Raw genomic sequence first — 576,716 nt, 5'->3', positions numbered from 1 at the left:
GCTTAGTGAAATAAGCTAGAGAAAGACAAATACTGTATGTTATCACTTACATGTGGAATCTAAAAAGACAAACGAACAAACAAATGACAAGGATTTATTGTACAACGTGGGGAATATAATTATTTTATAAGAACTATAAATGGAGTATAACCTTTAAAAATTGTGAATCACTATATTGTACCTGTAACTTATATATTATTGTATAGCAACTGTACTTTAATAAAAGAAAAATATAAAAATAAAAATGGAGCTTAAAAAATTTTTTTTAATAAAACGAATGAGTATAGCAAAACAGAAACAGACTCACAGGTATAGAAAACAGACTGATGGTTACTAGTGGGGAGGGGGCAGTGAGAGGCAGGATGGGGGTAGGGGATTGAGAGATACAAACCATGTTGTATAAAATGGATAGGTTATAGGGATGTATTTTACAGCACAGGGAATATAGCTAATATTTCATAATAATTTTAAATAGAGTATAATCTACAAAAATATTTAAGCACTATTATACAACTGAAACTATAATATTGTAAATCAACTATACTTCAATTAAAATAATTTAAATAAAAATAATAATTTGAAAAAACCTTTAATAATAAAATGTTACTTTTTGGAGACAATGCCCCCCAAAAAAGAAAAAAGAAAATTATATTTATGAAAGCATATTACGGTTACTGCTGGACTGAAGTATACAAAGAAGTCATCATATGTGTTTGCATAGAAGTCTTAGAATGGGAGGCTGTCATGGCCATAAAGATTATGTCATACTAAAGTTTATTATTTATTCTAAACCAAATAGTTAGTCACTGACAAAGTCAGAACTAGAAATCAGGTCTTTTGTTTCCTAATCCAATGCCCTCCTCTATGACGCTGTTAGATGCTACCAACAAAAAAGCTCCTATCAGTGTCTCTGGGAGTATTAAGCTTCCTGCCTGATTCTATGGTATGTTCTACCCTTGCTCCTATGATGTGAAATTCAAGTGTATAAGGTATCAAGTAAAAGAATGCATTGACTAATTGTTTCCAATCAACACAGAAAGATGTTAAAGACGAAATAAATTGAAATTGCAGTAATGAATCATATTTTAGAACTATATATTTCAATGTAATAGTTAAAGCTAAAAATTATTAAGTACCAGAAAATGTACTAGACTATTTAAGTGCTTTGCATCAATGCACTCCTTACTGCTCATGACAAACTATAAAGTAGATACTCTTATGACCCCATTTTACAGATATGAAAAGTGGAACAAAGGTGATATGATTAACTTGTCCAAGGTCACATAGTCATTAAGTAGTAGAGCTAGGGTTTGAAAGCAAGCAAGTCTGCACCAGAGTACACACTCAACCCCTCATAAATCTTTAATACGTGATCACCCAATTTCTCATTCTTTGACATTAATGTGGTAAATTACAGTGAAAAATTTTTTAAACACTGAAGCTTCCTTTCACTTTGATGATTAATTCAACTTAGTCAAAATGTACTCTTTTTTCATACATTGCTAGATTTGAATTCTTTGTGTTTTTCAATATCATAAGTCAAGTTAGCCAATATTTTTTTACCTGTTTTTTGTTTTCAAAATTAAACTTAATGGCTTGGCTTTTTTCTTTGTTCTGTAAGAAGTTTTATGAACAAGGATTTTCTGTTCCTTGAGAGTTAAATAGAACTTGCTTGTCAATAAATAAATAAATAAATAAATCTTTAATATGTAGTCCATAATAGTGAATCAATGTATCAAATCAATGTTGCAGTTGGGGGCATCACCATGTGAAATAATCTCTAAATGTTTCTTCCTCTCTGGAGTACAATTACACTATCTAGCACCTGTGAATGCCTAGGACTGCTCTTGGACTTCTCAATTTTCCTTACACAACCCCAGGCCCTTAATATGGAGAACTTTTCACCATAGAATCATCGACTAGAAAATTTTGGCTGACATTGATTATGTACCATCTTGACATAACAACTAATCAGCCGTTAAGAGTCAGGATACTTCTGATTTTGTTTCCTTTTTATTATTAATGAGGTCGTCAGCAGCTTCCCTGGGATATTCTTTAACATGCCCATAAAGACGTCCATACCTTTAAATTTTTCTACTTCATTTCTCACCAGGATAATTTGCCCTTATAAAATCAAACAGCCGGTAATTAGAAGCTGCCATACCTGATACACTGAGATATCCTACAGGCATTCTGAAGTTGCATGACTCTGGTGCATAGTTTGTGGAGTATTTTAAGAAAGTCTCCTGCATATTTTTATAAACCTCTCCTCAGTTCTTTGGCGTACCATGATTCTTAACCCAAGAGTCATGTTTCATGTACACTACTCAATGCTGAGTTTTAAACACAGAGTAAAATAATCTGATATTTTGTTAACTAAGAGAACCTGAAGCATAATGTGGTATATTTACTTTTAAAGAATCCGGGTGTCAAAAGCTTGTCTTTCAGCTGGGTTAATTAGTATTGCTAAACCAACGTAAAAGACAAATGCAGGGGCATGATTTATTTAATGACCCATACATATGCTATTCTAATGCCAAAATAGCAATAATTTGACTAAGATCTTCTTTTTGGCCTCTGTTCTAAACATTCTTAGTTGAAAAGAATCTTCCGATGCTCTTTAACAAGGATTGAGCAGAAAGAAGCCAGTTTTTACCTGCTAGCCTCAAAGGAATTCTTTCTAATTGCATTTTGAAGTTAACTACTAATGAAACGTGAAAATGTATGCAGAGCCCTGGAAACAGAAGAAAAATAAAAACTGGGAGGATTTGCCTAAAGGAATACAGAAAATATGAAAAGTAAGTGTGCTGCAGAGAATTATATGAATAAAACATTACATAGTACAATATGAAACAAGTTTATGACAAAACTGAGTAATATCCAGTGGAGTTTGGACCACCACAAAGAAGGAAACGTATTTTTTACAAAGGATTCTTTTTCTTACACTTTCATTGTTCCTTCATTTGTAAAACGACAAAAATAAATCATCACAAGCAGTGCATATTGACTGAAGAAAACCTGCGGAGCTGTTGAGCTTGTGTGAGATCTAGGATAATAGACAATTGCTAGCGAAGAGCCATGAGAAGGTTACAGGGATAGAGAGCAAATAAGAGGTGTGAAAATGGCTCAAAGACAACATGACTATTTGCAGCAACTCTCAAAAGTCAAGTATGGAAATATTAGATGATCTTTGAGGGATTTTTCAGAACATTTCTCCAAAGTCTTTAAGTTTAAAAAAATTATTCAATAAGGAAGTTGTCAGAATCTACATTTGGTCTAATGAGCTCTTTTATGACATCTACTCTAAACTGCTATTGTACATTTTAAAACTCCCTCTTCTATTATCTCATTTATCATGCTTTCTGTTAAGTATGTTTTATAATTGAACCCTGATAAATTACCATTCTTTTCAAATTTTTGGAAAAAATTTTAAGTAGTTACATACTAATGACAAAAATCACAGCTAGTTTAAAATAATTCTTACACACATTTGTTTTTCATCAATATTTATGAAAAAATAAGGTAGTGTACATCATCATAAGCAAAGACTGGCTTTTGAGAATCAATTTAAAAAAATTTTATGGGCTTCCCTGGTGGCACAGTAGTTGAGAGTCCGCCTACCAATGCAGGGGACACGGATTCGTGCCCCGGTCCGGGAAGATCCCACATGCAGCGGAGCGGGTGGGCCCGTGAGCCATGACTGCTGAGCCTGCGCGTCCGGAGCCTGTGCTCCACAACGGGAGAGGCCACAACAGTGAGAGGCCCGTGTATCACCAAAAAAAAAAAAAAAAATTTATAACACCCTCCCCAAATAAAAGTACATATTTTATTGATTCAGTATAGAAAAATGGTCTTTTCTACCTATATGATACTGTATAACTCATTTAACCCAATTTCTTATCTGTAAACTAGAAGTGACCATATTTATTTTACTTGCTCATGAGAACCAAGTGTGGGAGCTCGTGTAAAGTGCTCCACATACATTAAGATTCATTAGGATTTTGTGTCCTTGTCTTATTCTGAGTAAGGCACTATCATGTTCTTCCTAAATACTCTTTATTGACCATGGAAGAGCGTTAAATTCGAGATTATAAAACAGGGAAAATTTTAATAAATTCTAAATGAGTGATCTCAGTGCTATAAAGATGTAGTCAGACTGAATACAGTATAAAAGAATGTGTTTCAAATTTAGAAATTAATGATTCTAATTTACGTGACTTTGTGGCTTTAAAAAAGGCATAGAATCTGAGATTTCACAATGCTACACACTGGCCATTAATACTAACTTTGAACTATGGTCAATATTAATGACCAGATAATGGTTTAGTAGTTTTCTCAGAGGAAGTATTTTTTAATGTTAAAATCTAATTTAAATTGATTAATCATCTGCTCCAATGAGTTTCCTCTCAAAAACAGCTGTTTATGAGGAGGCTTCAGACCACTATGGCAGCATAGGAGACCCTAGCCTCCTCTTCACAAAAAACTTCAGCAACACAGTGGAACGAAAAAACCTGAGAAGAACCACACAAAAAGAAAGAAGACAGCTTCATTTCTGGCTGCATCATCCCATCTTCCAAACTGCTCAGAGCCAAGAGGGATCTCCCCAGCTAGAAAGAGTTCTTCTCCCTGGAAAAGGGAGAGCACGCCAGGTGAGTAACCAGCTTCCCCGGCCTTTCAGGGCAGGAAGGTCCCACTTGGATATTACCCCATCCAGAGCAGCAAAGGTAAGACATACAGGGATGTCAGAAACAAGGAAGAAAAGCACGGACTACCTGTAACACTCAACAGCAGAAGCAATCATGGTTAACAGTGAACTGCTTGGATGGATAAACCCAGAAGTTTTCACCACTGAAGAAGCAACCAAAGGCCAGCACAGTTCCCAGGGACCTCCTGCAGATCTCACCAGCTTTCTCCCCATAGGTATTCATGTTTGCTGACACCAGCCGCTGGAGCCCTTCTCTGTTCCCCTCGCCCGCTTAGAAGCCCAAGGTGCACTGCATGGGGTTAATTGCAGACTAGACACTGAAGAAGAAATGATTAGTAAACTTTAAGGCATAGCAACAGAAATTATTCAAGATGAAAGGGAGAGAGGAAAAGACTGAAAAAACACAAAAAAAGCAGTGATCTGTTGGACAACTTCAGGTGACCTAATGTACATGTAATTCAAGTCCCCAAAAGAAGGGGGAGGGGGCTTCTCTGGTGGCACAGTGGTTAAGAATCTGCCTTCCAATGCAAGGGACACGGGTTCGAGCCCTGGCCCAGGAAGATCCCACATGCCGTGGAGCAACTAAGCCCATGTGCCACAACTACTGAGCCTACTCTCTAGAGCCCGCGAGCCACAACTACTGAGCCCACGTGCCACAACTACTGAAGCCTGCACATCTAGAGCACATGCTCCACAACAAGAGAAGCCACCCCAGTGCGAAGCCCACGCACAGCCATGAAGAGTAGCCCCCACCTGCCGCAACTAGAGAAAACCCGCACACAGCAGTGAAGACCCAACACGGCCAAAAATAAATAAATAAATAAATTTATTTTTAAAAAAAAAAAGAAGGGGGAGGGTGGGAATAGGACAAAAATAATGGCCAAATAGTTTTGAAATTAAGCATAATCCACAGTCTTAAGAAGCCCAACAAATCTCAAATACCAAATGTGAACAAAATTATACCAAGGCATATCAAAATCAAATTGCTTAAAAATAGATATAAAAATAAATCTTAAAAGCAGTCAGAGGGAAAAAAAAGACACATTATTTCCAGAGGAACAAACAACCAAATACTTCCTGTCAGAACAGGGCAAGGCAGAAACAGGAGAGCAATGTCTTTAACGTACTGAAATTTTTAAAATGTCAACCAAAATTCTATATTTGGTAAAAATAATTTCCAAAAAATATAAAATAAAAACATTTCCAGATGTACAAAAGCTTAATAGATTTGCACTATAAAATTACATATTAAAAATAAATACATATAATTTATACAATAAATAATATATTATTTTATAATTTAATTTTCAAATATATTAATAAAGTCCTTCAGGCATCAGGAAAATGATAAATAGATGGAGGTCTGAATGCTGAAGAAATGGTAAAAATGTGAGTAAATGTAAGACTTTTAAATTTATCTTTATTGCCTTTTAAAAAATAAAGTTTTAAAGAAAAATAATAATGTATTTAGCAGTTTATAGCCATATGCAGAAGTAACATACACAGTATTATAAAAATGACAAAAAAAATTGGTGATCTTCTAGTCTCCTACATAACCTGATTTACCTTCTGAATTTTTGTTATGCTCTTCTCTGTCATATTTGTCCCATTCTTTAGTTCAAAAATATACGTATGTATACATATTTATACAAAATTAGTTTTACTGAATACATATATTTTACTTTATTGAAAGTCTAGGGGTGAGTGGGTTTTGAGATGTATAACCTAACATTTTTTCTGCTTTTTCTTTTACAGTTTTATTGAGGTATACTTGACACACAAAAGCTGCACATATATAAAATGTACAGTTTTATGAGTCTTGACATGTGTATATTCTCACAAAAGCAACCCCACAATCAAGATAAGTAGCACATTCACAGAATGAATCAAGTTTATGCAGGAGTCCAGAAGGCATCCACTGCAATTGATCTAGAAATGTGCAAAAAACAGAAGGGAGAATTAAAAGCCCTTAAATTCTCCCAGATATTAAGGGGACTGTGGCCCCCAATTGACCAACAGATTATTTGCAATAGATTTCTATTGTTTCCTATGTTTTTCCTTTCAATAAGAAGGAGGATTTTCCTCCAGTTTTCAAGTATTGTTAAGGGTCTGAGAGTTTACCCTGCTTAAAAGCTAACAAGTTAGGCTTGCTACAGTTTCATGAGTGCTGGTGGAAGACACAAGCCTCCTAGGTCAGTGACAAACACTTGATTACTCAAGGCACTGCAAACAGTGTGAGCATCAGCATATTTTATAGCAGTTCCTAGAGTCTCACTTTCCAGATGGCGACAGGAAGGCTGAATAACAACTGCACACACATTGTGGGTTGCAGTACAGGAAAGAAACCTGAGCTTAGGGAACTCAGATCTTTTATTATGAGCAATAAGCAAGCCTGCTTTCTGGGCCAGAGGGAAACGCTATCTCTGTCTTTCAAGGCTGTTCCTTTGCAAACATCCTTGTAAAGATAGTTGAGAACAATGGTCAGTCAGTGCTTCTGCTCACAACATCTTCAGAAACATGAGACAACTATATTGTCTCCCAACAATAACCACCCCTCACTTCTGGAGCATCTTGACATCTGGTGAAATTTTTCATGAGTAAGCCATTCCATCACCAACTCTGACTAATCTGGCCCACAGGAGCTGGAACCAAATCCATTTAATTTGTTCCATACAACATCTCATTAGAGTTGCAATTTCAGGAAGAGAGAAACTGGTGATAATGAACTCAACCAGGCCCCTTGGGTCCTGAACAGAAACAACAAATACCATAAATTTTTAGGGTCTATCGTAGGAAATGTATGAGTCGGCTGGGCTGCCAAAACGAAGTACAGACATGACTGAGATATCTCAGGTTCAGTTCCAGATCACCACAATAAAGCAAATATGGCAAGAAAGTGAGTCACACAAATTTTCTGGTTTCCCAGTGCATCTAAAAGTTAGGTTTGTGGCATTCTGAGATATTCTGCTGTGATTCAAAGTTAGCAGGGAGAGATTTTCTGCAATGATTCACCTATTCATCATTTTTGCTGTTTTCTATTGCATGGGCTGTCTTTTTCATATCAGATTATAAGAGCCTTTAAAAATATGAGGGATCCGACCTTCAAGATGGAGGAAGAGTAAAGACGTGGAGATCACCTTGCTCCCCACAAATATATCAGACATACATCTACACGTGGAACAACCCCTTCAGAACACCTACTGAACGCGCGCAGAAGACCTCAGACCTCCCAAAAGGCAAGAAACTCCCCACGGACATGGGTAGGGCAAAAGAAAAAAGAATAAACAGAGACAAAACATTAGGGACGGGACCTGCACCAGTGGGAGGGAGCCGTGAAGGAGGAAAGCTTTCCACACACTAGAAGCCCCTTCACGGGCGGAGACTGTGGGTGGCGGAGAGGGGAAGCTTCGGAGCCGGGGAGGAGAGCGCAGCCACAGGGTGCGGAGGGCAAAGCGGAGAGATTCCCGCACGGAGGATCGGTGCCGACCAGCACTCACCAGCCCGAGAGGCTTGTCTGCTCACCCGCCGGGGCGGGCGTGGGCTGGGAGCTGAGGCTCAGGCTTCGGAGGTCAGATCCGAGGGAGACGACTGGGGTTGGCTGTGTGAACACAGCCTGAAGGGGGCTAGTGCACCACAGCTAGCTGGGAGGGAGTCCGGGAAAAGGTCTGGAGCTGCCAAAGAGGCAAGAGACTTTTTCTTACCTCTGTTTCCTGGTGCGTGAGGAGAGGGGATTAAGAGCGCTGCTTAAAGGAGCTCCAGAGACAGGCGTGAGCCGCGGCTATCAGCGCGGACCCCAGAGACGGGCATGAGATGCTAAGGCCGCTGCTGCCGCCACCAAGAAGCCTGTGTGCGAGCACAGGTCACTATACACACCTCCACTCCCGGGAGCCTGTGCAGCCCGCCACTGCCAGGGTCTCGTGATCCAGGGACAACTTCCCCGGGAGAACGCACAGCGCGCCTCACGCTGGAGCAACGTCACGACGGCCTCTGCCGCCGCAGGTTCGCCCCGCATCCGTGCCCCTCCCTCCCCCCGGCCTGAGTGAGCCAGAGCCCCCGAATCAGCTGCTCCTTTAACCCCGTCCTGTCTGAGCGAGGAACAGACGCCCTCAGGTGACCTACACGCAGAGGCGGGTCCAAATCCAAAGCTGAACCCCGGGAGCCGTGTGAACAAAGAAGAGAAAGGGAAATCTCTCCCAGCACCCTCAGGAGCAGCGGATTAAATCTCCACAGTCAACTTGATGTACCTTGTATCTGTGGAATAACTGAATAGACAGAGAAACATCCCAATTTGAGGTGGTGGATTTTGGGAGCAATAATATATGTATTTTTTTCCGTTTTCTCTTTTTGTGTGTATGTGTATGGTTCTTTCTGTGATTCTGTCTGTATAGCCTGGCTTTTACCATTTGTCATAGGGTTCTGTCTGTCCTTTTTTTTTTTTTCTGTATAGTTTTTAGCGCTTGTTATCATTGGTGGATTTGTTCTTTGGTTTCCTTGCTCCCTTCTTTCTCTTTTTAAATTACTTTTTAAATTTTTATTTTTAATAATTATTTTTTATTTTAATAACTTTATTTTTCTTTCTTTCTTTTTTTCTCCCTTTTCTTTTGAACTATGTGCCTGACACGGTCTTGGTGCTCTGGATGGGTGTCAGGCCTGTGCCTCTGAGGTGGGAGAGCTGAGTTCAGGACATTGGTCCATGAGGGACTTCCCAGCTCCAAGTAATATCAAATGGCGAAAGCTCTCCCAGAGATCTCCATCTCAATGCTAAGACCCAGCTCCACTCAACAACCAGCAAGCTACAGTGCTGGACAACCTGTGCCAAACAACTAGGAAGTTAGGAACACAACCCCACCCATTAGCAGAGAGGCTGCCTAATAAGTTCAGACACCTCAAAACACACCACCAGACACAGTCCTGCCCACCAGAAAGACAAGATCCAGCCTCACCCACCAGAACACAGGCACCAGTCCCCTCCACCAGGAAGCCTACACAACCCACTAAACCAAACTTAGCCACTGGAGGCAGACACCAAAACCAATGGGAACTAGGAACCTGCAGCCTGTGAAAAGGAGACCCCCAAAACAGTAAGTGAAGCAAAATAAGAAGACAGAGAAACACACAGCAGATGAAGGAACAAGGTAGAAACCCACCAGACCAAAGAAATGAAGAGTAAATAGGCAGTCTACCTGAAAAAGAATTCAGAATAATGATAGTAAAGATGATCCAAAATCTTGGAAATAAAATGGAGAAAATACAAGAAACATTTAACAAGGACATAGAAAAACTAAAGAGCAAACAAACAATGATGAACAACACAAGGAATGAAATTAAAAATTCTCTAGAAGGAATCAATAGCAGAATAATTGAGGCAGAAGAACAGATAAGTGACCTGAAAGATGAAAGAGTGGAAATAACTACCACAGAGCAGAATCAAGAAAAAAGAATGAAAAGAATTGAGGACGGTCTCAGAGACCTCTGGAACAAAATTAAATGCACCAACATTCGAATTATAGGGGTCCCAGAAGAAGAAGAGAAAAAGAAAGGGACTGAGAAAATATTTGAAGAGATTATAGTGGAACACTTCCCTAATATGGGAAACGAAATAGTCAGTCATGTCCAGGAAGCACAGAGAGTCTCATACAGGATAAATCCAAGGAGAAACACACCTAGACACATATTAATCAAACTACCAAAAATTAAATACAAAGAAAAAATATTAAAAGCAGCAAGGGAAAAACAACAAATCACATAGAAGGGAATCCCCATAAGGTTAACAGCTGATCTTTCAGCAGAAACTCTGCAAGCCAGAAGGGAGTAGCAGGACATATTTAGAGTGATGAAAGGGAAAAACCTACAACCAAGATTACTCTACCCAGCAAGGATATCATTCAGATTCGATGGAGACATTAAAACGTTTACAGAAAAGCAAAAGCAAAGAGAATTCAGCACCACCAAAACAGCTTTGCAACAAATGCTAAAGAAACTTATCTAGGCAGGAAACACAACAGAAGTAAAAGTCCTACAGTAACAATCCCAAAACAATTAAGAAAATGGTAATAGGAACATACATATCGATATTACCTTAAATGTAAATGGATTAAATGCTCCAACCAAAAGACATAGACTGGCAGAATGGATACAAAAACAAGACCCATATATATGTTGTCTACAAGAGACCCACTTCACACCTAGGGACACATAGAGACTAAAAGTGAGGGGATGGAAAAAGATACTCCATGCAAATGGAAATCAAAAGAAAGCTGGAGTAGCAAAGCTCATACCAGACAAAATAGACTTTAAAATAAAGACTATTACAAGAGACAAAGAAGGACACTACATAATGATCTAGGAATCAATCCAAGAAGAAGATATAACAATTGTAAATATTTATGCACCCTACATAGGAGCACCTCAATACATAAGGCAAATGCTAACAGCCATAAAAGGGGAAATCGACAGTAACACAACATAGTAGGGAAATTTAACACCCCACTTTCAGCAATGGACAGATCATCCAAAATGAAAATAAATGAGGAAACACAAGCTTTAAATGATACATTAAAGAAGATGGACTTAATTGATATCGATAGGACATTCCATGCAAAAACAACAGAATACACATTGTTCTCAAGTGCTTATGGAACATTCTCCAGGATAGATCATATCTTGTATCACATATCAAGCCTTGGTAAATTAAAGAAAACTGAAATCATAACAGGTATCTCTTCTGACCACAATGCTAAGAGACCAGATATCAATTACAGGAAAAAATCTGAAAAAATACAAACACATGGAGGCTAAGAAATACATTACTAAATAATCAAGAGATCACTGAAGAAATCAAAGTGGAAATCAAAACTAAAACAACGTAGAGACAAATGACAATGAAAACACAATGATCCAAAACCTATGGGATGCAGCAAAAGTAGTTCTAAGAGGGAAGTTTATAGCAATACAATCCTACCTCAGGAAATAAGAAACACCTCAAATAAACAGCCTAACCTTACACCTAAAGCAATTAGAGAAAGAAGAACAAAAAGACCCCAAAGTTAACAGAAGGAAAGAAATGATAAAGATCAGATGAGAAATAAATGAGAAAGAAATGAAGGAAACAATAGCAATGATCAATAAAACTAAAAGCTGTTTTTTTCAGAAGACAAACAAATTGATAAACCATTAGCCAGACTCATTAAGAATAAAAGGAAGAAGACTCAAATCAATAGAATTAGAAATGAAAAAGGAGAAGTAACAACTGACACTGCAGAAATACAAAGGATCATGAGAGATTACTACAAGCAACTGTAGGCCAATTAAAGGGACACCCTTGAAGAAATGGACAATTTCTTAGAAAAGCACAAATATCCAAGACTGAACCAAGAAGAAATAGAAAATATAAACAGCCCAATCACAAGCACTGAAATTGAGACTGTGATTAAAAATCTTCCAACAAAGAAAAGCCCAGGACCAGATGGCTTCACAGACGAACTCTAACAAACATTCAGAGAAGAGGTAACACCTATCCTTCTCAAACTCTTCCAAAATATAGCAGACGAAGGAACACTCCCCAACTCATTCTACAAGGCCACCATCACCCTCATACCAAAACCAGACAAAGATGTCACAAAGAAAGAAAACTACAGGCCAATATCACCGATGAACATAGATGCAAAAATCCTCAACAAAATAGTAGCAAACAAAATCCAACAGCACTTTAAAAGGATCATACACCATGATCAAGTGGGGTTTATCCCAGGAATGCAAGGATTCTTCAATATGTACAAATCAATCAATGTGATACACCATATTAACAAATTAAAGTAGAAAAACCATATGATCGTCTCAATAGACGCAGAAAAAGCTTTTGACAAAATTCAACACCCACTTATGATAAAAACCCTCCAGAAAGTAGGCATAGAGGGAACTTACCTCAACATAATAAAGGCCATATATGACATTCACACAGCCAACATCATTCTCAACAGTGAAAAACTGAAATCATTTCTTCTAAGATCAGGAACAAGACAAGGCTGTCCATTCTCACCACTATTATTCAACATAGTTTTGGAAGTTTCAGCCACAGTAATCAGAGAAGAAAAAGAAAAAAAAAGGAATCAAAATCAGAAAAGAAGAAGTAAAGCTGTCACTGTTTGCCAATGACATGATTCTATACATACAGAATCCTAAAGATGCTAGAGAAAACTACTAGAGCTAATCACTGAATTTGGTAAAGTAGCAGGATACAAAATTAATGCACAGAAATCTCTTGCATTCCTATACACTAATGATGAAAAATCTGAAAGAGAAATTAAGGAAACACTCCATTTACCACTGAAACAAAAAGAATAAAATACCTAGGAATAAACCTACCTAAGAAGACAAAACACCTGTATTCAGAAAACTATAAGAAACTGATGAAAGAAATTAAAGATGATACAAACAGTTGGAGAGATATACCATGTTCTTGGATGGGAAGAATCAACATTGTGAAAATGACTCTACTACCCAAAGCAATCTATAGATTCCATGCAATGCCTATCAAACTACAAATTGCAGTTTTCACAGGACCAGAACAAAAAATTTCACAATTTATGTGGAAACAAAAAGACCCCATATAGCCAAAGCAATTTTGAGAAAGAAAAACGGAGCTGGAGGAACCAGGCTCCCTGTCTTCAGACTATACTACAAAGCTACAGTAATCAAGACAGTATGGTACTGGCACAAAAACAGAAATATAGGTCAATGGAACAGGATTGAAATCCCAGAGGTGTACCCAGGCACATATGGTCACCTTATTTTTGATAAAGGAGGCAAGAATATACAATGAAGAAAAGACAGCCTCTTCAATAAGTGGTGTTGGGAAAACTGGACAGCTACATGTAAAAGAATGAAACTAGAACACTCCCTAACACCATACACAAAAATAAACTCATAATGGATTAAAGATCTAAATGTAAGCCAGACACTATAAAACCCTTAGAGGAAAACATAGGCAGAACACTCTATGTCATAAATCACAGCAAGATCCTTTTTACCCACCTCCTAGAGAAATGGAAATAAAAACAAAAATAAACGAATGGGACCTAATGAAACTGAAAAGCTTTTGCACAGCAAAGGAAACCATAAACAAGATGAAAAGACAACCCTCAGAATGGGAGAAAATATTTGCAAATGAAGCAACTGACAAAGGATTAATCTCCAAAATTTATAAGTAGCTCATGCAGCTCAATATCAAAAAAAAAACAAACAACCCAATCCAAAAATGGGCAGAAGACCTAAATAGACATTTCTCCAAAGAAGGTATACAGATTGCCAACAAACACATGAAAGGATGCTCAACATCACTAATCATTAGAGAAATGCAAATCAAAACTACAGTGAGATATCATCAGTGAGAATGGCCATCATTAAAAAATCTACAAACAATAAATGCTGGAGAGGTTGTGGAGGAAAGGGAACCCTCTTGCACTGTCTGTGGGAATGTAAATTGATACAGCCACTATGGAGATTCCTCAAAAAACTAAAAACAGACCTACCATATGACCCAGCAATCCCACTATTGGGCATATACCCTGAGAAAACCATAATTCAAAAAGAGTCATGTACCACAATGTTTATTGCATCTTTATTTACAATAGCCAGGACGTGGAAACAACCTAGGTGTCCATTGACAGAAGAATGGATAAAGAAGATGTGCACATATATACAAGGGAATACTACTCAGCCATAAAAAGAAACGAAATTGAATTATTTGTAGTGAGGTGGATGGACCTAGAGTCTGTCATACAGAGTGAAATAAGTCAGAAAGAGAAAAACAAATACTGTATGCTAACACATATATATGGACTCTAAGAAAGAAAGGAAAAAAAAGGTCATGAAGAACCTAGCAGTAAGAAGGGAATAAAGATACAGACCTACTAGAAAATGGACTTGAGGATATGGGGAGGGGGAAGGGTAAGCTGTGACAAAGTGAGAGAGTGGCATGGACATATATACACTACCAAACGTAAAATAGATAGCTAGTGGGAAGCAGCCACATAGCACAGGGAGATCAGCTCAGTGGTTTGTGACCACCTAGAGGGGTGGGATAGGGAGGGTAGGAGGGAGGGAGATGCAAGAGGGAAGAGATATGGGAACATATGTATATGTATAACTGATTCACTTTGTTATAAAGGAGAAACTAACACACCATTGTAAAGCAATTATACTCCAATAAAGATGTTTAAAAAAAAAAAAGTTCTGAAGAACCTAGGAGCAGGACAGGAATAAAGATGCAGTTGTAGAGAATGGACTTGAGGACACGGGGAGGGGGAAGGGTTAGCTGCAACAAAGTGAGAGTGTGGCATGGACATATATACACTACCAAATGTAAAATAGATAGCTAGTGGGAAGCAGCCACATAGCACAGCGAGATCAGCTCGATGCTTTGTGATTACCTAAAGGGGTGGGATAGGGAGGGTGGGAGGGAGACGCAAGAGGGAGGGGATATGAGGATATAGGTATATGTATAGCTGATTCACTCTGTTATAAAGCAGAAACTAACTCACCATTGTATAGCAATTATACTCCAATAACATGTTAAAAAAAATTGGTTCACATTTTTGTGGAGAATAGCAAGTCTTAAATTTGCAAGGCAGGTTGGCAGGGTAGAGACCCATGGAAGAGATGATGTTACAGTCTTGAATCCAACAGCATTCAGAGACCAATTTTTTTCTTCCCTGGGGGAGCTCAGTCTTTTCTCTTAAGGCCTTCAACTGCTTGGATGAGGCCCATCCATATTATAGAGGGTAATCTGCTGTACTCAAAGTCTACTAATATAAATGTTAATCACATCTGAAAAAATACCTTCACAAGAACATCTGGACTGGTAGTTGATCCAAAACTGGGTATGCTGGCCTAGATAGGTTGACATATAAAGTTAACCATCACAGGCAAAGAACCTCCTGGCTACCCATGAAGAATCTTTGAACTGCAGAACTGAGACTGTCCCCCATATTGATAAAGAATTCTTCCCACCTAGAGGGGAGTTAAGAACAACCAAGACATGATTTGGTCTGCAGTCAACTTCCCCAATTCCTCCTCATTAACAGTCAATAAAGTAGAGGATCTTTTATTGCCCAGTTGACCATTCAACTTGGCCAAGACATTTGCTACTGATACCTATGGATTTCTCTCAAGTCTCATTGATTGGCCCACATGGCCTTCATCCTTCCTCCAGAAAGCCATGTCTCTATCAGCATCCCATCTTCATCACCAAAACTATCAAAATGTCTGAAGGTCATTAGATTCAATCTTACTTGAAAGCTAACTATTTAGCTTGCCACAGTTTGAGAGATAGTTTTATTACTCATAGCACAGTATCTTAGTTTGCTCAGGCTGCTATAACAAAAATACTATAGACTGCGATGCTTATAAACAACAGAAACTTATTTCTTACACTTATGGAAGCTGGAAAGTTCAAGATCAAGGCAGATTCAGTGCCTGGTGAAGATTCACTTCCTATTTCATAGGTGGCCATCTTCTCTCTGTGTCCTCACATGGAAGAAGCAGCAAGGGAGCTCTTTTGCTTTCTCTACGAAAGGGTCTTTTTTATAAGGGCACTAATCTCATTCATGAGGAAGGAGTCACCTCTCAAAGGCCCCACCTCCAAATAGCCATTCACATTGGGGATTAAGTTCAACATATGAATTTTAGAGGGACACAAACATACGGTCTATAGCATGCAACAAGTAGCCTGCATATTTGTGTAGCTTCCTTAAGCCCCCAGTTCCCATAGGGTGATGAAAGTAGGACCAGGTGACACCTGCATATGCAGTGGTTTGCATTATAGGAAAGAAACCTTGAGTTCAGGAAACCTGAACCTTTTATAATGAGCAGTAAACATACCTGCCTTTTACTCAAGAGGGAATAAGGAAGAAGAAGATACATCTATCTTCTAAGACTCACAAGGCATGCAGAATGTAAGAGATCCATAGAGAGTTGGGGTGACACCAACAAGCAACCTGTACTTTATTTCTTCCTAAAGGTAGACTGTCTTTTATATTACTTTTTCTTTGTAAAATAAATGTATTCATAAGTCTTCTTGGGAAAGAGCACCCGTCGAGGGCCAAAATGATAAATTCTCTTCCAGTGTGTCTAGCGTGTGCTAAGGATACGCGCGTATTGTAGTGGGCCAAACTGAAAACTGATTTTCTTCAAATTGGATAATATGAAGCAAGAACAAATGGAGCTCAAGCACAGGAGAAAAAAGGAATGCGTGAGACAGATTAGCACGCAAACAATAGGCATTCCAACATTGTGAGGGAGTGAAGATCTGGACCCAAATGTGGCAGAAATTACAGAATTTAAGTCATCACATATAGGGTGGGAAAAGAAATCTAGCAAACATATGAGGAAAAATAACATATACTTATCATTAGTCATATGAAAGAAAGACGGATTGGTTTTCTTTTAATAAATGAAGCTTGTTTTCTAAAGCTATGTGACACTTGATCTCTGGATTCGGTTGTAATAAGATAGTCTATAAAATATTTCAGCAGCTCAATTCTTGTTCCGTATTACTATTTTAAAATCGAATACACCTGCTGGAACAAATAAAAATGAGATACCAAAATATTCTTTCTTGTTCCACTAATGTTTCTTTTTTAAACACATACACATATACACTCACACTTCAATATACAGGTTCTTGGTACAATTTACAAACTGAGAAATAATATAAATTAAAATTAATTTCTACTTTATTAATATAAAATAGTATTAAAATATTAATAAACATTAATGATGCACTGGAAGAGGATGTATCATTTTTTCTTTGATCCTTCCTTCCATCTTAAAAAGCAGACAAAGTAAATACTGTTTTTCTGGGATGATGAAACAGATGCAGAGCTGCTAACCAGGTCTAATTTACCTGACAGTTAATCCCATGTTCCAATCACTACATTATGATTCTGGAAAATCAGTTTATAATATCACAAGTTTCTGGGTATAAGTTACTAAACATTAATATATACATCAAATGATTACATCACTGATCATATACGGATACAGGATTATTACATTAGCTACATGACAGCTGTGTCAAATGTACAAGTACTGTTAAAAATCTGTTTTACATTAGTGCTGTATGGACCATGAAAATACAAACACAAATATATCTTAAGGAGTGAATACTTCATAGCAATTTCACCAGCTCACATATGAAACATTTTTTTGTAGTTAAACATTTACTTTTATATTAGATGAACTAGTAAACATCTTTGCCATGAATTATGAAGTACACTTTTCTCAAGAATTTCAAAATGAATATTTTCTATATATTTTTGAGATTTTATAAAACACACAAACACTAAATCTAAGTCTGTAATCGGATTCTTTTAATTTCATGCTTAAACCATGTATTTTCCATTGTTATTTCACTACCCACATTTCTCAAGACTGTTTTGTGTCAACTCTGCTTGTCTGAATAAAAATCTAAAGAAACAGTGACAAATGTGAAGCTGAATTTAGCTTTATTTTTTTATTTCAGTTCACTGTTCCCTTAGAGAAACCATTATGTCTCCTAAATTCATTGCTTATACTGATGCCACCATAATATTTTTAAAGCATAATTTTGGATGTGTTACTGTCCTGCTCTTAAACTTTGAATGGTCCATATTCATACAACCACACACATAAATATATGCATACATATATGTATCCCATACCTATGCCGCGTAATGAGTCTTTGATGGCCAGGAACTACCCATTAATTCTCATTTATAAAGGGAACTACTTGTTTTCTCCAAAATCTGCCTCACACTCCCGTCCTCTTTGCACATATTTTCTTTTCTTGGGTTACATCCTATCACCTCCTTTGAACACCAGATATTTTTCGCCTCCACCAGAACTCTTTTAAAGGCTGAACATGACCTCTATGTTTCTCATTCTACTAGTCATTTCTCAATCCAAACCTTATACGACTCATCAGAAGTACTGACCCAGCTGATCTCTCCTTCCTCCTTGAAACACCTTCTTTTGTCTTCTGAGACAGCTCACTCTACTTGTTCTCTTACCATCACATTGACTGCTTTCTCCCAGTCTCCTTTGCTGGTTTCTCCCCATCTAAGGGCTGAAGTGTCCTAGGGCTCAGCCTGAACCTGTTCTCTATTTGCCCTCACTTCTTAGTGATCTCTCCAAGCCTCATGGTTTTACACACCACACACACACTGACAACTTCTACATTCATATTCCAAGCCTGGATTTATTCCTTAAATGCCAGAATTTTACATGCAACTGTCTACTTCACCCCTCTATTTGGTTATTTATCACCTTTTACTTAAATATCAAATATTTTCTCAAACTTGACATGTCCTAAATTGAAGTCTTTATCATCCCATTAAAAACTGTTCCCCCAAAGTTTTTCTCGACTTAGTAAATAAAAATTCCACCATTCCAATTTCTCAGGCCATAATCCTTAAGGTCATTCTAGACTCCTCTCTTTGTCTCACACTCTACATCTATTTCATTGGCATATATTATCCATATCTTCCTCTGTTAACACCTGGTTTCGAGACACTATTCTTTCTGTCTGTCTGTCTCTCTCACCTAGAGTAGTAAATATCCTTCTAATTGATCTCCCTGTTCATTTCTCTCCTTCAATAACTCCTTTTCCCATTCATAGCAAAAGTTATAGTTTTCAAAATTGTCTCTCAGGCCTTTGACATTTGACCCCCTACCTCTGTGATTGTATGCACTACCACCCCACTGGCTTCATCCTGAGCTATTTCTAAGGAATTAAGCTGAACCTTAAACAGCGGGATGAAATTTCAATAATCAGATACACAGCCATGGGTGGAGAGGGGCTGCTATTTTAAATAGGCATTCTCACTAATAGGAGGACATTTGAGCAGAGACCCAAGAGAGGTGTGGGAGTAAGCAACATGGCCCCCTGGGAGAAGATTGTTTCTACCAAGTGAACAGTGAGTGCAAAGGCCCTGGGGCAGCAATGTGCTTGGCAGGTTTGAGAAACAGAAAGAGGCTGAAGACTGAAAGGTCAACCAAGAGAAGGTGACTGTACTTAACAGCCCAGGTGAAAAGTTTTGAAGACTATCTGCTTTGGTGACAGTAGGAGTTGAAAAGGGGAAACAGGTAAGAAAAACATCATTGCACTAACAAATGTTTATTGAGTAACTCCTCCAAGTAAACACTTTCCTAGACACAAGAAATATCATTAGACCAAAATGGTGCTTGCTTCACAAGACAAAAGTCTACCTTGTAGAGAAGACAGATATTAAACAACAGGATTTGGCAATTGTTTTGAGGTTGTGGAGTAACAAAGAGAGAGGCTTTCAAAAAGAGACTTGAACCTGTGTAATGGTTGTAAAAAATTAATAAACAGAAATCTCAGTCAAATCGGGCTGGGAGAACTTGCATGCCCTATAAGGATAGCAGAGCCCAACAGGAAGAAAAAAGACGCCTCTTCTTTCCTGGCAAGGACTCAGCCAATGAAAAGCCATAGACTCGTTGTTTACTATAGCCCTCTCAAGTCCCTTTTCCCCTCTATAAACATGTTCTCCTTCCCTTCCTGTGTGGGAACTTGCATGTGGCTCAACATGGCTGCAGACCCCAAACTGCAATTCTCTGCTGATCCTGAATAAACCCATTTTTGCTGGAGAAATATCTGGCAGTCCATTTTTTTTAGGTTAACATGGTTCATCAACACAGTTATATATGAAATGAAATTTACATGAGATTCTTATGAAAGTTCTTAGCAACTTCTTTAGCGCTCTTCAACTATAATCCCTCTGAGAGGGTTCCTAATCAGACATGTAAAACAGGCAATACCTTCATTTAAAAGAGGGAGCAGAGCACAGCAGGATCACAGATAGTTGGGCCTGGGTTAGTACCCTATCTCCGCTACTTAATCTCTGTAAGCTTCCATTTCCTCTTCTGAAAGAAGGGGATAATGATTGAACATTCACTATAGGGTTGTTGTGAGGCTTTTGATAAAGAACTTCACATGGCACTGTTATAGAAAGCATTTAGTATTTGTAGAGTAGCTAATATGTGAAGAGAGACTTAAACATCTTAACGACTCCTAAGAAAACACCTACTTCTGAGAAGGGAGCTCTCATAATATAACTTCTTGTCAAAAAACTATGTAATAACTAGTGAATCAGTGTTTGCCTAAGGATTTGTTTCATTGTTAATGTAACAGAATAAAAACTAAATAGTAGTTGATCCTCCAAGGTACTTGTCAACAAAACCCTTACTGCAGTATTTTTCTTTCATCTCACATAAAAATGGAGAGGAGACGTTTTGTTATACGTTCTGGAATTTCTTTGGACAATTTAAGTGGGATAAAGTTCAGTGCTGAGAAACAGATTTGTGACAACCAGCCTTACCCATCACTGTGACTGGACTGCAGCCTCCACGCTCAAAAGCATCAACAGCACTACAGCATGTTCGATTTTATAGTATTACGTGCAGTAATAGCCTTTAAGCTATTTTTTTATATTATGAGTCAGAAGAGCACTGTCATCATATTCAGAAATATTTACCAAGGTAAACACATCAACATCGTGAGCACTGAAAGCTGTATCATTCAGAAAGATAATTATCATCTTCTGAAGCAAAATATTGAAATCAGGCAGCTGAGTTACACAAAAATACAAAGGGCAGGTGACAATATAAGTCCTGGCCAGACAGCAATCACAAATCTACTTAAGTTAAATGAAGACATTTTGATTAAGGAATCTAAAGATTCTAAATTTTAGGTCAGGATAGTGGACTTCTTCCCTCTTGAGAGAATAGTATATGGCAGAAAACTAATTAATTTTCAAATGTCTTCTATTTTCTTCACCCCAATAGTGAAGAAAACAGCAGATAAGCATTGGAGTTATCAACAGATATGATAATGGTAACTCATTTCTGAAATTCAGAAAGCAGATATAAACATGGGGAAGAAGCCATAGTCCAGAGAAATATGTTCAGAGTTCCTGCTACAATTGCTGATTTGTCAGATTCTTGATTGTTGATTTTTTTTGTGGGTTATCTGTTTCTCTCTTTTAGGATTCTCTGTTTAGGTTTAGAATGCTGAAACTTCATCAGGATATCTTTGTGTGTAGGTCTTATCATTAATCCTGCCTGATACCAGGCAAGCCCCTTTAACCTAAAAATTTTTTGTCTCTCTTCACATCTGGGATATTTTTGTCTATATTTATTTGAAAATTCTCTCTCTTTCATTTTGTTTTAGTCTCCTTATTTTGAAGCCTCTCTGGATTGGGACACTCTGAATAATTAATGTATTATTCTTTATATTCAACATTTTCTAATACACACAGATTTATTTTTAATAAATAAATCTGTGTTTTTATAATTTTTATATTATAAATTTTATAATACACTGTTTAAATAAATCAGAAATAAGTTTTTGTACTATATAAGTTAAAATATAGATAGCAGGAGACAGGATCTAACTATCAACTTTAAATTATCAGTAGGCACAAATCTAGAAAATAGAGCTTGCAACTCAGAAATCAAGGAGACTTTTAGAGTTCCCGTAAATATTATTACAGTGTAAGATTCTTGAAGGTAAGTGATCAGCATAATTTGGGGGGGGGTTGCTTTAGTTTTGATTTGTGGTTTATTTTGGTGTGATACCTTGCTAACTCATGTGGTTCATAAAGAATTACTTTAGGAAAGACAAAAAAAATATTACTTCAGCAAAGACAGATGATATGCTTTAGGTCAAAGGATTGTTACCCTATGTGACATCAGCATTTACATTGTATCCCTTGCCTTAATATAGAGCTTTGCTTGAAGCCTTTTAACTGAAAATCTCCACTAACACCACTCCTTGACATCAGTTTTATTCTGAGTGAGACAACACTTCCTGAAATTTGACAGAGCCCTTCCCCAAACCCATTATTGACAAAGGAGAGAAAGGAATAGAGAAAGTAGAAAGTAAACAAGGAAGATGAAAGGAATGCCTGATATATTGTTAATATATCTTAAAGGTGCCAAGGTAGTCTGAAAATGATTTGTTAAAAGCCCAAAGCTGGCAGAAGACCAAGGAAGGAAGGCTCCTTCAACTTTTGGTTAACAAACCTTTCCTTGTTTTCTCAGCCAGCTAACACCAATCCTCTTAACTTTTTCAAATCTGGACATGCCTTGAGGCGTGAACATTACCTTCTGAAAAGAAAAGGCTGCCACCTCTGCCCATTGCCTTCCAGAATCCATCTGTTCAAGTGTGGTGGGGAGCAATGGCTAATCCAGACAAATGAGAACATAATCATTGTACTGTGCAAAACAGCAAGATGATCTACAGAAAGCTCTGGGCAGGGCTGCAAGGATGCAGTTGCATTGACTTTAAAGAAGACAGTTACTATATTTTCCAACAAGTGCTACAGAAGATGCTGAAATTGAGTGAGCATTTCTGCAGTACATCATGAATGTAATGGGTCATATTAATTTAGCAAAGAATAGGTAATGTTTGGCTAAATGAAAGACAAAATGTTATGCAATTTAATTACATGAAAACATCTATGTCATATTTAACCTGTTAGAAATCACCTGTAAAAATTATTCCAACAAAAATTGTCTCTATTTTTTGTAGTAATGTAGTTTTGTTTTGTCATGTTTCTTTTGTGGCATTACCATCCAGGCCAATTTGACCAATTTTGGTCAAAGGGAATTTTTTTCACAATGTACTACCAAATATTATACACAATTTTAAAAATATTTTTCTTTTTTTTTTTTTTTTTTTGTGGTACGCGGGCCTCTCACTGCTGTGGCCTCTCCTGTCGCGGAGCACAGGCTCCAGACGCGCAGGCTCAGCGGCCATGGCTCACGGGCCCAGCCGCTCCGCGGCACGTGGGATCCTCCCGGACCGGGGCACGAACCCACGTCCCCCGCATCGGCAGGCGGACTCTCAACCACTGCGCCACCAGGGAAGCCCTATTTTTCTTAAAAGCAATATATAGTAGATGTTTGGAGGGGCACTGAGTTTATCATTCGTTTAATAAGAAACTCCTTGAAATTTAGCTTTAAGCAATAAAATATGTGCTGTGCTCATAATGTACAATATATTTTAAGTGTTAGAGTGTTTCTATCATTAAATAGTAAGTCATTCTATTGACTATATGATACCATGGGTATTTTAATACTTAAAATAGTAGTTACTGTTTTCTCCAAAAGCAATTTCCATAGAAACAGTACGCTTTACTTATTAGACAAAGACCAGAACTGATTCTATTACACTGCAAAGTCCTTTTCACCTCTGGTTTCAATGAATTCACATATATGTTAAAACACACTTCAAACATTTAATACAGGGTTTCCCTGGTGGCGCAGTGGTTGAGAATCTGCCTGCCAATGTAGGGGCCATGGTTTCGAGCCCTGGTCTGAGAAGATCCCACATGCCGCGGAGCAACTAGCCGTGAGCCACAACTACTGAGCCTGCACGTCTGGAGCCTGTGCCCCGCAACAGGAGAGGCCGCGATAGTGAGAGGCCCGGGCACCGCGATGAAGAGTGGCCCCCGCTCGCCGCAACTAGAGAAAGCCCTCGCACAGAAACGAAGACCCAACACAGCCAAAAATAAATAAATAAATGTTTTTTTAAAAAATGAGAGGGTTGGACTAGAATTCTCAGGGTCCTACTAGCTCTAACATCCCATACTTTAAAAAAAAAACCAAACATTTAATACATTTTTGTTTTGAGATCATAAGCAAACCTTTATATTTTCTTGTGACAATATGTTTATAACATTTAAAATATACTTAGTATATATTATAAACATTTTAAAAAATATTTACACAAATACAATTAGAGGAAGCAGGTTAGAGAGAGATAGACATAGACAATAATGATATACTTTCCAAGTCTATTAGTTACTTTCTAAGAATATGACATGTTTAGAAATATAACAATGTAAAAACACAGTAGTTTCGTTCTAAATATTTGAAGAGTTGAGTTTTTAAGTAATCAAGATATTTTTAAATGACATGCAATCTAACATTATAATATTTCAGTGTACCACTTCGTAATCAATGGCATTCAATTCATCAGTGTTTAATTGGTAAAGGTAGAAATGACTGATGAATATTTGTAACCTGGGGGAGGGGAAGTAGAGGAAGACATATGAAGGTGGCATATGCTGTGATTTTTTTTTACTCTGACTGCTCCCCCCTCCCCTTTTAAAAAATGCTCTAATACATCAAGTGGTTACTTGGTCACTTGGAAAGAACTAAGGGAGAGTGAAATCAAACTGTCAAAATCTATAATATATAGTGTTCATAAATATTCAGATATATTTATCTTCATTCACTCATCAGCCTCTAGTCCAAGAAAAGCTCAGATTATCAGTTTTTCACAGCTGGAACTACCCTTCCTTTTTGGCCTACTGTAGCTGAATGAATAAGCATCCTGCGTTGGAAACAGAGCAGTAAAATAAACAGAAATAGTGATGTAATTTGTTTTCTGTCCTCAACACCAATACTTATTAGGGAATCATTCAGTAGCCAAAAGAAACCTTTTTAAAAAATCTTAATTCAGTCTTGGTATGAGGTTGAGTAAGAAAAGTAGGTATATTCGATCAAAAGAATACAAAGCCAAGATCTTAAGTGTGACAATGTATAGTTTGTCAGTTCCCCTAAGGTAAGGACAAATGACAAAGTACTTAAACTTAGAGAATAGGTTTAGGCAGTCATCAGAATCAAAGTCTTCATTGTAAGAGTTGTTGAATAACAAATCAAGGAACAGAGGAAAATATGGAAATGTTACTATCCTAATGAAATCAGCCAAAGGCACAAATGCAAATTAAGTGAAGTCTACCTGTGCACCATACATGACTTCCTGTCTTTGACCTTCCCTTACTATCCGCAACCCACTTGTGTTTCTCCGTGGCTGCCCCATCAGATGACACCGAGCAACGTACAGCTAAACCACACTGATAGAATCCATGTCCCCTGATCATGTGTTGCTCTTCTCCAATCAAATTTAAGACCTTGTGTGCTATTCCCTAAGGTTACTCTTCAATTAGAGTGGACTAATCAGAAAAAATCAAAATTAATTTCTGATTCTGATCTTAGCTTCTGCCTCTCCTTTCTTTCCCCCCTGTAACTGGCTGCATAATCCCCCTCAGTATCTGTCCCTCACTGCATCAGCTCTTCTCTACCCATAATTCTACCAGAGTAGTTGGCTCTTAGGACAAACCAGAGCAGTCTTCCAGTCCTAAGTGTCAGCCTGTTGGGGACATCCCGCTTACAGAATTGTTGGATTTGGGGAGTTGGCTGCACACTGTCCACTTCAGATTGCCCCTCTGAGAGCTGGTGGTTCTAATTGTTAATGTTTCCACCTTCTTTGGGGGATTTAGACATCCGTGCTTCTCAACCATTTCCCCAAGCTCTTCTACTTCTGATAAAGATTTTTCACCAAAGCTGAAGTTTCTCTACTACTAATAGTAGTGGTGACCTACCACTTTCCAGGAATGGACCTAGGCTCCCTACATGGCTCACGCTCAACTTCTTTAGCTCTCAACCACCACATCTGCAAAATATTGTCATAATATTGGGCTGATGTATTGTAGACTTTATAATTCTCAAATTTTCTAAAATTATGATAGAAAATACTAATTCTGTGCTCAAGATTTTTAAAGCTTGATGATGAGTATGGGATTTCATTATACTATTCTCTTACTTTTTATACAATTAAAATTTTCCATAATAAAAATTCTTTAAAAATGCTCCATTATCTAAGGAATAATACACCAGCTGATCTTCACTGAAACACATAAATTAATGGTAATTTGGAAGTTATATTCATCATCTTTATCTTTCAAATGGAATAGATATGCAAAAACTGCTACGATGGTAATTGAATTTTTCCATCTGTTCCACATTTTGTAAAAGCAAAATCTGCATGTAATAAAATCAAACAAGAATATTCTTCTTCACTTAAAGACAGCCCTAAATTTTGTCTTTATTAGTTGTAGCTTCCCCTGGGGGATAAGCAGCATTTAATTCCTGTGGGAGCCCATCCTGATATAACTAAACTCTGTGTTTTATTTATGCTTCTACCAGACTCTGCCCAAATTCCTTTCTTTAAGGGGTGCACTTACTGGACAAGGAGTTCTGTGTTCCAACAGACATTTTCACCCTGGGTTTGGTTGAGTAGAGAGTTTGAGTCACTGAGAGCTAGAATATCTACTTTCTAAACCACACCATTTCTGCTAGGGTATGCAGTGTTCACCAAAAAGTTTGAGCAAGTAAATTGAATGAAAAACAATAATTTCCCACAGTACTAAGGTTCCACAAACAATGCAATGTTCTCTTTTGAAAGATAAGCAGTATGAACAGTAACAATTATCCCACTTAAATATTATTCATTCAAATAAGCAAAGCTGGAATGCTTAAAATATAAAGAAACAGCAAAACTCAACCAGATGTTTTATCATGTTTTCATTCTTTTTTTTTTTTTGTAGTCCAAAGTCCTTTAACCAATGTAAGAGAAAATACATGTTCTAAGTTTTAAATTATTCCCTTTAAATTTTCATATAATTGTTAAACTCAAACTCTAGCCTATATAAATTCAGAAAGGAATGAGGATTCTTGTCAGTCTTAGGAGTATCTTTCTTCTGGAATGTCAATTCCCCTGCATTATTTAGAATTCAATGTGAGGCAAACAACATTTGATTGGTGAGGGGCTTTCTTTGAAGTGGAAAATTAAAGAGGTATTGCTTTGTTGTGTCTTAAAATACTTGGAATCTCAATTTACTACTTACAGCTTATTTATGATTTAGAAATAATTGTACATTAGATTCCACATATATGATTTTGGTATTTCACAATCTATGAGCTCAAAACCCCACCCAGAAACACAAGATTGAACAAAACAGAACAAAACTTCTCCATTCCACAGCCACTTGGTTGGCACCAGCTCCCTCCAACATGTAATGTAAAATGCACATTTTTGGACATTAAAAAAAAAGAATTAGTCAAAAGAACTCTATTGTAGAAGCAAGTAAATGGCTTTAAGAACAGTTATTGCTGCTATGGAGAAGGTAAATATTTGATTACATGATACAGAAAATAATAACAAGCAAATATAGTTATTTTAAGAAATAGCTAGGAGAGGCATAAGGTACTTGCAAGTGTCATCCCCAAATACTTTCATCCAACCAAAGGAGAGAACAGAAATAATCCCTAGTCAATCCCTGAGAGAAAAGACACAGATATGAGCAGATTTTTAATGGAGAAGAGCTTCGGTGGAATGATGTTTATCCAGCCAATAAGATCCTGGAAATCAAAGCATTTTTATTTTTTTAAATTTTATTTACTTATTTTGCATCTTCAGATCTAGATGCTTGAAAATGTAGCCGTTCTGTAGGAAGTGGTTCAAATGACCAGCTTTAAACAAAGAAGGATGGAAGGGGTGATCCCAAGTACAGGAATTCAGAACTGGGCACAGAAGTTAACTGAGCTTCCTGTGACATGCAAGAACAGAGTCAGTAAGATGTAGACCAAGATTCATGCTTGAAAGAAATGTGTAAGATGCTGTAAACTTCATAATTTTACAGCTTTTTTCATTTCCCTCTCACAACTAGCAGCGATGTACTTAAATTGTGATAGGTCTGTATTTTGGCTATTTTCAGTAATCAGTATTACCACCCATCATACTCTCATCCTTATTTATTCTGCTTGTTCTCCCAGAGGCTGATCTCTGTGGCACACATTGATAGCTGCAGCCCCCTCTGGCTTCTGGTTGGTTTGGCCAATAGGAGACATCAGCACATTTGGGAGGGTAGAGAAGGATGAGTTCAGGGCATTTGTGTTTTTTCCTAGGTCCCTCCTTGCTGGAGGCCGGGAGTTGGCTCCATCACCTCTGAATGTCACAGCTTCTGTCCAGTGGCCCTCTCCATACATATATACTCTCTGCTTTCAGTAAACTTCCCCTCCCCTCACCCTTTCTTCCCCACCCTCCTCAAAATACAGCAATCTAAAAGTGATACCACTGCCTGGGTAAACTGAAAACATTAAGGCCATAACAAAAGATGTCTTAAATGCAGGAGAATTGATTCATACCATATGTCCATTTCAACAGCCTGTTTGGCTAGTGCAAAGCTTGACAAGTCTTGGAAAATGACTGAGCCTTATCACAAACTTAATCTGCAGTTCCGTATAAGGAAAAATCTCTATAGTCCCCAGTACTAGTATACAACTATTGGCTTAACACATTTTTCAAAAATCTAAAAAGATAATCAGAAGTAGTTAGCTTCTCTGAGACAAAGTGTATCTTTACCATCTTGCCTAAGGCCCTCTCTCATCACAGAGTCCCTATTGTCTTTATACGCCATAGAATGTTATTCAACCACAAGAAGGAATCAAGTACTGACATGCTACAATATGGATGAACCTTGAAAACAATGTGTTAAGTGAAAGAAGCCAGACACAAAGGTCACCTATTATATGACTCCATGTATATGAAATATACAGAATAGGTAAATCCATAGAGGCAGAAAGCAAATTGATGGTTCCAGGGTCTAGAGATAGGGGGCCTGAGGACTGACCTATTAATGGGTATGGGATTTTCTTTGGGAGTGATGAAAATGTTTTGGAGTTAGATAGAGATTGTGACTACACAATATAGTGAATGTACTAAATGTGGCTAATTTGTATATCCTAAAATTATTAATTTTATGTTATGTTAATTTTACCTCAGTTCTTAAAAATGCAGAAAGCTATAATGATTAGGGTAGTTTTGTATTACTGGAGCAGAAATAAACAGCCCTCTAAAACTGAATAGAAAGCCAAGAAAATTCACATTTACATATGAAAAATATTCCATTTCTATGATTCTGTAACACATTTGTAAATTAAATTAAAATTCTGAATTAAAGTTACAATGACTGTTGTCATGTTATATGTAACTAACAGAAGAAATCAAGTAAATAATGTCTAAAATTACTCCATTGATTTGAAACAGATAACTCACATCCCCAAGGTTTTGACAAAGTACTAGTGATATAGGCATGAGGATACAGTCCAATATACCTTTCAAATGAGAATTACATATTTTTATAAGTTTCTCAAATTTATTGAGGGTCAGAAGGTGAATTTGATGAGCCAGATCAGCATGCATTCCCCTGGAATGACATGGCAAGGGAATGGCCTGCACAAATGAAATGATTACAAGCATCTCTTTGATCTTTAATGGTAAGTTTAGTTTTCTAAAGTTGTTTTTAATTTGATTCACTTTTTGCTTTCAAAATTGTTATGATTATTTTCAGGATCTTTAAGTCTGAGCTAAAATGTGCTTTCAACTGCTCTACTGTGGTGTGACTCGGATCCTAGCTTGCAAGCTGGAGGAAAACAACTTAAAAACTAAACAACTTAAAAACAACTTTAGAAAACTAAACTTACCATTAAAGATCAAAGAGATGCTTGTAATCATTTCATTTGTGCAGGCCATTCCCTTGCCATGTCATTCCAGGGCAATGCATGCTGATCTCATCATTGACCTCTATTTATCAGAATGCTTCCCCTGGGAACCCTGCACCTTATAGACTGGTAGGACTTCAGTGCCAAGGAAAGTTTATGATACAGGGGAATGGACTCCTCCCTCAGAGACCAGGACCTGAGTTGGAGTACCAGGCCCATAATTATAACTTGTGGGACCTAAGGAGAGATTATCTATCCTGTATGAGTTTCCATTCCGACCACAAGAATTAATAAAACTAAATTCACGGGCTTCCCTGGTGGCGCAGTGGTTGAGAATCTGCCTGCTGATGCAGGGGACACGGGTTCGAGCCCTGGTCTGGGAAGATCCCACATGCCGCGGAGCAACTAGGCCCGTGAGCCACAACTACTGAGCCTGCGTGTCTGGAGCCTGTGCTCCGCAACAAGAGAGACCGCAACAGTGAGAGACCCGCGCACAGCAATGAAGAGTGATGAAGAGTGGCCCCTGCTCGCCGCAACTAGAGAAAGCCCTCGCACAGAAACGAAGACCCAACACAGCCAAAAATAAATAAATAAATAAATAATTTTTTTAAAAAACTAAATTCACAAGACTGTCAAAGGGATTAAATTAGATGATACACATGAAAAAATAAAATTTATATATATGTCATAATGTGTATATATGTACAGAGAGAATAGAGAGAGAGAACATCAAATATACATAAAATATATATTTACATATATGTATATATAAATATATATATAATATATATATTTTGTAAAAGAGGCATGTATACAGTACTATACATGCCTCTTTTACAGAATTATTACATTGTATTTGGGACCATTTTATGTCCCTCATGAATCTCATGATATCTGGTAAATGGAAGGTATTCATCAAGGTTTGAATGAATGAATGAATGAATAAATGAATGATTAACAAGTAACATCAAAAACTATGTGAATTTTACCTTTAAATATTCAGCATTACCTTTATTCTCTACATAGTCCTTCAGTTGCCTACCATTATATTTTCAAATAGAGATGTTTTAGCCATCAGGAAATAGTTGTATTTACTTTTAAATAGAAACAACCACATAATTTTAAAAATATATGTAAGGATGCTCTTTACATAGCACCAAATAATATCAATACTCAAAATAAATGTACAAAATATGTGCAACATTTCCACATAGGAAATTATAAATCTTATATGTAAATTTTAAAAGAGTTACAAAAATGAAAAAGAAATGTTGTGATTATATATTGGAGGAGTCAATGTTATAAAGAAGTTAACTTCCCCAAATTGATTAATAAAGTCAATGCAATCCCAGTCAGAAGCTCAACAGGTTCTTTGTTTTTGTTTTTTTGTGGAGCTAGACAAACTGATTCTAAAATTTATAAGAAAACACAAAGGGCTAACAACAGCCAAAGGTCAAACAGCCCAAGTAAAAAATGGGCCAAAGACCTTAACAGTCACCTCATCAAGGAAGATATACAGATGGCAAATAAGCATATGAAAAGATGCTCCACATCACATGTCATTAGGAAAATGCAAATTAAAACAGTGATAAGATATCACTATACATCAATTAAAATGGCCAAAATCCAGCACACAGACAACACCAAATGCTGGTGAGGATGCAGAACAACAGGAACTCTCTCCGTGCATTGCTGGTGGGATTGCAAAATGGTACAGCCATTTTGGAAGACAATTTGATGGTTTCTTACAAAACTAAACATACTCTTGTACAATCCAGTGATCATTCTCCTTGGTATTTACTGAAAGGAGTGAAAAACACCAAAACTTGCACATGGATGTTTATAGCAGCTTTATTCACAATTGACAAAACTTGAAAGCAACCAAGATTGTCCTTCAGTAGGTGAGTGAATAAACTGTGGTATATTCAGATAATAGAATACTGTTCAGTGTTAAAAAGTAATAAACTGTCAAGCCATGAAAAACCATGGAAGAATGTTAACTGCATATTACTAAGTGAAAGGAGCCAATCTGAGAAAGCTACGTACTGTATGATTTCAACGATATTACATTCTTGAAAAGCAAAACTGTGGAGACAATAAAAAGATCAGTTGTTGCCAAGGGTGGAAAAGGAAAGAAGAGGTGAATAAGCAGAACACGGAGAATTTTTAAGGCAGTGAAAATACTTTGTATGACATTATAATGATAAATATATGTCATTATGCATTTGCCCAAATCCATGGAATGTACAACACCAAAAGTGAACCCTAAGGTAAATGATGGACTTTGGATGATTATGAGTCACTGTAAGTTCATTCTTAGTAAAAAATTTACCTCTCTGGTGAGTGATGTTGATAATGGGAGAGGCTATGCATGTGTGGAGGCAGGGAATATATGAAAAAATCTTAGTATTTTCCTCTCAATTTTACTGTAAACCTAAAACTGCTCTAAAAAAATAGTCTTTTAAAAAAAGAAAAAAGAATAGCAAAAGCACTCTTGAAGGAAAATAAGGTGGAATTTGTTTTACTGAAATCAAGACATTATAAAGCTGCAATAATTAAGGCAGTGTTTTGTTGGCATAAGGATAGAAAAACAGACCAGTGTAATGGAACAGAGAGTCCGTAAGTATACTCACTTGATTTATGGCAAAGTAGCCCTAAAACACAGTGAATAAAGGATGGGCTTTACCATAAATGGTGTTGGTTTAATTATATACCCACAAGGAAGAAAATGAATGTTACCCATATCTCACACACAAAGACAATTCCAGATATAGAGTAGACCTAGATATGAAAAGGAGAGCAATACAGTTTGATAAGATAATACAAAATCATGTATTCACAACCTTGAGTTAGGTAGCTCATTTCTTACAAAAGAAGCAAAAAGTTCTAACAATAAGGGGGAGGTATGATCATTTAAACCACTTTAATATGTAGCAATTGTGTTCATCAAAAGATGGCATTAAGAAAGTTAAAAAAAAAAGTCAAAAAAATGAGCAAAATATTGCTACACATATGACTGAGAAGGGGCTTATATGCAGGATAAATAAAACATACATACAAAAATCAATAAGGAAAAAACACACAACCCAAAAGAAAAATGGGCAAGAGACATATCCAAATGACCAATAAATCTATGAAAAAGTGTGGAACAGAACTAGTCACCCGGAAAATTATAGCACAATAAAATACTACTGCATACCCACTAGAATGGCTAAAATCAAAGGGACTTTCTGTATCAAGAGATGCAAGAACATGAAACAATGGAATTCTCATATTCTGTTGGTTAATGTTAAATCAATACAAATAATTTGGAAATCTATTAAGCAGTATCTTCTAAAACGGAACATATACATACCCTATAAGATAGCAATTCCATTACCAGGACGTTCCCCAAAGAAATGCTTGCACATGTATCTCAAGACGCATGTAGAAGAATTTTCAGCATTATTCATAAGAGCCAAAAACTGGCAACAACCCAAATTGCCATCAATAATGAAATGGATAGATAAATTGTGATAACCTTGTCCAGTGTAACAAAAAACAGCAATGACAAAGAATGAAATACTGCTACTCATAACAACATGAATGAATCTTTGAGACATAATGTTGCAAGAAAGATGCCAGGCATAAAAAAAAATACATATTTTACTACTCTATTGGTGTGAATTGTAAATCAAACCAAACTATAGTGGAGGAGGGAAATGAAAGAAATTGGGAGTGCATTAAAAATAGGTCTTTTGTGGTGCTAGTAATTTTTAATTTCTTGATCTGAAAGGTGGCTAATCATTGATCTCTATATTCATATTTTGTGCACTTTTCGATGAATGGATATCTTAAATTAAAAACTCAAAACCATGGTAAGACAATATTTTTTTGAAGAAAAGATAGACGACCATAAAACAGCATAGGGACAGCTATGAGTTAAGTTCAGGCATGCATAAAAGGCAGGATTACTAAACATCTAGATAAAATCCTATTGGAGGAGGAATATATTCCTGTTTAGCAGAGGGAAAAAAAAAAAGTCTGACTAATCTACTTAAATTTCCAAAGCCACTGAAAATTTTCCACATCAAAGACTGGAAAAAAAATTTCAACCAGCATGACTAGGGGTTGGGAGAACATTTATCATGGATAAGAAACTGGCTCAGAAAAAGGAGGAAAAATAAAGGGGAAGAACAAATTGTACTCTCCAGATGAGTAATAAAAGAACCTGTGCAATTTGGCATTTTTATAATTAATCTTAATGGGGTAAACAGATTCTTTATTTTTACTTTCACTAAACTGTGTTTATCATAGTCTGCCTTCATCTTCCTTCATCTTTTCCTCAGAAATATTTTCATATTGCTCTTTTTGTTTGTTTCCTTATTTTTTAATTTGTTTCATAATATTTCCTGTGGGGGCATTGTACAGGTTTATTGTGCGCAGATACTTTGCTTGGCACTGACGTCTCAGTGATACACAAGCCAGAAGATGCCCTCACTGATTTTGTATTCTACTAGAGGACACAGATAATAATCGAGCAAGTAAATAAATAACAAGATAACTGCAGATTATAAAAACTGCTAGGAAGAAAATGAAAATGTTATGGGATACTATGACAATGGTAAGGGGCGGATGAAATGTAATTTAATCTGGAGTCGGAGCTACCTCAGAAACAGTATTTAGCAAAGGCCTATCTAAGGAGCGGAAATTTCAGCTAAAACCTTAGGGATGAAATGTATTCATGTATTTAATTCAGTAAATGCTTACTGAACACCTACTGTGTGACAGGCACCATTCTAGGTGCTGGGAAATCAATAAGGAATGAGGAAGACAAAGATGCAATTTTTATGGCATTGCAATTGAATCCTACAGAAAGATCTTCATACTGATGCAACAAGGATTACAAATAAGTCTGGATGGGAAAAACCTTGATGCGCTCATTAAATTTTTTAAAGACTGGAGTGTCAATAACATAGTGAACTATTAGAAGAGTGGCTTGCAATGGATTTGAAGAGTAGGCAGGGACCAGAGCATGTGTGATTCTGTAGGTCCTGGAAAGAAGTCTGCTTTATATTCTTAGTATAATTAGCAGTCATTGATGGGTGTTAAGCACAGGAATGGCATGATTAGATTTAATTAAAAATCGTGCTTGCTTCTGTGTAGGGAATGATTTGAAGGCAACAATAATAGACATTTTTTAAAAGTTAGTAAGCTATATTTAAGGCAAAAAAAAGTATAGTGATCTGAACTGAGATAGGTAAGTGGAGATGAAGAGAAGTAGACAGATTTGGAGAATAATTTGGGGATACAATCAACAGAATTTACTGATATATTGGTATAGCAAGAAAAAGAAAGAAATAACAAATTACTCTTTTGCTTCTAGCAGAGACAACTAGATGGATTTTGATGTTATTTGCTAAGGTGTCAAAGAAAGAGAGGAGTTTAAGGAGGAGATTTAGAATGGAAAATCATGAGTTTCTGCTTCCTAATAGGATAAGCTTGAGAGGTATGTGAAGCATCCAATTGTGATATCAGATAAGCAGTTTGAAATACAAGTCAAGAGCTCAGGGATAAATATAAACATTTGAAAGCCATCAGAATAAATACTGAATTCATATCTATCTCAAATGATGAGAGCACTTAGAAAAAGTATGTTGAAGACACAAAGAAAATCTAGGACACAGAATTAGGAAACCTGGGCCATTTAAAGGTCTAATAGAGGAGGAGTAGCTAGCAGAGGAAACAAACAAGGTACCATTAAGTTAAAGAAAATCAATAGGTCGTGAAGCAGAAGCCAAAGGAGAAAAGTGAAGTGGGGGAGGGAAGGAATTCTCCATCTATGGGAAATTGAACAAGATGTAGACAGTGGAAGGTTATTGTTGATCCAGCTAAGATTTCAATGGAATGCTGGGCACAGAATGGTGGGCCTGGATATCCTGTAACCGTGGGTTTTGGTGAAAATGAAAGGTGAAGAAATAAAACAGCACAATGATCCATTGACAGTAACAGTGAAGGAGAAGTTACAGGTGGTTTGGAGACGGAAGTTTTATCTTGAAAGTGGAAACCTGATCCCATTAGAAGAAAATGGCAGAGTCAATGAATAGTATTGAGTGGAAGTTTGATATTTTAAATCACAGAGCCATGTGATCTTTCTCTAGCAAATATTCTCAACTGAAGTTCAGTCACATAAGCAAATGGCAGCATTTTGCAAGGTAAATGAAATGGAAGAACAGAGGCACAAGGAATTGAAGAAAATTGCAACAAAGTAATTAGAATAAAGACAGAAAGTAGGCTGAGTAAGAGAAAAAAATGAACCTTGGAGTGGACCACTAAAAAGATGTGAGTAGGGATTACAGTCTTGATGTACTTGAAAAATTTTGGCAGTAGAGATACTTGAATAAATGTTCCAGAAAAGTAGATAGTGGTTATGGGTAAATGGGTTATTGAAAACCAAGATTTCAGAAGTAGTATATTTTCTGAAAAAAAAAAAAGTATGAAAGTGGCTGGATAAGAGAAAAAAGAAATTTGAAGATGAGAAGACCAAAGCACCAAAAAGCCATCATTTTGGATGATTTATTTATGTGGTTCTGAAGTCACAAAGAAATACACAGAATTTAGGAATCTATATTCTTAAATAAAAGGGCTTTAATAGGTAGGTAAATAGACAACAGTGACAAAAAAATATGGAAGAGGGATATAATTTGGTGGTATGAACCTCGAGAGTAGTAGCAGGCATTTGCAGGTGGGAGAAGAATGAAGAGCTAGCAGGGGAAATAAAAATCAAAGAAAACACCAACCCAACCTCTTTGTCAATGAAAAATTAATCAACAGTCAATCTGAGAAAGAAATGGAAAATTTTATTCAAGCCAACCTGAGGATTATAACCTGGGAGACAATCTCTCAGAGAGCTCTGAGAACTGTTTTGATGAGGTAAGGAGGGAGGCTAGTTATGTATGTGATTTTGGCAAAAGGGGTATGTGCAGTCGAGCACACGTCTCAGTAGATGGTTGCTGCTAGTCATGAAGTACAGACATCTTAGTTAATGGTTTTAGTGCTTTTCTAAGGTATGGGAAGATGCAAGAAACTGGGTTCATAAAATTTTCTCCTAAAAATTTCTAACTATCTGAGGGCCAGTTCTGCAAGTTTTCCCAGAGCATAAAGTGCCTCATTCTGACCTCACCCTGAATTCCTTTCAGGGTGTATCACACGTCAGTGACTATAGTGGCTAATGGCTTGATTCTTGTAGAACTGGATGGTTGGCAACAGTCTTCATTTTACAATCCCTTCCCTTTTCGGTCTTAATTTCAACAAATGTTTGGGAGGCATTTTGTGACTGACTGATCTTATAGCACTATATATTTGGTCAATCATTTCAAGTCACCTAATCATCATTAATTTTATCTGAAGGTCCAACACACATTTAGTAATGCAAGAAACAATAATCTTGTAAAATGGGCAGAATACAAGTAATACAGCTAGTAACATTAATAAGGTCATAAGTATTTAAGCTAAGAACTTCCACTAGGTGCAGCACAGTATCTCCCCAGGTCTTCTGACCAGTCTGCTCTGCACCAATCACTATCTTTAAAGGAAATGATATATTAGCACTATCCATAAAGTTCACCAAAGACATCTGCACGTACAAGGTGAGTAGTGGGTCATGGTGACCCCTTACAGGATTTAGAAAGGAATGTTATATTCTAAGGAGTTATATGGCTGGCGGCAGAAGGAAAAAATTGATCTTTATGGTTGAGCAGGTACTTCTGCCACTGGGAGGTCTAGTTAACACATAATGCAGTTGCACAATGCACACTGGAGGGGAGAGAGGAGGCCCAAAGGGCAAAGAAAAATTTTATGTTTAAGTTTTTCTTGTTTTGCCTTAAAATTTGAATTTTTATTTCATTATCTTATACCTCATTTAGTCAGTGTAAGAAAGAACAAGCAGCTTTTACTTGAGAGGGCCACATTAAAGCTAACAGTTATAAAGGGACAAGCAATTGTTGTTAAGGTGAAAATCTAAGAGAATGTTCCTAGAAGAGTTGGAACATATAGGGTAGTTTTCTGATCAAGAACAAGGGCTCTAAAGGGAAATAGGATGGGAGTAGGAGGATTAGATTAAGGGTGGGACAGAACAGTACAAGGATGAGAGTTTCTGTGAAGATGAGTACTCTTGAAATAAAATTTTTAGTTACGATGGTGCTAAACAGGGATATGACATATGATAGCATTGATCCATTTCTTGGAAGAAGAGCAACCGGAACTATTAATCTGGTACAAAAATACTACCCTTGATGGTATGGAAGCTTATTAGATAGGTGTCCCACAAGGCAATAGCTCCCCAAGGCTAGGGACAGTGTGATACCAGCACAGGCTGGTAGCAGCATCCCAGGATTTTGAACCATATAATGTTGCATCAGCTTCCAAGCATTTTTTCACAACTTTTCTCAGGTCCCACTTCCTTCAGTGAAATATTTCTCACCCCCTCCAGACCATAGTGTTTGAACTCTTATGGCACTTACTATCTGTACCATTCTTCTGATTGTTTAACCACATATCAGCTAAGTCTAAGAATTGTTTCATACACATGCAATTGACTGTTTCAAGTATTTAGTAAGTTCATAGAATGCAGATACCACAATTTGCCCTCAGGGTGAACATCTCTCAAATTGCAAATTCAAGTCTACACATGCAACTCTATTAGTCAGCAACCACACTCAGTCTTTGCCCATTTCTCTTAACGGAGAAATTTTAATCTGATCAATTCCAGATATATTCATACATTTATGGGTTTTCTAAAAACACATAAATGGTATCTATAAGGTATGTTCACCAATCTGGAAATACTGGGTTAAAGGATTATGCTCTAAAACTTGAAAGCATAATTTAAAACAACTTAAGCATTACCTCATACAGCTAATAATGGAACACTTCTTCTCAGAAGGATATTCAGGCCAGTAATTCATTCAACAGGTATTCAATATCTGATATTGATTCCAAAACCTATAATGGATATAAGTAAGAGAAAATAAGTTGATAAGACACAATTGCTTGGATCAGAAAGCTTTCAATACATTAATGTACATACAGAGTGTTCCCTATAAATATGTTTCCTGTATATATTTATAAAAATGATGGAGCTACAAAATGATATTCATATACACAATCCAAAAGGAAAGGAAAGAGGAAATTTAAAGCTACTCCTAAGCTTTTCAGGATGGTGTCAAGAAAGAAAAAACACACCCTCAGGAGCTTCAAGATGGCGGAAGAATAAGGCGTGGAGATCACCTTCCTCCCCACAGACACATCAGAAATACATTTTCATGTGGAACAACTCCTACAGAACACCTACTGAACGCTGGCAGAAGAACTCAGACCTCCCAAAAGGCAAGAAACTCCCACGTACCTGGGTAGGGCGAAAGAAACATGAAAAAACGGAAAGAAAAGAATAAGGATGGGACCAGCACAGAGGGAGGGAGCTGGGAAGGAGGAAAGGTTTCCACACACTAGAAGCCCCTTCACGGGCGGAAACTGCAGGTGGCGGACGGGGGGAGCTTCGAAGTCACGGAGGAAAGCACAGCCACAGGAGTGCAGAGGGCAAAGCGGAGAGATTCCCGCACAGAGGATCAGTGCAGACCGGCACTCACCAGCCCAAGAGGCTTGTCTGCTCACCCGCCGGGAAGGGCGCGGCTGGGAGCTGAGGCTCAGGCTTCGGAGGTCAGATCCCAGGGAGAAGACTGGGGTTGGCGGCGTGAACACAGCCTGAAGGGGGCTAGTGCGCCACAGCTAGCCGGGAGGGAGTCCGGGAAAAGGGCTGGAGCTGACGAAGAAGCAAGAAACTTTTTCTTACCTCTTTGCTTCCTGGTGCTCGAGGAGAGGGGATTAGGAGCGCCGCTTAAAGGAGCTCCACAGACGGGCGCGAGCCGCGGCTATCAGCGCGAGACGGGCATGAGACGCTAAGGCCGCTGCCGCCGCCACCAAGAAGCCTGTGTGCGGGCACAGGTCACTCTCCACACCTCCCGTCCCGGGAGCCTGTGCAGCCCGCCACTGCCAGGGTCCCGTGATCCAGGGACAATTTCCCCGGGAGAACGCACAGCGCGCCTCAGGCTAGTGCTACGTCCTGCAAGCCTCTGCCGCCGCAGGCTCGCCCCGCATCCGTGCCCCTCCCTCCCCCCGGCTTGAGTGAGCCAGAGCCCCCGAAGCAGCTGCTCCTTTAACCCCATTCTGTCTGAGCGAAGAACAGACGCCCTCAGATGACCTACACGTAGAAGCGGGTCCACATCCAAAGCTGAACCCCGGGAGCTGTGCAAACAAAGAAGAGAAAGGAAAATCTCTCCCAGTAGCCTCAGGAGCAGCAGATTAAATCTCCACACTCAACTTGATGTACACTGCATCTGTGGAATGCCTGAATAGACAACGAATCATCCCAAATTGAGGCCATGGACGTTGGGAGCAATGATATATATATATTTTTTCCCTTTTTTTCTTTTTGTGAGTGTGTATGTGTATGCTTCTCTGTGTCATTTTCTCTGTCCGTTTTTTGTGTTTGTTTTTTTTTAGTATAGTTTTAGCACTTGTTATCATTGGTGGATATCTTTTTTGGTTTGGTTGCTCTCTTCTTTCTTCTTTCTTTCATTCTTTTTTTATATTACTTTCTTAATTTTTTTGATTTTTAATAATTATTTTTTATTTTAATAATGTTATTTTATTTTATTTTTTCTCTCTTTATTTCTTCTTTTCCTCCCTTTTATTCTGAGCCATGTGGATGACAAGCTCTTGTGCTCCGGCTGGGCGTCAGGCCTGTGCCTCTAAGGTGGGAGATCTGAGTTCAAGACACTGGTCCACCAGAGACCTCTCAGCTACACGTAATATCAAATGGCAAAAATCTCCCAGAGATCTCCATCTCAACACCAAGACCCAGCTCCACTCAACAATAAGCAAGCTACAGTGCTGGACACCCTATGCCAAACAACTAGCAAGCCAGGAACACAACCCCACCCATTAGTGGAGAGGCTGCCTAAAATCAGAATAACATCACAGACACCCCAAAACACAACACCACACACAGACATGCCCACCAGAAAGACAAGATCCAGCCTTATCCACCAGAACACAGGCACTAGTCCCCTCCACCAGGAAGCCTACACAACTCACTGAACCAACCTTAGCCACTGGTGCAAAGACAACAAAAACAATGGGAACTAAAAACCTGCAGCCTGCGAAAGGAGACCACAAACACAGAAAGTAAAGCAAAATGAGAAGACAGAGAAACACACAGCAGATGAAGGAGCAAGGCAGAAACCCACCAGACCAAACAAATGAAGAGGAAATAGGCAGTCTACCTGAAAAAGAATTCAGAATAATAATAGAAAAGATGATCCCAAATCTTGGAAATAGAATGGAGAAAATACAAGAAACGTTTAACAAGGACCTAGAAGAACTAAAGAGCAAACAAACAATGATGAACAACAGAATAAATGAAATTAAAAATTCTCTAGAAGGAATCAATAGCAGAATAACAGAGGCAGAAGAATGGATAAGTGACCTGGAAGATAAAATAGTGGAAATAACTACCACAGAGCAGAAAAAGAAAAAAGAATGAAAAGAATTGAGGACAGTTTCAGAGACCTCTGGGACAACATTAAACATACCAACATTCGAATTATAGGGGTCCCAGAAGAAGAAGAGAAAAAGAAAGGGGCTGAGAAACTATTTGAAGACACTATAGTTGAAAATTTCCCAAATATGGGAAAGGAAATAGTCAATCAAGTCCAGGAAATGTAGAGAGTCCCATACAGGATAAACCCAAGGAGAAACACTCCAAGACACATATTAATCAAACTACCAAAAATTAAATACAAAGAAAAAAAATTAAAAGCAACAAGGGAAAAACAACAAATCAAATACAAGGGGATCCCCATAAGGATAGCAGGTGATCTTTTAGCAGAAACCCTGCAAGCCAGATAGGAGTGGCAGGATATATTTTAAGTGATGCAAGGGAAAAACCTACAACCAAGATTACTCTACCCAGCAAGGATCTCATTCAGATTCGAAGGAGACATTAAAACATTTACAGATAAGCAAAAGCTAAGAGAATTCAGCACCACCAAACCAGCTTTACAACAAATGCTAAAGAAACTTCTCTAGGCAGGAAACACAAGAGAAGGAAACGACCTACAATAACAAACCCAAAACAATTAAGAAAAAGGTAACAGGAACATACATATTGATAATTACCTTAAATGTAAATGGATTAAATGCTCCAACCAAAAGACATAGACTGGCTGAATGGATACAAAAACAAGACCCATATATATGGTGTCTACAAGAGACAAACTTGAGACCTAGGGACACATGCAGACTGAAAGTTAGGGGATGGAACAAGATATTCCATGCAAATGGAAATCAAAACAAAGCTGGAGTAGCAATTCTCGTATCAGACAAAATAGATTTTAAAACAAAGACTATTACAAGAGACAAAGAAGGACACTACATAATGATCAAGGGATCAACCCAAGAAGAAGATGTAACAATTGAAAATATTTATGCATCCAACATAGGAGCACCTCAATATATAAGGCAAAGGCTAACAGCCATAAAAGTGGAAATACACAGTAACACAATCATAGTAGGGGACTTTAACACCCCACTTTCATCAATGGACAGATCATCCAAAATGAAAATAAATAAGGAAACACAAGCTTTAAATGATACATTAAACAAGATGGACTTAATTGATATTTATAGGACATTCCATCCAAAAACAACAGAATACACTTTCTTCTCAAGTGCTCATGGAACATTCTCCAGGAGAGATCATATCTTGGGTCACAAATCAAGCCTTGGTAAATTTAAGAAAATTTAAATCGTATCAAGTACCTTTTCTGACCACAACGCTATGAGAGTAGATACCAATTACATGAAAAAAGCTTTATAAAATACAAACACATGGAGGCTAAACAATACACTACTTAATAACCAAGAGATCACTGAAGAACTCAAAGAGGAAATCAGAAAATACCTAGAAAAAAATGACAATGAAAAAATGATGACACAGAACCTATGGGTTGCAGCAAAAGCATTTCTAAGAGGGAAGTTTATAGCAATACAATCCTACCTCAAGAAACAAATATATCTGAAATAAACAACCTAACCTTACACCTAAAGCATTTAGAGAAAAAAAACAACAACAAAAACCCCAATGTTAACAGTAGGAAAGAAATCATAATGATCATATCAGAATAAATGAAAAAGAAATGAAGGAAACAATAGCAAAGATGAATAAAACTAAAAGCTGGTTCTTTGAGAAGATAAACAAAATTGATAAACCATTAGCCAGACTCATCCAAAAAAAAGGGAGAAAACTCAAATTAGTAGAATTAGAAATGAAAAAGGAAAGTAACAACTGACACTGCAGAAATACAGAGGATCATGAGAGATTACTACAAGCAACTGTAGGCCAATAAAATGGACAACCTGGAAGAAATGGACAAATTCTTAGAAATGTACAACCTACCAAGACTGAACCAGGAAGAAATAGAAAATATAAACAGACCAATTACAAGCACTGAAATTGAAACTGTGATTAAAAATCTTCCAACAAACAAAAGCCCAGGACCAGATGGCTTCACAGATGAACTCTATCAAACATTTAGAGAAGAGTTAACACCTATCCTTCTCAAACTCTTCCAAAATATAGCAGAGGGAGGAACACTCCCAACTCATTCTACAAGGCCATCATCACCCTGATACCAAAACCAGACAAAGATGTCACAAAGAAAACTACAGGCCAATATCACTGATGAACTTAGATGCAAAAATCCTCAATAAAATACTACCAAACAGAATCCAACAGCACATTAAAAGAATCACACACCATGATCAAGTGGGGTTTATCCCAAGAATACAAGGATTCTTCAATATACACAAATCAATCAATGTGATACACCATATTAGCTAATTGAAGAATAAAAACCGTATCATCATCTCAATACATGCAGAAAAAGCTTTCGACAAAATTCAACACCCATTTGTTTGTGATAAAAACCCTCCAGAAACTAGGCATAGAGGGAACTTATCTCAACATACTAAAGGCCATATAGGACAAACCCACAGCCAACATCATCCTCAGTGGTAAAAACTGAAACCATTTCCTCTAAGATCAGGAACAAGACAAGGTTGTCCACTCTCTCCAGTATTATTCAACATAGTTTTGGAAGTTTTAGCCACAGCAATCAGAGAAGAAAAAGAAATAAAAGGAATCCAAATCAGAAAAGAAGAAGTAAAGCTGTCACTGTTTGCAGATGACATGATGCTATACATAGAGAATCCTAAAGATGCTGCCAGAAAGCTACTAGAACTAATCAATGAATTTGGTAAAGTAGCAGGATACACAATTAATGCACAGAAATCTCTTGCATTCCTCTACACTAATGATGAAAAATCTGAAGGTGAAATTAAGGAAGCACTCCCATTTACCATTGCAACAAAAAGAATAAAATACCTGGGAATATACCTACCTAAGGAGACAAAAGACCTGTATGCAGAAAATTATATGAAAGTGATGAAAGAAATTAAAGATGATACAAATAGATGTAGAGATATACCATGTTCTTGGATTGGAAGAATCAACATTGTGAAAATGACTATACTACCCAAAGCAATCTACAGATTCAATGCAATCCCTATCAAACTACCACTGGCATTTTTCACAGAACTAGAACAAAAAATTTCGCAGTTTGAATGGAAACACAAAAGACCACAAATGCCAAATCAATCTTGAGAAAGAAAAATGGAGCTGGAGAAATCAGCCTCCCGGACTTCAGAGTATACTACAAAGTAATTACGACAGTATGGTACTGGCGCAAAAACAGAAATATAGATCAATGGAACAATATTGAAAGCCCAGAGATAAACCCATACACATGTGGTCACCTTATTTTTGATAAAGGAGGCAAGAATATACATTGGAGAAAAGGCAGACTCTTCAATAACTGAGTCTGGGAAAACCGGACAGCTACCTGTAAAAGAATGAATTTAGAACACTCCCTAACACCATACACAAAAATAAACTCAAAGTGGATTAAAGACCTAAAGTTAAGGCCAGACACTATCAACCTCTTAGAGGAAAACATAGGCAGAACACTCTATGACATAAATCACAGCGAGATCCTTTTTGACCCACCTCCTAGAGAAATGGAAATAAAAACAAAAATAAATAAATGGAACCTAATGAAACTTCAAAGCTTTTGCACAGGAAAAGAAACCATAAACAAGATGAAAATACAACCCTCAGAGTGGGAGAAAATATTTGCAAATGAAGTAACTGACAAAGGATTAATCTCCAAAATTTACAAGCAGCTCATACAGCTCAACATCAAAAAGGAAAAAAAAAAAGAAAAACCCAATCAGAAAACCTAAACAGACATTTCTCCAAAGAAGATATACAGACTGCCAACAAACACATGAAAGAATGCTCAACATCATTAATCATTAGAGAAATGCAAATCAAAACTACAATGAGATATCATCTCACACCAGTCAGAATGGCCATCATTAAAAAATCTATAAACAATAAATGCTGGAGAGGGTGTGGAGAAAAGGGAACCCTCTTGCACTGTTTGTGGGAATGTAAATTGATACAGCCACTATGGAGAACAATATGGAGGTTCCTTAAAAAACTAAAAATAGAGCTACCATACAACCCAGCAATCCCACTACTGGGCATATACCCTGAGAAAACCATAATTCAAAAAGAGTTATGTACCACAATGTTCATTGCAGCTCTATTTACAATAGCCAGGACAAGGAAACAACCAAGTTTCCGTTGACAGATGAATGGATAAAGAAGATGTGGCACATATATACAATGGAATATTACTCAGCCATAAAAAGAAATGAAATTGAGTTATTTGCAGTGAGGATGAGGTGGATGGACCTCAAGTCTGTCATACAGAGTGAAGTAAGTCAGAAAGAAAAAAACAAATACCGTATGCTAACACATATATATGGAATCTAAAAAAAAAAAAAAAAAAGGTCATGAAGAACCTAGGGTGGGAATAAAGACGCAGACCTACTAGGGAATGGATTTGAGGACATAGGGAGGGAGAAGGTTAAGCTGGGACAAAGTGGAGAGTGGCATGTGCATATATACACTACCAAAAGTAAAACAGATAGCTGGTGGGAAGCAGCTGCATAGCACAGGGAGTCAGCTTGGTGCTTTGTGACCACCTAGAGGGGTGGGATAGGAGGGAGGGAGGGAGGAATATGCAAGAGGGAAGAGACAGAAGGATATATGTATATGTATAGCTGATTGACTTTGTTATAAAGTAGAAACTAACACACCATTGTAAAGCAATTATATTCCAATAAAGATGTTAAAAAAAAAAACACAAAACCATCCCATATGGCCACCACAGCCACTGTCATTAGCTAATGGCCAGACTCATAATGAACAAATCAAGAATGAGTTATCTAGTATTCTTATGTTCCATACGCAGATATTCTCAGTAACAGTGAAGGTAATCAGTTTTCACATGGAATGTAAGTACAAGTCACAGTGTGGAAGTAACTAGTATTGACAGGTTATCAAAGCTTACTCTCAATAAACTACTACCTTCATGATATTACAAATGAGCTACTTTTTGAGAAAAGAATTTGCCAATCAAAACTTCTGTAAAAGTGGTAGGCCTCGTATATGATCCTTCAAAAAATGATAAACTAAAAATTTAGGGTTTTTTCTAAATTATGGTAGTTATATTTTAAATTATTACTGTTCATTTATTCATCCAACAAAAACGAGTACAATTCTACTATGCATTAAGCACCTAGAAAATCTTAAAATATTTGTTTATACTGATTTATTTTTCCAAGTAAGTTATTACAAGGCAAAAACAAAAATATTTAAATGTTTCACCTGCTCTTTAACACGCAAAAATTATTCTCTTACCCGAGTATAAAAGCAATAGTATCTGATTTCAAAATACCAAATATGCAGGGTTAGAGAAAAAATAAAAGTAAGGGCTTGTAAAAGCTTATTTTTAAAATACACAGTAGGGCTTCCCTGGTGGTGCAGTGGTTGAGAGTCCGCCTGCTGATGCAGGGGACACAGGTTTGTGCCCCGGTCCGGGAAGATCCCACATGCCGCGGAGCGGCTGGGCCCGTGAACCATGGCTGCTGAGCCTGCACGTCCGGAGCCTGTGCTCCGCAACAGGAGAGGCCACAACAGTGAGAGGCCCGCATACCACCAAAAAAAAAAAAAAAAAAAAAAAATATATATATATATATATATATATATATACATACACACACACACACAGCAAAGAAAACACAAAATTAGCACAGTTTTAGTAGTACTACGATAGTCTATGAAAGACATCTATTCCTTGGTTTAAAGGATGTCATTTCGAGATTAAACATGTGTTTTAACAAACATGAAAAACTAACTGACCATGGGAAGAAAAACTAGAAGAGTCAATGAAGAAACTAACAGTAACCAAAACAAGCAGGTTACGAAGTATGCCTTATTCAATTAAATTGCAGAAAAACTAGTGTACACATACTGCAAATTTAAGATGTCTCAAGGCATTAGTAATGTGTATAACTAAACCTTAAATATTTGATTTTTATTAGAAACACTAGCATTACCAGAGTTTGTAGTCAATATGCCTTTGAATGAGTCTTCTTAATTTTGCTTTCTCTCTCAGGTAAATGAGCCAAGATATTAGTCAATTAACTGCCTTAAAAATAATTTACAAATGGTAATCAGACTTGGTCTTTAAAGGAAAAGATCGACACTGAAATTAACATGTGGGTTGGTATCTATAACTTGAGATATGTTTAATCTCATAGAAAAAATTATCATTTTAATTAATTTTCTAAGGTTTAGTCATCACCTCATCTGTACATACGTCCTAAGTTAAAATGGATTTGATAGACGATAATAGACAGATGGATACGTAAACATACAGTATAGGTGATTTTTAACATGTAATAGATAATACACATATATATGCATATATAATATATACACACGTACAGAAATCTTAACCAACAGAAATTTTAATGGCATTCTTAAAGCATCATAATACTTTTGCCCATTTATTTAGTGGTTCCCCCAATTTTGGACTTAGAATAAATTTGCATTTTTAATTGGGGTTCAGACTTCTGCTTGCTATGAAAGAAAGAATAAACATACCATATTCACCAGAATAAAGACGTCTGTATTAAAATTTGAGAAAGTAAAACTGGACATACTTAGAAAACAGTGGTAGATCCTCCAAGTTGAACCAATATGAAAGATGCCTTGCAAGAATACAGTAAACAAATACATCGTATGGAATGGATTTTCCTTTCCATTCACTCCACGCTCAAAATTTGAAAGAAAGAAAATTTGAAAGGAAAGGAAAATCTGAGTCATTATTGTGTATTTAAATTTCCATAGGAAGAATGGTGAATAAAACTTTAATAAAATACATAGATTTTATTTGATAATTAGGTAGATTCCATCCAGAACTAAGTAACACACCAAAGATAAACTGTGAAGGACCCTGTCAGTTACTGTCAGAGATGGTTTCTCTCTGTTCTTGCAATACTAAGACACAATTAATTGCCTGAACTACAGCTGGTCTACCAGGATGTTAAAGGCAAAGGTGGAGGAGTGCTCTCTTCACATCCTCACTCATCCTCTAATTTGATTCAGCAACTGTCCCAAGAAACAGTACTAATTGTAAAAACTATGGTAAGTTTTCAGTCCCTGTTATTATGTTAGTTTTCTAGGGCTGCAGTAACAAAATACCACAGACTGTGTGGCTTAAACAACAGAAATGTATTTTCTCACATTTCAGGAAGCTAGATGTTGAAGATTAAGGTGTCATCAGGCTTGGTTTCTTCTGAGGCCTCTCTCCTTTGCTTGCAGAAGGTCGCCTTCTCTCACTATCCTCACATGGTCTTTCCTCTGTGCTGGATCATTGCATAGTGTCTCTCTGTTGTGTCCAAGTTTATTCTTCTTATAAGGACACCAGTCAGATTGAATTAGGGCCCACCCTAATGACTTCATTTTAACTTAATCACCCCTTTAAAGGCCCTATTTCCAAATAGATTCACATTCTAAGATACTAGAAATTAGGGCTTTAAAATATGAATTTTGAGGAAGACACAATTCAACCATAACAGTCGTTATTAGTGTTATTATCACAATTATTATACTAGTCTGTTTTAGAACATCATTTTACTTAATCTTCATAGCTATACTGAAAGGTAGGTATTTCATCTCCATTTAACAAAGGGTTTTGAGACCTTGATTAAGATGCCTTAAACAAAAAGTGGAGAAACTAGAATGCCTTCTCTGAAATTAAGTTTCTTCTGGAAAGTAAGTACCAAGAAAAGTTCTAATGTGAACCTGTTTTCCCTATCCTCACTCTTTCCAGCCTATTGCTAGAAAATTCCAATTTGCAGCTAAAGATAATGCTCCCTTTAACCAGCCAGAGCACCCACACACAAATAAACAAACATAAATTGTTGGTCTAGCAAAATTCTTTAATTCCTTTTTTTTTTTTTTGGCTGCGTCGGGTCTTGGCTGCGGCACACCGGATCTTCACTGAGGCGGCAGGATCTTTTCATTGCGGCGAACAGGCTCTTCGTTGTGGTGCACAGGCTTCTCTCTAGTTGTGGCGTGCAGGCTCCAGGGCGCGTGGGCTCTGTAGTTGTGGCACGTGGGCTAAGTTGCCCCATGGCATGTGGGATCTTATTTCCTAACCAGAGATGGAACCTGTGTCCCCTGCATTGTAAGGCAGATTCTTTACCACTGGACCACCAGGAAAGTCCATAGCAAAATTCTTTAATTCTTAGTTCCAAATTCTTTACCCTCTGCTCAGAAGAATTCAAAGTTTCGATCCTGGGTAGTTGATGAGCACTTGTTTTGTCTTCACAGGGCTTCTTACATCAGGATTTGGGCTTTAATGTTTGGGAAAGAAAAACCACCATCTTGAAAATGACCAAAAGAGTATCACCAAGTACATGAGACCAAAACACTCATACTTTTTAAAAGTGGAGTGTGGTTTCCATGGTAACAGCTTTGGGGAAGGAGGGCAGCAGCTACCGATTTTTTCAACAGCGCTTTTTTTAAAAAAAAAAAAAAAACGTGAACCAGATATTCAAATACATTGAAAGCTATCCAATTAGGTTCAGCAAATATACTTTAGGACCCTACTCTGTGGTCCTCTATATTTGGCAATGTTTTTATTTTACTTAGACTAAGCTCTTGTCACGGGTTCCAGCACATTCTCAAATCCATAAGGATCTCTCTCCAGGACTCTGTACCAGTTATTCTATCAGACCACACAGATGTCTTTTTCCTTGCTTCTCTTTGCACTCTTTATATCATTCCCTTTGCTTTTCTCTAAGGAGTAAATACTTTCTTGCACATGCTCAGGCAAAAATCTAATGAGTTGTTTTGTTCCTATTTAGAAGCATTTAGATGTAACCAAAACTTGTTAAGGAAACATACGGAAAGCTATGACTAAGATGGTGTATGTCATCCTCTATAATTTTCATTTGTTTTTGTTTCTTTCTTAGGAATATAGACATGAAAGAATCTGTAATGATGTAGGCTGGCTAGATATGCTGGCTTTTTTCACATTATGTTCTTACAAATTCAAAAACTGTTAGATGATTTCATTGTTCTCTATCTCCCAAATGTCATATAGTAGAATAACATTTTAAATTTAATCCCCCTTACTTGTATATGAGATAATATCTGTGGTATATTTTTCCAAATGAGTGACATTTTAACAGTAATATCATTTTATTTTAAAATAAGATATCAAAAATTAGAGAAAAACAAACTTAACTTCAAAATGAAAGTCAATTCCACTATTTAATAACAATTTAGGACATTTATTCCCATTTTACCCATCCCATTCTTCCACCATTATATCGACTGTATCTTTATATTTGACTATACGAAGACAGCAATGTTGTAGGTTTAGGTGACTTTCTGAATCTGCTCTGCACCATGAAATTAGTGATCCCTGTGGCCTTTTTTACAATAAACTTCCTGTGAACTAGTTTGTTTTCGTACCTCCACCCAAGTTAAAACTCTAAGGCATCTCAGGCTTAGATGTGACAAAATGCCTTTCAACACCACTTGATTTTAAACAACCAGTTGAAAAGGAAAAGTAGATGAGATTAGATGTGGCAAAAATATTACACATATTGGATTTTACTATGTTTATAAGATGAATTTTCTTCATACTAGAAAATTCTTAGCAAAGGGATCAGTTAATTTGTAACAGAATTTTATTAGCAAGTCTGTGAAATGGTAGATGTTTTTCCCTCCTTATATATTAGTTCAGCGCTGGCATTAAACTCAATAATATGCAAAGACGTAAACTTTGAGAAGGTTATTTTTAATACAAAGACCCATATGCTGACCTGTTAAAATATTTTTCTGTTGTTTAGAACATAGGAAGGCACAGTAAATCCTTCAATCTTGCACAATCTATTGGTGACACATTTTCATGATTTCTGCAAGCTGGCACCAACATAGGAACTATACTCACAATGTTAAAGCAAAAGGAAAAAAAAAATAAAGGAGGTGGTTAAATTTGAAGGAATAATTAATCTATAAACTCTTACTAAGTAAAAGTTGCTAGACTGATCCTGAGGATAAAACGAGGCCTAAAAAGAAAGCTATGCCTTAAGTAGTTTACAAGATACTTCAGGAAAGAAGCCACATAAATGTAAATATATCAAGCCCCTAAACTAATCACTAAATCCTATTATTTTGAGAAATGGGATATTTAATGGATCAACAAACATTCTCTCTACTCCTTTGTAATGAGTCTTAAGACGTACATTTTCGGGCTTCCCTGGTGGCGCAGTGGTTGAGCATCCGCCTGCAGATGCAGGGGACACGAGTTCGTGCCCCGGTCCGGGAAGATCCCACGTGCCGCAGAGCGGCTGGGCCCGTGAGCCATGGCCGCTGCGCCTGCGCGTCCGGAGCCTGTGCTCCACAACGGGAGGGGCCGCGGCTGTGAGAGGCCCGCGTACCGCAAAAAAAAAAAAAAAAAAAAGATGTACATTCTCTAAGAGGTTATCCTACATATGTAAAATACTCCTTACTCCTAGACCAATTGTTTTTCCATAAATCTTTAAAAGCACTGCATCTTGTGCTTGTCAGATTTTCAAGACTCTAAAATTTTTATGGGCTCAAAAATATGAAAAGAAAATTATAAATTGAAATTATTATTAACTGATAATAACGTATGTACAAAATTGTACATTATATCAACTATTCAACTGCATTGAAACTCAACTTATTTAATTATGTATAAATATTTAATGTGGAATGGTAACATCTTAATATATTTGTTATAAGAGAAAGTCAGATCTCTAAAATTTCCTAGATTCTATGAAGGCTTTTAAATGGTCATGCCTCAATCAAAGTATCCAAATGATATTGTTAAACATTTTGAGTAAACAACATTCAAACAAGAAATTAATCTAGTTCTGCTGGTACTTACACAATTAAATAGTAAGATTAAAACCATGTGGATAATTTTATGAACCTCAAAGGAATAAAATGTCATTACCAAAATCAAATAGGAAAAAATAATATAAAAATTGGCTTTTTAAAATCTAATATTATCCTATGATCTGGACTAGATAGTAAAATTTCAGTAAGTGCAACACCCAAATAAATATAGCAGTAATATTCTAATTGTTCTATTTTCAATCATTGCATCCACTTCCAATCTACTAGTAACTCTGTTGATTGACCACGTTCTCCTCTGAAATGATGCTGTTACTTTTACCTCTAAGTCTCAGTTTATATCTTCCTCACAAGGGAAGTCTTTGCCTTTCTCAGATCCAAAGCCACCCATTTTTTTCAACCTTTACGTTGAGAGAAAATCTTCTACACTAATTAATAAAAATATGGTGTCATATTATTTTCATGAAAGACACATCTATTTCCTCATGTTCTGTTCAAATGTGAGAAGAATATCAACTGCCTTGGTCTTTTGATCAGTTTTGTAATATACACAGAAAAGCAAATGGAGAGAACTGTACCATCACCTCAGACACTATGGTCCAGCACTGCCTGTGCTCACCAATGATCCATAATTATGTGCTCCCCATTCCCTGATCCCATATCCCCTAAATCTAGGAAGACTGTACCAACAATAACCTAGTGCTGGACTATATGTCACATTCTCACACGTGGAAGGTTCTGATCTCTGCTGTCCAGGCTCTTTGCATTGGTTCTTGATTTAGGTTTCAGGGACTTTCTCCTTGAGTTCTGGGTTGCTTCTCTCTCCAGGATGATCCTTCAACAATGTTTGACAACTTGGTTCTCACTTTCTCCGTGGTTCCGACCTACACTATTCACACGTCCCACATCAGCATCTCCGTCATCACTATGAATTGCTCATCCACTTCCTCATGTACCATGTTTCTGTTTATTACATTATTTCTTAACCCTTAGCTTCTGAACTCTTCTCTAGTCCCACTTAACAAATCTTGTTCTCCTGGTTAAAGTTCTTCACCTTGCATTATAACATTTATTATTGATTTTTAAAATAGTAGTTACCCTCTGAGAGACAATTTTTTAGCAGGTGTTTCTCATACGGTTTACTTTCATATTGCAGCACTTTACAGAACAGGTATCATTTCCCTCTATTTAATCACAAGAAAAGTGAGACTTGGCAAAATTAGACCCCGGTTTCTCTGACTTCATGTCTACTCTCTGAACACTACAAGGATAACTCCCATATTAGAGAGATTTTTTTAAATATTGAATATTTAAAATAATAGAATTCTCAGGACATATCCTAGAACTTCTGATTTTAGCAATGCTGGGGGTCACACCAGGAGATTCCAACAATGAACCAGGCTTGGGAGCCAATCTATTGCACATGTTGCCACTAGCCTACTATAATCTCTATTGTGGGGCACTCCACCCTTGAAATGAAACTGAAATCATTTTTAAAATCTGCAGCGTGTTCTTACAGATTCATGCGGCATAATTTTGCTTGGAGGAGTTCCATGTACCAGACTGCTTATATGAAGAATATGTTACACATTCTGGATGATGTGCTATCCTCATTCTCTCTCCTTCTCTTTTTACCCAGACCTCAAATCTGAATGGCAGTTGGTTAGCACCAGTAGTCTTGGAATGAGAATTTTTCTCTGTTCACTTGGAAGACCTACATAAGCACAAAGATCATTACCATGAAGTCATAACCATATGGACATCTCCAAATTTCCATTATGTGCTGGGAAAAAATAATAATAAGATGCAAGCATGCTCTTCTACAGTCACTAACACAAAAATAAGTATATGCAATTGTATTGCACAAGTAAATAGATCAAACTTTAACTAGTTATTCTACGATAAATCTTTCTACTAAAAAATAACCATGAATATTTTTCATAACTTGAGAATATACTTTTTGTACCACTATATTCCAACTGAAAACAAGATGCAAACAAAATCATTAATTCTTTCCTCTGAGACCTAGGTGCTTAGCAGCTTGAAGTCAAGTATTAATTTGTTTTAGTGAAGACTGAGATACGAAGGACAGCTGCAATTATTTTTGCTACTTGTATTCTACAACAAATGGATTGTTAAAACATTCAAAAGTTTTAGAGGAGTAGTGAGTGAATCTTCAGACTGATGGATTTAAAGAATGAGAACAAAACATTTAAATAGCTATTTTCCAAAAGACGGTAGTGACCATAATTTTTTCCTCATTTATACAAGGGATAGAAATGAGGTATGGAGATATCCAGTAATCCTCTGAATCAATTAAGGATTTACTGGAAGATACAGGGAGAAGACCCAGGATGTATGACTGGAGACTGTGCACTGAACACAGAAGTGCCCTGTGATGCTGAACTAATGTGCCTACCATGCTTTCCCATTGTTACAGATCCTCTTTGTCAACACTATCAATCGTGTTTTTCCTACAAGCCAATAAAATTATTTAAAAACTTATGTTTAAAAACCAAGGTAAAAAAGACCAAAGGAGGTATTTTGCTTCTGTCTGGTTATTTTATCTGTTACAGCTCAAAGTAAATGGATCTGGGCCTTGGTTTGTCAAGTCTTCACACAAAGGCCTGAGTTGCACATAGTTGATTTTGGAATAAGTCCAAAGAAGGAAGAGAGGTCTGCTTCTGAGATGGCAGCCCAAGAAGGCACTATTCCAGGAAAGAACTTTAAAAGCCAGGAAATGAATCAGAATGATTGCAAATGGAGGGAGTCCACAACACATCACTAAATCAGGAGGACCAGGCAGACGGAAAACCAGAAAAATACACCCACTTTGGAAAATGCCCATTACAAATCTGATTTAGGCCAGATAAGCTGATTTATTGGTTTATTCATCCACCCCATTGTTCTTTTTATCTATAACACATGCTAGACAGGTTAATTTCCATAAAGTAAGACATATCTACTCTCTTTATGTTGTTATGTTCCTTTAACAGAGAAACCATTTTTTCCTAAATTCTGACCTATTGTCTGATATTGTGCCTCTTGTGAACTCCAAAAACTAGGCTAAGAGGAAGATCTCAAGATTTAACAAAAATGGCATATTTTTTCAAGGATGGAAATTTAAAATATAAGCTGGTATTCCATTTCTGACAATTATTCATTCACATATTCAATGAATGTATTTTAAATCTACACAAAGCAGGATGGTGCTAAGTGCTAAAACTCTGAGCATTTTAGCAAATGACTGCAGACCTGAGATTTAGTAACGTGAATTTAAAAGGAATAAGAAATTCTCTAGTTCTCCACTCATAATCATGTTGCTCAGAGCAAGCTATCACATATAAATCTCAGAAATAAAAGAAAGACCAGTTAATCTGTTTATGCCTTGTAGAGCTAAGCAAAGTGAGAATGCTTGTAATTTGTTTTGTTTTGATAAACCCCATGGGCTTTATAACTTTTCAAAATATTGCCCTCTTTGCATAACAACTTGGTAGATGGTTTTATAAATCCTCCATTTATAATTTGAAATTGGAATAAGGCATTTCAGGATTCTCATCAATTATTTTATAGATCATAAAATTAGTATTTAGTGACTGTAAATCGTAGTTAGAATAATCAAATCCTCATCTTACGTAAACGGTACTATCTTCTTACACCATAAAACCTTTCCAGTTATAAAAGGTACATTTATTGTTTTATCTGTTGTGGTTTCTCTACTGCAGGCTACAGGCTTTAACACTTTTATTGGTGCTGGGGGAGTAAGGACAGAGGATGCCCAACTCTGCTTCATAGAACCTTAGGAAACGGGGTCTATAAGCAGAAAAACATTCCATTGAGATACGTATGAAACCCAAACCAAATTAAGCCATGGCATTGGGAAGTTTATTATTGTTTCTTTTTACTTAATAAATGTAGTCATTGATAAAGTAACATTTCTAAGATAGGCCTTTGAAAACCAAAAATGTGTTTACTTTTCCTCTAACAAAAAGGTGGGGAGACCTGGAAAGTGAGTTACTTTCTGTGTGTATGTATATGTTTGGGGTGTATTTAATTTCCTACTTCTCTAGTTTTCCTTTATAGTTTAATTTTGCTGCTCATTTTAATACTGTTATATAAAGTGGTTAGAATAGGCATATATATATACGGAATGAACAATTATCCTTATTTTATGAATTAAGAAACTAAAGTCCCCAAAATGCAAATAACTTGCATCATTGCCTTAAGTTTCAACAATGCCACTGATATTCGCTGTTCAAATATCACAGGTAAACTATTTCTTGAAGGGTTTTCATGTAATATAAAATAAATAGCAAAGGAAAATTCTATCCCCAATTATTGATTTTTTTTAAGTTAAAAATACAATTCCTCATTTAATATATTCTGCTACCTTGGGGTTGAACAACCAGACACGATGTGCCTATGTGTTCAGGATCAAATCCAAGTTCGGCACTTTCATTAGAAATTAACAGATTTTAATATGTCATTTGAAAATTTTTCACTTACTATATATAAATAGCAAAGATTTTTGTATGAAGTAGAAAAGATACAGATATCTTACTTTTTCTTTCCTCTTTTCTCTCTAGACACTAATTTTTCCTTTTTCCAAACATAAGTACTTTAAAAATTATATTTATTACTTTACTGTTGTATAGAATCCAAAAAGTATTGAATTGGTACCTGTGAATACTTGTGCAAAAGCAATTTCTTGTTAGAATGATCATCCTTAATAACAATTACACAATCAGATATGGTCTAGGCAAGTCTTTCATTTGTCAGTTTTAAAATAACAGTCCTACTCAGGATGTTAGTAAGAATGCATACCTCTACCCAGGTGTGAGATGTAGAGCATAATCATTTCCTCAGAGAGGGCTTAAAGCCCATCCTTTCCAGGGGTTTAGTTTTTTGGCAATCTTTTCTATTTGCTTCCTCCACAGGAGGCAGCAGAATTCCAAGCCCCTCAGTCATAACTTTCAATGTAGATCTTCTCATTGTTTGGGAAAAAATATTGTGCAAAAAAAATATTTTAAAGCTTTTGCCAAAAGTTTTAAAATGTTTATTCAAGGCCCAGTGTGAATCACAGGGAATCATTTTGTGGCCAAAGTCTGACTCTAATAACCTAACTAGGTTAGTAGGTCATCAAAATTCTTTCCCCAGGGCTTCCCTGGTGGCACAGTGGTTGAGAGTCCGCCTGCCAATGCAGGGGATATGGGTTCGTGCCCCAGTCCAGGAAGATCCTACATGCCGCAGAGTGTCTGGGCCCGTGAGCCATGGCCGCTGAGCCTGCGCGTCCGGAGCCTGTGCTCCACAACCGGAGAGGCCACAACAGTGAGAGGCCCATGTACTAAAAAAAAAATTCTTTTTCCTTACTTTAAGCTAATCTTTCCAGAGGGTGAGGGTAGAGGAGAATACCATAACCGAATATCAATAGGATCAGTGTTTGTACAGTTTTTAAGGACTAACTAGAGAAAAGTGAATAGTCTGGGATATTACATTTTAGAGCTTAAAAAGAAGCCATTGGGCTTCCCTGGTGGCGCAGTGGTTGAGAATCCGCCTGCCGATGCAGGGGTCACGGGTTCGTGCCCTGGTCCGGGAAGATCCCACATGCCGCGGAGCAACTAAGCCCGTGAGCCATGGCCGCTAGGCCTGCGCGTCCGGAGCCTGTGCTCCGCAACGGGAGAGGCCACAACAGTGAGAGGCCCGCATACCACAAAAAAAAAAAAAAAAAAAAAAAAAAGAAGCCATTGCTTTGCGTATCTCTCTCAGGTATGCTAGCAATGGTAGTGTGACAGATGCTTTTTCTCCGCTCCCGTGTCCTTCTAACTTACTCTCTACACTGGGCCCACTTGTAACATACACATATAGTCCCTGCTTTTATTTTATCATGATAATACTAACATAACTAATTTTTACCTGTTGTCCCATGTCCCTCTGTATTTTTTAGCATTGTCTTGTTTGTGCTTAGTTTTTCTATTTATGCAATTCTATTATGAACAATTGACCTTGGTTTTTCATTTCAGTGATTATTCACCTCCCATTTTAAAATTCACTATGAAGTTAAAATTCCTATGCTTCTTCCACTTTCAATTAAAAGGTAGAATTATTATTATTATTATTATTATTATTATTATTTTTGCAGTACGTGGGCCTCTCACTGTTGTGGCCTCTCCCATTGCAGAGCACAGGCTCCGGACGCGCAGGCTCAGCGGCCATGGCTCACGGGCCCAGACGCTCTGCGGCATGTGGGATCTTCCCGGACCGGGGCACGAACCCGTGTCCCTTGCATCGGCAGGTGGACTCTCAACCACTGCTCCAGCAGGGAAGCCCAAGATAGAATTATTTATTTAACAAGAGAGGAAAAGGCAGCAAAATGTGGTAGAAATCACATCGGACCTGAGTTAAGGAACCTGAGTTCAAGACGCAAATCATTCATTCAGACATTGTTCATAAAAGTGTTTCTAGATCTCAAATTCTGTGCCCAATAGGGAAATAATATGGTGCACAGAACATTCATTTTCTCTGTCCTCCTAACACAATCTGGTGAGGAAAATAAGAAGTAATCAAATAATCACACAAATTAAAAATATAATTACAAATGTGACATTAGAATATAGGGGAAACTTGACTGCATCAGAAAGGTTAAAGAATGCTTCCTAGAGGAAGTGATATCTGACCCAAGATATTAATAGGTTGGACACAGGGAGCAGAGAACACTGGTCCAGATGCAGAAAGTCTTAAAGGAAGGCCCTGAAGCAGCAGAGTAGTTTAAAAAAGAACTTTAGGTCCCTAGGTAAGGGGAAGAGAGAATCATCAGATGTGACAGAAGAGGCCAGATCCTGCAGGACATACGAGGGCTTTTTAGCAATTCTGGTCTTGAAGTTAACAGCAATGTAAAGAAATGGAATTGATGGCATCAGATTTGCATTTAAAAGAATTATTGTGCTAATCTGTGGAGAATGGATTACAAAGATGCAAGAGTAGAATCGGGGAAGAGACCATTACAGGAATCCAGAATGTAGTTTATGGTCATTTAGACCAGATTCGTGTTTAGTAGGAAAAGAGAAAAGAAAATGGATTCAAATATACTTTATTTGAGGAGTGAAATGAATAGAACTTTCTGATGAATTGGATATAGTGGATGAGAGTGTCCACAGGGACCTACAGCTTTGGGGCTTGCATATACCGTTGACTGAAATGGACCATGTTTGCAGGGAAGGTCATGAGTCTGGATTTACATTACTGTGTTTGATATATCTTTGAACCTGAGGCTTGTAGGGGCTCACTTTTTGTATCTGTAAAGTGAGAGAATGAGTAAATCATCTCTAAGATTCTCTTCCAGCTATATACTTTGATTTTATTGTCTCCTTTAAATCTTATCTATAGGAGAAACTGAAAACTTGAATGTCCTTGTCCCAGTAAGTTCCCTAATTATAATAAGAAAATTTTAGAATTGGGAAAAAAATATAACTTTATCCTAATCTTGACTACTAGTATTTTCAAAGTGTATTTCAGAGGAAATGATCTTTGGGGTTCAAGCTGTCAACTATAGTTTATCATTCTTGGCCCTAAACTGAATACAGCATCCAATTCCCTATGCCAGTTCTGAAACATTTTTACGTTTCTCTTTTCCATCAGGGGAGGATGGGGCAGTGGTAACAAAGAACTGATAAAAACAGAATGCCATTAAAAATGTAGAAAGGCAGTAAATACACAAAAAATAAAAGGTCATAAAAGTTAAGTTTTAAGGTCAAGTCTACAAATGCATTAAATAGTGCATACATTTCAGCAAGTATAAATTATAATTAGCTCAAAGCATCATTACATTTGCAGTGGTAACGCAGGATCCTTCCTGAAAATGGTAGTAATTCCAACTATCTTCCTGTGCTTGTTAGAAGTAGGAATTCAGTTACTGTGGAAGGCAGCCTCTAAGATGGCCTCCAATGATCCCCGCCTCCTGGCATTCACACCCTTGAATGAAAGCTGGTCTTTCTGGATTGTACTTCATCCCTAACCCCATACCTAACTAAAAGCCAAGAATACATCAGAAAACTATTACTCACTTATACCATACGCATAGCAGATCTTTCACTTTTTACTGTCTCCGTTTGAAAGATTCAACTGTCAGTAGGAAGAAGCAATGCAAACTTCAATTATGACCTCAAACTTCTAATTTCCTACACAAGAATAATTGTACACCCTAAATATACCTCCATGTCTTTTCATGAGATGATCACTCATGCCCACATCAGTTATGTATCTCTACCTGAACTTTGAAAAATCTTAGGAGAGTAGAAGTAACACGCTAACATGGAAAGCACACTTTGAAGCTCCTGTGATATGCCAATTGTTTCATATAATCCTCACAATAACTTTATAAAGGACATTAGCCCATTCACATGGAACCTAGAATATTTAGACAACCTAAGTACATTATTCAAGGTCTTATCTAGCAACTGATAGAGCAGAGCCTCAATACATCTGATTCTGATTCTGTCCTTTTTTCATGGCCCTATTCCCACTTCTTGAAGACATGCTTGAAGAGGCAGAAACCAACTGCCCAAAGAGACTATATTCAATGACAAAAGCTATCATAAATCCTTGTCTCCTCACAGAACAGTAGCAGATTTCTTTGCATCTTTCAGAGTCGGGATGTTTCCTATTGTTTTGGAATTCTCCGAAAAAAAAAAGAGAGAGAGAGAGACCCTTCAAAGAATATATCCAGTGGTACAGAATGGCTTTTCTTGGTATCTCTGTCCATTTCTTCTCTCTCTCTTATTCTCTCTCTCTCATATTCTCTCTCTCTTTCTTCCTCTCCCTCTCCACGGGGGGATGAAGGAGTAGGGTTGGCAGGGTTATTTTTCAATTTGGGCTCCATATTCCTAAAGAGGAAATAATCTCTGCTCAGCCTGTTAAACTGCACTTTAATTCTTCAACCCATCCTTTCTGAAAAGGTAACAGTCCTCTCAGGTGAGTGAGTCTCAAGCAAGGAAATTGGTCTGTGAGCCAATGTACCTTTGCTTTTTTGCTGCCATATTGCCAATTATAAAAGTAGACTTGGCTACATAGTCAAACCTTCATTACTCTTTATTCTAGTGTTTGCTGTAACATACTTCTTAAATATTTGTTGAGTGAGGATAGAAGAGCAAATTAATGAATACAAGAGTTATCTCAGTGTGCCTAAGAAAGACAAAAGCATTTTTTCAGCCAGACATTAAATGGACTTTAGCAGTCCCCAAAACTTCCCAATCTCTCACTTCCAAAGGGACAAAGGGGATGGGGGGGGGGGGAACTGATGGAGGGGTGGAGTTAACTGAGGCACTTTTCAAAACTAACAAACAATATCAAAGATCCCAGGACCTTCATACCCACGGAAGATAATTAGACACAATGTATTTTGTTGGACAAAAAGTGGCTTCGGTTTTTAAGTAAAATTAAAAGACACATTTTTCATTTTTACCAAGAATTTTATTGAACAACATATTCACCCTTTTGTTCCACTACCTCTGCCATTTTTCAGGCAACTTCATAATTCCATCTTCCTAAAACTTTTTATCTTTTTGAGCAAAGAACTCTTCCAGGTGCCTTGCACAATCTTCCAGGGAATTGAATTTTTTCCCATTAAGAGAATGGAAATCCGAAGGTGCAATGTCTGATGAATGTGGCAAATGAGTCAGAACTTCCCAGCCAAGCTGTAACAGTTTTTGCCTGGTCATCAAAGAAACATGCAGTCTTGCGTTATCCTGATGGAAGATTATGCGTTTTCTATTGACTAATTCTGGATGCTTTTCGTCGAATGCTGCTTTCAGTTGGTCTAACTGGGAACAATACTTGGAATTAATCATTTGGTTTTCAGGAAGGAGCTCATAATAGAGGACTCCCTTCCAATCCCACCGTGTACACAATGCCATCGTCTTTGGATGAAAACTGGCCTTTGGTGTGGCTGGTGGTGGTTCATTTCACTTGCCCCACGATCTCTTCCATTTCACGTTACTGTACAGTATCCACTTTTCATCATCTGTCACAATTTGTCTTAAAAACAGAACGTTTCCATTTACATTTAAGTAGAGAATCGCATGCGAAAATACAGTCAAGAAGGTTTTTTCGCTTAATTTATGTGGCACCCAAACATCAAAGCGATTCACATAAACAAGTGCAAATTATTTTCAAACCTTGATTTGGATATTTTGAGTATGTCGGCTATCTCCCGCATGGTATAACTTTAATTGTTCTCAGTTAATGTCTCCATGAGAGACAGCTATATGAGCTGTTTGTATATTTTGGAGATTAATCCTTTGTCTGTTGTTTTATTTGCAAATATTTTCTCCCATTCTGAGGGTTGTTCATGCATGATTTAATTGGATTAGGGTCTGAGTGGGTGGCAGGCAAGTACCTTTGTTAAAACGTGCTCTAATCCTCTGCTCTATAAAGCTTCAGGATATGGTTAACAGTGGAACTAGATTCAACTAGTTGTTTGTTATTTCTGAATCAATGTATTAGGTCAACAACATGGATCTTTAAAAGGAATCACAACACAAAATATACCTTGTCATAACAGATTCCTCTAGTTATTTCCAGAAAATAATATTGACTTAAGAAATTCAACTAATAGACATAACATCAAAACGTTAAAATTAGAATAGTATGGGAAAATACCTTTTTATTGAAAGTGACTTAAATAAAATATATTTTAAATCTATAATGAGACAATACTCCCATTTTTATCTTTCCATTTATATGTAATATATATTTGTATATTGATTTTCTCTAAAAATTCAATTATTCTTCCATTATTCCTCTACAGTCTTTTCCCATTTAATCTCAAATTATTTGAAACACCACTATTTGCTTACCACTCCTTATATAGTCTAAAGTCTATTCAGAAAGTTTCTAACATTGTAAAGTATTTACTTCCTTCCCTTGAATTTTGACTTTTTCTACTTCACAAGATATGAAGTAGAAATTCTCTTGTTACAAATGTCATTAAAGTTTATAGCAGTGAGGGAAAGAATGCTTAACCAAATCAGAATTATTTTCCACCTATCAATTTATAAATTTTAAAAGCTCCCATAATAGCTGTACACCCATAATTATTGGTTATTTTATGTTCAATTCAGATAGGTTAATTGGATAGTTCCACAAAAATGATACTATATGATTAAATGTATATTTACATGTAAGTTTTTCTACTAAAACTATTAACATATCATCACAAAGGAAATGCAGGTTCCTTAAATTCATTCATACGAAAAGAAATTTATGAATGTTGCAAAACTAGTTTCCGTGTGGTATTAAACTGAAAGAAACAGAATACTTTCATTTTGTTTCCAAAAATTTTTAAGGCAGATATTTTTTATAAGCCAGAGTCAGACGCTAGTTTATAACCAGACTTTATGGCTCAGAATTTTCAATATGCTAATAGAAACATCTGCAGATAATCTATATTTTTATTTATAATGCCAAGTAAACACAAAGGGCCACAAGGGGAAACATGACCTATAAAATCTTATTTTTATGAGCCAAATCTTTGATATCAACAGGAAATTATATAAGTTACAATATAGTTTAAAGCAATGAAATGTCTTTCCTATGGTATTATTTTAATATGAAAATCTGACAAACAACATTTAAAATATGGAATGTAATTTTAAAAGACATTTTAAAAAAAACTCTTATCAGCAATATTCGTTTCCTCCACTGTGGGCAGGGAATAATGTAAAACATCTGCATATGTTTTAGTGTTGCCAAAATACGTTATTATTGCTACAGTTGACCCAGCAAATTAAAATCAAAAGCTTCCTAAGAGACTGGAAGGGGGTGGGGGGCTAAGCATTATATTCCATCTTAATATAAAAGCATATGTGCTGCCCAGTCCACTTATTTTTCTTTTTTTTTAAACGTCTTTACTGGAGTATAATTATAAAGGTGTGTTAGTTTCTGCTTTATAACAAAGTGAATCAGCTATACATATACATATATCTCCTTATCTCCACCCTCTTGCGTCTCCCTCCCACCCTCCCTATCCCACGCCTCTAGGTGGTTACAAAGCACCGAGCTGCTCTCCTTGTGCTATGTGGCTGCTTCCCACTAGCTATCTATTTTACATTTGGTAGTGTATATATGTCCATGCCACTCTCTCACTTCGTCCCTGATTACCCTTCCCCCTCCCTTTGTTCTCAAGTCCATTCTCTACGTCTGTGTCTTTATTCCTGCCCTGCCCCTAGGTTCTTCAGAATCATTTTTTATGTTTTAGATACCATATATATGTGGTACCATACAGTATTTGTTTTCTCTTTCTGACTTACTTCACTCTGTATGACAGACTCTAGGTCCATCCACCTCACTACAAATAACTCAGTTTCGTTTCTTTTTATGACTGAGTAATATTCCATTTTACATATGTGCCACATCTTCTTTATCCATTCATCTGTCAGTGGACACTTAGGTTGCTAACATGTCCTGGCTTTTGTAAATAGTGCTGCAGTGAACACTGTTGTACATGACTCTTTTTGAATTATCATTTTCTCAGGGTATATGCCCAGCAGTAGGATTGCTGGGTCGTATGGTAGTTCTACTTTTACATTTTTGAGGAACCTCCATACTGTTCTCCATAGTGGCTGCACCAGTTCACACTCCCACCAATGGTACAAGAGGGTTCCCTTTTCTCCAAACCCTCTCCAGCTTTTATTGTTTGTAGATTTTTTGACGATGGCCATTCTGACTGGGATGAGGTGATACCTCATTGTAGTTTTGATTTGCATTTCTCTAATGATTAATGATGTTGAGCATTCTTTCATGTGTTTGTTGGCAATCGGTACCTCTTCTTTGGAGAAATGTCTATTTAGGTCTTCTACCCATTTATGGATTGGGTTGTTTGTTTTTTTGATATTGAGCTGCATTAGCTGTTTATAAATTTTAGAGATTAATCCTTTGTCAGTTGCTTCATTTTCAAATATTTTCTCCCATTCTGAGGGTTGTCTTTTCGTCTTGTTTATGGTTTCTTTTGCTGTGCAAAAGCTTTTAAGTTTCATTAGGTCCCATTTATATATTTTTGTTTTTATTTACATTTCTCTATGAGATGGGTCAAAAAGGATCTTGCTATGATTTATGTCAGAGTGTTCTGCCTATGTTTTCTTATAAGAGTTTTATAGTGTCTTGCCTTACATTTAGGTCGTTAATCCATTTTGAGTTTATTTTTGTGTATGGTGTTAGGGAGTGTTCTAATTTCATTCTTTTACATGTAGCTGTCCACTTTTCCCAGCACCACTTATTAAAGAGGTTGTCTTTTTTCGATTGTATATTCTTGCCTACTTTATCAAAGATAAGGTGACCATATGTGCGTGGGTTTATCTCTGGGCTTTCTATCTCTTCCATTGATCTATATTTCTGTTTTTGTGCCAGTACCAAACTATGTTCATTACTGTAGCTCTGTAGTATAGTTGGAAGTCAGGGAGCCTGATTCCTCCAGCTCCGTTTTTCTTTCTCAAGATTGCTTTAGCTTTTCGGGGTCTTTTGTGTTTCCATACATATTGTGAAAATTTTTTTTCTATTTCTGTGAAAAATGCCAGTGGTAGTTTGATATGGATTTCATTGAATCTGTAGATTGCTTTGGGTAATATAGTCATTATCACAATGTTGATTTTTCCTATCCAACAACATGGTACATCTCTCCATCTGTTGGTATCACCTTTAATTTCTTTCCTCAGTGTCTTATAGTTTTCTGCATACAGGTCTTTTGTCTCTTTAGGTAGGTTTATTTGAAGGTATTTTATTCTTTTTGCTGCAGTGGTAAATGGGAGTATTTCCTTAATTTCTCTTTCAGATTTTTCATCATTACTTTATAAGAATGCAAGAGGTTTCTGTGCATTAATTTTGTATCCTGCTACTTTACCAAATTCATTGATTAGCTCTAGTAGTTTTCTGGCAGCATCTTTAGGATTCTCTATGTATAGCATCATGTCATCTGCAAACAGTGACAGCTTTACTTCTTCTTTTCTGATTTGGATTCCTTTGATTTCTTTTTCTTCTCTGATTGCTGTGGCTAAAACTTCCAAAACTATGTTGAATAATACTGGAGAGAGTGGACAACCTTGTCTTGTTCCTGATCTTAGAGGAAATGGTTTCAGTTTTTCACCACTGAGAATGATGTTGGCTGTGGGACTCTCATATATTGCCTTTATTATGTTGCAGTAACTTCCCTCTATGCCTATTTTCTGGAATGTTATTATCATAAAACGGTGTTGAATTTTGTTGAAAGCTTTTTTTGCATCTATTGAGATAATCATATGGTTTTTCTCCTTCAATCTGTTAATATGGTGTATCACATTGATTGATTTGCATATATTGAAGAATCCTTGCATTCCTGGGATAAACCCCACTTGATCACGTCGTATGATCCTTTTAATGTCTGCTAGATTCCCTTTGCTCGTATTCTGTTGAGGATTTTTGCATCTATGTTCATCAGTGATATTGGCCTGTAGTTGTCTTTCTTTGTGACATCTTTGTCTGGTTTTGGTATCAGGGTGATGGTGGCCTCAAGGGATAAGTTTGGGAGTGTTCCTCCCTCTGCTATATTTTGGAAGAGTTTGAGAAGGATAGGCGTTACCTCTTCTCTCAATGTTTGATAGAGTTCATCTGTGAAGCCATCTGTTCCTGGGTTTTTGTTTGTTGGAAGGTTTTTAATCACAGTCTCAATTTCAGTGCTTGTGATTGGGCTGTTTATATTTTCTATTTCTTCCTGGTTCAGTCTCAGAGGCTTGTGTTTTTCTAAGAAACTGTCCATTTCTTCCAGGTTGTCCATTTTATTGGCCTATAGTTGCTTGTAGTAATCTCTCATGATCCTCTGTGTTTCTGCAGTGTCAGTTGTTACTTCCCTTTTTCATTTCTAATTCTACTGATTTGAGTCTTCTCCCCCCCCCTTTTTTTTGATGAGTCTGGCTAATGGTTTATCAATTTTGTTTATCTTCTCAAAGAACCAGCTTTCAGTTTTATTTATCTTTGCTATAGTTTCCTTCACTTCTTTATCATTTATTCTGATATGATCCTTATGATTTCTTTCCTTCTGCTAACTTTGGGGTTCTTTTGTTCTTTTTTCTCTAAATGCTTTAGGTGTAAGGTTAGGTTGTTTATTTCAGATATTTCTTGTTTCTTGAGGTAGGATTGTATTGCTATAAACTTCCCTTTAGAACTGCTTTTGCTGCAACCCATAGGTTCTGGGTCATCGTTCTTTCATTGTCATTTTTTTCTAGGTATTTTTTGATTTCCACTTTGATTTCTTCAGTGATCTCTTGGTTATTAAGTAGTGTATTGTTTAGCCTCCATGTGTTTGTATTTTATTCAGATTTTTTCCCTGTAATTGATATCTACTCTCATAGCATTGTGGTCAGAAAAGATACTTGATATGATTTCAATTTTCTTAAATTTACCAAGGCTTGATTTGTGACCCAAGATATGATCTATCCTGGAGAATGTTCCATGAGCACTTGAGAAAAAAGTATATTCTGTTGTTTTAGGATGGAATGTCCTATAAATATGAATTAAGTCCATCTTGTTTAATGTGTCATTTAAAGCTGTGTTTCCTTATTTATTTTCATCTTGGATGATCTGTCCGTTGGTGAAAGTGGGGTGTTAAAATACCCTACTATGATTGTGTTACTGTGTATTTCCACTTTTATGGCTGTTAGCCTTTGCCTTATGTACTGAGGTGCTCCTATGTTGGATGCATAAATATTTTCAATTGTTATATCTTCTTCTTGGATTGATCCCTTGATCATCATGTAGTGTCCTTCTTTATCTCTTGTAATAGTCTTTGTTTTAAAGTCTATTTTGTGTGATATGAGAATTGCTACTACAGCTTTGTTTTGATTTCCATTTGCATGAAATAACTTTTCCATCCCCTAACTTTCAGTCTGTATGTGTTCCTAGGTCTGAAGTGGGTCTCTTTTAGACAGCATATATATGGGGGGTTTTTTGTATCAATTCAGCCAGTCTTTGTCTTTTGGTTGGAGCATTTAATCCACTTACATTTAAGGTAGTTATTGATATGTATGTTCCTGCTACCATTTTCTTAATTGTTTGCGGTTTGTTACTGTAGGTCTTTTACTTCTCTTGTGTTTCCTGCCTAGAGAAGTTCCTTCAGCATTTGTTGTAAAGCCAGTTTGGTGGTGCTGAATTCTCTTAGCTTTTGCTTGTCTCTAAATGTTTTAATTTCTCCATCGAATCTGAATGAGATCCTTGCTGGGTAGAGTAAGCTTGGTTGTAGGTTTTCCCCTTTCATCACTTTAAATGTCCTGCCACTTCCTTCTGGCTTGCAGAGATTCTGCTGAAAGATCAGCTGCTAACCTAATGGGGATTCCCTTGTGTGTTATTTGTTGTTTTCCCCTTGCTGCTCTTAATATTTTTTCTCTGTATTTAATTTTTGGTAGTTTAATTAATATGTGTCTTGGCATGTTTCTCCTTGGATTTATCTTGTATGGGAGTCTCTGCACTTCCTGGACTTGATTAACTGTACTTTTTCAACTATAATAATCTCTCTAAATATTTTCTCAGACCCTTTCTTTTTCTTTTCCTCTTCTGGGACCCCTATAATTTGAAAGTTGGTGTGTTTAATGTTGTTCCAGAAGTCCTTGAGACTGTCCTCAATTCTTTTCATTCCTTTTTCTTTATTCTGCTCTGCAGTATTTATTTCCACTATTTAATCTTCCAGGTCACTTATCTGTTCTTCTTTCTCAGTTATTCAGGTATTGATTCCTTCTAGAGATATTTTAATTTCATTTATTTTGTTGTTCATCATTGTTTGTCTGCTCTTTAGTTCCTCTAGGTCTTTGTTAAAAGTTTCTTGTATTTTCTCCATTTTATTTCCAAGATTTTGGATCATCTTTACTATCATTATTCTGAATTCTTTTTCAGGTAGACTGCCTATTTCCACTTCATTTGTTTGGTCTGGTGGGTTTTTCCTTGCTACTTCTTCTGCTGTGTGTTTCTCTGTCTTCTCATTTTGCTTCACTTACTGTTTTGGGGGTCTCCTTTTCGCAGGCTGCAGGTTCATAGTTCTCGTTGTTTTTGGTGTCTTCCCCCAGTGGCTAAGGTTAGTTCTGAGGGTTGTGTAGGCTTCCTGGTGGAGGGGACTGGTGCCTGTGTTCTGGTGGATGAGGTGGATCTTGTCTTTCTTGTGGGCAGGACTGCTTCCGTTGTGTTTTGGTGTGTTTTTGAACTTATTATTATTTTAGGCCGTCTCTCTGCTAATGGGTGTGGTTGTGTTCCTGTCTTGTTAGTTGTTTGGCATAGAGTGTCCAGCACTGTAGTTTCCTGGTTGTTGAGTGGAGCTCGGTATTAGCATTAAGATAGAGACCTCTGGGAGAGCTTTTGCCGTTTAATATTACATGGAGCTGGGAGGTCTCTGGTGGGTCAAAGTTCTGAACTTGGGTCTCCCACCTCAGAGGCACAAACCTGACACCAGACGGAGCACCAAGACCCTCTCAGCCTCACGGCTCTGAAAAAAGGGGGGGGGGGGAAAGAAAGAAAGAAAAAAATAAAATAAAATAGAATAAAGTTATTAAAATAAAAAAAAATTGAAAAATAAAAAAAAAGAAAAGTAATTAAAAAAAGAAAGAAGAGAGCATCCAAACCAAAAAACAAATTCACCAATGATAACAAGTGGAAAAAATTGTGCTAAAAACTATTTCTTCTAAAACAAAAAATGGACAGAGAGGAACCAAGATGGCAGAGTAGAAGGACGTGCTCTCACTCCCTCTTACAAGAACACCAGAATCACAACTAGCTGCTAGACAATCATTGACAGGAAGACCCTGGAACTCACTAAAAAAATACCCCACATCCAAAGGCAAAGGAGAAACCACAATGAGATGGTAGGAGGGTCGCAATCACAGTAAAATCAAATCCCATAACTGGTGGGTGGGTGACTCACAGACTGGAGAACACTTATACCACAGAAGTCCACCCACTGGAGTGAAGGTTCTGAGCCCCACGTCAGGCTTCACAACCTGGGAGTCTGGCAACGGGAGGAGAAATTCCTAGAGAATCAGACTTTGAAGCCTAGTGGGAATTGATTGCAGGACTTTGACAGGACTAGGGGAAACAGAGACTCCACTCTTGGAGGGTACACACAAAGTAGTGTGTGCAGCAGGACTCAGGGGAAGGAGCAGTGACCACAGGGGAGAGTGAACCAGACCTATCTGCTAGTGTTGGAGGGTCTCCTGCAGAGGCAGTGGGTGGCTGTGGATCACCGTGGGGACAAGGACACTGGCAGCCGACGTTCTGGGAAGTACTACTTTGTGTGAGCCCTCCCAGAGTCTCCCATTAGGCCCAGCAAAGAGCCCAGGTTGGCTCCACAGTTGGGTTGCCTCAGGCCAAACAACCAACAGGGAGGGAACCCAGCCCCACCCATCAGCAGTCAAGTGGATTAAAGTTTTACTGAGCTCTGCTCACCAGAGCAACAGTCAGCTCTACCCACCACCAGTCCTGCCCATCAAGCCTCTTAGATAGCCTCATCCACCAGATGGCAGACAGCAGAAGCAAGAAGAACTACAGTCCTGCAGGCTGTGGAACAAAAACCACATTCACAGAAAGAGAGACAAGATAAAAAGGCAGAGGGCTTTGTACCAGATGAACAAACAAGATAAAACCCCAGTAAAAAACAACTAAATGAAGTGGAGATAGGCAACTTTCCAGAAAAAGAATTCAGAATAATGATAGTGAAGATGATCCAGGAACTCGGAAAAAGAATGGAGGCAAAGATCAAGAAGAAGCAAGAAATGTTTAACAAAGACCTAGAAGAATTAAATAGCAAACAAACAGAGATGAACAATACAATAACTGAAATGAATACTACACTAGAAGGAATCAATAGCAGAATAACTGAGGCAGAAGAAGGGAAAATTGACCTGGAAGACAGAATGGTGGAATTCACTGCTGCAGAACAGAATAAAGAAAAAAGAATGAAAAAAAATGAAGACAGCCTAAGAGACCTCTGGGACAACATTAAACGCAACAACATTCGCATTATAGGTGTCGCAGAAGGAGAAGAGAGGGAGAAAGGACTAGAGAAAATATTTGAAGAGATTATAGTCAAAAACTTCCCTAACATGGGAAAGGAAATAGCCACCCAAGTCCAGGAAGCACAGAGAGTCCCATACGGGATAAACCCAAGGAGAAACACGCCAAGACACATAGTAATCAAACTGGCAAAAATTAAAGACAAAGAAAAATTATTGAAAGCAGCAAGCGAAAAATGACAAATAACATACAAGGGAACTCCCATAAGGTTAACAGCTGATTTCTCAGCAGAAACTCTACAAGCCAGAAGGGAGTGGCATGGTATAGTTAAAGTGATGAAAGGGAAGAACCTACAACCAACATTACTGTAACCAGCAAGGATCTCATTCAGATTTGATGGAGAAATCAAAAGCTTTACAGACAAGCAAAAGATAAGAGAATTCAGCACCACCAAACCAGCTCTACAACAAATGCTAAAGGAACTTCTCTAAGTGGGAAACATGAGAGAAGAAAAGGACCTACAAAACCAACCCCCCAAAATTAAAAAAATGGTCATAGGAACAAACATATCGATAATTACCTTAAATGTGAATGGATTAAATTCTCTAACCAAAAGACACAGGCTCACTGAATGGATACAAAAACAAGACCCATCTATATGCTGTCTACAAGAGACCCACTTCAAACCTAGGGACACATACAGACTGAAAGTGAAGGGATGGAAAAAGATACTCCATGCAAATGGAAATCGAAAGAAAGCTGGAGTAGCAATACTCATAACGGATAAAATAAACTTTAAAATAAAGAATGATACAAGAGACAAGGAAGGACATTACATAATGATCAAGGGATCAATCCAAGAAGATATAACAATTATAAATATATATGTGCCCAACATAGGAGCACCTCAATACATAAGGCAACTGCTAACAGCTATAGAACAGGAAATCGACAGTAACATAATAGTGGGGGACTTTAACACTTTGCTTACACCAATGGACAGATCATCCAAAATGAAAATTAATAAAGAAACAGAAGCTTTAAATGACACAATAGACCAGATAGATTTAATTGATATTTATAGGACATTCCATCCAAAAACAGCAGAGTACACTTTCTTCTCAAATGCACACAGAAGATTCTCCAGGATAGATCACATCCTGGGTCACAAATCAAGCCTCAGTAAATTTAAGAAAACTGAAATCACATCAAGCATCTTTTCTGACCGCAACGCTCTAAGATTAGAAATGAATTACATGGAAAAAAAACGTAAAAAACAGAAAGACATGGAGGCTAAACAATACTTTACTAAATAACCAAGAAATAACTGAAGAAATCAAAGAGGAAATCAAAAAATACCTAGAGACAAATGGCAATGAAAAGACAACGGTCCAAAACCTATGGGATGCAGCAATAGCAGTTCTAAGAGGGAAGTTTATAGCTATACAAACCTACCTCAAGAAACAAGAAAAATCTCAAATAAACAATCTAAGCTTACACCTAAAGGAAGCAGAGAAAGAAGAACAAACAAAACCCAAAGTTAGCAGAAGGAAAGAAATCATCAAGATCAGAGCAGAAATAAATGAAATAGAAACAAAGAAAACAATAGCAAAGATCAATAAAACTAAAAGCTGGCTCCTTGAGAAGACAAACAAAATTGATAAACCATTAGCCAGACTCATCAAGAAAAAGAGGAAGAGGACTCAAATCAATAAAATTAGAAATGAAAAAGGAGAAGTTACAACAGACCCCGCAGAAATACAAAGCATCCTAAGAGACAAGCAACTCTATGCCAATAAAATGGACAACCTGGAAGAAATGGACAAATTCTTAGAAAGGTATAACATTCCAAGACTGAAACAGGAAGAAACTGAAAATATGAACAGACCAATCACAAGTAATGAAATTGAAACTGTGATTTAAAATCTTCCAACAAACAAAAGTCCAGGACCAGATGGCTTCACAGGTGAATTCTATCAAACATTTAGAGAAGAGCTAACACCTATCCTTCTCAAAGTCTTCCAAAAAATTGCAGAGGAAGGAACACTCCCAAACTCATTCTATGAGGCCACCGTCACCCTGATACCAAAACCAGACAAAGATACTACAAAAAAAGAAAATTACAGACCAATATCACTGATGAATATAGATGCAAAAATCCTCAGCAAAATACTAGCAAACCGAATCCAACAGCACATTGAAAGGATCATACACCATGATGAAGTGGGATTTATCCCAGAGATGCAAGGATTCTTCAATATGCATAAATCAATCAATGTGATACACCATATTAACAAATTCAAGAATAAAAACCATATGAACATTGCAATAGATGCAGAAAAAGCTTTTGACAAAATTCAACACCCATTTATGATAAAAACTCTCCAGAAAGTGGGCATAGAGGGAACCTACCTCAACTTATTAAAGGCAATATATGAAAAACCCACAGCAAACATCATTCTCAATGGTGAAAAACTGAAAGCATTTCCTCTAAGATCAGGAAAAGACAAGGATGTCCACTCTCTCCACTATTATTCAACATAGTTTTGGAAGTCCTAGCCAAGGCAATCAGAGAAGAAAAAGAAATAAAAGGAATACAAATTGGAAAAGAAGAAGTAAAACTGTCCTGGTTTGCAGATGACATGATACTATACATAGAGAATCCTAAAGATGCCACCAGGAAACTACTAGAGCTAATCAATGAATTTGGCATTTCTCCAAGAAGATATACAGATTGCCAACAAACACATGGAAGAATGCTCAACATCATTAATCATTAGAGAAATGCAAATCAAAACTACAATGAGATATCATCTCACACTGGTCAGAATGGCCATCATCAAAAAATCTAGAAACAATAAATGCTGGAGAGGGTGTGGAGAAAAGGGAACCCTCTTGTACTGCTGGTGGGAAAGTAAATTGATACAGCCACTGTGGAGAACAGTATGGAGGTTATTTAAAATACTACAAATAGAACTACCATACGACTCAGCAATCCCACTACTGGGCATATACCCTGAGAAAAACCATAATTCAAAAAGAGTCATGTACCAAAATGTTCATTGCAGCTCTATTTACAACAGCCAGGACATGGAAGAAACCTAAGTGTCCCCCAACAGATGAATGGATAAAGAAGATGTGGCACATATATACAATGGAATATTACTCAGCCATAAAAAGAAATAAAACTGAGTTATTTGTAGTGAGGTGGATAGACCTAGAGTCTGTCATACAGAGTGAAGTAAGTCAGAATGAGAAAAACAAATACCATATGCTAACACAAATATATGGAATCTAAGGAAAAAAATGTCATGAAGAGACTAGGGGTCGGATTGGAATTAAACACAGACCTACTAGAGCATGGACTTGAGGATAAGGGGAGGGGGAAGAGTAAGCTGTGACGAAGTGAGAGAGTGGCATGGACATATATACACTACCAAACATAGGGTGGATAGCTAGTGGGAAGCAGCCGCATAGCACAGGGAGATCAGCTAGGTGATCTGTGACCAGCTAGAGGGGTGGGATAGGGAGGGTGGGAGGGAGGGAGACACAAGAGGGAAGAGATATGGGAACATATGTATATGTATAACTGATTCACTTTGTTGTAAAGCAGAAACTAACACACCATTGTGAAGCAATTATACTCCAATGAAGATGTCAAAAAAAAAAAAGTTGCAGTATACAAAATTAATGCACAGAAATCTCTTGCATTCCTATACACTAATGATGAAAAATCTGAAAGAGAAATTATGGAAACACTCCCATTTACCTTTGCAACAAAAAGAATAAAATACCTAGGAACAAACCTTACTCGGGAGACAAAAGACCTGTATGCAGAAAAGTATAAGACACTGAAGAAAGAAATTAAAGATGATACCAACAGATGGAGAGATATACCATGTTCTTGGATTGGAAAAAACAACATTGTGAAAATGACTATACTATCCAAAGCAATCTACAGATTCAATGCAATCCCTATCAAATTACCAATGGCATTTTTTACAGAACTAGAACAAATCATCTTAAAATTTGTATGGAGACACAAAAGATCCCGAATAGCCAAAGCAGTCCTGAAGGAAAAAAACGAAGCTGGAGGAATCAGCCTCCCTGACTTCAGACTATACTACAAAGCTACAGTAATCAAGACAATATTGTACGGCACAAAAACAGAAACATAGATCAATGGAACAAGATAGAAAGCCTAGAGATAAACCCATGCACCTATGGTCAACTAATCTATGACAAAAGAGGCAAAGATATACAATGGAGAAAAGACAGTCTCTTCAATAAGTGGTGCTGGGAAAACTGGACAGCTACATGTAAAAGAATGAAATTAGAACACTCCCTAACCCCATACACAAAAATAAGCTCAAAATGGATTCAAGACTTAAATGTAAGACCGGACACAATAAAACTCTTAGAGGAAAAACTAGGCAGAACACTCTATGACATAAATCACAGCAAGATCCTTTTCGACCCATCTCTTAGAGAAATGGAAATAAAAACAAAAATAAACAAATGGGACACAATCAAACTTCAAAGCTTTTGCACAGCAAAGGAAACCATTAACAAGATGAAAAGACAACCCTCAGAATGGGAGAAAATATTTGCAAACGAATCAACAGACAAAGGATTAATCTCCAAAATATATAAACAGCTCAGGCAGCTCAAATTAAAGAAACAAACAACCCAATCCAAAAATGGGCAGAAGACCTAAATGGACATTTCTCCAACGAAGACATACAGATGGCCAAGAAGCACATGAAAAGCTTCCCAACATCAGTAATTATTAGAGAAAGGCAAATCAAAACTACAGTGAGGTATCACCTCACACCAGTTAGAATGGGCATCATCAGAAAGTCTACAAACAACAAATGATGGAGAGGGTGTGGAGAAAAGAGAACCCTCTTGCACTGTTGGTGGGAATGTAAATTGATACAGCCACTATGGAGAACAGTATGGAGGTTCCTTAAAATACTAAAATTAGAATTACCATACGATCCAGCAATCCCACTGCTGGACATATACCCAGAGAAAACCATAATTCAAAAAGACACATGCACCCCAATGTTCATTGCAGCACTATTTACAATAGCCAGGTCATGCAAGCAACCTAAATGCCCATCAACAGACGAATGGATAAAGAAGATGTGGTACATATATACAATGGAATATTACTCAGCCATAAAAAGGAACGAAATTGAGTCATTTGTTGAGACGTGGATGGATCTAAAGACTATCACAGAGTGAAGTAAGTCAGAAAGAAAAAAACAAATATCGTATATTAACGCATGTATGTGGAACCTAGAAAAATGGCACAGATAAACCGGTTTGCAGGGCAGAAGTTGAGACACAGATGTAGAGAAGAAATGCATGGACACCAAGGGGAGAAAACCGCAGTCGGGTGGGGATGGTGGTGTGCTGAATTGGGCGATTGGGACTGACATGTATACACTGATGTGTATAAAATTGATGACTAACAAGAACCTGCAGTAGAAAAAAACAAACAAAAAAAACCAATACTAAACTTTCTTTGGGTTATATGTATGGAAATATGTTAATATAAATGTTTCAGACATTACATGAAATTTCTAAAAATCTTATATGTTCTGGTATAATGTTATAAGTCATAATTCTAGTTATTATTTTAAAATGTATATCTCAGAAATAACTAAATTTCCTTGTCAATTGCATTATTATGAACTTTCATCAAATCTTTAACCGTGGTCATTTTTAAGTCTTTTGTCATTTACAGACAGTTCTGGGTGTACTCTGATGTTTTTGCAAAAATGTTCCTATAAAAGGGTTTCATCTTCAAGAAATTCATGGAAAAGACTCTGACAAGGAAAGGTTTCTGGTAACTGACTATACTGCTGAACTGAATGAATAAGCATTTTTAGAACTCTAATGGAAAACTGATGAATTCATAAAAGTGCTAACAAAAGATAAAGATTAAAAAAATTAATTACATGGAACTGAGTGAACTGATGAGGATGATTATAATTTTTGTCACTTTCTGTTTGAATTAAAAAAAAAATCCCACAAGGACTCAGAGGCAAAAAACATACAAATCAATTTGCACTGTAAAGTAAAGGAGCTGTTACAGTGGAGGATTACTGGACTGAATGTCAATATTATGACATAGAAAAAATATATATATATGTATGTGTGTCATCTTGGGCATGTTACTTAAAAAAAAAAAAAAGGTTACCAAGCACTTTCAAATACAAGGTGCCATACAAAGTTAATAGTGATGATCACCATTACAACAATACATTTCAATTGCATAGCACTTCTCATCTAAGGAGTTCAGAGAATTATGGAGATATTAACACCTTAATTCTGGCAACATCCTGAACAGGTAACAAATGTTCAATATTTACCTAGAATAATGGAATGATCCAAATTCATATAAGACATGATAAAACCACAGCAGTAACCTTACATTTTAAATTTCTTCCCATGTATGTCTTAAAACAGAGAGAACAACCTTTATAAAATATTGGCATGAAAAGCATCCAGTTTAGTCATTTTTCCTTAACTTTTTCTTTCAACTATATTATGCAAAATTTCAAACATACAGAAAAAAAATGAATAGAATAATACACACCTCTCTGCATATCACCTACTAATTAACATTCTCTCTCACATATATCTTTGCTGATCCATTAAAAAGTCGTTGCAGAAATCTAAACCTTGCATCCCCCCAATATTTCAGCACACATATCTCCAGAATAAGAGTATTTAACATAACCACACTTTCATTATCATACATACAGAAATTATGCCTTATTTTGCCTACTTAGTGCTTCATGATCTTGCTATATTGACCAAAACTGATTAAATTAGCAATAATAATGTAGTAAAGACAACCATCTACAGGCTAGGTGCAAGAAGTCCAGTAACATATAAGGAGACCTGGGATCAAGTATTCTACCTATTAGAAAAAAATTCAGTAGAATACAATCTTGAAAAATGTAGAATATAAGTACACAAAAAGAGGACAGATGATGCAGAAGTAGATTAGAAAAAACCCAGAGTTGGGCTTCCCTGGTGGCGCAGTGGTTGAGAATCCGCCTGACAATGCAGGGGACACGGGTTCGTGCCCCGGTCCGGGAAGATCCCACATGCCGTGCAGCGGCTGGGCCCGTGAGCCATGGCCACTGAGCCTGCGCTCTGCAATGGGAGAGGCCACAACAGTGAGAGGCCCGCATACTGCAAAAAAAAAAAAAAAAAAAAGAAAAAAAAAAACCAGAGTTGAAGAAAATGAAGCATATAGAGTAGCAGATTTAGAAAAATCAGAGGTAAGAGGAACTGGGTCACAAAGTCACTACAGTAGTAAGCACTAGGTGTCCACTAGACAAATGGGTTGGGTCACCAGAGCCATGGCTGAGTTAGTGAAATTACTGCTGATCCACTACAATTGCTGTTGAATCCAAAATAGCAGTGGCTATTGCTTTGAATCTTCATGAGAACTGCTTGGCTCTTGACATGCTTTCTTTGTTTCCTTCCATACATTTTGTCTTTATCTACTAATAAACCACATCACTGGAGAAAACCTGAGTATGCCTATTTTTCCTTGCGAACTGAAAGTTTCAAATTAAAACAAACTCCTCAATATTCTCTGGTTTCACACACTTTCAGCTGCTGTGTCTTATGCTGCCTGACCCAGAAGTGAAAACCTGATAGCAGTTTCCCTAATTCTGGCCTTCAAATAGAGGAGATATGACACTGTCATTTATTTATTAAATATTTATTAAGGAATTAATTATAGTCCAGGAGCTTTGCTCTGGGGAGGATATCATCCATGTTTAACAGAGGAAAAAATCAAATTGTTATAACTAATAATATAATCTCTAATGTGCTATAATAGATGATGAATTTAAGGCTGTGACATCAATAATAGGGTAGATAACACTTCTATAGTGAGTTGGGAGAAGGTTAATAGAAGCCATAACATTTATGCTAGAGTTAACATAAATATGTAGTAAATAAGGAGTAAAAAGAGACTTTTGGGTGGAGGAATATTATAGTTATGGGGTTATAAAAGAGCCATATTATTTTAGAGAATGATGGAAAACTGGCTAGCAAAGAAGTGATGACACTAAGAAAAACAGAGGTTTCAAGTTACTTTAATTTGACTGGATGATAGAGCTATGATACAAAAGAGACCTAATATTTTAGGTCATTTGTACAAAAACTGCTTTGACTGTGAAGTGTTTCAAACTACTTTTTATTGAATAGCTGGCAATGTATTTAGACAAAGTGTGTCCATTTTTTTTCTGTAATTAAAGTCAAATGAATTAGTTCACATTAGTGGGGAAAAAAATGGACAGACAGAACCCCAGGACAAACGGTAAAAGCAAACCTATACAGACAGAATCACACAAAGAAGCATACATATACACATTCACAAAAAGAGAAAAAGTAAATATATATATATATATATATATATATATAAAAGGAAGAGAGCCACCAAATCAGTAAACAAATCTACCAGTGATGATAAACTCTAAATACTAAACTAAGATAAACATAAAACCAGAAACAAATTAGATGCAGAAAGCAAACCCCAAGTCTACAGTTGCTCTCAAAGTCCACTGCCTCAATTTTGGGGTGATTCGTCGTCTATTCAGGTATTCCACAGATACAAGGTACATCAAGTTGACTGTGGAGATTTAATCCGCTGCTCCTGAGGGTGCTGGGAGAGATTTCCCTTTCTCTTCTTTGTTAGCACAGCTCCCGGGGTTCAGCTTTGAATTTGGACCCGCCTCTGCGTGTAGGTCGCCTGAGGGCGTCTGTTCTTCGCTCAGACAGGACGGGGTTAAAGGAGCAGCTGATTCGGGGGCTCTGGCTCACTCAGGCCACGGGGAGGGAGGGGCACGGATGTGGAACGAGCCTGCAGCGCCGTGCGTTCTCTCGGGGAAGTTGTCCCTGGATCCTGGGACCCTGGCAGTGGCGGGCTGCACAGGCTCCCGGGAGGGGAGGTGTGGAGAGTGACCTGTGCTCGCACACAGGCTTCTTGGTGGCGGCAGCAGCAGCCTTAGCGTTTCATGCCCGTCTCTGGGGTCCTCGGTGGTAGCCGCGGCTCGCAACCGTCTCTGGAGCTCGTTTAGGCTGTGCTCTCAATCCCCTCTCCTCACGCACCCTGAAACAATGGTCTCTTGCCTCTTCAGCAGCTCCAGCCCTTTTCCCGGACTCCCTCCCGGCTAGCTGTGGTGCACTAGCCCCCTTTAGGCTGTGTTCACGCCGCCAACCCCAGTCGTCTCCCTCGGATCCGACCTCCGAAGGCCGAGCCTCAGCTCCCAGCCCCCGCCCGCCCCGGCGGGTGAGCAGACAAGCCTCTCGGGCTGGTGAGTGCAGGTCGGCACCGATCCTCCGTGCGGGAATCTCTCCGCTTTGCCCTCTGCACCCCTGTGGTTGCACTCTCCCCCGTGGCTCCGAAGCTTCCCCCCTCCGCCACCCGCAGTCTCTGCCCGCGAAGGGGCTTCTAGTGTGTGGAAACCTTTCCTCCTTCACAGCTCCCTCCCTCTGTGCAGGTCCCTTCCCTATTCTTTTGTCTCTGTTTATTCTTTTTTCTTTTGCCCTACCCAGGTACGTGGGGGGTTTCTTGCCTTTTGGGAGGTCTGAGGTCTTCTGCCAGCGTTCAGGAGGTGTTCTGTAGGAGTTGTTCCACATGTAGATGTATATCTGATGTATTTGTGGGGAGGAAGGTGATCTCCACATCTTACTCCTCCACCATCTTGAAGGTCTCTCCTCCACTTATTTTCTTAAAATCAAATTCCTTCCGAATAACTGAGTGTAAGAACTGACTTCATTAATAATATTTTACAGAGGACTATTTTTTTTAACTCTAAGCTAAAATCTTCTAGCATTTAATTTATAAACAAGAAGGAAGACACTTTAATAAATAATAATAAAGGGCATGATGTCATGAAAAAGGAAAGCACGAAAGCAGAAGCAATAGAAACCTTGTCCTTTCATTGCCTCTTTAGTCAAGGATTTCCTATGTGACCTTGAGAAGGCAACTAACAACTCAAAGCCTCCCTTTACATGTCTGTGAAGCAAACGTAAAGGAATATTTACCAGCTGTTTCCAGGGTCCATGAGTCTGGGTGGGATCTTCCCGTGTTATAATACATAAATACAGTAGGAGAGGCTGAGACACAGTCTCGCGATAAACATGCCTTGTCCACGCCTCGACCACAGTCAGAGAGGAATTCACAAAATTCAGAGCTTCCCTCTGAGGGGTGAAGAGTTCACACTTCACATCGGTCCCCCCAACTTTTAAAGACCTGAACCTGAGAGGGGGAGCCCCTAAAACGTCTTTGAAAACCAGCGGAGTCACATCCAGGGATCCGAGGAGCTGTGGCGAACCAGAAACCGTTCTTAAAGGCTCACGCACAGACCCACTCGCCCCAGGTCCCAGCGCAGAAGCAGCAGTTTGAAAAGTGCTGAGACTATAGATGAAGGAGATTCTGTTACTACACTTAAAGCTTCTGCAAGAGGGGCAGGGCCTGTCATGTTACTCTCCAGGGACAGAGGTGCTGGCAGGTGACCTTTTCGTGTTCCCCCTCCACCTTACGTGCGCCACCTGGCGCCATTTTTCCTGTCGGTGGGCGCCATCTTCACTCTCCCTCTACCGCCCTCCACAGCACCAGTAGCTCCCGAAGGGGAGCTTTTACACACGTCTGGTGCCCTGGTTTTTGCGGCTGAAGTTTAGGGGACACCGCTTCATCACCTGGCTCTGGAGTCCAGGGGGCCTTGCGTCCCTGGGACCCACAAGACAGTAATGATCAGTGAGATAGTTCTCAGCCGACTACCATCCTCAGGGTGCTGCATGGCGGACCGCGGACTCAAGCAAACTTCCAGTTTTTCTGAGAAGGAGGCCTGTTTTCTTATACTGGAGCTTTGGCCTGAGGGGCAGGCTTCTGACTGGCACTCTTCTAGAGGCTCTGAAGGTGCTCTCGGGGAACGGAAGCCGGCCGCCGCCATAGCTGTGCTGCCCCCCCCATCCCCCACCGCCCCCCCATCCCCCACCGCCCCCCCCATCCCCCACCGCCCCCCCCATCCCCCACCGCCCCCCCCCATCCCCCACCGCCCCCCCCCCCCCCAGCTCACCTGCCTTTTCCGGGAGGGAGTTCATACCGCTGTCTGGTACCCTGATTTTTGCAGCTGCTGCCAGGGGACACCTCTACATCACTTGCCTCCGGTGACCAGCTGGGTTTATGCTGGTGGGTCCCACGGGACTATAACCAAGGGAGAAAGAGTCCTTAAACTGCTACCACTCTCAGGGCACAGCAAGAGGCAACAGAGCCGGGAGCTCAGTTTTGCAGCGAAAGGGCCCTATTGGCTTTCCATCAGAGCTGCAGCCTGAAGGGCAGGCTCCTAATTCAACACATATCTAAGGGCTGACGGTCAACCTCCCCTGAGACTCAAGAGGGTGGGCGCTGTCTTCACACTCTTCCTCTGCCCCAGAGCGTCAGGATCTTCTGGAGGAAACTCTTACAAGTGTCTGGTGCCCCAGTTTTTGCAGCTGCTGCCCAGGGGATGCCCCTTCATCGCCCGGCTCTGGGGGCCAGTGGGACTTGCGTTCCTGGGTCCCAGGGGACTGTAACAATTGGAGAAACAGTTCTGGCCAGGCTACCACCGCCAGGACACTGCACAGACCACAGACTGAAACTCCTCCCCAGTCTTTCTGTGAAAGAGGCGTATTTACTCACCCTGGAGCTTCAGCCTGAGGGGCAGGCTTTAGGTTTGCCACACATCTAGAGGCCAGGAAGATGTTCTCAGTTTGCGCTGTTCCTCTACTTCACTCCAGCTGGCTGGTATCTCCCAGATAGGAGCTTACACAATCGTGGAACACAAATTTTTGCAACTGTCACCCAAGGGGCACCTCCAGATCCCCTGCTCTGGAGGTCAGCAGGATTAACCATTGTGGTCCCACATTACTATACATATTTTCATATTTTAAAAGCTGCTGCCTGAGAATCTGGCTTCCAGTCAGTCTGAAATTATGTGCTAAGCTTCTTGCCTTTGGGAAACTGACAGGTCTGGGTACACCCTCAACAACTGGGAGCTATTTAAAATAAAATAGTCTGCTTGGACAATCACAAAGGTTCCAGAGACAACCAAGAGCTGGGGCAAGGTTGAACAGTAAGTTTCATCTTCTACACAAGGCTACTCCTTCAAAACTGGGAGAGGTAGCTGTTTCATCTAATACATAGAAAGAGAGAGTTGAGCAAAATGAGGAAAGAGAGGAATGTGTTCCGAATGAAAGAACAGATAAAAACCTCAGCAAAACCTTATGAAATGAGATAAGTAATTTACCTGATAAAGAGTTCAACATAATGGTCATAAAGATGCTCCCTGAACTTGGTAGAAAAATGGATGAACTGTGGAAACTTCAACAAAGGGACAGAAAATATAAGAAAGTACCAAACAAGTTACAGAGCTGAAGCGTACAATAACTGAACCGAAAAATACACTACCAGGGTTCAACAGCAGACTAAATGAAGCAGAAGAAAGAATGGCAACTGGCACCTCAGGTGAGACTATGCAGAAAAAGTTGGGTGCGCTGGGAGACAGGTCCTCTTCCAGTCACTGCAGAACCAGGAGGTGAAAGGGCAGAAATGGGAAAGGGGGAGAAAAAGAGAAAGGAGGGACACAAAACTAGCACATTTTGAGCACCTACTATAAAATGCAAAGGGCGACAGTACCTCAGAGGATGTTATGAGCGTTAAAAAACTTGACTCATTGGAAAAACCTTAGTGAAATTCCTGAAATATAAAAGTACTAAACAAAATTGTTAGTTTTAGAGAGGTGGCTTGGGAGTGAGACCAAATCAAATCTCTGTTCCAATATATTAGCTATGTAACTAGTTACTTAACTTACCTCTGTCTTAGTTTCCTTAATTGTAAAATGGAGGTAAAGACACTACCCATTCATAAGGCTGATGCAAGGATTAAATATGTTAATACACGCACAGCATGAAGAAAATGCCTAGGACTAGGAAGCCATTCAGTAAGTATTAGAGTTATAGTGAAAATATCACATCCTGCCAGGTACTGTGCACAATGCTTTCGCAAAATCATCTCATTCTTGATGCCCAATTAATGTTCTCTGGGACAAAAAAAAAAAAAAAAAAAAAAAAAAGACGATATAGTAATTTGTATTCTCTTAAAGAAAGATATCACTAGGATATCTTTATGTTTCTTAATCCCCCAAAATCTGACATCAAGTATTTTTTAAAAGTGGATAGCACTGGACAGTATGCTATTATTAATCTTGAAATATCCTAAGGGAAAAATATCCATTGAATTTACTTCTCTTCCACAAATATTTACTGATATGTGCCTGAAATATGTTGAAACTCCGTATGCATAATATTGAAGGAATTTCTTTCAAAAAAGGCCTTTTTATTATTGACAAAAGTTAAGGTCAGAATAGACTTTCTACCATGTCCATTATGTTCATAACTTTTATTACCAGGTGACTTTTTCCCTCTAGTTTGCACCTCTTTTCTAAGAAGCCATTCAATTTATTTCCTCCTCACTTTGGTCCCTGGAATAATCAGTCATTGTTGGTCTTTCCATTCTCACTTCAGCATGCTGCTGTTTTAGGAAGAGCATCCATCGAATATGGCCCTTTATTGTCTTGTATCATGGCCTGGGTACAGACAGAGCCAGATTAACTATAGGCTTGTTTGGCAGTGAGACTTGCTATATAGCAAACAACACCCAAACTGAGTAGCTTAAAGTAACAGTCACTTTATTTGCTCATGATTCTCTGAGTAAGCTGGGCAGTTCTTCGCTGTTGTCAGAAGGTAACTCAGCTGGGGATGATGATTTTGGATGGCGTCGTTCATAACTAGTTAGGTCTACTGGGCTTCATCTCTGGAACAAGAGACAACTTGTCTCTGCTTCATTCAGTTTCCCATCCTCCAATAGGCTAGTTCTGGTTTCTATCACAGAGATCTCAAGGTTCTGAAAAACAGAAAGAGGAAAGGCAAGTCCCCAGGTACAAACACTTTTTAAGCCTCTGTTTACCTTAAGTGTACTTGGGTCCCATGGGACAAATGAAGTCACATAGTCAAGCTCAGATTCAAGGAGGGGAATATTGATTCCTCCTCTTGATAGGAGAAGCTTTGAAAAGGGCAGCATACAGAGAAGGGAAGAATTTATGACCAGTCTGCACAGGAGGGTGAACCTAAAAAAAAGTCACAACATCACAAATATTAGAGGAAAATGAAATTTTTGATATTTGAAATTCAAGAAGGCATTAAAATGGTTATAATGGAAAAATCAGTACTAAGTTGGATTTCCTTATACTTATAATGACATAGGATCTTGATGTTTTAAATTATATGTGGAACAAAAATGGACACCAACTCCTTTTTTTTTTTTTTGTGGTACGCGGGCCTCTCACTGTTGTGGCCTCTCCCGTTGCGGACGCGCAGGCTCAGTGGCCATGGCTCACGGGCCCAGCCACTCCGCGGCATGTGGGATCTTCCCGGACCGGGACACGAACCCATGTCCCCTGCATCGGCAGGCGGACTCTCAACCACTGCGCCACCAGGGAAGCCCACCAACTCCTTTTTATTACTTAGTGTCTTAGTCCATTTGGGCTGCCATAACGAAATACCACAGACTAGGTAGCTTAAAAGTAACAAATTTATTTCTCACAGTTCTGAAGGCTAAGAGTCCAAGATCAAAGTGCCAGCATAGTTGTATTCTGGTGAAGTCTCTCTTCTTGGTTCCTATCCAGTGCCTCCTTGCTATGTCTTACATGGTGGAAGCAGCTAGGGATCTCTCTGGAGCCTCTTTTATAAGGTACTACTCCCCGTGAAATTTCCACCCTCATGACAAGCACCTCCCAAAAGCCCCACCTACCACTACCATCACCTTTGAGAGGTTAGGATTTCAACAAATGCATTTTGGGGCGATTCATTCAGATCATAGCATTTAGAAACCCTAGGGGTCTTCTTCCAGTCGTCCTCTTCTCTGTTAGCATCCATAGTTGATACAGTTTTAGAAGAAGCAGTTTCAGAGGTAAACCTAAAACTTAACAGCTCATCCTAGTTTTATGGTGTCGGTAATATTAACATGGATTCAGGATGCATTCTCAGTATTCTAGGTTCAGAAACTCCAGCTCTATTGTATTATTTCATCCAAGCTTGAGCAGATTAGCAATTTATGTGTGAGTAATTTACACTAACCAAAACTATAAGAAAATGATCAAAAAAAATCAGAATGCTAGTTTATTATTTTGAATTTATTATTATATTTTCAGTAGCCAGACAGGCTGCATTTGCTAGTGAAGGTAACTGCTTTCTCTTTTCCTTATAATGTGAATAGTAATAAAAAGTCAAGCAGTGAGAAATGAATCAAAGTATATAGATATGACGATTCTTAAGAGATATTTTATGCAGGTGTAGATAGAAGCTGAGAGTATCCAGGCTCCAGTATGAAGGGGAAAACCTACATCTGTCACCTTTTCTCTGTTAAATTTGGCTGTATCCTTCTGGCATGAGATTACCACATGTAGGTGACAATTACATCACAGCCTACTTTACATTGATTACATTTTAGCCTTCAAAAGCTGTGGGAGAGAACCTTCAAAATCCTTAAAAGGATAACTAAACAGCAAGAAAAACTCCCCTGAGACTGAATAGCATGAAATCAAGCAATACTCAGCAGCACGGAAGCCAAAGTAAAGAAAATTAATAGAGCTGTTTACCTAAAGTTGGGATATGATTTCTCCCATATAGATTAGGACCCCTGTTTTAGACTCTCATAGAACTATATATATCACCTTCAAAGCACTCATCACAATTGTAGCTAATCAGCCATTATCAATTCTACCACTAAACTGCAATCTCCAAGAAAGCATGGACCGTGCCTGTCTTATGCCCTATTGTATGTATCTCCAATGACTGACAGTTACAGTGGACCCTTGATAGGGGATAGTTTAACAAATGGCAAAGCAGGGGGAAGGAAAAAACAAAGACGTAAAACAAGCATATTTTTGAAATTGATTTGAATTGATTGAGAGGATGTGAGCTGAGTGAAGGAATAAATAGTAGAGGGGCCTGCCTACACATGTTAAGAAAGGAAATGATCTTCCACTGAAAGAATTATAACAAAAATATATTTGGTAGGAATGAAAGTAGAAGTAGGGCATGAGCAAAGATTTCCCACTTTGAGGGATTAGGAGGCCCAAAGTGAAACTGAGCCTAAGGGTGGTTAAAGTGGAAGTAAGAAAGAGATTGGGCAGTTAAAGAGGCTGATAAATCAAAAAACCAGAAAGAGTACTGTAGACCTGGGCAAAAGGGGCACCTGCCCCAGTTCCCATCCTGTAAAGGGCCTACTCTCCAGCCCTCCTTCAGTTCTGTTCCTTCCCAGAGGGCAGGAAGCCTACACAGAGTCCACATACCCCCTTTTAGATCACATTTGGAATATTTGGGACCCCAAAATTCCATGCAAAGATCCCTTTTGCAGGTCTATTCTCCTGAGGGTGGACCACACACCTATAGTATGCTCCCTGGATCAAGGAGAAAACACAACCGTTTATGGGGATATGGACAGTTTGGTCCTGTGGTCTGGAGTGTCTGCACACTAAGTATCTAAAGGCCTTCTGGTGCAGGAGCAGGGACAGGAAAAGAAAGGCATGAACATGAACTTAGGACCACTCAAACCACCAACTAATGACAGGGAACTCTGACAAGTCCAGGAATTCTAATCTTGATAGGCTTCCAGATCATTTTGAAGGTAAATATACATTCCAGCTCTCAAATGATATCTTTGTTTCCCATGTATATTCCTTTGCTCTTCCTGTAATAAGAGAATGCAGGATTTCTAGGGCAGAAACAAGTTAAACATGAGCTAAATTGACAAAGTCAGAGATTTCAAACCAAAGCCAACCAGAGGAATTCATTGTGGATAGGAGGGTAGAACCTATTTTGTTTAACAATTTATTAGCTTGACATAACTATTAAATATTTAGGTATATGGCACATAGGCCTCCATTTTCAATCTTGACACCAGCTCTGTAATGTTAGGGGTGGGCCTAGCCAGGATGTTTACCTTATACTAGAAAACTATGATTCTGTAATGATATTTCACTATGGGTTGATCTTGGCTGGTTGTGGACTTCTTAGCATCCATAACTCTTATTTTTATGTGGAAAATTAACCAGACTATTTCCACAACCACTGGCTTAGGTTTAGAGTTCCACCCACTCTTTTCAGATGGGCACAGAGTCATTCATTTGTTCAGGAGACCCCAGAGGCAAAGCGTTTTCTGACGTCGAAAAATTAAGAAAACTGGGGAGAGATGGAAGACCAATATGGTACTTGACGGTTTCAAAACACTTTTATGTTTATCATCTCAATTTGGTTCTTAGAATCACACTGTAAATGTAGCTGGGGAAGATATTATTTTCTTTCTTCACAGCTGAAAACTGAAACTCAAAGAGATTGCACCATGGTGGACAGCAGAACTAAACTTGAATCTAGTCTTCAAATGTACTTTATTTTTCAAGTAAGGAAAGAAGTATCATATTTACAAAATTTGAGGGTATTTTTTAATAAAACAAGATATGTGAACCTACAGTGAATACCTATATGTAATTTCACTGTGAGAAGATGATATAGTATTCTTTGAAAATACATAAATTCTTCTCTGGCTTCTGTTTTGAAACCTCTCTGACTTTATCAATTTAGCTGGTATCCAACAGGCTTAAGGCCTAGAAAGCCTGTACTTTTATTAAGGAGAGAGAAAAAGAATAAAAAAATGAAACAAAGGGTATAATTTTAGGGCTAGAATTCTTCTCACTCTTTATTTTTACCTGATGTCACTGAAGCTCAGAAAAGTTAAGTGAATTGCCCTAAATCACAAAGAGACGGAAGGAAGAATATGACCATGAAACCACATCTGATTCAAAACTCTGAGGCTTTCCTTCTCTCTGTGCCGTGTTAAACTGTTTTCACTCCCTTGCATTATATATAAATAGTGCTTCCATGACCGTTTTCATCAATATACCTTTTTTATTCTACTGAATTATTTCCTTAGGATAGTGTCAAAGAATGCTGTTACTGAGCTAATATGTTGAGATATCTGTATCGTTTGTGATACGATATTGTGATACATATTGTCATGCTTAAAGGATATATCAGACCAATGCTCTCAGAGGAGTACCAATTTCATGCCACTCTTACTAATATTATATATCATATACTGTTCTTTTTACTAACTTAATAGGTATAAAAATGTATGATAATTTGCTTTACTTTATATTCCTTTCATTACAAATAAGATAAATGTTTTTACTTTATTTTGATCCATTTCTATTTGCATTAATTGTTTGCCCAACTTCTTTACATACTTATTATTGGTGGTCAGGATATTTTTCTTACAAATTCGAATGAACTCTTTATATGGAAAACATAGGATCTCTTTTCTTGCTATAGTACTAGAAGTATTTTACCAGCTTATTTTCCTTTTAGGGTTTAGCTTTGTAAATTAATTTTCACACAGTTAAAATTTTATATCTTGAAAATTTGAACAAGCACAACCAGCAGATTCTAACAACTTTGTTTTTATTTCTCAGTGTTCCTTTAAATTCTGTGGGCCTAATGTCTCTTGCCCTCAGACTTCTAGACTCACTCAAAAATAAAAAATAATCTGTGGTCATGGTACATCACAGAACCTGATCTCAATTCAGAATTAGGATCCCCAATCATATGTGATTAGGAAAGCTCTGAGCTTCATTTAAAGCAAATCTTCTGTCTGTTCCCCAGATCAGTACTACTTCAGCCTGGAAACCTAGAGTATTTTTCCAGTTCCCTGTTTCCTGCCTAGTATTTCCACTTCTCCTTCTCTAGCTTGTTAACTTCAACTTCTGCTCCTCTAGGATCAGTGTGCAGGGAGGGAGAACAGGTAGGTGAGTCAAGTAAGTTCTTGAATCATGCCTGTGATGCAACTGGGCCTAGCAGGTGCTCAGGGTGACTTTTCTTCATATGGGCCCCCCACAGTGTCTTATCTGCAATTCCCTTGACATGGGAACAGGTGTCTCTAGGCATATTCTAAAGAGTCAGCCCCTCAGGATGGACAGCTACCCCCTGATTCTCTTTATGGAAGTCTGCCTGAGCCTGCAGGAGACCTTCCTGAAGACAGGACCTGAGACAATTCCAGGCCTGCTTCCTTTCACAAGTGGCCCACATCTGGTTTCCAGGGAACACTTGAGCATCCTTTGCCCCGCCAAATTCTGGGAGAGCTGGCCAGCCCCTGTAAACCCCTCTCTTCCTTTGGTTCATTGACAACCAGTCCTGATGTGTCTCAAGCAACAACCAGGTACCAGACCACAGGACCTCAGAGTCAGTATCTCCCACCTTGGACCCATGTAGGCAGGTTTAGAGGCAGGTTTAGGTGTTCTCAGGGCACACCAACAACTTTATAAAAATATGTCTTCACAAATCCTTTCTAATCTCCACACACTCTGACCCTTTATTGCCTTGGCATGGGTAAGAAGTTTAAGAGTTGTCAAACTTGTTTAATAATCTCCTTTGAAAACTGGTATCTTGTTCTGGCATACCTCTTTGGAAAATCACAGCTTGAATCTTGGCACCTCTATTAAAACTTCGGATGTAATAGTCTGTTAAAAGTATTTCATAATCAATCATTTACCATTGAAATTTCCGTATCATTTAAAAACTGAAAATAAAATAGTTTCCCCATATACCTGACATATAGTCAATTAAACTTTCTGTTGGAGTGTCCTTCATTTAAATTTTTTTAAGCTCTCCAACTTCAACTAGATATGTTTTTCTCTTGGTGTGTGCTAATTATTCATTTTTTTAGTATAGTTACATAATTATCAAATTATTATGTTCATCACTCTGTCTTTAACCTTTCTCTCATTTTGAAAAGTTTATATTCATATATGTTTTTCTATAACATCAAATCCATTTTTGGCCTCTCCTTTCTTTAATTAATCAGTGTTTAATTATTGTTGTACAATAATATGTTCTACTACCTGGTAAGGCTGGGGCCTTCCTATAACTCTTCTTTTTGAGATTACCTTACGTTGAGTTCTGAATTATCATCAGATAGAGGTTTTGACTCAATGACATTAAACTCATTAAACTTCGGAATAATTTATAATGTAGGAATAATTATCACAGTAATAGCAAATTAAAACAAACATTAATAATGCTTACAATGGACCAAGCATTGTTCTATGTGCTTTTCAAATATTAACTCATTTAATTCTCAAAACAACTTTGGTCTATTTAATTATTGGCCCTATTTCTTCAACTCTTCCTGTATCCACAGCTTTGTCATGGCCTAATCCTGGGAAGGGTGTATTTTCTACCCCTTGACTCTGGGCTTGGTCATAAGATTTGCATTGGCCAATGGCACATGAGGAGATAAGCTGAGTGTTGGTATGTGCTTGCTTGGCTGGGCTTGCTGTCTGTGCTTCAGCCATCGCCATGAGAGGAACCTGCATCTATCCCACTGAACATAGGAGGAGATGGGAAACAGAGCTGGTCCAGCAGATGCACAGACCTGTAAGACTAAATTATTGTTGTTTTTAGCCATTGAGTTTTGGAGTGGTTAGTTAAGCAGCACTGTTTGGCAACAGCTAAGTAATATGCCACACTATCCAATAGGTACTATTACTATCCTCATTTTACAAATGAGAAAAATGAGGCAAAGAGAAGATAAGTAACTTATTAGCTAGCAAATGGGCAGAATGTCTCTAGATGCATGCTTTTAACTATCTTTACAATATTTGGTCCTTCGTTTTGAGGAAAGTTTATTCAAAACCATTTATTCAAATTTTTTCATCTTCCAATATAAATATATACTTTTCTTTGTAAGGACTACACATGTCTCATCTAGTTTATTCTAACATTTATATTATTTGATGATTATCAGGGTTTTTCTTTATAGATTTTGGACTAAAACCTTGTTTTATTTTTCAACCTACTTTGTTATCAATACTTCAAAACTTTAGAGCTTTATCATTGTCAATGTTGGTAAACACAGATGAGAAATAAGCTTTAGTAAGCTATTCGCAGAGAACTTATCCCAACGAACTAACACCTACTGTGTTATTTATCTCACTGTCCTCTTTACTCTTGACTCTATTGACCTCTCCCACTTCCTGGTGCGCTGGTTCTCTGGTTCTTGGCTATTTGATATACTATTCTCTTTGATGTCCTTCTCTTGCTTCCCACTTTGTTATAAAATAATAACACTTACCTGTATAAGTAAAGGTATGGTTGTGAAGAGCATTGAGACAGTACATGAAAAACCGCTTCATATAGTGCTGGCACCATGCCATTATTAAGTAATGTTCAATAAATGTTGCCCCCTTTGCCTTTATATTTCTCTTGCTACTTCTTAGTCTCCTTGTGGGCCCCATTTCATCTTCCCTATCCTTAAATAGTTCTGTCCTGGGCCCTTTCTCACTCCCATTTTCCACCTTTCCCTGGGAAATTTTACCCACTCTAGGTGTGGATGAAATTTTCTGTTCTGCCCTATTCCCTGAGGTCCAGACCCAAATATCCACCTAACTACTGCACTCCTTCATTGAGATGCCTCACAGACCTCAAATTCAACAACACTAAAGTAATTATTTGCGTCTACTCCCCAAACCTGCTAGTTCTTTCATGACTCCTACCATTATAAATGGTACCACCATTCATTCAATTTCTCCAAGCCAGAAACTAGGTATAATCATTCATTCCTCCCTCATTCTTTTTCTCCAGTCACTAACTTCTATTGATTTTACTACTGAATATCTTATAAATTTCATACAATTTTTTTTCTTTGATTCAATTGATTCTTATATTCTTAAATTCTTATTATTGTTATAGATTCATAAAGTCCATAATCAGGAATATGCTACTTCCTGGATATCTGATCAAGTACATACTCTTACTGGTTAGCCTTGACTTTGGATTTCACATCTGTCTAGCCCCATGGAGAGCAGACACTAGACCACTTCAATATCAGGAAGTCAGCACCCTACACCTTTGGTCCATGCCACAGGGATAGTAACAGGAATTTTACCCAAAGACATCTATGGAGGAGCTGGATTCCAAACTTAGCTCTTCCTGCTGGTCTTCCCTTTGAGTGTTTCTGAATCCAACAATGCCTGCACAGACTGCTGTCCCACGTAATCACCCCCTTAGACTTTAATGCCTCTCCCTTCTTTTCTAGATCCTGGTGGTTTAGCCATATCCCAACTGTACTTCTTCGTGCCATCTTACAGGAACTAGATGCTCAGTCCTCAAATGTGCTGACTCTAGATTTATCCACCTATTTTTCAGCTGTGTTTCCCATATTATATTTGGTAGATGGCACCAACCTTATCCATTAAGCAATCCCATTAAAACTTCTTGATGCTTTAGGTTCTAAATCAGTGGTGCTCAAAACTCAATACACATGAGAATCACCTGGAAAGTTTTTCCTAATATAGATATTTTCAGCCTTTGGATATTTTGATTTAGGTTTTGAGTGGAGCTGGGAATTTCCTTTTTAAAAAAATCACTAAAGGATTCTATTGAGCAGCCAGGCTTAGGAATTGATACTCTAAACAGAAAATTGCTATGTAAATGATATAGAATTTTATTTACAATTTAATCAATAAAAACAGATTTTAAAATTATAGAAATTACCATGCTTTCCTATAATAAACATTTTGTTTAAAAGTCTGCTTTCACATAAAGATGTTTATAGAATGGAAGAAAGATCTCTTCTTTGAGAGTTCAGATTTTCTGAGTTTCTGATGTCAAAAACCTTGCTACTTTTGGGTAGCTACAGTTTTACACAGTTGAAACTTTGGTGCCTCATGTTTTCTTTATAAATTATTATAGCTTATTTCAACAGAGACTTTCCAAAAAAAAGGAAGTGATCTCAATTACTAAACCAGGCATTTAACCATCCTACTTGGTCTTATTCAGCAAGCTGTTGTTTCTTGTGACAATGGCTCAAAGTAGCCTTAGATCCATAGCCTAAAAAAGAGTTAATGATGATTAATAAGGAGCTTATTATATGGAATTCATGTGAAGATGACTACATCAGGACAAACGTGTTTTAGACAATTTGTGTATGAACTTAAACTTAGTAATAGCCTTCATTTTTAAGAACGTAATATACTTATAAACCCAAACAAGCAGCAATTAGGATTTTAAATCTTTTAATAGTCTGTAGATCCCTAGATTGACCATTTTCACATTTTTTTAAAGTTGCATTTAAAAATTAGCTGTATCTTTTAAGCATCTGAGTACATGTTTAGTTGAAAATAAATAACCTACAGAAGAAAAGGAAACAGTGTAGCAGGCATGCTATCCTACTAGGCAAAAAAACACAAAAAACAAAACTTGTTTAGATGTATGCAGTTTGTAAGCTAGGGCAATTCTGTCCATGCATACTATGCTACAGGAAATGTCATCTTTATGGTGAGGCTTAACATAAATGTTTCAAAGAGAGTCTGTGCAACTACACATTTTACTGCTTATCTGTGATTTTTCTTAGCTTCTCTATTTACTGATAGGCTCCTCATATCCACTCCTTCATTCCACCCTCCACTCCTAGCTATCTGCTACCCTTGGTCTGTCCCCTGAGGAGCCCCAGGCCACACTGTGGTGACTTACTCTGATCTCCCCTCTCTAGTAATGACCGTCCTGCCAATTTACCCTACTCATTTTTTTCCTTTAACATTATCCAATCAAAGGAGGTCCTATCTTGTGTCCCTTATTCCTTTGTCCCTTGTGTTCCTCTTAGTTGATTACTTACTTCTTTCTAAACTTTCAGTGAATGCCCATCTCCCATCAGATGGCATAGCCATGGCACAGTTCTTTATCCTAAAAAATATATTGCTGTAGAAATTTTACACATTGTGGCGGTTGTGTGAGTCTAGTCTTTACTCCCTCAAATCTCTCCCTAAAAATGTTCTGTGATTTCTTATATTTTTCATCACATCTTGCTCTAAAAGAAAAAACTTCAACAGACTTAGTACTCTCAGGGTAAAACTACAACTCTTCAAACTTTTATGGACTGAAGCAATTCATTTGTAGTTTCTATCCTACAAATCCCAGAAATAACCTAAATAAGATTTAGTAGAATATTTTATCATATTATGTCCTGTTTAAAGGACCTCATCACTCCTAATGCCCTCAGAGTCAAGCTCCATCCCTTCATAGCTTTTCAAAGTCCTTCAATATCTGGTGTCACTTGAACATTCTAAAATTATTTCCCAAACTCTCCCAGTCCAACTGTGTCTTGGCCAGTTGGTATTCTCTTTTCTTTTATCTGAAATGTCCTTCCTTTAACTTCTTCTCCTCCTTTCCAAATTTCCATCATACTTTAAGGCATAGCTTCAATCCCATCTCCTGATTAAGCTTTACCTGAATAATTGGTTCACACTAATTTCACCTCTAAGCAATTCTGCTTTTCTCATCTTTTTAACTGAATCAAACAGTACCTTTAATTTTTATATAATCATTCCGTAGCTAGAGTAGTGTATTTGCAATGTGACCACATCCAAGCCAAAATCAACCTAACATGTGATTCCACAAGGGAACCTGATGCCTGAACACCAAAATGCCAGCTCAGGAAAGAACCATAAGTTATTGAGGGTCTTTAACTTGGGATTTCATGAGGATGTTAAAACTATTGCTTAGAGTGCATGAAACCAATCCTATAATTAGAAATGCAAAGTTTATGTATTTAAAATATCAGTATAGGTACAATAAAGCATAGGCCATTCAACAGCCTCTGATTTCATTCTCAAGTCTTATGTATATGGAAATAATCCTTACCTGTTTCCTACCGTGGGTGGGGCACTCAGCTGATGGATTTTCCCCTTTGAGTCACATCTCATTTGGTCTACCATGGCATGACCATTCTTGTTTCTTGGCTCTTATTACTAACTGTAAGTAGTTCTTAGTCTCCTTTAGTGTTACTCCAGAAATGGCTTTTTTAGGGCTGAGTTCTGCCTTTCCATCCTGCGTGTGGATAGTCTGCATGCCTGGTGTGGGGATTAGAATTCTCTGACTCTGGCAGCTGTGTTCTTTCTGGGCTGTATGGCTGGAAAACATCTTAAAGCCACTTGTGGGAAGAACAGCTTTTGAAAAATACGGGTTTTAAAGTCAGACAGATTTCTAAGTCTAAATTTCCTGCAAAAGAGGATAATAAACAATATAACATCTCCCTCAGTGTTAAGGTTACTTCCTTGTACCACCTTACCCACTAACAACACTAAGACAGCTTACTTTGTTTTAAAATGTCTTGGAATTTTGTTCCTTCTCTTTTGAATACTTATCTGAATACTTATACAGAATACCACAGAATAGTAGGTATTAGAGTTTAGGAATGATTAGTTTATCCATATATTTCTTCCCTACCACAGTGTAAGTTCCACTAGAGCAGAGGCTATACCTGACCTAGTTCACGACTATATTTCCAGCCTCCAGCACTGGCCCAGCTCCTCAAATATTTGTTGAATGGGTGGATATCTTATAAGGTTGGTGGAGAAGGAAAGGAGGTAAAGTGTATAAAACACTGTATAAATACTTACAGATATGTGTGTGTGTGTGTGTGTTTATCAGTACATAGAGTGTTATGGTTAGCACATGGTAAGTATTTGGTAAATGTTAACGTTTATTTTTTTACTCTTGCTTGAAATCTGAACTGAAAATGGCCCTCTTTCTTGTATAGCAACCTGGACACTTCTTGTATTATGTCATTGACCCTCCCCAACTAAAAGTAGCTGGATTGATCTGAATGTTTATTTGCATCTTTTCTAGTCAAGCACCTAGCTAGACCCACAGAGCTGGGAGCATTACCTCACAGTGCATTCAATCTCCCAATACTCAGTTCACTCATTACACATTTGGTGATTTAACTCACAGAATTGCCAAGATCACATTTCCAAGCAGGTCTTCTAAAACTGCCCATCTCTACACAGACTAACCAGAATGGCCTCAGGGAAGAGAACAGACTAGTAGAAGGCTACACATGTTAGCAAAAATAACTGCATAGTGCATACTGCAAGTTTCAAAGGTGTTAAATTTCCATTTGACTAATGTTTTGCTTAGAAACTTAACAGGAACTTTAGCAACAGGACAGAATATAACATTGTAAATCAACTATACTTCAATAAAATAAATAAGTAGATAAATAAAAATAAGTAAATGGCTAAATGAAACTTAGATTTATACCTAGGCAATTGGGAGAATCTGACATTTTATGTGCCAGCACATAGTAGGTGCTCAATAAATAACTACTGAATGAATTTGGGGAGGGGAGAAAGCATGTCTCAGTGGCTCTTAGCATTAATTGCCTCCCCCTACAGATACTATAAATCCCATTCCTGTCTTTGAGCAGGGATTTAAAAACAGGACTCTAGTAAAAGCAGGCATATCTTCACAATCAGGACAAGCTTTTGCTTTACTCCACATAGTTATAAAAAAGGGGGGGGTGGGACAAAGTTCCCCGAATTTCTAGATGGGAAATGGTGGTTTCTGTACTGCAGGAGTGCAGACCGGCCTCGTGGTTCCTGAGGGTGAAATGTGTAACTCCTCTTCCTCCCCATGTTCTTTGCTGGAGACCCGCTATGTGTAAGTTTGTGGAAATGTAAGGAGAAGGCGATTTCAGTATCTTGGTGTAGAGAGATGCTAATGAGGAAGTCAGGCTGTAAAGGCCAGCAATAGGGAAAGGGAATTCAACTTAACTTGTAGTCGGGACTGTTAAAAAAAAAAAAAAAAAAAAAAAAGGAGGCGGGAATAAAAGAAGTAGGAAAAATTGGGGGGAGGAGAGACTAGAAAAGGAAAACCAGAAGAGGAAGGAAGGAGTGTTATCTACGCAATTTGTTGTTTCTCCTGCTCTTCCTCTCTCACTCCCTCCAGAAGCTAGAAAAAGTTTGCATGCGCAGCATTCGGAATGGGAGAGCGGGCTCTTGATCTGCAGACCCGCGAGGAGAAGCGCCCACTTCACCCTTCCCCGTTCCCGCCGCCGTTTCCCCCCTCTCCGGAGGATGGAGGGCAGTCCTCGAGAGCCAGGGAAGCGGTAGCCCAGGCGGATCCCCCTGGATCCAGCAGGGCTCGAACAGCGGGCAGCTCTCTCTCCGGCAAAACCTCTCCTCCCTCCTGCCTCCTCCTCCCGAAAAGGAAAAAGATCGAACTTCTAAACCGGCTTTACCCCTCCCCCTCTTCCTGGGGGAGCTAAAGCAGAGAGTACAGTTCTGTGATTCACTGGAGAGAAAAGAGGGTGGAGGCAGCCAAGAACTCCGAGTGCCAAAGCTAAGTAAGTTCTCTGACAAAACGCACGCAGCTTGCGGCGCCTCCGCCGGGCCACTGACCCCGCGGAGACCAAGTGGACTTGGCGTGGAACGTGCACGGGGTCAGGGACCCACTTCGTTCCCCGCGCGCTCCAGCAGCGGAGAGAAGGAACCGCTGCCCGAAGTTCCTGCGAAGAGGTGGTCAGCGGTGGAGGGAGATCAGTAAAGCGAGCTGTTTTTGTCATTTCGCCGCCTGGTGAGTGTCGGGGAGATTGGCAAACGCCTCGGAGGAGACCGAGAGAAATAGCTCTGGAAAAGTGGAGAGAGTGATCCGGCGGCCGCTTCACTGCATGCTGCTTATGTGCATGGGTAAGAGCTCTTTTTCGGCGGTTCCACTTCCCAGTGCTTTCCAGGTGACCGGACTGCGGTCGACCCCGCAACCAACGGTGCGCGCGCCCCCGGGAGAACCTCACTCCAACACCTCGAGGGCGGAAAGTTCTGGCCACGAAAAGTTCCTGCCCAAGGTGATTATCAATTCCTTACTTGATTTTTTTTTTTTTTTCTCTTGAGAACTTTTGGGTGGAGGCATTAACTTTTTGTGTGGAAGCTACTTTGGGGAGCGAGGAGGAGGAGGAGAAAGTGCGATTTGATGGAGAAAAGCGACTCCTTGTTCTCCCACACGTCCCATCCCCTAAGCCACCACGTGTAGAAGATTAAAGTTGTTGGACGTGTTGACAGCTGAGAGGAGCACGGACTTCTTTCCAGGTGGAGACCCTCCACCTCCACCGCCTGTTGGTTCTACCCCTCCTGCGTGCATGTGTGCGCCAGCGGCGGCGCGCGGTGCGTTGTTCTGCCTTGGAGTTTCAGCTGGGACCGGAGTGAATGGCCCCCAGGGGCTGCGCGGGACCTCCGCCTCCGCCACTTCCTCCGCAGGCCTGGGTCTGGCCCGGAAAGATGCTAGCCATGGGGGCGCTGGCAGGCTTCTGGGTCCTCAGCCTCCTCACCTACGGTTACCTGTCCTGGGGCCAGGGCTTGGAGGAGGAAGAGGAAGGGGCTTTGCGAACTCAAAGTGGAGAGAGACCGGAGCCCAGCATAACTACCATCTCCCAGCCCCATCTCATTTTCATCCTAGCAGATGATCAGGGATTTAGAGATGTGGGTTACCACGGATCGGAGATAAAGACTCCCACCCTGGACAAGCTTGCTGCCGAAGGAGTTAAACTGGAGAACTACTATGTCCAGCCTATTTGCACACCGTCCAGGAGTCAGTTTATTACTGGAAAGTAAGTGTTACTGCTTCATATATTTATTCCTTGGAGATATATTAAGCACTTAATTATGATCCAGCTCCTAACTTACTGGAGTTGCAGAAGATATGGGGAACTAAATGTATGAATGAGTGAATGAATGAATGGATCAAATGCATTTAGTTGTGGTGGGAATTAAAATGGATGTCCTATTGATGATCTTGAAAGTCTCATCACTAGTTTAGTCTCATTTTCCTTACTCTCAGAGCCTGCTGTGAAGGGCCTTCAGAGTTTTAAAATGAGATCAGAACTTGTAAACTCCCCCCTACCAACCAGAGGTCTCCAGAATTGTTCTCCTTTTCTAAATCGATTTTGGCTTTTGAGCATGTTCAGATTTTGTTGCAGGTGTCACAATAGAATTCACAGTCACCATCATGGATAAGAAAAACAGACCAAATTTTTTCTGGACTCTTGGTTTATTCTTTATATATATATATATACATTTATTTTTATTTATTTTTGGCTGCGTTGGGTCTTTGTTGCTGTGCACGGGCTTTCTCTAGTTGCAGCGAGCAGGGGCTACTCTTGGTTGCAGTGCGCGGGCTTCTCATTGGGGTGGCTTCTCTTGTTGCAGAGCACTGGCTCTAGGCACGCGGGCTTCATTACTTGTGGAACGCACGGGCTCTAGAGCGCAGGCTCAGTAGTTGTGGCGCATGGGCTTAGTTGCTCTGCAGCATGTGGATCTTCCCGGGCCAGGGCTCAAACCCGTGTCCCCTGCATTGGCAGGTGGATTCTTAACCACTGTGCCACCAGGGAAGTCCCTCTTGGTTTGTTCTTAAATCTGAGACTGAATAATCAAAGCCACAGGTAATCACAGAGAGAAGAGGGGCCAAAGAAACGTATGGAAGGCAGTGTAAAATCTGACCAGTGTACATGTGACTCTATTTGGGTCTTTGATAAGTAATTTTCTGTTACAGGATCACTAAGGAAGGCAATGTGTAATTACCAGGGTAGTTCTCAAAATGGGGGAAGATAACAGTTCTAAATGCTCAGCATGAGTTAAACTTCATCTGAGGTTTTCTGCTGCTATTCACACATCTGGGAATTTTCTGATTAACTCTAAGAAAAAGCAGATTATTAGGATGCTTAAGTAAGTGTTTTTAGTATTATCGTTGCTTTGCTAAACTTAAGCTAAATATTCTACTTAGGGTGTTCACTCATTTTCATATTTTTACTCTATCCTGTCAGAATGTAGGTTACTATAACTGATTTGCATGTCCAAATTCAGCCTGTGGAACTGAGATAAACTAGGAGATGCAGAGGTCCAGCTGCCACTGGACAGAGGTAGAAGAAAAGCCTTAGTCGTTTCAGTGTGTGAGTCTTGTGATTTCAGTTCCAGGAGACCCTTGCTTCACTGAAGTTGTTCTTGGAATTGGATCCTATAAGAGTAGCCAGTATCCGTTGGAAAAATAAAGACTATTTTGTAGGAATCTCTGTCTTGCAGAGACTTTTGCTTAATACACGATTTCTACTGCTTAGCAAACTGTCACAAGTTAGCATCACTGCCAGAAAAGAAAAAAAAAAAAAACAGTCCTTTCCTCTCTTCAGTGGGAGAGTAAAGAAGACTCACTGTACTTCAGAGTCATTTTAAAGGTTAATTGTGGCATCAGAAAGTCAAGGGCATTTGGTATTTATAAAGGAGAAGATTGTTGGCTGGAAAATAACAAGTCCGTTTGATGGCCTGTGGGTCAAGTTATTCATGTCTAATCCAAACACTCTTATATTTGGTTTATGAAATAAATGAGTCATAAAGGCTTCCTGAACATCTTAAACTAAATTTATAGAATTTAGATTTATTCAGATAGCCAAGAGTAATTGAAAAACATATAACTAAATTGTATGAATTTATCTTTCACAATAGAACATTTGTTTAAGACTTTTCACTAAAGTTCTTCTTTAGTTCCTAAACATTATCTTGCACTGATAAAATATCTAGGTTTTATCCTTTAATCTTTATGTTAATACATGAAGCAGACATGAGGGTGGAAATAAATCCTCAGTTTTCTTTGCTGTCAAAGGTTGACTCTCCTGTCTTTTCAATGCAAACATCTCATGAGAAGATTTATTCTCCTTATTAAAATTTTCTGTTCAGTGTAATAAGTTGTGTAACTGTTTTATAGACAAAAATTTCAAATAACTACTGTGATTTGACTTAAATTTCTGTTTGAATTAAACAATTGAAGACATTTGCACTTTTAGTTCTCCTTTTAGACAAATTGCTGGAACCTTCCTTAAATGAACACAGATGTAAGAAAGAAAGTGGTTATGGAAGCCTAGTTCTGGGTCTAATATTAATAATGCAAGCCCAGAGAATGTGGTCATTTGTCCTTTCCATGAGTACATATCTACGATTTCTGGATCCTCTAAAGTTAAAAAAAGGAATAAAAATGTAAATGGACTGAATTATATTAAGGGAAAGAATAGGTTATGTGGAATATGATAGAATTCAAATGTCTTCACATTTATAAAGAAAGAGTTTTAAGTGATTGAAGCTGGAGCTACTTTTGATACTATTAACAAAACAATCCTCCCTTTATATTTTGCTGGAGTCAAAATGTAACAATCTATTCCCTTATACTGCACAAATCTATAATAAATTCCAGATTCTTTGATAATTTATGTCATATCAGTCTGGCAATATTGAACATAAGCCAGCCTGTCAATAAGCATTCATTGTGTGCAGATCCCTATATTGGAACTGTGAGGAACAAATAAGTAAGCCCTAATCTCTGGACAGTGATTCTCAAATTTGTGCAGAAAGAGTTAGCCAAATGGTAGTAGCTAAAGTGCAGATTTCCAGGCCCAACCTATGACTCAGCTTCAGTGGTCTGGGGGTGAGCTCAGAAATTAATAGTAATTTAACGTGTCAGGTTATTCTAATAATGGTACTAATATAAATAGAGTGTTAGTATTAAATGCTAGCATCTACTGAGAGTTACTGTGTTCCAAGATAATGCATTTTTTTTCAAGATAATGCATTTTTATCTCAATCTTTACAACAATTCTATGAGGTAGTAACTATTGTTATCCCCATTTTAAATAGTTGTGGCAGTAAATTCCAAGAGAGGTAGTGATGCAGAAGTTCTGTACACTAGACTTTGAGAAACAACACTGTAGGTGTTCAAAGTTAGACTGGTAATATAAAGGTTGATTGAGAAAGCAGCTGCCTACATTTGGTTTATTTCAAAGTAATTTTTTCACCTTTTTTAAAAAATAGTTTTTCAAATAAAGACATGTAGACATGACATCATTTCTTCTTAAAAGAGAATATAGTGAAGGCCTCAGAAAGAGAATTGTGAGTTTTGCAAAATTTAGATGTGTTTTATGCAGACTTTAGAGTTGGAAAGATTGGCAGTCTGAGCTGAATTCATATCTTGGGCAATAATTTTGTGGTTTTACTATTTTGTTATTCATTGTTCCTGCTTGAAATACCATGATGATCATTTTTAACAAATGCAAAGGTAACTCAAATAGTGTGTATTTGTAATAGGATATTTGATAAATTAATTTCTTTTTACAAACAACCCCTGCCCCTTGCCAGGGGTAATCACACGCCCAATTTCTAACACCTTAGATTAATTTTGCCTGTTTTCAAACTTCATATAAATGGAATTGTAGAGAAGGTATTTTTTCATGTCTGGCTTCTTTCTCTTAACACTATGTTTGTAAAATTTACCCATGTTGTTGCCTGTAGATATAATGCATTTATTCCAATTACTGAATAGTGTTCTTTTATATAAATATAATGTAATTTATTCATCCATTCTGTTGAATGACATGGGTTGTTTCCAGTGTTGGACCATTATTAATAGTGCTGCCGTAAACATATTTGCAAGTGTTTTTTGGTGAATGCAGGTGTATGTTTCTCTTGGGTATCTATCAGAAAGTGGGATTACTGGATTATCGGGATGTGTATGTTCAGTTTTTGTAGATACTGTCCAGCAGTTACCCAAAGTGATTCCACCCCTATACACTCTCATTAGCAATGTATGGTAAGTTCTATTTGCTTCACATCATTGCTGACATTTGACATTGTCTTTTTCATTTTAGTCATTGTGGTTGTTATGCACTGGTATACCATTATGGTTTGATTTGTGTTTCCCTGGTTACTAAAGAAATTGAGCATCTTTTCATATTTTTGTGGACTATTTGGATATCTCCTTGTATCTATTCAATTTTTTTGCCTATTTTTTCATCAGAGGCTGGCTTTTCCTTATTGATTTGTGGCAGTTATTTTTATATTCTATTCCTTTGTCAGATATTTGTATTGCAAATGACTTCTCCCATTCTGCAGCTTGCTTCGTCGCTCTCTTAATAAAGTTTTTTGATGAACAGAGGCTTTTAATTTTATTGTAGGCTTATTTATAATCTTTTTATTTATGTCCTATTTGAGATATCTTTGACTAAATCATGATCATGACAGTGGTCTTTTTTTAAGTTTTATAGCTTTATTTTTCTATTTACATCTACAGTTCATCTGGAATTAATTTCTAATATGATATAAGAGGATTCAAGCATATTTTTTCCATATGTAAATCCATTGGATCCACACTATTTATTAAAAATGTCATACATTCTCTACCTCACTACAGTGTCATCTTTTTCATAAATCAGATAAATGTACATGTTTGAGTCTGTTTCTGGACTCTATTCTGCATCATTAGTCTCTTTGTCTATTCTTGTGCCAATCCTACATTCTCTTAACTACTATAGCTCTATAATAAATATTGATATCTGGAATGTAAGTCCTTTTACTTGTTCTTCTTCCAAAATGCTTTAGCTATTCTTTACCAGTTCACTCACTTTAATATGAAAGAAGGGAGGGTATGGATGTACAGATTCAAAGAAATTGAAAGATTTGGTTTTGGAGAATATGAGGTAGTTCTCTTCTGAATTATTCTACTTTCTAAGTGAAATAACAAATGAGGTCATTAGATGAGAATGAGAATCTTAAGGTTTAAAGACAGAGATAGAAAATATTCTAGGAAAGGGAGAAAGTGAATTAAGTAGGGCAGTGCTATAAAAATATTGGGCAGCAATGAGAGCCCATCTGAGATTTGTGGTCATAAATTTAAACAGGGACCAGTCATCACTTGTTTTTCTGAAACTATAAGGGGTTTAAGTTCTCTAAAAAAGTGCCAGGGTCAATGGATTGACTGTCTGACTAGGGTTGAAGTGAGGATACCACAGTATACTTGGAAAGTGGAAAAGATAGATAATGGTAGTTGGAGAAATGCATGCTTGGAATCAAAATTTCAGAAGTAGTGCAGTTTTTAGAAATGACAGGGGAATGGTTCTAAAGTGAGATGGAGGAAAGCATCTTTGGAAGTGAGGAAGGCAAGGTATTAGAAGGGCAGGAAGTTGGATGGATCACTTGGGTGGATATTTAGACCATTAAGAATAATGGGAGAAATTGTATTAAAGAGCACAGTGAGCCAGTTGCTGGAATTATCTATGACTGAGCGGTGGGAGGGCAGGGCCTGGAATTAGATAAAGGACTCTAACAGGAAAGATAGTGAGTCTCTACTCTGTTGCCTGACTTTTCAAAAAAGTTGCACCTTTAAAAAGAAACAGGAGCCAAACTGTGTAGAAGTGCCATTGAGGAACTAAGAGGATACCCAGTCCCTGCTTCAGACTCTTTGATAATTGGGGTATGGGTAGAAGACCAGCCCTAAGTTGAGAGGATAGCCAGCAATCAGCTAGAGCAAGAAGGTGGAAGAAATGTCCAGGAAAGAAATGAGATCATAGAGGATTTTGCTAATTACAGACTTTCAGTAACAGAAGCCTCCTTGGAAGGAGTTAGGGAGTTAGAAGGGGAGAAGGATTTAATTAGAGCAGAGAATGTACAGAGATATATAGAGATTAGAATCTGAATGAAAGCAGATACATTGGAAAGGTTGGAGTTAGGATGAAGATTCAAATAAAAAGGACTGAAAAGTATGGTGGGATTTTTTCCAGATGATCTCTTGGGAAATGTTAAGTGTCAAGTTTTAATTATATCTTCTTTCTAGAGATTTATTGAGCTGGGCCTTCTGCCTGTCCATAGCCAACCGCTGCAGCCACACTGTGTACTACAGTCAGGCACACAGTCAAGAGGTCTGGGGGTTTGGTCCAGGAAGACAAGATCTATGTAGGTCTCCTCTATGGACCACAGTGGGCTGTAGAAGCAAAGGAATGTGTCTCCCAGTAGTTTATAAAGTATTCTTTTTAGATATGAAATTATCAATTAACAATTACCCTAGTGTTGAAAACCCTGAAAAAGTAATTGAATTCTTTCAGTCACTTTCACAGGAGAAAGATTCAAGGAAGCAAAGGGGAGTAGGGTTTGCTCATTCCAATTCATAGGCATGTGGTACATTCAGAAGTAGCCACCCCCCACCCCACTTAGATCATAAACATCAAGGGTCATGCATGCTTCCTCTTCCATCCACTTCTGTTATCCAAGACCTAGTTTTAAGTAGTGTTCTACCACCTAAGAGTACACAATAAAGATCAGTTACTAAGAGTTCACTTATTACATTCATAAATATTTAGTTAATACATAAATATTTAGAAAACTGTTTATGGTTAGAAGTTTGGAAGAAACAGGAGTTTTTCCCAAGCCTCACTTTGGCTTTAGAAAATGAATGTAAGAGCAAACGAGGAGGGTGGCTTTAAAACCTCACATATCCATTTCAAAGAGAGCAGCTCAATAGACAACACCATTCACAAATAGCTACCTTTTCCTATTTGAACATATGGATTTTTCTGACAGTAGAATCATGGTCAAGTAAGCTATTGGCACACCCTTATGATCAAAGTCCCTACTTTTAAATGAGTCTTTTTAAAAAGACACCCTTTGAAGTGAATCCCTATTCAGGTAATTCTTGTGAGTTTCCTGAATAGCTGTCCTGAAAGGTGGAATTATATCCAGGTGCCAAGGGTTCGGATCATTTTGTTTCATCCATATGGCCTCTTCCAGAGATCAAAGAAGGGAGGACCAAAAAGGCTGAGAGCCCCTGCTTCTAATAGGAGCTCAGCATGAAAACGTCTTTTATTTCAAAGTTTAGTTTCATTCGGACTTTTTCCTATAGCAATATTATGGAATTAGTTTTTATGTAATCTTTTTCCGTACTTTACTTTGATATAATTAGAGTGTGTTGCAATGTTCTTTTCTCATTCCAGATATTAAATACTCCCAGGAGTGTAACTTCATTGAGACGTTCATTTCCCTGTGTGCTGTATTGCAAAAAACACTTTTTGTGTCTTCTCCTTTACTCCCTCTGTCTTCTAATTCATCCAACACGTTGGCTTTACTCAAACATGGCTATCGCTACATCACCACCCTCGGCAAACTAGGGAATTCCTAGTTCCCACTGACTACCACAGAATGGGGAAAGAACGTGATTTTTACTGAGGGCCTTCTTGTGCCAGTTGCTTTTCAAACATCCTGATATTTGAGCTTCACATCCACTCTGAAGGTAAAATATTTTTATTATTTCAAAAAATATGTATCAAATATTTAACAAATGTCTTCATTTTATGGATGATATATGAATGTTTTAGAGAAATTATACAAGTTGTGGGTGGTCATACAGCTTCTAAGCAGCAGAACCTATATTGGAACCTAAACTCGTGTGGTTTCAACAAAACCCTTGTTGTTTTCATCACCCCATTCCATCTGCCGTGAAATATGTAAGCACCTTAGTCCTGTCTTCAAAAAAATTTTAGCCTTATCTTTCTCTGTCTTCAAACTCTCTACTCCAGAGAAAAGAATGATTCACTGTTTCTCGAGCACGTCTTATACTTGACTTTCTCCCTCCTTCTGCACATACCATTTCCACTGCTTGGAATTCACACCCTATCTCACTTGGCCCAAGTGCCAGCGACTCATTAAGTCATTAAGACTCAGCTAAAATACCACCTTCCCTATACAGGTTTCCATGATTCCTTAGCCAGAAATACTTACTCCAATGATGACCTTACATAATTATTTCTATTACTGTCATATTAGGCATGATTTTCCACCTCGTTCACACACTGGCCCCCTGAGTAGCAAGGCTGATTTATTACCTCCATAAATCGCGCAGCAACCAATCTAGTGCTTTGTACTAATAGGCACAAAGAATACATGTAAGGAACGAATGAATGAATGAAAAGATGAATAAACAATCTTTTAAATATTTCCGTCTGGCAGGCAATGTGACAGAGCAGAAATGACATAAAATATGTAATGAGGAAATCTGAATTACAGTACTGATTCAGCAAATTTCTATGACCCTTGCATGACTAATTTAATCTTTCGGAGACTCCATGTTTTCATCTGTAGGATAGGAATAATGATAATCTCAAAGGTTATAGCATTTGAGATAACATATATGAAAATAGTTTGAAAACTTTTAAGTATTACATAGTTTTTGACTAAACATTCTTCTACATTTAGAGCTACAGCTCCATAATGTTTAATCACATACTAACTTTAAAAGAACTGACTACTTGTTCTTTTTAAAAGCTGTGGGTATACTCATATCTCTTTTCCAGTTTCAATCTGTAAGTACAAAAAGTTAAATTCCATGTTTCAAGTTTAATATATTTTATCCACCAGGATTTCTCATGTATTTTTGTTCTGAAATGTCCAGGAAGGTGATTAGGGGTATATTTTTTTAAGTTTCTACACTTGGAGATTGTGTGTGTTGTTGCTGGTTGTCACACTTGGCATGCTGCTGTCGTCATGCTTGGCCGAATCTGCTGGAAGCCTGCTAAGACTGTGACAAGCAAAAGTAGATGTATGTTTAAACAGTGACATTAAGAGTACCACACTAAATGAGAAGAATTAAAAATTGGGTAATGGAAAGGCCAGTGATTAATTACTTCACATTCCTTCAATCAACAATCATTTTAAAACATTTTCTTGAATATCATTACTACATCTTATTCAGCTTTGAATGCAAGCTCACCCCAGGGTCTACCACTCAGTAGGCGTGCAATAGAGTTTTAAAATAAGACATTGTTCTAGGCTTCATGGTGATTGAAATTTCATGTGCTTTATGATCACTATTACATTAACTTCCTAAATGATTATGTTGCCTGCAGCATTTGAATCCACACTCCACCCTAAGACCTGAGTGAAATCTCTGAGACACAGTCAAAATCATGCCACTCCCTGCTTAAAAATCTTTTAGAAACTGCCATTACCTGTAGACTAAAGCCCAGTTCCTAAGCATTCCATGTAAGGACCTTCAAAATCTGGCCTCTGACAAGATTCGGGTACAATCTCCCAACACTTTTCCATTTATACCCTCTTTGGATTATCACTGCCAGGGTACTTATACTTTCCCACAAGGGTTATGCCCCTTAACCCCCCTGTTCCCTTCTAAGCAGAATTCCCTTTGCTAGAATGTTCTTCATTCTCCTCTGGGAAAACACCATTGCATCCTTCCAGACCCTCTATGTCCCTCATCTCCCCTCCAGTACTTCTCTGATCATTTTACACCTTTATGCACATTTTCTTGGGTATAATAAGATGTGGCAGCCAGAAAGGCGATAGAATTCTTACAATTCAAAGGCATGTTGCACATGATTTTTCCCAACAAAGAACATTGTTGATCATTTTAGAGCAATAAATGGGACTCTTCTCTCCACTGACCAGACAGAATCAGTATCATGTATCCATCATATGACCCACACCAGTCTACTAACCACCCATACCTGGCAGGAGAAAAGCCAGAAAATAATTGCTAGGTCATTGTACCCTTGCTGAGGAGATACACTGATACGCTTCCTCAGTACTTGGTCATTCTCCAGCTTGCTAGAGAGGGTAAGGGAACCAGATCTGGATGAGAAGAAGGCTGGGGAAACTAACAGGACCCTGTGAGAGTACTGGATTATTCCATGCACAGTGTCCATACAAGCTGGATAAGCATGGTTTGGCAACGTTCAGCGTCTGAGAAGGTCCAACCAATAGGTGGACACAGTAGCAGGAACCTGAGTGGCAACCAATACTCGATTAAATTAAATTCATGACCACAAATCTGAAATAGGCATGTAAAAATGCCCCAGTGATCCTCTAACCTTCCTCTAGTATATGTCCAATTCTTCAGAACTACTATTTCAAGATTTCTCATCTCCTCAGTTTGCCAATATCCCCTCGTCAGCTTATTACTTTTCTTCACAATTCCACTGAGAGGAAAGAAGCAATAGTGAATTATCTCTTTCCTATCACCAGTATAAAATTTCCTGACCTACTGACATCGACAGCCATGTCTCTGCCTTCCTTCCTCCAATAGGGCACTGAAGTGCTCGAACCTGTCAAAGACACGTGCCTCCAGAGCTCCTTCTCCCCTCCTCACGCGCCTGAGTCTTACAGTTTTACCGTTTCTCTCCTACATTATTAATTTTTATGTCTCTACAAAATCATTTCCATCAGCATGTAAATGAATTTAAGTTCCTTCTGTCTACAAACAAAAGCAAAGCAAAAAAGTTAATTGACCCAATTTCTCTGCTCTCCTATCTAGCAAAAATTCATGAGTTATCTATACTTACGAGCTCTGCTCTAATTAATTTATACTGTATTAGTCTATACTATAATTATCAATCTATACTATAATTTTGATAGTATAATATTATACTATATTAATTGTATTATGTATGCCATAATGTATACTAAACATATTATACTATATTATAATATATTAAATATATACTATATTATACTATAAATGTATACTATAAATGATCATTAATTTAAAGATTTTTAATAAATCTGTAATTTATTACAAATTTATAAAAAGATTGTGCTATATTCTTGAATCTGAAGAGCTCAAGAATTTTAAAATTGTTTTATTAGACTTAAAAATTATCTTTGAGATTGAACATCATGAGGTTAGGCAGTGTTTTATCCTTTGAACACATCAGATTCTTGATAAGGCCATAATAAATGTATAATAAATGTATGTAAACTAAGTAATTCATACTCATCAAATTAAAGTTTAATTTAGTTTAGATTTTTTAACACACTTAAAAATATAAGCTCAAATACTTGAAATCAGTTTTTTCTTTGATCCATGTTTGGTTGTCTTTGTAATGCTATAAAATTAATTTAGTTGTACATTTTCTAGCTAAAGGATTTAGTTGAAGATAAAATATTGGGAGTGGAGATGTACCATTTATGTGACACTTAAGGAATATATTTTGTATATGTATATTATTCTCTAACATATATTCTCTAATCTATTTATCTATATATGTATTATGTATATATCTCTCAATATATTCTCGAAGCCTCATAACTTGGGGATAATTATTAATATCCACATTTTACATAAGAAGAAATCAAGCTCACAGAAGTAAAGTGTCTTGGCCAAAATCCCATAGTAAGGAATGAGACTAGAATTCCAACCCCCAAAACTATGATTTTCCACTACATCACTCAGATGGTTGACAGGATGGGTTTGGTATGGCTGCATAGCTTATCTTTAGAGTAGAAATAAATGAATATCTTATTTAAGTAAAACAACAAAAAGCTAAATATAGTTATTCTAAGAACCAGAAACTCATTTCAAACTGGCTTTCCCATTCAATTTGGGAAAACTGGAATCTGTTCTTGCTCTTCATTTGTTTCATATATAAATTAAGGATAATGTTATTAGTTTACCTTTTAGAATTTGTAAGAATACTTAAATTATTAATAAAATTATCAACCACCTGGAGAATTTGTTAAAGCATTTATTCCTCTGGGCTCTTCCCCAGAAATTTGTTTCAGAAGGTCTAGGGTGAGGCCTGAGACGCCAGATCACTAACAAGCTGCTTGGTGATAGTGAAGTTGCTCATCAGAAACCACACTGATTAACACTGCAATACAGTTTTAGCCTTCAATGTTCCAAGACTATTTATAATCATCTTTATCTCTCTTTTTTTCACCATTTGTTTAACACCTACTCTATGCATATGACTATTTAATTAAGTACTGTCCAAGCTACAAATGCAGTTGTGTTTTTCCTCCTATGTTCTACATTTGAAAGCTTGTTTCAGGTCTCAAAGGTCTAACTTTTGAAGAGACACCTTCTCTATTAATGCGTTTCTGCTCTCCCATAGAATGAACGATAAAAAGATTCCTATTTTGGGCAACGCAGTTGGCTCAGGAGCAAAAAGCAACTGAATTTCTAAGGACTAAATCCTAAAATTAAAGGTGCTAGGAGATATAGACATTTTGGCACACTACTCTTTTCTTTTAGAACCTTTCTACTACAATGACAACTTGAAGAAAGTGGACGTTTATTTCGGGGTCTTGTTTAAATCAAACTATGGATTTGATCTAATTTGCATCAGTCTCCAGATGAATACATGTATATCCTAATTTTCTATAGTGTTGTACGTAGTCTGAATTAGCTGAGGAATTCATTGTAATCATTTGCCTTTAAAAGAAAATTTGTATCAGTAGTCTTAGAATTGCTAGAATAATTTAATGATTTGGTTCCAACAATAGAACTTTTCAGGTCTGTTTTCTGATATGGCTCTGAATGATCTCAGATGTCAAAATAACAAAACAGGGCTTCCCTGGTGGCGCAGTAGTTGAGAGTCCGCCTGCCGACGCAGGGCACACGGGTTCGTGCCCCAGTCCGGGAAGATCCCACATGCTGCGGAGCAGCTGGGCCCGTGAGCCATGGCCGCTGAGCCTGCGCGTCCGGAGCCTGTGCTCCGCAACGGGAGAGGCCACAACAGTGAGAGGCCCACATACCACAAAAACAAACAAACAAAATAACAAAACAAAAAACATAAGTAATTTAGAGTTTTGTTGAGGCAAATGTTTATATCGTCACTTAATCCTCACCACAAATCTGTGAGGTAGGTGAATGTTACTATTTCTCATTCTTGTAAAGGAGATTCCCAAAGTTAAATGCATATCCTTAGATGATCTATAGGGAAGAAAACTATTCATTGACTAATTTGTCAAATTCAGTGTAAGCCTTCATGAAGCTTCCCATTACCATTTAATGGTTCATGAGGTAATGACCCTTGATTTAATTGGGCTTTTTGTTTTTGTTTCCTTAAAATTCATTCATTATTCATTCATTCATTCAATACTGAGCACCTACTCTACCAGAAACTGTTCTAGGCACTGGGAAACATCAGTTGACACAACCTCCAAAAATCCCTGTTCTCGTGAGATTTATTCTAGTGCAAGGAGACACAAATAAAATATATAGTGTGCTACAGGGCAATATGCTCTGAGAAGGAAAACATAGCAGGAAACAGGATGGGAATTAAAAGGTTAAGGGTTAAGGGTGAAGAGAGCAATATCATGGAGGTCAGGGAAGGCTTCACTAAGAAAGGAGGTGAAGGAGGGAGTCTCGTATGTTGCTGCTCCAGGCAGACAGTAACCACACAGTCCCTGTGACAGGGGCACCCCTACTGTGCTCAAGTATCATCAAGAGGCCAGTCCAGCTAGGCTGGATCAGAGAGGGGGTAGGGGAGAGTAGAAGGAGGTGAGGTCAAGGCGGTTAAGGGATCCAGATCCTGTAGTGCAATGAAGGCCAAGGCAGGGAATCTTGACTTCCACTCTGAGTGAAATGGCAGCCATTGGAAGCCTTGGAGCAGAGGGGTGACATGACCCAACTTTGGTGTTAACAGAATTGCTTTGGCAGATGTATTAAGGATAGATCCTGGAGGTAAGGTTTGCAGCTGGAAGACCTAGTAAAGAGACCATCGCACTAACCTGTGTGAGAAGTGATGGGGTGTGGAGAGGAGTGACGGAGAGGGGTCAATTCTAAGTACATTCCGCAGGTAGAGCAGACAGAATTTTTGGATGGACTACAAATGGGTTGGATGGTTGGAAAGAAAAAGAGGAATCAAGTACAACTTCAAGGTCATTCATTCTGCTATTAGCAAAAAAAAAAAACAAAAACAAACCAAAAAAATAAAATAAAAGTGCTCCCTCAAACAGGCAAAGTTACTACTGATCACAAATTATAGGAACTTCTTTGACAATTACATTGTACACTTCAAAGCCAGCCCATCAATGAAAAATAGCCTTTGCTTCTCCATTCTCCTTTGCCTGACTCCCTGAGGTTTGAAGGATTGCAGCAATATTTTTTTTCATTTTATATATATAATATATATGTATTTCATTTCACAGTATAGTTTGGGGAAAGAGTAGTAGATGGGGGTCCGAAGATCTGCATTTGAGCATTTGATTCTGGCTCAGGCACTTACTAATATTTCAACACAAAGACAAAGTAGCACAGGTAAATGTGGAGGAAGAGGCTTTTTAGGGCAAGGATGGCTGTCCATGGGGCCCAAGGCTGTCCCAGGATGGCATTGACTGGGTGAATTCACCATTCCCATCACTTTACCGGATTGGATTTACAGGTACAAACTCTGCATATCCAGAGTTTCTTAGATGGTTGATGAAAAAAGAAACCAACAGGAAGAGCCAAAGTATGAACTCAACATTTCTCTCTATTTCGTTCATGCTGAAAATGCTGCTCCTTCAGACAGGTCAAATACCAAGGGTCTGCAAACAAACATGCACACGCCTGCACATATCTCCCTTTCTCTTGGATTAATGTCACTGCCAAAGAGTCTGGACAGTGCTTTGTGGTTGGCCCTGCACCTGTAATTTTAGAGTTATTATATTTTTTTTTTTTTTTTTTTTTTTTTTTTTGCATTATGCAGGCCTCTCACTGTTGTGGCCTCTCCCTCTGCGGAGCAACAGGCGCTGGACGCGCAGGCTCAGCGGCCACGGCTTACAGGCCTAGCCTAGCCGCTCTGTGGCATGTGGGATCTTCCCGGACTGGGGCACGAACCCACGTCCCCTGCATCGTCAGGCGGACTCTCAACCACTGTGCCACCAGGGAAGCCCCAAGAGTTATTATATTAAGGCTTTATTTCTTATATTACATTGTTTTTAATTTAAGGTACACCCATTTTGTTTCTCAGTTTAAAATGACTAAAAATAGAATATCTGCTTTTATTTTTAGAAAAACAGGCATTTTTAAAAAAAACGTCCCCCGTTCGTGATCTCTTCTTTTTGTTCTTCAAGTTAGTAAAGCACTTCCTAAATAGCTTATGAACCGCCCTGAATAAGTTGCATTACTGCTGTTGTTTTCTGGACCAAAGAGTCAGTCAATAGCTGTGCAGACCCTGAGGAAAGGTTTATTGAGAGGAATGTTTCCATTCATTCACCTTAGTTAACCCTCCTGTTGAGATCAAAAGGTCCAACCTTGTCTGATGTAACAGCAAACCCACATTTTCCTTTTCTTGGATTTTAAGGACAAGCACTGCAAAAAATCTCTTACTGATGCAAAAGAAATTTTTCAGTGATTTATTTCTTAAAGAATGCTGAATCTAAAAGAATCTTTTGCAATTTCAGATCCCTCCTGTAAGTCTCTTAGTTTTAAATCTTTGTGTGAAACTGTAGTCAAGCCACATTCTCTTGTCACATAAGTGTTATTTCACTTCCCAAGTGCTGAAGGCCTTCCCCTGGTCTCCGAAACAGGATTTTAGTATCATATCCCTGGCTGTCTACACAGGAACTACACTGCTCTCTCTTTCTCCATTACTTATTTTTGACCTCAAGCAGCTGGCCAGTTCACACATGTTTGTCTGCCATAGGTAAATTTGTTTATTTCCTTGTTGGACTTAAAACTTGTTCTGTGATTTACAAACTCTATTTTTTTTTAAACTGTAGAACTTTTTATTCAAGTGAATCTCTTTGATGGAATAGCCCAGTATACAAAACATATAAAGCAGAGCTGCAGGCAGGGGTTCCCACCCTCAACCACTTCCTTCTAAGGTAGATTCAGGGCCCCTCTGCCCAGTCTCCAGGGCTCCTGGGTCATTGTTTGAGATACTCAGGCCTATTGAATCTACTCTGGGAGTAATTTTCCAACATGTCAAGAAAGATGAATTACTGACTGAATGCTACAAATGTGTACCTTTTCAATAATCTCTCTCAAGAATATAGAATACAGGCATCAGTGTATAAAATGTAAAAATAATGACACAGAAGGAGCAGCAACAAAAAGACACCAATCTCTTATTAAACACATTTCTTAAAGAAAATAATTATAATAATGTAACGCTTTGATTACAGCATTTTTTTTTACAAATTATGATGTTCGTTTTGATGCTTTTAAAGAATCTATAATAGCTTTTAAAGATGAGGCAATTCAGTAATAATCTTGAGGTATTGTAATACTACAGTGGGGGGGCATGCAAGACTTTAACACCCAAAGGAGGGGACATGGAGGTACATGGAAAATAATAATGAAACCACAATGCCTATACAGCAGAAAAGGCTTTTCAGGTGTCAGACTTTCAAGGTTTTCTCTTGTCATCAAATACCATTTCAGTATCCCAGTAGAGAGAAAAGAGTAGGAGGAAATTGCTATTCAATAACTAAGTTGTAGTTAACATGTTGTAGAACACTTATTGGGAACTAACATTTAGAATTTGTTCTCCTTTGTAGACTTTATAAAATGCCTACTATACTTCAAATGACTCATTATTATTTCTCAAATTCTACAGCAGGAGAATCAGTTATTCAGATGAGAAATGAGAAGTTGATAAGTCATAATAGTAAGAGAGGAAAAGAGAACAAAAATTTAAGAGACAGTGATAGAATGGACGTTACTTAATACCTGAATGAACATAGCTTGAAGTAGAGGAGAAACTAGATGGTTTTCAGAAAAGTTCTATTCGGGTGATTGGTAGATCATAGTAACATTAACCAAAATAGGCATTAATCAAAATTCAAAGTGGAGAATATTCTGACTTTAAGCCACGCTATTTGGCTTCATATTTGTACTCCATTTTTCAGAAACAAAATACTATTTGGTGCTATGCAACCATGTACAACATTCTGATGAAACAGTTAATCCTATGTTGATTGTAGTTGCCAAATGGTCTAAAAAAGTCAAGCTAAATAAATAGAAAGTGAAACATTAGTAAGTGTCTGTAAAATTTGTGTTTAAATGCTATTCGTGATCGTTGTACCTATATAAAATAGATAGCAAACTGAGTCTCCTCTAATAAATGTTGAAATTCATAAAAGATAAAACATGAAACATAAAAATTGTGAATCACTATATTGTACATCTGTAACATATATAATATTGTACATCAGCTATACTTCAATTTTTTAAAAAGATATGAAACAAATGAAGTGCTGTTTCTCTCTTACCCTAGCCTTTCATAAAAGCTAAATATTCTGTCTCCCTTGAGACTGTGAAATTGTTCACAGGTTCACATATGTCCCTGATGTTCTAACAGCTAAGTGTCTTGGGGAACTTTATTACTCTGACTCATGTTTGGCCAGAATGATTCAATATTAGGGAATTAATTCACTAGGTCAGGACTGGTCTGTGCATTTGAAACATTAAACAGAAGATTTTTTTTAAAGGAAATGTCATGCATATTTAGAGGTAAAGCTGTTAATGGGACGGAACACTGCACTGAGGGTAAACAGAAATCATTTCTCCATCACCCCAACCCCACAGTATGCTATTGGTTTATGAGGTATATGTTCTGGGTGAGCCATTCAAAAATATGTCTACAGCAATTTGAGGCAGATTACTTAATTTAACAACATTTGCCTGCAAAGAAACATTCTTTTCAGACAGTTCTAGTTATTATTACAATTTTTATAGTGCTTTAAAGTCACTATTTTAAGAAGAAAGTCATCATTTTTCCCCCTCCCAAAACTCAAATAGTTTTAATTCTGGAGAAGTTATTAAAAGGGTAAGTGGAGTATAAAAATTAAAAAGAGTGTGTGTAACCTGTGTGAGGGCTTTGGCCTTGAAAGAAAAGCAAGAGAGAAATAGTGTGGTAATTTTAAAAGTAGCAGGTTCAAAGAGAGGGTATTTTCAAGATACAGACAAACACTTGAAGAGGTGGGTGAAGGCATAGCAGAAAATAGAGGGGAATTTAGCAGAAAGTAAGTGATTAAACAAAAGAGAGAGGTAAAATCGTGCCACAGTGGCCCTCTTCTTAGCCTATTTGAAATCTTATTTATCCTTAAAGATCCAGATCAGTGTTTTCCAAATATGCTATGCCTTAAGCCCTGTTATATATACATTCATATATATATATAAATAAAACACTCATATATATATATATATATATATATAAATCAGCTAAAGACAAAATATTCAGGTTAATATATTGAGAGAAAAAATAGCAAATCTGTGATGCAGAGACCTGACATTTATCAAAACTAATGGTTTACAGACCTTCTTTAATTATCATAGGTGTCTGGTTTGGGGAATGTAGTACAAATAGAAAAATAATTAATGGATTCCTTAACCTCTCTACACATGTGGAAACATGAGACTGCATTCTGTCTTTAATCATAACCTTGATAACACTGTTCTTGGCTACTGGTTAAGCATATAATTTTTTATTTAGCACTAATTTTGCTTCTGTATCTCTCCCCAGTTAGACTGGATTTTCATAGTGCAGTGCTTTATGTACAGGAACACTAAGTAAGGTGGCTGATTTTTCATCTCCTTTTTTACTGGGCTGCCTCATTCAGTTCAAGTTGCATCAGTAGAACTGCTGTTCAACTTTCTTTTCCGTGGTAGTTTGGAAGGAGAGAGTAAGATGAAATAGAGGTTCCAGGCATTGGCAACAGCTGGAAGGCATCCCTAATTAGATTCCAGGCAGACCTGGGCCATGTTTATAATTTTCCGTATGCTGGCTTACAGTTTCTTTTAAAAAGGTTCCCAAAACAACATGAAAATTTAAAAAGATTTGCTGCACTTGTATATGTCACACAATACAAAGCTGTTTTCTTGAACACCTTAGCATGGAACATAGAATGGTAATCACTGACTCTTAACTTAGGGGATGTTGTCCAGAGAGGATGTCTTAGAATGTCTGTGTGCTTGACCGATTTGTTATTTATGCATAAAAGTTTTACAACTGCCATTACATCATCAGATTAAAAGATGTATTTAAGCCACGTAGATGAAATTCTGTCTGACTTTTAAGGGTTTTCCTCACATAGGCAATTTGGAGTCTTTCTTGCAAGTTAATGTTACTTTTTTTTTTTTTAAAGAAACGTAAAAGAAGCAAACCATTGTGTTCAATATACAAACAAATCAGTGGGCATGAACTATGAGAACATATGTTGTGCATTTGTGCGTATGGTTTTGTGCTCAACAATAGAGAGAGAACTTGGAGTTGTTAGGTTTTGTTTTTCAATGTTGTATACTGGAAAGATGGATTTAAAATTTTCCTACTCGATGGAATTAAAAATCACATTTGTTGCAGAAGAACTTTAAAGACCCATTGCCATTCTCAAATAAATGGTTAGTTGACTTAATTTTACATTTTATTTTCCAATAAAATGTATTGCTTATTAGCTTTGCAGTCATACAGGATTTATTTTTATATTCACTTTTCTCAGGAGAGGTTTCTGAAATTAATTTTTTTAAAGAAGATGTTTAAAGATGGTAATACAAATACATAAATAAAATGGGAATAAGATATGTAAATTTAAAAATACCTTAGGCAGAGCTGAATATAAAAGAACTGTCATCATCCCAAAGCATCAGACCTCATATTGAAGCCTTAATGCTATTAACTTACTATGTAATGAGTCCTCCTCAAGGCCTGCCTCCATAAACCTAGCCTTGCCTAAAAACATTTCATAATTATGAGCAGCCCACAGTTATTTAAAACACTAATTATTCTAAAGTAAAATGTATTCTCTGTGTATGCCAAAATACATAATTATGTAAGTTCGTCTTACCTGTACAGTTGCAACAGCTTGTGAAATGGTCCATGGCCACCATTCTCTTCGTTCTGCCATTTTTTTTCCATTAAGCCACTGAAATTACCTTACTAAATTGCATATTGGATGGTACACTTGACAATGGGGCGCCTACGTCTTGGCACAAAAGACCCCTCAGAAACCAGCCTCTTGCTATCCTCCCAGACTCCTTTCTCATCACTCCTCCAAGACTCCTTTCTCATCACTCCTCCAAGTACCCAAGTACCTACTTACATCTGATCATGTCACAATTTCATGAGCTTATCTCTTTCTCATACTTTTATGCCTTTTCATGCTGTTCCTTTTGTAATGCCTTTTACCCCTTTCTCATCCTGTGATTTATCCTTCAAAACTCAAGTCAAATTTTACTTCCTTTGCTTATTCCTGCAGATGGGTTTCTCCTTTTTTATTCACACATTTTATTGACACTTACCAGTACTACAGTTCTTCAAAGGCACAGGCCTTGTCTTAAAATTTTAAATTTGCCTTGTATCTGACATTACATGGCATATAGTAAACAGTCACTAAATATTTATCAAGTGAATATGGGTCTACTGATTTCTATTTGTAATATATCTTAATATTTTTGCTTTTCATAGCTTAGATCCTCTTCTATTTTTTCTTAACTCTTTATGTTCTAAGGGAACAACATATTAACAACACCCTGTAAAAATAGGAGGTTCCTTTATTATTATGAATAATTTGGATCCTAATTTTTTTTATTCTAAGTGTTTGTTTTTATAGAGTAGGCTTTATCTCACTTTCTTGCAAAATCACTATCCTCCCCAATATTATTCTCATGTTTTTAGACAAAGAAATTTTAAAAGATATTTTAATTTTTTTTCAGCTTGGGCATATAGCTCAATGAATAATCAACTTCTCCAATGTTGACTTGAAAAATTATTATATTTCAATTCAAGTCTGTTTTGTTAACTTGTCTCATCTACTCATTCTGTCTTGTTTAAGAGATGGGGTTCAGTGAATACTTGGTTATAATTTAAATTATATCTTGTTCCAGATAATTAGAGAGAAGCCTAAGTCAAGTCAGTTGGAAATATAAAGACAAAGAATAGAGAAAGGGAAGAAGAAATTATAATCAGAGTATAATCCAAAGAGCTACCATTTGGATATAACTGGCAAAGAAACATAAATATATATTGTGCATTTTCCAGATATTTTATATCCACTTGGATTTTATCACTAATATCAGTATATCCTGTGGATAAACAGTTATATCTCTAAATTTCAAATCAAAACTTTTAAAGTTATAAAATTCTTTTATCCTTACTGAATAATTTAATTTTACTTATTATAAGTGAAAATATTTTTTATTTTTTACATTTCTTAATATATTAATTTTCTGATTAAATCAAGATACAATAGGGAGAGGCTGAATTATGTAATTTGTCTTCTCATAAGTAAGATGATGTGTTATTATCCCAGAACAAATTGGGAATGAGTTTTGTTTCTTTCTGTAGCAGCTTTGGACATAGTCAGTTTGCTTAAGTTGGAGTTACATGATGGCTAAACAATTTCCAAAAGGTAATTTTCATTAAAAAAAAAAAAAATCCAGAGAAGAAAATCCAAAGCCTTCTCTGATTTAAAAAATGATGGTTATTTTCAACCACATAAGCAGGAACGTTCCCCTTCCTAACCAATTTTAAATTCCAGTTAAGCTTCTTCTGTCCTTCCTCATATTCAGTGGGATTAGAATACTTACCATAAGCTATCATTTTCATAACTTATAAATACCTTAATTTATTCCTTAGCCTTATTTCCTTGAGCTTTTGTTTTGTGGAGTGTTTTTCTGTTTCATCATGATTGGGTTACACATGTAATAAGAACTCGACGTGAAGTAAATGTTAGCAAAGCACTTAGTTTTCATAAACTATATAATGGTTTATATAGATATATTTATACTCTAATTTATATATAATAAATGTATGTGATTCGAAAAGAACATTTTGTGACAATAGCTAATTTCCTTACAAAATAAACAAAACTTATAAAATAAAATAATATAGACTGGGCTTCCCTGGTGGCGCAGTGGTTGGGAGTCTGCCTGCTGATGCAGGGGACGCGGGTTCGTGTCCAGGTCTGGGAAGATCCCACATGCCGCTGAGTGGCTGGACCCGTGAGCCATGGCCGCTGAGCCTGTGCGTCCGGAGCCTGTGCTCCGCAATGGGAGAGGCCACAACAGTGAGAGGCCCGCGAACAGCAAAATAATAATAATAATAATAATAATAATAAATAATAATAATATAGACTAGATAAAATAGAATAGAATAATCCAACCAACTTGCATTCTTCCTAATATAAGTTAATTTACATGAATTTTTTTAACATAAAATAATACATCAATGAAGATAAACAGGTTGCATGTATATCTACTAGGCAGTATCATTTAAGTTTCTGATATTAGGACTTTTTAACCTATAAAAATGGCACTTTATACCTAATAGCTATATTAATAAAAAGATGATACAATGTTAAGAAGTCATAAATACTATTAAAAAAATAAAGCAACTTAAGGAAAAAGAGAGTGAGAGGAATTGCCCTATTTCTATAGGGCACTCAGGGTGGGTGTCTGTGAAGAGGAAACATTTGCAACTTGAATGAAATGAGGAATAAGGTAAGCCCACAGTTGGTCCAGGCTGAGGGAGCAACAGGGACAAAGGGCCTGGGATTGGAGCCGGCTTGGTGTTGCTGAGAAATGGTCAGGACGCTGGTGTGGAGTGAATGAGCAGAACATGGTAGGAAATGAGAACAGAGGCAAAATCAAGGGCCAGACCATGTATGGTCCTTAACCCAAGAATGATGAGATGCCACAGAAAAGATTTTGAGCAGATGTGCCATGATCTAATTTATATTTCAAAATGGTTTTTCTTGCTTTCAGTACCTCAGTCGGACTGTATGAGGCAGAGCACTCCAAATTCACAAAATAAGGTTAGTGTGTCTCCCAGGATAGCGTGGAGTTTGCTTTCTCTTCTCAAAGCCACTTGAACACTGGGCTAAGTCAAGAGAAGCTGGTCCACAGAAGTAAACGTCCATCCACAAACAAGCCTCTACTACAAGATATGCGCTCTCCCACCTGCACAAACGTAGTCTGACTCCCCATGTTTCCAAGGCAAGCTTCCCCACTCCTACCCCAAACCCTACCCAAGTGTTCAGAAGCAGGGAACTCCACCACACCTCATAAATAAATCAATAGGCCTCCATAGCTTATTTATCTAATGCTGGCCATCTGGCGAGTGTAGGGCCTTGTCCCTCATCCCAGGCCACTGGTGGAAGAGTTTGGTGGAGTTAGGGCAGCATCATAAATAGGCAGCTCACAGGTCATTTCCAGTCCCTTCACTGAAGCACCTGTACAGTACTATCAGAGGATCAGTGAGGATCAAAGAGTCCATTTATTTTGGCCTCTGGACAAGATCAAAATCTCTAAGAAAGAGACTTGTTCATGGTATTCTTTGTTTCTATTAAAATTACAAAATTGTCATTTGCAATGTTTTTTTAAAAAGCACTCTTGTTTTAGCTACTCAGAACTTCATAAACTATTCCCTATTCAGCTAAATATTTTCATGTTCTGCCCCAAGCAGAGTGAACATACTTGCTTTAAAATTTGAACAATTGCCTTTAACTTTTTTTTGAATATTTCAGCTATAGAGATATTTCAGGCCTTTTTATTAGAAGTGTGAGCTCAAACATGCTTAATGTGAAAACACATTAACTTAGAGATTATATTGTCTAATTAAAGACATGGTTATCTATTTTTCCCTCATCTCAATGAGTGTTTGGCCTTTATCTTTAGTTCAGAAACCTGTATAATTGTAACAGCACTTTAATCAAAGGTAATCAAAATTAATGTGCTTTGAAACTTTATGTTCTTAACACATTTTGGTTAAATCAGTGCTCTTTATCCTGAGGCATTACATTATTCATGAGTTGTTGGCACATTTAGGCAAGTACTTGTCAGTAACCATGAGGATCCCTGGGTGAGGTTTTAGGTTTGCTAAGGCTACAGTCTACACAAACTGCAAGTTTCAATACACAGAAAAAAAAATTCTGACCAAATAAAATAAAGTGGAACCGAGTAAGCGTGTTTAAGTAGATTTCAATAACATTTCTAAACTTTTGGCTAAAAAAGACTCAAGTTACCATACTACAAATGACTTAGAAACATTATCTTCATAAAATATTAAACCATAGCCCCTATTGCTGGAAGATACTAAAACGCAACATTTTCTTTAAAAATCACATTAAGGGTTTCCTTGGTGGCGCAGTGGTTGAGAACCCGCCTGCCGATGCAGGGGACACGGGTTCGTGCCCTGGTCCGAGAAGATCCCACATGCCACGGAGCAGCTGGGCCCGTGAGCCATGGCCGCTGAGCCTGTGCTCCGCAACGGGAGAGGCCACAACAGTGAGAGGCCCGTGTACCACACACACACAAAAAAAATCACATTAAAAAGTATAATAGGAACTTTATTGTTCCTACAATGTAGAATTTGTTAAAGGATTTTGAAGAAAGGCAGCACGACATTGTAGAAATAACACAAGATTTGGAATCAGAAAGCCTCATTTTGGACTTTGAAAGTTGTTGTTTAAAACACTGTCTTTCGCTATGTGATCCTAACTAATTCATTTTACCTCCCTAAGATTCAGTTCCCTTAACCATAAATGAGGATTATAACATTTATGAAGTTTAAATAAAGCAATATGTAGACAGGAAAGCACTCTGCACATGTCATTATTATTTTCATGGTATTTACTGAGCTCTAGTCATATGAGTTTGGTGCTTGGAAAAACCAAACAGATTGCATCCTAGTAGTTTCTCTTATAATAAAAACTCTGGCACAGCCCCTGCAGGATGGCATGGAACCTGGGATTCTGAGTATTTCTGTTGATTCTTTTTTCCAAATTTTCTGTTTAATTACGTAATCGCTTAGATTACCATGAGTCCACGTAGATTTAGGACCTAAAAGATGTTGGTTAATCGGTTGAGTTAACATGTAACTAATAACCAGTGTGTCCACTTATTTTAATAGATTTTAATGAGAATTTGGGGGAGGGGAGGGGGAGGTAAGTGTAATACATCTGTCATAACTGCTCAAGGACTTTCTCAAACTAGACATAAGTGCCACTGGATCTGACAAAACTCTGAGAAGTGGCTTTAGTGTGTTCCTAATAATATGTGTCTCCGTTTTTCAGTTCCTGTTATACCCTTCCATTATCCCCTGCCTATGTTAAAAGTACCTTGATCTCCCTTTCCTCAGATTTCTCCGATAATTAATTGCATCCATCTGGCATAGACTCAGAAACAGATGCTGTGTGCTCACATATGCTAAAGAAAACAGTCAAGAAACTGAGAGGGGGGATAAAAAGGAACATAGCTCTGTTTGTAGGGGAAAAGAAGGAGACCAGAAATAACACAAGACAGATAAGTGCACAGAGAATAATAAAGAGGAAGCATTACTGCATTAGAACAAATTGGAAATTATTTTTAAGAGCTTCCGGACATCTGGCTCCTGGGGTGTAGGTGTTGAATGTCCATGGACCTTTCAGAAACAGCACAAATTTAAAAGGCATGGCTCTATTTTCAGTAAGTGGGCCATTGGTGGATTGCTGGCCACTATGAACTGGCTTCATTTCTCTTGCTACTATGAGATAAATTCCTACCTATTGGTAATACCTGTACATCAAAAAATGCCCGTAACTGTGGAAATCTTTGTCCTTGGGACAGTTAGTGCAGTGAGAGATAAAAGAGATAGATGTGGGCTTTTAAAGTACAAGCTATGTTGAACTTTAAATGAATGAAGATATTTTAGTTTTTTGAAACATAGAGCTTCCTAAGTATTTTGTTTGAGGCAGAATTTGAAATAATCATTTTATTTATTTTCTTTTATAAGTACTTGAAATCTATATCCTCATTAAGGATGAAAACAAGCAAATAATATGAATTATGGGTTTATTTACATAAACTTGAAATTTTGTTCTATTTCATACTCCTTGCAGATTATACTTTTTAAGATCAGAGAAAGCTACTGTGGAAACCTTATATATTAATTTCAAGGAAAAATCTGTATTGATTGCAAGGAATATTTTTTATTTGCTGGGAAGGAGGGAGGCAAAGAGAAGGGAGACTACTGTTAATAGACTTCCATATATTCAGATATGTAATGGATAATATGTTCAGCTATCTAATGAGATGTCAGTGACTCAAGGAAACCAGAGGACATCCTTTCAGAAAGTCTAAAATAGATTTTGGTTTTAATATATTATTTTAATTACTTCTTTGCTGAGAAAGCCATTAGAAACCCAGAAAAGTGAAGTTATGAAGAACCATACTCATTTAGTTAGTCCTAAAGCTTGTTCTAGAATGCTTTCAATATATTTAAAAACATTGCCTTTTTGAATCTCATATTTCTTGAAACAAGTTTACTTTATTTAAACATGTCCTGCATCTTTGACATCAGTGACCTTATCATCACTTCTGCTACTTTTTGAATCTTATTTTCTCCCTAGAGCACTTAATCTTCACGTCCGTCTAAGTTGTTTAACATTCAGCAGTTTTAAAATCATTTCTTATGCTATCACTGATCATTTTTCTTTTACAGATACTAAAATTGAAAATACTTTTTTACCTCTTTAAATATTTCCTCAGTTAATTAGTATGCATTTTCACTAGGTCAATCTGGTGCTAAATTTATGTGGACAATATTTGGGGCCAAAAGGTGCAGGTCCTATCTGAAATTCAAACTATTACTGAGAATATTGCATTAAGTTTGTATTAAATCCATAGAAGTAAAAAAAAATGGTATATTATGTTTACAGAGTATACATATGCCTCAAGACTTTAAAGAAAATAGAATGTATTTTGTTTACAGTCTCCTTGAAAAGCAGAATGAACTTCAAACTGTAAAAGATTGATGAAATATGATTATGATTACTAGCAAATAGAAGCCCAAGATAAATGAGAAGATGTGTCCACTCTCCACAAGTTCTAAGAGAGAAGGGCAGGTCTTTGAAGTAGATTGTCATAAGTTTTTGCCATGCTCTCTTCCCAGAGTTCTAATTATTGAATTAGGATACTCTGCAATCTTTCAGCATAGAGAACACATGCTTTGGAGCTCAACAGACCTCCATCCAGATTCCAGTTCTTCCACTTAAATTTCTTAAACCCCACTTTCCTTTTTGTGAAATGAAGATGCTATTACTTTCGAAAGGCTGTTCCAAGAGTAAGAGATATTTTTGGTTCATTGCTAGATATATAGGTAGACACTCAATAAATTGTAGCTGCTTTGCTGAGTCTATGCTTTTTTTTTTTTTTTTTTTTTTTTTTGGAGGTACGGCGGGCCTCTCACTGTTGTGGCCTCTCCCGCTGCGGAGCACAGACTCCGGACGCGCAGGCCCAGCGGCCATGGCCCACGGGCTCACGGGCCCAGCCGCTCCACGGCATGTGGGATCCTCCCGGACCGGGGCACGAACCCGCATCCCCTGCATCGGCAGGCAGACTCAACCACTGCGCCACCAGGGAAGCCCGAGCCTATGCTATTTTGATCTTAGCTTTGAATACAGACTTCAACCATGACACCAAGATTCCTGTTGTCAAGGATATTTTCTAACATTGATATCAAACTTCTAAAAATGTGTGTCATTGCTACGTTCTCCATCTGAGTGCTGACTGGCAGATCCATCTTGATCATGTCCCAGTTTTTAATGTGAACCATGTATCTAAACTGGAATTTTGGATAAGCCTAAAAGATATGCCTCTCCTACCGAGTGCTGGTCTTCTCCAGCCTACAGGTGTCTTGGCCCTACCAGCTGTCAATCAGTCCGGTACCTATTTCTCAGCCCTCTATTGCCCTCTAGTGACTGCTTTCAGCACTACCTCATTCAGGGGTTTAAGAGATTTTAAGAACAGTTAGCTGAATGGAAAATCCACAGAGGATTAAATTACCTGCCATATTTTGAACATTAATACGTGTGTGAAAAAATTGAAAAGCAGCTATTGAAGACTCCTGAAAAGTAAATGTATCAGAATATTGAAGATGTGTAGTATCCCAATGTCAAAAATAGAAAAGTCTTAGGAACAAGACTGATTAATTGATTATGGTGCCCTGATTAAAAATTCTACTCAACTAGGCAATTGATTATTATTAAGTTAGTAATCAGTGATCATTAGAATCTACCTCAGATTCATGGAGGAGAAATCATGCCCCCCAAATATCACTTAATTTTCTTTTGGCATGCCAATATCAGGGGAAGTTATAGGTATACAATAGCTCAGTTTCAACAAAGTTTATAGAAAAGTCAATCCTTTTAAATGAAAAAAAAAAGACTTAATGTTAAGTAAAAAGTTGAATGAGGCATTCAAAGTGAACTGAGTGATAAATCAAAGTTAATCTGAAGGCAGGTCTCCAGTAACATTTTATAAGACTTTGCTCTGAGTTAGTGCTGTCCCCTCGAAGTCCTAAACACATGGTTCAAGTGAAGACATATTTACCAAAATTAACAGAGGAGGAATAGCTAACATACTGGATGACAAAATCAAGTATCTTCTGGGTCATTAAATGGCAGGAAGAATGAGAAAAATATCAGGAAATGGGAAATTCTCTGTGTAGATTCACCAATTAAACTGTTCTGCAAAATGCAGGAAACCTGGCTTAAGAAAATTATACGTGAAAAAAAAAAATAACAGCGTTTTAGCTGCCTGTGAACTCATCATATGCCACCCATGTGAACTTCCAAATAAACTGATGTGAATCCTCACAAAGTGTAGACTGCACATCAAGGAAGGTAATAGTCCCGCTTGAACTTTGCCCTGTTCAGACTACATCTGGAGTATTATGTTCAATTCACAGTGCCAGATTTTCAGAAGGACACCAACAAACTGGATTGCGGGCCAAGGGGGAGCTCTGACAACCGCAGAGCATGAGGATTGGCGGAAATAGCTGAGACAACTCAGAAACATGGTAACTGTCTTCATATATTTGAAGAACTATAATGTAGAAGAGAGTCTGAATTTATTAAGATTCCAGACAAGTAGAACCTAGATCAATCCAAACAAGAACCTTCTATTAGCAAACTCTTCAGAAATAAAATGAGCTGTCTGGCGAGAAACTGAAATTCCCACAACCTGGAAGCATTCTACAACAAGCAGTGAGACTAAGAAACAAGTATGGCTCTTTACAGCTTTACTGTTTGGGCTTTTAATGCCTTTCTCATATATCTTTAACTTCTGTGATTCTGGTTCCTTTCCCTTTTTTACATTTGTTTCTTCAAACATGGAAACCTTCATTTATTTTCTTTTATTCCTCGATTCCTCCCCCCAGACTTGTGCAGAGTTGGACAAGAGAGTGCCATAAACAGAATTACATAGTATCCTGGCCAAACCAGTATGCCAGTGCTTCAATTGTGTGCAGATTTCTTTCAGAATAGGATGCCATCCCAGAACAGACTCCAGAGAAAGTAATTCTTATTCCTATGCCTAGTTATGGATAATCAGAAAAGCATAGCGCCTTAATATGCAAGCCTTTAAAATCAGTGACGATAAAAATAACGAGAACACAGTCACTTTCGCATAAGCCTAAGGAGGTGGTGAGCAGCATTTTGATATTCATATTACAGAACCAAATAGAATTTATATAACTCCAGAATTTGAAGGCCTTTTGAAACAAAACCAACCTTTCTCTCTCTCTCTTTCTCTTTCTTTTATTCCCTCCTTCCCTTCCTACCTTTTTTTCCCCTCTTTCTTTCAAGATATATCCACAGCTGTTGCATAACGTTTCTCAGAATGATTCAGTGTCCCGTTCCTATGTTTCTCTTGAGCTGTTTCCTTATTACCAAACCAAACCGACTGCCAGGTCCAGGGCTCATCTGGCTGGTGCTTCCTACATCTGCTGTACTAGGAATAGCTTTCCCTTCACCAGCTGGCAGCAAAGCAACCATGAGGGCGCAAGAGGAGGCAGGTTTAGGGGGGGAGCATAAAAAGAATGGAGAGGATGTAGAATAGAAATGTCCTTTCCTCTCTGTGATGGATTTCCTTCAGGACAGCTCTGGACAGCTGAAATCCCTTCAAAGGGAGGGAAATGGAGAAGCTGTGCTTTCAGAAGCAGGTTTCTCCTTTCAGACAGCCCCATATTATTATTCCTGTGTAATCACTTTTCAGTACATTTTATTAGAACTTCTTTTTATTTCCTGAGAAACCATGTAGTTTGCATCTGTGTAGCATGCATTTCTGTGGACCCCTAGTGTCTTGGCATTTACAATGTCTGATTCCCAGACATTCCCAGGTCAAAAGTAGGAAAAAATCTAGGAAAGAAAATCTCTCGATACTTTTTTTTCCTCCAAAGAGCCTTTACATATCAAGTGGAGGAGATGCTTTGAGCCATAATAACAATGATCTTCATCTGCTTGCAGGCTTGTTGGGAGGCATAAGGAACTAATATGATATGTATAGAGTAGGGTAACTCTATACATTTCAAAAGTGCTTTATTAGTGATGAGAACATCTGCTTCATCTCTTTATGCCTTCATTTCTTCATATTTAAAATGACACTAACATACCTAACCCATGGGGTCATTATGAGAAATACATAGGAAGACGGTGGCAAAGCCCTTAGCACAGGGACAGGCCTGGAGTCAAACCTCACTAATACTCGGCTGTTAGCATCATTCCTGTCTATTTTTAAGTTGGACATTGAAGGGGCCATCAGTGAGTATCTGTGGAATGACAGTGGGTCGTTGAATACCAGTCCTGGTTCACTGTGTGCAGATCATGAACTTTGTTGAGAAATAGCAGATTCTAGCATGTGCTTCCTCATCTCTTGTCCATATGCCTTTTTTCCCCTCCTCTGATGAAAGTCAAGCATAAAGGAAAGAGATGGTCTCTGGTATTCACTGTATCTTCACTTCTAGCCAGAAAAAAAAATGGTGTCATAGATGAGATCACACATTTCTTAAAGGTGGACTTTAAGAAACTTGTTGAACATCTGGTGCAATGAAGAAACACAGAAAATTATAAGAGCAAAGCCAAATGAAGAGATACAGAAAATTCTAAGAACAAAGACAAATATTATCCCAAAAGCCTGGAAGAGGATGTGGAACAGCACAGGGCTGCACTCTTCCCTTTGTGCTCCTGCAGTAATATAATTGTTATGTTTCCTGGAATATATATATCAGTGAAGCACAATAAAATTCAAGGCTATAAGGATAACACTAATGTTATGCTTGGAAAAAATCCTAGAATACAGCACGCTTGCAACTATTATTAGGGCATAGAAAGTTTTAAGTGGTTGGTTTTAAAATAAGTAAAGCTGCCTGGACATTACAAAATATGACATTTTGTATAGCTTTAGGGTTTCAGGGAATGTTCAAATCTACAATATTAATTGTAAAGAAGATTCCGAAGTAAAGAGTAATAATTTTTAATTTTTTCCTGGTTCAAATTTCTTGGTGATTATAAACCATTTGGGTTTGCTGATCTATAGTTATGAATGAATATAAATCTCAACAAGTAATTTCCTATTCAGGCTCTTATAGATAAGATAGTATTTTAGAATGAAGTCATAAATAACTCACAAGCATATTACTTCTGTAGGGGAGGAAACATTCTCTTCTACCATTTTTGGGTTTTTTCCATAACAGTTATAACTACTTGAAATCTCTTATTTGTTAATTGGTGATGTTGACTAGGCCAGATATTTTCTACACCTATATATATTAGCTGTACCAAAGAGTTAGCTATTCTAGGCTATGATGGAACATATATCTTGGGTGCTATTTAAATAAACATGTAGTAAATATTTTTTTCATAGTTTTATGACTTTTCCAATTTAAGAAAAAACTCTGAAGTTCTAGCAGCACTGCCCATTGTGTATATACCAACTTAAAGATCTAAAAAGATCACTCACAAAAATAAAAATACTGTAAAAAGATCACTCATATCCACTCCTTGCCAAATCTAAGAACACTCCCTAGTCATTGCTGATTGTATTCTACTTTGTGTTTGAAGTAGAGAGGAAAACTCCATGGCAGAGGTGGTATTTGAAATGGGCCTTTAAATATGGAAGTGGCTCCAAAACAATGACTCATTTTGAATAAAGTCGCAGGAGTGATGTTTGGGGTTTATTTCAAATGGTGACAAAGTGGGCTTATATTCTGCAATGTCTATACTATGTGTACTTTGTAGGTAACTGTTTATTTTTTAACAGCAGGATTATGTCATTGGGCTTTATTTTGTGAAATATGGATCCTGAAGCTGCTTAATAAATTAATCTGGGTAGAACAATATGGAAAGTGAGAAGAAGGGGTGGAAGCATGAATTCAGAGGCTGTTACCATCATTTTACTCCGTCTTTAAGTCTCCCCAGGTTCTAATCTTTCTTTGCGTTTATTACTCACTACTCATCCCACATTTACCTGACAAGATTCCTTGTAACTGGTATCCAGTCTTCCTCCTTCAGCATCTCAACAGTTTAATCGTATTTCAGGGAAGTCAGGTCCCTGACGCTTTCTCTATCCTGCTCCCACCATCATCCCTGCAAATCCATGTTCTGGAAACATGACCTTTCATACATTTCTTACCTCTGTAAACCTCTAATTTATAATCTGTAATAATAATAATAATAATAATAATATCTATCTCAGAATTGTGCTACAGTCAATAATGAATGAAAATATTTTGAGTGTTCTTGTTTTTGAATTGCAGTTTTAACTTGGCAATGTTAATTTAACATTTAGTCTTGCTTGCAGTAATTCATGTATATGAGTTATTGCTTCATCTAGATTATAATTTAAAGTAGAAATTGTACATTATTTTTGTTTCCACCATAGAGTTTCATGTACTGCCTTATACATTAGGTGTTTAATTCATGTTTTTAACTTGACTTAAGTGACAATTTATATCTTTTAACAGCACATCTGTTTTGAATTGTGATTATTTGGGGGCTTCTGGGGAACACACCAATATCAGATACTTTATTTCATTGTAAGTCATTTGAGGGCAGATAGGCCATGCCTTCCCATTTAAAGTCCTAGGTTTTCTTCCAAATGGTAGGAACTAAATAAATACCTGATGAACCAAAACATGAACACAGAAGAAGCAACGCTTGTGTCATTTTAAATTCTCTGAGATACCAGAGGACTACACGTTGGCCTACTTATTTATATAACTGAAAAGTGGTTTTTTTTGTTTTACAACTTCCAAAGTCCTTAGAAACTCTGACCAGTGCATCTTATTTTCAGAATATAGAGGGTGTTCTCATGTTGCTGTGTACATCACATTTACATCTGGAAAGATGGCATTCATTCTTTCTAGAAATATTTATGAGCCTCTACAGTGTTCCCAGCTCTGTGAAGAGCAAAGAAATTCAGATGTAGATCCAAATGGAAAGCTCTGTTTATCTATTAATAAACCTTCAAAGGCTACTTAGTGGAAGGCTATCTCCTTTTTCTCTGAAACTTGGAGGTTTACTTCAGGACAGCCTTATAGAAACTGGAAAAGAAAAAGGATTGTGTAAGGGGTCCCTAAGAACCTTACCCCAAGAATAGTCTGCTTTAAACATATATACTTAAATTCAAGAAGTATGTATACAGCCTGTCAAAATATTTGGATTTAACAGGAAAAAAATTTTTCTCTTATTTTAAATTTGTCATCCATTTTGAATTTACTCTTTATTGCCACTTTTTTTTTTTTTTTTTTTTGCGGTACACGGGCCTCTCACTGTTGTGGCCTCTCCTGTTGAATTTACTCTTTAATGTAACTTTTTCTTAGAACCAATTCTAGGCCAAGTTTAAAAGTGGATAAAATCCATCTTTGGTAACTCCACCTCCTTCTCTGAGTTCTCTTTCTTTACCTCTACTTTCTAGGCATTCAGTATTACTCTGTTGCTTAACCCAGCAGGACCTAATTCTCACTAAGTTTTCCGTGTCCTTTAGATGCCTTAATGTTCTTGTGTTCACAGACTTTGATGCAATATAACTAAAAGTGGGGATGTGAACATATGAACAGAAGATATTAAAGACACATTAATATTTCATTTGAAACAACCAAATACTTATTGCATTCTTAGAGGTATTTTTAAAATTTATTTTGCTTCATTATTATTCTGCTTTTATGAGCTGCAAAACAAAAATGGTTTGGCATTTGAGCCATAATAAAATATCTTCACTTCTATGATTAATGAAAGTGCCCTTCTAATTATTTTCAGGTTAAAAAAAGCCTACAGTGAATCTGATTCTAATTCTAAAAGAATACATACTGGGGTTTTTTTGTGTGTGGTTAGATTATTTCAGCGTAGTATAAAAAGTAGAAACCAAATTTTTTTTTAATTAACACATTAATTTTAATTCTAGCTGTTAAAATTTTCTCTTCTTTATGTAGTAACATTCTCCGAACAATTCTCTATGTCTAATTCTCTATGTCTAACAATGTCTAACATTCTCTGTGTTTATGGGTTATAGTGGGGAAGATCATATTACTGTCTTCATTTTATGAACAGAGGGTAAAGACACTATAATTTTTTATATTCCGTGCTTGATTTTTAGTGTATAAATCCCATATAGCATCTTGCCCAATGTCACACACGTTGTGAATATTCAAAAAGTATCAGTTGTTAGCTATGTGTCCATTTTTCAAGGCAACTTTCCTCATTTGTAATAGTTAACTTGATTGCCTTCTTCACTGTGCCACACCCCTATGCTAAAACACTCATGCTGTACTATTTCAGTCATATTATGCATCTGGCACTTCGCAGTGCACCAAAAATACAATGATGAAGAAGTCAGAAAAGGCCCTCACCTGCATGGAAGTTATATTCTAGTTCCAGTGTGCAGTATGTAGGGAACAAATAACCCAATGAGTAAGATAACTTCAGATTATGCTACGTAGAAAATTTACAGGTTGAGTTGATAGAGAATACTATTTAACATTCAGCCTTCACTTATGCACGTATTCATTCAATATATTTAGTTCTTAAGTAGCTGTTACGTGCACCAGAACTTAGGAACTCAGGTGCCTGTGTGTGAAGTGTGAAGTGTGAAAAGCAGCTACCTAATGAAAGTTGTAGAGGTGTTTTTTGAATGTTCTTCACATTTTTTTTTGCTGACCAAACCAGACTGCCCTTTGGAATACATCTGCCCGCTGTTATCTACCTCTACATGCAAATGTCCTCTTTTTCAGAAGGTAGCAGATTCATTCTCTGTCTTTTGAATGTCAATCTGATTCAAGTACACAAAGTTCATTCATTTATTCATTCACTCATTCATTCAATAACCTTGAAAGTAAAACCTTTATTTCAGTGTTCTTGGATGAAGTAGAAAGCCAGTACTCAGACTCTACCCTCCAGTAAATTGTAAACCATGGAACATTCTGTCTCTCCAGCCAGAATTAATTTCCTCCTCTTCAGAGCACACAAAGAATTTTTTGTCCTGCATTTATTTCTATATATGTCTTGTCCTCCTTACTTAGCTCTTTATTTCTTATATATCTTGGCATTATTCATGACATCAAAAGTTGTGCCTTACCCACAGAAATTGCTCAGTACCTGTTTATTACATGAATGAGAAAAAGGTCAGACTAAGTCAGAGTTGTTGCCCATATGATCAGTATGTGTTTTCTAGGTTAAAGCATCATAGTTTGCATTTATTTACATTGTGAATTATGGTGAGGATATAATGGGCAGCATGTTCCCTAATTATTTGGTTTTATCTGACATTTAATTCCCTCGGTGGGTATCCTTAATTAATTACATAAGTTTAGAAAGAATGTTTAAAATTCATTTTAAGTTTTCAGAGGTACCAACTTTCAGAAGAAAAGTAATATGAAACCCAGACACTATTAATTGCTATTTTAGGGGAAGTTTGAGAATCATGTTATATACTTAGGATAAATGGGAAAGCAGAGAAAAGGTTGAGCATGCACTCAAAACAAGGACATAGAGAATTCCTGAATTGAGTTTGCACCAGAAAACTGGTTTTGTCTGCTCTTACTTTCTTGGATCAATTCATATTCCGGTTTAGTAAAAGATAAACTCCAAGATTTAGAATACACAATTTTAAATTATTTTGGTTTTGTTTTTGTTTTTTTAACATCTTTATTGGAGTATAATTGCTTTACAATGGTGTATTAGTTTCTGCTCTATAACAGAGTGAATCAGCTATACATATACATATACCCCATATATCCGCCCTCTTGCATCTCCCTCCCACCCTCCCTATCCCACCCCTCTAGGTGGTCACAAAGCACCGAGCTGACCTCCCTGTGCTATGTGGCTGCTTCCCACTAGCTATCTATTTTACGTTTGGTAGTGTATATATGTCCATGCCACTCTCTCACCTTGTCCCAGCTTACGCTTCCCCGCTTTGTGTCCTCAAGTCCATTCTCTACATCTGTGTCTTTATTCCTGTCCCACCCTTAGGTTCTTCAGAACCATTTTTCTTTTAGATTCCATATATATGTGTTAGCATACGGTATTTTTTTTTTCTCTTTCTGACTTACTTCACTCTGTATGACAGCCTCTAGGTCCATCCACCTCACTGCAAATAACTCAATTTCGTTTCTTTTTATGGTTGAGTAATATTCCATTATATATATGTGCCACATCTTCTTTATCCATTCATCTGTCGATGGACACTTAGGTTGCTTCCAGATGTCCTGGCTATTGTAAATAGACATTTCTCCAAAGAAGATTTACAGATTGCCAACAAACACATGAAAGGATGCACAACATCACTAATCATTAGAGAAATGCAAATCAAAACTACAATGAGGTATCACCTCACACCAGTCAGAATGGCCATCATCAAAAAATATACAAACAATAAATGCTGGAGAGGGTGTGGAGAAAAGGGAACCCTCTTGCACTGTTGGTGGGAATGTAAATTGATACAACCACTATGGAGAACAGTATGGAGGTTCCTTAAGAAACTACAAAGAGAACTACCATATGACCCAGCAATCCCACTACTGGGCATACACCCTGAGAAACCATAATTCAAAAAGAGTCATGCACCACAATGTTCATTGCAGCTCTATTTAAATTGTTTATTGTTTTAAATCAGTTATGTCTTTTGAGAAAGGAGGTAAATAAAAAGTTTGATTCAGTAAGTATGAGGCACATATTAGAGATTAAAATAGAGTTTTCAGGAAAGCAATTAAATACAAGAAACTGGGGTTTGGAAGAGAGATTATATATCTGAAGGTATAAGTGAAAGACATTGAGAGCCATGAGATTATATGGGATCCAAAGTTGAACCCAGGCACTCCAGAGTTAAGATGTCTATTAGATAAAGGGAATCAAAAGGGTACTATTTAAAAAGAAGCAGCCAGCGAAGTAGGAGGAAAACCAAGAGAGTGTTCTAGAAGCCAAGCGAAGAAAGTATGTAAAGGAGAATCAAATGATCAACTTGCCAGAAGCTACTCACAGACCAAGTGAGAGGAAGGCTGAATATTGGCCATTGGATTTAACAACATGGAGGTCAATGGTGATCTTTTAGTGGAGTGGTGGGTAGAAAAACCTATTAGAAATATGTTCGAAAGAGAATGGGAGAAAGCTAGGTGGAGACAAGTGTCAACAAATATTTCAAGGGGTTTTGATGTAAAAATGAAGTAAAAAAAAAATGGGGCAGTACCTGGAAAGGGAAGTAGGGTCAAGAAAAGGTATATCATAAGATGGAGTAAATAACAGCAATAGCGTTATTAAGCTGATGGGATTGGTTCAATAGAAAGGAAGAATTTGCTGATGCTGAAGTTAGAGTGGCAGAATATCTGGAAAGATGTTCCTGAGTAGACAACAGAGGATGTACTCTAACATGTAAGGTGGAGGATTGGCCTTATCCATGAATGAAGAAGAAGGCACAGTGTATGAGCACAGAGGCAAGGAAGGGGTAGATTGGGGTGGGTCCTTTGTGGAAGTTAGAATCTGAGTCATTCTGTTCCCTTTGTGAATTAAGAAGTAACTTTATGCGCTGAGAGTGAGGATGACAGCAGAGCTATTAGAGAGTTGAGGAGAGGAGTATGGTATGAAAAGTTTGTCTAGGAAAATGAGAGAGGTAATGAACAAAGAAAATAAAGTGCACTAAGGGCCCACTGGCGATTCATGAGCATGACTTTAAAGTGAGACTAGTACACATCATTTTACATTTTTTTTTTTTTTCATAGAATGGCTTAGGCAGAGAGTTAGATTTAGGCAAAGTTAAACTTTTACCAAGAGAATGTGATAAAGTTAGAGGGAAGGAAAGAGAGTTGCATACATATACAAGGAGGTAATTACAAAGAATGCACATGGGATTTAAATTAGGCAATGGGTATAAGGATAGTGAAAAGAATAAATTGATTTCTAGTCTCAGTAGGCACAGATTTTTTTTAAAATTAGGTACTTGAAGGAATGAGCAGGGAAAAGAGAGTCAGTGATTAGAGAATGAGGTGCTTCAAATTGTGATTAGAGTGGGGTTTCCATAAATGGTAATGATAAGATCTTCTAGGATGTGATCACAGGCGTTGGTAGTTGGGGAGACAAGATCATGGGAGGAGAAGATGTCAAAGAACTGAGTTCAAAGCATTGGAGAAACATTCATCTGGATACTGAAGTTGAGTTGAAGAGTGTTTTACAGTAAACTAAGAGCCAATATCTTCAAAAACTGAAGGATAAGAGTGGTATGAAAAAATGAGATGCAGTATCTTCTGTAGTCTGATAACATGGGATTCAAAGTTCAGGTTTATACGGAGGAGAAAGAGAATTGTTTGGAAGTAGTTATGAAGTGCAAGTAGGGTATTTAGCCCACTTCCAGGCCCAGCGTTATGAAAGGTGTGGAAGAAAGAAGAGCCACCTCTTGAGAGAGCTACGGGGGGTGGAGTGTTGTCAGAAGAAAGCCAGTTTTCAGTGTCAACAAGAAGTTAAAGATCACTTCAAGAAGAGATTGAAGAGTAAATTAACTTGTCTTCTAACTGCTCCAGAGGACAGAGTGTGTTAGGGAGGAGTTGGAGATGGGGGGGAGCCAAAGGAGGAATGAATACACAGAGCCTTTGTACAACTGGAGACACTGATGTGAGGAAACCCAGGTTTCACCTGGAGTGTGACTTAAATAGGAATAAAAGACCAAATGGGACGGGGGCTGATCCAGAGTGTGGTGGGAACCTGTCTGTGTTAGGGGGGAGGGTCTTACCGATGGTCTGCAGAGCTGAGAACATACTATCGGAAAGCAAGCGTGTTTGACAAATGAGATTGTAGTTTTGATGTTCATGAGTGGAAAGGTAGAATGTGAGTAAGAGTAGAGTCTTAACTTTTGCTAGAAAATTCTGCTTTGGGCCATTTATAAATTGATGATATTCTGTAGAAATTTAGCCTAAGCTAATTCTTAGCATATAAAAGAAAAAAATGTTTAGGGAGTGATTTTTATAGGTTTTGCCAGATCTAGGCTGATACTGTGGTTCCAGGAATTCATATATGTTTGGTCATTAATTTCTTGGGAAAATCTGGACTTTCACATAATATGATTTATTAATAACATCCTTTTCCCCATATTTCCCTTCAGTTGCCCAGAGTCTAAGTTTCACTAATAATATTTAGCTTTATCATGGTTATGACAGGGACTTAGTATGCTGAGTGAACCAATTTTCTGGTCCATGCATCAGCTTTAATTATTTTAAAATACATTTACACTCTTAAATCCCCTGCTTAAAAATGAAAGTTAGATAATTGCCATCTATCTAAATAATAGCAAATTGTTGACGTCTCTGATCTATTTTCTTTTTCTCTCATTTCTTGCATCGTTTCCTCTTCTTCTGACCTTCAAGTGGATTCTCCTCATTGCCGCTTTTGAGGCTGTGATGTTCAGTTCCTGTCTCGGTTTGTTTGTTGGTTTGTTCTTAATTCTCATCCTTCTTTCCTGATTGAGATTAATAATTTCATTGCCCCTATGTTTACATTTCAGTGTATTTTGATTCAGCAATTAAACTGTATTTTAATTTCTCCTGGATCAAGATGTTTCCTGCTTTTCAATTCAATTCTAATTTTTATTTGTTTATTTGTTCTTACAATTATTACTTTTTTCTTGCAGGTATTCTGAACCCCTTGACATGAGTTCTTGCTTACATGTAAAGCTTCCTCAAAGGAAAAAGATATTTAACTTCTTCCATTCCAAAATAATCCAAAAATTATTTTTAATCACGACCAGGGAAAAATACTTGATTGGATACATTTACTTTAAATTAATTTCAGTAACAAAATTAAATGAGGAATGGAATAGGGGAGAATACAACTATTCTTTCTTTAAGGTGGCTCTCCTCTCTTCTGAGCAGGTGGAAAAAGTGGCTACTCTGTTTATAGCTCAATTGGCCTCCTTCTTCTCTACCCTTCTTTGCTTTGGTTATCTCATTAATTGCTTTTGCCTCCTCTTTTCATTTAATCTTGGATCATGCTAGGTCCAAGAGGAGAGTAAAGTTGTTAATGAATAGGAAAAATTCACTCTTATTGTTTTTCCTCTTGCTCAAAATATATTGAATTTGGGCCAAAGCAGAGGAAGCTGAGCCATTGACAGTCTTTATTTTTATGCATATTTATTTATACTTCTACTGCCTACAGTTAGTAGATTCAGAAACATGTGTGGACCATATTGAAAAATCACATTAAAAAGCAGTATTTAATTGTTGCTACTTACTTGGGTGATATTTAACTTTTAAGTTTTCATGATTCAGTGTGGTATTTTAGTTTTCAGCCACTGAATTGAAAATGGATCTTTTTCTTAGAAATATATACTTTGTAGCTGGCATCATAAGTACATAGACCAAGTAAATTATTTATTATCCTAAAATACAAATTTTCGTATGGTATAGAATGTTATTGTGTTGGCATAACCACTGCATTCATTCTCCTATTGAATGGAAGCCATTCTGACCTTTTATTTCAGGACTTCCCTCCCTTATAGCTGGGCTCCATTTCGCCATTGTGCACTGCCCTCATTGCCTAGTCCTGACCTTTGTGGACAGAACCTGGGTTCTCTGCCTGTCTCTCCCACATCCAATATTTTGAAACTTTATGGTTTTGCATTCCTTAGTAGAGGAACTTTCTCTTGGTATAACTTGAGAGCTAGAATATCTTGAAAACTATGGAGTTCTGTTGGCAAAGTCCTATCAGGAGACATTCCAGTTAGCTAGTTTTAGCTATCCTTTAACCACACAAAACCCATCCCAACATCCTCAACCCTGGCTTTTGCCTGCCATGTTGAGCTACTTAAAATTCCACCATTGTGCCTGTTTAGCCTCTGCTAGAAAAGTATTTTTCCTACTCTCTTCACTTTTCTATTCTATATTCAAAACTCGGCTTAAATATTTCCCCAGGGAATATTTCTTTGAACTTTCTTGAAATGCCAACATTTGAGCTGCCATATCACACTGCCATCACCCCTGTATAAGCACGTAACACGCTGAATTGAAATTACCTAGATCTTTACCTTATCCTTTATTATTTGGCTGTAAACTCCTTGAGACAAGCCACTACATCTTGTTCACCTTTGTTTAGCAGCACATTGTTTGGGATGGAAGGGAGGGAGGGAAGAGAGGAAGGGGATGGGAGAGAAGGAGAAAGTTAATTATAAAACTGAAGAAACCTAAAGAGCTCTGGGTCTTCCATGTTTAAACAGACAAGTAAATATTTGCTGGAAATCTTTCATAATATGAAGGATAGGGATATAAATTTGAAGTTTTATAGTTATGACATAAAATAAAAACAAATTATCTTTCTTCCAAGCTATTCATCTCAGTGTTCCTGCCTAATTTATATCTTATGGTGCTTTTAGAATTTTATATCACTTTGATATGCAAATTTCAAATATATACATTGCTCTGGGAATATATTTAATATTTTATTGATTATAAGATGACATTATAGTAGAGAATCCAATATATTAAATAAAATCATATTAAATATGTAAGTTAATTATATAATACTAAATAATTTTGTAATTGTTATGAAAAATGTGCATTTTATTAGAATTGGGGACTATGGTAATATTACTAACAGTAAAATCTAACAATTATTGAATACTTACAAAAAACCAAGTACTTAGGGCTTCACTGGTGGCGCAGTGGTTAAGAATCCGCCTGCCAATGCAGGGGACACGGGGTCGAGCCTGGTCCGGCAAGATCCCACATGCCGCAGAGCAACTAAGCCCGTGCGCCACGACTACTGAGCCCGCGCTCTAGAGCCCTTGAGCCACAACTACTGAGCCTGCGTGCCTAGAGCCCGTGCTCTGCAACAAGAGAAGCCACCGCCATGAGAAGCCCGCGCACCACAACGAAGAGCAGCCCCCGCTCCCTGCAACTAGAGAAAGCCCATGCACCGCAATGAAGACCCAACGTAGCCAAAAATAAACAAAAAATAAATTTATTTTTTTAAAAAACCCAAGTACTTTACATAAGTTATAATACTTAATTCTCAAAACAACCCTAGGTAGTAAATTCTTCTACTATTATATTACATATGAGGAAACTAAATGCACAAAGTTCACATTGGTAATAAGCCCTGGAAGTAAAATTTGAATCTAGACAATCTTACTCTGGAGAAATGTGGTCCAATGGAACTTTTATTCAATGATAGAAATTTTCTATATCTGTGCTATCCAGTATAGTGGCCACTAGCCACATGTGACTATTGAAAACTTGAAATGTGGCTAATATAAATGAGAAACTGAATTTTAATTTAGTTTAACTTAATTACTTTTAATATAAATAGTTTCAGAGACAGAGATTTATTTTAAGGAATGGGCTCACATGATTGTGGATGTTGGCAAGTCCAAAAATCTTCAGGATAAGCCAGCAGGCTATAGACCCTCCAGTTCAAGTCCGAAGGCAGTATACTGGGAGAATTCCCCTTTCTTCAGAGGATGTCAGTCTTTTTCTATTAAGGCCTTGAACTGATTGGAATATGCCACCCACTGTGGAGGATAATCTGCTTCACTCAGTCTGCTGATTTAAATGTTAATCTCATCTAAAAATATTTTCACAGAAATATCTAAAATGTTTGACCAAATATCAGGATAGCATGGCCTAGTCAAGTTGACACAAAAATTAATCATCGCATAGTTCACGCAACATTTTTGTACGCAGTTCAACAAATTACATCATTCTGTGGAGTACACTGGAAAGGAATTTAACCAGTACTAAATTGAATTGCTTTCATAAAATCAAACAAAACTAACATGTTTAATAAATCATCAGATAAAGCATTCTAACTTAATGTTACTTGTTTCAGAGTATTCTAAAATTCTTTGATGCTATCTAATTTTATCAATACTACTTTCTTGTTTTCTAGAGTATCTGAGTAAAAGTATGAAGACTGCTCTAATATTATCATTTTCCCATAGTGAAAATATCACAGTGATTGAGGGGAGTTGAATCTACCATTACTTCCATCAAACAACTACAGAACATATCTAATATATTTGAAAAAAAAAGCATAATGATAGAGCTAATGGGATGATACTATGTAACACATGCTGTAATTAAACATGGAACAATAGCTAATTATAAAAGAATAATTAAAATATTTGTTAATCATCCTTCTGTTTATATTTCAAATATGAAAAGTAAGTGTTAAATTACATTTCTTTGCTGATTACAAACTCTTAGTAATTGGAAGTATTTAAAATGAATAACAATACTTGATTTGGTCTGGCTTTTAATTTCATACCAAGGATTTCAGCTCAGTACTCTCCTAACATGGCATCTTTGACTAAGTCATGAGATTTTATTTAAGCAAAGGGCCGCCTTGGGAAGTGAAGTAGACACAGAGATATTTCCTGCATTTTTAAGTGTTCTTCCCTGTAGTAGAAATTACTTCCTTCACAAACTATAATGTTTACATTGCTCTCTTTCGTATTTGAATGAGGAAGATGCATCACAGGGAAGAAAACATCTGCCCTGTTCACGTTGTACAGCATAGTGATTGTTATTTGGTTCTTTTCTTAGAACTGTTTGAGAATTCATTGATATTTAGACTCATCGTCCACCTGAATTTTTCACCAAGGTACCTCATTGCTGGTTGCTGTCCACCAGGCTATCTGCATGTGGCTGTTGTGAAGATGAAATTTTATGTTGCATTTGGATTAAGAGTGGCTGGAGGCAGCCTTTATTTTAGTGATTTGCAAAATGGAAAGCTGAACTCACAGTGACTATAGCTTTCTGACTACGAAGAGAGGCTATGCCATTTGGTGAGTTTAACACAAGGCTGGTGAGATTATTCCTAGAATGATGGGTTAATAATCACTTAGCTGGTGGCTTTGTTTACAGCCTTGATGAGCAAGCCTTTTTAATAAGCTTTGTGGCTAACCTAGCCTCTGGGTTAAAAGTTACATTTCTGGTAGATTAAACAGATTTTGTAGTTTCAGGTGAATAACTCTGAGAACCTTTGCCCCCCTCAATAAACATTAAACACAGGAGGGCTTCCCTGGTGGTGCAGCGGTTGAGAATCTGCCTGCCAATGCAGGGGACACAGGTTCAAGCCCTGACCCGGGAAGATCCCACATTCCACAGAGCAACGAAGCCCGGGTTGAGCCCGTGAGCCACAACTACTGAAACCCACACGCCTAAAGCCTGTGCTCTGCAACAAGAGAAGCCACCGCAATGAAGAGCAGCCCCTGCTGTCCGCTACTAGAGAAAGCCCGGGAAGCAACACAGCCCAAGATAAATAAATTTTTTTAAAAAACAAAAACAAAAAAACACAGGAACTGTCATTCAAGATGATAAGAAAAAGAGTGTGTTGTAAACTAAAAGAAACTTTCTTAAATCCTTTGCACACACGTCCCAGCCCCCAGTCTCCTAACAGCCTGGTTCTTTGTGCTCTTCCTTCTGTTACTGGAATGAGTAATACTCAGCACCATTTATGGAAGTTGCAAAGCAATTGTGTCAACAAGATTCTTTTCTCTCAAGGCTTGTCATCAAATACCATGGTTTTCTATAGTTTCTTTTCATTTTAACCAAAGATAACTCAAAGTTTAAAGCTTATCATTTTTCTTTCTACACTCAGGTTTCCCAGTGGTTTCACAGTTATGGTCATTTAAAAATGGGTATCTGTACATCTATTTCAGAGAATTTTTTTTTTTTTGGCTGCACCATGCAGCATGCAAGATCTTAGTTCCCCGGCCAGGGATCAAACCTGTGCCCCCTGCATTGGGAGCACGGAGTGTTAACCACTGGACCGCCAGGGAAGTCCCTATTTCAGATAATTTGAAACAATATTCTGCTCTTTCTCTTTGTTTGATGAGTCGAATTCAGTTCCATACAATGTCCACACAGTCCAGTCATCCCGTCTCGTGCAGTAACCCCAGATTTAATGCTCCAGGATGTCATTATTGCTGCCATTGCTTTTTATCGAATACCTTCTTAAGCTTGTCAGTGGCCCAGATTAAAGTGTTCAAGAATGAGAATGTGACACTTGTGGTTATCCTGGACCTCAAGACTACTAAAAAAATGTTTAACTTCATTCTTATTCTGAAAGATGATTAAGGTACGTTAAGTACAGATTGACTTTCTCATAATAGGCATTCAAAACAGGCCATCGTCATAACTCATGTCCCACATGGACTTACATTTGATGTGGACTTTGATCCTAAGTCTGTGCCTCTGAAGAGACAGAGGCCTCTAGATACTTTATGATTTTTCTCCTTAAAGTTTTCAATTTAGGAGAATTCAGTTCATCTTCCAGCTTCTAATTGCTAGTAAAAGTTACTGATTCATAGACTGCTAGAACAGAAAGGCCCTGGAGACTTCCTAATTCTAGACTTCTTATTTCATATACGAAGTTTTACAGTTTTGTGGAAGGATTTTCCTGATGTTGGCTAGTATAGTTCTTTAAGTGTATCACCAATTGTTATTCTAACCCATTTCTGCAAATGTATCAGTAGTCTACAGTATACAGAGATTTTGTGACGTGATCCTGAATAATTTTTATGCTTGCTGCCTTGTTTTATGAATGTGTACTTTAAGTCTGTTCACCTGTGCCTAATGGCTACCGAATACTTTTCTAGAGAATGTTTTATGAGATTTGGACATTCAGGTAAACATGAACATTCTATGGGAGCCTTTTCATTCATACTGGAACTGCCCTGTTATGAGAGCTAGAGAATAATTATGATCTTTGGAAGAATAGTGGTATCATTTTTTTCTAACTCTCAGAAACTAGCTGTTGGCTTTTATACAAGGGAATATCAAGTTACTTTCTCTTTTTTAAAATTCAAAGGGGTGTGGAACAAAGTGTTCAGTACACGGAAGGAACTGCTTCCTTTCCATAGAACAGTATGTTTCTAGTTCCTACTAGAAATCTTTAATAAAGCATCACAATATTCACTTTACAGAGCATGAATCCTGTTAGATACAAACCTATTTCAACACCCAGATTGTCTCTATGAGCAGGATCTACAGGACTCTGTTTTGCTCCTATCTTACTTAATAATGATTACTAAACTTGTATTAAAGGGCCTCTATACATATTATCTTATTGAACTTTCACAGCAACCTGAAGAGAAAGGCATGTGTTACAATTCTGACCATATTAAGTGAAAGTCAGATATCATTTGGAGCAGTGATTTAGTTAACCACGATTCACAGCCCTCTTCCATAGTCAGGCCTGGCCAAGGCCATTCCCATCATTTCTTTGGCTTTCCGGGCTGCATTCCTGCATCTGCCCATCCTTCAGCTTCCTCCTCTTGTCACACCGAGCTATGAACCTCTGACCCCTCCTTTTGCCACAAGATTCCCAATACTTTTCTGAGGCATTACTGACTTTTCTGAAAACGTGGGGTCATGTTGCATAGCAGCGGGTTTCTGCCATCTCTCCGGCTCTTGCCCTCACTGACTACCCCTTCCCCAAACCCACAAGCATCAAACACGTCCTTGCCCCTCATACAGGAGGGGAAAGTTAGGTTTAGGAAGGGTTAGTGACGGATCCAAATGATGGAACATGACCTGAAAGCCATGTGTTCTGATGACAGATCCAGGGCTCCACTTGTTTCTTTAAAAATGTCAACATTAACCATTTGCTTAGCACTTTACAATTTACATAGACATTTTACTTACGTTAACTCATTTTAATGTCTTTAATAGTGCTGAGAGGTAAGTATTATTGTTCCATTTTGAAGAAGTATATATGGTTACATAGAGAATTGACTTACCTCAGGCAATGCCTGTTTGTTAATGCTCGACTTTACCCTTTCCTTTGAGATTTCATTTACCTAAAATTGATTTCATCTCTTTGTGGCAAGTCCCATAGTGTCCCAAGGATTTCTGTTAATAACTAGTCTCATGGTCATCTCTTCCTACAGCTGAGCCCTTGATCTCAGCTAAATCTCACCTTTCCCTAGGACAATATACCTTTCAGCTTCAGTGCAACCCAGATATGAAAAATAGTCTTTTGTTTATTTATTTTACTTTTTGTAAAAAACCAAAGCTAGCTACTCCAGAAGTTGAAGAAAGCAATACAGAAATTTCTCACCACTGACATGAATTTTGCCAGAATTGGCATACTATTTTGACTTGAAAAAATAATATTTTTCTTTTTGCTGGAGAGTTAACAATGGATTCAGTATTGGAATTTTTACTCCTAATCTCATGTTCTTTTTACCACAAAATACTATTTCATAGAAGTATTTGTTATTTAGGTTTGGTAATTATTGATATATCTATTCAGAAAATTTTAATCATAGAGTAATTCAGAGAATATTAAGACATCAGTGGTTCTCAAACATTTTGGCCTCAGGGCCCTTTTGCACTCTTAAAAATCACTGAGGACTCCAAAGAACTTTTGCTTATATGAGTTAATACTATTGGTTTTTACCATAATAGAAATTAAAACTTGAGAATTTTTAAAAATATTTATTTAAAAATGATAAACCGGGCTTCCCTGGTGGCGCAGTGGTTGAGAGTCCGCCTGCCAATGCAGGGGACACGGGTTCGTGCCCCGGTCCGGGAAGATCCCACATGCCGTGCAGCGGCTGGGCCCGTGAGCCATGGCAACTGAGCCTGCGCTCCGCGACAGGAGAGGCCACAACAGTGAGAGGCCCGCATACTGCAAAAAAAAATAAATAAATAAATAAAAAATAAAAATGATAAACCAATTACGTGTTAACATAAATAAGATCTTTTTATGACTATAACAATATTCTTTTTAAAAAGTAGTGAGAAGGTTAGCATTATTTTTAATTTTACTAGCTCTTTAATGGCTAGCTTAATAGAAGATAATTGGATTTTCATTGTTGTTATGTTTGAAGTATGTGAAGAAAACTTAGCTTCATAAAGGTATATAGCTGGAAAAGGGAGATGTATTTGAGTCATGTTTTCAGATACATGTGATACTCTTCTTTTTTTTTCTTCTTGATTACTATACCAAAATTTGTCAAGTGGTAGTTATTTAGAGATTCTTACTCATTGTTAGCTGAGACCAGACAACAACCAAAGGTTGGAAAATGTGTTGTCTGCCAAAATTCTAGTAACCCCATTGAACGCTGTAATTTTTTCTATTGTGTTTCTATGTTCTGGACACTGTTCTAAGCACTTTGCATGTATTAGCTCATTTAATCCTCATAATAAGTCAGTGAGAAAGGTGCTAATATTAACCTCATTTTGAGGTTACAGAAGCAACTGAGTAAACTGAGGCATAAAAATGGAAATGAGGAAACTGATGCACAGAGATTCTCTGAAGTGACTTTGCCATTTTAGTTCTCAGCTCTGTTGTTTTACAAGATAGTAAATTCAAAGTAAAATAACCCTAATGACATGGACAAGTAATAGAATTGCCAAGTTATTGATAATCCTATGACATATTGAATACTCTAATAATAAATTGGTAAATTACCAAGGGAGATCACATAGTCCTCCATTAGTAGGCCAAAATCACTTATTATTCCCTTAGTATGCCTCCAGTTATATTGTCATTAATGATCTATGTTTAACTTGTTTCTAATATCATTTTTTCTGAATATGACTTCTAAGAGCCTCATTAATACAGCTTCTGAATATAATTTTTAGCGAATCAATACATGTTTGCATGCACTTTCCCTTATGTTACTATAAAAATACCATTAAACTAATTTTGAGAACCTGTATTTTGGATCCTAGTAGAAATACAGCTAAAACAACACTTAACAGCTTTTCAGGATTACAGAAATTCAAGAACATGGGAGTGACAGTTTTGGATGTTGCAACACAAATTTTTAGAGGAGTTGGCAGGTATAGCTTAACAGGACACATGATTCCTTCTGATGGTACAGGAAAGTGGGCAATGGGCAGTAAGAGAAGCAGCAGCTTCAAGAACAATTTTTACTGCCATGAATTTTTCATGGTACTTTCTGGGAGCTTTCCAGGATACATTCATCTGAGAAACCTATGATCAGTAGTGTGTATGCTTTCCCAGAGTCATAGCTGCAGTATCTGTGTGATATTTTGGAAACCTATCTGTTATGGTATGAGTAAAGAATAAGAAAAAAGTTGGATGAAATAGCACAGCTGAGATTTATCTGTCAAATCTTCCCCTCTGGTAGACAAAATAAGCATTACTTAATAATATTAAAGCACTCCAAAGAAAGTTTTGGGGAACAAGTTTATTTCCATGTCTGAAATATAACAAGATCCATATATTAATACTGGAAAGTATGACTCAGGCAACAGAGAGATCAGTTGGTTTTTGCTTATATGTCATTACAGCTCAGCATACCATAAATATTCCTATAGATTCAATCCCTATCCTTCTTTTTACAAACCGTCTTCATTCAGAACATTTATTTTTTTTAAATAAAGCTGAGTACTTGGCAGGGGTCTCCCTATAGATCAATGTGTTATTTCTTTGCATTCCTCCATAGACATTTAAGAAAACTGACACATAAAAGGGGAAAAAAGCAATTGCATGGCATAAGCTTCAGTTTGACAACTGAAAATCCCAATCTGACTGCCAGGAAGAAAGACGATGGGCAAGACACTACTACAGTAGCCCCAAGTGATGGCATTATGTTTTGTTTCGCTTTGGTTTTGGTTTCATCACTTGCACACAACAGAGCAGTAGGAGAAAGACATGGAGTTAAAGAGATGATGGACGGGAAGGGCACAGAAGAGAGAAGATGTAGTAATAAATAGTTATAACAAGCATTTGTATAGAATTTTACAATTTACAATATGTCTTCTGTATTTTATTTCATATAACCCCAACCAAAAAAGAAAAAAAAAGTCCTGTGGAGGGATCTTCAGGGCATATTTAGTTATCTTTTTTATTTCCAGTTTTTCAAATTATTATTATCACTGTGAAATATTTCAAACATACGAAAGCTTCTTAAGACTAATTTAACAAATACTCTGGGTATTTTTCTACATAAAGGAGAAAGTTGAATGAAAATTATTATATAAAACTAAGGCAGTTGTAACCATGCTATTGTACATGGGGTAGAAGAAAGATGATCTATGATAATGATTTGGACAAGGATCCGTTTAAATTTGCTAAATTTCTTTCATTTAACTACTTATATAGTTCAACAGCTCAGAATATAAAATATCAATTTCACATTCTTATCTGTCAGCATTAGTTGCTTATTAATACTGTCATTTTAATAATAAATCCTAAGCTATTTAAAATAGTTCAATATCTGTATTTAGGACAGAATCAATCGTCATCACTATTAGAATTTAGAAAAGATACCAATAGAAGGGCAAAGTCACAGATAGATTAGAAGGCCATGAATTCATCTTTTGGGAAAGAAATTATTTAATACCTGTCAATTGGTGCCTATGTTCTATTTCTAACGATGCCTACATGAAAAGGCATGGCTCTAACCTTGAGAATTTAGTCATACCAATTAATACAGTTTTACACAATAATTCTCTTTATCTTTAGTTGAAACTGCTTTATAGCATAGAATTATAAGGTTCCTTTATAAATAACACTAATTAACTGAAAGTGTAATAGCCATCTGCCTTGAGGAATAAGTGAGTATATTCTTTTTGAAACTCCCTAAAACATAAAAATTATTCTCTACTTTGGATACTTAGTATATCACAATATGCCCCATAGATTTATTTATCATAAATTCTCACTATCTTTTGTGTTCCCCACACAGTACAGTGCCTGGAATATTGTAGGTTCTTAATAAATGTAATTTTTGTTAAATTGAATTTGTAAATTTTTCTGGAGACTGCCATCATTTTCTCTACTAAACCATTGAGTTTCAGTTTCTTTTCACATAGCTTGCAGCTAAGACACTGAAGCAAGCCTTCCACATGAGTTTGTCATAAAGTACTTTCACTTATGTGTGGCTAATTTCAGGTGGAAAGATACTCAGTTACTTGAAAGAGAATTCCTAAGGACAGGTAGGAGGAGATAATCCTGCTCAAGAATTCAAGAACGTTACCACTTTTTTGTTGGGCTAATTTCTAGAGAAGACACCTGGTGAACAGAAATGTCAAGCTCTTCATAATTATTTTTCTTCAAAGTCAGAACTACAAAGAAAACATTGGACTTCTCCATTTGAAAATGTGGCAGTCTTATTTCTAGGGGAATTAAATAAACGATGGACTGATGCATACAGAGGAAAATGAATAGATCATAATTTCAAAAAAATTTAAAGAATTTTTTCCTAAGGAATCTGCATTTTGCATTGATAATTTTAACTAATTATCAATAGAATATTAGCTAAGGATATTTTTCACAACACATCCTGTCTCAGGGCAAAGTTGGTAATGTGGAATGTGGTTTAATATTTAAGCTGTTCTCTGTTCTACACCTAAAAGCACATTTTCTGTTTAGAATAGAAGAGATAAATCAAATTTTTTCTAAATTAATGTAATAATACTCTGTGGTAGTAGTAAAAATAGCAAGAAAAGTAGAAATTTTATTTTGGCAGTATGGGTACACTTTGCTTTTTGGAATACATGTGTCCTTGAAAAAGTCTAAGTTAAATCATTTTAAATGCACCTCTGGAGTTCCCTCTTAAATTTTACTCTGTAAATAATTTTACAGATGAGGAATCAGTTAACTATATAAGTGAATGTTCATTTAGATAGATGTGTGGTAGTCTTTAATTTATGTATTAAACTTTATTTTTTTTAAATAATGGAGTGTAGAAAGTCCGGGTCTTTAAAAGGAATACTTCCAAAAGATAACATGGAAAAAGGGGGTCATGGCAAAGTCCCTCTGGTTAGGGACTAAACTTATTTTTCGGTGGAAACTACCAAGAATTTACACACACTATAGATGAGAGTGAAAAGAATGTTTTCAGAAAGAAACCACTTACCATGTGATTTGCAGCCATGTTTCTTATGAGACCAGGAAAACTGTAATCAGTGTAGCAAAATCTTTGTGGATGAGAAAGGCAACTGCAAGGATAAACAGCAGGCTCCGATGACCAGCAAAGACCATTCCAAGGTAGGAATTTTTAAAATTATGTGACAAGTTATCTATCCTTTTGTTTATTTAGTGAAAGGAGACATTTTCTCTGGCTTTTAGGGGATAATTACAGAATTAATTTAGTACATTCCACCCCCTTCTTCTGGTCTAAAGGTAATCTTCCGAGTAGACGTCCTTACTAGAAAGAACGTTCCTTGATAAGATGAATGAGTGTTTTCATTCAGTTGTCATTTAGATTTGTTTTTTTATTTTAAATTGCTAACAAATTGCTTTGGTAAAATTAGTCCCATATTAACAATTAGTCTGAGTAGAATAAGCTAGTTATTTTGAAACCCATTCACCTAAATTTCATCTATATATAAATTTATATAACAGAAAGTGAAAGCTTCCTCTTCTCCCACAATTGTTATTCCCCTGAAGATAATCATGTCCAAGGGTTTGGTGTATATCTTTACATTTTTCTTTCTCTTTCTCTCTCAGCGAATACATGCACACTCACATTGATTCATTCATTCATTCAAACAATATTTATTGATGTCCTATAATGAGCCAAACATTGTTTTAGGTGGTGTGGATACAGCAGTGACTAGTCCCTGTCCTTATGGAACTTAACATTTTTTATTATACAGAGCTAATAATAAATAAGATATTCTGCCATAGTCAGATGTCCTTCCAGTCAGCGATACATCGTAAGCACTTTTCCACATCAGCGCTTAGAGCCCCACCATACTCTTTTTTTAATTCTTTTTCCATTTATAGTCTTGATGTAGTCTATGCTCACCATCTATACATTTTCACTTTCCAATCATGTCTCAACTTACAAAAGTCTGGGCTTCTTCCCACACCATTCTACTAAAATACTGTTTATCAGTTCCCATGTGCTTGTTGTGAAATCCAGTTGACGCTGTTCAGTTCTCACCTTCTTTGGCTCCTTCACAGTATGGGATACAGGCCACTCTGTGTAACTCCCCTCCACTGCTCTAGTTCACACAGTAGCTGTTTCATCTCAGACTCTTTCGCTGGTGCTCCCTGCTTTTCTTCTAAATGATGGTATTATTTCCTTGGCCCTCAGTCTCCATTCTGTCTGTAGATAGTGTCATGTGCTCCCGTGAATTCACATACCACCTATATGCTAAGTAGTCTCAGATCTTTATGTTATGTCATCCTGTACACCTCCTGATGGCTATCTTACAGGTGCCTCCAGCTTAATGCAGAGCAGGATTCATCATCTCCCCACTCATCCCTGTTCCTCTTCCTGAATCTCTTAGTGCAAGAAGCCTCCTTTCACTCAGCCACCCAGACCTGACATTCTGGCCTCATTCTCAACATTCCTCTGTCCCATGCTCTTCACCTACAGTCTGTAACCCTATTATATGTCCCTCTTTATAATCTCTAATCTCCTTCTTTTATCCTTACTGTCACCCATCTCAGTTTTGACTATCAACATGTATCTCTTAGATTAGGGCAAATCCCTTGCCTAAATCCTGTTCCATGCCAATGCATTCTTCACACTACAGCCAGAGTGCTTTTTCTAATGCAAAACTTACTATGTTATTCTTTTTTCAAAAGCATTTCTGTGGCTTCCTATGAGCTCTACATTAAGTACAAAAACCTTAGTACAGCTGTAGGCTGTAATACAGCTCTCTGTAATTTGGCACCTACTTGTCTATATACTCTCATCTCCTGTCAAGATATGTCTGGATCTCTGTTCTGAACTGTTGATCCACAGAGGGCCAGACTCTCTCTCTCTTTTTGTATTTGAACATTCTGCTCCTTACTGAAATGCTCTTTGCCTTTCTTTCAGCCCTTTATCCTCCTTCCTCAAGAATCATCTCTGATTCATGTTCCCTGGTGACTTTGCTTTTGTCCATGTTGTTGCAAGTGTTTGAAATGTCTGTCCTTTTCCCAGATTCACCCAGATACTCCTGTGAATGCATTCAGATCTAACACGGTCCCTTCTGAGAGCATTTCCTGACCCGGCTATGAGCACTCAGAGAAGGCTGGGGTTGTCTTTGCTGTAGCATTTACTCCTGTCGTGATAATCCTCTGATTGTCATCTGCATCTCACATAGACTGAGTTCCTTGAGAACAGGACCCATCTTATTCAACCTTGTGACCCCCAAAGCTAGCAGTGTCTGACTCGTGGTGGGTGAAAGAGTGTTAAATAAGTAATTCATTCTAAACTATGCCTAGTTTTCATCTCATAAATGAGTGGATATTTGTTCATGAGATGAAAAACTCGGCATAGACTTGGTATGACACCCCTCCACAACCTCCACCTCCCACCAGAATATATAAGTACTAAATAATGAAATTAAGGCCGATAAATAGAATTCTAGTCTTTGAGATAAAAAAGTCTTTGGAAGAAAGTAATAAAGGAACTTCTTTCAGCATATGGAAAATAAGTTATATATTTCTAACTTATAAATATCTATGACATTTGATTCGTAAACTATAGTCAGTTATACCTGTTTCCTTCCCTTCAAAATATCAGTTTCTACTGCACTATTACCTGCTTTTGTACCCTCTAAGCATCCTGGATTTTAGAGCCTGAATGAAACTATTAGGATTCATTTTTTATCCTTGTGTTTGTACTTACAAGGATACATTAAATATGTAATTGGATTAAAATAATAATATTGTATTAGATATTATTAGAAAAAGGAGAATTCAAAAACTACTGCCACTGCCAGCACTCAGTAATATAAATTAATATTTTAAAAGATTATAAAACTCTTCACATGTTCTAATGCCAAGCTGAAAGGCTCACTTAGCTTTTTTCTTGTAAGTTGGCCAGAAAGTGAGAGTGATAGCTATTGTTTTAAGCAGATTTGGCATCAACTCTAGTTTTACTGTTGTTCATATGGAATTTTCTTCACATGGTAGCCAGATGGAGACCAAAAAAATCCACTAAATTTCAAAATTAGTTCGTTTTTTAGCAAACATGATTACAGTATGTATTCAGAATGCATTATGTGAAAAACCTATTTTTTATCCAACTTTATATTATCAAAGAAAGAAGTTAAATGTATGTTGATGCATTGTGGAAACCTCTTTATCAAATACCTGTACATAAATATTATAAACTTGGTTTTGTAAAGCTGCTCTGAGGTTGTATGGAGTTCTTTATGGAAACACCAAGCTATAGTCCTTGACCCATGAATTTTTATAGAAGGAACCTTAGAGGTCATTTAGTACTTATTTTCCAATTCGGGTATGTCTTTTACAGAAACTTTGGTAGATGATCATCTAACCTATTTTTTTATGGTCTTTGTTTCTTTTCTTTTTTAGAATTTTTTTTTTTTTTTTTGCATTGACTTGAAATCTGCCTCCTTGTAATGTTACCCATTAGTCCCAATTATATACTTTGGAATAAAACAGAGACCAGCTGGTCCATCTGCTATTCACCGAATTATGAAAGCCACAAATCTAGAAGTCATTCTTTATTTTTTTCCCTTTCCTCTCCCATTATCCTCCCTCCCCTCACTGAAATTGTCCTATCAGTTCTAAGTAAGTCCAAAGTATACATTTGATCCATCCACTTACTTCCATTTTTACTGCCACTAGATGGTAGTCCAAGCCACCATCATCTTTGACCCAAACTACTTCAATAGCCTTAAAAAAAAAACCTCTGTGCTTCGATTTTCATCTCCCTACAATCTCCTTCCTATACCAATGATCTACAAATTGTAGTCCTGACACCCTAGGACAACACCAGATGATTCATTAGAATGCAAGAAGAAATACCAGAAATTCTATTTATATTTATTTTTATCTCATCTGGTTTAATTTCTATTTTTGTATAAGTTTCTATAATGTTTATAAATTAGTACAGTGTATATATTTTTGCTCTTATTTTTCTTTTTTTTTAAATGAAATTCATTGTCTGATAGATCCAACTTCCCACATCTATTTACATAGTCTTATATAACTAACATGTAAACAGTTGATTTTTTTAAATAACATGTAGTGCCTTTCATTTATCCCATTTAGATTTTCTTACACATTTTTTTTAAATTTTGAAACTATCTTATACCTACAGAAAAAATTCAAGTACAGCACAAGTACAACACAAATAACATTTTTTCCTGAACCATTTGAGAGTTAATTGCCAACCTGATGCCCTATCATCTCCAATACTTCAGTGTATATGTCCTACAAAGATATTTTCCTACATTAGCCACAAAAGAACTATCAAAAACAGGAGAATATTATTATTCCTATTTAGTCCTCAAACCCCATTTACGTTTTGCCAGTTCTCCAAGTATGTCCTTTTTGTGACCATTCCAATTCAGAATCGCGTTATTACATTTATTCATGTCTCCTTAGTCTCTTTCAAATTGGAAGAGTTCCTCAGTCCTTCTTTGACTTATATAACCTTGATACTTCTGAAGATTTTAGGTCAGTTATTTTGTAGAATGTCCCTCAGTTTAGTTTTGCCTGATATTTACTGAGAATCAGATTCAGATTGTGTACCTTAGGGTGGAACACTGTAGAAACAATGCTATATTCTTCTCCTTGCATCCTATCTGGTGGCACATGATGTTGATTTATCCTGATTGCTGATGATGTTAACTTTGATCATTTGATTAATATGGTGTTTATCAAGCACTTCCAATGTGTGGTTACTCTTTTCCATATATATAATTAATAGGTGTTTTGTGGGGAGGTACTTTGAGACTGTATCAATATTCCATTGCATACCAAACTTTTCCTATTTACTTATATTAGTATGAACTCAGGGTTTCCTATTTTATTCAGCGGGTGTAATTTATTACTGTTTATTTTGATGCTTGCATTGTCCCAGATTTGGCCAGTTAAGAGCCCCTTAATTCAGGTTTCTATGTCTTTTTGACATATTCCCTTTCAGTCTTTAAGCCCTTCTTTAACTTTCTATGTACATTTTATCATCTGTTTCAACAACATTTTGGGTCATTTAGATTACTTTGAATCTTCATTATGCCACTTTTAACTATTCCTCTTACATAATAAGCATGTCTTCTATTTCTTGATTCAAGTCGTGAATAATAATAATCAATGAGTTGAAGCGAAAGAAAGGGCCCAGTTGTGCTGCTCCAGAAACTACTTTCCAGATCGGGGATTCTCAACCAGTTAATCAGTTAATATTAATTAATATACTATTTTTTAGTTTATTTTGAAGAATTATCTGATTAGTCTTCCAGCTAGTTGCTGCTGCCAGGTCACTGTCACTGACAAGCCAAAAACTCTATCAAGATCTTCCCTAGAGCCCAACCATCTCCTTCCTGAAAGAAAAAAATTTTTTAGCATTCGATGCTGTTCTTCATGACTGACAGCACCGTCTCCATCTGATCTCAGGGTTCAGAGAACTCTTAGCTTCATGTCACCCTCATTGCCAGTAGGATCTTTACTTACAACCCACTTTGTAATATAACAGCTCTGGGGACGGGGAGAAACAGAACAAAACAAAAACTTAATTCTTAGCACACGTTATACACTCAGTAATATAACTTAACTACGGAAATGAATAAATACTGAAGATTAATGCAAATAAATTAACCCAAACTTTGCATGGGTATAACTGTTCAGTTAGCTGTGAGTCTGAAAAGAGACTCACTAAATGTGAGTCTCCAAAGCCAAAAATCTGGATTCCAGTATAGAACCCAATACTTACAGCTCTAAAACTTGGGAAAGCCACTAAATTACTGAGTTTCAGTGTCCTTTTATTGTTGTTATTGTTGTTGTTAGACGGAACTAATAAATGGAGCCCCCCTGCCTGCTCCACTCTGTTGTAGAAGCCAGAGAATATCATGTAAATGAAAAGTTTCTGTATGCAATTAACTGGTATGAAAGTGTAAGATTATCATTCTTATCCCAAATCTATAGTGCTGTCATACAGTTGATTTTCTGTTATTTTATAAGAAAAGAATCATGGGCAGACTTTTCAAATGCCTATCACTTTCCTAAGCTATTTTCCTAATTCTGATCCTTTTTTATAAAAGAAAATGAAGCTAACTTGGCAGGACTTTTCTTTTGATTCTACCTAATTTGTTTGTTTGTTTGTTTAATGCTCACAAATTATCTACTTAAAAAGTTGTTCTCAAAATTTGGGGGGATCAGCGTAAGCCTCACTATTTGGTTTATAAATTCTTCCTGTCTTTAATTAGAAAGTTAGAACAGATTCACTTCTCAAGACTGACGTAGTATCTGTCCTCTGCTCCTTGATTTTTCAAGAAGTAGCAGAATTAACTCTTAAAGAGACTAGAGAGAGCATCAGGCTTAGCCCTTGTTGTTCAGGAACATGTTTCACAGCCTGGTGGGGCAGGTTGGGGAGTTGGGGGACATCTCTATGTCTCTGTCCTCCATCTATAAAATGAACGTAAAGAATCCTACTTCTCACTGTTACAATGAGTACTAAATGCAATAATGCATGTGAAATAAGGCCTATAAGTTATAAAACTTTAAAGAAATATGTTAGTAACATGATTCAGAACTCTGGAATAATAATAATAAAAGCTATCATTTACTGAATGTACTCTCCCTACCAGACTCTGTGCTCTCTTTTGATGCTACAACAACACAATATGTATTATTATCCCTATTTTACAAATGAGGAAGCTGAGGATCAGAGGGGATAAGTACTGCCCAGAGTCACCCAGCTAATAATCAGTCGAGCAAATTCAAACCCAGTTATGTCTGACCCCAAAACTTATACCCTTAACCCTTGCCTCCAATTTTACCTCATACTCCCTCCTATTTGGCCCTACAGGCTTGAACTCATTTAAGCAGGAGCTGCCCTGAAAAACTCTCTTCTGTTAGGAACTGCTGCCAAACCTTTATATTGTTGATTCTAAATTTTCCAATATGAAAACCATTCTATTCTGGAGAAGACAGAAACCACATAGTTGATTAATAGTGCTGAACTCTCTTATTTATGTGCTAACACTGTACCATCTTCCAAAAGCAGCAGCCCTCTTCTTTCCTACTCTTTTTGTATGAACATTTTCTCTATTTTACAATTTCAAAAACCTCAATTCCCTTTGCCTTTAGCACTAGGTGCAAAAGTGCCCAATTTAATTAGAAAGACTTTAATTGGTTAGCTGTTCAATGACTTGAATAGATTTCTGGCCAGGTACATTTTCTGCATAAGGCAATTAGTTAGTAACCCATACCCACAAATCCTTCCCCTAATTCTTACATCATACAGATTTCTCCTTTTAAAATATCCTCAATGTTTATATTGATAGGTGTTACCAATTTGTCATGTACTTATACAAAAATTAGTGGTTTCAGAAGTGAATGACTCTGAACTGAATCAATAATTATCAAGAGCAATAACACTTTATGAATTTAGTGATAAATAATACATATGAAAAGTTTATTTCTTTGGGAATTTATTACTTAAATTACCACAGCTGTGTTAATTGTGAACTTTGACAGCTAAATGATCAGTTGTGTAGACAGGACCCATATGAATGCTGCCTTGTGTTGGTGACCAGACATCCCTACAACTTCTATGAAACCATCAGCCTGTTACTGCTGTTGACACTTTGAAATAACTCACAGTTGCATTATACTATCATTTGAACATTTAAAAATAAATTGAACTATTCACCAAAGACATGTGTAATATGTTGACCTTTCAGGTTCAAACGATTTGGAAAAAAAAAAATTCTTTTTGATCTCAATATTACTCTTTGTAATTTGATTCCAAGAATATTTTTACTTTTATGCTAACACTCTCTAAAAACTTAATTTTCTCAGAATCTCTATAGTTCCTTTTTAAAAAGTCTTTTTAAACTTATGTAATAACTATAGATATTAATCACTTTTAAAATGGTGTGAACTAATGGGCACATCTTGACCCAACTGAAAATTCATACCGTTCTCTGGAAAAAAGTCCCTTGGCAAAATATCCTTGGGAAGAGAACAATGCCAGGACTTAACAACTGCTTAATCTTAATGTATAGAAAGGGTTACCTTGTTTTCTTAGACTACATTGTAAGTGAATATAATTTTCTTAAAAAGGAGACACTGTGGGAAACATATGAAAGGATTCATTTCCTGCTGTTTTTGGAAAAATGTAATTCTTCTGTAGCATTAGCTAAAAGATTTACTCCAAAATGGCTTTTCAACAATAGTGTATTGTGTGTCAGAAATATTTTCTTTCTCGTTACAGAGATTTAACAGGTTTTGACAATCAAACAGGAGATTTTTGTATAATTTTTGCATGAATGTTTAGTTCTTCCTAATCAGCTGGAAATAACTTCTTTCAGAAAATGATTTAGGAACTAATGTGAGGTCTATAGACCAAAAACAACAACAATAACAACATCATGTTACCAAAGCAAACTTGAGTCCACTCACCTGTGCACAGTGCCCAGTAAAGCCAGTCTACTGTCACCGGGTTGTGGTGAAGGAAAGTGCAGCATTTACTGCAGTCCCCAAGCAAGGAGTCTAGGCAGCTAGTGCTCAAAAGACCCTGAAATGTCTTTCAGTGAAAGGTTTTTAAAGACACAGTGAGGGAGATGGTTATGGGGTGTGTGATCAGCTCATAGACATTCTTCTGATTGGTTGGTGGTGAGGTAACCAGGAGTCCACATCTTCAACCTTCTGGTTCCAACCAGTCTGGGGTCTATGTGCTTTGGGAGGCATACAGTTAACTTCTCCCACCTGGTGGGGGTTTCAGAATCGACAAAATAGTTCAAAGATATGGCTCAGAATATTATCTATAGCCCTTGAGGGGGAACTAAAGGTCCTTGACTTTGTTTAATGGCTACACTATTATTATTTTGTCTTGCTTGACTGTTTTCCTTTGTTTCTACATTTTCTCACTTCTCTGATTAAACTTATTCTTTGGAACTTGGGGAAGGCCTAGGAGGCTAAAGTTGTTCTGAGAACAAGAAGCAGGCAGAGGACATGGCATAGTGGGAGGGGGCTGGGAGGTGGGGTCTATCCTGAGAAGGCTCCATAGGATCCTGCTCGGTTACAAACACTCTGAAATTTATATACTTTCCTTTCTCATGTTAGTTTGTTATGTCATGTAATTAATTAAAAGATTAAAGTTTATTCAGATTAATTCTGTTATAAGAACTTTAAAAAGACTATGACATGGGTGGTGAAACCTTAGTTTCAAAAGTACTGATTTAAATGCATTTCAAATGTTAAATATGTAGCTAATTAGAGTAGGACTTTTGAGCAACAGTAGAATACTGAATTGGTCATATTTTATTTGGGGTAACATTTCTCTTGATAGAAACATAGTTTAATTTAAGAGTCGTTGTTTTATGTGGAATTTCTCTTTTATCTTGCACTGACACCATTTTTACTCTTTTGTCAAGGTATCAGATACATACCGGACTTCAACATTCTATCATAAGACCTACACAGCCCAACTGCTTACCTCTGGACAATGAAACCCTACCTCAGAAGCTGAAAGAGGTTGGATATTCAACACATATGGTTGGAAAATGGCATTTGGGTTTTTATAGAAAGGAATGTATGCCCACCAAGAGAGGATTTGATACCTTTTTTGGTTCCCTCTTGGGAAGTGGCGATTACTATACACACTACAAATGTGACAGTCCCGGGATGTGTGGCTATGACTTGTACGAAAATGACAATGCTGCCTGGGACTACGACAACGGCATATACTCCACACAGATGTACACTCAGAGAGTGCAACAAATCTTAGCTTCCCATGACCCCAGAAAGCCTATATTTTTATATATCGCCTACCAAGCTGTGCACTCTCCACTGCAAGCCCCTGGCAGGTATTTTGAACACTACAGATCCATTATCAACATAAACAGGCGCAGGTATGCTGCCATGCTTTCCTGCTTAGACGAAGCAATCAACAATGTGACCCTGGCTCTAAAGACGTATGGTTTCTATAACAACAGCATTATCATATACTCTTCAGATAACGGCGGCCAGCCCACAGCAGGAGGAAGTAACTGGCCCCTCAGAGGTAGCAAAGGAACCTACTGGGAAGGGGGGATCCGGGCTGTTGGCTTCGTGCACAGCCCACTTCTGAAAAACAAGGGGACGGTGTGTAAGGAGCTTGTGCACATCACCGACTGGTACCCCACTCTGATTTCACTGGCTGAAGGACAAATTGATGAGGACATTCAACTGGATGGCTATGACATCTGGGAGACCATAAGTGAAGGCCTTCGTTCTCCCCGAGTAGATATTTTGCACAACATCGACCCCATTTATACCAAGGCGAAAAATGGCTCCTGGGCGGCAGGCTATGGGATCTGGAACACCGCCATCCAGTCGGCCATCAGAGTGCAGCACTGGAAACTGCTCACAGGGAACCCCGGGTACAGTGACTGGGTGCCCCCTCAGTCGTTCAGCAACCTAGGGCCGAACCGGTGGCATAACGAACGGATCACGTTGTCAACTGGCAAAAGTGTGTGGCTGTTCAACATCACAGCCGACCCCTATGAGAGAGTGGACCTTTCTAACAGGTATCCCGGAGTTGTGAAGAAGCTCCTCCGGAGGCTGTCACAGTTCAACAAAACCGCGGTGCCTGTCAGGTACCCCCCCAAAGACCCCAGAAGTAACCCTCGGCTCAATGGAGGAGTCTGGGGACCGTGGTATAAAGAGGAAAACAAGAAACAGAAGCTACGCAAAAATAAGACTGCGAAAAAGCAGAAGAAAAGTAAGACAAAGAAGAAACAGCAGAAAGCGGGTTCGTTTACAAACTGCCGTTTGGGTGTTCCTCGTGGATAGGTACAAATTGTTTCCTGTCTGGTTAAACTTAAATCAGTTACTTAGTCTTTCACCAGTTTTCTAGGTGAACCAGTATGTTTGGCTCAGTAGGATCCCTGCTGGATCAGCATCGCTGGTTTCGTGTCGCGCTACTCCAGAGACTTCGGCCACCTGGAAAGCTTGTGCTCGCTGCCAGAGGTGCTACTCTGGGAAGCCATGCTTAGAGCAGAAAGGAGATGTTTGTTTCTCTTGCTCCGTTATAAAAGGTGGTCAGGGACGAGTCCAGCTGTTGTGCTTCAGTCAACTGACCAAACACTATGCTTTAAATGATAAAATTGGGCTGTAACCTGCAATTGATGGACATGCTACTTTGATGGAAGTTACAGGGCAGCATGATTAAAAGCCCCCTTTGATGAAGTGTAGTCAAAGGTTGCATCACCTCAGAGGCCTTGAAAAACATTTTTTTCTTAGTGAATTTTTGTATCTCTATCGTAGGACACTTGGGGTTTTTTAATTAATTCTATTTCATACATCATTTCCTTTCCTGTGAAAATAAGCTGTTTTTCTCACATGTGAACAGCTTGCACCTCACGTTATCATGCATAAGGGAACGGCAAATAAGAATCTTTGAGCACACTGCCAAAACGTGAATGTAACTATTTTCTAAACACTTTCATAGGATGATGTTTCAGAATAAAGTACATAATTTATTTTTACAGAAAAAATATTAATTATTTTGTTTTCATAAAAAGTTATACAAATGACTTTTAATTATTTTATTTTTATTTTCTACATACCATTAGAAGGATTTTATTTCAGATTATCAAGATTATCAAGTACTGTAATACTATAAATTAATGGTGCGTGAATTCATAGAATATAAAAAGAAAAAAATGAAAATCATCATTGTTCAACCATTATTTTGAATGTAATAAGATGAATATATTCCTTACAAATTACTTGGAAATTCAGTGTTTGTACAGAATTGAGAGACAACTTTATTGTTTCTGTCATAAACATTTTATTTATGTATCTTAATTATTAAAATGACACATTTTATAGCACCAGCAGATTGTGTGGCTTCTCTGATTTAACATCTATATAGAATTATATTATTCATTTTACCAAACAAAAATCTTTACAAATAGGCAAATGAAGGTATGATTTGCTAACAACCGTAGTAATGTAATATGGATTTTGCAAATAAGAGATATTTCCACCTGGCCACTGCATGGAGAAAAGTGTTCTCTTGTTAATAAATAAGATTTGTAATGACCCTACTCTTATACAAAATGGACGTGGTGGGGAGATACAGAGAAATGAAGATATGGATCCTACCTGGCGTTGTTAAAAATCGAATTTGAAACTCACGCATGCAAACGCCATGAGGAGGATTAAAGGAACGTGATCTGTAATGAAGTTTATCATGGGTGATCAGTGAGGACAGGTTGATGTGGTTCCTATGGGCCCTGGGGTTTTCTTTAAGGTGCCCTCTCCTAATATTGCCTGTAAGTCTCATAGTTTACACTCGAAAAAAATCAGAGAGCTAGAACTGTGATATGTGAAGTTACAACTGTGATTAAAGAAATGTACGTGGCTGTATGGCAGCATACTATTAAATACATTTATATCAGAATTCAGAGGATAGCTTCTCACAGTTCATGGAAATCTATAAAAGAATCGATAGACTGCTACCAAAATTACTAAAATGGACAAAAATAATTTAACATTTAAAAATTTTAATATTTCAGTTCTAGAATATATATCTCCATTTCATTATATAAGATTAAGTACTATTTCCTGAGTTTGTGTTTTGTCAACCGTATATTTAAATGGGTCTTAAAAATCAAAGGCATACTGTCAGTGTTTTTCCTCTCTTAGTGGCACATAAATTAATGAGGTGTCATAAAATATCTTATAATTCAAAAGATAGTTATTATTACATTAAAAAAGAGTTCTGAGGAAAAATGAGTTCAGGATATGTGGAGTTAAACAAGGTTAAAGGGTTCAATTTATGCAGACTTTCTTACAATTTGTAAAATCCTAGCTTGCCTTATAAATCTCCGACAGAAGGAAATTTTTATATGGTGTTTTCTAATTTATTTCACCATAAAACCCTTGTGTATAGCACATTACACAGGACTAGGCAAAGTATGGAACAGACCTCAGAAATTTTTAGTGTAAACATAGAATCTTCTAGAAATCCCTAGCAAAACAAAAAGGAGCAAAGAGGCAAATTAGGTTCATGAAAATTAACTCACATGTGAACCCAGTAGATATTACATAATATGGTGAGATTTCAAATTCTCTGTAAATGACCATAACTTTCTCAATGAAAATAAATTAGCCCGCAGTTTTCTACCTGGAAATGACTTCAAGGACGTTATTTACTATTTTTAGGAGAGTACCTTCCCGCCCTCCCCATGACTCTGGGTAAGCAATTTAGGAGAAGTCTGTGTCTTGCCCTTAAGAAACTAAAATCTAATAACAATAGTCATGTATAAATAATGAACAGAAATGTTTCCAAAATGCTGTCAACAAATCACTAGGTGTTTCAAGGTGTCCAAGGAGGAAAATACTCTGCACTTGACTTTTATGCCTTAACCATTAAAACTATGTTCACGTGGGGCCTTTATTCTCAGGTGTCATTTTCCTGAACTGTGATTCTCAGGTTGCATTTCTTTTGCAACCTGAGAGTTGCCCGTGGCTTTTTCAAGTGTAAATGGCACCACTTTAAAACCTCTGATCCTTTTATTTGGGATACCAAAGGAAACCCCTGGATTGAAATATAAGTATCCTCCTAGCTTTGTCAGAAAATAAATTGTGGATGTGGCTTATGTGTCTTGGACGGGAAAGACTCTAAATCATTTTATTCAAAGGACAAAACAAACAAAACTCTGTGGTACCTTTCAATCAGTGAAAAACATCCACACCATGGCTGTCAAGTCTTGTTTCATCTGTATTTACATACTTTTCCCTCACTTTTCCCTTTTAAGAATCTTAAGAATAGAGGAGAAACTGTCCCTTTGAGGGTTGAATGAGTAGATAGTTAATACAATTCATTGTATTAACTTGGACTATCATGTACCTTGATAGTCCAAGGTACATGAATTTGGCATCAGGATTAGCTTCTTAAGCATTTTATTCCCCGGATTCTTGAGTACATACACTGTGAATTTGTCAGTAGCCATCAGAATGTGGGTTGTTGGCAGGAATGAAGTGGCTTGCCAGAAGCAGCAAACAAAATTCTTGTGTCAGAAGTTAGTAATTTCATTGTTTCCTCTTAGCGAAATTACTTATTAAAATTCATTCGTTCTACAAATGTTTGTTAAATCCTACTGCCTGCTTGGCAGGCAGTGTTCTTGGTGCTTGAAATCCATCAGTGAACAAAATGGATTAAAAATTCTTATTCCCTGTGCAGGTGACATTCTAGCCGAGTGATGCAAACAATAAGTAATAAACATAAATAAATAAATTATATACTATATAAAGTAGTGTGGAAAAGAAAGAGTAGATCAGGATAAGGGGAGGACTTATCCAACACCAGGTTTACCCATCCATTTATTCAACACTTGGTAAGTGCCACATATGATAAACTCTGTGATATGGTGACTAGCAACATCAGACAGAACCCCTGTTTTCAGGTAGTCTGCATGCTCCCGGGAGACACAGCCATTAGTCAAAGAACCAAACACCCTCCTCTTCTCCACTCTCTTCCCCTACTTGATCTTTCTCCATAGACTTATCACCCTTCAATATATTTCATATTTTACTTACATATTTATTCTCTGGCTCTTCCCACTAGAGTGCAAGCTTCTTACCAAAAATAGTTTATGTCTGCTCTATCTACATCTGTATTGCCGGTATGTAAAACAATGCCTGGTTCCTAGTCGGTGTTCAATATATATTTATTTTTTGCATGAATAGATAAGATAATCACAAATATTCATATGTTCAGGTACATTTGCTTGGGTTTCCACTTTCCACAGTTGTATAGGAATTTCACTGTTGAAAAATAGAACTAATCATCCCTAATACCATTCCTCATAATGATAGCATTGTTGTGAAATGAAGAAATTTCTAGCATTAGAAAAAACTAACTTGAATAATGTATAGTTATAGGATCAGAGTGGTAACAGCAAAAACCAAGCAAAAATCATACAATTCTGAGAGCAAATTTTATCTTTATTACCTAACAGAGTACAACGTAATTATTCTAACACTAGTTTGAATGTAACAGAATACAGTATAAATGAGGGTTTCCGGAAAGGAGAAACGGGGATTAAATTATGAATAATTTTTGTAGCAAGCCATAGAAGGGAAAAATATAAATAGCAAATAAACCTCTGTGTCTTCACAGAATTATGAAGCCAAATGGACTATATCTCACATCCTTGGGTATCTTATTACGAAGCTCTCCAAATTGGCAAAGAAAGAATTCTGTTTCTTTAAAGGTAAGTTTTTCTTAAGTATTTTATTGGTCGTAGCATCTCTGTGAAGTCCATTGATTCATTGATTAGATATGACATTATAAAACACACGACATGAAAATGTTGTCCGTGGGAGTTAGGTAGACTTGAACATATTTACTTAACTTTCCATTTCATATCTATGATTTGAAATTTCCTTCCTCTCAAACGTACTACAATCCTATAATATTCTTTGTCAATTGGGTTATGCAGTTTTGGATAAAATCAATCCCACCAACTTAAAAGGTCCAAGAAAATAACATATGCTCATGAAAAATGTGTATTCATTCTTTGCAGAAATTCTTTAGCTGTTAATTATAAATGGAGGGCATCTTATCTAATGAATCAAATAAAAGTAAAATTTATCTTTCAGAATAAATATCCAAAACCAATTTTTAATATGACATATTAATGCTCTAGAAACAATACTTTGATAATTAAAGTTTCTTCCTCCTTAAGAGTTGTGAATGGGGCTTCCCTGGTAGCGCAGTGGTTGAGAGTCCGCCTGCCGATGCAGGGGACACGGGTTCGTGCCCCGGTCCGGGAAGATCCCACATGCCGCGGAGCGGCTGGGCCCGTGAGCCATGGCCGCTGAGCCTGCGCGTCCGGAGCCTGTGCTCCGCAACGGGAGAGGCCACAACGGTGAGAGGCCCGCGTATTGCAAAAACAACAACAACAACAACAACAACAACAAAAAAAAAAAACCAACAAAAAAAAAATAGCAGATCAAGCAGGACACTTTGACCTTCCTTTTTCTTCCTGAAAGGAGGAGATAAAAATCCCAGGTGAAAGGTACCCTCTCTGTATCAGGAGGAAAGAAGACATTCTTATCACCAGAGATGGGAAGTCAAAGCTGAGAGAAATCTGTACAAAAGAACTTGTTCAACTAACCCTCATCTTTCTAGTCACTTTTCCACAATTCACTGCCCTAGCCCAAACCGCTTTGCCTTGTCACATCCTCAATGTTTACTATACTTTGTCCAACCCAGGACATAAGCATTCAGCTCTGATTGTTTCTTTGGGTCTTCATTTTCCTGTGAAGGTGCCCATGCATAAGTAAAAATAAAATATACAGTCTTTTTATTAAACCTGTTTTTCTTTTCTTCAAGTTTTGCTCAAAGCCCTAAGAGTTAACTTAGCATTTCAAAGATTACAGTCACAGATGCCAGGGTAAGCTATTATCTCCCTACTGGGAGAAGTGGCTGCAGTGACAGTGTAGTGAGGGGGATAAGTGGAGAGGTTCTTCCCTTCTTTTTTTCTTTGACTCCATGCCTGTGCACTTCTCAGCACCTGGGCTGTGGCTGGACTGTTTCTTTATGTCCTCTCACATAGAACCGTGGCTTCACATTTTCCATTCTTGGTTCCTTTTTTGTCCATCTCTGAGTCCCACACCCCTTCCTGCTCCAGAACTAGGCACATAGATACCTGTGTCCAACAGATTATTTACATTTAGATCCCTCCCCTCCTGAAGTTCCCTGGCATAACGGGATGGGTGTGTAGAGCTACCCCCATCTGCTGGTGACAAGAAGCCCTGAGCACTACCCCTAAACTTAAGTCAGCCAAGATCAAGGTAGAAGGGGAGTGGGCCATTGGGGGAAGCAGATAAAGTGTTTCTGCATGCATAAGTGAGCTATATCTCCTTTCAGGTTCAAACAGCTCGACAGCTGCAAAGCCCAAAGACTTGCTTCAGTTGGGGATCTAATGAATGCTTTCTCTCTATTGTTTCTTACCTTTGGGAATTCCTGCTCTTTCTCCTCTATGCTAGAGGAGAGAGCAACAGAGACTTCTAACATTCTCTACCACCCACAGCCCAATTTCGGGAATGCCTGGACCCTTTCTTCCCTTACCTGGAATAGAAAGCAAAAACCAAAAGCCCCATTTAGACTGCTAGTTCCAACCCTACCTCCCAGTCCTCAGCCAGCAAATGTCTCAGTCCTTTCAACATGTCTGCTACTGGTTTCTGTGGACTTCTCTCAAATCCTGCCAGCCTGTGAGGATCTCCTCTGTCTCTCTCAGCAAACCATGTTTCAAACAGGAACCCACCTTTGTCAGCAAACTTGATACATTTTTACTCTCTATATTTCCTCATTGTTATCCCGAAAGCAGCCATGAAGCTTCCAGAGCAGAGATCAGAGTCATTGTCATGACTGAGTATAGTGACTGCACCAGTTTCCCTCCTATAGGGTTGCCAGAATCAGTGTCTTCCGAACCGCCATTCTTACTGTTACTGAATCTGGACTTGGGTCTTAAGCGCAGCAAAGGCAATATACTGACACTGGGTTATGGTGGAGGAAAGTAGTGTTTATTTGCAGGGCACCAAACAGGAAAATGAGCGGCTCATGCCCAAAAGACCCAAGCTCCCGAGTGGCTTCTGGGGAAGGGTTTTCAAAGGCAGTGAGAAGGCTGCAGGTGCCTGGTTAGCTTGTGCTCATTTCCAGTATTGGTTGACATCAGGGTGAAGTTTCCAGCATCATCAATCTTCTGGTTTCAACTGGTCTGGGGTCTACATGCTTTTGGTCAGCAATTTTCATCTGGTAGGGGTCTAGTTCCTATAAAAACAATTTTGGAATGTGTGTCAGACCTCTATATCTTTGAGGGAACTGGGAGTTCGGTGACTCTGCTACGTGGCTGATTTATCGTCTAAATTGTTACCTGTTTCCCAGCTCAACAGCTATTCTTTGTTTCTGCATCTTCACATTTCCTGATCATTAACTCTTAACCAGCTTTTGAGACTCAGGGAAAACCTGAGAGACTAAACCAAAAGCCTTTTATTTCAAAAGATGGGGACATAGGGGGTTGTATATGGTTTCATTAAGACCCCAAATAGACTCTTTTCTTATCTGCAGCCTCCTGCATTATTTTATTTTGGTTGACAGTAGGAATGTCTACTACATGCTTACCCTATGACAGCAATTCCACTCCCAGATATTTACCCCAAACCGGTAATAAGACCATTACATACCTAGCAAAGTGTCTTGCACACTGTAGTATTTAATTAACATTGAACACAGAACAAGAAAGGCCTAATATAATCACTCGATATTTTAATCATTTTTCTACCAAGTGGAAATTGGCAAGTGGAAACTGGCAAGTGGAAATTAGTGGAACCTAAATAAACATCTCTCCAATTACATGTTACAGATGACTGCCGCCAGGTGTCATGCCAACAGGTTTCTTTCAGCTGGCTGAAGCTGTATGTAACTAATTTTTAATTATTTAAATCTACATCCTTTAAAATTAAATCATGAAACTGAGGCAATGTGAATGATATATTGAATGGTAAGTGCAATTAAATCTGTATATACATTTCATTCACAATTGATTCATGTCTAATAATCACAATTAAAACTCAGTTCTAACCAAAATTACTAATAAATATAAACTGAAATTAAAAGGCATTCAAATATGCATGTATGGCTTTCTGATTATATGATACTCTACTAAGAAAATGAGAATTGCCCTCAAATCCCTCTCTGTCATTCTCATCTTTGCAGTGACTGTCCTGCTTCTCTGCCCTGCCCGACTCCACCACGGCCACTCTTTTCTCTGCCTACTTGTCTATCTATCACTCCTCTTTGGCTCTTTTCCCTTTCTCATGCTTACCTTTCCTTCCCCATCTTTCAGTAAATATATTGTATTTAATATCTCTAAAAACTAAACAAAACCCACTTGTTGAAATTTAATATTAACTTATGTTAGTTCTGTGCACCTATCTTTAAAAAAGTCTTTGAAAAGGTCATGAAGAGCCTAGGGGTAAGACGGGAATAAAGACACAGACCTACTAGAGAATGGACTTGAGGATGTGGGGAGGAGGAAGGGGAAGCTGTGACGAAGTGAGAGAGTGGCATTGACATATATACACTACCAAACTTAGGGTGGATAGCTAGTGGGAAGCAGCCGCGTAACACAGGGAGATCAGCTCGGTGCTTTGTGACCACCTAGAGGGGTGGGATAAGGAGGGTGGGAGGGAGGGAGACGCAAGAGGGAAGAGATATGGGAACATATGTATATGTATAACTGATTCACTTTGTTATAATGCAGAAATTCACACACCATTGTAAAGCAATTATACTCCAATAAAGATTTTTTTAAAAAATTAATTAATTAATTAATTAGTTAAATGGTGACCAGAAATGTTTAAAAAAAAAGTCTTTGAACAAACTTTCACGTTAGGATATGCTATTCCAAATTGCTACTTATGTTCCAACCTAATCTAAGAGTGACAAAGACTACTGATTGAAATTTGTATTTTTACCTACAGTCAAAGGTAGTAGGGCTTCCCTGGTAGCGCAGTGGTTGAGAATCCGCCTGCTGAGGCAGGAGACACGGGTTTGTGCCCCGGTCCGGGAAGGTCCCACATGCCGCAGAGCAACTAAGCCCGTGAGCCACGGCCGCTAGGCCTGCGCGTCCGGAGCCTGTGCTCCGCAACGGGAGAGGCCACAACAGTGAGAGGCCCGCAAAAAAAAAAAAAAAAAAAAAGGTAGTAATGATATTCAAAAAAGATAACTTTATTTACTATTGCCAGATTTACAAATATCTTTGTGTATATATTTGTATATTTAATTATAATCATATAATGTTTGCTTGAACTATGGTTCCAGAACTAATTATAGCTATTACTGGCCATTAAGTGAGGAAATGTATTTGCAGCTCAAAAATTTGTCTTGTTATATTTTCTAGTGGAAAAAGGCATATACTAACAGGATATTAACTAGTTTTAAGTGGATTCACATTATTACCCTGCATAATAAAACAATAAGCAAGTCTCTGCTTTATAGATTATGAATTGTTAAATATTTATTTGTTTGCCTGAATTGCCAATATTTTTATATTTATGATCATTTTTGTAAGTAAAATCAATGTAAGATTTAAGTACTTATGAACAAAAGGATGAATCACCATTTCTATTAAACTGCATTAATTCTTTCCAGCAAGAAGTAGTTTATTAAATTATATCCTACTAACTTCCAGCAGGACACATTTGTCAAATTACCTCATAGGCTGTGTTATGGGATAATTTCAGTAGAATATATTTTGAATTATTCTAAACTGTCTTAAATTGACTGAAAAATTTAAAGAAACCATAGTTATTTTATGAATTACCTAGTTCTACCTCTAAATTTCACCTAAACCTTCCTATTAAAAACAAAGTTATGGTTTCAATAAACTTCAGATTATTAATACACTGTAGTCCTCCTTTTCCCTCTAAACATCATTTGACTATTTTTTCCACCATGAATTATTTTGTTTCCTTTAAAATTCTTAAATAATTTTGGGATTTGGGGTCAATATGGAAATATTCTAATTTCCTTATAATTTGTTATTAATGCTAATTTACTTCTTAATTTATTTGCCCTCTATAACATCTTTCTCTTTTGACGTCTTTAAAATGTCTTTGTAAGATGCCTTTGAGCTGAGACATCAGCTGATTTTGATGCTGTACATGCTTGTGAAATACTGCTAAGGAAATCCTTGAAAATTTTCCCTATCATTACTTGTCTTTCCTCCTATACTAAAAAAGTATTGTATATACTATTTACATGCAAAATATAAATTTCTGAAATCTGACTTCCAAAGTCTATTATCTCAATTTCAAGGAATGTAGGAACTTGAACAAATAGATTTCAAATATTGTTCAAATGTTCTAACATCTCTTTATCTTACAAAATGTACTACTGATACTCTTACTATTTTAAAACCTTGAAGTATCCTTTAAGATTGAGTGTATCTTATAAATAATGAGCAATATGATCGAATTAGCCATGCCAAAACCATTCACCTGTTCTCACCTCACATTCACAATATGTGTCATCTTACAAATTCTCCAGGAATCAAAAATTTAACCAGTGTTACTAAATGAACTTCCTATAATTGTGTGTGAAAAGAGAGGAAATGCCTGTTTCATTAAAACATAGGTAACTTCATTTTATTTCTTTTACTGCCTTTTCTGAATGAGAAAACCAATCTTGATACATAAGTGGAAGAAAAATAGGTAGCTAGAAGCTTCACATTGCTGGTGTATGTCCTCTACAGAGAAAAAACACACAAAAAAATATTACTCAGATCCAGTTCTTTAATTTTTTGGTTTTTTGGGGGTTTTGCAAGATGAAAAACATGAGAACTTTGTAAGAAAGCTGTGTTCTCTCAGACCAACCATTCATACAGGGCCTTAATTTCCTACCAAAAGAGAAGTTTGGACTAAAAGTAAGACAGTAAAAGGCAAAACTGATTTTTCACAGATCATAATGTTAAAAAATAGATGTCACTAATTTCCTTGAGCTTGACAAATCCCTCAGGAGCCTCATCTGAGTCTGATCTCATCCTTTAGCTGTAGGTAGTTAACAGAACATTAAACAATAAAAAGTCTGAAATCAGTCAAATGATGAGTTCAACCACTCTTCTCCTTTCAGTAGTACATCACACTTATTCTCCAGCCTGGAGAGACCCACACGCAGGGAATGGTGCTGTTCCCATTTGTTTATAAAATATAAAGTGGTGTGTGCATAATAACAAATCATAATATTATTATCATTATTGTAAATAAGAGAAGTATATTCTTCTTATTTATTATGGTTAATAACAGAAGTACATTACTAGGAGGCATATCATTGTTAAGCACACTTTAAGAGGCATTATAGGGACTTCCCTGGTGGGGCAGTGGTTAAGAGTCCGACTGCCAGTGCAGGGGACACAGGTTCAAGCCCTGGTCAGGGAAGATCCCACATGCCGTGAAACAACCAAGCCCATGAGCCACAACTACTGAGCCTGCGCTCTGGAGCCGGTGAACCACAACTACTGAAGCTCGCGTGCCTGGAGCCCGTGCTCTGCAACAAGAGAAGCCACTGCAATGAGAAGCCCGCTCACTGCAGTGAAGAGTAGCCCCCACTCAAAGCAACTAGAGAAAGCCCACACGCAGCAGTGAAGACCCAACACAACCAAAAAATTATTAATCAATTAATTAATTTTTTTAAATTAATTTTTTTTAAAAGAGGCATTAGCTTAAACTCACTCATTAGAGCTCATGACTAGATTAAAATGTCTTTAAAACTGCATAGGTGACTCTCTAAAGCAAACCTAGGACTAACAGACTGAAATTACTGAGAGGCAAGTGTTAGTTCAATATGAGCAAGAACTTTCTAGTACTAGTGCTGCCTTCAGTGGAATGTGGTAGACTCAAAAAACACTGTGTTTCTATTATTGATCGAAATCTAACAAAAGTGGAATCATTACATGTGAGAGACACATCCAGACTCCGTGTGTTAATTAGAGCCAGGAGACTCGCCCAGAGCCCAGACTGCTACAGTAGTTTGGGTCCAAAACCACCTTACACAGACAACCAGAAAAAATGACCTTCCACAGTTTCCCAGTCCAAGATTCCTTCCCAGCAGTGATTCTAATGATGTGAATAGGTGTGTACATTATTTATTTTCCCTGACTTCAACTGAAATCAGTAGGAAAAAACAACAGGTTTGTGCCACACTCAGAAGCTTGTGAGCATTACAGGCTCAACTTCTCCCCCTGGGACATCATTCAAATTTTCACTCTCATGATTTCATCTTTAGTTGATGGCATACACCACCTGTTCCAGACTTTCCAAACCGATTTCCAAGGGAGATAGGGCCACCTCTATTTGTAATTCACTTTAAGTTCATGTGATTTTCTCATTATAATGTCTTGGCATAAGAAGACACACCTGCTGCCAGGGCAACCTAAATGCACAATCTGTTTCCTTAAAACATGCTACCTGGTCAAATGCCTTCTGTATTCTTGGTTGGCCTCACTTTTGTGTTATTAAAATGCAAGCGTTCTGTAGTTTCCCGCTTATTATTTTTCCTGTTTTTTACAGGGTCTTGTTGATCTATACTCTTTTCCTTTGATTCGCTGACATTTTATTTTTACTGACTAACTCAAATACATTTTCCCACCTTGAAAGTGAGATAGTTTTCCCATCTTTTACATACGTCTGTCTCAGAATTTTTATATCCATTAAAAAGTAAAGAGGGATCAACTTCTGTAATTTAAAAGCTTATATTTGATCAAAACTTCAGTGTATGTCTCAAATAATTGAGGTTAGTATATTGCATCTTTATAGAATCAGTGGAAACCTATATGAGCATTACAACCACTTTTTAACTGTGCTGTTTTAGTTTCATCACAGAATCATGTCTTCTTTAACATACTTATCATGGTCAAATCGACTGTAATCATTTTTTTTCCCTTTTGATTTTTGATGTTTTTGATGTTAAATTTGATATCCTGGCCATGCGAAGACCTCTCACAAACTACCCTCTTTGCCTTTTTTCATACTACCTCAGGTATTTCTGAAAGCATCCTTATTTTTGATAATATTAAGATATGTCAAACCCATTCTTATTTTTCCAATCTTATGAGGTAGAGTCATCTATATTTCAAGAAGTTCTGGAATATTTTAGGGAAAAAGACTATCAGAAGCCATAATGTTGTCATTAAATTATACATTAGACTATTCCATGTGATTATAAGAGGCAGGAAGAGTGACACCAGAGGACCCAGGAAGTGTCTGCTTGCATCATTAACGCATATTGAATATTGGAAGAGAAAAGTATGTTCATAAATAACATAATGAAGTATAATATTTCAGCTTACTCAAAATGATAAAAATGTTAAAAGGGCAAAAATAGCTTACAAAAGTGAAACTTTATAACAGCAATTTTTCTTAGCGTATTGAAACAAATCATTTGCAGCAGTAGAATTTTCTCAAAAAGAAGGGACAATCAGAAATAATAGTTCTTGCCAATAAAATATTCTGCTTTTTCCTCTCATATATTCAAAACTGAAGAATGCAACTTAAGGAACTTTAATTAAGGTTAGCTCTTTTCTATAAATCATAGGATTTTTAAATAGGTGGCTTGGGAAAGAGGTCAGAGGATATATTCTTTCTTATGCATCTTAACCAGTTAATTACTTTTTAAAAATAGTAAATGAGGGAACCATTTCATTTATGTTTGTTTTGAATCATTATAAGGTAACAGACATTTCCAAAATGAAGTTCTGAGAATATACCTTGAAGATATGTTTCTTCCATAAAATGGAATTTTTAAAAAATTATTTCTTTTCTTTTCAGAGAGTGGCTTTGTGGCTTTATGAAAAGTATTGCTCTTTATTGTAACTGTATATGGAAACATTAGGTACAGGCCAATTATTGCCAAATTTCATTCAGCCAGCTGCCATTCATATGATGCAGATGTTTGTGATCAAGTCTCCCTAGAGAGCTGAAGGTGTTGCATCAGAAAAGAGTCAGTCCATAAGCCTTAGTTGTGTTTCTAAGAGCTGTCATTTCTCCTAATCACATCAACTAGAAGTGTGCTAAATTCATTCATAGACATATGCTGAGCATTACATCAGAATCAATCTTCATTCATTACAACTACTCTTTGCTTTTTAATTATTAAGAAGCGTATCAATGGATAAGCCTATTGTCGTACCTTTATGTTAGGATTTCTTAAATTGCTTTTTTCCCTAAAGAAATATAATGACTTTGAAAGAAGCTAGATGTGACAGGGATTTGAGTTTTTCTGGAAGGACAAAAGTCTGAAAATAACTGTTAGTATAAAATCAGTAAGAATTTATAAAGAAATAAATATTAAATAAAAACACACTCAACTGATCTTTGACCATCAGATGAGAAGGTAGGGCCTTGGCTCAACTTTTCATTTAATTATACCTTGGCTGAATATTCTGGGTAGAAAGAACTTGCTTTTTTCTTAGACTAATTTGTAGAAAGACTAGACTAAAACATTTTGCATGGAGGCTTCCCTGGTGGCACAGTGGTTGAGAATCTGCCTGCCAGCGCAGGGGACACGGGTTCGAGCCCTGGTTTGGGAGGATCCCACGTGCCACGGAGCAAAGGCCCGTGAGCCACAACTACTGAGCCTGCGCGTCTGGACAGGCTTCACAACAAGAGAGGCCGCGATAGTGAGAGGCCCGCGCACCGCGATGGAGAGTGGCCCCCGCTTGCCACAACTAGAGAAAGCCCTCGCACAGAAACAAAGACCCAACACAGCAAAAATAAATAAATTATTTATTTATTTATTTATAATGAATTCTTAATAAACTCCTACTCCCAACATCTTCTTTAAAAAAAAACATTTTGCATAGTCAACCAAATTTTTTACTATTACTATACTAATCTGACTAAGAATAGAGGGAATAGAAATGAGAATAGAAAATGAGTTTCGAAGTGTTATGTCCTGTAGGACTCAGAATAAGTCTCAGAAGTATGAAACTGAATTTATAAAGGAAATTAGTATCCTGAAAGTTCTCAGATTGAGTAGCTCTATATACACTATACATTCTGGACAATTCTGCAAACCACAATGCTTTCTTATCCATATTTACCTGCACATACTTTACCTTCATTGTGTATTTCTAATGCTATTTATGGTTTGCTGTTATCACCAAAAACCACAGTTGTCCATATTTTAAAACTTGTATCACTACAAACATTAATTTCTAATGTAGTGCAGAGAATTAAATGATCTTCAATGATGTTTGCATAGTATTTATGCAAAAGACAATTTCTGTCTTTGATGATATGTTGTTATAACATGGCGTTGGCAGAGCACCAGTTGAAAACTTTCTTACTGTCCCAGGATTAATGCCTTAGGTTCCAGTCTAACACTGAGTAATGCAAGCATATCTTCCTATTTTCCCAGAATTAGTGTCCAAATCCGCATTCTAATGTCAAGTAATGTCAAACTCTAAAATCAAAAAACTATGAGCTACTAACTAAGCTACTGAACCAGCAGAGCATTTGGTATCCTAGATTTAAAGCTGCTGATGAGAGAAGAGAAGGGCAAGAGACATAATGAGGAGAGAAACACAAAGGGGCACAGCCTGTACTCCCACGGTGTGATGTGAAAAGGATATCTTTGTTTCCCACAGTCACTGTGAGTGTAGGTTAGACATTGAGTTATTTTACTAGCACTCCCTAAGAGACCTACAAACTAGGATAGGAATCCCCCACCACAAGAGGTAATGAAGCAAACTTCCCCTGACAGAAATGAGGGATAATAGGTGGTTAAGCATCAGCTGACTTTCCCAAGCCAGACTACAAAAGGTAAGAGTCCCTTAGAGCCCTTCAAAGAACTAGCAAATATCTGCCTATTAGAAAACCAGCACTTAGATGCCTACCACAGAGAAGTAGCTGCAAGTGACAGAAAGTGAAGAGCAATCCACCCGTGGAGGATTCGTTTAAGTAATGGGAGAGCAGTTTCAGCTAACAAAGTAAATGGCAGCCCGTTTTCCATAGGCAGTTGCGTATTTACACATTTTGACTCTTCCTACCTGCCTCAACACCAGTGGACGACGGGCTTGAAAAGACACAGGATTATGAGAGTTTTTATCCACTCCCATCATTAAGCACAATTTCCAAGTCTCTGGACTCTGGGGAAAGGAGAGCTTGTATTGATTACAAGATTGATATTCTAAAGTAGATAAGACTTCATATTAACAACCAGTAACTTGTATTCTTTTTCTTCTGTAAAATACCTATGTACATCTCGTTTGTAAAAGAAAGTTCTGCTTCATCTGTAATTCTATGGTACCAATTATTTTCTCTCAGTATTTAGAATATATTATTTCACTATTTTCTGGCTTCAGTTTCTACTGCTGAGTAATCAATTTTTAATCTAATTGTTTGTCCTTTGTGATTATTCTATTTTACTCTCTAATACTTTAAATATCTCTCCTTCTTCATTAATATCTTAATTTCACTATGTCTAGGTGTATGTTTGTTTTTATTTACCTCCTTGAGATTCAATGAGTTTCCTGAATTTGATATTGGTGTATCTGAAATGGCAGTTATCTCTTCAAATATTTTCTTCTCACCATCTTTATATTTTATTATTCTGGAACTATCATTAGGAGTATCTGGGAACTCTTCCCTCTATCCTCTCTTTCTTATTTTCCTTTCCTTTTCTTTCTTTGCTGCATCCTGGGTAATTTCTTTGTATCATTTAATGAGTCTTTCTTCAACTGTGTAATGTGTTATTTTATCCATCAATCAGGTTTTTTAATCTAATTTTATATTTTAATTTTTACAACTTCTGTTCGGTTCTTAATTGATAGTAATTTGGTCTTTGTTTATATTTCTGATTCACTCTTTTTCCTTAAGGAATTAAAAAATACTCATTTATATTCTTCTGATTATTACAATATATACAGGCTTTGCAAATATGGTTCATAACATTCTGTTTCTGTTAACCTTGCTTATGGATTATTTCTTCACGTTTTTACTATTTTATTAGGGGATGATATTCTTTGGAACTCTGAGAAATGTTTAAAAACTGTGTTTTCTTTCCTCCATAGCAGATTTGTGCTTTCTTTTGCTTGGGTTTTAAGTCACACAGTAGTATGAATTAATGCTCCATGTCCATGGTCTTGGGATGATTTAGGGCAAAAGGAGTCTTAACTTGGTATGTGAGAGTTACCTAAAGGAGGTGGCTGAGGATATGGACGCAGGATTATTTGTTTTGCATGTGAAAGGTATGCTCACAGGCAGCTGTTTGCTAACTCTAGGAATTAGGTACCCCTGGGTAGGGCAGTCGCTCCCAAATCAGCAAGGCCCCGAGATATCAAAGCATCATAAAATATTAAAAATCATAATGCACAAGGCTAGACAGGCAAGTACTCTCAACATCTTCCTCTGAAAGGGAATTTCGCCTCTTTTTTTCAGTCACTGAGTGTATTTTCCTCTGCGAAGTGAGGTCTCAGATTTTTGAGGTTATCTCTGACCCAGCCTTCTAGGACACTCAGACCCAGGCTTTGCCTCCAGCCACCGTGGGTGCAGGGGACTTTAAAATCCAGGCCCAAGTTTACTGACAATTGTCAGGTTTTCTCCAGGCAAACACTGACTCCAGTGCTCACTTACTGCTCTGGATTTGTGTTTTTTTGTCAATTCTGCCCTCTAATGGTTTTTCTTAATTTACTACCACATTAGCAATGATTTTTAAAACATTCTTTAACATTTAACCCATTATTTCAGGCATCTGATGTTAGGAGGGGTTTTTCTGCTCGACTGGTCAACCATTTTGCCAAAATTAAAGTCTTAGATTTACACTTTAATGTCTCTTTGCGTGCTGAAAGTTATTCAATAAATTCTATTAAAAGCAAGGGAAAAAAATCCTAAAATAGTATCTAATGACATTTTAATCTTGAAGTTTTTTAGGGTTTTCAAACAGTTTTGTACATTTTGAACAATTGCCACAAACATAGAAGCTACTTGAAAATTTTGACCAAATGTTTTGTAATTATTGTTTTCTCTAAGAAATTTTAAACCTTTCCTGTAGTTATATATGTTGTAATCTGAAATCTAATTTTAAAATGTGAGAACATCTGTCTTCCTTTTTCAGTATGGAAACTATGTGAGGGATGTAAATATTTCTAATATACAGACTAAATTTTCTCATTCACTGATCTTAAAATATAGAAGTTATCTACCCTCTGTTCGGAAAACTCAATATCCTCTAAATGGGTGGTAAGAAAACATTTTAAAAGCCAAAGAAAACTCAGTATGCAGCAGACAAGAATATAAATGTGTAGGTTCATAAATTATACTCAGAAAATAAAATTTGCATTGCATAATATATTACCTGCAACTTAAATATCATATTAATTGTGTCACTTTGTTTTAATTTTCAAGTTCTGATAATAGAAAAAATTTTTTTAAAACCCAAAGTTGATAATACAACTTGATTATCATAAAAGATAACTAGTCTTGATTTTTCAATAGAGCAGTTTGAGTTTATTGTCTCATTTTTAATTATAATTAAACTAGCTGCAAGTTCATAAGAGTCAACGTGTTTTATGTTACCAAATAACGTTGGGAATTCAAACAACTGTTGTCACTAATTAATCATTATTTCCATTTTCTTATGAATCAAGCCAGATTTGAGAACTAACTAGTAAGCAGGAAGTTTGATAAAGACCTGTTTAACAAAAGGAATATGAACAAACATGTTTTGTATGTAGTGACTACTCCAAAGTTATTTGCCAATTAAGTTAGGTACCTTGTGAGAAGTATCCTAGTATTTATATCAAGATTAGCAGACAGAGAAAAGAGGAAGGGAAAAGTTCTGCATAAATTTTCCTTTCATAAGAATTGGCTCAATCTCAATAATAGTCAAAGATATACAATTTTAAACACGATATTTTTCAACTATCAGATTACCAAAGAAACCAGTGTATGATACCAGGGTTAGACAAGGGAGAAGTGAAATCAATGTTTTATGCACAGTTAGTTTAAATATAAGTTGCTCCCAGCCACAGGGGGACATATTGACACTATGTATCATTAAAACCCTTTTTAGAATGTGTATATACTTTTACCTACTAAACTTTCAGTACTTTTTCCTAAAAAAAAATTTTTTTAATGTGTGTAAAGATGTAGATACACAAATGTTTATCACAATTTTGTGTATAATTGTGAATGTTTCTAACAAGAGTGAGCCCCTTAACTAAAAATATAGACCAAAGAATTTGCATAGCTATGCTCTTTCAGGAAGGACACACCTTCTGATGACTTGACTTGGGAGGTCGCCTCTCAACCAAGCACCTGTCCTAGCTAAGGGCTCCTCTTGCTAGCCTGCCTACGGCGTGGTTATCTCTCTTAACTAAAAATGATGTCTGTGGTTCATCACCTCAGCATTGACTTAAAACTTAGTATTAATACCGCGTATGACGTTTACTCCTGATTTTTATTCTAATTAATTTTTATATTTTAGATTTTCTGCTTATTTTTTAACTTAAACACTTATTCCTATATTTTTATTAAACATAATAAACATAATTTAACTTTTTGTAGTCTTAAAAACCACTTTTAGTCTTAATAACCCCTTTCTTAACTTTTTACCATTTAGACCCAGCTTCTTTGGCATCTATTGATTTTCAAGTTTCATTTTCTTAACTTACTTGCTTTTTCCAAATTTTAAAATTTATATTAGTCTTTGGGATAAATTCTCTTGCCTTAAAATTATACCTTATTTCTGCCTTTTCGTTAGACTTCACCTACTTAAATGTCTGGTTTTTCATTTATTATTACATTTTAATTTTTTTTCTGTTCTGTTGAACAACCTTATTCCATGGCTCATGTCCATGAGGAGAATCCTGGCCCTGCCCACAGATGACTCCTTAGCCCACCTTCATGAAGCAGTAGGATGGCTCTCTGTTCTGGCACAGTCCTTGCTAAGCTCAACTTGCATAAGAGAATGTGAATTCTGCTTGCCAGGTCCCTTGAAAGTTAACTGGCAATGAACTTGAAGTGTAACTGGCAATGTGTTATAAAGGCAACCCAGTTCTTAACAAAGCCTTATTTGAAAGAAACATGGTCACTTAGACTGCTTAAAAGTTGTGCAGTCCTTCCATGTCTCTCTAGGTGCTTCCATCAGAAAGCTTGTGATCAGCTGTGCTGATTTCCTTAGTTACCTATTTTTATTTTATCTGCATACATTATATGCATTGTTATACTCCACTGTAAGGAATTTGGAAAACAGTAACACTCTTAAAGAGAGAAATACAAAGAAAAGTTCAGCATTATAACCCAATTTTACACATTAAAAAAAAACAGGACAATGTGGTAATTATAGGCATCCAGTCAGTAGCAGAACGGAAATTGGAACATCCACCTTCAAGTTATGAAATAACTTAAAATTCAAGAATCCAAGCCATCAGACTCTGTTGCTATAATTGCCAGATTTCCATCAACACTGGGGATGAACCACCAGTCTGAAATAATCAAATTCCTTGTGCTGTTTTCTCTACTTTATTTTGAGTAATATTAAAGTTCCAGAAATATATCAACCCAGGCAAATCCAGTGAGTATACGTAAAGGAAAGTGTTAGCTCCCCACTTTTTGCCATATGCTCAGAAAAATCTTAGACAAGTTCAACTTGATGTTTTGTGAATATCCATCTAGAAACACTGCAGCTTGACTGGGTGGGGTTTTGTGGCAATTTTTTTTTTTTTTTTTTTTTTTGTGGCAATTTTAAAGTACACACATTTAGTCACGAATACATAGATGAGCATGATATAAAGATTCATTTTGCCACAAAGATTTATTTTTGCCATTTAATATTAAACAAAATATTTAAATAATACTGATAAATATTTCAGGTCGTGAATAAATATTTCCAAGCCACAAAACTTTGAAACTCAACCTCTACTCCGTGGAACTTTGTATTTGTTTTGGAGCTCAATATTGTATAAGTACCATCCAGAGATTTTTCTACAAGACTTTTTGCTTTGCTTTGTTTTCTGATTATAAAATTAATTATTCTTATCGTACAAAGTGAAAGAAGCAAAAAAGCAGACAAATGAAAATGAAAACTTCATAGAAATAACTATAGCTAGCATTCGTTCAGCGCTTACTTAGTGTGAACACAAATCTAAGCATCTTACATACATTTTCTCTACCTCCCAACAGCACTGCATAGTAACTACACTGCTTACCCCTATTTGATAGCTGAAGAAAACAAGACTAGTGAAGTTATTTAAGTGATTAAGTGAATGGACCACTAATCATAAAAGGTAAAAGTGGATGTATTGCATCCCATTTTTTATTCACTTATTCATTTTGATAGATGATAGACAGCAAGATAAAGAGATAGATGATAGATACATAGATACATAGATACATACATAGATAGATACATATATAACATAGATACATAGATAGATATACTTTTCTTATTGTTAAGACAGCTGTGTTTGAAACCTGATGCAGCCACATACAATTATATCATGCAGTTTTTCCATGCCTTGAAATTTTACCAAAAATTTAAAAGCCTGTCAAGTCAGTTTAAACTACGTTCAGCTAGAAGGGACAGCAAACCTAACAGATAAGTTTAACATTTAAACATGTAATTGCTTCTTCAAGTACAAGAATTCTAAAGATAGGCAGAGGTAAGGCAGGAGAGTAGTTCAAGGAGGCCATCAGCAGTCTGGCTCTTTCCATCTTTCTTCTTGCTGTCCTTAGCATATAGGGCTTCATCCTTATACCCGTCACCTTATGGTCATATGGTGGCTGCTGCATCTGTAACTGTCATGTTTCAGGAAGGAGAAAAAAAGGGGGGTGGGGGGAGAAAAACGATCATACCCATGGCTCTATGCCTCAGAAGCCCCTCTCATCATTAGCCAAATCTGGTTCATATAGTATTTCAGTTAACTCAGTACTGCATAACAAATTATCCCAATACTTAATGGCTTAAAACAACAGTGAAATGGCTGACAATTCTGCCTTTTGGATAGGTTTCACTAGGGGAAGCTAGTCTCTGCTCCAGGTTGGAGGGGCTAGAGGATCCAAAATGGCTTTACTCACAAACCTGGCACTCAGCTGGGCACTCAGAATGACTGGGGATTGACTAGGTCTCTCTCCTTTCCTTCATAATTTCTCATCCTCCAAGGCCCTTCTCTCTCTCCTCATGAACTTTTTCAAGCCAGATAGTTAAAATTCTTTAGATGATGCCTGGCTTCTAAGAGAGTGAAAAACCAGAAGCTGCAAAGTCTCTTCAGACATAGGCCCGGAAGTCAATCAACACCATTTCCACAGTCTACTAGTCAAAACAAGTCATGGGACCAGCCCAGATTCAAGGGCAGAGGAAGACAGACTCTACCTCTTGATGGAAGGAGGGGTATCACAGGGATGGAAGGAATTTGAGGTGGCCATCTTTGCAAGTAATCCAATGCACATAGATGCTCCTATTCCAATCACTGTTTAGAAAAAAATGTAGTAGATCAAAAGACAGCCAGGCAACAGTAGTGTCTGACTTAAGTCTTTTTTTTTTTTTTAACCAAGGAATTCCTATTCCCTCTTTCTCTCTTTCTTACCTTCTAGCTCTCTCATTTCTTACTCTCCCCCTCTGTACCACACACATACACACACATATATAATCTCCCAGGATTAAAATTATGTAAAATGATAGATTAAAAATAAAATATAAGGTTAATCCTAACTTTAAAGATAGGAAAAAAATCACGCATGAAAATGTCTTCTTGGGGCAGGGAGTGGGAGTAGGGGGAGTTGTAGGAAATAGAAGAAGGGGATAGAGATGTACAAACTTCCAGTTATAAAATAAATAAGTCATAGGGACATAATGTGCAGCAGTGGGAATATAGTCAATAATATTTTCATAATTTTGTATGGTGGCAGATGGTTACTAGACTTACCGTGCTGATCAGTTCCTAATATATGTAAATATCAAATCACTACATTGTACACCTGAAACTGATATAATATTATATGTCAACTATACTTCAATTTAAAAAGGAAAAAAGTTAAGATTTCTCTGTGCGGTTAGGCTAATCTTTTTGTTTGTTTGTTTATTAGGTTTTCCAGTATTTTCTGATTTTCCATAAATGATATTACTTCTGTATTAGAAAATAATAATAAATATAATTTTCTAAAAGCTGAATTTTTACTAGTAGTATGATATTCCATTACATAGATGCAACAAAAGTGATACACTATTCCCTTATAATTGAACATTTAGGTTGTTTATAATTTTTCCCATTAAATCATGCAAAGATAAATGTATATAAATAACTATAAATGTGTTTTCATAAAAACTTCTTTCCAAGAAATGTTATTTCCATTTAGACTTTGACCAGCAGTGTATATAACAGTCTTTCTAATCATATCTTCAGCACCTTTGGGTATTTCTTCAGTTTTTTAAATTTATGACAATGTATTTTTTCTTGCTTTTCCTTTATTATTAGTGAGTTTGATTTTTTTTAAAAATATGATTATTGGCGGGCTTCCCTGGTGGCGCAGTGGTTGAGAGTCCGCCTGCCGATGCAGGGGACACGGGTTCGTGCCCCGGTCTGGGAAGATCCCACATGCCGCGGAGCGGCTGGGCCCGTGAGCCATGGCCGCTGAGCCTGCGCGTCCGGAGCCTGTGCTCCGCAACGGGAGAGGCCACAACAGTGAGGCCCGCATACCACAAAAAAAAAAAAAAAAAAAAAAAATGATTATTGGCCACTTGCATATTTTCATGTATGAATTATCTGCATCATTTCCAGTTTTTCTGTTGGAACTAAATTTGTTTTTCATTTATCTTTAAAAGTCTTCCTGTGTTGTGCAGTGGTGGCTAACACAACATTGTAAAGTAACCATACTCCAATAAAAATTAATTTTAAAAATAAATAAATAAATAAAATCAATGAAAAAAAAGTCTTCCTATAAAAAAGCATATTCACTTCTTGTTATAACTTATTATGTTTTCCTAATATCTCATCTGCTGTTCTGCTGTTTTTCTCACAGTAAAACTTAAAAATATCTTACTTTTGAAATCTATCAGTCTTTTCATTTGTATTTTCTCCCATAGCATATATCCTCAGATATTCCACCCCATCCTAAGATATTAAGTATTCAGTTAAATTTTCTTCTAGTATAATTTAGAATTTTCTGTACTTAACTTTTTTATTCACTTGGGTTTTATTTTGGTATATGATGAAATGAGGAGGTTTAAGCTAACACATCCCCTCGAAGTAAAGGCTGTTTCTAATGCCATTTATTGAATAATTCATCCATCCACAACCACATATATACATGTAAATTGTAATATATAATATTTTGTCTGTACATACATACATACACACACACATTCACATACTATGGTCTAATTAATTTATCTACCAATTCTTATGGCAATGAATAGCATTATTTCTAGTTTTATAATAATATATTTTTAAAATCTATTCATTATTAGGGCAAGATCCCAGTCCAACTTTTCCACTCAAAAAAAAGGAAGAAGAAGAAAAAAAAATTTAGATCATCTCAGTTTTCTTTTTTTAATCATTCCAAATAAATATTCAAATCTTTATTTCAAAGTCTTAAAATGATCCTACTATTATTTTCACTTAGAGTTGCAAGAAGTATATAAAGTAATTTGGGAAGAACTGACATCATTAAAATATTCTCATAAGAAAAAATTTATGTCTGTACCCATGAGAACTTTTCTTGATTTTCAGCAAAGTTTTATAATTTTCTTAATGTGGATCATGATATTTCTTCTTAGGATATATCTTGTGGTAGTATTTTGTTGCTATTTGGAATGAAATACTTTTCTTCCGTTATATCTGCTAAGTGATAATTATTTACTGAAAATCTATCATTTTTCATGTCTTTCACATACCTGACCCTTTTATTGAGTTATTTTCTGCTTTCTAAGAATTTTCAAATCATTTTCTTCAGTATTCTTGGTATATACTGTATTGCCAGCAAATAAATATTACTATCTCTTCTCCAAAGAAGATATACAAATTGCTAGCAAACACATGAAAGGATGCTCAACATCACTAATCATTAGAGAAATGCAAATCAAAACTACAATGAGGTGTCACCTCACATCAGTCAGAATGGCCATCATCAAAAAATCTACAAACAATAAATGCTGGAGAAGGTGTGGAGAAAAGGGAACCCTCCTGCAGTGTTGGTGGGAATGTAAATTGATACAGCCACTATGGAGAACAGTATGGAGGTTCCTTAAAAAACTAAAAATAGAATTACCATATGACCCTGCAATCCCACTACTGGGCATATACCCTGAAAAAACCATAATTCAAAAAGAGTCATGTACCACAATGTTCATTGCAGCTATATTTATAATAGCCAGGACATGGAAGCAACCTAAGTGTCCATCGACAGATGAATGGATAAAGAAGATGTGGTACATATATACAATGGAATATTACTCAGCCATGAAAAGAAACAAAGTTGAGTTATTTGTAGTGAGGTGGTTGGACCTAGAGTCTGTCATACAGAGTGAAGTAAGTCAGAAAGAGAAAAACAAATACCGTATGCTAACACAGATATATGGAATCTAAAAAAAAAAAAAAAAATGGTTCTGAAGAACCTAGGAGGAGGACAGGAATAAAGACACAGACATAGAAAATGGACTTGAGGACATGGGGAGGGGGAAGGTAAGCTGGGACGAAATGAGAGAGTGACATGGACTTAACATATACTACCAAATGTAAAATAGATAGCCAGTGGGAAGCAGCCTCATATCACAGGGAGATCAGCTCAGTACTTTGTGACCACCTAGAGGGGTGGGATAGGGAGGGTGGGAGGGAGACGCAAGAGGGAGGATATATGGGGATATATGTGTATGTATAGCTGATTCACTTTGCTATAAAGCAGAAACTAACACACCATAGTAAAGCAATTATACTCCAATAAAGATGTTTAAAAAAATATATTACTGTCTCATTCACTGCAAAATAAAAATCTTATTTTTTTCTATTTAATGTCTTATACATTGGCTAGAATTCCAGAAGAGTGTTATGATATAAATATTTGTTCATTTGACTAATATTTAGTGAGTGATTGGTTTTCTGGTTGCTAATCTGTGAAACAGTTATGTCATTTTGTAATTTCAGAACCCCATTCTCATTTGAAGTTCTTATCCAATTTTTGTAATTATGTTTCCTATACCAGTGGTCAGACTTTTCATGGGGAAAATCCCTCCTACCATTTTTTTTTGGTCTTTGTAATCCCAGCATGGAAATTCAAATATCAGCTATTCACTGGATGTTTGATGAATGGAGACATGAATGATGCAGTGTATAGTTGGAGCCATGTCTATGGAGAATGAGCTAAACAGGATGTGTTCACATAGACACACAACATTTCCACCCACCAATCTCTCTCAGCCTCCAACCAAAGAGCTGTGATTTTGGAGAACAAAAATATAATGAGCACTACAGCTGAACTGAAGGGACTTATTCTAAGGAATGAGCTGGTGGTGAAAAGCAACAGGAAACACAGAGGCTTTACCAAGAAATCTTATTTTTATTTAGATTTTTAAATAAATCTTATTTTATGCAGGATGTTCATACCCCTCTTATCACTGAGGAGATTCTAAGGAACAAACTCAGAACAACCTCTGTTCAATATTTGGTAATGGGTTAATTATGGGAATGGAAAGCCATTATAGCTACACAAATGAAACTAAGGATTTCAGTATTAACCTGTGTGCAAAGTTCAAATTGGACAATGGTAGGGTTAACTGATATGGAGAATAATGGGCAGAAAGTATCACTTTTTGGCCCAATTTTGTCAAAATAATATCTAAGATTGTATATGTGAATGGTGTACTCACCATTTAAAATCTTAATCCCAAAATGTAGTTTAGAGATTTAAGAACCTAAACTGTTTTTAACAGGTCTAGTTTTCAATACATATGCAAAGTCTTTAAAAACTCTAGCTGTCAATTTGTATAAAAAGTGATTTAGGGACAGGAAAAAAAAAATGGATTCTCTAGTCTAGGCCACTGGTTTTCAAATCAGGTCTGTGTGTGTTTTGTCTGGGAAGAGATGGCTTAAAGGAACCAGCCTCTAAAAATTCCACTACTGCTCTAGACTAATTTTATAACTAAAGAATTTTATTCTGAGTAGTAATTCTTGGATTTGTGCACGTTACTATCACTCATTCTAATGAATGGGCCAGGAAGAAAGCATTGTTTTCTAAAAAATAGGGATATTGGGCTTCCCTGGTGGCACAGTGGTTGAGAGTCCGCCTGCCGATGCAGGGGACGCGGGTTCATGCCCCGGTCCGGGAAGATCCCACATGCCGCGGAGCGGCTGGGCCCGTGAGCCATGGCCGCTGAGCCTGCGCGTCCGGAGCCTGTGCTCCGCAACGGGAGAGGCCACAACAGTGAGAGGCCCGCGTACCACAAAAAAAAAAAAAAAAAAAGGGATATTTACTCATGAAATTGTGGAATTATGAGTATATTCAGATCCAAAAGTTTTCTAATCTGCTTTATTTAAAATTTAAAAGTATGTTAAACAGAAAAGCAAGGGCACAGAAATAGAGACACAGATGTAGAGGACAAACGTATGGACACCAAGGGAGGAAGCCGGGGGTGGTGGTGATGGATGAATTGGGAGATTGTGATTGATATATTTACACTAATATGTATAAAATAGATAACTAATAAGAACCTGCTGTATAAAACATAAAATAAAATTTTTTAAAAAAAGAAAAGAAAAAGAAAAGCCAGGGCATTCCTTTTGGCTAGTATCAGTAGAGAAATGTTGTATAATTCTCAAAGTACTCCTTGCATACTCAAAAATATTGAGATGATAAAATCAGATTAATTGTATTATTCAATTCTTTAAAATAGAACACATATATTCTAAGTATTTTGTGAAGAAAGAGTCTGGCATAATCATGACATGTCAATTGTCTCATGAGAATGAAAAAACTTTTAATTATTGCATTAATTATGGACAGTTAACACATAGTTAATTGTGCTACCATTCATTTAGCTTTCAACAATTATGATGGGGGAAATTCTACACTGATACAGGGACATGACAAAATGTATCACTCAGGAGCAGAGTTTTATATTTGTCAGGTTTGTTATTATTGTGTTGGCTATATAGGGCTGGGGGAAATAAATGAAGAATTTTCTAATGTACTAGTATCCACCAGAGGGAGCACAGACAGTCAGAAAGAATATAAATAATAACTAAAGTTGACCAATAAAGTAAATAGCTTTTTCCCTGGGCTTCAGTATTTTTTTTTAAATTAATTTAATTTAAAAAAGGAACATTTCCGAAATAATACCAGCCCTCTTTCATAGAAACAAAATGTCATAAAAAATCAGATATTTTTTAAACAGTGGTTCTGTGGCTATATTTGTGTTTTGAATCAGGCCTTTCATCACAACAAATTATAAATAAAATATGAAACTTTGCTTCACACATTAGTGGCCAAATGCATATATAATACATGCTTGACTTATTTCTCACATTACATAGTGAACCCAAACCTGCTAAGAAAAAGCACCTACTTTTCTAAAAGTCTGTAGTCTATTTAATCTGGGCAAATGTGAATAGGAGAGAAGGAGTTGCTACAGATGGCAAAGTTCACCCAAACTAATGAAATTTTAAAACATTTCTAAGTGAACAAAGCCAGAGATTCCATCAGCTTACACTGCCTCCTGGGGTTATCTCCTGGGGTTATCTGCATAATCACTTAATAGTGATTCCAATGGCTCTAGAGCTGACTTTCAGAAACACTACAGCTTGACAAGAAATGTAAACCATGCTGTGGTTTACAAGGCCAATATTGAAAGTGTTTCTGAGCACATTTCAGTTTTATCTTTTTTCAAATGCATTATCACAAAGCTTCTAGTTTCCATCTTTGTCTCTATCACTTAGTAAGTTTTGATGCTAAGTCTTCAATAATGGTCATTCTATGACTGAAAAATATTATTAGGCATAATGATTACAGTGTTATAATTTAACATTTGCTAACATTCTTTATATGTGTAAACAAATTTATATATATATAAAGGGTGCTAGCAACTGTCATATATGCTTATATATTTATTTTATATATTTAAATATAGAAATGCTTATGTTTTTTATTGAAATATAGTTGATTTACAATACTGTGTTAGTTTTAGGTGTACAGCAAAGTGATTCAGTCATACATATTTTTTTCTTTCAGATTATTTTCCATTATATGTTACTATAAGATATTGAATACAGTTCCCTGTGCTATACAGTAGGAACTTGTTGCTTGTCTATTTTAGGTATAGTAGTTTGTATCTGTTAATCCCATACTCCTAATTTATCCCTCCCCTCTTTGGTAACTGTAGTTTATTTTCTATGTCTGTGAGTCTGTTTCTATTTTGTGTATAGATTCATTTGTATTATTTTTTAAATTACACATATAAGTGATATCATATAATATTTGTCTTTCTCTCTCTGACTTACTTCACTTAGTATGATATTCTCTAGGTCCATCCATGGTGCTGCAAATAGCATTATTTTATTCTTTTTTATGGCTGAGTAATATTCCATTGTATATATGTACCACATCTTCATCCATTCCTCTGTTGATAGGCACTTGGGTTGTTTCCATGTCTTGGCTATTGTAAATAGTGTTGCAATGAACACCAGGGTGCATGGATCCTTTCAAATTATGGTTTTCTCCAGATGTATGCCCAGGAGTGGGATTGCTGGATCATATGGTAACTCTATATTTAGTTTTTTAAGCAACTTCCATACTGTTTTACATAGTGGCTGTAACAATTTACACTGTCACCAACAGTGTAGAAGGGTTCCCTTTTCTCCATATGCTCTCCAGAATTTATTATTTGTAGCCTTTTTGATTATAGCCATTCTGACCAGTGTGAGGTGATACTTCATTTTGGTTTTGATTTGTAAATGCTTATATATTTATATATGTATATATATAAGTAGATCACATGCATATAAGGCTTACTGCATGCCAGACTCCCTTTTAGGCACTTTATATATGTTAACTAATTTTTCCAACAACCCTGTGTAATAGATACTATTATTATTCCCATTTTATTAAAGTAAAAACTAAGGGGCAGAGAGATAAGTAACTTGCCCAAAGTCACATATGTTGTAGGTGGTGAGGTGAGGATTTAAATGTAGGCAGTCCAGTTTCAACATTCATACTCCTACTAATAGAGAACATTTGAGGAGGTCACAGTTTTATTTGTAAATAAGGAATGGACTTTAGTAAGTCGGCAGTTACCAGCCAACAAATAAAAAATGTTAAGCTAAGGCATCATTCACTACTAAATATCTGACCAGGAAATGGCATGGTATGCATGTGTTTGTGTGTACACTTGTGTTCTTTTGTCAGTAGCATGTGAGAAATTCCTAAAGGCATATTAAAAAGAACTTGTTAGAGAAAAATTAGTTATAGTTAAGAAAACACGTCCTGTCTATCAATTTAGTCTAGGTGCTAAAAATTTTTTTCTAGTTCCTAAAGGGAATTATAGATCCTCAAGTGCCTTTAGATGTTCTCTCCACTTGGACGTTCTTCATCTATCCAAATGTCTACCTTTCAAGAATCAGTGGCCTGCCTATCTTTATTACAAATCCTTCCCTTCTCTTTATGGTCTAATATTTTTCCCATCTTAGTTCCTGTAGGAAATATTATATGCACTATTCGTTTAGCAATTAAGCATTTCCTGTCATATTATATCTTCTACTTCTGCCTCATTTTTAAGTTTCTTATCATCTTTTGAATACTTCTCTCTAGCTGGATTGAAAACTTTCTTGGGCAACTGTCTTTTTCCTTCATTCTATAACCTGCAGAATATTGTAAAATACTTTCAGCACAGAATAAATATTTGTTGATATCATTTTCTTTAAATGATCTTGGTCAAGCCATTCATTTAATAACTGCAGAATTCAAGTCACAAGAAGATTAAGTGAATTGTTTATGGTTGCAATAGTTTTAGAAAAATTGATCAAAATTCATATTTCCTCACTCTTGATCTGATACCTGCCTGTGCGTCATGCTGCTCCTGTATTTGGAGAATAATTATCAATAACCCAAATTTTTTCTTCACTTCATATTTTCAAAGAATGTGAGTATAATAATATAAATCCAATTAATAAACCTTAAATAAAAACAATAATGTTCAAACTTAGCACAGAAATCTGGTGAAACCTAGAAATGACTTTGTCCTATGGGACTACCCTAAACATTTTTGCCTATTATATTTCTAGGGATGTTTTAATAACCATTCATAATGCTGAGCATTCTCCTCCATTATGGTAAAATTCCTAAAAGGAGAGGCCCTGTCTGCTTCATCCACTAGTGTATGGGAGTCTAGTGCCTAATATAAAGGTATGCAATAAATATTTATCAAGTGAAAAGTGAATGAATAAACAAAGACCATTTTTTCTTGAGAACATCTCCATATATTTCTCTGTTTAGTCCTGAAAACAATTCTCTGGGATGGTTCATATTCCCCACAAAAGGAAACAAACAGAACGGTGAACTCATCTGCCCACAGTTACACTGGCAGTAGAGTTGGAGCCTGTGTTTGCATTCTGCAGGCTAACCCTCCCTAACTAATAATAATGTGTTATTGTTCTAAGCAATCCTCCATCTTGTCTTTTCCAGTTTGGATCTGAATCTCTCTGCAACCAGTCAGTAACTGTTTCCCCTTTGTACCTCGTAAAGGTCAAGAGCTCACATTCTTCATTTTTATAGGTAGCTGTGAAGGGATGTATTTTGTTAAAGAAATATGCTTGAATTTGTTAACATTCTGGAGGAAATTCTTGCAATACAAAAAGCACTAACCTAAGAGTTAGTCCTAGCTGCTACTACTTACTTTAGATATTAGTAGAGCTTTACACTGACAATCAGTATAAAATTGATTGTGTACTTTTGTAAAGAACTAAAAGATATTTAATGAGTATTTGACAGGTGAATTAATTAATAAATGATATTGAAGTTATGATCTTGATACTTTTAATTATGAGTTGACTTATTAATGGGTCAATAGTGAAATGGCTAACACAAAAGATAGTTATTTTATTTTATTTTACTGGAACACGACTACAACATATTTAAATTCTGCCCAGGATTGTTAAACATTTCTCAGCTTATTTTATCAGCTCCAAAACATACAGTTAATTGTACTGAAGGAAATATTTCAAAACCACATTAAGGAATGATACAAAAAACTAAATCAAAAAGGAATTCACTATAATGAAAAAAGCAAGTAAAAAATGTTCTTAGTATGTTAAATCTAATTATTCTTTCTTTTTTATCAGGTTACTAACTAAACTATGTAAGGTTCAGATCATTTAATTTTAAAAATGCTCTGAAACTTAGGGGGTATACTATAAACAGAAGGTAATGGAAAAATATGTTGTCGTGGTTTAATTTATGTTGTAATAGGCACTTGAATGTGAAATTTTGTCTTTTTTATGTGATATTATTTCTTCTAATTATTTTATACCTACTATCTTGGACTTCAGTACCAAATGACTCTCGGGCAAGAAGGACAGTACAACAAAATAATTTGTAAAGTAAAACTAATTTTTAGTGAATTCTCCAAGGAATTCACTGCTTCTTCACATTTCAAATTAATCTTTTTATGTCACACATTATTAAAAATAAATCCAATTAGGTTACACAGGCTCTATGAAGTAATTTCCCCTTGGACCTCAAGATGCTATTTCTACCTCTCCAGGGAAAATAACATTAAAAAAAAAAAATCTTATACTGAACTACAGAAATTAGAATTTTAAACTTTATGTAGTACAAATATATATATTAGATTTAACACTATTACTTTCTCATATATCCATAATGTGAGTAGCTCATTTAATCAAAAATACCTAAGAACATTGTTTCCCACAGAACTGATACCCTCACATAAATAAAACATGGATAGCCACCAGGTGTTTAAAAGAAAAATTCAACTGAGTAAATTTAAAGATCTATTTGGCTCTATTCAAGGATTCATGAATCAGACAGCATCCCATCTAGCAAATAGAAAGGAGCTCTGAGGAGCTGTACAAATTGGAAGGCTTTTATAGGCAGAAGGGGGTGGGAAAAGGAAGCTTCTGGCAAAGAGTGGATTATATCAGGGAAGGTTGCCTTCCTTTGGGGGAAGGCAGAGGCCTATCAGGTAGATTAGTTCATTAGTGCTGACCAGGTAATTCCAGGTTGACTGGTTAAAGGTCACATTCCGGGCTTCCCTGGTGGCGCAGTGGTTGAGAATCCGCCTGCCGATGCAGGAGACACGAGTTCGTGCCCCGGTACGGGAAGATCCCACATGCCGCGGAGCGGCTGGGCCCGTGAGCCATGGCCGCTGAGCCTGCGCATCCGGAGCCTGTGCCTCGCAACGGGAGAGGCCACAACAGTGAGAGGCCCGCATATCACAAAAAAAAAAAAAAAAAAAAAAAAAGGTCACATTCCTGGGAGAGGCTGAAATTAGTTTAGATATTTAATCTTGGTTTGCTGATGTGAGGCTTAGCACAAGTGACTCCATTTTGGGCCTGTTGTTTCTTTTTTAACAAAGGTAAGAAGCATCTAAAAAACTTTTACATCTTACACCTCTTATTTTTTAAAATGTGAATTTTCTCTTCCCTTTTGGAACTAAGACAAAAAATAATAAAAATAAAGGAAAGTAAGCAAAATAATATCATGAATAAAAGGAAAAGAAAATAGCAATAAAGGATGAGTGATGAAGGGACTAAATACATTTTTAACTATACCAAATTCATATTTTTTAAAGGGTTTAAAACAAAACCAAAAAAAAGATTCTTTTTTTTTGGCAGTATGTGGCCCTCTCACTGTTGTGGCCTCTCCCATTGAGGAGCACAGGCTCCGGACGCACAGGCCCAGTGACCATGGCTCACGGGCCCAGCCGCTCTGCGGCATGTGGGAGACCCCCGGACAGGGGCACGAACCTGTGTCCCCTGCACCGGCAGGCAGACTCTTAACCACTGTGCCACCAGGGAAGCCCCCCGCCAAAAAAAGATTCTTAAGAGACACTGTTGATCCACAGAAACTTTTTCCCCATATTCCTTTTCTGAGGTATGAATAGATTATCCTGAGGTATAACTTGTCTCACATTCCATACTTGGGGTCCAGAGAAACATTTTTTTTTCAACATTCATCCAGCACTATAACCATTCTTGAATTTTAGTAATCGTGTTCTTGTTTTTAAATCAATAGACATTTTTGGGCATCAGCTCTGTGCTACGTGCTATGCCTTGTGGACAGAAAATATGTTCTATGTAAAGTTAGACTACCTGAGTTTGAGCTCAGATTTCACACTTCCTGGGCTGCAATCCTTCAGGACAAATCCTTTAAATGCTAGTCTCATTTCCTCATGTGTAAAATGGGGATAATACCTACCCTGCTGATGTCAATGAATGTAGGTCAGATGCATAAATTATCTCGGCCTTTGGAAAACACTAAGCAAGTAGATATTATTATACCTCTAGTACTATAGAATGTGTCTTCTTTATAGTTTTTAAATTCTAAGGTCCTTTGTATAATGTATATCATGTATACCAGTGGTCCCCAACCTTTTTGGCACCAGGGACCAGTTTAATGGAAGACAATTTTTCCATAGGGTGGGGGGGGGTGGTTCAGGTGGTAATGTGAGCTTGGGGAGCGATGGGGAGCTGCAGATGAAGCTTCACTCACTCACCTCCTGCTGTGTGGCCTGCTTCCTAACAGGCCGTGGACTGGTACCAGTCCATGGCTCAGGGCTTGGGGACCCCTGATGTATACAGTGCTTAACAAATAATGATTAAATGCATACATTAGTGATAGCTCATAGCAAGTAGAAGCTATCTCACTAAAGAGGATGAAGTGAGAAAGAACTACAGTGGGAGTCCAGCCCTAGTTGCTTCTAATCACCAGGCCTCCTCTGGAGACTGCTTTCCTTAATAGTCTCAGAGACATGATTTGGAGATGGACTGTGCTCCCTGAAAGCAATAGGATGGCTGGAACCAGCTAGCAGCAGATAAGAAGATTTAGCTCTTGGATGTAGACATTTCAACACTGGTATCGTATTTCTGTGAGTTTGCTCCACTCTGGTAGAAGGAATAGGAAGTAAAACACAGTGTCTTCCCTTTATCACTGATTCATTCACATTCATTTGTTGAATAAAATTTGTACTGTTGCCAAGTTACTGTTTTGGTGGTGTTTACACTAGCTGTTAGCAAACCCTGACATCTGAGAAGTAGCTGATCTCATATCTTTTAGATAATCAGATTCTATTTAATGTTACCAATTTAAATTCTATAGCCATTAATGAACCCATTAAATATTTTCATTGCCTTTCACAAATCTGCCTTTCCATCTCTAACCACATGATTCCTCCGGCAGAATAATTGCAGGCAAAGAACATTTTTCTCAACTATTGCTGCTATCTGCCTCAACATCTTCATGATCAAATGTACACATTCTTAAGGACTGTAAAATGGAATTTTTAAGAGATATCCTGTGGTTATTTTTAATCTAAGATCTCAAACAATAGCACACCAACCTAAAAGGCATGCCAGTGGGAGGTGAGCAAATATTAACTAGCTTAGTACAAATATTTGAGTTCCTACTATTTGTCAGGCTTTGTGCCAGGTATTAACACATTACTGATATAAAAATATGAGTAACAAATGTCCTTTGCTTATGAAGAACTTATAGATAAATATTTATTATTATTTAGTTAACTACATATAAGATGTTAAAGCAGTGAAAGGGACAGAAGGAATATCACAAGGAACACCAAAAGCCAGAAAGTTCAAAGACCTTGGGTAAAAAAGGAAAGAATTCAATTCTATATAGGGCAGAAGTATGAGGGTAATAAGAGTTTTACAAATCATCACATCCTTGGGACTCAGTTTCTTCATTTGTAAAAGTAGGAGAATAGCTCAGATAGCTTTGATGATTCTTTGATTTGTGATAAAATATGTTCACAAATTCTTAGACAACACTCCTCCTTTCAAAGAGTGGAATCTAGTTCTCCTTCCTTTGAGTGTGGGCTGGATTTAATGAGTTACTAAGAATAGAATATGGTGAAAGTGACTGAGAAGAGTGATAAAAGACATTGCTGCTTGTCCCTTGCTCTCTTGGATTGCTAATTCTGGGAGAAGCTAGAAGCTATGTCAAGCAGCCCCATGAAGAGGTCTCCTGCCAAAGGAAGTGAGACCTCCTGCCAAAAGTCATAGATAGTGCCATCTTGGAAGCAGATCCTCCAGCCCAATCAAACCCAGATGACTGCAGCCTGGCTGACATTTTGTCTGTAACCTCATGGGAAACCCTGAGCCAGAACCACCTAGTGTTTGGGGATAATTTGTTACACAGCAATAGATAACTAATAAAATGACAGTGAAATAAATTAATGTTATATAATGAAAAATTCATATAAATGTGTATAAATGAATAATGAATCATAACTTTTTATTTGGGGGAAATTAGTAGCAGGATTAGGAAAATTCATAAGGGCTTTTGCTTACAGAACCATTGAAGAGTAAAACTGAAAACATGCAATTCTCTTAGAAATACTGGGTAATATAAATGGACCATATAACTTGATCATAATCTTGACTGACTCTGAAATAATAGAACCCACTGGGGTAGTTCATTATCATACAATTTTTTAATGAGCCTGTCTCACACTCAGTTAATATTTATTGAATGAGGGAACATGGAAGATGACAAGGAAATGTATAGGTCTGGGAAGAGTATGGCCATTAATGTTAGAGAATACTTATTTTGTGCCAGACACCATCATAAAGACTTAACATGAATAAACAAGGAAATACTTATATTATTTAAAACAATTGATATGAAAGTATCCACTGCCTAAAACTAATTTAGAAAGAGAGAAAATATAGAAAAGGAACCTTACAGAAATAAAATGCTCTCAGGCAGAGTAGAAATAGTAACTAAATGAACCCAAGAAAATCCTAGAAAGTGTGACTTAGTGTCTCAGATAGAAGATTTTTCCCTGGGCTATGTGATTTTCCACAAAGAGAAAAAACTGGGTAAACCAGTCTGAATTAGTGAAATACAATTTTGACCAATGTTTATTTAAAACTACCTGATTCCCAAAACAAGTATATGAATAGGTCTGTTTGCTTACCATTATCTTTAATGTTGCAAATATAATTATATATTACTTTTTCAAAAGTTTGTCCTTTTTTCTCGGCATACTGAGCTAAAGCTACAAATAAAGATATAATAATGGTGATGATAAATTAAAATTTAAAGATGTTGAAATATTTATTGGTTATATACAAAAATGTTTTAGTTAAATCATGTTTGTACTTTAATAATTTATAAATGTATATTCCATTAAATGTCACCTCAGTTAAGATCTAAATATATGGTTAGAGTTCTGAAAGAAGAAATTGGGCTTAGAAACAGACCCAATTATCTATTTTCACATCCTTTCTCTTTCACCTTTAATTGGAGTAACGAGCATCAATCCTGCTTCTTATTAGGTCTAAGAGTTCACGGACCACAAGACTTGAGGTATAACTTTTAAACACACTTTTGAATTTTTTTTTTGCAACCCAGACTCCTTCAAATATCAGAAACTATACAACATATCTTACTCTTGAAGTATGCCTTTCTACCTAAACAATAAAGGCAATTAAAAATAAATTAAATAAATAAATAAATTGAACCATAATCCCTATAAAAATACGGAGCACACATAACTGATATGCCCAGTCAGTTACAAGCTGTGCCTGAAAGGAACGCCAAGGCCTGCATGCTGCATTCACAGAATGACTTTCAGAGCTGCCCTGTCGTACCTTGCTCTTTTTTCTTCTTATCCCGTGGTTAACCTTCACTTGTTCCCTAGTTCCCTTGCTGTTAAGCTTAACACACTCATTGGCTGCCATCCCAGTTCCAGACTTTTGGCTTCATTCCCTGCACTTCGAATCACAGTTCTTCTTCCTAACTTCATCTCACATTATACCCTGATAAAGAGCTCTTTTTTAAGAAATGATTCCAATGCTTCTCCCACACATACCATTTCCTTGCAGCTGATATTTGGGTAGTCCTGGCCCACAGAATAGGTAAAGATATTGTCAGGTTGGCTTACATATGGGAAGGATTATCTGCCCGTGGTGTGCATGCCATTGTTGGACATCCCCAGTGGAAACTGGGCTGTCAGCCATTGGCATTCCTCCCTATGTACCTCTTTTATTTCTATTGAAGTGTAGTTAATTTACAATGTGCATTAGTTTCTGGTGTATGGCAAAATGATTCGCATTATATATGTGTGTATGTATATGTTCTTTTTCATTTTCTTTTCCATTATGTTTTATTATAGGATATTGGATATAGTTCCCTGTGCTATGCAGTAGGACCTTGTTGTTTATCTATTTTATATATAGTAGTTTGTATCTGCTAATCCCAAACTCCTAATTTATCCCCTACACCACCCCTTTCCCCTTTGGTAAGCATAAGTTTGTTTCCTATGTCTGTGAGCCTGTTTCTGTTTTGTAAATAGGTTCATTTGTATCATATTTTAGATTCCATTTATGAGTGATATCATATGATATTTGTCTTTCCCTGTATGACTTACTTCATTTAGTATGATAACCTCTGGGTCCATCCATGTTGCTGCAAATGGCATTGTTTTATTCTATTTATGGCTGAGTAGTATTCCATTGTATATATATATATATATATATATATATATATATATATATATATATACCACATCTTCTTTACCTATTGATCTGTCAATGGACATTTAGGTTGCCTCTATGTCTTGGTCATTATAAATAGTGCTGCTATGAACATTGGGGTTCATGTATCTTTTCAAATTAGAGTTTTCTCTGGATATATGCCCAGGAGTAGGATTGCTGGATCATAGGGTAACTCTATTTTTAGTTTTTTGAGGAACCTCCATACTGTTCTCCATAGTGGCTGCACCAATTTACATTCCCACCAATAGTATAGGAGGGTTCCCTTTTCTCCACACACTCTCCACCATTTATTGTTTGTAGGTTTTTTGATGATGGCCATTTTGACCAGTGTGAGGTGATACCTCATTATAGCTTTGATTTGAATTTCTCTAATAATTAGCAATTTTGAGCATCTTTTCATGTGCTTGTTTGTCATCTGTATGTCTTCTTTGGAGAAATGTCTTTTAAGGTATTCTGCCCATTTTTTGGTTGGGTTGGTTTTTTTGTTGTTGTTATTGAGTTGTATGAGTTATTTGTACATTTTGGAAATTAAGCCCTTGTCAGTTACATCATTTGCAAATATCTTCTCCCATTCCGTAGGTTGTCTTTTCATTGTGTTGATGATTTCCTTTGCTGTGCAAAAGCTTATAAGTTTGATTACCTATGTAGCTCTTTTTAAAGAGATCCTGTTTCTGAAAGCAGCTACTTCACTGCCTCTCTCAAGGGCTAGATTACTTACTCCCAGTCAAACCCCCAGACCTGGAGAGTAATATCAATTGTATACTCAAATATACACATAACCTATTCATGACAGGGAATTTCCACACCTCAAAAAAAAGTAAAACTAAACCAAGAAAAAGCAGGCATTGCAAACTTGGCACCCAATAGTAAAAGTTGGCCAATCCCTGACACAAACACACAAACAATCAAAAATGTATTGGCTCAAGCAGTGATTGATAGAAGCTCATACAAAATCCTTACGCCTTCTTCAATTTCAAAAACCTGACAAAAACTACTCAGAAGGGAAAATACAAGAAAAAAAATTGACTCTAGATCAGTATTTTCCATTTGTGCAAGAAGTTTATACATAAAAATCTATAGAAGGAAAAAAAGTTTGCCCATGGCCTATGAGTGTTTTATGTCTTTACGTGGCCAGATGCTGCTATATTCCCAAGGCTTCAAAGGTTGTGTGCTGCAACAGAGAATGAATGGAACATGGAAGATATTGCAATTCAGTTTATTTGTTTATTCACAATTACATTTTGAGCTCCCACTGTGTGCTACAAACATCGATGTCTCTGTCTTCACAGAGCTTATGGAAGAAACAGAGAAAAATCCAGTGAATAGTTTAGAATACATGACAGGCTGTGCTAAGTGCTATGAAAAAAGAATTAAGCAGGTAAGAAAGAATGGGTTTTTTCTGAGTGCCATAGGAAGTCATTCTGGGGAGATATAATTATTGGTCCCAATTTTTCACTTGCTTGTAATAGGATTACACACCCATACCCTTGGCCACATTTCTTTTCAATATCCTCCACATGTGTAGAGAATATTTCCTCATGCCATTGATACATGTGACTTCCTTTGATCAATGGAATGTTAGCAAATGTGATACAAGCAGTGGCCTTAAATGTTTTCACATGGGTTTTCTTGGCTTCTGGGACACACCCACACCCTGATTACCATTGGAAGAGTAGGTTCCAGGAAGTCAAGGCCCCTTCAGCCAAGGCCCAGAATAAAATTCATAGACCAACCAAAACCCATCCGGGAGCCTGAAGCAGAGACACTCCAGCTGACCTGTGGACAAAAAAAATGAATGCTTACTATTGTCAACTTCTGAGAGTCAGGGCGGTTTGTTAAATGGCCTGATTGAAGCAAGAGCTGACTAATGTACCACTGGAGAATTTGAATCAAAGGAATAATCTGAGTTATATTTTTAAAAGATCACTCTTGGGCTTCCCTGGTGGCGCAGTGGTTGAGAGTCCGCCTGCCGATGCAAGGGACACGGGTTCGTGCCCCAGTCCGGGAAGATCCCACATGAGGCGGAGCGGCTGGGCCCGTGAGCCATGGCCGCTGAGCCTGTGCGTCCGGAGCCTGTGCTCCGCAACAGGAGAGGCCACAACAGTGAGAGGCCCGTGTACCACAAAAAAAAAAAAAAAAAAAAAAAAAAGATCACTCTTACAGCTATTTAGAGAGTGGAAGGAAGGAAGACAAGAGAGGAAACAGATCTGTCTGGGAGCCACTGCAAAATCCCTGTGAAAGATGGTGATGGCTTAGACCAGGGTAGGAATGATGGACTTGACAGGATTTGGTGAGGAATGGGATGTGAGGCATGAGATAAAGAAGTATTATAACACTGTATTACAGCAATTTTATCACCCAGCTTGTAATTTTATCCATCCCACCAGCCAAGCCTGTGTTTCTAAGCATAAAAATCAGCATATAAAGAGTGTTTTTGTCAACTGCCATATATCCAGGGACAGTTACTATAGCAGCCGAGCAATTCTCTTTGGGTAACCAGGTGGAAATCAAATTGTCTTGACGAATATCAGAGCTGAACAGGGAAATTTTCTCCAATACCGCATGACAAACTTCATAATTGCCTTTTTTAACACGAATATCTAAATCAGGATGCTATGCCTTGGTACATAATTATATTTTTCTGAAACCAAGTCTGTTTTTCCATTTTGCAGTTTGTAGTTTATAGTGAGGGTTTTATGGATATTGCTCTTCCACTAGACTTACTCTGTCACATGTGAGGACATCTCCCTCCTCAACTGAGTGGGTGCTGGTCCTTGGATTCCAGTGATGGCTCAGGCCAATGTACACTCCTCATTTTGAGCTAGGGATTTTGTCTCAAATCTATACCTTCTCTCCCAACCTACGAAACCATCAGACAATCCTGGAACCTCAAGGCCCACCTGGCCTCCCTCTTGCCACTCTTCCTTCAAGCTTAGAGCCAAATTAAGCCTGGGAGTCTGCTCTTCACTCTCTTTCCCATATAGCTAACTCACTAAAACCAAGCTTTTCTACTGAAACAAAGAATACCCAGCTCAGGAGCTCTTGTGCACTGTTGGTGGTAATGTAAATTGATACAGCCATTGTGGAAAGCAGTATGGAAGTTCCATAAAAAAATTAAAAATAGAACTATCATATGATTCAGCAATCTCACTTCTGAATATAAATCCAAAGGAAATGAAATCAGTATCTCAGAGAGATACCTGCACTCCCACATTCTTTGCAGCATTATTCACAACAGCCAAGATATGGAATCAACCTAAGTGTCCATACATGGATGAATGGATAAAGAAAATGTGGAATACTATTCAACCTTTAAAAAGAAAGAAATCTTGCCATTTGGGACAACATGGATGAAACTGGAGGGCATTATGCAAAGTGAAACAAGTCAGATACAGAAAGACAAATACTGTGTGATCTTACTTATATGTGGAATCGAAAAAAGCCAAACTCACAGAAGCAGAATTTTGGATGCCAGGGGCTGGGGAATAGGGGAAATAGGGAGATGTTGGTCAGAGCATACAAGGTTTCAGTTATGCAGGATGGAAAAGTTCTGGAGATCTAATGTATGGCATAGTGATTATAGTTAATAACACTGTATTGTATACCGAAATTTGCTAAGAGAGTGGACTTTAAATGTTGTCACCACAAAAAATGATAACTATGTAAGGTGATGGATATGTAGCTCCATTGTGGTAAGCATTTCACAATTTATACCTATATCAAAACAACACACTGTACACTGGGGAAAGCTGGGGAAAATAAGTGCACCAAGCTCAAAGCCATTAGTCAGATAACAAATGATGAAAGTCAGCCTCCAGGACTCTTACATGCATAATCCCCTCACTTCTCGCACAAAAGCTTTAGTGTACAACTGCCATGATCTAGGTGACACATTACCTTATACTGCACCCCACCCACAATCTGCATATATACAGAACCATCTTTGTGCCTCTATGTCTGTTGTGTCCGCAATGGTCCTTGATAGGCATTTGTGCTCCTCCTCTCTGAGAGATCCAAACGAGAGGGGACAAGCAGGTGCCAACACTGTGATCAACTCATTATTGCTATTTTTGATATTCACCATACAGCATAGTAAACTAGGTACATTTTACTGTTGTACCTTATGACATTCAGAGTCAAATTTTTAAAAGGCCTAATGTCCACCTGCCAGCCAGGGAGGGAGCTGGTCCGGTAAACCATAATAAAGAATTAGCCTCTAAAGCTCATGGCATTGATGTGAAAAATCATTGCAAACATTCATTAAATTCATTAAAGTCCTAAGAAACTCAAGAGTACTCAAAAATAAATTGCATTTGGCACAAAGGTTTTAAGTAGAAATCTCATAGGAAAAGAGTTTAGAATTGCTTGCGATCTGTAGGAGGGCTATATTTCCTGAATTTTCAGAAGAAATCTCACAAATGTTCAAGAGAGATTTATTGTCTGTGGTTTCTATGCAGCCAGTAAGGGATAGGTAAATAAGATGTCTTACTGGTGAGAAAGCTGTCACTTGTTTTCATATTCTTGCTAACTATGAACATGCTATCACAGTACAATTAAATCCACATTTGGAGACACTAAGCAGACACAAAACCTGCATGATGCAATCACACTCCTCAGGGAAATGATTCTGCTTCTTGCTACATCCCTCATGATTCTCTTTTCCTTCCTGTTCAGGGAAACATGTACCACTTAGCCTCTCCCATTTCATTAGAGGGTAGGTGGCCCTAAATGTTTTGTCTACAACTGCAAGAATCCAGATAAACTAAAGGACTAATGTCACAGGTTTTCAAAACAGCCTAATACTCTCTGGAAACAATATCATTAAAACAGCCCTTCAAGGTTCATTGTTGCTGGATCTCAGATAGGAGAGAAGAGAGAAATTCTTCAACATCTTTTGAGAAATTCAAACTACATTTGTCTAATGCTCTCTTGAGATAAACATTTAAGGAGCCAGGAAATGTAAAGTTCCACTATCATTTCCCATAGGACTTTAAGTTCCATTCTTGACCTCTGCGTATCCACTGCTTCCATGGGGATCAGTTGTGTGTGTTTCTGTTCCTCCTCCTTGAGGGGGTCAGAGTGAAGGAGGGACAAGGAGGTGCCAACACCTTGTCAACTTAATTTTTCTATTGATTCTCACCATGTAGCATTGAGTACACTATGCCTAGAGGGTATAGAAGGAGATAAAGGCTTATATTTTAGAAAATAAAAAAATAAGAAATGCTTCACAAATTTGCTTAAACACTCAGAATCAACATAGATTTTTGGAAAAACGTTTTAAAACATACAAGATACATACCTGACTTCTATCTCTAACTGCCTCTTAGACATTTCTCCCAGTGTGTCCCTCAGCACCTCTGTCTTGACATGTTCAAACACAAACCTTGTATTTTTTCTCCATGAACAAAGTCTTCCTTCTAGGTTCCCTTACTCAACATTTCTTTCACTAGGCCAATCCCAAACTGCAGCATTGTCCTCTACCCCTCTCTCTCCCCTCTACATCATCCAATCACCCAATCACTCAATAAGTCATAGAAATCCCGCCTGTAGTAATCTCTCAAACTTGTTCATTCTTTTCATTTCCGCCATCACTGCTAGACCTTTATCTTCTCTCATTTGGATTATAAAGAACCTCCTGAATAGACTCGCTGCCACCTGTCTTTCATTTTCCACCAATCCATCTAGCACAGCTGCCAGAATTACTTGCTGAAACACTTATCTGACGATGCCATTCGTCGACTTAAAAACTGACTTGTTAGTTCAGTCATGTCAGGTTTGTCTGGGGTGGCATGGAGCAATCAAATAATTGAGTGTAGAAAGTTTGAAGCTATAGAAGAAAACACTTGGTCATTTCTTTTGAAGAACGGAATTTTTGAACCCTAAAAATTGTGTCTTTTTTTAGAGATGGAAAGCTTGTGGACTCTTACAAAACATGTTGTATTTAAAATACATTTGTTAAAACTTAAAAACGTAAAGTTTGATTTTTGTGTTGAAATTTTTGAAGTTTAATCAGTGAAGGACAAGCCTTATTATTTATTATTTAGAGCAGTTGTATGCTTTGCTGTTAGAAATTTTGGTATTGGGGAAATGGTTTAAGTAGGCTGTTGTATAGAGTCTTTAGAAATAGTGAGGGGAAGGGTAGTCTCCTTTCAAATAAAAGTTAATTTCTTTGAAAAAAAAAAAAAAAAAAACTGACTTGTTGCCTATAAGATAAGCTCAAAGTCATTTCAACAACCATTTTTTTTAGTATCTACTATTATAAGCCATGTAGTCTATTAAGGACAATGAACACAAAGATGAAAAAAACATGGACTCTTAAGGTGCCCACAGTGGACTTCCAGGAGAGTCAGACATATTGATAGCTATTTACAATGCATTGCAGTATATGCAACCACAAAATTGTGCACTAGGTACAGAAACAGCATGGGGGGAGGGGCGAGTGGTCACTTATTTTAGGGGCTTCAGAATGGAAAGATATCTGAGCTTGGGATGGGTATGCCAAGTAAATGAAATGACATATACAAAGCACATAAGAATAAAACAGCATTCCAGGACCTGCTAGTTGCAATTATTTTCATCAATGGGAATGTTGATATCAAGAACTAAGACAGAGAACACTGGAATATGAATAGTTCTTGGGTGTGTTGGGGGGGTGGTGATAATGGTGTGGCAGGAGGGCAGCGAGTAGTCAAGACACAAGAACAATGGATGAGGGTGGAGGTGTTTAGGTTGAAATTTCCAAGTGCAGGTCTCAGTTGAGGGGAGAGTTGGGGCCAGAAATAAAGATATAGTCATTAAAACCATGGAAATAGCCTAAGTTGTCTAGAGAAACGACACAGTGTCAGAAGAGATTTGGAGGACTCAGAGTATAACCCACTCAAGAAAATTAAGATGAGACCTTCAGAAGTAAGAAGGGGCTTCCCTGGTGGATCAGTGGTTAACAGAATCCACCTGCCAATGCAGGAGACACGGATTCAAGCCCTGGTCTGGGAAGATTCTCACATGCCGAGGAGCAGCTAAGCCCGTGCTCCACAACTACTGAGCCTGCGCGCTAGAGCCCAATTTCCACAACTACTGAAGCCAGCGTGCCTAGAGCCCGTGCTCCACAACAAGAGAAGCCACCGCAATGAGAAGCCCGCGCACCACAACAGAGAGTAGCCCCCACTCACCGCAACTAGAGAAAGCCAGCGCACAGCAACGAAGACACAACGCAGCCAAAAATAAATAAATAAAACTTAAAAGAAAAAAGTAAGATAAAAACCCATGGAAGAGTGATGCCAGAGAAACTGGAAGAAGAAAATGACTCAAAAAGAACAGTGATTACTTCAGTCCCACTCTGACACTGTACTCTGACCCCAGACTACACTTTCAGCCTCATTCACTCCTGCCACTTCTCCACTCTTTCCCAATCATCTCTAGCTCTAGGAATAATAATAACAGGAATGTTAATACTAGTAGCTGTCTTTGATATGCATGTATAATGTGAAAGACACTACGTTATGTGCTTTGGTATTTTAGCTTATTTAATCCTCATATTCTGTGAAATAAGCACTATGACGAACTACCCCCATTTCACAGAAGAAACCAAGACTAAGCGGGATTTGTCTAAGACTACAGAGACGGTTATGCAGAACAGCTAGGATTTAAACTCGGACACACTTTAGTTATACTAGGCTATTTGCCAATCCCAAACATGACCAAGTGGGTTTTTTAAAATTTATTTATTTATTTATTTTTGGCTGTGTTGGGTCTTCGTTTCTGCGCGAGGGCTTTCTCTAGTTGTGGCGAGCGGGGGCCACTCTTCATCGCGGTGCACGGACCTCTCACTATTGCGGCCTCTCTTGTTGCAGAGCACGGGCTCCAGACGCGCAGGCTCAGTAGTTGTGGCTCATGGGCCTAGTTGCTCTGCAGCATGTGGGAATCTTCCCAGACCAGGGCTCAAACCTGTGTCCCCTGCATTGGCAGGCAGATTCTCAACCGCTGTGCCACCTGGGAAGCCCCTGCCTGAAATTACTTTTATGTACCCACTCTCTCTAGTGAAATCACATTCTTCCTTAGAAATACAATTCAAATGTCATCTCTGCGATGAAGACTTTCTTTGCACCACCTTTTTTTCCAGACAGAATTACCATCTTCTTCCTCTGTGTTCCTCTTAACACTTTTTTCATACTATTATTATAATATGTGGGGCCCTTAAAAGCAGAGACCTTTCTCTGGCTGGAGTTCAAAGATATATGAAAAAGGAGAAGTCAGAGATTGAAAGCTTGAGAGGGATTTGGTCTACCACTGCTGGAAGGGGACACATGGAGAATATGAAAAAGAATTGCAGGCAACTCATGGAGCAAAGAGTGGCCCTTGGATGACAGCCAGCAAAAAAACCAGAGACAATCCCACAAACACAGGGAAGTGAATTCAGCCAACAACCTGAATAAGGTTGGAAGCAGATTTTTCCCTAGAGCTTCTAGTAAGAAATGCAGCTGAGCCAAAACCTTTCTTTTAGCCTCATGAAGTCTTAGGCAAAGAACCCAGCTGAGCTCACCTGGACTTCGGACCTGAAGAAATTGTGAGAAAATTTGAAAATTGTGAAAAGAATTGTGCTAGGTCAGAAACTCCTCTCTGGGGAAGTAGCACTCACCTTCCTCCCTTCCCTGGGGATATGATGCCTAATGGCTGCAAGGAAACATGATTTTCAGATTAAAGAAATAAGAACACATTGATTGAACAACATTAAAATCGTTTCTTTTTTATGGTCTAAGAAATGTTTGGAATTTAAATCTTTCAGTACCCGATAAAAAATTCTAACTGCTTTCATTTCGTAGACTCCTACATGCTCCTGATTCCTCATATGAAAAAGGAGGACAATAATAATAACTGTGCTGTGGAAGGAAGGAATCAGTTAACAGATGAAAAGTGCTTTGAAGCAGCAATTCCACTTTGGGGAATATATTATATAGACCTCAAAGCACCAGCTAATAAGAATATATGCATAAGAATGTTTAGTGCAACATTGCGGTAGCAAAAAATAAAGCTGGAAACTGCACAAATACCTATCCAATTGTGTAGAGTTAAATAAATATGGTACACACACATTATGGAACATTATGCATTTGTTTGAGATATCTCCTGGGTATCATCTCACATTCTCTCAGTCCACATTTTACTCCAGCTGTTGCTGTAGCAACCAGCTGCTTGTCGGTACAATTGACAGCACCTTCCTTCAGCTGCATCACATATTTCTTGCTTTGTGCCCTGAGTCTTTATCATCAACACTTGAGACATTTGTAGAAACGCAGCCATTCCAACACAGGTTTATTCCAGAATAAACTGCCTGCAGGCAACCTCTTGCCACTTAGAAAAAGGTTAAAGGATGCATATCAAGTTATTTGCACTGGTCTCCTCAGGGAAGTGGAAGGAAATTGTTAGCTCTTCCTTAATAATTTTTTCACTGTTTCACTAGTTACAGTGAGCAGATATTAATTTTACAATTTAAAATACTTTGGGGCTTCCCTGGTGGCATGGTAGGTAAGAATCTGCCTGCCAATGCAGGGGACACACTCACCGCAACTAGAGGAAAACCCGCCCACAACAACGAAGACCCAATGCAGCCAAAAATAAATAAAATAAAATAAATTTATTTTTTAAAAATGAAATAAAATAATTTGAAAAGAAAAAGATGTTTAAAATTAGCATCAAGTCAACATCCCAGGAAAAAGCATTTCCAACCAGGTGATAAGGAAGAAAAATAACTGTACTGTCAGATTGCAGCTGAACTACAAACTCTATCATAAGCCCTTTTATTAAGCTTGGACGAGAAAATAATTTTTGCCCAAGACTATCATTGTAAAACAAATACCAAAAACTATACTCACAGAACCAGCTTCCTGGCTGTGACAGAGACACACTCCTGAGCTCTCTGAGTGCAGAATGAACCACACAATAAGGACTCAGGATGATTAATAGATAAACAGAGGCATGTCCACTCCTGCAGCATTTCCAAAGGTGTGTGTAATAGGGGTTCTGTCGAAGAATGAGAACAGCTATTCTCAAGAAAGAGCCTGGTTGAAAAAAACCATGATCTCACGAAAGAAATTTTAAAACGGCAGCAATGCTAGCATCATATGCCATAGAAACCTCTCCTCTTGGAGCTCTTTGAACTTTGCATAAAGAAGCAAACAGTAAGGTTTCACACAAGATTTTATAAAAAGTTAAAATCTAATCTGAACAAATTGCCACTAGTTTCATTTGCTTTTATTCCTTGGTGGGTTCATTCTGAGCTACTTTAAAAGAACAAACATTGATTGTTTGTATGCATGTGTTTTAAGGGAGACGTTTTTGAATTCCTCTCGTCTCCAGAATGCTAGACCTCAGATTTACTATCTGGTTCCACTAGTTAAATATGCTAGAGGTGAGGAAAAAAATCTTTGAAAATCATATGAGACAAAAGAATGAAAGAGGCATACCCTGAAAGACGTACTCTGTCAATAAATAGTTGACTTCAGGCGTGCAATTATAAGCACATTTTTCCATGCTACTAAATAAGTGGACCAAGTAGGCAAACCCTGTGATGCAAAGGCTAAGGTAAGTTACCACTGTGATGGGCAATTTTATGTGTCAACTTCGCTGAGCCACAGTGTCCAGACATTTGGTTGTTATAGAATAAACATGTGTCCCCCACACCAGAAAATTCATATGTTAAACCCTACCACGAATGTGATGGTATTAAGAGGTGGGGCCTTTGAGAGGTAATTAGGTTCATTGAGGTTGTAAGAATGGAGCACCCATGTTTGGGATTAGTGCCCTAATGAGAAGAGGAAGAGACTCTTCTCGCTCTCTCCCTCTCCCTCTCCCCACAACATCAGAATACAGCAAGAAAGCACCTGAAAGAGGGCCTTCACCAGACACTGAGTCTGCCAGGACCTTGATTTTGGACTTCCCAGCCTCCAGAACTATGAGAAATAAATTTCTGTTGTTTAAGCCACCAGTCTACAGTATTTTGTTATAACAGCCTGAAAGGACAGGGATATTGGTCAAGCATTATTCTAGATGTTTCTGAGAGGATGTTTTTGGATAAAATTCGCATTGAACTTGGTGGACTTTGAGTAAAGCAGATTGTCTTCTGTAATGTGGGTGGGTTACAGTCCTGAAAGGAACCAAAGCCTGACCGCTCCAACAAGAAGGAATTGGACTTGAACGGCACGATTCGCTCTTCTTGGATCTCCAGCATGACTGACTTTGAACGCGCTCTGCAACTCTTTGCTGAGTCTTCAGCCTGCCAAGCCTCCCCCATTGAATTTTGGACGCACTAAGCCTTCACAGTTGTGTGAGCCAAGTCCTTAAAATAAATATCTTTACATATACACATCCTATTGGTTCTGTCTCTCTGGAGAACCCTGACGGAGACAACCACGATGTATTCAAATACTCTGGAAAGTGAACTGTGTCCTTAGTATAATTAATGATAATTATAATAGTAAATATTCACCGAATGCTTGCTAAGTTCCAAGCATTTTTCTAAGTGCTTTACAGTTTACCTCACAGATTCCTCACAAAAACGCTGAGAAGCTATCATCCCCTTTTTACAATTGAGGGCAGAGAGAGCACACGCTCAGGGTTAAAACAACTTAGTAAGTGGCACAGGTATTTATGAACTCGTGAATGGTAACCATTAGAATAATGGTTTTCAACAAAGGAACAATACTCTGCAAAGACATGATCCTAAAGCCAAATGTCGTATCCTTTTGCACTTGCATTCAAATCCCCCTGATCCTCTGCTTGGAATGGTCTTTCTTTCATTGTGCACCTTGATTTCCCTATCCCCAGATACTCAGTACCCTCAAATTTCTGAGCAAGACTTCTCACTATGACCTTCATCCTAAGTCTGCCTTCACTTGAAAAACCATAATTGCAAATCTTCCGTTTCTTTCAAGTGGCAGTGGAGTCTGGTGGAATCTGTGTGGTATCTGGAATCACAAGTCCGAGCTCAGTCCTGGTTCGAACGTTACTAGATCTGTGAGCCCTGACGAGTAACAAACTCTCTTAGTTTCATCACTGGTAAATGGGGAATATAATATCACCTACCCCAAGTGAATCCTGTAAGGATAATAGGAACTAATGCCTGGAAGTAAAGTGCCTAGCACGGTTCCATGCACACAAAAAACACAAGTGTTTGCTATTTTCCAGCCCAAACATTTACCAGCCCTGAGTCACATTTATTCTGGACTCTGTTCTTTCTTTAACACATTAATACGATAGCTTTAGCTTCTAAAAGGAAGCTCTTACCTGCGAGGAAATATATTTTCATTTCAGGGCCTTTCTAGAGATAAAATACCTTATCCAATGATAAGATCCTACACATTAGTGTGTAGTAGACCTTCTTTTACCTGCAGTCTACTTACCACCCCAAAAGGTTCACCTCACAGGAGAGGGCCCACCATTGTAGCAGAGTTTAAATCCCTAAAGAAAGTATAATAGTAAAGGACAGTAGAACATGCAATTCCCACTGTGGGAAAGAAATAAAAGGGATGCAGTTGAATATTTCCATTTAAATGGCACTTCAGAGTCAACTTGTATAAAATTGATCTTATAATTTAAAAAATGCTGTCAATAATAGTCTTGCTCACCCAGTGATACAAGTTAGAAACTGAGATTAATCATGGATTCCTCATTCTCCCTTGTAATTTCATGATTGATAATGCAATTACATCCAGGCAACATGTTTAGTTGTACATATTTTGAATTCCTTCCTCTCTTACCATTCACACTATAAACATCCTAACCATCCCTATCAACCTGCACACACTATACGCTCTTCTGGGTTTTCTGCTTCTTACAATTTTATAACTTGGAAATAGCTAATAAAATGTAAAATCAATCTTGCCTATAGAAATGCCAATAAATTCTGTCCAGTGGAGAGACAGCACACCCCACACACACCTAGAAAACAGTTTTGTCTCCATTTTTACATTTATTCCAATACTCCTGATCAATTAATGTGTCTATCTGTTCTTTGGATTCTCTCTTTTTTTTTAAAGAATTTATTTATTTACTTACTTACTGGCTGTGTTGGGTCTTCTTTGCTGCGTGCGGGCTTTCTCTAGTTGTGGTGAGCGGGAACTACTCTTCATAGCGGTGCGTGGGCTTCTCATTGTGGTGGCTTCTGTTGTTGCGGAGCACATGCTCTATGCGTGCAGGCTTCAGTAGCTGTGGCACGTGGGCTCAGTAGTTGCGGCTCACGGGCTCTAGAGCGCAGGCTCAGTAGTTGTGGCGCAAGGGCTTAGTTGCTCCGCGGCATGTGGGATCTTCCTGGGCCAGGGCTCAAGCCCGTGTCCCCTGCATTAGCAGGTGGATTCTTAACCACTGTGCCACCAGGGAAGCCCCTGGATTCTCTTTTGAACATCTGCCTAGTTCCCTTATTATAAGTTAAGTAAAATATTTACATGTTTATTTTATATCTTGTAGGAGAATAATAATTTTACCTTTCTTTAAAAAGTATCCCTCAACAACAACATGTTAGTTGTCCACTTTCAAATAATCAGAGTCTCTTTGATGACTGTGATATTGTGAATTATTTTATATGTATATATACACATATACATGTATGTATGTGTATATATATATACGTATATATTTGGTCTTTGACCCGTTTCTAGCACAGAGCTCCTAAAACCCTTGAAATTTCCTAAATGATGACAGCAGTAAAGGTGTCTTGATATTCATAACAAACCCCTTTCAACCACACCAGAGTTTATGTTAATGAGGTGACTTGTGAAAAGGTTGGGAGCTGGTTGCCAGGGGAACCAACTATAAATAGAGGATGGAACTTTCAGTCCCATCCCCTAATTTCCTAGGAAGGGAGTGGGGCTAGTGGTCAAATTAACCACCAATGGCCAACGATTTAATCAATCATGCTGATGTAATGCAGCCTTCCTAAAAATATCAAATGGAGGGGGTTCAGGGAGCTTCCAGGCTGGTGAACACGTGGAGACATAGAGAGAGTGGTGCACCTGCAGATGGCATGGGAGTTCTGTGCCCTTACCCCATAACTTGCCCTATGCATCTTTTCCATCTGGCTGTTTCTGAATTACATATCCTTATATAATAAACTGGTGATGTAGTAAGTAAAATGCTTCTGAGTTTTGTGAGCCACTCAGGCAAATTAATAAAACCCAAGGAGGGGATAATTGGAACATCCAATCTGTAGCTGATCACTCAGAAGCATAGGTGTCAACTTGGACTTGCCATTGGCATCTGAAGTGGGAGGAAGGGTGCTGTCTCATTAGGACTGAGCCCTCATACTGTGGGATCTGACACTATCTTTGGGTAAAGAGTGTCAGAATTGAGTTGAATGGTAGGACACCCAGCTGGTGTTGCAAAATTGCTTGGTGGTGTGGGAAACCCCTACCTACATTAGAATTGAATTAGAATTATTGACTAAGATCCAGTTTCATAGATTATCATTCAAACTTCTTTACTATCTGATTGCAAGCTACACTTTTCATTTTTTCTCTAACTTAACCCTTACATATACTTTCCCTGTGAACCAAGAAGACTTAGTTGCTGTCCTGAGCATGTCCTGATGTCATGGTCCTGCCTGTGGTTTTAGTTCATCGTATCCCTCCCTCCATCAAATATCTGTTCATCCTTTATGGACAAGATCAATTCTTACCTTTTCTGTTATATTGGATTGGCTAAAAAGTTCGCTGGGGTTTTTCGTGAGCTGTAAGGGAAAAACCCTAACGAACTTTTTGGCCAACCAATATCTTCCATAACAACGCTACACAAATTCCTCTCTCTCTAAAGCATTTAGTATTGTCAGTATTCTTTTGTGACTCGTAAATTGCACTTTATTCCTTTAAATATATATCCTGTTGCCCTAGAGACCATCTATTCTTTTATTTCTATGTATTTACCACTATACCTAACCCAATGCCTTGCACCATGCCTCAATGCTTAAGAAGTTAATTGACAGGGCATCATAGAGGAAAAAATCTTCTATTATGTGCCCTCTTCACATCACCTGTCCTATATCAAAACAAAAATATGCATGTAAAGTCTAACATTTTTTATACTTTAGAAAATCACTTTTGAGAAAACTAAGAAGGCAAATGTAAAATAGCTAGTGAGAAGCAGCTGCATAGCACAGGGAGATCAGCTCGGTGCTTTGTGACCACCTAGAGGGGTGGGATAGGGAGGGTGGGAGGGAGGGAGATGCAAGAGGGAGGGGATGTGGTGATATATGTATATGTATAACTGATTCACTTTGTTATACAGCAGAAACTAACACAATACTGTAAAGCTATTATATTCCAATAAAGATGTTAAAAAAAAAAGTAAGTAGGTAAAAGATGTACACATGTAATAATAGCTAGATTACACTCAGTAGGGAATGCATCTAAAATTCCTAGTCATGAATATTTTAATGAACAGTATCAATGAAAGCCTCTTATGCTTTGGCTTATTTGTGGTGATAAGGATTCAGTTAGTAATAATAGCTCTTTGAGGACAGAGGGAACTCAAAATAATTTATTTTTCAAGAGCATAAAAGGCAAAGATCCTCCAGGGAAGTTGTATAAGCCATTTCCAAATAGAAATAATTGCCAAACTTTCTGAAAGCATGGATGAATTGTTAGTTTTGATAAAAATAGATTTAAGCTCCAACTGAGAAAAAATACAGTGAACAGACTTAAAGAAAGCAAAATACTTGCCATAAGAAAGAATCCCCAAGTTCTACAAAATAGCTACAATGCTCAAATAAAATACACTTGACTATCTTGAGGTTTTTCTGTTAGTGAAGGTCACACATCTAAATTCATAAGCTTTTGACATCCTCACTGTCAACCTCTCCCTCTCATGCTCATCGAGAAACCTGAGTGATTAAAAGCATGAACTTGGCAGTTGAGGTCCTGACTTAACCACTTATATGACCTGGAGCAAGATCCTCAACCTTTCAAAGCTTGATTTGCTCTTCCATAAGATGCGAGTAATGATAGCACTACCCTGAAGGGTTCCCGTGAAGATTAAATGAGCAAATGCAATGTATTACACTCGGCAAAGAACTTGGCACATACCACACACCCCAGAGATGTCAGCTATTACCATGACCTAACACATAATCCGAGAAAGAAGCAAAATGCTTTGAAGAAATAATAATGGTTATTAAGGCATATGATGTTTACAAAGCCAAGAGTACCTCAGAATTTGCCTGACACCATTCAGAACAGCTAAAGGCTTAAAGATTAAGGAGAAATGAGAAGCTTCCAATAGGAATAATTGAATAAGTGTCAAGGTAACTTCCTTTATAGGCAATTCCACCATCTAACAGAAAAAGACAGAGCATATTGAAAAAGTCAGATCTCCCTCAGGCTTTAGTTCATTATAAATTACTTTATTTAAAGCACACATGTTATAAACTAAAACCTCTATAGACTAGAGCCCACTCTATCACAGAATGTAGTTTAATGACCTTGGACCTAATCCAAAGGTTTTTAGTTACATGGAGTTCCATAAGGACTTTATTAAAACATGGTTACAAAAATCCTATGTCCTAGTCTCTGAAGGTGGCATTCTAAGGAAAGCCAAATATGGTATATGATCATTAAATCATATAATTTATGAATTGAAAGGTTATTACAGAATTTCTCATCCAACCCCTCCATTTTATAGCTAAGAAAGCCAGGATATTGAGAAATTGAGTGTATAATCATGTTCTTTAGTGTAAATTCAAAAAAAAAATGCAACTAAAGTGATGTTCCCGGTGAGGAATGACTTATTTTGACACATCTTCAGGGGCCTCTTATCAGAACAGAACAAGCCAGGAATGAAGCAATAATTCTGAGAAAGATATAACAAAATGTTAGGCAGACACATATGGTTTTCTTCTTAAAACTATAATACTGACCATGTGGTCTTTATTTCCTCACTCCCCCTACCTTGCTGAGCCTTAGTTTATGGACATTTCATTTAGCAATGGGTCTCACTACTCAGATGCTGACTTATTCTTGGAGATGGCAGACAGCACATGAACAGCACAGAATCCTCATCCATCTGGGATGAGGCTTGTGGTTTTACAATCTAGACAGAGCCCTGGTTTCACAGATGCTTGCTAATCACAGCTTTCTCCTCATCGCTACCATGTTTAGCTCTCTATATGACTGGCCTTATTAACCAGAATAATAGCAACAATAAAAAATCTTTTGTATGTTGATATAATATCATAAATAATTTAATTAACTTTTAAAATTACTATTACATAACAGGCACTGTTCTAACAACAAACCCTAAGAGATAGGTTCACTGAGCATTCCTTCCACAGACATGAGGAAACTGAGGCCAAGAGAGTGAATTGCCCCAAAACACAAGCTAGCATGCAAACTCTAGGAGTCCAGCTCCAAAGCTACATCTTTTATCTTTACATTCTTAATTCCTGCACTCTTAGCCATTAGATTCTACTATACATCATTTAATCCTCAAAAAGTCTTTTGAAAGGGCTTCCCTGGTGGCGCAGCGGTTGAGAGTCCGCCTGTCGATGCAGGGGACACGGGTTCGTGCCCCGGTCCGGGAAGATCCCACGTGCCGCGGAGCGGCTGGGCCCGTGAGCCATGGCCGCTGAGCCTGCGCGTCCGGAGCCTGCGCTCCGCAACGGGAGACGCCACGGCAGTGAGAGGCCCGCGTACCGCAGGAACAACAACAAAAAAATCTTTTGAAATAAAATATTATTAGCTCCACTTTACCAATGAATAAAACTGGGGTTTAGAGAGGTTAAGTTCAAAGAGGTTACAGAGCACAGTGAGTACATGGGAGCACCAAGATGATAATCCAGGTCTGACTGACTCCAAAGCCCACAACCGTAATAGCAGCTGTGATTTTCTGGCCTTTAACAGCACGCTCTCCTACTGAGACTAGAACCTGGGGGTCCTGGCTGCATCTTGCTCTCTGTAATCCCGGCTTAGGGAGAGACCATCTGGAACCATGATATGGCCATCCGCCCTATACCGATTATTCCTCCTCTTGCAAACCCTTCCTGCCTTGCTCTATCAAGCTGGGATCTCAAGCTGCCTTCATCACACCTTTGAACACTGTCTGTTGGATGCTGGTCATCGCTCTGCCAGGAACCCAGCCACAGAGCCAGGTTAATTTCCTCATCCCTGGCCCCAGCTTCTTTCCTCTTCCCGGTATTCGATAGCACTGAAGACCAGTATCCCTTCTGGTCCAAGTTATCCAAGTCTCTACAACCATATATAATATATTCTTAATTTAAATAATTCAATGTAATGCTATTTACCAACACTTCTAAGTTACATATAGGCATGTGAATTATATTTTTATTATATATGTTTCAATAAATCAAGAAATATAAAACACTTTAACCAAAATATATTTACTGACGTAAACACGTCTGCAACATATTTCGTCTTAAAAACTACTTGTTAATCTTTATCATAGTGTCTTAATGCTTTCCCTTGATGTATATATACACACTTGGCTGCTCTTGAATGATACAGTTCCTAAGCCAATGGGTGCCCAACTGCATTGCTTAACAAGATGGGAATGTTTTCTAAGTCATTAAATTGTATTTTGAATTAGCTATGTGAAATGCAGAAAGATAATCCAGTTGTGTCCATTTTAGTCAGGGCTGACTTAAAAATGCCTTAAATTGGTCATGTCAGCTCCACTGCTAATGAGCCAATTGCCCTTGAAAACAGCAGAAACCTTTTTGGTGCTCTTGGGACTATTATAGGAGTAGTCTGTTAAGAATTTGGCCCAAGAGATTGAAAATGCCCTGAAAGCTATTTACCACATGACTTTCATGCATGTTTGTGAAAAAGAATAAGTGGTTGACTTAAAGATAACTACATAAAATTAGGTGTTGCCTAAGGTGGAAGAGACAGGCTAGAGACCCTAAGGCAATTTGTTTGATTATTTTTGTGTACCTAAATTGAGTCTGTATCATTTCCCTAATGCAAGACTTTAAGAAAAATCATTGCTTTGAGCATTTGGCATACATTTTCTTTTAAGTGAATAGTTTAAAAACATGCAAGCTAATGCCTATTCTAAAGGTGCTAACTGTTGAAAATATTTTTCCAACTAGATATTATTAATGTCTGCAGTTCTAAAGAATAATTTTTCTTAGATCCTGAGGGTCCCCGAAAATTATGCATTTTACCAAAGTCATAATTCTTAAGATGGAGACAGTGGTTGCCTATTCATTCTTGCAGAAAGACTTTGGCATAATTATGTAATCATAAGCTAAGGTGTTCTCCTCTGAACCAAAATGACCTTTCAGAGGTAGAATTTATGACACTTATCACCATCTTTAATACCTCTGCTGAATGTCATTTTCAGTCAGACATTCAGCAAAAGACTTTAAACTTAGCCAGACAGTAAATTTCTAAGCATGCTGATAGATAACTGGTGTATATTTTTCCTTAGATATTAAAGTGAAGAATTATTTTCAACAACATCATTTGTAAACTCCTCTCATCACAAGTGGATATTTTTTTTAAATAGTGTGATATTTACATTACAACTAAAGATCAAGAGGGGCCAATGTCCAGAATAAAAATATTTAGTGAGTAAATACAGAAATTCTGCTTCTATCCACTGGAAAAGTATTGTGAATAGTACCTTACACACTGAATAGTTTCAAGGATAAGGCACGCAGTACTTCCTAAGACTTGAAGCAGCAGCAAATAATGGAAATACCCTGAACATTAAACAAGCTTATTCCTGGAGACTGGAGCTTTCTCTACATGTGTGGGTAGCATTGGACAAGCTACCTGTGCTCTCTAAGCCTCAAGTTGTTCTCTAATTTAACAGAATTACATGCAGCATAAAGACCTAATTCTATTACTTTCCTCTCTCCTGGTTTTGCCAATCAAAGCACCAGAATTTTAATTCTAATAGCTAGATATGAGTCATTGCATTTAGGAATCCATGTTAAACAATGAGTTATTTCATTATGAACTTAATGAAAATGACCAAAATGTTTACTTAAATTAACTGAACCTATACTCTGTAATGAGAAATACACCAAGTTTAACATGCAACTTTATATATACTCTACATACAGGATATATTAGTACATTCTCTTAAAGGATTTGATAATTTTTTAAACTCTTGCTGCTAGGCTGGGTTCTATTTCTTTTTTGTTTTTAATTGAAGTAGAGTTGATTTACAATATTCTGTAGGATTAGGATTCTATTTCTATATGTCACCTGCGGTTTACTGTCCTACTAAGTTGGGTCTGGGGTATCTGTTTTTATCTTCCAGGCTCTTCTTAGTAGATTTTAATTATGCTTATGTACTTGCCCAAAATATAGCCTTCTAGTATTGATTTTCTCTTAACAGATATTCATTTAGCTGCTATTATGTGTCAGAAACTGTACCTCTTGATTTTCTCAGAATCAGTTGATTTCTGCTGAAGAGTTTTTGCACATCATATATGCTCTAACACGCTGGCCATGTGATATGATGCCTTGTTCTTCGAGCCAAGATCAGTGTCTTCTGCTTTAACTGTTGCATTCTCCCTGCAGGACCAATATTCTTTTCCATGCTGTGGGAACTTCACAAGGGTTTAAGCGCCTTTAAGCAAGAAAGTAATTTCCTGTTTGGAGCATAAAATGTAATCAGATGCATATGCTCAGTGCCATTATACTTTCAATGTTAATACAGTAAATACGCCTAGCAACAGTAGTTCAAAGTCCTTTCTGTTTAATCATTTCATGCTCGCTATCTCCTAGTGGTCATGAAAAGTTACACAGCAAAATCCTGGTGAGATAATATTTTTCTGTAAGTGCAAAGTTTTAATCCCTGTTGTTGTAATCAGAAGGGCATTTAATGGTGGATGACAGGAAATAGGCAAATAGGAAATGGATTTTGAGTAACTTGAGAGAGGAGAGGGGGGCAGGAGATAAGGGTAGGTCAAGAGGGAGCTGCCTAGAGAAGGGTGTTAAGAACTGAATTGAAAAACATCCTTTTGGAAACCAGCCTAGAAAAAATATGATTTATTTTTTCAATGTTATTTTAGAGTTAGATCAGAGTAGAAATGAGTCTATAAAATTAGCTAATAATTCTCTACCTGTTCCTGTAATAATTACCTCCTATTCCTTCAAGAAGTTTTTCTGGGAAAAGTTTAAGACCATCTAAATTATTATTAATTCCGGCTCTATTTTATGTGACGAGGTAAACGACTAATGAAGCTTCTGTCAAAAGGACAAGCAGTCTGTGACCAGAGAAAGTAGCATCCACAGAGAGTGAAGCCATCAAATGAGAGATGACTTTGAAGAAACTTATGAGGCCACAAAGAGGGTAGTGATGATGAGTTAAGCTCCAGAGATGGAAAATGATGTGTATACATGAGAAATATTTAATATTTTCTGTTGCATAGCTCTTAGAATAAAGACATCATATAGGTAGCCTTGAGACAATTTAAGGTGGATTGACTAACGTGCAATGTTAGATTCCCTCTCTTCTTTCTCTTCTTTCTTTGCTTTATACTTCAGCCACACTCTCTTCTTCTGGAACTCTCAATGTGTAAGTTCACATTTTGTGCCTTTGCTCATGCTGGATTACTTTGGCCACCCCTTTTCCACCAATCGAAATGTTTCTTATTTTTTAAGGCTCAGCTTAAATACGGCTTCCTCACAGTCCAAACTGAGTGCCCCATCCTCTGTATGTCTTTGTCACTGGGCTCTTAATGTCACCCCTTTAGTTTTATTTTCCCCATTCAAGTTTGTCCTCTCCACTAGCTTACAAAGATAGTTTACTTGTCTTTATATATCCACATCCCCTAAGAGAGTGCTTCATAACTAGTAAGCATTTAACATTATTTGCTTAATCCAGAGTAAGGTGTAGGGTATAGTTTGAAATATTAGAAGATAGATTTAAATAGCTATCCGTTAAGTGGTATGGTATTTAGTTAGTTCTGGTTCCTCTCAGAATTTATCTTACTCTTTTATATTCTAGGGATAAAAATAACAGTCCTTCATTACAGCACGGGATGGCTGGGGGAAGTCACACAAGGCAAGGCATATGAAAATGTGCTATAAGCTGCAGAACACCACACAGAGATAGGATCTTGTTTTTATGAACCGAACTGTGATTTGACCACATTGCACCTCAGTTTCCTTCCATGATTATGCAAGCTTTTCTTTACCCTTCCATGATGACTTTGCAGATGGCTACACATTCTTAACTACTCCTCTCATGGAAAAGTGAAGTCCGATTCACACCTCCTTCCCCACTCCCCTGCCACCGGATTCTTGGTTGTTCTTATGACTATCTCATAACTAACAGAATGCACAGATCTGACACGATGCATAATAAAAGGCCACGAAGCTTCCACACAGGCCATCTGGAATGCTCATTCTCAGGATGCTTCCTCTCAAATTCTGGCTGCGATGCTGTGAAAAGCCCAGGCCACGTGGAAAGGTCACATGTGGGTAGGTGCTCCTGTGAACAGGCTGCCCGGCCTCACCGGTACTTCAGCCATCCTGCCCAAGTGCCAGGCTTGTGAGTGAAGAAGTCACAGGTGATTCTAACCCCCAGCCATCCTAGTCATACCAGCCATTGTGTGGCAGAGAAAAGCCAGCCCCACTTTGTCTTTCTGAATTCCTATCCCCGCAGAATCCATGAGCATAGTAGGATACATTATTTTATGCCACTCAGTTTGGGGGTGGTTTATTTCCCAGCAACAAATAACAAATAGAAAAACTTCTCACATATGGCCTGCCAATATTTCCCTTACCATTCATTAGCTGTATTAACCAGGCCAGGCTAGGGAACACTGAGGTAAAATAAATAAATAAATAGAAATAATTTTTAAAAATAATTTCAATGGTTTTAAATAACAAAGGCTCATTCCTTACTCACACTGAACACCCATTGTGGGTCAACAGGGAGGCTCACTCAGCACAGTTACTCAGGGACTCAAGCTAATAGGCGATGTCAGTCACTGGGCTAGAAGGCAAATAGAGCTCTGGAGGGTCTCGTACCAGCAGTTCAATGTTAGGTCTGAAAATGACACATGCCACCTCTGCTCATAACTGATTGGCCAGAACTAGTCATGTGACTCCTCCCACACACAAAGCTGCCAGAAGTACGAGTTCTATCATGCACTTTAGAGAAAGGGAGCCAGAAATACTTGGGAAGTAGCACTAATGACTACCATATATGCTTTTTCATGGACATTGCCTGTCTGGGCTTCCCAGCCAAACCCTTTACCTCAACCTCTGGTTCTGACTTTCCTGCTGCTGTGACCTGTTTTAGTTCTCTCTGCTTCCTGAGGCCAGTAGCTTTTTTATTGCTACCATTTCAGTATTCAAGAACTGTATCTATAGCTAATCTTCCTGTCTACCCTTCCTGCACATTATCTGCATATAAAGCAGCGGCTGTGGTGGTCTCCATGACAACCAAGACTATCTAGTGCTTTTGCTAAACCCCTAATCATGAGGTTGTGGGGTTTTTTTCCCCACCTTTCCCTTTCTGTCTTTATCAGAGCCAAAATCAGGTTCGTAAAGAAAGTTCATCATTCCCTTCTTCACGTCAAATAAAACATATAACCTGGACTCACATCTCTGGCCTGAAATGATTACTCACTGGAGGTATAAATAGAAGATATTTATAAGAAAATAAGAGGAGAAATGAAAAGTAAAAGAATGATGTTAGAAGGAAGAAAGGATCTTATTAAATGAGAACACAGGGAAAGATTTCAAAGAAGGAAAGAGAGGGTTAATAGAGAAAGGAATGGACCAGTGTATATTTTGGTGCAAATCCTTGACCAGGTATTACATTCAGGCCCCAGCTCTTTTTATGTATTCAATTTTTTACTTTTTGAAAGTTCAGATTACTTGCATATAAAATGGGGACATAGGGCTTCCCTGGTGGCGCAGTGGTTAAGAATCCGCCTGCCAATGCAGGGGACTCAGGTTTGAGCCCTGGTCCAGGAAGATCCCGCATGCCTCGGAGCAACCAAGCCCATGCTCCACAACTACTGAGCCTGTGCTCTAGAGCCCGTGAGCCACAACTACTGAGCCCGTGCACCACAACTACTGAGGCCCGTCTGCCCAGAGCCCGTGCTCTGAAACAGAGGCCGCCGCAATGAGAAACCCGCGCACCACAACGAAGAGTAGCCCCCGCTCGCCACAACTAGAGAAAGCCCGCCTGCAGCAAGGAAGACCCAACGCGGCCAAAAGTAAATAAATAAACAAATAATAAATGGGGACATATAATAGTTCTCCTACCTAACTAATAAGGTAGTCGTAAGGACAAAATTAATTTGTCTAAGTAAAAATGCATTAAACATAGAAAGTAACAATCAACTTCAAAGTATTAGTATTATATTCATTTTAATCAAACATAGGAATGATGGTTACTTTTAAAGAGTCTCTGATGGCTTTCTATGGTTTGTAAAAGGCTTTAGAAATTCTCAACCTATAATATTGCTTAACTCAGATGTTTTAAGACTTTCGGGTACAAGGTGGTAAATGACAGGCATAATCAATGCTATGGAATGTGAGGCCACCAATTAAATACAATTTGCAGGAAGCCTTGCCAAGGGCCAAAATCCAGAAACATATTCCTCTGATAAATGCCTTTGAATGATACCAATGACCTAAATAATTCAATAGCCTCCTATCTACCCACATCCTTCTTAAGATTTTAGCAAAATCAGACCATACTTACCAGTTCTTTTTGAAATGTAGCTGTTTAGGATTCCATGACTTTAAGATTTTTCCCTCTGGTGTCTCTTGTTACTCTTTCTCTGATACTTTTAATGAATTCTCTTCTTTCCCATCTCCTGTGGCTACTTTCCCAAGGTTTGATAATCTGTTGTCATCCATTAAAATGGCATCAACCAGCCATGTTCCAAAGACGATATAAAACTATACTTTTAGGACTTCCCTCATGGTGCAGTGGTTAAGAATCCACCTGCCAATTCAGGGGACACAGGTTCGAGCCCTGGTCCAGGAAGATCCCACATGCCGCAGAGCAACTAAGCCCATGCGCCACAACTACTGAGCCCACATGCCACAACTACTGAAGCCTGTGCACCTAGAGCCCAAGCTCCACAGCAAGAGAAGCCACCGCAATAAGAAGCCCGTGCACCGCAACAAAGAGTAGCCCCTGGGCTTCCCTGGTGGCGCAGTGGTTGAGAGTCCACCTGCCGACGCAGGGGACATGGGTTCGTGCCCCGGTCCGGGAAGATCCCACATGCCGCGGAGCAGCTGGGCCCGTGACCCATGGCCGCTGAGCCTGCGCGTCCGGAGCCTGTGCTCCACAACGGGAGAGGCCACAACAGTGAGAGGCCCACGTACCGCAAAAAAAAAAAAAAAAAAAAAAAGAGTAGCCCCTGCCCACCACAACTAGAGAAAGCCTGCGCGTGGCAACAAAGACCCAGTGCAGCCAAAAATAATAAATAAACTTATAAAAAAACAAAAAAACTACACTTTTTGTGCTGGCTTCTAGACCCACATTTCCTCCTGCCTCTTAACAACAAGGTTATGAGCAAAAATAGCTAGCTGTTATTGAGCCACATTTTACCAAGCACCAGGAAAAGAATTTTACATAAATTATTTTATCCACATACAAACCTATGAATAAGTGCAAAAGTTATCCCCATTTATAGAAGAGGAAACTGAACTTCAGGGAGATGAGTAATTTACCCAATTTATGGTAAGTAGAGGAGGCATTCAAGCCCTGGTATCTCTTATTTCAGGGCCGGATTGCCTTATTCCTATGCTTTAAATTTTTTCTTATGGATACATTATCAGCATCTCAAAATCAAGACATCTAAATTCCCAAACCCAAAACCAACATGTTGTCCTCTCTTCACTATTTCTATTAATTTACTAACGTTTTGTTAATAGTCCAAACTTTAAACCTTAGAATTATTGTAAACTTCTCCAACTTCCTTCCACTGCCCCCAACCCCATACACTAAATTCTGTAGATTCATTCTTCCCAATATATTTCCTACCCAGAGCTTCCATTGCACTTCTGCTGCCATTTCCTCATGCTTGTACTCCTACAGTAGCCTCCCCAAATTTCACTCTATCTTGCGTCTCTCTCCTTGCACCCTGTTCTCAGACTGAGCCTCCTAAAGCACTATTTCAGTCATCCTATTATTCTAAACACACGTCTAAACCCCTTAGCCTGGTGCTGCAAGCATATGCTAGAGCCACCCCTAGACATATTTTACACTACTCCTTTGTAAAAAATCCAACTATTTAATCCCCATTTCTTAAACATTTTTCTCCTCTTTTTTCATGTCATTGCGTAAAAATCTAACACCCATCTCTACTTATGAAATCCTACTCATCGAGAGCTCCAGTCAAATGCTACTTCCTCCATGAAGCCCAACTGGGTTTCCCCAACAAGAAGAGGTCTTATCCTCTTCTGATCTCTAGAATATTTGGTTTATACCACTATTAATGTGCTTATCTGATATTAACTTAAGTTCTAGTTCTGTGTGGTTGTCTTATTTTCTGCTCTCATACTGTAACCACTAGGGAGGAAAATGACTTATTTTATACACCTTTGTATTTCTCAGAGTATTTAAAATAGTGCTTTGCACACAGTAGGAGATCAAACACTGCTTGAATTAATGTGAAAGAGGAACTCAGACATGGAGCATACCTTCAAAAAGATATCATATTAATCATAGAAATGAACAATTTGTAAAGCTTAACTTGACATTTTTATGATATGCCTGGTATATATAGTGTTATATATTAGTCATCAGTGAATATGTTCAATTATTCATCCTCCAGAAGCTACAACTCAGGCAGAAAGGGATTTGTTTTGGAGAGCCTATCTTAATTCGAGAGTGTTTGCTGACTCTCTAACAGTCAACATTGAAGAGAAAGAGTAGCAGTCATTTCCAAATTTTCTACATTACCTACTCTAACCATGCTTCATGCCAAAAAAAAAAACCCAAAAGCGTGATGCCTGTGTTGTGTGAAATTGTAAATTGAATTTATGGCTTATAATGGAGTTGAGAACTAAACTGCAGTTTCAACAAACCAAAACATCATTTGGAACACTAGATGTTAAAAATAAATAATTCTCTATTTTTTTTATTCAACCCCCAACTCTTTTCCTAAGACATACCAGCCTTACATGTACAATGTAAAGCCAGAAAAATCCATTGTAGCAACTTAAAAATCAAAATGAAAGTGTGCAATTTTCAGTTGTGTTATTTCTTCTCAAATGTTTTAAAGTTGTGCTTATAAAAACATTTTCTTTCACACAAAAGTATTTTAAAACGTTTGTCCCCTTGAGGAGATTTTTTGATTGGGAATGTCCACCCTAGAAGTTGTAGAGCAGGAGGGAAGGTTAGAGTTCATTTCAAACCTCTGGTTGATGCATGAATTTCTGTTCATCACTGACAAAAGGTCATGTAGCCTCTGAACCTTGCCATGAGGTGCCTGACATGGTAACGTATTCTGCGTTCAAACAACTTTCACTGTCAGAAAAGTCTCTGTTGAGCAAATTTCTACCTCTGTCCTCCAGAGTCTTGAACAATAGCCCTGATGTTTCTGAATGCTACTACAATCCTTTAATTATTTAAATACAATTATCATGTCTTCTCTTTTCCAAAGTGCTCTGAGATAGGGGCTTACTTTTAATCCAGCATTAAAAGATATAATTATTTCAAAGCCTTAGACAAAATCTGGGACCATATTATCTTTAAAAGTTTTCACCAGGAGTTTTGGCCAATCCTCAATCTCCCACATCTCCTAAATACCCTCAGTCCCCTGCTCTGCCTGCTCTATCTAAGGAAGTCTAATAGGATTTGTTCCTGACACAGGAAACCATTAGAATGTTCAGAAGGCATATTAGAACTTCATATATTTATGTAGTTTTGTAGTTAAGAATCCATCTTGCTACCATCCTGACCTTGCACCCCCATGAACTGGCTCATCTCTGACTAGTTGCTCTGGACTTTATCCCTGTCGTGTACCCAACCATCACTCACTTTCCCTCCTTCTGTACCAGATGTCTACCTATTTGCTTTACTAATATGATATAGGACTATACCTCAAAGTGCTTGTTTGGGAATAGTCTGAGTTTGTAAAGAGTATTCTGAAGGCATTTCCCCTAACCCACAGTCCGCATGAGCCAAGATCCAAAGAACAAAGCCAGCAGTCACTGTTTGAGACAGAAAGATTTGGAAGTCGGCTTGAAGTCTGAATTTTTCTGCTGCTAGAAACAAGATGACTCAGAGGCCATAGGAGGGGAGGAACCTGATTGAGAAAGCTGAGGGGCAACTCAGGCTAGAGAGGAAGGGGTGGCGAAGCCGGAGTCTTCAAAGTGTGGGTGGAGTCTGCGAGAAGTGGTGGGAATGAAATAGGTCAGGAATGCACACAAGAAGAATCAAGAGGATGAAAATTTACCGCTCAGCTGTAGTCCTAAGAAGACCCACAATCACAGTCACTACATTTCAATGCCCTGAAAAGTCTACCTCTGTACCTTTCCTTTGTAGTATTTGAAGAATTGTAATTTTTGCATTTGTTTATAACTGTTGGATTAGTGTACGCCTCTCTCCATCTCAGGCTGCAGTGCCATGAGGACGGACTGGACTGTGTCCAGTTCACTTACCATTGCATCTAGGCACCTAGAACGATGTCTGACACATAGTAGGCATGCAATAAATACTTGTTGAATGTATGTAGTACGAAAAATAAATGATACTAATGTGAAGAGAATACAAGTTAGTCAAGAAGAGGTAATTAGCTATCTGTCCATGCTTAAGTCAACTGATAGGAACATCAATATATACTTTCTCATAATGCTGTTCAAGTTTTCCTCAACTAGATATTCTATTGTAGTCCATAATCCTTCCTTAAATAACCTACTTAGTTAGGCACTGTAAAACAGAAACACTTGAACTAAATAGAAGAATTCAACCACCTGGAGACCACCGGCATAGAACCCAACAAGGGACAGCTACACCTTCGGCATCCTGGCAGAAAGAACTGTACACATGGTGTCTAAACACAGACTATTCCAGGTTTAGATAAGCCAAGTGTTACATAATAAGCTAGGGTCAGCCAATGCAGGTTGTTCCCGACCTCGTACCTGGTTCTGTTCCAAAGCTCATTTTTGGACTGTCTCAAGAGGTTTTAAAAATTATTCATTTATTTAAATATTTTTGCAGCACAGTTTGAATATTTTAAGTAATAGAACACTGCAAATATCAAAGAAGTTGATTCCATTCCAATTTTTGTTATTTGAAGCACTTAAATGATTATGTGTGAATTGTTTCTTCGAATGGGAGTAATTATAAAAGGAGTAGTTTAGTATATGAACTCTTATGTGGAAACCAGGCATACCTCCTTTGACCTTGAAGCCCAGCTAACCAGACTCTTTTTCTTTCCTTCTTTATTTGACAAAGGGCTCAAAAGTAAGCTCGATCTTTCAGAATCTCAGAACAAGGATATATACTTGTTAAGGAGAGAAAAGGACCCAGAGGCAATTATTTTGCTCTTATAAAGCAGCTGCCCGTTCCATCGTTCACATTAGGCATGCAGTACAGGCATCTTGCATAAGCTCTTCTTAATGAAAGGTTTTGTTTTGGTTGTTTTGTCTTTGTGTTTGTTTTTTTCTGCTTAAGCTTGAGATGGAGAAAGAATAAAGTAGAATGTTGCACTTTCCCTCCTTCTCCACAATCCTTTTTACCATCTTTAACTCAAACTTTTCTATATTCGGTCTACCTAAAGCACCTTTGCAATTTGGGAAGGAGAGAAAGAGAATAGGGAAGGCAAAAACAGGAATTCTTATTGGGACAGGTATACTGATCGTCAGAAAATTTGCACAGGCTTAGCAGGGAGAGGGCAGAACGCAAACCATCAGGATTCCTCCTGCTCCCCTCTCTACTATTATTTACACGGAATGTCGCTACTTTTTGAGTATGGTTGTTCTTCAAAATTCAGTCACTGATTCTCTGCCTACTTCAGAAACCTCCTTCCGTGCTATGATTTGAAACCATGGGTCTAATTTACATTTGCTTATTTTTAATTGACTGGTTTTTAAAATGATGAATGAAAACATTTTCTCTCAAATTCATATTATAAAATATAATTGACATTTAGAGTTTGTTTTTTTCCATTCTCAAAAGCCTGGGAGGGCTTCCCTGGTGGCGCAGTGGTTGAGAGTCCGCCTGCCGATGCAGGGGACACGGGTTCGTGCCCCGGTCCGGGAAGATCCCACGTGCCGCGGAGCGGCTGGGCCCGTGAGCCATGGCCGCTGAGCCTGCGCGTCCGGAGACTGTGCTCCGCAACGGGAGAGGCCACAGCAGTGAGAGACCTGCGTACCGCAAAAAAAAAAAAAAAAGCCTGGGAAAAATTAAGATAAGAAAATAGCTCCAAAACACCACTAAATTATGCTCACTGTGCCTACTTGAAGCATTGTTAAGCCAACATTACATTAAGTGTTTAGATTCACATATCATTTACTTAGGTACATGAAGTATAATTGACCTCATTTTAGAAATTCATGCTTTCTTGATATTTGTCAAGGCCTGAAGACATAAAGTTTTTAATCTAAATACATATTTATTCCTACTCTTTTTTTTTTTTTTTTTTTTTTTTTTTTTTTTTTTTTTGCGGTATGCGGGCCTCTCACTGTTGTGGCCTCTCCCATCGCGGAGCACAGGCTCCGGACGCGCAGGCCCAGTGGCCATGGCTCACGGGCCCAGTCGCTCCGCGGCATGTGGGATCTTCCCGGACCAGGGCACGAACCCGTGTCTCCTGCATCGGCAGGCGGACTCTCAACCGCTGCGCCACCAGGGAAGCCCCCTACTCTTTTAAAATTTATAAATTCTTAGCCAAGATTATAAAATCCTGATTTATGCCACAATATTTTTTTAATGTTTACTTTTTCTAATTTAAAAGTGATACATGCCAATTAGGTAAAATACTGGGTGTGTGTGTTTGTGTGTGTGTGTGTGTGTGTGTGTGTGTGTGTGTGTGTGTGTGTGTGGTGCAGTGGTTAAGAGTCTGCCCGCCAATGCAGGGGACATGGGTTCAAGCCCTGGTCCGGGAAGATCCCACATGCCACGGAGCAACTAAGCCAGTGTGCCACAACTGCTGAGCCACACTCTAGAGCCCATGTGCCACAACTACTGAAGCCCACATGCCTAGAGCCCGTGCTCCGCAGCAAGAGAAGCCACCACAATGAGAAGCCCGCACATCGCAATGAAGAATAGCTCCTGCTCACCAGAACTAGAGAAAGCCCACGTGCAGCAACGAAGACCCAACGCAGCCAAAAATATAAATAAATAAATAAGAAATATGAACTTGTTTGAGTATCTACTCTTTCAAGTCTAAATTTTTTTTTTTTTTTTTTTTTTTTTTGCGGTATTCGGGCCTCTCACTGTTGTGGCCTCTTCCGTTGCGGAACACAGGCTCCGGACGCGCAGGCTCAGCGGCCATGGCTCACGGGCCCAGCCGCTCCGCGGCATGTGGGATCTTCCCGGACCGGGGCACAAACCCGTATCCCCTGCATCTGCAGGCGGACTCTCAACCCCTGCGCCACCAGGGAAGCCCAAGTCTAAATTTTTTTTAAAGTACTTATTACATATTAGTATATGTAATATAATATATATAAACATAGATGTATCATAATTATAAAAGTGTGGACATTACTTCATATATAATAATGCATATTATTGAATATAACACAAATTATACAGCATTTATACATAAACATGTTATGTAGTGTGTATACACACACACAGACACACACACACACACACACAAATGTCCTATAAACAACATGGTATGGACGTTGGTTGGTTTCCTCCATAGTATCAGCAATCCAAATTTTCCTTTGGGACTCATACTGCATCTCCCACCTGACCCTATCCCACCCCTCTTGGCTTTCTAGCCATACAGTGTGTGTAGGTTTCTTTCCCCATTCAACCCATGAATGAAGCAAATGACTTGAAGATAAAGCAACACAATCTGCAGGGATTCGCTCAGATTCATTCTATCATCCTGAAAATTTTCAAGGTCATAATAGCCTCAGAGTAGTTTTTCCTTACCAATTAAGGCAGACAGATTTTAAGCTGGCCCCTATGATCCTCCCTCCTGATGTTCACATCTTTGTATAAATCCCTCTCTTTCGTGTGGGTGGGGCCTGTGACTTAACTTCTAACCAACAGAAAACGGCAAAGAAGATGAGATGTCACTCTAGTAACTCTCCTTGCTGGTTTAATGAAGTAAGGAGACAGGTTGGAAAAGCTGACATTGCAAAGAAATTCAGGCAGCCTCTAGGAGATGAGAGTTGCCTCTAGGGGCTAAGGGAAGTCTCCAGCCCACAGCCAACAAAAATCCCTGGCCCTCAATCCTATAGTCACAAGGAAATTCTGCCAACATTCTGAGTAAACTGGGAAGTAGAGTCTTTAACACTCAAACCTTCAGATGAGCATGCAGCCCAGCCGACACCTTGATTGTAATACTGTAAGACCCTAGGTAGAGGACCCAGCTGAACTGTGCCTAGATTCATGACCCACCATGGAAGTGGGTTATTTTTTATCCCTGAGAATGGCTCTATTTAGAAATTCATCATCTACAAATGGAAAAGAATAAATCTTTTTGGTTGTGTATTTTTTTTTTTTTTTTTTTTTTTTGCGGTATGCGGGCCTCTCACTGTTGTGGCCTCTCCTGTTGCGGAGCACAGGCTCCGGATGCACAAGCTCAGCGGCCATGGCTCACGGGCCCAGCCGCTCCGCGGCACATGGGATCCTCCCGGACCAGGGCACAAACCCGTGTCCCCTGCATCGGCAGGCGGACTCCCAACCACTGCGCCACCAGGGAAGCCCTGGTTGTGTATTTTTGACATTACATCAATCAAAATCAGAGGATTATATTCCATGAAAGTGACAGAATTGACATAGTACATGTTGCCTATGTCAACAGTTCATCGGCTATCTGATCAAAGACACTGCTGAGAACATCTTTATCTCATCAAAGTTTAACTTCTAGCTGGTTGTAATGAGCAGTGAGACTATTCTTATTGCTTTGTGTGGTTCAACCCTAACCCACAAACAGTTTAACCTCCAACCCTCATCTTCTTTCTCCAGTACAACTAAGAACATCTCAGCAACATGTCAGCAGTCAGCATCTCTTTTCTCTTTCTACTTTCAGGATGGTAACTTCAATTAGTGGTTTGTCCTCCTAGTTTCATATGCTCTCTGTACAGCAATATTTTACTTGTGATTATTCCAGACCTCCTACTGATTCCATTAAAGAGTAAGCCAGGAGCAGATTTCTCTGACTCAAGCTTTTGGTTCCTCCTTTGTTTTTCCTGGCAGATACAGTTCCTTTATTATATGTAACACCTACGGTAATTGCTGCTGCTTCAAAAAATCTTTTCTGAATGTTACTAAGACATGTAGAAGGAAAAAGTGTTCACAAAATAGAGGTATTACTTTTATTTACATTCCAGCATTCTCTGAGGGGAAAAAAAAAAGTGGAAAGCTTTCACCCTGGTGTCTCATTAATTCTGACAACACCCCTAGATGCAGGGAAGTGACAAGAACCATTATTCTTGTTATAGTGGGAAAAACACTGAAAAACCCAGAAAGGTTAGATATCTTGTTATAGGTGACACACAGTTATTGGGAGCCTGGAGGGAAAAAATATACACACAAACTTCAGGTTTCTGACTCTGAGGTACTTCAGTCATTTCTCCACTCTGCTTATAGGTATCTGTTTGTCAAGTACACCTTACTTTTAAATGCTGTTGGCAATTAATTATGTGAAAAAACGGAGGGTAACTCAAACCCCAAAAGATCTCAGACAAACCTTCTGCTTGTCCAGACTTACCAATATGAAAGATCATATTTCCAAGCGAACATTCAAGCATGAAGCATGAAAGGTACCATGAGTTAATAGAATGACAAATATGACAGATTGGCCTGCTCAGAATGTATCCCCTCCTCTTGGTATGTCATCATTTATAAGCTAGAAACCTGAAAGCTACATTTACTCAGAGTCCTTTGCAGTTAGTGTTCTGTTTTTGTTTTTGTTTTTTTTTTGCGGTACAAGGGCCTCTCACTGTTGTGGCCTCCACGGCATGTGGGATCTTCCCAGACCGGGACGCGAACCCGTGTCCCCTGCATTGGCAGGCGGACTCTCAACCACTGCGCCACCAGGGAAGCCCTGCAGTTAGGGTTCTGAGTCAATAAGTTGTACTTATGCAAAATGGTAGAAGGCAGAAGTGAGGAGGAAGCCATTTCTAGGCTCATTAATTTGCTATCGCTAACAAGCATAGTCATGCAGATGTTTAGGGTTTTGCATCTGCCACATGTGGAGAGGTTAGTTGAGCTGACTTTGGTAGGCCAACACTTCATGGAGGCATCCAGTGCAAAGCTTCCTATCTTGCTAGTAGCAGCAGTAGTTGTGGCTTTCTGGCCCATGGATCACAGCTATGTGTTTCTGTTTCCTGTTTGTGGGCCTTGAATGATATAAATGGAAAGGGCAGAGAATTAGAGTAGACCTGTATTCTTCATTCAGCCTTTGTCCTTTATTCGCTTTACAGTTATTAACAACTTCACTCCCATGGGTCCTAGGGGGAGGAAGCTGGACTCAGTTCCCTTCTCTGTAAAATAAACATAATAATACTTACTTCGGAGGATTTTCACAAAGATTAGAGTGAATCTACACTGAAGCATCAAGCACAGGATCTTGGATCAGATACCCACTCCATCTAGGCTGTAAGACCCATGAGAGCAAAAACAATGTCTGTTGGACTCACCATTCTAATTATGGTAGATGTTCAACAAATATCTATTTAATGAGTGAAAAATCCAATCGAGTATGGATGTAGGAGTGGCGTCATGTTCAAATATTGCTCTGTGGAATCTGCCCACCTTGTGATGACTGAGTTTTTGAGTACAAATAGAGAGACAGTTTGGAGCCTGAGAGATGTTTCAAAAGGGTTCACTACGTTTATTCCCAATCTAGCAAATATAAGCCATCCTCTCATCGTCTTCAGCATCATTAACATAATCATCATCAGTGGAGTACTTCTATTTCTTTGAATATTATTTCCCTCCACTCAAGGCTCTAAGTTTGTGTGAACCACTTGAAGAGTCTTATTTATCATCTAAGTTTATAAATTTTCACCCAACTCTCAACCCCCAGCCTGAAGCCTATTTCTTGCCCTGAGCCTGTGCTACCTTCGTTATCTGGTCTAGAATATTAATTTATGTTATTGCAAGCAGCATCAACAACAAAATAGCTCAGAACATATTAGGAAAATGAGTAATATCATTTTAGTGTTGTAGGGCTTCTCAAAGAACAAGTGGGCGAATGCAACCCAGCTTCCAGAAGGACTAAAATCCATAAATGTAAACCTATTAATAATCATGAGAATAGTATCTCTTTCTGTGTGCTTCATTCTTTTCTCTGGACTCCCCAGTTTATGTGGTGAAATTTGATTTTAAGCAGTTCCCAGTTTGCATGTTATAGCTCCAGTCACACAGAAATTGAATCCCTCTCTCTTGTCCCAGTTCCAAGCTCCTAGGTCTAGACACACTCATGTTGAACTGCAACACTCCACAAGGGCGGCAACTGCATACGTTTTGATTACCTATAACACAGTGCACATAGCCAATGTTCAATAAATGTTTAATGCATGAATAGATGGTCTGATCCGCTGTGGCCAGGGAAATGGAGTCACGTGCAAATGCGGCTGCCAGGAGTCTGTCCTTGTGCACTGTATCTGGGATGCGGTTAAGAAAGCATTTGTGAGCTGGACTGACCCTCAAAAATGTGCCAACTCTATATACTCCATAATGTGGCTTCTGTTTCCTCTCCAACTTCCAACCCCTCACTTCCCACAAATCCATCGACAGTAGCTTACTCTCTGTTCTATAGTGACAAGTCTTTTCTTACATCCAAGCCTTTCTAGTTTCAGTTTGGCCTGGAATGCACGTCCACTTGCCTTTTAAATGGCAGTGTGTTCTCATCTTTCACCTGTAAGGTCAATGTCACCAGATCACCCTAACTATCCTACCATAAACGGCCTCCTCCAGTTCCTTGCTATCTTACCATGCTGCTTATTTCCTTCAGTTAGCACTTACCACAGTCTCTAAAAACCCTATGGGTTCATTTGCTTTTTGTTTATTTTCTCTCCCAAGTAGTTCACAAGCTTAAGGATCATAGAAAACTCATCTGTTTTGGTCACTGTTTTAGCTCCCATGTCTAGTACAATGTCTGAATTACTGTAGGGCTCCACACACGTTTGTTGAATCAATCTGGTAAGACTCCAGGCTCTTCCTATGATCATTCACTGGAGTTATCACAGAAAGGATGGTAATAAAAAACAAGGATAAAATCAGGATACCTGAATTTATGTCCTAGATCTGCCATTACATAGCCAAAATTTTTTTTTAATCAGTAGTCTTCTGTTTCCTCATCATAAAATGGCTAAATGATGTTTAGCTACCTAACTTTTCCATGGCATTATTTAAAGATCAAACAAGATGTTACATAAAGTCATTCTGTGATTGGAAAGTGGAATAATAATGTTTATAGTATAGGTATCAATTGTATAGCAACATTAATTAATTAAAATTGATAGTAATAGCTATTAACATTAAACAGTTTGCCAAGAGTCAACCCTTAATCTATTCCAAGTTGATAGCACTATAAGTTGTACAATTTCCATATGGAATAACACTTGATCGTCTTTCCAAAATGTTTAAAAGAGTCATGGCACTCAAAAATCAAACGGGATTGCCTGATAATTACTAGAAAACTTCTTTCCAAAGGAACTACCAGGAGTGCTGTGTATTGCAGCTCATTTGCTTTTGCTCTGTCCACTTTCCGCAGTGCTCTTCCATTTTTGCTCAGATCTATCTCCCCGTGAAGACTTTCTTACAATTCCCAACTGGAAATAACTTCTCCCTTCTCTAGCTTACTTTAGCACTTTATGTGCTTTCCCATGGGCACTTCTCCCTTATCACTGTGTGAAATGCAGCGATTCTGAGGAGGTAGGAGAGGGAGAATTGAAAAGCCACCAGTAGGAGAGCCTGACCAAGTTGGTGCCGCAGGACTCTGGGCAAGAATGGGTAGCAGAGGGCTTCCCTGGTGGCGCAGTGGTTGAGAATCCGCCTGCCGATGCAGGAGACACGGGTTCGTGCCCTGGTCCGGGAAGATCCCACATGCCGCGGAGCAGCTAAGCCCGTGAGCCATGGCCGCTGAGCCTGTGCGTCCGGAGCCTGTGCTCCGCAACGGGAGAGGCCACAACAGTGAGAGGCCCGCATACCGAAAAAAAAAAAAAAAAAAAAGAATGGGTAGCAGAGAGAAATTGTTGTCATTATTGTCAGGTTGTTTTTCTCCCAGGAAGAGGGAGAGGATAATAGGTCGGTGGCAAAAGGGAAGAAAAGGAAAGTGATGTTAACCAGAAAAGGAAATGAGCCACGGGAAAACAAAAGAATATCACTAGCATGACCAGATTCCAAATATTGGTCTGGAATTCTACAAAAAGAACATCCACTACGGTTTCTGAAAGCCTGGGGAGAAACACTAAGAAAAACAAAACTCTGTTTCCTATAATTTACTTGGATGTAATGATGATAATACAATAACAGCAACAGCTAATTTTTATTGAGTATTTATTAAGTGCCAAGCACTGTGCTGAGTATTTTGCAAGTATTACTACCTCATTTAATTGTATAACAACTCTATGAGTTGTTATTATTATATCCATTTTACAGATCGAAAAACTGATACCCATAAAGGTGAAGTAACTTAGTCAAGCTAATAGTTGACTGACTGACTTCTAAGATCCTGCTCTTAATGACTATGCAATAATGTCTCTCCACATTGAGATTTGACTAGAAGGCATCATTAATTTCCAAATAGAATTCATAGATATTTACTAAATATATGATATTTTCCCTTAATTATTTTCTATAGCCTTATTTTATGCATATTTGCAAAGAGGAAAGAAGAAAAGAATTGTCCAATATGGTTATTTCTAGTCTTTTTTTTTTTTTTTTTTTTTTTTTGCGATACGCGGGCCTCTCACTGTTGTGGCCTCTCCCGTTGCAGAGCACAGGCTCCGGACGCGCAGGCTCAGCGGCCATGGCCCACGGGCCCACGGGCCCACGGGCCCAGCCGCTCCGCAGCACGTGGGATCCTCCCGGACCGGGGCACGAAGCCGTGCCCCCTGCATCGGCAGGCAGATTTTCAACCACTTAAGTGGCCTGGATAAAAGTATTTCCAGCAATAGGGACACTGCTAAGCAAAATTCCTCTGGGCCTTTTGTGGTGTCTTTTTATGTGCATATTTTATCTCAACTACTAGATGGGCTGTTCTTTAGGGGTTGGATTTGAGCCCAGGTTCGAATCAATTTACAGTTTTCGTGAACTTGGAAAAATTATTTAATCTCTCTACCCCTTAGTTACCTTATGTGTAAATGGGGATAATATCATTGAACTATTACAAAAATTAAATTTCTATCTCCTTAACCCTTCACAGACTTTGCTCATAGAAAACGCCCAGTAAATATTATCCTGTGGCTGTTGTGCTGTTAGGGAAGCACTGATGCTTGGTTGAATATGCTTTGCTGAGCACACAGGCTAGTTTCTCCCCGATGTTTCTTTCTTAGTCCACAATACTGCTGCACATGGCAAGTTTTAGAGAACAGGGAAGGAAGCGCAAGAGAAATTGGACACTTGATTTTAAACACACATTGGGATTTAGAATAAAAATGTTAGCTTTCATAATCTACTGTCATATTGTACACGTAGCGAGATGCGTCAGTTCATATCTAAAAAGTACATTTTCATAGAATTGTTTTTCTTAATTACCACTACCCTACCTATACTCTAGGTAGGATACAGCCTTTTCATTTTTATCATTTACACAGTGAGAAGCTAATGAAATAGTTAGAATATTTATTCTTTCAATATTTAAATTTAATCAGCTTTGAGGCTAGACAAAATTATCCAAAGAGTAAACATTTCATAAGCCAAGGCCTGCGTACGCCATGCATTCTCATCCAGACAACTGCAGCTCCTTTCACCTGGCCCAGATCAAAGAGCAAACAGGGTCTTTGCAGCCAAATGGGTTAAAATGCAATCAATGCACGTGCTCACATAAAGAAAATATAATGAACAAACATTTTTTCTTTAGGCTTTGACATAGAATTAATTTTAAAAATAGGTATGAAAAATGGCTAAGATAATAAAGTAGAAATAGAGAAAGACTGGGGGGTAGATGGGTGCAGAAGCCAAGGAAAGGTAGACAAATTTTCAAGATAGCAGAAAGTCACATTTTTATTTCTAGTTTAAGCATCCCTTGTAGATAGAACTTGGATTACTCATTGTAGAAGATAGGAGAGTAAATAAAATAAGTATATCTGCTCAGAGAACCTCATGTTGTATCATTCATCAGCATTGAAAAGTAATAAGTCAAGAAATTGGAGACTGGGGTCTTCATGTAGAGTCCAGAGAGCTTCTTATTTCTATGAGCGCCATCCTCATCATCACAGGTAATGCACTTACCATATACACAACTTACTTTACATGCTTTATGTCAATTAATCCTCACAATGATCCAATGAAATAGATTCCATTATTATTTGTTATTTCTCTTTGATAGATACAGAAATTGGTTCTGAGAGTTGAAGCTACTTGCATCAAGTTCTCACAGCAGTAAATAATCATTATAATTCTTCACAAAGGGTCTTTGGTTGGTTAGATGAATGTTTTTCCTCAGCAACTGCCTAGAAACTTGTGCATTTTGAATGAGACCTCAACTCAACTTTTGTTTTCTTGACAAGAACAAATGTCTGGAGAGGTCTCATTTTTCTTTATATATATAATGAAAGAAAAGGAAGATCAAACCAAAGTTTCATTTCTCTTAACAAATGCTTCAATTAAAAAAAAAAATCTAATAGGTTTTCAATTGCAGCAACATGGTAAGCATCATAAAAGGATATATGTAGATGTCTATGGATCAAAAGCACTAATTTTCCCTGAAATGATCCTTATGCTTATCCAATGAATATCAAAATCTGAAACATCCCAATAATCAAAATAAAGATAATGCTGCTGCCTATAGTCCCAATTCCTAATTTAAATTTGCTGTACAAAGGAAAATTATTTAATATTGCATTCAGTAGGGGTCAAAATACTGAGTTAAGGAACATTGTCAGACTAACCAGAGTTTGGGGTTGGATAGCTTTTCTGTTGTGGTTGTTTATGTTTGTTTGTTTGTTTCCAGAAAAAAAATTTAAGTAATAGAGGACTAGAAAATATTAAGGAAAACCAATAATTCGAAGCACATCTTACCACAGCTCTTATGACCAACTGATGCATGTGGAGATCCCTTGCTTCTTTGTGAGAATATTAATTTTCTATCTGGTTTCCATTCAATTTTTCCATGCCTACTTGCATATATCTATTCTTTAATTTAAAAAGAAATGTTTAAACATTAAAAATAAGTAAGAAAACCCAGACCTGGAGAGAAAACATGCTCATCCCTTGGAGAAATTAAATGTATTTCCCAATAACTGATGTTTCAACTGCAGCTTTCTTCAGACTTCTGTCTCTTTTCAACAAGAGGCAAAAAAATCAATGATCAGATGTTGTGACTTTCCACTTCAGAGGGTGAAAACTTGTGTTTTCATTACAAGCATGCCAAGTCTTAATTCTTAAATGCTGACAAATTGTCTGTGTTGATAGAACTTAATATTCAACTTAATTTCAACTTAAAATTCAACTTAATTTGTAAATGTATATAACAGTCCCTAAAGTTCTAAAGCTATTTGTAAGCAGTTTGTTAAATAGCTAGCATATACAAAGCTTTATCCTGTAGAATCTCTTCTGGCATTGTAATCTCTTCCTGCCATTGTAATCTCTTCCTTGTTTAAATAGAACACTTAAAACAGTTTGAGGTTTTGCTAATTGTTCCGGAACTGGTTCAAGATTGGTTCATATTCCTTGCATCACTGGGACAAAAGAAAACAAACAGACTGACGCTTGGGCTTCATTTGCAAATTACATAGACAAGCTCTTCCTCCAGAAGTGACCTGATTCCTTTCTAAAAGGCTCTCATGAAGACTCCCCATTTAGATTTCCAATGTTGAACTTTATTCTTGATGAGTTTTCTCCCAAAATGTCACAAGAAACTGGAAACCTGAAGGTGTGAAAGGGGAGCTCAGAGAATTCTGTCATCATAAATAAAGACTACTCAGCCATGGAAAGGTTTCCTAAATCAGATTGATTTCTAAGGTTGGCAGAATATTATCTAATTTTCAGTAAAACCACCCTAAAGGACTGTTGGAGATGGTCCCTAACAAGCATTTTGGAGACTTTTTTGATATTCTCGTCAGCTTATAAAAGAAAGTATAAGGGGAAATATAATGAATTGGTTCTGCAAAGAGACATTTAAAATTTTATATGATAGAATTGGCAGAATACAGATGCATTTAAGGAGAAGCTTTGATTATATAATGCTAAGTGCTTTGCCAGCTATCTCTCTGAAATGCATCTTTCTAACACATTTGTTCCAAAACACTTTCCACATAATAAGTATTCATTTCCACCAATGTAGGGTGACTCCAGGGTTCATATATGATGTAATTATTACAGGGTCCCTTTCGAAGTACTAAATTTGTCTCATAAAAACATTTTTTAAGCAACTTTTAAAGAAGGAAGATTTGATTCTTGGCTGTTGCGTCTAACAAATAGCATGTTAGAAATGTATTAGAAATGAGACAACTAGATATTTTCACTTATCTGTTGTTTTCTTCATCTGAATTTCTTATTTAATTCAGGCCACGAGTAATAACATCATAAATAAGTGCATTAAAATATTGGTCAAGGCAAAAGAACTATTTTTATGAGCAGAGGATAAAGAATTAAATAATATATTTTTTAGCTAACAAATGGTGTGTTTTAATTTTTATCTCTCAACTTTAAAAAGTATCCAGTTGAATGGCTTAATATTTAAATTACAAAAAATGACTACCCATAAAAAGGGGAAAATGTTTTTAGTAGACAAAATGTTGCCTCACCTTCTTCACCAAATTATTTCCACCAGGGCAGTTAGCAAAGAGAAATTTGTATTACTAAAATGGGGTTTCTTAACAAAACGAGCAACAGAAAATAAAAGGAAAAGAAATTCTGCCTCTCAGTATTTGAAAACTTAAATTTTCAGATATGGGAAAACTCTTCAATAACAACATCAAAGTTACCACTAACCATTTATAATGTACAAAATCGTTCACCACCAAAATGCAGTACTTCTCCTAAGGCTAGTATCCACTTCAGTATGTAATTTGATTTGGTGTGTAATAATACAGCAAAGAAAATGAATTATGAAGAAAGACACACACACACACACACACACACACACACACACACACACACACACACACACACACACACTCCTATTTACGATGCATCGGAATGGTTCCAGAAGTAAAAAGAACAGTGCAGTTCCTTAAGACGAGATTCCTGACAGTCAATAAGTTTTACATCATGCAGTATCTCGTAAATCTTCATGGGACTCAACCCTTCAATACTAAGGCAAAGTAAAAAATACATAGCTACGTTTTTGTAACACATTGTTGCAAATCATACTAAACATTTGCAAAAAGAATCTGTGGGTCAGGAACTTCTATTAATATCCAGATAATCACTACTTATGAGGTGATTATTCAGTGCTATTACATTGAAAACTGCTGTAATTTGAATTGTATGCTTACCATTTCTCAAAATCATGAAAAGGTTTTTGTTATATATTACTCCCAGGGCAGAAAGGTCTTTTCCCTAAAAAGTCAGGTATAAAGAATTCTGCCAGGGGCTTGCCAGGGGCTTGCCAGGGGCTTGCCAGGGGCTTCCCCGGGGCTTCCCCGGTGGCGCAGTGGTTGAGAATCCGCCTGCCGATGCAGGGGACACGGGTTCGTGCCCCGGTCTGGGAAGATCCCACATGCCGCGGAGCAGCTGGGCCCGTGAGCCGTGGCCGCTGAGCCTGCGCGTCCGGAGCCTGTGCTCCGCAACGGGAGAGGCCACAACAGTGAGAGGCCCGCATACCGCAAAAAAAAAAAAAAAGAATTCTGCCAAAATTCAACAATAAAAAAGGAATATATTAGAATTTATTTTGAAGTTGGTATCTATAAAATAATAACTGATAGTAGGAATTCAGACACTATGAGTTCCGGTTCATAAAATAATTTATTCTTGTGAACTTATAACTTTTTTTCTAAATTTATCCACCTTTAGACTTTTTTTAAAAAGGATACGAGTGAAAAAAAAAATACTCCCTGTAATACTGTGCTTGTTGGTAGCTTTCAGAGCTACTGTTCTCTTTTAAAGCGCAACACTGAGGGGCCATTGGGATTGCAGCTGCAAATTTTATTTGCAGATAAAACACCTGCATGCCCAAGAAATGCCTCACTAACAGAATGCCAACTTTGGGATTGGTCCAAGCTCTGAAGTGGTGACAAGCGCAGTCCACTGCCCTGGTGAGGGGACGCTTCACCACTGGTCCTGCCTGACCAGGGTGGACAAGAGTAGAGCTGCCCCACGTGAGGACTGCAGCAGCCTCCCTGTCCTCCTTCAACAACCTTCTTCCTTCACTCTAAGACTTTTTCTACTTCCCTTGGAAAGGGCCACACTAGAGGGAAACTGGTAGCTATGAGATGGTATTTTTTAGTCTTTTTGAGTTGAGTTATTTAGGTCAGTTCTAAATTCATATAAAGGAAGCCATGCATAGTTTATTGTTCTGCAGCTGTCCTAGGAAAAACAGTGTCCTTCATATTCTTTCCCTGGGTTTCAAATTCAAACAGATGCTAGGACAGCATATCTACGAAAGTCGGTAAAGTTATGAAAATAAGTACTATATTCTACTTAGAACATAAACTTAACTTGGACTTTGGTTTAAGAAATAATTCAGACATATTTAATTCACTTGAGTTTTAGCTGTGTCTTTTTAAATCCTAAGTACTTTATACTTTTCCAAAATTGTAAGTCCAATGGAAGAAAAGCAGAAGATTTTTAAGACTTGGATGAATTTTAACTTAGAAATGTATGCATACATGTTCAGTTTCTTACCTGATGAACTGAACTAAATGAGGAAAATATGATCAGTGATGACACATCTATGGCATAGCACACAATGGTTAGTTACAGTACATAATATTGGGCTGGCCCAAAAGTTCGTTCGGGTTTTCTGTACCATCTTACGGATAATAATTTGCTGTCTAGACGCCAGAAACATATGCAGGCTTAGAGTTGAAATTTGCACTCTGGACTTCACAGATACTATACAGTTACCAATTTTTAGCATTCTTATCTTTTCAGCCTTGATCTAATCATAAACACCTTTTGTCTTCAGGCTCCACTTCACGGCAGTGGGCACATGAAAACATGCTACTCTTGCTGAACAATTTCCCCAGAGCATATGTTCCCATTCGTGGCCCCTTTTGCCGGACACTATCCCATTCATTGTCCCTGGGAATCTTGGGTGGCCATATTTCTGTAATGTAACTCCACCATCCCAGTCACAACTGGTTTTCCACCATCGGACTTGGGCTGGAGGGCATCCAGTCTGTGGGCTGGGCTACACCAATCAGATTACCTCACAAGAATTTATATAAGGGACGGAGACTATGGGTGTCCAAGGGCAGGGCAACCGATACACCAAACCAGCAATTCCAACACCTCCCCTCCCTGCAATCCTGAGCGCCAGCACAGTTGCGGGAAGTTTAATTTATCTAATATGCTCTCAGTTTGAGGAATTTTCTTCAATGTGCACTGCATATATCACAGTTTATATACAAATAACATGAAATAGCACTCCTGAGGCTGCTGTGGGGGAAAAACAGACAACCTAAAATGCTGCACCTCACTGAACATGATAGATGTTGTACTGAGAGTCAGCTACCAATTTGAAGGAGCCTGCTCTGTGACTGGGGCAGCACGTGCTTCTAGGGGGAGAAGTTTTAGAACAAAATCAAGGGTTTTAAAAGGGTAGTGACTTTCTCGACACCCCAAAGCTAACAACAACAGAGCTGGGGTTCACTCTCTATTTCCTGAACCTGGGTCCAATATTTGATTGTTCTCTCCATTTTCTTACAGGGGTCTAGCAAGCCCTGGGCCTCCATATAATTTTTGTCTGTTTGCCGTAAAGACTGTTTATCACATGGCTCCAACATGATTTTTATAAAGCAAGATGAAACTTTTAAATTGCTTAAATGAGCCCAACACCCTTATTTCATATCTGAGAAAAATAAGGTCCAGGGATGAGAACTGATTTGCCCGTGTGGACAAAGCTAGACGAGATTAAAGACCAGGTGTCAGACTCTCAGCGCACTCCTCACGTGCACCTGATAAACAATGCTAACTATTCCTACTGACATGGTCTTTAAAGACAATGTGGATCTGGATGTCATACATCTGACAGACAGCTTATTCTGATGCATGATAAATCCCTAAGTAGAACACATCAAAAGTATGCACTACCCTCTTGTCAGTGTTTTCATGAAAAGGAAATAAATTGGAGATAAAATGCAGAACAGGTAAGATGCTTCTTTATTCTGTGTTTAGCCAGACTTAAGATGACCACAACAGAGAATGTTTTCCCTGCTGTTATCTCTGACGCTACATCAGGAGTGGAGATATGTATGCCTTTACTTCTAGGATGCTCTGCAGGATCCTAAATAATAATTATGTGCACAATCCTGTCATCCTTGTTCAGATCAAATGCCACGTGCAGATAGGAGTGTTTTTTTTTTTGTTTTGTTTTTTTTTTTTTTTTTTTTTTTTTTGCGGTACGCGCGCGGGCCTCTCACTGTTGTGGCCTCTCCCGTTGCGGAGCACAGGCTCCGGACACGCAGGCCTAGCGGCCATGGCTCACCGGCTTAGTTGCTCCGCGGCATGTGGGATCTTCCCGGACCAGGGCACGAACCCGTGTCTCCTGCATCGGCAGGCGGATTCTCAACCCCTGCGCCACCAGGGAAGCCCCAGATAGGAGTTTTAAATTGCTAGCTATTACTTTTTTTCTTTTGTTAAGCCAGAGTATAAGTTTTCATACAGGAAGAGAGAGTTATAGGGGTGTTATAAAATCAGGTTACTGAACTGCAATTATCTAATATTCTAATTAAAGAAATTTATTTTTGGAAATATTTAAAATATGATAGAACATTGTCAGCACCTAGTTCTCTGTCTATACATTAATTAAATCTTCCATAATAAATGGCCATTCACCCCCTAATCACCCATCACATATGCATAAAAGATAACATTGTATACTAGTCATTGTAACAATTTTTATGCCTTGCCCATGTACTTGCATTGGTGACGTACTAAAAAGTTTGTTCTCAATAACTGTCATTAAAAGTTAGTGTTGGGCTGCCGTGGTGGCGCAGTGGTTGAGAGTCCGCCTGCCGATGCAGGGGACACGGCTTCGTGCCCCGGTCTGGAAAGATCCCACATGCCGCGGAGCAGCTGGGCCCGTGAGCCATGGCTGCTGAGCCTGTGCGTCCGGAGCAAGAATCCACACTCCCAATGCAGGGGGCTCAGGTTCAAGCCCTGGCCGGGGAACTAGATCACATATGCATACCACAACGAAGATCCCGCGTGCCACAACTAAAACGCGGCACAGCCTAAATAAATAATTAAACAAATATATATTTTTAAAAGTTAAGTGTAGCTTAAAATTTATTTTAGAATACTCACTTCATTTAATTTGTGGCTCTTTAACATTTTAGATACTTTAAAAAAATCTCCAAGGGTATTCACCAGACTTGTCTACCTGGATAAAAAAAATTTTTTTGTAATATTTTCAATCCTTTTATTTATTTTTAAAACATCTTTATTGGAGTACATTTGCTTTACAATGTTGTGTTAGTTTCTGCTGTATAACAAAGTGAATCAGCTATACCTATACATATATCCCCATATCCCCTCCCTCTTGTGTCTCCCTCCCACCCTCCCTATCCCACCCCTGGATAAAAAATTTACCACTACAAATGAAAAAGGTCAAGACAGTTTAAAATACTACTGTTTAGAAGTGAAAGAATTCTGAATACGTTAACTACTTATAAGTATTTAATATTAGGAAAAATTTTTTTAGTTTATTTTTTCATCAACTTAACTCTCTTTAATTCATTAATTTTGTTTGTCATTTTCCCTAACAGTACTTTTTCTAGTGGAACTAATTTTTCTTCTGCTGTATGCTTAGCTGACCTTTCAATTATCTTACTAGATATCCATTAACTAAGTTACCTTTTTCCCCAATGCCAGCACCTCTTACTGAACTTTATATAGATGAAATGGCATAGAACATATTGTTTTCTATCTGGCTTCAATAAAATGTTTGTAGAATCATCCATGTTGTTTTGAGTATCAGCAGTGCCTTCTTTTTCCTTGCTGTATTATATTTATTGTCCATTCCACCAATTATGCATATATATTTAGATTGTTTCCAGTTTGGGGCTATTAAAATTATACTGATAAGAGCATTCTTGGGTATTTATTTTGTACCATTTTGGTTTGGTGGAAACCTAGGACTTCTAGGTCATAGGGTAGTATATGTTCACCATTAGTAAATAAGGCCAAAGGGTTTTCAAAGTGATTCCATGAAAGTACAATCCTACCAGCTTCACATCCTTGCCAATGCTTGTAATTATCAGTTCAATTTTGTTTCATTTTAATCATCCTACAGGTGTATGGTTATATCTCACTACAGTTTTAATTTGCTTTTTCTTATTACCATTGAAGTTAATTCTTCTTTTCATCTATTTATTCACTATTAGGGTATCATATTCTGAAGTGCCGGCTTAATTCTTTAGCCAATTTTAAAAACTGAGCTGTCTTTTACACTCACATTTATTTGGAAGGAATTCATTATATATTCTGAATACAAGTCTTTTGGCAGTTATAAACATTGTAAGTGTCTCCTCTAATTTGTGGTTTGTCTTTTCACTTTCTGGTGGTGTCTTTCAATTAATAGAAATTTTAGATTCCATTGTAGCCCAATTCAACAGTCTACCCTTCATAATTAGTGCTCTTGGCGAACCTTTAAAGAAATCTTTGCCTATTTTACATTCATGACGGTATGTTCCAGTGATTTCCTCTGAAAGATTCGTGTTTTACTCTTTAAATGTATACTTACAAATTGATAATTGTGTATGATGTGATTCACCTTGTTTCATATGATTATTCAGCTGACCCAGTACCATTTTCCAAAAAGACACTCCTTTATCCATTGCTGTGAAGTGCCAAAATTTTCAAAAGCCAAGTAACTATATATATGTGGGTCTGTGTGGGGGCTTGTATCTTTGACTTACTTGTCTAACTAACCTTGGACCAGTGCCACATGTAGTTTTATGAGCTTCATATCAAGGGTAAATCCTCCACTTTATTCTCCTTCTTCCAGATTATTGTGGTCATTCTTGGCCTTTTGTATTTCCACATACATTTTATAACAGTTGATCAAGTTGCACACACATACACACACTCACAAAGCATTGGTATTTAGATTTGGAATGCATTTAATCTATAAATCAAATTGGGAAGAGTTAGCTTCTTTACAATGTGGAGTTTTCCAAACCATGAGCATGGTATATCATTCCATTTGTTTTGGTCCTCCTTGAATGTCCCTCAGTAATGGTTTGGTAGTTTCCTGGGTGTAGGTCTTGCATATTTCACTATATTTACTCCTAGATGTTTAATTTCTATGCCTCTCTAAATAGTATTGTACTTTTGTTCTCTTAACACACCTTACTGGAAATTAGAATTCAATTGATTTTTAAAACTTTCGAAAAAACTTTCAAAATTCAGTTACTAAATTCCAATATTTATTTATAAGATTAATTTGAAGTATTTATATACCCAACCATGTCACCTGATACATTTGCTGTCTTTATCTTCCATAAATAAAAATAATACAATTTTTTCTGGGCTTACCTCTTAGCTACAACCTAGCTCCATTAAAAAAAAAAATCCTACGAATACTGATGCTTTGACTTGTCCCAGTGCTTTCCCAGGTCACTTGAACTTATTCTTTCATTATCACAAGGGTGCAATGGAAACACTCTGGGCTTTAAAATCAATCACACAGTTTTAATTCTAGCTTCTACATTTACTCTCTGTTTTGCTTGAAAATGTTACTAAAATTCTCTGTTTCCTCATCTATAAATGGGTGTGTGGTGAGCGACATCTAAGATGGCCCCCAATGATCCCCACCTCCTCCTATTCATGCCCTTGTGTAATGTTTCCTTCTCTTGAGTGTGGGCTGGGCCTGCTGATTAGCTTCTAATTAATCAAATATGGCAAAGTAACGGTATGATACATTCAAGGTTAGGTTACAAAGAGACCATGGCTTCTGCCTTGATTCCCTCTCTTGATTCCCTATTCACTCATTCTGATAGAAGCTGCTGCTAGGCTGTGAGCTGCCCTATGGAAAAACTCACATGGCGATGAACTGAGGGAGGTCACCAGCCAACTACCAGTGAGAAAATGTTACCTCAGTCCAAAAATCAACAAAGGACTGAATCTTGCCAACAACCACATAAGTGAACTTGAAATTGCATCCTCCCTGAGTCAAGTCTTTTCAAGAGATCATACCCATGACTTTCATTTTGCTTACAGTCTTGTTAGCGTCTTTGTGGCAAAAGCACAGAGCTAAGCTACCCATAAATGTGTGACACACAGAGATAATAAATGTTTGTTATTTTAAGCCACAAAATTTGGGGATTATTTGTTACTCAGCAATAGGTAACTGATGCAGAGTATAATCCACTACAGAGTATATGATCCTCAAAAGGCATTTACTATTGTTAGCTAGTGGAAAAGTTTTATTGATTTTGCACAGAATTTAGAATTCAATTTAAAAAAATGATTCAGGTAATTGAGTAAGTAATATAATCTCTGATCTATGAAAGTGTTGAAATGGCCCTCCTAACATCTGTGATTTTAAATACAAGAGGCACTAGAAATACCTATGATAGAAGAAATATTGTTAATTTTAAAGGAATAGGCTGATGTATCATTTCTAGGTGACCACTCCAATTTCACCATTATTCCCATTTGCTTGTGGTGTTTAACCCAAGAAATTTTTCCTCAAGATTAAGTTGTAAATGGATTGTTCTTTGAATCTCATTGCAAAATTTCCATATTACAGAGCAATTGCAGAATGTAAATTTATCAAAACTTTGGTATAAAACCTGAGTAATAGTCATTATAAGAATAGAAACTCATAGCTTCTACATGCTGTGGTTCACTTTATATATCCTAGTGCCACATTATTTTTTCCTTCAAACACTGACTATTAGATTTAAATTTAATTTCATTTATTTATGGAATACAGATTTGAGTTCTTTTCTGTGATGTCTACTCAAAAGCAGTTTGGTCCCATTGCACCTTTATTTATTCCGTTATTTTTTTTCTTCCCTAGGCAATATATGAATTTTTAAAATTTATAAGTACCCACTTTTCTGGACTGTTTTAAAATATATTACATTTTTAATTAAATTTCTAGAATAGCATTGATAAATAATAGTATTTTAAATATGTAAGGCATATAAGATTTCTTTGGATATTAATAGACATATAGTCCCTAAGAATTTAATATGAGGGTAATGAATAAAACTGGGAAGGGAAATGAACTAAACTGTATATTATTACAAATATTTATTGCAATGATTAGATGCTTATATTCTGAATTGTAAAACATAGCCATTAAGTTTAATGGAAATAATCCTACATAAATCCCTGAGTACCTTCTGACATTTTTCATAACTCTGTTGGAAAAATATCATCTATAATAAAAACTACTAATAAGCTTGTTAAATCATGTCATGATTTCCTTTTTTGTGTCATGGTTTTGTCTAATGGACTTTTCCTTTGAACAAGGAAAGCAACAGATATGTAATGCCTGGTATGTCCAAGGTAGAAAATGTCATTAAAGCTATCTTTTTCCTTTTGTGCCCTCTTTTTTTTTTTTTTACAGTTTTGAGATATATATTTTTAAAAATACATCATGACTCAGACTATTTCTGAATCAGGACCTGTGGGTCAGCCATAAAATAACAGCTTTCTTCCCTAGTACATGAGAGGTCTAGATTTTGCCAGAGGCCTGTCTGCCAGCTAACCAGAACTTGCCAGCGTACAGGAAACAGGCCTATTATTTGAAGGTTTGGCTTTTCATAACTCTGGCCAAAAAATAAGAATCATCAAGACAAAGAACTCAGGTTGGTGGCTAGATTTACTACCTAACTGCTCAAGAAATTCTCAGGATTCTTCATCTTTGACAATGCTAGCAAGCAATACCAGTTCACATGAACAGGAAGGGTTTCTTTTTGGTTTTCTTTTGTGGTACGCGGGCCTCTCACTGTTGTGGCCTCTCCCGTTGCGGAGCACAGGCTCCGGACGCACAGGCTCAGCGGCCATGGCTCACAGGCCCAGCCGCTCCACGGCATGTGGGATCTTCCCGGACCAGGGCACGAACCCGTGTCCCCTGCATCGGCAGGCGGACTCTCAACCACTGCGCCACCAGGGAAGCCCCAGAACAGCCACTTTTAAAAGCAGGGTGCAGCATGGTGACTGTCTTGTTCTATCAATGTGTGTTTTACCTGAATAACACTTCTGAAAACCTTTAGGTGTGTCTGAGATCCTTTAAACACACATGCACACACAAAAAACTGTTAATTAAATGAATCTTGCAAACATTTTTGAACATTCCAAAAAAAAAGGAACTGCTTGAATGATCTTAGTTTGTTTCAGACTCTTGGAAACATCTGGATGAGTATAATGTATTCCTAGGGGTTACTGGTGTGTTAAACACCCAGTGGAGTTTAAGTGTGTATTTTTTTTTATCACATCATCACATTTAACACCATTTTATTTTCCTACCCTGGAGGTAAAGAGAATTCATTCTTCGTATTTATAAAATGATTTAAGCTTGTGAACTGAGAAACTTTATGTAAGCATGCCATGTGTTCTTTATATTGCAAATACTAGACATATATGTTTTAACATCTAAACTGTAATTTCACCTTGGTCAACGAGAAAAACTTTAAAAAATCCTGCTTGAAGAGAGTAACTACTTTCCTTAGGGAGTAAATTTTTATCTGGACTTAAAGAATATGCAGGATTCTCCCAGCCAGGAAAGGAAGATAAAGGTATTGTTGGATGGGAAAATAATCCTAGCAAAAGCCTGGAAGAACAAAATTTCTCGGACAGTTAGGGAATCCCTATTTTATAGCTAGAAATACAGGAATGGACAGGTAGTCAGGGACGAATCTTAAGAAGTAAGAATGTGCATGCCATGCAATGGATTAGGGAATTGATTCTTTGGGAGTTGAAGGACAGCAGATACTTTAAAGTAAGCGTCTTACTTAAAGACGTGTTGCAGACGTGTTGCAGACATATCACTGCTTCCTGATAGAGAGGGAGGAGAGAGAAAAAATAATGGCAACAGAAAAGGCCATTTAAATGGCTATTTAAACAGCAATGGTAAAGCTATTTGGGCCATCAAAAAATCTGAATTTATTTCCTCTAATTTTCTTGAAACCTCTCTTCCTGACCAGCATTTAAAAAAAATCTTTATCATTCTGACTTTCCATTTGGCTTATTATCTTCAAACTTAAAATCACTATGAACACCAATAGACTTTTCAATTTAATATACCTGCCCGTGCTATTTCTAAGTTTATATAATCTGGGAATGCTAATATGAATCACCATGCTTTAATTTAGCACTGATTAAACTCTGCTTGAAAAATAACTTTCTACTTTTGCCCAATTCCTTATGCTATAAACTCTCATTCACATTTATGAGAAATATAGTTGGGCTTCCCTGGTGGCGCAGTGGTTGAGAATCCGCCTGCCGATGCAGGAGACACGGGTTCGTGCCCTGGCCTGGGAGGATCCCACATGCCGCGGAGCAACTAAGCCTGTGAGCCATGGCCGCTGGGCCTGTGCGTCCGGAGCCTGTGCTCCGCAGCGGGAGAGGCCACAACAGTGAGAGGCCCGCATACCGCAAAAAAAAAAAAAAAAAAAGAAATACAGTTATATTATTTGAACTATGTCAAAGGAAAGAGTTTATTTCTTGGGCAAGTATAATTCGCTTGATTTACAAAAGAAATTCTAAGAGAAGGCTAGAGTTTATCCAGGGTCTATTATGAAGCCAAGCCTAGTCAACTGGGCCATCTGATTCTCTGTTTATCCTATTACTCACTGCTGTCTCTCCAACAACCCATACAGATGCCCTCCTTCATCACCAGAGTTCAAAGGCCCGGTACCAACCATAGCACTATGGGGGAACAGGCCAGAGAACTGAGCTGCCCATCTGAGGAACTGCTCCCGGGAGCAGCTGCTTTTAATTGTGGCCAAAGTTAGGCGGGGCCAAGGCAAGGGCTGGCAGCCAGCTGTAGAGGTTAACTGGAGTCTGGAAAGATAAATTGCAAGGCAGGTACTAGGTCAGGTTCTGCGGCCTAGGCTCTAAGCCAATCAGCCACGGAGGACTACAGTCTAGTACCTTAGAGAGCTCCATGGACAGGTAGGGTCTGGGAAAGATGTTAATGTCTCACAATAAAATGACATTTATACAGAGACAAGAAGGAACTGAAGGAAGAAAATCATGCTTTGGCTATCTCTGTCTTGGGCAAAGGTAATAAGCACAAAGGCAGGAAAGAGCAAGGAGGCCAGTATGTCTAGAGCACAGTGAACAAAGCAGAGGGTGGGAGCCGCTGGGCTCGGGGAGGTAGCAGGAGGCAAATTATGCAGGGCTTTGAGCGTCAGAGAACAGGCTTTGGGTTTCGCTCAGTGCAGAAAGAGATGGCATAATTTGATGTGTTCTTTAAAATTCACACCAACTGCTGATGGAAAATAGATTCTATGTATCTAGAGCAGAAGTAAGGAGACCGGTTAGAGACTCTGGCAGTAATTGAGGTGAGAGTTGATGTCTTGAACCAGAGTGGTAGCAATGGAGATGTTGAGAAGTGAACAGATTCCAGATATATTTTGAGATACAACCAACAAAATTTGCTGATGGATCAAATGTGAGATGTAGAAAAGAAGCAAGGAAGACTTTAGAGTTTTGCCATGAGCAACTGCAAAGATGAAGTTTTCATTAACTGTGTAATGACTTGTGGAGAAGACCACTGAAAGAGCTGACCTGAGTGTTTGGGGTGGGAGAATCAGGAGTCAGTCTGAGACAAGTACAGTCTGAGATATCTATTCTAATCCAAGTGGAGATGTCAAGTAGGTAATTGGGTATAAAAAAGTGAAGTTCAGGAGAAAAGTCTAGGCTAGAGTTATGAATTTTGGAATCTATCCTATATAAATATCATTTGGAGTCATAAAATTGGATTGAGATCACTAAAGGAGTAAGTGTAATTAAAGAACAGTGACGTCCCAAGGACTGAGCTTTGGGAAATTCCAAACTTTAGAGATTGAGAAAGTGAAGAGACAGCCTCAGGAGTTAGGGAAAAAAATGACGAGTGAGATAGCAGACAGAATGTTGTCCAAAAGCCCAAGTGAAGAAAGTGCTGTAAAAAAAGAGTGAATAATTAACTATTCCAAGTTCTGATGAGAGGTCAAGTAATTTGATGATTAAAAACTGACTGTTAGGGTTTCCCTGGTGGCGCAGTGGTTGAGAGTCCTCCTGCCGATGCAGGGGAGACGGGTTCGTGCCCCGGTCCGGGAAGATCCCACATGCTGCGGAGCGGCTGGGCCCGTGAGCCATGGCCGCTGAGCCTGCGCGTCCGGAGCCTGTGCTCCGCAACGGGAGAGGCCACAGCAGTGAGAGGCCCGCGTACCGCAAAAACAAACAAACAAAACAAACAAACAAACAAAACTGACTGTTAGATCGAGCAACAAAAGGTCACAAGTGGTCTTAACAAGAGTAATTTTCGTTGAATGGGGAAGAAAGACTTGTTAGTGGGTTCAAAAAAGAATAGAAAGATAGCTAATAGAGATGAGCATAGACAATTCTTCCTTGGATTTTTCTACAGATGGGGTATATATATGGACAGAAGATGTGAAAACAGGCAGGATCTTTGTTGTTGTTGTTTTGTTAGATGAGAGGTATTACAGTATATGTGTATGCTGATTTGGATGACCCAGTAGCCAGTGAAAATTTGATGATATGCAAGGGCAGCATTGCTGGATACATGGATGTGAGTATGTTCTGGGAGCAGGGAGAAAACATATTGAGGTATGGAGCCACGCTCGTGTAATCGGTTACATTTGACTCTTCTCCCTCTCTGAATTCACCCTCATCCAAACCAGCAGTAGTTTACTCCTAGACTACCAAACTCAAAATTTCTGACTGCATATTGGTATTCCATCTTCAATTTTCTATCGATTATACACACTTTCTCTTCTTGACATAGTTCTTTGTTGTCCCTGTTAATATTGTTTAAAGTAAGTTTTCATTCAAGCACCAACTTATGTTGGTATGTTCCAACTGTCCACCCCCTGCAAGATGTTCCTCACCCCAGCACCTTTTAACTGAATTCTACATCAGAAGCAAAGGATGCTGAGAAAGCAGGTGTCTAGTATTTTAAATTAATATAATTGGGAGCAGGCCCATTTCAGAGTATTTTAATTGACTTTACACCATATTTCCAATTCCTACCACCAGAGAGTTCCATCAGTATTTTAAAATAAATCTCATTGATATCTATCCTAGAAAATATACATGATGTTTATATGGGTTTTTTAAAACCCCTTGATAAATTTTTGAATGTCTTAAATTTTAGATGTTGTCCATTTTATCAACCCGGTCTCTTTTAAGAGGAGAATACTTTCCAGATATGCCAAGTTTGTGGAATACATTTTTGATCATCTACTATGTGCAAGGCAGATACTGGTGAAACAAAGACAGCACAGCGAATTCCCTGGCATTCAAGTGCTCAAGACTCCATGCTTTCACTGCTGAGGGCCAGGGTTCAATGCCTGGTTGGGGAACTAAGATCCCCCCAAAACACACACACACACACACACACAAAGACAGCACACATTTCCTATCAGCAAATAATAAAGACTCTAGTGAGATGTACAAGACTACCCTTAGTGCTATAAGGGATGCTTAAGAGGTAGATGAAGAAGAATGGAAGTTAACATTTACTGGATGGCTACTCTAAACCAGATATGGTACATAGAGTATTTCATGTATTATCACAGCAACCCAATGTATTAAATATTATCAGGGAGATTTAAATGGCTTTAATTCAACTATACAGGTACATGTGATGAAGCTGGAATACAAACCAAGGTCCACTTCCTCTTGGAATCCTGTAGGTAGGAAAACTGCCTGACTCTCCACCTGTCATCCTCCTGCTCCATGCACGTCTCACTTGCCTCTAACTACCCATTCATTCAAGCCTAATATTTTTATAACATGAGGCCTTACATGAGAGCTCTGTGAGAATCTCTTCCATAGTAGTTTTAGTACAAAGCTAATAAAAATAGCTAAGAATAGCTACTACTAATGATAATGATTTACAACTATTTAGACTCTGTGCTTTAGAGTCTAGCCTCCTGCTACACACACTCATGAGATTAAGTACCTGACCCATCTTTATTTTCCATCCCTTCTAGGTCTCTGACCTTCTCCATCCTAATCTCTCTACTGGTATTCTGATCCCTACCACCTGACAGTTCTAAACTCTGAATTTTTCATGTTAACCTTCTGTTTCTTAGACAACCCCTCCGAACACAAGCTCTTGCCTTTCTGATTTACCATATCAGCCAGTAACATTCTTACAGGGCCAACCCCAAATCCTGACTTCTAACTTACCCTATACCTTCAGCATTCAAGTCTTAGCAGGATTGTTGATTTTAGGAAAAGTCTTAAAGCTATAGTTAACAGAATCAGCAAGTAAAGATTAAAGGTAAAGATAGGAATCTGAGATCATAGCTGATATATTTAGTAATACCTAATAATACCTAGTAACTCTTGTTGTTCCTGTTGCCTGTTCAAATTTTTAAAAACTCAACAGGATAAATTCTATTGAGATGTGTCTAGTGGTTATATGAGAGAATCTGCTGATCATATTTAGTCTAGACAGAAATTCTTGGGTGTTTAAAGAATTAAACCTGGGTAAGCACCTGAAGGTTCTTTCAGAGTCTAGTAGTTTTGGCAGTTTAGCCAATGAAACTTAAGTGCCATTCTGTCAGAGGTTGTAACCCACAGAGGTAAATTCCAATTTTGATAGAATGGCCTCTTCCATGGGCTGTTAATTATCTAATGAACCAACTACTTCTCCATTTACCTGTAAACCTCAAGATATGTCTATGAAGCATCAAATGAAGTGAAGATTTGCAAATTATCCGCATATCGGGATGTGAACCACCCAGCTATATAATTCAAGACATAGTGTTTTATGTTTTACTGGATTTAGTTATTTTGCTGAATACTGAATCATCTGATTTAGTTGGCCACTTGCCTTTTTGGGGGGAGGGGGGGCCCGGGGGGCATGCCTAGCAGCTTGTGGGGATCTTATTTCCCCAACAAGGGTCCTGGCAGTGAAAGCGCCAAGTCCTAACTGCTGGACCACCAGGGAATTCCCTAGTTGGTTACTTGAATTAAGGTAATTTAAAAAATGCTTTACCTATTAAGGACCTATTCATGACACTAGCCTTTACGACATCCTTTGTTCCACAAAGTACTTGCTGCTCCTGATGTTTCTTCTCTTGTCTCCTGGGTACAGTCAAGTTACTGTCACATGTACAGTACCAACAATGGAATGTTTTGATTACTGAGTATGTGTTGGAATCCTTTTATTTGCCCATATTGAACCTGATGTTCCTGTGTTCCTGTGAATGCCCCAGAAAATAAGAATAAAGAGATAGGATGCTGTTTTCCTTCTGAGGTCTGAGGATGTGCTCAAATCTTTCTGTCTGCAGAACGACAGAGAGCCCCTACTCTGGCCTTGCACACCTAAGCTATTACCAATGAAGGTAGTTTCTATGATTTTCATGTGCCATGTCCAACGCAAGATTCACATCAGGGATCCTCTGGGATTCTGACTTGGGCAAACTCAGCATGGGTCCTGGATATTCAACAGCTTTCACTTTAGGGAAGAAGCGTGTTACAAAGTTAAACGTGCGTGAGGCTACTTGGTCTCCCATATCCTAAAAAGTGTGTATAACTTAAATAATTTAGAAGCAAAATAGAGTTTCATATTTTATTACCTATGTCAGAATTTCTGTGAAACGTCATGACATTCTAGGACATTTCCATATTTCTTTTTGTCTGGGTGGAATTAGTGTTTGAGAGTCCTTTGCGTATTCCTAGCTGAGCTTACCCTCAGAGTATAATTTGCATATTTTGTCCTGTAAACCAAAGTAAGTTTTGATCAAATTTGAATTATATCAGCCATTTTTCCTTTTGTATTATTTTACTCTCCAGAAAGATTTTTTTAAACAGTCACACTAATAAACAGTAAATATTACAATAAAATTAACATCTTTCATTTTCTCTATTTTTGTCACAGCGGTGTTAAATCTGCACTGGCAATAATTAAACTCCTAGGGGGCTTCCCTGGTGGCGCAGTGGTTGAGAATCCGCCTGCCGATGCGGGGGACACGGCTTCGTGCCCCCATCCGGGAAGATCCCACGTGCCGCGGAGCGGCTGGGCCCGTGAGCCATGGCTGCGGAGCCTGCGCGTCCGGAGCCTGTGCTCCGCAACGGGAGAGGCCACAACAGTGAGAGGCCCGCGTACAGCAAAAAAAGAAAAAAAAAAAAAAAGGAAGTAAGATTGTCATTGCCAGATAAAATGAAGGTTACCCAGGTCAATTTGTTTCAGATAAGCAATGAATGATTATTTAGTGTATATCCCATGCAATTTTTAGTATATCTATGTCCCAAATATTACATGGGGCATACTTATTATTTATTATCCATTATTTATCTGAAATTCATACACGGGGCATACTTATTCATTATTTATTATTTATGTGAAATTAAAATTTAACGGGTGCCCTGTATTTTTATTTGCTGAATCTGGTAACCATAAGAGGAACACAAAATTTATTTTGGAGAAAATATACAAAACAAATATTTCAACAACCACACCTTATATTTTAATTGAAGAATCAATGGATCTCCAGTCCCCTAAAAATGCAAAGCCAACCCATAAAGATATGTATATGGAGAGAAGAAAAGAACTAGCTCTTCCTCCAAATCTAGATAGTTTCTGCTGCTCCTGGCATGCTTTCCATTCTGATATACATCTCATAAGTAGTTGACTCTTAGGAAATCTCTACGAGTTAGAGGGTAGTGGGCAGTCTGATTTATAAAAATTTAAAGGTGTTGTGAATAAATGCCCTGTCCACCAAAGACTAACAAATACACAGTTTTAAAAAATATATCCTTGCCTTCTGAATCACAGCTAATTGAACCAGAATTGGGTATCACATTCAATCAAAATCTCTTTACTAGGGATTTGTAGTTTGAACCATATTCATGTTCTCTGTGTGACTGGACCTGAAATATGCAAAACCACAGCATTTGATGGGGTCTCCACTTATTCATATGCTGCCTTTTAGAAACTAGAAGTCACCCTTTCTAGGACAACTCAACCATGAGGGTTCACAGCCTGGCTAGCAGAGCTAGATTGTATTTTAGACTGTGTCGAAGGCTGGACATCCTTGTGCTGTCAGCAACCTGTACAAACTTATGGGATTGCCTTGCCACTTTATGCCATGCAAAGTAAAAACTACAGCACAGAAAGAGGTGTAAATGAAAGATGGAGTAAGAAAATACTGCTAGCTCTTTGATGTTTTTCCATTTCTAAATTCCAAAGCTCTCTGAGATAAAAGTTTATTTTTCTTGTGTTTTGTAAAATATTCTTGAATTTTTATAATAAATTCTTCCATTTTGCTTAAGGTAATTCAAGCTCATTCCTGACACTTGAAAGCAGAAAATTGTAATTAGTTACATAAATACTGGTTTTAAAGTAATGTCTTAGGAATCACTGGCAGATTCTATAAAATTCTGGCAATAATCTATATTCAGTTGACATTTGAATACACCAACATGCCTTCCTTTTATTGCTAGATTGATCTTGGCTTCAGAGGCTGACAAATTCTTCAGTGAACCTAAAGGATTGCCTTCAGTTGTATCCAGAATTAATTTATTTTGCATTCACTTCCTATGCATAATGAGCTCCTCAGGCTGGACTATAAACTGTGTTGTTTGACATAAAATGCCTTTTCCTTCACTGGAACAGTTTGTAAATACAGAATAGGAAAGGTGGTAAAGAAGGAATCAAAAGTTATATAAAAACAGTGTAATGACGTGAAGGCAAAAAAAGAAACAGGGATAAATAACAAGAATGGAACCTCTTGGAACCTCTCTGGGAAGTAGCTTATAGCTCATCAGCTTTTTGTTTTGTTCTGTTTTGTTTTGTTTTTATGAGTGTGGAGAAAAGTTCTACTTTTTCATAAACTGTAGCATCTTGGGTCTTCACAGAGCCATTTTCATAGACATATTTACTTTCCTTCCAGGTGGCCAAATAGGGAGTTAGTTTTTTGCTGTCTTTCTGTCATATTACATGAGAGGCAAACTCACTCCAGCACATGGTTCATTACAGACATCTTTTGTATAATCATGTGTTGACAAGCATCCATTTCACACATCATCCAGGGGATGTCTCCACCATTATTTGTTGTGAGGTAGATAGTTTTCCATTTCTTCAATTTGAGCTAAGAAATTTAGGATAGGTTAAAGTCCCAAGAGCTATTTTCTTGTACTTCTACTTAATCTCATTGTATATCAATAAGAATCCTGAGAGTAAGTGTCTTAACTTCACTGGATTGACTTTAAAATTTTTTCTGATGTATAGTCACATATAAAACAAAATTTTATTTTTTATTCAGTGATTATCTGATTTCTGCATCTTTGTAGTATCATATATTAAATTCTTAGAACAGGCTTTGGAATCCAAGAGACCTAGATCAAATGACAGCTCTATTTGCCTTCTAAGGTGTGACCTTATGAAAGCAAACATGCTGTTAATTGAATCTTGTTTGCCCAAAACTACACTAGGTATAATAAGCCTTTCTTTTTATGATTGTTGAAAGGATTAAAAACAGTATCTATAAAGTGGTTAGCAAAGTGTTTGGCACATTGTAGATGTTAAATAAATGATAGTTATTATGGAAGGAATGCAGATGAGTCTGAACATTTATTTTAGGTCTCATTTTTTAACATGTCCTCATTTTTAATATAGAATATGACTAATGGAAATCATAGAAGACTGGGGAAATGGGCTTGGAGGAGAAGCCTCAGTGGGTGAAACAGTCAGGAGACCACTGCACAAAGACAATAGACTCCCTCTATGATGATGGCATATAAGTGGGAAGGAATAAATCCTAATGGGTATTTTTAAAACAGATATTTTTAATATAGAATCTACAGGATGTGATAATGTTGGAAATGGGGAATATAAAGAAAAAAATCAAACATTACTCCAAGGATTGATTTTGAATAAGTGGGGAAATGGTACCATTAACATAAATTGAGACTTTGGAAAGGATATACTTTGGCATCAAAGCATGAAGTGGGATATAAAAATAAGCATCTCTGAAGAGCTACGGGGCTGGGGACCATGATGTGGGACTTACCTACATGAAGGCAAGAGACAAGGTCTTTGGCAGTGTTATACACTCCAAAGTAGTGGCAAAGGCCTTTGTTTAAACAAAAAGGAAGAAGAACAGGCAGAAAAATGAATAATGAGCAGTGAGAAAACCACGAGAACTGGAACTGAGTAAGTCAAAGAATGACAGTTTTAAGAAAATCTACATGATTGGTTATGTATGTTTCTACAGATTGCCATGAAGATGATGTTTGGGTCAAGTTGCCTGGATTTAGTCATCGGGAGTCCTTGGTTATTAGTAGGATGCTCAGAGTTGTAGAGGGACAGAAGCCAGATTGCGCAGACTTCAACAGGTGGCGGTGTAGCTATTGATAGAACACACGTGAGTGTGAATCTTTCCTTACATTTCAGGGGATCACCTGGAATCTGTCTTTGCCAGACTGTTGGAAGAGCCTGGATTGAAGTTCGGGAAGTAGACCTTGGGAATATGCCAAAAAATGAGATGGGCTGAACATTAAGGAAGTGTTTCCCTCTAGTCACTGGAATATCTAGTAAAGACGTGGGATTTTATCATTAACTTCTCCCCCTTAACACTTAGTCAGATTTTCAGATAGATCCTAACCTGGATTAGCCCTAAGATGAAATAAGAAACGAAGTTGAGGAGTAAGGGTACCAGAGCCAGGGAGAAGCAAAAACTGAAGACATGGTCTCCGAGAGAGAGGGGAAGGATGGGCCCAGCCAAAATTCTGTGGCTACATGAGCAGTATGTTTAGAAAATGAGTCCCCTAGCTCTCTGGAAAAACAGCTGTTGACTGCTTAATACTATTTGACACTTGGGGATTAGTGTGGTTAATTAGTGAAGTAGGAAATTCAGCTGGTTTTCCCCTGAAGCCAAGTGACTTCTGTAGTCCGTTTGTTCACTCACACTGTTCCTCCCCTGAAAGAGCAGCCATTCTTTTTTTTTTTTTTTTTTTTTTTTTTGCGGTATGCGGGCCTCTCACTGTTGTGGCCTCTCCCGTTGCGGAGCACAGGCTCCGGACGTGCAGGCTCAGCGGCCATGGCTCACGGGCTTAGTTGCTCCGCGGCACGTGGGATCCTCCCGGACCGGGGCACGAACCCGTGTCCCCTGCATTGGCAGGCGGATTCTCAACCACTGCGCCACCAGGGAAGCCCAAGAGCAGCCATTCTTAAGGAGCTAAATATTTTCAGAGTTATCCCTTTGAAAAATATAAAGTATATCTATGAGTGTCTAGCTGTGGTGTGTAAAATGAATAAAAATATGGAAGATAACATACAGTGATTAAAAAATACAGGCCCTGGGGTTCAGCTCATCTGGGTTTGATTCCTTACCTTGTCACTCCCTTTGGACACACAGGTCCATTCCTGTTTCCTTGTTTGCAAAATGAAGGTAATAGAAAACTATCTCAGAGGGTTGTGAGTCATAGTGAGTACTCAATAAATGTTACCTATTAGTATCAGGTACTCAGGAGAGTAACTCCAACTGGCCCTTGTTTCTAGTGAGAAATAAAGTTATTTAAACACTTAGTGCCCCAGTTTTCTCATTCATAAGATGAAAAGTGTCACGTATCTTACATGGTAACTGTGAAACTATGCCGTGAAAAGAGTAGTTATTATATTCCTCCATCCTATTTCCCCATCACCAAACTAGGAAACTTTTTTTTTTTTTTTTTTGTGGTATGCGGGCCTCTCACTGCTGTGGCCTCTCCCGTTGCGGAGCACAGGCTCCGGACGCGCAGGCCTAGCGGCCATGGCTCACGGGCTTAGTTGCTCCGCGGCATGTGGGATCTTCCCGGACCAGGGCACGAACCCGTGACCCCTGCATCGGCAGGAGGATTCTCAACCACTGCGCCACCAGGGAAGCCCCCAAACTAGGAAACTTTAAGGAAGAAACCTCAGAGTTTATAAATTCTAAACTTTTTTGATTTTGAAGTACATATTCCCATTCCCCAATATATGCAAATTCAAAAGCTTTATTTCTTCATAGCATTCATCGTTTTTATTACACAAGTAAAATGCGCTCAGTGAGGAAAAATTTGAAAATACTGGGAAAAAAGTCATTCATATTCTTACCCCTAAAGATAAAAAGATAAGCACAGTTAAAATTTAGGAGGTTGTCCTTTGAGAATTTCATCTCTCTCTCTCTCTGTCTACCTATCTATCCATCCAAACAACCAAACATATCAAACTGGGATTAAACTAAATTTAACTAAACTGGGATTAAAGTTAACTCTTCAGTAACTTGAATTTTTAGTTAACATGGTGTGACATTTTGCAATGCCAGTACTTTGCTACTGTGTAATTTAATGCAATAATAGCTTCATATATTTCATTGTATGACTATGTCAGTGTTTGTGAAACTACTTCCTGTGTTTACCTTGTTGAGCTCCTCAAAATATGTTCAATCTTTTAATAAAGCACTCTCAACTCATTACAATAGGGAGAACACCACTTTGACCGGGTCTTGGCAGTGTTTCAGAAAGAGGTAGTCAGAGGTGAGGTATTTATAGGATTTGGGGTCTGGCCTGAAGAAGTTTAAGAAGTCTTTCAAGAAGGGAAATGGAGAACTGGGCAACGTTTAAAATTGGTGGATACTGTGAAGTTAGTCTTGTCTCTAACAGTTTGATCTGAAGAGATTTCCTGAAGCAAACAGTAAAGTTATTGACTGATTTATAGTACTATGTTACCCAGGCAGAGTTTTCCTAAAAACAAACAATAAAATCCAAGTCATGTTGACATCAATAGTCTACATACCATTTTATCTAATTCATAATAACACAGATGGTCTTAATTATCAAAGTGTTTTTTATTATTTTAATATTAGTTTTCCCAAATATATTTTAAATATTTATTTATTTCTATTTTCACCAACACCTCTGTCTAAATCCAAGCCATCACTTCCCTTTACCTTGCCTTTTAAGCTGATGTTTTTATATTGCTAACACTCATCTTCCACAAGGCAGCCAGAATGAACTTGATGACGAGAACATCACATCCATTCTTAAACCCTTTCAGTTTTTCCATACTGCTCTTCATATAGTTTTAAGTTCCCCATGAGAGCCTCTCTGATCCACTCCTACAGCCTTATTCTATTCACTGCACCCTAATCCAGTGGACCTCTTTTGGTGCCTTGAATTGGCCGTGTTCCATCTACTAGAATGCTTTTCCCTGTACTTTCTTTTATCTAGTTAATTCCTACTTATCCTTCAGATCTCGTTTTGCTCATCCTTCTCCTCCCCACTAAGACAAACATTATACATTCTCGTAGCTCCCTATATTCTTCCTTCATATTATTTAATTTTTTATGAATAATTGATTTAATGCCTATCTCCCCCACTCAAAAGTAAGCCCTATAAAATTAGGGACACTATTTATTTTGTTCTACACTACATCCTCTGCGTCCCTGGCCTAATATAGAAACACAAGATTTATACAATAAACTTTGCAAAATCGATGGCATAATTCTTCACATTTAAGCTGCAGGAGTGTTTTGTTTTGTTTTCTATGTACTTTGATAACTCACCCAGTTTAATTGCCTCCACCTTCAAAAACACCTTTTCACTCTTAATTTGAGGGCACATCTTCTTTGTTAAAGGAACCACATAATTGTGAAAAGAAGTGTTGCTCACAAATAAGCTACTAATTGAAGCTCTTTTTTTTTCTTCACAGATATAATAGAAAAGCATTAAAAATGGGAGGTTTTAGAGAGAAATGTCCACCCTTATTTCTGTAGAAGGAGGATAGTACAGATTTTGGTGGGTAGGTTTAGTCACATGAATTATCTCATTGGGCAAATAGATTTTTAAAACCTCTTCTCTTTCTGCTTCTTGAAAGAATAGGGACTTCCCTGGTATCACAGTGGTTTAGAATCTACCTGTCAATGCAGGGGACACGGGTTCGAGCCCTGGTCTGGGAGGATCCCACATATCGCGGAACAACTGAGCCCGTGCACCACAACTACTGAGCCTGTGCTCTACAGCCCTTGAGCCACAACTACTGAAGCCCGCGTGCTTAGATCCCGTGCTCCTCAACAAGAGAAGTCACCACAATGAGAAGCCTGTGCACTGCAACGAAGAGTAGCCCCCGCTCGCGGCAACTAGAGAAAAGCCTGAACAGCAACGAAGACCCAACACAGCCAAAAATAAATTTAAAAAAAAAGAGAGAATAAATGAGCATGGCAACCAACTTCTGCAAAGCAAATAAGCAGAGAGAGAAGAAATATCAGAGGCCTTGATGATTTAGGAAATGAATAAGTAGTATCTGAATAATAAATTATAATAAATAATAATAAATTAACTGGACCTGTCATGCAAATAGGACAGAAGTTACTATAATTATACAGGATTGGTGATAATAAACTGAGTAAGCGAGTACATTTCAAAATCTATTCTGAGTCCAGTTTGCCTTGTCTACCTGATACGTAGCATATAGGAAATCCTTAGCATTGGCCCCTACATGATGAAAACAGAAATTTCAACTTTTGGCAAAGGTAATTTATTGAAGTTTAAACCATTGATGTTTTTGAAAAAGTTAAGTTTTGAAAATGAAGAGTGTTGGAGTAGACGCTGCCTTCCTCTGAAGTTACATGAATCAAGAGAAGAGTGTCGACTTAAAAAAACCCACCCAACTTAAGAGTTGTGAGTTTAAGTTTTATTCAGGGTCTTACCGCAGACTATAGCCCGGGAGATAGCTCTGAAGAACCACTCCAAAGAAGGAGGGGAGGAACTAATATATATGTCATTTTTTTGGCTATGAAATACATGTAATTGAGCATATATCTTGGTAAAAGATTACTGCTTATTACAAAACAGATATGTCAAGTTAATGATTTTAGTACTTTTCTATGTATGAGAAGATGCAACAAGGGAGAAGCATTTTCTGGATCGCAATAGACTAGTAAGACAGATGATCCAGAGAATTTTTAGGTTTTTAACAGGGCCTAATGCAGACATAGCACATGAATGGCCTACCAACGAAATCCTTGCCTGATCTAGGAATAAGCCTTCCTAGAGCCATTGGACAAATCAATTACTAAATACCTCCCAAACCTTGGTTGACTTTATGACCAAAAGGAGGCAAAGGGGATTGTGAACAAAAAAAGAACAAAGAGTCTTGCTCATCATTCAGTTATGCAAGGCTTAAATCACAACCCACTGCAGTGGTCCACTGACAACGCCCCCTGAAAGGAATTCAGGATGAAAACCAGAATGAGGTGCTCTGTGCTTTAGTTAAACAGGCCACTAGATAGTTAGATGCTTATCAGGAAGAATTTCAATGACCTCAGATTAATGCAGTTAGGAGATTGTTTCAGCAAAACTGGTTAAGAGATGATGATGATTTGGTCTAGAATGCCAGGGATGAAAAATGAAGTGAAGTGGATAGATAATTCTAGAAATGTTTAGGAATCATGGTGTAGCATGGGGATAAGAGAGATGAGTCCATGAAACTAACCAGGTCCAAACCAGGAAATGTGTGGTAGGGTATACGAAAGATTTGGGGCTTTTTTTTTTTTTTTTAAGGACATGTGATGAACTAATAATGGTATCTACACTGAGGAGAGACACATTAGATTTCTTTAGTGTAAGTTCACTAAAGAAGGGTGACCTAATGCCTTAATATAAGTGAGAAAAGCTGATGGCTTAAAAGAAGGCATTTGCAGTGGGTATGGCATGAGGTGTGTGGACCTGTCATTGGCTGTGGGAGGGAAGGGAGAGGGACCGTTACAGGTGACCCTCAAGTCTTGCTGAGATATGGAGGAGGTGCAGATAGAGAGGGAAGCTGGGAGATTAATTTTTAACCTGTTGAATCAGAGGTAGATTCTCTGGGAGGAAACTTCCAATAGGGAGCTGGCAACACAAGTCTGAAGCTCCTGGAGAGATGGGAGCTGGAGGTAAAGATTTCATTCATTAGCATTTTTGATATCCAGCTGACTTGGTTTTTCCCTTCTTCATTCTCTCTGTGCCTGAAAGTAAGGAGGGCCTTACTTGACCCCTTGGGAGTTTATGTCCCTTCTTTTCCCCCTCCCCCATAGCTGGTGGTCAATGACTTCCTGGTGAAGGAACGGGAAAGTACTTGCCTGAAGGGGAACAAAATCTGGGTGTAATTTACACTCCGGAGCAGCTGGTAGATCAGGCTGCTGGTTGGGACTTTGCCTGAAGGCACATGCTGGGTTTTTTTGTTTGAGTTTATTTTGTTTTCGCCCTGCCTCTCCACTTCCTTACCCTTCTCTCTGAGAGCACTGCCACATTAACTCTCTTGTCTAAGGATCTACACCTGGAGAGGCGAATTTAAGACAGAAAATAATCAAGATAATGAGAGTTACTAAGGTGGCCCCCGGAAGGTGTGTAAAATAAGAAAAAGAGTCGCCTAAGACAGAATCCTGAGAGTAACTATTTACCACAAAGATGGAGAAAAACAGCCACCGGGAATGAGCCTGAAGAAAAGAGGAGACAGAAATGTGTGCTGGCAGTTGAGGTGCTGTGAGTAGAGAATGTGGCATCAGACAAGGAAACCAACAGAGAGTTTCAGGTCAACAGTGTGAAATGATACAGAGAGGTTAAGTTGTGTAGGGAGTGAAAAGGATCCATTAAATATAGCAACAAAGAGGACTCATTACACCCTATTAAAGATTGGGCATTTTTAATATTTTGGAAGACAAAAGACTAATGACAACATATATTCTTTTGTTTTTAAATAAAAGGTATTTTTGAGCACCTGTTAGGGCACAAGCCCTGTGCTAGTGCTGTGGTGAGGGACTGAATGGCAGTTCCTTGCCACGAAGGGGCCAATAGCCTAATTACAGGGGTGATAAGTGTTGCAACAGTAGTAAGTGAAAGTCATAACCAGTGCACAGAGTGATGCCGAAAGCTCGGCCTCTGTGCACTGGTGCCGAATCAAATCTCAGAGACAGGGTTTTGGGTGAAGTAGAAAAGAATAGCTTTATTGCTTTGCCAGGCAAAGGAGGACACAGTGGCTCCTGCCCCAAAAAACTGTGTCCCTGGGAGGGCACCTGGGAGGATCTGATGGGGAGTTTTATAGCAACAGTTCAAGGGTGGGGTTGCTGATAAGATTAGGATGTGTGTAGGGCCTGCACTCCTCAAATCTGGTCTCAGGTAATATATATATATATATATATATATTTTAAATTAATTAATTAATTTATTGGCTGCATTGGGTCTTCATTGCTGTGCGTGGGCTTTCTCCAGTTGTGGAGAGCAGGGGCTTCTCTTGTTGCGGAGCACAGGCTCTAGGCGCACAGGCTTCAGTAGTTGTGGCACGTGGGCTCAGTAGTTGTGGCTCACGGGCTCTAGAGCCCAGGCTCAGTAGTTGTGGCGCACATGCTTAGTTGCTCCGCGGCCTGTGGGATCTTCCGCCAGGCATGTGGGATCTTCCCAGATCAGGACTCGAACCCGTGTCCCCTGCATTGGCAGGTAGATTATTAACCACTGCGCCACCAGGGAAGTCCTTGTCTCAGGTATTCTTGATGAGTTTCTCTGGTTCCTTTAATGTAGCCTCTGGTGATTTCCTGGCTGCTCCTCCCTTGATTAGCAACTGTTGGAATCTGCCCTTTGGAACTCCCTACAAACAAGAAAATGGGGGACAGAAAGGCTTCTGTGCCCAGGAGCCCCACAGGGTCCTGCTCGGTTTCTAGAGGAATACTCAGCATCTGCTAATTTGTTTTCTTTGTTAATGACTCCACAATCTTTTACACAGTTGTTTCAATTTGTACATCATACTCAATATAATTTCCTGCTACAGTTCCTTTAGCAGTGGTAGGTAGGTATGTATGTATGTTCATGGAGGATAGTATGCTAACCCGTATACTTGAAAGTAATGGGAAAAGAGCTACTTTTTGATTGGGTGGATATCGTTTATTTTCTTGTTTATTTGCACATTTTTTATTTTGAGTAAAAAAAAAGTTCATCACCTGATGAAGCAAAGAAAACCTTTATTACTACCTTTTGTTTTATGAATAATTTCTTTTTCTAATAAATTTTTTAATCGTTGTGTTTTGAATTCACAGCATTTAAAAATTTATTTATTTTTAAATTTTATTTATTTTTGGCTGTGTTGGGTCTTTGTCGCTGTGCGCGGGCTTCTCATTGCGGTGGCTTCTCTTGTTGCGGAGCACGGGCTCTAGGGGTGTGGGCTTCAGTAGTTGTGGCTCGTTGGCTCTATCTACAGCTCAGTCTCAGTAGTTGTAGCGCACAGGCTTAGTTGCTCCGTGGCATGTGGGATCTTCCCAGACCTGGGCTCGAACCCGTGTCCCCTGAATCGGCAGGTGGACTCTGAACCACTGCACCACCAGAGAAGCCCCATGAAGTCTTGCAATTTTTATCTACAAGAGTTCTATCTTTTGTTCTGATGTTGTATTTGTATGTAGTGATCATTTTCAGTGTCTTCTGTCTCTCTGCTGTTTGTCAGTTAATGCTATCACAAAAAAGGGATGGGATACATTTAGAGCAAGATTTCTTCCTTGTCTTGGCACTGACATGATTTCACCTGATTGAAGTCCTGTAGTCTAGGTAGTGATAGGGCTCTGCTTAACAACTACTTTTCAAATCAACAGTTGTCAAACCCTAACCCCCCCCCCCCCCCGACCCCTACCCCTTTGTTTGCTATTACTGCCTTTCCAGTATTAAAGCGTAAATTTTTAAAGTTGATAAAATTATGAATACTTTGCTTCCGCCTTAGCAAAGTAGAAAGTTAGAAACTAGAAGCAATACACTGAGTGATCTCAATTTTTGTGTGATTAACTAAATCAATTGAGAAACCAAATATGCTACTGTTTAGAATTTTTTTCATTTTACACATGAAAAATTCACTTTAAGCCACACTTTTCATTTCCTTACATTGACTTGTGTCTTCACAATGAGCTCTAGTTATTTAAAACCTTTGGCACTGCCTTTTATTTCGGTGTAAAATTTAGTAAGGCCAATATATCTAAAAACCAGAAATTCCTTCTTCCTTTATGGACTCCAATGACAAGAAAATTAGTACTAGATCCTTTTTCCTTGATGTCAATTATTTGTGTATTTAAAAAATCCATTTCTGTGCATAAACACTTTTATCACGGGATACTGTGACCATCTTGATTGAAAATGATCACCCTTATAGTAGGATGTCTTAATGGTATGTTAATTATCAACTACCAATTTTAATATGAAAATTGTGATGAATTTAAACCCCCAAATAATTAATTTACCCATCAACAAAATTCATTGGGCAGCTATTATGTGCTGGACACTATTCTAGTTGCTTGAAATAGAGCAGTGAACAACATACAATAATTCATGCCCTTGGGGAACTTGTGTTCTAGTTGGGAAGTATAAAAAAATTAACAAGAAAAAATGTATAGTACACTATATGGTAATAGGTATTGAGGGGAAAAATAAAGCAGGGAATGGGACTAGAAATCATGTCTGAGAGAGGTGCAGTCATTGATTGAGTGGGCAGGGAAGACCACCACAGTAAGGTAATATTTGAGAAAATATTGGAGGGCGGTGAAGAAATGAGATAGGATGATAACTAAGAGATGAACGTTCTGGAAGGCAGAGAACAGCAAGTGCCAAGTCCCTAAGCAGAAGCGTGCTCCAGGAACAACAGAGGCCAGTGTGGCCAGGGGAGGGTGAGCCAGGGCACGAATTGAGGGAAGAAGGCTAATGGAGTAGGGGTAGAGATTCTCTAGGGCCTTATAAGCCATTTTTAGAATTTTGTTTTTAGTCCAATTGTGATGGGGTGAAGCCTTCATAAGGTTTTGAGCATAAGCATGGTTTGTTCTGACTGAGGTTTTAAGGGATGGATCATTCTGGCTGTTTGGGCTGAGGCTTGAATGAAGGGAGGCAGGGCAGAAGCAGGAGACCAGGAAGGAGGCAAGAGGTGATAATCCATATGGAATTTCCGTGTAACTTTCAAAGGATCACTGTCTTAAGGAGTCCAAACATCAGAAATAACTGTCAGTTTTTCTTAAAGAAGAGAAATATTTTAATTAGTACAAAAAATATAGATCAGGGAACGGTGCAAATATAGATTAAGCAGTGTCTGCTTCAAAAGTACACATTTATTGTCTCATAATAGATCAGTATGAAAACTCAGTTGTTTCCTTTATTGTATCACACAATCATCACAACCATTTACAATTATGGGTAGTTTAAATAACAGATAAATAAAGTAATTATGTAGGCCTCGTTACTTGAATATTTAAAAAACAATTTTCTTCCCCACAGTTGTAAAATTCTATATTATCTTTGTTTTAATTTTACTTCTGTTTCATTTTTAGATTCGCATAAGAATATTAAATCATTACATTATAACTTGGAACCATGTTGCTAAATATTTAAGATATATATTAAAAATCTTTAGCCGAGACTAAATTATTTTTTTTTCAACTTTCTAGCCCAATTATTAATATTTAGACACCTTGTTTCTTTTCTTCATATAGTTTTTGGTATCTTTTCTTGTACACTACATTTTACACAACATTTGCTTTTTATGGTTAGGAATCAAAGTATGTACAAAGGCCAATTTTGTTATAAGCGTTAAAAATTGTGATCACTTTGAGAACTTTGGTAAAAACCTCAGTTATTGGCAGAATAGCATTCCCCAGATCAGGAAATAGGGGAATTAGGATTATGTGTGACGGTGGACAAATTCACTAATTAACAGCAGCCTTTGAGAGCAAGAAATAACTCCTTTCAATCTTAGATTCTCTGGCCCTCCTATTTACCTTTCATCTTCCCAGCTGTGAAATTTTGAATCCCTGATGTAATGCTAACGATGCAAATTAGCAATAGAATTGCAGGTTTTTAAAGTCCCCCTGCTGTAAAACAAAAGGCAGTAATTTGGAAAAGACCACTCACAACTCTTTCGGTTTTGGTCTGCTTCTAAGTTTGCAATTGCATAGTTTATTAAAGACAGAGGACTGGAAGGAAGGCCCACGGGTGGTTCTAGCACTCAGCAATTCTCCTATTTTAAATGTCATGGATAGTTTTTTTCCTCGTATTTACTGTAAACAATGACAGATATGCTAATGAGTAGCACGTGTTCTTGAACTATAAAGTGATTTTTCAGATAGCCATTTACAGAGTATACTCAGGTACCACAATCCCACCAGATCTTTCAGCATATAAGCAAAGCACACACGACCTCGCCTTTTCCTTTTTCCTTTTGCAAAGCGAAAGGCACTAGACCTGTTCACGTGATGCGAGTGACGTCAGACCCTACCAGGTCGCGTGACCGACACCCAACCTTCCCACTACTCCGTCCCCGCCGCCAGAGGAGGAAATCTCGCGAGAAACCGCCTTACTATCAGAACTTCCTGAGGTTACAGGGGAGTTTACTCTGTGGGGAAGGTGAGGCCCCGTGGCGGAGTTTTTGCTTTCATTATGTTAACATTCATGGCCGAAGCAAAGGCCTTTGGGGATTGCCAGAGTCTGAGCAGCCCAACCTAGAAAACGGCGGGGGGACGTGTGGAGTGAGGTGGCAGTCATATCAGAAGTGAAACGTGGCACGGCGGGCGTCGCCCCTCGTCGAAGAGGCTGCGGGGGAGGGAGGAACCCCGCGCCGGGCGCCTAGGAGCAGGCGGCGTGGCTTCTACTGGGTGGGCCCGAGCATCACCGGGAGGTGTGGGAGGCTGGGACCCTTCTCTGGAAACAGTCGACTACCCACATCCGGCCCCCGCTATGTCAACCCGGAGCCGCGCCCAGATGAAGCGCTTGCACCCCTCGCCCCTCCACCTAGGGCACCGCGGCTCACGCGCCGGCGGGGGACGGTCCCTAGAGCCCGGCGCCCACAACCGGGCCGGGGGGCTCTGCGACCTCCGGCAGCAGTCCTCGGCAGTCCACGAGTTACCCCACACATTCCCGCTAAATCAGCCCCACATTTAGGCAGAAGCCTAGTTGCGGGTTTAACTGTAATTTTGACGTCTCGCCTCATTCACCTAAACCCTCTCCCGGCTTCTCCCCCGCACATCCTCCACCCACCTGGTCTCTCCCTAGACAGATCTGCGCGTGTGTGAGGCTCGGGGAGGGAGGAAAGGAGGAATCCACGTAGGGACAGTATTAGAGTCGCTAGCAGGAGGTGTGGGACCAGCAAGAGGAGGCTTCGCGAGGGAGGGGGTGCTGCCAGGCGCCGGGGAGGAGGCAGAGGCCTGGGGACAGCAGACGAGGCTTCGCCCGAGCCCAGCGCTTTTTCTTCCGCCGCGCAGTCTCGGAGTGGCGTGGGCTCGTGGGGAGCGCGAGGCAGCCGAGGTGCCCGCGGTTGGGAGGCCGGCCCTGGCGCACCCCGCGCCCGCGCCTGCTGACAGCTGCAGCTGGGCTCGAGCTGTCCGCTCCCGGCTCCGCGGCCTCCGCCCCCTCGGGCTCCCTCCCCTCCACCTCTACCCCTCCTGCTCCGGTGCGGATCGTTTCGCAACTGCTCGCCTCTCGCCCCGTGCCCGGCTGTTTTCCATTTCCCTGTCCCTCTTCTTGAGTACTTTGCCCCTGCATTTGAGGAGAGGGGCTGAAAAGGGGGCGGGTGGAACGACCGGAGGAGAAGAAGGAAGCGAGGCCCGGAGGAGGAGGAGGAGGTGTTGGAGGAGGAGGAGGAGGAGGAGGAGAATCGGCGGACCGTAGGGAGGAGACCCCACGCCACCCTTCTGGTCATCTCCCCTCCCGCCCCGCCCCTGCGCATACTCCCTCGCCGGCGAGCTACTTTCGGACGAGGAAAGTGAGGGCGGCCCTGGGTGACAGCGCCGCGGGACTAGTCCTGGGGAAGCCGCGCGTCTGCTCGCGTCTTGTCCGCCGCGCTCCCAGCCAGGGGTACAGCCCGGACCCAGGATGGCTTCGACTACAACCTGTACCAGGTTCACGGACGAGTATCAGCTTTTCGAGGAGCTCGGAAAGTAAGCGTCTTTGCCGGGCACCCTCACGTCCCCTTTCCAGCAGAGGGCGGGTCGCGTTACCCCCGACCCCCCGGCCTCCCGCGTGGGGCGAGGGAATCTGGGAGACGGGAGGAGAGGGAGGAGGGCCCCTGGTGTGTCAGCTCGGAGGAAGGTGCTGTGTTAGTAAGAGGAGGGGACAAAGAAGGGGCAAGACCTTCCACCCCGGCTGTGGCCCATTCCGATAATCCTCAGCCCACCTTCTCCCGCTCCCCCCACCTTTCTGCACCAGAGACTTGGTGGATTTACGACCCCTGCAGTTGTAGCTGTCATCCTGAGAAGTGTGCGAGCGTGTGTGTGTGTGTGTGTATGGAGAGGAAACAAGAACCCATGTAAAATGCAACATAGATCATGTTTTCTGTAAATAGAGATGCCGCCTGCTTCGCAGGCGTGTCAGCCGTAAGACCCACGTACGGATGAGAACTCGCTGCCACGGACGGTGCCATATTTATTGATGCCGAAAGTTCAACTTGGCGTAGAGTCTATTTCGCGTCCAGTAGTTGTTCTGTCCAGGAAAAGGGCCACCCCAAGGAACTCGAACCCCTGTCCCATATCCACGATTATTCTTTGCACTAGATTACTCGCTCATCATCATCCTTCCTAGGATTTACGTGTACATCTTCGCATTCTCTGGGAGGATTTATTTATACAGGCAGCGGAAAAGCCCTTTGGTGACCGGGAGAGAGCTTCCCAAGGGTAGCCCAGCGTTGTGTAAAACGACCTCCTACACCTGACTGGCAGAACTATTGTACTTGGTGATGTTAAGGAAGGGGACAGGAGACCTACTGAGAACCTGTGCAAAGAACCTAGAGGCCGAGCCGTGAACGTTAATTTATGTAGCATCAAACCCAAATCCTCTGTCGCTAGTTTCGAACATTGCTTAAGGAAGGGGCGCGTTTATGTGTGTGTTGTTTTATACAGTTGAATTAAAGGACATGTAAATATCTTTTAAATGTAATGAAAATCATATCCTTATATATATTTATGTTGTCTGCTGTTAAAACATGGAGAATATGTCGGAAGAGCAGCTTAATTCAAATCTCTCCCCTCCCCCAGCCCAAAACAGGGCACAGAGAAATCACCATAGCAGGATTTGTTAAACCCCACACAAGTGTTCCTAAGACTTATTTTAATGAGAACAATCACCGTATTTACTTACTTGGAGCCACATTAATTTTATTTTTTCCTACTAAAATAAATAGGCAGCAGATTTTTTTGCTGCTCCGCCTCAGCTCTGCTCTTTGCAGGGTTTCTTCTCAGCATTTGGTGCTGTGTTAGCGTGAAGTGTAAAATGTTTTCAAATTCATGTGCAAACAAGAGCCGTCGTAATTGGCAGTTCTTTTCATTTTGTTGATTAATGAAATCTAATTTTATTCTTCAACATTAAAGAAGGTCTCAGTTTCCAGGAAGAACGGTTCGTTTTCTGGATATTACTATATGGTATACTGATATTTGACAGTTCACTAAATTCAATAAAAATGCTCAGATGTGCGTTTTTAATAGACTATCAGCTGATTATATTGATGACCTGATAATTATTGGTTTTCAGGGGGGCATTCTCAGTGGTGAGAAGATGTATGAAAATCCCTACTGGACAAGAATATGCTGCCAAAATTATCAACACCAAAAAGCTTTCTGCTAGGGGTGGGTATTTTCAATCACATATATATGTTACTTGTGTATTTGTCATGTTGGTTGTTGGTTCTGTTGTATGTTGGTTCTGTTGTATGTCATTTAGTTATAATTGTAGTCTTAGGTATCGTATGACATTTTGCGATTATTTCCTTGTTGAATGCCTCTTGGTCTGTACAGTTTAAAAATAAATGACCAAATACAATTGTTATTTGATAAATTGTTATTAAAATTCTATCTGTCCTGTGAGTAGTAGCATAAATAACTATTTTAAAGCAGATAAATGTCACTAAGTGCATTTTGCCTTTAGCTCCCCTGTGAAATAACTTTCAGAAAAACCCTGGAATGGAAAAATGTAAGTCTCACAACTGTCATTATTCCCTTTTGCTTTTGAGAGGAAAAATGGGTCATAACTCAGTTGAATCATATATTTCAATTGTAGTTACACTTGAACTTAATTCATCACGGTATATTTAACAGTAGTGGCATTGGGAGGAAAATTTTATGGTTGCTATATTCTAGGAAATTCAGCTTGATCTTGATTTTTCTGTGTGCAGTTCAGACCTTTACTGGATCATCTGCAGTAAGGCTTCTCACTCATGTAATGTATTTTACACATGCTTTATAACCGCAAAGGTAATTCATACTCATAAAATAGCTGTTGACATAAGCAAAAAACTTGGAGGGGCCTCATAGCATTCTTTTTATTTTGTTGAACTCATGCAAAAAGTACATATACTGAAAAGGTAAGCATTCTAATTATTGTGAGCACGTGTCTAAGGTGTTTCCATGGGAATTTATGGCTTGATGAAATAAAAATGAAATTAAAATGAACAAAATGCCATAGTGTAGGTCAATTACAGTGACCTGGTTTATTTTAAGTAATGAGAGAAAAAATTCCATTAGGGTTACTTTTCCTTTAATTTGTCTTCTAAAAAGTGTTGCTTTCTAGTATCCTGGTATCATTGTGTCTGTCTCTGCCATGAGTTTTTTTTTTCTCTTTATTGCAGATTCTACTTTTAACGTGTACTTTAGATTTAGGTTGACATTTCAGTTTATTCGTTTAAATGGGATTTTGTTGTGATTTCCTTCACCTGATTGTAATGAGTTTGAGGACGGTCTACCTGTTAAAGTAACCCACACCATGATTCAGGACATGAGAGCTAATGAGAAGCACGTTATGCTCAATTATGTTCCCTTTCCCCACTTCTCTCTCCTCCACAGGAACATTTTTAAGGGTAAAGGAGTTGCTAGACTGTAAATGACATTTTCGTGTTAAAAAGAAAAAAGAAAGATGAAAAAGTGTAGTCAGATTTTTTTCGGTGCTTATATAATTTCTTGCTATGTGCTAGGTACTTTTGGCAGGAGTGGGGTATCAATTCTTTTGGAGGCATTACAACACCTATCCCATGTCTTTCAGTGGCTTTACATTTTCTCTCAAAATAAATCAGTCTTGTGCTTCATTCTTACTAATTTCTTAGTTAGAATGATCCCTTTTCATTTACCCCAGTTCATACTGCCTACACCAGGGTGGCAAATACGCCTGTCTCTGCTCACATACATTTAATTTTACTTTCTTTTGCCTCGAATGTATGGAAGATAAGTCTTCTCTAGCCTGATGGAACTCCTTCCTCCTGCGACTCTGCTGATGTTCCTCACCTGCCTCATACTCTGCTTTAGAGAACAATCGACTCCAAAGCCACCTTGCCCCTTCTGGATTTAATGGTCCTTATTGTTCACATTACATTTAGGGAAAGTAGTTAGGGTGAAGGGCTAACATGCATGCTTCTTGTTCTCCCTTTGCAATTTTCTTTTCTTGTGACTTTGGGCAAGTTTCTTAAACTACTGAAGAATGAGGTGAAGAAGAAGGTGTGGGAACTAGATGACCTGGATTTAAATTATGATTCCCCTACCTATTATTTGTGTGATCTTGGGCAGTTTACATGTTTCCTATGAGCCTCAAGTTTTCTCATCTGTAAAATCAAATAATAATATAACCCTTTTATAGGGTTTTTGTGACAAGTAAGTGAATTAATGCAGTATAGAACAATGCCTGCTATGTAATATGCATAGTGAATATTAGCTGCTGTTACCTCATTGGGTTGTTGTAAGGATCAAAGGAAATTATTTGTATGATAGAACTTGAAAATCATAAATCCAGCGGCAGCCTTGATTTAGCTGTGAGAACCCAGTTTGAATCTTGGTTCTACTATTTAGTGTACTTAGTATGTAGATTTGGTTAGGTCACTTAACTTTTCTTGGTCTCAGGTGATTCTTCAGTAAAATGGGGGAAAAAAATCCCTATATGGTATAACGGGTTGTTTTGAGGATTCAGTGAATTTTATGAGAAATACTTCTTAAAAAGTGCAAAGTGCTGTGTCAATTTTACTTATTACTGCTCACCTATAAAATACTATCGTACTTTTCCTTCAAAATGTTCAATTTATTTTATATTGTCACACCAATTAGAGTTGTTTATAGAATATTTATACCTTTGAATGTATACATTTGTTAAACCTATACTGATAGTAAGCTATAAACTCTTAATGGGAGAATACCATGCTTTCATTTTTTAGTATCACATTCTACAGCATTGAGGACATAATAGGAGGGGCTCCAGTACAGAGTGACTTGTATCAAATGTGGCTATTGGGCTTCCCTGGTGGCGCAGTGTTGAGAGGCCGCCTGCCGATGCAGGGGACACGGGTTCGTGCCCCGGTCCGGGAGGATCGCACATGCCGCGGAGCGGCTGGGCCCGTGAGCCATGGCCTCTGAGCCTGCGCGTCCGGAGCCTGTGCTCCGCAACGGGAGAGGCCACAGCAGTGAGAGGCCCGTGTACCACAAAAAAGAAAAAAGAAATGCCATACCTCTGTAAATCCAAGTATTAAGCCTATTTGTTTTAAAGACCAAGCAGGTCCTTCAACTCCATTAAATGATGTTCTTTAAGTGTAACATTACAACTGAGAAAGAAAGGCCATTGTCAGTACATCTAAAACCATGAGGGAATTGCCAAAACTTTGGCTACATTCCTGCACAAATTTGCACCTCCAACTATACTGTCACCCATGCATTTTTCTGTGCCTAGATTTTAATGGATTTCCAGCAGACAGTTTCAGTTGCATTCCCTCTCAGCTGTTAGTCACACACAGCATATTTGGGAGACTCAGAGTCTGTTGAAGAATTTCTTTCCTCTTGCGTTATGTGCGTGCAAAGAGCATTCATACTCTTTGCATGCACTCTATTCATACATTCATACAGTACTGATCAGATAGATGAGTACATCCATATATAATTTGGCTTGTTTTTAAAATAAAAAATAGTGTAGAAATGTTTCAGTCTTCTGATATTTTATATGTAATTTCTGTGCTCTAAAAGTTTTTTTGTTAGCTAGGAATAGAAGGTATGCTTAGTAAATGGTGGATAGTGATAATAGAATTTTCTCATATTATTACCATGAGAAGTAGAAATTATATCATTTTGATAAATTAGATTAGTACTTAACAAATGCTAATTTGCCCTTCTCTTTTGATATTTTGTCTATTTTGACATTTTTATAGCTGTAAGGTACTGTCAGATTTATGTAAAGTCCATGAAGGACTGTGATTGCAGTTCAGAATCCAGTGGACTGATGGTTCTGGTGGTAGATGTCTTTGGAAACAGTACATGTGACTTATTTCACATTTTAAAGCCTCGTTGTGGTAAAAGATTTTTGTATTTTTTTGATCATTAGAAACCACTTCTTATTACATAGAGTCTGTGATATACTACAAGTCATTGTTTTGTAAAATATTATAAATTACAATAGAAACTTGAAATAATATATGCTATTACAAGTATATTTTATCTCTATTGCTAAAGTTAAAATGGGGTTTCATTTTATATTTCTGTAAAATTTCAGATATAATGCAAGTAAACTTTGATTTTGCTAGTTTTGTTAATTCCTAGATTGGTATTACTAGAACATGAATCAGGACTTTATAAACTGTTTTGACCATGGACAGAAAATTAGGTCTCAGCTGTGAAATCTGAATATTGCATGTATGTCCCTAAGTAGTCTTATTTATGTTAATCTTATATATAATAGGGATGTCAATAACTAACTCTTGCTACATTGTTTTCTTTTTTGGCATCCAGGCAGTCAAGAAATTACTATAATTTCTCAACCTCGTGGTTACTTGTCTTGAATTGGAAGTAGAACTGAGACGATATATGTGAATCAAGTTGTTCTGATTATACATTATTGATTTGGCAATTTGGAACTAATTGGGCAAATGATACTAACTTTTGAAAAGTTTCTTGGCTCAAACAATATTTTCAGAAAAAATCAGTAAATCATTTGATTTTTGTACATGGAATCTCTACAACTCTTCAATTATTGAGACCCAAAGTGGCATATATCATCCTTATCATTTTAGTGTCCTTTGGTTATGTTTAGTTGTATTTACGTTTACATAGGCTTTAATATTAAGGATTTTTCTCTTTGGTGAATAAAAGTATTATTGATATTCAAAAGTAGGAGATAGAAAATAAACATGTATAATCTATATTTCCAGGAAATAAAGAAAATACTTTAAGTATTCCAGCATCATTAAATAAGGCAAACTTAAGGAATGTGGTTGTCTGGTACTTCACTGTGATAGTTAATAACTAGTGTAACCTCTACCTGACCGATCATTCAGTAGGAATTGAACACCCTGAGAACCTTGATTGTTTATACATTTAGATTAATACTTTCCATTTCCATTGAAATATTGAATCAATTCAATATAAAAACTAAAATTTAGTAATTACTTTTTATGAGTTTTTTCAATGTTAACAATCATGAATTACTATAAAGTACATAGTAGGATTTTCTTGGACATTTAACTTCTTTTGTTAACTCAAATTTTAATTAATTTTTCAGTCTTTTCCTTGGGCTCATACTGAGGTAGGCCAACTCCTAGTGTATCTAGGGCTGGGTCAGTATTTTTTTAAAAAGTAAATACTCATTTATTGGGGTATAGTGTGTACAGTTTTTTTCAAATAAATTATTGGCAATTGGTTAATGATTGTTTACACGGAAGGCTATTTTAAAGCTTTTAAATTATAGTAGTATCATTTAGTAAATTGTACTGCGATATATTAAATGGAGACTTAGCAAAATAGTTTTACTCTAAAATATAATACCTTTATAATTTATATTTTATACTGCTTTATAGATTACTAAGCACATTCACAAAGGTGACCTCATTTTATGTTTTTATTTGATAAATATTTAATGATTAATATTATTAAATTTTACACATCTACACAAATAGAGAGCACAGAAGACATAAATGGTGGTATAAGTCTAGCATGAATAAAGTGCTGTGGATTTTCAAAGGAGGGAAAGATTATTTCTGCCTAGGGAAATGAAGGAAGGCTTTTATATAATATGGATTTAAATAAAATTGTAATACCATAATGCAGATGGGGCTCAAGTACCAAAGTCTAAATAAGCAATTTGGAGAGAGTGTTCAAAATAGTTTAGATATCTGATTATAATGAAAATGTTATTTTATTCATATGGTATGTTTATTGCAACTATTAGTAAGAAGTTATTTTTGTAGTAGGGAATTTTTTAGGTGACAAAATTCTTATGATTCCAGTTAAAGTAGATATCACAATACTTAAGGTGAATTCATAGACCTTTCATCTGCCATAACCTGTCTCTTACTCTAGGATGGGGAAACTGGTAGGTTTGGAGCGGAGAGAGCACAGCTCTGTTTGTTGTTAGGTTTTGATTTTAAATATCAACTATTATAATTATACACAGTCACAGAACAACATCATCATTGACTTTTTTTAGTTAGGTGAACTCTTTTCTAATACTACAATCTCCTTTTAAGACACTTTATTTAATCCACACTGCAGCATGCAGATAGACAATGTTATCTCCATTTTTAAATAGAGTTACTAAGAGTTACTCTGAGTTACTAAGAGCCTCAGTGTTAGTAAATGGTTGAATCAAGAATTTCAACCCAGTTTTCTCTGGCTCTAAAGCCTGGATCTTTCTATCATCACATCCCATTGATTGTTGTTACAGAGAACTTATCTTAACCTTTCTGTACTGATCTGTATGTGCTTGACTCATCTCCCCACTAAACTTCAGGTTCCTTTATAAAAAGAACTATGCATTATATACATCTTTATATTCCCAATGCAATGTATGGAACTGAGTATTTGTTGGGGGAAAATACATTTGGGGTTCCAACTTGTGAGAGAAGATACTGTTTTAGTTGCTGCAGTAACATAAGATCAAAATGAAGTTTCAGAAAGCCTCGCCATGCTCTTTTGCGAAAGGAAAACAATGTAGTGAATAATCTTTTAAAAATGATAGGAAAAGGGGCTTCCCTGGTGGTGCAGTTGTTGAGAATCTGCCTGCTAATGCAGCGGAGACGGGTTCGAGCCCTGGTCTGGGAAGATCCCACATGCTGCGGAGCAGGTAGGCCCGTGAGCCACAACTACCGAGCCTGCGCGTCTGGAGCCTGTGCTCCGCAACAAGAGAGGCCGCGATAGCGTGAAGCCCGCGCACCGCGATGAAAAGTGGCCCCCGCTCGCCACAACTGGAGAAAGCTCTGGCGCAGAAACGAAGACGCAACGCAGCCAAAAATAAGTAAATAAATTTAAAAAAAAGTTAGGAAGATGATTACAGAAGAATGAAATATTTTGGTGAACTTAATTTATAAACTGAGTAACATAAAGTTCCTAGGATTACTTCTAAATGATTTACTTAAAACTCAGACCGTAGCCAAAGCTAAGAGAAACCTGCTCAGAAAAGCATTCTCCTCTGCCTCATCTTGTTAGACCGGTGAAGAATGGAAGACAAATTTGTGTTTTGTTGTTTTTTTCTTGGACAGCACTGTTTTATGTGTCAAATTCATACAGAAGTACGGCAACTGAAAGAAAAATACAAACTTAAAGTTTTTTATTTGTTGTAAAAATAACTCGTGGGTATAGCAAGTAGTATAAAGATATACGTATAATATTGTTACGTAATATTTATATACAGTTAATTGTTCTACCTGAGGTTCGCTACTTTTTGTTAGATTGCACAGGGATTTAAAAAAATTTTTACATAAAATTTGGTATATGCAATTATGCATATTTAATTATAAAACAGTAATCAAGCACCTAGTAAACCTCCACCCAACTTATAATTAGAACATTCCCTTTACTTTTGAAGCTGCTTGTTTGTTCTTGCTGATTCCCATCCCTTGCCTCATTCTAAGAGTTAATCACTATCCCTAACTTTTTTGGGAGAGCTACCTCTTTTATTTCCCTGTACTCTGGGACTTTTTAATGAACTGGTTGATCTTAGTCGATGAATCAGGTACCAATGGAAAAACTATGCACTTATTATCTAGGTAAATTGTATTTTATTTTGAGTTGTATGTGTATAAATCATGGAATAAACTGCATTAATTCTCATATATTAGTATATAATCTTACCCTCTCCCTTAAGGCTAGGGAAGGCTTAAATTATTTGGACTTTTTTTAGTAACAAGAAATTCCTTTTGAAGAAATTTCATTTTTGATGATGTGTACACATTGAAATCAGTAAGAGTGAGTTATAAAAACTAGTTATAAAACTAACTTATTAAAGGTAAATGTAGTAAGTGAAAATTAACCAGATTTTTATTCTATCTTATAGGGAAGTTATAGAGAGTTGAGATACGCCACATTATGGCATTAGTGTTTAAAATTTGATGTTTTGGTAAAGAAATGCTTTTGCAATTTTTGGAGGCTATGTTATAGATAACTTAAATTTCTGCTGAAGTGTATTCACTAGTAATCCAGGCCCAAACTCTCCACGTCCCCAGTGGACTCACCAATTTTCCCCTTCTGTGAATGGCACCATAATTTCCCCAGGCTTTCAAGAAGGCTTAATTCCTTTCTTTTCCTTAACCAGTCTTTTCCTTAACGTATCTCAACTCCTTTTCCTTCTCTTCTTTCTCACCATTCTAATTTGAGCTTTCTTTTCCTCTTAATTCATCTCTTTTAAATAGCTTCTTACACAGGTTTTCCAGCTGATCGTTGCAACATTTTTTATTCATTTAGTCACCTCATCATTAGACCTCTAAGTACCCACTGTGCTGAGTATTTGATCAGATCTAGAGATGGACGTGAAAGGTAGAGATTCTGCTCTCGGGTATTTCATGGTCTATTAATGTGGATGCTGGCCTGGTAAATACAGTATATGGAGCTTTTAAGGGCTGTAATAGAGGTATTCACAGGGCCTTCAACGGAGATACGGTTGGAGGTGGTTGGTATCACAGATTTCATGAAGAGATTCATGTGTGAGATTGTTTAGAATGATAAGTGAGCCTGTTAGAAAAAAATGAGAAATGGTTGGCTAGGCAAAGTAAAGCAGCATATTCAAAGGAAGGGAAAAAGTCCGGCTCCACCCTGCAGGTGGAATGAGTACACCTAGTACTGTTGAACTCCTCTCTCCTTTAAGACCCAGTTCAGGTGCTGCTTCCTCCAGGAAGCCATCCCTGACTTCCTCTCCACCTCTCCTTCTCTTCTCTAGCCAGATGTGATGATTTTTCTCGTCCTTTGAGTAGCTTTTTCATGTTTCTTTAGGAGCTTGTCACATCTCTCCCCTTGTATTGCAGTTGTTTATGTTGTAGCTTTCAAGCATCTTGTGGACATTTTTAAACTTATCTTTGAATTTGTGCCTGGCACAGTAATTACAATATTGCATATACTTGTCAATGTTTGTTGAATGAGTGGACAAATGAATGGGTGAGCAAATAAGATTCTGTCTTTTGAAATAGACCTCTGATTAACAGTGTCCTATGACAGATAAATGAAAATTGAGCTAAGTAAGGTTTCATGTCAGGTGGCATTCCGTAACTGAATAAATTAATTCTCAATTATTCACAATTCCCTAATTATTCCATTAGCTTTCCGATGACAGATTATTCATTGGAAAGAATTTTGTATAATTCAGTAAATTTTTGAGCAACTACATACAAATTCTCATTGCTTTTTTTTTTAAACCATGTAATGTAAAGTGGCTTAATAATAAGGGGTGACATTTTCATTGTCAGCGTGTCCATCAGTATCACTTCAGTAATGTCAGATTCATGTCATCATTAAATTTTTTTATGGTCTTTTTTTAATATAAATTTATTTATTTTATTTATTTATTTTTGGCTGCTTTGAGTCTTCGTTGCTGCACGGCGGCTTTCTGTAGTTACGGTGAGCGGGGGCTCCTCTTCGTTGTGGCTCGTGGGCTTCTCATTTCAGTGGCTTCTCTTGTTGCAGAGCACGGGCTCTAGGCACATGGGCTTTGGTTGTTGCAGCACGTGGGCTCACTATTTGTGGCGTGCGGGCTCTAGAGCGCAGGCTCAGTAGTTGTGGCTCACGAGCTTAGTTGCCCCGCGGCATGTGGGATCTTCCCAGGCCAGGGCTTGAACCCGTGTCCCCTGCATTGGCAGGCAGATTCTTAACCACTGCACCACCAGGGAAGCCCATCATAATTTTTTTTTTTTTTTTTTTTTTTAGCATTACGCGGGCCTCTTACTGTTGTGGCCCCTCCCGTTGCGGAGCACAGGCTCTGGACGCGCAGGCTCAGCGGCCATGGCTCACGGGCCTGGCGGCTCCGCGGCATGTGGGATCTTCCCGGACCGGGGCACGAACCCGTGTCCCCTGCATCGGCAGGCGGACTCTCAACCACTGCGCCACCAGGAAGCCCTAAATTTTTAAAACATGGTTGGATTTAAAAATTTTTGATCCATTCTCCAGAGGTGGTTACTTTTTCACTTAGCTTTTAACAAAGCTCACTTTAAAAAGCATTTTGGTGATACTTTATAGAGTTTTGGATGCACAAATCATGGATGTTATTTGCTTAGAGTAATTATTCGATTTTTTAGTAAAGGCAGTTAGAGGCCAGCTGTTAAAATTGCTGTGTCCGTCAATTCTGAAACTTGGTGGAAGGACTGGGAAGTGTACTTGTTTCAATATTGGAAAACAGAACACATATTTTAGAGCACTTATTTGTGTTTCCTCTTCAAGGAACTTTTCTTGTGTGATATCTTACAGGAAATTGGGGATTTCACAATTCTATAACTTTACAGTGTATATCATATACATATTTTAGAAAATATGCTCTTTTCATAAAAGCATTTCATTCATATTTTTAAATGGCAATTTAAAGGCCAGATGTGGCAGAAGTGATTTGTGAAATTAGTTCAGCTGAACATTCTGGCCATTTTGTAGAAACTTTATTTATGGTGAATCTTTTATTATTTTAGTAAAGCAAATTGTATATGCTTTTATATTAAAGATTATATATATTCATATTTGTTACAGAGAGAAATGTACACTTTGGACATACCTCTGAAATACTTTTTAAATTATTACCAACTTGGATAAAAACATTTTAAAATTATATAAAAATATATATTCTAAATACAGAATTGGGGAAGTACAGAAAAATAGAAAGAGGAAGACACATTCAAAGTTGTTACCCCAAACAATCACTGTTACTATTTTGTTTTCTTTCTTTTTTTCTTTTTAATTTGTCAGAATACTAGACTAAAATACACAATTTTGTGTCCTGCTTTTTTGCTTAATATTATAAAATTTCCCTATGTGACTGCAAATCCTTTGAATTACACTTCACTAAGTAAAACATCAGTTTTAGTATTGCTAGTTTTTAAAAAAAATTTTGTTCTTTGCTATGATAAATGACATAGTAAACATTGTTTTGTAAAACTTTTTCATATTTCTAATTCTTTTCTTAGGGGATATTCATAAAGGAGAATTAATGGGTTAGAGAATTGAATTATCAAAATTCTTGATAAATGTTGCCAGATTGCATTATGCAAATGTTGTACATTTCCACCAATAACATTTAAGTATGCTAGTAAAACTGAATTTTGGGAAGCATGATTCTAAATTTCAATTTCAATTTAACAAAAGAACAGTTACCTTGTTCCACACCCCCTGCTAGGTAAACAAAAGTACAAAGATAAGGTCCTTCATTTCAAGGTGAAATAGATGTGGAGTCAAGTATATTATCAGGCAGGTTGATGAGTGTCACAATGGAAGTATTTACTCATTCTGGGGTATAAGAAGGTAACTGGGTTGTTGAAAGCTAAGGGAAAACTTACTACAGGAGCTGATCTCGGAACTGGGTTTTGAAAATGACCACTTTTGAATTTAAAGATGGATAAAAAAGATATAGGATATTATTTAAAAAATTAATGAGAAGCAAAGAAATCATTAAGTGCCAATAAAGAGTGAACTGGAAAGTATATAAGTATTTTTTAACCCTGAGTGGTCAAATTACTGTATATAAAGTTTCATGAAAGCATGCAAAAATTGATGAAAAGAGATGGACATTTTTCTTTCAGTGAATCATTTAAGTGCAGCAGGATCTGTTGGAAGGTATTAAATATGTTGGGTTTGGGGGATTTTACAGCCCTGAGTCATTAGGGATGAACAGCTGATAATAGAGGAATAACAACTTATCTACCTCATATTTTGTTTTATTTAGCTTTGATGCAAATACAAAAAAAAAAAATTTGAGTGACTGAGTGAAAGAAAAAGGACAGGAGGATAATTAGAGTTTTTTTAAAAAAATCAACCAATATTAAAAGTGCCCTAGGGAATCCCATTTGTGTTTATAAACAAGAAAAACTAGATGGTTTCTGCAGTTGTGATATTGGATGAATAACTTGTTAAGAAAATGTAGGTTTTGGTTCAAAGCCAAAGGTAAGTAATGTCTAAAAATGGTATTGACGTTATTCACTGCCTGAATATCCCAGTGTCTAGAGTAGTGGGGACCCTTCACAGATATTTATTGAATAGATGAATGAATAAATGACTCCCAAACTACATCATATTATGATAAATGAATACATATTTAGGGACCCAGAACTTTTAGTAGTTAGACTTGTATACACTATACTCTTTTAAGAAAAGCTCAAAATTAACAGATTAATTCTGTGATATGATATGCAATTTAGCACAAGCTGATGGTAGAAAATAGTCATTTATTCCCTTCAGTTAAATAATGGAAAAAAATCTCATTCACTAGAAGACAACTTCAATTTAAATATTTAACCTCCCTAGCTAGGCTTAACCATGCAATATTTTCCTCCTATTTTTTTTAAGGGAACTTAGCATCTATAAAACATTTTAATTTGTAAGATCTCCCCAGTTTTGTTAATATTAAGGACTATGTAACATGTAGTTTAAAGTGGGGCTATATTGTTTTATTCTCTCTATATATATACATATAGATATATATGTGTATATATATATATAATTTATAGTAGAATTTTTTTGTTTTGGTGTAGGGGCTTTGTGGAGGAGAAAGCCTTCTATTGACTTCAAAAACACTGACTCAAGGTTGGTATAGTCGTTAGAAAGCAGGGTGGGCAAAGTCCTAATTCCAGTTTGCAAGCAGAATTTCAGGGTCGAAGTCTACTGTTATCTGAGTGTCGGGCTCCTGATTTCAGGCCAGTTTTCATTTAGGCCAGTTTTATTCTAGTAGAATTGGAGAAGGAAAAAATAATGTATCAGAGAACTATTTAACTCCTATAAATGTAAATAGGATTGAGGCCTACTTTCACTAGTATTTATGTGCTTTGGAAATTATTTTTGGAAATAAATATTCTTTGGATTGACTTTTCCCCCTGCTTCCTATGTATTTTATGATCAGGAAAAGGATAACAAAATTTAATTGTTAACCTTAAGTCTGTTAGAAAGAAAAAGATATCATATCTCATCTTGACAGAGAACCAATTATTGGACTACTTACAACGCTGTATCCTCTCTTTAGTGCTAATAATCAGAGTATCTATAATCGGCCGGTGACAGAGTATAGAGAAGGCCCTAAGACTTGAACAAGGATGGCTAAAGGATCACTGAGATAGTTAATCTTTTAAAGTAACAATGGTTTTTGTAATGAAATTAATATCTGTTGACCTTTTGCAAACTTTGAGAATCTATTTTAGGTCAGAGACTTTATGTTTTAGAATAATCTGAACCAACTAAATCCAAATTTAGAGATACCAGTATTAGAAATATACGGTGAACACACACAGAGTCAGTCTTAAAAATAGCACTTAGCTTTGAGAGGATAATTTCTCCTCCATCTAGCATATAAATGTTTCATTCAGACTGTTTATAGCAAGGTTTGGGGAAGAAAGGTGGAGGGAAGTGAGAAATGAGTCTTTTGAAACATTCTTGTAGCTCACAGTAATGCTTGGTTAGCATCTTTCATTCAAGGATCTGAGACGTTCCCTAACTGAGGCCCACAGTACTTCTGGAGTGTGGGTGAGGGACACTCAGGGATTCTTGTGCCCAGTGCCGTGAGGCCTGTCCTCCCGAGTGGCATGTTGCAGCTGTTTCACAGTGCACGTCCCATTTTCTCCTGGGCCACGGAGTGGAGGAGCCAGCATTACCCAGCTGAAATAGCAGAGGGATTTAGAGAGCAAGGAGCGAATTACCTGGACTGGAATTTGGGTAGGTCTCTGGGTCAGTAACCCTATTCCTGTAAAAATGTTCTATCCTGAAAACATTTTATATCCTGCTTTTTTATCCCCAAGAAAGTAAAGTTTCTCTCTTTTCCTCTGTATGATTGTATACCTTTGGGAGCTTAACATTTAATAATGAAGAATATGATACCTATATCTACTTTTGATGAGGAAAGAAAGCAAGGTTAGCGTTTTCCCTAAAAGGTGTCAGAACTATTTGCATTATGCCTGGCCAAAGCAAGCTGTAGGAGGCATGAAAATAATAAAATACGCTCGGTTCCCACAAAAAAACTTATAGCATGGTTTGGAGAATAGGAGACACACATAAATGATTATAGAAAAGATAAAGATGAGTAATAAAACAATGTAGTGTGATAATTCAGTGTACCTGGTAGTGCCATTTAGTTGCAGAAGCAAGAAAAGTAACACTGAGGAAGTAGAAGTTAAGATGGATGGGAGGAAGGAAGAGGATAAAGGACACAGGGGTGCAGAAATGTTTGGGCAGAAGATAGAGAATCTGTGGGAAATCAGAAAAAAAAAAAAAAAAAAGCTTGTAAACATGTGAAGGCCTTTTTTTTTTTTTTTTTTTTTTTTTGGCGGTACGCGGGCCTCTCACTGTTGCGGCCTCTCCCGTTGCGGAGCACAGGCTGCGGACGCGCAGGCTCAGCGGCCACGGCCCACGGGCCCAGCCGCTCCGCGGCATGTGGGATCCTCCCGGACCGGGGCACGAACCCGTGTCCCCTGCATCGGCAGGCAGACTCAACCACTGCGCCACCAGGGAAGCTCAATGTGAAGGTCTTTGATTGCCAGGTTGAGAATATTGTCTTAAATACAGTGATGACACTTTAAAGAGGTCATCTAAGGCATTACTGGGCAGCAGTGAGTAAGAAGGATGGATTGGCTTAGAGTGTAAGATACCGAAATTCTGAAACCTTAAGATAATGAAGGAAAAGGCTGACTGGGGTTTCAAGTTGAATCACGGGGAAAATTGTAACTTTCATATAACAAACTGAGAAGTCAAAATCAAGAACTGATTTTAATGAAGGAAGATGATGAATTGACGTGTGTTTAAGCTGTATATTCAGGTTGAAATATCTAAAAGACCATTGAAAATTGAGCGTGATCCTTGAGAAAGGGACTCGGGAAGCAGCGCAGTACACTGTATAGGTTAAGAGCATCTGCTCTGAAATCAGATTGCCAAGGTTCAAGCCCTGTCTCTACCAGTTCCTAGTCCTTGTGATCTTGGGTGAACTTCGTACCCTCTCCAAGCCTTGTTTGTTTCTTTGTTTTTAATCTATGATAAACTGCAGTAATCAGTTTAGCTGCTATTTGTGACTTGTGTGCACAGAGATGATGTGCTAGTGGAAAAGATCACAAGGGACAGAAGATAGAAAGGAAAGAAAAGAGCCTAGGGCAGTGATGTGAGGGAGTACCTGCATTTTAATGGATGAAAGGGGGAAGTAGGATTAGTTTAAGAGAAGCGATAGGATGTGTCAGAAAAGGAAAATGCAGTGCTTTGAACTCAGAGAATTTTTGCAAAGGAGGGGGATGGCTAGTCATGTTCGATGTTAACAGAAATAGAAAGAAATGAGGACCAAGAAAAGGCCTCGGTTTCCCAGATAGCAGAATTTCAGTCATGTGAGCGAAGCAGTCGTGAGGATCAGGCTAGTCTGTTATTCATGTTCACATCCTTGCAACTGAGCACGTTGCCTGAAATATAATTGGTATTTAATAAATACTTGCTGAATGGAGAAAGAAAAAAACCTACTTCTTCAGATTAAAGAATAAATGGAGATAACATGTAAAACCTTGCTGGTTTAATAAAATAGGAAAAGAGAGACAGACACACATGCCAGGGGGTAATTTCAGGGATTAACCCAGTCAAGGGAATTAACTTTGGTGATAAGTAAAACTGAAGCTTATTTGAAGGAAGAGGAAAAAGAATCTCTAGAGAATAGAAAGACTGATAATGTAAGGGAAGAGTGTAAAATCTGGGGGGTAGAATCCTGGAGCCTTGGGTGTGTGTGGGAAGAAGACATTCTTCCTTGGGGGCAGCAGGAGAAGACTGCACAGATGCTAAGGCATTTGGATTGGAGAAGAAGACAGTTACAGTTCAGCTGAGAATCAGAGAAATAGCAGTAGGAATGAGAGCTTAGAGAGAACAGATTTGGGATGGTCTTTGGGGATTGTAGAGAGGGGTCCCCCCAAAGCTATGTGCAGTGGATCATTAGCAGGTACAGTGAACATGGCCTTGAATGTAGGCCCAAACTGCCTAGGGCTTCACAAGGTGAGATGGGATTCTGGCACTTTTTAAACATTTAAGGAGGAAGGTTTCTTTTTCTTTCGCTTTTCTGTTTTTTTTTTTTTTTTTTTTTTTTTTTTTTTTTAGTATTTTCTTTAATTTGTACAGCTAGTAAGAGTAGAATTTAAATCCAACCCTGGGTACTAGCAAAAGCCCTTGCTGTTGTCATTCTATTACGTTCTTTCTATGGTACATCTGGCAGGACAGAGGAGGTGGGGAGGAAGTTAGAAAGCAGAAAATTGGGAAGAAAATTTTATTCTACAGGAATGACAGCCACAATGATACCATTTTGGAATGTTTGGTAGCAGATTTCTCCTTCTACCTGAAAGGGAAGCCTGGGCACTCTTCAGTTCACAATCTAAATTAGCTATTTCCCTAATCTCTATCAAGTTTTTTCTTCTCTACATAAACAAAAGACTCTGCAGGCAGCTTTTAATGTTTGAGTTGTCCATAATTTCATCAGTAGGAAAGCACTGCTTATGGAGGAAAATTATTGCAGATCAGGAATATGAAATAAATATTGTAAAGACATAAGCTAGTTCATCCTGGATGTATTATTACCAACCTTTAATAAGGTTTATCATCACAAACACTCAATTTTATGTGCCTTTGCTTACTTTCCTATATGCATATCTCTGGTTCATTGACTATGATGATAAGGTCTTTTGGTTTGATAAGTTTTCCCAAAAGCATTGGTATAGTGAATAATTTTCCTAAAAGTTTGTGTCATTTTTCTGTTTGTTTTTTTCTAAGTTCACTACAAAGGCAATGAACCCAAAGATTGTAATTGAGGTAGATGTGATCAGAATGTGTTTCTTTTTTTTCTTCTTACATCAAATACTTTTCCATTCCCTTATTCATTTCCCAGTTCTTTCTCCCTTTGCATGTTACTATGATGTTTAGTATCTAATTACTCCTACTTTTCTCTCCCTCTACCACCTGATTTCCCACAAACGACATTGTGTCTTGAGTTTGGACTTGTAAGTTCTAGAAAAGAAGACATCTTTACACCATTCTGAGTTACTAGCTTTTGTCTAATAAATGGAAATTTGAGGTCTTTTATGCTGAAGTTTTTGTAGCCCTGGACTTTGTTTCTCTAGTTCCGAAGGGGTCTCATGTCTTATTTTACCCCCATTACATCAGTCATCATTCATTCAGTCATTTACTGAACACACATTTATTGAGCAACTACTATGGGTGGGCAAATTTCTAGATTCCAGAAATACAGGTGTGAGCGAACTTGGTATGGGAGAGGCTGGAGGAACCATTTAAATAGATAAGTGCCATACCGTGCTATGAAGTAAATAAAACAAGGCTGTAAGTTAGTGACCCCAAGTGGGGTTAGTTTGGATAGGCCTCTCTGAGGACATTAGCATTTGAGCTGAGACGTTAATAATAAGAAGCAAACTATGAGAAAATGCGAGAGAAGAACATTCCAGGCCAAAAGACCAAGGTGACAATGAGCTTGCTAAAGAGTAGGAAGAAAGTCATCAAATCTGGAGTGTAATTAGCCAGGAGAAGAGAAGTACACAGCACAGTGATCTTGGGAGGTGAGCAGAGGGCAGATTGGATAGAGCTTTTTAGCCAATATTAAGGAGTTTGAATCTTATTTTAAAACAGTGGTAAGACATATTGAGGATGTGGATCAGGGAAGTGATACGACCAGATTTGGTCTTAAAGATCTCTCTCTGGCTGCCATGTGGAAAAGAAATTGGAAGGGTGTGTGAGTGAAAACAAGACGAGTAAGGAGACTCTTGCAGCCTATGGGAGATGTGAAAGTGGCAGTAGATAACGGTGAGAAGGATGTATTTTGGAAGGAGAAAATATAGGACTTGCTGATGGAAAGATTGTGAGGTGTGAAGGAAAGTGAAGAGGCATGACTACTAGATTTGTAGCCAAATCAACTGTCCAAAGGCGGTGCTATTAACTGAGATGGGGAATAGTGGAGTAGAATTAGATTGGGGTGGAAAATCAAGAGTTCGGGTTTTGATGTGTTAAATGTGAGATTCCTCATTCCCCAGAGAAACCTCTTACCTCTTAGCAGTTATTTCCTGCTCCCACCTTTCCTTCTCTCCCCTGCCAACTCTAGGCAACCACTAGTCTACTTTGTATCTCTATAAATTTGCTTATTCTACGCATTTTATAGACATATAATCATACATTATGTAGTCTTTTGTGGCTGGCTTCTCTCATTTAGCATAATATTTTCAAAGTTCATCTATGTTGTAGCATGTTTTATTGTTGATTAATGTTCCATTGTATGGATATACCACATTGTATTTATACATTCATCAGTTGACGGGAATTTGGATTGTTTCCACTTTTTGGCTATTATTAGTGTAAATAACGCTGCTATGAACACTTGTGTCCAAGTTTTTTGTGAAAACCTATGTTTTTATTTATCTTGTATATGTTCCTAGGACTGGAGGAAATACTGTACACACACACACACACACACACACACACACACACACACACACACACACATTCAAGAAATACAAAATAGTTTATGAAAAAGATAGTACCCTGTAGTGTACTACGGGAATTACTGATTTACTAACCTGATTAATTTTCATTATAACATATGTGCATGTAACACATAGGTAAGAAAGTATTGTAATTTAGATAGATCTTTTGATGTGTGAAAAAGAAATGGAAGTAGAGTTTCAGAGTAAGAAAGTGAATTATGACTATCTTCCTTTATGTATGAGGAATAGAGACATCATACCAATTCGGAAGGTCTTTGTTTAACCATTATTTTAAATTAGCTGTGCCCAGAGTTGAAAGGAACATCTGTTTCACATCAAAGAATCATCAATCCAACCTGTCTATTCCTGTATGATCTCCTTACTCATGTGAACTATTACTGGAAAGAATATGGCCTGGGGATCTTTATTTGTATCATGGATTTTTGTTAGAATATTGATGCAAATGGGTATTTTTCTTTTGATTGAATGGGAAGTGTGGTAATATTCTTACACTAGACCCACCCCTTCCTGTTACCCCTTTGTAGGAGAGGTGTCTGTTTCTGCACATTACTTGCCAGGCTGTGGCAGATACCCATAGTCTTGTGGACACTGGTATAAAATTTGCTAGATATTTTGCTTTTGTGGTGGAGAGCTGTTTTGAGGAGTGATTAGGGGGCTGGGGGGTGCTGAGAAGAAGTGGGCTGAAGTTGTCTTTCACTAAAATCCCAGATACGCTTGATAATCTGTGAGAAGTTTCCATTTTCATCTCTTAAATTGAAGAGTGAATTTAGGATTCATTAAAGGCCTAAGAATGCTGCCTCTCTTTCCCATGAAATTTGAGTGATGAATTTCAGTTCTCTTTTGCAGCATTGTATTTTCTTGAACTGGCAATGCAAGATTAACCCATCTGTGGATTATTTTCATGTATTGTGCTTCTAAGTGCTATGAACAGTTTTAGGAATGAAAAAGAATGAAGGAACTTTTTTTTTTTTTTGAAGGGGTATGCTAATTCAGTTAGTATTTATGTTTACAACATTAAAAAACCTACTTTGCATTAATGGTGAGACATTTGTTGGATGGTTCTATATTGCCATATATATTTACAATATGACGGCTATTTCCAAGTGAATTGATAAGCATTGTTCCCCACATTACATCTTTCATAAAATGCTTTAATTAGTTTTGAAGACTAGGTTGGATTAATAGCCTTTCAGACTTGACTCTTCTCAAGACATTTTTAGTGACGTGGAGAAATTCATATAGGAAAAGTTTGCTTTGTATTTGAAATAGTGAATATCTACTGATGTTATTTCATTATATATTTTAGTGTTATATTTTCATTCAAACCATATATATATATATATACAGGATTCCAAAGAGAGAGATACAGGGATCATGAAAAGTAACGTGTGTTTGCTAGAATCTGAAGAGGATGACAACACATAAAAAACATTCTTTTGCATTCATCCATTGTGCAGTATTCTGTTTTCATTAAAAAAAAATCAAGTTGGTAAGTCAACTAAAAATATGAGACTGGTTAACTTTCCCACACATTCTTTCTCCCTTGTGGGTTTTTATATGGGTATATTTAAACAGCCACACACATGAAACCATTATTTATGGAGCATATTGGAAGGGAACATGTACAGACCATCTTGTATAATACTCAGATCTAATTTAGGGAGAACTGTCAGAAAACAAAGTACAGTGATTTCATAGATAGGAATTTAATTTATTGATTCATGCAACTTAAATTTTTCTCCTCACAATAGTGAGTTTCAAAGAAATACTTTGATTCTTCACTCATACTTCTGAGTCTGCAATATATAAAAGCTGTGATTTGTCAGCTCTTTTATAAAGAGTTGGAAACTGATTTCTAACATCAGCAAGATGACCTTAGGCAATTTGCTGAACTTTTTATGATTTGAAAGGCTAATCTGAAGTTGTGAAAAATAATGAGGGACCTACCACATTGTTGTAGGTGCATATATTCCATCTGACTATGGCTTCCCAGATGAAGAGAGTACGTTGCAGCTGTTTGGTTCTAGGCCTTGCCCAAATTCACTGACCCAAATGCGATCTTCCTTCCACTTTTTCTCAATGCAGTCTCATTTATTAGTGAGCCTGATGTTTTGTTTTGGACCTATTTCTCATTTTAATTATTAATGTAAAGAAGTACTGCCTTCTAAAGATAATTCATTAACTAAATGACACAAAATATTTACAAAGAATTATGGAAATGCTATTATTCCTTAGCAGAAACATTAAGGAGAGTGAAGGATAGATGTAATTAGTAAAGTTTTTTTTTTTAATCATGGTAAAATATATGTAACATGAAATATACCATTTTAACCACTTTTAAGTGTACAGTTCAGGGGTGTTAAGTACTTTCACATTGTTGTGCAACCATCACTAGTATCCATTTCCAGAATTTTTTCGTCTTCCCTAACTGAAATTCTGTACATGTTAAACAATAACTGTCCATTTTGCCCTCCCCCCAGTCTATCTTCTGTCCCAATGAATTTGAATACTCTGCATACGTCGTACAAGTGGACTCATTCAATACTTGTTCTTTTGTGACTGGCTTATTACACGAAGCATAATGTCCTCAAGGTTCATCCATGTTGTAGCATGTGTCAGAATTTCCTTCCTTTTTAAGGTTAAATGATATTCCATTGTAGGTATATACCACATTTTGTTTATCCACTAATCTGTTGGTAGACACATAGGTTACTTCTATTTTTTGGCAAATGTGAATAGTAGGGGTTTTTTAGCAGTCTATCTAAAAGGCTGTATATGATCATTAAATGAACATTCTAATTGGTGAAACAAAGAAAGGAAGGAAGGAATATATATTATGTATTTATAATTTGGATCGCTGTATTATACACAGGAATGTGTGGGGTCATTTTACCTCAAGATATTTTTACTCTGTAAGCTGTTACCTTGAATATTCTACTACATGAAAAGAAGTGTTGCAGTAGACATGATGCATATCTGAGGGGGAAAATGGAGTTTTTAATAGTTGCGTATTTGACATTGTGATGGGGTTTGCCAATTCTAACCTCTCATTAGCATTTTGACTTTTTTAGTATATGATAATGTGATAATAAGTCACGAGAAGCCAGAGGGATATTTTTGCCATTTTTTTAACCCCTAGCTTTGCAGTATATATTTTTTTCTTTAGCCCTTGGCCTGGCTTTCATAATTACTTTTCATTTGACTAGTTTTATCATATTAATTTTAGTATGAATGAAGGGCCATAGTGTTTGTTATATTTTCAGATCTAAATGCCATGTACTTTGCTGAAAGGTTTTGGTTTGTTGAGTACCTCATTGCAGTGATTTGGAGTGTTGTCCTTGCCCTAGGCTTGCAAGGTATCTGCAAACTTCATTAAGCTTTTGCAGGTACTAATTTAGATATTAAAAGAGAGTATATGCCATTGTATTACCTGCTTCTTCCTTTGTTTCACTTGTTTTTAAGCAAAAATGTAGCAAACTTTGATTAAATTCAGTTATTAACTTTTGCAGCAAATTGCCTTTCTAAATCAGTATCTTAAGTGCTAGGGTGTGTGGAAGTATATGGTATGCACAGTGTTGGTTTCTGGGACTAATCTAGGTGAAGAGTTTAAGGTTTAATACGTTTCATTGTACACAATATCTAATACTAGATACAATAAAACTGTATTTAAAATAGATCAGCATTGAGGAATGGCATGTAAAAAGCCTTTGAAATAAATTGGATGACTTGGAAGACCTGATTGTATGTGAATATTTCAAAGTAAAATGACAATTATGAGTGGGAAAGAAAGCCTTTTTGAAAAGCCTTCTGCTTGAGGTCTGTTTTGTTTAATTTTTATTTTTGTATTTTTTAAACAATTTATTGGACCAGATGATCAGATCACAGCTCCATTGCTTCTATTGAATAAGTGATAGATTTGTTGCTCAAAGATGGCAGTAATCTCATATATAGCTATGGGGATGTTAGTGGGTGGAATTCTTATTTTTAGTGATGAATCAGGTAGACTTCTAATTCAATATGAGTTATAAATGAGGAGATACGTTTTTCTAAATAATCTCCATCAATATGTTCTTGAGGAGTAGTTATATAAAGTTGGAGTCTTTTAAAATGCCTGCTCTAACAAAGAAGGTAAAAGGATACTTTTCATTTTTATTATTTCCGATATCCAAATTTTAGCCATTTCTTTTGTAGAAAGTTATGGGGACTCATTCTGTTGCCATTAGCAGAGGTGATAGTACTAATGTAGTTATATAAATATGCTTTCTTTAATGTCATTCGGTTTTATATGTCTACTTGAGTCTTGCTTTTCCTTTCTTTCTAATTGTTGTATGTTCAATGTAAAAATTTCTCAGCCACCTTATTGTTTCTTAGAAATTTGCTGTTTAAGTTACTATAGCTATATTTTAACTTTACTGAGCTTCAATTCTTCTTTATTAGAACCAGAATAATAACCCTTGTCCTGTGTCTCTCAGGGTTATTGTGAAAAATCAAGCAATTTAATATGAAAACACTCTGCAAATTGTAAAGCACCATGTACATTTTATTTATGTCTATAAATTATATATTGCATAGTATACAAGTTTTTTCAAAGGTAGAATTTTAAATTTAATATCCCCTATGTGTTATTCTGCCTTAGGCTCCTATGTGCTATTGGTTTTGCAGTTTCTCTAATAGGTGAATAACTTCATTGTGGGGTGTGTGTGTGTGTGTGTGTGTGTGTGTGTGTGTGTGTGTGTTCTAATGTGTAGTGGATCATTTTCAAAATCTACTTTATTAATTTGATAATTACACATTATAACCTAAAAGTTTGTCATATGCAATAAAAGAATAGAAATCCTGGCTTATTTAAGTTGATTTTTCTCTTCTCTTTTTGTTTTTTGAGGCATTTTAAAGGAGTAAGTGAAGTGTTCACATTTTATTCTTGTTTTCACTTTGTAATAACATGAATGTATATATTGTATTTAGAGAAATAGAAATGTGTCCACAGTAAAACATGTTTTCCCATCAGCTTTTCAAATTTGTTGTATCTTGTTGATTATGAAGGTGCTGTCATTTTAATATCCAGTCTTTCTAGACAGTCAGCTAGTTCTTGAAATGGTGAAGCTGCTTTGTCATTAATGCTCAGACCACCCACTCTGTTATTGTCAGTAGTTAATATTAAACAATTGGAACTATTTGATTTGCATACTCATGAAGTGATTTGTATATATGTCACCTACTTGGAAAAATTATTTTTGAGAAAGCTAAATCTAAGGAGTCAATGAAAAAGAACAACAAATAATATTCTATACTATATTAGTATATTCTAATTAGTATGTTCTATTGTATATTAGAATATAGTAGAATATTATTCTGTAAATATGTTAGCTGTGATTCAATAAGAGGTTCTATGACCTTTCCTTCCAGTTATCAACTCTGAATTAGATCAAGTGAAAAATCACCACGGGGTTCTCCATGCCCATATAATGTTGCATTTTAGAAAGAACTAAGAAAAAAGAAATAAGGAAGTTTAAACAACTGGGCTTATCTCCTGTGACCAACATCTAGAATAAGGCTTTTATATTACTCTTGATCTTCTGTGTTTCTTTTTTATTAAACATCTTTATTGGATGCTTTATAATTGCTTTACAATGGTGTGTTAGTTTCTGCTTTACAACAAAGTGAATCAGTTATACATATACATATGTTCCCATATCTCTTCCCTCTTGCATCTCCCTCCCTCCCACCCTCCCTATCCCACACGTCTAGCTGGTCACACAGCACCAAGCTGATTTCCCTTTGCCATGCGGCTGCTTCCCACTAGCTATCCACCCTACGCTTTTTAGTGTATATATGTCCATGCCACTCTCTCACTTCGTCACAGCTTACCCTTCCCCCTCCCCATATCCTCAAGTCCATGCTCTAGTATGTATGTTTTATTCCCATCCTACCCCTAGTATCTTCATAACAATTTTTTCTTAGATTCCATATATATGTGTTAGCATACGGTATTTGTTTTTCTCCTTCTGACTTACTTCACTCTGTATGACAGACTCCAGGTCCATCCACCTCACTACAAATAACTCAGTTTCATTTCTTTTTATGGCTGAGTAATATTCCATTGTATATATGTGCCACATCTTCTTTATCTATTCATCTGTTGATGGGTACTTAGGTTGCTTCCATGTCCTGGCTATTGTAAATAGAGCTGCAATGAAAATTTTGGTACATGACTCTTTTTGAATTATGGTTTTCTCAGGGTATATATCCAGTAGTGGGATTGTGGGGTGGTATGGTAGTTTTTTTTTTTTTTTTTTTTTTTTGCGGTATGCGGGCCTCTCACTGTTGTGGCCTCTCCCGTTGCGGAGCACAGGCTCCGGACACGCAGGCCTAGCGGCCATGGCTCACGGGCTTAGCTGCTCCGCGGCATGTGGGATCTTCCCGGACCAGGGGACGAACCCGTGTCTCCTGCATCGGCAGGCGGATTCTCAACCACTGCGCCACCAGGGAAGCCCAGTATGGTAGTTTTATGTGTAGTTTTTTAAGGAACCTCCATACTGTTCTCCATAGTGGCTGTATCAATTTACATTCCCACCAGCAGTGCAAGAGGGTTCCCTTTTCTCCACACCCTCTCCAGCATTTATTGTTTGTAGATTTTTTGTTGATGGCCATTCTGACCGGTGTGAGATGATATCTCATTGTAGTTTTGATTTGCATTTCTCTAATGATTAATGATGTTGAGCATTCTTTCATGTGTTTGTTGGCAATGTGTATATTTTCTTTGGAGAAATGTCTGTTTAGGTCTTCTGCCCATTTCTGGATTGGGTTGTTTGTTTTGTTATTGAGCTGCATGAGTTGCTTGCAAATTTTGGAGATTAATCCTTTGTCAGTTGCTTCATTTGCAAATATTTTCTCCCATTCTGAGGGTTGTCTTTTTGTCTTCTAATGGTTTCCTTTGCTGTGCAAAACTTTTAAGTTTCATTAGGTCCCATTTGTTTATTTGTGTTTTTATTTCCATTTCTCTAGGAGATGGGTCAAAAAGGATCTTGCTGTGATTTATGTCATACAGTGTTCTGCCTATGTTTTCCTCTAAGAGTTTGATAGTGTCTGACCTTATATTTAGGTCTTTAATCCATTTTGAGTTTATTTTTGTGTATGGTGTTAGGGAGTGTTCTAATTTCATACTTTTACATGTACCTGTCCAGTTTTCCCAGCACCACTTATTGAAGAGGCTGTCTTTTCTCCACTGTATATTCTTGCCTCCTTTATCAAAGATAAGGTGACCATATGTGTGTGTGTTTATCTCTGGGCTTTCTATCCTGTTCCATTGATCTATATTTCTGTTTTTGTGCCAGTACCATACTGTCTTGACTACTGTAGCTTTGTAGTATAGTCTGAAGTCAGGGAGCCTGATTCCTCCAGCTCCATTTTTCGTTCTCAAGATTGCTTTGGCTATTCGGGGTCTTTTGTGTTTCCATACAAATTGTGAAATTTTTTGTTCTAGTTCTGTAAAAAATGCCAGTGGTAGTTTGATAGGGATTGCATTGAAGCTGTAGATTGCTTTGGGTAGTAGAGTCATTTTCACAATGTTGATTCTTCCAATCCAAGAACATGGTATATCTCTCTATCTATTTGTATTATCTTTAATTTTTTTCATCAGTGTCTTATAATTTTCTGCATACAGGTCTTTTGTCTCCTTAGGTACGTTTATTCCTAGATATTTTATACTTTTCGTTGCAATGGTAAATGGGAGTGTTTTCTTAATTTCACTTTCAGATTTTTCACCATTAGTGTATAGGAATGCCCGAGAGTTCTATGCATTAATTTTGTATCCTGCTACTTTACCAAATTCATTGATTAACTCTAGTAGTTTTCTGGTAGCATTTTTAGGATTCTCTATGTATAGTATCATGTCATCTGCAAACAGTGACAGCTTTACTTTTTCTTTTCTGATTTGGATTCCTTTTATTTCTTTTTCTTCTCTGATTGCTGTGGCTAGAACTTCCAAAACTATGTTGAATAAGAGTGGTGAGAGTGGGCAACCTTGTCTTGTTCTTGATCTTAGTGGAAATGGTTTCAGTTTTTCACCATTGAGGATGTTGTTGGCTGTGGGTTTGTCATATATGGCCTTTATTATGTTGAGGAAATTTCCCTCTTTGCCTACTTTCTGCTGGGTTTTTATCATAAATGGGTGTTGAATTTTGTCAAAAGCTTTCTCTGCATCTATTGAGATGATCGTATGGTTTTTCTCCTTCAGGTTGTTGATATGATGTGTCACGTTGATTGATTTGCGTATATTGAAGAATCCCTGCATTCCTGGAATAAACCTCACTTGATCATGGTGTATGATCCTTTTAATGTGCTGTTGGGTTCTGTTTGCTAGTATTTTTTTGAGGATTTTTTTTTTTTTTTCTTTTTTCTGTATGCGGACCTCTCACTGTTATGGCCTCTCCCATTGCGGAGCATAGACTTCAGACACGCAGGCTCTGCAGCCATGGCTCATGGGCCCAGCTGCTCCGCGGCATGTGGGATCTTCCCGGACCGGGGCACGAACCTCTATCCCCGGCATCGGCAGGCGGACTCTCAACCACTGCCCCACCAGGGAAGCCCTTGTTGAGGATTTTTGCATCTATGTTCATCAGTGATATTATCCTGTAGTTTTCTATCTTTGTGACGTCTTTGTCTGGTTTTGGTATGAGGGTGATGGTGGCCTCATAGAATGAGTTTGGGAGTGTTCCTCCCTCTGCTATCTTTTGGAAGAGTCTGAGAAGGATAGGTGTTAATTCTTCTCTAAATGTTTGAAAGAATTCACCTGTGAAGCCATCTGGTCCTGGGCTCTTGTTTGTTGGAAGATTTTTAATCACAGTTTCAATTTCAGTGCTTGTGATTGGTCTGTTCATATTTTCTGTTTCTTCCTGGTTCAGTCTCAGCAGGTTGTGCATTTCTAAGAATTTGTCCATTTCTTCCAGGTTGTCCATTTTATTGGCATACAGTTGCCTGTAGTAATCTCTAATAATCTTTTGTATTTCTGCAGTGTCCGTTGTTACTTCTTTTTCATTTCTAATTCTATTGATTTGAGTCTTCTCCCTTTTTTTCTTGATGAGTCTGGCTAATGGTTTATCAGTTTTGTTTATCTTCTCAAAGAACCAGCTTTTAGTTTTATTGATCTTTGCTGTCGTTTCCTTCATTTCTTTTTCATTTATTTCTGATCTGATCTTTATGATTTCTTTCCTTCTGCTAAATTTGGGTTTTTTTGTTCTTCTTTCTCTGATTGCTGTAGGTGCAAGGTTAGGTTGTTTATTCGAGATGTTTCCTGTTTCTTAAGGTAGGAGTGTATTGCTATAAACTTCCCTCTTAGAACTGGTTTGCTGCATCCCATTGGTTTTGGGTCATCGTGTCTCCATTGTCATTTGTTTCTAAGTATTTTTAAATTTCCTCTTTGATTTCTTCAGTGATCACTTCGTTATTAAGTAGTGTATTGTTTAGCCTCCATGCATTTGTATTTTTTATAGATCTTTTCCTGTAACTGATATCTAGTCTCATAGCGTTGTGGTCGGAAAAGATACCTGATACGATTTCAATTTTCTTAAATTTACCAAGGCTAGATTTTTGACCCAAGATATGATCTATCCTGGAGAATTTTCCATGAGCACTTGAGAAAAATATGTATTCTGTTGTTTTTGGATGGAATGTCCTATAAATATCAATTAAGTCCATCTTGTTTAATGTATCATTTAAAACTTGTGTTTCCTTATTTATTTTCATTTTGGATGATCTGTCCATTGGCGAAAGTGGGGTGTTAAAGTCCCCTACTATGATTGTGTTCTGTCGATTTCCCCTTTTATGGCTGTTAGTATTTGCCTTATGTATTGAGGTGCTCCTATGTTGGGTGCATAAATATTTACAATTGTTATATCTTCTTCATGGATCGATACCTTGATCATCATGTAGTGTCCTTCTTTGTCTCTTGTAACAGTCTTTATTTTAAAGTCTTTTTTTTGTCTGATTATGAGAATTGCTACTCCAGCTTTCTTCTGATTTCCATTTGCATGGAATATCTTTTTCCATCCCCTCACTTTCATTCTGTATGTGTCCCTAGGTCTGAAGAGGGTCTCTTGTAGACAGCATATCAATGGGTCTTGTTTTTGTATCCATTCAGCCAGTCTGTGTCTTATGGTGGGAGCATTTAATCCATTTACATTTAAGGTAATTATCGATATGTATGTTCCTATTAACATGTACTTAATTGTTTCCAGTTTGTTCTTGTAGGTCTTTTCCTTCTCTTGTGTTTCTTGCCTAGAGAAGTTCCTTTAGCATTTGTTGTAAAAATGAGTTGGTGGTGCTGAGCTCTCTCAGCTTTTGCTTGTCTGTAAAGGTTTTAATTTCTCCATCAAATCTGAATGAGATCCTTGCTGGGTAGAGTAATCTTGGTTGTAGGTTTTTCCCTTCATCACTTTAAATATGTCTTGCCACTCCCTTCTGGCTTGCAGAGTTTCTGCTGAAAGATCAGCTGTTAACCTTATGGGGATTCCCTTGTGTGTTATATGTTGTTTTTCCCTTGCTGCTTTTAATATGTTTTCTTTGTATTTAATTTTTGACAGTTTGATTAATATGTGTCTTGGTGTGTTTTTCCTTGGATTTATCTTGTAGGGGACTTTCTGTGCTTCCTGGACTTGATTAACTATTTCCTTTCCCATATTAGGGAAGTTTTCAACTATAATCTCTTCAAATATTTTCTCAGTCCCTTTCTTTCTCTCTTCTTTTTCTGGGACCCCTATAATTCAAATGTTGGTGCATTTAATGTTGTCCCAGAGGTCTCTGAGACTGTCCTCAGTTCTTTTCATTCTTTTTCTTTATTCTGCTCTGCAGTAGTTATTTCCACTATTTTATCTTCCAGGTCACTTATCCGTTCTTCTGCCTCAGTTATTCTGGTATTGATCCCATCTAGAGTATTTTTTTTTTTTTTTTTTTTTTTTTTTTTGCGGTATGCGGGCCTCTCACTGTTGTGGCCTCTCCCGTTGTGGAGCACAGGCTCCGGACGCACAGGCTCAGCGGCCATGGCTCACGGGCTTAGTTGCTCCGCGGCATGTGGGATCTTCCCGGACCAGGGCACGAACCCGTGTCTCCTGCATCGGCAGGCGGATTCTCAACCACTGTGCCACCAGGGAAGCCCCCATCTAGAGTATTTTTAATTTCATTTATTGTGTTGTTCATCATTGCTTTTCTGTGTTTCTTAGAGGTTTTGTGTGCAAAGATTTTTATACCCTCAGCTGAAAGCTAAAACACATCAATTACACTTATTTTAAAAAAATTTGGGGGCTTCCCTGGTGGCGCAGTGGTTGAGAATCCGCCTGCCGATGCAGGGGACACGGGTTCGTGCCCCGGTCCGGGAAGATCCCACATACCGCGGAGCAGCTGGGCCCGTTAGCCATGGCCGCTGAGCCTGTGCATCCGGAGCCTGTGCTCCGCAACGGGAGAGGCCACAACAGTGAGAGGCCCGCGTACCACAAAAAAAAAAAAAAAAAAAAAAAAAAAAAAAAAAAAAAAAAAAAAAAAAAAATTTGTTAAACATGAGAATTTTAAACAAAATTCCCATTCTTTCATTCTATTATAGAAGTCAGGGGAGAATCTTTCTGATGTTTAAAAATGAAAGTTGTTTTTTCCTTAAATTTTTTTTTTCTTGTCAGTTCTGTTCAAAGTCAGAATGGAAACTTGTTTTCATTTGTACATATTTGGCTTACTCTTTGGCTTACCAGTGGTTGATTTGTGAACAAAGTTACTTTGTGTTATGTATTTTAAAAGGCAGATGTGAAATAATCACCTTATAAAAAGGCCTGTTATAGTTAGATGTGTGCATCACAGTTACCTCATGAAGAAAATGCCATTTATGTAATTTCATACTTTAAAAGCTACTTGCTTGAGCAGAGCCTATATTTCTATATTTAAAAAGTGAAATGGCCCTTTACCTTTATGTAACAACATGTTTAGCAACTCTAACTTTTTTCTCTATCTCTGCTTGTAGAATGCCAGTCAAGCTTTCAACAGAGTAGCAAATTAACTTTTGGTAATTTCAACATTATGTATATTCTATTTGAATTAATGAACTGTACCTGATCACTTGACTCTTCTCTCTTTTTATGGATTTCTAACTCATTTAAAACAAAAGTTGCTGATAAAAAAGTAGAAATAAAACAGATGTTCATTTTAGCAATTAAAAAAGGATTTGTACTTGCTCAGAAACAGTTTTTTAAATCAGACCAGCATTTAATTACTCTTTGATCTTTCATTTGTGGTGTTCATGCCTAGAGATGTTAAAACTAATCAAAGAGAAAATGCTTATGCAGGAGAAAAGACACTGAGGACTGAGAGTCCTTCCATAAATAAAAAGCAACTGCTATTACAGGTACACTGGAGGGTTACAAAGATTTCTTTTGAAATTGCTCAGAAGCCTCCTGAAATGGCGCTTTGTCACGTAGAACAAGCTACTACCCAGACAAAAGACATGAGAGTAAGAAGTAAACAGAACCATAAAAAGATGAGCTTAGAAAAAAGTTGACAGTGCGTATGTTGCTGAAATGAATTTGCTATTAATACTAACTGAGAAGATAAGAAAACATTGTAGTCACCCTTATGGATTCATTAATTAATATAAGAACTGTGTACTGAGCACTTACTATCTACGAGGGACTGAGGATGCTGCATGAAAATGAGACTTTCTCTTCTTACGAAGCTTCTAGTCTAACGGTGGGAGATGGACAGCAAACATGGACATAAGTTGTGTGCAGGAGTTAATAAGTGCTATCAAGAGGATGTAATAGAAACTGATCCTGGGAGACCAATTTCACACAGGGCGGCCAGGAAAAGTTTATCTGAGGATAAGACATTTGAATTGAGGCTTACAGGGAGCGGAGAAGCTGGGCAAGAGCACACGAGGCAGAAGAAATGGCAAGTGAAAAAATCAGGAGATAAGACAGGATATGGCAGTCTGGAAGGACAGAAAGGGCCAGTTGGAGTTCAAATGCAGTTAGTGAGGGTGGAGGTGACTGACCGAAGATGGACAGGTAAGAAAAAGTTACATCATGGAGGGTCTGGTGGGCCATAGTAAGAAATGTGGATTTTCTTTTGAGAGCATTGCTTAGCTGTTGAAGTAACTTAAGCAGGGGCATGAGATGATCTAAATTATGTTGATAAAACAGTCACTCTAGCTTCTCTCAGGTAACAGATTGAGGAAAGGTCCAAGAATAGAACCTTCGAGACTAGTTAGGAGACTATTGAAATAGTGCAGGAAGCGATGATGATTTGAATGCAGGTTTGAGGGTTTTTGTTTTATTTTAATTTTTTCTATAATCTACAGTTATTATTGCTGCAGATTCAATCCTGTATTTTTCCATTGTCCACTGGAAAGCAGTTTTGCAATAATCATTGTATTTTAATCGAAACTGCAGTAGCATAAGAGGCTTTTTGTTGTAACTTACTGTGGCAAGAAATTAGTTTTAGATGGAAAATTGTATATGTCCTTACCTATGATTGTATTAGGCATGCTCTTTGGAAAGCTTTGATTAAGAATAATTAATAATAATAGTGCAGGTTTTTGGAACTGACTTATTTCATGCTCTGCATTAAGTGCTTTCTAATCCATTATCTCATTTAATCTTCACAATAGTCTATGACAAACGTAGGTGCTTTTATTATATGCACATTGAAAATAAGGAAACCAAGGGACTGAGAAGTTAAGGAACTTTCCCAAGGTCATGGAGAGAAGACACGTGCAGTTGGAATTTGAACCTAGTTCTCTCTAATACCACAGCTAAAACATTAAAACAAAAAAAACCAAAAAAACCCACTAACATACCTTTTATTAAGAAACAATTTACTCATAGTAAAATGCACAGATCATAAATGTATTTTTCGATGAATTTTGGCAATTGTATCTGTCTATGTAGCCACCTCCCCAAACAAAATATAGAATGTTTCTGTCACTGCATAATGTTTCTTGTGTCCCTTCCAGTCAGTTCTCACCCCATAGACAGCTACTTTCTAGTTTCTATCACCATGTATTGTTTTTTTGCCTCTTCTTGGACTTCATGTGCATGAAAACAAACGCTGTATATTCTTTTGCATCTGGCTTCTTTCACCCAACATAACATTTTGGAAACTTCATCTTTGTTATTGCTTATTCTTTCTTATTGCCAAGGAGCAGTATTCCATTATATGATTGTGTCAATATATCAATCCATTTACTTGTTTAGGGACATTTAAGTTGTTTCCAGTTCTTTGCTGTTTTCCGAATAAAACTGCTGTGAGCATTTGTGTAAAAGAATATGTGTTCATTTCTATTGTGTAAATACTTAGGAGTAGAATTGCTGGATCATAAGGTAAGATGTACCTTTTCAAGAAGCTGCCAGACTGTTCTCTGGAGAGGTTGTACCATTTAATTTCCCGCTGGCAGTGTATGAAAATTTCGGTTGCTAGATCCTCGACACCAGCATTTGGTTTTGTCAGTGTTTTTATTTTAGCCATTCTAGTGGGTGTGAAGTCGTGTCTTGTGGTTTTAATTTGTGTTTCCCTAATGACTAATGATGTTGGGCACCTTTTAATGTATTTATTGGCCATTTGTACATCTTTTTTATTGTTCTCGAGTGTTTAAGAATTTTGTTCCTTAAACATTTTTGGATTATTTGTGGGGTTTTTTTGCAAATTTCTAAGGTTTCTTTATATAATCGAGGTACAGATTATATGTATTGTGAATATTTTCTCCCAAGCTGAAGTTTGCCTATTCATTTTTGCGGTACGCGGGCCTCTCACTGTTGTGGCCTCTCCCGTTGCGGAGCACAGGCTCCAGACGCGCAGGCTCAGCGGCCATGGCTCACGGGCCCAGCCGCTCCGCGGCATGTGGGAATCTTCCTGGACCAGGACACGAACCCGTGTCCCCTGCATCGGCAGGCGGACTCTCAACCACTGCGCCACCAGGGAAGCCCCCTACTAGCGTCTTTTGATGAGCAGAAATGTTTAATATTGATGCAAGTCTAATTTATCAGTTTTGTCTTTCATAGTTACTGCTTTGTGTCCTAAGAAATCTTTGCCTGCTTCACAGTCAAAGATTTTCTCTTGTGTTTTCTCCTAGAAGATTTATTTTAGCTTTAGAGTTCAGTCTTTGATCTTTTTAGAATTTATTTTTGTATATGGTATATCGTAAAGGGCAAGGTTCATCTTTTATATGTTTATCGCATTTGTTCCATCACCTTTGTTGAAAAGACTTTCTTTTCCCCATTGAATTGCCTTAGTGCCTTTGTCAAATGAATTGACCATATATGTGTGGGTCAGTTTCTGGCCAGTAGCCTGATTCAAATGTCGATCTTTATGCCATTACCACGATGTCTTGATTGTAGCTTCATTAGATAGTGTATGTTATCTAATTTTGTTCTTTTTCAAGCTAGTTTTATCTATCCTAGGTTCTTTTATTTTCATATAATTTTTAGAAATGGCTTGTCAATTTTTTTTTAACATCTTTATTGGAGTATAATTTCTCTACAATGGTGTGTTAGTTTCTGCTTTATAACAAAGTGAATCAGCTATACATATACATATATCCCCATATTTCCTCCCTCTTGCATCTCCTTCCCACCCTCTCTATCCCATCCCTCTAGGTGGTCACAAAGCACCGAGCTGATCTCCTTGTGCTATGTGGCTGCTTCCCACTAGCTATCGATTTTACATTTGGTAGGCTTGTCAATTTCTTACAAAGATAATCCACCAGGAGTTTTATTTGAATGACATTGAACCTATAGATTACTTTGTGAGAATGGACCTATTAACATTTGGTCTTCCAATCTGCATACATGGTTTTATCTCTCCATTTATTTCATAGCCCAGACTGTATGGTCACTTACATCTAGTAAGCATAGGAGACTCTCTTTTGGGTCTAATACAACACCAATTCTTAGAAAACATACATTTTGTGTTAGAAGAGTCTGTCTCATGAAAGTGAGTGAGCTATGCTTCATTACATTATGAAGAGTAGTTGAAAATTCACTTTATTTGGTTATGAAGAAACACTGCTTTCCAAAAAAAGTAGTCTTTTTTGATTAATATCTGTTTTGTGCTAATGAAAGTATGACCTCTCCTGGTTTAATTCAATTACCAAATGAGTTAGTCTGTGATAACTAGTATTCTCATAAAATATTGCAAATAGCACAATCTATGTGGAGGCAGAAAGTCTTTCAAAGTAACAAGTGAGTATGGCTATGTTTTCTAAGTCTAGGAGAAATATGTTTGCCTTATAAGTACCACAGAATTAATGAAAATAATAGCTTTTAGGATTTGAGTATGCCAGTGGTAATAAATAAACAGAGATTCAGAGCGTTCATCTTTCAATGCATAACATTGGAGGAGTAACATGATATGTACCTCACAGGGTTATTGGGAGGATTGCAGCAGGAAATGTGTGTCAAGTGCTGAGTACATTGCTTGGCCTAAAGTAAGCTCTCAATAAACTTCTGTCTCTCTGTCTGTATCTTGATCCAGGACAAGCGCTGAGTGTGGGCAATCAACCTGTTGAATCTCTTGTGCTTTTGCTTTAGAATGCTATCATAGATCTTAGTGTTCAGACTCTTTGTAAAAGTGCTACTTTTCTCAAATATTAATTTGGTTTTGAATCCTTCCTCCCAGTCAAGTAAGCCCACCTCCCAATCAAATATATATAGTATATATATATATTTTTACTTAAAAATCCTTTAAGTAAAATTGACACTGATTTTATATATATATATATAAGATTTTATAAATATAAAATCAGTGTCAACTTTACTTAAAGGATTTCTTTTTCTTTTACTGAACTGGAAACTATTGCTAATGTATTAGAATGAAACTCCATAAATTTTTTTCTGTATACAGTGGTAGTGGTTAATTTATGGACCCATGGCATTTGTTACTACCTTAACACTAAGATATGTATTGTTTTTGACTTTAGATATATAGAATTTATATCTGTATCTCTACATCTACTTGTACAAATTTAAGTAATATGAGGATTAAATAGGGCTTCTCTTCTTTGGCAGTGTGCCAAGAAACCCAGAGGATATTTACTTCCAAATTCTGAGTTGACCGTTTAAGTGAAATAAATACATGCAGCACAGTTGTAAGTTGGAAGGATACCTAGGAGTCCAGAGATTGTTTGGTTTGAAATATTGTTTCATGGTTGGAGTGTTGTACTTGCAATACAGACTCCCCTTGCGCCACCCCCTGACCCCCAGGCAGATTTCAGTTGGCCAACGGGGTGGTGTTTCCTACATCTAGACCAGTTAGTCAGTGATATAAGTGTTCATGGTTTTTAGAGGTTTGAATGAATACTTATTTAGGAAAACATGATAGAATTCTAGATTCTAAACATCTTTTAAACAAATAGTTTAATGAAATCTCCTAACAAACATGCCTATTCGGGAGATCAACTCAGTGCTTTGTGACCACCTAGAGGGGAGGGAGACGCAAGATGGAGGGGATATAGGGATATATGTATATGTATAGCTGATTCACTTTGTTATACAGCAGCAACTAACACACCATTGAAAAGCAATTATACTCCAATAAAGATGTGAAAAAAAAAATTCAGCATTCCACTTGAACTCACTTCCTGCTTTGTAGGTTTGTTATTTCTTATTCTTTGGGTTTTGGCTATGTATGCGTAGCTTAATTTTAATTTTTGTAGTTGTTTTCGTTAAATATTTATTTATTTATTTATTTATTTAATGTCCACATTGGGTCTTTGTTGCTGTGCATGGACTTTCTCTAGTTGCAGTAAGTGGGGGCTACTCTTCCTTGCGGTGTGTGGGCTTCTCACTGCGGTGGCTTCTCTTGTTGCAGAGTATGGGCTCTAGGCATGTAGGCTTCAGTAGTGGCACACGGGCTCAGCAGTTGTGGCTCACGGGCTCTAGAGCGCAGGCTCAGTAGTTGTGGCACATGGGCATAGTTGCTCCACAGCATGTGGGATATTCCCCGACCAGGGATCGAACCCGTGTCTCCTGCATTGGCAGGAGGATTCTTAACCACCGCGCCACCAGGGAAGTCCCTGTAGTTGTTTTAAGTACAAAGATTTTAAGAAAAAATATTGATACAAATAAATCAGATAATAAAATGAGATTCATTAGGATTTAAATATTGAAAGCCAGATGTGATGGTTCAAGCTCATGGAACATGTGTAACTTTAGGTATTTCTGAGGAAGATGATCTAAATGAAGTGCTTCTTAGCATGCATAACATGTTAGGCTCTGATATTAAAATAATTGCTTTTTAAAAATGAGCGGTGGTCGACTTTTCACAGTATCACACCTTTGAAAATGAAAAGTTCTTGTCACAATAATAGTCCAGGACTTCCTGGTGGCGCAGTGGTTAAGAATCCGCCTGCCACTGCAGGGGACATGGGTTCGATCCCTGGTCCGGGAAGATTCCACATGCTGCGGAGCAACTATGCCCATGTGCCACAACTACTGAGCCTGTGCTCTAGAGCCTGTGAGCCACAACTACTGAGCCCCCACACCACAACTGCTGAAGCCCACGTGCCTAGAGCTCATGCTTCGCAACGAGAAGCCACAGCAGTGAGAAGCCCGTGCACCACAATGAAGAGTAGCCCCCGCTTGCTGCAACTAGAGAAAGCCCACACGCAGCAACGAAGACCCAATGCAGCCAAAAAAAAGGTTATAGTCCAGCATTTCTACCAAATAAAATTAAGTGATTAAATATATTGATCAACTATAGCTATTCCCCCCTCACTGGGAAATAAGAAGAAAAGGATACTATATGTGTGTGTATATGGGTGTGGTGAGCCTATATATGTTTATATGTATTATTAAAATTGCTTTGAAATACAGTAAGCGCTCAGAATAAATTCTTCAAGTCTTAAGAAGTAGTACTTTAAAAAAAATATTTATTTATTTATTTATGTATTTTTGGCTGTGTTGGGTCTTTGTTGCTGTGCGCGGGCTTTCTCTAGTTGTAGTGAGCGGGGGCTACTCTTGGTTGCGGTGTGCGGGTTTCTCATTGTCCATGGCTTCTCTTGTTGCAGAGCACAGGCTCTAGGTGCATGGGATTCAGTAGGTGTGGCAAGTGGGCTCAGTAGTTGTGGCACACGGGCTTAGTTGCTCCACAGCATGTGGGATCTTCCCGGGCCAGGGATCGAACCTGTGTACCCTGCATTGGCAGGCAGATTCTTAACCACTGTGCCACCAGGGAAGCCCCAAGAAGTAATACTTATAATCATTAAAAAGTTGCTTGTGTTTTGTGTGTGTGTGTGTGTGTGTATCTGTGTGTGAGAGAACCAAAGGAGTGGAATGCCTGATCTGAGAATGTGCTATTATTATTATTAGTATCTGAGAAAACAGAACTCAGTGGACTGAATAAAATTTTCTTTAAAGTTTTCTTTGAAGGGTTAGGATTCATTTTATTAATACAAATTGCAGGGAAATATACAAAATTCTGGGAGCATAGTGTATCATAGTATTGCAAAAAGGCAGTTTTTAAATTTTAAAAGCCTTCTCTGTGTTTATAAGATGAATGTTTAGTCATCTATCAATTCATCAAGTTTATTTTTTAAAGCAGTTTTAGGTTCCAAGCAAAAGTGCAGAGATTTCCTATATACTCTCTGCCCCCCAACTGTACATCTCAGCAACTCTCAACATCCTGCACCAGAGTGGTACATTTGTTACAGTTGATGAACCTACACTGACACATCATAGGCACCCAAAGCCCATAGTTTACCTTAGGGTTCACTTTTGGTGTTGTACGTTCTGTGAGTTTTAACAAATATATAATGACATGTTTTCATCTTTATGGTTTCATACTGAGTAGTTCCACTGCCCTAAAAAATCCTCTCTGCTCTGCCTATTCATTCCCCCATCTCCCCAAACCCTCGAAACCACTGATCTTTTTACTGTCTCCATAGTTTTGCCTTTTAGATTGTCTTATAGTTGGAATCATACAGTACATAACCTTTTCAGATTGGCTTCTTTCACTTAACAATATGCATTTAAATTTACTCCATGGCTTTTCATGGCTTGGTAGTTCATTTCTTTTTAGCATTGAATCCATTCTCTAGATGAACCATAGTTTGTTTATCCGTTCACCTACTGAAGGACATCTTGATTGCTTCCAAATTTTGGCAATTATTAATAAAGCTGCTATGAAATCTGTGTGTGGGTTTTTGTTTGGTCATGGTTTTTCAACTCTTTAAGGAGTACAGTTGCTGGATCATATGGTAACCAGAGTATGCTTATTTTTGTGAGAAACCACCAAACTAACTTCCAAAGTGGATGTACTATTTTGCATTCCCACCTGCAGTGAATGAGAGTTCCTGTTGTTTCACATCCTTGCCAGCATTTGGTGCTGTATTTTTGGACTTCGACCATTTCAGTAGGTGTATAGTGTATTTCACCATTGTTTTAATTTGTAATTCACTAATGATACCTGATGTTGGGCATCTTTTCATGTTATTTGCCATCTGTATATCTTTTTTGGTGAGTTGTCTGTTCAGATCTTTTGCCCATTTTTGTATAGGATTGTTCATTTTCTTATTGTTGAATAGTAAGAGTTCTTGGTATATTTTGGATATACCATTTTCTCATTACACTATTTGGTTTTTACTCTTGAGTTTGAGAGTTCTTTGTATATTGTACAATAATCACTAGTCTTTTGTTAGGTAGGTTTGCAAATACATTCTTCTGCCTCTATAGCATGTTTTTTCATCCTCTTAACAGGGTCTTGTACAGAGCAAAAGTTTTTAATCCTGATGAGGTCCAATTTATCAATCTTTTCTTTTATGGATTGTGCTTTTGGTATTGAGTCTAAAACTGTCTAATCTTGGATCCTGAAAATGTTCTCTTAATTTTTGAAGTTTTTCATTTTGAGTTAATTTTTTTTGTATAAGATAACAGGTTTAGGTTGAAGCTCAATTTTTTTTTTTTTTTTTTTTGCCTTTGTATATCTAATTGCTTAAGCACCTTTTGTTGAAGAGAGGCTATCCTTCTTCCATTGAATTGCTTTTGTATCTTTGTGAAAAATCAGTTGAGCATATTGCATGTATCTGTTTTTGGGTTCTTTATCCTGTTCCACTGATCCATGTGTCTGATTCTTCTCCAGAAGAGAAGAGTCTGGATTACTCTGTGGATTACACACTGTCTGGATTACTCTGTGTTTTAATATCAGTTAGAATGATTCTTCCCCCTTTATTTTCTTTTTCAAAATTCTGTTAGCTATTCTCGTCCTTTGCATTTCCATATACATTTTAGAATAATTTTGTCTATATCTACAGAATCTTACTGGGATTTTAATAGGAATTATATTATATTTGTAGATCAGTTTGAGGAGAATTAATATCTTTACTCTTCTGAGTTTTCCAATCTGTGAATATGTCTCTACCTTTATTTAGATCTGTGATTTCTTTCATCATTGCTTTGTAATTTCAGCATACAGATTCTGTACATGTTTTGTTATGTTTGTACTAGGGAATCCACTCCTTTTTTTAGCAATTATAAATGGTATTTTAAAAACTTCAGTTTCCACATCTTCATTGCTCGCATATGGAAATATGATTGAATTTTGTCTATTGATCTTGTATCCTATGACCTTTGTTGGTAGAGTCTCTGGGATTTTCTGTCAGCTACATATTTTTAAAAGATCACTCCAGCTATTGTGTGGAAGATAAATTATATGGGGGCAAGGGCATAAATAATCAGCACAGTTCAGAAGTGATGGAAATAATTCAAACAGGAGATAATGGTTTTGTGTAGGGTATTAATTCAGTAGTGAGAAATGGTTGGATTTTGATATATTTGGAAGACACAACCCATGGGAATCTTTAGTGAGAGAAAGAGAGGAGTTAAATCTTCTCCAACCAACCAGATCAAACTGTGCTTTCATGATTATATCATTATTTAAAATGTCTTCTGTAGAGATGGGAAAACAGATATGTATATATGTTAAAGGATGTACGGAGATCATCTTTCAGTTTTTTAAGAGTGTTTAGGATCATTATAAAAGAATTAGGGCAATGCAAATGCCAAAAACTGTATCCAGTGCTTTATAATCACTCCAGAAATGTTGATGACAATAAATTTTAAAGTGATATGTTATAAGTAGATTAAACCTATTAGTAGCTACTAGAAGCTACTTGTGTACTATTTAGGGCAAGACTACTTTACTTCACATTAGTGGCTTAGAAAGGCAGAAAGACTTGATCCTTTCTAGGCAAAGTAAATTTGATTCAGAGCAAAGAGTTGGCATATACATATTTAAAAAAATATTTTACTATATTATTTAATTTATCTTTATGAATAAAAATTAAATAGCCTAGAGTTATAAAGTGAAAACTTAGATTCTTCATCAAACCCTGTTTCCATTTTGCAAAAATAATCAGTTTATCTGTTAGTAGGTAGTTTCTGTGAATCCTTCCAGAATTGTGATGTGCATTTCTCTTTTTAGACATTAATGTTTAAAAAATAAGTAGTTAGCTTTACACAAGATTTTGATGCTACTCAGTTTGAGACCCTTTCTCATTTTCTATCTTCAGAATTCTTACCTGCTTTATTTTCATTTCATATGATTCATTCTTCACCCCACATCTTAAGTTTATTAAATAGGATTTTAAGGCATTTAAAATTTTTTTCTCAGAAATGTATCTTTTGGAAATTAGAAAACCCCAGGAGGAAAACATATAGTTTTAAAATGCAAAATAAGGTAAAATTAATTAAAAGATTAGCATATCAAACTCTGAAAAAGCAAACAATTTTATCATTTTATTGATAAGAAAAAGGAATTTTAAAACTAAAAGAATTATAGAAGGATATTTATATTGACCAAAGATGTCATAAAAAGAAAAACTGTCATAGTGTTGACTAAATTTAGGATTTGAACCAGATATTAAAAAATGAGAACAGGGATATTAGAAATTTCTTTCTCCCTCATTCCTCTCAAGGGGGCCTTAAAATTTTAGAGGTAGCTTGCTAAAGTTTTGTAAACTGAACCTGTTTAGTTAGGTTTGAGTTGTGTTGCCTTCCATCCTATTTCCAAGTAATGCTCAGAGGATTAATGGATATAATATAATGGAAGATTAGAAGATGACAGGTGTATGAGGCTATATAATCATTTTAATTGTTTATAAGCAGTTTGTGTTCATCCTGTATTTATTTTGTTATCGCTCCATTTTTTACATGGGGATAATAGTTAGCATATACTTTTCTTAAATTGTTACCTGTTCCTTTTATTTATTTAGTTTAGGTCTGCAACGGCTTTTCTTAATATTTAGTGTTATTTAGTTTTCTTTCTAAAAAGAAATAATTTGTCATTAAGTGCTTTTGTCTAAAATTGTATTTATATCTATCTTTTGTTTCCATTTTGCTTGAAAAATAATTCTCACATATTTGCTAAACGTATGTTTTTTCCAAGTTATGCCCTTTAACAAATTTAATTTTATTGAAGACTGTTTTGAAAAAAGGTAATGGAAGCTCAAGGGCAGGATATAACATTTAAGGATTATCAGCATAAATAACCATGATGTATAAGACATAATCCTCTTAGTTTTGTAATATAACTAAGGTCAGTGGTCTGAATATAACTTTAGTATAGCTATATAACAATAACTTTAAGATATAATTATTTAACTGGGATTATTTCAGAAGGAAATAAAGATAATTAAGCATATGAACAGTTCTCTATCCAATAATCAAAGATTTTAGGAATGCAAATTAAATCCTCCCCTCCCCTGCCTTTGTAATTTAAAACTAGAACATAGAGATTTAGTAGAATCATTTTAAGTTGCATTTACACACACACACAAAATTTGGCTTTATCTCAACACTCACTTTTAGAGGTAAAGATTTGTTTTTCTTTTTGCTGATGTGCATAAAAAAAGTACAGTTGAGGAGCGATTTATAACACAAGCTTCAAGTATTATCAAGTCCCTGAATTTTTTGAGAATTTAATTATGAGCACATTGATAAAACTCATTATACTAGATTCTCCAAGAGGTTTCTATAAAATTTTTAAACCATTTATTTTATCATCTTTATTTTTTTAAACTCATATTGGGTAGAGACCAGCAAAGACAGTTTTTCTACCAGCAAGGTGGGATTTTTGTTTCTTATGTTTTACTTTGTTTTTTATAAGCATTTTCTATGGTTATTGATACTATTTCTAATTGATCTTAAAGATGGATAGAAAAGATAGACAATTCTGGAAAATATAAACTACCTACAAATTAGAATTTATTGCTTTCTGAGACATCTACTTTTCCCTCTTAATTTGTAACAGTAAATGCCATTCTGCGAGACAGGGAGTACATATCCCAGTGGTTTATTCAGCAAAATGCTAGAAGATTTATTTGGTCCTGAACACTTTTTTTTTTTTTTTTTTTTGTGGTACGCGGGCCTCTCACTGTCGTGGCCTCTCTCCCGCTGCGGAGCACAGGCTCCGGACGCACAGGCTCAGCGGCCATGGCTCATGGGCTCAGCCGCTCCGCGGCATGTGGGATCCTCCCGCATCGGGGCACAAACTTGTGTCCCCTGCATCGGCAGGCGGACTCCCAACCACTGCGCCACCAGGGAAGCCCCTGAACACTTTTAAAAGTTAAGAAAGGTAAAATGGGTTGGAAAAATTTAATCTTTTATAAGAATCCTTTCAAACTTTTAATTCTGGAAGCTAAATGAAAATAATGCGAACTTTAAGAACTCTGTTCACTTTTATATGTTCACAGCAGTATCATTGAGTTATTTTTCTTTTGATTTACAAAATACCCCTAAATGGTACCAAACATGAGTTTGTAGGGATTTAGTTTTAGGACTACATGTAACTGAACATTTCTTTACTGGGTGTCCACCCTTATTTTACTAGTACACTTTGCTGGATGTCATTTCTCTTATGCAGTCATTTTATTAAGTATATCAAAGGAAAGATTTTGGCCTAAAGGTGAGTTCTTGTGATTTGTTCAAGATTCATCAAATGACAAGACAGTGTCAAGCAACAAACCACTTCCTTGTGGCGTGTAATAGAATGGTATTTGGCTCTTCAAATTTGTGTTTTGATTGCTAAAAGCTGAGGGCTTGATCCAAAATGTAGACTGAGTTTGATTAGTGTTAACAGATTCAGTTGCGATCCATCTTTTTACTACTGTTACAGCAAATGACTGCGATGGAACAATTGCAGATACATACTTAGAGGCTTTATACCTGAGGCAAATGGGGGAACAAACTCTTCAGCAACTTTAGACTCCTGTGACGTGGCATGAGCATGGCCTTTTCTCTGTTTGAGTTGTGAGTTTTTCAGAGAAAGTAACGGAGGTGATGGTCACTATGTGTGTGGTAAAGCTTAATGACTCTAAAACTTACTCCAAAGCAAGGTCTCCAGCTGGTGTTCTGTGGTGCAGTGATGCTCTGGAAATCCCAGTGTGAAAAAGGGAATTATTGGACTAAGTGAATTGGGGAAATTTTTGTTAAACAATCAAATATTTTTTTTACTGTAGGATATTTCAGAGCCAGTATGTAATGACATTATTGTGAATTTCTAAGAAGGAAGTGTATAGTTCATGGCATTTCCCAAACCCACTTGATGGTGGAAACTACATGTAGCATCTAGGATGATAGTGCTCCATAGAAATTGAGACATACTTCCTAAAAACATGAATTCCTTTCTTTTCTTGTAAGAAAAGAGATTGAAAACATATATGGTGAAAATGTTAATATTCGTTTAAATGTGGTGATGGGTAAATTTTTTTGTTATATTATTTTCTATATAAACTATAATTACAGAATTAAAAATTAAAAAGTATTCACAGAGATTTGAGCTTTTGCAGTTTTGGAATTAGAGTAACATTGAAAAGGAGCCTTTTGCAATTACTAGAAAGATAGCTAGTGCTTTGATGCTGCTTGGGTACACCCTGAGATGTTCAAATTATCTACTTTGAGGTAAAAGAAGTAATGGCATATAGCTTTTGCTGGTGGTTGTATTTAAGGAAGAGGTAAAGTCTTTAAATAGGAGTGTGCTTGCACAATATCTAGTTTAGCATCCAGTTAGGGAAACACTGTTTCCCTTATCAGCTTTAAGTTATAACTCTGTAACTTGAACGTGACTCTAACGATAACGAGTAATTTAAAATAACTGCTAACAACCGTAGTCCTCCTGGGTCATTCTTGGGCACGTTTTCAAGTAGGTCAAAGTTAATAGTTGGCTACCAAGGTTTCCCTCAAGCTTGCCTCTGTACTTCAGGAATTGGTGACTATATCCTTTCCTATAAAAGTTTACTGTCATGAGTCGATAAATTCACACGCAGTAACGTGTAAGTGTCTGAGGATGAATAGTGAGATACCTTTCCAAATGATACTTGCATTTGGGGGAAGTTCAGAGACTTATACCAAAATAATGAATTTCTAAACATAGAAGTTAAGACTTCCTTTAGTAGAGTGGGGTAGATGTTTTGACAAGGCCCTCATGTGATGTCTCAAATCTGTCACATTTAGAAAATATATGCTATACTTAGGAGATGAGTGAACACTTCTTTTTTAACTAGTAAAATAAAATGAAGGAAAAGTATATTTAATGGAAATGACAATTTTTTTAAAATTGCAAATTAGAGACAAATTAGAAATCATGCAACCTCTTCACCCTGAAAAATATTTAATATTCAGAAATTCTTTATATGCTTTAAGCTAAGGAGAAGACATAGTGGAGAGTCAGTGAAGGCCTCCAGTAAGCTTCCAATAAGCTGACTGTAGGGTCCATTTCACTGTGATAGCAATTAAAAATAAATTCCTAGGGCTTCCCTGGTGACACAGTGGTTGAGAGTCCTCTTGCCGATGCAGGGGACGCGGGTTCGTGCCCCGGTCCGGGAGGATCCCACATGCCAAAGAGCAGGTAGGCCCGTGAGCCATGGCACCTGAGCCTGCGCATCCGGAGCCTGTGCTCCGCAACGGCCACAACAGTGAGAGGCCTGCGTACAGCAAAAATTAAAAAAAAAAAAAAATTAAAAAAAAAAAACCCATAAATTCCTAGTTTCATAGGTCAACAAAGAGGCCAGTTCCATGCTGATATGAATCTTTGGGGAATCACCATTTCATTGTAAATCAATATTATTATATCATTTCATTAGTTTTGCAGTTGCCTTGAGGCCAAACTTTATCAACTCATTTAAATTTTTCTTTTAGTTCAAACAGGTACAAACTCTTAAATAGAAATATGTTCCCACCTATCCATGTAAATATTTTAGCTCTAGTATAGATTTTGAATTCCTCAGTATTATTTTCTTTTAGGTTTGTTATAGCTTCCGCTGGGACACTGTGTACAAATGGGAGAATAGTGGCATTATTCATAGCTTGTGTTAGTATTTTTAAAATGTATTGCAAAGGATAAGTTGGGAATTCTAAAATGTACATACATTTATTATACATATATACATATATATTTAAATACGTATGATACGATAATAAAATAGATGATGTTTATATTTAATCAAGTTACAAATTTTTTTTTGTAAGCTCACTAAAGTCTAAAATTCCAAATAGGTATTAAGAAACTAAAACTACTATAAACAAACTACTAGACATTAAAACTACTATAAATAAACCTTTCTGGCAATTCCACAGGATTGAGATTTCAAAGAGTGTGAGCTAGGACGTATTTATATGTAGAACACACTTCATAATTAATCCAAAGAAGACAAGCATTAGAGAAACGTTCAACTCTACCTTTAGGAGTTGTGTGCTTGGGTCGATGCCCCGACTGCTTATTAAGGTACTGTCCCCTTTCTCGGAATGAATTTAGTATACCTTAAGTCAGCAGTCTTTGATTCTGGATTTTCTCTGAAAATAGCACAAACTTACCTTCCACTCTGGCATTGCCTCACCTAGCTGCTGAAGTTGTAGTGGCAGCAACAGCTGAGACAGCAGCAACATGTCAGTAGAAACAGTCCATGGGGATGGAACTGCAGCCACACACAAGATTTTAAGAGTTGCTTAAGGTTTGGTTAATAAGGCACATTCTACGAAGTCTGCTTTGCTGTACCAATTAAAATATTTATCCCGTAATTATAATCCCTCTATTTTCATCTTCCCCAAATAAATGAGGAAAAGAAGTAAATGATTGACACTTGGGACTGATGGTGTGCCTATGTATGTATTTTTGTATGTTTTGAATAGCAATTTCAGGTAGGTGCCAAAGAGCAAGGTGTGTTTATTGTTTTCTTCAGGGGGCAGAGGCACATAGCCTCAAAGTCCTGGGAGTTCAGAATATCTATTTACAGCTTTAGTTCCTTAGCTTTTGTTCCTCCAGCCTTAAAGAACAGTTTGCATTTCTTGAGTTTGTGCCAGAGATCTGATGGGAATCAAAACCCAGACAAGGACTTATTAGTTACCATATCGTCTTAAGTTCTAGAATTGTCCTTTTCATCAGGCTAGTTAGTGATGAGTTTTTAGCTTATGTCCTGTACCCTAGTAGATAAATATAGCTTAACCTGCTTTAGTCTACATATTTGTCACTGAAATCTTTTGACCTTTTTAAAAACGACAGAAATTTATTCACAAATATGTGAATACTTCTTGTCAAAGTATCCTAGTTTTTAAATACCCTGAAACATGTCTCTGTAAATCTGTAGTTCTGAGATAATGGTATACCAGAAAGGTTGGAGCTTTAAACTGTTACCTTCCAAATATCCTAATTTCTTTCTATATTTTACTTCTCATATCAGCATCAGACTATGGAAATAAATAAAGATAAAAGTGCAGGTTTGCCCTTCTCCCCACATGGCATTAAAGTAAAAATAAGTGCCATTCCAAAACCCGAGGCTGCTTTTATTCACAAATGAAAAGTTAATTCCTGTTTATTTTCTGGGCCGTTTATACTCGTTTCTGAGGGCTCTCTTATATATGCCTGTATCTCTTACAGCTTTAGCTTCTCACTTCTGCTCTGCATGCAAAGGCCTCCTTGAAAGCAGAGCAGATTGCACTTCGTTTATCTATGTAGATACCCTGTGGTATTTGGGTCTTTCAGACACTTTGGATGCAGGGATATGTGGCATTTGGAAGACTGTCAGACTACAGTGATTCTCTGGTACGCTCTAGTTCAGGGGTCCCCAACCCTGTTAGGAGCCGGGCCGCACAGCAGGAGGTGAATGGCGGGTGAGCAAGCAAAGCTTCATCTGCGGCTCCCCTTCGCTTGCATAACTGCCTGAACCACTACCCCTCCCATTCCGGGGAAGAATTGTCTTCCGCGAAACTGCTCTCTGGTGCCAAAAAGGTTGGGGACCGCTGCTCTAGTTAGATTCATCTCCCAATTAAATCTAGTTAAATCATCTCCCAATTAAATCATTCCACCCTATACCTTTTACCTTCTAGGTACCCATATCCGTATACCCAGTCTTCTCTTATCTACCAGTTCTTCTGCTTGTCCTGTATTCTAATTGAATTGGAGGGTATAGGTCCAATTTTTTTTTTTTTTTTTTTTTTTCCCCTGGTACGCGGGCCTCTCACTGTTGTGGCCTCTCCCGTTGCGGAGCATAGGCTCCGGACGCGCAGGCTCAGCGGCCATGGCTCACGGGCCCAGCCGCTCCGCAGCACGTGGGATCTTCCCGGACCGGGGCACGAACTCGTGTCCCCTGCATCGGCAGGCGGACGCTCAACCACTGCGCCACCAGGGAAGCCCTAGGACCAGTATTTTTAAGCACTTCTTTCAATTCTGAGCCTGATATAATTCAGTGAACATTAACGTATTCAAATTTATAAAACGCAATACGCTTAAATTGCAAAAAAATGATCACTCATCTTAATTTCTTTGGAATTGAAAAAGATAGTTTTGACTACTTGTAAAATTTCTCTAACAAAAAACTAGATTGTAATATATGTGCTTAGAGAAATAAGATGATTTTTGAGAGAATGTAATTTGTTTTACAGATCATGGGGTGATTTATTCATAAAACATAGACAGGAAAACAATTTCCTGTTTTTATAGCCAAATCAGCTAGCTGTATCAATATTTTCCTGCCCTTAAAGTTTCATGCAGTTTGGTTCCGTTAAAAAAAAAACCCACAAAAACCAAGACCCTTTTCATTTTGGAGGGAATAAAACATGCTCAATTTGATAACACGTTTTATGCGTAGGTTACAGACTGGCAGGAAGGTTTAGATTTTTAAAAAGATTATCCCTAAAGCTGTGAAGAAAACTTTTCCCCACTCTTGATGTGAAAATTACTAGGTGATGTGCATGCTAGCATAATTTTACTGTAGCGTCTGTGATGTGGTCAGAGTGCAGAAGTAAGCCTGGTTACCAGGCAACAGAAAACAAGGCTAAAAGATGTGAGCTGTAGTTCTTCTTTGATTTAATTGTCAGTAGAGACTCTCAAGCCATGCAGCCCAGTTCCTGGGGTGGTTTGTAGAGTTGGTTGCTCCTGGAGAATCTATCCCCAAATTTTGTTTTCTGAATGCTGAGACACTTGGAAGCCTTCAGATTATACCAGCATTAACCTTGACATGGACCACTTGGAAAGTGAGCTGTGATGACCTGTAACGGAAAATGTGGATTCCTTTTGATTTACCATAATTTACCTGTAATTTAGTAACATGATGATATTCAAAATAAGACTCAGACCTGTGAACTCCAGGGAAAAAGTGAGAGACAGGAAAAGGAAAGAATGAGAAAAATTATAGACTGGAGAGAGGTCTTTTTTGACGGCTGGTACTTGTACTTTCCTACTTTTTGGTTCTGTGATTAACAGAAACAAAAAAAAAGGTTCAGGGAAGTTTCATGGTATTGTATCTCTGTTCCTTTTGGAAAATTCAAAACCTCGTGTGTTGCATCTGTCAGGGAATGAAAGGGAACTGACATTAACTGAGTGTCTAAAATGTCTAAGAATTGTACCAGATCCTTTACACAGATTATCTTTTTTTTTTCAATCATCACAACACTTTTACAAGGTGAATACTATTATAATTCCCTTCTGGAGATGAATGCTTCCACAGAGCTGAAGCATCCTGTGGTTAAAAATCTTGTCCAATGTCTCACGTTATGGTTTGATCCAAGGCAGTTTTCATTGCCTCCTGTAATTCAGACTAATTGACTGTGTTCAATAATATCTAATATTCTCTATGCATTTTAATATGTCTTGATAAAGGATATGTAGAAATTAGAGTTTAAAAGGGTCTTGTAAATCAGATTGTAGTTCTCACTCCTATATGTTAACCACCTCAGGTAATTAAATATCTGTCTAGTTTTAAATAATTCTGGAAAAGATTCCATGGTTTCCCTTAATAACCCAAATCTGTTACTGCTTTGATTTAGGCCATTTTCTTCTGGTTTGTCCTCAATAGAGATGGGGAACAGCTGGTTACCATTCTCAATATAATAGTCTTTATATTTCAAGGACATTAAAAAGTATCCCCTTAGCTCTTTCTTCACAGCCTGAATACTTCTATCTTTTGGGTCTTTCTTCTTTTTCCAACCCTTTCATCATCGTGTGTTCTTCCTTCTTTTTTATTTCTCTGCATTCCCTTTCAGATGTGGAGATCATAACTGGGCATGGATATCCAGCATGAGTCAAGCAGTGAAGAGTAAAATAAGAAGCTTACCTCAGAGTTTCTAAACTAATTTTCTATTTATGAACCCCAGTAATGTGCTTGCTTAAAACACAAGAATGGTGGCCTGCTATCACCTTTCACTTACAGGTCTGCTATGGTACAGGATTTTTTTTTTCCCTGTTGTATTTCACTTATTTCACATGGCCAGCCTTACCTATGTACGGTGTATCTTATATTCCACAACGTGTTGTTTTGCAAAATGACAGAAAATACCTGCATTAAGTATGAAGGATACTTTGATGGAAAAAATTTTTTAAAGATTTTAATATGTTCAGAGTGATTGATTAAGAATGATTTGTTCTTTGTATTCAGTGGGAGCTTGAAACAGTTCATATATACCTAGATAGTTGATAATAATGCACCTTTGCCTCAGCTGTTTGCTTACATGGGGGTTTTCTAATATACCAACCACATTTTCGAGTCCACCAAAGTTCCATCTTTGGTTCTGGCTTTTTTACTAATGGGAACTTAAGAAGCTCGCTATCTATTACATTACCTATTTTACTGAGGAAATGTTAAATAGTACCCAATACCAGGCCAAGTTTTAGCCATACTAATATCTACAACATGTTATGGAAAAACCCGAATGAACTTTTTTGCCAACCCAATTATTTTTTTAAACTCACTCCAAAATGTGCATTTTGTTAAAATAACCAGCTTTTTTTCCTTCCCACTTAAGAACATTTGTAGTTTATAAAATCACTTTGTTTCTTGGGAGCTGTGCTATCACTGTAGTACTTTAAAAAATTTTAGATTTACTTATTTTGCTACTGAATTTCATGCTAATACTTTACCTTTCCTGTTTTGGGTAAGGAGTCTAAGTTATCACTTTTACTTAGCTAGGGAATGCCTTGTTTTCATTCAACTTAAATGGGAGAGTTCCTATTAGTAGACCTACCATTTTCATTCTGTTGCAGTGTTGTAAATTTGCCAATTTGGAATTGGAGTTCCTCATGCATGCATTTTTTTTTTTTTTTAGTTTAATTAAAAGTTTTTGCTCACTCAGTAAGTGCTACAGCAAGTGCTTAAGAGGATGTTCATCACTGGTTTAACAACGTTAAATCAATTCTTGCTAAAAGTTAGCTTCTTTCTATAAAATGCATCCCTAAAATAAGCTGTTCTGCATAGAAAAAAATTTGTGGCTCAGTGCAACTATTGGAAAAGCATTTCAACGTCTCTTAACGTCTTACCAGTCGCTTAGCATCTTCTTTACTTATGAATGGCCCATTAAATTGGACAGTTTTTCAGAAGTAGCAGTGTCTCTCTCTCTTTCCATAGATCTTGCCATGAGAGATGCTGCCTGTGTCGAGTCACTTATTGATTCCCTGCCACCGTCACAGGCAGGAGTGGTCTCTTGCTCCTTTTCTCTGAGAATGCTGCGCTCAGAGACTGATAAAATGGTCTTCTTTGAATTCTTGACAATTCTTTCTTACCTTTTTTCCCCCCTTAATATGTTGGAGACTCTTACTAGGAAGCCAGATGTAATATTTCTTTCCTTTAAATCCCATCCGCCATCAGTTTTGAAGAAAATGCCGTCTCCAGTCTATGCGCTTCTGCGGAGAAAACAAAAACCACTAATGAGTAATCTCTCAGAAGAACACCTTTGTTAGAACTTTCTATTTTGAAATAATTCTGCATTTACCAGACGGTTGCAAAGATAGTCCAGAGTATTCTCATATACCCATCACTTAGTTCAAAGCTAAAACTTTGAAAGGCAGAATGGCTTACAGTGTCTCCTACTTAAAGTCCAGATACTGGCTACCTTTTAAAGGTGCAAAAACAGATACTGGCCGCCTTTTAAACAAACCATCCTTCAGGTGGTTGAGGGTCTATCGGCGGTGATAGCGCGGAGAAGGTAGCTAGCTGCTGGGCAACGACGCTGAGCAGGAAGGAGAGGAGTTTTGAAGCATCTGAACAAGCTTTTGAAGTAGGGAGTGCTAGGCTCCATCTACCACTTCTTAAGAGGGGAGAGGTATTTCTGGTACTTTCCCTAACTCTAATCAAGTACAGCATGGTAGCAAGAACTGAGTACCAGAGAATCTGCTCATCATCTTTTGTTTTACCTCCTGCGGTTTGTGTGACACCTGCTCTAACTTTTAGGCACTCTTCTTTTATAGAGGCAACTTATTCTCATGCGACATTAACTTACAGTTAACTGTACAAGACTCATTGATAATGCTTTCTTGCTCATTTAATTTCAGTACTTTATTCTTCACTGATAAATTTGTTCTACTTTTAGTGGAAAGGTTCTTAACCTGGAGTAAATGAACTTTTATGGATTCATTATGAGCTTTATAGTGTGTATGAAAATTTGAGTTTTTCTGAGAAGAGGATTTATAGATTTTATGAGATTTGCCTTATATAACCACTCCCTGCCCTCTCCCTCCTTCTCCAAATTAGTAACTCTTCTGCTCCCGTGTGAGAAAGATAGCATAGAAAATGTCAAGCAAATTAGGCTGACATTCCACATTGCTAATGAGACTTTAAATGTATATTTATTCTCTGTCAGTACATATTAGAATGTACATGTTTCTACTAAAACTAAAGTTTAGTTATGGACTTGCTTAAATAAGATTAGGTTAATAAAGTTTAAATTCTAGTCAGGAATATTAATTTCCCCTTTTTCTTACAACAGTAAAGTTCATTTTTTACAATTAGTAAAATATACCAGACTATCCCACTGTAATCAGATAGCTTATAACCATTAAATTTTGGTAGGCACAAAGAAAAAAAATAGCAGGTTATGTTACTTTGATGCCAGAAATGTTAAGGACAAAATGTCTGGGAAGCTTATTAGATTGCTGGGGAAAACTGAAGGAAATGCTAATCCTGTGTATTTATAGAAGATACTCAAATTTCGTTTTAGTATCCCTCTGGCTCCCAGATAAACGCATTAGAGAAAACAGGCCCTATTTTATCTCTTTAGGAATAATACTGTTTTTCTAAGGCTTTCCTATATCAATTATATTTTCTGGGGAATCATAAAATTTGATTGCACAAAAGCAAGACAAAAAGCTTCCCAACTATTTGGCTGAAACTCCAGAAGGCATCATTTTGCACGAAGCACCTGCTCCTTTAAAAGAAACACTGTTATAAGAAATAGAAAGCTGCACCTGTGGCAGAAATTTGAAATATATTTTCAAAAATATATTTTTGAAATAATACCTTCCATTTTATGCCTTCTATAAAATAGAATGATAGATTCAGTATGAGAGATTGTACACTTCTTATCCAGTTGTAGTAGAGTTATTTTGTTGCATCCCAAATTAATTTCCCTCATACAGAGGGTATTTAAAGAAAGAAAAATATTTTTAAAAGTCTGAATTATTTTAACTTTAAAAAGATTATGATTTTAAAGAATTTATAGTGCATTGAAGAGGTTTTCACAGATTTGGTGCCCAATTAAGACCTAACTCCTTTTCTTTAATTCTACTGTAGCACTTTCTCCAGACCACTAACATATCACATTGTTATTTTATCACCCATCTATCTTCCACTAAACTCTGGGCTGTTTAAGAGCAAAAATTGACTCTTATTAAATCTATATTCTCATATTTTACACAAATCAATCTATGTTCCCAGTGGTTGGAACTCTGTAAATGCTGTTTAAATAAACACATTCACAGTTATCAAAACACCATCCTCTGTATTCTTTTTTTTTTTTTTTTTTGCCGTACGCGGTCTGCTCACTGTTGTGGCCTCTCCCGTTGCGGAGCACAGGCTCCGGACGCGCAGGCTCAGCCGCTCCGCGGCATGTGGGATCTTCCCGGACCGGGGCACGAACCCGTGTCCCCCACCTTGGCAGGCGGACTCCCAACCACTGCGCCACCAGGGAAGCCCATCCTCTGTATTCTTTAGCTGTGCTGTCCATTGTGGTAGCCACTAGCTCTATGTAGCTAGTGAGCACTTGAAATATGGCTGATGTGAAATGAAATTTGACGTAAACATAAAATAAACACTAGATTTTCAAGGACTTGATTTCAAAGAATGTAAAAGAACCCAGTTGATATTTTTGTACTGATTCCATGTTGAAATTTTATTTTTTATATTTTTGATTACATAAAGCATTAATATTGAGTCCACATATTTCTTTTTGCTTTTTTAACGTGGCTGGTACACAATTCAGCATTACATACGTGGTTTGCATTTATGGCTTGCATTAAATTGCCATTTGACATTACTGATCTGAAGCAAAAGTTGGTAACTGATGGCCCATGGGTCATATGTGACCTATATTTAAATGGCCAATGAGCTAAGAAAGGCTTTTACATTTTTAAAAAGTTGTGTAAAAAAAAAAAAAAAAGTATATGCAACAGAGACCACATGTGATATGCAAAACCTAGAATATTTACTATCTGGTGTTGAATATAAAAAGTTTGTTTATCCCCGTTCTAAAGAAGTTATTGGCATATATAACTCATGGTTTTTACCCTTCAGCAGCTTGTATAGTTTAATGGAAATACCGTTTTTGAAATATTAAATAACACAATTGAAGTTTTATCAAGTGTCAGTGTTATGCTCGGGGACTATATGCTGTAAAAGTGGCCTAGACGTGAGCCTTAATGGATGAGATGATTTGGGCAGGAAGCGTGGTGTGTGTGGTGATGTGCTTCCCAGGTCACCCTTCAAAGAAGGTCTTGCTGTCTCAGCTATAGAGAATGTTATCAGCCTCTCCAAGGATTGCCTTTGTAGAGCCATCTCCCCGGAGGTCACACCCTTCCCATGGTGACCCATATGCAGTGAGTGATCAGGGTGGAGTAAAAAGGCCTCACCATTTCAGCAAACCAGAGACAACTCTGAAGGGCCACTTTAGCCACAGAGGTGCTCAAAGTGTTGGCTGAGGCTGCCATAGCTGTGTCATCACCGACTTCTCCCTCTACCCCGTTCTGCATCCTTCCTCTCCTTTCCCCAGGTTTTGATCCCAGGGACATTCTCTAGTGCATGTTTGGCATGCTAAACTCCATCTCGGTCTGCTACCCAGAGAACCCAGTCTGTTTAGTCGGAAAGGTAAATAGTATTCCACTTGTTGAGAGTTGTGGAAACAAAGGAACAGAGGCAAGAATAAATAAAAGCTCTGTGTGGGGACAGTGCAATTAATTACCTGGATAGCGTAGAGCGTTTATGTTTGAAATGATAGGCTATAAGATTGACAAAAGGGCTTTACCTAGGGAGAACAGGAAGCTTTTTGAGCAGGGATGTGACATGAAGAAAACAGTGCTTTAGGGGAATCCATCTAGTCAGGAGAAATGTGGATTATAGGAAACAAAATTATTAAAGAACAATATATCCATTTCGATGCTAATTTTTCATCAGTGCCTGATTTTGTGGGTCATCAGTCAGTGATGACTGAAGACATAGTTTAACTAAAACCTTATTAGTTGAGATTTAAGAACTTGAAATTATTCTGGCAATGCATTCCTTTGGATCTTTTCTGAAGTCTGGATCAGGTTTCCTGCCTTCTGTCTATTCCTGAAGAGGGTAGGAAGAGTGCCCTTCTAGAGTGTCCTGGGCTCATCCAAAGGCTGCCTGGCATTTTACCTTCTCCAGTTTTTCCAAATACCGGCTGACACAGCTGAGCCTACTCTTGCCAGTTGAGTTTGCTCTGACCGCTTTCTTCTCTTCTACAGGGAAAACAGAGCTGCCCATGGCTAGGGTCAGGAGCGGAAAACTCTCTTGAGTGGTCTTCCTGGATAGGTAGATGGTACAGTTTATCTGGTGCTCTTGTGTTTCCTTCACAATTTTACACCTCTGTTTGGTTTGGAGGGAAGTGTTTTTGTTTTTTGTTGTTTCTTGATCTGAAGGGGTTGGTTATTTGATATTGCTATTTAGAGCTAAGGAAGAGAAGCCACTGTTACCAGGGCTGGGAAGTATGGCACCAGCCTGGGCTTTGGAATTATGCAGACAGAGCCGGTATCAGTGACTCTTTTGGAGTTGAAATGGCCTATTCTCTCACCAGTGTGGTAGCTCCCAGAACGAGCAGGAAAAGGAAATACTATATTCTGTATATGGTAATTTTCTCAACCAAAGGGTTTATCCTCTCTTGGCCTTTATTCTGAATTGGTGGAATTTACTTAAACTTCACTGACAAAAGCAACGATGGGCAACATACAATTATGAGCTTATTAAAAATAACCCTTTGACAGGGAAGGGAAATGACTGCCTGTTTAAAGTTGGCAGAATTTCATAGGGTGTTTTATAAAAAGTAGCCTCAATGTTGGCTGTCTTTGGCTAGTACTGCTGAAGTAAATTCAGTTTCAGTTGCCCTTTCAATATTATATGCTTGTGTTTCCACAGAAACAATTTTGTAAAATTTGATATTCAGAAAGTACCAGATGGAGATGTTATGGACAAGCAGGAATGTAGGATGCTTTTAAGTACATAGTCATTTGAAATGAAATAATCAAATAGGAGAACTAGTTTCTTAACATGACTTATAATTCCCCAGCAACGTTTGCATTATAAAAGCATCTAGTAATTTTCTTAAAAGAATGACTGTCCCTTGTTCATAAATCTATTCCTAAAAGATGGTGCCTTTGGTTTATCAAAACAAAAGTTAAGACGTATATATTTTAACGAATACAGATGTATAGAAAAGAGTTTCTTTAATTTAATTAATTTAAATCTTTTAATTTAAATTTGTATCAGAACAATTTGGTCTCTATATTCAAAATATTTCGTGTAGGGGTTTCCCTGGTGGCGTAGTGGTTGAGCGTCTGCCTGCCGATGCAGGGGACACGGGTTCGTGCCCCGGTCCGGGAAGATCCCACATGCCTCAGAGCGGCTGGGCCCGTGAGCCATGGCCGCTGAGCCTCTGCGTCCGGAGCCTGTGCTCCGCAACGGGAGAGGCCACAACAGTGAGAGCCCCGCGTAAATATATATATATATATATATATATATATATATATATATTTATATAGTTATATATATATTATATATATAGTTATATATATATAGTTATATAGAGTATACATATATACATATATATATATATATATGTATATATGTATACTCTCTATATAACTATATTGGAGTTCCGAAAGTGTAGTTTGTTGTATATGGGACTAATTTTTTATTTCCCATAGGTCTTATTATCTTTGTTGGGGATGGGAATAAGATGATTATGGATTATGTAAATCACTTTTTAGGCATGAAGGGAGATTGGAAAGTGTGGCAAAATGGGAGGGAGAAGGAATGTGGTCATGTCACCTGTCTCTCCAGCTTGATGATAGGTCAGAGTTAAGTGCTTGCTAAAGCTTAGATTGTATTCTTGAGTATCCACGACATATTATTAAAAGGCATTTACACCACTTAAATATGTCTTTTTCTGAGACTATGTTGTCTGAAAAGTAAAATTTTGGTAGCGAAAGTATGTGACTGGTGTTATGAATAATAAAATAAGACAAGGATATCAGATAAGCAGAATAAAAGTAGCATTTTACATGATGGTTTTTACTTTAATTTCATGGCATATAAGAGAGATATTAGCACTATTTGCCAGAAAAGATCCTCTGTGCCTCTGGTCTATTCAGGCTGATTCCTTAATCAATCTCCTGTAACTGCCTATACCAGTAAATAAGCACAGGCATCACATCATATTTGTTCTTAGTTGCTGAAGTCCCTATATTTCTATTCTTATTAGATTAATTTGATCTTTAAGATTTTAAAAGTATACCACTGAGGTATATAGTTTCCTAGAGGCAGTTTGGCAATTGAAATATAATTAATATCTGATTGTATAATTACTATCTAAGTAAAATATAAATATAGCCATTGATCTAGCAAACATACTTCTAGAATGACAGAATCACCAAAGTGTGTATGTACACACATAAAATATTTATTGAAGCATTGTTCGGTAATAGTAAAAACTGGACACACCTCCATGTCTATCAGTTGGAGACCAATTAAATTATGGTGCAAGTGCATCCAAATTGACTGCTATGTTAAAAAGATGATATAAACATACATGGAATGAGTACAAGACATATCATTAGATGAAAGCAAATTGCAGAACAGTTTATGTAGTGTGATCTAATTTATGTACATTTAAAAAATGTCTGGGGATATAGTTATATTTCCTGATACAAAATATGTCTGGAAGGACATGCAGTGATACTTTTGGAGAGGGGGAGTGAGGGAGCCAGAGATAGAGAAGACAGGATTTTCGTCTTTTTCTTTTTTATACTATTTGAATTGTTTTAGCAGCAAATTTGTAAAATATTTTAAATTTAAATATAAACCACTGATAGAAAAATAAAAACGTGTACAATAATAACAATGATGAAAGCTAATATTTATTGAGGGTTTACAGCGGACCAGGCATTATTGTACGTAGGTGACATATTTAATCACTAAATTATCACAGAAATCCTACCAAGTAGCTCTAGTAATTCTGTTTTATAGATAGTGAGTCTGAGGCACAGAGATCTGTGGTTATGTGACCAAGTCAGTATATTAGGAAAGAGTCAAATAAGAGTATTGGGTATAGGTATTGAATGAATATTGCCATTTATAAATGATCTCTCCTTTGTGACCTGGAAGACTAAACATTGTGACTTGCTAGTTTTGTGAGCAGGAAGGAAAGGGAAGGTGGGTTATTTTACCCTATGACTTCTGCAGTGGTTCTTAGGAGTTTAATGCAAGGAGAAAATGGGCTGTTTGATAAATTCCAAGGACTTCTATTTGAGGGAGTCATTTGTAGGGGGAAAAAGCCAGCTATGCTTTGGAATTTTTTGTAGGTATTTCAAAACAGAGAAGTATTATGAGTCATTTCTCATAAGAACTGGCTTAGTATAGTAAGAAAGATTCCTTCTCGTATTTTCCAAGATTATTGGTAGGTTGAGAGATGCTAACAAATGATTTACTTTCTTGCAGTAGTTAGCCAAGTACAAAAAGGAGGAAAATAGCGACTAGGCCAGGGCTTTGAATGAATTTTAGAATCGTAACCTTTCATTCAACAGATTTATTGTGTATGTCAGAAATCTACAACTAATATATTTTTACAACCAAATCCAGACTCCTCTGACCCTCAAAATCCTCCATAATCTCTTCCATTTTTATCTGCTAACCTCTTCCCTCGCTGTTTTCCAGTAAACTCCCTCTGCATCATCTGGCCTATTCAGGCTGGCTTCTTAATCATTCCCCTGTAACTACCTTTGTCAGGAGATGAACTCCTTAAGCATAAGGGTTGTGTCTTTTTGTTCTTAGTGTCCTTGATACATAAAACAGTGCTTGTAGCATTGGAGACTTACGCTGTCGAACAAACGAATGAATGAGTGCATTCATTTTTGTCTCCATGCTCTTGCACAGATATATGCCGTATGCACATTTTTTGCCTTCCTTTCTTTCCTCAGACTTTTCAAAACCTTTGTACCAGGGTCAGTGCACTTATGGAGAGACCCTCAGTCAGTGTCACTGACTTCCTGGCTCAGATGCAGCGGGTCCCCACCGCCTCCTGTACCAAATCTGAGTCCTTTCAAGTTAGGAACGTTGTGCTTCCTTGTACATCCGAGTATCAACTTTTATTAGGCTGTTTTTCAGACTGCCTCAAAACATACTTGCATATTACCTTCTCTGTGCTGCCTGATGGGACCATCTTTCTGTTAGAGGAAAGAGTTAAGAACATGGTGTCTGGATGATCTGAACTCAAATCCTTATTCTTTCACTTCCTAGCCGTGTTAAAATTTTGTAAAGTCTCTTTTTTCCCCCTTTTTTTCTCCCACCTTTATTGAGATATGATTGACATACAACACTGTGTAAGTTTCAGGTGTACAACATGAAGATTTGATATATGTATATATTGTAAAATGTTTACAACAATAAGTTTAGTTAACACAGAATCACCTCACAAAATTACCTTTTTTTTTGTGTGTGTGTGGGGGGGGTGGTAAGAACATTTAAGATGTACTCTTAGCAACTTTCAAGTATACAATACGGCAGTCACCATCCTGTACACTAGATACCCAGAGCTTATTCACTTTATAACTAGAAGTTTTACCGTTTAACTAAAATCTCCCCACTTCCCCTCCCCTCAGCCTCTGACAACTACTAATCTACTCTGTTTTTATGAATTTGGCATATAAGTGAGATATATATCTGTATCTATATATTTACATCTATACATTCGCTTTGTCCACTCATCCATCAATGGACGCTTAGGTTGTTTCCATGTCTTGGCTATTATAAAAAATGCCGCAGTGAACATGGGTGTGCAGGTATCTCTTTGAGACAATAACTCATTTCCTTTGGATATTTACCCAGAAGTGGGATTGCTGGATCATATGGTAGTCAAATTTTTTAAAGTCTCTGTGCTTCAGTTTCCTCCTTTTAAAGAGAAAGAAATATGTGTCTTAGACTGTTGTGAAGATTGAATAATCTATTAAAGTGCTTAACACAGTACCTGGTATATTGTAGGCACTCCGTAAATGTTAGCTTTTATGATTGGGTTGCTAATATTTTGTCTCATCTATGATGAAGGTAAGAAGGTCAGGGCTGCTTTTGGACCACACAAATACAATTTCTTAATAGCCGCTGTTAACAGGTTATTAGTAATGGATGGATTACTAGTAATGGTGGACGCTAACAGCTCTCAAGAGTGCAAGGGAGATGTCTGAAATCCATTATGAGTGACTGTGTAGAGACAGTAATTCTCCTCTCTTGCTTCTTAGTGGGTCCGCTTGTTTATTAAAGCACTAGCTACTGATTGCCTACCATGTGCCAGGCACCATTCTAGGTCCTGGTGATAGAGCAGGAATCAAAATACAAGAAAATGCCTACCTTCATGGAGGTGATATTTTAGTTGTAAGTAAAATATAAGTATGTGAGGTAGTAATAAAAGCCGTTGGAAAAAAATGAAACAAGGGAGCTAAGGAGTATATGTATGTAGGTGCGAGTATATAGGTGTGTCTGTCGAGGTGTGGGGGGTTGCATTTTTAAGCAGGATGGTTGGGAAAGACCTCACTTAATATGGCACATTTACGAAAAGTTCTAAAGGAGGTAAGGGAATAACCACGTGTATGCCTGTGGGAAGAGCTTTCGAAGAGGAATCATGGGACTTCCCTGGTGGCCCAGGGGTTAAGAATCCGCCTGCCCATGCAGGGGACATGGGTTCGAGCCCTAGGCCGGGAAGATCCCACATGCCGCGGAGCAACTAAGCCCATGTGCCACAACTACTGAGCCTGTGCTCTAGAGCCCACGAGCCACAACTACTGAGCCTGCGTGCCACAACTACTGAAGCCCACGTGCCTAGAGCCCGTGCTCTGCAACAAGAGAAGCCACTGCAATGAGAAACCTGTGCACCACAACGAAGACCCGACACAACCAAAAATAAATAAATAAAATAAAAATTTTAACAGGAATCAGGAAGTTCCTGATTCAGTAGCATACCGGGTATGTTCAAGGGAACAACAAGGGGACCAGTGTGTTTGGAGCCAGAGAGAGAGAATAATAGGAGATGAGGTAAAGTGTGTGTGTTGGGAGGGGGTGGGGAGGGGAGACAGGGCACAGATCACGCAGGAAATTGTAGATCATATTAAGACCTGTGTCTTTTATGTTGTGTGAGGTGGGGAACCTTTGGAAGGTTTTGTGTGAGGGGTGATATTATCTGACTTAAGGATCACTCTGGCTGCTGTGTTGAAGGTAGATTGAACTGAGTTAGGGCAGTAGCAGGGAGACCAATTGGAAGCTGTTACAGTGTTCCTGGTGAGACATAATGTTGGCTTGGACCTGGGTGCTTGTAGTGGCTGGATTCTGGTTATATTTTGAAGGCAGAGCCAATGGGAGCTGCTGACAATTGGATATATAGGTAGGAGGGAAAGAGAGAAGTCAAGGATAAGACTTTTGTCCTGAGCAACTTAGAAGGCTGGCTGTTATTTATTGAGATGGGGACAACTGAAGGAACAAAAGCTAAGTTTGGACATGTTAAACGGGCATTCTTTTAGATATTTGAATAGAGATAAAGAACTGACCCTTAGCTAGAGTCTGGAATTCAGGGGACAGGTCAGGGTTGGAGATAAAAAGTTGTGTTTGTCAATATATAGATAGTATTTGAAATGTTGAGATGGGTTAGTGAATAATTTGCAAGTTCCTCCTGACCTTCCCACACCATTTTTCATTTAGTTTCTCTATCTTTATTTTACTCATTCTTTTCACCCATCTTGCCATCCCACAAAGTCCAAAATGGCAGTAGTATCGACAGTTATCATCTAGCTTGGGGGATGTGAAAGGGCATTCTAGTTTTGTTTTCTCATTTTGAGATGTAGTCAGAATAAATACTCATTTCAGTAAGATGAAGGGCTCTCTTGATGACTCTCTGCTTGTGATCAGATCATATTCTAAAAAGAAAGTTGGAAACTTATTTTCATGTTCCTTTTGTTAGCAGTATTTATTTTTGCATCAACTGTGTGCTAATCAAGGGCCACCCGCCTGTGAATCAGTCTATAAATATGTATAGAACACTGCGTACCTGTGCTGTGGATGACAGAAGTGTTGCTAAAAGTTTCTGGCCTCAAGAAACTTGCTGTCAGTTGAGAGCCTAGACTCACACAGGTAAGCCAATTAGAGCACAATGTCAGACAACACTTAATTGTGCCTTAGGTTGTATAGTTCAGCAGTATAAGGAAAAGCTTATTAAAATTAACCTTTTGGTATTTTGACGACATTCTAATAAATTGCTTTCTTTTCATCATTCACAATGGAATGGAGCATGGGGCAAGATGGATTACAGAGCAGAGGTTTCTGTCCCCCTCCTGCCTGTCCAGCGCCCCACAGGTCGTGGCGATACCCTGGAGAAGCATTAAAGTCAAAGCCCCTTCCTTGCTCCTTCTCACTAAGGTTAATGAGCACGTGACCCACATGCCCAAGTAAGAGCCTCTTATAAGCACAGAAGTTGACTTTTTCATTCATAGGAACACCTGCTTTTTGAGAAATAGAGAAAGCATTTTTTTTAGTGGGTTGCAAGTCACCTTCCATTCTTGACTATTAACTTCTCAAAATATAAAGACATGGGTGGCACTTGGAGACATAGGTGGCACTTCATTGCAAGAGCTGAGAGCGTTAGTGAAAGCTTGTATTAATGCCTGGTTAATAAATCAGCAGTGAGTAAGAAACTAGATCTTCCTTTTCCTGAACACTAATGTATCTCCATGCTCCATTGGTCTAGGGGGTCAGGAAACTCCTAAAGTTTGAGGTCAGGTGACATCATATGGCATTTCCATTCTCTGGACAGATTGGCTGATTCTTCCACCCATGGATTAATCCATCTACCCCCAGAAAAGGTAGTTAGCTGATATGGATAATGAATGAGTCTTTTATTTTCATAAAAGATATTTAAAGACTAACAAACAGGAGGGGTTTGTATACAGAGGGGGAGAATTTTGGCTTTTGCTTGGTAATGCTACTCTAGCATGAATAAGTGAAGGAGAGTGGATACATTAAAACTCATTTTCATTTAACTTTGGAATGCTTAATAGAATGGTTTTGCAGCAGATAAAGTCTTCTTAATTGCATTCATTTTGGTAGATTTTAAAATTAGAAAATATTACTTAGGTAGTGTAAGAAAGTCTAAAATGTTTCCTTTAGCTCACCCCCCAAAAGCTTTAATCTAGACAAGTGAAAACATATTTATTAAGGTATCATTTTATTTTTGTACTTACATTTGTTTATAGCTATATCTGACCTCAGAATTCACAGATATGCTTTTGCATTCTTAGGTCCTGAACAAAAATTTCCAGTAGAACCCCATTAACCTTTCAAAAAGCAAACATTTCCATTCCAGTTAGAATGCAAGGAGTATGAGTAACAAATAGACCCAAGGAGAAGGGAAATACAATATTAATTCTTTCTGCTCTGCCACTTGCTGCCTTTACTTGATGTTTCCATTTTCTCTGTAAGGATCAGCAGAGGAGTATTTAAGTCTAAGGAAATGAGTAGCTGATTTTTAGCGAGGGCTTAACTGAAGCTACCAATAAAAGACAGTATTATATTGGGTAATCTCCAAATACTTTACACTCATAAAATCTCAAAATATCTGTTAACATTTTGGAATTTAGCCGAACTAGCTAAGTCTTTCTTTGGCTTTCTTGACTTCCAGGCTGGTCTCCTAGGAATTTTTTATGGGAGCTTTGGTGCTCATAAACTTTACAGATGTTGGTTCTGACAACATATTGAAACCACATTCGGGAGGAATGCTACCTGAGGAGATTATTTAGGATTGGCTTTCTTATTCTGACCCCTTACTCAGAATTCTTCTTGCCCATCGTTCTGTTCTGTGGATGGTATCTATCAGAAAGGTTGGCTCAGCACCAGTTTACAGCCAGCTGCTGCAGACTGGTTTTATTTATTCTTCACATCTCTTGTGGGTCAGAGGGGGTATAAAAGACTTCCTGTGGGTTCCTGACTGAATAAGGAATTAAAAGCTTTCATGAACGCTGTGCTTCATGAAAACCATTATAAGCAGTTCTGTAAATTACATTAATAGAACTTGAAAACAAAATTCACCTTAAATGATAGTCAATGAAGATAATATTCCTAAGAATAATGTAAAATTCATACACTCGTGTTCAAGGAGTATACTAGTATATACAAAAATGTTTTATGCAAGTATGTTTTCTATAAAGGAAAAGAAATTAACTATGTATGTAAATCATTTGGTGCAAAAGGGATTAACTGTATATGTAAATCATCAAAATTTAATATTACTCAAAGTTCACAAACTGAAGATTTATAGACGTAGTTTTATTTAGTGAATGTTATTACCAAATTGATATTACTGCTCATTTTAAGTATATTTTATCAGGAGGACTGAGGATACCTGTTTTCATCCTCTTAAAATAGGGTTGAATTGGTATTTTCGTGTATGAATGCAAAAAATATGGTCAACAGAGAACTCTTGTGCAGAGACAAGGCACCTGGAATTCACGAAGAACTTTGAGTGCTAGAGATAATCTTTTCTTAGAGAACAAGCAGTTGAAGATTGAATAATTTGAGTCCTTGCTAAGTATCTCAGTGATTTCCTCAGCAGCATTTTAAGTCTTGTTTATGTATTGTTTCATTGCTGACTTTATTCTTCTCATGTAGTGCTTTTTTTTTGTCCTTTTCTCAGGAGTAGGAAGAAAATTTCATTAAAAAAAAAACAGAATTGGAGAGTCATTTTGTAATTTGGCCGTTTCCCCTCATCACCCATGTAAGCAGTGTGGCAAATGTAACTGGGATTTCCCCTTCCTGCATTCAGGAACATTTATTAATCTTTTTAAATATAAACACAGCCACTGAATGACAGTAGCCCAGGGAGGCTACTCCTCAACCTAATGGCATTGCCTATAGTCCTACAATCCGACTGTGTACTTCTTTCCACCCAAATTTCCAATTTAGGAGGCATAATTAGCTTTAATCGCATAAAAAGTATATGCTTTCATGTTCTAAACTATTGGTGGAGCAGGTATGGTACCTAAGTCTCGGAAGCTATGCAGAGCAGTTAGGGTTTTCAATCTTCCAATTTTGGAAAGTGTTGTGATGGATAATCCTTGTCCTTTTAATTTTAATGGAGAGTGTTCTATTTTTTAAGAGTCTTTTTTGTGACAGTAATGATGATGAATGCCTCAATGCATTTGGGTTGTGGAAACAGAGCACTCTGTATTAAGGAATATTTTGTATTGTATATCCCAAGACAATCACGAATTTTAATTATTCTGTGCTGTGATAATAACTTCTTTAGTGCTGTAAAATATTCTTAGTTTGTGTGTAAGGGTTTGGGGTCTCAGAGCATTCACAAACAGTCCCTTTCATATTTTCCTATGTGATTTATTACCAGTATCAATAGAGAAGCATTCAGAGAGAGAAACTGGCCCAAGACTATAGGGAAACTAACAGCATATACTGAACTGCGGTTCTTTTTTCTTTTTTTTTTTTTTTTAATTTTTGTGGTACGTGGGCCTCTCACTGTTGTGGCCTCTTCCGTTGCGGAGCACAGGCTCCAGACGCGCAGGCTCAGCGGCCATGGCTCACGGGCCCAGCCGCTCCACGGCATGTGGGATCCTCCCGGACCGGGGCACGAACCCGCGTCCCCTGCATCGGCAGGCGGAGTCTCAACCACTGCGCCACCAGGGAAGCCCTGAACTGCGGTTCTTGAGTTTCAGTCTTAACAGTAGCTTAGCACAGTACACAGTGCACAGTGAAATCAGTGAATAAATGTTGAATAAATAAATTGAAATTAAAGCTTGTCTAGGACCAATCTGGAAATTGTTCAACATTAGTAAGAAAACGTTAGATATTTTCAAGTGGAGGAGAACTCTAATCATCATCATACATGGGAAAAGGATAAGGCAGTTGCTGGGAAATGCCTAATAATGTGGAAATCATTCAGTAGACATTTTGAAAAATATAACTTTGGTTATTAAATAAACATAATATGATAACATTTCCAATTATTTTGTTGCCTTAGTTTCTCCAAGGTAATAATTCTTTGGAGACTTATAAGACCAGCGGATCAGCAAAGGCACATATCTGTGCCTTTTGTTACGCCCAGGAGTACCTTTTGTTCCCACATCTGGGAGCTCATTTTTCTTTATTTCACACATCACCTCCTTAACATCCTGGAATCTTCCCTTATAGATTCCTTGCTGGAAGCTATAGGAATTTAGATGAGATGTTCTGTTGGCTAGGGTGGCAGGCGTTATAGACCTGCGACCTATTGTTCTCCTCTCAGAATTTTATCAACACCTTCACCAGTGTGAATTCAGGATTGAGCACCCATGATGTGCCTGGCACTTTTCTAGACTTTGGAGAAACAGTAGTGAGCACAGATTAATATTTTAGTGGGAGTGGAAGAATGGTAGGAGATGGGAACAGATTTATTTTAAGCAGGTAATAAACACATATGATGATGATTTCAGATTGTGTTAAGTGCTATGTAGGAAATAAAGAGGGTGATGTGATTCAGATTAACAAGATGATAGTGAGGCTGCTTGAGAAAGAGTAATAAGAGGTGTGTCAGTAACACTTGAGTAGAGGCCTGAATGATGAGATGGAGCTACCCATGGAAAAAGCCAAGGAAGAACATATAAGCCAGAGGGGAAAACAAAGATAAAAAGCCACTGAGACAAGAATAAGAAGGACAGAAGGAGGAAAAGAAAGGCCAGTAATGTGTCTGGAGTGTAATGAGCAAAACTGAGAGTGGATTGAAATGAGGTTGGAAAGATTGGGAATGATTGGATTATGTAGGAGCTTAAGAGGCCTTGTGTCTTGGGTTAGGTTCGCTGGGAAACAAACTCTGAGGTGGAGATTTGCATGGAGGAAAGTTACTGGGGAGGTATCCAATCACAGTTGGCTCAGCATCTCTGAGGAGTGGAGATGGGGGACTGGGCAGAGTTAAAAGTTGGCACTGTAATGCATCCCAAAGAAAGGCCTCTGTCTATCTTATGGTAGCCTCTAGAGTGGAGGTGGCCCTTCAGAACTGTCCCACGTGTAGGTTAGGAGGCTGGGTCTTTAAACCTGTGCATAGAGCATCCGTAGCTGCAGCTCACAGTTTCTGGAGAAGGACTCAGCCGAGAGCCAGCCACCTCCAACTATGCCAGCAGGAATGGGCACCTAGGTTCTGAAGAGGGGTACCACTGCATTTATCACACCACGGAAAAGTATTCGGTATGGATGGGTCAGCTTGTTTTTCAAAAGTTTACATTTATGCTTTTAAATACATTTGACCCTTAAACAGTGTGGGAGTTAGGGTGGCAACCCTCTGTGTGCAGCCGAAAATTTGAGTATAACTTATAGCTGGCCCTCAGTATATGCAGTTCCTCCGCATGCGTAGTTCTGCATCCATGGATTCAACCAGCTGTGGATTGTGTGGTACTGCAGTGCTCACTATTGAAAAAAATCTGCGTATAAGTGAATTCAGACCCACGTTATTCAAGGGTCAACTGCACCTGGTAAAAATGGAGATGAAAACAGACCCAGTTACACAAACATGCAAAATTATGTGTGTGTATGTAAAGTTCTCTCATTAACATGTGTTTACTTGTGAGTGTTAAGGACAGAACTCAGAATGGAGGGAATTTAGCAGTAAACAGCTTTGTTCCAGTTCAGGGTGAGGCTGAAGGAGGACAGGAAAATTGGTAGGGATTGAGAAAGAGTCTCCTGTCCTCTCCCCTCCCTTCCTGTTCTCTTTTGATCTAATTTATCCTTTTAACTATTTTTTCCAAATGTATTTAACCCTCTCTCTGTATGTTAACCTGTTTTGGCTCTTTTTTTCCTCCATGGTCACTTTTTGGTATAGGATCAAAAGAGACTGAAAGACAGGGTTATAAATCCAGACAAGAAGCAATGAAGATGTGGCTTGGGGCAGTGGAAGTGGAAGATGAGATGGATTGGGGGTGAATTTGACACTTCAGGGTTAGAAAGCTGACAGTTGTGTGACTGAATACATGGATGAAGGAAAGCGGGGAACGAAAGGGGACAGAGCAAGTTTGGGCAACAGGAACCAGAAGAGGATGAGTTCTGGTCTGTGAAGAATGTTTCTGAAGCACCTTGTAGGACGGCCCGGTGAAAATGGTCCCCTGGCAGCTGGAGATGGTTGGAAATCAGAATAGAGGTCATGCTGGAGACGTGAATTCATATATAATTTTGTAACAAAGAATTGTCTGAAACTTACAGTATTTATGTGAGATTCTCTGTGGTGATTGAACCAGGAAGGGATGTAGGAAACAGGCAGGGTGCCTGATGATTTAATATTTTATGTTTAGAGTAAAGGGAGAATAAAAATATCTCATTTGTATTTGGCTGCTTTTATGTTATTGACAAGAACAGTCAGAAGCTACCCATTTTCAGCTGGTGGATGGGTGTTTAAGGAATTCTTAAGTTTCTTATTTCTTACAAAGCATATACCAGATAAAAAGCTTTAGAGACTGAAGATTTCCTTGTTTAGCCACGAGACAAACTCGATGCTTAATGTAGCAGTTTTATTACCCTTTGTCTCACTTTATTCTAAATGCCCATTGGTCCATTTCCGTCACTGGTGCTCCTGATAAAGGGAGTGACAGCTTTTTAGGCTATCCATTTTTTCATCCTAGTTGGTTAAACTATTTGAATTGGATTTGATTGATGACCCGGCTAGCCCTTAAGATGATTTGTGACCACAAGCCACATAAAATGACATGTAAGGCCAATTGATGTTTATTCAGTCAACAAACATTTATATATCATGCATTTGTGTGGACGTTGTACTGCTAGAGGTTTTGTTACTGTTGATCACAGCCAAGCAATGATTTGTAACAGGTTACCTAGGAACATAGGAAGTGGTTGCTGCATGCTCTGTATTTTCCTCCCCTTCAGTAGCACATGGCTCAAAATCTAACCTGAGGACTGATGAACTTACTTTCTTTCCTCAAATGAGGGAAGGGGGAAAAATAGAGGAGGATTATTAATAATTTTCTGTGCTCTGTTTAGGAAAGGCCACAATACACAGCTTCAAAGAAGAGAACACGAGTGCTCCTGGCTAGTTCCCAGGTGAATTTTGCAAACATTTTATTATATACATAATCAGTTTTTTCCCCCCTGGGAAACTTGTATCCATTAATGTTGGAGTTTTGTATTGTGAAACTGTTATTTGAACAATCTGGTGTGTGTATATGTGCATACATGTATTAAAACAAGGAAGGAGCTTAGTATGTTGGTGTTAAGACTTCTGGGATAAAATCTCACACTAACCAGGATGGGTAAGAATGGTTCTCTTATTGAGAAATCAGGGCTGAAAGCTTTTTTTCTCAATGATCATATTAAAAACATATCTAGAGCATTATAAGACTCCAGATACTTGGGTTGTGGCCAAAAGTTTTTGCAGATTTAATTCCCCACATTCCTAATCACTCAGGAAAGAAAGTGGTTCTAAAGTAAGTTTTGTACTTCTTCTTAAACTTAAAGGTAAATGCATCAAAGTTGCAATAAAAATCCTCTTTTAGGAAAATTAGAGCTCTCCCCCAAATGTGAGAATCATGGCAATTAGAAAAATAACTTAAGATTTTGTTGTTAGCAAAATACAAGTAAATGTTCTCTTTAGTACCATTGCTTACGGATATTTTTACAAAGAATTGGGAAAAGGTACAGAGACTGATACCGCAAAGGTGTACCAGAGGGTAACTTTTCATGTAGATACATCTCAATTATTTGGACTTCATTATTTGAAGGTATTTTGATAAGTTCTTTCCATTACCTTCAAGATAAAAATTTATTTAAATTTTAGTGTCAAGGATGTTGCTTAGAACCAAGTGAATTTTAGTGACTTGGCACTCATTCATAACTCATTTATTTACTTGTATTTTTCAAAGAAAATAATGAAATAGTAACTAAATGTTTATCTCTTCTGGTTCCCAAAGATGCCTATTATTTATTCTAATAAGTGGATAATTTTCATGACTATATTAACATAAAATTAAAATGTCCCTACTCAACACTTTCTGCAACATTACCTATTTTTGTTTGTTTTCATAGTTCATAGATGTATTTTACTTTTATAGGCTCATGAGTTTCCTTTTTGAAATCTGAATGTAAGTTATGTATATCTGTTCAAATGATATAAGGTGGTATCAGGGGCTCTTACATGTGATACTGGGCCCAGGAAATCATTTACAGGATCCTGGGAGATGGGCTGAGCTGGAAAAAACTGCTGCATTTGGAGAATCTTTCCTCTCATTGGTTTGCTCTCTTTGGGTGCCTTACTAAAGGCAGTCAACAGAGTGAAGGACTTTGCTCAGCCTCTTCTGTCTCAAAGCCCTGTCCGGTTCACTGCTTCCAGCTCTCTGCAAGTGTGTGCATCAGAGATGAGGAGGAGCAGGTCTGTCCTTTCAGGGAACCCGCTGCCTGCAGTGGGATGGAGTGTGGCCACAGCTGGTAAAGCTGCAGCAACACATTATTTGAAACTGACCTGAAGACTTTGATCTGCTTGGTGTATTTTTAGAAGTAATGACAGTATAGCACTTTGAGGCCTGGATGTTATTTCTAGACTGAAGAGAAACGTTATTTTTCTGAGAAGTAGAATTTTGGGATTTTAAATGCATTTTTGGTAAAGATTTCTGAAGCTTTTCCAGTAAATGGGACTTTCTGGCCAAAAAGGAGAGATGGGAAGCAGTATGCTTGCCCTATTCCTGTTGAATTTTGTCTCTGACCCTGGGGCTGGGAGACTGTCACGGAGGGGGTGTGTAATCTCCCTTGTCCTGTATTCTGAGTGAGTCCCCAAATATACAAAGAATAAAGAAGCATTCGTTCTTTTCAGTTATCTACTTTCCAAGTTATTAAATTTTAAATTACATTTATATGTACAATACCTACTAGGTTGTCTATAGGGAGTATATTTATAACTTGTAACGTGGCATATTTATCTGTTAGTTTACCTAAGAGATTTGGAGACATACACACACTTATTTGTGTTTCACTTGGAATGTATGAATAGTAACTTTTTATGTATATATATTTTGGATTATGTGTTAAGTTATATGACACTTGGTTATTCTGTTTGGAGAATTTTAATTTTTGCAGATAACAATTTTCATTAGTCTCCTACTGAAATCCTTGCCTATAATCTTTCCTTCTTTGGTCCCATACTCCATAATATCATCAACTGTATTTTTCTAAAAATAACAATAATATCCAGCACTTTGGTACTGCTCACTATACGCCAGGCACTGTTCTGTTCTTATATAAAAATTCTCTACAACTGCATGAAGTAGGTACTGTTGATATCCTCATTTTTTTAGAAGAAGAAGCTGAGGCACAGCGAAGTCACAGTGCTTGCCCCAGGTCACAAACCTCGTGGTAAGTGGTAGAGCTGATATCTGAGCCCAGGCAGTCTAACTCCAGAATCTCTACACGTAATCACTATAGTACACTTCCTTGCAAACAAAAACTTGTCAGCTCACCCTTCTAATTAAACCCCACCTTCCCTGCGGCACGCTGTCTTCTTAGTGCTGAATTTTACCGTTGAGCCTAGAGCAATGCAGGGAGGTTGGGGTGCCTGCCCTCTGTGCAGCTGGCCGTCCGTGTGAGTTATGTCCCTCCTTCGTAGCTGCGGTTCCTCCCAATCTGTGGATTCAACCAACGGCAAATTGTGTAGTGCTGTAATAGTTACTGTTGAAAGAAATCGGTGTGTAAGTGGACCAACACAGTCCAAACCCATGTTGTTTGATTGTTGTTCAATGGTCAGCTGTAATTTGTCAGGTTCTCCCTGGCTCATGTTTGAAGGCGTCCACACCAAGCCTATTAAACTATTTGCTCTTCTCCAGACACTTTTTTCCGACTCTGTAGTGTTAGTCACACTATGCTTTTTGTCTAGAATCTGCTTCATCGTTGTCTAACTGGAAAACCCATACTGATTCTTCAAAGCCCAGGTGGGACTTCGCCTCTTCTATGCATTGTTTTCTCTCACCTGTGTTCCCACAGTACTTAATTTGTAGCTCTGCTTTGGGACTTCCCTCATTGTATGGTGCTATTTATCTATCTTTGTTTTTCCTGCTTTTTTTTTTGCGGTATGCGGGCCTCTCACCGCTGTGTCCTCTCCTGTTGCAGAGCACAGGCTCCGGACGCGCAGGCTCAGCGGCCATGGCTCACGGGGCCCAGCCGCTCCGCGGCATGTGGGATCTTCCCGGACCGGGGCACGAACCCGCGTCCCCTGCATCGGCAGGCGGACTCTCAAACACTGCGCCACCAGGGCAGCCCCGTTTTTCCTTCTTGACCTGTGGGGCTTCTTGAAGTCAGGGATCCATTTTTCTCATCTCTGTAGCCTCAGCACACCTAGCACAGAGCCTGATTCATAGTTGGCACTCGTGAAATAGTGTCAGTGTTTAATTGAAGTTCACTTCCTAGAACTGCAAGAAGGTAGAGGCAGCCACAGTCAGGCAGCAAACCTCTACTGACAGGAAAACATGACACATGCTGGGAGTGCCATGTCCGTCTGCTGGCCTCATGTGACCATCTCCTAACCGGACTCAACCCTCGGGCATGCTGCCGTGTCCTGGGTACTGCTCTGAGGGACCCTGACTGGTTTTTTCAGTCAGAGTTTCCTGTGCAGGTGGTGGAGGATTTTGAAATGCCTGAAACCAAACCATTACACCCACTTAAAATAGTTTGTCTTGTCTGGGTATGATAAGAGGTGGGTGGGAAGAAATTAGTGCACATAGCCCATTTCTTGGAGTTGATGTTGTTGCCAATTAAGTGTCATGAATGGGATAAAGTAACACATACACATGGTGTTTAAAATATTGCTTCTTATTTTTCTATTGGCTTTAATTTAGAAAGTCAGTTTCCAGATGTTGGATGAGCATTGACTAATTCCCCAGTACCCTCTTTTATTCTGTTTTCTTGATCGTAGATCATCTGACTCAACTATATTTAGAGAAACTGGCAGATAGATGATTGAACACGGTGAAACTAAGAGTCTTTTATTTCCCTAAAGAAAGTAGTGAATTCAGTGAGGTTTATTACAGTCACAGAGCACCATGTACTTTAGCCTTTCTTTGATCCAGCAAAACTTCGATGACTCATTTTGACTTTAATTGAAGAATGTTTGAATTAAAACATTTACTTTAATAATAATAATAGTAGAGGAGCACTTTTCTTGTGTTTACTGTACAAATGCTAAGATGATATATCATTTCTAATTTGAAATAAAATAAATGCCAAATTAAAGGTCTTTGCATGATTTCACCAGGACAGAGGGTGAGAGAGATGGAGATTATTTGAGGATTCTAGGCACTTGGGTTGTAGTAGAGGAGGAGAAAGCAGATAAGACAAGCTTGGCCTACTCATAGTTGCACTATAATTTTAGTCAGTGTTGGACTAGAAGTTGAAGTCTGAATGGCACTGAAAAAAATTAGGGATTTGAATTTTAAAGATATAAATTTTGAAAATGAGTCTAAATGATAAATTTAGACTAAATTTAGACTAAATTGCAGTACTCTGCAATTTAGAAAAATTAAGGGACCTACTATTTTTAATTCAATTTATAAAAATCTGAGTGTATACTTTTCTCATATACCTTATTCTCTTTTCAAAGCAGTTCATATTTAGAAATTATTAAAAGAAAACCTAATGCAAAAACAATATATTCTTCCTATATCAAAACAGCTCAAACATTGAGCTCATGTTCTGTGATGGAAGTTTCCATGTGTGTAACCTAATTTAAATTCTGCCATAACCCTGTAAAGCATTTTCATCTTCCATCACGTAAGCACAGAAAAGGGAGCTCAGCAGTTTCCCCAGAAAGTAAGGGCAGGATTCAGACGCGGGTCTACCGCTCCTGCATCCCATGCTTTTTCCACTGGATAGAGAATTTCAGTTTTGCCAGAAATATGGCTTGATCTAGGGAAACAAACATACTGTACTGGAATTACAAACCTAATCAAATAAATTGTAAGTGGAAAAGGCTGTTTTTTAATATGGGGGTATGTCATCTGATATATTTTAAACAGAAGTCATCTGTCTAAGTAAAAGAAAGACTCGTATTTCAGTTGTCATTTAAATCTCAAGAGAGAAGTTGATTAAATGGTGGACTAACCAGGTATTAATCTATGATTTTTACCCCTCAGTATGATCACTTGTATCTGTAGCTTGGGATGAACTCAGGATAAAATCTGAGGTCAAATTTTGTTTCTCAGAACAGCCTTGGAGTTTTCTGTGGCCAGTAAATGATCTGTTGGGATTGGCCATGGCACTCACTGTCTTTGCACTGAAAATAGAGTATATAGTTTATCTCATTTTTCATTTTTAATATGGAAGTATCATTTATGATAGATGGGAAGAAGGGAAAGAAAAGAAGTATAGCTTAAGCTTAAATACAGCTAGCAATAAAGCTATTTACCTCGGTAAATACAGTCAACAGGAAGCTGATACCTGGTCTTCTACTGATGCTTCCTTTAGTTTACCGAATAATTACAGGAAAACTATAAGAATTCTTTTTGTGTTTCATTCTCTCTCTTAATTTAGGGTAATGCTCTTTGTGACCTACCTGTCTCATAGGGAGATGGTGAAGATTAATTATACCATGCCGGCCACTTGTCCAGCACTGCCCCAGAGAAAGGTATTTCCATAAATCAGACCTATCATTAGGAGGCCTCTCTTTGTCTCAAGTTCCTGTGTAGTATAGTGCCATCTCTCCGTATCCTAATGGGAGGTCGCCTACATTCAGGCCAAGGACAGGCTTTTCCATGACACAGAGAACATTTTTCCTTCTAGTTCTGTGTGACTGGGCAGATTTCCACCTCTGCGCACCTCAGTGTCCTCATTTGTGAAAACAGCAGTCCACAGTCCCATAATTCCTAAAGGGAACTTATCCTGGAGTAGCTCTGGTTTTGTCCTTTTGCTTCTCTTGTCTCGCCCAGCTTCTTGAACCTATTAAACTTTTTTTTTTTTTTTTTTTTTTTTTTTAAGCTCACGTGCTATTAAAGAGCTGTGGCAGACACTGGGGTAGGCCATCAGATTCCTCTCGGAGGAAGGCCTTGCTGGGTGGAGGTGGGGCAGGCATCAGCAGAGCCTCCAGTGGCCAGGGTCAGCCTCAGCTGCGGAGCTGCTCTCCCGGGTCCGGCGGGTCGAGGCCTCGTTGGACTTGCATAACAGTTCAGTGTCTCACTCTGCCTGACCTTCCCCTTTCTTTTATAAGTATTGATCTCTATAAATATCTTCTGCTTCCATTTCCACAGAACCTGGTCAGTGAGAAGAACTTAAACATTATCTGAAAACAGGACTAGTAGAAGGGAATTCCTCAAGTTGCAAATGAGTGGACTTTTTAATAATGAGCTTGTGTCATATTCTGTAATTTATTAATTTGGAAATAATATTTTCAGATTAAAACGAAGCATACCCAAGAAGGAAAAGTTCAGTCACTATTAGGTTTGTGATATAGCTTTCATATAGGTTAATTGTTAGGATTTTTTTCATTGGCTATGAACGAAGCCTTTGACAGGTAAAGTGCTTAGTTCTATTAGTGGCATTTGTAGTAAGGTGTCGTTTTTAAATCACCATTCTTTATCCCTAAATCAGACCTTAACCTTTTTGTGTAATTAACTTTTATCAGTCTTTACAAAGAAACACACACCAAATATTGCACCTTTTTCCACTATGCATTAGAGATATATAAAGTGTTTTTTAGCTTATCTTCAGATACATCATTTTGAGTGTAACTGAGGCCTTCTTTCCCTTTCCTCCTTTCTTCCTTCTCTCTTCTTTCCTAAGTGGTTTGGATATTATCATCTTTGTCTTAAAAAACCAGTGAGTCAGACAGCTACTATGAAATTGATCTCATTATAAAGAATGTATGCTGGGGCGTTTCTAAGAAATTCAATTTTATTTATTTATTTATTTTTATTTATTTATTTATTTTGTGTGTGTGGTATGCAGGCCTCTCACTGTTGTGGCCTCTCCGGTTGCGGAGCCCAGGCTCCGGACGCACAGGCTCAGCGGCCATGGCTCACGGGCTTAGTTGCTCCGCGGCACGTGGGATCCTCCCGGACCGGGGCACGAACCCGTGTCCCCTGCATCGGCAGGCGGACCCTCAACCACTGCGCCACCAGGGAAGCCCAGAAATTCAATTTTATATTGCAATGGGGGGGTTGATGTTTCCTTGCTTCTGCTTTAGTTTCAAATTTGTATTGAGAGATTTGCCTTAAATTTTTTTTTTTATGTTTTGAAATGAGAGTTGTTAAAACTCAATGTAACTTTTAAAAAACTTGATTTCTCCCTATCTGTGGTTAAGGGATATGACTTAGTATTTCTGTTTTTTTTTTTATGTGTTATTGTTGATTTTTTAACTTAGAGCAGAAAAGCAGAGACTGAGGAATATATAACTAGTCTGTATGGCAGACACATAGAGAAGAGTTAAAAGAAGAGGGGCTTGGGAGAAGCAAGCATTTAAAAGACAATGGCATAGCACAGGGAGATCAGCTTGGTGCTTTGTGACCACCTAGAGGGGTGGGATAGGGAGGGTGGGAGGGAGACGCAAGAGGGAGGCTTTCTTATTCAGATGGTTTTGTCTTGTCTGACCTTAAGCAGCCTCTGGATTGACTGACCAGGTTATCCTCATATCTCTGAGGCCACCTGGAGAAAGAAATAAGCCAAGTTGTATCAGAAGCAGTCTCCATTCTTTTTTTACTCCTACTTTCATGTTTATTCTATATGTTTTTTCCCTGTTTATTCACGAATTCATTTAGTAAATTTTTTTGCTTACTTGCTATGTGCCAGACACTCTCTTAGGTGCAGGGTATAAAATGGTGAACAAAAATCAGGAAATCCGCTGTATTGGACCTTACAGTTTATTGCAGAGATAGATCATTAAAAAAAAAAAAAAAAACTCTTACCACTAAATAAAAAAATCGCAAGTGTGGTACGTAACTATGAAGTGGAATCTTTGCTATGTGTGAGCAAGAATAGGGGATTTCAGCATGTTAGAAATGGCTTTCTTGGGGCTTCCCTGGTGGCGCAGTGGTTGAGAGTCTGCCTGCCAATTCAGGGGACACGGGTTCGTGCCCCGGTCCGGGAAGATCCCACATGCCGCGGAGCGGCTGGGCCCGTGAGCCGTGGCCGCTGAGCCTGCGCGTCCAGAGCCTGTGTCCCGCAACGGGAGAGGCCACAGCAGTGAGAGGCCCATGTACCGCAAAAAAAAATAATAAATAAAAATTTAAAAAAAGAAATGGCTTCCTTGAAGAGAAAAATACTTGTTTTAGAATGTGGAGAATAAGTAGATTTAAATCAAAGAGAGGTGGAATCAGTATTCCAGCAGAGGGGATACATGCACAAAGATTCTGAGGCAGGAGAATTAATGGCATATTTGAGGAACAGAGAAGTCCAGCCAGTGTGGCTGGAGCAGCGTGCATAGGGACGTGGAGGAAAAGTAAGTAATGGAGGGAAAAGTGGAGGAGTCGGTGAACTGGCGGTCCTGATGGTTGGAAAAGGTTACCTAGGAAGTGTTGAATGAACAGTTTGGAAAGTGAGCAGTTTGGTGGTTAGAGATTTTTACCTTCCTGCTTCTGGGGGAGGATGACCAAGTATCAAGGAGTGACTGCTAGAGTGGTGACTGAACTGGAATGGAGGTGAAGATCACTGGAGACGAAGAGGTCAAGGAACTGAGAGGCTGTGACCAGTCATCCTTGTGTGTGTGGAAGTAGCCCAGCGTGTTGTGTTGGCAGGCTTTGGGTGAAGTAGAAGACCGGCTGGATGCCGAGTCTTTAATAAATAAAGTAGACTGAATTGTTGGGATGGAGGGAACCGTTTAATCCAAATAACGATTTCATAAGATTTGAATGGTTTGTGTGATAGAGATAGCCTGGATTTTGAGTGATATTTTCCCCACATTTTCATTATATTTTGGCCAATATATAGATATATCAAAGTCACAGCTAAAGGAGTCTCTCCATTTGGGTTGTAAATTCCAAGATGACAGGATTTGTGTCTGTATAGATCTTCTTGTATTACCAAAAGGCAAATGGTAGACATCAATGAATTAAAGCATGGTGATAAATTATGAATGAAGTAAATATAACACAGCTGTTTTGGATGGAAGATTTCATTGTTTTTCTTTTCATGAAAGCCTGCGCACTTTATGAACTTTCACATGGCTACCTGTGTGACTCTGTGACTACAGTTACCTTTGCATGTACATTTACATAGCAGTCTCATGTTTTTTTCTTTCAGAAGTGAACTTTTTAATCAGAATAATTAGTTTTCCTCTGATTCTATGAGAACTTTACCATTGATGCAGATACTCTGAGGAGCCAGTTAGTCAGACCATTGTAAAAGAGGTTGCACAGAGGGGCATACTTTGGAATGACTGGGATATATTTTGTCTGAAAGGGATGTTCCCTCTCCCCAAATTCAAGTTTGTATCATTCATGTAGGCAGCCAGTCAGCCAGCTCTCTGTACCAAGCAATTGCTTGAGGGACTTAGGCAGTCTACGGAAGTCTATGAACTATGATTTTAAAGTCAAAAGGAGTATGTTATGTATATGCAAAGGAAAAGACTAGCAAGACCTACATCAAAATGTAAATAATGGTATATCTGGGTAGTGGAGTTTTTGTTTGTTTTTTTATTTTGGCCACGCTGCACGGCCTGTGGGATCTCGGTTCCCCGACCGGGGATTGAACCCAGGCCACAGCAGCGCAAGCACTGAATCCTCACCACTAGACCACCAGGGAGCTCCCTGGGTAGTAGAGTTTTAAATGATACTTATTTCTTTTAGCTGAAATGTGGTGTGTGATTATATATATAAAACATATGTATGTATGTGTGTATATATATATGTATATACATTTTTTTCTAGTAAGAATCTATCATTTTTATAAGATTTTCTAGAAAAATAATATTAGAGTAAAAGGAACAAGGATGGAGACAAACAAGTCAGGAATAATTAGGCTATGTGAAAAGGAAAAAAGGTTTATTGTGTAGGAGATATGTGAGTTGTCAAGGGTGGAATATGCAGGGTGTACTATCACCACGTACTCAATTCTACTGCAAGAAGCTAATGCAGGATGCTCTCTTCAGTGGCCTCTGGTCACTGTCCCACACTTCCAGGTCACTTGGCAGAATTCCTAGAGTCTCAAGTTTTAAAGGAGCAAATAGTATGGGTTTCTCCCTAGTGCCTCTGGAGTTTTATTCCCTGGGGAGAGGTAGCCGTTGATTTCTTTTAACTGTGATGCAGAAAACCCCAATAAGCTCCTAGGGCCGCCCCTGCTGCCTTTACAGCTGTTAGGGAGCCATGTTTTGATTCTGATAATACCTGTGGATTAACACAAATCAGAAATTGTTTTCAGTGTCACTCTATCTACAGCAGCTGGGCAGTGGGTCTGTTCATTTCATGTGGGAGTGGACGTTAACTTCACATGTGAGTCCAGGACAGGTTTTTGCCTGACAGCTTTAAAGTTTACCACATAGAGGCAAACATTTCCTAAACATTTCAGAGTTCAGAAGGCACCAGAGTCAATTTAGGTGGCATTTAATATGCCTCCTTGTAAACTGTGGGCCTTAGGCCAGGCAGGGTTGCAAAGAGCTCTTGCTTTAGAGCTGGCCCAGTTTGTAATGCCATGCCAATGCCAAACACATGTTCTAAATGATGCAGCACTTACCTGAGACAGAGCATTCTAGGTAAAAGATAAATATTCATTCCCAATGAATGACGAAGGATGACATCTAGAATGACAATAAATTAAGAATACCACTCTCTTAAGTCCAAGGAATTCTGTACTGCATTTCAGATGCATTATACTTTCAGGATCAGAAAGAATAAGATGATACACACTTTTTTTTTTTTTTTTTTTTTTGTGATACGCGGGCCTCTCACCGCCGTGGCCTCTCCCGTTGCGGAGCACAGGCTCCGGACGCGCAGGCCCAGCGGCCACGGCTCACGGGCCCAGCCGCTCCGCGGCATGTGGGATCTTCCCGGACCGGGGCACGAACCCGTGTCCCCTGCATCGGCAGGCGGACTCTCAACCACTGCGCCACCAGGGAAGCCCAAGATGATACACTTTTAAAGTGTAAGTTATCTAGAAAAATTTTAGGGGATTGGAAAGGACACATGAAATGCTGTCATGTAATGAGAACCTAGACTGTTCTTCATAGCTCTGCTTTCAAAGGAAATTGAACATGGAACTCTGAAAGCAGAGGAATGGGATGTGGAGGAAATAATATTCAGTAAATCCAAGTTCTAGATGGTTACAGATTTGTTAAAGAAAATGTTTCTAATCTATGACTATTATATTAAAATATAGTAATTAGATCATTTGTACCCCACTGACACTACCCTTCTCAGCTCCCTCAAACCCACTGTACCTTTTCACCTCTGCCCTAGATGAAGTCTTGGTCAGATTTCAGAGCTTTGCAGTTCCTTTTAGTCACAAGAACAGTCTCATTTCTCAGAAATGTAAAAGTCCTGACCAGTGTAACATTATTTAAAACTTCTCCCCTTTCACAAGTCAAGCTCGTTTCAGGTTCGAGAGCTTCCATGGCGCATGGAAGGGGTGTGATACCCAACGCTTTTTGCCACCCCACTTCCTCTCCTGCTCACTGGCCCTCCGGGACAGAGCTGTAAGGATCTGTGCGGGTCTGATTCCAATGGTACAGTTGTAATCTGCACTGCTACCATCTGAGGGGTGCCTAATTGCTGACCCTCCCTCAAGGGGCATCTCTGTGGGTTTTTGGACAACCTCTGGCGGTAGTTACGCTGTTGATGACTATGTTCCCCTGGCCGGATGCTTCTAACTGCCTTTCCTGCTTCTGGGCTTCTGGCCTCCCACCCGTGCTGGGATCACATTGCCTCCCCAGGTGGGCCTCTTGGGGATAAGACAGTCAGTCCCTCTTGTGGGCCCACAATCACTTTTCAGAGAAACATGCATCTTTGTCTGCCATAGGTGGAATTATAGCCTGATCACAAAGCACTCTTTGCTTTGCAATTCCAGGGCAGCTAGCCAGCCACAGTTTTATGCCTTTAGAGTTAGGTTTAAAATAAGTAGCTGTTCTTATATTTCTCAAAATCTAAGGGATGCACCCCTTCCAGTGCTTCTCTGAGTCACCCTTAGTTTGGTGCCCTTGGGTAAGCTCCAATCCAGCATTGGGTAGGAGGGGATGCAGGGTGTTCTGACGATTCTTTCCAGAGCAGTTCTCCCTGGTGGGCTCATTACCTGCTCCGATACAGCTGGAAATGAGCAATGGGTTCATGACAGAGATTGGCGTCAACTGACCTTTTGGGAAGTACTGAATACATGGTTTTAGCACCCTGTACCTGACAAGTTGTTTTGTCTTTAGCTTTCTGGATTTCAGCTAAAACTGAGACAACTTCATTTTAATATCTTGTTTCAGTAGCGTTTTTTCTTTCTCATTTAGGTGGCTACATTAAATCTCATATTTATGCAGGTAGGAAATAAAAGCATCCATAAAATTTGGTAAACTAGGAATATATGATTAAAATATGTAGAGACAAGAATTTTAGGTCTTGAATATTTTAACTTGGGGAGTACACTTTAATAAATGATAGTTTCACTTTCCTTCTCCAATTCAAAGGCTATTATTATTATTAAAAACAATAATTTCTAGTTTAATTACTGTTGACAGTTCATGAGTAGCTAGACTGTAGTAAGTTACTTTACCTTAAAAACATCATTCAGGGCTTCCCTGGTGGCGCAGTGGTTGAGAATCCGCCTGCCGATGCAGGAGACACGGGTTCGTGCCCCGGTCCGGGAAGATCCCACATGCCGCGGAGCGGCTGGACCCGTGAGCCATGGCCGCTGCGCCTGCGCGTCCGGAGCCTGTGCTCTGCAACGGGAGAGGCCACAGCGGTGAGAGGCCCGCAAAAAAAAAAAACACATCATTCAGTGTCCTGTCTCTGCCTAATAGAAATGCTTACTAATATGTTAATAAAATATGTTGATAAAATGCTTAATAATTTAATAATAAATATGTCTGACATAGGAGTTTTTTCCCCTTAAGCATATAAATAAGTTATTTCAAATCTGTAGTATTCTCATAGCATAGAAAGGAATGAATATAGTTTTTCACATATATAAATTTGCTGTTTTTGCCCTTATTCCTGGCAGAGCCTCTACTGAAAGCCATTTTTCCCCCCTGATTTTCAACTTGGTTATCTTTTTGCTGTGGTTCGTCACTCACAACCGATGTAATATAAGATGTGTATGGCTATTTAATGACTAGTTTTAATAATATAAGTGAGTTTCTGTTTACTTAAAGAGGAAAGTTAATACATATTTTGTGTGGTTTTTTAAGTTTAGAATTTAAGCAGTAATTTATCTTTCCCTTTTTTTTCGTAAGAATAATAAGGAGTATGGAACCAGGTTTAGTAGGGCCTGAAGCTTATGCAATTTGGGACGTTCCCTAAGGAAAAGAAAACAAAATTATAAATACAGAATTAAACTCAAAATATATATTTAGAATGAAAATAGTCACAAGAAATTGTTTTTTAAAGCTGAAAGATAATGCAAAACACAACAGAGTCCAGAAAAATAGCAGAAATAAACCTTGCTCTTTCTTTGTGCACATACTTGCAGGGTGAACTGTAGTACAAGTTTATATCACGATGCAGCTCTGGGGTGTCCCGTCATCCCATGGCAGGCTGGGACGTGGACATATTCCTGGAAGCGTCCCTACATTGGGATGACTAGCAATAACATAATTACACCCAGAAGTGCCTGCAAACCAAGTAAATGTATCATTAAATCCAAACTAAATTGTATCTTCAACTCAACTTCCCCTCAGCTAGATCGCAAAAATGTTCATGCCCACTTCAGTATCATTCAACACAAGGGGAAGTGTGATGGAGGGAATGAAAAGAAATAATGGTTGTAACTGATGGTGTTAAAATATCTTGTTCTGCAAGTTTTATGAAAACACATGAGCATGCAGGTAAGATCCTTTCAGGGCCTGTGCTTCTGAAAGGCCCTGCGGTTTAAGCTTTGTTAGCTTTGCAGTTATCTCTGGGGGAAATTCATTCACAGAAAAATGGATAACCGAATGTTCCAGATGCTTAAAGGAACCATAAAAATTCATGTTTCTTACATTTCTTTCCTACATTCTTCTAAATTATTATCCAAAGTTATTTTATTTCTATTTTTAATGTTAATATTAAACTACAGAAGGAAGAAGTCCTCTGGAAAACTATATAAATATTTTAAACTTTTCATGTTTTGAATAAATTGTGTTCTTAACTATTAGAAAAACATGTTTAAGAATAGCAAAATGTGTTTACCACAATAAGAAAAGCTACAAAGAATAGCAAATCCCTGAAGTAAATGCTCTCTTGTGTTAACTGCATCTGCCTGTAAACCATCTAGGCCACTGGAAAAAAAATGGTAAAGTGTGGGTTGTATATGCTTTGTTTCTCTTCTGGGTCCTTTTAGTCTCTAGATAGTAAGTTTGAAAGATTTAATGCAACATGTCTCAAGTGATTTAGCTCTATTATGCCTAAACAGGAATTTGGAATAGTGCAGCAAATCCTTCCAAAACAAGTAAAATTACACCTGGGGAGAGTGCTATGGTATAGACCAAATTGTGGAGACTGAGGGCAGAATAACATATTATACAGAATTTATCTCATTGCCTCTTTACAGGAGTATAATTAGAATATTTTTAAAAAATGTGTATGGATTAAATTATTTTAAGATTTTTAAAAATTTATTTATGGCTGCATTGGGTCTTCATTGCTGCACACGGGCTTTCTCTAGTTGCAACAAGCGGGGGCTATTCTTCATTGCGGTGCACGGGCTTCTCTTGCTGTGGAGCACGGGCTCAAGGCACACGGGCTTCAGTAGTTGTGGTATGTGGGCTCGGTAGTTGTGGCTCGCAGGCTCTAGAGCGCAGGCTCAGTAGTTGTGGCACATGGGCTTAGTTGCTCTGAGGCATGTGGGATCTTCCCGGACCAGGGATTGAACCCGTGTCCTCTGCTTTGGCAGGTGGATTCTTAACCACGGCACCACCAGGGAAGTCCTGGATTAAATTATTGATGTATAATTAATTTATTGATGTATAGATACTTGGAAATATCTTTAATTCTCAATATGCGTCAACTAATACCCTCAACTTGTTTCTGTAGGGATTTGTTTTTTATTGATATATTAACAATCACTTAAGACAGAGTAGTTTAAAATGGTGCTATTGACAGACAGTCACCTGTTGTGTGTGAACTCTGTCTGACACCTTGTGTCCTAAATGTCATCTTGGTAAGTTTTGCTCTCCTCCAGTGGACCAGTGGCCTTGACTGTGGCCTGCTGTGGGGACTTTTCCTGGCTCTCTGCCTGTTCTGGATACCACCCTTTTGTTCCTAGACTTCTGGTTTGCTTCTCCTGGTGGGGTCCTCTGGTGACCCTCGCAATACTAGTTCCATGCCCTAGCACGTGCAGTGTGTGATATCTCCACATCAGCAGAGTGGTAGATACACAGGCAGGCAGAGGTACCCCTCGAGAGGGAGGCAGCAATGCCATCAGAGGCTGCGAACCTAGGGGGAGATCTGGCTAAGGTCATCGAGTGCTACAAGGGGCGTCAGCAGGGCTTCCTGCCCACGCCCCTTTATCATCCAGAGGAAATCTACACTCCAGCAAGTCTCATTTTCAGTGCTTTGTGCTGCCCTGTGTCTGTTCTACACAATTCAGTTCCTGCTTCCCCTCCCAAAGGATAACAGCTCAGTTCAAATTCCTCAGAACTAGTGAGAGGCTTACTAAGATACTGTCCTAAGACTTCTGTTAGGTCTGAATGGAGTGTTCCCGTCTCCTCACTACATTTTTGGTAGCTGTGTAGTTATTCTATATAATCAGATATTAAACAGAGTTTTATATGAAAGTATTTTATATAAGTCACTGTTTACTATATGCAATTTTAAAAGATCTATAACATATTGTATTCTTGTTTAAATTGCTGCTGAACAGGAGCCTTATAAGATAGGGATTTTGTCTTACATTTGAATAATTTTGTTTAAAACATTATTTTCATAGATATAATGTCATGTCTTTGAACGAATACCATTATTGTGGTGGAAGAGGGAAAATATTTCTCCTGTAGGACAGTGTAAGAATGGTGCCATCAGATTTCACTATTCCTTTACAGATCTAGGAAATAGTCTAAATATATTATCTACCAGCTCCCTCTGAAACAATATAATGTGATAAATTATTTATCAGAACAGCATTTATTTTGGTTGTGTGAAATGGATTAATGAAAGAGTATCATTAGTTTGTATGTAACTGGTTAATTTAATTTGTTTAAAAGTTTTACACTTAGGCAAATAAAAAATGTTTCCTGTATTCTTGTTTATTTTTGAGCTATTTAGAGTATACCATAAAATTGAGTAACTATGAGTTTTTGTCCATATTTTACTGTATTGATTTTATCTCTTTCTGACCACTGATATCAGCGGTTCTCCCACTATTTCATTTGGCCTGAATAGCATAATCAAATGATTTTATGGAAAATCTATTTTCATAGTATATGAGTTCATGTAAAATGAATAATATTTGATGGAATTAATATACTTTTTAATGTATCTTTTAGGAATCTAGTTCTTTTAAAGTTGGACAGATTTTTAGCAATAATAATGATGATACTGTGATTTATTGATTTCCTACTTTGTTCCCAATACAGTGCTTGATGCTAGATATTTTATGCCCACTTGATAGAAGAATCTTTTGAGAAGTCAGGGAACTTTGGCAACCAGATAGCAACTCTTGTCTGCTCTGCAGTGAAACCTGAGATCTTCCTCTCCCTCCAGGATATTAGTGGGTAGCAGAAGTGATGGGAAGTGACCAATACCTGATGTCAGAAAGAATCTAGGTCAAATACATAGTTTAAAAAATCAGTTTTATGGTATGGATTAAACATAGTTCAAAATAAATGGGTAATGTAAAGTATAATATTTAATTATGAATTTTAAAAACCTTTTGTTAAATGAATATGACAGTTTTAAATCCATATACATCATGCTCAGGTTTTATAATGAAGTGAACCTTTAAATAGTTCCTTTTAACTTACAATGTGGTTTTAAATATGACCTACTTAAGTGGACAGAATTTATATTCCTACCAGAGGAAGGCCTCATTTAGCTAGAAGTAATTTCTCTAACAAGAAAAATGTATTCAGAATGTAATCCCAAGACCTCCAGGAATACAACTTCTATCTCAGTATCCATATTATTATAGTGCTCCAGAATCCATATACTAAAGATTGTACCTTTTATTCAGAGAAGATCTCTTCAGGTACTCACTGCCAGGTTATTTGTGGTGGCTTTATATTTCTGTATCCTTGTTGGAGAAACTCAAAGCAGTAAGAGATGGCAGCAAAAAAGTGTGAAGAAATAGAAAAGGTATAATAAACAGTTGCAGCAATGCACAACGTGCAGTGGTTTATATCCGTGTTGTTGAATCTTCCCTCCTCTGAGAATGGATAACCAGCCAGGTTTGCTTTTAGAGGGGGAACAGGAGAGTCTCTTACTTGAGACTGTGGTTGCTTAGAAACCGAACAAATGTGAAAAAAGGTTGAGAATCAAGTGGGGCTGGTTGTAGTGCAGAAGAGAGAGAAGCAGGATTCAAATAGGTAGATCTGAGGCATTGACCTCAAACTGGAGCATTGGGCCAGGGAAGAACCAAGGAGACAGGAGCAGGGAAGGCAGCAGCTTAAACCGGGAAGCCCAGAGGCCAGCAGAACAAAAAGTAATGATGGAATTGGATTTTAAACTTTCCATTTTTATGGGCCTCAGAGGTGACTCCTCCGTAATTTCTATATAAGATGATTTTAGGGGTGGGGATGTTTGTAGGAAGGGGGAGCTAGAAGAGTTAAACCCTCTTGGGTGTAGCAAACCCATGTCTTTCTTAGGCTGTGTCTTTACACATTTGTGTGAACATGCGTGTGCCTGTGTGTGCGTGTGCCTGTGCGTGTGTGTGTGTTGTGGAGGGAGAGGTGGTAAGTGACCACTTATGACGGAAGGCCAAACTCCTCCCCTGCCCAAACCATCCGTTGGCATTGCCTGTGCCGCCAAGGTCATTCCACACGCGGGGACGGGGGCAGATTGGGACACAGGGCATCAACCTGTGGGCTTTCACACCTCAGCAGCCTCTGAGGGCTTTACTGAAATACTGCAGGGTAATAATGGAAGCGAATAATGATGACCCTATGATGTCAAAAACATTAAATTATATGTCATCTGTGTAAGAAAGCAATGACTATTAGATCCCCCCCTCCCACCCCAGCACACACACACTCAAGAGGTTAACATCTTAAAGCTTTATCATTTGGGGGGGGTAGTTACTTTTAAACTTTACTTACTGATGGAAGCTCATTCCCCGAGGCTGCCAGATAAATAAGTTGTTGCTTTACGTAGCTTTAATGATACTCATTGCTTTTTGAAGGTGATTCAAGGCTAGCACTTTAATTTCACTTGTGATCAGAGTTATTTTGCATAAAGATTAAAATTTGACTTGGAACAGGAGTGAAGGATTTATTTTATTAGGTCCAAATTCACATTTTTTTTACCTCACTTGAAATAAAATATCTTATTAAGTATCAAAAAGTACCTTAAAGCTGGAAAGAAATAACATTTTCTCAAAATTCTCAGAAACTCTTTTAAAATCCGGAGTTCTCTGTACTGGGTAATACTATTCCCCTCTGATTCTTTGTCAAAACCGAACAGTAATATATTTTCCTTAAGGCATTTTTATACGCTAAGTCTTCAACCATATATTGCTAACAGCATGTACCTTATCAGGCCTGACAAGATTGCAGCTTGACGAGCTATCCTTTTATTCATATAACATTGTGGACTTGAGCTTCAAAGGAAGAATAAAGCCAAACTATTATAGGTTGAGTACTTTAATAAATATTAAATGATAAACGAAGCTGGTTCTACACTAGCTGTAGGGTGTGTGGATAATAAAATCTTCAAGTGGTGATACACAGTATTATGGATGTCTTTCCTGCGCTTTGTAATCTGTCTTTGCCTCTTACCATTGTAGTTGTAAGTGCTGGGACTGATGAGGCAGGGTGTATGATTTTTCTTCCCCACTGAATTAGAAGTAGAGGAAATTTTAAATGTAAAACTCATTTTTCTCTGTAGCAGGATAAATACAGAAGTGCGCTTTGGTAATAATAGGCACTTCATCACTCCTCCTCACCTGCCCACTCCCTCCACAGTTGTGAACTTGATGTTGAATGTGAAGCACACCAAGCAATATGCATTTCCATTTAATGAAAACTTTAGTTCTGTCATCATGTTTGAGATGTCACAACATGCCCTGACAGAAGAGTGCAGGGTGCCTTATGTTTCACAGGAGATCACTAAGTGATGCGATTGGATGGAAGAAAAAGTAAGTGAAGCCGGGTGTCAGAGAGGAGCTCGTGAAAATCCCAGTCCTCCTAGTCAGACGCGGCGCACACCCTCTAGGATGGCCCCGATGGTCCTTGCTTCCCGCTATTCCTGCCCTTCTGTAATTACTTCCCCCTAACAGTGGGCCAGCTTAGCGACTCGCTTCTAACCAAGCACATGTGGCAAGTGTGATATCCGTCACTTCCTGGGGTTAGGCTAGATGAGACAGGGCCTTCCCTTTTGCTAGCAGACTCTCTCTTTCCCTTGTTGGCTTTGATGAAGCAAGTTTCCATGTTGGCACGTGGCCAGCCAGGAACTAAGACGCTCAGCTCAACAACTCTTGAGGAACTAAATACTGCCTCCAACTATGTGGGCTCAGAAGCAGATCCTTCCCAGTTAAGATTTTCGATGAGACCCCAACCCTGGCTGACACCTTCACTGTAGCCTTGTGAGAGACGCTAAAGCAAAGGGCTCAGTTAAAATATGCCCAGGTTCCTGACACACAGAAAACGCAAGGTTAAAAATACGTATTGTTTTAAGCTTCTAAGTTTGTAGTAATTTTTAATACAGCGATAGAAAACTAATACTTAGGTCTGTTAGTTAGCTAGAGGCTGCCATAACAAAGTGCCACAGATGAGGTGGCTTGAAAAACAGAAATTTATTTTCTCACGTTATGGAGGCTAGAAATCCAAGATCAGGTGTTGGCAGGGTTGGTTTCTTCTGAGGCCTCTCTGTTTGGCTTGTACATGGCCGTCTTCTCCCTGTATCTTCACATGGTCTTCCCTCTTGGCATGTCAGTATCCTAAACTCTTTAACTCTGTTTCTTTTAAGGACACCAGTCGTATGTATGGCATCGGGGCCATACATCATACCTTGATGACCTCATTCTAACTTAATTACCCCCTTTAAAGACCCTATCTCCAAATACAGTCTCATTCTGGGGTACTGGGGGTTAGTTCAGCATATGAGTTTTACAGGGACACGGTCCATAAGAATAGGCTATATAAAATTCTATAATTATGTTTATCTTTAGCTAAGACACTATACCACTCACTTATTGTCCAAAGGTCTTTTGCCATCTTGATTTTCTCTATTTTCACATGATTATATATGTATTAGATGATGTATAGCTCACATGGTTTAGCATATGTATTTGCATTTTCCTGTCTCCATAACAAAATTGTAATTCCTCTAAGCATGTATTTTTCATATGCTTTACATAGGATACTTTACAATATTTAAGATGGTGTTAGATACATTTTCAAAATCTGGTTTAACATTTTGCATTTATTTGTATATTTCTAAATAACAATATTCTAGAAGTAGCTTGTCTTAAGAATGAAGACTGTTGGCGGGGCAGGAATAAAGACGTTGACGTAGAGAATGGACTGGAGGACTGCAGGACGGCGAGGGGAAACTGGAAGCTGGGATGAAGTGAGAGTAGCATTGACATATATACACTACCGAATGTAAAATAGTTAGCTAGTGGGAAGCAGCGGCATAGCACAGGGAGATCGCCTTGGTGGTTTGCGATGACCTAGAGAGGTGGGATAGGGAGGGTGGGAGGGAGGCTCAAGAGGGAGGGGATATGGGGACATATGTATGCATATGGCTGATTCACTTTGTTGTACAACAGAAACTGACACAGTATTGTGAAGCAATTATACTCCAATAAAGATCTATTTAAAAAAATAAAAACAAAAAAGATTTTCAAAAAAAAAAGAATACGTTTTGGGGATCCCAGAGGGAGTAAGACACAGCACCCACCCTTAAAGAATTCACGCCCTAATGAGGAAGCTATAAGGGCTTTCCTTCTGTGAAATTTGAGGTCATTCCAAAATATTTTGCAGACCGTGGAAGGAAAGGGTCTGACTCTCAATGATTTAACAAACATGGATACCATTAAAATATTTGACTTCTTAAAAAAAAAAAAGAAAAAAGAATGAAGACTGTTAAAACGTTAGGGGGTTTGAAGAATTTATATTTATTTGAAGTACTTGTAGTTCTAGATAGTAAGGCCAGAGAATATCTGTCTTTATATTTGGTAATCCAGGTATAATGGATATACTGTTAGATCCTATCCAACGCTATGGTGGTTCTTTAAAACACTATTTCTTTTTGAGCTATCTATAACACTATATATGTTTACAATATTTTCTTAAATTGTCAAAAAAAATAAGTATTATGAAATAGCTCTTTATAATGTATACCAGTGGTGCTCAAAGTGTGGCCCACAGACCCAGGAGTCCCCCAAACCCTCTTAGGGGATCTACAAGGTCAAAACTATTTTCATAATAAAACTAAGACATTATCTGCCCTTTTTTTTTTTTTTTGGTATGCATTGACATGTATACATATTACGCAAAAGAAATAGTTCATAAAATTGCCGAGGCCTCTGCATGAATCAAGGCAGTGACATCAAACTATACTATTGGACTCTATTTTTCAGCAACATGCACTCATAGACCAAAAAAAAAAACTCATTTCACTTAAAATTGTCCTTGATGAACCAATTACAATTATTACTGTTATTAATTCTTGACCTTCCATCACACATCTCTGGAACATTCTGCATGACTCAGTGGGAAGAATGCATAAAGCACCTCTATTCCATATTGAAGTACAATGATTATCTCAAGGAAAAACACCTGCACAGTTGTTTGAGTTGGGAGCTGAATTAGCTGTTTCTTCATGGAACACCATTTTTATTTGAAATAACAACTGAACAGCTAGCTATGATTATTCAGATTTAGGTTTTCAACAGACATTTTCTCAAAAATGAGCAAAGTGAGCCTATCGCTTCAAGGAAAACAACGGGTAGCATTTATTGCCAATAACACAGTTCAAGCTTTCAAACAAAAATTAAAATTTTGGAAAACTTGTCTCTGCCCATGAGAACTACACTCATTTCCAAATTTAAAGAATTTTCTGACGAGATTAATGGTGATATGAACAGTGGTTGCTTTTCTGATAGTGTGTAATGAAATGTGTCAGCAAAAACTATATAACATACTGAACCAATATTTTCCAGATGACCACTGCATCATATTTTAAAATTATGCCTGAGTAAAAGACTCAAAGTGCAAGAAAGAACAATGGATTTTAATGTAGCAGGGTAAAATTTTATTACATTGGACAATATACAGTGTTGAAAATAAATTTGATTTAAAGTTTATAACTTCATTGATATGATTCATAAAGTTTATTGATAAGGTTTCAGGTTTCACATTGCAACTAACCTTTAAGAAACTACCATTCATGGAGTTTTGGTATAATATTGAAGAATAACATCCACAATTATCTGAAAAAGCTATTACGACACTTCTTCTTTGTCCAACTGTATAACCTTGTGAGTCAGATTCTCTTCATACACACAACATATTGCAGCATATTGAATATAGAAGCAAACACGAGAATACAGATGTTGTCTGTTGAGCCAGACATGAAAGAGATTGGAAAAATTTAACAGTGCCACTCTTCTTACTTTTTTTGGAGGGGAGAGACGAATATAGTATTTTTCATGAAAAATATGTTACTCTGCTGGAGTTGGAAAATCATCATTTTGCTGCCATCATAGTAAAGATTGGTTCAGGAAAGAATCATCACTGATGCTAAATCTAGGGGGAAATTTTTATGAAGAGCAAGATGTTTTCATGGTCTTAAAATGTCTTCCCATATACTTGTTACTTATAAGGCAAAATTAAAAAGATAATTATTTAGCAAAGAAATTCAACAGCACCTTGACCTGTGATCCAAGTTATCATCACTTTTGAGGAGCAGTTGGACAATGTGTATCTCCAGATGTGATAGCCTAGAAGGATAATGTTCTAGCTGAGAACACATAGTTGAGAACACATGTTGTAGCTGCAAACACATAGCCTCAATAAAATCATGAGTAAACATTTGACAAAACCAAAATGAGAAATATTCTCTTTATAAAATAGACACGATGGTATTCTTCAAAAATGTCAGGTCATAAAAGGCAGAGGGAAACTGTGGAAATATTCCAGATTAAAGGAGATAAAGAGAAATGACAACTAAATGCTGAACCTGACCCTAGACTGGATCCTGCATTAAAAGGAGAAAAATGCTATAAAGGACATCATTGGGTTAAATTAATTGGAGTGTGGATGGTAAATTATTGTCTTAATGTTAAATTTGCTGAAGTTGATAACTGTACTATGATTTTAAGAGAATATCACAGTTCTTAGTAATACACACTGAAATTTTAGGGGTAAAGGACCTTGATATTTATAACTTACCTTCAACTGGTTCATTAAAAATTATTTTGGGTATAAATATAAACATTTATATTTATATATACATGTATGTCAATTAGATAAATATATGTATACATATACAGGGAGGGAGAGAGAGTGTAAATGATGTAAAAAATGGGTAAAATGTTAATAATGTGTCTGAATAAATAGTACACAGGTGTTTATTGTACTATGCTTTTTTTAAAATTAATTTTTATTTGAGTTATAGTTGCTTTACAATGTTGTGTTAGTTTCTGATGTACAGCAAGATGAATCAGTTATACGTATATATATCCCCTCTTTTATGGATTTCCTTCCCATTTAGGTCAACACAGTGTATTAAGTAGAGTTCCCTGTGCTATACAGTATGTTTTCATTAGTTACCTATTTTATACATAGTATCAGTAAGGTATATGTGTCAATCCCAATCTCCCAATTCCTCCCCCCACCCCTTGGTATCCATACATTTGTTCTCTACGTCTGTGTCTCTATTTCTGCTTTGCAAATAAGATCATCTATACCATTTTTCTAGATTCCACATATATGCGTTAATAGATGATATTTGTTTTTCTCTTTCTGACTTCACTCTGTATGACACTCTCTATGACACTCTCTAGGTACATCCACATCTCTACAAATGACCCAATTCCATTCCTTTTTATGGCTGAGTAATATTCCATTGCATATATGTGCCACATCTTTATCCATTCCTCTGTTGATGGACATTTAGGTTGCTTCCATGTCCTGGCTATTGTAAATAGTGCTGCAGTGAATATTGGGGTGCATGTTGTACTATTCTTATTCTTTAAATTTTCTGTAAGTTTCAGTTATTTCCAAATAAAAGTTTAAAAGTTAAATGCAGTCACTTACGTTAATGTAATGGGTTCATTATTGTTTTTAAGTGAATTTATGAATATATGTTTAAAGTTTTCCTCACTTTTATTTCTAATAAAGTAAAGTAAACATTAATAGATCTAATCCACATAAACGAAAGCTTCGGGGGGGTCTTTGATAATTTTCAAGAGTGTTAAGGGGTTCTGAGACCACAGTGTTTGAGGACCATCAGCATAAACTGTGCGTGGTTAGGTAGGTGCCCCCCTCACTCTCTTAAGGCTGTTTTATGACACTAGTTGATGAGAGCAGATTTTATAGATGCCACTTATGAATATTATAATCTTAACCTCTCTCTGCCTTAGTTTTTGTACTTGTAAAGTAGGGACAATAATATTGCCTATCTTAGAGGGCTATTGTAAGGTTTAAATCATTTCCTCTATGTAAAGGCTTTCAATAAGGACCACACTCTACAGTACTGTTCTTATTGGCAATGTGTATTTCTGCGGTGTTCTTGCCTTTCTCTGCCATTTATTTTGTGTTTTGGCTAGTGATTTTGGTTATAATTATGTGCATATGAACTACTACAAAGAAACCAAGAAGAGTATCAGATGTTTTTTTAAATGCAAGTTTACAGTAGTCTGTGCCCCTTCAAGGAAATGGTTGGGGAAACAGAGCAGGGTGGAGATGAGCAAGCAGTTTGGTGTTTGGGGAGTTCTTGGTATATGGAAAAGCATCATACGTCTAGGAAGTTGGATTAAAAATTGTGGGAAGAGTATTTGATAGAAAATATGACTGGACAGGGAACACTTTGTTGTTAGGGATAAACTGGGATTAACCCTATTTAGTACTGGTTCCATTGGCATTCCACTTGCCAGATAGGTATCCTTTGCTTAAATGTGTATGCCTATATTGGCATATTTAAGTTGGTGTAACAGTATATACCTAGGGTAGGGATAAGAAAGAATACTATTGTTTTGTGCCATTTTTACTGTTTTCCCCAGCAAAAGTCTAAATTCAGCTCTGTTTTATACCTCATTCTATCAAGCTTCAAGCCAATAAAAAAAATTATATTGTTGAACTATTGTGTTCACCTAATTCCAAATTCAAATGATGACTTTAAAAAAAAAAAAAAAAGAAACCAAAGAATAAGTAAATGTGAAGGCTTTATGTCATTTTGATATGCTGTTTAGTGTCATTTAATCTCTTTTTTAAAATGCTGTGATTTATTTTTCTATTTTTTTTTTTAATAGATCATCAGAAACTGGAAAGGGAAGCTAGAATCTGCCGTCTTTTGAAGCACCCCAATATTGGTAAGGAAATGTTTTCAGTATATTTTAAATATTAACTAAAATTTTACATTATGTAATTTTACCACAATTAAAAAAATATTAATTTAATAAACTAGAATATTTTCAATTAACAAATAGGTTCCTAACTTTTGATCTTGGTTACATTTGTTTCTTCAAAGTTTTTTTAGAGTTTTTCAAAAGGTAACAGTTCTTTCATACAAACACTTTATAAATAATATAAGGTATTACTAGTTGAATAGTGCTTTTATGTATCTTTAAGGATTGTTCAGCTGCTGCTACTGAAGTGCAGAGAGACAGAACTTACGCCATTATATTAGTCACCTAAGTTACTTTTCACCTATCCTGTAAAATGTTTACCTCGTAATCATGGATACTATTCAAGAAACTAGTAAAATTGTTTTAGAATATTAGCCCTCATGAATATAATAGCATGATAATGTTCAAAACTAAAAGATATTGATGAATATAAAACAAATGCAAGAAAGAAACAAAGGTAAGAAGAAGCTATATTCTGTGACAATAGTTTTATTTTCGAAAAATGTTACCGTCCCAGCTCTGTCAGTTCTACTGTCAGCCAAAGTATTTCTGACCTGCAAGGTGTGAGAGAGGGAGTAATCATGCAGTAGAATTAGCAAAATCATTCACTGAAAAGGTTTATATTTCTCTATTTTTATGTATAGGGCCATTCAGTGTCTATTCCTTCCTTGAAGTTTTTAATATCCTGCATTTTGTGGGTTACTTAAATAGACACTAACAAGTAAATCGATGCGTTAACAAACTAGCAGCTGTCTAATAAGAGCCTTCTGGTTTAGAGAGAAAACAAAACAACTTCTGAAATGTAAATATACCTTTTTATAAGTATTTTACCCTGATAAAAGTCTATGGCATTTCTTGGTTGGCTGTATTATTTTCCTAGGTCTGGCATAACAAAGTACCACACACTGGGTAGCTTAAACAGAGAAATGTATTTTCTCATAATTCTGGAAACAAGAAGTCTGAGGTCAAGGTGTAGGGAGGGTTGGTTTCTTCTGAGACCTCTCTCCTTGTCTTGTAGGTGGCCATCTTCTCCTTGTGTTTTTACATGGTCTTCCTTCTGTATGATGTCTTTTTAAAAATTTCTTCTTCATGTAAGGGCACTAATCATATTGGATTAGGGTCCATCCTAATGACCTCATTTTAACTTAACTACTCTTTTAAAGACTCTAGCTCCAAATATAGTCCCATGCTGAGGTACTGGGAGTTAGGATTTCAACATGAATTTTGGAGGGACACAATTCAGCCCATAATATTGGCTAAAGAGAAATTATACAATAATGATCCACTATAGTTCAAAGAGTGTTTTCCTTGCTCAGGTTTAAGATAAAATGCAATCTTAGTTTACTGAACTTGTTATTCTTATGAAAGAGAGTTTTTTTTTGTTTGTTCGTTGTTGGTTTTTTTTGTGGTTTGCGGGCCTCTCACTGTTGTGGCCTCTCCCGTTGTGGAGCGCAGGCTCCGGAAGTGCAGTCTCAGTGGCCATGGCTCACGGGCCCAGCCGCTCCGCGGCATGTGGGATCTTCCCAGACCGGGGCATGAACCTGCGTCCCCCGCATCGGCAGGTGGACCCTCAACCACTGCACCACCAGGGAAGCCTCGTTTTGTTTTTAATCAGGATCCTTCTATGAAACTCAATTAAAAAAAATAAATTAATTTTATTTATTTTTGGCTGCGTTGGGTCTTCATTGCTGCGTGCGGGCTTTCTCTAGTTGTGGCGAGTGAGGGATACTCTTTGTTGTAGTGTGCAGGCTTCTCACTGTGTTGGCTTCTCGTTGTGGAGCATGGGCTCTACGTGTGTGGGCTTCAGTAGTTGTGGCTTGTGGGCTCTAGAGCTCAGGCTCAGTGGTTGTGGTGGACAGGCTTAGTTGCTCTGCAGCATGTGGGATCTTCCTGGACCGGGGCTCGAACCAATGTCCCCTGCATTGGCAGGCGGATTCTTGGGAAGCCCTGAAACTCAATTTTTATAGATAATGAAAGTAGTTGCCTCCATTTCCTCTAGCAGACCAAAGAAACCAAAAGTAAGACAAGAATGATTTTCATTTTGACACCCCATGCAGAATGACCTTCCCAAGAAAGGGGAAGTCATACACTGGGGAAAGTTCTAAAGTTTTGTGACATCACACCATCAACACACTCTGATACAATATAGCATTTTTTCAGGGCTCCATAGCAGCCAACGTCATAGCTCCTTGGTTGCCTCACTTGAGGTTTTCTTCTCTTTCTCAGGTCGTTTGAACTCTCAGACCCATTTCTAACCACAAGAGAGAGTTTTAGTGATCCTATACTTCAGGGTATAAATCACAGATATATTAAACTTCTAAGACACAATCTCAACCATAACAGCGGCAAATTCACTCATCTCATTTATTTACTTAACAAATTAATCTTCTGGGAATATAGTGGGGGACTTCCCTGGTGGTCCAGTGGTTAAGATTCCACACTTCCACTGCAGAGTGTGTGGGTTTGATCCCTGGTTGGGGAATTAAGATCCTGCATGCCGCCCGATGCAGCAAAAAAAAAAAAAAAATTGGTTCGTTTTCATAATATTCTGGGAATGTGGTGGGAACACAACAGGCTAAAATTCCTGCCCCAATGGAGCTTGCATTGTTTGGGTAGACAGACTGTCAACAAAGTATAGGATGTTAGATTGTGATATAGTTACTAGGAGAGAAAACAGGGAAAGGAAAAAGGTATGTTGGGGCATTACATTTTAAATAGTTGATCAGTATAACTTTATTGAGAATGAAACTTGAGTGAAAACCTAAAAAACAGGAGGACACAAGTCATTTGGCTCTCTGGGGAAAAGAAAAAAAAAAAGCTTTCCAGGCAGAGGGAAGAAACTGCCTTTGTAAACAGGCCCTGAGTCAGGAGCTTGCCCAGTGGAGTCCACCAAAGCTTTTTTTGTTTGTTCTAATTGGAGAAATGAGGATCAGTTGTTTTTTCATTTTATCTTAATCGATGGGTCTTCATATCATGTAGTGTGACAATGTTGTATTTACTCATGTAAAGAAAAAGGATGAGACAACGACAGTAATGCCATACAACAGTAAGCAGCTGCAGACAAAGCCATGCTTTACAGAGAGATTCCACGGTGGACATCTGTGGGTGGACTGGGATGGGTGTGCAGTGGGCAGAGCGTGGCTGTTCCTGTGGAGATCTTGGTGCTGTTGACACTTTCACACAGATTACTTGCACTTACTCGCCGCTAGTTCAGATGACGAAGGAAGACAGCATTTGGTCTTGATTTCCCTGAAGTAGATAGTCTATCTAAAGAATATAAGACTCTTATTCTCTTCTTTTGTTATTTGCTTGGCTTTCTTAAAATCTGTCAGGTTTTATAACTTCAAGGAAGGAAAGACTGTTTTTGTCAATTTTTTCCCCAGTGAAAATTGGCTTGTTACATTTTTATTTTTTTGTGTCTCTCTCGGCACAGAATCGATAATCTGAGAATTTATAGCGAGTAAAAGGATTGTCCCAAAGAAACATATTAAACCAACTAAAAGTGGTCATTCACTAAGCTACTTTCTTTTCTTCAGTGTTTTTTTTTTTAATGTCTTTCTGATTTTCAAAGTAATATACACATTTAGTGGAAAATTTGGAAGACACGATCATGTATGAAGAAGAAACTAGAGGAAACAATTTTTAACATTTATATTCATTTCTGTCTTTTATAATAAATCTGTATATTGCTAACTTTCAGCATTCTCTTGTGTGTATTTTCATGACTCTTTAGATAAACCATGAAAATATAATTCTTAATTGTCTAACTCAAAGTTTATTGAGTGTGTAGCCAGTGCCAGGCCATGTTCTAGGCTCAACACACTGGTGATGAAGCAGCGATCTAGAGCGTCAGTGTTCCTGCTTTTCCCAAGCCTTGCACCCTAGTGTAAGGAGATAGGCCATAAACAAATAAGCCATTGTAATAATGTCATAGGGTTTGGTTCTGTGCAGAGAATTAAAAATAGGGTAATTTGATACCAGGGCATTGGGTGGCTACTGTCAAAGATGAGACAGAATCAGTAACTAGTGAAAGGCGACAGATAGATTTTATTCAATATTACTGGAGTTGAGTAAATTCCAATTATAGCAAAGACAGCTGGAGATCTTATGGCCAAGGAGCAGAATGAGAGGTCAGTGGGTGGAAAATTATTAAGAGGAGATATCAAAAGTAGGGGGATTCTTTGGAAAATGGCCTAGAGTAACAAGATTCTTATTAATGGCAGACCAAGAATTTAGATATCAAGGAAGGACGATGAGGAACTCGATCAGATATCAAGGGTGAGCAAGAATCAAGAGTGTGGGAGAATGACTGACCGGGTAGCTTTGGGAGCTGAGGACAGGGCCTCAAAGGGCGAGACTTAGCTGAAAAGAGGGCTTAAAGGAGCCTCTTTAAAGTCTGGTCAAGGAGAGAGTCTTTGTCACTGCTTTAGAGTGGCTTGTCTGGCACAGTATGTATGCGGAGGTCACACTTCAACTGATATCTCAGCGACAGGAAGAACCGTCCTGGGAAAGCTCAGGGAGAAAGGGTTGCAAGCAGAGGGGGCTTCCCTCGTCAGGGGAGGCGTTGGGGGCCAGCGTGTGCCCTGCCCTGGGTGAACAGGAGATGAGCTGAGATGAGTCAGAAGGCGAGGTGGTGCCTGGTGGTAGGGCTCTGTAAACCGGGTTAGTGTGTTTGGGTTTTAGTCTAAGTGCAGCGGGAAGCCAGTGGAAAGATCTTAAGCAAGAGAAGCGTGTCTCAGTCTGATTTGCTCTGTGTGCAGTGTGTGAAATGGGTTGTAGTCACTTGAGCAGAGTCAGGGATAATAGCGCTCCACCAGTTCATCAGAATCTAGTTTTTACCACCTCCATCTTCTTGGGTAAGAATTGCAATAGCTCCAAGGTGGCACTCTTCTCTGTGTGGGCCACATAGTCTCTGAAAAGCACCACGTATCTTTGGGCTCCACAAATCTGAAAGTGCAGGCAGTTTCCTAGGCAGCTCCATCTTTTCTCTGCCTTTGGAGCAGCTAGTCAGGCAATTTTGTTTGAACAGACTGGAAGGATTATAGCTAACTCTTAACTAACATTATGGTGCTGATGAAATTTGGAGAGAACACCTGACCTCATGCTTCTGTTAATTAGCTTGTTTTGATCATTATGTTCATCTTTTATTTGAATAAAATGGCTTATTTTCTCTTGAGGTATAAACAAATTCATGGTAAATGAGATAGTTTGAGCTGTATGTCAGCATATTTACAAAATAAGGGGAAAATACCTTTAAGGTAGAGAAATAAAATACTAAAGGTAATATCCAAATTGTTGTCAAGATTATTCTGTATTTCAATTGTTTTTGTGCTTGATCTTTAATAAGCATTATTACTTATTTATTGAAAGCTATAGTGGAGCCCAAATAACTAAAAACAGTAAGGAAAAACTAGGAAGACAGGCAAAACACTCACTAAATTCAACTATAGGAATCTGAAAAGAAGTAGACTGGGGAAAGAAAAGAAAAAATATCAAGAGCTTTGATCTGATGAATTTGATGTCCTAAGTGAGAAAATAGCTACTTATAATCCTTTATTTTCAAGGAGGTCAATATTTGAAACGACTCGGCAGTTGGTGGTATGAAACATTTTGTTACTAGGTTGTCTCATTCTCTAAAGACTTGAATTTATGCTTTGTGTAGATATTGGAAAGAGCAAGATAGTTTTTTGAAAGTTTGACGAAACCTTTATATTTGTAGAAGATCAGTATCACCTTTTAAGGTAAGCCTTTACTGATAAGGCTTACCTTATCAGAGAGCCAATAGAAGGGCTGTGTGGTCTTTTAAAATCCAGTCTGTATTAGTGCCCTGGGACCCCTGGTACAATGAGTTAACCTTCCTGAGAGCATATTCTCTTAATGATTACATCCTTTCTACTACCTCTCACAGCTACTACCCTAAACACATAAACACGATCACTCATATGTTATTATACAGTGCAATAGAAAATTAAAGATGTGGTATTAATGGGAAACTCTATAGACTCAGTGGACCCCACTTTATTCTACTTCTGACACTGGTCTGTTCTGTGAACTGCTGAAGCACATCCCATCTGCTCATTAACTTCTAGCTGTTTTTGTTGTAAAGCAGAGAAAACTTTGATCACTTTATTTCCTTCTGAGGATTATTAGAGTTAAATAATGCATCTTATCATTTTGGTGAGGAGTTAATAAACTTTGGAAGATATTTAATGTAAATAAACAACTGAATAAATTATTCGGGGGCATTACTCACCAAGTAGTACCTAACTAATCATTTTTATTTATTTTTTAATTGAGGTACAGTTGATTTACAATATTACGTGTTTCAGGTATACAACATAGTGATTCACTTTTTAAAGGTTATACCCCATTTATAGTTATTCTAAAATATTTGCTATAGTCATTGTGCTGCACAATATATCACTGTAGCTTATTTATTTTATACATAGTAGTTTTTACCTCTTAAAACCCTACCTCTGTCATGCCCCTTGCCCCTTCCCACCCTGCACCAGTACCCACTAGTTTGTTTGCTATATCTGTGAGTCTGCGTCTGTTTTGCTGTATTCACTAGTTTGTTTTATTTTTAAATTTCATATATAAGTGATTTTATACAGTTAATTAATCATTTCTTGATGTTTAGTAGTTTCCTCCTGGGAGGTGGGGAAACTCAATAGTGGGAAAACATAGTTCAGAAACTGTTATGTATTATGTATATGATGTATACTGTGTATATATATTGTATATAATGTTATGTAATATATATTATATATAAATAATCAGAATCATAATATTGCAATAAGTGAGATCCCATAGATTATCTAGTACAAACTCAAGTTTTTTGTTTTTTTTTAATAATTAGGGAAGCTATTCTCAATAAAGCTGGGGAAAAATTTTTTTTAAATAATTAGGGAAACTAAAGTTTTCTTAATCTATATGACTTATCCAAAGGCACAATTTTTAATGACATTTCCAAACCTAAATTCTTAATACCCTCTCTATAAAGAGGTACTGATGTTTAGGGAAGCTGACTTGCAGCAATAAGGTTGCAAAGGCATTGGTATTCATGTTCCCTTTCAAGGAGAGTTTTGAAGTTGTTTTTGGTTCAATCAGTCCTCTCCTCATATAGGATAAACATGAAGTTAAAAACTGCTAATCCTAATACAAGAAGAGAAAACTTTACAAGTTCGGGAGAACGTAATACCTTATATATTAACCCTGATATGGAACCGTTATATTTCTGAAAGATGCTCCGATTGAACAAGTTTTATAGTTTGACATAGATAACAATACATGAAATTACACACACTGACAGGTATAGCTTAAAGAATATATAAAGACTTTACTTTCCGTATAAGCAGTTTTCCCATGCCTGTGAGTGGTAATTTATGGTATCTAGGATATATATAATTTCCTTTTCCTAAAGTGTAAAACTGGAAGAGCCCTTAGGAATTATCTAAGCCCAATATAGATTTTACAGTAGAGATTGGAGGTGATATGCACAAGGTCACACACAGATTTCCAAAGAGATGAAAAGTGTGCTTATTACCTCATTTTGCATGTACTGTCTCTTCTTCTACCTGATCTTAGAGGCATGGTGTCATACTGTAAAAGTAATATTTGAACCTCAGTTTTAGATCTACCTAGGCTTTGCAGAAATTTCTTGGGTCAAGTATCATCCCTCTAATTTTCACAAGATAAAATTAACAGTCGTTGTTTGTTCTTTTGATTTTAACAAAAGTTTACTCTTTTATTTCACTCTGCATACAGTCCTCTTCCAGGTTCCTAGAATTTATAAGGAATCAATCCAATCACATTGTATAAGCTTAACTTCGATAAATATTGATCTTAAATATCCCCAGTAGTTATCAGATGATTAAATTGCCTTAAATTGCTATTGCTACAAGATTTCAGTTTTGAACCCTTTGAAAGAGAGAGTCACATGGGAAAGAACAGTTAGTGTAAGTAAATGTTATCTGACATGCCAAGAAAACAAAGCTAATGTTTTTATGAATGACAGTCAAAGTCTTTTTCAATGCTGTGAGAAATCCAACAACCTTCTAAGGGAATGATAATTAAATAGGTTTTCTCTATGACCTTCTTCATTTTTGGCATTTATGCCTAATATTCATAACAGTTTATAATTACACAAGAATATGTAATTTTCATTGCTAAACAACTTTCTCTAGTGCCTCTCCAACAGATTAAAGGTAATTTAATGCTATTCAGTAGTAAAAAGCAAAGTACTCTTGTTTTATCTTCACCTTTTATTTGATTAAATCTCACCTCTCTTTCTTGATTATTTGGTGTGAAGGCTAAATTGCTTCTTAGAATATCTTACTGTCTGCAGAATTGATTATCCTCTTCTAACAATGTGAGAAGTAGCACAAAGAAATTATTTTTTCTCCCAACAAATAAATATTTTCAAAAATACTCATTATTATCTACTCTAGCTTTTTCTTTTCTTTTTTCTATTTTTCTTTTTTTTTTTTGTTCATTTACTATGCCAGTAATACACCCTTTATAAGTCTTGGTTGAAAGTTAAATTCAGAATCTTTTTAAATAAACAACTTACAGTAGAAAGATGAAATATAGATGTAAAAACCGTAGATTCAAGATAATATTTAAATTCTCTTTTAATTAGTGAGTTTGGATCTGAGTCCATTTGTTATGGGTTCCTTTGTAAATTATTCTTTCCATATATCAAATGAAAAAGCCAGTTCCTGAGTTACGCTAAAAGCAGTTGGATTTTATATGAAATAACAGAGAAAAACGGTCCTTTCACAAATGAAGGACAGTTTGTGATTGAGACTTACTGGGTAGTACGCTTTGATCTCCCCATGCATAATGGTGACTCACATGTATCTCCTGATTTTTCTACTAAACCTATTTTATGTCCATCTTGTCCCGTCTTCCCTAGTTTCAGGTCAGGACCCCCCCAACAGAGTATCGGAAGTTTATAATAGTTTCTTGGGCTCAGAATTATGTCCTAAACTAAAACTTGAAAGGAAAATAATACCAAATATTAATTGCACCGTTTTCTTTGTTTGTTTGTTTGCTGTACTGAGGCTTGAGTTGCGCACAATCCTCTCTCCTCTCCTTTACCTCGCCACAGGCAAGAACGGCTTCTGCAGTCAGGAAGCCCTGAAAAGAGCTCAGGAATCTTTTAATCACTTAAAAATCATTGCTCTTTTCCCTTTCTTCTGATAGCTTTGATAATATAAATAAATTTAGGTATAGTAAGCTATTGTGTTAAGATTTGAAGATGGGCTGAGTAAAAGAAGAAAAATTCCAGTGAACTTTGTCACTAGAATTAATAACAAAACTGTTAACTGTGTTATTATTGTAACCGAAAGTGAGGTCCGGCTGCTCGCTGCTCAGAAGCCAGCAGCTGCTCGCTGCTCAAGTGAGGTCCGGCTGCTCGCTGTTCAAAGAGGCCAGGCTGGTGGAAAGGAAAGTTTGCCTTATTTTGGATGCCGGCAGTGAGGGGGGCGGGGGCGGGGGGGGGGTGGCGAGGGCACGGACGCCTGGCCAAAGGCCGACTCTCCTCCGCCCCCCCCCCCCCCCCCCGCCGATCGGGGGCAAGAGCTTTTACAGACAAAGGGACGGAGCGCCATGTAGAAATAGCACAGTCAGCGCTGACAGTCATCTTGAATTGCTCATCGGTGGTCTGACCAGCGTCATCTTGATCGTTTTAGGTACAGGAGTCTTCAGTTCCAGATTCGGTTTGTTTCCATCTCTCTGAGGCCAGTTCTCAGAATCGTGGCAGCTTATGTCACGGCTACAGCCTGGTCATTATGTAGTTAACTTCTTCCACCTGGTGGGGATTTCAGTATCTACAAGACAAGCTCACAGGATATGGCTCCGAATATTATCTATAGCCCTTGAGAGGGAACTAAAGGTCCCTGACTTTGCTTAATGACTCAGCTATTATTTTTTGGCCTCCTTTGACTGTTTTCCTCTGTTTCTGCATTTTCTCACTTCTCTGATTAAACTTATTCTTTGGCTAAAGTTTCTCCACAGATAAAAGGCAGGCAGAGTACATGGGTGGGGCAAGGACCACAGGGTCCTGCTCCGTTTTATTAATCAGGCACTGGTCTAAATGCTCTCCAGGCATACAGTGTTTTAATCCACAATCAAACAAGTGCCGTTCTTATCTCCGTTTTACAGGCCAGGAATCTAAAGCCCAAAGAAGTTACACAATTAACTAAAGTCATACAGCTAGTAAGTGGTCAAGTTGGGATTCAAACCAGCACATTCTCCTATCACAGTCCATGCTCTTCATCGCACACTGTATGGCCTCCAGTTGCTGTGTAACTTTGGATTACTCACACTGTTGTTTAATAAGTAGAGAAAAGAATCTCAAAGTTTTATGAAGATTGATTAAACTAAAAGTAGACTAAGACCCTTTTCTAGAGATATTGTATAATTTTACTATTTATCTTTAGTTCTAACTCCAGAGGTGAAATATCATCTTGAGATTATTGAAATACTCATAGCAAATAATGAATATGATAGAATTAATTATATTTTAGTGACAGTGAATTTTAGTATTTGGTGAAAAATCTTTTCAGTGGTCATATTCGATCCTGCATTATGTATTTACTTGCTATGCAAGACAAATTTTTTTACTCTCCTGTCTTATGGATCAGGAAAATGAAGTATTTGTCAGAAAACAGTGAAGTTTTAAGGAAACAAACCAACAATGGTAATTAAGGTGATGTGTAACATGACAAAACAAAATTTTTTAAAATAAATTTATTTGTTTTATCTTATTTTTGGCTGTGCTGGGTCTTTGTTGCTGCACGTGGGCTTTCTTTATTTGCGGCAAGTGGGGGCTACTGTTCGTGGCGGTATGTGGGCTTCTCACTGCGGTGGCTTCTCGTTGCAGAGCACAGGCTCTAGGCGCATGGGCTTCAGTAGTTGTGGCACGTGGGCTCAGTAGTTGTGGCTTGTGGGCTCTAGAGCACAGGATCAGTAGTTGTGGCACACGGGCTTAGTTGTCCTGCGGCACGTGGGATCTTCCCGGGCTCAAACCTGTGTCCCCTGCGTTGGCAGGCAGATTCTTAACCACTGCGCCACCAGGGAAGCCCCGACAAGACAAATTTTTAAAGCTATTCTTTAAATTGTAGAAAAAGAATCAGGACAGGACATTTACAGGATGATGGATTCTAAGATCAGATGAACCCTCAGGTGGGCACGTGTATTTTATTTTATTTTATTTTTTTTTGGGGGGGGCGTGTATTTTAAACAACCAATGCTCATAACTTATTTTAATAAAGTATATTCAGGAATACCAATTTAGAGTTTGGAGATAACTTTTGTAAGTGCAATTTAGAGTTCAATTATAACACTTATTTCTAGCATTTTATAATGCTTGCTGTGGTTTAGTTTGATAGAAAAATTGTCACTTTAGGAAAGGTAGTGCTATATTCTCATTATTTTTAAGTTTGAAAATAGGAATTTGTTTTCTTTAAAAATGCTCCAAAGGTAGAAGCGTTTGCTCTTTGAATTTGATTTATAGTGCATCTGCTCAACAAAAACAACCGCATCTCTGACGAACTTGCCATGGAGCGATTACTGTGTCAGGTTACTGTTTGATATGTTAATTTTGTTGATTATTTAGTTTAAAAGGCTAATGGACTGTGTTGAAGGAAAGGAAATAGATACATACAGTAATATGACTTGAATTCTTCTACTGTTAAAATATCTTTTCACATTTTGTATTTCAGTGGTCAGTTACAATATGTTGTCTATGAAATGACAGAAAAATTATTAGGTAGGAATTTGTTCACACTATTGAAGTTCAGTAGTTCACTGTTCAAAGATTACTTTCAATTTTCAGTTAACAGATATATTGTGGAGTTTTAACCAAAGGCTTAGAATAAGAAGAAAAATTTCTATGGCCTACAAAATTACTCTCCAAAGAAGATGGAAGTAATTTTTGTGAATCCATTATTTTGATGTATAGGAAATCTTGTCTTTCATTCTGTTCAGAAAATAAATAATTGTACTTACAAATATTTAATTGGAATCTTACATTATGTAAACAGTTCCCCTGTAGAGATATTCACAATTATAATTCCCTTGAGTATCAGTGGTTTTGAATATTCAGATGAATTTGGGTTGGATTACTTGTTAAAAAAAAAAAAAGAAAAGAACAGTGCTTTAATTGTTAATCTGTTTTGTATTAAGAGCAAAACTCTTACTTTAAATTCAAAGTGGTGAAACAGTATTTTATATTTTGATTAGCTCTGAAAATAACTTAAAAAATATTATTAAAAGATACTGATTTCATTTCTTCCTATCCATTATATTTTCTTCTAATTTCTTAATCATTATGTGAGTTTTTTACATCAACATTTGATTTTAGAATTAAAAAGTTATACCAGTCTGGATACACATAAAATGAAACAAGATGAGCAAAAGAAAATATTTATGATTTGTGATTTCCAGTGATTAGCATTAAGCACTGATTGAGTTGAACAGTGATAACTCTTGCAGTTAAAATACTGAAAGACTACAGAGATGAATGAGACATAGTCCTTAACCACAAGGAGTTTACAGATTAGGAGGGCAGATTGTGATGTATGAAACTAAAATACAAGGTGGTTGAATATGATAATGAAACTCTTACTGAGTGCCATGAGAGCACTAAAGAATAAACTAAGAAGTTTAACTGAAATGCGTTGGGTAATGAACAGAATTTTGCCATAAAGGAGTATGGATTGGACTTGATAGCATTATGGAAAGAACAGCGGAAGGAAAGATCAGATATAAACGTCCTTGTCACACTTGAAGAATGATAGAAAATCTGGAGTGATTGGAGTATAATTTGTGTGTTGGCCATCAAGTTTAATTGGGAGTAATAGTGGAGAGTCTTGACTTTCTGTGTCAAGGAATTCTATTGCTAATCTGTAGAAATAGGAAATTATTAAAGATTAACTTATTTGACACACATGATTATATCAGTTCCCCCGAAAGACAAATTTGGTAATAATAAGCATAATTGTTCAGAGTCAGGAGAAACTGGTGTTGAAAAAGCATTTAAAAGTCTTTTGAATTAATTTATGTATAAGACGTGATGAGTTCGTAAACTATGGTAATGGGAGCAGAGAAGGCAGAAAAGGCAAGATACCGGCGACCTTGTGGAGGTGGAATCAGACCATCTTGGGCAGCAGTTATACTGTGGTGAGTGGAATAGAAGGAGGTTCCTCTGAGGTGTCTGTTTTGAGTGACTAGAGAAATACTGATTCCTTTAAAAATAGATAAAACAGGAAAAGAAAGTTGGAAGAAATTAGAAATTTAGTTGAATATGAGAACATGAAATGTTTTTTAAAGATTGGAAAATATCTCTTTTGGGGGACCATGGACAAAAAAAAATAGAAATAGCAAACAACACTGCCTAAAACCCTGATCATTCACTTTTTGCCAGAAAGTGTAAGTCTCTAACCACTTGGGCATTCCTCTTCAGGATGGAAGTGGTTGGCAGTGATTATGATCATCCCTTCTAGACCAGTACTTGACTGCAGCTAGCCTCTTGGTTTTGGGTCCTTGTTTATATAGAGGAAGTCTAGATAGTCAGATTCTGTTCAAAGTGTCTTCTGAGCAAGCAAGATAGTCTCTGCGCCGACCCTATCATCTAACTGTGGTTTAGCATTTCTAGGGTGTTCTTTCTCCCATGGTCTCTCAACCAGAGTAAGGCGTACTTCTCACTAGTCTCTTGTGCCTTAGCCAAACATGTATCTTTTCTGACTCAGTACCTTAATTACTTTAATTTGCATGTATCTTATCTGACTTATATGTGGGACATGACATAGAACTCTAGAGAATGTGAATACATATTTTGGAGACACGTCGGGGACAGTGAGAATGGATAAACACATCTAGCAGTATGAGGATTGTGAAGGGTACCAAAGACAAATGATGACAAGTGCCTACTTGTAAAGAGCGTGAAACGCCTTTTTCTTTTAAGAGCTATAATAACAATAATTTTCTTAGGTTATTTTTATTTTCAGTGTACTTTAAGATACATTTTTATATAAAATAGCTAAATTTTTTCTAGATAAATAAAAGGAAACTATATTTTGGGGACAGAATATTTGGAATTGTACAAAAAAGCAATATTGACTTTTTTTCACTTTTAACAATGATAGTTCAGCTGTGTTGATTTTAGGTAGACTTACATAAACTTTTACTCTTATAAGTACCAAGACTACGTTTTATTAACAGGCTTAATTTTATTGGAGCTATAATGAAGTTTTAATATTGAAGATCAGATGTTTTCTTCAGCCAATTGCCATTCGCCAATTTCTCACTTAAAAGCTGGTAATTCCAATTATACACTTAAATTTATTTGTTAGGGAACTTGCCAACAGAAGAACTCTGATGAAACATGGTTTTCAAATGTCATTCTCATATGTGTAGATTATTCCAGTGACCTTTTCTTTTGATATTCCATATATAAATCTGCCTTTCAAAATTAAATTACATCTCCTAATAATACATTCATAATATGGACAAGAGAAATAAGATAAGGCCATTTTCCCCCACCCAGAAAGCCAAAGAATCAACGATTTATAATCACTGAATTTCAACCTGGGGTGATTTTGTCACCTTCACTGTCTCTTTCTCATGGGGCTATTTAGCAGTGTGTGTTTTGTTGTCACAACTGAGGGTCCCCATCTGGCATCAGTTGTGTGGAGGCCAACAGATGCTGCTAAACATGCTACAATGCAAAAGACAGCCCCTCCAAACAAGTTAATAGTGCTGAGATTGAAAAACTCCGATTTAAGGTAAGAGTGACAACAATAAGACAGATAGCCAGCCTTTACTTGCTGGACCCATGCAATTTCCTTACATTAAAAAAATTAGTCAGTGTGTCCCCTTAAATGAAGGACAAGTAGGCAATGACACTTGCATAGAACATCCTGTGAGCAAAAGTTTGTAAAATACTCCCTTTTAACAAAAATAAAGAACTAGTTTAAATGTCAACCAGAATTAAGAAGAAACACAGATTAAAATTTTGGTTTTTTCTAAGTTGTTCAAAAGGATTTTTTTTGTTGTTTTTTCTGTACGCGGGCCTCTCACTGTTGTGGCCTCTCCCGTTGCGGAGCACAAGCTCTGGACGCGCAGGCTCAGCGGCCATGGCTCACGGGCCCAGCCGCTCCGCGGCATGTGGTATCTTCCCAGACCGGGGCACGAACCCGTGTCCCCTGCATCGGCAGGCGGACTCTCAACCACTGCTCCACCAGGGAAGCCCCAAAAGGATATTTATATAATGAAACATTTTTCATTTAAAACTAAGTGAAAACTATGTAAGTCAATATTTGAGTAAAGTGAGGAGAATACCTCCCAAGAATCAGATGGAGGTAAAAAGGAAATCATTCTCCAGTGCAATAATTTTATTGTCATTGTGAATCACTTAGAACAGCGATTCTTACCATTTTTGGATCTTCAGCCTCCTTCAGATAAACTTTTATAAGCTATAGATTCTCTCTCTTCACAAAATTGCATATTGACATCAAATTTTTCATATAGTTTGGAGTATTTACGGAGATCAATAGAACCTAAATATGGACCTTTGGACCATAGATTTCATATTAAAACAAAACGAAACTTATTTTGAAAAATATAGTGAAATGACCTTTTACTCTTAAATGTGATTCTCATGTTAGTCCTAATGACCTCGTAGTTCATATAAAAAGATTTGCACAGTTCTCTCCACCTCAACTCTTAATAAAGCATGCATTTTGAGTTGGGGATGTAGTCTGTGGAAGGGAGAAATACCACCCAGTTCACTTGAGAATTAAACCCTCAGACAGGAACTAAGCTAACCTCACATTTATTTATGCCTATTTGTATCTTTACATTATTAATCCCCCCCCAAAGAATTCATTAAGAAAATGAATAAGATTTTAGATATGCATCTAGCGAAGAGAATAAACTGCTTTTGAAACAATTTGGAAGTATCTCAAGTGAAGCAGAGAAATTGCCCGGTAGGCAGAAGCCAACCTAGCAGAGACTGATGCTGACATATGCTAATTACAAGCCTTTAAAAATCTGCTCATTAAAACAGTTTTATTAGGTAACCTTGGCAAGCGTGATTCCTTACTTCCCGTGCCAAAAGGTAATGAAATTTATTTAAATAAAATAGAATAATTCTGCCTTTTAACTAATTTTGACGGGTCTTGCCCCCAATGAATCTGAATCAGTGATGCATTACTATGATGTAACAGTTGCCGAGCATCTCCCAATAAGAGGGAAAAACAGATGAAACTCTCTCCTGAGGTCTTCCCATAAACTAGACAGTGTTATTTAATTGTTTATTTTTTTGAGACTAAAGGGAATGTTGTTTCGTAGTTATTTGTTTTTAATTTGGGAACCTTTCAATGTTTCAATAGTGAATTTTAACAAGATTACTCTGGCTGCTGTGCATCTGACCACGTCTCTCCCCTGCTCGGAAACTGCTCAGTGGCTTTCTAGTTAGAAGACAAGCCCTAGAGTCCTCACGATGGCCTGAGACCCTACACAGGGATCGCCAGCCACTTTATCTTCCTGATCTTAGATCAGCTCCACTTCTCTCCCCGATACTTGCTCTGCTCCAGACCCTCTGGGCTCCTTGGGCTCCTCAGCTGCGCCCTGTGTTCCTTCTGAGGCTGCTGCTCCTGCCCCAGCAGTTCTGTAGGCCGCTTCCCTCAGGCTTCTCTACTCAACCATTGCCTCACCCGGAGGCCTCCCCTGCCAGCTCTCATGCCCACAGCACATTCCCTGCCTTCCTTCCTTGCTTTATTTTTTTCTCTAGCACTTACCATGACACTGTAGGCTTAGTTGTTGTTTTGATTATTTTCTACCCACTGGCATATAAAACCCCAGGAAAGCAGGGACTTTGCTTGTTAACTGTTATATCCTTTGTACCTAAAATAGGGTCTGACATAAAGTCTGTGCTCAATAAATAAATGTTGCAGGGATTAAACAATGCATGGGTGGATATATTTTTATTAACTTACATTTAGATCATCTGAAGGGGAACACACTTCTATTAGTATAAGTAGAAGAAAAACATAAATTTTAATTTATCAAGTAGTTGTTTTATTCAAGCATAGGATTCATCTATAGGATTTTGGATTCCTTCTGACTAAAGCATGTATCAGTGGCTTAGGGCAAGCCCACACCTAAACAAAGACTGTAAACCAGAGAGCAAACTTAAGGTTTCTGTCTGGTTGGGCAGGTCAACACACCGTATGGCAGCATACCTCTTTTTACTGTCTGGTCTTCCTGAATAATCCCATATCACTTAATCTGAAATTCCCCATCCTGCAGGAATCTTGACCCATACCCCTCTTGGTGTTGTTTGATATATTTCCCATGCAGCTTGTAGATTCTCAGGCACCCTTGTTGGGAGTGTCAGGGTCTCACTGTTTCTTTTACCTGACAGACACCTAAAACTGCTAGCTGCTTCCCCATTTTCCGGGGGAGCATTCTAGCTATACCCCAGGAAGCAGAACTGTACTATCGCTGAAAGTCACCAATTTCTCCCTCTTGCCAGATCACCCACTAACCTGGTTGGTGAGCCTCATTCTTAGACATTTATGGGATAGCCCTTAATTTGACTACTCCACTCTTCAAAGCAAAAGCCTACTTTTCAGATGAAATTGCCAAACTGATGAGTAAAGAAAGAGTGTTGATTGTCTCTCTCACTCTTGCTTCTTTAATAGTCTTGTCCTGTCCTCAGTGATTCCTTTGAAGGCCTCTGGGAACCCTGCCCTGCACAAGGATTGGCAAGCTTTTTCTATAAAGCACCCAATAGGAAGTATTTTAGACTTTGCTAGCCATGCCTTCTCTCATCCTAACTATTCAACTTTGCCATTGTAGTTTGCAGTAGCCATAGACACTTCATAACTGAGTAGGTGTGACTGTGTTCCAATAAAACTTTATTTACAGACACTGAAATCTGAAATTTTTTTTTTATATGTCATAAAATATTCTTTTGTTTTTACAATCATTTAATTTTTTTTTTTTTTTAAGCCTGTTCTCAGTTTACAGACCATTCTTTTTTTTTTTTTTTTTGTGGTACGCGGGCCTCTCACTGCTATGGCCGCTCCCACTGCAGAGCACAGGCTCTGGACGCGCAGGCTCAGCGGCCATGGCTCACGGGCCCAGCCGCTCCGCAGCATGTGGGATCTTCCCGGACCGGGGCACGAACCCGTGTCCCCTGCATTGGCAGGTGGACTCCCAACCACTGCGCCACCAGGGAAGCCCCAGACCATTCTTAAATAGGTATTGAGCTGGATTTGATCTGTGGGCCATAGTTTGCTAAAGCCCTATGCTAGAATCTAGGAGACCTTCCTTTGTGGGTTATTTGGACCTCAGATATCTGCCGGACTCCCTAATGCTTTCTTTCCTGGGCCTGGGAAACAGCTTCATCTTGATTTCCTGGCCACCTTGTATATTCTGAATCTTAGAGGACAGAAGCTAAAATATCTGGGTGCAGTAATGACCTGTGTGGCTTTCCATTTCTGAATTCCTCTAATTCTGGAAAACAGTTTCATTTCAACTCTGGTTTCTGATTTAGTGCTGTTCCGGATTCTAGGTCTAATGTGATATGAGAATCCTTAACCCTGCTGTTCAGTTTCCTTTAAGTCTGGCTATTGATCTTGCTGTTACCTGTGCTCCTAGTTGACCCTTGACTGGATTTCTTGCCCTGCAGTGAGGTTCTAGATAGTTGCTGCGCACGGATTTCTGCCTCGTCAGCCAACTACTACACCTAGGTAACCTGTTAATGTTAGGTTTGGTTAAGAGCTTGAGCTGACATCACTCAAAGCTTACCTGTATTCTTTTTTACTTGAAAATTGATCATCTGTTTCAGATCACCTCAGAATTTACACACACAGGTGCTATTTCTAAACAATTTTGACCCCTGACTTGTTCTCATACTTTTGGATTATATATAACCTAGGCCAGTTTTGTCCTCATTTGGTAGATTTGGTGCCCTCTAAGCTGTGAATCTGACAGGATGTTATTTTTTCTGTTTATTCTAGTACTTTTGAGGTATTTTTCTTTTTGAATCGAATGTTTCCCACATCCTTCCCCAAATACGCTCAGTCTACTAGGGGCTGTACCTCTTATAAAATGGCAGGTAGAATGGCCTCAGTTGAGAGCTTGCCTTTCTTAATAACACAAAACCATTCCGACAGTAATGGGTATAATGAACTAATTTTGATATAATAGAGGACAGTTTCTCTGAGAGTACAGAAGAGACCATGTTATATTCACCTTCAGTTGCAAAGATCTCATGAGGAAAGCCCCTCTATAGTTTGGACCTATTTGCACTTGTAAAGCTGACCTGGATCCCCTTCAGTACTCTGCTAGGTTTAATCAAATAGGGCACTGTAATCTGAGCACTGATGAGGAGTCGGATGTTTCTCAAAGAGGGAGGGTGATGCCACTCTGAACATGTTGGCCATTCAGGTGTAGGAGAAATTTCCCCTGGTGAGGGAAATTAGCAAACCGTACCTAGGCACAGAGTCATTCTAGCAGGTTATCAAGATGGGCAGTGCAAGCTGCCATCAGTGGTCAACAATTCTTTCTCTGTGTGTGGACAGCTTATCAGAATTCCCTGGCCTCAGAAGACCATCAACACAGTTCCCAGACCCTGTCCTACTGCAGGTGATTGATAGAGCTGACACGGTTCCTGGTTTTTGACTTGCTCTTCCTGAGCCCTGGACCCAAGTCTACACACTTGAAGTCTGGGCTTATGAGCCCCTGGGCATGACTTTGCAGATAGCCCTATTTGTGACCTCAACCTGTGATAACTGCCTCTGGCCTTGACCTTGCATTTTCCCAACTCTCCACACTGTCCCCTGCTCTGTCTCTCCACACTAAGGCTCTTGTCCTTGCTTGGCTTTTCTATCCTGTTTGCCTCTGATGTCCTGGAAGACAAAATTATTCATTTCCATTGAAACATCACAATTTTTAGCAGATATTTGAATAGATATGAACTGAAGAAATGTAACTAGTCTACTGAGAAAGATTTTCACTTTTGTGAATTTATTTATTTGATATTTTGATTAATTACTAGTCCCTGAGTTACATAACATAGAGATAATTCCTGCTCTGTGTGTATGTATATACACAGTTGACCCTTGAACAACTTGGGTTTGAGCTGTGCTGGTCCTCTTATAGATATACTTTTTCCAATAAATATGTACTACAGTACTACACAATCAGAGGTTGTTTGACTGTGCAGATATGGAACCACAGATATGGAGGGCCAACTGTAAAGTTGTACACAAATTTTTGACTGCATGAAGGGTCGGCACCCCTTACCCCTGTTCAAGGGGTCAAGTTCAAGGGTCAACTGTAATAACTATTATTATTTACATATATATATATATATATATATACACATATAGTGTTTTCTTGTTCTTAATTTTAAGTTGTAGCGTGTCTCATTTCACAGATATATTTTCACCTTTACCCCTATGTTCATTTTGCAAATTGAGGACTTTAATGATCACCATGAGTGGGTCATTACTTAGCCCAGCACAAATTGTATCATGATTTTATTAAGTTGCCAATAGCAAATTTACTGCCTTAGTATTTTTCTACTATTATTTGAGACTCTTGACAGCATTTTATTCCTAAAGATAACATTCTTTTTAAAAAGTATCTTGAGAGAGTATGAAAATCATTCATAAAGTGTTTTAATATCACATGATATTCAAATGGTTATATTAATGACTGTCTGGGTAACTTCTGAAAGGCTAGTAGCTCTCTGAGTGAAGAACTGAAGAAATAGGCAGTGGAAAATATATATTCCATGAGTGATATTTTATTAAGCTAATCTTCCATTCTGTATCAGCCAATTAAGGTTCTTATGCTGCCATAGGTAATCCCACCAAAGTCATGATCCTTTTCATCAGAGATCAGGAAGAGGGGTCTGGCTTCCAGCTGTATCTGGAGTTAGGAAATCTTCCAGTGCCCTATGGTGAAAGGAAGGTCTCTCTTATCCTCACCAGCTCTGAAAGACAGCTGAGGAAGAGAAAGCTATGGTTTCACAACCTCTTTATGGAAAAGAAAATAAATCTTTAGGCTGAATGGTGAACATTGCACAAAAGAGAAAGATAAATAGCCTCACTTCCCCTGCCACACCTGACCTGGAGAGATTCTGGGGGTTCTGAGGGAAGTTCCCTTCTGTGTAGGTACTTTGTTATCAGTTTGGGTTTAATTCCTCCTGAGCTTCAGTTGTCTGCTTCTGATGGCATTTGTGTGTGTGCTGAAGGTGAGAGGCAGGAGAATGGAGAGGAGTGGAGGTTCTGATGGTGGTCAGATGCTTTTTGATTTTCTACAACTCTGAAGCTAGTAGTTCTGTATTCCTCTCATCCACCTCTCTACTTCCCAGCCCACTTAAAGATTATGGCTTCTTTGAGATAAAAGTAACTCTGTAGAGCTCTACAGAGTCCTATTAGGAATCGTAATGAATAATTCAAATACACAAAACTGAACTTGTTTCCTGGTGTTGTTGGAACACAGTACAATCAGGGGTGAGCTGGACTGCCGGTGGGTGGTTCTGAAACCTTCATTTACATAAGATTCCTTTGATAAAAATGCATATTTGTAGGATTCAACATCACAGATTGACCTGGGGTGGGCTCTTGGAATCTGCTATTTATTTACTTGCTCGATTTTTTGGTTTATTTACCTATTGGTTAAGTCAGGCACCAACCAAATGATTCTGATATAAGTTTTCAGGGACCACAATTTAGAAGAAGCATTTTTCTAGAGATGATTTTGCAAAGAGCTCAATCCCCAGTAAAGCTTTGGGCCAGGAACCTTTTATTCAACTCTGGTCGATCACTAAGACTCCCTGTCTTCTTTCTTTTCCGTACTAGGTCTAGAGAATGAAATCATTAAGAAGGATTCTTAGATAGCAATAACCTGAAACCTATTGTGTCTAAACACTTACCATAATTATCTTATTTAATTTTTCCAACAAGTACTTTGCAGATATTAGTATTACCTCCATTGTTTGAATGGCTCTAATAAATATTGAACACCCACTATGCGCTCTGCACAGATGAAGAAGCTGAGTCTCAAAGAGATTGATTAATTTGCCTGAAGTTACTTATTTTATGAAGGGGGGAACCAGGATTCAAACACATTTCTTTGATTCCAAAGTTCACGTTTCCACTACACAAGCCTTGTGTTCTTCACTTCCTCCTCTGGTTAAAGCCACGAGAGCTCTCTGTGCAGCTGCATGACAAAGTACTAGAATATGACCTACATGGTACCAAATATTGTTGACACGTAAGGGGTTTCCTACTTGTGCGGGAAGTTGGGACATCTGCACATGAAAATACTCAACATTTCAAAGGAGCGTGTAATTAAATGCCCAAATTAGATACATAGAAGAGAGGCTCGTGTTGTATGTGAAATGTTTTACGCAGGATATTGGACAGAGTTGAATACCTTGAAGGACAAGATTTAAGGGAGCTGGGAACGATGTTGCCCCCAAATCATGGAAGTTGACATGAGTCAGTTCTGGGGATAATACTGAGTAATCATCCTTCTACATTTTAAAGGTTATTAACACACATTTAGCTATGTAAGTAATTCCTCCCTGTTCCCTTCTCACTGAAAACCTTTTGCAAAAGAAGCACTCTGTTTCCATTCCATCAGCCTCTGCATTCAGGCCCCTGCTCATGTGTTCCAGTGGAACTGCTCTCATCATGATTACCAATCACCTTATTACTAAGTTCAGTGGAACCATTCAGGTTCTGGTCTTACTCGCTGCCTCTCTAAAGGTTGAAAGTGTGAGTCACCTGCTTTGGCTTTGTAACACTAGTGTTTTTCAGATGTCTTCGTTGTCTCTAACAATTCAGTCTCAGTTTCTTTCCTGAGTTCCTCACCTTTGCCTATCCCTTAAATCTACCCAGGGCATCTCAATCATAGGCTGTTTATTCCCAAACCGATCTTTCACAGTCTAGCATTTCTTTCCAAACACACTTCCCACTATCTACTGGAATGTTCGCTTGGATGTTGTACTGGTACCCTACTGGTAATAGTATGCATGAAATGGGCCTTGTTTTCCAACCCTGCTCCACCCGCCCCACCCAGACCTGCTCCTCTGCTTGTGTTCCCTGCCTCAACGTTATAGCCTTGCCTAATCCAGAAACCTAGTGCCGTCCGCCCCACCTCTCTTTCCCTTGCCAACTTACGTAGTCGCTGAGCAACGCCTCTCACTTCAGCTTCCCTGATGGCTTTTAAGTCTCTCCTCTTCTCTTTACCCACATACCACAGGCCAAGCTCAAATAAACTTTTCCTCTCCTACATTCTTCATTTTGCTTCTGAGAAAGATTATTTTTTAAATGCAAGTCAGATCTGTCACACCTTTCCTTAAAATCTTTCCATGGCTCCCTAGTTCCTCAGGCTACATTCTAAAATCCTAACTCTGCAAAATCTTGTACATTTCAGTTCCCTTAGTTGTTCTCTACTCTCTAGTCATGTAGACCACTTCCCCTCCTAAAGCCAGTTGTCTCCTACCTCTAACGAACTCCAAACTGTTCTCCTAAATGTGCACCTGGCAAAACTGAGAGAACATTGTATTCTGTGCCTTGCGAGTACCTAACCTCCCCCCAGGAAGAGGGCCCCTGTGGGAATCACACCTAAGAAAAGAGAAGAGGATGCTTCCTGCAGGTGACCTCTGACCCTCAACCTCGCATTCTCCATGCCTAACTCAGTTTTCTTTTTGTATTCTAGCATTTTCACCGTTGTTCTAACAGTCTCCCTCTCTCCCTCTCTCCCTCCTTCCCTCCCTCCCTCTCTCCCTCTCTCCCTATCTCTCACACAAATACACACACATACCTGTGTTTCTTTTTTTTTTTTTAGCATCTTTATTTGAGTATAACTGTTTTACAATGGTGTGTTAGTTTCTCCTTTACAACAAAGTGAATCAGTTATACATATACATATGTTCCCATATCTCTTTCCTCTTGCGTCACCTTCCCTCCTACACCTGTGTTTCTAATCAGAGCTATTTTCTGTTCAAGCTTCATACTTTTCAGCCTCATCTTCCCCATCAGGCTTCCCTTTCATTCATCTAAATTGGTGTTTTTATATTATGCCTGAACAAATGTACAGAATTATTTGAGAACACTACTAGCTCCTACCTCTGCTGAGAGGATTCAGAAATTAGAACAGTGACAGGTGGGTCAGGCCCTGAAGTTACAAATTGGGAGGCACAAAGAGCGAATGAATAAAACGAGGTTTGGGAGGGTAGAATGGAGAGCTACATGTCTGTTTAAGGGCGGACAGGGATGAGGTTGCTGTTCTTTCTTGCTTTCGGTCCACAAACTACTGTAGGCTAGGGGATCCAGTTCAGAGATTTGGTATTCCTCCCTGAGATTTAGAATTTATTATTTCAAGAGCATTTCAGCTCTGCCCAGGCAGCCTAGGCTTCCACAGCAAAGGCCTAGGAATCAACCTGCAGACCAAAAAAACCTTACACTTTTATAGTTTCTGAAAAAAAAAAAAAAAATTCAGATTATATCTTACTTGATAGATATTTTGTAGCAATTTGTCTTCAAGTTTTATACCAAAGTAAGTTTACAGACTACAGTTTTCAGGGGAATCTCCTGAGTAGCCAGATTATTATTTGCTTGCTGCTAAAGATTGTTGATTATGTGCCAAAACCGAAACAAAAGAGTGCATTTAGCTTTTCCTATGAGGATTTCTGAAATCAAACACGAATGAAACCAAGGGACCAAAGATAAGGGCTCACAAGTTCATGAAACTTGCTAATGGGATTTAAAATAACTCCCCTTTATACTAACTTTCACTCAACTCTCTTATTCTGCTTGATATATTTTATTTTACGTTATTTTGAAAAACAAAACACTGAGGAGACACTCGATTTTGGATACAGAACTATTTCAAGAATTGTAGGAAAATCCTTGCAGCTTTAGAATTACACGTGGCCTACAGAATCAGCCTCACTCATTTATTCATCTATTTAACAAGTTTTAAAAAATATATCTATCATGTTAGGTACTCTTCTAGATACTGTGATACAGCAGTGAACAAAGCTGACCAAAATCCCTTGCCTACTGCTTATACGCAGGAGCAGGGGCTGGGGATAAACAAACAGATCCTGTCATTGGTCAGATTGTGATAAGTGAGCCAAGTCCAAAAGGAAATGAGGCAACAGGCTTTGCAACACCCAAAGGAAGAGCCTTTCAGGGAGACTGAGCAGGAAGCTTGCCTGGCATAGCTGAGAGCAGCACGCAGGCCAGTGTGGCATGGCATGATGTCGAGTGTGGGGACAGGAGGTTGTAGGTGATGCTACCAGAAAGGTGACAGGAGCTCGTAGATTGTGATACGGATCTTCACTTCCCTTCCTAGTGAGATGGTACTGTAGAGAGGTTATAGCTGACAAAGACAGATGGGAAGTCTTTGAGAGTTCTGAGGAGAGAAGTGAACTGATCTGACTTGTTTTGAGAGTATCGCTCTGGCTTCTGTGTCACCAGAGGACTGAAGGGGCAAAAGCAGAGACTGGGAGACCCTGTTAGACCCTGTTAGGAGGCAAGTTACAGTCATCAGTGACTTGCACTGGGGCAGCAGCCGTGGAGATGGAACACCGTGGTCAGATTCAGAATGTGTTTTGAAGCTAGAGCCAAATATATGGTGGGTTGGATTTGAGTTGTCACGGGCAGACGGGAGTCGGTGATCAATCCTGAGAAGCTGGAGGGACGGAGCTGCCCCAGGTGGAGATGGGCATGACTGGGGTGGGGGCGTGTTGTGAAGGAAGATGAGAGGATTAGTTACTGGCACATAGATTTTTTAAATGCCTATTAGACTTCCAAGTAGAGATGTCACATAGTCATTGGATGAGTCTGAAGTTCAGTGAGAGACCAGCGTTGGAAATATAAAATCAGGAGTTGACAGCATGCAACTAGGAATGATATTTTAAACATTTAACAATTAGTACGGCCTGAATACCAACCAACCACTTAGGACATGTGTCAACCTTAACAACAGACATGGCTATACAGCTCCCTATCAGCAGAATATCAGTCTAACATACAGTCGCACTCCACTTGGCCCTCCTCAGTCTTTTCAGGTAAACGACAAAGTTTACCGATAAACCGTAAATGCACATTTCCCTAAAAACCAAAAAGGTACTGACTAGAAAGCATAAGCAGGGTACATTTATTTTCTCATTTCTCCACTCCCTGATTCACTGTTTTCCTTTAGGGGTTGGTTAAATACAAATATTTAGCATATTAACATATTTTTGAAGACTAGTTTGAAAGTACTGGTTTTCAAGTACAACCAACCAGTACTTGAATCCTCTGTTTTCCAGTTCTACAACCTATGTTTGCAGAAACAAATTCCTTTTCCTTCCTTTTACTGAAAGCAAAATCTGTGCAACTGAAAATAAGATTACCTCACATCGCTGTGAGGATTAGAAATTCTATACGTAAAGGACCTATCACAGTGCCCATTATTTGTGGTACAGTTTCCTACCAATCTAATAAGATTTGAGAGCTTGAGGGGAGCTTACCTTCTCTTGTATTCTTAATAATTACTAGTGAATTGTTATTCACAAGATCCATGCCACCTAAGTTGGATTTAGAGTCTAACCTACATTCCGAAATGTTTGGGCTAATATTCATTCACACTTGGACACTCCTATTCACCGAGAGGAAGTATCAGTGGTTATCAAAGGAAAGACCTTGATTTTGATTAGTTCTTTCTTGAGTCAGACTTGAAAAGGTGCTTTCTCTTTCTGTGTAAGCTATCAATTATATCTTTATATAAATATTTGCTTGTCCCACCATTGCCCAGTGATTGTGAACCTATCACCTTTGTTGATAAACTCCTATAAGGACAGGGATTCTATTTCTTTCTTGCTCTGATTTTTCAGGGCCCAGCTCTGTGCACCATTATATGAGGCTAATTACAGGGCCAGGTACATGTGTGTGTTGGGTAGAAAAAAGTCTGGATCTCTAAGCTTCTGAAGATCCTGTATATTCTAGTCCTCCGTGCCACTTTGTTCTGGGCAAATGTGGGGAGAATGCCTGGGCTGTCTTTCCAGATGGGTGGAAGTGAGGTCAGAGACTGGTTTGTTTACTGTTGATTCCTCAATACCTAGAAGGTTTCTTGGCACAAATTTGTGCTCAATATTTGTTAAATAAATACATGGAAACAGCAGTACAGTCAGTACTGATTGTACCTCATTGTCATATAGAATTTTGAGGGAAGCAGACACTGCATGAGTATCTCATTTTTGTGAATGCAGCTTCTGACTGACTTACAAATGGCATTACTGGCAAGCTGTGACTGCTACTATTGGACTAACTGTCTTGTTGTACTTGATGTTGCTTTTTTTCCTCCTCTCCTCATTAAAATTATGAATTTTACTTACTTTTCTCCCTCCCATCAAAGAGGTATAGAAAATGCTGTACTCTCCATTTTATTACTGAGTCACTGTTAATTGTTCAGTTCTCTCTTCTTTTGGAAAGGCTCCTCTCCTTGGAGGAATCTCAGGCCCTCTTTAAAGTACTTTTAATTAGTTAAGGCTATCTGTATACTTCCTTTAAAAACCAAATTATTAAAATTCTTTTGAGTCCATTTTTGGTTTTTGAAATTGACCATGGCACAAACGTCAACAGGAATTATTACCCTAGGTTCTAGGAATTTCTGCTACAAACTTATTTATTCAGATGATTCAATTACACCGGCAGTTTATAAACGTTTTGCTGAGACTCAGCCCATTGGGTAGCTCTGTTCAGTCTGCCACCTAGCACAGTTTCTTCCTCATTGTTTTTTGTGTTTAACGAATTATGTAATTGAAAGAATATTCTCGAAATAAGAAACATTAGTCCTTTAATTCCAATGTACTATTGATTTACAATTTTTTTTTTTACTATTTAAACTTTGTTTTGTCCAGTTCTAGAAATAAATAACTTTTTAGGTTGGTGGAAATGTTCTTCCAACTGTGCTTGAAATTGCTGGGTGCGGTTTTGCTTTGTGTTACTGCTAACTCAGAGCAAGAGGACTGGGTACAGTTGCTCTTTTTTTTTCTGTTCTCACACTGTGCAGACAAACCTTCACCTAGTTTAGAAGCCTTTCTGTTTAGGAGATAATAAGAATTATAACGAAAATGACACTGAAATAACTTTTTTTTTTTTTTTTTGCGGTACGTGGGCCTCTCACTTGTTGTGGCCTCTCCCGTTGTGGAGCACAGGCTCCGGACGGCGCAGGCTCAGCGGCCATGGCTCACGGGTCCAGCCGCTCCGCGGCATGTGGGATCTTCCCGGACCGGGGCACGAACCCGTGTCCCCTGCATCGGCAGGCGGACTCTCAACCGCTGCGTCACCAGGGAAGCCCTGAAATAACATTTTATTTTCTAAGATTTCATCGCCCCGAAAAAACGAAAAAATGAAAACAATAAGGAATTCACCTTTACTAGAAAGAATTACCTTCATTTTTTATTATATAATATACCATTCTTCTCCACTTTCTTTGTTCATATGCATCATCTTTACAGAGTTGTTTTTGCCAGGGAGCCCCAAATATGTCATGAAATGATGAATAATTTTAACGCCCAAAGCCTTTGTAGCAGGAAAGATAAGTCCTTCGAGAGGATCAGAGAAGGTGACAGATGTCAAACTCTCTTCAGACAACACTGTCCACGGCAGGAATCCAGGAGAAAGGTCACCTATAATTCTGATTTTACTGCTCATTTTTAAGTATAATTTTCACATTTTAGTGTTAATCATAGTTCATATTAATATTAAATATGGCTTTTTAAAATTAACAAGGGTATATATCTTACTCCTTTTCTCTTTCTTTCCTGAATGTAAGCCAATCTTATTGTAGTTTATAAACTGCAGTGTAATTTGCTAATGTAGTATCTAACACAGTCATCGTATGTAGACAGTCTTTTAATAGTGTTTATGATTATGATTATTCATAAAGAATGAAATATTTAGGAAGATTGTATCTGGAAAATGTAAGCTTATAGAGTAGATTGATCAGACGATAATTGATGTCTAAAAAAGTTTTACTTTATAAATGGTTAACTACATAGGTTTAATTTCCTCATTGAAAATTAAGTATTTGTGTTTATTAATAACACTTGATTGTAATGCTAGAGAGCAGATAAATATAATAAAAGAGCTGAGATCCATGATCAATTAAAGCTGCATAAAGAAATAAACAGTCATTATTTGCATATTCCACATCTGTTAATTCACCTGCTTGCTAAAACTTATTTGTAATCCTACCAATACTTGGGGTGCTTTCGTGTTCATTCTCAGACATTCACGGACACCTGTAGAGCAGCAAAGAGTTGGAGCCACCCAGTGTGCAGGGCATTCCCTGCTGAGGACTGACAAAGGGACACTCTGTCATCTTGTGTTAGCTCTCATACTCAAAAAAACAAGTGTCCCTGTCACATTCTATTTAATAGTGCCTGGTTTTGCTGTTTAAAATGGCCCCTAAGCATAGGGCTGAAGTGCTGTCTAGTGTTTGTAAGCTCAGAAAGGCTGTGATGTACCTTATGGAGAAGATACGATAGAATGTATTAGATAAGCTTTGCAGAGAAGCTGCTTTCAGGCATGAGTTATAGTGCTGTTGGCTGTGGGTTCAATGTTAGTAAGTCAGTAATGTGTATTTAATAAGATGTCTTTAAATTGAAACATGCATAAAGAAAGGTCATATATTCGCTGATCAAAATGTGACTAGAAGTTTGCAGGAAGCGAAGCCTGTATTTCCCCTAGGAGCAGTGATTCAGTATTTGCTAACTCAGTGTTTGTGGCAAATTTGTAAAACATAACTACTGCAAACAATGACAACTGACTGTACTAAGCAATCTAAAATTTGTTGTAGTGAAAAATTGTGGAAAACTGATTTGAAATGAAGAGGTCACTTTTAACGGAATGCATTTCTACACAGAATTAACAGCATAGTTATTTGAAAGGTATTGATATATTTCTTTACTTCCTTTAGTTTCAAAGAGAGCATCCTTTGGCAATTAATGATTTAAGAGAAATAAGGGAAAGTTTCCAGGTGATAATTTGCTGCCTTATTCATGGGTAGCAATAAACCTATTATTTTAAAACATTTTTTTTTTTTTTTTACAAATCCCCAAAAAAGGTTAACTCTTCATTTGTATAGTCAGTGTTATGAGAAATATTTCTTAAAGTTAGCTTCTAGTAGATTGTTCTACTGAAGGAAACAGCTAAGACCCATCTAACTCCAGCCTCCTAATATGCATATGAAGAATGGAGGTCCAGATCCATTCTGTACTTTGCCAAGCTTGGAGAGAAAGCTATTTAATAGTTGGTCCTGGGCTAAAGCTTCCTGATTCAGTCAGGTACTTTTCTTCCTCTGACCATCCATCTGCTGAAACTATTGTCATGCATCCTACTGTAACTGCCTAGTACCAAACACAAATATTAGAGAATTTATTTCATACAATATTATGCAAATTAATTTATCAAAAGTATTTGATTCAGAATTTCAAACATTTCATAACATTCCTTTTACTTTAGTAATTATAGTCATTTAATTTCATGATAACAGTAATATATGACATTCATCCAGTCCTTTTATGTACCATGCCCTATTTTGAGCTTTAGATGTGTACTATCTCCTTTAATTGTCACAACAAGCCAATGGAAGGATCCCCTTATTTTTCCCATTTTACAACTGGGAAACTGAGACACAGAGATTAAGTGACCGAGATCAAAAGGTTAATAAGTGACAGAACCAAGATTAGAGCCTAGACATTCTGACTTCAGAGCCTTATTATTAAACATTATATGTAATGTCCTGATACCTACTTTTATGTGCTATATTCAGGTAAGCCGAGAGTAAATTTCATTTACTAAGGAATGAATTTATCTACTGCCCAATTGATTTCTCCATTTAGATGTATGTTTGGCATTTCCTATTACGCCCATCTCTTCAACCTGCTCCTCCTCCATCTGCGCCTCTTCTAATATATCAGTTACTCAGAACAAAACCCTTGATGTCCTACTTGATTCCTCTCCTTCTCTCACATCCCACAGCTAATCTATCAGCGGTTCCTGTCAGCACCTACTTTCAAAATACGTCTAGCGTCTGAACACATCTGCACCTTCAGTGCCACTAGCCTCGTCTGAAACTCCATTATCTTTCACTTGGCTTTTTATATTAGTTTCTCTATGTTTCTGCCTTTGCTTCCTTACAGTGTTTTGACACGCCACCCACGCCTCGCCTCACAACCCTGCAGTGAACTCCTGTGTAGCTCAGAGGAAAAGTCAAAGCCCTTTACAATACCCTCCTCTAAAGCTCCATATCCCGCTCACCTCAACCCCCCCCCCCCCCCGCCACTCACATTCAGACTCACACCTCTGACTTCATCTCTTGCTACCCTCTCTCTTGTTCCCTCTACTCCAGGCACAGTTTCTCAAACATACCAAGTATAGTCTTCCCTTAGGGTTTTGTATTCCCTCTGTCTTCCATCTGATTTTACCTGAGCCATCCCCATGGCTGGCTCTGTTTATTTCCTCTGGCCTCCCCTCAAGATTCACCTTATCTGTGAAGCTTTTTCCAAATACCCTCCCTCTCCCTTTCCTGGTACTCACTTCCCCCTAACTCTGCTTTATTGTTTTTCAGAGGACTTACCACTCTCTTACATATATATTTGCCTATTTGATTGACATTGGTCTGTCTTCCCACATTTGAACATTAGCTTTGTGAGGTCAGGCACATTTTGTTTCCTGTTTCATTCTTAGTACCTGCGATACTTTGCACAGAGTAAGAACACAATAAATACTTACTCAAAGAATAAATGAATTCATTACTAACAACTACTTATTGAGTGCTTGCTCCATGCCTTCAACATTCCATGGTTAAAGAAGGCATATATAAATAACTAGAAGATAAGTCAGATCTGGCTGCAACTCCTGTGTCTGCTCCATTGATCGCCAGACATCTGGTCGACTAGGCAGGTGGTCACTTCCTCATTATTCCATGTGCCTGGTCGGAGATAAGAGAGATTTTGCTTCTATCAAGGACATACAAAAAACTTTAAGACAAGGCAGGATTCGTTAAATATTATTATAGCTAAGAGGATGTTAATTTTTTTGTAGGAAGTTGAAAGTCAGCTTTCCTGGCAAATTTTAGTATGCCTGTGTCTTGATTATGGGTCACCACATGTCCAAAGTTTGAGTTTATGTTTATTTTGTAATTACAGATATGTGGGTATATCGTTCTCCAAGAGATGGCTTAGGAGACTGACTTAGCCTAAACCAACCCACTGATATACTGATACCATAATCCATTCATTCCTCTAGTAAGCATTTACCCAGTTTCTTCTATATGCAGAATATGCTAGTCACAGTGAATACAGAGAGCAGAAATACAGCACCAGATTTCAAGGAGCTCACCACCTCGTGGGGCAACACCTTGTTGACTGCTCAGTGTTGTTTAATTTGTGTGCGAGTTCATGTTAGAAAGCACATTAAGAACAGAACGTTGCTAAATATATATAAAGGCAGGGCAAAATGATATGGCTGACTTTTCTTTTAAGTAAGTAAGAATGTTCATTTTAACTGATTCAGGTACTTAGGGACAACAAAAATTCTTATTTTCCATTTCTCTCTTTTTTACCAATTTGCAAGAATATCATTATCTTATACCAAACATATTACAAGGTGATTGAAAAGATTCCACTTTGTTTTGTTTTGCATCAGTTACATTCAAGCTGTGTTTCCATTGTACACCCTGGCTCTGTATGGAAGTTTGATATAATTTCTGGTTTTCTATTCCTGATTATGTATCAGCTCTTAAGATGTGTTACTTCCAAAGTGATGAAACTTACTCAAGATTGGTTAAGTTTCAGATCTTTATTTCAATGGGTAATTTTTACTTTGTCTTTTCCTTAAATTTACCTGAAGTGAGGCTTAAAGGAGTACAGAAAATAAAGGAAGGGGAGTCCATGTCAGGTCCACAGATCATGAGCATCTGGCATTTGAGCTTAAAGGGTAGATAGGGTTTCCGTAGTAGAGGCTGGAGTAGGTAACATTCCAGGAAAGGGAGCTCTAGGGTCTCAAAGGTCAAATAGGGTCAGTTTCTTAGGGAACAATAAGAAGTCCTGCTTGTCTGGAGGATAAAGTACAAACAACAGGTTATCAATTAATTACCTCTGAACAAAAGAAGGCCTCCAAATCCTGGCTCATGTGTTGTTATAGTTAATAACAATGAGAAACTCACTGAAGGTGAGTGAAAGCAATCGGGCTGAAGAACAAAAGATTGAAAACAATCCAAATGTCCTTCTATAGGGGACTGGTTAAATAGATTGTGGTATATCCATATAATGTGGTACTATACATCAATTAAAGCATTCATTATATGTCTATCTATAGTATCAGAGATTTACTTAATCAGTGAGGGAACTAGCAGTATGCCAAAGCTAATTCAGAATCATAGATGAGTAATAGAAATATACATAGTCATGGAAAGAAAGAATTCTGGAATGAGATTGCTACAGTACTAAAATGATTATTGCTCTGCAGGCAATAAAACTATAACCTTTGCAAATCCATTTACATCACTGTATCACAACACTCATTAGCATTCCTATCAGGTTAGAATCATTCATACTGTCATCCATTTTGTACAAGTGAAATACCCTAACCCACAGGTTGGCAAACTTTTTCTGTACAGTAGTAGATATTTTAGACTTTGTGGGCCATGAGAGTTCTCTATCCAATATCATTTGGTTTTTGGTTTGTTTTGTTTTTACAGTCACTTAAAAATATAAAAACCATTTTTAGCTCATGGGCTGTACAAAAACAGGCTGCTGTCCCGATTTGGCCAATGGGCCAGAGTTGACAGACTCTTGATTAGGGCCTAAAAAATAATAAAAATGATAAATCAGAACAAAGATACTGTCCTAGAGAATTGGATAATCCTTAGGTGATCCAGTTAGACAATGTCCTATTATGATATTCAAGGGACATGTATTTGTCCTTTTGTCTATTTGGAGTATATATATATATTCTTTTTTTTTTTTTTAAGCATCTTTATTGGAGTATAATTGCTTTACAATGGTGTGTTAGTTTCTGCTATATAACAAAGTGAATCATCTATACATATACATATATCCCCATATCTCCTCCCTCTTGCATCTCCCTCCCACCCTCCCTATCCCACCCCTCTAGGTGGTCACAGAGCACCGAGCTGATCTCCCTGTGCTATGTGGCTGCTTCCTACTAGCTATCTATTTTACATTTGGTAGTGTATATATATCAGTGCCACGCTCTCACTTCGTCTCAGCTTACCCTTCCCCCTCCCCGTGTCCTCAAGTCCATTCTCTACGTCTGCATCTTTATTCCTATCCTGCCCCTAGGTTCTTCAGAATCATTTATTTTTTTTAGATTCCATATATATGTGTTAGCATACGGTATTTATTTTTCTCTTTCTGACTTACTTTATTCTGTATGACAGACTCTAGGGCCGTCCACCTCACTACAAATAACTAAATTTAATTTCTTTTTATGGCTGAGTAATATTCCATTGTATATATGTGCCACATCTTCTTTATTCATTCACCTGTTGATGGACACTTAGGTTGCTTCCATGTCCTGGCTATTGTAAATAGAGCTGCAGTGAACATTGTGGTACATGACTCTTTTTGAATTATGGTTTTCTCAGGGTTGGAGTATATATATATTCTTAACAGAGGTATCTGATGCTATGAAAGTATTTCCTAGGGGCATATGACTGTAGTCATCTGAGGGGATCTGTTCATCAGGAAAGACAATGTTAGTCAAACGATCACACAATCAAAGGCATCATTGCAAGTGTGACCAGTTATATGAAGAAGAGATGGGCAGTGCTATGAGAGCTTATTTGGGAGCCAGAGGGGGCTTCCCTGATGGAGGCGATGCTGAAAATATTGGGTTGGTCAAAAAGTTTGTATGTAAAAACACGAACGAACTTTTTGGCCAGCCCAATACATTCTGAAGGATAGATGAGGGTTAACCTGGAGAGGAGGAAAGAGGATGCCAAGCAACAGTATTAACAATGAAGCTGTGGCTTGTTACAGGAGGGAACTAGTACCAAATCTCAGAGGACCACGTTTGCTAGAGGCAAAGAGGGAGGGAAGTTGAAGAGGGAGAGAGCCTTCTGTGTGGGTGGCCAGGCTAACCTGTTTTCCAGGGCCGTCCTGGTTTACTGGTGTGACCATTAATCACCCTCTTTCACTCTCACAGTGTCCCAGTTTGGGTGATGAATTATATGATAAATGGGTCATGTCAAGGCGTTTGCTCCTTAATATCAAATCAATAGGAAGCCATTGAAGAACTTTAAGCTGGGCAAGGGTGATACAGATTTGCAATTTGAAATGATGGCTGCCTTGTGGCTATGGATTTGGTAAGTCACAGGGGAGGTTAAATTAATGTTTACTAGGAATTGTATCTTTGAGGTTAAATGACTTGTTAAATTTTCTCAATAGCAAGCCAATTCACAAAAAAAGAAAAATCAGGGTAATACTTTTGATGAAATCAGTTGGTCAGTGGGTAATGACTGCTGATTTAGTAGCCCCATATAGATGAAGACATTTTATAGTGCATTTAGTTAGAGCCAGTGGCCTGTTTAGATGTGTTTGCCACATAGTAACATGTTCATATGCTCCCATAGCTGTGGGTAGTGAGATGACCATAAAATATAACTATTGGGACATGCTTTAGCTGGGACTCTGATCATCTAGAATTAAGAATCACAAAATTAGCAAGATGATTTTGTCCCAAAGACTGAAAACTGTATGAGGGCCGGATCACCACTAACCCGTTGACAGTTATATCCCCAGCATGTAGCACTCAGGAAAATCATCTGAATAACCGAAGAAATGAACTACTCCACTCTACCAAGAACTTTGTTTCCTGAAAATCTTAGGTAGAACATTCATAAAGCTCCTTAAACATGTATCCCATTGGCTTAGAGTCTCTGACTGAAGACTGTGGTCAAGAGTATAGAGGTAAAAATATTTACCAATAAATCTGAAATGTATTTAAAGAATATATTAATATTTTTTGTTCAGGATGAAAGGTCAGTTTGACATAATATTTTGCTTAGGAGCAGAGACGGCAGAATCAGTTTCCATCAAAAAAAAATTGTTTAAATATAATGAATTAATGCCATGTAGTTTTCATTGAGAGCAAATTTAAAGATGTATCTTCTTCATTCATTTTTTCCAGCATTCCTATCTGGCAAACAAGAACCAGGAAGAAAACTTAATTAAAACTGAGCAAGAAGATACTAAAATTGTTATGATATGAAAGAATCAAATCAGATTAACTATTGTCCTGTAAGGAATTTAGGTGTTATAAATACAGGGCATATGCATAAATATTTTTAATAGGATTTAGAACCCTCTAGGAGTATGTTAGTAATGAAATGACAGAAACTCATACTCCTTAAATTTGGTCTTTAAAAATTAATGTATTTAAAAATGTCTCTTCTAGAAAAGAAAACTAAATGTGAAAATCTATCAAAGAGAAAATCTTCAACAATCTGATTAACTAATGGGTTAATATCTAAACTGTGAGAAAATTGACAACTTTTAGCACCTTTTATTAGTTTTCCCCTTTCCCGTTATTTATAAAATAACAAATCTTATGGCATAATCTTTGCTGAGTGCCCTCTGTTCTCCCAGTGGTCTCTGAATGTTCATTTCTTCTCGAGCTAACTGCAGTCTGGCTTTCTCTTGAGTGTGCTATAGCACTGGACAGTGCGTGTTGTTTTCTCTGTCCTCAACATAACCCTGAACCTGGTGGTGCACAGGTGTTTTCTTGTTCTTCACTGCTTTTACATAACCGCTGTTAATACCTCCTCCCTCGGTGTCCCCCACCTCCATCCTTCCACCACCCCATCTTTGAACACATTTTCTCAGATTACAACATCCTACACCACTCAGGGCTGCGGTTTCCCACCACTATCTTGGTACCCCTACTCATTTATTGTATTATGTAAGAGCTGACTTACTATGTTCTCTCCTTCCCCACTTTTAACCATCACTGTCGATGGCTTTAATTAGTCATGTAGATTGTCTGTGTCACCTCCTGACCTCTCACAAGCTGTCTTCTTCCTTTCAACAATTTTTTCTTCTACTCCAGGGGTCAGCAGACTTTTTCTGTAAAGGGCCAAATAGTAAATATTTTCATTTTCATGGCAATAGGGTCTTTGTTGCAACTACTAAACACTGCAGTGCTAGCTTGAAAGTGCCATCGTTAATATGTCAACAAACGGACATGGCTGTGTTCCAGCAAAACTTTTATTTACAAAAACAGGTGAAAAGCTGAGCAGGGACTTGAAAGAGATGAGGTAGTGAACCATAGCTGGGGAGAAAAGAGTTCCAGGCAGAGGAGACAGCAAGTGCAAAGACTGAGGCAGAAGTTGGCCCCAAGTTCTTTCTCCAAAAGCACAAAGAAGCCAGTGTGGATGGGGTGCAGTGAGCCAGGGGAAGAGTGGTGGTAGGAGATGCCAGGCAGATAAATGGTGGGGACGGAGATGGACTTTGTGGAACCTCGTGGGCCATGAATGGGATTTTGGCTTTTACTCAGAGGCAGTTGGAGAGCCATTGGAGGGTTCTGAGCAAAGGGACAATAATCAGATTTTAGTCTTAACAGGATTATTCTGGCTGCTGTCGTAAGGAGAATGAGGGGCAGGGTAGAAACCTGGAAAAAATTTTTTTCCTTATGTATTTTGAAGGCTTTGCTATCAGATTGGATTTTCAGCATCAGAGAAAAGAGTCAAAATTACACTGAGGTTTTTTATCCTGAGCAACTGGAAAGATATGGAAGACACTGCGTAGAGCAGGATTTAGTCGAGAAGACTGTGAGTTCTTTGGGCTTGTTTGCTTTGAGACGTCTGTGAGGCAAGCAAATGCACCACATGTTTGAGATGTCTGGCACTCATTATAACTTCCCTTGATTTCATGATAAACGGGCAGTTATTCTTTACTTTAAGAAAAGAATCACTGGCCTAGGTGAACTAACTGTTCCATTGAGGGCTTAACCAAAATCATATTACCAGGTACCTGGTGCTTACTGGCACTGACTAGTATACCAGTGCCTGTAGGTATATCTATTGATATCCTTTGTTATTCCAGTGATATCCAACTCATGAATAAGTTCATAAATAACTTTTATGTTTTTCCTCGATTTTGAGCCGAAGATTAGAGTATGTTCTTTATCATGTGCTTCATGTTTGTGTATGTTATCCAGAGGAAATAGAGTGATATCTTTAAGTACTTTCGGTATAAAAATAGTTATTGAAAAATATTGAGATAACATAATACGGATACAGTTTTACATTGTATTTTTAAAACATTTTAGTAGAATTTTAAAGTCACCTATTTCCTGCTTATGGAGTGAACCAAGTTTGGAAAAATATGCAAGAAATGAATTTTCAGAAAGGGGTTTGAAAGATGAGAGCATTTGGGCTGGTGTATCTCTAGGGAAAATTCAGTTGCAAGTGTTAAGATAATATGGTAGTAAGTTGCAAAGAGAGGATGATCTAATACGTTTTCTATTTATTCTGTTCTCCAGGACTGTTGTCAGAAAAGCAACACATCTGCCCAGTACATTTTTGAAAATGACTTATTTTTAATTTGTCAAGATAAACATTTTAAGTTTTCTCTCTAGTTATTTGTTAAAAACAGATCCAAAATAAAATGAACTATGTTTTAAATTTAAATGTGTTGGAATGTTGAAGAAGGAAGTCTTAAATGTAGGGGATTATATTCAACCTTGTATTGGTAATAAATGTTTTATTTCCCATACTTTTTATTAGCTGTAATCATCCAGAAATATAGAAATGTAGAAACTTAGAGTTGGAAAGGATCTTATAGGATCCTCTTATAGAATCATGTGACCCAGTGCTTATCAAGCATTTTTCTGTGATCTGTAGTTTTTTTTTTTTTAAAGTGTGCAATATACGTGTATAAAACTCAAACAAAAGTTTCCCAAAGCTTTAGTGGTTACCTGAAATGTGAAATGCACTTCAGTATGTTTTATTCTTATTTTAAATACTGCCTTGATCAGCATTTTAAAAAAAAGATCCTTACCTGGTCCATTCTTTGGCATGATACAGACTCCTTCTGTGTGATAGTCCTAATTTATCATAAATAACATAGCTTTTGATTAATCTTAAAATGTAGTTAAGTACTGTACTACTTTAATCATTTAATGTGTTGGTTTCTTGCTGGTTAAATATGGAGCCACTGGAGCAGCCTGGTGGGCAATTATCAGCAATAGGGCTTTTCTTTTTGACCCAGATTATAGGAGGCAGAGTGGTAAAATGGTACCGGATTCTACAGTGGGTATTATAGTGGTGCTATTCAGGTAAGAGCAGAGGAATTACAAATGGCCAGTTTTTGTCTACTTTACCAGACACTCTTACACATTTAATACATAGTAGATAGGTGTGTGCATTTTGTATAAACTCAACAGAAGGATGGTATTAGCTCAAAGCTCTGTTAGGTCCTTATAATTAAAGTACAGTGTGAAAGTGCACCATCTAGAGATTTCTTTAATATGCAAGTCATCTGATGACAATACATTCTCTTCCTTTCTTGATATTCCTATTGTTTAAGGATATCCATGAGTAATCTCTGATTAGCTTTATATAAGTATTAGAAGATGGAATAGCAGAAAGATATGGCAAGAAGAGAGAAAATGAAGAAAGTTGAAATCACTTATTCAAATACATAAAATAAATGATACTGATGCAGAATTGAAAGAGGAATATGTTTTTAAATAAAAGAAACTTGAAATGATTACTAACTTTTCCAAGAAGTGAAAATGTGCAACAAGATAATCTCAAATTATTTTTCAAAGAAAACAAAGACTATTTCTAGATATTACTTGGTTTAGTAATAAGTCTGTAATTTCCTGTCACATACATAATTTTATTAAAAGTGAGCAGGAAAGGCTATTAAAAGTACTGTCCATTTACTTGTCTGTTTCATTAAACATCTCTGAAATTCTATATTTAGTCATTTATGACTTTCATGAAAAAGAATTGATTGTTCTCTCATGTTCTTTTGGTGTCGTGTGATCAGTGTCAAAGTATATGGTGGCCATATAGTTTGCAGTTATTAGTCATTTGTCCTCACTTTTACCATCTTCCCAGATTGTAATTCTCCCAACTAATAGATATTTTGACCAGCCAGAAGCTCCTTTGAATATGAGCTTGTAAATAGAGCTGGACTGTTAGAAGACATTGTGATTTCTTCTAGTCAGCCCTCTTACTAACCTGATACTGTAGATATTGAAGCTAATCTAAACTGGATTTAGGATTAGCTTCAGGAAATGAGGTGATAATTTGAGAATAAGGATGGAGGTCATGGTCAACGGAGTTGATATGCTTTGACTTTCATGATTGATCTTGTGTTCCAGTGGCTTTTTTTGTGTATTTTTAGGAGAGTTTTAAAATTAACATGGGTGGCATTCCCCACTGAATTTTCATGTAATAATTATGTTTGCTTTTTTCAGAAAGTTCTTAACTTTAATAGCTTTTTCATATTAGCAACGAATTGCTTTTAAATATAATTTCATGTTAATTAATAATAAGTTTACAAAGATTTTCTTGTCACTTCAGAAAAAATATTTGAAATTTTATTGAAACAATTCTTTGATTTCTGGTACTAAAGTTATTTTCATTTTTGAGTAGTGGATAGTGGCTTATTTGGTATTTATTAATGGGTCATATCGCTCAATATATTGTCAAAATATGTATCTCTCATGCAACTTTAGAAATTTATGTGTTCAAATATCTAAACTTAGAACAAACTGTAGTTTCTGTGTCTGATCAGTTTGCCTTAGACAGCTAAGTCAAATTTCCAAACTTTTTATGCCCAAATTTTAAAAGTTTCTTGTTAAGACAAGTAAAGAAAATCAAAATATAAATGCTTTAGTACTACCGAATTTTTTTTTTTTTTTTTTGGTGGTACGCGGGCCTCTCACTGTTGTGGCCTCTTCCGTTGCGGAGCACAGGCTCCGGACGCGCAGGCTCAGCGGCCATGGCTCACGGGCCCAGCCGCTCCGCGGCATGTGGGATCTTCCTGGACCGGGGCATGAACCGGTGTCCCCTGCATCGGCAGGCGACTCCCAACCACTGCGCCACCAGGGAAGCCCAATACTACCGACTTTGACAACAATAACAACAAAAGAAATATCTATATATCTTTATCTGCTTATCTTTCTATTTAATTTAAAATAAACTATATATGCATGGCTTCATATTTCAGAGAAATAGAGTGCATATATTTTTCAAATACACACAACCTAAATTAGTATTTTTATACTGGGGAGATTTTTTAAATGGGTTGCTTTATTATATGTATTACTCATGTTATAAGAAATAGAGATTAAGGAAAACAGAGCATCTATACAGGTTTACCTTCAGTGTTCTAGAAATGTTAGTTTTATTTTGAGTTTGGTTTTCAGTGCTTCTTTGTTTTCTATCTGAAAAGTTTTCTCTCCAGAAATGACCAGCTTTGTCACAAAAGAGCCAGGAGTAATGGTTGAGGTGAAATTTCTCTCTAGAGTGTTGCCATTTGACTGTTATAATGTCTGAAACTAGTAAATATATATATATATATATATATATATATAAAATAAATATAAATATTATTTCTATATATAAATATTAAATATATATATATTTAAGTTAACAAATGAACTCGACTTTGGCATCCCTCTTTTGCGAAGGCTTGGCACATTGCATGGCCTAAGTTGGCTAATGCTTGCTCTAGCTGTGAAATATAATTAACTGCTGATGAGAATATAAAAAGTATCTGACTTAAAAGCTGCCATATTCGCATCCCAGTATGTGAATCAAACCCAACTACCTCAATTCTTGCAACATAGCCAACTAAAAATGCAAAATCTACCTCATTTATAACCAGGAGTATTGCTTAGAGCTGAGAACCAGTGATTAGAGGATGCAATACAATCTGTTCTGTATGAATTACTCTGTAGTATTATGATAACACTGGCAGCATTGCCCTACTATGTTTAGTTTTAGGGATTTATACTAACTCTGTCATTCAAGAGAGAGAGGAAAAGGATTAGGCCTTGGGTCAGCTAAACTTTGGAAATATTTTAGCTTCAGAAGCACCTTTTTCCCCATTATAAATCTCATACTTAATGCCTTAGAATTTAAGTGTTTATCCTAGATAACGGTTATACTGTTTAGGATTATGAAAATGTGTATGTATTTATCCCAAGTAAAGATGATGCTAGTTTTTTTCCACTGTATCATAACAAAATTTATTCAGAATTAATCTTACCTGGTCAAATGGCTGGTTAGAAATAGTGGAGATTATTTTAGAATGGTGTGATGCAAAAGGATTGAACTTGGTCAGATGGTTTTTATCTTTAACCATTATCATGTACTTGCTGACAAAATGCTTTTGTGAAACTGGTTTTGACCCAAAACAATGTATGTGTTTGATTATCAGGCTTGAGCAGCTCTTGACTTCGTTCAAAAAATAACTTACTTCCAAATGATGATCAATTCCGAGTATTAATAGGTAGTGGTAGTCAAACTAAGAAAATTTTATTCCAGATATAACCAGAAATTAGTACTGCTTCTCCACTTGTATCTGAAATATCCACCTCTGTTTAGCTCTATAACTCTGATCTGAAAACCTGAGATCTCATCTCCAACTGCAGATTTTACCTTGAGACAATGTGAGAAAAAAGTGGTCACTTCCTCCAGCTCACGTTGTGATTTTTGCTTTTCATTTTAACTCTGATAGCATGGAAATCCACCTTATTTTCACAGAGTAACTGTCTGAGTTCTTCAAATAGCCATACCATTATTTGAACTCATTTAAACACAGGTTGTGTTACAGCTGCTCAGTGAGATATCTGTGAGTCTGTGTCATATAAGAAAGCCAGTGAATTATCACCCATGATCTGGCTTTCCTTACTGTGCTGAATGACTGAGCAGAAGACTCATCATTGAGCTAAACTTTTGATTTTCTTTGGTGGCATAAATTTAAGCAAAGGTAGCAGGCAAATTAAACACATGACTGCAATGTAAGCACACAGCAGTCTCCCTCTCCTCATCTTTAGTGTCACTCTGAATTTATGGATGAAGCATGTGATCTCTGATACTGGCAAACTGAAGAATACCCTTCACACAATTCAAGTTACAGGAGAATGGTTTGCATAGCAATCATTTTGTTTCAGACATATATAAGTATACTGAGTTTTGATGAAAATGTTTGTCTAAAAAGTGGGAAGAATGCCTAGCACCTGGTCTAGTAAATACTCAAAACCAATTTTATGAAAGACTGTCTACTATTTGCCAAGTCTGTATGAGGGATGCAAAGACTTATGAAATATGGTTCCTGTTTGCTGGTGTTGATGAGAAAGAAACTCTGTGTCCTGAAGAAAGGACAGGTATTAGAGTTTGTTAATAAAAGTAAAATAGGCTGCATCCATGAATTCAAGGGTGACACTTTGAGAAACAAATAAGATAAGGAGAGGGGTGCTGCAGCGTGTTTACATTCCATGTGCTCTAGAGACAAATAGAGGAGCTCAGACTGAGCTGCAGTGGCCACACTCCCAGGTGCCTGCGTTATGGGCCCCCTTATCATGTTCATGGTAACAGAAAACTCACATTTTACAAATGATAATCCATAATTATAGGTGAAGCAAAAGCCTCTCTTTCTCTACTTTGGAGAAATTTCTGGAGAGGAATTCAGAAAAGATTTTAATAGTGAGCCAAGGATGATATCTGAAGGGGATGGAATTGGATTGTAAAGAATGGACATTCTATTATGTCTGTGACCTTGGGAATGTCATGGGTACTACAAACTCCCTTTGTGGATTATAGTAGCTTGTGTGACCATCTAAGTATTCTTTTGAATCCACATTTTCCATATGGTGGTCATCACTGCATGGGGAAAGTACTAAAGACAGGTCATAGTAGAAATCATGATCCTTTTTTGGTGACTTTTCAAAAGCATTTGTGTCCTATGAGTTTGTTGCTTTTCTTGGCCTCCGTTGCTCCCAGTGAAGGCCAAGCCCCCCTGAGTGATTGGATACTTAGGAAGTTTACCATCTAAGGAAGTCAGGGGGCTTAGGCAAAAATAAATAGCAGGAAAGAAAAGTAAGTGAGTTTTACATGTGTGGTTATTTTGCAGTAAACAATGAGTACTTTAAATTCAGAAGAGAGAAACTTTGATTTTGGCTAGTTATCACTGAACGTTTAGCTCACTGGAAAATCTAAAGTAGTGTTAATATGCTTAATACTAAATCTATTAAAGTAGATTATTTTATTAAAAGTTCTAGCTGTACATTTTTGGCTGATGATTTGGTAAATAGATTTTGGCGACTTGATTTTAGAGGTAGCATAACAAAAACTGTTTTGGCTGGCTGGGGAGTGCTATATAGAAATTTCCCAGAAAAAAGGGAGAGTCAGAGGCATGGAGTCCATTTACTAGACTCTTAAAACCTGGACTAGGATAATAGCAAAGGGAATGACAAGGAAGAGACTCTCAGTGGGAGAATTGCTATAGCCTGGTAACTTTGGACATATGGAGGTATAGCAATTATTGACTTTTATTTAGTTTTCACGTGGCAATATGCGAATTATTTTACTTGTATTGTTTTATTTAATGTTCTCAATGGTTTTATAAAATATAAGTACTGTTATCATTACAAGTTAATTAATTTGCTTAAGATCACACAGTTAATAATTATCAGAACCAGAACTTAAACCTTGGGTCTGTCTGAACCAAAGCCCTGCTATAAAGGATGCTGACTCATGAGAAGCTAAAATAGTGTTGCTAACATTTTAATTTAGGAGACAGATGCCTATTAAAAGTCTTGGCTTAATGTTGATTGTTGGCATACATATAACACAAACTTTCTTCTCTTTTTCCTTTTGTTTTAGTGCGACTTCACGACAGCATATCGGAAGAGGGCTTCCATTACTTGGTGTTTGATTTGTAAGTACAACATACTTTGTGTTTGTTTATTTTTGCTGTCTATTTGAAGATCTTGAATTAAGGGTGATTTTTCTCCAAGTTACAGTCCAAATTAATGGCCCTATAATATTTTTAAATGTTCTTCAAATTACATTCAACTCTAATTCTTTTGAAATGAGGTGAATGCTCAGCATTGTTTATTTAAAATTTAAGTTAATCTTCATAAGGGAAACAGTTATGAGTCTGTTTCCTTTGGGACTGTTCATTGTGATATCATAAGTAGTTCTCAGTTTTACCTTGGGGTACAAAGATGGCTGATTATACATAAGCATAATTTTCCATTGATTTTTTTGAAGTGTTTGTAACTTATTATCTTATATAAAAGAAGGCTCAAGGACCCTTGAGGTTGGTTAATTCAGGAGTTCAACAACATCACCAAACTACCATCTTTTACCCCAGCTCACTGGCTTTGTTCTCAGACTGGCATGGTTCAAATTATTACATGGAGACATGGTAATTTATAGTGGAAGACATTCTCTCTCTCTCTTTTTTTTTTTTAAGAATGAAAAATTCACCTAGTAAGCCTCCCAGTTTTCATCTCATTGGCCAGGGCTAAGTCACATGCCTACCCCTTGCCAATCACTGGCAAGGAGAATGGAGTCACCAAGATTGACTTAGACTCATCAGGATTTATAAACCAAGGTTCTGTCAATAAGAATGAAGGGAAAACAGTGCTCTTAGGGAGCGGTCCACAGCATCCCCTCTGGCTGGATGGTATATAGTGAGACAGGCCATACACATTGCTGCTAGGGGTTAAATAAGAATACACTTTCTGAAAATCAAATTGATACTCCATATCAAAAATGCCCATTTCATTTAACTTAGTAATTTTCCTTCTCAGAACAAAGTACAGAGACAGTATTACCCTAAATTCAGATAAAGTTTATACTGAAAGCTGTTTATTGCATTGTCCTTTATAGTGGGGAAAAAAAAAGAAAACCAACTTGTAAATCCAATAATGGAATCAGTTGCATAATTACAGTACATTCATATGACGGACTTCTCTGTAGCATTTAATGTGATATTTGGGGAATAGATAAGAAAAAAATTATTATTTCATGTAAAATGTGTCTAATGACAGGTTAGTACTAAGTTTGGTTAATTCAGCCCTCCAGTGATATCATTAAGAAACCAATTCATTCCATCTTTCTCTGTGTTCTTTGTAGTATGTGGGTTTGTCCTCACCCTCAGGTTCCCCTTAATGTTCTCAAGTTTGCTGCCTCATTTTCAGGTATCACAGTGACTTCCAAAGGCAGAACAAAAGAAAACATTAATCCCATTGCATATATTTTTATTTATAGGGAAAACCTTTCCCAGCATTCCTTCAGAAGATAGCTGATAATGAATTATTGTTTAGAATTGCTTCTCATGCACATGTCTGAACCAAGTAGTAGTAAAGGTGATAGAATTATAGCAGTCGGCTCTGACCAATCTTAAATTCAATCTGTAGCAGTAAGGGAAGTCTTGCCTGTTGGATAGGCAACCAAACATGTCTGCCATATTGGTGATCCACATACTTGCTAGAGAATAGAGTAAATCTCTGGATACGCACAGTCCTGCTGCACAAGGTTCTTTCCACAGTCACATTCCATTCATGGCTTGTTCATGTGGCTGTAGGTTGGCAACACTCCAAGTTGCACTAGTTCTTCTTTTCAAGTCTTTCTCAAAGCTCATATTTTTACTTCTACCGTTGTTCTTTCTTCCTTCTTGATGTTCCAGCACTCCTTCTTTAAGAATTTCCTATAGCCATTCTTTTAGAGTATAGATGTGCTGGCAACAGATTCTGTTTTCCTTTTCTGAGACTGTCTTGATTTCCTCTTCATTTGTGAAGGATATTTTTGCTAGATATAAAACTCTAGGTTGACAGTAACTTTCTTTCAATGTTGGGCCAATTCCTTCTGGATTCTTTTGTTTTTCATGAGAAATCTTCTATCATTCTGATTGCTTATCCCCTAAAGATAAGGTATTATTTCTCTCTGGCTGCTTTAAAAAAATGTAACTTTGTCTATAGTTTTTAGAAGTTTGACTATGGTGTGTCTTGCCTTGAATTTCTTAGAGTTTATCTTATTTGATATTAATCTCTTGAGTATTTAGATTTATGCCAAACTTAGGAAATTTTTAGACATTGTTTCTTTGATTGCTTTTTCAGCCTCATTTTCTCTTCTCTTTCTGGAACCCTGATGACATGAATGTTAGATCTTTTGTTATAGTCGCATAAGTCCCTGAGTCTCTTCAATTTTTTTTTTTTTTAACATCTTTATTGGAGTATAACTGTTTTACAATGGTGTGTTAGTTTCTGCTTTACAACAAAGTGAATCAGTTATACATATACATATGTTCCCATATCTCTTCCCTCTTGTGTCTCCCTCCCTCCTACCCTCCCTATCCCACCCCTCTAGGTGGTCACAAAGCACTGAGCTGATCTCCCTGTGCTATGCGACTGCTTCCCACTAGCTATCTATTTTACATTTGCTAGTGTATATATGTCCATGCCACTCGCTCACCTCGTCACAGCTTACCCTTCCCCCTCCCCATATCCTCAAGTCCATGCTCTAGTAGGTCTGTGTTTTATTCCCGTCCTACCACTTATCTCTTCATGACATTTTTTTTCTTAAATTCCATATATATGTGTTAGCATACGGTATTTGTTTTTCTCCTTCTGACTCACTTCACTCTGTGTGACAGACTCCAGGTCTATCCACCTCATTACAAATAACTCAGTTTCATTTCTTTTTATGGCTGAGTAATATTCCATTGTATATATGTGCCACATCTTCTTTATCCATTCATCTGTTGATGGACACTTAGGTTGCTTCCATGTCCTGGCTATTGTAAATAAAGCTGCAATGAACATTTTGGTACTTGACTCTTTTTGAATTATGGTTTTCTCAGGGTATATGCCCAGTAATGGGATTGCTGGGTCGTATGGTAGTTCTGTTTGTAGTTTTTTAAGGAACCTCCATACTGTTCTCCGTAGTGGCTGTATTAATTTACATTCCCACCAGCAGTGCAAGAGGGTTCCCTTTTCTCCACACCCTCTCCAGCATTTATTGTTTGTAGATTTTTTGATGATGGCCTTTCTGACCGGTGTGAGATGATATCTCATTGTAGTTTTGATTTGCATTTCTCTAATGATTAATGATGTTGAGCATTCTTTCATGTGTTTGTTGGCAATCTGTATATCTTCTTTGGAGAAATGTCTGTTTAGTTCTTCTGCCCATTTTTGGATTGGGTTGTTTGTTTTTTTGTTATTGAGCTGCACGAGTTGCTTATAAATTTTGGATATTAATCCTTTGTTAGTTAATTCATTTGCAAATATTTTCTCCCATTCTGAGGGTTGTCTTTTTGTCTTCTAGTGGTATCCTTTGCTATGCAAAAGCTTTTAAGTTTCATTAGGTCCCATTTGTTTATTTTTGTTCTTATTTCCATTTCTCTAGGAGATGGGTCAAAAAGGATCTTGCTGTGATTTATGTCATAGAGTGTTCTGCCTATGTTTTCCTCTAAGAGTTTGATAGTGTCTGGCCTTACATTTAGGTCTTTAATCCATTTTCTTTTTTTTTTTTTTTTTAATTTTTAATTTTTATTTATTTTTTTACGGTATGCGGGCCTCTCACTGTTGTGGTCTCTCCCGTTGCGGAGCACAGGCTCTGGACGCGCAGACTCAGAGGCCATGGCTCACGGGCCCAGCCGCTCCGCGGCACGTGGGATCTTCCCGGACCGGGGCACGAACCCATGTCCCCTGCATCGGCAGGCGGACTCTCAACCACTGCGCCACCAGGGAAGTCCTTTAATCCATTTTGAGTTTATTTTTGTGTATGTTGTTAGGGAGTGTTCTAATTTCATACTTTTACATGTACCTGTCCAGTTTTCCCAGCACCACTTATTGAAGAGGCTGTCTTTTCTCCACTGTATATCCTTCCCTCCATAAGGTGACCATATGTGTGTGGGTTTATCACTGGGCTTTCTATCCTGTTCCATTGATCTATATTTCTGTTTTTGTGCCAGTACCATACTGTCTTGACTACTGTAGCTTTGTAGTATAGTCTGAAGTCAGGGAGCCTGATTCCTCCAGCTCCATTTTTCGTTCTCAAGATTGCTTTGGCTATTCAGGGTCTTTTGTGTTTCCATACAAATTGTGAAATATTTTGTTCTAGTTCTGTAAAAAAAATGCCAGTGGTAGTTTGATAGGGATTGCATTGAATCTGTAGATTGCTTTGGGTAGTAGAGTCATTTTCACAATGTTGATTCTTCTAATCCAAGAACATGGTATATTTCTCCACCTATTTGTATAATCTTTAATTTCTTTCATCAGTGTCTTATAATTTTCTGCATACAAGTCTTTTGTCTCCTTAGGTAGTTTTATTCCTAGATACTCTGTTCAATTTTTTAAAAATTTATTTTATTTCTTTTGTTCTAATTGGGTAATTTATATTTTCTCTTCAAGTTCACTTATCCTTTCCTCAGTTTTTTTCCATTCTGCTGTTGAGCTCATCAATTGAGTTTTTAAAATTTTATTAGTTACTGTGTTTTTATCAGTTCTACCATTGACTTTTGGTCGTTTGGTGTATCCTCTATTCCTTTGTTGAGACTTCATCCTTTTTTTTTCATTTAAGTGTGTTCATAATTGTTCACTGAAGCATTTTTATTATGGCTGACTAAAAAACCTGTCAGGTAATTCCAACATCACTGTCATCTTGGTATTGGTATCTGTTCATTGTTTTTTCTCATTCATATTGAGCTTATCCTGATTCTTGGTATGATGAGTGATTTTGTATTATATCCTGGACATTTTGGGTATTATGAGACTCTGAATTTAATTTAAATCATCTTTTTAACAGTCCTCTGATACCACAATGGCAGAGGTGAGGAGGTACCATCTTATTACTGACAGATGGGGGTAGAAGCCCAGGTTTCCTACTCAACCCCAACTGACACCCCTGGGAAGTGCCTCTTTACTGCTGTGCGGGGCTGAGAGCACAGGGTTTTAGTTTTTTGTGTTTGTTTGTTTTTTATTTTTTTATTTATTTAGTGAGAGAAATGCCTCCACCCCATTTTTTTAGACATGTTGCGATTTCTTGATAGGTCTAATTTGTCAGATCTCCTTTACAGTATAATCAAGGGTATGGCATTATACACTGGGATATGTCCTTCATGCTGTGATGAATACTAGAATTAAAAAAACACTTTTGCTAATGCTCATTACCTAAACGACCGTTCAGAACTGGGTTTATTTTTAAATTTAATTTATTTATTTTTAAAATGTATTCATTTTATTTATTTTCATTGAAGCATAGTTGATTTGCAATATTATATTAGTTTTAGGTATACAGATTGTGATTCAGTATTTTTATAGATTATACTCCATTAAAAGTTATTACAAGATAATAGCTGTAATTCCCTGTGCTATACAATATATCCTGTTGCTTATCTATTTTACACATAGTAGTTTGTATCTCTTAATTCCAAACCCCTAATTTGCCCCTCCCCCTTCCCTCTCCACTTTGGCTAATTGGGTTTAATCACAGCTCAGTCAGAGAGAAAAAATTTTTTCTCTACCCTCTTATGTTCAACGCATGAAGGCATGTGAGTTAAACTAAGAAAAGATAGTGATTAACAGGAGAAAAGGCACAACATTTTTATTAATATTTATGTGCACATGAGCTCACAGCAAAGAAGTGAAATTGAAAGAAGCAATTAGACTCAGGGTGTCAACTCCTTGTCTTAGATGGTAAGAATTGCTTAGATGGAAGCAGACACCTTCCTCAAAGGGAAATTTATGTCCTGCTTTTAGGCAAATTAAGGGCATGCAGTGGAGAATTCTTCCTGTATTTGCTGATTCTCACTTGCCTTTAGCTCAGTATAATCCTTATGCCAAAGTGGCATATTTTGGCAGGGCATATTCTGATCCCCTTCAGCTCCAAAAAGCAATTCAGTGTTAGGCCAAATATAAAAGAAAGAGGCATGCTTCCTCCCATGCCATGCCGCTTTTCCACAGTCATCAAGTTATTTATATCCATGTTTTAAATTTTATAGATTTTTAAATGTAAGATTTCCTTACTAACTGGAGGGAATGATAAGAATCACATTGTTTAGAATAAAGTTTATTTTTAAAGTGCACCATTCTTTAAAAATTCAGCACTTAGTAATTGGTGCAGAACATGTAAAGAAAGTATTTCGTATGAAAACAAAATAAGATTTTTAATTACAGTGGGTCATATCTGAAGCAACGATATTTGCTTGTGCTATTAATGTCTCTGAAACCAAAATGTAAAGTTTACATTTGAACCATAGTAACATGAAATCTGCTGTTATTTTGAAATCTGTTGCAATTATTCTTCAGTGTTTAAAGTTTAAGAGGAGAGTTATCAGTAATTCTCATCAAAATGCTTTTCCAGTAAATGAGATTAATAAACTAGTTAAACACAATCCAGTAAAGCACCCAGCTTTAGAGACAGTTGGAAAACAATGGCTAAAAGTGTAGATTTTCAATGACTAAAAAGAGGTTATAACAAATATAAATAAATAATTCCTCTAAATTATTTAATTGTGGTAGTGGTATTCTAGGAAGAAGAAAAGTAAGTAGCTTTAGAAAAATGCACATTTTAAATATAGTTAAGAAAAGTATGATCTTAAGGATATCAATGAAATACTCATGGAAAAATTGGAAGTCACTTTGCCAATCAGTTCCAAGATAAAATAACTACTTGAATTCCTGAAGAAGGAATGTTCTCTGTGTTTGTCCTTTTGATGCTGGTTTTGGCAATGTGGTACTTGTACATACTTCCTGTGGAATGTCAGCTATTCAGAATCGAATGGGAAGTTCTATTTTTATAGGTGTGTTGAGTCTTCTTCTAATGGAATTCTTTCCTTTTCTAAAAAGCAAAACAGAAGGGGCCGTGAGTTCTATGGAAAAAAAAAAAAAGGTTTCCTTTTGTTACTTCTAATTTATATTTTTTATTCAGGTATCTATCCACCACAAAGCATTAATAGTCAATTTTGCAAATAGACTCAGGAATCAGTGGGAAAGGCCTGCATGAAAACAAAGATATCTTCACAGCAAATATTGAACTGCCTGATTTTTTAGAATCATTTTTGTCAAGGTCTGTGCCTAGAAGGGTTTTTAAACACATCTCAGCAACTCTGGGAGGCAAGAGATGTGGATTTATCTGAAATCTAACAGAAGATAAGACAGTGAAGTAATGGAGCTAGAATTGCAGTCCTCAAGGGAGAAGCCTAAAGGCAGAGCCATTGGCCTTAGGAAATAAAGCAGATCCAGTCCATTTCTAGGACTGATGGGAAAAAAGGCCTTGACAAGGGCAGTCATTTGAATATGGCATGTATATTTCAGGATCTATATGTCAGAGAAGGTCTGTATTATGTGCTTGTTGGGTGAATGTACACAATGATGTATAGATATATCACACTTTAAGTAAATGTGTCAGAGAATAAACACTTGGGTTGAATTTTGGTAATCTCAATAGGGAACTAAAATAGACTAGATTAAGGCTCAATGGAAAGCATGCTGACCCAGAATGAAAAGATTTAAGTTTCAATCTCAAAGCTACCCAGGGCTAAACATTTAACAATATCTTTTCTCTAAGCCTTATTTTTCTCAAAGAGACTGAGGCCATGGGTCCAGATGAAAAATTTGTTAGACGTCTCTCAAGTTCTTTTCTATTCTATGAAGCCAGGATGTTATTTGCATCAATTTGAGATTTCTGTTAGAATTAATGGGACTCCTGGTACCATTTTTAAATACTAGAAAATTTCTCACGAGTCTAAAGTGTTGGAGAAAATGCTATCATTACGTCTTTTAAAAGGACATATTTTTTTCTCTAGCAAAGTCCTATCTTGGTATGTGAAGTATTTCTTTTTTTCTTCTGTTTTAAAGTGTTTGTGTTTTTGTCCCCAAATAAGAAATTCCATTCATCAAATATGTGAAAGGTGCCTAATAAAAGCAAGACACTTCGTCTAATGTTTTAAGGGGGAAAAAAAGCAATGTTTCTGAGCATTTTAAAATAAATGTCCCATTTGGGTAAATTCAGAATGCAGTACTCTGAGAGAATCTGCTGTGCTTCCTCCTTCTGCCCCATTTTATCATATTTCTACCAGCCAGAAGTCCTGGTCAAGCTGCATGTTTTGTGGTTATTGTTAGGAAAACGTGTTTAGTTTTCATTTTTACAAATTTGAAATTATAATACTAAAAATACTTTTCAAAATACACGCCTTGGACTGGGGAGCTGATAGTTTTATTGGTAATATTAGGGCTAAAGGATAAGTCAGACACCATCCTTTTTCAAAGATTTTATAGTTTAGATAGGGGCTTAGATGCCTTCGAAGTATCTGTGGTGTAGACCTAGTGTGGTAAAAGCTGTAAGAGTTATACAGGGGATTGGGAAAGCGAGGCAACCTTCATTCAGCCAGGGATATCAGGAAACAGTGGGAAGAACTGAAGCTGAGGCAGGCATAATTATGTCCTTGGGGAAGTTTCTTCGTTCAGCAAATAAACACTTGGTATGTACTCACTCTGTACCAGGCACTGCAGATAAGCAGATTGAAGGGAAGGTGAATGACCATTTTTTGCCTTCAAAAAAAACATAATGAAATGTTATGTTATGGCATTTTTCACCTACTAGAATATTTGGTTATACAACCAACAGGTCAGCAGCATTTACATAACACAAATATAACAAGTTGCACAGTGTCTGTAAGAACATCTGGTATGTGCGCCTAGTAACTTGGTCATCTTTATGGTAATTTGGTAAAATTCTTCTATTATGCTGATGATACTCTCCTGTATTTCACAAGGTATGTATATTCCAGTGATTATTATTTCTTTTGGGAGGTGGAGGCCTAGTATGATTTTTTTCTGAATACCATTTGCTTATTATTTACAGCAAATTTTATCTGTCTTAAAACCTACCAAGTGTAATATTTCCTTTCACTTATATCACCAAACATTGTAGTTAACAAACAGTCGTAGCAAAAATAATTTTACACTCAGATCAGAATGTGAAAGCACAGTATTGAAGACTATTTACTGTTGCAAAATAGTACTTGAGCACAAGTCTCTAGGTTAAACTCCTGTCAAGAGAAAGAAAAATAAATCAAGTGCTGTGATATTTTGCTATGTACACGGATTGGAGCAAAGAGAGATTAGATTGGAGGTGGTGAACCCAGTTAGAAGGTGGCTGCACTAACATCCAGGTAGAAGAGAGTCCCTGGAGTACATAAGGTGTTGGAAGGAATAAAGTAAAAAGGTACAGTCGGCCCTCCATATCCTCAGGTTCCACACCCATTAATTCTACCAACCATAGATCAAAAATATTTGAGAAAAGAAAAATTCCAAAGTTCCAAACAGCAAAACTTGAATTTACTGAAGCTGGCAACTATTGACGTAGCATTTGCCTTGTATTATGTGTTATAGGTAATCAAGAGGTGGTTTAAAGTATAAGGGAGGATATGCGTATAGTATAAGATCATACTGTACCATTTTGTATAAGGAACTTGAGCATCCTTGGATTTTAATAGCTGCTGGGGATCCCCACGGATGCTGAGGGATGACTGTATAATCTGTCTGAAAAGAATTTTTAGAAAAAAGTTGTCTGTGGAATTTTGCTCTTAGTTGGCAATTTACATGCAAGAAACAGTTAATCTATTTAAAATGGAGGATATTTTAAATAACAAAGAAAGCCTGAATGCTGTAAAGATATTGCATTTCTTATTTGTTTTTAAAAACAATTGCGTTTGAATCAAAACATCTTGGCTGTTGTTAAAATGAAATTTAATGTCCATTACAGTGGAAAACTATAAATCTAGAACTGTAGAAGTTCACAGTTGGGAAAATACAGGTTTCACAAGGTTATACTAAATAATTTCAGTGTTCTATTTGTTAGAGAATTAATAAAATGGTAATGAATCTGTTACAAGCATATACTGCTTTATTGAACTTTGCTTCATTGTGCTTCACAGAGTGCATTTTTTACAAATTGAAGGTTTATGGTAATCCTCCAACCAGCAAGTTTATCAATCCCATGTTTTCCTAACAACATTTGCTCACTCTATATGTGTGTGTCACATTTTGGTAATTCTCAAAATATTTCAAAACCCTTAACCAGCAAAAAAGATTATGTCTTGCTGAAGGCTCAGGTGATGGTTAGCATTTTTTTTTTTAGCAATGAAGTATTTTTTAAATTAGGTATGTACTTTTTTTTTTTTAGACATAATGCTATCGGACACTTAATAGACTACAAGATAGTGTAAACATAACTTCTAAATGCACTGGGAAACAAAAAATTCATGTGACTTACTTGATTGTGATAGTCACTGTATATTGGTGGTCTGGAACCGAGCCTGCAGTATCTTGGAGGTATGCTTGTGTATTTTTTAAGAACAAACATTTTAAATGACTATGACGTCCTGTATTTTTAATAGAAAGGGGTTAGAGATACTCATATCCTTTTGATTCTTTTCTGAGTAAAAGGCAAAATTAACATTCAACTTTTCTCATGTATTATGGTGCTGCTCCAAGGTGGCAAAGTGTCAACCCTTTCACCCACACATCATAGTTCTTTTATGTTAACAAACACTTTCAGTTTGTGTGGGATAAGATATAACCTCATCTCATGAGTTCTCTTTAGCTGATAACCTACAGGAGGAAGGAGGCTCTTTAAGATGAATACCATCTGATGGCTTCTTTAGAATTATTGTCAGGTATAATATTGTCAGGTATAATTCCAGAAGCCCAATTTCTGTTTCATTTGTTCACTTTAGTAATTTTCATTCTTAATATAAATCTGGATTTCTTGATATTATATCAATTCCCATATTTGTCTTTATGAAGTAAGGAGAAAATGTTATGTAATTTAAGACTTTGGAAACTTTTAAACAATTTTTTTAAACTTTTACACTTCTAATAAACTTAATTTTTTTAGAGGAGTTTTGGGTTCAAAGCAAAATTGAGCAGAAATTTCTGAGAAGTCCCAAATACCGCCATCCCCACACATGCACAGCCTCGGCGCTGTTGACTTCCTACACCACAGTGACCTGTTTCTTTCAGTTGATGAATCTGCATTGACCCATCATTGTTACCCGAAGTCCATAGTTTACATTAGCGTTTTTTCTTGGTATTGTACACTGACTGGGTTTTTACAAATGTATAATGACCTGTATCCACCATTGCAGTTGAATACAGAATAATTTCATTGTTTTAAAATTCCTCTGTGCTCCAGTTATTTATCTCGCCCTTCTCTCTAACTACAAACAACTAATCGTGTCACTGTCTCCATAGTTTTGCATTTTCCAGAATGTCAAAGTTGGAATCATACAGTATGTAACCTTTTCAGAGTGGCTTCTTCCACTTAGCTGTGTATGTTTATGTTTCCTCCATGTTTTTCACGGCTTGATAATTCATATCTTTTTAGCACTGACTAATAATCCATTCCCTGGATGAGCCACGGTTTGTTTATACACTCACCTGCTGAAGGATATCTTGGTTGCTTCTGAGTTTTGGCTATGCATAAAGTTGCTATAAACATCTGTGTGCAGGCTTTTGTGTGGACTTAAGTTTTCAACTCCTTTGGGTAAATACCAAGGAGCACAATTGCTGGATTATATGATGAGAGTATATTTAATTTTATAAGAAACTGCTAAACTGTCTTTTTTTTTTTTTTGCGGTATGCGGGCCTCTCACTGCTGTGGCCTCTCCCGTTGCGAAGCACAGGCTCTGGACGCGCAGGCGCAGCGGCCATGGCTCACGGGCCTAGTTGCTCCGCGGCATGTGGGATCTTCCCGTACTGGGGCACGAACCCGTGTTCCCTGCATCGGCAGGCGGATTCTCAACCACTGCGCCACCAGGGAAGCCCTAAACTGTCTTTTAAAGTGGCTGTATCCTTTTGCATTCCCATCAGCAATGAATGAGAGTTTCTGTTGCTCCACATCCTACCAATATTTAGTGTTGTCAGTGTTTTGGACTTTGGCCACACTAATAGATTTATAGCAGTTATCTCATTTTTTTTTTAATTTTATTTTTTTATACAGCAGGTTCTTATTAGTTATCTGTTTTATACATATTAGTGTATATATGTCAATCCTAATCTCCCAATTCATACCACCATCACCACCACCCCCCGCTTTCCCCCCTTGGTGTTCATAAGTTTGTTCTCTACATCTGTGTCTCTATTTCTGCCTGGCAAACCGGTTCATCTGTACCATTTTTCTAGATTCCACATATATGCGTTAATGTATGATATGTATTTCTCTCTTTCAGACTTACTTCACTCTGTATGACAGTCTCTAGGTCCATCCACATCTCTACAAATGACCCAATTTCATTCCTTGTTATGGCTGAGTAATATTCCATTGTGTATATGTACCACATCTTCTTTATCCTTTCGTCTGTCGATGGGCATTTAGGTTGCTTCCATGACCTGGCTATTGTAAATAGTGCTGCAGTGAACACTGGGGTGCTTGTGTCTTTTTGAATTATGGTTTTCTCTGGGTATATGCCCAGTAGTGGGATTGCAGGGTCATGTGGTAATTCTATTTTTAGTTTTTTAAGGAACCTCCATACTGCTCTCCATAGTGGCTGTATCAATTTACATTCCCATGGTTTTCTCACTTTAATTTGCAATTGCCTAGTGACATATGGTGTGGAGCATTTTCATATGCTTAGGTGCCATCTGCATATTTTCTTTGGGGAGGTATCCTTCAGATCTTTTGCCTATTTTTGAATCAGATTGTTCATTTTCTTATTGTTCGGTTTTAAGAATTGTTTGGGTAGTTTGGATAACAGTTCTTTATCAGATGTCTTTGTAAATCTTTTTTCCCAGTCTATAACCTGTCTTCTCATTTCTTGACAGTGTCCTTTGCAGAGCAGAATTTTAAAATTTTAATCAAGTTCACATTATCAATTATTTCTTTCATAGATCGTGTCTTTGATGTTGTCATCTAGATATTCTCCTATATTATCATCCAGGATTTTTATGGTTTTAATTATATAGCTAATAGTTTTACATTTAGGTCTGTGATTCACTTTGAGTTAGTTTTTGTGAAGGGTGTAATGTCTGGATTTAGGGGGTTTTTTTGTTTTATTTTTAATACGTACCTCTTCCAGCATCATTTATTGAAGAGTCTATCTTTTCTCCATTGTATTTCCATTGCTCCTTTGTCAGAGATGAGAGACTATATTTATATATTTATATGGGTTCATTTCTGGGCTTTCTATTCCATACAGTTAATCAGTTTGTTTATTTTTTCATTAGTACCACACTTTTTTTTATTACTGTAGCTTTATAGTAAGTCTTGAAGTCAGATGGTATCAGTCCTTCATCTTTGTTCATCTCTTTAAATATTGTGTTGGTATTCTTGGTCTTTTGGCTCTTCACATAAACTTTAGAATCAGGTTGTTGATATCCACAAAAAGACTTGCTGAGATTTTGATTGGGATTATGGTGATCAAGTTGATAAGAACTGTCATCTTGACCTCCTACTCATTGACAGGAATATCTCTCCATTTATTTAGTTATTTTTTTGAGATATTTCATCAGAGTTTTGTAGTTTTCCTCATATAGATCTTTTACATATTTTGTTAAACTTACACCTAAGTATTTCATTTTTAGGGAGGGTAATGTAAATGGTAATGTATTTTTAGTATAAATTTCACTTGGTCATTTCTGGCACATAGGAAACCTATAGACTTTTGTATATTAACCTTGTATCCTGCAATTTGTGAGAACTGCTTATTTCCAGGAGTTTTGTTGTCAATTCTTTAGGATTTTTATGCATAGACAATCATGTCATCTGTGAATAATGACCATTTTATTTCTTCCTTCTCAATTTGTATACCTTTTGTTTCCTTTTCTTATATGACTGCATTAACTAGGACTTCTAGTAAGATGTTGGAAGCGCGTGAAGAAAGGGGACATCTTTGCCTTGTTCCTGATCTTAGTGGGAAAGCTTCATATTTCTCACTATTAAATATGATGTTAGCTTGTGGTATTTTGTAGATGTTCTTTATGAAGTTGGGGAACTGTTCCTAGTTTACTGAGAGTTACTCTCATGAATCGATGTTGAATTTTGTCAAATGATTTTTCTGCATCAACTGATATGATCATGTGATTTTTCCAATTTTGCCTATTTTGATGTTATTGATAGATAACATTGATTTTCAAATGTTAAACCAGCCTTGCATACCTGAAATAAATTTTTTTTGCTCATGGTGAATAATTCTTTTTATACATTGTCATATTCATTTTGCTAATATTTTGTTGAGGATTTTTTTTTTTTTTTTTTTTTTTTTTTTTTTTTTTGTGGTATGAGGGCCTCACTGTTGTGGCCTCTCCCGTTGCGGAGCACAGGCTCTGGACGCGCAGGCTCAGCGGCCATGGCTCATGGGCCTAGTCGCTCCGCGGCACGTGGGATCTTCCCGGACCGGGGCACGAACCCGTGTCCCCTGCATCGGCAGGCGGATTCTCAAACACTGCGCCACCAGGGAAGCCCTGTTGAGGATTTTTGTATCTATGTTCGTGAGGGATATTGGTGTATAATTTTTCCTTCTTGTAGTGCCTTTATCTGGTTTTGGTTTTAGAGTAATGGTGGCCTTATAGAATGTGTTGCAGTATGTTCACTCTGTTTCTGTTTTCTGCTTCATATTGTGAAGAATTGGTATCACTTATTCCTTAAGTGTTTGGTATAATTTACCAGTTAATCCATTTGGGCCTGGTGCTTTCTGTTTTGGAAGGTTATTAATTATTGATTCAATTTCTTTAATAGATAGGCCTATTTAGGTTGTCTATTTCTTCTTGTGCAATTTTGGCAGATTGTGTTTTTCAAGGAATTGGTCCATTTCATCTGGATTATCAAATATGTGGGCATAGAGTTATTCATAATAATCCTTTATTATCCTTTTAATGTCCATGGAACCTATAGTAATGTCTCCTCCTTCATTTCTAATATTAATAATTTATGTCTTCTCTCTGTTTTTCTTAGTTAGCCTGGCTAGAGACTTATCCATTTCATTGATCTTTTCAAAGAACTAGTTTTTTTTTGCTATTGTTGATTTCCTCTATTGATTTCCTGTTTTCATCTTTATTGATATCTGCTCTAATTTTTATTATTTCTTTTGTTCTGCTTACTTTGGATTTAATTTGCTCTTCATTTTCTTTTTACTAGTGGAAGCTTGGCATATTAATTTGATATCTTTCTTCCTTTCTAATATGTGCATTCAGTGCTATAAATTTCTCTATATGTAGCTCATCCCACAAATTTTGATAAGTTATTTCTTCATTTTCATTTAATTAAAAATATTTTAAAATTTCTTTTGCGATTTCTTCATTGACTTATGTGTTGTTTAATCTCCTAGTATTTTGGATCCTTCCGTTTTCTTTCTGTTGTTGATTTCTTGTTTAATTCCATGTGCTCTGAAGAGTAGACCTTGTTTGATTTCTAATCTTCTAAACTTGTTAAGTTGTGTTTTATGACCCAGAATGTCATCTATCTTGGTGCATGTTCCATATGAGCTGGAGAAGAATGTGTATTCTTCTGTTGTTTATACAGAAGTATAAGTAAAGAAGTCGTCTATAGATCTCAATTATAGATCTATAGATGTAGTCTATAGATCTCAATTATATCCCATTGATTTATGGTGCTCTTGAGTTCAACTATGTTCTTAGTGATTTTCTGCCTGCTGGATCAGTCCTTTTCTGATAGACAGGTGCTAAAGTCTCCAGCTACAGTAGTGGAGTCACCTATTTTTTTTCTTACAGTTCTACCAGTGTTTGCCTTATGTATTTTGATGTTGTATTGTTAGGCACATGCACATTAAGAATTGTTACATATTCTTGGAGTATTGACCCCTTTGTCATTAAGTGATGCCCCCTCTTTTTCCCTGATAATTTTCCTTGCCCTGAAGTCTGCTCTGTCTATTATTAATATAGCTACTCTCACTTTCTTTTTAGTAGTGTTAGCATGACATAATTCTCCATTCTTTTAGTCTTAATCTATGTATGTCTTTATAATTACAATGAATTTCTTTCTGACAGCATATAGTTGGGTCTTGTTTTTTGATCCACTCTGACAATCTCTTTTCATGTATTTTGTTCATTGATGTTTAAAGTGATTATTGATATAGCTGGATTAATATCTACCATATTTGTTACTGTTTTCTATTTGCTTCCCTTGTTCTTTGTTATTATCATCCACCTATTTTTGTTTTTTTTTTTTTGGAGTTTCTATTGGCATTTCCTCAAGCTCAGAGATTATTTCCTCAGCTGGGTCCAATGTACTAAGGAGCTTATCAGTGGCATTTTTCATTACTGTTACAGTGTTTTCTTTTTTATCCTGGCATTTCTTTTTGATTCTTTCTCAGAATTTTCATCTTTCTGCTTACATTACCCATCTGTTCTTGCATGTTGTCTACTTTTTCCATTAATGTCCTTAACATATTAATCATAGGTTTTAAAAGTCCTGGTCTAATAATTCTAACATTCTTGTCATATCCGATTCTGGCTCAGATGCATGTTAAGTTTCTTCAAAATGTGCTTTTTGCCTTTTGGTATGTCTTGTAATTTTTGTTGAAAGATGGACATGATGTACTGGGTAAAAGGAACCGTGGTTAGTAGGCCTTTAGTAATGTATTGGTAAGGTGTTGGGGGAGGGGAAGCATTCTGCAGTCCTATGATTAGGTTTCAGTCTTTTGGTGAGCCTCATTCTTGGACTGTCAACTTCACCAGTGCTTCTCAGTTTTGCTTTGTTCCCCCCCACGCCACCCCCACCCCTTAGGTGGGACAGGATAGCTAGAGAAAGCTGGAATTGGGTGTTTCCCTTCTTCCACTTACATTCCCCCCAAGTTAGTTAGGCTCTGTTAATACCTCAGTAGTTTAGGCTCTGGTAAGATGATCTCATTAAGGCTGCCCTTGTTAAAAAGAACAGAATGCTCTGCCCTATTTCAAAATGGTTCCTTTTCCCCTCTCACTGCTGGAAGCACAAGATTTTCCTCTGATATTCACTGTGAGGACCTGATAGAACTCCTAGAGGTAAAACTTTCAATAGTCTGGGCCCCCACATGACTGGGTACACCTGGAGCTTTATCTTCTAGGCTTGTCCACACTGAGCCTTCAGCAGTTTGTCAATTATAGGTCAGATTTTCCTACCACGACGCTGGTTCCTGCAGAGGATTCTGTTTCAGTAAGTTGTGATTTTCTGTATCTGCCTGTCAGTCTCTTCAGTTTCAGGAGCAGCAGTCTGCCTTGTGACCTTATTTGACAGATCCATGGAAAACTGTTAATTTTTTAGTTTGTTTAGCTTTTTATTTGTTTTTAGGACACAGTGACAACTTCTGAGCTCCTTTCATGCCAGACCAGAAACCAGAAGATCATACAATGTTTGTTTTTAAATCTTGAATATTATAAAATTGATTTAAAACTCCTGAATTGTTTGGATTTGAAAAGACAAGCAAGGCGTAGTCATTTACAGCTGGAGGTCAGAAATCAAGGCTAGAAATTAAAGTTTTTAAGACATGTTTCAAGATAATTAGAAGTCTGAGCTATGTGTTTCTCATATACTATAGGCCACCAAGACTGATAGAATAAACAACTGAAAACTATTCCTTAATCACACTTCATTGGAAATTGTTGTCCATAATCATTAAAGAGATTTACTGACTCTTTTGTTCAACCAGATTTTGAGAGCACAGTTTTCTCAAAAAGTTAATTAATTATAAAATCTTGGACGCTGATTAAAGTACTGCCTTCTTAAGTAAATGTCTTTCAGCTCCTGGGTCAGATGCTTCTCCCTGGAAAAAGCTGGAATTGCTATCTTGGGTATTAATTGTCATTTTAGAGACAGTGTCTGTGGACTGTCAGTGACATTCTGCTATGTAAGAGAATCTGGAAAAGTTACAATTTGAAAGATGTTGGACTAAGTTTAGCAGTCAGCTTCTTCAGGATGTGATGATATTTTCTGCTATGCTCTCATCCATTCCATCTCCCAGCCTGTACTTTGTAGGCAGGAAGCCCAAGTCCTACTTGATACCTGCTTACTTTTCACTTCTACTCGAGACACCCCAAACATGGCAGGTGCTGCTGTTGGCTTGCTGTTAGTTTTCTCCCAAGTTTTGGTACTTTAGACAGTCTCTGTAAATAGGTTTGCTATTATCATACATTCATCCAATGACTAGAATACCGATTGGGTGCTAATTATATGGCAGGCACTTTGCTAAATACTAGAGATGGGGCTTCCCTGGTGGCTCAGTGGTTAAGAATCCGCCTTCCAGTGCAGGGGACATGGGTTCGAGCCCTGGTCTGGGAAGATCCCGCATGCCGTGGAGAAACTGAGCCCATGTGCCACAGCTACTGAGCCCACGCTCTAGAGCCCATGAGCCACAACTACTGAGCCCATGAGCCACAACTACGGAAGCCCATGCACTTAGAGCCCATACTCTGCAACAAGAGAAGCCACTGCATTGAGAAGCCCGTGCCACGCAAACTAGAGAAAGCCCCGGGTGCGGCAACGAAGACCCAATGCAGCCAAAAATAAATAAATAAAATAAATTAAAAAAAAATACTAGAGATAAAGTCATGAATAAGACATAGTCCCTGCCCACTAGGAGCTTAGAGCCTAATCAGGAAGAGAGACAATAAATTGTGGAGAGCCCTGAGATGGAGTAAGCTCACGGAAAGGAGTGGCACCTAATGACCGCCAGGGTGAGAGCATGGAGCAGGAGACTTTATGCCGAGATGTGCAGGATAAGGAGAATTTAGTCAGCCACAGATTCTGCCTTCTGCCTGCAATGCCAAGAGGAACAGCATGTGCAATGGCCCAGAAGAGAGAGACTGTAGACAATTCTAGACATTTGTACCTCGGTCTGGATGAGCCACTGAGTTTGAGGGGAGAAAGGGAGCACCATGAAGCTGTGAGACTGAAGAGGCAGGCAGGGGCCAGTTCTCAAAGCCCCTAGTTTTCATTCCTTGAACTAAAACCTGATTTTTTAAAAGGGGGAATTAAGGGGAATGATGTAATGAGATATTTTAGAAACGTCATTCCAGCTACAAGTCGGGAAACATATTGGCATCCTAGCATGAGATACAAGTTTCTGGATCTAAGCAGTGCAGTGGGAATGCAGAAAGTGGAAAGCTTTGAGAGTAATTTAAGAGGTAGAAGTAATAGATATGGTGATTAATTGGACCTGAAACTTTTTTGTTGAAACCTACTGTTGGTTTGGAACATTCCACTTCTAAAATAACTACAATAATCTGATTAGAGAAAAGAATATTTTATCTTGTTAATGTGTTGACTAGCTAATTGATAGCCCTGTAATTGAGAACAGTTAAAACAATGACATTTTGTTAAAAGACACTTATCAGACTCAGAAATATTTACCAGTTCAGTGTTTTGGAATTTTGAACATGTGAATAAAATAAGTAAAACATCTAAAAGTATGTGACTTTTGACAAACAAGCAGGTTTTGGAAAAAAATAACTTCTTTTTACCAGCTAAAGTGAGGATATAAACAGAACTAAAACATATTAGGCACTCAGTAAATATTTATTGGATAAATGTCTTGAATTATTTGACTTTATTTTTTATTTTTCGGTACGTGGGCCTCTCACTGTTGTGGCCTCTCCCGTTGCGGAGCACAGGCTCTGGACACGCAGGCCCAGCCGCTCTGTGGCACGTGGGATCTTCCCAGACCCGGGCACGCACCCATGTCCCCTGCATCGGCAGGCAGACTCTCAACCACTGCGCCACCAGGGAAGCCCTATTTGACATTTTAAATAGGTCAGAGAAAGTAGAAGCAATTTTTGAGGTTACCTTAGTTTCAATTGCATGTGTTCATTCTTGGGGTATACATGTTATATATACTATACACTCACATTGTGTGGTGTATGCCAGTTCCGTGAGGGGATGAGGGCCAACATCTACCTGCACAGAGTTACTCTTTCCCAGTAGTCTGGATAAAACTTACTAAAATTATTGGTTTGCTAATTGATTTGAATTAGGAAAGTAGAACTGAAATATTTGAAATATTAAAAATGGCCACTCATGATTTAGTAAAATTGTGTGGATCATATTTGACCAATTATATAGTTCCGCATGATCAGTATTTAGCCATTAAGTCTGATTTATTATGCCTGTGTAGCTGTCAGTCAGTGTTTCAGCCCATCTGCCTCCCTATTTAACCACCAGTCTCTGTGGCCACCCAGCAAGCCATTTGGTTGTGTGTGTCTGTTCTGTTTGTGTTTCGTATGGTTGGAATGGCTGTAACTTTGTTAAGATGTTGACAGATGAGAATAATTGTCTCAAGGAAGATGTTTCTTTTGTTTGAAAAAATGTGTGGGAGAGAAATAGGAGTTTGATTTTTCACAAATGCTTTTGAATTTTTTGAATTCCAAATCAATAACCTGACAGGACTGTTATTGAACCCTCAGAAAAAAAGCTTTCAACAGGATTTTGAAGAAAATTACAATTCATTATCTTGTTCATTTTTCTTCTTTACTATTTTAGTGTAGTGATGGAAGTGTATTTGAAAAGTTTTACATATAGATTTATTATCTTGAATTATGATATTTTTCTTTAACTTTCTCTGTAATTTCTCATATATCTTGCTAAAAAGGAGGGGAGGGAATCAGATCTTAACAAATATATTTCTTTAAAGAACATACTGTTTTTGTCTGTACCTGATACTTTTATGTTTATTGGCTTGATGCTGCCCTTGGCAAGAAGTTAAACCAATTCACTATCAACTTAACCCGTCTGTCTTCTCTGTCAGACAGGTCTCTATTTATGTATCTTTCTTTCCCAGTGTCTTGCTCAGTTTCTGAAACTAGAAGGTGTTCAGTAAATATTTGTTGAGCTAAACAAAACCCTCATGATCCTGAATTCATTTATTCATTCACTTATTCATTCAACACACCTTTAGTGTTTATCATATAGTTGATACCGTGCTGGTCCCTAGGGTCCACCACGAGTTAGATTTTGTCCCTCTCTTCAAGGCACTTGAAGTTTGTTTAGATATTCATTAAGTAACATGCATATATTCAAAATACCATAGATGTAATTCAGATCTATCATATAGGTAATTTTCTTCTGTCCTTCTATGTCTTCTTTGCTAGTTCTTCCTCATCTCCTAGGCGAGTGATCCAGGAGCTTGTTGCTTGGGCATCTTACATTTTCTGCTTATACTCACTTCCTCGGTATCTCATCTAGTATCATGGCTTTGAATTTCATATAAAAACCAATGGCACCCACATTTATAACTGCAGCTCAGACCTCTACCTGAATTCCAGACATATCCTGTTGCCTACTCACCATCTCCACTTGAATTTCTAACTATCATTTCAAATTTAAAATGTCTAAAACTGACCTTCTCATCTCCCTACAGCCAAACTTGCCCCTACCAGTTACTGGCAATTCCATCTTTGCAGTCACTCAGGCCAAAAACATTGTAGTAATTATTAACTCATTTCTTTTTCTTAAATACTATATCTGATTCGTCAGTAACTCCTGTTAGTTTTAAAATATATTCGGAATCCGATAACTCATCACCATGTCTGTGGTACCACCTTGGCCCAAACCGCTCATCTCTTGCCTGGGTCACTGTAAAAGCATCCTGACTAGTCTCCCTGTTTCTGCATCTATGCTTAACACAACAGCCAGAGACTGCTCTGCTCAGAGCACTCCATTGTCTCATGGCTTACCCCTCTCCTCCTGCCTTCTCAGCTCCACCACACTCACTACCTTCTTCATAGCCTGGAACAAGCTAGACATTTACCCTTCCTGTTTCCTTGGCCCTGAGGGTTCTTCTCCCATCAGCCTGCTTAGTCTACCTCTCCCTCCCTTCAGGGCTCAGCTCACAGGCCACCTTCTCAAGAAGGCCTTCCCTGTATCCCTAAGGGTTGCCCTTATTTCTTTACCAACTCTTACTCCTTCTTGGCCTTTTTTCCCCCCTTCCTTGACATTTATCACCACCTAACCTGTCATAAACGAAACTTAAACTATATCTGGTCAGTTATCTGTTACTGCGCACTAGAATGCTCCATGAATACAGGGACTTTTTCTCTTTTGTTCACTGTTTTATCCCCAGTTCCTAGAATAGTGCTTGCACAAAGCAGGCATTCAATAAATATTTTTGCATAAGAGTATCTGAGGAAGCTTCTGGAAAGAATACAAACTTGTTTTGTAAAGTGTTTAGAGAGTTTGAAGTGAATATTTTAGGTCTCCTTTCATTTACTTGCTACTTCAGGTACGTATGGTACCACAGTGCTAGTTATTTGAAGGTCCTGTTGCCTAAATACTAGTTAATTAGCATGCTCAGAATCATAGAAATGGATTTTTAACCAAAACTAAAACTGGAGATTTTGTTTAGCAAAATAGCTACTTTGGAGCAAAATGTGACATCACGAACACATGTTTTAAGAAATGTGAAGTAGCTAAGCCTGTATGGTCAAAATGGATGTAATGTTCTCAAGCATGATGATTATGATATACTTAAGTTCAAATACTGATTTTTCTTGATTGTTATAATGCTTAATTAGTTGATATTTACCATCTACCTTGACTTTTTCTTGGGAACATTTTGGCTACTTATTTTTAGCCAGCAAGCAAAGTAAGATATTCAGTTACCCTGGGAGCCTGATGCTAATGACTGTACTTATTTAGGCAATTGAAGTCATTCCTCTCATTCTCTTTCTCAAACCCACAAAGTGCCCGAGACTGAAACATGCAACGTATACATGGCCTAATATATTTCTTTAGTGGTCACATTCTTCACTGGAGTCTGAGGAAAGAAAGCCTCTTTTGTTTGCTTTTTTAATCTCTTATTTTGGAATTTGAAAACTATTCAACCCTTTCCAGAAACGTTGACCCAACTGGGGCATTTTCATGGACAGTAAGAAATCCTTTCTGCCTGCTCTTACTTGAACAAAGAGGCCACTGATCTGGATGAACGGCATCATCAGCATTTGGTTTCTTGTCCTAGCGTTAGTGACGATATGGACCTTTACTAAGGGCATGCCTAGCTGACAGTCATAAAACCCCAAACAATTGGGGCCTGTGAATAGAAGTGAAATGGTGAATAGATAAGGCATAGTGCCTTAGGACTTGCAATATTTATACTCTTGAAATTTATGCCTGGAGTTTGGAAAAACTTAAAGTGTTAGTCACTGATCGTCCAGAAAAGGAAGAACACTTATGTGCTCAAACTTAAAGCTTTGTTTCTGTAACTGCTTCAATGTTAACTATTTCTCTTGTTGGCCACCTCAAAGTGGAAATTCTCTCTGGTTGTCCATGTAATCTCTTTACCTGAAGAAAGCAAAAAGGGATTAAAAACAAATTCTACACTTTTCCTTTTGAGTGTTGCAATGTGAAGAGAGTTTTAGGGACTGTGGTGTTGACTTGGTCTCTGCTGATTTGAAGCATTCATTATTTATTTGAAACAAAGTTACTGAGTATGGGAATAAAACCCAAGAATAAAATGATATATACTCGAGTGAAATTTGCTTAGATCAATGTTGTTGAACTGCCCTTATCAATGCATTATCTTATTGGAAAATCATTTGAATTTTGCAAAGGAATGTCTGACTTAAATCAGAGCTAACATTTGTTAAGCACTATGAAGCCCCCTTCCCAAAGCATATTATTACACATTGTCTCATTTATTCTGCACAGTAACTCTATGACGTATATAGTATTACTTACTTCCTCTTTACAGGTAAGGAAACTGGGGCAGGAAAGGTTAATTGTTTTGTCCAAGGTCACCGAGTAAATGGCTGTGCTAGGACTTAAACTCAGATTTTCTTGACCCTGAAGACAATGCTATGAACCACTGTGAAATACTGCTCTCTATTTACAAAACTTAAATGGTGGAGTATCATGTGCTTGCATCTGTTTTGAATGATTTGTTTTTATCTTCGACCCCTTCAGTCCAAATGTTAATGTGGGGCTTTCTGAAGTCTGTTATTTTTCATTCAAACTGTGCACCCCTCCCCCACTCCATGGACTTATGCTTTTAACTGCATTCCCCGAACATGGAGCTAAGGGAGTATCAGTTTCATCTTTTTTTTTTTTTTTTTTTTTAACTATAACTAGCAAGTATTCATAGAAAAGTGGCTTTTCTGTAAGATTCTGGATGTTATAGACCCTCAATCAGTAGTATCGGAGATGTTTCATTTGTGGAATACAGAGATAAACCCTAGGTTTATGAAAGTTGGACCAATTTGAACTAAATCCAAATGCAGAGAATCAGAAGATGCTTGGATGAAGGAGAATTGAGCTGATCCTCATATCCTAGGGTTGTTCTGTTGAGAGAAGTTGGAACAAAGCCTTGAGAGCTAGAATCACCTGGTAGATAGAATTTGGGAGAGTTTTGCTGAAAAGTGGTGACATTAACATGTAAAAGTACATCTAGTTTCAAATGTGGCTCAAAAGTGGCCCAAGTTCAGTTAGTCCAAGTTCAGTTAGTACTTGATTGTCAGGCACATTCTCCCAATATGGTGGCCCCCAGAATTACAGGCTTAGATTTTCCTTACAGTAATAAGTCTCATTGCGAAGAAAGCCTCTTTTTCCCATTTAATTCCAACAGTTGTAATAAAATTGAGTTGTGTTGTCCATCCCTGAACCAATTATTCTGACTAAGGGAATGACACAGTAGCCTTTGGAGCTGAAAGAGATGTTGGTCAAGCCAGTGTACTAAAAGGAAAAAAGGGTACAGTTAACAAAGGAGAAATAAATGCAGGTAGGCAAAAGAGAACAGAGGTCCACAATAGGCAGATAAAGAGAAGAGGTGGACAGGAACTAAGCCAAAGAGGAAAATACCTTTGAAGAAGCTAGAGGTCTGGGAGATGAGAGCAAGGCTTGCTACATGCTAGCTGACACTCTGTTAAACACAGTGGCTTCCAGTTTAATACTGGAGGCAATGTTTAAATGTTCTCTTTGCAGAACAGGAACTAAATATTTTTAATTGCTTTTAATTTTTAAGCATTAAGGTCTATATGCTAAATCATATTGGAAATTTTAAATCTTGCATATTTAGCTTAGACATTATCAGATAAACTCAGACGACTTTATGGATTCTGCTTAATGAATTTTCCTCTCATCATATGAGTTTCTGATTCAAAATGTCAAAAAGAATAAAGATGTATAGAGAACATGATAATTTATGAAATCAGATAATACCTGTGAATTGTCCTGTGCGTATTGTATATGTTTTATCATATACAGAGAGTATCCATGTAAGTTTATATACATGTGTATGCACCTATACATATATGTATATAGGTGTATGCACGTATGTTTGTGTATGCATGTATGTTTGTGCGTGCGCACATATGCACAAAAGGCTGAGGAGACATCCAGTGAGGCTTAGAAAAAAAATCACTTTAGAGGTTCAGCTTTAAGCCTGAAATTTCATTTGCTGATTATACCAAAGTCCAGTCTTTTTCGTTAGTTTTAAAATTTATTACTCAGTTTCTAGCAGTACCTTGTTTTATTTTAATCTATAGATAATTTAATCAACAAATAGGTCAGATTTCTAACCTGTGGTATTTCCTCTTCTTGAGTGAAAAAGTTCTGGAGACTATTGATTAAGGAATTGAAAACATCATGTTTAACTCACAGTCACTATAAGAAGCTATGAAGTCCCTAGTTGTGTTTGGTCCAAAGTGATGATGATGAGAAAGGACAGCAGGCCAATATGGGACCCAGAAAAACAGCAGGAGAGAGTGACTCAGCCTCCAGTTCCATCTTCCACAGTGATCTGTGTGTAGTGAATAAGGCCATCACTGGTTTCGATGGCTTATTAGGCAAAAATGGGTAAAGACATAGAGGACATTTATTTTTTAAGATAAAAGATGGGCATCGTGAACACTTTTGCTTTCGTTGCCCATTATCTATTCTCCTCTTCTTTTAAAAAAAAAAAAATTATTTATTTAATTTATCTATTTTTGGCTGCGTTGTGTCTTCGTTGCTGTGCACTGGTTTTCTCTAGTTGCGGCGAGCAAGGGCTACTCTTCGTTGCGGTGTGCGGGCTTCTCATTGTGGTGGCTTCTCTTGTTTCAGAGCACGGCTCTAGGCACACGGGCTTCAGTAGTTGCGGCTCGCGGGCTTTAGAGCGTAGGCTCAGTAGTTGTGGCGCACGGGCTTAGTTGCTCCGCGGCACATGGGATCTTCCTGGACCAGGGCTCGAACCCACGTCCCCTGCATTGGCAGGCGGATTCTCGACCACAGCGCCACCAGGGAAGCCCCTATTCTCCTCTTCTTTTGGTAACCACCACAATTTCACTGTGGGACCAAGCCTTCTCCATTATATAGTTGTCCCTCAGTATCCATAGGGGATTGGTTCCAGGATTCCCTCTGAATACTGAAATCTGCAGATGCTCAAGTCCCTTATATAAGATGGTGTGGCATTTGCCTATAACCTACACATATCCTCCTGTACACTTTAAATCATCACTAGATTACTTGTAATACCTAATAGAATGTAAATGCTTTGTAAATAGTTGCCAGGGCTCAGCAAATTCAAGTTTTGCTTCCTGGATATTTTTGACCCTCCATTGGTTGAATTTGAAGATGCAGAATCTGTGACTATAGAGGGCCAACTGTTTGTAGCCTGGTGAGTCTGTTCTAGAAGGTGTCCTGTTCTCCTTTATTTAAGGGGTGGGCACATGACCCGAGCTAGGACTGTCAGGCGATTCCCCTTCTCTCTAGAATTTGAAACCTAAGCCAAGTAACTAAAAGACTGAAAATGGCAGGAGTGAACTCGTGATGAGATGCTTAGAAGAGACCCCGCAGTTCCTGTGGCCTGGAAATAGGAAGCTTTCCTGGCTCTTGACTCCTGAGCTTGCTTCTTCAGGCCTCCCTCTGATTCTGCGAGCTACCCCATAGCCTGCCACTAGACCCCTTTCCTTCTCACATAAGCCAGAGTTGGTTTCTGTGGCCTTCAACCAGGGAGCCTAGTTGAAACAGAAGGAGAAGCAAGGGGAAGGAGATGTAAGAATAGAAAGGAAAAGGAAAGAAGAGAATAAGTAAATTGAAGAAAGTGAAGAAAAATAAGTCCTCAGCCTGTCTAGTCTTAAGGAACCATCTTTCATCTTTTCTTGAGAAATAATGTTTTGGCTTCAACTCTGCCCCTATTCCAGCAACCAGACAGTGAGGGTTAAGTACAGGACTCCAGAGTCCTGAAACCCACTTGTTTAGATTTGACCCACAGCTCTGCCAATTACTTCCTGTCTGACTTTGAACCAATTTGCTTAACCTCTCAGGGCCTCAATTTCCTTGGTTGTTAAACAAATATAGCAGTACCATGTAACTTCTAGGACTGCTGTGAGAATCAAATGATTTGACTGATATAAAACTTCCAGAACAGAACTTGACGGAGAGCCTGCACTTAATAGGTGTTATTTGTGATTATAAGTCTGAGCTCTGTGGAGGAGAAGAAAGTTTCTATTGCATCTCTCTCATTGTGTCAGTCAGTAAATGTTTATTGAGCACCTAATGTGTGATGTTATTGTGCTAGGTGCTATGGGGAATACAAAGATGATGGCACTGTTTCTGCCATCAGATTGCTCACAATATGATTTTGGTAGTTGATGCAATGATATATAATAATATTTGTGCTCAGGGAGTTTGGAGAAAACAGAGTTTTTTCTAACTAGAGGATTAAAAAGCATTACCTATAAATGATGTTTATGTGTGTATAAATTTATACACATAGAGGGAATAAAATTCTAGCCAGAGATCACTTTGAGCCAAAGTGAGAACTGATGTATATTTCATTTGGATGGCAATAAAGAACCTGGTTTGGCTGAAGAGGCCTTTCACCGCCTTCATCTGGAGTCAAGAGGAGGCCTGCCAACAAAGAGCCTGCCATCATCAGGGGTGAAGAGGGAGGCCCAGGAACCTCCCCTGCCCCCACCCTACAATTCACACAGCCTTGATGCTTTGCATCCACTTGCACTCACTTCATTATGCCCTTCTTTAGCCCTGCTTTTTTTTTTTTTTTTTTAATTTTTATTTTTTAAAAAAAATTCATTTTATTTACTTATTTATGGCTGTGTTGGGTCTTCGTTTCTGTGCGAGGGATTTCTCTAGTTGTGGCAAGTGGGGTCCACTCTTCATTGCGGTGCGCGGGCCTCTCACTATTCTGGTCTCTCTTGTTGCGGAGCACAGGCTCCAGGCGCGCAGGCTCAGTAAGTGTGGCTCGCGGGCCCAGCTGCTCCACGGCATGTGGGATCCTCCCAGACCGGGGCACGAACCCATGTCCCCTGCATTGGCAGGCAGACTCTCAACCACTGCGCCACCAGGGAAGCCCAGCCCTGCTTTTGGTAGTCATCCCGAGAACCCCCAGACTCCCAGGTTACTCCTCACCTTCCATATTTTATTCCCCGTGAGGTTTTGTACAGCCTTACCATCCTATGAGGCTGAGAGCGTGAGATCCCAGGAGACACGTTCCCCTGAGCCATGAAAGACTGTGGCAACTCTTGACCCACTACAGATAAGGAACTCCTTTCTAGTGACAGTGGAGATTACTGGAAATACCTGAAATACCCACAATATTCTCCTGCATTCCATTGGATCTTATAATGCAAATGCGAGAATCAAATTACTCCATGGCCTAGCTTAATGATTAAGTTTCATGGAAGAGTAGTTTAGGTTTTTCAGGTCTCTAAAGGCATATGTAGCATGCACCATCAGAGCGATGGTGGCCCCGATTTAGGCAGTTCAGTCTGTCTACACTGTACACTGAGCCACTGGGAGGTTTGTCCACAATTGGAATAAAATGCATGCTCAGGTGAGGTAAATCTGTGTGTTGGACTCTGAATTCTGTAAAACTTGGGGAAAAAAATTGAACAGGTAGCTTGTTGTATGAACTACGTTTTTGTGACTGCATTTTTCTTTTACTTTTGTCTTAGATAAGTTTAGCTGTCACAAGTAAAACTGGAAATTTCATTTTCCCTTAAATGGTCCCATTTCAGACCATAAGTGCTTTAACAGCGATTATCAGTTGAATTTTCCCACTGGCAGTGTTACTAGAGACATGTTAGTTCTGAACAAAGTTATCCTGAAGAATCTTGCAGCCTCACCTTTTACAGGAGTTGAGTTTCATAAACATGTGATACTACTCATTTTTACCAAGTGAGTCCAAGTAGCAACCCATGACACTGCTACAGTGCATTTCTAAATAGCATTTAAGTAGGACCTCTAACTTGATTCCTAGGAAACCATGGTTTTTGTTTTTTACTTTCTTCCTAGTGGACTCTGTTATCACAGAGAGTGATATCAACAGAGGTTAGAATTTTTGTAAGTTAACTGATGTTAAAAATTGATATATAAGAAAAAAAATTGATATATAAGGCTTTCATTCAAATTCTTCATCATCTTGCATTGCTTTGTGCCCTGTGCAGCCTGTGTGTTAAACAATACAGACTGAAATCCATGGCCCTGGGAGAGTCTTGTCTAAAACCAGTGTTAGATCTGAACAAACTGGGTGCAGACTCAGGGAGACACTCAAGATAAAATTTAGCATGGCAGCAATTTAAAATTAGAAGCCCTTGGTGAAAGATGGGACCTGTTTTAGGCCACTTGGTGAGCCCCACCTTTTAAAGGCAGGATTTGACTCTGCTAAATGGCTGAGCAGTCACTGGAGAACACACTGTCTCTGCCCCAATAGGGTATGCCTGTCTTCCTATTTGGTGTGTGATGGTGTTAAATAAAGCTGTGACCTTTGATTATCTCCCAAGCTTTTCTACCTCTCCACTGGCAGAGTGCCATGGGATAGTGTATATTTGTCAGCAAGCTGTGGTCTAAATTCAGACATTGTCTAAACTTACAACAATAAGTACTATATATATCACAGAGACCCTTTACCTGAGAGGCATTCTGTTAGTCCCTAGAGAATGGGGACCTCCTACACTTTATATGTTTCATGAAGTCCTAACTTAAGGTAGTTCCTTCAGTATTTATGTAAATAACAACCTGAAGTAGGCTATGAGTAGAAATAGCCTTTGTTTTGTTTTACATATGATCCAATCACTCAAAACCCGGTATCAATATATACAATATTTACCTTATTCCTTAAAGACAAATTCTTTTGGATGAAAGCTCCTGAGAAATAGCTACTTATTGGCTTGTTTCTTTAAAGCGAAGTGAAGAAAGATTCTTAAAATAAATAATTTTGAGGATATTTAAATACAAGTTAACGATGGATGCCTTCTCTGTCTCAGTCACATGTGATAGTTACAGGACTATATGTGTTTGTCAAAACTTATAGAACTGTACACTAAAAAGGGTGAATTTTGCCATATGTAAATTATAACTTGATAAATGCTGGTCAAAGAGATATCTATAATAAATGGAAGCATGTGTCCTAGATTTAAATGCTTTACATGTTTATATGTTTTATATTCAAATTTCCTTTCTACTTTTATCCTATTCTTGGAGAACAAATCCTACCCATACCCCAGTGTGAGCCACCTTGCAGGTCAACTGATTCTGTCCTTCTGGATACAAGCTTATTAGATTAGCTGTGGACACCTAACTGGAGCTAGGTCAACCTGGATTTGGAACCGAGAGAGAGACCTGAAACTGTAAATTCTTATAGATTTGGGGCCAGAGCCAAAATACGTGCTTCGCAATCTTGAGAAAGAAAAACAGAGCTGGAGGAATCAGGCTCCCTGACTTCAGACTATACTACAAAGCTATGGTAATCAAGACAGTGTGGTACTGGCACAAAAACAGAAATATAGATCAATGGAACCAGATAGAAAGCCCAGAGATAAACCCACACACATATGGTCACCTTATCTTTGATAAAGGAGGCAAGAATATACAGTGGAGAAAAGACAGCCTCTTCAATAAGTGGTGCTGGGAAAACTGGACAGGTACATGTAAAAGTATGAAATTAGAACACTCCCTAACATCATACACAAAAATAAACTCAAAATGGGTTAAACACCTAAATGTAAGGCCAGACACTATCAAACTCTTAGAGGAAAACATAGGCAGAACACTCTGTGACATAAATCACAGCAAGATCCTTTTTGACCCACCTCCTAGAGAAATGGAAATAAAAAGAAAAATAAACAAATGGGACCTAATGAAACTTAAAAGCTTTTGCATAGCAAAGGATACCATAAACAAGACCAAAAGACAACCCTCAGAATGGGAGAAAATATTTTCAAATGAAGCAACTGACAAAGGATTAATCTCCAAAATTTACAAGCAGCTCCTGTAGCTCAATGTAAAACAAACAAACAACCCAATCCAAAAATGGGCAGAAGACCTAAATAGACATTTCTCCAAAGAAGATATACAGATTGCCAACAAACACATGAAAGAATGCTCAACATCATTAATCATTAGAGAAATGCAAATCAAAACTACAATGAGATATCATCTCACACCGGTCAGAATGGCCATCATCAAAACATCTACAAACAATAAATACTGGAGAAGGTGTGGAGAAAAGGGAACCCTCTTGCACTGCTGGTGGGAATGTAAATTGATACAGCCACTATGGAGAACAGTATGGAGGGTCCTTAAAAAAACTACAAATAGAACTACCATACGACCCAGCAATCCCACTACTGGGCATATACCCTGAGAAAACCATAATTCAAAAAGAATCATGTACCAAAATGTTCATTGCACCTCTATTTACAATAGCTAGGACATGGAAGCAACCTAAGTGTCCATCAACAGATGAATGGATAAAGAAGATGTGGCACATATATACAACGGAATATTACTCAGCCATAAAAAGAAACGAAATTGAGTTATTTGTAGTGAGGGTGAGGTGGATGGACCTCGAGTCTGTCATACAGAGTGAAGTAAGTCAGAAAGAGAAAAACACATACCGTATGCTAACACATATTTATGGAATCTTAAAAAAAAAAAAAAGAAAAAATGGTCATGAAGAACCTAGGAGCAGGATGGGAATAAAGACGCACACCTACTAGAGAATGGACTTGAGGATATGGGGAGGGGGAAGGGTAAGCTGTGACAAAGTGAGAGAGTGGCATGGACATATATACACTACCAAACGTAAAATAGATAGCTAGTGGGAAGCAGCCACATAGCACAGGGAGATAAGCTAGGTGGTTTGTGACCACCTAGAGGGGTGGGATAGGGAGGGTGGGAAGGAGGAAGTCACAAGAGGGAAGAGATATGGGAACATATGTATATGTATAACTGATTCACTTTGTTGTAAAGCAGAAACTAACACACCATTGTAAAACAATTATACTCCAATAAAGATGTTAAAAAAAAAAAAAAAAAAAAAAAGAGGGCTTCCCTGGTGGCTCAGTGGTTGAGAGTCCGCCTGCTGATGCAGGGGACGCGGGTTTGTGCCCCGGTCTGGGAAGACCCCACATGCCATGGAGCGGCTGGGCCCATGAGCCATGGCCGCTGAGCCTGTGCGTCTGGAGCCTGTGCTCCGCAACGGGAGAGGCCACAACAGTGAGAGGCCCGCATACTGCAAAAAACAAAAACAAAAAAAAAGAAACTACAACATAAAATCTAACTGCCCCCTTGTCCCTCAATACCTACCAAATAAGCAAAACTAGCTAAGAGTTTTTGGATGTTTTTCTTTTTTCTTAAACTAACATGAACCAATAAGGAATGAGCCATAACTTAAAGCACCCTTTTTGAAAACCTTATCTCCAGTATGAAAAACAAACAATTCTGAATTGGAACAGAGAGACATAGTGTAGCTTGTTTCTTAAACCCACTCTGTACTTCTAGAGTTGTACCACTGGGCTAACTCAATTCTGACAGCTCTCACAAATACCTAAATTTGTAAAGAAATACACTTTGTGGGTCCTTATCTTTCTGTTCTTTTGACTGAGAAGTACTAGAAGCAGAGGCCTATGAGATATGAATGAAACGGGAGATGTGAATGAGAATTGAATGGGCATTTCGCCATTGGGAAAATGATCCAAAGTATGAGGATATCTTTCCATGGGAACAGAATATCTTTTCCCAGTGAGGTGGATTGAACTCTGGTACAAAGCATCTACCTTAACTTAGAGTAGAGCCCAAGTATTCTACAAAAGAATATACACCACACAGCCAAATTCTGCAACCCTCTCCTCCCTTTTAGTCTCCCAAGCTATGGAAAGATGGTAGGATTGTGAGACACCAAAATCAGCCTTCAGTTAGTAGCTCGAAGTGGGGGAAAAAGCATATGGTCTTACTAATGGTGGAGAGAAACCCAAATCCAGCACATTCTTTCAGAGCAAATTCAAGATCTTGACTGAAAGCAAGCATGTGGAGAATGAAAAAAACAAAAAATGCATCATAGCATTTGTGCAAAAATGCACAGCACTTGTGCAAACAATTATACAAACCTACTAGAGCTAAATGAAATAAATAAATATAGTATACACCAAAGAACCCAAAGAAAAAACTGTGACACAAATAACCCAAAGAAAATCTCACAGCTGCTTCACAATAAAGAACAACTTAATAAGAACACATATTCAATAAAGAGCCCAAAGTCTAGAAGATAAAAGGGATATATCGTATGTCTACCTGGGGAAACAAATTGAGGACCAAATGAGCATCATTATCAATTAAGTGACTAACAAAATGTAAGGTAGTTGTTAAACACCAGATTGTCTTAATTAGTAACATAGTAAAAACACTCATAATGATAATGTATATGAATGAAAGAGATGAGAATAAAGTAGCTTTAGAGAATCTTACAGATATGGGACAGAACTAAAGCTAATTCAGCATAAGAGTAATTTGTGTCCCTGAATAGAAAACCCAAAATATGGAATATAACATATAATGCAAGAGAAATTCTTTAAAATGAAGAAGAATTGAATCTGTATATTAAAGTACAGTATGTTCCAGGAAATACATAATCAGAACTTGAATCTGAGATGTGTCCTACTTAAGCTGATACACTTGTAAGAAAACAAGAGAATTCTTGAGGCATCCAGACAGCAAGTTGCTATCAAAGGGAGGAGACAGTGGTAAAAATTCTGAAACATGAAAAATACTCCACAAATATATAATTCACTGGACTCTTACTGTGTGTGTGTTGGGATGGGGGTGGGCTGCAGGACTGTGGCAACTACTTGAAAAATTAAAATCCAGCAAATCCATTAAAATGAAGAATTCGTGAATGAAAAGACTATGGTAAAAGACGTGGCTATGAGCATTTAATCCTGTCTGAGATGACGTAAATATTAAACAATTTTGGGAATTATTGACAACCAAGAGAATGTGAATGTATAAATCCAGACAATTTAAAAATTATAATAAATTAACAAAATAGGGAGGTTAGAGAGGGGGAATTAGAAGCGACCATGAGAATGCTAATGCCCTCATCCCTCATTGAAAGCAGGGAGATAGTTGATGCCATCTAAACTAAAACATGTAGTTAGAAATTATTCTAGTCTCAATTTTTTCAAAGTTCTCTTTTTTAAAAATTGAATGATCTTTTAAGAAATATACCTGCTAACAGTTTTTAAGATTTATTTTGATTACTTCTTCTGTTCATTTCAAATTTAATTAAACAATATTCTGTAAATTAAGATTAATAAGCAGATGAGTCTCATTTTTTAAAATGTCTCTATGTTTCAATCATCAGTTTATCCTCTTGTGCACACACACGCACATGCACACACACACGTGCAGTTTCTAGTTTGTGGGTTTGGAATAATTTTCACCTTTTTGCTTTTATTTTGTACTTTTCTGCATTGTTTTAGTTCTTTGTACTGAGCATATCTAGCTTTTTTGAAAATAATGGAGTGATTATTCTTTTTTTTTTTTAAACAAAGACAGGGTGAAGGTAGATTGGAAGCAAACATGTCAACATGTTAACATGTTAACAGGATGTAGCTTTTTATTCTATTCTGTATTTTCTTGAAAAGTCAAAATTTACATTTCTAAATTCCCATTTATTAGGAAGTCAGTAAGCAAGAAAGGTATTTAATGTGACTAAAGTTTTTATCAAAAAGCATAACACACCGGGACGTCCCTGGTGGTCCAGTGGTAAAGAATCTGCCTTCCAATGCAGGAGACGCGGGTTTGATCCCTGGTTAGGGAGCTAAGATCCCACATGCCGTGGGGCAACTAAGCCTGCGTGCCGCTAACTACAGAGCCCATGCGCCCTGGAGCCCACGCGACACAGCTAGAGAAAGAAGGCCCGCACGCCACAACTAGAGAGAAGCCCTCACGCTGCAACGAAGAGCCTGCGCGCCACAACGAAAGATCCCACATGCCGCAACTAAGACCTGACATAGCCAAAAATTTAAAAAATAATAAAATATATATATTTTTAAAATGCACTAAAACTCATGCACTTTTTTTCCATGAGAATCTCATACTTTCCATCAGAACATACTGACTTTCATATATTTTAACAGGTTTTATAATGTAATATCCAAATCCTCTGATAATTAGAAGTTGGAAATTTGAGGGGAGAAGTACAGACCAAATAGTAATAGGGAGCTGATAAAGTGATTGCAGTAACAAGAAGAAAAAGAGCTGACTGCCTGACTGAGCAAGGAAATATGCATTAAATGAGGGGAAAAAACAAAGAAACAAGAGCCAGAACATCATCATGGTTTGAGAGGACTTAGCACGGGAGCAAATTTTTCTGCTTACCTCTGTAGTTCTTAAGCACACATACTGTACAGAACACAGAACTCTATAATCCTAATTATGATCCTGAATCATTAAAAGATTATATTTTATATATTTAAATTAAGAATTCAGAGATATTTAAAGTATATTTTGATATAGCCATAAAAATAGTTACAATTTTGGAATTTAAAGGAGTAATTATTTTGTTATTTGGAAATATAACGTAAGAAAATATCCCCATTCCTAAAGATGTCAGGCAAATGAGGCGTTTCTAATTTTTGTTTTACATTTTGTTTCATGAAAACAACACAGTTAGCATACAGACACATAGCATTAGTCTGTTTATTTTCTTTCTGTCTAAGGAATGGATGGTAATCTTCAAATAGACAATTACCCTTCTTTTTAAGTTCCTTAAGACAGCAAATGCATAAAATATACCCCCTTACTTTGTAGTTTTAGCAGCTTACATTCCCCATAAGGGAAGAATGATTACATTTATTACCTGAGTTTTGTGAGGCTATAAATATTACTGTAGAAAACCTAATTGGCTGTTAAAACTTGAAGAAGTGAGTGTGCAGATGCTCCGTTTATTTTTTTTCTTCAAATTCTTCCACCTATGTATCACACCCTATGGTACTAACAAAGGAGGACATATCCTAGTAGAACTGGGTTTATAAGAACCTTTGTGGAGTTCTCAGATCTAGTCATGGTGAATGACAGCATCTTTCTGTTGCCTCTTGGGTTATTGTTTTCATTTACAATGTTCTCTAGCCATTTATGAATGCATATTTAACATTTAATAGAATTTGAGAGTTGGCAAACAGTGTTTTTCCATTGATGTCAACAGAGAGAAACATTTCCTCAGTGATATTTGTCTAGTGGCACATGTTTGTCAAAACCTTACTAAGTTCCAAAGCATATTTTCCTTCACAAATTCCTTATAATTTGTGAAGAGCACTTAATGATTGCATGGTATTGAAAGTGAGAAAGGAGTGTCTCAACTTATAAACCAAGACTCAAACTTGGAAATCAGCTTTGACAAGTGTGCGGTGAAGAATCAGGACCTTTGGGTTCTAACAGAGATCTATTAGTGATTGGAAATATTACCCCAGTATTCTGTACTAGAAGAGATTATCTCAACAGTCCTTCCTGGGCTCTAAAACCTTATAATTTATTCAGATGCTGTTCATGGAATCTAATATAGTCATACTGCATTTTAGAACAGTAACTGTAACAGCAATGTAGAGAATATATTTGTAGAAGGGAGAGACAAATTTAGAGATAAGAGGCTGTCTAATAGTCTGTGTGAGACACGGTGAAGCTCTAACTGTGGGACGGCGGGTGGAGAGGAGGGGATCAAGTCCAGAGGTATTTTGGAGCTAGAGTTTGGTAGAACGTGGTAAATCTCTGGGTGCTGTGGTAAGAAGGAAAATGGAATTTAGCTTCACTGCGATGGGGGCTATGTAAATAGTAATTCCATTGTAATGTGAGGATGTAGATTAAAATGAATAAATTTATGCACAGCATGAAATGCCCTTGAGACATTGGCTGGAGCTAGTTAAAAGGTGAGAGATTAATGGTGGGAGAGAAAATGAGGGTAGATGGAGATTTTGATGGAAGACTAATTAAAAGGCTAATTAGAAGGAGCTAATGAAGAAGGGCATATTGAAGGCCCAGGAAAAAGAGGTGAGAATCAGGAGATACTGATTCAGAAGGAAAAAAGCAGGAATAAACTAATATCATATTTGAAGCTCTGATTTTGGAAGGAGAGAGATTTCTTTGCCTGAGGTAGGACGGAAGAGTAAGTTTGGATTTACATCAGTTCAGAGGTGGGAGTTAGAAAATGTATAGAGATAGGTCTATAAAGTCTCTCTATTATCTGGAAGCTTCTGATTGCTTAATTTTACAGTGTCTCAAGGTTATACTTGGAATCACTGTCTGTCACACGGCTGAACCAAGGTCTTCACTATCTCCCTGCCTCTCCACCAACAGGTCCCACAGGCCTGGTGTGTTTTATTGTAATATCCAGGGTAAGCCAACTGGGGCTGAGTTCAATTGAGGACATGGTTAGTAATCCCTTCAAGCCCTCATATGCTGTGTTTTTCCTAAAAGAGAATTGAAGTCAGTATGAAAATGCTCAGGCAAATTAGAAACATAATTGTAGTTTCTGAATAAGTTAGTGTTCAAAAGATCAGCTCAAACTATCCAGTTCCCTGCAATAAAATCAATTTCATTAGTGTGTGTGTATATGTGTTTTAATGAGAATTTTATCCCAATCTATCAGGTTGAAATAGCTACCAATAAATATTTTATATATCCTTTTCTCTGTATGAGTTATGGCCACTTTTGCCATGTGTTTTGAATCTTTTAAATGGTCTTAGAGAGCTTTCAATGTAAAAAAAATAAGAGTCGAAGGTCAGTCAGTCCTTGTCAGCTAATGACGTATTTCCAGGCACTTTTCCCTTTACCTGCCAACATTCAGAGTAAAACAGTTCATATGTAAATGTACTATATTTAAACAGTTAGATATCCGGTTTATAAAGTAAGTCATACTGTGGAGAGGAAGAAGGCACCATGTCTTAAAGGATACTGTAGCCAAAGATTTTTTTTAAGTAACAGATATTGAGACTGTTCCTTTTATTTTTTTAATTTAAGGACTGTTGTTATTTAAGGACTGTTGTTGTCCTCCTGTTTTTTACTCATCTTGAAGTATTGATAAAATAATCTTGCTGCAATTAGGGACAAGATGTCTCACCACTTAAAGAAGATTGATGTGGGCTTTTGCAGTTTTCTGAGAGTATATTTTTTTAGTTAATTGAATTTATTGTGTCCAGATGGATTTTCCCACTTCTTTAGTGCAGGCTGTGTTCTGTTAATAACATTAATGAAACTAACATCTCACATAGAAAAAGTGTAATATAGATAACTAGCTAGACTGACAGACATACACAAATATGTATGTCTGCATACACATTACAAGACAGCTATCGATAGATTTTACAAAAAGAAATCAGAAACCTATCCACAAAAAATTAAAATATTAAAATAATGAACTTTTTTTTTTCACTTGTCATTTCTGCTTTTGTGAATATCATTGGGAAAAATAATCATTTAATTTGGATTAATATCATGTAGTTTCAGGACTTTTTAAAACTTATTACGAACGTTTACAGATTGAGTTTTCTAATTCTCTGTCAATTTAGATGATAAACTATTAGCAATTTTGAACTCTCTACTTAAAAGAAAAAAATAAACTTAATGAAAGAAAGTATTTTAATGCAAATCAAAGACTACCAATGAGCTTAGTTTTCCTATTATTGCAAGACTTTTTAAAGATGGAACTCTTTATGTTGCTATTCAGAGGCTAGATCTCAGAACAATTAGTTTTCTTTGTTCATATATACTAAAGCACAAATGTGTATTTTTCTTTTTATTTCTATAAGGATCTTAATCTGAAATCTTTTCAGTTGTCTGACTGGCAGTTTCTTCAAGGCAACTTTGAAGCAACCTGACCTACATGTTTCTATAAATATGCCTTTTTTTTTTTTTTTGAAGATCTTAGGGGACTAAGACAGGTTGCAGAGAATAAAGACCTGCTGTATGTACAGGGTCACTGGACCTGTAGCCCCTTTGAAACCGAGAAGCTTTCCCAGTGAGGAGGAACACAGGAGAGAGAGAGTATCGAAGTCAACCTAACCTTTGAAGACAAATCACCCATAGCTCAGTCTGAGGAGTCTTCTTTACCTGTCCTTTTTTTAAAACCAAATTTCCTCCTGAAATATGAGCAAAGCTGTATAGGAATCTTGTTTATAGCAAACTTTGATTGATAATTACTTTTTGATTTCTCTGTTTCAGACATTGAAATTTTATTTTTGACATTGGCTCAAGCTTTCAAGATAAATGTCTATTACCGTCCTATAATGTCTCTGCCTATGTGTTTATTTTATTTATTTATTTTTAATTTGTTTTTATTTATTTATTGGCTGTGGTGGGTCTTTGCTGTGCACGGGCTTTCTCTAGTTGCAGCGAGCGGGAGCTACTCTTAGTGTGGTGCACAGGCTTCTCATTGTCATGGCTTCTCTCTTTCTCTCTTTTCTTTCTTTCTTTTTTTTTTTTTTTTTTTTTTTAATAAAAGGGCTTCAAATGCTTGGCTTTTTTCATTAATTAATTAATTAATTTATTTTTGGCTGTGTTGGGTCTTCGTTTCTGTGCGAGGGCTTTCTCTAGTTGTGGCAAGCGGGGGCCACTCTTCATCACAGTGCGCGGGCCTCTCACTATCGCGGCCTCTCTTGTTGCGGAGCACAGGCTCCAGACGCACTGGCTCAGTAGTTGTGGCTCACGGGCCCAGTTGCTCCGCGGCTAGTGGGATCCTCCCAGACCAGGGCTTGAACCCGTGTCCCCTGCATTAGCAGGCAGATTCTCAGCAACTGCACCACCAGAGAAGCCCCTGTCATGGTTTCTCTTGTTGCGGAACATGGGCTCTAGGCATGCGGGCTTCAGTAGTTGTGGCATGTGGGCTCAGTAGTTGTGGCTTGCGGGCTCTAGAGTGTAGGCTCAGTAGTTGTGGCGCACAGGCTTAGTTGCTCCATGGCGTGTGGGATCTTCCTGGGCCAGGGGTCAAACCCACGTCCCCTGCATTGGCAGGCAGATTTTTAACCACTGTGCCACCAGGGAAGCCCCTGTGTGTTCATTTTAGAGTTCACAGTTGTTTCATTTTTATTGTTTTCGATATTTTTCTAGTGTCAAATATAATTTATAGTTGATGTAAAATAAATATTAGATATAATATAGCCCAAGATAAAAACCCATGCCTAGGAATGTGGTGATAACTAAATATAGTAAAAAAAAAAAAAAAAACTAAATAAATTCAGTATGTTAACTGTTGTAGGATGCAGTAAGCATTGGTTAAGAGCTTGGTACGTAAATTCAGATCCACTTATGTGTCCCAGGTCAGCTGTGTGATTTTCTGCAACTTACCTGCACCAAGCCTCATGCTATCATCTCTAAAACAGATGGAATATTATTTTCTTCTTAAGTGTGTTTGAACAAATTAAATAAGACAGTGTTCACAAAGCGTCCAGCAAAGAAAGTGCTTCATAAAGTTTACCTGTTTCTTTAAATGTCAGCTATTATGGCAGATACCCTCAGGGCATAAAGTCACATTTGGTAGTTGGCCACCTTGATATTTCCAGCTCAGTTTTTCAGCTGTGGGAGTGGAAGTATGTATTTCTCCCATTAAGGACACAGGAGGTGGGCCAAAGACAAAGGAAGCAGGGCTAGGCTACTCTTTCAAAAGACCAAGTCTCAGCTATATGCGTTCTTTTGAACATCTTGTCCCTCAGCAGCTGATGGGTCTTACAAAAACAAAAGAACATAATGAGAAAGGATCTGGACACAGATATGTAGTGCTGGATACAAAAAAAATTGTAGCGATGGTGGGACCTAGGAAAGATGAAGTTCTGATGCTGTGAAGTATGTGTTTATAATTACCAAGTTTGGATGTCTATTTACAATTTCCCTTGCTGATGGATCTCTGGGGATACAAGCATTTACATTTTATACTTCTTTTATTGTAGTAATCTGACCAAAAACTTGTGAAAGTTTGAAACCTTGAGATTATAATAAATTTGCTTATTATAAATGTATAGCCTATTTGTATGACCTTGGATGTATCATATTCTCTGTACCATAGCGTCTCTGGCTAAATAAGGCAAGTGGAATAAATTATGTATCAGGTAAAAGCTCTAAAAATGTATGGTTCTTTGTATTTTTATTTAGAATAAGATATGATATTCTTTTGAAATCTTTCCTTCACATAAATTTATTCTATTCAGCTTATAAATAAACTTTTTATTATAATTCCCTATTCAGGCATCAGGAATAGAAGCAAGATGTAGTAATGGCTGACAGCAAAACTCCATGCTTTTATCACATTATAATAATAATAAAAATAGATAACATTGTTGAGTTCTTAATATATTCTAAGGATTTTGCTGTATATATTAATAAACTTTATCATACGTAAACCCAAAATAACTATTAGTCTATAAATGATAGATAAAGAGGTTAAATAACTTCCCTAAGAACAATAAATGGTAGAGCAAAAATTCAACCAAAGTCTGACTTGGACCCTGTGAATGACAAACATTTTTCTGAATGCTACTCAGGGTATCTAAGTCTTATTATTGTATTATTTCTAGATTGTATTCATCTCTATATTTTCTGCTCATTTCTTCCTTATAGTTATTTGTGCCACTCTAAGCATGAATGCCTTTATCCTAGTTGCTAGCAGGCATTGCTTCTTATAAAATATCTCAAAATAGATTTGATTTTTTTGTTTTTCACATAGGAATAACTAATTATGTAAAACCTTCTCATTAGAAAAAGTAATAACATCCTAAAATTAATTTGATTACAGTGAATAAAACATCATAGCCTTATTTTTATAATATCTGAATGCCTCAGAGAGATAAATGGATAGAAACTTATGGATCTCTTAGTAGTATACCTTTAAATTTTCAGTAGCGGTGCTTCGTCTGATGACATGGTTTGATATATACCTTGTTCTGTCAGCAGGTTATTTCAACTCTTTTGAAATTGTGGAGAATTGAGAGCTAGGCTTCAAATAGTAAAGTTATGGAAGGTAGAAACAGAGACATATATGCATGAATAGGGAATTTTCTGATATTTAGAACTGCACTCTTAAATAATTAGATTATATTAAGTATAAAAAAACAAGAATGAACTTGGTTCATTAATACTATTTATAATATTTACAATTTAGGAGAATCTATTTGTACGTATCTATTATTGCTACAAATGATTTTTCTAAACTTTAACAACATAAAAGCCAATTTAATATTTTCCATAGAGATATTATCTTAGCATTGAATTGCATGAATTCTGCCCTTTGGGAGGGGTCTTGTGCTATAATGGTTTGAATTAAACATTAGCCAGTTCTCCCAAATTAATGTGTGAGGTATTTAGAAGTGAATTGCTAAAAATTCTGGTAATTGTAATATTCTGTTGTTTTACAGTCTATATCTAAAGGAAACACTTTGATGCATATTTAATCTTTATAGACATACAAATTTTAATGGCCTTTTCAGCCATTTTCCTACATCATAACAAAATCATTAGAGAATATCTGGATATCTACATGTAAAATAATGAAGTTGGACCCTTACCTTACACTATATACAAAAATTAACTCAAAAAGGATCAAAGACCTAAATTTAAGAGCTAATAAAACTATAAAACCTTAGAAGAAAACATAGGATAAAATTTTAATGACATTGGATTTAGTAACGATTTCCTAGGAGATATACAAATGGTCAATAAGCACATGAAAAAGATGTTTGGCATTACTAATTCTTAGAGGAAATACAAATCAAAACTCCATGAGACACCACTAAAATGACTATTACAAAAACAGCAAACAGGAAAGAGAAAATAACAAGTGTTACCAGGGATGTGAGAATTAGGAACCCTTCTGCATTGCTGGTGGGAATGTAAGGTGGTGCAGTCACTTTGGAAAACAATTTGATAGTTCCTCAAAAGTTAAGTATAGAATTGCCATGTGAGCCAGCAATGTAACTTCTCAGTGTTTACCCAAAAGAATTGAAAACATGGACTCAGATAGTATTATATCAAGGTTTATAGCAGCATTATTAGCCAAAAAGTGGAAACAACCCAGGTGTCCATCATCAAATAAACAGATGAATAAAAGGAACTATATACTTACAATGGAATATTATTCCACCTTAAATGAAATTTTGATACGTGCTACAACATAGATGAACCTTGAAAACGTGTTAAGTGAAGTAAGTCAGACATGAAGGAAAAACATTGTATAGTTCCATGTATACGAAGTACCTAAAATAGGCAAATTCACAGGGACAGACGTAGAATGGAGGTTGCCAAGGGCTGAGGGAGAGAAGGGAATGGGAGGTTTTGTTTAATGGTTACAGAGTTCTGTTTGGGACGATAAAAACGTTTTTGAAATGGATGGTGGTGATGGCCACATGTTGTGAATGTGCTTCCAGCCACTAGATTGTACACTTGAAAATGCTTTAAAGAATAGCTTGGGGCTTCCCTGGTGGCGCAGTGGTTGAGAATCCGCCTGCCGATGCAGGAGACACGGGTTCGTGCCCTGGTCCGAGAGGATCCCACATGCCGCGGAGCAACTAAGCCCGTGAGCCATCGCCGCTGGGCCTGCGCGTCCGGAGCCTGTGCTCCGCAACGGGAGAGGCCACAACAGTGAGAGGCCCGCATACCGCAAAAAAAAAAAAAAAAAGAATAGCTTGTATGTTATGCATATTTTACAACAATAACAAAATGACTTTACCCTAAAAAATCATTTGAGACATCTATCCACAATATATGGATGTGTTCTATTTATAAATCTTGTACTTTAGGTATCAAGTTATTGTTAATCGCTTCTACTTCTAAACTTCTAAACTTGATACCCAGTACAATGATGCCTAGTTATGTGGTTGCTATATAGTAACCAAAGTGGTCTCACTGTATTGAAGTAATAATCATCATAACTAATGTTCATTGGGTACCTACTGTGTACCCGATACTGTTTATGTTCTTCAACTCTTTTAACTCCTTAATGCTTATTACATCAATACTGTTAGGTACTATTTTTTTGCCATTTTATAGATGAGGACACTGAAGCTCAAAGAGGTTAAGTGACTCTCCCAGGTTACACAGTAATAGCTAAGTAGCATACCCACAATTCTCGCACAAGCTAGCTTCTAAGCTTGTCATTTTAACCAATTTCAGTTCCATTCAGTACTTGCTATAATGTTCATTTGCTTTTTCTGGTTGACCGATCTTCATGCCAGTGAATCTGATGATTTATTAATTAATTCAGTTAACAGGCATTTATTTCATGCTTGCTATATGCGTATACTCTTCCAAGCCCTGGAAATACAGTGATGGAAAAGACAGAACTTATATTGTAGTAGTCAGGGGAGGAGGAGATAGATAATAAGTAAATAAACTAGTAAAGCCAGCAAGATCATTTTAGATCATTTTTAATGCTGTGAAGAAAACAGGATGACACATGGTGAATGACTAGGGGCTGATGGCTGATTTAAAGGGGATGATGAGGGAAGGGCCACTGTGAGGTGTCAGGAGCAGACGCCCAAATATTGAAAAGATCTGGAGGTAGAGGTTCCGCCCACAGTGAACAACAGGTACAGCTCTAAGAGTAACTTCATTGGGGAGCCTAAGGATGGTCAGTGTGGCTTCAAACATCACAAGGACTTGGGGACGGGGGTGTAAAGTAATGTGTTAAGGTAAGTATGGGCCAGAGCTCAAATAGCCTTGAGGGCCAAGAAAGGGAATTAGGGTGTTATACCGTGTGCTGTGAGAAACCATTGGAGAGCTTAAAGCTGGGACGTCAAGGATCTGTTTTATTTTACAAAACTCTCTCTTGCAGTACTGTGGCAAAGCAATTATGGGAGGCCTGAATGGAAGCAGGAGAAATGGATACTGCAGGAGTTCAAGGGAAAAAAAAAAAGATAGTGATTTGGGCAAGGTTGGGGGCAGGTGAGAAGTGGAGAAACTTCAGTGTCTTCTTGAGAAGGTAAATTGGACTTTTCGGAATGAACTGTACATATATATTGCAAATATATAAAGAATGTTGGACATTCAGAGCTTTAGGAAAAGATAGGGGTTTCAAAGAAAGGGACTTCTGCTCCCTGTACTGGGCCAGAATTACAAAGCTGATTTCACACTCATAAGATGACATCTTTAACTCATTTTCCCTGGGGAGAGCCTTTGCTTCTCTCCCTCTTTCCCTCTTCTGACTGAATCTCTCTTTTCTTAGTCAGAACTGAAGATGATATTGAAAGGAAAATATGACAACGTCACAGAAAAACTAAGAGATTAAAACATTTTACAATGAGGAAAGTTTATAGAAACTCTGTTTGGTGTTTCAGAATATCAAATAACCCAACAAAATCTTCCAGAGGTGCATCTGGGAACATTACTAGCCTCCGTTAAATTTTTCTATTCTTCAGGAAGTCAAACTCTTGAGTTCAGAAAAGCTCCTTCTCTATTCTTTCTTCAACATTCCCGAAGTGATTTAGACCTCAAATAAAAGTGAATCTGTCATCTGTGGGGCAAAGATCATGACCAGTGGCATTTGTCTTGCATGCATATTCATTTGTTCATCTATTGTATAACTTCTATGTGAAAGGTATTCTTCCAAGCACTTGGCAACCAAAAAAAAAAAAAAAAGGAGTATTGCATGAACCCTTCTTAATTTGCTGTATTGACTAAGTTTATAGGAACATGACCCTATCTAATCACCAACCCCATACCCTGTTGATTCTGTTTCACAAACCAGCACACTGTGGCTCTAGCTAAAAACATTTCTAATCATTGGCTTATCTGCAACTAGTGACCTAGTGGCAAGATATTTGTGGTCTGATTGGGGATTAACCACATCCTGTGGTTACATGTTTTTTTTTTTTTTTAAGACTCTAATTGCCTTAACTGCTTTCATTTGATGTTTCCACTGACTTATTTGTAGTAATAGCTAAGCATTTATGTTTCAAATATTTGAATTGATATCATTTTATGTATCACATGAGTATTTGCTTATTCTTGATGATGTCCTACTATATTGTATATTTTCTAGTTTTTTTAAGGTTAGGGATCATCATATCCTTCACCTAATATAGGCTCTCATACATAGATACTTGGTAAATACTTGTTAAAAAATATGCAAATAACTGGAAAGACAGGAGTTTTATATCCCCCTTTAAAGGAAAAATTTAATAATAAAAATTGTCCATAATTCCACTTCTCTGTTTTAACTGATTTCATATTTGCATCTGCTCTTTCCCAGTAATGTTTGTTAAGCTACTTCTTTTTCAAGTAATGTTTTTGAGCTACTAATATGTCTCAGGCATTGTGTTAGGCTCTTGTGTTAGGCACAGGAGATACCAAAAAAAAAAAAAAAAAAAAGAATAAGACATGGTCCTTGCCATTCCTGATCTTGAAATATAGTTAGGGATTTAGGTGTAGAGCAGATGGTCTCAGTGTCATGTGTAATTTAAATCAAACAAGCACAGTGTGTTGTAAGTGGGTTTTAGAGAAGTCTTCCTGAAAAAGCCTTGGGCTTCTTTCTTGAAGAAAGTGTAAACTTAAGGAAAACGAAATCTAGGCCATCTAGGCATTATCAGCAGGGAGTCATATTAAAAATTCATGGAGACATAATGCAAGTAACCAAAGTCCAAGACAATTTGTGTGGAGTAAAAAGAGCTCTGCCAGTAAGAGCCACATCTTGAGGTCTGTGTATGTCATAGTAAGGTCTTGAAACTATGTGCTAGAGGCCAATGAGTCTTAGCTTTTGGGGAGAAGGTCAGCGATGCCTTGACATTGCACTTGAAGCATATATGTGCAAAATGAGCCTAGTAAGAAGCCCATAGGGAGTGGGCACCCAAGGAAAAGCTTTTAGCCGGGAAGTCACATGGTCAGATTTGCTTTTTAGACAGATCATGCCAGTTGCAATGTGGCAAGAGGTAAAGTTGGAAGGAGGTGAGCAGTCATGAAACCGATGTATTTGTCCAGTTGAGATATTATGTGGCCATGGCAGCAGTAGAAAGGATGACAAAAAGTAGAGGGAATCAAGAAAATTTTAAAAGGCAAAATTAACGGAGCTTCTTAACTGATGGAGTAAAGAGGGTAAAAGTTAGTCAAGGATGATTAACCAGGTTTTTGGCTTGGTTAACTTCATTGTCCTATTAAAGGAGATTTGGGATATGGGAGGAGAAGCAGGTCTTGGGATAAAGACAAAGTTAATTGTGTTTAAGGTGCTTGTGGGACATCCAAGTTCCATATACGTTGGCATGCATATCCAGTTTAAATCATAGGAAGTATCATTTTCACAAGGGATTACCTTATTGCATGTCAAAGCTTAAGGAGGTGACTGAGGAAAAAAAGAATGTCTATGAATGAGACAGGAGGAAATTCCTAGGAACAGATTCTCAAGCAAACAAGGGAATATGGAACTAATGGTCTGCAGTGTCAAAAGTAGTGGAAAGACCCAGTATAAGATGAACAGTGACATAAATGAGATTTGAGAATGTTGATGAGTGTTCTGGTGATCATCCCCTCAGTGTGGAATGGATGAGGAGATCACTGAGATCAAGAAGGGGCTTGGACGGGCAGGACAGGAATAAAGATGCAGACATAGAGAATGGACTTGAGGACACGGGGAGGGGGAAGGGGAAGCTGGGACGAAGTGAGAGAGTGGCATGGACATATATACACTACCAAATGTACAATAGATAGCTAGTGGGAAGCAGCCGCATAGCACAGGGAGATCAGCTTGGTGCTTTGTGACCACCTAGAGGGGTGGGATAGGGAGGGTGGGAGAGAGATGCAAGAGGGAGGAGATATGGGGATATATGTGTATGTAAAGCTGATTCACTTTGTTATATAGCAGAAGCTAACACACCATTGTAAAGCAATTATACTCAAATAAAAATGTTAAAAAGAAAAGAATATGAAAAGATACTCAACATTATTACTCATTAGGGAAATGCATATCAAAACCATGATAAGAGGGCGTCCCTGGTGGCTCAGTGGTTAAGAATCCACCTGCCAATGAAGGGGACACGGGTTCGATCCCAGGCCCGGGAAGATCCCACATGCTAAGGAACAACTAAGCCCATGTGCCCCAACTACTGAACCTGTGCTCTAGAGCCCGCGTGCCACAACTACTGAAGTCCGTGCTCCTAGAACCCGTGCTCTGCAACAAGAAAAGCCATCCCAATGAGAAGCCCGCACACCACAATGAAGAGTAGCCCCCGCTTGCCGCACTAGAGAAAGTCCACGCACAGCAACGAAGACCCAACACAGCCAAAAATAAAAACAAATAAATAAATAAATTTATATTTTTTAAAAAACCATGATAAGATACCATTTCTCACCCACTAAGATGGGTATATAAAAAAGACAATAACAAATGTTGCCAAGGATGTGCAGAAACTGGCACTCACACATTGCTGGTGAGAATGTAAAATGACACAATCATATTAGAAAGCAGCTTCGCAGTTTCTTTAAAAGAGTTAAACAGACTTACACATGACCTAGCAATTCCACTCTTGCGTATCTACCCAAGAGAAATAAAAACATATGTCCACACAAAAGTGTGAATGCAAATGTTCAGAGCAACATTGTGCACAATAGCCAAAAAAGGTGAGCATAGCTCAAACGTCCATCAACCGGTGAAAAGATAAAATGTATATCCATAGAATGGATAACTATTCAGCAATGAAAAGGAATGAAGTACTGATACAGGCTACAATATGGATGAACTTCAAAAATGTGCTAAGTGAAAGAAGCCAGACACAAAAGAACACCTATTGTATCACTCTATTTATATGAAAAAAAAATCCTAAAAGGTAAATATATAGGGAAAGAAAGAAAATCAGTAGTTGCCTAGGACTGGAGGTTAAAATCAGGAGTGACTAAATGGGCACAGATTTCTTTTTAGAGAGATGGATATGTTCTAAAATTAGATTCTGGAAGATGATTGTATAACTTTCTAAGTATACTAAAATTCATTGACTTGTACACCTAAAATGGGTATTCTATGATATGTAAAAATCTCAATGAAACTTTTTTTTAAAAGCATTTAAAAAATGGGGCTTGGAGATTAAAAACTGGAGGAATCAGGGGCTGGGATTCTTTTTTTTTTTAATTTTTATTTTATATTGGAATATAGTTGATTAACAATGTTGTGTTGGTTTCAGGTGTACAGCAAAGTGATTCAGATATACATATACATGTATCTATTCTTTTTAAAATTCTTTTCCCATTTAGGTTATTACAGAGTATTGAGCAGAGTTCCCTGTGCTATACAGTAGGTCCTTGTTGGTTATCTATTAATATTTTAAATATAGCAGTGTGTATATGTTAATCCCAAACTCCCAATTTATCCCCCCCCCCACTTTTCCCCTTTGGTAACCATAAGTTTGTTCTCTAAGTCTTTGAGTCTGTTTCAGTTTTATAAATAAGTTCATTTTATCATTTTTTTTAGATGCTGCATATAAGTGATATCATGATATCTGTCTTTCTCTGACTTACTTCACTCTGTATGATAATTTCCAGGTCCATCCATATTGCTGCAAATGGCATTATTTCATTCTTTTTAATGGCTGAGTAATATTCCATTGTATATATGTACCACATCTTTATCCATTCATCTGTTGATGGACATTTAGGTTGCTTCCATGTCTTGGCTGTTGTAAACAGTGCTGCAGTGAACATTGGGGTGCATGTATCTTTTTGAATTATGGATTTCTCTGGGTATATGCCCAGCAGAGGGATTGCTGGCTCATATGCTAGCTGTATTTTTAGTTTCTTAAGGAACCTACATACTGTTCTCCATAGTGGCTGTACCAATTTACTTGCCCACCAAAAGGGTTCCCTTTCTCAACACCCTCTCCAGCATTTACTGTTTGTAGACTTTTTGATGAGGGCCATTCTGACTGGTGTGAGGTAATACCTCATTGTAGTTTTGATTTGCGTTTCTCTGATAATTAGTGATGTTGAGCATCTTTTCATGTGTCTCTTGGCCATCTGTATGTCTTCTTTGGAGATATGTCTGTTTAGGTCGTCTGCCCATTTTTTAACTGGGTTGTTTGTTTTTTTGATATTGAGCTGCATAAACTGTAGATTTTGGAGGTTGATCTCTTGCAAGTCTCATCATTTTGCAAATATTTTCTCCCATTCTGTGGGTTGTCTTTTCATTTTGTTTATGGTATCCTTTGCTGTGCAAAAGCTTTTGAGTTTAATTAGGTCCCATTTGTTTACTTTTATTTTTATTTTTATTCCTCTAAGACAGCAGCCCCCAACCTTTTTGGCACCAGGGACCAGTTTTGTACAAGACAGTTTTTCCACGGACAGGGGGTGGGGGAGGGAATGGTTCAGGCGGTAATGTGAGGGATGGGGAGCAGCAGATGAAGCTTTGCTCACTCACCCACCACTCACCTCCTGCTGTGCAGCCCGGTTCCTAACAGGCTGCAGACTGGTATTGGTCTGCGGCCTGGGGATTGGGGACCCCTGCTCTAGGAGATGGATTAAAAAAGATATTGCTGTGATTTATGTCAACGAGTGTTCTGTCTATATTTTCCTCTAAGAGTTTTATAGTATCCAGTCTTACATTTAGGTCTTTAATCCACTTTGAGTTTATTTTTGTATATGGTGTTAAAGAATGTTCTAATTTCATTCTTTTACAAGTAGCTGTCCAGTTTTCCCAGCACCATTTATTGAAGAGGCTGTCTTTTCTCCATTGTATATTCTTGCCTCCTTTGTCATAGATTAATTGACCATAGGTGTGTGGGTTTATTTCTGGGCTTTCTATCCTGTTCCATTGATCTATATTTCTGTTTTTGTGCCAGTACCATGCTGTTTTGATGACTGTAGCTTTGTCATATAGTCTGAAGTCAGGGAGCCTTATTCCTCCAGCTCTGTTTTTCTTTCTCAAGATTACTTTGGCTATTCGAGATACTTTGTGTCTCCCTACAAATAAGATTTTTTTGTTCTAGTCTCTACCAAGTGCCATTGGTAATTTGGTAGAGATTGCATTGAATCTGTAGATTGCCTTTGGTAGTATAGTCATGTTGACAATATTGATTCTTCCAAGCTAAGAACATGGTATATCTTTTGATCTGCTTGTGTCATCTTTGATTTCTTTCATCAGCATCTTTTAGTTTTTAGTGTACAGGTCTTTTGCTTCCTTAGATAGGTTTATTCCTAGGTATTTTATTCTTTCTGGTTCAACCGTAAATGGGATTGTTTGTTTAATTTCTCTTTCTGGTCTTTTGTTGTTAGTGTATAGAAATGCAACAGATTTATATGTATTTATTTTGTATCCTGAAACTTTACCAAATTCATTGATGAGGTCTAGTAATTTTCTGGTAGCATCTTTAGGATTTTCTATGTATAGTATCATGTCATCTGCAAACAGTGACAGTTTTACTTCTTCTTTTCCAATTTGGATTCCCTTTATTTCTTTTTCTTCTCTGATTACCATGGATAAGACTTCCAAAACTCTGTTGAATAAAAGTGGGGGCTGGGATTCTTTTTGAGGAAAAATCATAGGCTGTGGTCAGAAATTCTGATGTATGTATTTAGTTACTTATACTTTAAACTTATGTCAGCTACTCCTACCCCTGCCTACATCTTTGATCTTGTCATCACTCAGAACTGCTTCAAGGAACTAAACGAGTAGAGTGTGGGAAGAGCTAAGTAGACAGAGAAGTCAATGAAGATAATAGATGGAAGACGTGTGGATGAGGGGGCTGGAGGTGACCATATGTAAGTGGTAAGGGTAACAGAGATGAGGAGGTGACTGACGGTAATATGGAAGGTGGCATAAATCTCAAAGGAGTTGGGTGTTCTACAAGTAAATGAGAGAAAACTCATGCGTATTTACATTTTTACAATGACATGCATATACTGAATTATTTTGTGTTCTAATAATTTCTCTTATACTATAAACATATTTCTTGTTCATACATCACCCTCATTATTATAATTTTAGTTTTAGTATAATAATCATACTGTTACATCATAATTATTAACCCATTCTTGCAAAGATGGTCATTTTGCATGTTTCTATGCTTTTGCTATTAGGGATGATGCTACATTGAATAGCTCCTCTTATATAGCTTTGAATTTCTTAATTTAACTCAAATGCTTCTAAGTTTAGTGATTTTGCAGCTTTCAAGCAGTGTGAAATGCAAATTGCTAATGGGAAAACTGAACAGTCACCCCAAATTCCTTTTGTAAATCTAATAGCAGTATTTTAATCTAACAAATGATAATCTAAGTATAGTATACTTCAGGTCAAAGACTCAAGGATGATGGCAAGAGTAAAGGGCACAGAGAAAGAATCATGTCCAGAGGAAATAATTGGAATATTTCAAATACAAAGAATCAGGGGGAAAAAAATATATTTTTCTTAAAAAGATGGTGATAATTTATACATGTGTGAAAGTCTTCCCATTTGATCCTCATCCATTTCAATTTAGGTACCAGACAGTAAAACAGCTTTAGTATAAAGAATTGATATAGGAAACATCTTATACATGGAAAAGTAAATATTTAATAGATAAAAATGGGCGTTTAAGAGAAGCATGAGAAGTGTCTATTTCATAGATTCACTGAGTAATTTTTAAATTCTAAGGCTAGTTTTCTTTTACACCATCACAATCTGTAATATTTTTCACTAAATTCTTCCCTCCCCCTTTTTCCAGTGACTGCTAATGTTAAAATTTGCTTAAGCAAAATACAAATCTTGATAGGGATAAATGACCCTACGCTGAATTTGCTTGTTCTTACTTGTTCTTTATATAGAGTTGAGTATAGGTATTTTCCGACTTGAATAATGTAGTTAAATAGACAACATCCAAGTGATTAAAGTAGAATTCTACCACCACCTCTGCTTCCTCTGATCTTGAGAAGTGCCTCCTAGTAAATCATCTTTCCTTCTCCAACATTAGATAACTTCAGAATAGCACCATCCATCAATCTACCCATCTAGAACCTGCCATCTTAGAGTTAGAGATGTGACAAGACACTGAAACATCCTATGGTTTCCTTTCTAGGGTCCCACAAAATGGTTCAGTATGTCTGCAACACCCTCTTCCCTGTGGAGCTGGTGGCAGGAGAGGGCAGGATATATAAGAGGAAGGAGAAGTGAGGCTACTGTCAGAGACAGAAAGAATGCTCTCAGTGAAGGAAACCTACACATTAGACTTGAAGCACCGAGGTCCAGGGCGTCTGAGCGTGCTTTACATTTGGCATCCTGCTAAAGCTGATTAGCGTTATACTGACTTAACATTTGTATTCCAGGGATGAATTGCTATCAATAATTCCTACAAATACTGTGTTTAATATGTATATAAGGATATATTTCATCTTTAAATCTGCATCTAAAGATCATGTTGTCTTACTGTTGAATAGTGATGAAACAAACTGTGAATTAGGAGTTTGTAGTTCTGCAGTAGTTAATTAAATTAAATTAAGCCTTATATTCCTGAGAACCTAATTGTTTATTTTTTAAAATTCCATTAAACCAATAAATTAAGCACTTAACATAGTGGCTTGCACATAATAAGCAACAAATAAATAGTTTTGATTCAGTGCACAATTAATTGTTAAGTTTAAGCACATTTCCTCTTACTGAGCTGTTGTGATAAAAAATGGAGGCAAGCTAAGATTGTATAGGTTCTTGTAGGTGGCTATTAAGTACAAATTTGTTACTCTTTTTGTATTTTAACTTGAATAAGAAACATTAGAGCATGCACTTAGAGTTCAGGTGAGAAAATTAGATAATTCAGGTAATTTGACAGATGATAAGCTGTCTTACATACCTCTTGGAAGCTAGTTTAAATAATGCATAAATACACAAATAGACTATTCATTTTCTAAAATGGTAATTGAATGATCTAGGCCTAGGTCTGTTTCTATTCTAGATAAGCAGTATGCTAAGAAAGTGAGTATAAATGAGATTTCAAATAACTACTTAACACAGTAATTTGCCTGTAGCATGCTAATGTAAGATTCTTAGCTGTTTCTTAGCGGAGCTCTGGCAGAACCTCTAATTTGCAAAGGAGGCAAAGAAGGCCTTATTACCTTTTATATAAAAGAAATGTAGCTTCATTTCCTGAGAAAAATATTCCATAATTCAGAAATATGCCTATTCAGCTAATTAATCTGAATTCCCATAGCTTTACTGTGATTCTCATTGTTTGTTTTGAAATTTGTTGAACATTGTATAGCCAATAAAAAGTTAGATAAAATTACAAAAGTAAATGGAGCTATGTTTTTTCACACTTATGAAGTAAGTGGGTGTGTGTGCAAGTGTGTGCATACACGTGTGCAATAAATCATTCAGTAATATTCCAGAGACCCAACTAAAAATACAAAGTAAAGAATAAGAAATCTGTTGTCCGGTAATAAGTGTAGTATATTGTCAATAGAGTAAGTACTCAAGCTGAAACATGGAGAAGAATTTGTGAGGATGAGTGCTAAACTTATTTGCTATTGACTAAATCAAAACATTGGGAATAAAACCAGGACTAATTTTTGGTATATTTTAAAAAATAAGATTACTGCCCTAGATACCCCTTCAAGAAGCATTATTTCTGTAACCCTGTGTGAAAATTAATCCAGCATTATCTTTAAAAAAAAAAAAAAAAAACCACAAAAACTAGATTGATTCTAGTTTGATGAGTCTTTATTCAGATATTTGGGAAAATGTCGTGTTACTAGAAATTAACTTACTACCAGTTTCCAGTATGAAAGCATGATCTCTAGAGCATACCATAAAGAATGTTTATAGCATTGGGGAGACTATAGCTTCTGTAAGTCACTTTAGTAATAGGTATATCCTGGGTATTTATTGTGAACAATGGAAGGAAACAATATTGGGACCAAATAAGAAGAGATTGAGCTTCCTATTTCCAATCCTTTTGATGCCTTTCTCTCTCTATCTTTCTCCAACTAAACTTGCATTTCTGCCTGGGTGGCATTCCTGTCCCACATTTCTTCCTGGCCAACTCTTCCTCATTTATGTAAATTCTTTCTCCAACAGCATGTCAGTCTTCAACGTTTCTCTGACTCCCAGAAAGAATTTATAATTCTCTCCTCTCTTTTATCCTCTGTGAATTTATTACTCCCTTCTCTCTTTTTGCTTATCCTGTGTACAAAGAGTGTAACTTTTTGAATTCATATAGCAGTGGTCTAAAGCCCTCTGTGAAAATGGAGAAAGTAGCAGGAATTTCTCATAAACTGTAATAGGTGACAAGCTATGAGAGGACCCCCAGCCTTACTGACATTGGGCATCCATTGGTATAATGCTCCAGGGTGGATGGTACTTACTGCTTATTTATCAGTGAGCTCTTACACCGTCCACATTCATGTTAATTTTTCTTCCTTTTATCATGCCAATGAGTATTGAGTGGAACTTCTAACTTACAGGTGCACATACTTCCTATGTAAATGAGAAGATTTTCTAGTTCCTAGGATTTACCGGGGTCGTAAGGATTTAAAAACAGACCTATGCTTTAAAGCATGTTCCACAGAAAGATACCTTTCGATTTATTTTTCTGCTTTTTCCAGTAGACCAAATGCTTGATGATAGAACTTACAACTTGATTCTTTATATCCCTATCTGTTAGTACAGGCAACCCTCGTACATATTAGGGATACAGTTCGGTAATATTTGTAGGGTTAGTATGTAAAAAATACTGATGTATAGGTGACAAGCTTAACTCCTCATGGTTATTTGTATTATCAGGAAGAAAATGTGAGAACAAATGTGTCTCTAACTGGAGAACTTAGTGGGGAAATTCCTGTTATTCCCTGAACTCACAAAACAACAAACACCATTCTAAAAAAATACTTACTTTATTTATTTATTTTCTTTCTTTCTTTCCTTTTTTTTTTTTTTTTTTTTTTTTTGGCTCCATCCGGTCTTTGTTGAGGCACGTGGGATCTTTTTTCTGTTGCGGCACGCCAGCTCTTCGTTGCAGCACGAGGACTCCAGGGCACGTGGGCTCTGTAGTTTGCAGCATGGGAGCTCAGTAGTTGTGGTGTGTGGGCTTAGTTGCCCCGTGGCATGTGGGATCTTAATTCCCCGACCAGGGATCGAACCCGTGTCCCCTGCATTGGAAGGCAGGTTCTTTACCACTGGGCCACCAGGGAAGTCCCAACAAGCACCATTTAATAGCTTGCAGCCACATAGCTTGAGTACTTCCTTTGTAAACATCTACACACCCACAGGGATCCCCAAGAACAATATGTCCTCTGCAGCAGAGAGTCAGTCTGTCAGGCTCCTGAAGAGTCAAAACTCATGCCTGTCATCTTGGAAAACCCCAGTGTTTTGGAGTATTGTCTTATAGGGATGTATCATTGAATCACTAGGTTCACTCATCTGTCACCTCTATTCCAGGATTCTTTCTGGAATAATGTTGGTCGGAAATATGTTAGAATCTTAGTTTGGGAGTATAAATTCGCCCAGCATTTACAGTGGCTTTGCTGCTTTCATAAGATGATCCAAACATTTTGTGGCTAAATTCAGGCTCATTCTTCTGGTGCTTAAAGCCAACTTTTAGATGAATTACTGAGACACACAAACTGTTTCAGCCCAATTAACTTGTGAAACAAAACTTAGCTGCAATGATATTTTTAGTCAAAGGCAGTTGCCCTGGCATTAACAATGAAAACAGGAATTCACAGGAAAATTCAGCAGAACATCAGCAGGAGTCCTAGAGTGGTTCAGTATATGTAAAAAAATTAATGATATGTAGTTTATAAGGTGATGATGGTCACTTAGTAACACTCATCAGAGGGCTAAATGGCAGATATTTTTTAAAAAGTGATTATTTTCCTCTGATCATCCAGCCATGATAAATAACAAAGTATGAGCAAAAATTGTGGTAATACAAGAGATTTTTTAAATGACAGTGATTTCAATATGAAGGTAAATTTAGAATAGTCACGTCCACATTGCATTGCTGAAACTTAGTCTCATAAATGACTAAGAGATAGCACAAGTATCAAGATTTTAGTTTATCTTTTATATAGTAGAACTTCTGATAGATTTACTGAATTTCAATTGTGCAGTTAATAGATTTCTTCACAGGACTCAAATTGTTTCCAATTTGGTGAACTTTTCCACTCTTTTAAAAACATATTTTGTAATAGTCTCTTGTGATTCTTTAGAATATCTGTAGTATATGTAAACCTATAAATGGTGAGTGCTTTTTTTTTTTCTGTTTTTGGCTTTTATTTTTTTATGCACATTAGAGTATGAGATATCAGGTATCTTGTTGAGATGTATGATATATGTTAGAAATTTTTCTTTCACTTCTTAAAATGAGAATCTATTTTTTATAAGTGTGATGTTATATGTATATGTGATATATGCAAAACAAATACAATATATATAATTTATAGGAAATTACTAAAAATATTTAGGTCATCAAATAAAGATCAGTGACTTCACTATTTTTTAAAAACTTGCTATAAATATATAAATTAACTTTTTTTTAAAATGTGAAAGGATATGCAGTTAGCTTGGGTAGATGAAGCAGAAAATTAGATAGTAATTATAAGAATGGACTTTTTCTCTCTGTGATTTAATTACATTGCAAATTACTGGAGTGTTGAAAGATATTTCTCCTTTGGTCTCACATCTTCAGCTGAAGATTATTGTTGCCAAACTGTGGATCCAGGGTGTAACCAATTCTCTTCAGCCAGATCCCTCACCTCCAAGAGTGTCTTGTACATTTGGGTGTAGGCCCAGCTTTAGCTCCAGGGACTGGAAATCTAAGGGACAGAAGCCCATTGCTTGGCAGGGGAGCCCGATGCCTCAACAGGGCATACACCACAGTCTACCTGGATGGATTATCAGTTTTCTCATTTTTTTTCTTTTTATATAGGCATAGGCACTGTGTTGTCTGTTGTGTGTCTTCTTCTGGAGAGCTGAGCATATTATTTTATCAACTTATCCATCCTTAGAAAATATGTGCATGTGCCATGCTGGATTTTTGGTGAGCTAAGAGTAGGACTGGTGCAAAGCTGTGTGATTGCAAGTCATCAATTGCCAAGGAGATAATGTGCCTCTTAGCAGACTAATCCCAAGTCAGAAGAAGGTATGTTCTGTGAAGACATGAGAGAGGCAAACAATTCTGCTCATCTCCAAACACAACTTGCACAGCCTTAAATTTCAATTTTAAGATTTCCACTAGGACTTATAAAGAATTCTATAAATGGCTCACACCTCATAGACAGTACAGAAAGAGCATTTACTTTCAAATTTGATATGCCCAGGATGAGAACACTTTGTCTGCCTTACTGAGTGTCCTTGGATATTCCAAAGGGGTTCTGGGGTCATGGCAGTCATATCTTGGTGACTTGGGGATAATGTGAACTGAATTACTCATGGAACTTGGTCAGATATGGATAGAGCCACTGTTAGCCTGTTGCTGTTTCTGTGCCATTAGAAAAAGCTCCTGGTATGGGCGTTTTGCTTAGAGAGTGGTATAAGGCTGGAATACAGCCCTCCCTTGCCTCCTTGGCTTGTGCCTTTGTATACAGCACAAATTGCACAGCCCTTATCTGGTGGCTCTGAATAGGGAGGAATGCTGTCTTTTCTCTTTGCATTTTATGAATAGACAAAATACAGCATGGAAAAAATTTTTCGCCTGACCTGACCTCACACAATTGGCTAATAACGAACCAGTTGATATTATGTTGAATCTACTTCATTATCAATTTGACCATGCTGACTAAAAGTGAAAAGTAACAGTGGAACAAATTGTTTTAACAACTGGATGATGTAGAACTGTTTATTAACGTTCAAGTTTATGGGATGGATAATTTCCTAAATCCCTCTGGGACCCTCAGAGGAATAGGAAGTAGCAATACTTATTTAGTCTGCATTAGATTATACTCCTTTTCATTGCCATCATCATTATTATCATCATCAAATATTGTTTTGATTAAAAAATTTTTATTGTAAAATATACATGACAAAAAGTGCTTAACCATTTTTAAGTGTCCAGTTAAGTGGCATTAAGCACATTCACCTTATTGGGCAACCATCATCACCTTCCATCTGTAGAACTCTTTTCATCTTGCAGAACTGAAACTCTGCATCCACTAAACAATAACTCCCCGTTCTTCCCTCTCTTCAGTCCCTGGCAAGCACCATTCTACTTTCTGTCTCTCTGATTTTGACTACTCTAAGTACCCCATGTAAGTGAAATCATGCTGGCTTATTTCACTTAGCATAATGTCCTCAGGGTTCATCCATGTTGTAGCATATGTCAGAATTTACTTCCTTTTTAGGACTGAGCAATTTTTCATTGTCTGCATATACGATATTTTGCTTATCCACTGATCAGCCAATGAACACTTGAGTTGCTTCCATGTTTTAACTATTGTGAATGATGTGCTATGAACATGGGAGTGCAGATATCTTTTCAAGAAACTGCTTTTAATTCTTTGGGGTATATACCCAGAAGTAGAATTGCTGGATCATATGGTAATTCTGTTTTAAAAAATTGTTTTGGAACTGTCATACTGTTTTCCACAGCAGCTGTACCATTTTACATTTCCACCAATAGTGCACAAGAGTTCCAGTTTCTCTGCGTCCTCACTAACACTTGTTATTTTCTGGTTTTTCTTATAGTAACCATCTTAATCCGTGTGATTTGGTATCTCTCTGTGATTTTAATTTGCATCAAACTTTTTTTTTAATGCATAGAATCGTGGTCTATCCCTTGCCTTCAGGAAGCATTCATTTTGAAATGTACATCTTTGCAAAATATTGCCTGAGCATTTAAGCAATCTTAGATTAAGGCATCTTGTTAAACCACACACACACACACGCACACACACACACACACACACACAAATATAATAAGCTTAATGACTGACTTGCTCACTTGAGGAGGTCTGTGATGTTAACAGAACAAAAATAACCTATCTCATTTCTGCATTTGTTTTATTCCATGTGCCCTTAATTGTGGTTAGCAGCACTATTTTCATTAATGCTTTTTCTTGGTCATCAAAGAGGAAAAACAACTTTAAGAATATGAACTTTTGGTAGTGGTTCAAATTTTTCATCTGCATTTGTGAAAGATGGAATGAGGAGGGGATTAAAAAGCAGAGTTGGCATGAGTTTTAGAATTGAGGGAGGATACAGAAATCCAGAATGATACTGAAGGGAAAGATTGATTACACAGAAAAACAGGAGTAAAGTAAGTGCTCCTTTGAAGGGTTTCAGACCCTGCCACCCCACTCCACTCCCCAACTCTACTTAATACTACAAGTTGGACAGTGCCAATGAATATACTGTCCTGCTTTAATATCCCACACTGAGCCTCCCCCAGTGTGCTGCCTTTCCTCCTGGCCTGACTCAGGTTTTGACTGGAACACTTCCAATGGCCTGTCTCAGTTTTATTATCTCTACTGTAATTCCTAGTATGACTCAACAAATCTATCTACATCAGAATCAATAAGAAACTCTTTGGACCTTCTATTAAAGCAACTCTCAGCCTTTTTTGATTTTCATCATACAAATTGGCATCCATTCAGAAAACCATTTCTGGTCAACCTCAGATAATCTGCTACTTCAGAGGTGTTAACAAATACTGGATATTCAGCTAGAAAATAACTTACATAGTAAATTGATCTTAGCTAAAAAAAGATACTAACCGTGGCATTAACAATGGACCGCAATTGTGTTTTGAATCCGTCCATCCCAAGTTTGCATCAGCCTCCTCCATGCCCACCATTGCCACTTTATCAGAACTGGCTGACAAATCTCATGCTGCTCATGTCGTGGTTGCACCGCTTGACTCATCTTAAAACTCATCATTCACCAAGAACTTTGAACGTTTTTGAACATATGAGAGGGGCATAAAGTCAAACAGAAGTTGAACATATAGATATTCTTGATCTCTGTACTCAATTATAGTAAAAAAAAAAAAAAAAAAAAAAGCGGTATATGGGTTCAGTTCTTCAAAAAATGGAATATAAACAAAGCTAGTGGGCTTCCCTGATGGTGCAGTGGTTGAGAGTCTGCCTGCCGATGCAGGGGACACGGGTTCGTACCCCGGTCCAGGAGGATCCCACGTGCCGCGGAGCGGCTGGGCCTGTGAGCCATGGCCACTGAGCCTGTGCGTCCAGAGCCTGTGCTCCGCAACGGGAGAGGCCACAGCAGTGAGAGGCCCGTGTACCGCAAAAAAAAACAACAAAAAAAAACCCATAGCTAGTTATGTCCCGAGAATCATAAAGTACCATGTTTTTTTAATTTTATTTTTTTATACAGCAAGTTCTTATTAGTTATCCGTTTTGTACATATTAGTGTATACATGTCAATCCCAATCTCCCAATTCATCACACCACCACTACCACCCCCCAGCCGCTTTCCCCCTTGGTGTCCATATGTTTGTTCTCTACATCTGTGTCTCTATTTCTGCCCTGCAAACCGGTACATCTGTAACATTTTTCTAGGTTCCGCATATATGCATTAATATACGATATTGGTTTTTCTCTTTTGACTTACTTCATTCTGTATGACAGTCTCTAGATCCATCCCCATCTCTACAAATGACCCAATTTCGTTCCTTTTTATTGCTGAGTAATATTCCATTGTGTATATGTACCACATCTTCTTTATCCATTCATCTTTCGATGGGCAAAAATTTAGGTTGCTACCATGACCTGGCTATTGTAAATAGTGCTGCAGTGAACATTGGGGTGCATGTATCTTTTTGAATTATGGTTTTCTCTGGTATATGCCCAGTAGTGGGATTGCTGGGTCATATGGTAATTCTATTTTTAGTTTTTTAAGGAACCTCCATACTGTTCTCCATAGTGGCTGTATCAGTTCACATTCCCACCAACAGTGCAAGAGGATTTCCTTTTCTCCACACCCTCTCCAGCATTTGTTGTTTGTAGATTTTCTGATGATGCCCATTCTAATTGGTGTGAGGTGATACCATAGTTTTGATTTGCATTTCTCTAATAATTAGTGATGTTGAGCAGCTTTTCATGTGCTTCTTGGCCATCTGTATGTCTTTTTTTGGAGAAATGTCTATTTAGGTCTTCTGCCCATTTTTTGATTGGGTTGTTTGTTTCTTTAATATTGACCTGCATGAGCTGTTTATATATTTTGGAGATTACTCCTTTGTCCGTTGATTCATTTGCATATATTTTCTCCCATTCTGAGGGTTGTCTTTTCATCTCGTTTGTAGTTTTCTTTGCAAAAGCTTTTAAGTTTCATTAGGTCCCATTTGTTTATTTTTGTTTCTGTTTCCATTTCTCTAGGAAGTGGGTCAAAAAGGATATTGGTTTGATTTATGTCATACAGTGTTCTGCCTATGTTTTCCTCTAAGAGTTTTATAGTGTCTGGCCTTACATTTACGTCTCTAATCCATTTTGAGTTTATTTTTGTGTATGGTGTTAGGGAGTGTTCTAATTTCATTATTTTACATGTAGCTGTCCAGTTTTCCAAGCACCACTTATTGAAGAGACTGTCTGTTCTCCATTGTATATCCTTGCCTCCTTTTTCATAGATTAGTTGACCATAGGTGTGTGGGTTTATCTCTGGGCTTTCTATCTTGTTCCATTGATCTATATTTCTGTTTTTCTGCCAGTACCATATTGTCTTGATTAATACAACTTTGTAGTATAGTCTGAAGTCGGGTAGTCTGATTCCTCTAGCTCCATTTTTTTCCCTCAAGACTGCTTTGGCTATTTGGGGTCTTCTGTGTCTCCATACAAATTTTAAGATTTTTTGTTCTACTTCTGTAAAAAATGCCATTGGTAATTTGATAGGAATTGCATTGAATCTCTAGATTGCTTTGGGCAGTATAGTCATTTTCACAATATTGATTCTTCCAATCAGAGAACAACATGGTATATCTCTCCATCTGTTTGTATCATCTTTAATTTCTTTCATCAGTGTCTTATAATTTTCTGCATAAAGGTCTTTTGTCTCCCTAGGTAGGTTTATTCCTAGGTGTTTTATTCTTTCTGTTGCAATGGTAAATGGGAGTGTTTCCTTAATTTCTTTTTCAGATTTTTCATCATTAGTGTATAGAAATGCAAGAGATTTCTGTGCATTAATTTTGTATCCTGCAACTTTACCAAATTCATTGATTAGCTCTAGTCGTTTTCCGGTGACATCTTTGGGATTCTCTTTGTATAGTATCATGTCATCTGCAAACAGTGACAGTTTTGCTTCTTCTTTTCTGATTTGGATTCCTTTTATTTATTTTCCTTCTCTGATTGCCATGGCTAGGACTTCCAAAGCTATGTTTAATAATAGTGGCGAGAATGTACAACCTTGTCTTGTTCCTGATCTAGAGGAAATGCTTTCAGTTTTTCACCATTGAGAATGATGTTTTCTGTGGGTTTGTCATATATGGCCTTTATTATATTGAGGAAAGTTCCCTCTATGCCTACTTTCTGGAGGGTTTTTATCATAAATGGGTGTTGAATTTTGTCAAAAGCTTTTTCTGCATCTATTGAGATGATCATATGGTTTTTCTTCTTGAATTTGTTAATATGGTGTATTGCATTGATTGATTTGTGTATATTGAAGAATCCTTGCATCCCAGGGATAAATCCCACTTGATCATGGTGGATGATCCTTTTAATTTATTGTTGGATTCTGTTTGCTAGTATTTTGTTGAGGATTTTTGCATCTATGTTCATCAGTGACATTGGTCTATAATTTTCCTTTTTTGTAGTATCTTTGGTTTTGGTATCAGGGTGATGGTGGCCTCATAGAATGAGTTTGGGAGCGTCCCTTCCTCTGCAATTTTTTGGAAGAGTTTGAGAAGGATGGGTGTTAGCTCTTCTCTAAATTTTTGATAGAATTCACCTGTGAAGCCATGTGGTCCTGGACTTTTGTTTGTTGGAAGATTTTTAATCACAGTTTCAATTTCATTACTTGTGATTTGTCTCTTTTTATTTTCTGTTTCTTCCTGGTTCAATCTTGGATGGTTATACCTTTCTAAAAATTTGTCCATTTCTGCCAGATTGCCCATTTTATTGGCATAGAGTTGCTTGTAGTAGTCTCTTAGGATGCTTTGTATTTCTGTGGTGTCTGTTGTAACTTCTCCTTTTTCATTTCTAATTTTATTGCTTTGAGTCCTCTCCCTCTTTTTTTGATGAGTCTGGCTAATGGTTTATCAATTTTGTTTATCTTCTCAAAGAACCAGCTTTTAGTTTTTATTGATCTTTGCTATTATTTTCTTTGTTTCTATTTCATTTATTTCTGCTCTGATCTTTATGATTTCTTTCTTTCTATTACCTTTGTGTTTTATTTGTTCTTCCTTCTTTAGTTCCTTTAGGTGTAAGTTTAGGTTGTTTATTTTTAGATTTTTCTTGTTTCTTGAAGTAGGCTTGTATTGCTATAAACTTCCCTCTTAGAACTGCTTTTGCTGCATCCCATAGGTTTTGGATTGTCGTGTTTTCCTTGTCATTTGTCTCTAGGTATTTTTTGATTTCTTCTTTGATTTCTTCAGTGATCTCTTGGTTATTTAGTATCATATTGTTTAACCTCCATGTGTTTGTGTTTTATACATTTTTTTCCCTGTAACTGATTTCTAATCTCATAGCATTGTGGTCAGAAAAGATGCCTCATATTATTTCAATTTTCTTAAATTTACTGAGGCATGATCTGTGACCCAAGATGTGATCTGTCCTATAGAATGTTCTGTGTGCACTTGTGAAGAAAGTGTAATCTGCTTTTTTGGGATGGAATGTCCTATAAATATCAATTAAATCTATCTGGTCTATTGTGTCATTTAAAGCTTGTGTTTCCTTATTAATTTTCTGTTTGGATGATCTATCCATTGGTGTAAGTGAGGTGTTAAAAATCCCCCGCTATTATTGTGTTACTGTCAACTTCCTCTTTTATAGCTGTTAGTAGTTGCCTTATGTATTGAGGTGCTCCTATGTTGGGCGCATATATATTTATAATTGTTATATCTTCTTCTTGGACTGATCCCTTGATCATTATGTAGTGTCCTTCCTTGTCTCTTGTAACATTCCTTATTTTAAAGTCTATTTTATCTGATATGAGTGTTGCTACTCCAGCTTTCTTTTGATTTCCATTTGCATGGAGTATCTTTTTCCATCCCCCTCATTTTCAGTCTGTATGTGTCCCTAGGTCTGAAGTGGGTCTCTTGTAGACAGCATATATATGCATCTTGTTTTTGTATCCATTCAGCCAGCCTGTGTCTTTAGGTTGGAGCATTTAACCCATTCACATTTAAGGAAACTATTGATATGTATGTTCCTATTACCATTTTCTTAATTGTTATGGGTTTGTTTTTGTAGGTCCTTTTCTTCTCTTGTGTTTCCCACTTAGAGAAGTTCCTTTAGCATTTGTTGTAGAGATGGTTTGGTGGTGCTGAATTCTCTTAGCTTTTGCTTGTCTGTAATGCCTTTGATTTCTCTGTCAGATCTGAATGAGAGCCTTGCCGGATCTCATTACTCATAGAGTAATCTTGGTTGTAGGTTCTTCCCTTTCATCACTTTAAATATATCATGCCACTTCCTTCTGGCTTGTAGAGTTTCTGCTGAGAAATCAGCTTTTAATCTTATAGGAGTTGCCTTGTATGTGATATGTCATTTTTCCCTTGTTGCTTCCAATAATTTTTCTTTGTCCTTAATTTCTGTCAGTTTGATTACTATATATCTTGGCATGTTTCTCCTTAGGTTTATCCTGCCTGGGACTCTCTGTGCTACCTGGACTTGGGTGGCTATTTCCTTTCCCATGTTAGGGAAGTTTTCAACTCTAATCTCTTCAAATATTTTCTCTGGTCCTTTCTCTCTCTCTCTTCTCCTTCTGGGACCCCTATAATGCAAATATTGTTGCGTTTAATGTTGTCCCAGAGGTCTCTTAGGCTGTCTTCATTTCTTTTCATTCTTTTTTCTTTATTCTGTTCCGCAGCAGTGAATTCCACCATTCTGTCTTCCAGGTCACTTATCCTTTCTTCTGCCTCAGTTATTCTGCTATTGATTCCTTCTAGTGTATTTTTCATTTCATTTATTGTATTGTTCATCTCTGTTTGTTTGTTCTTTAATTCTTCTAGGTGTTTGTTCTTTAATTTTTCTGCATCTTTGTTCAGCATTTCTTGCATCTTCTCGATCTTTGCCTCCATTCTTTTTCCAAGGTCCTGGATCATCTTCACTATAATTATTCTGAATTCTTTTTCTGGAAGTTGCCTATCTTCACTTCTTTTAGTTGTTTTTCTGGGGTTTTATCTTGTTCCTTCCTCTGGTACATAGCTCTCTGCCTTTGCATCTTGTCTATCTTTCTGTGAATGTGTTTTTTGTTCCACAGGCTGCAGGATTGTAGTTCTTCTTGCTTCTGCTGTCTGCCCTCAAAACATCATGTTTTTATTCCCTTCTCAATCTCTAATCCAAGTATGTGCCTTTATAATGAATTCAACATATACTTCCTGCATTTGTGATCAGACATGATTAGTTCACAGACAAACTCTGTCTTATGGGAAAGTTACTATAAGATCCAAAACTGAAATATATGATTTCCATGGGAAAACTGCCTGAGATATACCTGCTTTCTTATAAAATATAATGGTAAGTGATATGATGTCAGGAGCATCAACATTATGGCATTGATATGTGATCATCCCACACGTCTGCTGTCTGTGAAATATAAAACCCTGGGATCATTCACTTAATGAGCATTTATTGAGCTGTCACATGCACTACGTGTCATCGCTTGATATTTTATAGTGAAGAAGCAGGAACAGATTTTACCCTCCCAGAGCAACCATACAGGTAGAAAGACAAACATTAAACAAATATATACACAAAGAAATACGTGATTATAATAGTGATAAGTGTTATGGAGTATAATACAGGGTTCTAAGGGGGTAAGATAACTTAGACGTGTAGGGGGTCTGAGGATATAAAATTTAAACCAAGTTTTGAAGGATAAGAGGGATTTACTCACCAAATAGTAAAGGTAGAGACGCTGGGAATGCTCTGGAAGAGAGAGCAGCATGTGAAAAGGCCTGGGGATGGGAAGGAGCTTGGTGCACTTGAGGAACTTGAGAAAGACTGCTGTGGTTGGAGCAGGTTGGAGAGGGGCAGCAAGGAGGGTCAGGAGACATACAGGTCATGTAAGGATTTTGCCTGGAAAAGCAGTGAACAGGTATTTAGAGCTTCATGTAGCCATGAGACAAGATTTGATGTACACTTAAAGCTACTGTCTGGAGAATTGATGGCAGAAGGGCAAGAGAGGGGATGGTGCCAATTAGGAGGCCATTGCAGTAGTGCAGGTGACAGATAGTGATGACTTGGACTGGTGACATTAGAGTGGAGATGGAAGGAAGTCCTGATTTAAGATCCATTTTGGAGATAAAGTCAGCAGGATTTGTCTAGAGATGGGTAGATAAATAACAGGAAAGGTAGTTGGGCCTCTTTACCCTCAGTTTCTAGCTTAAATATGGGTTAAACCATAAAATTGTGGACTGGTTTCATTCATCCATTTAATTATTTGATAATTTATTTACTCAATAAAGATTTATTAAGCTCTTTCTGCCAGACATGCTCTAAAGTACTGAAGATACAATGTTCCATCATAGATGTCTGCCCAGAGATTGGCTTGGCTGACTATATATGTTTAGAAGATGGTGCTAAGAAGGGCTGACTTTTCAATTGTATCTGCATAGACTGTTCCCTTAGCTCAGCGGTTCTCATCAGGGACACTAGGGGGACCTTGGGGTGACTGGGAATAGTGGGATTGACAAAGTAGTGCTACTGGCACCTATTGTGGGGCCTGGTGCTGACAGTCTTGCCTATTCAAGGGACCATCCCTCTTGGTGAAGGATTGTCTGGCCAGGAAGACCAGTAACACTCCTGTTAATGAACCGTGATCAGCTTCACTCTGACCAGCCCTCACCAGCAGTTGGTCTTAATTTAATCTAAGAATTAAAGGGGGTATAAGTGGGAATGCCTTTATGTCACTGTTCTTCCCAGTCTTTTCACATGATCCTTTGGGCTCTCCAGAGATCTTTGACCTGCTCTTCTCCTGCTCTCCAGCTTGTGTCCAGGGGGAAACAATTAGAGTAGCACAATGGGAATAAACAAACCCTTTCTTTCTTGTGTTGTGTGTTCTTGGGAAGAGTCCTTAACCTCCACTAATTCAGTGTCCTCGTGTATAAAACGGAAATAATAGCACTAGTATCTACCTCATGCGGTTGTTGTGTTACAACCCGTAGGGACTTAAAATAGTACTTGGGCTTGGCACATGGTGAGCTCCCAATGGATATTTGCTGTTATCGTTCAACAGTATGGAAGGCAGTGTACCGGGCACCATGCAGGTAACACAGGCGAACACGTCACCACTCACAGCTTCTGCCCGGGAGGTCACTGGAAGACACACCTGTTACCCAAATGCAAGTCAGCATATGAAATGTTTTTGGACAAACAAACAAAACATTTGACTATGGTGATTCTTTGCTAACATGACTTCTGCTGTCTCTGTTCAGAGCCTTGGATTTCAGGTCCAGTGGCCTCTGCTCATTGGGTTTGTTCTTCAGCTTTATACTTGGAGTTCCAGGGGGAATTACTCCATTTTCTAGGAGATACTCCTGGTCCTGCCTTGGAGAGATTGCCTCCTCACAGTGCATTAGCTAGGCCCTGCTCTGGGTTCCTGTTTTCCAGCATGGCTACAACCTGAGGTTCATGGGTTTTGCTCCACCACCTTGGGCATGCTCTAATCTCTACATCAATGCTGGTTCTTGAGTTAACGTTGCGCCATTTTCTCTTCCAAAGTCCAATCTTTGATGTCTTGGATGCTAGCAGCTGCTCTCAGTGTCATAGTCAAAACTGTAATCCTCAAAATTTTATAAATGTTTTATTCAAGGTGAAACTACTTTCAACTATTTCTGATATAATTCACAAATATATATACAAGGAGCATGAATAATTCATTCTTGCTGGATAACACAAAATGAATCAGCATTCCCATAAATAACAACAGCAACAACAAAACTCTTTTTGATATATGGAGTCTCATCTTTTTATAGTTCTAGAGTTACCATTTTTTTCCTGTAAGCTCTAATGTTCTAGAGGTTCATAAATGATAATTAATGCTTCAAATATATAATTGATATGCCTCATATCATACAGATCCTGACACCAATTTATTTGTAAAATCTCTAATTAATTAATCTAAGTTTATTCATGAGACTGATTTAATTTGTGACTTTGTGTGAAACTTCACATAGCATACTAAAAATTTTCCAAAATCTGTAATAACTGCTGCTTAATTTTGTGCTCCATTAATCATGTGAGTATAGAAATATGTTAAAGTTAGAAAATTCAGTAGTTTCTCTTTAAGGCAGGATGTTCTATTGGAACTCCATTTTTTCCTTCTCAGACATTTATCATACATATAGCAAAAATGATAAAATGGCTTCATGTGCACAAGGATATTTTTAAATAATAAGAAAAATGAACACTAGAAAATGAGAAAGAGTACTGTCAGAGACAGTTGACTACATAATCTCCAACTCTACATAAAACTCTCTATATCCCTTAAATTTGTTTAATAGTTACACCTGACTTCTCAATATTCTTCTTTAGATACAAACCCCTTAAGAAATAAAACCTGTTGTCACGTATGGCTAAATTTTAGTGTTTTCCTTTTTGTTTTTAAGCACATGTAAACTCTAAACTTATAGTAGATGGGTAGCATGATTTTCTGACTTGGTTAATTCATTTAATCATTATTTCAGTACTCATTAATTGAACAAATGTTATGTCTTAGTTGCTGGGTTCGGTGCTAAGGTAACAAAGATCAGTAAGTCCTAATCCTAGTGATTTAGGATCTGACAATTATGGAGTATATAATATATTTAAGAAGCTACTATATATGCAGTAGCAATTTTATTAGTGACAATGGGCTTTTTAATCAATATTTGTTAAACACTTTAAGAATCCAAAATTGTTTGTAATATATACAGATTTTCTTGGTACCTGTGGTCAGAAACAAAGATAAATATGAATATATATCATATCTACGTTGGTCACATTCAAAGGAAGAAATCCCACAAAACTGTTATCATCGTTATAGAGACAGTAATAGATTTGTTGGAAGTTCTTTCTGTCTAATATTTAATTACTTTGTATCATAATTTGTCTAGGGCACACTGTATGATTGCGTTAATATCATAGATTCTAATTGGGAGAAAAACTTAGCTGTGCCAATAAATGAAATTACATGTACACATAACCATAGTCTTCATAACAAGCCCATATGAAGTTTTAAATAATCATTTTAGATGTCCATTTTATATGTAAAAGTAATAGAATTGAAAATAGTAACTTCAACATTAAAGGACTTACAAATATCCAGAATGCAATGGAGATGGGGGAAAGTTGGGTAAACTTTCAGACAAATTTACAGTTTTTAGTATCACAACTTTTCATTTAGGAGAGGAAAATACAGACAAGAGTAATAACTGGTGATCCCTGGAACATGTTATCATTTGATGATATTTCAGAACTTATTAAAGTAAAGAACAACAAAAAACTATCTTAGATTAATTTTATCTCACACTCTCCAATGTACATACAGCAAGTTTTATACCTTCACTCGATGCTTGACCAAATGACTCATACCTTCTAAATCTCTAGAAAAATGGACAGTGTAATTATTGAAAAGGCTGTACTGTGTAGTGATTGAAAGTATGGGCTGTGGAGTGGATGGCCCGCCTATGCCACTCAAGGCTGTGTAAAATTGGGCAAGTTACTTAACTTCTCTGTACTTCCATTTTCTCATCAATAAACTGGGCTAGTGGTAAAACCGTCCTAAATTATGAGAATTTATCAGTTAATATAAAGCTTAGCACACTGTGTGTCACATGGTAAGCGCTCAACAAATGTTAGCTCTTATGAGATTAAACTCCAAAGCTGAAAGTTTCTTTTAAAATCAAGTCAGATCATAACAGAGGAAGGAATGACTGATAAATACATAAGAAAATGTTTCGTTTCACTAATACTCAAATTCGTATTGACATGGGCTAACTTTTTTCCAATTAGATAGGCATTTTCGTTTATTGACAATAACCATTATTAGTAATGATGTGGGCCTGTCGGTACTTCCAAAATGTTGGAGGTACCACCATTTTGGAAGGTAATTTTCCTTGTCTTACCAACAAAATTTTAAATGTGGATACTCTTTGACCCAGTAATTTTACTTTTAAGAATTTATCTTCGGGCTTCCCTGGTGGCGCAGTGGTTGAGAATCCGCCTGCCGATGCAGGGGACACGGGTTCGTGCCCCGGTCCGGGAAGATCCCACATGCCGCGGAGCGGCTGGGCCCGTGAGCCATGGCCGCTGAGCCTGCGCGTCCGGAGCCTGTGCTCCGCAACGGGAGAGGCCACAACAGTGAGGCCCGCATACCACAAAAAAAAAAAAAAAAAAGAATTTATCTTCTAATAATACTCTCAAAGATGTGCATGCACGCACGCATAAACACTACTTATTTTAAATAGGGGAAAAATGCTTCTGACATGAAACAGTGCCCATGATTTAATGTAAAATGAAAAACACAATTAACCTAACTTTTGTATATTGCACAGTCGCCCTTTAGTGAGAAAAGTGTTTCTTTGTGTGTGTTTGCAAAGGGAAAAGTCTAAATGTTAAAAGTTACACAAGAAGTTGAAAGGACAGGCGTAAAGTTAAAATCGGTTTATTCCCAGGAGTGGAATTGAGATCAAGAGATAGGGGAGGACTTGGTACATTTCCATATTTTAAAATTTAAGAAGTCATTTTTTAAGCAGGGAGAAGAAAAGCCTAAGCCAGAGAATCACTGGTTAGGGAATTCGAGCCCCGAAGCAGTAATCTCTTGGACCTGGAGAAGAAATGAATCCCAGAGATAGTTACATATCCTTATTTAGAGAACCTCGAAGTCCACGGTCTGAATGAACTTCCTGGAGTAACCAAATCTAGTTGCTGAGTTGTGGGGAAGTCTTCACTTTATTAAAAAGGGCAGACAGATATGGCTCCTTCCTAGCTGGCAAGGGGTCACTGCTGCCTCCCAGGCACTGCCAAAACCTGAGTCTTAGTTTACCTGCAAAGACATGGAACATAAAGGAAATTGCTTTACAAGGAAAATCAAGCACTCAGCCCCAAAGTGGTATGTATTTTGGAAGGCCACCTCTAGCCCATAAAGGCATGTTCATTGCAGTTTAAAAAACGAGCCCCTCCAGAGAAATACAGCCTGCAGACTCACACTCTACACCCATGACGTGTGTTAACCTCTCTTTTTGTTCAGAAAATGTTCCTACATGGTTCCACACACTTTGTCAGACCTCAGTTAATATTTAGAGAATTGAAGAGTTTCATAGAAACCATTTTCTATAAGATATGTCTGAGAATATTTATGGTATACAGAAAATTGTATCCTCGGCATCTAGTGATACAAAGGCAAACAGAAAAGATGGAAATGTTTAGATTAATATAAATTGACCATTATGGAGTCTTATAATGTTTTAATATGCTTTATGTTTTGATAATAATTTTTAAAATAATCTGAAAACATATATTTTATATGAACACTGGTGCAAATCTATTGATGCCTAGTTTTTTCTTCTTTTTTAATGTGAATATCTTGTTTGTCTTCACAGAGTTACTGGAGGTGAACTGTTTGAAGACATAGTCGCGAGAGAATATTACAGTGAAGCCGACGCCAGGTAAGTGACTTGCCCTGGGCAAGATACAAGACTCAGCACTCAGATGACACTTGTTCAGTATATCTCTCTACAAATATATTGTGATGCTTAAGATTATAAGACTTTCATAATACCATCTTGGACTTTTCTTGATGAGACACTCTTAATTGATAGTTCTCTCTTAAGGATTTCCAAGATGATTCTTTGAAAAAAAAAAAAAAAACTATGAATCTGGCCTAAACTTTATTTTTATCTAGTATCTATAGTTAAATACATCTTTTATTTTTTAAAAAAGCCTAACTGGAATGACTTCTGATAAAGAAATATACTTTTTTATCAAAGTTATGAGCTCTCTAGATGGTAGGCTGCCCAGTAAGTATGGTAGCCACTAGTCACACATGACTCTTTTTTTAAAAATTTATTTTATTGAAGTATAGTTGATACTACGTTACAATGTTATATTTCTGCTGTACAGCAAAGTGATTCAGCTATACATATATGTATTCTTTTCTGTTATGGTTTATTATAGGATATTGAATATAGTTCCATGTGCTATATAGTAGGACCTTGTTGTTTGTACATATGACTCTTAATTTCAATTTCAATTAATTAAAATTAAATAAAATAAAAAGTTCACATCCTCAGTTGCACTAGCCCCATTGCAAGTGCTTCATTGCATGAGTGGCTAGTGGCAACCGACTGGACATAGCAGATACAAAGCATTTCCATCATCACAGAAGTTCCATGAACAGCCCATGTCTAATCAGAGGCCATAAAAAGAAACAGACTCCAAAAGGCCCAGTGGTCTCCTTCAGGCATTATGAGCTGTTTAATGCTTCGGAAATTCCATCAATGTCCTTGGAACTCTCACTTGAAAAATATTTATTCAGGTACTTCAGAGTATTCAAGAGGATTTCCCAACCTTGTTAATTGGCAAAATTTTTACAGAAGTTAAAAATGGCTAACATTTTGTCTAATTTGAGACTTCCTAGGCAATGTTTTTGGAGTGAAGTAACATTAATCTACTCGCTTAGACATTACTTAGACTGTGTGGTGTTAATTTCCTTGGCATTTCTTACGAATATTCTGCAGTTGGTACTCATTTTGAAAAATCTGGCCATGGGTGCTTGGCTCATTATTAGCAATATAAATGAGATGTTTTATATATATTCAGTTACTGATGGTCTCTGCCTGATGGTTCTCTAATGCTTTCAGAGCTTCCTAAGGCTGCTAATCCATCCCCCTGTAGCCTGGCCCTCAGCAGACAGTCAGCTGATAGAAGGTTCCCCATCCCTCCAAAGTAGCACATGTATACACAGGCTCACTTCCAAATTTCTAATTAATCTTTTTGGTTTAATGCTACTGTTTATGACATTTTGGGAATCTTCTCTGCACATGACTACACTCTAATTTTTTAATGGAATTTTTCCTGCCAAAGTCAAATAGAAAGTTCCATGTCACTTATGCTTCCTAATGAGTGAATCATCACTGGTTCAGTTTAAGCCAGATCCTCACATTAGGCCTCTGAAAAGGACTTCAGAATAGCCTTGGAAGTAGCTATTTGCCCACTTTCCAAGAGAGTAATCTTTTTAATCAAGGTAATAAAAAAAAGTTAGGGAATTTCCTTTATTTTGCTTTTCAAAGTTATGTTAAACAGGTTGTTATTGTGTTTCAAAATATTGGTTGAAATTAATCTAGAGACCATTTTCACTATTGAGCAGCCCTGCAGATAACAGGATAGACGCTTGGTTGGTTGGATCATTTCGTATGCATGCTTATATTAAATTTTGGAATTTACTATGGGATATATTTTAGGATAGGTCCCACACATAATCAAGGAGAAGAAACATTCTCTTCTCAACTACAAGCATAAAGAGCAAATAATTTGTAAAAATCTGTTTAGTACTAGTCCTCAAGAAGTTAAGAATTGAATTCATTCTCACTGGTAACATATGGTGAAGTTTATTTAATATGAATTCTTGTTTACTTCTTTATTTTCTGTTATTCATTAAGCCCAATAACTTATACCAGTGATTTGAGATGAGAGAGTGAAGTATTCCTAAAAAGTAGTATAAAGTGAACATTACTGTAGAAGGAAAAAGAGTCATATGATTTAACAGATAATTACCAACACTCCAATAAGCTGTATAGTCAAAAACAACCAATATGAAGCTGTTTTAGTGGTACACTTAATCGAGTTAGAGCTAGAAAATCACAATCATGATCAATTTTGTGACATGTTGTAATAAATCAGATGGTGATTACTTTCTTTTAATTCAAGAATTTACTTTGGAGTAGTATTATTTTGTACATTAAATGATTGAAAATGTCCTCATTAAAGTATTTGCTTAATCCTTATATGAATGAATGTAGAATGAATTAATGTCTGTATATACTTGCATTTGAATCGCATCGTGAACTTGTACAGAATTCATCAGTGTGATATGTTCTACATTACTGTATGTCATATGACAGCTCATGGGACCTTATAGGCGCCCATCGATGACGTCTACCATAGAATTTAATTAGCAGTCTATTTGACATCAGTGAGCCTTTAATAAGAATAGCATAAATTGTGCATTTTAACATAGTAATAAGCATAAGTTTTCCTTCACTGGGATGTATAAAAATGTGTCTAACAACCACCAGTGCTCCAGGGGATTTTACATTTTATTTATTTTTTGTAAGTTCTTAGCCCTTCCCCAGAGTATGACTATACTGAAGAGAAGTTTATTTTATGCCGTGGGTTTACTTTAAATTCTCCCTGTTATTGGAGACGTGCGTTAGTTTTACTATTAATATATTATACAAGCAGCACCATTTCTAAGTCAAAATGGTAAATGTCTCCCTCCATTTTTTTGACCTTTGTTTCACCTGCCACTTCATCTGTGTTTACCCTCTTGTTTCAACACCTATGTTTAATTGTGACCTCAGATTTTAAACAGTTTAGATGTGTATGAGAAATACCCATAAATTTTATTTCACTGAAGAATTTTCCCAGAACACTGTGGGAATTATTTATAAAATTTTCTCCCTGAATATGGAAATATTGACTTCTGTATACAAATGATTTAATTTATGGAGTTGCAATGAAAAACACACACAGCTTAAATTGTTTTGTCTGAATATGTCACAAATTCTATGTTGGATGTCATTTTTGTTAGAACCAGAATTAGCTTTATTCAGCATTATTTAATTCCACTGTAAAGCTAAAAAAAATGTGAAAAATATAATTTTTGTTTGTTGTTTGTTTCGTTCAGACTTTCATTTTATTTTGTATTCAATGTGATTATGTGCCTTTAAAATGTTCTCCCTTCCATTCTGCCCTTGTATCTTTACAGTCATTGTATACAGCAGATTCTAGAAAGTGTAAATCATTGTCACCTAAATGGCATAGTTCACAGGGACCTGAAGGTCAGTATATGGAGTCCATAAATCTGAATCAAAGGAAGTTTTTGTTTTTTTTTTTTTTTTTCTGGGGAAAGGGCAGAGGGTGGGTATTTAAAATGGTTCCCTTGCCTTTCCCAACTTTTCCCTAAAATGACTAAATGATGAAATGATAATGCATGATGGCTCTTTCAGTTTGCTCATCTACAGGCTAAATATACATCATAGCGAAAAGGGAAGGACAGTATTGAGAACACAACCTGTTACGTTTCCAAGGAGTAAACCGCCAGAGGCAGTTTGGGGGCAGGCTTTCCTGAGATGACCAGCACTTGCCTGGAGATAAACTTGGCCTGTGATGTATATCCACCTGTAGATTTAAACACCACTTCTGTTCTGAGACCATGGGTTGCTGTAGCAGAACAACTGGTTACGCATTGCTCCATTTGAGTCTGATGAACCCTCAGGCAAGAGATAATAATTGCCAGCTAAATTAAAGCATGCGAAGTTAATGATTTCTCAAAAATTCATTACATATCCTAATTTAACCTTAATGGTGCCTTGACTGCTAATGTGACAGCTTTGGAATGATACTAGAAAAATGGGAGAGAAGAGAGAAACAGCTTTTTTTGTGTGGGGTGGAGGTGGAGCACAAAAGCTATAAAAATAATAGTTGTGTTCCAGTTCATTTCCTGTGAGGATTTATAACCAGGAAATGAGCTCCTGAATTAAATATTTTTAAGATGGATTTTTTCTAGAACATGTGGACCCAGATTTTGGCTCACATCTGGCAAGATCCTGATTGTTCTGAGGTAGTAGTCACTCTACTTGAGCATGTTTACATTACTGAAGATGTTTAAATACAACCCCAGTTGTCTGCTGGTTTTGCACTTTAACCCAGTCTCTCTGAGGCTATACAGACAGTGAGTGTAAGCTTGGAACTAACACACGCCCCCTGGTGTTTGCATGCAGTCATTGCATTCAGCAGATCCTGGAGGCTGTGCTACACTGCCATCAGATGGGCGTAGTCCATCGGGACCTGAAGGTGAGTAATGAATGCCCTTGGAGAAGACAAACCACCACACAATTCCTAATGACTGTTCAGCTGCAGTTATACCTGTAAAGGCAAAAATATGAGCAGTAAAGCTGCGTGGACTCATTCCGACACATTACAAAGACACTTTCCCTCACCACAGTCATCTCTTCTCTAATGCACACTTGAGACTTACATAAATCCCATTTCATCCAGAGAGAAACCATTGCCTAACATTAACAATAAATAGGTTATATTTCCTTCTTCCTAACAATGGATGCAGCATTTAATGTGATTTTGAGTAGGACTGATGATCTCTTTCTTTCTAAACTTGTTCTGTGGACATAATAGTATGTTTGTTGATCAAACATGTGATTTTATAGTCATATTATATTTACCTAGTATGTAAATGGTTATCAGAATTATAAAGTAAATAGAGATAAATGTATTAGGTAGATTTTTGGCCCAAGTGATTGGTGCTAAAGAATCCCATTCTGGGTACTGAAGTCTCTTTCCCTTAACATTAGTCCCAGGAATTCTGAGGACATTGAGGCTCCCTGGGTTTTTATTTATTTATATTCCTAGGGGCCAAGATACAATTGCCTTTTAAAACAGATGGAAAAAGGGTAAAACAAATTTTATTATCAAATAGTATATTTGATACTAATACTTTTAAGACTTGACTCAACTTCTTATAACCATTGAGGTTGAAAATTGTTTAGATCATTTAGAAATTAAATATTTCAGAGAAGTCTATCCTTTTATTAATTTTCTGACCTATTCTCTCAGCATTCTAATTTTACTTATGAAATTTGAGAGAAATAGTGAAGGCCTAGAAATTTAAATGGAGAGAAACTCCTGGGTGGGGGAAATAGCAAATGTGAGCACTGTTTAGTTGTGGTTTTTCATCTGAAACCTCAGCCTTTTCCAGGCTTTAAGTACAAAGGTGGCAAAGGATAACTTAGAATGTCTTGAACTGTAATGTGTTCAGTGGGAGAACCTAGGCTGGTTTCTCTAGACTTCTCTAGTTATAGTAAATTGTAAATCTGTAGTTTCCATTCATTTATATGTTCTACAAGAATATATCTCTAACGATCCACAGTGAGTTACTTGAAGATGTGATTTTTAAGAAAAACATTGCCTTAGTTTTCTAGAATCTTCCTTTGATTTTCAGTTTGAGTCTGAGAGCTTTGCATGTCTAAAGGAAAAGTAGGTTAATGGCTTGTTCTTTTGGAGAACCAAGATAGGACTGTGTCCATCTGGTAACACCATATTTACCCATCAGGATAAAGGAAAAATAATATGTTCCCTTGAAAATCCATATATGTGGCAATCAGCTCAAAAATTCCTTACTAGCCATGTAAAGACAGTGACCCTTTTTGTTACTTCGTAGTACTCACAGTGCTACTTTTCCTTTTTAAGTGAACGTATGTAGACATACATATTATTTTTGCTATTTAATAAAGTTATCATTTGAAACATTTTACTACATTTATGTAATTATAAGTATACTCTAAAAGCCAAGGATGAAAAATGTGAATTCTATTCCATGACTTTCAAAATAAATTTTGTGAGGTCATGATATTGTACTTTTGTAAGTGTCCAAACTCAGCAGAGCTCTTCAAAGACCGGAACTCCTTTCCTTCCTTCCTTCCTTCCTTCCTTCCTTCCTTCCTTCCTGCCTGCCTGCCTGCCTCCCTCCCTCCCTCCCTCCCTCCCTCCCTCTCTCCCTCCCTCCCTTCTTCCCTCCCTTCCTCCCTTCCTCCCTTCCTTCCTTCATGGCTGCATTGGGTCTTCGTTGCTGCACATGGGCTTTCTTTAGTTCACCAGGGAAGTCACCAAAGACTGTAACTTTAATCAGAGATGGCAGTGAGCCTAGGATGTGGGTAGGGAAGAAAAATATATTTTCTGACATATGAGCTAAAGTCACTAATTAAAAACTCAGGAAGGTGATTTCCAGAGAGGCTACTACTAAAAGAAATAGGCTGCTGCATCACGCATCAGATTTTCTGCAAGGGAAAAAAGTGTTTTTGCTTTCCATTCTTACTCTGATTTTAGGAGAGGATAGAGATGAACTTCTGATAGAGCTTGTTATAATTTCTGTACTTGTCTTAGTTTCTGTCAAATTGCTGACTTGGATAAACTTCAGTTGAGTCAATTCTCATGCTTGTTTCAATAGGCCATGACATAAATATACTAAGAGAGGCCCAAACTTGTGCGTGAGAGACAGCTTATGCACACCTTAAGCGTGCTCAGTCACTGGCTTTGATTTGTGTCTTTACTATCCACCATACATAGTCTGATAAGTATGCAACTTGCAATAGCATATTTACCGATATATTAAAATGAAAAAGATCAATTGCTGAAACCCATTATCAGGCTTTAATCAAAATATTGCCCTTACTACTATTGGGCCATATATTTTTGTTTGCCTGTCATGTTTCATGTTAATTCATGTACACTACAGGCATGCAGTTTAATTTGTCCATATCAGTGAGATAAAAACACAGGAAGTATTACATTTTTCATCATTATCACAGACACCTGTGAGAATAGGAGTACTGTACAGTTTGTTTATAAATCCCTCCTAGGATAATAGCTATTTAACATATTGTGTTCCTTTACAGTACCGAATGTGGGACCTTATACGTAGTTAATACTTGCAGCATAGTCCTTTAATTTAGGAATGAATAAAGCTCAACCAAAAGCACATTTATAATATAAAGGACAACATTGAATAAAACAGATTGTTGTGTATGTTAATGTTGAATAAAACAGAGGATAAGCATATCCTCTTTGATACAGTGATAGCATACAGATCTCGGTTTGAACATTTGAATAACTGCCACACTTGGGGGCTTATTAGACAGTAGAATCCACCAGATAGAAACTTACCGAGACCTAGAGACAAGGCTAAGGCACAGCAGGCACAGCAGAAACAACAGGAGAAAGTTCAGGGTGATGGGATGTTGGCATAACAGAAGCATGTCAGTCAGCACCTGGCAGTATCCATTGGATACATGGACCACAACCTTTGTCTAAGGTGCATTCAGTGTCAGGCCAATTGATGTAGATTCAAGCAGTATTGGGGAGATATAGCAGTGCTAACGTAATTATAGGACTATATAGTTCAGGGATATGACTCTAGTCTTTGAGAGGGTTTCAGTCAAAGCAGAACCTTAATAATAAAAATGGCCATAGCTGTCATTTATGAAGCAGTTACTATATACCCTGTACTGTATCATCGTATTAATCTTCAGAACAACTTCATGAGGAAGGCACTATGACCACCCCCATGTTACCTAAGGGGAGATTTAACAACCAGGAGTAAAATAACTTATTCAAGGTCACTCAGCTAGTAAGATAGGATCTGTGCCCAAGCAGTTGGGTTCCAGGGTCTGCAAGCTTAATCACTACCACTTCTCAATTCAGTTAGATAAATGAATTGAAAACCATTATAGAGATCAAAGAATAGTTCAAAACAATGATGGTAAAATAATCTTGCTAGCAATATTAAGAATTATTTGGGAAAATGGGTCTAAATTTAGTGAGTCAAGGGATTAAAATAATCCCCACCTATGGATTTTCATAGCTAAACAAAATTCGTATCATTAGGAATAAGAGAATAAGGCATATTTAAGATTTAATGTAGAGTAGGAGGGCAGCATAATTTGACAAAAGACTGGTATAAAAAGCAAAAACGTCCTATTTAGAAAATCAGTAAGGTGGCATTGTCCACAGCCTTTGGAAAATGAGGCATCGAGAAGAACGAAATGGATTTGCCACACTTAATTTTAGGCCACATCAAGACAATCACTTTGGAGCACTTAAAAATAGATTGTTTATGAAGAGTGGTGTTGGATATTTGTGAACTCTGCTGATTAAAAATTCAAGTATCAAAAGAGAAGAATAAACATTAATCAAACATTTCTTGAGCATCTACCAAGGCCCTGTCTGGGCTGTGGGCATATATTACAGAGCAAAACAAAACCAGACCTTGTATGTATGGAACGTATAGGCTGGTGAATTAAAGATCACTTAAATATATGTGGAAAATGTATCTGTGCTGTGCGTCCCAGAAAGAAGGAAGTACATCAGACAAGCACTGCATCCAAAAATATATTAGGTCGAAAAGAGGCTGCAGTAACAAGTGACAGCTCTCGATGTCACAGGAAATAAAGGCATATCAAGTCAGATGTGCTGTCTCATTTAAGAACTGGGAGAATACAGTTTCTGTGAATCAGTTGACAGAACGAAGTGAGTCAAAGGAGACAGTTATATAGTTGTGCTTTTTCAAGTAACCACATTTCACACAAAGTAGTAAGATTTCTTCAGTTCAGAGTGTATCAGAAATGGTTACTAAACTACTTCATGAACAGCTATCTGGATAGGAGGCTTCACAGCTATCTGGATAGGAGGCTTCATACATACAACTGAATCTTTTAGCAACAAATCAGCACCAGTGAATTGCCTCAGTGGAAAATACTGTCTTTCTTAAAGCCTATCTCCTGAAGAACAATGTTTAATGGAAAAATCATTAGATGGGTAGATGGATATGAGAGTGATAGGTAGGTAGATAGATGGATAGTTGAATAGATATAGATATTTAAATGAAGATAGTAATTCTGGAGATTTGGGGGGATTTTTAACACTTTCATAGAAATGTCAATAAAATCGAATGTATGACCAGAAAAAAAAAAGGAATTCATTTTCTGGGAATCTGACAAGCATTCAGTAAATCCTTGTCACCATGGGTAGTAGATATATCAAATAGTGAATTCTACATTTAGCATAATTATAAAATCACAATTATTCCCCTTTTCTCAGAACCATCTTTTTAAAAATGTTTAAAGAACACATCACTTGTACGTAATGTATGTCTAGCTATATTAGAAACAAACTATATACATATGACAAATTCCATAATTCATTTAATCATTCTAGTATTTTTTTATGGAGTACTTGGTGTAGGTCAGGCTGTGGAGAAACAGCTAATTGGGCAAGTCCCACTGGGGTTCTTTCAAGCTACTTGATAGTGTGTGCTGATAATGCAGAGGCAAATCAAGAAACAGGGATGGAATACTGAGTGATTCTTGTGAACTTGCTCATATATGCACGATGATAGAAACAGTACTTCCTCATCACAAACTCACAGTGCATGCATCAGCTAGAAATTCCCCATGCTAAGTACATAAATTCCGGTATCCATGCCATGTGAAAATAAAAGCAAAAGTCACTTGTACCATGTGCACAAAAGGACCTCCACTGTGTGCATGAGCGAGCCTGATACTCAGGCTTTTCAATTCATGCAACATTTCATTTAGTTGATTTCTAGGAGCTTTGTTCACACCTTCTTTGGCAAAGGAGAAGTGACTGAAAATGCACCAAAGCACTGGCTGGTTGACTTCATGTTGAAATATTGAGACTTTCCAATAGAAGAAAGAAATTTTAAAAGACAATTTTACTTCTTAAAAGCTAATATCAAAGGGAATGTAAGCATCAAATAATATAGAATAATAAAACTAATAACTTGCTGTTTTATAATATTCATTTAAAATGTTTTGCTTTTTTAAGAAAGTAAAACACACATGATTTCACTACCCTTATAATTTCCAAGTGTTTGAGTTTCATTGGTTAGACAGATATCACAAACGTGCACAGATAAACCTGTGATATCACTAATGTTGAAGATGTTAATGTGACTCATGTTAAAGATGATCATCGCCTTTGCTGAATCAGTTCCTTAATAAAGATCATGCTAGTTTAGAAATCCTCATGATGTGTTTATGAGATTTTTGAGAAACAAAATCAAAATTATGTCTTTTTCATAAGTTTCCCCTTGTTTTATTTGATTATGGGTAATAAATATTTTTGACTGCTTTAAGTTCTTCTAAGAATATCTGCTGAATAGACTACCTTTTGAAAATGAATGATTTTTATACCACCAGAGGAGCTTCCTCAGTATCACGTCTTTTAGAAGGAAGGGATCAGGAAATCTGGCCTCAAATCCTTGCTTCATCGTTTTGAACCTCTCTACCTCAAACTGAGGGGTTTGAATTATTTTATCTCCCAAGTCTCTTCCAGTTCTGAAAGTGATTCCAGCAACTTGCCTCGGTACTTTGAGATACTTGGAGAGTTTCAAGAAAGTCCCAAATCGCAATGGAAGTAGTTGCCATTGTATCCATATGGAAGTACAGAACAAAACTTGCAAACAGTTGCTGCTCGTTACAGCTGATATGCTATAAATGGTTGTTGACACTAAGACCAGATGTCGTGGAAAATCCTGCATCATTAGGAAGCAATGGGGCGGGGAGGGAACCTGTGTGTGAGAATGTCAGTAGAATCTATTTAAAAACCAACCTAAACAGTGATGCATTATAAGAATTTAGAGATAATCTCAATGTGTAAATATTAACATAATAGATTGCACTTAATTTAGAAATACAGACATTTCTCAAGTCATGAGCATTCATTACAGATATTCAATGTTATGCACATTGAAATGGCCAGCTGCACTGCAGTATAATAGCTAATCACTAACGCATGTAATGTCCCTTGCGAGCCCCTGTGATTAAATCCAGTGGGATTTTATATATACTGTTTTGAGATAAAATATATATCTATAATATTCATTTGTGAGATGAAGAATTAATTAATTAGCTTCAAGAGTCTAAATTGCCCAAATCCACATAGTTAATAACAGTCAGGACCAGGAAATAAGTCCAGGCCTTCACCCTCTTTCTAGATCACTGTGCCGCCTGTTTCTCTCATAGTCTGTGCCCCATGTTCAACCATAGTTGTGTTGGAAGGCCTGAGTTTCTGATCTCCCCTTTCTCATTTGTTTTAGAAAATCAAAATAATAGAATATTAGCAGTGAAGAATGTAAAGGTCATCCTTTCTAAAGAAGTAGCCACTGATTAGGTGAGAGATTCTACTGTTTCAGCTTTTGTGGAATATAACCACATATTATCTTAATTTCTGTGGACATTCATAATCTGAACTAACCTACTTGCCAGTGGACTTTTATAGTGCAGTATGTTTTTAAGTTGGCAGCTCTATGAATGGTAGTAGTTAAAGAAAATCAGAATAACTGTGTGGTGCCCTGGTTTAAATGCTGCTTTAGAAATTCTTGGTGATTAAGCCTTCCATATCCTTGCAGAACATGGTAACAAGATTATTCAAACAAATATATTCCAAAGAGTTGTATATAAATCAAATGTGTGTGATATTTTTAATGTTTCTTTATAAAGCAGATGATCCTTTAATACAGTCAATAATCATCCTAATTTTTCAGTTTGCATTCCATAATTCTATATTTTAGGTTTGCATATCATGTTTAAGATATGCTTAAACATGAAGCCATTTCAGTGCTATTTATTTTTAAATCTATACAGTAACCTTGAAATAGACATGCCTTTTCCTGTGCATAACTGCAGCTGAACAGTCTTCACGGGTATAAGGTGAAACACTGATCCAGATGGATTTATTATTTCCTGGATGACTCACAAGGCCCTACAGGGAGGTCTTCTAGGTCGTCTCTAGGTATGAATATTTGCCCCAGTCATTCAAGAGGCCATGCATGATAAAACTCTAAGGTGTTCCCTTTCTTCTGAATTGGCAGATACCCGGTGTTTAAGGGCATAATGCACACAGCACTGCCCAGAACTTTTTGATTTATTGATAATAATAAAAACACATTAAATTGTTTATTCACTGATGACACTGGCATTTGCTCACTTGAGATCTGAAAGACCTAAAACGATTGTGATTTCTAAAGTCATTGGAACTCTTTCCCTGAATGAGTCTGTGCTTGACAAATTAGGACAGATGTGTATTAGCAGATCTCTCTCACATCTCAATGCTTTTGAATATGAAAGTTACAGAGAAATAAACTATCACTTACAGTTTAATGCGGTTCTTTCCAAGTTATATTTATTCCATAAATTAATAGCTGGAAATCACTTCTTAATTAAAGTAAAAGGTGCATGAATGTAGTGGACCATAAACTTTAGTTGTGAAAATAAAATGTCAACTATTGATGTCATAGCATGGTTAGATACTATAGTATATTGATAGATGAACAAGAGTTCCAAACAATGTCAAATTTTACTACAAGTTATTTTAGTATGAAGATCTTTCATATACTTGAGACCTCGTCCTCCCAACATCGAAATTAAATTATCATGTATTTAGTGTTGAGGTAAAAACCCTATCAGCCCTAAAGAATTACAGAGTTTTCCTTACAATTACCAATTGTCATAACAGTGATGGATCTGATGGCAGTGAGCAGCAATAGCCCGAAGAAGTCTGGTACTTGATTCAAACTTACTTGCCTACACTCTAGTTCTTGTAGACTTAACCTGATTTCTTCTGAGTTCTGGTTATGAGTCTTTGCTAATTTGCATGGCTGGCTTAATTAATAAATTAAATATTGGTTTAGGCTGTGTTTACCCAAGGTCAAAACAACCAACAGAACTGACTGATTCAGTAAGGAAAAAAAGTAGCCAATTTCATGAAAAAAGAATTGAAATTAGTTGTTTGTCAACATATAAACAAAACCAATTTGACTGACTGAATTTTTAGATTTTTCAGACAGTCGTTTTGACACTTGCAGAGTCCATTGTTTCCCAACTCTTTTCAATCTGAGACACGCCTCTAAATTTGCTGGGTCTTATCCCAAGGTGAGAAGATATTGAACCACTCTCCCAAATATACATACCAATCGAGACATACGTTCATCCACATAGCTAAGGAGGATAGATTTACTGTATGTATTAATCAGCCTCCTTTTCCTGACCGTCTTTTCCCTTCATTTCTTAAAACCCACAAAGGCAGTCCATAGAAATTCAAGACTTTGCCACGGTGCTTATTTTCCAAGTACCAATGTGTCTCGATGCCCTGGTTGGGAAACAGTGGTGTAGGCACAGCCTTATTCCAAGACTGAGTTATCAGTCCTTGAGTAACAATAAATACCGAAGAAAATAAAAAATGTGTCTTTCTTATAGTATTCTGAGATGTGAAAATAAATATATAAGTAATACTTTGAATCACACTTTGAAGACATATAAATTATGTTTTTAAAAACTGGCTTATGAAGAAAAAAATCCAACTCTAACATTTGGCAAATAGTAGTAGACTCTTTCTGCCTTTAAGAATAAACAGATTCTTAAAGACAGCAATTTTAATACATAATTCAGGGTAAAACTCCAAAATTTGTACAGAAATTGTTTGGAAACATTGAGGAATCAAAATCACTGCATTTGGGTCCAAAATCTTGAAGTCAACTAGGATTTAATTTGCACAGTTTCATTTGCCAAATGTCTGTAGATCGGTCCAACTCTTGTTATCATTTTGCCAAGTTTCCTTCTGCTGAAAATGTCTGTGCTCTGTTAGGCTTCTAAGCCAATGTCCGTGGCCAAGTCTGGACCTCAAGCAGCCCTTGGAAGCATGTGAGCAGGTCAAGACAGGTGCTCCCATTCATTTGATTCCTCCCCAAGCGTATTCTCTCTTCAGCCCAGTACTTCTCCAGTACACTTAGGCATCTGTCTGAAGCCTGCACACATGGTCATTTGTTATCATTTTCTAACCATATTTTCCCTGGGATTTAGGAATGACAGTCTTCGGGAGAGAGGACAGTGCATGCCATTTTTTTTTTTTCCCCTAACCTTATAAAATGTTAGTTTTGAATAGTCACTTAAAATAGGTTCTCAATTCAGTCTCTCTTTTTTCTTTCTAAATAAAGCCTGAGAATTTGCTTTTAGCTAGCAAATCCAAGGGAGCAGCTGTGAAACTGGCAGACTTTGGCTTAGCCATAGAAGTTCAAGGAGACCAGCAGGCATGGTTTGGTGAGTAGGATCTCTCTACCTCATGCTGCTTGTACTATTCTGGCTCCAGTCACATCCCACTTCCTAACCAAAATAGAATGGAAATGTTCATTCTGACAACTTGACTAATTTTAAGATATTGGACCTTTATATGTACCTGATTTTACTGACATTAAAGGATATATAATCTAAAAATAATTTAAGGGAATAGAAGAGCAATAACACATAGACATTTTTCTTAAAGGATGGATTAAAAAAATGGATTCTGGGGCTTCCCTGGTGGCGCAATGGTTGAGAGTCCGCCTGCCGATGCAGGGGACCGCGGGTTCGTGCCCCGGTCCGGGGGGATCCCACATGCCGCGGAGCGGCTGGGCCCGTGAGCCATGGCCGCTGAGCCTGCGCGTCCGGAGCCTGTGCTCCGCAACGGGAGAGGCCACAACAGTGAGAGGCCCGCGTACCGCAAAAACAAACAAACAAAAAAAACAACAAAAAAATGGATTCTGTTCTAAGAATTAATAGGAGGATTGCAGTAGTCAAAAGAGTATTTGAGAGAACATTGATTGTTCACATGCAGCCTCACGTGATGCTAAAAATGCCTATGTAAACAGTAGGTACTCAGGAAATACTTGCAGAATATTTTACATATTTTGTGATTAGCAAATTTAAGTTTTAAAAATATTATAAAGTGTATATATAGAGATTTATATAATATATATTATATATCTATATATGTGTGTATGTTTCGTCTCATCTTCTATTTCTCCAAAACGCCAGTTTCCTCTCTACAATTTTGATAATTTCAAAATTTCTATATGATGAAATTTCCATTTCCTTGCAATTAAGGAAGAAATTAACTCTAAACAAATTTAAATTATAGTATTTCTAACCAGGCGTATGGATTGTTTTGATATTCAGCCAAAATAAATGATTTCAGCCACTTCTCTTTCTGCCATTTCCCAGTATTAACCCATTTTTCACAGTGTCCTAAAATATAACCTCTGAGAGCCTCAGTCTTACTTCTTTTCTCACTTTCAATGTATTGAGATTAAATTTTTAAAATGCCCTTCACTTTGAATTGCTTTTCCTCTAAACAACAACAAGAAATACAAAGAGAGCTCAATAAGTGCTTTACTTCTTTTGTTTTCTGTGCAAATACTTCTCTGTATCCCTAAACATACACATGCACTAAAATGTACACAGAGCTCCCAGGATTCACCATGTCTCTCTGATCTGCCCCAGCTAGTTAATCGGAGTGGCTGGTGAGGCACCCTTGCCTGTCTTCTCTGAAGGCAGCCTAATTCAGGACCTCATTTTCTGCTGCCTGTCCTGTTTCAGTAGTACCTGACCATTATCCTTGTCTGTGATACTTCTCCAGTTTAATACTGCCTTTTACATTAAGGCTCTCCTTACCTACCAGGTGAGTTTAATACCTCCAAATTTGGCATTTGGTGTGTCATATTTTTTTTATTTTTTATTTTTTTGCGGTATGCGGGCCTCACTGTTGTGGCCTCTCCCGTTGCAGAGCACAGGCTCCGGACAGGCAGGCTCAGCGGCCATGGCTCACGGGCCCAGCCGCTCCGCGGCATGTGGGATCTTCCTGGACCGGGGCACGAACCTGTGTCCCCTGTATCGGCAGGCAGACTCTCAACCACTGCGCCACCAGGGAAGCCCAGTGTGTCATATTTTGACATATAAATAAGCTTGTTCCTTTTAACTGCAAACTGAAAGAAGGTAGGACCTAGAATTAGTTCTGTAAATTTGAGATTCAGAAACATCTTTTTATCATAGGAAAGAGTATGGTTGACACAGATAAAGAATATACAATAACAGGAGTTGCGGTCCAACAGGAAGTAGTGGGGCTATCACAGAAATGGGCAAAGCAGATCACTAGAGATACATAAATTAAGAGGTCCTGCCCCTTGAGATGCTCATACTTCTATATCAGTAAGTATTTAGCATGCAGTGTCAGGGCACCTGTATCAGAAGCATGCATGAGGTGCTCTGTAGCACAAGAGAAGAATTATGAAATTCTGCCTCTGGGGAAAGTTTCAGTGATGAGGGTATGGCTTCTGCCTTCCTAGTGGCTGAATGGGAGTTTTATTCACTGGTTTGCAAGGAGATAAAGGCGTTCCACACAGAGGGATCAGCACGTGCACAATCTCAGAGGTATAAAACAATTTTTTTCTATTTCAGGAATAACAATAAGTTTGTTATAGCTAAAGTATAAAGTATACTGAGATGAGTGGTAGTTGATGAATTAGGAAAGGATTTTATGTCCTTTTGAAGGATTTGGCATTTACCTTAGAAGTTTCAGGGATCTGGTAAAAAATTTTAAGCAGAGAAGGACATAATTGGGTTTATGTTAAGTAATGTTGATTTTGGTAGCAATGTGGAGGATGGCTTTAAGGATAGCCTGAAGGCAAAGAAGCAGTTAGGCTAATGCAGTAGTTCAAATTATGCATGAAGACAGCTTGAACTAAGGAGTGTATGGGAGAAAGCAAGTTACAGGTAACATGCAGAAAGGACAGGAACCCTGAACTCTAAAGGGAATCTGTTTAGAAGAAATCAGAGTCCCGGAAATTGGGTTCAAAGACAGGACTCTAGTCCTTTCTAGAGCAAAGCAGGACCCTTCTTCATGAGATACCAAACGAGGGACTTAGGCTCAGGGATGTAATTGCCAGAACTGTGTACAAGATGATGATTGGATGTCAGGAATAAGCCAGAAGCCTTATTGACCAGAACCAAGGCTCCAGTTTAACATCAGCAACTTGGATGATGCTTGCAAGAGTGTTGGAGTTGAGCTCCTGAAATCTCTCTTGCTTGGGGCTCTATTTTTTATCTCTTCTGCTAGATCAAAAGCTGTTTGAGGGACTGTGTGTAGTGAAAAGTTTCTGCTTTTTGAATGAAAATACTTCAGCTGATATCCTGGCTCTGATTCTTAATAGCTACATGCCATTGGGCAAGTCACTTTAACTCTGTGAGGTCAGTATCCTTTTTGTAGATGAAGATAATAAACACTCCTTTATGGGGCTGTTGTTATGAGACTAAGTGAAGTAGAGCATTGGAAAATGCCTGGGCTATGAAAGCTGTTCAGTAAGTTTTCAAAACCGTCTTGGAATGAAACACATGTCACGGTACTTGGCCTACACAGTGAAAGTTGTTGAGTGAATGACTAAATATCAGACTAGTGAAAGCAATAACATCCATATAAAAGTATACAAATTTTCAAATTGTGATCATTCATTTTTCATAGCAGGCTGGTCCTAGAGAAACAATGACAGATGGGGAATAAAATTCCCATTTTCTTTTTAGTATGGTGATATCAGTTAAGTTCTTGCTAAGGTAGCTATTAGGGTAATGACTTTTAAGAGGTGCATTATAAGTTCTAAGAAAATTCAGCATTTCAAAAGTATAGAAACACATAGTTTCTAAGCTTAAGAGAATACTTGTTTCTTTTTTATTGTTTTCTTTAGCTTTTTTTAAGCTTTTTTTAAAAAAGAATCGCTTTTTCTACAAGTTCAAGTGAATCCTCATGGTTACCTAAGTGAAGGAAAAGTGGGCATATGATGTACTACATTTCTTTGGGGGGTATTGTGTGATATATTTTAGGTTTTAGGAGTAAAGGCTTATTTTAGTATGAATGACTTGTTTTGATATTTATTCAGTATTATCTGCCGTAGTCTCACGTGTTTGATTAATTTTATCTTTTAAAATATAAGTGTTGAGTAGGGAGCCTTTTTATTTTAATAAGAAACGAGCAGAACTCTTTCTTCATTATGTATAATGCCAGAGTTTCAGGCTTTTACATAATTTTATTTCAATAAATGTGAGAGGTCTGTTACAAATAAGAAAAATAAAACTATACAAGCCATTATAGAAGCTGTCTATTGTGTTTGATTTTTTTTTTCTCATTTTCAAGTTCCAGTGTTTGTTTTTCCCATGTTACTTCTTCTGTCTTTCTAGCCCTGATCTATTTGAATACTAGCCAGAAGGGCTACAAGTAACACCCTATAACATACTTGTTAGGAGGGCTAGAAATTTACCAAAGAGAACAGCCTGTTTCTCCTGTGGGACTGGGAATGCTCTTTTCAATACATTTCTGTTTTTTTGTTGCTGCTAGGTAAAAAGGAAAACTACCATGATCTTACTTCATGGAAGAATTATTTTGCTTGGTTGCTATTATGTCTCTTTTTTTTAAAGTTAAGGGTTTTTTTAATGGCAGTATGTTGCAATGGATACGTTTCCAACTGTAAGTAATTCTGTTTTCTCTTTGTTTGATCTGTTCTGATATTCCTATTGGTTTTTCAGAGTGAGAAACGTATGCTGTCTATAAAGAAGGCAAGCTCTCATTAAATTTCCTGTTGATAGCTTATATCATCATAAACTAGATTCTTAGGAGTTTAATCTGCTGCTAAAGAAGACCTAATTTATTTTACCCTCAGTATTTCTGTATTCATGAGAACACATTGTAGCGTAAGTGCACTGTTTGAATGTTCCTGCATTTAGATGTAGGTAGGCTTCACTATCCTTAGGAGTAAGGACCCCACTGACTGCTCAAATGATAGTTGTACTCTTAGCATTTGTAGTCTCCAGAAGAGGTTTGTAATAATTTACATTTAAGATTGTTGTAGCATTTCTTATATAGTGATTTATTTCCTTATCTTTTCTACCTAGATGCAATATCATTAACATTTCCTGCTCCAGGCCAGGTATTCTACTGAGTTATTTAAGACATATATTAAAGTTTACCAACTCTAGCTAGGAGGGTACAGATTGCATATAAAAGGGTAGTCAATATTCAGAGTAAGAAAGAACCACTGAGAACTGTAGTTAGCTAAAGAGATCTCTAACATGGAAATAATTTAGAGCCACCTTCTGTTAGAGTAAAGATAGAAGATGAAATTGAAGGTCCAAGGAACAGAAAAAGTATCATCAGGGTGAGCATGAGAAGTTTATCTTCAAGAGACCTTAAAGAGATTTTTAGGTTAAGTGCTCAGAAGTAGAAAGAAGTCAGATTGGGTGAATGAAGGGGAGAACCAGATGGTAAAGGAACTTGAAGTGCCAGCTGGGACCTCGGTCTTTAATCTGGTCTTTGGCATTGGTGTCCCATTGGGTTCCATGTGTGTCTCAATTTGGGAGGAGTCAGAGAGGGATGGTTGGAATGAGAGAGCAGGTATATGGCAGTGAGAAGCACTGGGTAGCTCTTGAAAACTATTGTGCCTACCCTACCTTGGAAGAGCGGACTCCGTGTCTCTCCTTCAGGTACTCCTTGAACTTTACTCAGGGAAACCACCACTGTTGCTCAGTAGTTCTTTCTACTTCACTACTACTGAGCAAACGTTTCTATCAAGTGAAGTTTGAGGTAGAGGTGGATCCACTGTGGTCCGTGTAGAGCTTAAACCACAACCTACAGGTCTTTTCTTCAAGGCCCTTCTCCTTGTCTACCCCTCCCTCCTCTAAACCGAACAAGGAAAGGAAAAGTAATGAAAATGGGGGAAAAAGTGATATCCAAAATCCTTTGCCTCATTTTCTAATGTAATTTTGTTCAAAGGAGTAACCAGCTGTTATACATATGCTTGTTTTTAAGTACAAATTTGTCATGGAGATGGGGGAAAAGCTCCTTTCTTGGACACTTTTCATCTCAGTAAATATATAAGGTGCTTCACCAGAGATTTGTAGTCAGGAATTCCTGATTACATATCATTTTAAAGAACAGTTTCGAGTTTTCCTGTGCCTTTAAAGAAAACTTCCAAATAGGAATAGTTATTTTTGGTATCTTTAAAAGTATATGTTTTTATTTAAAAAACATTATTTTCAGAAATAAGAAATATTTTACTCTAAATTCTAGCTATAAATTGTCATTTAAGTGTACTTTATTGGACATACTGATTTATACGACAGGAAACCCTCTTTGGCCATCTAGTTTCTCATACCACATCCCTTAAGTTAAAAGACTAGCTGAGGGCTTCCCTGGTGGCGCAGTGGTTGAGAATCCGCCTGCCGATGCAGGGGACACGGGTTCGAGCCACGGTCTGGGAAGATCCCACATGCGGCGGAGCGGGTGGGCCCGTGAGCCATGACTGCTGAGCCTGCGCGTCCGGAGCCTGTGCTCCGCAACGGGAGAGGCCACAACAGTGAGAGGCCTGCATACCACAAACAAACAAACAAACAAAAAAGACTAGCTGATACTTGTCCAACAGTGATTCATCTGAATATTCCTGAGTCTTCTCTTCAGTTGCCAGTTATAAGTACACACTGATTATTTATTAGTACAGAGTGAGCTCTTTGATGTATTTTGGACTCATTCCTTCTCCTAGTGAGTTCTTCAGTTACTCTCAGTGCCATCCCCCACCCTGTACAGACCACCTCACTTCCAAAAATATTTACTGAAAATTTGCTGTAAGTTTGGCCCCCGGATCCACGTTTTGGGTCCTTCTCTTTTATAGGTGAGTACCTCTCATAATAAAGTTACGTAGGTACCATGAGAAGTATCATCTTTGGCGAGGTTGTAACCCTATCTTCAGTTTTCTCCTAATTTCTTTCCAGGTGTAGGGGAGGATGTTCTGATTCTTTTCACAGGTTTAGTTTTAACTCACACATAAACAAGAATCAGAACTGCTGACCAAATGGCCTGAAGTACACACACTGTGCAGCACAATAGATTGGCTTTCATATCTGCGGAAGGATGCGTTTTTTTCTAATAAGCTACAAAGCAGGGCAGGTTAGTGTTGGTACTGCTATGGAGAGACACTCATCCAACATTCTTTTCGTTCTCTGAGAGCCTTGTTTTATCTCAACAAACAGATCGACAGATAAAGAAGCCCAAAGAAGTTTCTTCCTTAGTTTGCCATTTCATATTGGTTTTGCCAAGTTGGTTTTAATTCATTAACATCTGTTCTCCCTAGGTTTTGCCGGCACACCTGGATATCTTTCTCCAGAAGTTTTACGCAAAGATCCTTATGGAAAGCCGGTGGATATGTGGGCGTGTGGTAAGGAATCATTTCCATGCCGATTTTGCAGTACACCAGTATTGTTATAATTAAAAATAGTATCTGTTAAATTTGAGGTTGATGCTCTCTAGCAATCAGTTTAGAGTTCTCGTTCTCCGACTTTAGTCTACAGCACAGTCACGTGGAGAGCCGGTTAAAAGCAGGTTGCTGTTTCCCATTCAGGAGGTCTGGGCCGGGAGCATTTGCATTTTTAACAAGTTCCCAGGTGATGATAAAGCTCTTGGTCCAGGAGGCACTTTGAGATTTAGGGCCAGAGAATCGCCCTCAGAGGTGGTGGGGTTTATCCTCCCATCCTGTCACCTCCACCAGGAAGCCCTTAGCACAGATGTCACGTCTGTACCACAAGATGCTCAACAGGGATTAAGAGGGAGAGAGTGGATCTTGGAATGGAATTGGCTGTTCTGTGGGGACTGAGCTCCGAGTTAGGCCTTTGAACAACCAGCTCTAATCAAAAGGTAGCCTATGCACGCTCCAAGGTATAGAATGGGGAGGATTTCCACCACCGTTTTTATAACAGAATTTCTGCATGTCAACATATACTTCAAATAGGTGAGAGACTGAAATCAAAGGGATACTTCAGGGTGTTCTGAAAATATTTCTGCTGGAGTTACTGGCAGGAGCTAACCCTCTAGGTTCCTGACACTGCATCATTAGCACAACAGCTTGGTGCTTGATCTCAATCTGTGTGCATCATGGGCTCTTAGAGTTACCTCCATGCCTAGGAAGGCAGATGGGAGAAGAGCACAGTGTTTGGAGTCACAATGCCTGGGTTCACGTCTTTGCTTTGCACCTGCTAACCCCCATCTTCTTAATATCTCTGAGTTGGCTTCTTTTCCTATAAAATAGAAATATTTTACCCTCATAGAATTATATGAGGGTCAAATAGGGTGTGCATTAAATGAAGACGTTTTAGAGTTTGTAAAGCAATTTAAAATGGAAACAGCTATTATTATTCTAAAAAGTTGGAATTGTAGCCTGATTAAAGGGTAGGGTCTTAGGTGTGCCCCAAGCTCTGTCTTCCTCCTGCCTCCCTGAGAATATTTCCTAAGCAGGAACTCTAAAATCCTTTGGCTTAGAGCATTGCCACAAAATGTTATTGTTCAGATGTAAAGGTTAATGGCAGATAACTCAAACATTTCCCTTGCAATAAATCAGCCCCATCATAGATCTGTTTCTGCTGATGAATCTTCAGAGGAGCGGAGTACCCTGAGAGACAGGCGGACGCAGATAGGTCTTATGGAGTAGGTGTTAGGGGGTGGCGGGTTGGGTGCGGCTAGAGTGCGGCCCTCGGACCAGGCACTGGAGAGAAGCTGTGGTGTAGACGGGTCAGAACCAGGGCAAGTCTCAGTACCCTAGCTTCCACTTATAAAAACGGAGATAATAATAGCACTTGCCTCCTAGAACTTCCGAGAGGATTTTTTGAAATAACTAAGTGTGAGTTATTATTACTATTATTATTAGAAAGTGTTTCTTTATAAATAAAGTTTCTAGATAACTGATCTGTAGCCTTATAAGAGAGGGAGAGAACACATTTAAATAGAAGACTCGGCATTGTAGTTCTGATCGTCAGCTGAATATTATGATGCCCTCGCCTGAATACTAAATTCTCTCTCTGCTTTCCTTGTTCACTTTTAAATTTTTTTCTTGCACGCCTTTTTACGTTGCAAAAGATGTTATTATGGACCACCTTCACAGCTCCTGAATCATATCTCATTCATTTAAATAATTTAAATAAATCATTTATTTGGTTCTTGCATTGAAAACACTTTTTACAATGTATCAATGTTACTGACAGAATATCAATGTTACTGAAGAATATCAGATCATTTAAAAAGAAAACACAAACACCCTGATATTCTGTACTAGAGATTCTTTCCTAGTTGTGGAGCAGAATCACTGCTGAAACTTATACACATAGAACTGTCCAGCCCCTACGCGGGCTCTGCTTTAGCGGCTCTGAGCTCAGTGTGGGCAGCTGCATTTTTAACAACTATGACATATCATCAGGGTTTAGACTCACTAAACACACTGTGCTCAATTTTAATATTACTTTGGTAAATTTGGGTACACTTGGTTTTGGATTTTCTGTGTGAGTGCATTTCCACAATACAGTTTGTATAGCTAACCTTTTAAAATAATGGCGTATCTTGTCATAATGGGATTTCACTTCTGTGAAATGTGAGGTAACTTCTAGGGTTGAAGCTCTCTAACTTACTTGGCCGGAAGAGGGGAAAAAGATAGATGAAGAGTTGTTTCCCCCCCCTTGTAGTCTGAGCTATATCACATTCTTGAAAAATGTAAATAAATATTAGATAGATACTGCATGTACACATACAAACATAAGTGCTCCCGTGTGCGTACACACACACACACACACACACACCCCTCGTGAATGCCTCTAGAAACTTAGAGCCACAGGGCATCTCACAGATTGCAACCCGTTTTGCCATAAGCAGAGCCACCTTCCATTTTCCTCAATCCTATCCTTACCGTTTCTTTTTTTCTTTTAACATCTTTATTGGAGTATAATTGCTTTACTATGTTGTGTTAGTTTCTGCTGTATAACAAAGTGAATCAGCTATACGTAGACATATATCCCCATATCCCCTCCCTCTGGCGTCTCCCTCCCACCCTCCCTATCCCACCCCTCTAGGTGGTCACAGAGCACTGAGCTGATCTCCCTGTGCTATGCGGCTGCTTCCCACTAGCTATCCACCCTACGTTGGGTAGTGTATATATGTCCATGCCACTCTCTCACTTTGTCACAGTTTACCCTTCCCCCTCCCCATGTTCTCAAGTCCATTCTCTATGCCTGCGTCTTAATTCGTGTTTTTCCCCTAGGTTCATCAAAACCATGTTTTGTTTTTGTTTTTTTAGATTCCATATACATGTGTTAGCAGACGGTATTTGTTTTTCTGTTTCTGACTTACTTCACTCTGTATGACAGACTCTGGGTCCATCCACCTCACTACAAATGACTCAGTTTCGTTTCTTTTTATGACTGAGTAATATTCCATTGTATATATGTGCCACATCTTTTTTATCCATTCATCTGTCAAGGGATACTTAGGTTGCTTCCATGTCCTGGCTATTGTAAATAGTGTTGCAATGAACATTGGGGTGCATGTGTCTTTTTGAATTATGCTTTCCTCTGGGTATATTTTTCCTCTGGGTATATTTCTGGGTATATTTCCTCTGGGTATATTATTCAAACTATGTTGAATAATAGTGGTGAGAGTGGGCATTCTTGTCTTGTTCCTGATTTTAGAGGAAATGGTTTCAGATTTTCACCATTGAGAATGATGTTGGCTGTGGGTTTGTCATATATGGCCTTTATTATGTTGAGGTAAGTTCCCTCTATGCCTACTTTCTGGAGAGTTTTTATCATAATTGGGTGTTGAATTTTGTCGAAAGCTTTTTCTGCATCTATTGAGATTATCATATGGTCTTTATCCTTCAATTCTTTAATATGGTGTATCACGTTGATAGATTTGCGTGTATTGAATAATCCTTGCATGCCTGGAATAAACCCAGCTTGATCATGGTGTATGATCCTTTTAATGTGCTGTTGGATTCTGTTTGCTAGTATTTTGTTGAGGATTTTTGCATCTATGTTCACCTGTGATATTGGCCTGTAGTTTTCTTTCTTTGTGACATCTTTGTCTGGTTTGGGTATCAGGGTGATGATGGCCTTGTAGAATGAGTTTGGCAGTGTTCCCTCCTCTGCTATATTTTGGAAGAGTTTGAGAAGAATAGGTGTTACCTCTTCTCTGAACGTTCGATAGAGTTCGTCTTTGAAGCCATCTTGTCCTGGGCTCTTCTTTGTTGGAAGATTTTTAATCACAGTCTCAATTTCAGTGCTTGTGATTGGACTGTTTATATTTTCTATTTCTTCCTGGTTCAGTCGTGGAGATTTGTGCTTTTCTAAGAAATTGTCCATTTCTTCCAGGTTGTCCATTTAATTGGCCTATAGTTGTTTGTAGTAATCTCTCATGATCCTTTGTATTTCTGCAGTGTCAGTTGTTACTTCTCCTTTTTCATTTCTAATGCTGTTGATTTGAGTCTTCTCCCTTTTTTTCTTAATGAGTCTGGCTAATGGTTTATCAATTTTATCTTCTCAAAGAACCAGCTTTTAGTTTTATTGATCATTGCTATTGTTTCCTTCATTTCTTTCTGATTTATTTCTGATCTGATCTTTATCATTTCTTTCCTTCTGCTAACTGGGGTTTTTTTGTTCTTCTTTCTCTAATTGCTTTAGCTGTAAGGTTAGGTTGTTGATTTGAGGTGTTTCTTGTTTCTTGAGGTAGGATTGTATTGCTATAAACCTCCCTCTTAGAACTGCTTTTGCTGCATCCCATAGGTTTTGGGTCATTGTCATTTGTTTCTAGATATTTTTTGATTTCTTACCTTTTCTTTTTACGTCTTTTTTTTACAGACAGCCAAATCCTTCTGTGACGAGCCATGCCCTATTTAAAGCATGTGTTTGCCACCAGCTCCCAGTTTCCTTAGAGATAGTTGCATCCTTTAATTGCATGGCTAGAATGCCTTGGGATCATGCAGCTAACCACAGCAGTGTCTTAGATATTCTAATATTACATGTTTGGGGCAAATAATCCCCCACTGCCCACTACCAGGAACATCATAATGGATTCTTCTGCTTTTTGTTACATTTCTGAATCTCTGCTGTGGGTTTAGAATATTGTTTTACCATTTTATTATATGTGTTGATAGTTACATTAAATTCACTTTACTTACAAGGTGGTGTACCTTTCCTCATCCCCATCCCCATAATAACCACCAAAGTAATGCACGCATTATTTTACTGCTTTTAGGTAATGGCATATCTTGAGAGCAGCTGTTTTTCAACCATCCATCAGCACTAGCTCTTGCCTATTGAATAACTACTTCTTTGCAAGGCTAGACATTGGGTAGTGTGGTAAGAAATTACATAACCCAGATAACAAAAGAAATGCAGAATAAGCCATTTAGCAAAATGGCAGGTAATCTTCTATGTGAATTAAACTATGAGCACTCACTAAGGCTGTCTTTGGGCAGTTGACACAGAACAGAGTGAAGCACAGCACTGGTATAATGGCTCAAAGAAGTCTGTGCATTATTTTTATTAGAAACATGCAGTAGTCTGTACACAGGGAATTTCAAAATACTCACCACCATTACCTTGCTTTTGTGATCTCACACAGAATATAATCTGACCTGTACCTGGGCTTTGAAAGCTACTAGTCTATTACTGGAAAGTAAATGATAGACATTAGTGAAGCAAGAACATAGCCTTGTGTTCTGCCATTAACAACAGTAAATTGATTTTGATAGTTTTCTTGCATATATAGCTAGTGTCATAATTCCCTAATGGGATGAGCAAATGTTTATAGATGTCACTGAATCACTTGTTTTTAAATGAACTTCCTTCTACATCTGGGCTTTAAAAAATAATAAATGTAAGTCTATAAACATAGTGGGCACACAGATGCACACACACACACACACACACACACCCCTTATCTTGCTACTTCTCTACCTGAATTAGGTATCAGAACAATTATGAGTGATAATATAGTGGCTGTCACAGAATGTACAGTAACTTTTGACAAATCTTTGAAATATTATGGAATATATTTCTTTTTACTTTCTTGGCCAGTTTAGGTCCAGCAATTGTGTGATTTCTGAGCCTTAGCCTTTTCATATTTCAGCTGGTATAAGTCAGCATCAAGCGCTTTTTGAGAACCTACTGTTTTGAAATCACAAGCCTACTGGACAATTTGTGGCTCTTACCAACTGGTTCTGCAGCACTTATACTGGACCATTCCAGGTGTGCCTCACATTTAGAAGGCAATCTGCCTTCATCCCTTATGACCCACATCTTCATCAGTCTTCAACCCATGGAGCTTTACTCCCAGTCACAGTCTCTACCAATATCCTCTGATTCTGAACTTACACACTTTCAGACATTTCTCTAGATATAGTATTTATGGTTTCCCTGACTTGATGATTTTCAAACTGTGGATCACAGATCACATGCTTCAAAGTGACCTACCTGAGTGTTTATCAAAATTATAACTTTTCTGGGACCCACTCACGAATCATTGAATAAGATTCTCTGTGATGAAGTTTAGGAATTTGCATTTTCACAAGTTTGCCAGGTGATTCTGGTGTACACCAACATTGAGCAGCATAACTCAGCTAGTTGCAAATTCCTTTAGGGCAGCAAATCTTAGAATTCTTACATTGTAGAGCAGAAGTTGCAAACAGGTGGTCTACAGATATCTTGGCCAGACAGTTGGACCTTTTATTTTGGGGTGTGTTAACATTTTTTTTTTTTTTTTTTTTTTTTGTGGTATGCGGGCCTCTCACTGCTGTGGCCTCTCCCATTGCGGAGCACAGGCTCCGGACGCGCAGGCCTAGCGGCCATGGCTCACGGGCTTAGTTGCTCCGCGGCATGTGGGATCTTCCCGGACCAGGGCACGAACCCGTGACTCCTGCATCGGCAGGCGGATTCTCAACCACTGCGTCACCAGGGAAGCCCAACATTTATTTTTATAATTTATTATCAGAAGATTTTTCTGGAAACTATCAGTTTCTGGCTTCTCTAAGGTAATTGAAAGAGCTAATAACAAGATGCTTTTGTTCTTATATGGCTGCTGTACCTGTCAGACAAATGGACACATGCTCTTCCCTGGTTCCTGCCTACCTCATGCCCAGAAGGCACCTGCACTCACCTCAGCCTGGTGCCAGAAAGCCGGTCAGTTTGCCACCCCTACTACATGGTGTAAATAGCTTTCATCACTGGAAAAATAATTTTCTAACTTGCTGGCCTTGATCTTTTAGATCTTTGTTCTACCTATCATTGGCTCTGTGGGTCTCAGAGTGTTAGTTGAACACTTTCCCTATTTGAATTGTGATTGATTGATTTATTTATCTTTTGCATAAGGAATAAAAAGGAGCCATACTTATCCCTCACTAGTTAATTTCCAAACTCCACCTGCATTTTGCACGCAAGCTCATGCTATGCCCTTTGCTTTCTGAGAAGATGAAGTGGATGCCTTGTTAGATTGCTCCGTTAACTTCCCACCGACTTCTCAAGAGTTTCTCAGCATTGCTCCTTCACCTCTTTTTTCATAAGAACAGCCTTTAGAATGTTTTAATTATTAATGTGATTATAGGTGTAATCATTTTTCTAACTCTAGCTTTTATTAAACATCAGTTTTGAATGTTCTTGATAATGTAGTCTTTCTACCTAATCAGTAATCAGTACTTCTCAACTCATTCATCAAACATCTCTAGCATCTCCCAAGCACAAATATGTACATAAGATAATGAAAACTAGTGGTAGTTTCCATTTTTTTAAAATGTTATATGAAGCAGACCGTGTCAAAATAGTTTTTTAAACTTTTCATGGAAAATGTTAGGGAAAATTCTCTGTACAAAGTAGACAGAATAGTAGTATAATGAACTGATGGCTAATTTTCTTTCATCTTCACCACCCTGCTAATTCCTCCACCCCAAGATTATTTAAGTCAAGTCCAATAATAGAAATATTTTTTAATGTCATGTAATAATAATTGCTTAAAATTATCAAATATCTAGTACTTTTGCTATTTGCCCTCTTGACTCATAATTTTGCTGTCAGTTTGGTCTCTTAAGTCTCTTTCAATTTGTAAGTTCTGCTCCTCTCCCCCTCCCCCCTCTTCTCACCCCTCTTTCCTCCTTTCTCAATGTATTTGTTGAAGAAGCCTGTAGTTCCCACAGAGCACTCCTCAGGGTACCCAGTCTCGGTCTCTATACACTGTTTGCCACTATAGGAAATCAGGCTTCCTTATAGAAGTGGCTGATTCCAAGTCTGGATTAGGAAAAGTACAAGATTATCCAGGAGCATCTGGTGATAACCAGAAAGAACAGAAACTATTAAAGGCCACAGAGTTTGTATTAACAGGACTCAGGAGCCAAACTGAAGAGTCTTCTACTGGTTAAAGATGGGATAACTAGAGGATAAATAAGAAAAATAACAGTAAGGGATTGAAGCATCAAATAAGTTTAAGTCCATGCATTCATAATAATGTTCTAAATGCATCAGAAATCCTAGCCTTTGGAGGATGCTGTGGAACCAATGCATTATTTTGAAAACTGATTAATAAAGAAGGAAAAAATTAATTACCCTATCTTTCCTCTATGAACTATATCTCAGGGTAACCAAACAGCTGATGAAGTAAGTTATTCTTAGACCAAGGAAGGTGTACTAGAATTCGAATATCATTATTATTTTTAACCCCTAATGAAATATCTAGGCAGTGATCTTGAAGGGCTAACATCAGGAGAGACGTCTGACATTTGGAGGTCATATCACCCCCTGAAGTGTTCTTGCAAAGAAAATGAAGACCCTTTGATTGGCTTTTAAACATATTAGTGCTTTAGTTATAGATGTCTTAGTGCCATCTTTTTTTCCTCTGACCTAGGAGAAAAAGGTAAAATATTAGGATTATGAGGAAAATGTAAATCGGATTTTTATTAGTGAGGCAAGAACTCTCAAATAGACAACAAAAACTTTAAAATAATCAAGTTAAAGTGCATAGCTAAAGGAAAATGTGGCTACAGGGAATATTTAAGGCAGAACTGAATTGAAACCTTCCTAGTGAAAGTCAAGGCCTCTCAATTAGACAACATAAACAATTTAAAACTTAAAATGACCATTCTTGTTAAAGTTCATAAATAAAGAAAAGGTGGCTGCAGGGAATGTTTAAGACATGACTTTGTCAAGGCTGCCTGTGGCTCAAACAATTAAGTCACTTAAGCTCTTGACTTCTGTTTCCTCATCTGTAAAATGGGAGCAATAACATCTTCCTCATAGTATTGTATAGAGATTAAATGAGGTAATGCAGTAAAGCACAGGTAAGTGCTCAGCAAGTGTTATCGACAATAAAATTTACTAATATTATCCTTAGTAATATGCCACAACTCTCATCATTGTTCTGTACTTTCAGAAAATAAAGCCACAAAAAAGCACATAACCCAGAAATGCCTTGGAATCTAGTCTAATGAGCAAGGCAAAGTAAGCTTACAAAACAGTGTTTATTTAAATAGGCATTGACAGTTTCACATCAGTCTGCTCAATAATGTCTATGTAGCTCTTTTCTTTAAATCTTCCAGCCTGAAAGTATTTTTAAATCTACTGTATTTATGCTATTATTTTATTAAAAGTACATTTTTCATAGAAATCCCTCAATCAAGCAATTAAATCATGAGCATTTATCTACATAGTGACTGCTGATTCTTGGGGAATGAACTGTCTGTGAGCCTTCCCTTCCCAGAGAAGTACCATACCAAGTGTCTACCAGTAGATGTAATGCACAAGAACAAAGCGTCAGAAGCAGGCCAGGCCTTGGTCCAGAACGCTAAATGTCACAGTTTGGAGTCTGCTTTATAATTTTATAACAGTCTAACTCCAGATGTTTACTAGAAAAATGTCTAATTAAAAATTACTATAAGAGGATGGACTTGAGGACACGGGGAAGGGAAGGGGAAGCTGGGACGAAGTGAGAGAGCAGCATGGACATATATACACTACCAAATGTAAAATAGGTAGCTAGTGGGAAGCAGCCGCATTGCATGGGGAGATCAGGGGAGATCAGCTCGGTGCTTTGTGACCACCTAGAAAGTTGGGATAGGGAGGGTGGGAGGGAGATGCTCGAGGGGAGGGGATATGGGGATATATATGTACATATAGCCGGTTCACTTTGTTATACAGCAGCAACTAACACAGCATTGTAAAGCAATTGTACTCCAATAAAGATGTTTAAAAAAGTTTTTAGGGCTTCCCTGGTGGCGCAGTGGTTGAGAGTCCGCCTGCCAATGCAGGGGACGCGGGTTCGTGCCCCGGTCCGGGAAGATCCCATATGCCGCAGAGCGGCTGGGCCCGTGAGCCATGGCTGCGGAGCCTGTGCTCCTCAACGGGAGAGGCCACAACAGTGAGAGGCCTGCGTACCACCAATAAATAAATAAATAATTTTTAAAATGCAGCCTGTGTTATTAAGCTATGTTACTGAATAAAAATTACTCCATAATTTTTCACAAAGAAAAAAAATTGCTATAGACTCTTCCAGTTACAAAGCTGATTTTCTTCTTCACCCCCTAAACCATAGCAGAGGGTTAAAACTACTTAGGTGCCTCCTCTTTTCTTCTTGCCTCCTGGGAACACAGACACAGGCACTCATCATCATCGTTATCATTGTCATTAGATGCCTCTGTTACATCATATAGTAAAAATATGAAAATAAATTTAAATGAATGCACATTAAGTCTGTAATGTAGTGATGGAAAAAATATCTTTATGTTGTGAAGGTGAGATACCAATATATTGTGATTTTCTGCATTGTCCTTTTTCAACTCCAGTGTGGTGAGGTAACTTTCAATCTTGATTTTAAAGCCTTGTTGGGTTTTTATTTAAGAATGTTGCTTAAAATGCTTCATTCCAGTAGTGATCGGCTTTTGAACTGGGTCTTCCTGAAGCAGGTTAGAAAAGTCTAGGGCGAATAAACCCTTGTTTAAAGCCATTTTAGCTGCAACAGCGTTTATCTTATACAGATGTCAAGTCTGATGGACAGGAGCAGGGCTAGGTGTCACTAACAGAATAAAGGTAAGGAAACGAAGAGACCAGCTTTGGCAAAGGGAAAAAGAAGACTCGGGCACTCCAGGCAACGTATCACCTGTCTTACCACCTCTCCCAGGCTTCCCAGTTAAGGGGACTCAGCAAGAGAAATGAAAGCAGGAGACGTCAGAGTAATGGCAGATCTTCCTCCGCGACGATGAGCTAGAAAAGAAAGTGAAGACCTTAAGCAGGCTAATAAAGTATTTCAAAAGCAGAGGAAGGGACATATGATGATAAAAAGGACAGTCCTGGGAGAAATTTAGACCCCAGATATGACTTCAAGGCAACTTAAAAACTAGCAAATGCAAGAATTTTTTTTAATTTAAAAGTTAAATCATGTATTGATTAAATTAATTTGTGAATAATTACATATTGATATTTATAAAAAAGATCTCAAATTGTATTAAAGCTGAGTATTTAATTCTCTGAATTTTATGTACAGTTTCACTTTCTTACTTTTTCCTCTTTGTAACATAAACTCTTCTGTAGTAACACCGGTTTAGTTGTTTTACTGAAAAACTCTATTTTTGAAGACTAAGGTCATTAAAGAGAAAATGATTTTCATCTCTTTATATGTTATCCAAACTCCCAGGAACTCTGACTATTTAGAGCATGAATCTATAACCAGGGCACAATTGCTCTACAAAATGTCCTAATTAGCAGCAAAATGACTAAGGAAATAAATAACATGTTATGTTTTTTTTTGCGGTACGCGGGCCTCTCACTGCTGTGGCCTCTCCCGTTGCGGAGCACAGGCTCCGGACGCGCAGGCCCAGCGGCCACGGCTCACGGGCCCAGCCGCTCCGCGGCATGTGGGATCTTCCCGGACCGGGGCACGAACCCGTGTCTCCTGCATCGGCAGGCGGACTCTCAACCACTGCGCCACCAGGGAAGCCCAACATGTTATGTTTTTAAATGTCAACCTACAAAGTGACTAAAATCACATGGTATCTAGATAGAAAAAAGCGCAGGGAGATCATATACAGGCAGGGTTCAGCGAGGCCAAATGTGTCAGCCATAATGGCCGGTGAGCTTCATCTTCAGTGCTGTCCTGCTGTGCGTCTTTAGAATTCTTTGGTGCATGCACTGGACCTGCCGCATTATCAGAGCTCTTGAGCATAAGGGGGAACAGCATTCACCCTGCACAGAACACTTCAGAGTAGATCAGAACATGTCTCTCTGAAGTTTACCAAGAATCCAGTTTTCCCTCTTCGGATGGGTGTGGCTTAATATCATGGTGGATCTGCCACATTTAACTTATTGTTGTGTGTTATGTTAATATGCTCATTCCCTCCAGGGGTCATTCTCTACATTCTACTGGTTGGATATCCACCCTTCTGGGATGAAGACCAGCACAGACTCTATCAGCAGATCAAGGCTGGAGCTTATGATGTACGTAATAAATGTTCATCCAGCTTTAGACGAGGGTTTTTTGCTTATTGACCAAGAACTAGATTTTTTTCATTGCTATTTTAACCATAATTTTCAATAATGTCCCTTATTATTTTCCTCTCTCTTAGGGGAAGGGAGATAAAGAATAAGAAATGCAGCATCTATATCCAGTTTCTATTTCCTTTTAGCTCAATATCTCCTAAGATTGAAAGGAAAAGAGTTTGAAGTCTCTAAGGAAGGACCTTGCTTGTCAAACCATTTGGATCTTAGTGCATTTTAAAACATATAAAAAGTAAAAGATTTTTGCTTTAGAAATGGTTACTACCTGTTTAGCTGAATTATATTTTCAAATGCTTATCACATAATTATATACCAACAATACTTTGCAGTGATCCATGTATCAAATAGAACATTGTTCCATTATGTCAGTTTTGACTGTTTTTGTTTTGTTTACCCAAGTGGCTTCTCTGAGAGCTTTCATTTGAAGAATGCGTTTCACAATTGAAAAATATTTGAAAATCACAATTCCAATACATTTCATGTACAATTAGAATATTTGAAAGTAGGCATATGAATTAAGTTCTGTATCTGAAGAGTAAGACCTTATCTACTTTGTCTTTAGGGCTTAACTTTGTGCTCCTTGGTATAATTGTCTCTCCTTTGATAAATATGTCTGTAAATATGATTTACCACCTCCTCTGGTTTTACCTCACACAGTCCTCTGGAAGTCAGAATGCAAGGTCTGGACATGCTCTTCTGTGTTATTAAGTGGGCTAACTAAGTGGTAGGCAATATTGGGTCCACCTTCTGTGTACAAGTTAAAAGCTCAATGTGGTTGTGAGAAAAGTTATGAGAAGTCTGTATCATATTGTATCAGGTCTCATGAACTCCCCAATACATTTCTGGCTAAACGTAACATTCAGATGGATGTGTGTATCACAGGTATTTAAAATCTTTTAATTTTGAAGCATTCCATTTTAGCCAGACTAATGATAATTAAACCAAATTGTAATTTACCTGGCCAAGCTAACACACTCACCATCTTTACAGACTAGAACTAGGCACCTCTCTGGGAAGACACAGCTCTGCAATGCACTGCTTGGTGAATGTGAAGGAATGACTTTGTGAAAGTTAGAAAAATAAGAAAAGGGCCCACCTTTATCTAGGTTGAACCGAGCCCCTCATTTACTATCAGAAGATCTGCCCATCATAAAGAAGCAGGGTTGAGTGTTTCTTCAATAGTTCCTGATTAGCAATTTTTCACAACTGCCCAAAATAAACTTCTGGAATTAAAATGACTGTTGTTAAACTGGCAAAAATTAGCAAGTATTGAAGAGTCAATATCATTTTTCTTATGTTTCATTTTGCCAATGGATCACAAACTGCCCATATTATGACTACTAAAAGTGAACTAACTTAAGTCCATTAAGGCACAGTGACAATGCCTTTTTTCTCAATTCATGAATTGAGAAAAGAACCTGATACTTTGTTTATTTAGAAACTAATGCGATATACATTTTTCTTAACCCATCAAGAATATTATTTCTACTAAATATGCTTATTAAGTGAAAGTGAGGTAACATAATTATCAACAAAAATTTATACACAGAAATTTAGAATAAATCTCTTTATATTATTACTATACAAATGGATTACTAATAGAAGTTATGAGTAAATTTCATGAACTTTCTTTTGGTGAAATTTATCATTTTTGAAGTGTTAAAATGAAATCCTGCTGAGGCTCAAATTTGTAGTCTCAAATTTCTTCTCACTGCTGCACTCCAAATAGCGACAATTTATAGGTCAGTTTTGGAACAGGAATTGAAGCTGTTTTATTATCTCTGCTATTACTCTTGATGAGTTGTGGAAGTGTGTAACACATTATTTTGAACCTTGGCATAGTAGCATGACGATGTGACAGTGTCTCAGCTTTACTGACTTTTGCAAAATTGCATAAATAATTACGAGAAAGGCTGCATAAAATTGAATTTTCATATCAAAGCAAATATGCTTTGAGAGGACTAAAAGATTGAGTTTATTTTTCCAAATTTAAGAATGTATCACTAGTTATGGCAATTTAGTGTACATGTTTGTCCCTTATCAATTACACTCAATATCTTAATATAGAGATATATACATAGAGGGAGGATATATATATCTACATCAGTTTGTCTATATGTAGATACAATTTAACTTATACAAGAAATTCACTACTTAAGGAAATTATTAGTATATTTGGTTCTTCTCTGTTCCACTGAGTGTATCTATTTTTTAAACCCTTTATAAACATATTTTTAAAGTTTCCATCACCGGAGTGGGACACAGTGACTCCTGAAGCCAAAGACCTCATCAATAAAATGCTTACTATCAACCCTGCCAAGCGTATCACAGCCTCGGAGGCACTGAAACACCCATGGATCTGTGTAAGTGACAGAGTTCTCCAAAGATCTCAGGAGATCAAATGAAAAATACATCCTCCTTTAAAATTTGTCTTACAGATAGTCTTGGCAAAATCAGTCTTTCATTATTAGGAAACTCTTGCAGTTGAATGCTTTTAAGTTTGTCAGATGGATGCAGGCACCATTAATAAAAATTTGATGAAGTTAAGGAATGAGTATCTTTTAAATATCCTCAATTAAGTTTATTTTTCTCCTCTTCCAGCAACGTTCTACTGTTGCTTCCATGATGCACAGACAGGAGACTGTTGACTGCTTGAAGAAATTCAATGCCAGAAGAAAACTGAAGGTAAGTTTTCCCCTTTTGTGAGGAGGGAGATTTGGCAGCATGAGCAGCGAGATTTCGTGTGAGGAACAGAACTATAAGAAAAGGCTTTTTTTTTTTTTTTTTTTTTTGCGGTACGCGGGCCTCTCACTGTTGTGGCCTCTCCCGTTGCGGAGCACAGGCTCCGGACGCGCAGGCTCAGCGGCCACGGCTCACGGGCCCAGCCGCTCCGCGGCATGTGGGATCCTCCCGGACCGGGGCACGAACCCACGTCTCCCGCATCGGCAGGCGGACTCTCAACCACTGCGCCACCAGGGAAGCCCGAGCAAAGGCTTTTAAATGTGTAAAAGCCTCCGTACTCTTCTTCTTCTTCTGGGTCTTTGGGAAATGGAATCGACACTGGAGTTAAAGCTACGATGAAGACCTAGGATCACTGGCCATGCGTGCCGTGGTCCCTCCCTTCGGTGGAGAACAGCTGTGCGGCTTAATAAATGGAATCTGGCCGCACCCACAAGGGTGGTGCCAGCATTATGAGAAACATAGGCCTGCTACTCTCAGGGAACCAAAACCAGAATGCCCTGACTGAAACTAAAGCTAAGATTTATTATCAAAAACTGCTTCTTTGTTAGGTCAGTGGTTTGCAAAGGCAGCATTAACTGTGTATTCTTGTCGCTCTGACAGGGTGCCATCTTGACAACTATGCTGGCTACGAGGAATTTTTCAGGTACACGTGTTACGAGCCCTGCCCTTGATCCCCTCCTCTCCTCTCTGCTGTCTTTTCTGGAATTTAATTTGAAGTTCTTTAATAATTAGAAAAACACTGTTGTTCAGGGATGGCAAATGTGTGCCATGGATTCCTTCCACACCTGTGGCTGCCACGAGGCTTTTGGCCGGGTGATGTCTCGCAGAGGCGTTAGGCCCGTGGGCTGCACTCTCCACGAGAGCACCTGGGCAGCCCCGCCTCTAGTCAGCGCTGCAGCGGGACTCGAAAGCCCTCTGTCATCCCTGCTGGGCTGCACGCAGTTTGGAACTACGTCCTCCCCGCAGCTTGAAGCTCAGCATTTTGAACATAGAATTAATTTATATCTCATAAAGTAATAACTATGAATAGTTTCTTTTTTTGTCTCATTCTCTCAGGGAATCCCAGTAAGCAAGATTTTTAGAAGAAGGCCATTATTGAGGAAGCCAATTCTCTTAGGCTTAAGTTCTTTTGAATGTACAGTTCTGTAATATCTTGGCCTGCTCTAAGAATGATTACAACTTTCAAAGGTATCTAAACTCAAGAATTTACAGAGAACCTACCCCACAGTAATAAACGTTCCTTGAAATGATTTCTTGGTAAAAATAAGTTTGTTTAAATAATGGGCTGAGAAAAGCTAAACTATTTCTTTATTGTGGAAGTGACTCGCCAAAGTCACCATAACGTATATACTCTTTCCAGAAATTGAGTTTTGGAACTCCTTTTTTTGATAGGTTACCTCAGAGGATCAGGTTTCCAAAAATAGAATTTTGGCAAAAGCCCATCAGTCTTATGTATGGAGAGGGACTGAAGCAGCAAGACAGTTGCATTGGTAAAACTCACTGTTTGGCTGTTTAAACTTGGAACAATTGTCAGACAATTATACCAAAAATACTACCATTTTACTTTGCTTACTGTTTATGTAAGAGTGATCTGCAGCATCAAATTATCCAGCTATGTCTTCAGTAATTTATTCCTGCTACATACTTCACTTCTGAGTATTGTAGTGAAGTCAGGTGACGATCCATATCGTTATCATGTTTTCCAAACTTCTCAACCAATTTCTAGTTACTGTGTACCATTTTATTAAATGGTCACCTTTTGTCTCCCATTGTATACAATGTGAGTTCATAGGAGGCTTTCCAAAGGCTTCCACTGACCTGTTAAACAGCAACAATGATAATAATACAATGAGTAATGCTACAAACTGAGGGACTGTGTTAGTCAATTGTGTGTATTTTGTCCAATTTGTTTGGTGTAGTAAAATCTTGTTACTGCCTTTGTCAAGTTATCTGTTTTACGAAAAGTTGATTAATATAGCTGACATTTTTATGGGTGAGTTCAGTATCTCATTAAATATTAATTAATATATGCTATACTCAAGTAAATTAATATTCACTGTGGCCCAATCATTAGTGAATCACTAAAAAGTAGGATGATTTATATGGTATGTATTGTTAATGATAAACTAACTTGAAAAAATCTCCAGAATTAAGACTGTACGTTTTGTTAAAGTCTCAGGTATAAATTGGGCCTTTATTAATATATGTACCCATGTATAGAAGCTTTTTACCTCACATTTTCCTTCTCATCATCGTGTAAACTAAAAACTCACGACTAAAATGTGGATTTGATATTGTTTCTGAATGTCTTAGCATGAAAAGCAAACTTTTTTTTAATCTGTCATTTCAAAACCAACTGATACAACATTAGACACAGTTACATCTTATAGTTGATATTGCATTTTAGTTTTGAGTATTCGTTCTGTTTCATTGCCAGACATGCTCTTTAAAGTAACTTGTCCATGAGTATATGGTTATAAAGTTGTTTTTATTTTTTCTTTTCGCCCGTTATGTGGAATGTATTTCTTGTGAGGTAAGGTGAATAGTAAGCAAAAGGGACATTTCTGCATCTCCCAGGCCAAATCCCTGCTTACCCTGAATCATTGTCTTCTCTTCGCTTGCTATTGCAATTCCAATTATTCTGAGTTTGCTTTCTAACCTATTAACTGCCACAGGATTTACTTAATATTGCTTTTTAGCTCCAGGTACACGGTATTATAGCTAAGGCTACTATTTCTTACAGTCTTATTAATAATAAATTAATAGCTTTGTTGCTAAAGACTAAATAAAATTAACATTTTTGTATCTTTTAAATAAATTTAAAATTTTATCAAAGTGATATCAAAATAATGGCCCAAATCAAACAGCTGTCAGGAAATTACATGTTCATGCAGTTCTATTATAGCTAGGTATTTCCATTTCAGATACCAAATTCTATTCTGATGTACTTAAATAACTATATATATATAATTAACATTAAATGGAAGCATAAGTGTGTACTTTGTCCTACATGTTTGTGGATGTTCTACACTTGATCTACTAATTGTCGTTGACAGTTACATAATCTGTTCACTGTATATGTACCCATTCACAAGTATATTTTTCACTTCACTTTTTAATATACTCAAGGAGTTCAGTAACAGAAGGAATGCTAAAAGCTCCCTCCAAAAAAGTAAAGTTTCATGTAAGACCATGTACTTTAGGAGTTCTCTAATTTAGTTGAAGATTTCATTTTGTTTTCTATCTCGCCTCAAATTTTATGATTTTTAATTTTTCAGTGTAAAAGGCTTTTGTTTATGACCTTTGTATTCTGATTTTGAAGTATAAGAAAATACATAATACCTTTTTTTAAAGGTCATATGCTGAGCGTTTAAAAAATTTGCTCTAGGTCAGTAATATACCATTTCATTTTAAGTATAGTTATTAATATTTTTGTAAAAATGAAATTGTCTGATTTCCAATATATATTTATTAAAAAGAATGTTATTTAGCCAGAGCAAATTGTCACAAATTAGTTTTAAACCTCTAGGAAGAGAGACTTAAGTGGCAGAACTGATACTTTTGGTGTGAATGAACATGTAATACAATCTGTGAGCTGATGTCTAAAGACTTGAAATCAACTTTCTGGATTACAAAAGCATAGTCCAGTTAAAGTTCCAGTATCCTTTTCACAGCCAACAGTGAAATAAAGTCCAATAATATAAGTGGCAAAGTGTCCAATTATATTCAATGAACTAAATGAGAATTTAGTTCTAAATTTGATGTGGCAAGACCAAGAAAAGTGATACTGTATTTCAATGTCCTGTAAGCTCGTGCTCATCAGTGTGACCTTGATAACTTGGCATATGTTGGCCATAAATCAGTAAAGGTGGTAGAAGGAAACAATAACCTGTTTTGTTGCCTGGCTATCGGTTTCTAAGGATAACTCACTAAACTGATTTTTACTCTCATTTTGCAGCAGCCAAGAGTTTGTTGAAGAAACCAGATGGAGTAAAGGTAAGTTAAACAGGTGCTCCTAAACTCATTTCTGACTTTCAGATGCTGGGTTATTTTTAAATGTTAAATATAAGTTCTAAGTCATTGCACCTTATACTTTTTACAGTTCCTGAGAAAGGATGCAGGTTGAAATATAAAATAATTTAATATACAGGAATGACTAATATTTATACCAAGAAAAGCTGCATTTTTTCTACTTATTATATATTAAATAATCATGACAAAATAAGACTTTATATGTAGTTACCATAGAAACTGAACGTCTAAATCCTCTCTGTTTTACTACATCCTCAAACTGTCATGGTGACCTGAAAATCCCTGAAAACCAAATGCTTTTCCAAATAGTTATGCTATGTTCTTGAAGGCTGCTGAAATGTATAGCCCATGGGGGAAAAAGAAAAATCAAATCATTGAGTCTAGGAAATCAAAATTCAAATGACTATATTTCTCTGCTTGAGCAGTTTTTATAAAGGTCTTAATTGTTCCTGTTCTTCTATCATAAGGTATTGAGACAGACTTAACATGAATATCCTGAACAAATATTAGAAAAATTTTCCAAGAAAGATAATGGCAGAATATTTTGACTTTCTTGGATTTCTAAACAAAATAATACAGCTTATTTTCTACTGATTCTGTTTTGTTTCATAGGAATTTACCTTTGATTGAATAAAACCTTATACATGCATTATGTTTGTTATCTTTCCAGAGTATTACCTCGATGTTTTATTTCTTTAATCCTTTACTTTCTCTTCCAATGGCAGACACCTACATTCCTCATGAACACTTCAACATTCTTGGGAATTAATTAACTTTCTAACATTTGAACTTGACCCAAAGTCAAGTGGTCAGTTCATTTTGAATATATAACTTAGAAAATCATCTGTCACTTCTTATGTTCACGCCCAGTCATTTCTTCAGCACCTGTCTGTGTGTGATTTGGGAATTTCTAGAGCTGTGCTGACCAGGCACTTGTGATTCCCGTTAGGTTGGCATTTACCTTTGATTAATTCCTTTCCTCAACCTGTAATATTCTCTTCCTTCTGCTTAGTGTATTCAACTTAAAGTTCAGTAATGACTGTTGATGTCTGCTTTTTTCCCAATGTAACATTGGTGGAAATGTGATATTTTAAATTTTCCAAATGTTTTATTCCCCTGTGTTTTTCTGTATTGTTTGGTGATGCAGAGCTCACAGTTTCTATTGAGACATTTATTTTCACTACTATCCTTATATAGAAAGAAACATTTCCAGAACTTTTTTCTTCCAGTCAACTTATAGTTCACCTTTAAAGACAAAATTATTCTGTGCTCCATGCTTTGATACTTTAAAAATTCAACCGGTCATATTTTTTTTCTTTTCCTTTCTCTTTGACTGGTCAATTCAGAAAAGGAAGTCCAGTTCGAGTGTTCAGATGATGGTGAGGATCTCTATCTGCCAGATTTCTCCTCCTGTGAAACTTCATACTTAGGAATAGAACAGTCTTATTTACCTAAGTTAGTGTAAGTGGAGAAAGTATAGGATCATTACAGGTTAATGTTAATTAACTATCAAACACAGTGCCCATGTTCACATATTATTGTTTTTCTTTGAAATGGAATTTTTGAGATATGTAAAAAGTTTATACCGTCATCCATATGCTATTTAAAAAGTGCAATTTTCTCCTAAAACTGAAGAAACCATGACATAATTAATGTCTATAATTATTGTGAAAAGTGAAGAAACACTATAGGATTATTTTTAAATGGTGATCATGATTACTAAAATAGGAGTGATTCTTAGTTCAGATAAACCAGAATGCATCCACCATGGAGTTTTATAAATTGTGTGAAAGTGATCTCACAAGGATTCATCCAAGTTAAGCACCTTTGGAAAAAATATTTATTAACCTTAAAACTGAATGAACTCAACACCTGAAAAATAAGAATATCTTGCCCGTGCCTTGTAAGAATAGTTCCGTGCATCATTTAAATATCTGGTTTCATTTAATTTTTTAAAATGAAAATACTCTGCTTCCATAATATAAAATAAATACATTTCACAAACAAAAGTGCCTGAGCTCTTGTACATTTAAAAGACAGCTGTGGTTGAGCCCATACTTGATATTTGATTCTTTAAAAGAAAGTCCTCCTAGCCTTTTACCTAGAAATTCTCCTATTATTTTAAATTAATCAATATTACAAATACCTTCAAAAGATTTTCTACAGTAAAAAAATCATTAAGCTAATCTTTAACAAAAAAGTTTTTAACTGTACATTTAAACACAAGTAAAAGTAGTGGTTGAGGGACATATTCATTTAATTCATATTTGCCATGCCTGACAATAAAGGATGGCTCATCCAGACAGAATGGCCTGCATTTGGAAGAGACGACAGTGTGTGTATGCTGTGTATCTGTGTGTGAATGTGTGTGTGAACATGTGTGTTGATGTGTGTGTGCTTATACGGTTAAGTTTGTGTGCATAGGTATGCCTGTGAGACATTCCCACTAAAATAAAGCAGTTCTTGGCAACCACAACCTAGGAAAAAAAATCAAGTCTCATATCTCAGAACAGAAAAGTTCTCAGTATATTCCTCTTTCATTCTTTGCAATCACTGATACAAACTAAATGGATTATATTAAATACCTATGGGCTTTAATCTTAAACACTTCTGATCATTTGATAAGAAGTCAGCTGTGTTTTGCCAAGCACTCTCCCTGAATAGGAAATTATTTGCATGTGTGTCCCTCCTCTTTTCTCATATATTCTGTACTAAAGTGAATACTGAATTTTGACCCTTCTTTAATAAACTCCATTATCTCTTATCTCTTTTTGGCTATTGCACAAATTTTATGTTAAATTCTGCACACTTCTATTTAAAGAAAAATTTTAAACTATCCACGAAACATAGATTGATGGTCTAATATTTAAAGAGTTTTCCAGTAAAGGGCACCAAGTTTTCTCTCTTTTCTTGCATGTCACAGAGTGCAGTGTTATAGTGTATTTAAATAATACTGGTACCAAATAGTCACACAAATAGGAATGAATAGAAAAGCAAAATATTACATACCCAAGTTAATTTTTTGGACCTTCTGTCTTCCTCTCAGTGTCAGTTTCAATATGATCTGTAGGTATAAAATATGAAAGAAAAGAATTCTTAGAAAGTCTAAACAATTAAACTGGGGTAATTGCTTATAAATTTTCATTTGGTATTCATTTATTTTATGCAGAATGTTATTCTCTTTAAGTCCTTAAGTACATTTATACTAAAATTATGGGATGTATTTTTTAGATAATAATATGTAAAGAAAATAACTAGATAATGTAGTGCAAGAGAATGAGTGTTAATTTATATTTGTTTGATAATCACAATGTCATGCATGAGTTTAAATGAATGTTGATTATTACTTTTCAGTCTTTGATTCTTTAGTAACCAAACTCAATTGTAGTTTCAAGTTGCCACTTGTCAACTGTCTTCTCTGGGCCATTACAATACTTATTGACCCTCTGAGTTGTTTTCATAAAGTGGCTTCCATAGTGATAATGATCTTTCTTTAAGGTCAAAACCAATTATGTTAAAGCAAGGGAATGGTATTACCAAATAGTCTTCAACAATAGCAGTAATTTGACAGAATACATAGTGTTTTCCTCTCAAACAATTGTGAAAAATAAAGTCATTTTGCATCCAGAATATAGTAAAGAGTTCAATTTGCTCATTTATAATTGAAGATGTATTTTTTAAAGGAGACCCAGACTTATCATTTTTAAGATATTTTACTATAAAGCCTGCATTTCATCAGAAGACCTAAGTTTTTAATTTGATATCTACTAAAACAAAATGATGATGGCTCCCCAGAGAAAGACAGTCTATGTGTGACTTCAGGCTCAAGAATCAAATGAAAAAAGGAATGTATTCATAACAGTGAAAATTGGAAGCTGGGAAACAGAATCCAACCTGAAGAGTATGAAAATGTTTATTTACGTTTATTTCATACTCTGACACTTGATTTGAGCTCCGTTGAAGCAGCTCTTTGTCTGTTTGCTAAGGTGGCACAGCCAAAGCAGCCAAGTCCGTTTTGTCATTCCACCATCACAGACACAGTCTTAACCTGGGTGTGACCATCGGAGACTAGAATTGATCATTATTCCTGTCAGTCATCACCGTGTCTTTCACGTTCATCTTCAGTGGCTCTTTATTTTCATGTCTGTATCTCCACATAGACATGCTGTGTGTAGAGACATTGGCTACCGAGGGGTTTAAGGCATCTCTGTTTCTATTTTCTGCATACCTACAGATAAACAACAAAGCCAACGTGGTAACCAGCCCCAAAGAAAATATTCCTACCCCGGCGCTGGTATACCTGGACTCTGTAACCCTTCTTAAGTTCTTTACTGTTTTTGTTGTCTCTCTCATTTGCTTTCACTATATAGATACATACATTTTTTATTTTTATTTTTTTGGATTTTGTTCTTGTTTTTGCTTTCTAAGATATGAGAAAAGTTCTTTTTGTTAGGGTAGTTGTCAAACAGTGTGTTTCTAACATGAGATGACCTCATTTCATTGTTGACCATTGTACTGACAATAACTGTGGTCTTCAGTTAAAAAAAGTGTTGCATGCTGCCTTAGAAATACCATAGAATGCGCTTTGGTTGCTCTTAGCTCTTCTTTTGTTGATAGCTCTAGATATGCAAACAGTGGTTTCTTCCTTTCCTGACTCAACTGTTGACATCAAGGAGAGCTAAGAGGATTACTGCTAGACAAAAGTAAATGTGGACCTTATTCAGAGTTCCCGTTTCCCTCTTTAAATTAGGGCAGAAGGGCTTTGTAAGACCTCACTTTCTGAGATAAAGAGGCACTGGATAATTTGAAGCTTTTTGTTTGTTGTGTTTTAAATTAAATTATCACTGTTTCACTTTAATCCAAAGAATGAAATTGCATAGCACAGAGCTTTGAATTATCCATGGGAATCAGATTTGTCCATTTCTAACAAATTCACACTGTTAACAACTCAATCAGTTTAACACTTTGAGACCATATTATGTTGACATTCAAGGTTTGAATACTGGCATTCAGTGTTCTTAGTTTCATCATGTTTTCCCCCAATTATTCCATGTTTTGATTTATGAGTTTCAGAAATGTTAATGGTTTTTCACTGTTCTCTGTACTGTTAATTTCAGATGAATGGAAAATGTTAGGGAGATTGTCCCACTAGAGTTAACCAGAAGGCTCAATTTTAAAAGATTTAAAGGAAGGACACAGCAAGATAGCAGGTTACTCACTAGCAAAAAAAAAAAAAAACAGTGTTGATCATACCTCCAGCCAGGGAAGGGAAGGACAGCAGTAAATATGCTTTCTAAGTACTGCAGCGTAAAGTGTAGTGGAGATGAGATAGTCTAGTGGGCAGAGTGCTTATGATTAAAGGCATTCTCCATGGGTTGCAGTAACTCCCAGTTGCTAAGACATAAATGAAAGTGCCAAGCATGCCGTTGATGTGTGGACACTGAATCGTTTTTTACATCAGTATTTGACTGTTATTTTCCACTTGGGAATATTTCTTCAATTCTCTAGTAGAAAGCAATAGGAAAAATAATATTTTCTTCATGGAAGAACAAGACTTTACAAACAAATCTTTCATGTAAGTCTATAAAACAGAAATTTCTTATATATATATGAATTAACATGGGATTTAACAGCAATGTGTCTCAAATTACAGTGTTTATATGATTAGTTCTAGAACCTTTTCAATGTTTCTCAGAATTTCTTATGGACTTGTGAAATACATTCTTTAGGATAGCCCTTTTTTAAGCGTCGTCCAATGATTCTCGGTTTTCCAAGGGTCTTTATCTGTGTCTTGTGATACCATAATTCGTTCTCAAATTAATACAGCTGAAAAATATCTTCAGAAAGACTTTGAGATCATCTCAAAAAGTTCTCATCTCCAGTACCCTTGGCCAGTTTTCTATGGGACAGATATTAACAGGCTGTTTGTTAAAGAGGAAAGGAAAGTCTATCTGGTATAGAACTTTGTGAAACAGCAAGTGCCTCTTTAGGTCTCCAAACTTCAAAGCCTTGTCTGTATGCTGATCATGAATAAGGTCTTTTGCATGCTGCTGCTAGGTACTGAGGTGCTGTGTCTCATGGGCTCACCAGGGAGATCTTTCATCAGAGATCTTGTCAGCTGCAGCCTCTGACAGTAGTTAACATTGCTTAAGCTCTTGTCACTATTTAGTTGTGTCAGCTGGCTCACTCTGCTCTGTCCCTGCACTAGTTAAGAATGTACTTACCAATGCGAACTGTTTCTTTCTCTATTTTGTTCTCACTCAGGAGCCCCAAACTACTGTAATCCACAACCCTGATGGAAACAAGGTATTCAGAAAGAATCAACATCATCTTGCTTTAATAAGATTACACATCTCATCAAATATTCAGAGCAAAATTAACTCATAATCTCAAATTAGGAAAGAAAACCCTTACCCTTTTCTACCATACTTTCTTTTGGGCCTAATTTATCTGGAAATATATACACATATTTCTTTGAAAACAAGAATGAATGACATCGTGAAAGAGAAATGAATGGTGCAATTAGTCAGTAAAAGTCCAGTTAACAAGTATGTATGTCGAGATGACTGTGTATCTTAAGCAATTCCATCTGGTTTTTCCCCCCATGCCTGTCTGCATTGTACTTTAGATGTGTTCTGCATGAAATTTTAGAATTTCTTGCTATATCATTCCACTATCTTCAAAAAAAATCAACTTGAGTTCATAGTTATTTGTTTAAATTTAATGTTGCTTTTGAATTTTGTTCATTCTGTTGTCATAGTGTGCTTTTTGTTTTCTTTTAATTCCCTGTTGTTTGTGGTGTTTTTGTTGTTTGGCATGGATTTGAGGATAAATCAGGGAGTTTCACTTCTTGTGAAGTATGTTTGTTTTTGTTGAATTATATGCATTTCAGTAACAGACATGTAACTACTTATCCTGAAAGAAGACCATGATGTTTCCTATCCATTGTAAATTGTTTGCATAGCAAGTTAACTAAATAACAGTACTTGTATACATGTCGGTAGGATGAAAGGAGGCAGTTCCCAAACATATTCCATCTTCCATCTTTCTGCTTTGTTACTTCTCATCCATTATTATATCTCTAAGGACAGGGAAAAATACTTCCATCAGACTTTTCTCAAATTTTAAGTATAGTCATGGGTCTTACTTTTCCTTACTCTTATCTATCTACAGTGTTAAAGTCTTAGAAAACACATTTCCTCTGGTCTAACATTTAGTTGGTCAATATTAAAATCACTAAAGTAAAAAAACATGAAGTGTTATGTTCCTGAATGTGAGATGTATTTTACAGTCATGACACTTAAAATGTTGTAAGTCCCTAAAAGACTTGAGGTAGTCAGGAGCATCACACATGTGAACAATTATTTTCAATATCATTAGCAAATGAAAGACCAAGCATAGCAGCCGGAGTGGACACTTCGATAATTCTAGCTATGTCACTTGTAAGAGTTGTTGCATGATATTTCCTGCTTACATGAATTAGTTTATTTTTACAGTGCATGGGTTTATCCTCATCTTGAGTTTAAATTTGAATACTAGGTCACATTAAGAAACGCATGAAGACTCTGCTTTGGTTTTATGTTGCGGAGACTCTGGATATATCTTTAATTAGTCTGTCCCTTTGGATTAAATATTATATATCATAGTTGTATAAATGATCATTTTTTTTGAATATTGAATCTCTAAAAGTACACTAATGTTTGCATCGTTTTCCAAAATTTGTTTTCGTTGCTGAACACATAGCTGTTGATTAGAAGTTTCCAATTTTTTTTGGCAGTAGCCTTTAATCATTCCAAGTAGAAAATTGTGTCTTTCTTATGAATATTACTAAATTTCTTTGCTAGAAATATTTTATTAATACATTATTAATAGAAAAAATTGTCAACCATTTTAAGGAACGTGTCTTAATACTGGCAGTTACAGTGTCCTTTTAACTGTGCTTATTAATCTGTAACTTCATATGTAGTTTTACAGAGAAGTAGCTTTGTCTTTTCATTATGGGAGCAAGTTTCTTATCAATACAGCCAGTTTCTAATTTCGAAATGAATGAAAAAAATCTGATATTTCCTTGAAAGTAAATTATTCATATAATTCCATTGTGCTGATCACAAACATGGAAATTCTTCTTGAAAGCACTTTCAGCATATCTCATCTTCTTCGTCAAATGATTCAATGAAATGCTTTTTCTCTCTACAAAGAAGTCAGGCTGATAAATAGCCTACAAATTTACTGCTTGATATAGTGCCTTACACAAAGAAGGGACTAGTTACTATTTAATTGGGAATTAAAAAATGTTGTTTTTTTAAGGTTCAAATTCATTAGGCTAGTATATTCAACTTCTCATAAATACTTAGAGAAAGCACACCTTATGGGGCACTGTAACACAACACATCCTTACACAGCTCTTAAAATAAGTTGCATACTTTGACTGCTTCTACAAATCACCTTGATTTATCGTGCTTTGGGGATTAGGCAACCAGAGTACTCCCTTTTTGAAATGTTTGCAGCATTTGACATTTTATTTCTGTTAAAACCACGTAACATGTTTGTACATTTGCATGTCGGCATATGCGCACAGCCTGCTGAAGAATTTTGCATGATATGTATATCACTTGCCAATTTTTTAAGAAAAAGAAAAGTCAAGCTATTCATTGTTTGCAACTTTAAATATGTTTTCTTCTCAACAGGAGTCAACTGAGAGTTCAAATACAACAATTGAGGATGAAGATGTGAAAGGTATGAAAGTTACATATATATCAGAAGAAAAGTACTTGTTTCAAATAACTAGTAAGTTTAGGAACTAGGCCTATTCTGAGACACAAAAATAATTTTCTTTTTATAAGTACATTATTATTTTAATTATATGTACTGATTTTGTCCATTTTTTTCTTCACATTATATTCTTTTCTCTGTCTTTAAACTATAGACAACATGTGGTATATTCAAGGATGTTGTGATTTTAAACTAGTAATGAATGTTTGGGATCAAAATATCAAATTCTAAATGTATCAGCCAAAAGGTAATACAAAATATGTATATGTATGTCTAGAAAACAACTTATATTCAAGAATAGAGCATGAGAAGAACCATTTTTTGAAACTTTCAGTCATCTCAATTGGGTTTCAATGAAATTCTGCATTTGGCAGCCTTTTAAACCTAGATTTTCATGCACTTTTCTAATATATTCTTGATCTCCATTCAATTCATTTGCACAGGTTCTCTTAGCTCCATATATGAGTCATTGCCAGCGTTTCTATCAACATCTTCTCAGTGCCTCTGCACATACATACTACACACACATTTGCAATCAGTTTTCTTCTTTTTGGTCTCAGGGCTGTTGTTCTTTTTTTTAACATCTTTATTGGAGTATAATTGCTTTACAATGGTGTGTTAGTTTCTGCTTTATAACAAAGTGAATCAGTTATACATATACATATGTTCCCATATCTCTTCCCTCTTGCTTCTCCCTCCCTCCCACCCTCCCTATCCGACCCCTCTAGGTGGTCACAAAGCACCGAGCTGATCTCCCTGTGCTATGCAGCTGCTTCCCAGTAGCTATCTATTTTACATTTGGTAGTGTATATAAGTCCATGCCCCTCTCTCACTCAGGGCTGTTTCAGAAGTATTAATATTGCTGCAATTGTTTATGCAGTTTTGTATTCTTATTTTTTTAATTTAGTATACATAACTACAATTCCTACAGGCCACTTTTCTAGAAGCTATTCCAGAAAAAGAATGGTAAAAACAGGGATATTTAAAACAGAAGTATTAAAGGAAAAGAGGTATAAAACAAATTGAGAGAAATGATCCATCAGATAATTAAACATTATCTGGAAAGATTGTTACCTAATAGTATCCCCATAGGCTTTCATTCTGTAGGTAGCATTGGTAAGATATAATTTTGAAAAATTGTATTCGTGTTATAGAATAAAGAACCTGGAAATTCTCAGGTCAAGGAGACATATAGGCTATTTAAGAAATAAAAATGACTATAGACCACAAGTTGCTAGTCACCTCTGCTGACTTCTTCCTCTTTGGTAGTACAGAACAGCTGACACTTAAAATGTAGTCTCTGTTTAGATTACTAGCGCACTGACCTAACTTTGCTAGAGGTAGTCAGTCATTATTTACAGTGGAAAGGTAGATAGCTGTGTCGAGGATTTTATTTAGTAGATCTTTTTTTTTTTAATTTATTTTATTTTTGGCTGTGTTGGGTCTTCGTTGCGTATGTGGGCTTTTCTCTAGTTGGCGGCGAGCGGGGGCTACTCTTTGTTGCGGTGCGCAGGCTTCTCATTGAGGTGGCTTCTCCTGTTGTGGAGCACGGGCTCTAGGCGTGAGGGCTTCAGTAGTTGTGGCACGTGGGCTCAGTAGTTGTGGCTCGCAAGCTCTGGAGTGCAGGCTCAGTAGTTGTGGCGCACGGGCCTAGCTGCTCCACGGCATGTGGGATCTTCCCGGACCAGGGCGTGAACCCGCGTCCCCTGCATTGGCAGGCAGATTCCCAACCACTGCGCCACCAGGGAAGCCCTAGTAGATCTATTCATCTCCCTCTTGCCTCTGAGCTAAAATTTGAACTGAAATAATTTTATGAATCACTGATGCCAGCCTTACTAGATAAAGAGATTTTTTTAACCAAATAAGCAGATGTCCCATTTAGCTTTCCCAATGATTCAGAAAGCATCATCTTTACAAGTATTTTGGATTTATTAGCTCTTTCACCCAAACAAAATGTTTATATGACTTTTTACATTCTTCTCCTGAACAGGAATCAAAAAGAAGAAATAACCTGTGCATTATTCACTGGTGAGACTGAATCTTAAATAACTGAATAAAATTAGGAGAATACCAACACCTCACTGTATGCAAGTCATCCTCTGAGGAATATGTTTATTCTTAGGTGATTACAAGCAAGGTTTTAATAAGTGGTCTTTCTCACCTGAATTGGACTCTTCACTGTACTACATATTGGCTTAGGATGATTGCTATTAATCTGTGTAAATGTCAATATATAAACAGAGTCCCTGACAGTCTCACCTTATAGCTTATATTTATTTGGTGAAATGAAATTATATCAGTACTTCTCAGAAAACAGCTCTTCTCTTGAAATCACAATGATAGAGGTTTCATCTCACCGCTGGGATTTCCCAAATTGAGACAGTATTTGTCTTTATAGTTATGCTGAGTCTACACATACCAAATGTTAGAGAAATTAAGAGTAATATTGAGATCAAAAGAAATGTCCAGTTGATAAGTGAGACCAAAGTGCCTTGGTTCCTTTCCTTAAACTCAATGAATAAATTTTTCAAGTGTCTGCTTTATTTTCCTAGGGTGGATGTGGCCACAGAGTCATATATATGTTAGGCCTCGTTTGTGTTCTTTTTAAGACCCATACAGCCTTTTGGTGGTTAACCTTTTTAATATTGAATGATATCAGAAAACTTTAAGACTTAGAAGATCCTTTGAAAGATCACCCAGGCCATCATTCTCACTGTAAGACAGGTGGTACATAAAACTGTCATAAATGTTTTTGATATATTTATTATAGTGGTGATAGGCTTGTGTGGGAATCTCTCCATTTATTAGTGCACTGTCTTTCAGAAAGACCCTCATATATTTATACATTTGAATGACTGTACTCTTTTCTCTTTACCTCAGAGTTTGCCATAGCTCTGAATAGCCTGGTAGGGAATGTGTTCATTGTCCAGCTCTGTTAGAACCCAAAGTTATACATACATCCAACATCTAGGAACTCACAAAGACCAGTCAATTATATCCCTTGACCAAAACCATACCCTCACTGCAAAACTATATCCTATCCACAACATTGCATGTCTTTCTTCGACACACACACTTTCCAGCTCTATCCTTTCTGTATACAGCCTTGTTATCAGGGTGAAACACCACAACGGTTAGCATACTCTTAAAGGCACATTCCCATAGCGCACGCCTCCGTGCAGCCACATGCCCTGTTCCTTCCTGCGGGTCGTCCCCCCTAACACCAGCACCTCCACTGGCATCATTTCGTGGTGCTGTATGGACCCCCTGAACACCATATCGCATGCTTCCCCTGCCAGTGTGGTGCACATCCCGTCCCATCCCTGAGGACCAACCTGGCAGAGACAGGTCTACCTCTCCTCCACTGTAAAGAAACATGGGGAGGGGGACTTAAAACATCATGGTGACCTAACTGGAGGAAGAAAAGAGGTGAACCAACAACAGGGTACCCTTTTCTGGCCTCTTCTGGAAGGAAAAAGGTAGAAAGACAAGCAGCTGTCAGAGGAGGAAGAAAGCAGAAGTTGTAGTAGATTAATGGTCCTTTCCATTCAGTGGAACCTAGAGCCCCTAGAGAGCCGGGATTTGGGGAAGACCCATTTCCCTTGAACTCTGCTTATCAGTTTCCATTCAGAATGGCCTTTGGCTTTCCAGAGGCCCCAGTCCCTGTCACTCTTGATTTGTATCTAAGCTATCTCAGCTTTTTCATTCATTCAGGGAATGTTTACTAAATGTCTACTGTTTGCCTGAGCTCCACCTTCTCTTTGTGAACTAGTTTTATTCAAGAGTTTTCAGCACCTCAGGCAAAACATTTTTCGTGTGCTTTATATGAATCTTTTGTGCTATCATTTAAGCCATTTCTCACATTTAATTCAATAAATATCAGGAAAACTTACTGAAAAAGTGAGACCCAAGGTAAGTGTATTTCATATCTAAACGTCCTTTTATTTTCTTTTTCTTAAAAACCTTCAGCATTGAGTTATAACCACAACATTTTTCTGCCTCAACTCACAGTCACCCTAAGGGACTTGGTGTTGTTTTACAACTCTTCTTTGTAAAAAGCTTCTGGTCCTGTGTTTTCTTTCTCCAAGGCAACGTATTGACTTCCTAGTATTGACCTTGTGAGCAGCTTCCTAATTTTGTCCTGTACTCAACCCAAATATTATCTCTTAACACTACATCAATAAATTCAGTGTAACAGAGAGATACTAATAGTTTAAAAACAAATAAGCATCTTAATGAAGCATAGTTATTACCATAGAAGCACTGTGATAATACCAGGCCATTATACACTTTTTAAAAAAGTTTTTCTATTAGAATTTATGGTGTTTTCAAAATATGATTTTTTTAGGTCCAAAGTTAATGAAATAATCATTCCATTTTGAATATATGTCTAGTAACTCATTAATTTCAGGTGTTGTCAAACAGCTGGCATTAGTGGCCTTTCATGACTAGACGGCAGTGCTGGCGGAACTGCTCTCAGTGGGCGTGGGTGTACCTACAGTGGGCCTTTTGACGCTGTATACATGTGAAGACTGTCCTTTGGCTTGTGGCTATAGCCACGGTTTGCAGGGCCTGTCGCTGTGTGCCACAATGTCTCTCCACCTCCTAGCCTGCCCGGCACCATTACTCAGAGTCAGCTACTTCTTCCTGATGCGTCTGCATCAGTTTGGCACCTACTGCTCTTTCACAGGATGCCAGAGCTGGGCAACCCCTGTCCACAGTTGGGCTCCTGTGTGCCCGGAAGGGATCTCTGTCACTCCTCCTGCTTCGGGCATCTCACTTCAGCTCAGCATTCAGCAGCTGCTTGGATCTCTTGCTGCCTTTCATCTTTCTTACAGCTCTAGGCCGGTGGAGCTCTGTACCACAAGCAGAAATGTATTGCAGAAATGTGAGACTGGCTGTATGTGGGGACTTCATGCTTGTTTACACTCTTTCCTTTTGCTGACAAGTAGATGATGGTAATGAAGCTGCGTAGAAGGCCCAATTTAAGGATACAGGTATTGACAGCCTTATCTCTTGACTGGAGGCAGGTATATGATGACACCTGGATGTCATGATCCCAGCTAAGCTACAGAATCACTTGATTAGTGAGCTTTTTGTGATCTGGACACAGATCACAGTAGCGGACAGTAGTGTCTTTTGTAAATGTGGACAGTGTGATGACTAAATACTCAAATTCTACTGTTTAGTGCAAATCATCGTTTCTGTGTAGGCTTCCCTGGGGCAGAGGACCACTTGATGCCAGTCTCCTTCCCACCTTAAGCAGTCTGTAACTCAGCACTTACCTTGCATGCATTTCTTACTTGAAGAGAAGCTGCAAAGTAAGAAACTCCTGGATATTCTATTTAAGGATTTTTGATGATTATGTCATTCCATTAGATTGAAAGTGTCTTAGAAGACCTGTAGTGCAGTGTACAGTAACTTTTTTTAGGTTCCTAATCCAAACTTTGATTTTTAAGAAGGTTTATTTAGAAAAATTCTTGTCTGCATGTGTGTGTCTACCTGTTGATCTTTTAACTTTTAGATCAAGATCAATAACTTATAGGACTGATGCAGAATTCATTCCATTCTACCACCGATGTAAAATTACTTCATTTTCTTTTGTTTTTTTTCACATTCCTTTATTTTACCCTCCACACTCACTCTATTTTTCTCTTTACTCTTTGCCTTCTGTGAGATTTGAATCTTAAATTTGTCAGTGATAGCCTCAGGCTTGTTAAGCTCTGCTGACAAAATATGGGGTCAAGAACTCTTGCCAACCCCAGGTTAAAACAAAGTCTGAAATCAAAACAAAACAAATGAAACCAACCAACAAAAACATGTAGCTACTCATTTTATCATTAGAAAAGCATAGGCTCATTCTATAGTAATACCCTTTCTCAGTTCAAAGTTTTTATAAATGGCTTTTTTAGCAAATTTGCAAAAAATTCATATGCTCTTTTAGAAAACTCCACAGGGAAATAATGTAGCATTATTTTATTAAATACTGCATAAATTCTAAAAGCATATGTGTTATAAGATTCTTTCCATCAGTTTCCAAGTCTTGATTAGGCTACCAGGTGTTCAACTTTGAATTTATTTTAAAAATTCAGAGTTTAAAAATCTATCATTTACTATTCGTAGATATTACTTTATATGGCAGTTAATATAGGAGGTAGTCAGACTCCTAATTTATATAATCAAAAATTTTATGGTCAACAAGATCTAATTTACATTATAATATAGTTGCATATATTGAGTGTTAAAACTTTGTTCTTTTCACGCATCTATTTTTCCCATTACCTGATAAAAATTTAATAAGTTGCTAAATTTAACATGTGCAAGTTTTAGAATATTTTATTACTCTCTATGTCTCCTTTTATCTTTTTGGATTATAACTTTATTACTTTTTTTAACTGATGTAAAAAAATATTAGCAAGGATCTGATTGGAATCTAGAGTCTACACTGTTTCTAGGTCCAGCTTTTATCTAACTTGCTTTAAGCAAGTTACATAACTTCTCTGTGGCTCAGGTTTCCCCAGGTTACAGAATTTAGATGATGAAATCAATACAACAGAGTTGCAAGTTTTTTTTCCCTACCCCACTTTAATGCAGTACTATTAAATGATTGTTATAAGGTCTCATATTTTTAAAGTATGTGAAATTATACATTGTACAATAATATATAGTAAAGTAATATATGTTAATAATATAAACTATTCAGAATAACTATAGAAAGATAGTTAATTCAAAGTTGAATTAAATCGCTGGACTCATAGGAATAAATCACTGCAGTTTTAGGGAATGTTATTACAATGGGAAAAAATTATCTGCTAACCTGCGTATCCAAGTTATTATAGTACTAATGGACGGTAATATTAGTACTTTACATTCCAGTAAGAATTATTATGGGGTTGTATTCCATGTTTTTAAAGTATCTATACTATATAAAATTACTTAATATCTAAAATTACTGTTTAACCTCATGAATTTCTATGCAGAAGTTAATTCATAATTATTTGTTTTTATTAACTATGAACTTTATAATTCTGAAATTATTTATTAGAATAAATAATTACTTTAGTGAAATGCTATGTCCTTTTCTGAGTTTGTATTATTTTCTACAAATTAAACATATCTAGAAATTATGTGAAATTATATGTTTGTATCCTTTAGTGATTTTTCTTGTCAGTGAAATGGCCTTATTTTTTAATTTTCTGGTATGGATTTCTGCAGTATAACTCCTTTGATTTTCTCAGGAGAAACTAGGTCTAAAGTAGTCAAAGAAATAAATCTTAGTCCTGTGCATTTTTTAATTCATTCTACCAGATTATAAGTCATTCAATTTCAGACCAATATGTTAAATGGAGAACTGAGATATTACAGGGAGAAGCAAAAAAAGCATTACTGAATGAAGGCGCTTTATAGAAGAGACTAGAAGTAAAAGGTTTTTATTTATTTGCATTTGGAATAGTATTTTCATTATTCAATTTAGCACAACAAATGTTCCGTGGGCACCTGCAGTGTAAGGTGTGCTACGGAGGCGCTAGCCACACTTCTTGCCCTCATGAGTAAGTCTAGAAAAGATAAAGATGATTCTGCATGATAATGTAACTTCTTTGTTTCTGGCTTGTGTCCACATAATTCCAAAACAAGGATAATATAGTCATTGGAAAACAAACATAGGATATAGCTACAAATAGTCATATGTGAGCAAATACAGAAAATTTCAGATGCATGTAACACATGTAATTCCTAACAAAGAGACCTCTATTTGAAAAATTTGGATTCAATTAGTTTTTATTAAAAAGATCATTAAACACCTACTATGTACTAGATATGGTAGACTAGGCTGAGGCCAAAATAGCTTACCTTTTCCCTCAAGGAGTTCTCAGTCATGTAGTACATTCTTTAATGAAATTATATCTGCTGGTCCATTTCCCCAATGAAGGCTGTTTTTGCATTACAATTTTATTCTATTTTAAAGAAAGTTTCTTCCAAGGTACGTGAATGTTTATCCTTAACACTTAGTGAATTAGGTAGTCTATCTTTTCTTTGTTTCTTTAGATATGTAATAGTGTAACATTTTTCCCTTGGTCAGTGCTGTTAAGCAAAATACGCCAGTCCATCATATGAAAAGTAGCATCATATTTGGTACAAAAAGACAGATTTAGTTATAGGTATTGCTTTTTTCTTGTCTCCTCAGTTTTCCTTATATACCCAGTCTATCAGCAAATCCTGTGGGTTCTCCCCTCAAAGTACACTCAATTTTTTTTTAATTGACTACTGCTCACTAACTCCATTTCCATCACCCTGGTCCACAAAAGCATCATTTGCCTATACATTTTTGACATGACTTCTTAGCCAGTCTACCTGCTTTGGTATTACCTGTTTATGGTCTATTCACAACACAGTAGTCAGAGTAATGCTTTTAAAATATATCAGATTATGTCTTGTTTCCATTGGCTGCCAATGTCATTAGAATGGATTATAAGGCCCTCAGTGATCAGGACTTCCTCCAGCTATACCTCCCTTTACTATCTGACTTCATCTGCTATTAGATGTCTCAGGAACACTATCCTGATATGTATCAAGCTGGTTGCTGCCTCGGGGCCTTTACACTTCCCATTCCCTGCTTAATATGTCCTGATACAGATTCCATGTGCTTGCTGCCTCTTCTCTTTTTTAGTCTCTGATCAAATGTTACCCTCTCAGATCTTCCTTGATGACCCTGTTTTAAATTGTTTCCCTCCAAATCCAGTGCTCCCATTCTCCTTCTCTGCTTTCCTTTTCTCCTAGTATTTATCATTAGCTGGAATATGTATTTTACTTATTTGCTCATAGTCTCTCTCCCCCTACTAGGATATAAATTTCTTCAGGGCAGAGATTTTTGACTGGGTTGTCCACATTTATATCCACAGTATCTAGACCAGTGTTTGGCAAGAGTAGAAATAATAAGTATTTAATTGATGGAGGAAGGAAATAAGATAGAAATCAACCATGCCATGTCCTAATAGTCACTAAAAAGACTAGAATTCTCTGAAAGTTATGATCACATCTCAACTTTTTATCTCCATAGGTTTTTGTCCACACGTTCCCTGCCCCCACCCCATAATTTAGAAACCAAAAATATAGAAAATGAAAATTTCAAAAGTAAGTCACAGGATCCTCTTTCCTGTTTGGATGGAGGATGTGTTTTGGTGTCAAAGATAGTAGGTTTGTATTACAGCCCAGCCCTTTATGAGGTAAGCAATCCAACTGCCCATGTAAACCTCTCTGAGTCATATTGTGTACAGTGGAGATAATGATGTCTCAATACTTAACCATTTTTTACCTTCAGAAGTAAAAATTTCGTATGGTTCAAACCTAACAATAATAACAATATTAAAATGTAGTCATGTTAACTAGAGATAATATTTGTTAAATGCCTGGCCCATGATAGCAAAATTAATTATATTAATTCTGGCCATTCTTTCCTGTGAGTACATGATATAAGCACAGAGGTTCACTACTAAGAGAGTCCATAAATCTAAAGGAACCTGTGATTTTTATTGTAGCATCAGTGTTTCTATTTTCTAAGCCATTTATTTTGATAAGTGGGTAAACATCTGTAAACGTTGACCCACAATATAGAATCCAGCCAATCTACTTACATAAGCAAAGAAACTGCCCAAGTACAGAAAATAAATTCATATTTGGTTTAAAACCAAAGCCAATATTTTTAAAAAGCTTTTACTAAGGTAACAGTATTATTTTAATTTGTCATGAATTTTAAACAATTAGATTATTTTAATTCACTGTTGTTTTGCTTCCATGATATCATGTAGTAGGCATTAATAAGTTAATAAATTAATTATGAGGTTTTTGCATTAAGTTAATTTTGTTTGAACTCTTAAAATTTTTGAGTTTAGAGACATATTTTGTTTTTAATTAAATGTAACATTTTAAGTAATGACTCAGTCTTTCCTTATTTAAACTGATCCTTTTATCCCTGGATGTTTTCACGTGTTTTGAAAAATTGGCTTATTTTGAGTGTGTCTTGATGATCCCTGATGAGAATAAAAGAGAAGGATGTAGACTGATTGTTTTCGACAAAAGTAAAATACATATTTTAAAAGGAGTGTATCTATGCCAAATTCTCAAGCAAACTATCTCAAGAACCATAAAATAAAATGTCCTTCTTGGAGACTGTGATTAGCCGGTTCAGTGTTTCCTCAGAGGGAAACTAACCATCTTGACAGAAGTTAACAGCTTAAGTGTGAAAGACCTATTATTTGTTTGTTTTTGAAGTAATTCATTACAGGATTATTGGTTTCTTCATTAACATCACTACATGTGGTTATTTACACTATGTCTATCCAGCAAAACACAGACGGCAAACGTTAAGCAGAGAATTTGGGATTTTAGGGAAAGTTTGAGTAATAGACAAAAACCCATCGTCACTATGTGTTTTCAAACTTTAAAAGAAAGAAAATAAAGACATTCTGCTCCAGAATGTCATTTGTTTTCAATTTGAGCTAGAGAATGTTTTCAATTGGGGAAAATAACTTGCTGTGGTGGTGTCTATTTTGAGTACAGAGTATTTTTACTCTCTACTTAGCCTAGTTTACTGAGAATTATAGTATTCTAATTTTTAAAAAAATTGTATACTATTACATTGTATAGAGTTACGGTGAACAAAAATGTAAAGTTACTGCTGAAGAATAGAGAATTACCTCTGAAAAGCTTAACGGTCTCTAATGACAGAAAAGACAGCTTACTTTAAAAAGACTCCACTGATTTTTTTAGAGGTACTGTGACCAGTGTAGAAATGGTATGAGCAGATGAGATTGTGTTTTTAAATCTCTCTTCAGGAAATAGAAGTTCTTCATTTATAACCTTTATAAGTAAAAAAAAAAAAAAAAAAAAAAAAAAAAAAAAAAGATTAGACTAAGATGGAACTTACTAACGCTATTGAAATATAAGAACAGTTAATAATAATGAAGTGTGGTGCTTGCTTCTTTGTTATGGAGGATAAAACAAACAAAATGTTTGTTTGGGATGAATGTGTAAGTGCCTGTATCTGAGTTGGTAAGGTCCTTAGAGTCTGTAGTAGAATTTTCTAACATGATCAGTGCTGTGAATTATTGAAGAATTTCCTCTTTAGTGCTTTGTGATGTGTTGTATAATCTGCCTATGCAAGTGCTAAAGATAACCTTTATAGGCATTCTAAGTGGTCTGTCCCCCTGGAACCTCAAGTTTCTAAGTGTGGACTGTTAATTACTCATCAGATAACTTGAATGGTGTCTTTGATGAATGTTCATCTTTTATATTCAACAAATAATGGAAAAAAAGTATTTCATACTCACAAATATGTATCACCTATGTTACATTTTTTGATAATTTACATTTATAATATATCCTAGAAAAAATGAAAGCAACAGTAATATGTTGTTAGTTCTGAAATATATAGTTCATAAATGTAATTCTTTCTATACTCACATTGATTAAAACAAGAATAACTTTACTGGTCTTGTAAAATTTGGCCAAGATATTCCAACAAGTACTTGTCAACAGGAAAAAATAATGCACAATCTAAAAGTTGAGAGTTATGTTTTGTTTGTTCGAGGACCTTACTGAGGACTATAGCCTGGGAGGCAGCCTCTCAGATAGTTCTGAGGAAGTGTCCCAAAGAGGTAAGGGAGGAGCCAGGGTATGTAGGAGTTTTTGCTGGAAAAAAAAAAAAAAAAATTAGTGGCACATCAAAAGATTACTGCTAATCACACACACACACACACACACACACAAAAAAAAAAAAAAAAAAAAAAAAAAAAAAAAAACCAGACACCTCAAGTTAGTGAATTTCGTGCTTTGCTATGTATGGGAAGATGGAAGAGTCTGGGCTCATTGAAATTATTCCTTTGATATGCATCTTAACTATCTAGGGCCAGTATCCTCGTTTTTTTCCATCCTGAATTCCCCTCAGGGTGCACCGTCAGGGGTGGCTGCAGTGGATGATGGCTTGATGGCAACAACATTCTCGTACTTTACTGAAATGGTAGGCAACCTTTTTGGTCCACATACTTTAAAATCAATTTTCTAAGCTGAATTTAGATCAGAATATCTCAGAGCTAAAGCAGTTATATAGTGCCAGTGTGAGGTATATCACTTTAATAAAAAGCATTAACCATGAAAACTCATTGAAGAATTTTTGGTCTGATAAGATATTTTCACCCTCCCAAATTAAGTTTTGAAAAATGTAGTAACTAATCACAGAAATGACTCTTGGTCCTAGGAGTCTTGTCACTGATCTCTGTCAAATGCATGGGGACGTGAGAAGAGTTCACATCATTTTGTGAGTGTGTGTGTGTGTGTGTGTGTGTTGAAAATAGGAGGTTATTTTCCTCCAAACCTTAAGTATGTCTTGCAAGTTGTGATAAGCCGTTATAAATTTATCCATACTGACTACTGCTATGCCTTTTCAATCCATGCTCTGACATCTCAGAAGGCTATAATAATCATCAGATCATCAAAGTTAGGCATATAGGCACATATATTACATCGAGCCCTGGCCTTTGGATCTACAATGCTGTAGACAAATGCATTATACAGTTGACTTATCAAGAGAGTCTATTAATTTCCCACAATTTTCCAAATTAAAAACATTCCTTGACCTGGAGTCTGTCATACAGAGTGAAGTAAGTCAGAAGGAGAAAAACAAATACCGTATGCTAACACATATATATGGACTCTAAGAAAAAAAAAATGTCATGAAGAGATTAGTGGTAGGATGGAAATAAAACACAGACCTACTAGAGCATGGACTTGAGGATATGGGGAGGGGGAAGGGTAAGCTGTGACGAAGTGAGAGAGTGGCAGGGACATATATACACTACCAAATGTAAATTAGATAGCTAGTGGGAAGCTGCCGCATAGCACAGGGAGATCACCTCTGTGCTTTGTGACCACCTAGAGGGGTGGGACAGGGAGGGTGGGAGAGAGGGTGACGCAAGAGGGAAGAGATATGGGAACATATGTATATGTATAACTGATTCACTTTGTTGTAAAGGAAAAACTAACACTATTGTAAAACAGTTATACTCCAATAAAGATGTTTAAAAAAATTAAAAATGATAAATAAGCAAAAAAAAAAATTCCTTAACTATAGATACGATATTTGTTCCATTAACTTTTTTCACTAGTTCCCTAATTTACTATTGATTGTAGATGCTCTAGTTCTTTTGAACAATGTGTGGTGTGACTGGGTTCTATGACATATTTTGTGAATTGGCCTCTCTTTTCTCCACTTCACTAAACCTGATCTGCTCTTGCAGTTTCCATTCAATGATTCTGGAAGCATGGATTGGATAATGATAGACTTTGCAATGAAAGTTGCTGAAGATGAGAATTCGCTAGAAAGCATGGAATTACAATGACAGCAGATGCTGCTGCATGTTCTTGAGCAGTAGTAAGATCTGCTGATTTATCTTGTCAGTCTCGTCAGGGAAATGGGTCAGAATGAGATGAGTATTATTTAACACTTATAAAGAAGTGAAATGATGTTCTTCTAGTTAAAATATCTATATAATCTGTACAGTGGTGGGTAAGGAAACTGCTTAGTGTCAGCCTCATTGAAGCAAACACTGGTGTGAGAAATACTGAAATGAGTTTAGGAACTTGTGTGAACCTGGAAACAAGGGGAAAAGACCTTAAAAAACTATGTGGGACTTAATAAATGTAGTCACAGAATAACATTTTTAAAATTTATTTTTATTTATTTTCTTGGCTGCATCAGGTCTGAGTTTGTGGCATGTGGGATCTTTGTTGCGGTGCTCGGGTTTCTCTCTAGTTGTGGCACACGAACTCAGTAGTTGTGGCGCGAGGGTTTAGGTGCCCTGCAGCATGTGGGACCTTAGTTCCCTGACCAGGGATTGAATCTGCGTCCCCTGCATTGGAAGGCAGATTCTTTACCACCAGACCACCAGGGAAGTCAACATTTTTTTATACTCTAACTGTAGTCAGCCTGGTTCTTTCTCAAAAGAAAATCCAAAGACATCACACTTCAGTTAATTTTGGTGGATCTTTTTGTTTGTTTGTTTTCATTTTTGCTTTTTGCAAAATGAACAAGGTTATATGATAGTTCTGTACCATGGCGGAGAGTCTTCTAGGCTCCTGCATTCTTGGTACAAAGGAGCACTCTTGAATCTACCAGTTAAATTATTCAGGAAAGTAGAGTTATAAATAAACTTATCTAAGCATATAGTGAATTCTGTTTTTCATTGGAGTCAAATTGTATACTTTTTATAAAGGAATAAGTTACTTAAAAGAAACTAAATTAATTATAAGCTGAGCATCCGCAGTAGAAATCATTGAAAAAAATAAAAGCCTACACTCATGGCTGCACAAGATTTTAACTCTTCTCAATATTTTATACTGCCTATCATACTGAAGGACAGAACATGAACAGGTTGGCATTTACTTTTGACCTGAAAGATACATGCCCTGTTTTGACTAATATCATGTAAAATTGATTGGAGGGGTCAGTTGGAATCATTATAGTTCCAAGATTTGGGGAAAGCTGGATTTCATTCACGACAAAAACAAGCCCCCCAGAAAGAAGGCAAAAATAACTTTCCAAATATTTAAAAATCCTAAGTCTCATTCTCTCTTTTCTTAGTCTGATTTTTCTTTTGAGACAATAGTTTTGACCATCACCTTGGTTCTGCAGTGGAAGAAACAGATAACCTCTTGAGAATGCTTAGTATTTCTCTTATCATGCAAATATATGCACCCGATGCCCAGAGACTACAATTTTAATCTTAAATCTAAGCAGTTGATATGAATCTTTGAACCAGTTTCTTAAAATCTTTTTTTTTTCCATGTTGTCAACTCTTAACTGGAAGTGGTACCGCACCTATCTAATTCATAAAACATCTTAATGCTTAGAGTACTCAATGGTATTCATAATGTTGTCCTATTTCTAGCTTCTGCAGGTGGCAGAAAAGTCACCCAATTACTTTAATGTGGATGGACTGAATTCTTTCATATCAGCAAATGTTCTATATAACTATATATAGCTTCTTTAGACCCTGAAACTTTTACGTAAGCCATTTTTAATGAAAATCTTTATAAATACTTCACACATCCTTTAATCTTTTTAAAAAAATAGTAAATATTTTTTTCATTTTCAGATTCAGACTCATCTTAGGAATGACACAGCCATATTTTGTAACCCAATGATATCTTCACAAACCTTTTCTAAAAATCTAAACCTATTTTCACTTACATTAAATGATCCCAATGCCAGACTTTTCTGTGCTTAAATATTTGTTAATCATTTATTGTCAGACCATAGCAATTTAACAGGACTAAGACTAGTAGTACTTCTTCCCCAATTAACAATTTATGCCTTGAAATTCAGAGTAGTTAGGTTTTTATAGAGCAAAGTACAAAGATGATTTGAATAATTTATCTTTTAAATCTTGAGGGCCTCTAGCAATTAAAAGGCTGAATATTGGTGTTATTGAACAAGTGACTTCTGGATAAGTGAGCTTTACAATAATTTCTTGAACAGCAGTCTTGACTAGAAGCTTGGTAATTTCCAGGTGTTGTATTTGGATAAAATATTATATAATAGAGTATTAAACCAGTCAACTCCAGAATCTTCGATGACTTTGATTTTAAAAGCCAAAATAATGGAAATTACTCTCCCAAATATTAACTAATATATCAAACTAGTGAAATAAAAATAGTCACTAAGAAACAAGCTGTTAATTGCACAGGAAACTCCAAACATAGCTGAGTTGATAGGCACCTTTTTTCTATAAAACTACCCAGAACATGAAAATGATCCTAATTTGTATATTTGCCTAAAATAAAAAACTATTCCCAAGAGTTATTTTTGTTAATGGCAGCATGGAAAAAGACAATAAAACCATGGGATACCCAGTTTTGTGGAATTGGTGTATTAATTAATTACAACTCTGGCTCAGTAATTAAGTCATCAGTCACCTTCCCAGAGAAAGTTCAAAGACTTTTAGGTAGTTCATTTAAGTTTATGATTTCAAAATATTGAATTAGGCACTCTGGGCTGGAAAGGAACATAGATTAGTGAATTAAACAGCAGACAGTACCTCAGCCAAATAAAGCTCCAGCTCTGGCACAGCTTCTGAATTTGCTGGATGACTTGAGTAAGTCACTTAACCTCCCTGTCCTTCAAGTCTCTGGCAGGCAGGTACCCAATAACTCTGAGAAACATGGAAGGAGTAGTTAAGTTAAATAGAGCAAAGTTTTTAAAATTTATTTTATTGAAATATAGTTGATTTACAATGTTCTGTTAATTTCAGCTGTATAGCAAAGTGATTCAGTTATACATACATATACATTCTTTTTCATATTCTTTTCCATATGGTTTATTATAGGATATCGAATATAGTTCCCTGTGCTATACAGTAGGACCATGTTATTTATCCATTCTATATACAATAGTTTGCATCTGCTAATCCTAACTCCCAGTCCATCCCTCCCCACCCCCCTTGGCAACCACAAGTCTGTTCTCTACATCTGTGTGTCTGTTTCTGTTTCATAGATAGGTTCGTTTGTATCATATTTTAGATTCCACATATAAGTGATATCATATGGTATTTGTCTTTCTCTTTTTGACTTACTTTACTTGGTATGATAATCTCTAGGTCCATCCATGTTGCTGCAAATGGCATTATTTCATTCTTTTTGATGGCTGAGTAGTATTCCATTATATATATGTATCACATCTTTATTCATCTGTCAATTGACATTTAGGTTGTTTCCATATATTGACTATTGTGAATAGTGCTGCAATGAACATAGTGGTGCATGTATGTTTTTGAATTATAGTTTTGTCCAGCTATATACCCAGGAGTGTGATTGCTGAATTATATGGCAACTCTGTTTTTAGTTTTTTGAGTAATCTCCATACTGTTTTCCATAGTGGCTGTACCAATTTACATTCCCACCAGCAATGTAGGAAGGTTCACTTTTCTCCACACCCTCTCCAGCATTTATTGTTTGTAGATTTTCTGATGATGGCCATTCTGACTGGTGTGAGGTGATACCTCATTGTAGTTTTGATTTGCATTTCTTTAATGATCAGTGATGTTGAGCATACTTTCATGTGTTTGTTGGCCATCTGTATGACTTCTTTGGAGAAATGTCTATTTAGGTCTTCTGCCCATTTTTCAATTGGGTTGTTTGTTTTTTGGTTGTTGAGTTGTATAAGCTGTTTGTATATTTTAGAAATCAAGCCCTTGCTGGTCACATTATTTACAAATATTTTCTCCTAGTCTGTAGGTTGTCTTTTTGTTTTGTTATGGTTTCTTTTCCTGTACAAAAGCTTGTAAACGTGATTAGGTCCCATTTGTTTATTTTTGCTTTTATTTCTATTGCCTTGGGAGACTGACCAAAGAAAACATGGGTACGATTTATGTGAGAGAATAAATAGAATAAATATTGACAAAAAGTAAATGAGTAGAATTGCTAAGCTAAGATGAGACATATAAAAAAAGCTAAACAACTTTTGATCACTGAATAAGTAAATCTTTAGGCACAGTTCACTAAAAGATTTTAATATTCGATATTCTGCTAACATTTTAGTGAATCTCAATTTGCATGTATTCAGTTTATTTCCTAACCCAAGCTTCATTGTAGGCCGACTAGTCTTCTGAATAAGTTTTATTATTCAAGAGTTTCACCTCAAACTAATAAATTTAAAATCTGAACAAAGATTCAGAAAAAGCCTGAGCTCAAATAACTTGGTTCTTTCTCTCCATTCAACTCTCTTAAAAGAAATTATTAGTTTAAACATTGATAGATGTGCCTAGTTTAATCTTTCTAGACCTATACAGATTACTTCCCCGTGGAAGTACTGTGGCCTCATATATGGTGGTAATTCTGCTGATTTTGAGATACACAGGACCCATGAATGCCTTTCCAGTTAGCATAATCACAGCCAGGCTGCTACCAGACATGATCATCGTCACCTCCCTACTTGGCGTTTATCTAATGTATTAAAATGTACAAAGAACTTTATATACATTGTCTATCCATGTATTTATGTATTCATATGTGCATGCATTCAGAGACATTTAGTCAGTACTAGGTGTTAAAGCTAGAAAGTGGTCCTGTCCTGGTCAGATCTGTGAACACCCTGTGGTAATGCTATAGGAGGACCACAGTGAGATTGAAGAGCTGCATCTGGAACACGCAGGAAAGTCCATACAGAAGAGGTGACATTGGAGCAAAGTATCGAGGGAGATTTCCAGGCAGAAGACAGAGTTTCCAGGCAGAAAGAACAGCGAGAGGAAAGGCACAGAATTCAATGAGCCAGGACTAGTTGGGAAAGAGTGAGCCCCTTGGTGTCGCTGTAGAATAGGTTATGTGGGAGCCCTAGGGGAAAAGAAGTGTCGGGAAATGAAGCTGGAAAAAAATAGAGTAGGAAAACCTTTAAAGAACAAACAAACAAAGAAGTGTGAGCTTTGGCCTCCAGAGAGTGGGGGAACAGCAGGGTCAGCTCTGTTCTATAGAGGGAAGATTCTGCAGCAGCGAGGAGTGGAGGGGCTGGTGAGGAGAGGGCATGGGAGGAGAGGTGGGGGAGACCTCAGGGCAGGAGGGGTTAGGAACATCCGACAGCCTGAATCAGAGCAATAGCAATGAGCCCAGAGAGGAAGAAATGGATCTGAGAAAGATTTGGATGAATAAAGAGGAGCCGGTGATCAACTGTATGAGGAATTGAAAAGAGGCATCAGGATTTTGGTGTAGGCAGCTGAGTAGATTACGATGCCACCATCCAAGACGAGAAATACAACAGAAGCAGCAGGTTTTGCAAGGAAGATGCTCGACGTCAATTTTGAGCGCCCCAGGTGTGAAATGCCAGGCCAACAGGGAGTGTTTAGATTGCAGTCACAAAAATGAACTTGGAGCCCAGAAAGATTTAAGGTCCGCGATAGAGATTTGGCAGTCTTCAGTAGATGGTCAAAGCCAGAGGAATAAATGAGATTACCAAGAAAAAGCGAAAGAAACGAGGAAGAGGCTGAAGACATACCCTGGGAAACAACACGGTAATTGCTAAGGATAAATTATATGACTCATGGATGATTGGATAAGAAAGCACTTGAGTTTGTTCCTTCAAATATGTATTGAACATTTATTCTATGCCATGTACTATGCTAGATGCGGGTAGTAATGGTTGAGGTACCTACCCCTCTGGAGTTTACAACATAATAATAGAGAAAACTGATCAAATATACACAAAGAAGTACGTAAATACAAGTGTACCAAGTGCTTTTTTTTTTTTTTTTTTTTTTTTGCGGTACGCGGGCCTCTCACTGCTGTGGCCTCTCCCGTTGCGGAGCACAGGCTCCGGACGCGCAGGCGCAGCGGCCATGGCTCACGGGCCCAGCCGCTCCGCGGCACCCAAGTGCTTTTAAACAGCAGGTGTAGGATATGTGTGAACTTATAACACGGGGACCTCTCCTAAAATGAGACTCCAAGTAGGATTTTTTGAAGAAATAATAGGTGAGTTGAAAGCTGATAAAAGAAATGAAGGCAAAAATGGGGGACAGTTTCTCAAGGGAGGGCAACTCACATAAGAGCTGGCAGTAAGACGAAGAGTGGTCATTTTGAATTGCTGGGAGAAGGCGCCGTGGGTGGGGTGTAGAGGATAAAGTAAGGCAGCCTTTGAGTGGGGCTGGTGAGATGGACAGGGTTTAGATTATACAAGGTTTCATAGTCCCTCTTCAGATAATTTTTCTGGACAAGAAATGATGGGTGCTTGTACCGGAGTGATGGTAAGAAGAAAAGAAGTGGACTAATGTGTAAGGCCTTGAAAACGCAAAATCAATAGGACTTGAAGGATTAGATTCGGAGTGGGGGTGTGAGAAAGTCAAAAAATGACCCTCAGGCTTCTTTTTGGCTCGTGCACCTGGGTGGAAGATGCCGTTCACCAGGATGGAGGTCCCTGGAAGAGCAAATAGGTTTGTGGCAACAGAAGTTCATATGCTCAGTTTAGGGTACGTTGGGTTCCAGACGCATTAAAGATATCCAAACGGAGATTACCAAAATAGGCACAGACGTACAGACCTGGAGGAAAAGTCTAGAAACAAGGTAACAATTTGGGAATCATGGGATACAGACAGCAATTTAAAACACTGGTGTAGATAGAACCAAAGGGATGACCGTATATGGGTAAGAGGGCCTCAGACGGAGCCTCTAAAAGGAATTGAAACATTTAAAGTCCACATTGCAAACGAGAGTGAGATGATGAGAACAGAGAGAAGAGAGAAAAGGGGAGTATTTCAAGATGGCAGAGGAGTAATCAGCAAACTCTGTGCCTTTGGGCAGTGCCGGAACTCTGTACTTCTCTCTTAACCAGCGAGGTAGCATCGGTCTGCGCGTATCAGAGAACTGGTCTGATGCTCATATCTGATCATGCTTGAGAAATGTTGAAATCTATCAGTTGTTTTATTACATAATCACTCTCAGTTCCCAGGGGTTTGTTTTGGTTTTTGAGTTTGTTTTTTTTAAAACACTGGGCCCATTCACACTCTTATCTTTCTCTTCCAGGCTTCTTTAGAACAATAAAGAGACAAAAAATATGAATTTGAACATGACAATGTTCTCAGTTCTTTCGCAGAATTGCATGGAAAGTAATCGCACTCAGGATCTGGAACATTTCTCCCGCTTGCTTTTCTCTCCTGCCTTTCCCCTAGGAACCTGGAAATCCCCAGAAACTACTTTGGGACCCGTGGGTATAGGCTTGAGCACCTCAATTCTATAAATAAAACTATTTGGTAATCAGTTTCCTGTGATTAAGTGTCTAGCCATGAGGTTAGAAGCTTCTGGTACTCAGGGAACACCTTATTGGTACACTCTTCCCTCACCTTCAGGGTAATTAGTGACACCTCTCAAGCTCTCCCCACTTTGACTTCCGGAGTGACCATTACTTGACATTCAGGAAGAGGGAAGGCCAGAGGATAGTGACCCCTCCCCCCAGAACATAGGCACCCAGGCACCTCGCGCAGTGATTGTTCCTCACCTCACTGCTGGCGAGAGGAGATACAGCTAGCATCAAACCCTCCTTCTTCCTCTAGGTCGCTGTGGCAACAGTTCCAACCACAGCAGACTTCTATATACAAATGACTCGTTCCCAGCCTTCTGCTTTCCTTTAAAGAGTCAGCTGTCATGTGCTGCCCTGACTCACTCAGGCGCCTTTGGCTCCAGGGAAATAAGCACTCTAAAAATTACTGAGTTCCAGGCCCCTCCTGAGCCAAGAGAGCCACGCTGCTTTTATGATGATGCAGCACAGAAGCATTCTGGCTACTTCCCATGTGCCGTCCTGCCAGCTGCAGCACCACTGTTTCTGAACATAAGAACTAAGAAGGCAATTTGTGTAGCTTTGATTATGCAGGACAAAAATTAAGCCAGTTGTAGGATGCAAACTGTTGAAGAGCTAATGAGTGTCTCCATAGTGGTTCAGAATGAGACATGGCCATGTACACCAACGTTTCTAATTGCATGGTTTGCTTCTGAAGGAATCTAGAGACTTTCAGGAACTTCAGAAGGTGACCCAGAACTGTTCGCACTTTGTAAACTAACTCTTAGCCTAATGAAGCTCTTCAAAGGGCAGTGATCTTATGTTCATTTTTTCCTTCTTTTTTGTTCTAAAAAATTAACATTGTTGTCTAAACTGTAGTTTTTTTTTTCCTATTAGCCACATAGCATCCTAAGAAATCTATTATTTTTAAATGAGGATTTAATACGAGGAGGAAGTTTTGGTATCACATTTTTCTAATCTCATTTTCTGAGCTCCTCTGCGCCAGTGTCCTTTATATTCTGGAATTGGGTCAGCTGTCATGCGTTTTTGCCAAATGTTCCTACTGTTGACGCTACAGACAGATGAATCACTTATTGCCTAACTAAATTAAGCTAAAATGTGCCATTGGCACCATCCCTATTACAAAATTATTCCCTGCCACTACTTCTGTCAGTATGCTTTGATGTTTGATATATTACAGCTATTCATTCATCAAATGATCATGGGCAAGAAATGTTTTAGGTGTGGATAGGAGCTAAGAAACCTTATGCTATATTTTCAATATAAATGAAATTATGTAAATAACTGAATATGGAACCTAACCTGTATGGAGATTATTTTTTTGATATTATCAACCTTGACATTGTTTGCAACCATTTGTGGACAAACCATATTTTATAAGGTCGTCTCATATAGTCTCAGTAAAGTCAAGTTAGGTTTACAGAAAATTTGTTTTTTGTTTTTTGTTTTTTTACATCTTTGTTGGAGCATAATTGCTTTACAATGGTGTGTTTGTTTCTGCTTTATAACCAAGTGAATCAGCTCCTCCCTCTTGCGTGTCCCTTCCGCGCTCCCTATCCCTCCTATCTAGGTGATCACAAAGCACCAGGACATTTGTTTTCAATAAGGAATATCACTACCTGGATAACCTGGAGTTTTTTGGGGTTTGGGGGTTTTTTTTTGTTTTTTTGTTTTTTGTTTTCGGTACCAATAAGTCTTTATTCATTGTATTTTCCCAAGGAAAAGAAGGCGAAGGGAAAAGGGTCAGCATGTGTGTTACAAAATGATAGCAAATGGGAAAGGAAGTACCCGGCACAGCAAAATCAACCAGCAAATAAACACTTCCCAGATGGGGTCGCCAAAGCCCAAGGGGGCTCGGTCTCCTGCCGTTCAGTAATGAGGGGAATAACCTGGAGTTTTGAAAGTGAATATAAACTTTGAGTTTGTGGTTAAGAATCTGCTAAAAGAAGATCAGATTCATTAAAAATGCAAACTGGTTGACTTTAATCAATAAGAACTAAAACCAGACTTCAGCTTTTTCTATGATGAATAGCAGCCTCACTAAGATAGACGGAAATAACTTTTTGTGATTACCCCCAGTTTATTTCCAGTGATTTAAGAAAGTATCACAATGTTCTTTAAACAAAATTTAATTTTTAAAATATTTTATGCCTTTATTTCCTTAGTAAGAGAATACTGTTCTGAAATCAGGAAAAGGTTATCAACATCAGTTGATCAAATTCAACTTACTGAGCATCTATTTTATTAAAGACATTGGATAAAGCTCTTTCGAGGATAGAAAGAAATAACATGTTCTTTGCCCACAGGGAGCTTTTAATTTAACTAGGAAGACATTACACAGTAAACCAAGTTTAGTAACAATTTAAAACAATAATTTAACAAAAGATGTTGTCATGGTATATAGCATATGCTTAATTGCCAAATGAATAATACAAGGTAGGCTTTCCAAAAAGGGAAAGAACACTTGAGGCAGATGAAGTAGATGGGATTTGAGCCAAGCCAACTATTAAAAATTTTACCGATTATGGGCTAGAAATAGAAACAAATCATGTTTGTTGTCAGAGTTGACAGCCATACGGGGGGACTTCCATCTCCATCCACAGCATCGATTCATACCTTGTTTTTCCAATGTACAGTTTATGGAAGGCCATTTATCTAAATATGATGGCAATTACAGCATTAGCACCCTCTTTTGTAGGGTTAGTTGAGCTGAACAATAAAAAATGCAAATAATAAAAGTTAAATGTCTCAATGCAACATGTCAGCTGTACTGTGAAGATAGATTAAAATAACACAAAAATGTTCATAAACTCAATCATGTTGCTAAATGTAATAAGAACTACTTTTTAAAAATATAGCCTTGACCTTCTGGGTGACTGTTGTTTTCTAACAAAGGGAGGGCAGCAGTGCTTCCCCAGCGTGAACATGCTTACCTGAGGGTCCTGGTAAAATACAGATTCTGAACCTGTAGGTCTGGAGTAGGACCTGAGAATCTGTTCCTCTCAGGCTCCCAGAAGAGGGACCTAATGTTGATCTGTGTGCTTTGAGCAGCAAGATTGTAGAGAGGATCACACCAAGATTCTGAGAGGGATGTGTCTTAACTGGTAATACCCTGTTTAAGGAAAATAGCAGTACCATTAGAGTAATTTTATATGGCTTTTGCCCTTTATTCTCACCCAACTCCTTTATCTTTGCCTTTAGCACGAAAGCAGGAGATTATCAAAGTTACTGAACAACTCATCGAAGCTATCAACAATGGAGACTTTGAAGCTTACACGTGAGTAGAGGCACATTTATTTTGCTCTCATGCATACGACAAAGTATTTTCTATATGAACGCATTCTTCAATGTACCTGACTGATGTATATTGAACGCCAGGTTTGATACACCCACAATAGCTTCATTTCAACGTATAAGTGACTCAAGTGCCTCTAGGAGAGAAATAAATGCAATTAAGATCTCAGAGAGAGAAGACGAGACTTCTGATAGGAGGACTGGGGGTTTCTTTGTCAGTGCACAGAAGCCTGACCCTCTGGCACCTTCATGTGAGAGAAGGCATTCCACGCAGAGCAATCCATGAGAGCAAACATACAAGAAACAGGAAAGCACATAAATAGTGCACTTTGGCTTAAGAGATGTTTTTCCTCTCAGTTCTGCAGAGGTGATGGGACAGAGAAAGAGATTAGGAGGCAACGTCTGACAGCCTTTTCCCTTTCCAGCCAGCACAGCTCAACTTTATCTTCATCTCTTTTAGGGGTTTGCCTCTTAGATAAAATTTTATTTGAAGAAAGGGTTCTAATGTTAAATTTAAAGTTTACCATAGGTATTAAAGGAAGTCACTCTGATCAAATAAAAATAAAACTTTCAAATAGGGCGTAAAGGCTTATTGTGCAAAGAACGTGGGTCAATAAGTTAGCTATTTGGGTGGAGAAAAAAATCAGTTCTCAAGTTTCCCCTTATACCATACTAGTGAGGTCCTCTTGAATGAAAGTGTTAAATGCAGACAAGAGTTTGATCTCTGGTTGGAAAGATCTAAGTTTAAAAGCAGGGGAAGTCATGGAAATGAAAAAGTGAAATGATTAGGCTACCTAAATAGATGAAACTTAATATACTTTAAGTTTTTTAAAGCCAAAATAAAACAGACATAAAAACCAGAAAAATATTTGTAAAACATGTCAAAAGTTAATTTAGATTGAGAAATAAGGTAGAAAAGTGGAAAAATAGGTAAAGGAACGGAGCTATTAGCAAAAGAGGAAATATAAATGACAAGTAAACTAATGAAAGCATGTTGATGTCCACTAATTGTGTGCAAATCTGAATATAGGAGGGTTCTCTGCCAGTCAGATCAGCAGGGATAAAAACTCCGCTGATCACCAAAGGGGCACAGATCCTGCAGGACAATAGTGACTTTTCCCACTACCTGATGGAGTATAAATGGGGACAGACTTTCAGAGTGGTGGTGACAGCGGGGGTTTGGGTCGCAGTTATATACCAGGAAGTGTTTCCAAAGGTTCAAATCACTACTTTTAACCCTATGTTCCTAGTTATAAAAATTTAACATGGGCGTGGATTTTGAATTTAAAACAGGGACAAAAAGTGTGAACAAAGATATTTATGGAATCAATATTCAAAATAGTGAAAAATTATAAACAGCTTATATGTCCAACATTATGGTAACAGTAATTAATCTGTGGTGTGTTTGGTACCGTGAATACTTAGGCAGAATTTCTAGCGATCTGGCAAAATGCTTATGAGTATTCACTGAAGATAAAGCAGGATATAAACGTGTGTGTACATAATTATTCCAACTACGTAAGAGAAAATATAAAAATAGAATGAAATATGACAAATCGGTTTTTAAAAGGAGAAAAGATATTGCCTCTGGGAGATGAAACTGTGTGTTTTATTTCCTGCTTCTTTCCAAGTTTTATATAATAAGATATTTTTTAATCATCAGTTACAAATAGATAGCCAAATATAAAATATGGAAGAGAGTAACTGAATATAAGAACTAAATTAAATCCAGGACTGCTTCTTATAAATTAAATTAATGTGTGTGCAAATACATACAAACACAAGTATATACATATATATGTATTTGCGTTTATCAGTTCTTTAACAGGACCTAATAAAAGTATACTTAGAATGAAAGAAGTAGTAAGAAATGGAGTTTAGGGCTTCCCTGGTGGCACAGTGGTTGCGGGTCTGTCTGCCGATGCAGGGGACACGGGTTCGTGCCCCGGTCCGGGAAGATCCCACATGCCGCGGAGCGGCTGGGCCCGTGAGCCATGGCCGCTGAGCCTGCGCGTCCGGAGCCTGCGCTCCGCAACGGGAGAGGCCACAACAGTTAGAGGCCCGCGTAACACTGTTGTCAGAGAATTAAAAGTTGAACCAGTTGTTAAAGAGCTGTTTAGAATTCTGTGCCGTGAGACCTGTTCTCTTTTATTCCTTTTGCTGATATAACTTTGTTAGACCCATATGATTCTTCAGATAGAATATACTTAGGAAAAAAATCTTTTGAAGTAACATTCCCCTGCGGATTGGTAGAGTGTGTTTTGTTGGTGGTGTTAGCCAGGAAAAAGTGGCAAAATATAGCATTTCCTATATTCTCAGACACTTTAAAATAGGGTATTTTAAATAATGCAATTCCTTGGAATCACATCAGTTCACGAATTCCTTTGCCTGTAATCTGGCTTGATTTTGTATCCTCAGACCCAGGGGTAATCCAAGAGGACCTTCCATTTGGGAGCTTTTTGCATGGTAGGATGTATCGGTACAGCCCTGTCACCTGGTCCTTAGAACCACCTGTTCAGAGCATATACACCCCCAGGTCAAGTGGCAGCTTTGTGAATCTTTTATTAATCCAAAGCCTGTGATAGGAGAGAGATACATACATACATTACTTACATAGAAGAAACATATGAGAGAGAGAAAGAACACATTAACAGATTTTCAAGTATATTGACTCAATGGCTGGGTAAAAAGATCCATCATAGTACAGTGATTCTCAGGTGATTTTGGTGCTGATATAAAGTAGTAAAATATTTTGATTCACTAATGTTGACAACCAAAAGTCATATTTATAGAGAAAGTAATAGCCCCTGGCAGAATAAAGTCCTGTTACCATGGGAACACTGTTTTTCCCATTTTACTACTTAGAAAGACATTATATATATTTAACTTTGAGCTTTAATATCTGCCCACCAGGAAGTCTGAGGCAAAGTTTAAAATCCCCACCCACTCCCACCCCACCCGCAGCTAAGGCTTTCTTTACCACAACAAATAACCACTGTGATTTTTTACTTTGCAAGTATTCTTTAAAAAAAAAATCAGTTCCAAAATTCTGTAAACCATAGTTCAAGAACCCTAATGAGTGAGCCTTTTGAAACTTGCATCTCTGTTGAACAGTTAAAACATTGTTCCTCCCAAATGGGCAATTTCCATATGAGATTAGACGTAGCCCCACCAAATTAATAAATGATCCAAAATCTTTCAGTATGTATTCCTTTTATCTAACTTTATGAACTACTAGTTCTTCAAATCCAGATTTTACAGCACCTTCTGTGAGAAGCCTCAGCTGATCACCACAGACCCAAGGAAATATTTTTCCCTCTGTTTCCATGGGACCAGTGCTCACCACTATCAAGCAACTCCCCATCATTCCCCAACCATACTCTGCCATTGTACTTGCTGCCCTCCTCTGCCTACCCCCTTCCACACACCTGGAAAACTCCTACTCATTCCAGAAAGCCCAGCTCAACTTTCCTTTCTCACATACAAGTCATCTGGTTTTTGAGCACTTTGTATTTATTTCCATTCCAGTATTAATTGTGTTATAATTGTTTGTTTCAAAGAATATCTGCTACATAGTAGGTGTTTAACAATTCTTTGTTGAATAAATAAATTTTTCCAAGAAAGCCCATCGGCTTTCTCTGAATATTTAAGATAGTATATGTTTTTCTTGAATTACGTTTCTAGGATTAAAAAGAAAACTAATGTGCATTGGAATCTCATTAATTTTAAGTTAATTAAACTTGTTAATTAAAGTTTACTTAAGTCCGTCAGACATTGCCAGAAAGTGTAGGAGGTGACACCTGCCTTCAGATCAATCATATATACATTTGATATGAATGTAGATGGTGTCAAAAATTATTCCAAAAGTATTTAATTTCAGAGCCAAAGTTGATTTTATAGGACTTGGAGGGTAACTTGGACTTGGAGAGCATTTAAAAAATAATAAACTTATAACAACTAAAAAACTAGTGAATTAGAAAAACTGGGGAAAGCCTAGAGAGTTCACCTTGGAAATTGAAAAGTAGAAATTTTCAAAAAGGAGACTTCCTAAAGTGTGATGTATTATCGCCTGCTGGAGCTGGCTTCATTACCTTGCCCCTATCTGAGGCCTCTGCAATATTCTTTTTTAGGGCCTGTGCCTCAGCCCACCTTGCCAAGCCCTGTGATAGAAATTTTATATTTGTAGTGTTTTTTTTAAAAACTCCTTCATTGGCTGATAAATAAGAATAGATATGTGGGAAACAGCAAAATACATTAACTCATTTATTATTTTTTTTCCTACAGGAAAATCTGTGACCCAGGCCTTACTGCTTTTGAACCTGAAGCCCTGGGTAATTTAGTGGAAGGGATGGACTTTCATCGATTCTACTTTGAGAATGGTACATTTATTCTAAATTTAATTTCATGCCTTTTCCAAATTCTCTTTGAATTTCTCCCAAATTTACAGATTCTGTCTCTTTACTGCAATGAGAGCTTTTACCTTAGTCCAGCATTTTGCATCGTATTTTTATATTTTTGTATTTGAAATTGAAAAACATGACAGCCTTAAGAGTTTTGGTATGTTTTGAAAAGTATCTAAGTTTATATAAAAAAGTGATGTTGCTTGAATATACCCCATAGAAGTCCCAGTGAATGTATAATGTAAGCTGTGAAATGAGTTACCAAAAATTGTTGAATTTTTCATAAAACATTGTTTTATGAAAATGGTTTACATAAAACATTATATGTGAAAAGATAAACCACAGCATGCCACAATATTTGACATAGAGGAGGGCTTTCAAGCATAATTACTGCTCCTTTTCAAGGTAAAATATAAATGAAGATGAGTAATCAGATAAATATTTCAGTTCCAATTACACGAATTTTAATGGTCTCAGAGGAAAGAGAAAGTGACAAAAGAAACTCCTGCAGAATTCCTTCAGGTCACCAAGAAAAGTGTAAACCAGAAGTTCCTTTTATGCTCCTTTTCCTTACACCTAATGACAGTAGGTATCATGTTGTGTTTGCATGATGCAGGGAAGGAATTCACCTTTTGCAGTGAGATTTTGATGAATTAAACAGGAATTGTAGTAATGATTAGGATAATCAAGCTCACATCCAGTAATTATAAGCACTGAAAATGTCTGCCTTGGCATGGATTTTTACACCTAATGAATTGCTTTGTCTTATATGCACCAGACATTTGCAAGCAAAGATAATTATGTGGTAAATTGGCCTTAACAAAGCTTCAGTAAATATTCTTTGTTCCATCCCGCACTGTGATTGACAGCAGCATCTCATACTGTTTTTCTTCAATTGACTCTCGATTGACACGATCTCACCTGTAGTAAAAGAATAATTAATCCATTAATATTTTAACTTACCTCAACATAGCACTGTACATCATTACTTTCCATAAATACATATTCTTCATAATGGGATATTGTTTTTTACGTGACTGTAGCACTAAGTAATTTATTCAGATCTTTTCTGAAAATGGAGGACGTGTTTGGATAACAGGTAAAACGGTTCTACCTGTTTTAGTGATCTAAGAGAGTAGCATCATCAATCAATTATCTGCATTCAATCTTCATATCTCTTAGTCATTGAATAATTAGAATAAATAGCTATTGTCAAAACAACAAAGGCTGGAGCCTAGTGAGGGCTGCTCAACCAAAGAAAAGAGCTAGAGAATCAGAATCAGGCTATGTGGCCAACACCATCAGGCTATATGGCCAACACCAAATTTTGGATTCTTACCGGATGACCACAGCTGGACTAACATAGAATGGATGCTACTAAATAAAGGAGCCACAGGATGAGATGGGGAAACAGATTCACACTATGACCAGCCTGTTTAGGAGACAGCAGTCTCCATGCTTGATACTTGATATGTTCCCCTTGTCCCATGTACTTCACCAACTAACAAAAACACCAAGAAGCCCACAGGAAACCCTGTCAACTGCCCCAGTGGTTCCTTCATTGGAAAGACAGGAACTGCTCCGTGTACCTGGGCCAGCCCTTCTCCTCCATCTCTATTCATATTATGGCTTGTTCCTAACCACTTCCCAATATAAATAAATATGTCTCTCCAGCTTTCTCACTCAAAGTTTTCAGAGTGGCGTACGATTTAACTACCGAGGGAGTCAAAGAAAATAATGACTGTATTTACTTCTGCTCTCTTTTTCTTTATACTTTGCACAGTAACCAGGCATTCAATTAATGCAAAGAATTAGTAGTTGAATGAATGGCATTCTATTTATTGGTCCCAACTGAAGTTATTATTGGTTTGGGTTTACTTTATATATTCTAAATTCTCTTTTCCATGTTGTTCTCTTTCAGCTTTGTCCAAAAACAATAAACCAATCCACACTATTATCCTGAACCCCCATGTACATCTGGTAGGCGACGATGCTGCCTGCATAGCGTACATTAGGCTCACACAGTACATGGATGGCAGCGGAATGCCAAAAACAACGCAGTCAGAAGAGACACGTGTGTGGCACCGCCGGGATGGAAAGTGGCAGAATGTTCATTTTCATCGCTCGGGGTCGCGAACAGTACCCATCAAGTAAATATTTCCAGGCTGTCAGATTCTTTGTTAATATACCCCTGGTCAGCGTCTATTACTTATTCCGTTGTTAATAGCATGGCATCTGTTATTTAATGCTAGTGGTCATTTAGTGGTCAATTACACTGGTGGGAATTAATGTTTCATGAGAAGCAGTCTATAATTCCCCAGAAAGATCAATCAGACTAGCCATTTGTGGGTTGAAACTTGCCGTAGAAAGTACACAATAGTTTTAGATAGGAATTAGAGGATACCCGATTAAGCTGATTTCTCTTATGGTTAAATCAAGGAGAATTCATGTAATAAGGTAAACTGTTTATGACTTCATTGTCACAATTGGCAGAGGAAGGGGAAAAATTAGGGGAAAAAGTTTCTAAAATGACCAATACAGTTGACCCTCCTTATCCATGGTTTCCTTACACACAGATTCAACCAGCCTCAGATCAAAAATTTTCAGGGGTGGAGAAATTCCAGTAAGTTTCAAAAAGCACAACTTAAATTTGTCTTGCAGGGAACTATTTACATAGCATTTACATTGTGTTAGGTATTATAAAGTAAACTAGAGATTATTTAAAGTACATGGGAGGATGTGTGTAGGTTATATGAATTACTGTGCCATTTTATATAAGGAACTTGAGCATCTGCAAATTTTGATATCCTCGGGGGTTCTGAAACCAATCCCCCGCAGATACTGTGGGGAGACTATAATTTCATAGATTTGTTTCTACTGGTGCTCAATTACAAATATTAGGAGAAATTTATGAAATACAGCATTTAAAATGCAAGTATTAGGGATTTCAGTATCTTTCTCACTACACCACTACCTCAGATGTCATGTTTGCTCTTCCAATCAATAATTAGACATATGTATTGCACATCACATAGGTGCTTAACTTGTGCCAGGTAAAACGCAAGGTGAAAGATGTTGCCGTTAAGGAACTTATATTCTAGTTTAGAAAGCAACTTATCACCAATACCGAAGAAAAAACTAAAAGTTTATAATCAACTTCAGTGTAGAAGGGAATGAATGACCAATGTAGCAAACTGTTTATGTTTGGAAGAATACTGTGTATAAAAGATAGAATTTTGAACAAGGTCTTAAGCGAGGAGTGGAATTTGGAGAAATGGAAGGATAGAAAGAACAAAAGGAAGGTAGTCCAAGTTCAAGGAGCATCATGAGGAAAAGCACAGGGTCAGACGTTAGCTTCCTGTGGCAGAGGATTGTCAGTAAGGAAGGCTGGCTCCAGCTCGAGTCAAGGGGCATCATGGGAATTAAGGTTGCATCAGTAAAGTGGGGTGAGATGAGAACAAGAAGGGGTGTTCAGAATCAGTAGAAGCTCGGCCAACTGCTGATCTCATTCCAGATTCTCTCACCGGGATTACTGGTTAATATCTGGGGGGCATGGGATGGGGAATCAAGGCCACACAAACAGCCATTCAACTCACTCCAGAGAATCCATCAAAATGTCTTAGTTTAATAATGTCCCACCGCAGTGGTTTTCAATGGCCTTCTCTGTAGCCTTATTATGTATCACTGTTGGATTTGTAAAACGTGGGTCAGTAAGGAAAAAAAAAATAGGGTGAAATTCACTCCCCAAAAAAATAGCTAATAGAAAGACAAAAGGAATGTAACGATAATGAAGACACCTGTTTTTGTGCAGTTCTATTTTTTTTTACCCCAAAGAGGTACAGCCCAAATTGCCAGTTAATACAGAAGGGATTACATTCATTCAGTACTAGAAGTTTAGGTTTTTCTACAATTCCCTAAAGTGCTTATGGGATAGAGCCTATTTAAGAAAACTTCATTTTATGCCAGATGGCTTAAGTGGGGCTTCTCTTAATAGGCCATCTTGTATTCCAAATTGGAAAGAAAACTTCTCAGGAAGCACCTCTTTGTGGCAAAACATCTAAAACCATCTGAAAACCATTCACATGTGGGTCTTGTAAGTAACATCCTGCTCCATGATACTTTGTGATTGGAGCTAATGACTGAAAAGCTGCATGGCTGTTTTTCCTCCCTTTGAGGATATTTCCTCACATTATTTCAGTGCAAACCATATTTGCATGAGCTCTTGAGTCTAATGTTTGGCACCATTGTGTAGCATAACCCATATTTTCAAGGTACTGAAGTGCTGAGGAGACCCTACCTTCAGCATATGGACTGTGGCAGGTTTGGAAGATCCTGGAGTTCCCACATCAAAAGTCAATTCTATCTGGGTCAATTCAGACAACTCTCAATTATCCAGAACTGATTTATATCAGGCTCTAGGATCTTTGGGTGTCTTACTGTTTTTCAAGAGGTTACAGTTCCTGTTCTGCGCTTGGCTAAGGTTAATATGTAGATTAATTTGCCCTGCCTGACTGAGTATAATGGTATTTGACCACGAGGAGGAAGTCAAGCTGAAATTTAACACTCACAAAGTGAGTAACTCCAGAGGATAATTGAAAGTTGACTGTAATTCAATTCATGCCTGCATTGTTATTTCCTAAGATTTGCTTCTTACCTTGGATTAGAAGAATTCAGATATGTGTGGTACTGTTGTGAATGTTTTCCCCATTCAAAGCACTGAACCTTGTCAGACCTTGGAAGAAGGAGTGCTCCCACCTGATGGTTTAGAGAAAGAAGACCTCCAATTAACTAAAAATAATCATGTTTTCCCTACTTTTGAGGCTGTAAAATTGACGTCTAGGTTTGATTTCCAGCGGAGTCTAAGAATAATGACAGAAGCTAAAGGATGAATTTAAACTTTCAGTCTCTTTCAACCAAATAATGCTATTCATTTATTAATTTGTCTGGTAAACATGAATGCTCGAACTGTATGTTTAGATTTAATCATGGGATTGCAGCCTGAGTCCCTGTCTATTTTTAGCTTAGCTCTGTGTGGACAAATTGACAGATTAAAGTAGAAGATCCATATTAATTGCTTAACATTGTGCATTTTCTCTTCTAATGACTGCAAGCAAAGATCTCTTATACATAGTATTTTCAATCTATTACTTAACTGCTGAGTTATAAAATCGTAGCCTAGCCTAATCTTTGGCAAAGCAATTTGATGATACTTTGTAAAACAGTTTAATTTATGTCTCCCCTCTCTCCTTTCAGCTAAGTATCAACAGTGCCACTTCTGCATTCTGTGTTCTCACCTGGATGGTAACCCTGGGCCGTCCTCTCCTCCTCTTCATGCATGTTTCTGAGTGCATGAAGTTGTGAAGGTCCTACGTGTAATGCATATGTGATGCATCATCTTGTCATATATTCCTTCCTATACATTGTTTACACTTCAACTGTGGAGATGTTCCATGCAAACTTCAATCACTGTTGGCAAACAATAGGGGGAGGTCAGACAGAAAAAAATTCCACAATACTCCAAGTACAAACCTATTCATCCAGTTTCTCTGCTTATGCCAAGACTTAACAGACTTCAAAATTATCGGTTCTTTGAATGACAGTTTGTAACAGAAATGTAAGTTTTTTAAAACTCTTTGCTGTTCATCTGTTTTAGCTTTTTTGTTTAACAAAAAAGAGGCAAAAAAAATTACCTTCAGTTTCCTGGTGTGATCCTGGTTGAAATGGATGATTTTTCACTGAAGGCTGTGTTGCTGTTTAACAATTAAAGGGGTTGATATGCGGGCAGAATCACTTACGAATGTGGAAGCGAGAATGGGCGGGTTTGCTACTACCTAAAGTCATGTCTTTTTTGGTCAAACTGTGTAAACTGGAAAAAACTCACGTCATTGACGAGTTTGATCACTTTAGGGTATACTTGCACTGGTCTGGTGAAATTTGCTGAATTGAATTTTTTGTTCCTTTCTCAAACCTATGCTCTTTTTTCTTCATTTTCTCCTATTTCTTTATTACTTTTGTTTGCTTCCTTTATATTTTTCTGGTTTTCATTCTTTTTTTCTCTTTTTGTCTAGTAGTGTGAGAAAAGTGAAATTTGCATAATGAAGGTAAAATAAAAACAAGCCTTTTGGAGGTGGCTAAACTAGTGCTTTGATCATCTTCTGGGCCCATAAAAATGATGTCAGGAAGATTTCAAAAGTTTGCAATTCCGCTCGAGTTTGGACGTAGGGATCCTAACTATGTTGGAGGTAGTAGAATTGTTTAAACTTATAATAAAAGCAAGTAGGTTCCTACTGTACCTGCACCACGTCTTACTGATGGGTGCCGTTGCCAGGAGAGTACCCAGCTGGTCGTGGATCAGGATTTTGTGCAAAGGCACTTCCTTCTGCCTTGCAGGATGCGCGCCTCCTGTGTCATCACTGGCTAGTTTTCTGAAGTTAGAGAGGCCTGCAGGTGTTTTCCATTCTCCTGTTTGTTTTGAACTCCGTCTCTGTGACTTGTGCTTTTGTAGCTTCTCTCATGTGTCAGAGTAACATTATCTTCCTTCGAGGAGTTGGCATTTTCCTATTTAAAAAAAAGGGGGGGTGGGAGGGATTGTCCCTGTTTTCTCTGTGCTTCTCATTTCTCCTTTGTTTATTCAATTCCTGTGGGGCTTTTTCTCCTCCCTGAAATGCTTTATAGTGCATGGTATCTTCATCAACGTTATTTTAACAATAGTAATTCACAATCCTCAGAAGCCTATTTTTAAAGCAGAAGCAAAAACATAAACAAAAAAATCAACCCTCCCTCTTTTCTCTCATTTCACCTTTCTGTGTTGATTACTAATCACCTTAGATATTGTTGCTAGTGGATGTATGGTAGATGGATTGAAGCTTTTCTGATAATTATTACACGACTTAAAACAATATATATTTAAAATAAAATAAATATATACAGTAAATGTATTGGGCCATGTTAACCTGCCAATGAGATCTGTGAAAAAGTAATGGCCTCATTTTTCCCTTTTTAATTTCTTTTACCTTTTTGTGCAGCAGCTATACGTGGCATACATGTAATTTTTTTTTTAATAGGTATAGAGTGGTTTCTTTTTCTTTCTTTTTTTTTTTTTTTTTACAGTTTTAGCATGTGGTGTTGAAGTATTACTGTAGATCAAGTTTGTCTTCCACACTAAGACGTGAGGAAATTGTGATTTGTTCTCTCCACCACAATTGAATTACACATTTATTAATTATCTTCTCTCATTTTGAAACACTGCAGTTTACCGTGGGACACTGTATATATTTCTTGCCATAATGGTAAATGACTGATTGATATATTTAAGAGTTAATAAATTTGTGATTTCTGCTGACAATGTGTCCATTTTTATTTCTTAAGAGGTACTGTATTTACTTATGCATATGTGACGCTGGCTAGTGCCAATGGCACTATATGGTCTCATTAGTCCATAATTTACCTTTGACATAAAGATGAAGCTACTGAACTGAGCTTCCTTCTAAGAACGTACTTGATGATGATAATGAAAAGTTAACTTACTGTGTGCACAAAATCTGTCTCTCCTAGGACATTTTTCTGAGAACAGAGCAGTTAAAACAAGAGTCGTAAAAATTTCTAAATGTGCCTTCCACTCCACCCTTCTCATGGCTGCTAGCGAGATTCCATCTTTAACCCAAATCTGACCATATAATACTTCTGTGTTATCATCTCCAATATACAGGCAAGCGCCTCATCTCCCGCTACGCCTCAACTTGAACTTGAGTGTACAGAAGTATTCAACTTCTTTCAGTTTATTAAAAGCACCACACGTTTATGTTTCTAAAATATTATCCCCCTACTTCTTCAACCTAATTCTTACTCACTCCTTGAAATTCAATTTAGACTATCATCCCCTCCAGCAAACCTCCCTAGACCGTGCTCTAAGCTCTCTCTCTCTCTCTCTCTCTCAACGCTGGCCTAATACTTTGTGTTCACCTCTTCCGCCAACCACATTGCTTTGGAAATACATCTTTCTGTGTTCTCTACTGGAATAATGCCTCTCTAGGCAAAAACTGTGTGTTTGTATCCGTGGCTCCATATAAGGGCCAGGAAGGGAGATGCTGTTAGTAGTTGTTGAACTGTGGCCAAACCATAAATGGGAAACTCACAGTGCAATTGGCGTCCTGGGTTTATGGTTCGGTTCTGTCGTTGGGTCTTTGACGCGGAGCAATTTGCCTCTTCCCTCTGAACCTTCGTTTTCGTGTTTATAAAATGAGAAGAAGAGAAACAATTCATAAGGATATCGCGAAGGTTACAGATAATAGGTACAGAATACCTAGAATAATATTGGGTGGAAAATATTAAATGGTAGCAGCTCTGTTCTAATCACTGACAGTAATACTCTCAATGTTCTGGTTATTCCTTACTCAGAAGCGTACAGAACTCTTGTTTTGATATGAGCAGCCCTGTTTAGGTAGATCTACTGATATTGCTAAGGATATACTCATATTCAAATGTCTCAGCAGCAAAATGAGGAATAGCGAGGTAGTAATCTAGCCGAAAGTAGGGAAAATGAAATGGAGTAAATCAGTATATTCTAGGGAA

General features: G+C 37.6%; 2 protein-coding genes and 1 non-coding gene across 28 annotated transcripts; 2 read left to right on the top strand and 1 right to left on the bottom strand.

Annotated features, from left to right (window-relative positions):
• The first annotated feature begins 98,463 nt into the window (after positions 1-98,463).
• On the top strand, positions 98,464-168,148 carry ARSJ (arylsulfatase family member J). The gene is made up of 3 exons (XM_059066618.2): positions 98,464-100,173; positions 161,644-163,042; positions 167,382-168,148. Exons 1-2 carry the CDS (start codon positions 99,773-99,775, stop codon positions 163,040-163,042), a joined length of 1,800 nt encoding a protein of 599 aa, XP_058922601.1. The 5' UTR covers positions 98,464-99,772; the 3' UTR covers positions 167,382-168,148.
• A 106,212-nt stretch (positions 168,149-274,360) lies between these two features.
• CAMK2D (calcium/calmodulin dependent protein kinase II delta) lies at positions 274,361-575,490 on the top strand. 26 transcript variants are annotated; one of them, XM_067036555.1, is made up of 22 exons: positions 274,364-274,452; positions 277,567-277,661; positions 372,690-372,749; positions 417,753-417,807; positions 490,674-490,739; positions 494,060-494,132; positions 504,878-504,980; positions 511,865-511,948; positions 523,924-524,018; positions 526,319-526,441; positions 526,680-526,763; positions 527,421-527,463; positions 530,779-530,816; positions 532,199-532,231; positions 535,087-535,161; positions 537,117-537,158; positions 539,540-539,588; positions 563,653-563,728; positions 568,030-568,124; positions 570,067-570,295; positions 572,140-572,238; positions 573,399-575,490. In XM_067036555.1, exons 2-21 carry the CDS (start codon positions 277,595-277,597, stop codon positions 572,204-572,206), a joined length of 1,557 nt encoding a protein of 518 aa, XP_066892656.1. In that variant the 5' UTR covers positions 274,364-274,452; positions 277,567-277,594; the 3' UTR covers positions 572,207-572,238; positions 573,399-575,490. The 26 variants fall into 26 exon arrangements, with proteins under 26 accessions (XP_066892659.1, XP_066892656.1, XP_066892663.1 ...); XM_067036549.1 differs by having other exon boundaries at positions 274,400-275,981; positions 530,782-530,816; positions 535,087-535,146; XM_059066658.2 differs by having other exon boundaries at positions 274,400-275,981; positions 530,782-530,816.
• On the bottom strand, positions 356,622-356,693 carry TRNAA-UGC (transfer RNA alanine (anticodon UGC)). Its single transcript has one exon. It is a non-coding gene; the product is annotated as a tRNA-Ala (tRNA).
• Positions 575,491-576,716: the final 1,226 nt, after the last annotated feature.

The sequence above is a fragment of the Kogia breviceps genome, chromosome 6, assembly GCF_026419965.1.
Source record: "Kogia breviceps isolate mKogBre1 chromosome 6, mKogBre1 haplotype 1, whole genome shotgun sequence".
Taxonomy (NCBI): Eukaryota; Metazoa; Chordata; class Mammalia; order Artiodactyla; family Physeteridae; genus Kogia; species Kogia breviceps.
Note: the sequence above shows the minus strand (reverse complement) of the source record. Positions and strands in the feature narration are given on the sequence as shown.

What these genes read in the sequence shown, in the direction of transcription:
- CAMK2D (XM_067036564.1), top strand. Translation starts at nt 275,917, where the DNA reads ATGGCTTCGACTACAACCTGTACCAGGTTCACGGACGAGTATCAGCTT. An exon ending in CAAAAAGCTTTCTGCTAGGG is followed by an intron (nt 277,662 to 372,689) that starts GTGGGTATTTTC and finishes TTTTTTTAATAG; the next exon opens with ATCATCAGAAACTGGAAAGG. An exon ending in GGCTACGAGGAATTTTTCAG is followed by an intron (nt 527,464 to 530,778) that starts GTACACGTGTTA and finishes CTCATTTTGCAG; the next exon opens with CAGCCAAGAGTTTGTTGAAG.
- ARSJ (XM_059066618.2), top strand. Translation starts at nt 99,773, where the DNA reads ATGGCCCCCAGGGGCTGCGCGGGACCTCCGCCTCCGCCACTTCCTCCG. An exon ending in AGTCAGTTTATTACTGGAAA is followed by an intron (nt 100,174 to 161,643) that starts GTAAGTGTTACT and finishes TCTTTTGTCAAG; the next exon opens with GTATCAGATACATACCGGAC.